This window comes from Talpa europaea (genome assembly GCF_964194135.1).
Source record: "Talpa europaea genome assembly, chromosome: 14".
NCBI classification, from domain to species: Eukaryota; Metazoa; Chordata; class Mammalia; order Eulipotyphla; family Talpidae; genus Talpa; species Talpa europaea.
In genome coordinates this window covers 64,801,208-65,377,923 of record NC_140082.1, presented here as the reverse complement: position 1 = coordinate 65,377,923, position 576,716 = coordinate 64,801,208, and the positions used below count along the sequence as shown (strand labels likewise).

At 39.0% G+C, this 576,716-nt stretch overlaps 4 protein-coding genes and 1 pseudogene across 7 annotated transcripts; 4 read left to right on the top strand and 1 right to left on the bottom strand.

The window, feature by feature from the left end:
• Positions 1 to 235,980: 235,980 nt before the first annotated feature.
• Positions 235,981 to 255,153, top strand: SPMIP3 (sperm microtubule inner protein 3; the record flags this gene model as incomplete). The annotated part of the gene is made up of 4 exons (XM_084254055.1): positions 235,981 to 236,292; positions 242,496 to 242,591; positions 246,327 to 246,499; positions 255,062 to 255,153. Exons 1-4 carry the CDS (start codon positions 236,195 to 236,197, stop codon positions 255,151 to 255,153), a joined length of 459 nt encoding a protein of 152 aa, XP_084110181.1. The 5' UTR covers positions 235,981 to 236,194.
• An 8,369-nt stretch (positions 255,154 to 263,522) lies between these two features.
• ADSS2 (adenylosuccinate synthase 2) lies at positions 263,523 to 308,086 on the bottom strand (the record flags this gene model as incomplete). 2 transcript variants are annotated; one of them, XM_084253428.1, is made up of 13 exons in its annotated part: positions 263,523 to 263,575; positions 265,692 to 265,841; positions 268,689 to 268,786; positions 270,011 to 270,135; positions 272,216 to 272,370; positions 273,807 to 273,933; positions 275,800 to 275,881; positions 276,854 to 276,961; positions 277,216 to 277,282; positions 292,528 to 292,578; positions 294,668 to 294,736; positions 295,615 to 295,717; positions 307,892 to 308,086. In XM_084253428.1, 13 exons carry the CDS (start codon positions 308,072 to 308,074, stop codon positions 263,523 to 263,525), a joined length of 1,371 nt encoding a protein of 456 aa, XP_084109554.1. The 2 variants fall into 2 exon arrangements, with proteins under 2 accessions (XP_084109554.1, XP_084109553.1); XM_084253427.1 differs by having other exon boundaries at positions 265,692 to 265,832; positions 307,892 to 308,074.
• A 2,538-nt stretch (positions 308,087 to 310,624) lies between these two features.
• On the top strand, positions 310,625 to 507,341 carry CATSPERE (catsper channel auxiliary subunit epsilon; the record flags this gene model as incomplete). Its single annotated transcript, XM_084254054.1, has 23 exons — positions 310,625 to 310,689; positions 317,700 to 317,748; positions 328,603 to 328,676; positions 328,975 to 329,044; positions 331,349 to 331,419; positions 353,126 to 353,210; positions 360,048 to 360,125; positions 362,019 to 362,069; positions 376,986 to 377,092; positions 394,355 to 394,847; positions 408,975 to 409,452; positions 415,384 to 415,826; positions 433,076 to 433,134; positions 439,640 to 439,715; positions 450,048 to 450,100; positions 471,135 to 471,185; positions 471,572 to 471,605; positions 471,675 to 471,757; positions 483,560 to 483,659; positions 489,738 to 489,824; positions 494,629 to 494,786; positions 504,988 to 505,041; positions 507,188 to 507,341. The coding sequence occupies 23 exons, from the start codon at positions 310,625 to 310,627 to the stop codon at positions 507,339 to 507,341; spliced, it is 2,973 nt and encodes a 990-aa protein (XP_084110180.1).
• Positions 507,342 to 528,254: 20,913 nt separating this feature from the next.
• Positions 528,255 to 576,432, top strand: DESI2 (desumoylating isopeptidase 2; the record flags this gene model as incomplete). 2 transcript variants are annotated; one of them, XM_084254178.1, is made up of 5 exons in its annotated part: positions 528,255 to 528,296; positions 555,948 to 556,020; positions 558,532 to 558,625; positions 561,662 to 561,803; positions 576,199 to 576,432. In XM_084254178.1, the coding sequence occupies 5 exons, from the start codon at positions 528,255 to 528,257 to the stop codon at positions 576,430 to 576,432; spliced, it is 585 nt and encodes a 194-aa protein (XP_084110304.1). The 2 variants fall into 2 exon arrangements, with proteins under 2 accessions (XP_084110304.1, XP_084110305.1); XM_084254179.1 differs by lacking the exon at positions 558,532 to 558,625 and having other exon boundaries at positions 561,667 to 561,803.
• Positions 574,400 to 575,245, top strand: LOC311184337 (large ribosomal subunit protein uL18-like; annotated as a pseudogene). The gene has a single exon. The product of its transcript is annotated as a large ribosomal subunit protein uL18-like (transcript).
• Positions 576,433 to 576,716: the final 284 nt, after the last annotated feature.

The window sequence follows — 576,716 nt, the reverse complement described above, 5'->3', positions numbered from 1 at the left end:
ATTTTGTGTCTCATGACATGCCACGGTGAAAGTAGAAAGATGGCACTGAAGATTCATCAATTGTTTCTTTTCTATGACATTTTCCCCAACTTAACTTGGAGCTATATAAAAAGGCAAAGATACCAGGGTATAGTTCATACATTATTATCTATAGGAAATGAATCTTGGTGCCATAGTATGGAGATAATAATGACTTTTGCCTCACCTGACCGTGTACAATAGCATCCCTCACACCCCACGCTTGTTAAACAACACCATAATGATATGGTTGATATTAAATACTATTTTTTAATGAAAGCAATTATCAAAGTAGCAGAAAGGTGAACAAAGAAAATAATATTCTCCAAAAGCTTATCCTTGAGTTCTATTATAGACTGAATGTGTTCCTCCAGCATTCATATGTTGCAATCCTAATCCTAAGGTCGGGTCTTTGGAAGGTGATTAGAATTAGATGAGCTCATGTGGGTGGAGCCTTCGTGAACAGGATTAGTGACCTTGTAAGAGTCACAGAGTATGTGCTCCTCCCCTCTGCTGTCTGCCATATGAGGATCCAAGGAGAAGCTAGCAGTCTGCAACTTGAAAGAGGGTTCTCACTGGAACCAACTGTACTGGCACCCAACTCTCAGATTCCCAATCTCCAGGACTATCAGAAATAAATTTATTTTGTTTATAAGCCAAGTAATTCATGGCACTTTGTTATAGCAGCCAGACATAGGCAAATTTCTTAGGAAAACTGTCATATTAATTTGGTTTCTTGTCTTTTCTCTAGTACACTGAGTCCGTTGTGGGCAGGAGCTGTGTCTTTAATCTCTTTGTTCCCAAAATAGTTATTTCTTATAACCATGTAAGGTAGACTAAAAGTAAAAGTTACTAATGATATATGTTCTCTTCTTAAGTATAAATATGTCTTTATAGAATTCCTGCTTAAAAGCCAATATTTGAGGGCCTCCCCGGTGGTGCAGTGGTTGAGCGCTGGGTTGCAAAGCTGCCCACAACCTCTGCAGCGCCAGTTCGATCCCCGTCCATTGACAAGGGTCCCACATGGTGCACAGACCTCTCCTGCCACCCGCTGCTCCCCTCAGCAGTGTACTTCATCTGTCTGCCTGCTCTGCTCCCTGCTCTGGTGAATTCTTTCATCCTCCCGCTCTTCTGACTGTACCCAGTGCTTGTATAAATAAATAAATAAATAAATATTTTAAAAAATTTTAAAAAAGCCAATATTTGAGTGCATGATTATTATGAGTCATTTTCTAGAGGCTGTCACTTGTGAGTGAACTAATATTAAATAAACAATTTCTTGACCTACAAACTAGAAGCTCAAATCTGAGCGTGTGAGAACTACATTATGAGTAGATGTCTGCTAAAGTGCAGAATCAAACAATCAGCTAATCTCTCTCCCTATTCTTCACTTGCCACTCCCAAACACTAAGAAAAAATTATTAGCATTTGCCTATGATTATCAAGTCCACAATGGAAGTGGAGCAAAACTTTGTGATGGAATTGACCTGAGCAATTAACTCAGGTACACTTACTCATTTAGTAGCACTTCTCTGAGCACCAAATGTATCCCAGCCTTAGTGATAGGTCTTAGCAATTAAAGATAAAAAGAAAGACATCTTCTCTTGGGAGTTCTCAGTCTAGGGGATACTCGGATATCAGTTTGGAGAGTCTGTCAGGCATTTGCCTGGTTCATATGCTGCTTGAAACCACAAAACAAAAATTTGACTCAAAGTGGGAGATTATGTATATTTGTATATGTTTAGGCATATATACATGTATATGGCATATTATGGAAGGTCCTAGCCTTTATGAACTTTGTATCATAGCAGTAACTTGATTTACTATACCACACTTACTGAGAGGCACATTTAGAACACGACATATTGGAATGCATACCTGGTTATATGCTTTGTAAAACTGCATTGTTCAATCTTTAGTTTGGAAAAATATGTATATTTATCTCATTCATTCATCACTTATTCAACCACTATTAATTGAGAACCTACTGTGAATTGCTGTAGTGAATTTCTCTCTCTTTTTTTAAAGATTTAATTATTTATGCATCTAAGAACTGGGATATAAGCCAGAGGTGTCGGGGGTGAGAGGATTCACCAGAGACAGAGTAGGGAACAGAACAGGCAGATTGACTGAAATATACACTGCTGAGGGGAGCAGCAGGCGAGTCAGGAGAGGTCTGCTGCGCCATATGGGTAGCTCCCTGGCACAATTGAACTCATGCTGCAGTGACTGCAAACAGCTTCATAGGTTACGGCTTAACACCTTGTGCCACCAGGGAGGCCTTGAATTGCTCTAGGTTCCAAGACCAAGACCACGAATTCATACACTCCCCATCAATCTATAGTTCCCTCCATAAACTAGGCCAGACCCTGGTGTGTTATACCACTGAACTTTTATACTAAGGTTTATATCACCTTTGTGTAATTAAAATAAATTTAATTGAAGTTTAACACATTTATGAAAAAGTGTATACCCAGACCAAAAAGGACAATATGCTATCAGCACCCCAAAAGACTCTTAGAGTCACCAACCTCCAGCCAACAAAGGTAGTTACTATCCTGACTTGTAACAGCATAGATGAGTTTGGGCTGTTTTGAATCTGTATCAATGAAACATTGTTTTTATCTTTGGGTGTGCTACATGGATTGTTCTATTTTATAAACTTTGTGTTGTAATTTATAAATTTTGTATTTTTAAGATCATGAAAATACAAATTTCTTTATGTAATTTTTGGTAGAATAAAACATAATCCAGAATAGTGGTTGGAATAGAAAACATGAAATCAGTCACTTCTTATTCATTTTACCCCAGCATAGACATAAGACCTTACCGTGACTTGTCTGAGAAGGGGACCTAGTTTTTCATTCTAGCAATCATTCTAGGAACATCACTCTGTGAATGTATACGAAATTATTCTGTGTCACTTTATCACTGCCTAATTCAAGCAGTATTTCTGAAAATGTGCATGAGTATAAAAAATAAGTTTTTCCCCATCCTAAGAGCATTAATGAAGAGTTCTCCGGATTGGACTTAACTTACTACTGACCTTCTGGGCTTATCAGATGTACTATCTTAGCCTCATAATTTCCTTCTGTTGATTATTGATTCACAAGAGAAGAGTGTCAAAAGGTCCCATTATAGATGATTTGGCAGGTGGTTTATCTTTCTTTATAAACTATTAAAAGGTCCTTACATCTATGGCCTATTTTCATCTTCCTTTTTGATTTGTTTCTGGGTTTTGTTTAGTTGATTGACAGATTAGAAGCATTAACTCTTGCTAAATTCAGGCTATTCCTTTGTAAAAAACCAAGATGCAACTCTACTGAAAATGTTTTCTATGTAACTTAGTTTCATGCTCAGGAATGACCTCTATTGTGCACTTACGACTATAACAGATGAGTTGTTCTGAGAGTTAAAAAGCTTTTGAAATGAGACTTTGTAATGGAGCCAGTCTGGGAAACACTGACCTTGCAAAAAGGTGCAGTATAGTCACTGTGGATGTCCTTCTCCAAATTTCCACAAAATCTGTAAAGTTATAGCAATGTAAGATGCTTAAAGAACATCAAAGGAATATGAAGACAGTTGAATAATAAGAGAAATCCAACTAGCAGAGGCCTTTATTACAGGAAGCAAGTTCCAGTTTATGGTATATAGAGCTTCCAATCTGTTGAGCTTTGAAAATCTTAGCCAAGGTTTTCTTCTCATTTCTATTATTATTTTTATTATTACCAGTTCAGTGTTAGTGTCTTAAACCCAGGACTGCTACCCCACATTCTGGATCATTAACCCACCTGCTGCTTCCCCATCATAACATCAGCACTTAGTTCTGAAAACTTTTTCTCTTATAGGCAGGACACAGAGATGATCACTCTGAGATTCATAGGGTTATTTCTGACCTTATCTTCTCCTCTTCCTATGCACCAGCACTCTTTCTTATTATTCATAAGGAAATGTGTCATAAATAATGATACCGAGCAAGAGCAATAATAAACCAAACTGTGCCTCTATTGCATTGGTTCATATTTTCTTGCTTTCATTTGGTTCCAACTGTACTTTTCTCATGTTACCAATGAGGCAAATGGAAGGGGGGCAGAGCAGGGGGAACTCAGATTCACAAACACCTTGTCTTCTCATCTGCTTTTGTTGTGAAGGTGATCATCAGTGCCAAAGAGTCACCTCCCATCTTCCTTAGTTGCCATGGCAGTGGTTAACAGGGTTTCCAGTTGAACACAGGGCTTTCTACAGTTTCAACAAAGACAATGGGAAAATATGTTTTCATGACCCTTTGCAGGAAATCCTGCCTAATGCACACAAGAATGGAGCATTTCCTGGACAGCCGGCTGCTCAGGTCTAACACTCAAGGATGGGCTTGAGTGAACCTCGAAAACAGTGCTCACATTAGGTCTAACACTCAAGGATGGGCTTGAGTGAACCTGGAAAACAGTGCTCACATTCTCACTGAGCTCGAAAACCTGAAAGTCACTACCCATGTCCCAAGGTGCTAATGGGTAGCAAAATTCCAGCATAAATTAGTTGGCTATTAAGATATAGAAAATGACTTGTTGTTCCTAAATATAAATGAAGGGAGAGAGAGATGTATTTGACCCTCATGTTGCCTACTTTTTCTGCTTAACTTTTAGCTTCCTACATGTTGCCCACTTTTTCTGCTTAGCTTTTAGCTTCCTACAGAGTTTCTACCCACCAAGAGCAGCAGGGTCTGGTACTTGTTGGAAGGAGAGGAAAGGGAGATCAGTTTCACAAAAACAGAAAGAAATGATTGCCATGGTCTCTACTCCAGAAAAAAATCAAGTTACAATTTCCTTCCCTTGGCTCTAGTGGAAGTTACATGAATAGGTAATGCACAGCTGCCTGGCTCTGCACAGACCCTCTTGGACAGTGACATAACAGAAAAGCTATGGTGTCTCCAAATAAAAATGATGACAGAAACATCTGTCTCCCTGTTACTGTCTTTTTCAAGCAAATGGTACGAAGATTTTCATTGAAGACTATGGCGTCAGTATTACTCATTATTCTTTATTTCACTTTCATTATGGACATTTTATGATATTTTAAAAACAAAGAAGACAGAAACAAAATGCTTGAATAGCTCTGACATTGTAGGATTAAAACAAAAGGGGTGAAGAACCCAGAGCAAATGGAGTGTTCATGGGTACAGATAATATTTTCTTTTTCTAAGAAATTAAGAGGGGTAATATTTTGGAAATGTTCATATCTGAGCTATTACAGAGTATGAAAATCATGGAGTCAATCAGATCATGAATGGAATGGTGTTGAGAGTGGAGATCTCAAATACAAATAATAGAACAAATATCAAGGAGTGGTTTTTATAAGTCATTTAAGCAATATCCCTAAGATTTAAGAATGGCTTGTGAATTGGCATCTCTAAAACATGGAGCTGGAAAAGCTAACCTCGTACCTTTCCAATGGGTTATTTAGAAGATGTGCTTAAGGAAATAACTTTTTATTATTATTTTTTTTTTGCTTTTTTACATTTCCCATAGAAGCAAGATAATTTGGAGCTGAAAGGAATTCAAAACTCAAGCAATTCAACCCCCAAATTTTCCTAATGAAGAAACTGAAACTCAGAGAAATGTCACAGCATGACCAGGGTGGTAAAAGGGCACTCAGCTTTCATTTCTGACATCTCCAGTCCTCTCTTTCCACGATCTCTCTGCTCCCTCACTTTTTTCCTCCACCTCCTCAGGCATTTCAGATTCATTTCCTCCTCCAAGCGGTTCATGACCCCTTCCCAAATCATGCTGCTGCTGTTATTTGGAAAACAACACAAATGCAAACTATTTCTGTGAATATTTTGGTGCTCACAGGCTCACAGCTATGAGTAACAGGAGTCTTGAAGCTTCAGGCAGTATAATGTGGGGCTCAGCATCATGCACAGCTGGGGTTCACCATCAACACTAGCAAGATCCTTTTCCTGTTCTCCATTATAATTTGTAGATGAAAACATTTCTGAAAATATTTGCAACATTTAAAGAATTAGTTAATTACAATGGATTAATTAATCAAAGTGTAATTAAATAGATGACCATTTACTCAGATTAAAGATGACCTACAAGGAAGATAGGAAGAGTAAACTTGTATATAGTAAGAAGTTTATTCTGGTTTTAGTGAGATTTAATAAGTTGATATTCCATCCATCTGTCCATCCAACAAAAGTTTACTCAACCAGCATCTTATTCAAAAACATTTCTGTGTACATCTAAGTGCCAAGTTATTGACAGTAAACCTAAATTATTGGGTGTACACAGTCACATAAGATACAATCTGGTTAGGAAGATAGAAAAGTATAAGTAATGTTTACACTATAGTATGATAGATATAAACTATATCTATATATAGTTGACTGTTGGCAAAGACTTGTGCAAAACTCTACTGGACACTATAAAAGACACAATAAATAAGAGATAATCCCTGCCCATTATGAACTTTAATTAATAGGAAGAATGAGTCACAAAAAACTCTAATGTAAAATACATTTTAGTGTCATTTATTCTGAATTACTCTGTAATTTACAACATTAAACAATTAGGCACAGAAGTCCCTGCAGAGGAAAGGATGTAGAAGCGGTGTTTGTAATTTTAGAATAGGAGAGAAAATGATCTTGAGGGTCAGAATGTCTTGGTTAAAGCTAATGAGTTAAAGATAATAATCAGCAAGGGGTTCCATAATTTACACAAAGTAGCTGATATTAGCATAAATTTCAGCAAACATAAATTATGAAAGAATCATGAGTTTATCTTTTTTGAATGCTGAGTAATATTCCATTGTGTATATATAACACATCTTGATCCAGTCATCTATTTTTGGGCATTTGGGTTATTTCCATAGTTTACCTATTGTAAATAGTGCTGCAATAAACATAGGTGTACAGGTGTCCTTTTGGATTAATGTTTTTGTGTCATTTGGGCAGATATCTAGAATTGCTGGTATCTGCAATTGGAATTGCTGGATCATATGGAAGCTCCATTTTTAGCAGATTGAGGAATCGCTACACAGCTCTCCATAGCGGTTGCACCAGTTTGCATTCCCACCACCAGTGTAGGAGAGTTCCTTTTTCTCCACATTCTCGCCAATATTTGCTGTTGCTAGTTTTTTTAATATGTGCCATTATCACTGGTGTAAGATGGTATTTCATTGTGGTTTTAATTTTCATTGCCCTGATTTCAAGTGATTTTGAACATTTTTCATATGCCTGTTGGCCATTTACATTTCCTCTTTGGAGAAGTTTCTTTTCAGCTCTGGACCATGGTGATGATTCACAGGTGAATGGATGATGGGAATTTCATGGGGACTATAACTGAGATGAAAATGGATACATTGTACAAAAATGAAAAATAATGTAAAAATATATAAAATAAAATAATGATAATAAAATTATGAGAGAATCAGTACTCCCTGGACTAGGATTTGCCTTCATGACTTAAGGGAAAATTGGAAGAAATGAGACATTTAATTTCACAAATAAAAATAGAGAGATTTCTAATAAAGAAAGACTAAGGTAACACGTGCTTTTGGGAGTGAAGAAAAGATAGAGATTTGAAAAAAGAAACGTCAGTTCCTCCCTGACACCAACTCTTGCTATGCTTCTTGTAGCCTTTAAAGGAGGAGCAGATCTTTTCTTTCTTATACTTATTCAAAATCAACAAACAACTACAAACCACAGACACACTATTGGGGGGGGGGTGGCGGGGAAAGGAGAGATTAGGGTCAAAATAAGGGGGGTGCAATTGTATGGGGAATATAAAAATAAAAAAATTTAAAAAAAAATAAAGGAGGAGCAGACCTTTGACTGAGACAGTTGAGTTTGGATGTGTTTCTTACTGAAGATTAGGGGATTAATTTAGGAGACTCTCCATTCTTTCAGTGTTATCAAATGCATTGTTAATTACCTATATTTGTATTTCACTCCATCATGTCAAACAAAGAATGTCATTACCTCCACAATGATCTGAAAAATTCTTTAGGGGTGAAATCTTCAGAACCTGTAGATTTAAAAATAATCTTTCTGTTTAGCTGTTGCAAAACAAAACAAAACAAACCAACAAACAAAAACCAAAAAAAAACCTTTTTTGCTTTTCAAAGTATTCTGCCTATTACACCTATCTAGAAATTGGAAAGGGGGGTTTCTAACTTTTCCCATGCATGTTTCCTTGAGGAGTGTTTTCTATGTCTGCCTCATGCACCCTAATCTCCCTCCCCCCACCCATGCCAGGGGTTTACTAAAACTCCCGTCTTACTTTGATTTCATATATTTATCTGTATGATTTTGTACTTAGACCCTAATGATCACTTCATTTTGGTTGATTTTTAGAGCTTCTCTAGGCAGCCAGATTTTGCTGAGATCAACTTTTCTCATGCTATTATATATATTCTTAAAGACTATTTAACTATTTTGGTCTTCTTGCCAATGAAATCAAACCACTATGTGGTGGTCTTCCTCTTTCCCTATCCACTGTCTTAAAAAGAGTCATTAAGGATGTTGAAATAATCACAGAAGCATCAGTAAGGTGATCAAAGACTCTTTCTTTCCCTCTTGAAATAAATTAAAAATAAAAGCAATAATTAGATTAAGAAAACATAAATTCTTCTAATACTATGGTAAAAACCCTATTTTCCACTTTTCACATTCCAAGCAGCCTCATTTTTATAGTCTAATTGATTGATTTTTAAATGTTTGTTTATTTTTGTTTTTAATTTTGGCCCACAATCAGTTCTTTAAGTGAATACATTTCTCCAAATTGTGTTAAGGAAGCGACTTGACAGGAAGACAAAAATAAAATTTGAAGTCTGAACTTAAAATAATTTTGAATTATTTTAAATAATTTAACACTATTTAAGGCATTAAAGATCACAATGTAAGGAGTCTTAAAATCTTAAAAGAGGTGCACTCTTTTGAATATATACATCGCCACAAGGTAGTAAAGTGTGGACAACAAACAGCACTTAGAAAACTGAGCCCAAATCCCATATGTGGAAAGGTCTCAGCTGAGCAAAACTGTCCTCAAACTGAGCACATTAGTTACTTAGGGACCTGTGAATAGATCATGAATAATATTAATCTGCAGTGGTTTTAAAACATGGCTCCATTTGGTGGTCATTCCTTCCATGGAGAGGGAGAGTCTAATTCTCTTCCCTTTGAATGTGGGTTGGCCTCACAGTCTCACTGCTAGTAAAGAAAAAGTGTCAGAGGGATGCGGAGAGTTGAGAAGGCAATCCTGCTTCCACGCAGCTCTTCTCTGGGCTAGCCTCCCTGGTAGCCCAGCCGCCATGATGCAAAGGAGCCCATTTGCCTTGGAGGTGAAGCCACAGGGAGGTGATCCAGCCAATGATAATCAGAAAATGGAGGAGCCTGATGTTAAGGTGAACCTAGGATTCCTTGGGAAAAAAAATTAGACGAGACTCACAGTTATGAGAATGAGTCATGAAGGAAGAAGTTTTATATTAGCAAATCCCTAGAAATAGGAGGATGGTCCAGCAAGCAAGGCCACTAGGGGAAGTACCAAGGCTCATCAGGAGGGAGAGGGCATGAGGGGAAGACATGGGCAAAAGTTTCTATTGTGGTTTCCACTGGAAAGAATGGGTAAGGTGGGGTAGGCAGGTTTGAGGTTGGCTAGTCTGAGTAATTCTGGTGGATTCTGGGCGTAGGAATTGTCTCTGGTTATCTGGCTCCTGACTCTGGAGTGATTAGGGCAGGTGGGGAGTGGGCCAGAGTATGAAACCCAATAATGGAGGAGATTGGGCTCTGGTTGGCTTCATATGGTTGGCTTCATATGAAAGCTGTTTGCTGTCTCTAGGAATCAGCTATCCTGGATGGGCAGTCCCTTCAGGGTCAGCAAGGCACCTGATGTCAAAGCATCAGAATCAAAATGCAGCTTAACACACCAGCTGCCAGTCAGCATCAAGAAGGGGATTGACGAGGCCTTTGAGATGACTCCAGTCCTGCAAACTGTTGTCTGATTACAGTCACATGAGAGACCACAAATGAGAACAATCTACCTGAGCCTGGTCAGCCTCCCCACTTCCAAACCCCTGAGAGACAGCAACAATGACAACAATAAACGGTGTTTGCCATTGATGTTTATGCCACTCATGGGCAGTTTATCATGCAGCAGTAGATAACCATAACGCCCTCTGTTGAAGGAATTGACATTATTAGATAAATCACTTTTGGATGTTATTACTTTTACTTTAAACGTGAAAATATATGTACAAGGCTCATGTTACATATATTCACATACAAGACATTCTTCTGTATAAGAAACCATTTTAAAAGCATAATTCTGACATTTTTAGGGTGTTTTAAGCACATAGATTGTCCTGTCAATCATAACTTCTGTTCTGAAGCAAATTACTCTCACCGGTTACTATATACATATAAAAATGTGCATTTTAGTGATGTACATGTTACTAAGGACTTGCATATGAGAAACTCTCCTCCTCTTGAAGACACTAAAATTATGGAACAAAAGCTTTGATTGGGCTCAGACCTTTAGAGCATTCATAAACTTATTATTTCAGGTACCGAAGATGCTATTGTAGCACCCTTACGAGAGCAGCTCAAGATTCTACCTGCTGAGATCAGTGACACTAAACCTGCTCAGATATCTACTTATTGCTAGAAATAGCAGTGTCTGTGGCTTTGGGACCCATTTATTAGTCTCTTCCGCCCTTTGTGAACCCACAAGCAGCTCAGAGGCCTGACCCTGGAGACAGAATGGCTCAGTTCTCTACCCAGGAAGGCTCATTCATTGAATGGATGCTCATTTGTATAGTGCAATAGCAGGTCTTCAGAGGGTTTTCACTTCAGGAGTGCTAAAAACCACGAAACACCTCAACAGAATTAGGAAGGGCACTTTCCCTCTTACAAAAAAAAAGGGGGAGGCTCATACTTTCCTTCTTCTCTCCTCTCTAAACATCTCTAGATGAGAGGATCTAATGTAGAGCAGGTGTGCATGGTGGAGATCTCCAGATCATCTCCAGATCTTGTTTCCCCCTTTCCAGATTCGCCCCCCTACTCTTGTCCTATATTACTGTTCTATAGGTTTCTTATTTAAAGGAAAACTCTTGATGTCCCCTCAGCCTCTGAGACCTATAATAGTGATGTTACCATGTTGAAAAGACAAAGGGATTTGCAGACTAGCGACATGAGCCTAGAACCCCTTCAAATCAGACCAGACTGGCTGTCACCAGCTCACGGTGCTATGAGGCTGACCCCTTCTATGCCAATCCCTAAATAAGAAGTCTCCGTTGTACTTCTACCATGTTAAAAGACAATCTTGGAAAATGTAACTCAAAGCATGTCAGGAAGCATAATTAAAAATTTTTTAAATGTCACAAACTGGAGGGTAGAACAATGTTTTCTTTTAATCCCAGGATTCTGACAGTAACATTTTAATAAGTTGTTATTTACACATTTTCAAAACAAAATCCAGAATTACAAGTGAAACCATAACAGAAATCTCTTTAGCAGCAAAGTTAGGAAGAATCCTTCAAGTCCAACTCAACAGCCTTAAATGTCTACCTTGTAAGGTTCTTTATCATCTTGTATCACCAGTTCCTAGCCACACACTGGATGCTCATTGTTGAATGAATGAATGAGTGAGCAAATGGACAGAAAAAGACACAAATATCTTTAAAAAGTAAAGAAGTAATTGATGCACTCAACCCAATGGACCTGGGAGGATTGATACCTCTTTTTAACACCAAATACCAGAATGATGAACTATTTGAGACAGGATCTATACTACTAATTAAATTGACAGCAGTAGCCAATTGTGCCTGAATCTGGCTGCTCTGTGATCAACAATTTCCACCCCCATCACACACACACAACATCCTGCCAAGTGAATAATCTTCCTGTTAATGCAATTAAGTTGCTTAGAAATTGGTGTCTTGTTAGATGCAGGGGTTGTTTCTTTAGAAAGCTTCATAACTCAATTAGAAAATACTCTTTTTTCTGATATAGGTTTTCACTGAAGACAAACAGAGTTGTGATTCTTTACTTTGATCTTGTCTTATCTTTTTATTCTTTATTTCAGCATTTGCTATCTGTATATAAATTTGGAAATTTTCTTTTCATGCTTTTACTGCTATTCACTATAAGTCTATAGCTCACCATAAACTAAAATGCAGTCTTCTGGACAATAATTTGCATCTATATTAAATGTAGATATATCTAAATGTATTCACAAAGAATTCATTTAGTCAATAACATTACTGAAAGACTTGAACTATAAATGCAGGCAAAAATCATTGAATATAAATGCATCCAGTCAGCTAATAAAACATGGATTCAGCATAAGCATCCTGAAAACCAATATTTTCAAAAACAAAAGAGAGGGATGAATAAGAACAAAGATCAGAAATGTACAGTGTCTCCAGGTTCATATATATTAGGATTTGAAATCACTATGTAATAATTTGTATATCAAGATAACTTTTCTTTTTTGTTTATTTTTTTTAAAATGTGGCAGCATGGTATTTATTTATTTTTGCGTAGAAGAACTGGGGTGTAGGCCAGAGGTGCAGGAGGTTAGAAGATTCACCAGAGAAGAACTGGGGAGCAGAACAGGCAGATCTACTGAAATACACTGCTCAGGGGAGCTGCAGGCACAATAGCAGAGGTCTGTTGTGCCATATGTGGGTCAGCTGCCTGGCTGGGGCTCAAACTCAGGCCATAGAGGTGATAGTGCTGATACCCCTAGCCCACCAGGGAGGACCCTGAGATCATCTTTTAAAAAGGGGGTGGGATTTTAGTAAAAGCATAGGTACTATAATGCCTCAAAACATTAACAAAACATTTATCTATGTATTTATTTATCTATTTATTTATTTATTTATTTTTAAAGATTTATTTATCTATGAATACAATAACTGGGGTACAGGCCAGAGGTATCAGGGGTGAGAGGATTCACCAGAGAGAGTGGGGAGCAGAACAGGCAGATCTACTGAAATACACTGCTGAGGGGACCAGTGGGCAAGACAGGAGAGGTCTGCTGTACCATGTGTGCTGTTCCCTGGCCAGCAAAACTCATGCTGCAGTGGCTGCAGACAGTTGGTAGCACTGTCTTTAACCCCTGAGCCACCAGGGAAGCCCAACAAAATATTTATTTAAAAAAGATAAAGTAGGGGCCTCCCTGGTGGCACAGAGGGTTGAGCACAGGGCTGTGAAGCTGTCTGCAGCCTCTGCAACGCGGGTTCGATTCCTAACTGTACAGGAAGATTCCCACATGGTGCAGCAGACCTCTCCTGTCATGCCTGCTGCTCCCCTCAGCAATGCTTTCGGTCTGTATGCCTGTTCTGCTCCCTGTTCTGTCTCTGGTGAATCCTCTCACCCTCCCGGGCCTCTGGACTGTACCCCAGCTATTGTATAAATAAAAAAAAATCTTAAGGAAAAAAAGAAAAAGTAATAGCCAAGAAGAGGGGGAAAGATTAGGTCAAGAAATTCTATCAAGAGAAGTTATAACAATTGAGCACAGAGGTTGGCTCTGAGGTTCCTGGCAGACAAGTCAAACACGATCATTTAATGATGTTAGGCTTTTCAGGTGTCCAAAGGAAGAAAGAGCAATAAAGTATTCTTTGACTAAATATTTATTGAGTACCCCAAACAGTGGTGAGCAAGTAATTCATTGTGCCCTCATTGTCATAGAATTTCAAAGCTTCCCTCAGACATATCAATCAAGTATCACAAAGCTTGTCTCTATAGCAGCTGAAATACACAAATAATTCCTTGTGTGTTTATTGTTTCCTCAGATGGTGACAGTTTCCTACTTTGAAGAGTGGAAAGCTGACAATTTAAGGTCTTGTAGGAAAAATAAGATTATTGGAGCAGAGATCACAGGTTGAATTTATGAAAGTTTTATCCATGTCTTCAGAGTACCTGAAATAAAATTGTATAGCAATGAATGATAAACAGTAATGCCATTTTATATTACTCAAGCTAGTACTAGGAAATGCTATGAGCTTAATTTATAGCTATCATACATTGTCTGCCAGAATTTCCTTTTTCAAAATTTAAATCAGATAGTTATATATTAGTATCTCCTTTAAATAATAGTGATGGTGAGCTTATATCTGATTGTTCATTCAAATATGCAAATATTTTAATTGTATTATTTTAATTTCCAAATTCTGGGTTTTTCAATCCTTATAGAAATCAGGATTATTGTGTTAGAAAAAGCTTTATACCATTCCCCACAACATACCTAGTTGGAGGGCCATAACAACGGCTATGACAACTTCAGTCTCAGAGAACTCAATTAACTCTGTTCCAGTAAAAGAGTCTGGTTTTAAGAACCCAGTTTCCTTTTATGTAGCTGTCTTTATTTTCTAAAATGCATTGCAAAACCTCTACCCTTGCGTCTTTGTTTTACTAAACTTTTAAACTTTATTTTCTAATTATATATCTAGTGAATGGCTCACAATTCTAATGCATTATAATCAAATTATTGCAATTGTTGAAAAGCTATTCAGAGAAAATACAACCTGTGCTAGAATTTTGTTTGAGAAAAGTTTACTTTGGACATGTGGCTCTAGCATTCATGAGTCGTCAAGCTCTTGAATTTTGTAGGGATGGAATGAACATGTGCTGATCGTCTGTCACAAGCAAGTCACTTTTCTAGGTGCTGTCCTATCATCATTACAACCTTTCAAGCTAAATGTTATTACATTCGCTGTACAGAAGAAAAATGGAGGCATGGGAAGTTCTAGTACATTCTCCAAGGTCGTGCACTGATAAATAGAAGAGCTTTAATACAACTACATGTTTTCTTGGTACCACGCTTGCTTATCTTTCTTTGGAATTTTCTTCTTTAATACATATTCTACACCAAAACGGGCACACATACCAACAGGGCCACTATCAAATATTCAAATCTTTTCTCAGCTAGTTACCATAATATGGTAAGCTATATGGAATAGATGGAATGAGCTGCAGTCATTCCAATTTATTTGAAAATTTAGAAAAGTTAAAATATAGAATCAACAATTTTTGATAGACATGAAAAATTCAGTATTAGTCCACATCTATGTTTCACTAGTTATTATTTTAGTGTCCATCATTTTTATCATGAAGGGATAGCACAATAATGAGAAATGTAGCTTCCACTTCTCCTCTTCTGTCGTTTGTGACCTTGGGCAGGTTTCTTTAATCCCTCTGTTACCTTGTTTGTAAAACATGGATAATAATAGTACATATCTCATAGAATTGCTAAGAGGAATAAATGAGTTAATATGTATAAAGTGCTTAGAATGGTGTCTGGCACATACCAAGTTCTGTCTGGGTCTCTGTTAAACTTAAAAATGTTCAGTGATAATCTAATTTTCCCAGTAAATCTGAGACAAAAAAAGAATCATACAGTTAAGACTAAAATCTTTAGAAACATATATATACAGACTGTTGTGATAAGAAAGAGAAAATGTAAGTTATTTTCCTCATAGCTTCGTGAATTTCAAGTAGGCACTATTGACTTCTAGCAAGGTTCTCATTTGACATAATGGACATTGAAATCCATCTACATTAGACTATCAATGTCCTTTTTTATTTCAATGCAATAAATGTTTGTGAAAGTCATCTCCATTATTGTGATGCAATATTTGGCCATCTTTGACCTGTAAAAACAGAAGGTTAAAGTGGTTCAACATAAATATAAATTGATATAAAAAGTTCTTTGTGATTCCATATGAATTTCATCAATAATTGTTCTATTTCTTTGAAGAATGACATTAAAATTTTGATTGGAATAGCATTGAATCTGTATATTGCTTTTGGAAGGATGGCCATTTTAATAATGTTTATTCTTCCAATCCATGAGCAGGGGATGTCTCTCCATTTCTTTGTGTCTTCTTCTATTTCTTTTAACAGTGTTTTATAGTTTTCTTTGTATAGGTCCTTTACCTCTTTTGTTAGATTTATTCCCAAATATTTGATTTTTTTTGTTTCAATAACAAAAGGGATGGTCTTTTTGATTTCTTCTTCTTCAGATTTATTGTTTGTGTATAGGAAGGCTACTGACTTTTGCATGTTGATTTTGTATCCTGCCACTTTACTGAACTGATTGATGAGTTGAATTAGCTTTTCTGTGGAGTTTTTGGGGTTCTCTATGTATAATATCATATCGTCTGCAAATGGTGATAGTTTGACTTCTTCTTTTCCTATTTGGATTCCTTGGATGTCTTTCTCTTGTCTTATTGCCCTGGCTAGGACTTCCAGTATTATATTGAAAAGCAATGGTGAGAGTGGACATCCTTGTCTTGTTCCAGATCTTAATGGAATTGCTTTCAGCTTTTCACCATTGAGAATGATACTGGCTGTTGGCTTGTCATAGATGGCCTTTATGATGTTGAGGTATGTTCCTTGTATCCCAAGAATTTCAAGGGCTTTTATCATGAATGGGTGTTGCACTTTGAAAACCACACTACTGGAAGACCATTGGACTAATGAGGAGATCAAAGAAGAAATTAAAAAATTTTTTGAATTGAACGACAAGGAGGACACCAATATCCTAAATGTATGGGATGCAGCAAAAGCAGTAATAAGAGGAAAATATATAGCAATAGAAGCTCACATCAAGAAACAAGAAAGAACGCAAAGAAACAACCTAATCTCGAAGCTCAAAGATCTAGAAAAAGAACAACAAAAAAACCCCAAAACCAGTAGAAGAAAAGAAATAATAAAAACCAAAGCAGAAATAAATGAAATTGAAACTAAAAAAAACAATCCAAAAGATCAATGAAACCAAGAGCTGGTTCTTTGAAAAAATCAATAAAATAGACAAACCCCTAGCCAGGCTCACAAAGGAAAAAAGGGAGAAAGCACAAATAAACAGGATCATCAATGAAAGAGGAGAAATCACAACGGACACAGCAGAAATCAAAAGAATAATCAGTAACTACTATGAACAGTTATATGGAAACAAGTTTAACAATCTAGAGGAGATGGACAAATTCCTACAACTCTACAATCACCCAAAGCTAGATAAAGAAGAAATAGAACACCTAAACAGACCAATTACAATTAGCGAAATTGAAATGGTAATCAAAAACCTCCCCAAAAACAAAAGCCCAGGATATAAAAAGTTCTTTGGAGGGCCTCCCCTGGAGGCACAGCGGTTGAACGCTGGGCTGCGAAGCTGCCCGCAGCCTCTGCAGTGCTGGTTCGATCCCCGGCCACCAGCGAGGGTCCCACATGGCGCACAGACCTCTCCTGCTGCCCGCTGCTCCCCTCAGCAGTATATTTTGTCAGTCTGCCTGTTCTGTTCCCCGCTCTGGCTCTGGTGAATCCTCTCACCCTCCTGTGCTTCTGACTGTAAATCTTTTTTTAAAAATGCTTAAAAAAAGTTCTTTGGAAACTAAAGCAATTTTTAATTTTCCACTTTGTTGAGAACAAAGGCATCTGGATGACTTAGGGGAAGTTGTGAGAATTTTCTTTTGTGTTAGCCTTTCAATCTCGAATGATGGGAAACTAGACTCCAGCTTTAGCCACAAAATATACTGGAGTTTCAGACAAAATAGATGTTTTCCCTGTTCTTTACTTTATAGGTGCTATAATGTCAAACCACCCAGATTGTACAGAAATAGAATCCATAAATAATCACCACAGACTTAAAAAAAAAAAGACAAGTATTGATTAAGTTCCTCCTAATAGCCAAACCCACAGAATATAAATACAATAAAAATCATAATCATCAGGAGCATTTGAACAAGTAGCATTTTGTGAGAACTATGGCCAGTCACTACTAAGTGCTTCCCAAACACACCTCTTTGAAACCCTTGAGAGGTTGGATCTCTGCTCCTAAGAAGCTGACAACTCAGAGAAGGTATCAGACAAGCAACCATAATATCATGTGATGGGCCATCTCCCTATAAGCCTCTTCTGTAGTTTCTATGATTCTATGCCCAGTTGCTTCTAGAAGCTTCTAGAGTCTGCCCTGGCCACACTCAGTGCATCTTCTCCAGAAGAAATCAGCTCCTAAAGAAGAGGAGCTGAGGCATCGCTGTGAAGGAGGCTAATTGAAATACCAAGAGGTAACAATAAATCCAAATCTCCTTTTTCCAGCTATATCCTAATTCCTAATTTAGGTCATGATGTGTAGACAGAAAAAGATAGATGGCAAATAAGAAATAAAACCCCTCTTCATTTTAGCAGCATCACTGGCAAGCACAGTAATACTCCCAATAGCCATTGCTTATCAAATGCCCACCCTGTAAGCACCCAGGTCTCTGTAAGCACCCAGGGTTTCATCTTCACAGCAATGCTTTGATCAGACACTCTTGTCATTTGCATTTCCTTGATGGAACAAAGGAGGAGTGGAGCAGTTCAGTCATGACTTTGGTGGGGGGGAGGGCAGGTTTGACCCAGGTATGTCTCATTCTAACACCCATGATGGCCCCACGACATAGAGTCCAGTCCTTTTATTCTGAGCACAGCTTCCCTTTTTGCCTATCTGTGTCAGACCTCCCCACTCCCCCCCGCCTCTAGTCTCTCATCTGTGATTTCAGCCTGTCACTGGCATCCAACAGCAAATGTAGGTGGGCATGCCCAGCCAGAGATGCCCAAGTACAGCGGAATAAAATAAGGTTCTATCCAGAAATTTGTGTGGAAGATTTAAGAAAACAGTGGAGGGGTTCATGTCCCGGCACCCTTCCCCATAGTGTAAGGAGAAGGTGACAAAGTTCTGAGGGTCTCCCATCCATCAGTTCAACAGCAACACGTTACTAATATTTACCAGCTGTGTGGCCCACCCTCCTCTTTTACAGATGCAGACACTGAAGCAGAATGAATGGTAAGAGGCTGACCTGGGGTCACATACAGCACAGCAGGGATTAAAACCCACAGACATAGAATTTCAAGCCTCTTGCTTAGTCTGTCAATCCACCGCACATTCTGACATGAATGGACAGCTAGGGCCCTTTGAAGGAGCATGAATATACTTAATATGCTTCTGATTCACCATTCTGAAAGGCAAAATGGAAAAAGTTTGGACTGTGCATTTACCTCCAAGGCACATGGGAAACCTCCTGAAAGGAGACAGATTCCAGAAGCAGAATGTAAGATCAGGAGTCACACCTCCCTTAAAGGCACAGACGGCTGTGTGGGTTTTCTGTGCTTTGCTTGCACGGGGTATCTGCAGAGGCACTAACTTTGTCAGGATTGCTGGAGACCACAGGTAGGGATTCCGGCTGAATATTCTCATCTCATATACAACTCTGCTTCTTGAAATTCTGTGCTGCACAAAACGAAAACCACACCCACTCCCTGGAGGCCAATGTTCTGACATTTCCAAACCCAGATCCTCTTCAGTATGACTAAACAAAGATATGTGCATGGCAATGAATCAAGCACCGTGTCTTTGGAAAGCCCACACTGCTGAGAAACTGGAAGAGAGAGGTCCCCCTTTTCTCTTGACGATGAATGCAGCGAGGGAGGAGATATCTCGGATTCTGAGTTCTGTTTGCTCTTCTGCAAGGCCAATGGGGGTGGCATGACCTATTACTCACATCATGGCCTGAATAAATTTGCCCTCTGTGTAGAGTGCATGAAAACTAGAGCTTTCACATGTGGCCAAGTCCTCTCAACCCCTAGAAACCACTGCTATGTGGACAGCACAGGTGGAATGAGGACAGCACTCTAGAAGCAGCAAACTAAGGGTGCTTCCAGCTACTAAAAGGAGATGCCAAAATACCAGGTATCTTGAAATAAACTGGGTGGCTGCAGGCACACATTGATTTCAGATTCCAATTTACACAATATTTGTAATCAAGTCTGAATATGTTTTATGGAATTAGTCATTTGCTTATACCTAGTTAATTAAAAAACCAGCCCCTCATTATAGCCTTATGTGAAGTAATAGTACCATTTCAATAAATTCTGATGAGATCAGTTGTTTTAGAAGGCCAAAGATCACTGGCAGAGCAGATGTCCCATGGATTTTTTTTTTCTTGTGGGCCATAATATTTTCAGAAGCACACAAAAAAAGCACAATATTAATGTGATCATAAATAAACATTTTAAATGATTATGACAAAAACAGAATGTAGTCTAGTGACTTTCAATTACTATAAACCAGGGCATCATAAAGTCATAAATTTGGCAATAAATTTGAGAGGCAACTTTCAGTCTAAGGTTAGAAGTCAGAAGTCCCTGGTAATATCAAACATGTTTATAATTTTTAAAATGTTACTATAAATCAAAGTACCATAAATCTGTGAACTTGAGAAACAACTTTCCATATTAAAAAAAATTCCCTATAATTTGTAAAATAGTTTTTAAACATAGGAACCCAAAGTAACTATGCTGAAGGTATGTGACAAATGTTAATGAGAACCATTGGGATGAAATTACTCATAGGGCCTACATTACAATGCCACTTTAAATATTTCCAACTTAGTGTTACTTTTTAACACTCATTTTGCTACCATAATTCTCAAAAGAATTATTTCCTTTTGTTTTGAGAGCTGCAACAATATTGCCGAAGACCTCAGGACTAAAGGCTGCCAACCATGATCTCTTTGCTCTTATGTGTAACTTTTATTTATTTATTTATTTATTTTTATTTAATATATTTTATTTTATATAATTCTTACATCATTTTTCATTTTTGCACAATATATGCATTTTCATTTTGGTTATATTCCCCATATAATTCCACCCCCCTTATTTTGACCCTAATCCCTCCTCTCTTCCCCACAGTGTGTCTCTGGTTTATTGTTGCTTGTTGATTTTGATTTTTTCTTTATTATAATTAGTCTTTTTCATGGTCCCTTATTTAAATACAGCTTCCATATGATCCAGCAATTCCACTCCTAGGTATTTACCCAAATGACAAGGAAACAATTCAAAAGGGCACCTGCACCCCTATGTTTATAGCAGCACTATTTACAATAGCTAAGCTATGGAAACAACCCAAATGCCCCAAAATAGATGATTGGATCAAGAAGATGTGGTGCTATGCACAATGGAATATTACTCACCAATCAAAAAAGATAAACTCATGCCATTTGCAGAAATATGGATAGAGCTGGAAGGGATCGTGTTCAGCAAAATAAGCCAGAAAGAAAAAGAAAAATACCAGATGGTCTCACTTATAGTAGGAATTTATGTGTAATTTTTTAACTGACAGGGCCTCCCTGGTGGCGCAGTGGGTTGAGCGAGCGCAATGCTGTGAGCGCAGGGCTGTGGAGCTGTGCCCAGCCTCTGCAGTGCGGATTCGATTCCTGGCCTGCCAGTGAGAAACCCACATAGTGCTGCAGACTTCTCCTGTCTCGCCACTGCTCCTCTCAGCAGTGCTTTTGGTCCTGCCTGTTCTGCTCCACGCTGTCTCTGGTGAATCCTCTCACCCTGTATCCCAGCTATTATGTCAATAAAATAAATTTAAAAAAAAACAAAACTTAGAAACTGACACCCTTGCCTGCATTGTAGAAGGCTCTGTGCCTTTATATATATGGCAAGGTAAGGAAAGGAGAATACTCAATCACTGATCTTGAGGCATTTGCTTTGCTTAAAAGTATTTCCTATATTATCTTCTACTATTTGAAATAAAGCTGAATGTATGCACCCCATACATAATTATTTCCATTTTACAAATGAGAAAACAGGCCTCCCCTGGTGGTGCAGTGGTTGAGCGCTGGATTGCGAAGCTGCCCACAGCCTCTGCAGTGCCGGTTCCATCCCTGGCCTCCGGGCGAGCATCCCACATGGCGCGCAGACCTCTCCTGCCGCCCGCTGCTCCCCTCAGCAGTGTACTTCGGTCCTTCTGCCTATTCTGCTCCCCGCTCTGGCTCTGGTGAATTCTCTCACCCTCCTGCGCTTCTGACTGTACCCAGTGCGTGTATAAATAAATAAATAAATAAATAAACAAAACAAATGAGAAAACCAAAATCTTATGGGTTAAGTGAATCATTTGCGATCAGCCAACTTATATCGCTATATGGTAAGAGACAGTGAGCGCTTGTTTTTTCTGATACTAAAGCGAATACTTTCAAATACTCCTGCACTCCCTTCCTTCTTTCTTTCCTTCCCTCCCTCCTTCCTTTTGGCATTTTTGTTAATCCATTTATCTTACTATAAGTCTTTGACTTGAAGTTATGTCCCAGTACTGCACTGTGGTACTGGGACCACATAAATCACAGTGGGAGCAGGAGAGCTATATTCCCACTTATAGATCGATGATTGTGCCCTCCTTTTCTCAAACTCAACACAGGGCTTAGAAATAAAATTCCAGAGCAGGTGTGCCAAGATCTGAATCCTGGTTTTTGTAAGTGTCATCTCTCTTTGCATCTCTCTCTGTTCCCCAGTGGTCAAGCCTTGCTCAGGAGAGCAGACCTGACTGGGCCTCCCAGAAGCATTCTGCATTTGGGGAGCTGGATGTCCACCCTGGGCACTCTCTGCCACTGGAGAAGCCACAGGCCTAGGGGGGTCTTGTGGTGCAGCCCTGTGCTGGCCTGGGGAGGGGCAACCTAGGGCATATACTGAATTTGGGAAGGAACTAGATTGTCATCTTGATAGCATTTCTCCCTTTAGGGAAATACTCACAATGCATTGTGCTAAAAATGCAGTTCTTGGACCTTGAAGCAATCCTGTAGGAGCAGTGCTTGTCTTGAAGGCTGAGATTATTTTCATCTATTTTTTAAATTCAACCCAGTGTGCTGGAATGGGCAAAAACAAAGTTTGTTTTCCAGCCCTTTTGCATGAAATGCCCCACAAAGTCAGTGACTTACACAAATAGTGTAAGATTATCAATAAATATTGTTGTGCAGAGTGAAAAAGTTGCAAACTACAAGGCAGGACTTTCAATTAAGGTAGGGGTACATTTAAAGACAGGGTCATCAGAGAGGTCATCAGGGAGGTGATTAGAAAAAGGGGGGCTCCCACATAGCCACTGTCCACAGGGAGCAAATTCTGTTATTTTTTGCCACGGGAGTGACAACTTTTCACCAGTTTAAACACTTCCTTGGCCAGTCGGCCCTGTGATTGGAGGTTCATATTTACGAGGTTCCTGCTTAGTTGGGTCTTCTGCAACCACAGCTCAAGTGTGGGCAACTAGCACACCTGGATGTCAGTCCCATGACCTGGGCCCAGGTAATGCTAAACAACGTGTGGGTGGTGGCTGCCAGGGCTGGACCCAAGACACGGTCATTGGAGACAGAAAGGCCCTGCTTAAGCAGCCGCCCAGAACCACAGGGCACTGGGTCCATGCTGGCCTCCACAGGCAGGATGTGTGCAGGGGCCTGGCAGCTGCTTGGTGCCACCACAGGTGGGACAGCTGCAATGAATTGCCCAAAGAGCCACCTCAAAGGCACACTGTGCCCCACTTCAAGCACATGGCCTTGCTGCGGACAGCTGAGAAACAGCAGCAGCAGTGGCAGCAGCAGTAGCAACAAACGGACCGCCTTGGTAGGGAGGGGCAGAATGATTTCCTATTGTGCGAAGCAGGCCAGAAGGCAGCGTCTCAGAAAGTCTGTCAATAGCAGCTGCAACCACCGGCCAAAAGTTATCTTTACATGTGAATCGTTTGGACAGGGGCTTCTGGTCACATAGCATTCCTGCTCAGCCTACTTAGCATAAGCGACATCTTTCTAAATTCCAGCTGAGTGAGGATGCTGTGCTCCTGTCTCCCTGACTCCATTAGGGTACTTTCCAAATCTGCATGGCCGGTCCACTGTTAACAACCACCCACAGGGCGCTAGTGGTGGCAGTTGCCAACCTAAGTCTAGAGAGGGTGGTTGGAGACCCTCTGGGAGTGTTTCCACCGTACAACACCACTTTCTGGTTTCTGCATTCTTGTTCCCTTCCTGATAGCCAACATCTCCAGGAGGAATGGACATCATAAGTCGATTCGTGTTTATTGCCCCTCTTCCTATAAGGGATGGTGGAAGTTTATAGGAACAAAGCACACAGTCCACCACCAACACATAATTTGATTGATTTTTATTAGTTCTTTCTAGATGGGTTATCACCCCACACCCATGTTGTTGCTGTGTGATTTATGTTACCACTCACGCTGCCCCCGATGCCAAGCTGGCTGGCGTTAGCGGGAAGGCTCACTCTCACCAAGCCCCTCACAGTCTATTCTCAGGCCTCCACACATGTGCTTTCCTGGTGTCATCTCCAAGGAGACTAACAATGACTACACTTTGGAGCATATTTCTTAGACTGAAGAATTTTATTTCTAAATAATTCCAATCTTGTTTAATCAAGCTGGTGATTTTGAGAAGTTCTATGCAATGTGTCCCACGTTTAGAGGACTCCACCGTGGCAAACTTTCAGGGGGAATTGGGTTGCCCCTCGTATACATCATAATCATTGCTTGAGTGGTCTGGATAGGCTGATATATTGTGTGTTCAGTGGCATTTCAAAAAAAAAAAGCACTGGATTTTTTTCAAAGGAAAAAAATGTTCAACTTTTCCCCAAGGGATTAAGAAAAAAATGTATGAGCAAGTACTTCTGTTAGACTTCTAACACTGTATACAAGGCTTCTGGCACTGTTCCCTCATTAGTTTACTTATTCATATTTCATCACTATAGTTCTCACTGCTGATCCTTTTCTCTTTTGTAACTTTACCTTTTTACTGTCTTTATTTTAAATTTGCTCATTCCTGAAGGTGGGGGGCAGGGAGCAAATACTGTTTAAAAATGAACAGTGATGTAAAAAATAAAAATTAAAAAATAAAGTTGCTCATCCTCCACCCATTACCCCCAGTCATAATATGCGGCGATCTGAACGCTGGAAACGTCTCTCCTTATCTCCATGTCTATTCCTAGTTTACTCTCTGCGGCTCGTTTTGTGAGATGTTTAATGATCTTTGGCTAGAATACAGATACAAAATAAACTTCTGTCCTTCGAAAGTTTTTTTTTTTTTGAAGAGCAATTCCAAATAGTGAGAGCTAGGTAGTATTTCTGTTCTTCCTACCACCCCCCCCCCAATCCTCCCTCCCTCCTTTTTTCTCTCCCTTTTTTTTTGTGGCAAAATTTGTGATTTTAATCATTTAAGTGTGTTAATGGCATAACATTTATAATATTCTTAAACATCACTAATAGCTATTTCCAGAAACTCTCACTTAAAACATATTCTTTTTTAAAAAAGATTTATTTATTTATGCATACAAGAACTGGGGTGTAGACCAGCGGTGCGGTGTGGTGCACCAGAGACAGTGGGGAGCAGAACAGGTGGATCTACTGAAACACACTGCTGAGGGGAGCAGCGGGCGAGCCAGGAGAGGTCTGCTGTGCCATGTAGGTTGCTCCCTGGCTGGCCGGGATTGAACTCATGCTAAAGTGACTGGCGATAGCTTGATAGCTGTGTCTTTAACTCCTGCTCCACCACGGAGGCCTGAAAACAGAAATTCCGTAACTACTAAATAATAACTACCCTCCCTCCAGACCCTTATAATATCTATTGTTTCTGATGATGTGAATTTGCCTATTCGAGTTATCTCATATAATTGCAATTATATATATTTGTCTTTTTTTTGTGATGTGCTTGTTTTGTTTAGCATGATGCTTTCAAAGATAATGTTTTATCCATGTCATAACATAAGAATTTCATTTCTTCTTATGGCTGCATAATATTCCATTGACTGTAAGTACCACATTTTATTTTTCTGTTTTTCTCTGGATGGACACTAGAGCTCTTTCCCCCTTTTGGCTATGTCTGATTGCTTTTTCAGAACAAACAACCTTAATCTAACTGGTGACATAAATACCTATTTGGGAAATTAAGGATTTTCTGAGAAATTCTTAGTCTAACTCAAAGTATTCAAGTCCTTGAGTATTTACAAGTGCCTAGTAATTCAGTTCTCCATAAACTTAAATTTCAAAAGATTTTTAAAAACTGACAACAACATAGAATTCATATTAAGAATTGCTCACAATCGCAAGATTTTTGGATGCACCCAATGTGAAAACAAGTAATATCCAGACATTACATATAGGACTAACAGGATTGTGGATGAGAGGAAATCAGGGTTTTGGCATAAATATCCAGTTTTTTGCATGGATTATGGTTTGCCTCAATTTTGCATTAGTAATAGTTGTAATACTACATCAGAGATGAAAATACATATTCACCTTTAGAAATAGGAGTCAGGGCCTCCCCAGTGGCGCAGTGGTTGAGCACTGGGCTGAGAAGCAGCCCGCAGCCTCTGCAGCGCCGGTTACATCCCAGGCCGCCGGCGAGGGTCCCACATGACACACAAACCTCTCCTGCCGCACCCACTGCTCCCCTCAGCAGTGTGCTTCATCAGTCTGCCTTTTCTACTCCCCGCTCTGGCTCTGGTGAATTCTCTCATCTTCCCGCGCTTCTGACTGTACCCAGTGCATGTATAAATAAATTAAATAAATAAATCTTAAAAAAAAAAAAGAAATAGGAGTCAAAAATAACAAAATCTGCCAATGAAAATTATCCCACTTTTAGTTAAAGTCATTAGAAAAGTTACTATTTCTCAATTAAGGAATTTTCTTTTCTAAAGCCATGACGAATTCCACCTGTAATAATTCTGTCATGGATAATTCTGCACCACCACTGACTCTTTCTCTACCTACCTCCTGTCTTCCTTTCCACCCTCCATCTTTCCCCTTCCCTCTCGTCCATCCTATTGTCTGACTAAGTAGGAAGTGATGTCTATTTGCCAGGATTCTCTTAGCTCCTCTCCAAGAACTGTGGACACAGAGTGGGAACTATGATTTGGGGAGATTTTTGCTGGACTTCAGTCAAAGAAAAGTTGCCCTTAATAAGAAAATGGAGAGTTTTCTTAGCAGTCTATCACCTCAGACCTACTGGGTATATGGCTGTTGCTGGAATGCAGCAAATTTGTGCTACTGGTAATGTAAAAATTACCTAAAAGTAGCAAAATACGGTAGTGGGTTCTCAGGCATGTATTTTTCCTGTTCGTTTAGGGAGTTGAAGACAAAACATGGTGCAGGTTGTCTTCCTGGAGGTGACAGTGGCCTGACATGGTCCTGAGAATCCTCATGCACTGGAAACTAGCAGAGAGATACGCAGTTTGTATGTGCGGAGTATGGGGCATAGGAGGATGTCAGAAACAAATCAGGCCAGAGATTACAGAAGAGGCATCAGATACCACATCCATGCCTAATTTGGAAGTCATAAGTCTGGTTGAAATTCAGGGTCAGAAACCTGTCTTCCTTATGCTGTGCCAGGACTCGGACCATCACCTACCCATGCCCCTGGTTCTACCCCCATAAGGCACAACTGTACTTAGTGCTAACATTATTGAATGTGATGTTCCAGGTTTAACTATTTCACATCCCTTCATAACAATTCCATGAGAAAGTTATGTTATTTTCGTGTTCGGTCTTACTGATGAGGAAACTGCAGCTGGATGAAGTTGTCTTGTCTGTGGTTACACAGTTCATGAGAGGGAGAGTGAGATTCGAGCCAGCTGTGCCCGGCTGCAGAGCCTGATCTCTGACCAACACGCTTCCTGGTAGCTGAGACACTGTATTCGTGGCTTGTTGTAGTTTAAGGGCCACTAGCTCCAGAAGTCTCTTTGAAACTGGGAAATATGCATCAGCAGCGAGCTTCTGGTTTCACTGTGTAGGTCCCTGATGCCTTCATCTCTCACAGCCATGTCACCTGAGTCCTAATGAAATGATTAAAGATGCTACAGAAACTGCTAATGTTTGTTTTGCACACACACATTTCTGGCCTCAATTCTTGTCAGATGAGTGCCTGTCTGCATGTTTTCTTGGTCCGAAGGACTTTCTCAGCCCAGCAGCTCTCTCAAGATTCCTTCCATATCCAACAAACCCACCAGGTCCTGCAATGGGAATCCACACGAGGTGTCAACCTCATGAGGTTGGCATAAAACGTTTCTTGAGGGAATTAAACTCTCATTCCAGAAGTAACCTAGAAAACCAAAAACCTGATTTGAAGCTGAATGAAGCACTGGGGATGAGAGAAAACACATTTCTTAGAGGGGAAGAAATTGCACAAAATTACTTGACCCCAAAGTCCTTTCCCTTGGCCTTCCCCCAGACTGTTCTGAAACCAGAATCAACCACTTACCTCTCACCACTCAGTCTGCCTTCCTGACCATCTTTTAGGGCTATTAAAAAACCAGTAAGAAGGACTAGAAAGCCACCAAAATCTCACCACACTCTTCATTCGCTGAATATTCTTAACCAACACAAAAACTTTTTCCCTGTGATCACATCCTAGACATAGACTGTGAGTGCATTTTGTGTGAATGGACAAGTACCTGTATATGCCCCCCACACATGCATCAGTGTTTCCACAGCAAGAACAACAAAGCTATTCTTATCTGATATTTGCATTCTTCATACTAGCGTAAGTGATTTTGTCTCTTTTTTAGGATTGGAAAAAAATAACCCACATCAGGGTTAAGGACAGTCCTTTGACCTACACAGCATTTTGGGTGGGCTGAGTAGAGACTGTTACCCAAGGATTTCCAGAAGACAAGAGAATAAACAGGAAGGTAGGGACTTGTGCTGAACTTTAGCCCAAGGCACTCCAAAAGAGGTCTCTGAAAGCATATTTCTTCCTTGGTTAATTAAACATGGACAGGGAATTTATGGGAAAATGTGTGGCAACCAAGCAGCCATTTTCCATTTTTTCTTACCTATGGCCACAGCACAAGAATGTGGTGGGAGCAGGGATGTGCATAAATAGTCTGGCTCCCGTTGAACAGAGACAATTCCTTTCACAATCACAGCTTTAGCATGTGCTAAAAATGACAATGCCATCCAGTGTCAATAGTTCCAGGGAGACCCTTCACTCCTAGTTACAGCAATAAAACCGCTGGTGGGTGGTCCCTGCTACTGGTTGTCTTCATTATCATTTCATTGTGCTTATGTGAGGCCCAGTGCACTTTGGAACTCTCGGGCATTTTAAAAGCCTTTCATGCATTGGAGTGGCTTGACATCCATATTTATATAACTTGCTTGCATGGCAGTAGAATCACTATTCTTGGGACCCTCATCCTTTGTACATTCGAGGTCTCACCCCATTTAAGTGGGAATCGTAATATACCCTGAGAACATCAAGGCCTCATAACTCAACTCTGCAATACAGATTGCTCTTGGGTGCTTAAAGCTTTCTGCTTCTTGATTCAATGTTGATTCAAAGTTAAAATGAAACCTGGAATAAACTTGTTGAATTAAGATATTTGAGTTCATCTTAGAAGCTTTAAAATGTTTACTTTGGAAACTTTTAAAGATTTGGCCCCCTTAAAATTATTCCATCAATATTGTATTTATAAACATTAGTGGGCTTCTCCAGATCAGAGATATGAGCATAATATCTCTGCTCAATTCTATTTATGAGGTGTCAATCCCACACCTTTATCTTTATCCTAACCCTGTAGTCTTGATCCTCTGTAATCTCTGTCCATCCTTTATACTATTTTAGATTGGTTTTCTAAAATATAAGCCAGGTCCCCCACAGCCTTTATGGTAAATGTCAATGTCCTTAGCATAATCTAGAAGGATCTTTGTTGCTTTGTTCCTGCCTGCCTCATCTTCTCCGAGATGCCCACGCATGCCCTTCCCTCCAGTCAGACCTCTGAAAGGGCCTTGCTCACTCAACATCCAAGATCCAGCATCAGTTCTTGCTGGTTCAGGAGAGCATTTTCTCCCCCTTCCCCTTGGCTAACTTGTATTTCTCCTTGAACACTTAGCTTCAGCATTGCTTCTTATGCCTGATGTGTATTCCAGCTCTATACAGCTGTCTCAGCCATCAAAACAGCCATTGTGGATTTGTCGGTCTATGTTTCTCCTTGATCATGAGTGCCTGAGAGCAGGAACTGTATCTTGCCTTTCTCTCCATGCAATGGGATTCTGAAAAGCTGCCCAGGGAGAATGGACAAGTGCTTGTTGAATACCTATTAAAAAATGCAGCTAGGGCCTCCCCAGTGGAGCAGCGGTTGAGCGCTGGGTTGCAAAGCTCCCCGCGACCTCCGCGGCGCTGGTTCAATCCCCGGCTGCTCCCCGGCCACCGGAGGAGGGTCCCACAGGGCGCGCAGACCTCTCCTGCCCCCCGCTGCTCCCCTCAGCAGTGTGCTTCGGTCTTTCTGCCTGCTCTGCTCCCCGCTCTGGCTCTGGTGAATTCTCTCACCCTCCCGCACTTCTGACTGTACCCAGTGCATGTATAAACAAACAAACAAACAAATAAATAAATAAATAAAATACGTGCCTCTTTAAAAAAAAAAATAAAAAAATAAAAAATGCAGCTAAATCACACTTGAAATAATCTTTCAAGGTGATAGCATATACTAAAAGTCTGACTATATCAGAGTAATAAATAGCTTTTTAATCATTCTTTGACAATATATGAGGAATCGCTTCCTTGACAATAGATGAGGAATTGCTGAATTCTTTATTTTTTTTGCTGCTCAATTGATAACCAGTATTTTTAAATTTATTTTTCCTATATATATTTTATATCATTGTTCATTTTTAAATAATGTTTGTCCCCACACACACACTCTCAGCTGTAGTCCCCACAGAATTTCCTTCACGAATGCACCCATGCTATATCACCACAGTCCCCTGTGCTCCTCCCTCCCTCCCTCTGATCCCTCTCCCTCCGAAATTCTTTTTTTTGCTTTTTTTTTTTTTTAGAGATAGAATGGCCAGATCCTATCTCTTCCCCTTGATTTTATTTTAATTTTTTTAAGATTTTTAATTTTTATTTATTTATGATTACAAGAACTGGGGTACAGGTCAGAGGTGTGGGGAGGGGTGTGTGTGTGAGAGGATTCACCAGAGACAGAGCGGGAAACAGAACAGGCAGACTGACTGAAATACACTGCTGAGCGGACGAGACAGGAGAGGTCTGCTGCGCCATGTGGATAAGTCCCTGGCTGGGGATAGAACTCGTGCTGCAGAGGCTGTGGACAGCTTCACAGCACTGTGCTCAACTCCTTGCGCCACCAGGGAGGCCCACCCCCCGAAATTCTTAACCAGAAGAGATGAGAGCTGGAGGACCTTGAGAGGGAGTTGTGGGGAGAGGTGACAGAGCATCGCTGCTTCTTGTCTATGGTTTGCAGGGCTATTTGCCTAGACAATATGGGCTTTCCCAGTTTGCTGTTTGCTGGTAAGGAGATGAGCACTGGCTTTGGGACTCTTCTCTCTGAGGCCATCGATGGTTCACATGATGATTTTATACCACCTGGCAGAAGGAGTCACAAGACCCTCTATGGCTAGGAGGAAATGATAATTTCTGGATTTATCCCTTAGCTAGTACTCCTTCTTGTTCACAGAGTATTTAATAGGTTACTTTGTGAATGGTGGAAAAGTGTTTTTCCTCAGTTTCTGAGAGTGAATTTGAGATGAGGTTGGGTGAAATACTTGGAGAAAAGAGACTGCATTAACAGAGTTTAAGGCCCAGACAAGTGATCTCCCCTGCATGTTCCCCACAGTGACCCAGTGGGCTTCCGGGTAAGTCCTAGGCTGCTCCCAGCAGCCCTGTCTTGTCTTTAGGTCACCTTTGTTTTAGCATTAAATTGATCTTGAGAAGATTAATCGAGTGATTTCCCACAATTTACTTCAAGCATTTGTAGTAGGTGGCTTCAAGAATTTTAAGTATGATGTAAACTACAGATCAATTTCCTAAATGTATCATATCTAGCATTTGTTTTATATTCTAACAAGATGGGATAAGGCATAGTTCTTGAATTTCTGCCAGCTCCCCAGAAAGGCCCCGGGTACACCGGAAATGCTTAGGAGGGGCCCCTCCCAGTGCTGTTCAGAGCGGCTGTCCTTCAGATCATGGCCCCAGACCTGTTCCTCCCCCCACAGATGGATTCTTCTAAAGGCCCTTCCGGTGACACTTTTTCTAGAATTCAACAATGGAACACAAAAAATATCTGAGAAGTTTTTCCAGCCCAAGCATATAAACTACTAAGTCTCTTCTAAAATATGATTGTCTTCTTTCTGCAGTGTTATAAGCAAGCTCTGACTCACTTCCCCTTCTAGATAGGATTTCCTCCTGTATACTCCCAGTGCAAAGGGATTCTTTGAATGCCTTTACCATTACCTCTGCTTCTCTAGTTTGTGTCTCTTAATATTCTTAGGTCTGGCTGAAATGTTGCTAGCCACATGACACCATCCTCATAGCTTGCCACATTACCCATACGCCTCTTCCCAGGGTGGTACCTGAGGATTAGTTACCCAGCACCTTACAGAAGATTCCCTGGGCACAGATAAGGTTGTCTCATACCTAAGGAAGCTCCAACATTAGAACTCATACTCCCCCTAGCCCGTGTTCCCACATCCTAGACAGGCAAGCCAGGGGCAACCCAAATAGTAGTAATTCCTGTGTCTGTGTTTTCAGGAGGTATCAATTACATCTAGTGTCTGAGCAAAAATATACTTTGCAAAGTGAGCAAATCAAACTTACAAGAGTTCAAAGTTCAATGTACAAAGTTCAAAGTTCAAAGTTCAATGTACCTACTATCATCATATACTTTATTCTCACATGGTCAATACTGAGCTACCTTGTAGGCCCTAATAAAGCCTTTCAAAGAGTGGTCACTACCTTCAAAACACCTATCCTGACCAATTAATCATCATAAAATGCAAATGCTATCTATTATACAGACATAGGTGTGTCTATGACCATTCCTATTTCACCTTGAGCATTATAGAGCAGCGCACTGGGTAGTTTTTGATATTTTCATTTATGTAAGAATTGCTGATTGGAATGATCACATTAAAGAGGTACATTCATTTTAGCAAACGTTATAACATTTCCTCTGTGTCAAATGAAAAAAAAAAATCTTTCCTTTTAGTCCATCAGACATTGAAATCTTACATTGTAATGAAGAAGGCAGGAAGAAAATATAAAGAAACAACACTTAGAGAGAAGTGAGAGAAGGAATGATCAGAGAAATTTAGCACAGAGCCTCAGAGGTAGGAGGACAACCAGGCTAATGTGGTGCTCTGGAAGGCCAGGGGAGAAAGTATTTCCAGAAGGAGGGTTTAGCCACTTGTACTAAAAATGCTTCTAAGAAATCTGGTTGGAGAGCAAAGCACTGGCTCCTGACTTTGGCACTGGTAATCTTAGTCAAAGTCATCTCAGTGCAGCAATACTTATGATAAGGGAATGATCACAAAGAGCTGCCAAAACTCAACAAAAACAAAGAGGAAATGCAAATAGCCAACAGGCATATGAAAAAAATGTCCACCATCACTTGTAATCAGGTAAATGCAAATTAAAACCACAGTGAGACATCATCTTACACTAGTGAGAATGGCACATATTAAAAAAAAACTAGCAACAACAAATGTTGGTGAGGATGTGGAGAAAAAGGAACTCTCCTGCACTCCTGGTGGGAATGCAAATTGGTCCAACCACTATGGAAAGATGTATGGAGGTTCCTTAAATTGCTAAAATGGAGCTTCCATATGATCCAGCAATTCCACTTCTAGGTATCTACTCAAAAGACACAAAAATACTAATCAAAAGGACACAACTGCATCCCTATGTTTATAGCAGCAATATTTACAATAGGTAAGCTAGGAAACAACCCAAAGCCCAAAAATAGATGACTGGATCAAGAAGATGTGGTCCATATACACCATGGAATATTACTCAGCAATCTAAAAAGATAAACTCATGCCATTTACAGCAACATGGATGGAGCTGGAAGGGATCATGCTCAGTGAAATAAGCCAGAGAGAAAAAGAAAAACAGCAGATGGTTTCACTTTATAGGAAGAATATAGGGGATCCAAATAAGGGATCAGGGGAAAAAAAGTAATTATAATAAAGTAAAAATCAAAATCAACAGGCAACTATAAAGCAGAGACATTCTACAGAGGGGGAAGGAGTTGGACCAAAGCAGAGGTGGGAAGAGCACAAGGGACTATGGTGATGGTACACAGGAGAATTGGTGGTGGGAATTTCACAGGGACTGATGGAATGATAGAATTTCACAGGGAATGATGTAAACAATACATAAAAAAGAAAAAAGAAAGAAAGGAAAAATAATGTCATCTCAGTGCAATGGAGAGGATAAAAGTTTGAGACAAATTTAAAAAAATGGATTTGAGACAAAATTAAAAAATGAGGAAATGAAAACGATGGGTCATAACAATCATTTCAAAGATTTTCCTGTAAAGGGAGACAGAAAAGGCTGGACTTAGGATGAGAAAAGGTGTTAAAACCTTTTAATGTGGATGCTATTGATTATTATTTGTTTGCTGGTGGTGATTAATAGAAAATAGGGAGAGAAACAGAGGGAAAAAGAGGAAGTAATTGCAGGAGCAAAGTCCTTGAGAAAAGCTGAAGGAATGGGATTCAGCTTATGAATGGAGGCCCGGCCTTAGAAAAAGCTGGGAGGTATGCGTCCGTTGCAGAGAAAGCACAGTGATTTCAGCTCAATCACTTTCAACCCTTGAGTCCTTGAGAAGAATTAGGTGGATAGATAAATTAAGTGTTGGAATTTTAATAATAGAGGATAAATGCAGTAAGAAAGAGGCACAGTTGTTAAGGGCATTTGCAAAGGAGTGTTTATACTGCTGGGCCAAGAATCTAAGCTAAGAAAGAAAGTGAGAATATGTGTGTGTGGGTAGCGGTGGCGGAGATGAATAGTGAAAACGTGGAGGTGGGTTAAAGGATTGTCAGTCGTTCTAATGTCACAGTGCTATTGGAAGGAGATAGCAGAACAGTACCAGGAAGTATAGGTGATGATGGTCAAAGAATGAGATGCCTAAACTTGAGAATTTGGAGTTTGCACAGTTGTTCTTAACAACATGATCTAAGGTATGGACATGAGTGTGCATAACTGCTCTCCAGAGGAAAATATCTTTGGAGCAAAGGAAATCAAGGAACTAAGAGGCCAGGGTGGTAGCTGGCTCTTTAATGTAGAGGATGAAGTCTCCATGAATGATAGCAGGAAAGGCAGGGTGGGGGTAGGGGGGTGTCAGTGAGCAAAATTGCCAAAGTCAGCTCTGAAAGATGGAGAACTGTGAGGTCAGAGGACTCAAGAAAGGAGGGACAATGTGAAGTCTGGTGGTAATTTTTTCAACAGAGGTTTTTTTCAAAACAACAAAGGTAACAGGGATGTCCACCACAACTCTAGGGCTTCTGGTCTGTAGACCAGAACAGTATAGAATAAAAATAGCTTCCACTTGTCAGAGCTTCAGGGAAGGGAACGTCCTAATACCACCACCAGGTGTCAATGAAATCAGGAAGTTGATGGGAATTTTCAGATGGGGAGAGGAGAGGAAGCGAAAACAAATTTCTTAACATTTACTGAGAACATTTTAGTAGGATAACTGGGTCAGTCTCCAGCCATTTACTTCAATATCATCAGGGCTGTTTGCCTGGGAGCTGAAAATCTTCACAACATTTTGTAGCTACTACCTGGCTTAGTAGGGTCCCAGGACTAGGGACCAAAAGCATCAGTCCCCTTGACATAGGATCGAGATGACATATCTGGGAGATCAAATGGCTCTGAAAGATTTATAATTGTGCATTGTGCCACAAGGCTGCCTACAAAATGCCACAGTGTGGGACTCACATCACACAACCTGCTGTCACCCAAGCAAAGGCTGCCCACAGTGAAGGGAGCCACTGAGAATGCTGGAGTCCTGATGCCACCTCTCTGACCAGGACTCTTCATTGGAACTGATCTTAGTCACCTTAACTCAAACATCAAGGTTTGCAAAGAACTCCATATGAAAAAGAAGAAATCCAGAAGCTATTAGCTTTGTGACCAGAGCAGTAAAATATTCTAAAAAAATTCTGAACCCAGTTAGTAAAAAGAACACCTTAGTCTTCCAAACCATCCCCCACCCCTTTTGTTTTGTAGTTTCAATAGCCACCGCTCATGTCTAAATGAAGAATCTCAAGGTCATTATGCCCAGAATGTAAAGTCTGTGATAATAAAGCTGTGCAACTTACTACATTTCAATAATAAGTTATAGTGAAGATTTCATAATATTTTATACTGATATAACATTTTTAACTGACAGAAGACAAGTGGCAGAGTTTTGAGGAAGTATTCAGTTCTAAGTGAATGATACAAAGCTTTAGTGTAAATGCAAATATTTTGTGCAAAGTTATTAGTAAAAAAACAGGCTTCAAATAAATGATTTCAGTACTATAATTGAGCATATGTACATACTTGGTTCTATTTTCTTAATTAAATTAATTTATGTCCTCAGGCAAATGATCCAACAATTTAGTCAAATATTTCATTAAGAAAGAAATTTCTGATTGTTTGATTCAAAGGAGTTGATCACTTAATTATAAGTGAAGACATCATGTTGGTAGAGGCATCTGCTAGCTCAATCGGGATAAAAACTTTAGTTTACATTAATTAGATTAGACTTTAATGTAGACTAATTGAGGGGATTTGAAGATTTTAATATAAGTTTACAAGAACAAAACTCTGCTATTATAGATAAGATACCAGAAGCGCAAATCGATATAAAAGTAATGGACAATTGACATTTGCAATGATTTAAAAAAATAATTAGTGGAGTTAACGAAGGAGTGATGATCTGAGAACAGCATTCTTTTACCCAAAGTTGCCACACCTGTAGAAATCTAGTAGCGAGCTCAAAGGGCACACAAATGCTGCATTACAGAGCTCCCCAGCTAGTCAGGCAGGTTGGTGGTGACCATGCCACATGCTTTTGTGTTTTTTGTCACATGTCCAAAAAGACAACAGTAAATATCCATATTTGCTGTTCCTTTTTCTGGAGATATATATGTTATATACAATAGAATAATTATATAATATAGTAGTTATACATATTATATATCATATAGTAATTATATGATATATAATATAGCAATTATGTATATTACATATAATACAGTAATTATATATGCTATGTATAATATAGTAATTATATATATTTAGTTTTCTCGGTATCTCCAGAGGCCTTCATTTCAAGTAAATTGATAACTTTGGTGACTAAACAATATGTGAAACATGTCACCTGATAAATTCAGGGGAAGAAATTCTTTTCCATGCTACATGGGTAGTCTAGGAAGCATTTAAAGAGCCATTCGAATTTAGGGGTAAGGCAAAGGCTCATATGAAATCATCTAGGAAACCCCAGCTTTTCTCTATTAGAAACAGACTTGCATGTGCGAGCCTTACATTCCATGGTAAACCTTGATTTTCTAAGATCCCTGAGTTCTTTGTGTTTTCTGAGCACAACCTGCCAAGTTTTTCTAAAATCCCAAACAAGCATGTGAAAAAACTTTGTTCATTTTATTGATACATAAGCTTTAGTATCTGAATGTACCCTTTAAAACGCCATGTTTTTCTTATTTGAAAGCTACAGAAATAAATAATGGTTTTCTATTCTGGTTTGGTCCCCGAGCATGAGGAAGCAGATTATCTGACTCCTTTTTGTCATCTGAGCCTTACTTAGATCTAAAGTCTCTTCTTTGAATAATCCTTCACAATTGATTTTAAATAATTCTTCTCTTACCCCACACTCTTCCTCAAATGTCTGCGCTTCATTTTATTCATAGCATTATCACTATTAAAATTACCTTGTTCATTAATTTGTTTTTCATTCCCATTTTCCTCCAGTAGAATGTAAACTCCTCAAGGGCAGGATTTTGTGTTTAGCAAAAATAAGTGCTAAATAAATAACCGCTAGCAAATAAATCAATGAGAGTGAATATACTCAAAAATGTCATGAAATTCTTGTTATAATCCTTTAAATATATATACATTAAATAAAGTGTGACTATGTATATGAGTGGCATAGAATTTTATATTGGAGTGAGTTGGAGTGACAAAAAGAAAAAAAAAATGAATGTTACAGACTTTTGCAATGTTAGGAAAATTAGATAGCCGTTCCCTTGAGGCCAAATTTCAGGGAATAGTATTAGAAATATTCTGGCTTTGATACATGTGCTTAGCTGAGACTAAATTAAGACTTAATGTTCACCTTTCTTTTATTTTTTTAAAGATTTATTTATCTATGCATACAAGAGCTGGGGCACAGGCCAGAGATGCAGAGGGTGAGAGGATTCACCAGAGAGAGAGTGGGGAACAGAACAGGCAGACTGACTGAAATATACTGCTGAGGAGCAGTGGGCGAGCCAAGAGAGGTCTGTTGCACCATGTGGGTAGCTCCCTGGCCGGCAGGGGATTGAACTCGTGCTGCAGAGGCTGCATATTGCTTCCTGGTGCGGTGCTTAACCCCTTGTGCCACCAGAGAGGCCCCCTTTTTTTAAAATTTTATTTTAGATATCTTTTACATCATTTTTCATTTTTGCACAATGTAGGCATTTTCATCTTTGTTATAGTCCCCATACTATTCCCACCCCCCCACCCCCCGCCTTGTTTTGATCCTACTCCCTCCTCCCTTGCCCACCCCGTAGTGTGTCTCTGGTTTATAGTTGCTTGTTGATTTTCAGTCATAGTCTGATCCCCCATCCATATGGGCAGTAACATGGAACAGGAGAGGAGAGAACCTTGTCTTGTGTTTTCATTTCCTCAGGGTCTGACTCACAGGAAAGACAAAAGAAACGAGAGATTTCACTGATTTGAGAAGTCTGAGCTCTCCGGTGTTTCTCTCTTCCCAGGTAGCCACATAGCCTCATCCGGGGAGTGGGAGAAATGGTAACATGTCATTGACCCCTTTCCAAACACCTTAGAATAGAAGTTCGTGGGAAGAGGCATGGACATGTATAGGCCCATCTTCAGAACGCAATCTCTCCTGTCCAAATACACACTGACCTCTGCCTTTTCAAAGGCAAAACTTGATCTATTAATGTTCTCTTGTGTTGGTTTCATAAAGCATTTGGATGGGCCCTTCTTCACAAATGAATAAAAATGAGTAAAGTCCTCAGAATCAAAGGAAAGCCAGGACTGGCTTCCAGAAGCACGAGGCAACCCAGAGAGTCCATCTGCAGCCAAACCATGCAACAGACCCAGACACAGCTTAGAGGCTGGCAACAAGTCTGCCTGCAGGATCTGCCAAGGAGCCAGATGCTGTTGCTTCCAAAGCTTGGCATCAGGGCCCCTGATTGCCATCCAACAAAGAGGAAAAATAGGAATGATATAATGTGGTGGGATAAAACACATCCCACCTCAACCTTTTTTATTACTCACTGAAAAAAATATGGAAGATATTTATGGGAAAGTACCAATGTTTTTGGAAATATTGTACATACATTAGCTACAACACCATTTTTGCCAAATGGGAAATATATTTAAAATATGCAGACTGCGTCTGTCTAAAAATAAATTGTCATCTTTTCTGATCAATGTATATGTCCAGGATATGGAAATGACTCTGCTAATTGAGGATGCTGTCAACCAGTGCACTTGTAAGTTACCAAGAAGTAAAGTTGTGAAGAAGTCTGTCTGTGTATGTGCATAAAATAGCAATTAATGTTGTTGTCATATGAAGCGAGTTTAAGAAAGATTGGGCTTTGAAAAAGAAGAACCATCCAATGAAGGTGGCGTGTTGAATTTTATGGTTATATAAAGTATTAGGAGTTATGTTAGGTTGGATGAGATAAGATGTTTATGAAAATGTAGAATGTGGTGAAGAATGGTGTTCGCCAAGGCTCCGGGGTGGTATTAATAACCCACTAGAAATGACAAAGTTCTGTGCAAAGTAATGTATGTAGTGAAAATTCATTGTCATTCCTATTCATCTGGGTTCAAAATTAGCAAATTAGTGTCATTTTTGATAATCCTTGTGAAATTTCTATTGTTTGAAGAGTGACTTGGAATTCTACATCTAAAATTTAGAAAAATAGGAGTGAAAAGAGGATGCATTTTTGTTATTGGGTGAGATGAGGGGTATAACCAAGGTGCTCCCACTTTTTCCTGGATTAAGGAACCTGAAATTCTGCTCTTGAAGTCACTGCAGGCTTCGACAGCATGAGCAGAGTTGTTTCCAGCTAAAATGCATATTGCTGCAGCACATTACCACAGGCATATTTGTCATCTCAGCTCATTGATGGGATTTGAAAATAGGGGGACGGTGTGGGCGAGGAAGGACACTGTGAGAGCATCAAGGAATGCAAACCTGGAGCAGGTCCTTTACGGGGGGAGGAAGGGCCACCTCTAACCCAGGTGCAACAAGAGGAGAAATTTTACCCTCTTCACAGATTTGCCAGGTTCCAGCATTATTTCATTTTTCTGTCTCAAACTGAGAATCTAGGACAAATACCTAAAAAAAGTTTTTGGTTTAAAATGCAGCTGTTTCATTTCTAAGTTATCCATTTAAGTGTGAGTAATTGCAGCTTAAATATTATTTCTTAACCCAAGATCCTGGGGTTCCTCAAATGAGGGAAAAAGACAATCGGTTTGAATAGAATCGAATTACCATTCCAGTCAGGAAAGATGAGATTTTCAATTTTTTTTTGTATTTCAAACTGCTCCCACACTTCTCAGAAAGGAATGCAATCCAAAGAAATATAACATTTTTATGCAGAACCTGCTAAAGACCTTCTCGAGTCCCCAGACACTGTTTCAGAGAAAAGGGTTGCATTAAAGGGCAGCCTATAAAGGCCTGGGTTCAATTGCCTGCCCCACTCATGGGACAAGTGTCCACACACACAAACACAAACACTTGTCCACAAGAGCCCTCACAGGCTTCCTATAAAGACCCAGGGAGAGATTAGTAGATTCTTCGCAATTTTCAGATTCGGAAAGAACAGACTAGTAAGGCTCACTTGTGCTTCATACGGATGTTGATTGCTGGAACAAGGCAACTCTGCACTGATCTCTTACTCAGTTTATTATTTATGCTATAAGGGTAACAGGTACGAAAATCTGATAATATTTTTTTCACCTCAAATTTGGCCTTCTCATTATTTGCACCACTTCTCATTAGGCCCTTCGTTTGGCTGGTAATACAGGATGACCCACTTTTCCAAAGTGGGTCTTATTATTTGACCAGTCGAACCAAAGAGATTTTCAATAATTTATTTTCAATATACTTCCAAATTGAAGCAGGAAGTCAGGTTTAGCTCAGGTTAAAAATGTTGCAATACAAACACAAATTCATCACTGCTCCAGTCAGCAGATCACATGTACATTCCAGAGTGTCAGGCAAGGACCATGATTTGTGTCACTGCAGAGAATGATAAATCACTGCTGAAGACATAACAACCAGAATCACCGCCACCATGTAATAGATCATGATGCACCCCGATCTTTTCCAAACATTATTTACAGTTATCAGGGGTTGTGGATGGCAAACCACAAATGGATATTAATCTTTGCTCTTATAGGTCTCGCCGACTCAGGATTGCTGTCTCTAAGTCTGCCCGTGATTTCCAGCAATGTGATAAGCTCCAGTTATGTGCAGTCTGTCCAAAAGGGATCAAATATAAATATTTCCAAAAAGAAAGAGTGTTTCAAATCCCATCAATCAAAGCCTTTGAGAACTCTGTCACTGTAACTTTCTGGAAAGGATTGCTCTGTGAGAATTTGTTCCAGAAAGGAGCTACTGAAGTAAATGAATGAGGCCATGTTATGGAAAGAAGAGGGGGGTAGAAATGCAGGTGGGGGGTTGGGCAGAGTGAGCACACAGGAAGCTGGAGCAAAGGAGTTTTCCTAATGCAGAAGCCCTGGTGAGATCTGGAAACCTTTTCTCTAAAGCCCATAATGTAATTGTTATCGTTATATGCCTTGGCTTCCCAGCGGCACATGTGAAGTGGTGATTCTCCCCCTGACAACCAACTTATGACCTCAGTTCAGGGTTAAGTTCATACTGTTTTAGTCCCAAGACTTACTTTTGGAGGTCCTAACTCCACTGCGTCTCACACATAGTAAAATGTAAGCACATGCCACAGTAGAAGGTATTTTTTGTTATAAAAATAAATTTTTAAATTATAATTTTGCTTTTGAAATTAACTATGAGTAATTTAAATCATGACTGGAGGTTTTTTGCAGCTCTTGTGTTTTTATAGGAATCCTTACAAAGTGAGAATATTTTACATTGCCTTCAAGTGCAATGTAATACCTTAATATTTTTACTAATACTACATTTGGCAATAAAGAAGTGGTCATTTTTGTAAGGCCCTGCAAATGAAATGCTTATTAATTTCAATTTAATAGTTTTGTGTCAATAAATGTTTCAGTTCTCAGGTATTTTCTTTGGCCCACAAACATCTTGTATTGTGCATGATGGATAGAATGACCTGTCCCAATTTCTCAAAAGTAGAAGCATCATCTAGGGGAAATCCCATTCATTAAATCCTGCATCTCTCTGACCCAAGTTCCCCCAGCTCTCGGGTTTCTCTGTAATCTCTCATAATAGAGCACACAAGATTCAGTAAGGTGCCGAACAAAGCCATCCTATGGTGGAAAGGGCTATCCAGGCAGGGAACAGTCTAGTCTAGAGATGGGTCACAAGTTGACCATTAAGACAAAAATGAACAGGATAGGCCCTCTAGGTGCTTCCTAGTTTTGATCTCCTTTTCTTTTTTTTTTTTATTTTCTTTTTTAAAAAATATTTTATTTTATATAATTCTTATATCATTTTTCATTTTTGCACAATGTATGCATTTTCATTTTGGTTATATTCCCCATACAATTGCACCCCCCCTTATTTTTACCCTAATACTTCCTCTCCCCGACCCCCCTTAGTGTGTCTCTGGTTTATAGTTGCTTGTTGATTTTGATTTTTACTTTGTATTAATTAGTCTTTTTCCTGGTCCCTTATTTAGGTTTTCTAGATTCCTGCTATGAGTGAGACCATCTGGTATTTTTCTTTTTCTTTCTGACTTATTTCGCTGAGCATGATCCCTTCTAGCTCCATCCATGTTGCTGCAAACTGCCATGTGTTTATCTTTGTTGATTGCTGAGTAATATTCCATGGTGTATATGCACCACATCTTCTTGATCCAGTCATCTATTTTTGGGCATTTGGGTTGTTTCCATAGCTTAGCTATTGTAAATAGTGCTGCTATAAAAGATGCCTAACCCTTGAGATGCTGTTCTTTCTGGCAAGGGCTTCATCCTTTGTCTTTCTAGACCCTGTGTGCTTTTTTTTTTTTTTATTTTAAGATTTATTTATTTATTTATACAAGAACCGGGGTACAGGCCAGATGTGGGAGGGTGAGAGGATTCACCAGAGACAGAGCGGGGAACAGAACAGGCAGACTGATGAAGTACACTGCTGAAGGGAGCAGTGGGAGCGACAGGAGAGGTCTGCTGTGCCATGTGGGACCCTTGCGGGCTGGCCGAGCCCAACCCATGCTGCGGAGGCTGCGGACAGCTTCACAGCACGGTGCTCAACCGCCTGTGCCACCAGGGGAGGCCCGCCTATGTGCTTGTGAATTTACATCCAGTATATTGATTCAGCAATAAGTTTCCTTAAGATTTAGGTCCCAGGCACATTTTCAACATTTCCAAATTTGGCAGAAACTAAGAGACATTTTCAGTTCTGTTTGGGATTATCTCTTTGATACACCTCTTTGACTTATGCTGCTTTTAGAACAGTGCACAGAGATAATCCCCAAGGTAGATATTTTAACTAGCAGCTCAGTTAAGATAAGCAGAACTGGGAGGTCTCCCTTCTATTTTTTCCTTATCTTCAGTGGGCTCCATTCTCCTCTTGAGACTCCATCTTGGGTCAGGTCCATCCTTTTTGCCTTAGCCTGTTAATTTGGCTTGTGACTTAGACCATGCTGATTTACCTCTCAGTCATCCAGAGTTTCACAAAAGAACTTCTGGGCTTTATATCAATCACTCTACCCTCTGGGCAGTACCACACTCAGCCCAGCAGAAGTTTTACCCTCCTCCACCAGCACACAGACTTACACTTCCCTCCAAAACAAGAGCACCTTTCATAAGACGACAGTTCACAATGACCAATCACATTAAACATTTCTAAAGGTACTCCTCAGTGATTTCTACCATGACTTTTAAAAGCTTAAGAGAACATTTTTGTATTTTACCTTCTCTTGGTCTTTTTCCCACTATCCAGGTTTTCCTTAATAAGTCTCCTAGTCTGTCAGACTCTCAAGGAAACCTATCCAGCACCTTCACTTCACCCTCTCAGTATTCCCGCCTCTAACCTTGTTCTGTTTTTTATTTGTTCATTTGCTATTTGTTAAAGCATTTGCCACCTTTCAACTTACAATGTAATTTGCTTACTTATTTTGATGCTTTATTGCACATTTTAAAAATTCCCTCACCGACATGTAAGCTTTAGAAGAAGAGGGGTTTGTTTCTTTTTTGTCTGTTTGCTCTCTGATATAACATAAACATCTAGAACGCTGCATGGCACATGATACTCAACAAATATTTGTAGAAAAAAAATAAATGAACAATACTTCCCCTAAACAGGACTAATATTTCCCCTAAGTGAACAATACAGGCCCTAAAGTGGGGACTTCTATACAAAATTTCTCTTAACTGGTATTACCATAATCTCTTGAGGGTAAGTGCCAACATATATAAACATTGCAGGCATCTAACTCTCCAGGTCTTATGGAACTCCGCAGTCCTTTATTTCCTGGTCAGACTGAAATGCAATCATCTCATTAACTGTGTAAACACTGCAGATGAGAGAGAAGCTATCACTCAGATAGGATTTGGTGGTGTGTAGGAAGAAATTAGGTTACCTTTATCTCAGAAGCCTAATGTTTTGAACAAGCATGTCCAATAGGTTTCCCACTTCATTGGAAAATGTTTTTTGTCTTTTTTTTCCTGTTTAATTGAAAGTTGGCTAATAACAGGAATTACCACAACAAATGTAACAGTGAACTTACTTTTCTCAAAATGCTCATCTGCAGTGTATCTCAAACAACATTCAGATCTGCCCATAAAAAAGAAGTCCAACTAAAGAGCTAAAATATATGGATGATTCTGCTTTTCTTCCAAAGATACAACTAAACCCAATAGGTAGCTATCATAGAAAGGTATTTGAGTATAAAGGAGAGGGTTGTCACAATTAGACTTCAATGAAATGGTTGCTTTGAATATATAGAGGGCTCTGTTCCCTGGGAGAGTTTACACAGGGGTTGAACACCGTGTGTCATGGACAGTGGTGAGAGTGTTTCTCTAACGGATGAAGGCACAGACAGGATGACCTTAGAGTTCTGTCCCTGGCTGAGATCCTGTGAAGCCATGGGGTGTGACAGTCAGTTCCATAACTCATTCTTAGAAAATGAGGACCATTACCTTAGCTGGTTGAAAAGTAAACTGAGACCTGAGAAAACTGAACAGATGACCCACATTTTCAGAGCAAAATTTCATGAAAAGAACACCCATATTTCTGAATTCCATGTTTCCTTCACATCAGATATAATTAGCTTTCAAAGTGAAAAGTATCAATCAAATGTGAAGCACAAGGCAGAAGTGTTCCCATATTCTTTCTACTTGGATAAAAAGGAATCAGTTTCTAGCAATCAAAATTCACTTCACAGAACCCAAAAGTAAGTTGAGATCACTTTGAGAATGATCAACAATTTTCAACTGCCTTTCAGAGTAGTCAAAAGCATTCCATGAAAGGGGAGATAAGAAACCAATAAAATGAGTGTCAAAGGTACTCACATGAACAGTGTAAACCCACAGGCTTGAAGCCAGAGAGCTCACTGTCCCTGGACATGGAAAAAATTGATATAAAAGCTAGTTATAACTAATAGCACTAGCATGACACTTCTCAGACAGGTGCTTCTAATAGTAATCATTAGTCCCTCTCCTCTAAGTTTTTGAATGAGTTGTGCAAAATAATTTGTCTTGAACTTATCTATAAGCTATAATATGTCCCATTAAGTGATGCATCTGAGAGCTCTTATAATCAATTCCAAAATAGCCAATGCCACAGCTGTTGCCCCTACTCACCTCCCTGCTGCTGGACATAGTGACAAGGGCTGGAAGATTCCAGACTCCAAGAACTCTTAGTAGTCTCCATGTATAAAACAGGAAGTGGGAGTTGCTAGAATTGCGTAGACTTTAGTTTCAGAACTTGAAGGGGTCAATAGAATTTATTTCTATTATTCTTTCCATTCTAGACGATAAGCCCTTTCGGAGTATTTCTTTAGGAAATCATGAGTCTTAAATGATTTGAGGGTCCAACAACATGGATGAAGCTGGAAGAAACAATGCTCAGTGAAAGAGTGAGAAGGAGAAAGAGATATACCGGATGGTATCACTTCTATGTGGAATATAGAGAAACAAAACTGAGAAACAGAGGCAGAAAATCTTAAAACTAACTCTTGAAAACTGAACATAAAACTGAAGCACCCAAAGTAGGGTGGGGGAGGCGGAGGGAAGGAGGAAAAGGAACAAAGAAGGAAAGAAGCACAAAGGGCTATGGCAATGGACACTATAGGTGATGGGGAAGTGATGTCTGATTATGAGATTCCGTATGTTATCACAATTAAAAGAAAAAACTAAAATTATTATAAAAAAGGTTTGAAGGTCATTCTTCTGATGAATTACAGGGAATATAATCTACCAGAAAGATATGAATCCTAAAGAAAAAAGATAAATCCTATCAAGGAGCCTGACATTCCCAGTTAAAAAACTTTTATGAATCCATCATTGCAGAGTCTTGAGGAAAGCAGTTCTATTTATCATGCAACTGTGTTGAGGAAAGCATTCTTTCCTTGGATTCACACTGTTTCTCCCTCTATCTCTGACCCCTGAATGCTCTGTTTTCCCCACATTTTTGGATTGAGATGTAACATGGGCAGACACCTTCCAGAGAGTTCTTCTGAATTCATTTGCCCTTGAGAGGGTAAATGGGGAAGCTTCTCAGGGACAATTATGTACCTGTTCTGTTCTTCAACAAACATAATCTGAACTCTTCTAAAGTTAAGTAGAGCTTGTGGAGGTAAAATGGGATATTGACATGTTCTATCGTTGTCTTGTAATTGAGTCTCACCCTTCATTAATGAGCCTATTGAGCTAGAACATACTAAATATCAGGGCTTTCCTCACTCTCTTGTCTCAACTGGCCGTTTTTGGTCTGAGTTCATAAAGTTGGTGTTCTACTTCTTTTTGCTCTTTTAAGTCACAGGTCTTGGCTGCTCTCAATGCCCCAAATTTGCTTTTTTATTTTTTCAAGATTTATTTATTTGTTTATACAAGCACTGGGTACAGTCATAAGCATGGGAGGGTAAGAGAATTCACCAGAGACAGAGCGGAGAGCAGAACAGACAGACTGACGAAATACACTGCTGAGGGGAGCAGCGGGAGAGGCAGGAGAGGTCTGTTGCGCCATGTGGGACACTTGTAGGTGGCTGGGGATCGAACTGGCGCTGCAGAGGCTGCGGGCAACTTCATAGCCCAGCGATCAACCGCTGCGCCACCAGGGGAGGCCCAATGCCCCAAATTTGTAAGACAAAGTCCTCTCCAAACTACCAGTCCTGACTTTAACTTATGACCAATTCCTAACCATGGTAGGTATGTTTGAAGAAGTGAAAATATCTAGAGCAGGGGCCAGCAAAATATAGCTTGTGCAACAAATCCAGACTTCCACCTGCTTTTGTTTTTATAAACAAGGTTTTATTTAACTATATCATGAACTGGGCCTCTCTGGTGGTGCAAAGGGTTAAGCACAGCACTATGAAGCTATCTGCAGTCTCTGCAGCATGAGTTCGATCCTCAGTCTGCCAGGGAGCTACCCACATGGCGCAGCAGACCTCTCCTGACTCGCCCGCTTCTCCCCTCAGCAGCATATTTTAGTCAGTCTGCCTGTTCTGTTCCCCACTCTGTCTCTGTTGAATCCTCTCACCCACTGCACCTCTGACCTGTACCCAGTTCTTGTATGCATAAATTTTTTTTTTTAAAAAAAAAGAATGTGTCATGATCCTTTGTGTATTGCCAGTAGCTGTTTCAGGGCTACAGAGGCAAAGCCAAACAGTTGTCATAGAGCCCCACAAAATCTAAAGTACTTACTAGCTGACCCTTTATAGAAAGAGTTTACTGACTTTTGTGTACGGTGTGATAGAAATAGCACATGACAGGAAGATGAGAAATCAGCTGCCCAGACTCCGCTATATCACTAATTATTCTGTGATTTTGGACAAGTCATTTTACCATCCTGTTTCTTCATCTATAAAACAAGAGAGATGACCTATCTTCACCTATAAAACAAGAGAGATTTCCAACTCTTTCTCAAGGTATAAAACTCTGTGATCTGTGTGCAGGAAATGCCTTGCCATCTTCTTCCCTCCAGAACCAGCTCTGAAAGTTCTAGTGCCATCCTCGTCACCTTATGTTAGGAATAACCCCTCACCTCCATTCCATTCTGTGACTCAGGGCAATCCCGGCCCTCCCGGTCGCCAAGTCCAAGCAAGGGATCCTTCTGTCATGGTTTCCTCTCTGAGGGATGCTCTTCCTCTGTCCACACCATAATTTACACTCCCCTTTTTCAGATATGTGTTCGATTACTGACCAGGTAAATCTATTAAACTAACTCCAGCAGTATCACGCAGACAGCTGCAAGTTATTTCCCCTGACCAGGAATGTAGGGCAGGGGTCTACCTCTCCATGCCCTCTCCTTAAAAAAATGAACCATTGTCCTTTGGAAATTGCCCACCTAATCTCAGAAATGTTCCACGGTTCTAAACCAGTACCATTAATAAAAATGTAATGCAAGCTTTATATATAATTTAAAAAAAAAGAAAAAGAAAGAAATGAACCGAAACCAGAAACCTACCAGAATTAAACTCAAAATCATCAACAATCTCAGCTTTGGGGAAAAGACTATTATTTAGTTTTACATCATTTGCATTCACTCAGGATTCCAAATAACTTGACTTGGGGAGAGGAGAGTTTTGCCTCTGTCAGCTGACTCATTATGCTTTTGGATTCTTTATTTGTCAGAATTGGCAATAATATATGAACAATATATGATTTTCAGAAAATGAACATGGGCAGGTTGAAAGATTAGGTACATTTGGCTACTTTTAAAAACTGCCCTTTAGAATAAAGGGAACAGGGGGTTAGAAATACAAATTCTCATGCAAGTTCAGAGCCACACTTTAACTTGTAGAGTAACAGAATTTTCTGTTGTCCATTGAAATTCCTTAGGAATTCCAGTAGACACTGAATATGGGCAGGTCTTATTGAGACTGTATTGTTTATTGACCTGCGAGGCCCAGAGCATCCTGGAGTACCTACGTGTTAGAAACGCACCTAAGACAACAAGACGTTACTTGTTTTCCACCATTCTCAAGTGAACAGTAAATTTTCTAAGTATATTACTAATATATGGGAAGCAGATGTCCATGAGAATGTAGATGGTTTTATTAAAGAAATTTGTATCAATTTCTATGTATTTATGAATTACAATAAATATGACTTTATGCAACATCACAAAAGAATCTCAGTTTGCTGACTCTCCATAGAAATTCTTTGTTGAAATTTTTACCCAAGCCTGGCTGGTCCTGTTCTATAGTCATCAGTGGAACAGCTAATCAGATCATCCTGTCTGTTTTGGGGGAATCGCTAGGTCTCTAACTTGTCATGAATGCTAGTATGGGTTATTTAACTCATCTGTACCTCAGAGGCTGCCACATGTACAGGGTGGAGAGAATAGTGCCCACCTAGCAGGCTTGTTTCAACAATAGATATAAAATACCCAGAATGTAGCAGACACTCATAAAAATATTCTCTATATAGGGAAAGTGGGCATTCATTCTCACTTATTCTTTTATAATAATGCTTCCTCCTGAGTGGTTGCTTCATACCCCCCAAGAGTTTCCTCCCTGATGGTGAAAGATATGGCTATGATGGTTCCAGCATTGTGCTTCTTCCTGAGGTTCTGCTGGGTCAGGAGCGCCAGAAAGGCCTCAGGTAGAAGTTACTAGGAGATCCAAGGACCTGGATTCCAATCTGCTCCATTTTCAACTCCTGCCACCTATTGAACAGACAGAGGGGTATGAAAATAGTCACATCAGTAAACAACATTAGAAGTATTTTTTCAAGGGACCATGAAGTAACCAGAATCTGCTTTCCTTTCTGACTCTCATACTTACCTTGGTTTACAGATCTTTTCTTCATTATTTTCTTGCTAAAACTAACTTTTCCTTTTGATCTCCCACTGAGCAATCTAGAAACTCCTCCAGGGAGGTATTGTGTCTTATTCATGTTTGTAAAGCAGATATAGTGCCTGGCACGGTACTTGGCACATAGTCAAGGGCTAGTAAATGATGGAATGATTAATCATCTCTGATTAATAGATGAATTAATAAATGAATGAGTTACTGTCTGTATATAGGGGGAGGGATCCTTGAACATTTAACCCCATCCTTTGTGTAGGACAAGGATAGAAACAGAAAGAAATAAAAGGAGACCATGTATAGAGAGGATTCTAAAAATGAAAAATGGCATCCAGCAAAAACCGGAACTAAAATCAGCCCAAAGTGGCCCAACTGTGAACAGTCCAATTGTCCAACTCTAGGGCTTTCGGCGCCAATCCCCAATCTCTGAGCCGCCAGGTCTCCCTGGGCCCAGTGTCAGAACCCATGCTGCTGCCGGGAGCAGTCATGCGTGTTACCTCAGCAGCCCAGGCCACACAGAGCCATGCCAATTTACCTTCTGCTACCAGGGCCAAGTCCCTTCATCCAGCAACTTTCCAGATCCCTGTCCTTCCCTGACAATTGAGAATGGCAGCTCTCGGCCCACGGTGAGCAGTTTCAAAGAAAAATGCAAAAGCTTTTCCTTTTCTTTCAGCTAAGGGGGCCCCCAACTGTGTCAGTCTACTGGTTGACTAGTATGCATCTGAGTTATTAACCATTTCTGTTGTGTTTCTGTATTTTGTAGAGCTGTCTCTTCTCTCTTGAGGATACACTGTAGGTCCATGCCCAGACCCAGAATCTGCCTTCATAGCCTCAGCACGCCTATAATACCAAACCACAGTGCACATTTCTGCGGGTGTTATTCTTTGCCCTGTGAGAAACCCTGAATCTGTTTGGGGCTGAGCTGGGACCACACTTCACCAGTTCATTCTCACTTATTTTGGTTTATCCTCCCCCCCCTTGTGCTAGAGAGTTCAGGGTTTACGCTTACAAAGATTCTCGATGTGTGGGACCAGTTCCTGCATCAGCATGCTCTGTCCTGGTCCGAGAGGTTCTCCTTTGTTTTTTGAAGTGAACTCTGACCACCCTCACAGAAAGAAGACTTTCCTGAAGTCACATGATCACAGTGATCATCTCTTCTTAGCAACATGTGTTGGTGGTTAAGATCTATGTCAGACCATCTGGCGTCAAATCTTGCATATGCAACACACCAGCTGGGTAATCTTGACAAAAAGTTCTTATTTTTTCTGTACCTCAATTTTCTCATCTGAAAAATGGAGATGAGGAGAATGCCTGCTTTGTAGGATTTCTGTCTTAGAGGAGCTAATGTTTAACACATAAGCTCTTAAGTGATGTTGGCTATTGTGATGATCCCTAGGTCACTACACTCTTGGGCTGCTTATGGGAAATAATGAATATTTTGGTCTTGACTCTGTCTCTTACTCACTGTGTGATCACAGAGAGATGTGGCTGCTCAGCAACCCATTTTCCTCATCAGTAAGGTAACAACGGTGCCCCTATCTACAGAGTTATTATAAGAACCCAATCAGGTTGTTTCAATGAAAGTGCATGTGAGCAGCGCAAAGCTACACAATGCTATGTGTGTGTAAACAGCACAAAGTTTACACAGTGCTATGTGGTGTGTAGTGATAGGGTGTCTAAAACTGGTGATAGGTCTGTTCTTTCTTTAAAAGTCTCTGCTGTGAGAGAGACCCCATAATTTGCCTATGGTGCCATCTGATGCAACACTACTCTGATGGTGAATTACTTCCTCTATCTTTTGCTTTCATTTCTCAAATTTGGTTCCATGAAAGCATGAGGAAAAATCAGTTATCATCACTTCATAAAATTGGTGGAGTTTGGTCAGGCAACAGCAGACCTGATTGTGGTTCAGATTTCCGGTTAAATACCCACATCCCTGTGTAAGCTGGTGAGCATTTTCTTGACCTAAATCTCGTCATCAGCAAAGTGAGGCCAATAAGTGCGTGTTTGCTTATTCATTTGTTCAACTCCTGCCTACTGTGGCCTCTTCCACCGCCTGCCCTGTGTGGGGTCCAGGTGTGGTGGGCTTGCCTGGTGAGCCGTTCACATATGAGGGTGAAAGCTCCTTCTCCATCTAATACTCTGCAGGTCCTTGAAATGTTACTCGTTTTTGAAGTTTCAACAGCTTTTTCATACAGCACCGACAAATTAAATTGTTCAAATAGCACATTTATGGACACCACAACCCACAATTACAGACAGATTGAAACAATACCAATGGGTGCCAATGACCTTGATAATGCCATGTGTAGGATATACACGTATCAGTGCCTGCTCACTGGCTAGATCCCAAACTGATCAACTCTGAGAGGGGTGGATTGAGGGATGTTCCTGGTAGACCTAGGATCCTGGAAAGCCAGCACATTGCAAGAAATCTCTGGGTTGGGTGCTCTCTCCAGGACCCTAATCTTCCCCTCATCCCAAGAGAAAAAACACACTGTTACACTTTTTCAATCCTGCTTGTCCAGGTTTGTCTCATTTAATGCAATGTGCCCATGTCTTAGGTGGAGGAGAGCGATGGCCCTTTCAGGGTTATCTGTCCTCTAGGATCTTTTCTAGCAATGAACCATAAGGATACCAAATCTCTCCAGAAATCACATTATTTGTGCTCCCTACTTTTCCATGTCTAAACAACTGAACCAGGGGACCATGGCCTATAGTCAGTGTCTCACTTCCTATCCCCACTAACTGACAACTGTCCCTGGAGGTGAATGTGGAGAACTCTCCCCCAGAGCATATAGCAGAAGTGAGGGCACCCGCTGGCATGGACAGCTGGAGTCTGGAAGTCAAACTTCAAGGTGGCTGTAAGAGATCAGCAAAAGCACCTTTCTAGCCCATCCTACTAAGGGACAGCCATGGGACAAATGCACGGTGCCCTAGATGCCTCACTAAATGTGAAGTTATGAGGAGAGAAAACAGGATGAGGGTGGCTGAGGAAAATGAGTGTCAGGGAAAAAGAGCAACTAGAGAACAAAAGAAGCAAAGAAGAGAAACAAAAAAAAATGGAAGAAAGCAGCCTTCACAAAAATAGAAAATGATTAAAATGATTTAAATCAATGTTAGCTGTGATGAAAAGAAATGCATTAATTTGTACCCTGTTACCAACACTACACATCAAGGTTTGGTGTCTACTTCTTAGCAAACCAAGTGGTAGTAGATAATAAGGGCTACAAACAATTTATATTTGTGACCTAGTAATTGAACCATTCAGAATATAACCCAAAGAAGTAATGCAAAATGAAAAAAGAAAAGGATTAAATATTATGGAAAGAAAATTTTAAAAAATTGTATGCATATAAAGATATTTCATCTTGAGGAAAATTTTAGATATAGAGATATAGATATTCAACCAAAAAAACCTAGAAATAATGGGATGACTAAAACCCTAAGATATCACTACAATGACCCATGACTACATAAAATCATATAAGAATTGGGTTTTTGCTAATATGCAGATATATATATATATATACATATATATATGTAAGTTGTGTTATGTGGTCAAAAGAGAACAAAACGTTGTATGTACTGATATGTGTACAGTGAGGTAAAACTGTGTCTGCAATTTCAAGGCTCAGGGATAAATTTGGAATCATGGAAATAATTGAAACTTTACATTTTTTTGCCCTAGAAATTATGTAAGAGCAAAATAAATATTTCTAAATTAAAAAGAGAGGTGAGGAAGTACTACAGTCAAAAAGAAGTTGGAGGGTCCAAAAGGAAATTAAGAGAAACACAGGTAAGACTATCACAATAGAGTAAGAATAAGATTCCCTGTTCTCACCCAATCTCCTTTCAGCATGCCCCACCTTCCCACCCCAGCCCACTTCGTCACGTCCACCTTGACCTTCTCTTCCTTCTAAAGATTTGCTTTTCCAATGCATGTCTTTTTTTGAGGGGGGTTCCAAAAAAACCTGAACACCAGTGGGGCATTTCTGAGTTCTTCTTAAGTCTCACCAAGTCCTTTCTCCAAAGACCAGTTACCCATGAAGGGAGCTTTAGTTTCCAAGAGGTCAGACCCTGCATTTTGTGGCTTGAGCTCTTTCAGGGCAAGTATGTGAAGGGAAAAAAGTCCAAATTGGTCTCTAACAGCAGGTCTCAGGGCCCCAGATCCAACCATGGACTCCCTTGGTCCAGCCGTGAAACATTTATAACCTTTCCAAGCAGTCCTCTGGCAGACAAAAGCCAACTGTGAGCTCAGGAAGCTAATGACCTTGAAACTATCCATTTATCTTGGCCTTTCCCCTCCGTTTGAGATGCCACAAAAAGTGCCAGTGTCTCTCTTTCTCTCTGAAGAAGAATGAACATAGCCAGGAAGACTTGCATGCGCTGCCTTTGCATTACCTCCGGGCCAGGCCCAGGCTTGGAACACCAATGGGAACCAGAGGAGAAAGGAAATCATTCTTGATCATGCAGACTGCCTTCCTGAATCCTCTGCGTAGGAAAGAGAGCTCACCTGAGTTCTGCTTCGAAGCCTAATGCTTGTTGGCTTCTCCATAAATCTTCATCAATTGACAACGCCGGTTCCTAACAAACCTGCTTGGAGCCAGAGGCTGGTGACAACTCTCCCAACTCGAGCTGTGCTGGCAGCTATTGGTGGACAACACGGCTCCCAGCTACCTCCATCCTCCCACTGAGGGCGGCCACCCTGAGGAATTTGAGCATTTGAAATAAATAGTTCTTCTCAGTTGCCCAGCATCTGCTTTGGTGGCTGCCCTCACCCTGGCACAGGGACATGAGCTTCCCACTGGGTCCAGCTGAAGCCAAGAGCTGGCACAGTGAGACTCCCCTTTGTTAATGGTGTGGGCCACTTGGGTGTGAGATGTTTCCTCTTCTCTTTCCTGCAACACTCAATTGGATTTGGGTTAAACAACAAATTCATGGACTGTGGCTGGGCTGAGAAGGCAACTGTCTCAAGCCCAGAAAACAAACAAATAAACAAACCAACAAGACCAAAATCAACAAAGAGAAATAAAATTACTGGCATTTGAAAAGGCAAAACTGGTTGTCAAGGATCAGAAAGACCCTTTCCCCCAGTAACTGCATCTTTCATTTTGTGAAATCTCCATTTTCTTGATAATTCTTTTTCTTCCACCAAAGCTATATTTTTCTTCTTTAGCTGAATCATGTCAGTGTCATGTATGTTCTTCCCATTTCTGAGCACGCCAAGATTCCCTTATTGGTTGGTCGTTTTTCACATTGTTTCCAATGCCTTCCAGAGAACAATGCAAAGAAAGAACATTTGGGGGAAAACATCTTGAGGAAGAAGGAGCACGCGAATTAGAGGCTGATGTAATAGTCTCGCATTCAAATTGTCAATTTGAGGCATTCTCTCTCTCTCTCTCTCTGTCTCTTATTTTTCCATTTTTCCCAAGTCTGGCTTTGGCTTTAAGGATAAAAATATATAACTTACAGGTAAATCCACAGTTGCATCTAAAATTCCCAGGCTGCCTTGGATGCATGAAAAGGTGGGTTAGTTTGTTTGCTACTGTATTAATGTGTGAAATGGCTAAATTAATCCTTCCATATGAAGTCTGAATAGGTTATTATAAGGTGCTTAGAGATTTGGCAGGCTAAGCCCCATCTTTCTTTCAAGATGTTAAGAAAATAAATGTAAATGCAGGAAACACTGCATGTGGGGCATCTGCTATCCAAATTTGCAATTTGAATGTCAGTGTAATGTTTAGGAAAAGTTATCCATAAGAACAAGGGCACAAGATTCTCACTGGCATTGATACTTCTTCTCAACCTCTACTTGGTCCTAAGAGACCTGAGTCTGGATCACCTTCCCGTTACCCATCCCTGTTGTCTTAGTTTATATTCTTTTGTATTCTATCTGAAAACAAAAAATAAAAGAAAGAACAATTTGAACCAAGAGAGGGAATTTACTCAAACGTTACTGGGGTACCTCCTAGAACCCAAAGGCAGTGGGACTTCCCAAGGGGGACAGAATAGGAAAAACTGGAATCCAGCTCAACTCTTGTTCCATTGTGTGTGTGTGTTTGCTGTTTACTCTGCTCCTCCATTCTCCTCTGAAAGTTGGATTTTTCTGTGGCTGTTTTCACATAAGCAAAGATTGTAAACCTATCCCACACAGAAAAAACTGCCATATCTGACCTACAATTTTACTTTGGCAACCATTTTGGTTATCATACCTGAGCTCCATCTTGTCTCATTTGCACTGCCTCTTTGTTTGCTTTCTTCCTTTCTCAAAGTGTCCTGTTCTTGTTATATGAATGCCATACTTTCCATATCTCACTTAGGATACTAATTAGATACTTGTGTTATCTGATTCTCAATTTTCTTTTATATTCCCTCAATTATCTCCTTTTTTAAATTTTATTTTATAAAATTCTTACATCATTTTTCATCTTTGCACAATGTATGCATTTTAATTTTGGTTATATTCCCCACACAATTGCACCCCCCCTTATTTTGACTCTAGTCCTTCCTCTCACCGGCCCTCCCTCCCCCCACCCCATCCCCCGTAGTGTGTCTCTGGTTTATAGTTGCTTGTTGATTTTGATTTTTATTTTGTATTGATTAGTTTTTTTCCTGGTCTCTTATTTAGGGTTCCTAAATTCCTGCTATGAATGAGACCATGAGTTATTTTTCTTTTTCTTTCTGACTTATTTCGCTAAGCATGATCCCTTCTAGCCCCATCCATGTTACTGCAAACTGCATGTGTTTATCTTTTTTGATTGCTGAGTAATATTCCATTGTGTATGGGAGTGCAAACTGGTCCAACCACTATGGAGAGCTGTGTGGAGATTTCTTGACCTACTAAACATAGAGCTTCCATATAATCCAACAATTCTACTCCTAAGTATTTACTCAAAGGACACAGAAACATTAATTCCAAAGGGCACCTGCACCCCTATGTTTATAGCAGCACTGTTTACAATAGCTAAGCTTTGGAAACAGCCCAAATGCCCAAAAATAGATGACTGGATCAATTATCTCCATTTTCAGGTTCAATGTATAATGTTTCATTTTGTTGTGTCTTGTTTTCTTGCTACGCGTTTTATTCTGCAGCCTGGTTCACTTTGTCTGTTTATAGTTAAAGATGAAAATGTGGCTTGCTTTGTTCTAGGTGGTGGTTGAAATGTGGGTTTTCTCTGCTGTTGCATGTCTATGTCTATTTTCCTGCTCACTCATAAACAGAATGATTGGGAAATTTTCAGGTACAGATGGGGCTCAGCAATTAGCAGGCTTTGTTTCAAAATGAGCAAGAAAGAAGTTGGTAAGCTAGGGTACCAGGGCTTCTCTGGTGGCGCAAGGGGTTAAGACACAATCACTGCAGCATGAGTTGGATCCCTGGCCAGGGAGATACCCACATGGCGCAGCAGACCTCTCCTGACTCACCTGCTGCTCCCTTCAGCAGTGTATTTCAGTACATCTGCCTGTTCTGTCTGTTCACTCTGTCTCTGGTGAATCCTCTCATCCCTCGCACCTCTGGCCTGTACCCCAGTTCCTGTATGCATAAATAAACAAATTTTAAAAAATAAAATGATAGGGCACTAGATAAGAGTCTGGAAGGGTCTCCCATTAGAAGAATAGAGAAATCTTTATCTATGAACATTCCCACCTTAGCAGCCCTATTTCTCTGTAGATCAAAGTCTTCAGTTTTGCCTGTGGAGAAAGAACAGGGCTACTGTTCCAGGGTTGGTGGAGGGGAGAGATGAAGGAAGCAAGAAGAAACAATGGATGCCCTTATAACAGTAAGTGGAGTTTTGCAGCTACCTGATTGAGCTTGGAGCATTTCCAGCTACTGTTGGCCGGGTTGGCCTCTCTGTCATAGCAGCCTCCTGGATTGTCTGGGCTGATGCTTCTCACTTTGTTTTATCTGTCAATAGGCTTCCTGAATCTCTTCCTATTCCAAAAATTTGAAATAGCTTCTCTACTGATGATTCTCTTCGTATTTGTGGATTTACACCTTTACATTCTATTAGGGTTTCCCAGGAATTTTGTTCACTCCTGCCATTTGAAGAGAAAATTACTGAATCCTAACTTCAAGTTCCGAGAGAGAGACAATCTGGTTGGTCCACCTTAGTTGATGTGTTCACTAATGTTTCAATAAATGGGATGGGAAGAGCTCAGGGCTGCTGAAGACAACCAGGCAGTGGGAACAATTCTCAGTGAGAGCTGGAAATACTACCCTCAGGCAGCCTCTACACCATTAATTTCAAGGATTTGGATTTTTGTTGTGTTTGTGAATGGCCTCTTTTTTTCCCTACCTTACTCCAAAAGTACATGATCTGTTTTAACTCCCTCAGTGTATCTTTAAGCAAGACTAGGTCCAGTAGTGAACTGGTAAAAACTTAACAACTGGCTTTCTGGGAGGAAAATCTATGATTTGAAGCATATTCTTATTTCTCAGGTATACATACTCCCATCATAGCTGATTTCACACTATCTTTTTGACATCACTGAACACAAGGTGGGAAGAAGTGCCCAAAATTGACAAGTTAGGCAAACCACCTCCAAAACGCTGGCTAGTCTGAACCTGTTGTGTAGTCCTAGACAAAGCATTGCAAGTTGAACACTTTAAGGTTCTTCAGTGACAAGGAACAGAATGAAACACAGTTAGATGAAACAAAAGAGAGAAATATAATGGAAAGAGTCTGGGATATATCATGGGATCCAAGGAAGAACTGAATGTCTAAGTCTTGGAAAGTACCAGAATTGCTCTGCTGATACAGAAGGAACATTCTCTGGACTTTCTTCCCAGAGATCTGCTATTTTAGTGATTTAACTCTTATTCTCAGTTTCCAACTCTAGTTGAATTTTCTGAGAGGAATCTCATTGCCCTCAAGTTGCATGTCCTCATGTGGAGAAATGTAGCTCTAATCTGAGTTCAGTTACATTTAGCAAAAACTTGTTTTCTAGAGGAAAGGACATGCTACATAATTTGAAGTACAAAATGAAAATGTAAGTCTCCTTGTTTAAAAATTTATTAACAATTTCAAGATAGTAGAGCAGAACACTAAACCAAGATTAGGGCCCTTCTAAACATAGGGCCCTGTGCTACTCTGTGGGTCACATGCTCATGAAGCTGGCCCCAACTGGGGCCTCACCATCAAATGTGATTTCTGCTTTAGGCACATAGTTAATCCATGCTTGAATTTATGATACATAGAAACTATGAGATCATAAGTAAATGTTTGTTGCTTTAAGCCACTGCATTTTTGATGGTACAATGTTACTCTGCAAAACATGACTAATATAGAGTTAGTCACTACTTGTGACCTGCTGAGATATGTTGTAATTTGTGCATGGGCAGTTGAGTGAGTTTATAGATTATATCATCTTGTTCTAACTAAATTCATCCTCTCAAAAAATGGACCAGTACAGATGGTCCCTAATTCACAATGGCTCAACTTAAGGTTTTTTGCCTTTATAGTGATGTGAAAATGATATGCATTCAGTAAAAACTGTACTTAGAATTTTGAATTTTGGTCTTTTCCCAGGATAGCACATGCAGTACAATACTCTTGGGATGCTGGTCAGCAGGCGGGAAACAAAGCTCTAGGCATCCGCTCTATCACCAGGGTGAACAACCCATCCTTTATATACTGTTTCTCACTTTCACTACTGTATTCAATAAATTACATGAACTGGTCAACACTGTGTTACAAAATAGGCTTGTATTAGATGACTCTACCTGCCTATGGTTAATGGAAGTGTTGTGAGCACATTTAAGGTAAGCTGCGATGTTTCTTAGGCTAGGTATATTAAGTGCATTTTGGACTCACAATCTTTTCAATTTATGATGAGTTTATCAGGATAAGTTGACAAAGATCTATAGTTCAAAAATATTCCTGAAATGAAACTGAAATTTGAAGTTAATGCTGATAATGCAAATAAACTGACCCCAAGAAAATTACTCTTCATCAAATATATTTTCAGGAAAAAATATAATGTTGACTAATAAGATCTGTCAAGATGGTGACCAAAAAATCTGAAATGTTAAGAATGGAAGGATATGCATAAAAATTAATAAGTAAATATTCAGATATCTGTGCATGCTCAAAAATATTCCACTGATAGGTGTGTGATCAAAAGAGGTTGGTGACTGTTACGTCCGTGTTTCCACTGGGGACAGTAGAAAGCACACAATCTCCTTTATGAAATCAGCATCATTTCAAGGGAGGGCAGTGATTGGGGCCCAGGTTCAGCCTGGGTCAGCAGTTTGGAGTAAGAGGCCACTTCAAATAATCAGAAGACTTAACGGTATTTTATGAGGATGAGAACTAGACTCCCCAGTCATGATGGAAACTCATTGTTTTTATTTGGGCATTTGGAGGAAGAGTAATTCTAGAAGGCTGCAAATCCCAGGAATGCTCAAATTATAATGCAATTTTAAAAATTGCTGTGATACTGGTGAATTCTCTCACCCTCCCGCACTTCTGACTGTACCCAGTGCATGTATAAACAAAACAAACAAACAAACAAACAAATAAATAAACAAACATGCCTCTATTTAAAAAAAAAAAAAAACACTGTTTGAAAGTAGTTTTGCTTTACATAACCGCATTTATTTTTATTCATATATGGGCATCCTTTGTATGAATATCTCAATGTATTTATCCATTCTTTGTAGAAAAATTGGTTTGTTACCAGTTTTGAGTTATTATAAACACTTCTGATAACAAGTCAAATGCTCTACATCAAATGAATAAGGAATTCTGGTATATGTATCTCGGTTTATGGGGCATGGGTTTCTCTAGGCCCTATGTAGTAATAGAAAAACTGAATTGTAAGCTGTGTAGATCTTCAATTACAGTAAATAACACCAAATTGTTTTCCCTTGCAGTTATACCAATTTACTCTTCCCCCTCACCCTTGCTGCAGTTGATGAGACTTCTCAGTGTTACACATCTTTGCCAATACTGGTATTGTCAAACTTTTAAATTCTTGCCAATCTGGTGGGTGAGTAATTATTCTTTGTGGTTTTAATTTGCATGTTTCCCATAACTAATAAAATGATTTTACACATATTTATTGGCCATTTGGGCCTCTGCTTTGGTAATCTGTTTGTTTTTGCCTATTTTTCTACTGGATTGAGCTTTCCTTAATGTGGAGTTTTAAAAATATATTCTCAATCCATTATCCGTTATAGATTATAAATGCTGTAACATACCATATTCATATTTTCTTCCACTTTCCACTTCCCAGTTTGACCACTATTATTTTTATGTATCCTCTGAAGAACACAAATTCTTAATTTTAATGTAGCTAAACTGATTCATCTTGAATGAATTTTTAATTTATTAATATTTTTATTTTTAATATTGTTTAAGGAGATGGTATATATTTCTTATATGAAGGGAGGGTGAGAGGATTCACCAGAGCCAGAGCGGGGAACAGAACAGGCAGACCGATGAAATACACTGCTGAGGGGAGCAGCGGGCAGCAGGAGAGGTCTGCGCGCCATGTGGGACCCTCGCCAGTGGCCAGGGATCAAACTGGCGCTGCAGAGGCTGAGGGCAACTTCGCAGTCCAGCGCTCAACCGCTGCGCCACCAGGGGAGGCCCAGTCTTAACTTTTTTATTTAAGATGGTTAATGTACCTGAGGTTCATCATTGAGAGGCATTCTATTCTTCACTTGTTTGCTCTGCCCTTCTGTCATGTATGTGTCTTCACCCATGCATATCCTTTTTCTGTTCAATTTTGCACTTTTATTTATTTTTTTTGGGGGGGGGTTGTTATCTCTGTGTTGACACCACACTGTCTTTACTATAACTTAAAACAAGTTTGGTGTCAGGTAGAGCATGTCCTTCTATTTTATTGTTTTTGTTCAAAAACGTCGAATTTTTTTTTTTATTTAAATCTAAACCTTAGCGTCAATTTGTCAAATTCTATAAACACTGCTGGAATTTACAAGGGTTAAGATTATAAAAGACTAGTGACTCAATGTGGAAAAATGAGTATCTTTTCCATATTGATTCTTCCAATCCATGAATATGGTGTATTTCTCAACTTATTTTGGTTTTCTCTCAATACATTAAAAAAAAGTCTATAGAGGTATCGTTTATCTTTAAAAATATTTTAATTAATTCCTTCTTATGTTATATATATTTTGTTGCTGATTATAGGAATGTAACTGAGTTTTATATATTGCTATTATATCCAGTTACCTTATTAAATCCCCTTATTAATTCAAATAATTTTTCTATAGGTTATTTTGGAATTCCTATGAACAAACTTACTTTTCCCCCATTTTATTTGCCTTGATATAGTGTTTAGGGCCTCCAATATAGTATTTGTTATAGTAATTTTTATTATACTCCCAGTCACTGCCCTCTCTTGAGATGATAACCAGATGATTTAACTAGCTGATTTCAGAACAGGGGACTGTGTGTTCTCTACTATCCCCATCCAAACATGGACCTAGCAGTCATCTATGCAGCCCATCAGTGAGATATCTTTGAGCATTTATAAATATCTGAATATATACTCATTAATTTTAATAGATGCACAGCCTGTATCTCATACTTTGCAATTTTGTAAACTCAATGAGAAATGGCTTGCTCCACAAAGAGGTGTTCAACAAGCATTTGTTGAATGAATAATTGAATGAATAAGCTATTTCATCATCCAGATGGTTAATCATACAGAAATCATGGGCACAGGAGACAAGTTAAAAACTAGTCTAAGAATCAAAATCAGAACCAATAGTTCACAATATGCTTCTTTAAATCGATAGAAGCTGCACAATACATAGATTAGCCTAGCAGAAGAACCTAAGCTGGGTACAGAAAGTGGGAGACTAGCTACTTTCCTGATAATTCAGGCATAGTGCTGGGTACTTTTAAATTTGCAATCCTCCTCATCAAACAGATTCCTTTAACAAAAAAAAAGGAGCATGTTTTTATTCTATTGCTCTTACCTTAACACCTAAATCTTATAGGATTTGGCCCTTCTCACCTCTCCAGTCTTGCTCTTAAGAAACTCTTAGCCATTTTACTATGTTCCAATCTCCCTGGCTTCTTCTCAATTTCTAGAAAGCCCAAACTTCCTCACATTAGTGCTCTGAATATCTGTTTTTTCTCCCTGGAATGTTCTTTTCACTATCCCTCCTCCTGGCTGGTCTCTCCTTCTCCTCTGTCAGGTCTCTACATTGATGTCACTTTCTCAGGGAAATCTATCCTTACTTTCACCATATAACTTAGCTCCCTCATGAACATACTGTAAAAGCACCTGTATTTTTCCTTATAGGCTCTTTTCTAAAATAACAATTTAATTCCTCTGTTATTATTTGATTCATTTCTTCCAACTATATTGTAAAATCCAAAAGGAAGGTGATCTAGCTTATTATTGCCGGATTTCCCAACACGTGGCCAGTGTTTGGCATATCCAAGGCAGGTAATAGTTACTTCCTGAATTAAAACCTACAGATCTTTTCTATTTGCTTTCTCTTACATCACCAACTCTGAGTTTTCCCCATTGCTCTTTGGTATCCCCAAAGCCCTAGGTCCTTGCTCACCAAGCCATATGTTTTTTATTCTATTATGCCACTTAACCATGTTGATTCCAGTTTACCTCTACTTCTGACTGTGACCTTACTAAGTTTACCTTTATGTTCTCAAAACCTGCATAGGTGCCAGGTACCAAGTAGACACTAATATATATTAGCTTGAGTCAGTGAATAAATGCAAATGAATAATAAATAAGTGAATTGCACAAAATATGCAAGTATTTGAGAGGGTTTATTTTTTTTTATCTATGGGGCAATCTCTTACCAATTGCAAGTTCTTAATGATAATTCAGTAATTAATCTCCCTTTGAGAGGAGGATCTAAGATAGAAACACCTTAAACTGAATTATAGTTAGTGGTGACTACCATTACAGAGAAGGTCTGGTGTAGTGTATGCATGTGTGGATGTGTATATAATATAATATTTTTTCTAAAAAATCTTACAAAAATAAGGAAAATGTCAAAGCCTTTTAAAGGGCGCGATCACGCTGAGTAATACAACCCTTCCTTGATTTTTACATTATTTCAGTATGAGATGTTTTTATGGCTCTTGCTAAAAATAAAAGACATTTCAGAGCTTCTCAGTAAATGAAGCACTGCAGACTTTTCAGTTTTGTTGTTTCCCCTAAAATTAATATAATTAATTAAAATCCAATGTTAGTCTGATTTACAATCTGTGAGTCAATGAGTTACAGAATCTTATGCTAATAGGGCAATTCAGCTTTCTGAGTTCTTAACAAAAAAACTGTGTCCCAGCAAAGAGCCAAGAAGAACAAGGGTGACAGAGAGACCTAGAGAGAAAGACCTATCTAACATGGCCATAGTATATGTATATTGTGTTTGGAACAGAAGAATTTGAGATTAATTTGGAAAGATAACAGCTTTTATCAAGTGTAAAACATTATTTTAACTGAATTTAAATGTAATTACAGGAGCAGCTGGTGAAGGCTAATTTCTGTTCAGTCTGGTTTCTCAGAAACCCCCATTCTGTTCCTTGGAAAGGAAAGTTTCAAGTTTGAAGCTTGATAGCACTGATAGCACTATGTCAACCCTAACAGCCTGGTGTTGACTGGGGTCAGGTAGGAGACACAGAGATTACCCCTGGCATGGAGTTTAGCTTCACTTGTTCCTTTCTCTTCCTGCCAGTAACATGTTAATATCACTTTGAAAGGTCTGAATTCCTCAAGGAATTCCATTCTAATCAGATCTATGTCTAGCTGTGATCTCCTAATCTAGCACCCATACAGAAATCATGGGCACAGGAGACAAGTTGAAAAACTAGTCTAGGAATCAAAATCAGAACCAACAGTTGACAATATACTTCTATAAACCAATAGAAGCTGTACAGGACATAGATTAGCCTAACAGAAGAGCCTAAGCTGGGTAGCTGTCTCTAAGGTTCATAGCTGTTTCTCCTGGTTCAGAATGGCGGCCCCCATGGATGAGGGAAGTCATCCACTTCAAGAACTGGAAGTCCTGAATGTCATCTACCTGGACCTTTACAGTTTGGCAATGGAGGGAGGTATTCTTTTTGACTGTGAGTCGGGTTTCTTCACTACCCCACATAACAACCATACCTCAAAATGTTGGGCCTGCAAACATCAGTAAGAAATTAATAAAATAATCCCATTTATAGTCACATCTGAAGAGGCCTTATCCTATGCCTTTAAATCATATACAATGTTATAAAGCAATGTTACTTCTATAAAAGAAATAAAAGAAAGTGTTAAGAACCTTATTCCATAGACACACACCTTGTAAATAATGCTGCAGTTAACATATGGGTGCAAGATCTTTCAAATTATGTTCTTTGTATAAATGCCCAGAAGTGGGCTAGCTGGATCACATGGTATTTCTTTTCTTTAATTTTAGAGAAATCTTTGTATTGCCTTCATAGGGGTTATTTACAATAGCCTAGACATGGAAATAAGTGCTCATCAGCAGATGAATGAATAAAGAAGATGTGATATATACACACAATGGAATACTACTCAGATGTAATTCAGGATGAAATGTTGCCATTTGTGACAATATGCATTGACCTAAAGCATATTATGCTAAATGAAATAATTCAGACAGAGAATAATACTATATGATTTCACTAATATGTGGAATGTAAAGAATCAAAGCAAAGGAATAAACATGACAAAACAAACTCAAATACAGAAAACAGATTGGTGGTTAGCAGAGAGGAAGAAAGTTGATGGCTGGGTAAAATGGGTGAAAAGGGATCAATTGTATGGAAACTAAACTTTTGGAGGTGATCATGATGTAGAATGAAAGGGTGTTGAATTATAAAGCTGTGCACCTGAAATGGATATAATGTTGTAAACCAAAGTGTAAAAAAAGCATTAGTTGTGTGCATTCCATCCATACAGGATTAAAAACTCCCCCTTCCCAACCCAGGTCAATATGCATGCCAGTGAGGATAGCCTCAATTGTGCTAAAATGTTTAGACCTTTTTATTTGACACTGCCAGAATTTTCTTTCCATGGTTCAAAAAGAACTTTTTTTTAAAGATTTATTTTTATTTATTTATGGATACAAGAACTGGGGTATATGCCAGAGGTGCGGGGGTGAGAGGATTCACCAGAAACAGAATGGGGAGCAGAACAGGTGGATCTACTGAATAACACTGCTGAGGGAGGCAGTGGGCAAGTCAGGAGAGGTCTGCTGCACCATGGGGGTTAACTCTCTAGTCAGGGATCAAACTCATGCAGCAATGGCTGGAGATATCTTGATAATGCTGAGACTTTAACACCTGCGCCGCCAGGCAGGCCAGATGGTTCACAATTTTGCTCTTATTAGAATATCAATCTTTCTGGAATGTGTAAGACTTCTTCTGTATAGTGGAGTTTATAAAATTATTTATAAAAGAGATTACATAGATAGATGGAAAGAGGCAAGGAAGCTAGAAAGCTAGGGAGGCTTTGAACTCAACAAAGAAAGGAAGATGAACCAAAGCCAAAGATGCCGCAGTCAGCCTCCGAGGGTCCTACTCCAGAACTTCTATCAAATTACCCCCAAAGCAAAATGGTGACTGTGAAGTCGTAACTTCCTAGGGGTCACCAGGGTAGGTTCTGATTTGGTAGGTCTGGTGAGGTCAGGAATTTCCTTTCTCACTGGCAACCATCCTGGACCTTCCATATATCAGAAATGCTGTACTAGTGTAAACCAATGGTAAAGCAATAAAACTTTATTTAGAATAAAGAAATTAAAAAAAAAAAAGAAGGAAGAGAGAGCGGGAAGAAGGGAGGAAGGAAGGCAGGGACAGAGCGATACTGCCTCAGGCCAAGAAAGATCTTACAAGACTAAGAATCACAGAACATCTACCCTAAGCCAACAGTCCCAGTCTTCTTGACAATTTGTTGCATACACCTTGGGAGATCTTATCAGATGAATTTCACAGTTCTTCCTCTGGGAACTCTAATATCCCTTTTCTCTGCCATGATTTGCATATCCTTGGGGCTTTCTCAAGTTATTGGCAGGGGTGAAAAGGGGAACAAAAATATTAATAAATGTGATTCATAATATCTATGGAGGGAGAGCCCATCATAAACACCTAGCACCTGTGCCTCTGTTCTCTGAAAGGAGGCAGCAGGCCTGAGTAACCTTAATATTCTCTCCCAGTTTGACAATTCAGATGCTATTTATAGCATCTGTTAGTCACTGAGAAGTTAGAGGGCCTCTGAGGAGTGGTAAAAGAGGAAGGGAAGGATTTCAGTAAGACCTGCCTACAGCTAAGTGACCCGCCCAGATTAAAGGCCTTTGGACCCGTGGGCCGATCTCACTGAAATCCTTCCCTCCCTGCTTCAAACCAAGGATCCTGATTGCCTGGCTAGGAGTGTTTGTATCTCTGTCTTGCAGCATTCCTCATTCCTACAGCCACACCAGGCCTTCTCTTTTCTAGGTCATTATTTTTATGTAAATGCTTCTGTCTTTGTAGTCATGTTGTTCAAACTCTGCTAATTCTGTTTTCAGTTCACATTCCTTCAACAAGGAGCACACGAGCAAAGAGGGCCTCGTTGGACATGGCATGGGTTGGAGTTGAGGTAGCAGCACAACTGTGAGATGTCTTGTAACAGGGTGGTCTCCAGGAAAGGGGGAGGTTCCAGGTTCCCTGCCCCACCCAAAAGGAGGGTGGAGCTGAGAGAGAGAAGAGGCTGCAGAGGAGACTGAGGAAGGAAGGAAGCAGGATGGAGCCAGAAGGAGCCCTGGAGAAGGCGCGTGGAGCCTAGAGACACGTGAAGAAACTGCACTGGCCTTTTGGTCGTGGACTGGGTGACGCAGATGTGGGTGAGAGACCCGTGGGGAGGTGACAGTGGCAGCTTTTATCTTGATTTTGATTTTGCTCTTTTCCTTCCAGGCTTGTCTGGTTGTTTCTGACCCTTTTCTGTGGGTCCTCACTGAAAGATGCTTCAGACCTGTGGCAGGCTTTGGGGCCTTGCTCTGGGCCAATCCCATTTGGATGGACTTTTACCCAAGAGGGGACGGGTAACTTTGGGTGCTTGATTTGGAAACTAGATTCTTTTCCTTTCCTGTATTGTTTCCTAATTGTAGTAAAGTTCCTTCCCATTAAAGTCTCATGTTTTGTGTTGATGCGGCGGATGGCAGAACCCATTTAGCATAGGCAGGTTTGCGGGGTTTGGGCTGCCCCTCTCCCTGCCCTGTAACAGTCTCAGGTCCAGCCCATAGGTTCAGTTGGTAAAGAACTTCAAGTGCACCCCACAGAGGCCTGCAAGTAGTCAAGCTCCTGCATAGGACTAGACAGGAGGTGGCCTTTCAGATCAGACAAGAGAGTTTTGTTCTCTGAGCATCAGTGCAGCTCAGCCCATGGTGGGGAGGGGGGAATGTTCACGGAGGTGTCTTGACCAGGTGGTAGATGTCTCCTGTCGTCCTGTAACTTGGCTTGAAGGGGAAGATGACCCATGTCACCTGGCGCCCTGAAAACAGAGAGCAAATTCCAGCAAAAAGTGCCCATGCCTGGACTGGCCATTCTCATGCCCAGCAGGCAGCTCCTTGCCATCTGGCTACCTTAGAGAGAGCACAGCCGCTCTGCTCCTCGCCCACCTGGCTTCAGCTGCCTCCTAACCCCAGTGACAGGGACAGTGTGGCCAACACTGGGCACGAACCAGGCTCCAATTTGCCTGCTCTCCTGCTCCAGGGACCTGGGGACCAGGTCCCCTGATGCTTTTGTGCCCTAGTTTTCTACAGAATTGGTGCCCCATCCCTTGGGGTGAGCAATCTTTTAACCTTATTTGCAAATATTGAAAAATTCAACGCTCAACTGTATTTGTGGCATTCAGAGCACTAGCCTTTGCCAGGGGACTTCAGTAAAGATTTCCCACAGCATAAAGTATAGAAAATAAGTACTGGCTAGATCAGAATTTCAGGGGAAAATGCACAAACCACACATATATCTGGATGGTCTCTTACATTAGCACAATGTTCAAGTCCAGCAAAACAGTTAGAGGATCTGACAGCAAATGATCTGTCATAATGTTGTCATGTTTCTTAACCCAGGAAATGACTTGTGATAATCTTACAATCCCACATATCTGAGCATTTTTATTATACATGGGCTTATTTCATGAATTAGTTATGTTATGAGTTCATTTCACGAATTATTGCATAGTTGCATGGATCACAAGTATACACGTGACACGATGTAAAAATACAGAGACTAAAGGAAAATCAGAGATTACACATTTTGAGTAAAAGGAAAATCTGGTACCACGTGGGTTCTGGGACTACTCGGATAATGGAGCTGAGCCACTAGCTGGAGACAGAGGACCTCTGAGTGCTCTCCTTCTTGCTGGTGTGGGTGGAATCACTCATTATTTGTACTAACAAGGTGCTGGCCCACATGGGTTAAGACATCTCCTGCCTTCCAGAAGCTCTGGGGTTTGGGGTGAACAAAAGGAATTTTTCCTTTGGGCCCTTATCCAAATGGGGTTCTCTCACAAATTATTGGGAAGAAAAGGGCTGGGCTTATCAAGGTGACTTTTCTGAGGCCCAAGGAGGTACAAGTAGGACTCCTGGGTTTTGACTGCCCCACGATCTGCGCTGCTTCCCACTGAAATGCCCAGCCCCTGTCAGCCCAATGTGCCCCTGCTCTGGACCTGGCTGCCAGTCCTGCCTACAGACCTGCCAGGTCTCCTCGGAATGGCACCCTGGCTCCCCACCCTTGCCCTCCTCTGTGAAATGTTCAGCATTCAAGCATTTCTGACGGTTGAGGCCACCCCGACTTTAATATTTAATAACAACTTGCTAAGTAGCTACATGAATATTTTCTTTTATCTGCATGAATAAACTGATATTCATACAATGAATTAAGCTGAAAACTGTCCAAAAAGAACAGTTCAGTGTCTGATAAGGGGGGAGGGAGAAGCCTGAAGCAAGGGCAAATCTTCCTACACAAGGCTTTTGGGCTCTCTGGAAGCAGTCTTGGCACTTGGAGCCTCAGTGAAGGAAATACAGATCTTCCTCCATTTACCATGGGGTTCCAGCCCATAAATCCATCGTAAGTTGAAAATATGATATGTCAGAAGTGCTGACTGGGAGCATTGGCTCATTGCTGCTGCCCAGCATCAGGAGACAGCGTCACACGCAGTTTCTATGGAATGTGTATTATTTTCTCATCATCATAGTTGAAAAATTGGAAGTTGAACCATTTTGAGCCAGGGATGGGCTGTGCTGGAAACCAGAATAGAGAGAACTGAAGGAAAAATTTCCCCACCTCATAATGTTTAAAGCGATGTTTGTCCTCACTTAAGCAAAGTCAATATCCCATTTTGAATTCAAGCATTTCATTTGCTTTTTCCAAGTAATAGTCTCTGAATTTGGTTCTGGTCCATCCTAGGAAATTTTAGAAAGAAAGAAAAAAAAAACAAAAAACTACACGCCAGCACGCCAATCTCACCCTAGTTTTGTTTCTTTTTTAATGGATCCCCACTGTCAAGTACCCAGAAGCCTTGTATTATTCATTGGATTTTCAATCTCTTCCTACAATAGACCTAAATGGGGTTCAGTTATTTTCCCCCTTTCTCAATGTCAATCAATCAAATTAGTTAGACCAATCTTTATTTATAAAAGTAACATAGAAATTTTAAGAAAATACATAATTCTAAATCCAAATTTTCTACCAAATATCTGATTATTTTAGACACTTAATATAATATTTGACTTTCTAAAAACTATTAGATTACTTAAAATTTTTCTTTTTGAGTTAAATTTTTTTTTAGTTTTTATTTTTATTTTATTTTTGAGTAGAACAACTGGGGTGCTGGCAGCAAAAGGATACACCAGAGACAGAGTGGGGAGCAGAATAGGCAGATCGACTGAAATACACTGTTAAGAGGAGCAGCCGGTGAGACAGTAGAGTCTGCTGTGTCAAGTGGGTAGCTCCCTGACCGGGGATCGAACTCAGGCCATAGAAGTATGGCACTGAAACTTAACCCTTAGGCCACCAGGGAGGTCCCTTGAGTTAAAATTTTGATGGGGAACAAGTAAGTTCTAGCTCCCACTCTTTTTCAGAATTTATTGCTTCCAGGGTTCTTGATATGAGGCTCTAATTGGGTGTTTTCATCTGTCCTTGAACCTGGTGCCAGCAGAGCCAGGCTCAGTGAGCACAGGGGCTCAGGAACACCACCCTTGTCATCAGAAAGAGCTGAGTTTGATGGATTCCGACATAACCATTCAGTTGCTGCCTTGATTTTCTCATTTTTGAAAAGTTTCATAACACCTATTACACTGGCATTTTATAAGGATGAAATAAAATAATGAATGTGAAAAGCTTAGCAGGGCTCCTGGCACATAGTTAAAATGATCATCACCATCACCAACTCTCACTGTCCTCCTCATCATTTTTACAATCATCACCAATTTTTACAACTCTTTCAAGAACAAGCTATACCTTTCCTTTACATTTCTTTCTCATCAGTGAAAGGCTGGCCTCAAGCAGAGGTGGATGGTATTTGGGTCCATCTTTGCAGTCCATCCCATCATCTTGGACAATTTTTTTGGAGTCTGCCAAGACCCATTACCTCATTCATAAAGTGGAGGTGACAGCTGTTTCTTCATGGACTGCTGGAAGGGTTAATGTGATGGTGTGTACAGTGTATCTAGGTTTACTAAAGATTGGTTTCCCACCCTTATCATTTCTTTCTTTCTCTGTAACAAAATAACAGAAGAACTTGTGTCCAAATGAGATGCCTCACATCTACCTAAAAGTCTCATAATGGCATAGGCAAAATATTTAGTCTCATTTCATCAGACTCTATTCTCTTCAGGCTCCGTTAGTTCATAATAGGTATTAATCATTTAATCATACAAGCTAATTTATACTCATCTGTTAATCAGTAAATGGCTCTTCCATAAGCATTTGCATAAAGTCTTTAGCCAGAAAAAAAATGCAGTTTCCCAAAGGCTCCTAGGCAGTGCCTCTGTGGTGAGTCTGCCCTGCCAGAGACAGGGCAACCCTGATGTGGAACTTCTTCCATAATCCCCAGCAGTGGCCTACTCTGCCTGTACTGGGGCCCGGGCCTGAAATAGCTAATGAAATCCCCATTTGTTTGCACACATCTGCCTAATTGTCTACCTTTGTAGACCAGGTTTCTTTCCACACCCAGATGTTCGGTGCAACATACTCCCTCACTGCAGTGAATGCATAACTGGACTTACGTCCTATTAGTGGGTTGAGGCTGGATGAGGAGACATCAAGGAGAATGAAAATGATAACTAACAAACCTGGACACTTCTGACTGTGGCGAATGCAAACCTGGACAATGTGACCCTGGAGCAACAGGCATGAACCAAGCTAGATGGTCCCTCTAGTAAGGGATCTCTGTTCCTCGCTGAACTCTGAGAATTAAAGTCAAATGACTTGTTGCCCTTGAATATTATAGTCAAAACATTAAAAAATGCCACTTAAGGACTCAGGGTGTCTGTTGTCACACTGGTTTTATAGACATGTCATTATCTACTTGTGGGTGGTAACTCAGCTTTGGTCAATCACTAGGAGAAGGTGTTAACTCTTTCGATGACAGAGGCTGACTTAGTTCATTATCCAATCATCTCCATTTCTAGACAACTGTTTTGGAAACAAGTCTCATCATGTTGTTAAGGAACAGAGTTGGGTGGAATCTAAAAGAAGGTAGGTCAAAGACTGACAGAGAGGTCAGGGAATGATTGACAAGAGATGTGGGCGAACCTCTTAGAGGCTGAGTGATTTTGCTTATATTAAAATATAAACTGCAGATTAGTGTTGGGGCTTGAATATTTAGCTGCAGCAGACATTTGGAAAAGGCATCAGCCAGGGCAGCCACTGCATATAAAGCATATCTGCACTGAATAATATTGATGTGACAACTCAGTAAACCAGTAAATGCTGCACGCCGGGCTTACACTGGGAAAGCCACAGTCTGCCAGCTCAGGCCCTGAAGGGTTAATCCAGAGTTTCAAACAGCCCTTAGATTTGGTGTTGCTGCTTCTGCTGGGGCCACAGGGAAGGTAGCAGAGAGTCTGGTGTGGTCTCCAGTCACTCCGGCATACTGGCTCAGGAAGCAGGTTTGTGCTCCCAGGATGGACGCCTCCATGACTAAACATCTGGTTAATGCCCATCAAGCTAGTGTGGGATACAGACAGGGAATAGACTTAGAGCCAGAATCAATTATCTGGCAAAGAGAAGGAAGTTCACAGCTTCACAAATGAGTGCCTTAGCATTAATTAATTTATTCATTAATTCAATAATAATTTATTAAGGGCATATTATATGACTAGCAATGTGGGAGGCCTGGTTGGAAAATGGAGGAAAGATATTATTACAAGACATTTAAAGATATATCCCCTTCCTCTGCTTATGAAACATTTACTAAGGGAATAAGACAGCCATACAGACATATAATTAGAATACAACCTTATAAATACTGTTTTGGTAGTAGTGCACTGAGTGTTACAAAACTACAGAGGACTATGCAATTATCTGAGGAATTCCATTAAGTCTTCATAGGGAAAAATGGCATTAGTGCAGCATCTTGAAGGACGACGGGATTTCAGAAGGAGTGGGAAAAGGAGAAAGTGACAGACTTTAAAATCAGACAGACCTAGACTCTTTCCCTACATCTAATTGTACAAGCTTGAGTTTATTATTTAGCCCTGGTGGACCTCTGTTTTTCCATCTGCAAAATGCCTACCTTGCAGAATTGTTACAAGAATTAGAGCTCATCTATATTAAATACTTGGTAAGAGAATGGGCTCAAAATGAGTGTGACTTTATTAAATTAACCAGTTGTAGATGTGAAGAAGGATATTTCATGTAGAGGGTATGCTGTTCATGTGCATACATGCTGTATGTATGTAAAAATAGAAACACATGAAAAGAAATAGTATGTTTACAAATTAATTTATGGCATTGAAAAACTATGGCCAGAGAGGAGACTGTAATAGAGAGGCTGGGCAGGTTGACTGAGGCCAGTTTGTAATGAGCCAGTGCTGGCTTAGATGAAGAGGAGGCCAGCACCATCAGACTTGCCCATAATTACTCTGCCCAGGGACTCTCTGCGGGACTTCTTTCACAGGTGGCTTCAGCACACCCATCCTCATTCTTCTTCCTCCTCACCCCTTCTTAGCCCATCATACTCATAATCACCATACCATTTTCAGGGTTCTTATCCTCAGCTTAGCCATATGCCAGCCTCCTAATTCTTTAGCAGTTACATCTATTTAGAGATCCATTGAAAGTCATTTCTATCATTTCTCCTGCAGGTGCTTTCTGTTCTAAGAATACCCAACATCAAAAATCTAAACATGGAAACAAAGAAATGACAGTGAGATCTTGATGAGACCAAGTATTCATTGTTATCTTGACTTCAGTTTCTTCAAGAGTTAATTGGAAGTAACAAAAGCACCAACTTCATAGAAGTCAATGAAATAATTATGTGAAGCATATATTAAGAACTCAAACATGTAAGCAGTTATTATTAGCTTCATAAAATAATTTGCCATTCAATCCATCTGAGTGCTTACTACAAGCAAAGTATCAAAGAATTCCTTCACAAACACATAATTTATCTACAAGTTTTCAAGATACATAATTAACCTACCATGTTTCAGGCAGATATGTTCTGCATAGAAGAAAGCACAGACATATGGGAGCAGTGTAATTTAATCATCACCTAATTAGTCAAACTATTTAAAATAGGCCTCACAATGATGATGAAAACATTCTCACTTCTAAATACTTGAAGATGCATCTTCCTGTAATTCTCTCCCCTAGAAAACTGTGAGCGGACTGACTCTTGGCTCAGAGCTGAAGCTTCCTCTTCATTACATTTAAACTTCAGTGATTCTAGTCATTTCCTTTCTTTGTCATGAGATGAGGCAAGGACTGCTTCTGCCATCTTTCCTCATTGTCCGATGTTTTTCTCAGGGGTGTTTGTTCTTTGTGTGCCTGAGATAGTAATAATAAGAGCTAATGTTTATTAAGACTTCGTACATATCAGAGACTATTTAAGTATTTCATATCCAATCTTCCCAATAACTCTATGGGCTTAATACCACAAGTATTGCCCCACTCACTGGGAGGAACCAAAGTTCTGGGTAGTTAAGTAACCTGCCCCAATAACTCTCAGTTGGTAGATAGTACGGCTAAGATTCACACCTAGGCAGTCTGCTTCCTACTTCCCTGGTTTAAAAAAATTCAAGAGTAGTAGAAATCTTGGAGATGAGAAAATGAAATTGCTGTGAGTTTTCTCTTCTTACATTTTGTCCTTCAATTAACCCAAAACCTCTCACAGAGTTGGGAGGAACTCTTATTTTCAAATTATCCATTGGTAAAATTATGGACACGCAAGCCAGATAAATGAAATTCAAGAAAAGCTTTCTGTAAACAGCTGATTGATAAAAATCTATTATGATTTTTGAAAATCCAGATAAACAGAACTGGGAGTAAAAGAGGCCATAGTCTTTGAATAAGGGTCAAGAAAGAAAAATGCTGGAAATATTGAGAAAATGCAACAACTGACATCAGAGTACAGGAAGATCACCAGGAAAGTTCTCGAGAGGATTAAAACATTCAATAGACAGCCAGGCTATATGATTTGTAAACACTTTCTTAAATCCAGAGATACCCTTATCTAATCAGTAATATAAAATTTTATATATTATCATGCAGTAACTCACAGCAAATCAGTATTACTTTGAACTTCCACCTGCCTCCGAAATATTTCCATATCCAACTCCTGTTCCTCTATCTCTATGCATTCCCATCCCAACATGCTGACTCCACCGGTACCTTTTTTCAGTGCTCCTGGTCTCAATTAATGATATTACTATTGTTAGATGACAGGATGGCCAGATTCCTCACCTCCTCCCACCTCCTTCAATGGGACAGAAGTACTGTCAACACCTAAAATGTTTTCCCTCCTTGCCAACCCCACTGCTATTCTATTGGTAGAAGTAAATCATATATGATATTTATTATGGGCTAAACATAAAGAAGAGAAAGTCATAGTCCTCTTCCTCAAAGTGTTCACAGCCTGGTAAAGGAGGCAGACACAAAAACATAGGACTCAAGATACTGTGACAAGAGGCATAATGGACCAAACGTAAATAATGCAATAGGTCAAGTGTATAAAGCATCTGGTAACCTCTCATCTAGACACATCTCATCCTGGCCCATAGTCTTACCTTTCTTGTATGACTTTAGGACCCAAGCCTTTAGGAGGTGTACCCTTTCCTTTGGGGAGGTCAGTGTTATGAGCAGATTTCTGAGTTGTGGTGTATAAAACTTATAGTTGAAGTGACCTGGTATTTGAGCTTATTCAGAGAAAACATTCAGAGTAAGAAGAGAAACGTGAGAGGGTAACCCTCAGAAAACAATGACATTATATGACTAGCAGAAGAGCTAATAAGAGACTCAAAGATATTCACAGTTGGGGATAAAAATCATGAGGAAAGGAGATAGGCAACTACAGTGATATCGAACAAAAAGTTGAAACCAGTCAATAGCTGCTGGATGCTGCTACAGTTTTAAGCAAGAAGGCTGTTGCTTGTCGATTTGTGCAAGCTAAGCATTTTAGTGAATTGGTAGAATTAGAAGTTGAACTTCATTGATTTGAGGTTTGAATATGAAGTAGAGACAACAGAAAACATAATTTCCCCTTTTAAGAAGTTTGTAGATGAAAGAGATGTATTTAAAGCATTCTGTCTCATATTTGATTTGTTTTAAATGCTGAGACCATTTAATTTATACCCTTACCCCATGCCTCCCATAGTAACCCACAGAGTGTTCCATGTTTTTTATTTTGACTAATGATAATCTTTCTGTAATTCTTCTAAAATATTTGAGGGTGCTTGGAAATAGTTTCTTCTGTCAATTTCAAGCATTATGTGTGTCATCTTTGGCCCTAATCTATATTCTTTATGAAGAAACAGCTAGTTAAGTAGAAAAACTTTCATAGATCTCATTTGAGTTACCACAAATTCTGAACCTATAATGCATCAAACTAAGATTATTTTTTGTAATTTTGGCAATCAGTGAACTTGTAATGTAAACCAATAAGAGGACAGGATTTACATTGCCGCCACCACCACCACCAAATAATCTATAAACATCTTTGATGAAAACCATTACACAAAGCCAGGTTCCATCAGTGTGCATTATCAGATCAGATATGGGAACTAATTTTATGGTTGATCCTATTTCCCAGATAACCAGTGAGTGATACTAAATGCTCTCCCTTTTAAAATTGCCTTAGCATACAGTTACCAGGGTTATGATGCTTCAAAGATCCTAAATCCTAAATGTCCCACAGGCTCTACACACAAAACCATTTCCATTTATAACATTCCCTATGTAAATATCATAGGAAAACCTGCTAGTCATCCAGGGAGTGATTCTTCAGCACTTCTCCTTTTGGTTAGTCCCAAAATATTCTGGAAGTCTAGTTGTAATCCTGGCCCCTGCCTCCTTGTCTATGAAATCTCCACCAAATCCAAGTGGGTGAGTAGCACAGATTATCTGTCGCTGGCTTGAACCTTGCCAAATTCTCCCAATACCACCTAAGCCTTTCCAAAATGGAGGGCTCAGCCGGTCTGCCCGGAGCCAGGGTCCATCAAACCGTATCTGCTCTGTTGAGACTTGGCACCGCACCGCTCCAATGCTGCTGTTCTTGTTCCAGCCTGCAGTGCCAGGCAGCCAGCGCGGCCCTCAACACGCAGGCCCTCGCGCTGGTGCATCTGCATCTTTCTGGGGCGTAGGGGAGGCAGAAGGAACACATTCGATGAAACACTGGATCATTGAGTCCCATTATTCATGGAGTGAAAGGAAGTAAAGAAGATAAAATAAACAGTCTTGATGGGGGACTTGGAACAAGCCGGACTGTCAACTACAGCACTCCCTACTGACTCCGGGCTTCACTGCAGCTCAAAACGTGCGTCGATTAAGTGGTCTGGATACCATGGTTGAGCTTCAGTCTCCACAGAACGTCATCTTGCACGTTTCGTCTATGTTACAAATACTTCCTTGTTAGGCCTCCCTGGTGGTGCAGGAGGTTGAGCGCTGCACTGTGAAGCTGTCCGCAGCTTCTGCATTGTGGGTTCGTTACCTGCCGGCCGGCGAGAATCCCACATGCCACTGCAGACCTCTCCTGTCTCGCCGGCTGCTCCCCTCAGCAGTGTATTTCATCTGCCTGTTCTGTTCCCGGCTCTGTCTCTGGTGAATCATCTCACCCTCCCACGCATCTGGCCTGTACCGCGGTTCTTGCATAAAAATAAATAAATGTTTAAAAAAACAAAACAAAACAAATACTGCCTTGTTGGTCTGACAAATAAATTAATATCTCATCAAAACACCTCAGCACACACATTTGCAAGCATTAAAGGTCCTGGATCAAGAAGATGTGGCATATATACACAATGGAATATTATTCAGCAATCAAAAAAGATAAACTCATGCCATTCTCAGCAAGTGGGTGGAACTAGAAGGAATTATGCTCAGTGAAATAAGCCAGAAGGAAAAAGAAAAATAGTGGATGGTTTCACTTATAGCAGGAATATAGAGGAACCAAATAAGACATCAGTGTAAAATAATAATAACAGTACAAAACACAACAAAGCAAAAACAGACAATTATAAATCAGAGACATACTGCAGGGGAGGAGGAGAGAGAGGGATCAGAGGGAGGGAGGGAGGAGCACAGGGGACTGAGGTGATGGTGCATTGGTGAAGGAAACTCTATGAGGACCACACCTGAGGGGTGGGGGGGAAGCAAATATTGTTTAAAAATGAACACTGATGTAAAAAATAAAAATAAATTTAAAAATTTAAAAAATAAAATAAAATATACCGCCCTCCCCAAAAAAGGGTCTAGTCAAGCCAAACTCCTACCTCAACCAGACAGACTTGAGAGAAGCAGTGTAGAGAGAGATGCCCATGTTTAGCCTCCTTTGGGGGGTGCTGAGTTTTTAATTGACATATGAAAAAAGGTGATTACTTTACTTGAATCCATTGTAAACCTAAAGAGGCTTGAATCTGCTTCCTTTCAGCAAAGAAGCACTTAGTCATTTCTTCTCTTGTCCATCAAAACAGGCACTGCTTCCAAGACATTGCCCAACTCAAATCCTGTAATTCCCTCTAAGTCTATCATATCCTTCCAAAATAAGCTTGTTAGTTTAAAATAGCCTTGTAAATAGCACTCACCAGCTCACCCAGAGCAAATAATGATTTATACCTGAAAAAAAGGAAAACTGTCAACATTTGGCTCATCCTGGAGGAAAGAAAGATGTATTTATGGGCTACTCTTTTAGTAATCTCTACTTTAAAACATACATTTTGATCTTTTCAACGATAAGAATGAACTATGACCATTATGAAAAATTTAGAAAATACGGATGAGCAAAGAAAGAAACGAAGGAAAGTATAATCTCACAATAGAGATGTAACTGGGTAATATTTTGGTTTGCATTCTTCCAGATCACTGTCTTTCTCTAGTTCGTTTTCAAATTGGGATAGTAATGTTCATAATCCTTATTTGTGATGACATTTCAGAAGGTAAAATCTGTGTTAAGACACAACTGTGAGCATATTGGACAGTTTTAGCCACTGAAACCAAACAAGTCTTGTGGAGTGTCAAGTCATGATCACTAGTTCAAACCACACAAGCTTCACTGGGTTCTCAGCAACATTTTAATTCCACGTAACAGCTCTCAGCACTGGGCGGGAGCCGGGAACTGGGGCGCCAAGAGGACTTACTGTAAGTCAACATGTTTGTTGATCCTGGACCAGTAGCTGAGCCAGAGGACAGGAGGGCCTTATAGGCAGACAGACAAAGAGCAAGGACACAGAAAGAACACAAAAGGGCAAGCATTGTGCTTTCTCTCCTCTCTGGGGGACCAGACCCTGGGATGCTTCCACCTACAGAAAGTACAGGGCTCAGTGTGTCTCATGCTCTGCAGGGCATCGGGCATGTCAGAAGAGGGTCCTTTCCCAGCCAGAAAGCTGCTTATTTGGCAATTAACCAAAAGCACTAGGGTTCCTTTCAGAAACATTTGATTAGGGGCTCAGACTTTTAGTGTAGAAAGGAGGTCAATTTAAAGAATGTTTAGATAAAACAACAACAGCAACAATAAAGCAGACTCTTTAAGGGACAATCACATGGGTGTGGTGTTTCTAGGCAAGGCCTGCTGACTCCGCCCCCATTCTAAGGAAGAGACATGAACCCCACTGAAGATAGACAAAGGCTCATCAGTTCACCAAGCCTAGTCATTCACAAGCATCAGACGTCCTCGTGGCTCCACCGGCTGGTCTGGAACCAAGGGCTCCATCAGCTTTGACACAATCAGTCCTATTTGTATGAAGAGGTTTGAGGATCATGGCAAATTCTTCTTGGCAACCAATTTGATTTAAATCACCCGGCAAAGCCTATCTAAGTGGTGTTCACACTGGAGTTGGGAAATAGCAATACTTTAGCAGGGGGCTGGGGATGGAGGGCGGGAGAAGGGCAATGGAACTCACATTTCCTAAGCTCCTACAAGCTACAGAGCATTCCATTTCCTCATTTTAGCCTCACAATAGTCCTCAGAGGTTTGATTTTTATCGTTCCCCATTTTGCAGATGAGAATGCTGAGACTCAAATTGCTTAAAGGACTTGCCGAGGGTCCCACAGAGAGTGACAGAGTTAACGCTGGCAGCCCAGAACAAGGCCCCAGAACTCATGTCCTTTATCTCTACGCTGTTCTGATCCCAACCCACTTCATAGTGTTCTTTCTGATATAACATTGATTCTTCCTTCCATAAAAGAATGGTGAATTTTTATAGCTCACTGTAATGAATACGAAAACTTAGTTTTTCATAGCCTTACACATAGCGCAAGAGAGAACCAAAAGTCGGGACGGGGATGATCTTTTGCTTCCCACTGCTATAGCTTAATTGACAAGGAAGCCCATTGCTTGATGACTATTTAATACATTTAGCATCTCATAACTATCTAACTCTCAAGCCAATACAGACACAAATGGAAAATTGGCAACGAAAATGCGGGAAAGAGAAAGTGAGGTATTGATAAGACATGAAAGGTCGAGGAGAAGATAAGGTTTGTTGTCCTGAGCCTTCCCAGTGCAGTTCCAGTGCCCACAGCCCTGCCAAGTTATGCTGTTTTCCTACAGGTGAAAGAGCAGCGCCCCCCCACCCCCCACCCCTTGCCCGAGAGCTGGCCCCTGAGCACACTGGGGGAGCCCTGTCTGCAGGACACGGATTCCGCTTGCGGTTTTCCAGGGGTGGGACCCGTGGCCCTGGGCCATCTGTGCTCTCTGCCGGACCCCACAAGGTTTGACTGTGACAGCTGAGGGGGGCTAGGATTGCAGCCTTCAGCACTCTGGAAAAAAACAGCTGCTGCGGTTCCTTTGCTCACTGGCCTGTTCTCCATTGGCGAGTGGGACATTACGGTCTTTGTTATTCACGCAGCAGTTGGAATCTCTGTCCATTTAAGGAAGGAAGCTGCAGGGTAATCCAGTCCTGGCTGTGCCATTGATGAGTGACTCACTCATTTCTGCCATGTGAACTGTGGATGACCCCAGGTCTGCGGTGGCGAAGGCCCTTCCTCAGATGAGGCCTACAGCCTGCACTAGATTAAGCTAAATGGATTCCTGAAGAATATGTGCGGACTATATCTTAAGTCAAATTAAGCCCAGTGCACCATAAACCATACTTTCTGTTTATTTTAATAACATTAGAGAGTAGAAAGAAAAAAAGTTCAGGTCTCAGAAAAGAGCAAGAGCTCAGCTGCATTGGTTTACCCCCAAAGGATCCAAGCCAGTGCTTGCTGTGGGGCCAGAAGGGTTTCACCCTATGGGTCAGTTGAAAAGGGAAAAGCTAAGGACCCCACAAAGTGGGGCACAGACCTCGGGAGTAGAAACATGGGATTCCATCCCTGCTTTGCAGCCTATCAGCTTTGTAATCCTGGGCAGCTGACTAGAGACTCCTCCCTCAGCTTCCCCATTGTAGAATGACCCATGCCTGTTCATAGAGTTGGCAGGATAGCAAAATTAGCCAAATATTTAGCACAGTACCAAGGGGCAATACAAACACTCATAAAGGTAGATGAGCACATGCATGCGTGCACACGTGTGTGTAAACAAACACACACAGGTAGGTATAGGTAGAGACACACAAAGATACGTACATACACTGTATAGGTCGGTCTAGATAGATGATATACTCATATATAATGTGTCTGTTCATATCTGTGTGTGTGTGAATGTACGTGTTTATGTGTAAGTATGGACCAAAGTGGAGGGTCAGAGTGCATGTGTACATACTCTCTGGTAGTAGGTCGTAGGGCGTCTGGGGGGCTGGAGAAAAGACACAGTTCAGGGGGTGCTGTGATGGGGATCGGTGGGCGGTGAGAAGAGCTCCTGGTCCTTGCTTGGCTGCACCAGCAGGAAGCCGGTGTTTATCAGGTGGTCCTTATCAGAGAAGTGCTGTCCTTTCATGTTGTTTTTGCTGTTTCTAAACCAGAAATTAGAGGCTGTCAGCACAGCCAGCATTCTCTAAGGGGACACTCCACGGGAAGCCAGCAGCTAGAGCGCCACAGGTACCCCCTGGGCTAGCCTGCGTCCTCAGGCCCGAGAGGAGAAGGTGGAGCCCCACGGCTGACGGGAGCCCGCGAGATGCCTGTTACCCACTCTGGAAGCTGCATTCCCAGGAGGGGAGACACACGTCCTGGCAGTGGGAGCAGGGGGAGTGGGCTACTGTTTTCTAACAAATCACCTTGTGCTAGCTTTGCCACTAGAAATCTCCCCCGGTACATGAGATATTTCTCAGGCCGCCTGCTTGGTGGCTTCTCCATTGCATTTTTACTTTTCTTCTGTTCTCACCTCGGCCTCCCATCTGGAGAGGTGTTCAGAAACACAACGCTTGGTTCAAAGGGGTGAAGGAGAGAGCAGGAGAGGCATCCTATGGCACCTCTGCTCTAACTTCAGAAGGGGCTTTAGAGCCTTAATCCCTTGGAACCTCAATTTCCTCATTTAAATGAGGACAAGTGTGCCAGCTCCATAAGGATCCAATGAGGTCATGTGTAAAGATGGGGGGGGGGGTCGGAAATTAGTGTAGCATTGCACACATGCACCTCTTTCGGGGATTTGCACAGCACAGGCACTCCAGTGACTTGCCTTTTATTTTACCACTAACACAGGGGGAATATTAAAACACCAAAAACTGTGGACTAAATTATGTCTCCACAAAATTTATATGTCGAAGCCCTGTTCCCCAGCCCTACTGTGGTGATGCTTGAAGATGAGACCTTGGGGAGGTGATGAGGCCGTGAGGGGAAGGCCCTCTGACGGGGTTAGTGTCTTTATAAGAAGAAACACCAGAGATCTTGTTCTCTTCCCTATTCCAAACCATGGACATGCCCAAAGGAGTCTGAAAGCCAGGAAAAGGGTTCTTTAATCTTGGACTCCCAGCTTCTGCAACTGTTAGAGACAAATTTCTGCTGTTTAAAGCACCAGACTGCACATTTTGTCATGACAACCTGAATTGATTAGGACACTGCACATCTTGGACCTGCAACCGTCAGTGTAAGTGATGGCAACTTAGTGTAGAAACTTTAGGATGGAAGGTCCCACAAGGATAAATACCAGAAGTGGGGGTAGGGATGATTAATAAATCTTAACTAAACCGGCTATGGAAGGTTCCAGGAATCTGGAGCAGAGAGGATTATTGATCTTAGAAGACTAACCCAGGACCTTCTTGGTAGCCTAGGAGTTAAGTCTCAGCGCTGTCGCTGATACAGCGGCCAAGGAGCTAACCTACACATGGCGCAGCAGACCTCTCCTGTCTCGTCTGCTGCTCCCCTTAGCAGCGTGTTTCAGTAAATCTGCCTGTTCTGTTCCCCACTCTGTCTCCGGTGAATCCTCCCCCTTCCCCCCTACCTCTGGTCTACACCCCAGTTCTTTCATGCAAAAATTAAAAAGAAAGAGGGGCCTCCCTGGTGGCACAGTGGATAGAGTGCTGCACTGTGAAGCTGTCCGCAGCCTCTGCAGCATGAGTTCGATCCCCAGCTGGCCAGGGAGCAACCCACATGTTGTGGCAGACCTCTCCTGCCTCGCCTGCTGCTCCTCTTAGCAGTGTCTTTGGTCCGTCTGCCTGTTCTGCTCCCCGCTCTTTCTGGTGAATTCTCTCTCTCCCACGCCTCTGATCTATACCCCAGTTCTTGCATAAATAAATAAATCATTAAAAAATTAAAAAGAAAAAGAAAAGGGATTTAAAAAAAAAAAAAGACTCACCCAATCTGACCCCAAGGCGATAATTTCCACAATAATTCCATCAAAGGACATTACACAAGAACACCTCTTGCCCTGGCAAAAAGCAGTTCTTGTCCTTTAAGTCTGCCCATCTGTGTCTAGGCGGGCACCTCTCTTTCCTTTCTTTCCTTTTTTCCTTTCCTCAGTAAACTTGCTCTGTGCTGATGAACGGGAACATCTGCTGAATTCTTACTCAGAGGGATCCAAAAACCCCACACACTGAACCCCATCATCTGAACCCCAACATTAGGACACTAGAGTACCACTGCCCTCCAGGAGGAGGAATTACAGCCTCAGGCGATCACACCAGTGGGTCAGGGGTTTGAGTTTTCATGGGGTGAGAGATGAAATTCTCCAAAAGTTTTCAAAACCAATTTTATTTTTCTTTGGTCTTTACATTTGAACTATTCCAAAAAAGATGTGGAGTTTAAATATGGAATGGCTGTTGGTAGAATAAATGTACAGTGATAGATGTTCTTACATAATGTAAAAGTGTTTGCCATCTATCACTTTTAGGAGCATGCAAGCAGGTGCAGGTGGGAGAGAAGTTTGGGGAGTAGCATAAAGCAGGAAATGGTGGCATCCAGGCACACTGGGACTCGATATGCTCGTGCTCACCCTCCCAAAAATCTACTTAATAAATCATTGACTGTGAAGACTTTAGTCAATAGTTCTTAACCAGGGCCTCCCTGGTGGCGCAGGGTTTAAAGACAGTGCTGTCAGGCTATTGGCACCACTGCAGCACGAGTTCGATCCCTGCCAGCCAGGGAGCAGCCCACATGGCGCAGCAGACCTCTGCTGCTTCGCTTGCTGCTCCCCTCAGCAATGGATTTCAGTAGATCCACCTGTTCTTCCCCCCACTCTCTCTGGTGAATCCTCTCACCCCCACACCTCTGGCCTGTACCCCAGTTCATGTATGCATAAATAAAAAAATTAAAAATTAAAAAAATAGTTCTTACCCAAATAACCAAAATAAAGTAAATCACCTATCACATGAAAATAAAGTTTTGTAACTGTGTGGTGACTGTTGTTAACTATACACAAATATCAATTCATTGAATTGTGCACCCGAAACTAATATGATGCTATATGGCATTTATATCTCCGTCAATCAATCAGAACCCATGTTTTACGTCCATGACGTCTAATCACAAAGTCTGGAGGGTTAGAATTCAATGGCCCTTTCTTCCTAGTCCTTTTGGCAATGCTGTGACATCAGAAACCCTCCTCCCCTCCCCACCCAGGAGTGGCATTGACTTTACCCTTGAAGAAGAAACCTTGGCAGGGCCAGGTAGGGAGGCTCCAGTGTGGCTGGAATGAACCAAGAGAGCCATCCCAGGAGACCGTGCAGCTATTGATTTCATCTGTCAATTGTTTGGAGGAGAGTGACCGCCTTCCCTGGGAGAAGCACAAAGTGCCAACTGTAAGCGGCAGCTATCGGGCCACGCTGATCTTTTTTGGAACTACAGTGTGCGCCTTTGTGATCTGAGGTTCAATGTGGCAGAGATGGGGAGGACTTGGGAGACTAAATCTCAGCAAACAGCCTCAGGGACTAGAAGGAAGAATGTGCTGTCTCTCACCCTGTCCCACATCAGGTGATTGGTTGAACTGAGATTCTTTATCAAATAAAAGAGAGGCCAGAGAGAGGCTGTAAGGAGGCAGAACTGCTATAGAAAAATGAAATGCTTCTCACCTGCACCATTGTACTCGTTGGGCAGAAGGAGAAAGTGCCACCAAAGGGAAAAAGGAAAAAAGAGGAAGAAACTCTTGTTCCTTAACTTGCTCATCTTCCATTATGGAAAGCTTCTTATTACCAGGAAAACAGATATTCTGAAGAAACTTTATTTTACTTCATATAGAGAGTAAAATATTCCTGGTAAACCTAGCTTTGGGGAACAAAGTCCGTGGCTCCATCTCAGATCCAGAACCTTTCCCCTGATTTTCCCCCAACACTCATTTTCCTACCAGTGGGCCTGGGTCCAATGCTCTGAACAAGCCTGGAGATGGGGGCAGGGCCTGGGGCACTAAGAAGTAAAGAGTCCTCAGACTTGCAGCTCTGGGCCTCACTATAGGACTCCCCCTAGGAAAGGGCCACACATGGGAGCAGCCTCTGGCCTGTTGCTTCTGCGGAGGCTCTCCTTGGACTCAGCACCTCACCAAGGCCCCTGCTCTCATGCCCAGCACTGGGGCTGATCCTGGCCTGCCTGACCTAGGGGACTGTATGTTTGCCTTATTAAACCCTCTAAATGTCAAGCTTCTTGAGAGCAGTAACTGTATCTTAAGCATTTTGGGGTCCCCTAAAATTCTGAGTCAGTGTCTTGCAAGTGACTGACATTCAAAATATGTGTTCAGTTATAAAAGAATAAGGATATATTACCCGAGCAACCTCTGAGGAGTTCTCCTGCCCATCTTTCACAAGACCACTGTGTGAGGGAGTGAAATAGAGAAATAGCCAACATAGGAGTCTGGAGTCCTCTAACTGGTCCCCCAGGGAATGGCGTTACAGGTTTTCCCTGGATTAGTGCTGGCGCTGCAAGTTGTACAAGCGCGTTTACAAAGGTTGGGGCTGAGGTGGCAGGCCCAGTGCTGGGAAACCAGGCTTGCCCTGAGGATCTGGTGGGAAGGAGGTGGGGGCCATGGCAGGGTGAAGAGGAAGCTCTCTCCCTGGGATGATGGCAGGTGGGGGCAAGGTTGGCCTGGGGAGAAACATCACCTCCAGGTAATGCTCTGGATGGTTCCCAGGTTAGGGGAAAGAGCTGCTGGGTATCTGGGCCCAGGGCTCCCTGTGCTTTATCAGAAGAAGAAAAGAACAAAAAGTCATTCCAGGAAGCTTCATTCCTGTTGGAAAGTTTGGTTTCAACTAAAGGCAGGAATATCGCACAAGCGGCCCCTCTGAGCAGAAGGCGGACTCTTTCTTTCTTCCAGTCGCATCCTGGGGGAGGGGAGGTAGTGGGAAGGGGAGCATTTAAAGGGAGGAGAGAAAAGTACCAAGTGTACATTTTTGAGCTTTGCTGTTGAAAATTAACACTTGGGACTATAATGGCTATTCTGAATAAGCCCCCTCCCCTCTCCACCCACAGTGTCACTTAATTGCAAAGCAAAGTGTCTTTCGTCAGACTCATGAAGGCTTAGTTTTAGACAAGAGCTTCCTAAAGAGTCAGGAAATGTATAAGATCTAATATCTCATTAAAACTTTATGCTGTCAAGATGCAATTCTTTTCATCGATTCTCTTAAAATCTAGAAACTGAGGGTGAGCCTTCCCCAAAGGGGTAGGGACATTTCAGTGGAAAACGTCCTTCCAACTGTTATGGGCTAGATAAATACTGCCTTGCACATCTGCCAATCAGGTAATTTGGAAAAGCTCAGATAATGTAAGAATGACTGGAATACTGAGGCCGGAGTGCTTACATAAGGATAAAGAAAGGGAGATTAACATTCCTGAATCCTGGTTCCCATGAAATATCACACTATCCCCCAAACAGCTTCTTGCTGAATAGGGAGGCAAGAGCCAGTGGTTCTGTTGCCTGCCTTCCCCTTGAAATGAAACTCAGACAAGAGAACACAGCCTGGAGAGGAGCCGTGACAGAGCACTGTTGTTTCAGCCCCTAAGTTGGGCAGGAGGAAGGTGAGCTGTACCCTCAAGCCTTGCAGTCTTCGAGAGTTGCAGAGCCCTCATCCCAATAAATAGGGTGCCAGTGCGGGCAACCTGCACCCACACCACGCGCCCCTGGCTCACAGGGATCTGCTGACTGTGGCTGGTGAAATCAGAGATGATGCGTCATCCTGGCCCCCCAAAAATGAATTTCTCAGATATAAATGGCATCTCTTCTACGACTCAGCTCCACTGCTTGACCCCTTTCACCCGCCCCCAGCGCTGCTGAGTCAGCTGCTACTGGCTCTTGCTGCTGTGACAGCTCAGAGCCTGGAGGAATGTGGCTTGTTACTGTGGACTCAGGGATCACAGCGCTTTTTACAGAGAGAAAAGGGGTAGCATTGGTAAAGATTAAGTGGAAATCTAAGCACCAATGTAAAGACCATAGCTATAACCTGATGAAGAGTTCCCTGGCCCGGCTTCTGAGTTTTCCAGAATAGCGCTGATGGCAAGTACTCTGTCCCCATAAGCCACTTAAATGTTCCGGGTTTTCTGATCGGCAGGGGCACCTAAACAGTATCTCTCAGATTGTCTGTTGCTTCTGGAATCTACATGATCTCCTTTTTCAGTGTCTATTCTAATTTGTAAATGTGGTCCTTGTGTGTCACTAAAAACAATAAGAATGGACTTTTAACTGAGATGGCCCAGAAACTTCCCTAGAGGAGGAAGGAATTGGGATGGGCCTGAGCTGAGGTGTTACAAGTGATGGGCTCTCTCAATGGAAATATGATGTGGCCAAAGGCCGAGACATTCCTGAGTTCCCGTGCGGACAGAGGAGTGGTGGGAGAAGAGGTTGGGGAACTAGGCTGTGAATGGATGAAGGAGAGGCCCAAATGCCCAACCTAAGAGTATGGTCCTGATGCTTCAGGACACCTTTGGCCCTTTGGTGTTGTGGGAACAGTATTCTAGTAGATGCTAATGTAACAGGGTGGTCCCCAGGAAAGGGGGAAGTTCCAGGTTCCCTGCCCCACCCAAGGGAGGGTGGAGCTGAGCAGGAAGAGGAGAAGCTGCAGAAGAGACTGAGGAAGGAAGCAGGATGGAGCCAGGAGACCTGGAGGAGGCGCATGGAGCCTAGAAACATGTGAAGAAACTGCGCTTGTCTTTTGGTCGTGGACTGGGTGACACAGATGTGGGTGAGACCCGTGGGGAGGTGACAATGGCAGCTTTTATCTTGATGTTGATTTTGCTCTTTTCCTTCTGGGCTTGTCCGGTTGTTTCTGGCCCTTTTCTGTGGGTCCCCACTGGAAGATGCTTTAGACTTGTGGCAGGCCTTGGGGCCTTGCTCTGGGCCAATCCCATTTGGATGGACTTTTAGCCACGAGGGGATGGGTAACTTTGGGTGCTTGATTTAGAAACTAGATTCTTTGCCTTTCCTGTATTGTTTCCTAGTTTTATTAAAGTTCCTTTTCATTAAAGTCTCCTATGTTTTGTGTTGATGCGGCGGATGGCAGAACCCATTTAGAATAGGCAGGTTTGCGGGGCTTGGGCTGCTCCTCTCCCTGTCCTATAACACTAACAGATTTCATAGAGGAGGGAAGGTATTCTGGATGTTCACTTTCCCCCTCTGCTCTCTCTCCCTCTGTTCCCTGGAAGGCTGACCACTGTGCACAGCACAATTTAGAGTCCTGTGCCTTGTGGCTTTGGGTTGATTTAGATGATGCAAGGATTGACAGGTGGTAGAACATGGAGGAGAGAGAAGTGAAGGTTCCTCTGCCCCCAGGCTCTTCCCTGCCAAGCTGTGTTTGGCAGGGGCACTTCTCTCCACTTGAGGGTTTCAGCTCCCATCAGGCAGTATGTCTCCCCAAGTCCATACCTGTCCCAGGCTCTCTTCTGTTTCTTATCCCCAATTCTCTCTCTTGTTAGTCCCTGAGTGCTTCATCATCCTCTTGTTGGTTTCCTTAATCTGTTCACACTTTTGCTAATAGTCCCCACAATTACTCCTTTCAATGAGCCATCTGTTTCCTGCCAGGATCCCAGTCAAGTAAATTTGGGGGAAATGCTTGAAAATTTGCAATGCTTATTAGCATCTTAAGGCTCCAAAAGTCTTGCTGTAAAGAAACTCCTTAATTTTGTTTTGTCTACAAAATTCCTTTTTTCATGGAATACTTATTAATCCAAACAGAGTTTAAGAAATGCTGCTATAAACTAATGTGAGGAAGGGAGTGGCATACCCCTGGCAATGCTTTAAGAAATTTAGTTTGACCAGTGGAAAGGTATTTTGGGAAGCACAGAAACAGGGGGAAGTGGAAAGAGCATAGCAGTGGTGTCAGCATGAGGTAGGATTCAGGCCCGGGCATGAGAATGGGAAGCAGGGCAATTGAAAGTTGAGATGTTCTACAATGTCCCGTCCTCCAGTCCCACGCTCACCTCCAGAGTGCCAGTGATCAGTTCCATAGCTCACTGCCCATGTCCTTCTTAAGAATTATGCTAGGAACGCTCAGAAAATACACTCTATTACTCAATAAGCTGACAGAACTGGGAGTAGAATGAAATCTCATTATTAAATACACGCAATTTTCTCATTTGTGGTTGTACAAGTCAAAAATAGTAGCAGTTTCCATCAGAAATCTGCAGATTTTGATGATGATACTATTAAGGAAGACTTGGTTGCTTTGGTGGGCAATTAATAGGTCAGACCTTGGTTTCAAGTTAATGTGGAACTATTCTTTTCTCAAGAATCTCCTTGGACAACGGCTTCAACTGATGAGTCTTAGTGTCAATAAAATATTCACCACTTTATTATTATTCAAGGGAGAAAGGACACCAAAATTATCCAAGGGAGAAAGGACATCCTCTATTTTCCTAATTCTATCAACAGATTTGATGCACCAATATTACCCCAGAATCTCCTCTTTCTCCTATTTCAACATCGCATCACAACATGGAAGACTCATCATCTTCTTCTGCTCTCCTTTATTCACATTTCTGCTGAATACTTTTACCCTAGTTGAACTTTTTTACAAAAGTCCAGAGGTGGTGTGTCCGGAGCCGCCTGGAGCATGCGCCATGTTGCACATGTGCTCAATGAATTAGGTTTCGATTTACTGTTTCGCCTTCGGAGAAACCCCTGCGTTCTGTAAATCACGCGAGACTGAGAGGCACGATGGGAGGAGCGACCAGGGTATAAGAAGGGAACCGCGAGAGAGAAAGGGAGGACTGCGAGGAAACTGTAAGGAGATACAGCAAGGGTTACTGCGAGAGGAGCAGAGAGAAGGCCAGGGAAGTAAGAAAGTCAGGATAAAGGAAAGACATGTAAATATAGTAAAAGGATAAAGGAAAAATAAAGAAGCAAACGCTAGCGTCAAGTCGTCAAGCCCCTCATTTCAATCCTCAGCCCTTCTCTTCCCGTGCCTCTGAACCCCGCGGGTCGGGACAGTGGTGCTGAGAACCCGAGGCCCCCAAACAGACAGACCTGCTGTTAAGGTGGTATAATCAATTCTCAATTATTTGCAGTGAGGAAAGGAAACATTAAAACTGGCACCAGAGAATTGTAGGAAGTTTACTCAAGAGGGCTGGAGTCACAGCAAAGATTCTGGAGCCAGATACATACCCTGCCAGCAGTGTGAGTCCATGGTCAGGAGGAAAACTGAAAGATGTGAACCCAGAAGTTCTGGACCTGGTGAACGACAAACTTGCTAGAAAAGAAAGGTTTTCAAAACCCATAATGAGCATTTCTAATACCTAGAGGCAGCACTGGGAAGGAGGGAGGGAGCTAATTAGCTACAGTACTGAAGAATGGACCTAATACAAATTTCAAAACTGCAGACTTATATTTGTGTAACAGGATTATAATCAGTTCTGATATGTGTACTATATGTATTTCTCTAATATATGATTATTGAATCAATGTTTCGACAATGGCTCTTCTTAACTTACTCAGGCACTAAATAAAATAAAATAAAATAAAATGTAGAACTCTCCAGTGATGTGAAATGCATAATATGGCAAATGTTAGAGCAGAAAATAAGGCATGTAAGCCCACTTTGAGAAAGTCTTCTAGTGCCTGAATGTGTTCAACATGCTTCCTTGAGGGCCTCCCCTGGTGGCGCAATGGTTGAGTGCTGGGCTGCGAAGTTGCCCACAACCTCTGCCCTGCTGGTTGGATCCCCGGCCACCTGTGAGGGTCCCACATGGCGCGCAGACCTCTCCTGTCCCGCCCACTGCTCCCCTCAGCAGTGTATTTTCTCAGTCTGCCTGTTCCGTTCCCCGCTTTGGTGAATTCTCTCACCCTCCCATGCTTCTGACTGTAGCCAGTGCTTGTATAAATAAATAAATAAATCTTAAAAAAAAAACCAAAACCATGCTTCCTTGATAAGGAAACTAGAGAGTGGTCCTGTCTCGGGAAAAGAGTGGATCAGTTTCTAAATCTTCAAATTCAAAGAGGCTGGGTGACACTAAAATCTTGCTCCTCACAGAGTTCTTCTAGGAAGTTGAAAAGTACCTGGAGTGGGAGGTCTTATGAGTCAGTGCAGGGGTATTGTGTTGCTTGGAATAATCAATTGCAACCGCTTTAGCTTGGGCAGATGTATATGTTCCCACACTCCTTTTTTAGAAGAAAAGATCTGTAAACAGACAGACCTTCCTAGCTACTTGCAAACCACAAAGATTGCTTTGGTCAAGTATAGAAGACAAAGGAAAACAGGAGATTTAAGCTCCCTCTCCAGTAAAAAGCAGTTTTCCATGCAAACCTCCAGATCATGAGGGCCAAGATGATCAAAATCTTGCTTAGACTTGGTGTAATTTGAGAGTATGCTGGAGGTGTGGGTTAGATAACCTGCTACCAACACTTCCTGTTTTAAGACTTTAGGAGGCTCCCTTGTCCCACCTCAACCGCAATCTGCCGAGTTGCCATGAGGAAAGATAATCCTTTAGAAACAGTCCCAAGGAAAACTAGAGGCAGCAACAGTATTACTGCCGGGACCAGGCAGTCTTTAATAAGAGCTTGGATTCAGAAGTACAAGGGAAAGTCATTCATCATCAGAGTAAAGACCAATGTATAAATGTGGACATTAAGACTCCTAGGGTAGAAAGACTGCTTAAAGTTGAAGAGTGAACAAGTACCCTAGCCAGGAAGAAGAGACAGGTACCCTGACTAAGGTTAGGATTAAGAGCAAGCAGCCATTCAAATAGGAAACAAAATTGTTCCACAAGTTGTTTTGCATCCTGTGGGCGGGCACAACCAGCCTGTGGTCTAATCTTTTGTTCCTCAGCCAGGTAAAGAAGCATTATACAGGGGCAGCCTCAGTCAAGCTCGCTACAGGATTTTCTAGCAACTGACATCCAACCACTTACCCCTGAGAGGAACAAGAACCTCTATTCCCTTTGAGGGGGCAAATCACAATTCAGCATGAACACTGGCTGCTTGAAAGGCCAGGCTGTATAAATCAGGGATCGCAGACTCTTGGTGGGAAACAGTGGTGCTGCTCTCCCTGAATCTATGCAATACTGGGGGGGAGGGGAGTCCCAGGTGGGGAGAGAGTTCAGGATCCTAGGGGAAGAGAGCCTGGGTACCCTGTGTGCCAAGCCCAGATGCATGCCCCACTGAGTGAGGCCAAGATTGGAAACTATTGCTGCTTTCTGGAGCTCCATGGAAAATATGTCACTGTTTCCTTGTGTGGAACCCAGAGTACCCTGAATACCTCATTAACAGGAAAGGTGAGCTAAGTATGTTGGGCGCCCCTCTGGCTAGCTCGTATATTGGAAAGAGCAAAAATCAATAAAGATCTGATGTCCAGCTTGCTGAAAACAAATCTGGGGGGTTTCAGAATGGACCAGGAAAGAAATCTGCAACCTTGATTGGATGAGGAGGAGGAGGAGGGATGTGAGGAGATCTCCCCCTACCTATGAGACATCAGTTTTCAGGGAAGGAGGAGGAGACTCAGGGAGCCCCGGTGCATCCCCCTGCACCCCCCTTCTCTGCCTCTGTGACATCCCCAAGGGGGCTGGGGGCTATGCCAGAGACATGCTACCTGGATTGAGTCAAGAGCTTCTAGGAGTTGTTCTATTTGCTTTCAAGAAAAAAGCAAAAATGTGATAGAAAACATGGAGAATCTCTCAAAAACAGGATCAGGGGAAGGGCAAAAGGAGAGAGAATGGTGATTAACGGTCTGAGTCTTGCCAATTATTATATACTCTGTTTATATTTTCAACAAGTGATTTTCCATTGCTGGTGGAGCTGCGTGTGGGGGTCACTGAAACTGTCCCCCGGGCACAGGGAAAAGTACAGACCCAAACAGCAGTGGTGCTGCGGCTTCCACCAAAATGGGCTGCTCCTGTTCTGGTGTGTTTCTCCTCCTTTAAGTATTTTAAAACACACTTGTCACTCTCTTCAGAGTGAACACAAAGGCCTGGCTGATGCCTGAGCAGGCCCTGTCTGACTGAGAAGGTACAATCTGGGTGCTCCTGTCCCTGTTTTGGGGGACACCATTCTTACCCAACTTGACACTCATCTAGTTGATAGCAAAAGATGGGACTATTTTCTCTTCCTCAGAGAAGTCTTTCTTGATTTCCCCAGACAAGTTTTTTCCCAGTGCTTTTCCTTTATCACGTAACACAATTATAGTCAACCAATTAATTGAATTATGGGCTTGTCCATGTAGTCTTTGCCTCACCACAGCCTTATAAACCTTTTGGAAGGGAGGATTTGTTGATCCAGTTTACCACTTATCTCCAGGTCGAAATGAACATGATGGATGAATGCAAAGTGAATAATTGGCATTATCCCCCCAGAGGACAAAACTACCTGGGAACAAAGGCCGAGGGCCCATGGGCCATGGCTATTTTTTTGTTGTTGTTTGATTTTGTTGGGTTTTTTTTAAAGATTTTGGTTATTCACACATACAAGAACTGAGGTACAGGCCAGAGGTACGGGGTGAGGGTGGTGAGAGGATTCACCAGAGACAGAGTGGGGAGCGAAACAGGTGGATTGACTGAAATACACTGCTGAGGGGAGCAACGAGTGAGACAGGAGAGGTCTGCTGCACCATGTGGGTAGCTCCCTGGCCGGGGGATTGAACTCGTGCTGCAGTGGCTGCCGATAGCTTCATAGTGTTGAGACTTAACTCCTTGTGCCAGCAGGGAGGCCCTACCCATGGTTATTGGTTCATATATACACATTGGCATGTAATGGTGTTGAGTGATGCTGCATGACATGGAAAGAGCAAAGACTGAGGCAACCTACAGACCAGGAATCAAATCCTAGTTCTGCCATTTACCAACTTTGATGTGTAGAAAGTTTTAACATCTCTGTTCCTCAGTTGTCTTGTCTGTGATATGGGGAGAGTTGCACCTGCTTCATTGATGTACTAATGCTCAGGTGTGTAGCACAGTGTCAGGCACGTAAGTTTCCCATCCTCATAGTCTTCATACTGCTCTCCCTATGTATTGATCAGGAAGGAAAACAAATTGGACATTGATAATAATTGCAAAGGGGTAGATGAGGGGGTATTAGTTAGAGAGAGAAGCCTCTAACAGTGGTGAGAGGAATAGGATTGTAATGACTTCAAAAAAAGAATATGCACAAAATGGATATAGAGGAAGAGTTCATTCAGCAAACATTTTGCATCATTCAAGAAGCAAACACAGAAACCATTAGTCCCACCTGCAAAGCCCAGAGTTAGGCATGGCTTCAGCCCCCTGGGTTCCATTCTTCTTTTCCTCTGGAAACCTCTTTCTGACCTCTGACCTGGGCAGTCCCATCTCCTGGTCTCAGAGAGAAAGGGCCAGGGATGCTGAGGTGTGGACAGAGTGGGTTGTGGGAGGAAAGGCAAATCAAGGGGTGGAATCGGAAGCCCAGTGGCATAGGGGGCAGGAAGTCTGGGGAGAAGTATTAGAGACAATGGAGGGGACTGGGAACTGGGGAGCAATGTGGGATGCTGGACATGGGGCCACAAGTCCATCTTTTCAACATGCACATTTCCCATCCTTAAAATAAGGAGGTGAGAGGCAGTGACAGCAAGAACACCCGCCTACTCACCCACCCACTCATGCTTTCTCTCCTGCAGCAAATGTTTAGCAAACTTCCGAGGTGCAGAGAGCAAGCTGGAGACAGAACGGTGGGCAAGGTGGACAGTGGGCAGCAAGACTCCATGGACTAGCCGCAGCCATGAGAAGGAAGAAGAAGACGTCAATTAGAAGACTGGGGTGGGGGCCCACATCCAAATTCCCCACTTTGCCTTTCCTCATGACTTTAATTTCCTGAATGGGCAGCCCCCACCCTCCCCAGGGAAGGAAAATGATCAATATCTGCACAATGATGTGCCTGGGCCTGACCTTCCACCCTGAGACACAGAGCTGTTTGGCCACACTTGCATGTCAGGGGCCAAGGCAAAGGCCAGGAGCTTGGGGAGCAGCGCCTCCCACCTTCCCAGGTGCACTGCTCCCCGAGTGTTTTACATACTGCTGCGTGGAATCCTTATGAAGGGCAGTGGGTCAGGTGTTAGGGTGCTCAATCTTATAAATTAAAAACTGAGACCCAGGCAGGTTAAGAAATTTGCCCAATGTTTCTTCATTATTCAGAGTGGATTTGGGACCTGAACTCAGGTGTTTCTAAATCTAGATCCTAGGGGCCTACTCTCCCTGGGTCACTGCCGGCCTTCCCGGGACCCTACCCAGATTGCTGCAGGATGCCAGTCACCCCCCTCCTCTCCCATCTGCCCACAGTCTGTGGCCCAGAAAGCACTTAAGCAAAGGCCCAGAGACCCTCAGAGGCAGCACCAGGCAGAGACTCAAGCCGTGCTCACTTTGCCTGGTGGCAGGAATTTCCAGCTCCCTCCTCAATTTTGTCAGCAACAAGTGTAAGTGTTTCCCCCGCCCCTCACTCCATCCAGAGAAGCAAGACGCTGCAGAGCAGCTGGCAAACACAGAACCAAACACCTGTGCACCAGATATTACAGCTGCATGTACGAAACGTGATCTGTCTGCAGCGCCTGTCACATGCCACGTCCAGTTGTACTCCTGGCAGGTTGGAAGAGGAGCCACTGAAAAGAACCTTCCATGGAGGAATTTCAAAGCACAGGCACCCGCCCCCACCCCTAACGCCCACTCCCAGCATTTTATTTGCTCTTTTACTTTGCACTTGGCATTTCCGACTGAGTTTTCCTTTCACCAACTCCCAAGCAGTGACAGTGCTGGGAGCTGATGCCTTTGCACAGCTACACACACTACACAGCAGTAATAAAGCTACTTAGCGTGCTCCAAGAGCTTTTCATCTTCAAAGCAGTTGTTTGACTCCTTGTTCCAAGGGCTGCACATCTGGCTGAAATGTTTGTCAATGCCAGGTGGGTGGGTTACTTTCAAAGCTGGGGGAGGCCTGAGAGACCCCTGGGGCATCCTGCAGCTTGGCTCAACACCCCTGTCTGGTGGGGTCATCTCATTCCAGTGGCTGCCAGCATGTTTTATTCCAAAGACCCAGGCTCTTCTGCTTAACAGAGACCTGCTCATTTGCTGCCAGAATCACTTTTAGGGCTTTAGTTGATGTTAACAATTAGCCTGCATATGGAAAACAGAAAAAATAGGACAGTTTACAGGTGCTAGAGGGTGGGAGGGAAAGAAGGTTAAAAAAAAAAAAAAAAGAAGAAGGAATTGCTTCCACATCATAAATTGAAGAATGTTTTCCCCAGAGGACACCACAGCAGGGGTTACAGGTTTTCCTCCACTACCAAAAAGAAAGCATTAATTCTGAATTCTGAACAGAGAAAAAGGGAAATAAAATCCAAAATGGCACAGTGTATGGAACTGTGTCTGCCGCTCCCAAACCCATGAGCTCTGTGATGCCTCCAACTTCTTGGGTACTCAGCCTTGCTGAAGTGTGGGACATGGTCTTATCAAACCCAATGCTTCACTTGGATCATCTTTATTCATTCATTCAGTCCACTAATACTTATTCTGTCAGTTCTCATTACAACTCCTTGCGGTAGTTCCTATTATTATCCCCAACTTACAGATGAAAATCAAAGTTCAGGAAATTAATTTATGCAAAGGGACATCCAGGTATTTATTAAATGGCAGAACAAGATCTGACCTGATAGTTCGGGGCCTGAAAGTGAATTAATGAACCAGAACTCTGGCTGGTTTTGTTCCCGGTACTGAAACGTCAGGCTTGGAGAAGGTAGGGACTGAATGTGGACTTAACCTCCCACCCCCTTTCAACCCCCGTCCCCCATGATTAAAACAAAACCTCGAGACTCGCAGTTTAAAAATTCTCACTTAGGTCTCTTTCTTCAGTTTTCTTATAAACTCACAACAAAACAAAATACAATTTCAATTGATGACTCATTTCACATGGAACAAAATTATCTATTGCTCTGTCATTCTGAAAGGTAACACAGAGACCACATCTGTGTGCCACTGTCCCTCGTGCACGTCACGCCAACGTCAGTCCTGTTACCACTCACGGTGGCACTTTCTTGGTCCTGTACAGAATGCAATTTTCACTTGCCCCTGGAAAATCAATATGAAAAGACTCTAATTCCTCAGATTTCGATTTTTCAATAAGAAAGTGAAAATGAAACTCTGTGGGATTGCAGCCAGAATGGTGCCCCTGAGCCAACTGCAGTCTGGAGGGAGACTCACCAGGAGTTTCAGAGAAAAACACCAACTTTTGACATCATTCTCCTCAAATGACATGTCAAAGAGGAAAGGAAGCAAACCAAGGCTAAAGCGTCCCTATGAGATTCAGCCATACTCCTTTGTGCGAGGACATCTCCCTCCAGAGATTAGTTGAGAAATTCAGCTGTCCTGGAGCGTTTCAGATGGGCAATGTAGTGGTAGGGGCAGAGTCAGAGGGGATCAAGATAGCAATGAACTAAAATCCCATCCCCATCATGTAATAACTACTTCCCACTCGGCAGCTCTGGCTCTTTCTATTTCCTTCACCCAAAGGTGGAGTAAAGTAGAAGTTGTTGATTGAGTTCCCAGGGCTGGTGTGAGGAGGAACGAAACGGCCCTGTGACGGCACGAGCACAATGCCTGGCTCAGAGCAGCCAGACTTTCAATGGGGAACAGGGTTAGTTTCCTTCCTGTCTGTCCCCGCCTCCTCTTTCCCTCCAACTTCATTGCTTGGACAGAACAGCTGATGCCCTTTGGTACATAGTGTTATCACTGGAGAGCCACCGTGAACTATTCGGTTACCCACCCTGGGCCCTGCTAATCCACCCAGGCCAGGGACAGACCTAAGGAGACGAAGGTGTCTCCATGGATCTCAGAGCCTGTGACCAAAGACATCCGAAGCAAGATCGCCAGGGTTTCTCAACACCTCTTCCCTCTTCCGTGACTGTTTGACATTGAGAAAGGGCACCCCACACCCCCAACACTTTCCGCCCTATATGTGACCTGGTCCTATAACCTGAGCCACCTCCCTGGTGCTCCACGCCAGGGAGCTCTGGCAGCTCCACCTGAGCCCAAGGCAGCACCCTCCATCGGAAGCTTGAGTCCCAGGACTCTGGGCTCTGCCACATGATCCTGGGCGGGTCAGGTAGTTAATAATAGTGAGGCACGCTTTGACCCACGGCAGCAGCTGGGTTTGGCAAAGAGAAGCCACCCTAACAAGTTCAATGATTGGGATGAAATGAAATTGAAAAAACAAAACCAAATATAGCATTGAAGTCTGTTATTTCAGGCCTTTGCTCCTCCCGGCTCCCTGAAACAAAGACAAGACCACTGAGGCCACGCACACCTCCTCCTGGAGGTTCCGTGGTATCTCTGCCCTGTGCGGGGCTCTCAGGCAACCACAGTAACTTCCAAGCATGAGCCTGGAAGCCGTGGGGGAGGGGCGGTGGAGGGAGGGAATGCAAGCAGAGGCTGGTTGTTTCAGGGAACACGCACAGGGTTTTAATGATTGTGCAGCATACACCACCCCCAGATGCATCATGACCAGGTCCTAAAGGTGAGGGGTAATTCTCCATGAATTGCTGTCATCAAAAAAATGAGGAGAGGGGCCTCCCTGGTGGCACAAGGGGTTAAGCACAGCACTCTGAAGCTATCCACAGACTCTGCAGCATGCATTCGATCCCGGGCCTGCCAGGAAGCAACCCACGTGGCACAGCAGACCTCTCCTGACTTGCCCACTGCTCTCCCCTCAGCAGTGTATTTCACTCAGTCGGCCTGTTCTGCTCCCCACTCTCTATGGTGAATCTTCTCATTCCCTGCACCTCTGGCCTCTACCCCACTTCTTGTATGCATAAATAAATAAATAAATCTTTTTTTTAAAAAAAGATGAGATAGATTCTTAAGAGTCTCAAACAACTGGTACCAAGAACAACACAAAGGTTTTTGAATTTTGAATTCATAATCCTAGAAATTCAAAATTTCTGAATTTTTCTAGGAAATCAGAAACTAGTAAGCGAGCCCCCACAGAGTAGATGGACTAAATAGGGTCTCTTTGGTTGATATTGGGAACCAGGTTTGGGGAACCTTTAGGACAGCATTTTCTAGGTGGGACACAGGGTTGGAGACTATTTGCCAATGGTTTTCACAGTTGACAATAGCACAGGGGACTGAAGGCCCTGCTGAAACAGGAGCTGCCTGCAAGGTAGCCATAGAGTAGTCTGTACATGTAGCCTCATCTAATAGCAAAGAGTTGGAAATATCATAGATATCTATCAATAGAGAACTGGCCAATATGCAATGGAATATTATTATTTCATAAAGGCTGTTAAAAGTGATGTTAAAGATTTATGTATCTTTTTTTTTTAAAGATTTATTTATTCATGCATACAAACCAGGGTACAGGCCAGATGTGTGGGAGGGTGAGAGGATTCACCGCAGACAGAGCAGGGAGCAGAACAGGTAGACTGACGGAAATACACTGCTGAGGGGAGCAGCGGGCAAGACAGGAGAGGTCTGCTGCACCATGTGGATATCTCGCCGCTGGCTGGGATTGAACCCACGCTGCAGAGGCTGCAGACAGCTTCACAGTGCTGTGCTCAACCGCCTGCACCACCTGGGAAGCCCTAAAGATTTATATATCTTGACAAAGAAGCATGCTTTCAAAATATAGTACTGAGTGAAAAGATATGTGTGTGTGTCGATGTAAGTGAAAAGAAATCCATGCATCTATTTCACATGTGTGCATCAAGAAGTATTCTAAATGGTGATGGCCCAAACATTATCCGTGGGTTCCTTCAGAGTAGAAGAATCTTGAGCTTAAAAATAGAAAATCGCTTGAGTGATCATTTTTCTTTTTTCCTTGTTCTCTTCTGTGTCATTTGACTTTTTCTTATAAAGAGCACTTACCTTAAAACACACACGCGCACATATACCCCATAAAAAAATCCATCTCTGTAAGATGGAAGCCTTCACGTTTTAGTTTTAGTGAAAATTTATGTCAAGCAGTGAAAAGGGCAGTGAACATTTTCCTGATCTTCCAAGACAAACTTTGATTAATAGAGAATAAAGCCTTCTCTGATTTCCTAATGTCATAGAAAATACTGGGGAGAAGCAGCATTGTGTGAGGTCTCTCTCTTGATTCTAACAATTCCTCTTTCCCAATCCTCTATGTGTTAGAAAACTAACACATATCTCATAGGTCTATTTTTACATACCAGTTTCTTCCCCTTTTTTCTTAGTACTTTTCATTCAAACATGTATTAAGCACGTACAATATGTAAGACCTTCTGTTGGAAAGTCACCCCCTCATCTGCTGCCTGTGCTTTGTTTCATTACTCAAAATAGTTATGGAGATCACAGTGGAAGAAGGTGCCCACCCTCCATGGTCTCATCATCCATGGGGTGAGTTGGCACTGACTACAGGACACCTGACGGCTCTCATAGTGGACTGGATTTGCAAGAGTAGCCCCTTCTCCATGCTTGAGTCATATTTATTTATTGTTCCCTCTGCAACATTCATAAAATATTTTTTGAGTGTTTGCCGTGTATTAAGGTGCCAGTAGGTGCTGGGTCTGCTACAGTGAACAAAATAAAAGTCTCTGCCCTTGGGGAGCTTGCATTCTAGTAGAAGTAGGAAATCAAGTGCACGCAAGCGCACGCGCGCACACACACACACACACACATCTCAGGAGGTATAAGTGCTATGTAGAGTAAAGGAGACAGAGTGAGCACAAGGGTGACTATGGCACTTCTAGATGGCTCATCTGGGACATCCTCTCTGGCAAAATAACCTCTGTATAAAAGCCTAAGAGAAGTGAGAGATCAAGCCATGAGTACACCAGAGAGAAAAAATTTCCAATCATGTGGATAACATGTGCAAAGGTCCTGTGGGAGGGTTTGCTCGTGATATACCAGGAACTAAAAATATGTTAGTGTGACTGGAATGGAGCAACCAAGAATGGGAAAAAAGGAGGAGCAGAGTAGGGAGAGGGTCGGTCTTGCAGGCCTTTGTGGGCTACCATACGAAACCTAGATTACATATGCGTGGCTGGGGAACCCTAGGAGAGTTTAAGCAGAGTGACATGTTCTAACATGGTAGAAGCTGCATTTTTTACTTTCTGAAATAGAATGGAGAAGAGGCAATACTAGATACACAGAAATATAATAATTAAGAAAAGAGAAACGAATATATGTACTGCCCCAAATCACAATGAACATTGCTGTGGGTTTCCTCCTTTGCATACTAGCCATCATAGCTTTGTATGATTTTGATGGTTTCCCCCACCCCACAGGACCCTGAACAGTAGTCAGGCAGTGGCTTTGCCACAAATCAACAATAGGACCTTTGAGCAAAGCGGTAAGTCCCTATGAGTAATGGGGACTTGTTCCTCTTTGCCAGAGTTGAGGGTATTTCTCCCTCCTCGCTCTGCAATCTCAGTTGATAAAAAGGAGCCCTAGCTGCACCCTGGGCATGTGAGAGGACGACAAGCTCCACTTCCTTTTATGCTGCTCAAAACCCAATAGCCCCATCACTTTTATTTTTTAGTACTAAATTAATTTAAACTATATTAATATACAATAACAATATAACAAAAGTATTCATTTTATGAATAATAGCTTAATGTTTTTGGCATCTACCATTTGCTTTATAAATGCTTACAGATATTACTAATTTATTTCTTGAAAGAACTCCTAGATGGTATTATTACTCCCATTTTACTGTTCAGGAAACTGAGATCCAAGAAGGCTTAAAATCCCTCACCCACAGTTGCAGAGGTGGCTGTGGGTAGAGCTGGAATTCAAGCCCCCTCTGTCTGAACTTAAAACCCATGTTCTTAGCCAACAGTGATGCTGCTCCTAATAGGGAGTTCTCCACTGATGAATACACAGTGCTGGATTCAAACAGGGACAAACAAGTAGAAATCTAGTTGCTTGAGAGTTTAAAGGCGAGGAGGTAGCCAAGACCAACACAGAGAACAAAAGGGGAGAATGAAGTATTGCAGAGTGTGGCCCAGACTAAGAATGTGGATGCAGGAGGAAGGCTTTGGAGAAGAGGTGGAGCATGAGCCAAGGCTTCAAGGGTTACATCCAATTAAGTTCCTAGTTTCAAGCAATTTGGGACTTGGTAAGATCTGCCTCTAAATAGATTTTTCTAGTCAACTACCACCCATTGAGCACTAACTGGGGCCAGAGACTGTCAGGTTTGGGGGTGCATCTAATCAATACTACCCTTCTGAGGTGGTTCCCCCATTTTACAGATATGTTAAGTGAGGTGGCCAAGATCTTAGTTTAAGGAGGGGAAAACTCTGGCCTCTCTGGGTTGATTAAAGAACCAATGTCCTGATCATGTTACATATGTCATAATTTCCAGGCACTCAGAGTTTTCCCTAGGATGCACCTTTATGTGTTTTTTTTTTAATTTTATTTATATATTTATTTATTTATACAAGCACTGGGTACAGTCAGAAGTGAGGGAGGGTGAGAGAATTCACCAGAGCCAGAGCGGGGAGCAGAACAGGCAGACTGATGAAGTACACTACTGAGGGGAGCAGCGGGCGTGGCAGGAGAGGTCTGTGCACCATGTGGGACCCTTTCCGGCGGCCGGGGATCGAACTGGCGCTGCAGAGGCTGTGGGCAGCTTCGCAGCCCAGCGCTCAACTGCTGCGCCACCAGGGGAGGCCCTTATGTGTTATTCTTTTGAAGACTGTCCTATTAGCTCAAAGGAAGTTGGCACCTTAAATTCCCACTCATGGACCACAGTGCATGATAAGCTTGTGTGTGTGTGTACGCACGCACACGTGTGTGTGTGTGTGAGAGAGAGAGAGACAGACAGACAGACAGACAGACAGATTTTGAAAAAGGGAGAAGAGAGAGGAGAGAGATTGGGGAGGGGCAGAACACTCTAGCAGGCATTGAAAGTGAGGGCAGAGCCTGCACCCTCAGCCTTCACCCACTAGTGCACAGAACACACAGAAGAGAGGATTGGGTTGCTGTCGCCTTCTGAAATTACTATTTCAAACTACCTTGGAAAGCCATTCTTAGAACAAAGTCTTTGCTCAAAGCAGTGCATGCCCTCCGGCTGGGCAGGTGTGTTGAGGACAGCAGAACCCATGCCAGGGGGCAGCAGCTGCATCCAGGCCCTCTGAGGAGGGCCTCTTCTGCCTCCGTGGCTGACTTCACTTGCTTGGGCTTCCTGCTGCTGGCCACTCTTGGCACACACCCACCCCAGCAGGCTCATGTCACATCGGGAAACATCAGTATGGGCAGAACGGCATGGCTCTCTAAATCCATCCTGAGGAGTCTTGTCCCATGGCTGGAGGTCCACCAGGTCCAGCCACCATGGTGAACCACAAGCAAGATGCTGGAAAGTGACGCTCCCGTGATCCAGGCCTCACACCAAGAAAAATTTGAAAGCCCTCTCACCTGTGCACATTCCTTCTGACCTGAGAGAGGATGGTGCCTTGATTGCAAGCTTTGGAAATAAGCCAAACAATCATTTATTGACCACCTACATGTCCTGCTGTGGGTTTGTTTTATAAAGAAAAAGAAAAGTGATATCTACAACATCTTGAAAAATATGAAAGTCTTTCTCTGCTCACATCGATATAGAGCCTTGTTTGGTTGGTATCTGGGAATGTTTATTTCCCAGCCAAACTGATCTGAAAATTTAGTTTCCTGTTCATGATAACACATAGACAAATAGGGCCATGCCTGGTATAAAAGAGAAAATAGAACCATGCCTGGTATACAACACATCTGTGGTGCCTGTTTGCATCAAGAGGCATCCTGCACGATAGTCACCAACATATCACATTTTGATTGATATCATTCATGTCATCAAAATGATTTTCTTCAGAGAATGAGTTCTTGAGTGATTTTCCTCCCTCTACCTCCCTCTACTTCCCTTATTTTCTTCTCTATAACTTGGGAAAAGACTAGGGAATAAAGTTAAACAACACTAGGCCCAGTCATCAGGGAGATGCTCATTGAAGGTAGCACCAGCACAGAGCTCTGCTCCTTGTGAAGAGCTGCTGTCTAGCTACTGCTTTCAGAGACTTTTGAGCAGAGCACTCCTGCTGGCATAGGCAAGAGGGAAATCTGAGTGCCCAACGTAACCCACCAACAATGCAGATTTCTTTCAAGGTTACTGTTTACACTTAAAATTCATGCAATTCATGCAAATTTTGCATATAAACCATAAAATGCTATTTAAGCATAAAAACACTTGGTTATCATCAAGCAAAATTAAAGTTCCACAACAAAATTCCAGGTTTTTTCTCTGGTTCTCCATGTCCCCATTGAAGACTGTCAGGCTCTCTAGGACCTGCTTCCTCTTAGAGCAGCAAGTGAGGAAGGAAAGGGAAGTTGAGGTCAGAGCTCTGTAGATGCTCAGATTCTCTGCTGATCTCCTCTTCCTGGGGAAGGTTCTCCAGCAAAGGATGCAGGGCTCTTTAAATCTGCAAGTGCTTCAGGGAAGTTTAAAATGGCTCACTTAAAAGGTATCAGAATTCTGCAGCAGGAATTGCTTGTGAAACAACCTCCAGGCTCAAAAAGTTCTGCTGTGTTAATAATTCCACCCAATCCTTGATGAGAGTCTATAAATGCCTTGGACATGCCGTTGACTCCTTGGACTAAGTAGTTACACTTCTTATATTTTGTTCTATTTTCTGGCTTGTTTTGGACATACAAAACCTGTTTTCCCAGTTGTAGGGTAAGGAAAAATGTCAGGCTTTTCTGCCCTCCCTCCATCAGGATAGATGATGGATCCTTGTGGTCCTGAATGCATGCCTGATGGTGGGCACCTGGAGCAGGGTGTGGGCATAGGTGGATGGGATTCACCTGGGCTGAGACTATGCTTTTAAGGGCGGCGTCACGGGGACGCCAGCAGCAGCAGGAACCTAGAACAAAAGAGAAGCCGAGAGAAGGCTGGGGAGCCCAGAGTGAAGACCTGCTGGGGGCTGGGAGGCCTGCCAGCCTCCCAGCCCCCCAGCACCCCTGCCTGCCATATGCCTGGTGAACCCCAATAAAAGACCTGCAAAACCACTGAGGACTCTGACTCCTCCTTTACCTGGTCTGCTGGATCGGAAAACCTGCACTGTGTCCATTCCTGCCCTTACAATTGGCGTAAGTCAGCAAGACGATCCATGCAGACGGGTATGGAGCCCTCCGAAGACCTGGAGGGACTAAGGAGTAACAGACTGTGTTTTCCTGTGATAATGCTGGAGGCGTCATGGTGGCCCAAGAGATGGACAAGGTCTGGGAGCTGCAGGACGAGACCTTACATGAAGGAGATGCCCGAGGGACCAGCCAATGACCCCTGAGGCAGCAGAATCATCGTCGCGGAAAAGAGGACCATGATTTGGGGCTCGCCAGTGCTGATGGCAGGGAGAAGCCTAATGGACTTGGACTAATGGACTTGGACTGACAATCCTGCCAGAAGGTGGAGGACCTTGGCAGGTTATGTTTTTTTTGAGAATCTGGAGGTGGCCAGTGGGCCTCAGTGGCCCAAAGCAGCCTGTGTATGCCCAGCAGCTAAGCAGAGGAAAAAAGCCAACTAAGAAGGCAAAAGCTGGTGCTGATGCTAAGTTTGGGAAGCCCTGAGTAGCTGTTAAGCACTAAGTAAGCTGAGGAAGGACAGTGAGTCTCGTAAAATCAACTGTGGGTGATGCCCTGCTCGTTCTCCAGAGAGGGTGAGGAGCTGAGGAATCCGTCCTTGGGGGATGGCTGGGGAACGTGGCTTGGGGTGGAGCCCAAGCCGAATGCAGAGTTTGGATCCCCAACCCATGTGCTTGTGCAGTGGGTTGGCCTGAGTGCAGGGGCCTGCGAGTCTCATGGGTGGCTATGAAGGCCGAGTGTTGGAGCGACTGCAGACAGAAACCCTGAGGGTTGGCGATTACCCCCAACAGTATAGAATCACCAATCCCAGAGTGAGTGCATCCTGGGGGTGGATGCGGTGTGTGGCTTGTAGCCGAGACTACAGCCAGAGAAGGTCAGGAAGCCTGACGGCTCCTGGTGTGTTACAGTAGATGCCGTGAGTGGTTCCCCTCCCTCGTATGAGCAGTGCCTTCGGCAGCAGATTTGGTGGTTCATCTGCTGGTACCAATAAATTGTCTTTTGCCACTAGGTTGGGGCCCTGTCTGGACTTATTTGTGTTCTGTTGTATTTTGTTATATTGTGATGTATTTGCTTTTGTGGGCCATGGCTGCAGTGTTTGTTTGCTAAATGAACACTATATGGCAGAAAACCCTGAGGGGATGGACTGTAGGGTAAAGAAAAATGTCAGGCTTTTCTGCCCTCCCTCCATCAGGATAGATGTTGGATCCTTGTGGTCCTGAATGCATGCCTGATGGCGGGCACCTGGAATAGGGTGTGGGCATAGGTAGATGGGATTCACCTGGGCTGAGACTGGGCTTTTAAGGGCAGCGTCACGGGGATGGGACACCAGCAGCAGCAGAAGCCGAGAATGAAAGAGAAGCCGAGAGAGAAGCAAGAGAAGCAGAAGCTGAGAGAAGGCTGGGGAGCCCAGAGTGAAGACCTGCTAGAGGCTGGGAGAACTGCCAGCCCCCCAGCACCCCTGCCTGCCATATGCCTGGTGAACCCCAATAAAAGACCTGCAAAACCACTGAGGACTCTGACTCCTCCTTTACCTGGTCTGCATGGGATCAGAAAACCTGCTCAGTGGTCATTCCTGACCCTACACCAGTCCTTTGACTACAGTCCTTAAACCTGTAGGGCTCAGATGGGGCACCCTGAATCTGAAGAGCTAACATCACTGACTGAGAGCCCAGACTCAACACAGGTACTGTGACCTTTGTCTTCATCAAACTTATGGTCAAGGTATAGCACCTGACTGTGTGCTTCAAGAAGAACCCTGGGAATAGCCAACTATACTCAATTTTCAGGGCATACTTATCCCATTGTGTGGTTGTTCTGAAATAAATAAAGATGAAAATAGTTTTGAGTGTCCATAAAAATATTGTAGTCTGCTTTCTCATTCTCATCTTGCATCTGAAAACAGTGTTTAATTGTTTAAGTTGAAAAGATTGACTTTGGCCTATTGACATGGGGAATGAATCAGGTAAATTATCATGGACTTTGGCACAAATAATCATTCCATCAGAGTGTAGCTGAAGATGCTGCTGAGATTCTCAGAACAAGCAAACTTCCTCTGTGCATGGGAAAGCATTGGTGGAGACTAAAAATGTACGTAGAGACATCTGGTGCTGTTTATGTTGTTTCTCTACCTGACATGTGGCTAAGTTCACGCCCTTTAAGTCATAGTAAAATGATATTTTTCTGAGTACCCAATACAGAAGGGCATTAACAGCGATGGAGAGAGAGAGCAAAGAAATTAAGCAGAAATATTGCTATCAACTTGCTTTTTCCCCATTAAGATGGCAATAATAAAAGGATATCTTGATGCTGTCAAAAGCTCAGAACTGTCGTTCTGCACACACTTGAAATATTGATATTAAAATCACTTGGTCTGAGAAGATATTGTAAACGTTTCCTTCATAAGATTTTTAGGCTGAAAATATGCTGTTTTCTAGAAGTAGCAACTAACAAATTGTTAAGTGACTTTGGCTCAGGTTTTCTGGAAGAACCTTTCTTTGCTTGCGTATCTGTGACAAATGTGCTGGACTGCAATAACAGCAGATATAGCTATAGAGGCTTAAGGAAATAGGGCTTTACTTCTCTCATATGTCAAGGTGTAGAGGTTGCAGTCTAGAACAGGTGAAGTAACTCAGTAATGCTCATGGGGACACAGGTCCTTTCCGCCTTTCTATTTCTGGCTCCATTATTTTATTTTATTTTATGTATTTTTACATCATTTTTCATTTTTGCACAATGTATGCATTTTCATCTTGGTTATATTCCCTGTACGATTCCACCCCCCCTTATTTTGATCCTAATCCCTCCTTCCCCCATCCCCCATAGAACGTCTCTGGTTTATAGTTGCTTGTTGATTTTGATTTTTACTTCATTATAATTAGTCTTTTTCCTGGTCCCTTCTTAACATAGTCAAGTTTTCATACTTGTTTTCTGACTGTCACCTGTGACTTTAACATCTACATTCCAGGGAGAGAAGAAAAAGGGGTAAAAAAGAGGTTTTCTCTTGGTAATGCTAACCTTTATGTTAAAAAGTACACACTTCTCAAGGACAGCTTAAATCTCTTTGTCAGGCTGTACAAAGTGGATTCCAGAATCTGTGATGAGGGCTAAGGAAAGGAGTGTTTGTCAGTCATATATCTACCCCATAAAAAGTTGAGTCTCCTTAAGGAAGCCCAAGGAAGGCATAGATGAGTGAACAGTTAGCAGCATGATCATGTAGATGAGACCCAGTAGATGAGACCCAGCAAAGAATTTTGGAATCTGTCTGTAAATCAGGATTATCCTACCAAGCATGATTTCAGTGGTTATTGACTAGGTTCACGACCAATCCATGGCTCAGCGACTTTGCACTAGGACAACTGAGTCTCAAGGTCTCTGATGCCTGTGGCCTTAAATAAGGGAGAGAATGAGGAAACAGCTGTATACTCTAATTCTATTCTAATGATGCTTGATTAAATCACTACCATGCATTACCAATCAGAAGGCACATTCATATGTTCATGTTTGAATACATATCTGTCATTTATGGTTAAGTAGAGATAGAAGATTCCTGTTGTAGATCATTTACTTTTCTCGCTTTGCTGTTACATAAGATACCAAGTTTCACTTTTCCATTGACTTAAACAACTGACTACACCTTTCAGTACCCACATCCTTTGAAGGCATCTTTGGCATCTACAAATGCTGTTTTGCAAATTATTCAAAGCTCATGACTTACTAGTAGCTTGTGAAATTATTTTAAATTTGAGAAAGATGAGGAGAATTATTTTTTGAGTTAGTGGTGAGATTTATAAGTGCTGGGTTATTTTTTAAACAATAAATTTATACAATCAAACTGCATTTGGCGGGTATCCCCGGTGGCTCAGCGGTTGAGCGCTGGGTTGCAAGGCTGCCCGCAGCCTCTGCAGTGCTGGTTCAATCCCCGGCTGCCAGCCGAGGGTCCCACATGGTGTGCAGATCTCTCCTGCTGCCCACTGCTCCCCTCAGCAGTGTACTTTGTCAGTCTGCCTGCTCTGCTCTCCCCTCTGGCTCTGGTGAATTCTGTCACCGCCCTGCACTCCTGACTGTGCCCAGTGCTTGTATAAATAAATAAAATAAATCTTAAAAAAAATAAAACAAAAAAACTACATATGGCTTATGCTTGGTTGTGACATCCAAACCATGTGAAAATGCTCCTCTACATAAGCAGTCCTTTCACTTCTTTAACCTGATGGGGTTTTTCTATATATAACAAGATGTGCAGATCAGAGGAAACATGTTTATTAAATGAAAAGGGAGATGAAAATTGAGTGACAAAGTAAACCGTGTCTTTGTTGTATGCGGCCTTTATTATGTTGAGGTCTATTCCTTCTGTCCCCTTTCTATTGGGAGTTTTATCATAAATGTATGTTGGATCTTGCCAAATGCATCTCTGCATCTATTGACAAGATAAATTTTACCTTTCCTTTTGTTGATGTGGTAAATTATATTAATTTGTTGATATTGAACCATCTTTGCATCCCTATAATAAATACCACCTCGTCATGCTGTTTGATCCTTTAATGTGTTGTTGAATAAGTTTTGGTAAGATTTTGTTGGGGATTTTTATATCTATGTTCATCAGAGACATTGGTCTGTAGTTTTCTTTTTTTGTGATATTATTATTTGCTTTTGATATCAGGATAATGTTGCCTCATAAAATGCATTTGGAAGCATTCCCTCTTCCTAAATTTGTTGAAATAATTTAGGAAGGATTGGTATTAGCTCCTCTTTGAAGGTTTTATAAAACTCACTGGTAAAAACATCAAGTCCTACTTTTGTTCTTTGAGAAAATTTGATTTTGTTGCAATTTCCTTATTTATGTTTAATCTGTTCAAATTTTCCATTTCTTCCTGATTTAGTCTTGGGAGGCAGTGTGAGTCCAAGAATGTGTCCATTTCTTCTTGATTATCTAGTTTATTAGCATAAAGATGTTCATAGTATGATCCTTTGCATTTCTGTAATGTCTGGTGTAAGTTCTCTTTCATTTCTGATTGTATTTATCTTATTTTTTTTCTCAGTGAGCCCATGTAGAGGTTGCTCTATTTTCTTCATCTTTTGAAAGAATGACTTGGATGGTAAGTTCTGAAACCATAAAAAACATAGAAGAAATCATAAGCCAAAACACTCTATGACATTGGCTTCAGGGAGGTCTTTGGGGGTTTAACTCTATTGGCAAGGAAAACAAAAGCAAAAATAAACAAATGGGACTATGTAAAACTCAAAAGCTTCCATACAACAAAAGAATTTATCATTAAAACCAAAAGATACCTCACTGAATGGAAGAAAATATTTGCACCTCATATACTTGACAAGAGGCTAATATCTAAAATTGACATAGAACTCATAAAACTTAATAATAAGAAAACAAACATCCCAATCAAAAACAACTATGAACCCGAGACACTCTATGGGGGGTAGGGGGTGGGGAAAGGAGGGATTGGGGTTAAAATAAGGGGGTTGCAATTGTATGGGGAATATAAAAATAAAATTAAAATTAAAAAAAAAAAGTGGGCAGAAGAACTAAAGAGACACTTCTCCCAAGAAGATCTAAAGCTGACCAGTAGCACATGAAAAAAAAAAAAGTTCATCATCACTTATCAGCAGGGAAATGCAGAACAAGACTACATGGGATGCCACCTCACACCCCTGAGAATGGCCCCTATCAAAATGGCCAGAGAGGGCCTCCCTGGTGGTGCAAGGGGTTAAGATGCAGCATTATGAAGCTATTCCTAGCCACTGCAGCACGAGTTTGATCCCTAGCCAGGGAGGTGACCCACATGGCGCAGCAGACAGACCTCTCCTGACTTGCCCGCTGCTCCCCTCAGCAGTGTATGTCAGTCTGCTGAGTGTATGTCAGTGTATGTCAGTCTGCTGCTCCCCTCAGCAGTGTATGCCTGTACTGCTCCCCACTCTCTCTGGTGGGTTATCTTACCTCCTGTACCTCTGACCTGTACCCCAGTTCTTATATGCATAAATAAATAAATCTTTTTTAAAAAAATGGCCAGAGACAGTGAGTGTTGGTGAGGATATGGAGAAAAAGGAAACACCATACATTGTTGGCAGGTATGTGGACTGTTCCAGGCCCTGTGGAAAACAATAAGGAAGTTTCTCAAAACATTAAGAATAGATTTGCCATATGAACCAGCAATCACTTTCCTGGGTATCTACTGGAATACAAGAAGACTCATTTGGAGAAATACGTCACTCCTAAGTTCGTTGAAGCACTATCTAGAATGGATAAGTTATGGAAACAATCTACTGCCCACTGACAAATGAGTACATAGAGAAGATGTGGCATATATACATGATAGAATACTACACAGCTATGAAAAAAGATGAAATCTTGCCATTTGTGACAACATGGATGGAACTGCAGGACATTATGAAAAGTAAAATAAATCAGGAGAGAAGCAAATACAGGTTAGCTTCACCTATATGTGAAATATAAAGAAACAAAGAATAGAAACAGACAAAACAAATACTTGATATCTGATTGTAGAAGAAAGGTTACCAGAATGGGGAGGAGGGAGTGTTAACAAAGGGAGAGGAGCCCCAATGGACTATGGTGGAGGATACTGGGGGTTTGGTGGTGGGTATGGCGTGATAACATACATTCATAAATGTGCAGAGGTGTAAATATATACCCCTTAATCAGTGTTGTAAGCCAATGTCACCTTATTAAAAATAGCTAATAAAAATTAAAAAAGAAAAAAGTACACCTAAGAAGAATGGTCTTCTTCTATTGACATTGATCTCAATTTGTGGTTGTTATATTTCTTCCTTGGAAGGTGATTCACTTATTCTTGAGAAAGAAAAATCTTTTCTAGAACAAATGAAAATGTCTTCTGAAAGATGTCGATGTAAGGGAATGGCACATTTGACTACTCCTGCCCTTAAAAGGGGGGAAACCAGTTGTAAGTGGTGAAAGTAATTTTTGAGCCCAAGTGGTCTTGATCCAGAGTCCACACCCTTAACTACTATTTTATACCTTTGGGTTTCCACCCTGCTATACCACAGGACAGCACTAAGACAAAGGGGACCCTGAACACCTCACAGAATGATAGGGAGGGGTCCTCCCACCTATTCTTGGCAATAGGGGAAAGGGTTGCTGGAACTGACTACCCAAACTGGGAGGGTAGAGAGTAAATACCACCTGACAGCACTGGAACTGAAGAAGAACTAGAGGAATGGCAGTAGCATAAAAGATAAGTGTAAAAAGAATGATCAATGAAATTGCTTTCTTATGTGTGAGCAACAGAGCTATAAAAAGACCTTTAGGCAGATTTTCAGTCAAACTTTTGCAGTATCTCCACTCAAGAAATAGTATCAAAATGAGGCTCTCAACTTCTTATTTAGGACCAATTTCCATTTGGATGTGTCCTCATTTTACTCCCTCATGTCAGAATGAACCTGCCCCCAGCCTCTAGCCCCCAGGCAGGTTCAGCAGAACAACCTAACATACTCTCAGAACTCAAGAATTTTTTTTTTTAAAAAAAAAAGAAGTTCCATCACCAGCCTGTGTTTCAGAAGTAGCAATCACATACCCAGCCAAAGTGAAATTAAGAAATTTGCATGTCATTTATTAATATCCTCCTTGTCTGTCAAGCAGCCTTCAAAAACATGTTTTCCTCCTTCAGAAAGAAGCAAATTGTAATGAGCACATTCACACAAAGGATCTCAGACCAGGCTATGTTTTTCCATGAGTGTATAAAAGGTCCATAAGAGGAACTTTGGCCATCCAGTGCATTCCCCTCTATCTAAACACCTGGAACATTCTTTTCTACATGTAGCAACTTGTATTTTGCCTTCAAAATGGGCTCCTCCAGAGCATAATAAAATCTTGAAATCAAAAGAGTCATTCAAAATACTCTAAGATGCCTGGTGTTAAGATTAGGGAAATGTTGATTTGTTAGGTTGGTTAATAATATTGTGGTTCTGGAAGAAAATCTCCATGTTTTGGAGATGCACAGTGAATCATTTAGGGATGAAATATAATGATATCTCTAATTCACTTAAAATATTTTAGTGAAAAAAATTTTCAAGTAGGTAAAATAAATACGGTGAAATGTGAACTATTGTTATATACAGGAAATGGGCTGAAAAATGTCCATTACATTTTTTCTCTCTACTGCTTGCATGTTCAAAGATTTTCATAAGAAAAGAACAAAAACTCCAAGATGGACCTTGCTTGAAAACTCCTGAATCTCCTATATCACTGCATCTTTATTTTCTGTTGTCCTATAGCCTCTCTTCCCGCTGTCCAGCTCCATTCGGGCTAAGGACCTGGACACTGGCAGGCAGAGGGAGGTTAGTGGAGTTTTCTCTATTTGTGGGACATAATTCTGCATACTTTGCTTGAGGATCATTCAATCTTCACAGCAGCCCTTTCTGATAGCTACAGTGGCTACTATTATCCCATTTACTGACTTGGAAACAGAGACCCAGAGGTGTTTACATGGCCAAGGCCACTCAGCTAATAAATGGTACAGCCAGAATTTCAACCCAGGCAGGTAATTAGGGGAAAGTGACTGACTACGTGAGATCATAATTTTTCTCTTCTCAAAATATTTCAAGGTGTGCACTATTAAAAAACAAAATTCATCCACAATAACTTAGAGATCTAATTGACTTGATTAAACAATTCATGAATCAGGCAGAGTCCCACTTAGAAAGGCTCTGTGAGGAATTGTACAAAATGGAAGGGTTTTATAGTCAGAAAGATGGTGGGACAAGAAAAAAAGAGATTTTGGGTAAAGTCACCTTTTCTGGTGGGGTGGAGGAAGAAGGGAGGGTCTTATGGAGATTACCTCACTAAGGAAAGTCCAGGTTGATTGGTTTAAGCTAATACCTTTGGGAGTCCCTAAAACTGCAGTTAGGCTAGATAGTAAGTCTTGGTGAAGGCTGACATGCCTCCACTTGGAGCCTGTTGTTGACTTTGTTTAATATTACTACTTTACATGGAATTAATTAAATGCGAGTGGTTCTCTTCCTATATGAATAAAGGTAAGTGTCAGTTGTTTCTTCTCCTTTGTATTTCTCTCAGAGGCCAAGTACCAAGTACCTGGTACCTGATACTGGATTATAGATTTGCTTGCGATTTGGTAATCACCTAGGAAAAGGAATCAGGGACAGCTCTAGATGATCACGATCCTGGAAGCCCTAGCCTTTGACTCCTTGGTCCCATTCTTCAAGTATGGGCAAGAATAGCCATCAGCAGCTGATAAGTGTTCTGATCTGAATCTAGTTCTGATCAAACTTTCACCTTTTCCTACCTGACTTAGTCACTACTAGAAATGGCAATGAAGAATTTGGTGCAGGCTTAAAGTTCTACATGTGGAACCTGAATGAAACCCAACACACATCTATCTGTGTATATATCTATTTATCTGTGTAATTTATTTTCTCTATCTCTAGCTCTATCTATCTACCAGAATTGAGTAAATTTGATTGTTAAAAGTCAAAATTAACATTTTTTAATAGCAAACTGGTTTATCAAGGCAAAAGTTTGAATGCATCTCTGCTCCCTTGTGTTAGAAAAGTACACTTCAGTGGTCCTGTTGGTTAGCAAAGCTATAGCAAAAATTCAGTTCCAGAACAGACTAGTCAATATGCTGTGCATAGTCAGTATGTTGACGAGGGGCACATTCTGTTTTTACTTTTCCAAAAATAGATTTAGATTACATGGTCTCTGAAAATTACTGTTCTTCCTTGATTGATATATTTTTAAATTTTATTTTCCAAATGTTGAGCATAGGAAACTGGGAGCAGAAACTTGGAGGATGTAGGGAGATGGTTATCTCTTTAGGCAGGCAAGACTCCCCCAAATGACCAGGATGGTGTTGCTGAAGCCCATTTTGAGTTTCTAAAAAAGTTCCATAGGTAGAGTTACCCAAGATGGAATAGCCTGATTTTTGTGTTCTGAAGGTTGTTTCATGGAAGGCCCAAAACTGAGGCCAAACACCTCAAATAGCAGATGGGGGTCCCCTCAGTGCAGCAAGGTATTTCCTCTTACTGCCATCCATCTTGGGAAGAAGACTGTCCTGACACAGGAGTGAGCATGTAGGAGGTAGGCCTTAAAGTGAGGGAAAAGGTAGCTCATTCTCTACATCTTAAAGAATTAAGTTCTGACTGGGCAGGAGAGATATACTCAAGGGTTCCCCAAAGGTATTGACCTAAGACGGTGAAGGAAATTCTATGGGGACTACACCTGAGGGCAGGGTGGGTGGTGGGTGGGAAGCAAACATTGTTTAAAAATGAACAGTGATGTAAAAAGTATATACAAATAAATAAATAAATAAAGGATAGCTCAGAGACTTGGCCATAGGTTGAGGTTAGAAAGACAGATTTCTAAGGAGAAGACTCTGGAGCCCTATGGCTACTCTCAAGGGCCAAATCCACACAGCCTGCACTCCTGAACTTGCCCAGAAGCTGCCCTGAGGGAACAAGTTCTTCTCTGGTCACACAGTTGTTCTTCTGCAGTCTGTGTTACCTCAGACTTGGAAAGTCCTGGGAATTTACATTCACCTGCTTGCCAGCCATTCTAAATCCTGTGCCTGGTGTTTCACTGAAGCCCTTAGCAACCTTCAAGTGATTTAAAACACATATTTCTGTTGCTTGTTCACTGGTGCTTCAAATCTTCGGTAATCAGGGAAATGCAAATTAAAACAACAATGGAACAGCCTTTCTCTTCTATTAGGTTTGCAAAAGTTTAAAAGAATACCAGCCAGTGTTTACAGAGGTTGAATTACTCTTTTGTCCTACACAAGCCCTAACAATATCCAGGTGGGGAGAAGTAGGAAAAATGGCCCTTAGTTACAGTTGTCTTTTACGTAACAATCATGTCATCAACAGCAAGGAAGGAGAACATCAACAGGTCTGGGAGCACTTTGAAATAGAAAGCCATCCAATCTATGTATCTACTAATTTACTCATTCAGGAAATATGTATAGAACATTTAAGAAGCACAAGGAGTAAGTACGAAGTAAAGAAAAACATATCAAGTGCTGAGTGTGTGTGGGGCATTGAGCCAGGTTGTTAGAGGAACTGTTTTCTGAGGTTGGGTAAGAGGATCCCTGTGGTGTAAGTGAATTGGTCAGGCTTTTACACCACTGGCCTCTGTGGCTATCACCTGCGGCATGGAATGCAGGAGGCACTTGGGAGTGTGGGCACAGGGCACACATGCCTGATGGTGGACACCTGCAGTATGGTGTTGGCATGCGTGAGTAGGCACACCTGAGCTGGGAGGCTGAGGCTATAAGGGTGGCGTCACACAGGAATAATGGTTGCAGCAGAGAATGGCAGTGAGAGGAAGACATTGTCAGAGAGCCCAAAGAGAAAAGGTTCGCTTGGGGCTGGGAGGCCTGCCAGTCTCCTGGCCCAAGCCCCATCCCTGAGGGCTTGCCCCATGACAATTGGCATAGAAAGAGTATTAATGCCTGAAAAAGCCATGGAGGGTTCCCGGACCCTCCTTTTTTTTTTTTTTTCCCCCAAAGATTTATAGATTTATTTATTTATTTATTTATTTATACAAGCACTGGGTACAGTCAGAAGAGTGGGGTGGGGGTCCCTCCCCTGGTGGCGCAGCGGTTCGTTCTGCAGCACCGGTTCGTTCCCCGGCCGCCGGCGAGGGTCCCACAAAAAAAAAAAAAAAAAAGAAGAAGAAGAAGAAGAAGAGCGGGAGGGTGAGAGAATTTACCAGAGCCAGAGCGGGGAACAGAACAGGCAGATTGACAGAAATACACTGCTGAGGGGAGCAGCGGGCGCGGTAGGAGAGGTCTGCGCGCCATGTGGGACCCTCGCTGGCAGCCGGGGATGGAACCAGTGCTGCAAAGGCTGCGGGCAGCTTCGCAGCCCAGCGCTCAACCACTGAGCCACCAGGGGAGGCCCTCTGGGACTCTCCTTTATCTGTCTTCCTGAATTGATAAAGAACCTGCCCTATGCTTGCTGGCACAACTACCCCCTTTTCACAGATGAAGAGAGGATAAGTAACTCACCTACTGTCGTCAGGCTAATGAAACCTTTTTCTAGAAGCTCTGTAAGACAGAAAGACAAAGAAAGCCGCTGTCCTCTTAGGGTTTCCCATCCATAGAGGAAACACTGATTTGAAAATGAACACTCATTTCCACACCTGGAGTCATTTGGGCCACGCATAGTCCAGGGGGTTCAAGGAGGAGAGATTATTCTGGCATGGGCAGGGTTGTGCTAAAAAGAATTGAAACATTTGAACTACATGTTTTAGGGTTGGTCATGTTTACAGATGAGGTCAGGGAAGTAAGAGTAGCAGAACGTTCTAGGGGGAGAGACTTGTTTGGGCAAGTCAGTAAAGAAGAAAGGACAAAGGCATGCTCAGGAAAAATTGCCAATAAAGAAACAAATAGACAAATCCAAGCCTACATCTTTACAGCCCTTCAAAAGTCCTGGTGGACAGAAACCAGCCAGAAGTCCCAAGGAAGAAATATAGAGGCCCCTGAGAGTGAGGCTCAGTCCACAGTCGGCAGGTTTGCCCATCAGGCTTGAAAATGTGAGTCCTATGTTTGGAGAAGAATTCAGGAGACTGATAACAGTTGTGGAGTCACTGGCTTCCAGGGGGCCGAGATGAGAGAGACTGAAGAAAAAAGGGAAGATGGATGGAATCCTGCCTCCTTCCCAAGGGTGACCAAGGGAGGGAGTGAGGCAAAGGCATAGAGGAGAAAGTAATGTGTAAAGCCGGCATTTTTAGCTCTGTCCAGTGCCCAGCACCCCATATTTCACAAATGATGTATGGGATTAATAAGGGACAAATTAACCCAAGTCAAGAACCCAAATACTTGCATGTGAGTACAGGCCCAGAACTTAAAATAACAAAGAAATAAAGAGATCTTTCTTGAGGAATCTATCAGTCCCCTGAGGCATGTTTGGTTTGCACAGGAAGAGGTCATGTAACAAGAGACGCCACAGGATCTAAGGAACGATTTGGGGCAGGGGAGGAGCAGTGCCATCTTACCTGCATGAAGACCCGTGACTACATATTATGAATTTAACCTTTTTTCAGGACTCCACGTTTCTCTAAAACCTCAGGGTGTCTCTAGTTATCTCAAAAAAGTTATGTCATAATGAATGGTCCCAATGTGACCGTTAGGAAAGTCATTCCTCACTAAGCACTACACAGGATCTGACACGGAACCCCACCCTGGCCTCAGATCCCTGTAAGGATTATTTGAATGGTTCCCCTTATCTTTCCTTGCTCCCTTTTTCTCACTCTCTCTTCCCCATCCTTCTCTCACTCTCTCTTCCAGTGCTACTGATTTACTTCTCTGTTACCTGTGGGGCTTCAGACAGGCTGTAGACATTTCACAAACTCTCCCTCTGTCCTTTATTTGGCTGCAAAATTAATGGGCACCTGTCAATCCAGTAAAAATGACTAGCGTGAGGCATCCATTCTGAAAGTCTTAGATGAAAGATTTCTCAGCTGGCAGGGCTTCCAGATCCCCTACTCATTGAGTGGGAACACTGGGATTTTCCTGTCACTGATTCCTCACTTTTCTCTATCATCCGTGGACTCCAAGGGTGCTCAGAATGACTGAGCTGGGACCCTTGGAACCCAGATATCCAGGAGGTCCAATGATGTATATGAGGCTTTCTGCGAGGCTGGCGTCAAAAAGATTCTCAAAAAAGACTAAGCTAATATTTATTTATACTCATTATTTGTTAATGTAATGCATGTGCTTACCATGTAGCATCTAGAGGGGAAGGCTCAGTTGCTGCCTCCCCGCCTGTTGGTCTGTTTGTGTATCCATTCCCCTGAGTCAGCAATAAAGGCATGCCAGAATCACCTAAGGCTCCAAGATGCTTTTCCTGTTTGCCCAAATCAACCATGAACCTGCCCAGCCTGGGATGGTTACACAATACTCCATCTGTGCCAAATGCTCAGAAAAAGAGAAAAGTGACCACTGCCTCTCTTCACACACATTTTAGCATCTAATTTTCATAAGTCCTATCACTAACATGATTTTATAGCCAAGGAGACCAGTTATACAATTTGCCTCAAATCATGCATCATATAAGTGGCAAAGAAATGATTTGAGCCCAGTGGGTCTTATCCAAAACCTGTATCCTAGTTCTTGATAGCCTGTTGGAAGCAAAAGCACCTCCCACACTCACAGTTGTGGGGAAATCCTGAGAAGACAGTCACATCTGACAAGCACCATGTGTGAGTCCTGTTCCGAAAGGACAGAGCTGCCTCGAGACCAGGGAGAATCCTTCCCCAGCCCCATCACTTTGGATTACAACCTATGTCGTATTCGAGTGTTGTCTTTACAGGGTATCATAGCCTGGAGACAAGCAGCAGAAAGTAAATCCAGTCTTTGGTCCAGATCCTGAGTCCTTAAAACATTTCTATCTAATTACAATTCCATTGGCTCTCATCTCTGCAGCCTTTCTTACTGGACTGCTTTATTTAAAATAAATAAAAGAGAGGGGAACTGATTGAGTCAACGGAGAATTTATTTACTTTCCACATTTAACTTCTATGACAAATTCCCTTGGGAAAGGGGAGGTTCTGTCTAGGTATGATTGTGTTTTACAAAGCTTTTATGCAAGAAGTAGCTCTACTGCAACAAGAGAATCCAAATTTCAGAATCATTTTAACAGTTGATAGAAGCAAAAGTTCATTTTTAAAAAAAGGAGAGAGATCATGTTACCCCCTGCCTGCATTATAATAGGAATGGGAACTGACTCTCCTGGTCTTGAATTTTTCTTCTCTGACCTGTGGAAGCCATTGATGGCATCTCCCATAAGATTGGCCCTTCTGGCTTCAGGATCCTGCATGCTGTACTCAGGCTCAAGGAGTGCCTTGTTCAGAAATACAGCTTAAGGAGTGCCTTGTTCAGAAACAGAGCAAAAACAGCCTCACCACCTTTACTTAGCTCTGACCGTAGGTCCCAGTCTGATCTCTGAGTTCCTGCTCAGGACATCATGTGGTGCCCAGACCTGTTGCATTCCTAATGGTGTGATGAGCAGCAGCTGATTCTGCTCCAGTCGTGCAGCTATGCACAGAACCTGCTCAAACTCCTCTTTGGAAAGTTCCTTTAGAGCCATTACCCTAGCCTTTTTTTCTTTAGCCCAGCTGTTCACAAACTTCAATATACATGAGTCTCACCTGAGAATCTTACTGAACTGTAGACTCTGATTTAGTAGGGCTGGGATGGTTCTGGAGAGTCTACATTTCAAACAAGCTGTTAGTGTGGGTCTTGGAAATAGTTAAAAGTTAATCAATGTCAAGGAACATGATCAAAGCAGAGGAGGTAATCATTGGCCGCTATTCTTTTTGTCTTCCCTGAACATGTTCCTTGTACTATTTTTGTTTCTAGTAATAAATCTCTCCCTCCCAGTCACAGCAATGGGCATATGACTCAATATGACAATTAGCAACCTCTGGGGAATGCTATCTGTTCAGTGCTGGGTGGGGAGTGGAGTGCTTTAGAGTAGGCCATCTTTTCCCTGAGGTTACTAAACTGGCATGCCATAGGCTAGGGTTGCTGGTAACCATCTTCCTTGGAACATGCAGCAAGTCCATCTATAGTGAAAGAGAATGACTTGAACCTACAGAGAGAAACAAGACAGGAAGAAACCTGATGATAACATTTAAACTCCTAGTTCCAGTCACCTGATGCTAAATCACTTCAGCCTTTAGAGTTATGTGAGCCAATGAACTTTTTCACTTAAATTGAGTTAATGCCTATCGCTTGCAAATAAAAAAAAAATCTGACATAAGCGAGTAAGACTATTTGGGGTCAAAAAAGGAGGTATATAGTGATGGTTTATGAAATGACTCTAAAAGGTGTACCTCAAGGCCAGTTCTGGAATGTTTGAACAACGGATGATTTGTTGGAATTTTAGCTTAGCTTCCCCTGGTCCCACTAAAAGAATAGCATTTATTTGGAAAGTGTTTAAATGATGTTATGACATCACTGTAACATATCTGGGAAACCTAAAATTTTCTGGAATAAGGTGAAATTAAGCCATATATTTAAACATTCCTATGCCCTGGATAGCAGAGACCAAGGAAGAAGAGAATATTGCCTTTGAAGCCAAGAAAACTTGATCAAATGTTGAACCCTAAGGGCCTAACCTCTTAGGATAGATAATGCCATAAAAAATTAGCTCAAGACTCTTTACCAAACAATGCTTGGATCATTCCTTTCATGATTAAAACATTTTGCAGAAGCTCCACAAGTACAGCTGTTTCTTTCAGACATAGGTGAGCTTAGGTAACACAGGATGTTGACTCAAAATCAGATTCATAAATGGACTCATTTCCATTCAGAGTCCTCACTGTCATCTCTCAGAGTCATCATCCCATCTTTTAGGGACCTACTGATGTCCAGGTTGTGAACACAAATGAAGACCTGTGGGAAGCAAAGAAACTACGTGCAAAATAGATTGAGACTGTACGTACATCATTGTTGGAAGATGAGTTGTCTTTGATGAGTCAAGAGGGAAGAGGAGGTTCCTGCTTTTCCCTGTGACTTTTCTATTTCCAGTAAGTGCAGCCCCATTTTTTTAAGTACCCAGGTTCAAAACCTCAGAGTCTCTTGACTCTTTCTCCTCCTTTTCATTTTCTTCCTCAGCCTTCACATGATTGAGGCTATCCAAAAGTAACTCTTCCCTCCTTCCTGTTCTTTCCATTTTCTGTCATCAGTTTTTAACAATGACCTTGTAGCTATTCTTCTCAAATCTACTTTTCACAATTCTGCCAGATCCCATCAAAAAGTTCAAGGACTTATTGACTCACCTCTGTGACAAATTGTATTTTCCAAAAGATACTATAGAGGGCCTCCCCTGGTGGCTCAGCGGTTGAGCGCTGGACTGCGAGGCTGCCTGCAGCCTCTGCAGCGCTGGTTCATTCCCTGCCGCCGGGGAGGGTCCCACAAAAAAAAAAAAAAAAAATGCTACAGAAGGACCAGTTCTATCTGTCCTTTCTTACAATGTGACATTCCTTCCATAGGAAAGTGGAGTCTATTTCCTCCTCTTGAACCTGCAGGCTCAATCTGGCTCTGGGCTGGTCACCACATGCTCTCAGAATTAAGAGAACCTGAGATTTTTAACCCCTTGCAGTTACATACACATGCACACAAAATTAAGTGTGCCTGAATATTATGTTAACCAGCTGTTGAGACAGCACAAGTGGTGTTATGTGATTTCCAAAATTAGGACCTAAATAAGTATTTCATTTTTTTTCTTGGTTTTCTTGGGAAACTTGCCTTCAGACTCTCAGCTGTCCAATAAGAAGTAAAGGTTGCTGTACTATGAGCAAGGCCCAGTGATATGTAGGTGTTCCTAATGTGGGTGGAAAACTTCTAGAGAATTTCTTCTACAGCTGGTGAGTCAGTCTTTGAATTCTGCCAGTTGAGGCCATAGTCACTGGAGAGCTGTGTTCTTTTTAAATTCCTGACCTACAGAATCAGAATCTATGAGCATAATAAAAGGGTTGCTTTAAGCTGCTCAATTTTGGATTAATCTGTTATTCTGTCAATAGAGAACTGACATTTTATTTTACAACTCCTTAATTTTTACACAAAACCTGTATTAATGATCTGTCCCCTGCCTGCAAGAAGTTTCTTACAAAAGAGGTGAGGTTTCAGGGACTGTCTGAAACTCAAGAAAGGAATTGATCCAGGCTGAGGATTCTGGCATCCCTATGCACTTTTTTCAATGCCTACTGCATCCAAGTGCATGACAACCCTTATTATATCTAAATCTTCACCATGAGGGCCATGAACAAGGCACTAATTATAATTTTGAAGAGATGCTAATATTGAAGCTCACAACAGAAACACAAATTTTCCAAGTCCTCCCTGGATACAAACGTGGCAAAATAGGAATCCCAACCCAGAACTTGACAGCACCCAAGCCCTTATAATCCTTACATCCTCCTGAAGAGCTGAACCTAAGAAAGAGAATGCAGATGAGCGTTTGGCACAACTTGGCTGTTCTTACCTTTCCCTGGACATTGCTGGGAAAACCTCTTTTTGGATTAAAGAAAAACAAAGCAGTCTGGTTTGGCCAGAAAGCACCCCCTTCCCCTCCCCAACAACGTCAAACAAGCCAGGAGTGGTTTGGTTCTATTCTTCTCCATGTGACTGCTGGAGGTTATCCTGGTTTTTATTAGCCCAAACTTCCCCCTTTCAAAAGATAATTCTTTGAAATCTTCTGGGAAATTAACATGGCTCAATCTGGCTCTGGGCTGGTCACCACATGCTCTCAGAATTAAGAGAACCTGAGATTTTTAACCCCTTGCCGTTACATACACATGCACACAAAATTAAGTGTGCCTCAATATTATGTTAACCAGCTGTAAAGACAACAGTTCACATTGAGCCAGCTGTTATGTTCAGCTTTATCCTGGAAAAATATTGATCTAGATTTGTTCCAATTCTAGAGTTCTATATACTGTAGATTTAGTTATAATTCAAACACAATAAAATCTTTTCTTTAAGAAATAACAGGAATGAATTGATATGCAAAGTTAGATATGATATGCTTTTCACTTTTTAAGGAAAGCTCATTTAGAACAGGTAATATTAAAAAAATAGCAGAAAATTCAAATGCCATTTCCACTACATATCCTAGTCATTTACCTGGAAATATTCATTTTTCTTCATTTTTTTTTCTATTAAATTGGGATTTTTAATGGTTGTTTACAGTGTGATAAACAATATTAAAAAGTAACATCATTTAGGCAATTAATTACTTGTTCTTTCAATATTTCCATATCCAGTTAAAAATTTGTTTTTTTCTGGAAGGTCTAGAGGAGTCAAGCAGGGTAGAAAATAAGTGCCATGTACCACCTTTACATGAGGCTTATGGTCTTTGCAGATGATATCTCCTTTTCTCCTTTCCTAGGCAAAGGTCCTTGAGATACAATGCAAGACAACCTTTGTGAGCTATAAGCAGATGCTGTCCCTTAACTTCACTGGAGCTGAACATCTAGTCTTTATTCAGAACTACCTGGCCAAAAGGGTTCACATTCACTGGAGAAAGAAGGATGAGGAAGTCTTCAAGAATAAGATAAAATCCAAGTCATACCAACTCCGTGAGTTCATGAGTTCATATTACCTCTTTGCTAGAAGGACATACAATGATAGGGAGAAAAAAAAATAATCACATCTGTAGTAGAAAAAATAGTAATCAGCACAAGCCTGCAGGTAATGATGACCCAGAAACCACAGCCTGCAGGTAGTGGTGGCCTAGAATTTGACTCCTTCAGAGCAAGAGGGATACTAGCGCACTAAGTGAGAGCAGAGTTAGAGTCATTTTCATTGATAAAGGTGGGAGCTGTGATGGGTCTTTTCAGTGACAGAAAATCTGAAAACATTAGCGGCTGACAAATAATGTCTGGTGCTTTGACTTTAGAGTTTAGGAAGACAGGACAAGGAAAATACTTTGCAACAAAGAACCTTAATCAAATTTAACAATTATGAATATGATCTTTCCAATATTACAATGGGAGGAAAGTTCTGAAATAGAAATTTCTCAGGATTAGAGGACTCGATGACAACAGCTTTGAACAACTGTAAGCCATTGATAGAATGAGGAAAATATGGGAGAGGGTGAAGTCTATACAATGAATGCAAATTTAAAAAAAATCATCCCACTAGCAAAAAGTGTACAAATCAAAATCCCAGATAGGAAAAAATCCAATGAGAATGAAATCAAGTATCTGAATGTGAGTTCACTTCTAATTAAGTCAATTTTATGGAACAGCCTGATTTTTTTTATTAAAAAGTATGTTTACAATACACAAAAAAACTAAAATGAGACAGTAACTTTCATTTTAAGAGACCAACAAAATGTGAAAGGAAAAAAAAGAACAGATATATATGAAAAAGAATCAACAAGAAAACTTGGGATACAAAGATACATTCTTTTTTAAAAATTCAGTGTATAGATCAGTTCTATAATGGACACTGTAAAATAAAGAACATGCCAATTAGAAAAGAATACTGGAGAATACACCCAGAACACAGCACAGAGAAAAAAAAAAAAAAAATATATATATATATATGCTAGAGTAAGACACTTTGACATTCACTGAATAGGTTTTCCAAGTGAATATTGAGAATGGCAGAAAAATAATATTGATCATACTAATAATTGACAATTTTCCATAATTAAAGAAAGATATGACACTTTATAGAAAAGCATTCTCCAATTCCTTAGTATAAATACACATCTAGACTCACTATAGTGAAACCATATACATATGCAGAAAAAGCCCCAAAACCTCTTGTAACTCTTAACAGTTAGAAGAAAAAAAAATGACATATTATTTGCAATTAGCAATTAGACACTCAAAACATATTTATTAACCCTAGTGGGATCAAAAGATAATCAAATAATCTCTTCAAAGTGCTAAGTAAAATGAACCAGTAACTTAGGAATTTTATATTGAGCTCAATGACCACTTACTGATTTCACAATGAGAGTGAAGTAAAGATATTTTCAGATATACAAAGATCAATGCTGCTTGGGTGGGTAAAGGTATGAATGATGTGGTGAGTAGTGGAAACTAGGTTTTTGCTGATAATCATGATGTAGTGTATACAGATGTCAAGTTATAATGTATACCTGAAACTTATACAATGTTATAAACCAATGGTATCTCAAGAAAAATTCAGTTAAAGAATATCGCTTACTCCACTATGCTTCCATGCTCTCACTGTAAGATTCCTTAAGAAAAAAGAAAACAAAACTAAATCCCCCAAAATGGTAAGTATGGGAACTGATAGGAAATCAATTGTAAACAATGGTAAACAAAACTCACATATAAAATCTCAATTTTCACTGAATTGCTTTCAATTGCAGCATGAAAGTAAAGGAACAAAGTTGGGGGTGAGGGTGAAGGGACAATCAATCTCCCAAGAGGAATCAGGAAGAAAAAAGAAGCCATAAAAATATTTAAATAATAAAACACTATTAACAATAGCTAAGATGTGGGAAACAACCTAAAAGCTCCAGAACAGATAACTGGATCAAAAAGATATGATTTATATTCACCTTGGAATAGTACTCAGTAATCAAAAAAGGTAAACCCATGCCATTTGTAGCAACATGGGTGGAACTGAAAGGGATTATTTTGAGTGAAGTGTGGCAGAAGGAGAAAGAGAAATACTGGATGGTTTCACTTATATGTGGAATCTAGAGAAAATAAACAAAGGATAGGACAAAGGCAAAATGAGACATTCTGGAGGAGTGGAGGAGGGAAAAGGAGAGAGAGAGAGAAAGAAGGGAAAACAGGGTAAGGAGAGCACAAAGGACTATGGTGGGAGACAATGGATGTTTTGGTGGTGGGAAAACAATGGTTATCACAACTGGGGAGAAATCCTATATTGTGAAAAAATAAAGATTTTTAAAAATTAAAAATAAATAAAAATAAAAAGACTGGAAAATGTAAGTCACAATATATCACAAAAATGAAACCTGATTAAACTCAATAGAACCCATCAAATTGGATTTTTTAATTAATTAATTTTTGTTCAGGTATTTTTGGCTTACAATACTGTGTATGATTTAGGGAAATAGAGTCACACCTCCTCAGATTTGTGTTACCACGCCATATCTACCACCAAAGTACACACAATTCTCTACCGTAGGCCACTGGACCCTAACTCTCTTGATCAGGTTGGAATATTTTTAGCCATGTGTAAAAGTTCAGCTCATGAAGAAGATGCAACAATACTAAATTTGTATGTAGACTATAACATAGACCAAAAATATATAAAGCAAAATCGGTATAATTAAAGTAGAAACTGTCAAATCCATAATCATGGATATAGTAACACACCTTGCTCTCATTAGCTAATAGATTAAGAAGAAAAAAGTTAATAAGAATATAAAATAATTTTGGGCCTCCCTGGTGGCGCAAGGGGTTAAGCACCACACTATAAAGCAATCCTCAGCCTTGGCAGCATAAGTTCGATCCCCGGCGGGCCAGAGAGAAACTCATGTGGCGAAGCAGACCTCTCCTGTCTCGCCCACTGCTACCCCTCAGCAGTGTATTTCAGTCACTCTGCCTGTTCTTTTCCCCACTCTGTCTCTGGTGAATCCTCTCACCACCCCCCGCCCCATCTCTGGCCTGTACTTCAGCTCTTGTATGCATAAATAAATAAATCTTTAAAAAAATGAATATAAAATAATTGACTAATAAGTTCAATAAATTTGTACTAGTTAATGTATTTAGAATATTGTACCTAAGAACTAAAGAATGCACATTCTTTTCAAGTATACTGGCACCCTTTACCAGTATAGACCATTAAAAGAATTCTCAAATATTTTAGAAAGGCAGAAATCATATAAACTATATTTTCAAGCTATGGTGAAATTAAATTAGAAATCAATTACACAAAAACTAGAAAAATTCCCACATGTATTTAAAATTTAAATAACAAACTGCTATATTTTTTCAAGAAAGAAGAAATCATAATAGAAATTATTTTGAAATTATGATGAACCCCAAATTTTAACATCTTCCTACTCCTTCAGAGGTAAATTCTTTACAATATTTAACCAAGAAACAGTATCATTATGTACAACTTTTGCAGGAACTGGGAAAATAAAGAGGATACTTATCAACTCCTGTTTTAAAACTGAGCAAGGTCATTACAAAAGAAAAATATGTAAGCAAGCTCTCTCAAACATGTCGGTTAAAAAAAAATCAAATGACATAATAAGGATAAAATATCATGTCATCATAGGGTTTATTCTAAGAATTCAGTATTCACACATATGAATAGTAATGGATCATTTTTAATTTCCGGACTTGAATAAGAGAATGATTTTTCTTATTAAAATACACACTGAAATAAGGGGTGAGACAGCATAATATCTCTAGTCTAAAATGGATCAAGAAAAAATGTAACATATACACATGTGTGTATAGAGAAAAATGATAAAACAAATGAGGCATCTATAAACAACTGGTAAGTATGGGGAGACAATCTCCTTGGCTTATAAGAGTTCTTTCTACAAATCTTCAACTTTTATCTACGTTTTAGATTACATCAAAATTAGAATTATAAGAAAACACAGGACTATCAAGAAAATGGTAAGGAAGGTCATCCTTCCATAGCTCCAGAACCCCCAGGGCATTTGGGGGACCTTAAGAAGAAAGGAATTTACTCAAATACATGGGTATCCCACGGAGTCGGATGGTGAGGCTTTGACCTGGCCCTGAGCTCTGAGAGGCTATTAAGCGCTCAGTCTAATATTCTTTATGAAAAGTTTCAGCAAAGCAAAAAAAATATTTTTTTTCTAATCTATATGATTAGGTTTTGTTCTTGCTGTGCTTATGCAAAAAAGGTCAAATTTAAGAAAATAGACTTAATTTGCAAACAAATTAACTTTGTTATAATCATGTGGTAGAATCAGAGTGAGGCTGGAAAGAAAATATGATTCAGTAGCATATATTTTTTTAGACATCGTATTCTTTTGATTAGCGAAAACGTCAAAAACAAGTTTAATAATAACATGTATATCTGGCCAAGACCCCTCTTAATGATTTTTGAGGCCTTAACTTTTTACCTGAGAACTTGACTGGATTCTGATTTTTCTAATATCTGGCTATGAGTATTCCAAACTAACATTTCCAGTTTTTCTCCCAGTCTCCTTGGCTTGAATTGGAAACTAAAACTGTCTTTTTCTAAAACCAGGCAAGCAGGAAATGGAGAACTTGATATCAACTTCAGAGAGATACCACAATAGCTGTGGACTCTCCTCATGACTGTTTCTGTTTTCTTAAAAGCCCAAATGACATCAAACTGCAAATGAGGAAACCACTGCCTGCCCTCACCCCATCTGAAAACACTTAATGCCCACATCTAGAGAGCTTCTTAACTGACTTCTCTTTGGACTCCTGACTAGACTTGTAATTTGCTTCCATCTTTAACCTGTATTTTTATTTTGTTTCCATAAAAATATCTCTATTATTGCCTGCATGATATAGGTTTAACTTGGGGACCCACCTACAGAAATTGAGCACAGATTGGAAACTTATAGTAGTTGAACTGAGATACTGGTTCTATGAAATGATTGAAAAACTCAACTGCTGAATAGTGGAACTTCTTGAGAAGGTCCAAAAATGGGACTAGAGGGGAGCGAACTTGTCTGCCACCTCAAAATATGTCATTTTGCAAAAGCTTGATTTTAGGGAGCTTGATATCTGAAGGTTAAAAGGAGATTACTTTGATATTTACATTTATTATCTGTATGGGTCTCTCTCAAGAAGACCTAATTTCTTATCTTGTTTCAATGTAAAAAGAAGAACATGAATCTTCATACTTTTTCTATCGTGCTTTCTTAGTGACCCCCTAATAGACCTTTTCTTTCTACCCCCACTGCATGTTCTAGTGTTAACTAAACTATTTAAAACGATATCTAAAGTCATGTGGGTGAGTTACTCAGTCATGTTGGGTCTCTTCCAGGTATACATGTTATTTTAAACTTCTTTTTAGCTTTTTCTCTAATCAAAAGGAAAAAATGAATATCATTCACCTTGTAAACAGAATAAAAAAGAAAAATCATACAATTGTTTTAATAAATGCCTAAAATAACTTGATAAAACTGAACATCCAATCATGATAAGCTCTTGGCAACGTAGAAATAGGACACTACTCTATTTAATAGTATCATTTTTTTTTAAATTAAAATAACCTAACACTGGATGTGATTTAGGGGTATAGGTTCACACCTTTTCAGATGTGTGTTGCCATGCCACACCCACCACCACACCCACCACCAAATCACCCATAATCCTCTACGATAGTCCAGAGGCCCCTTCACCCCTTCCCTTCAAACCTCTCACCCTTCATTTCTGAACGTCTCAATTCTGTAGTAAGATTTCTAGGGTTAGGTTTGGTTAATTTTATCTCTTCCCTCCCATATGTGAATGGAATATAAAGCTATTCAGCTTTCTCCTTCTGACTTATTTTACTTAGCATAATTCCCTTCAGTTCCAATGTAATTAGTGTTTTGGTATTCTTAGGATAGACACCTAGGAAAAGGTTTGTGTATCATATGATAGATCCACTTTTTTTTTTATCATTTTAAGAAACATCTACACTGTTTTCCAAAAGGAATGAAGTAATATGTATCCCCACAACAGTGTAAGAGGGTTCCTTTTTTCTCCCACCCTCACCAATTCTTGTTGTCTCTGGTCTTTTTGATGTGGGTTATTCTCACAGGTGAGCAGTGGTATGTCATTATTGTTTTGATTGGCACTTCCCTGATGATAAGTGGCAATGATAATTTTTTTAGTATACCTTATCATTGTGTCTTGGAGAAATATGTATTTAGTTCTTCTGCTTAATTTTTTATTAGATTACTTGTTTTCTGGTTGTTAAATTGTACGAGTTCTTTGTCGGTCCTGGTCTGATGTGCAAGATTAATTTTCCTACTCAGTAGGGTGGCTTTTAATTTTAATGATAATTTCTTTCATTTACAGAAGCTTTTTAGTTTCATGTAGCCTGACTTTTTTTTTTTTTTTGCTTTATTTTCCCTTGTTGTTGTAGTCTAGTCCTCAAAGACATCCCTTAAATCAATGTCCTAAAGTATTTTCCTATATTTTCTTCTATGCATTTTAATATTTATGGTCTTGCTTTCAAGTGTTTAATCCATTTTCAAGTTAATTTTCTGTAGGATATGAGAGTGTTCTAGTTTCATTATCTTGCCTGTGACTGTTCAATTTTCCCAATACCTCTGTTGAACAGATTTTCCTTCCTCCATGTCTTAGCTCCCATATCATAGATTTACTGTCCTTACGAGTGTCAGTTAATTTCTGGATTTTCAATCCTATACCATGGTGTATGTGTCTATTTTTATTCTAATGCCATACTGTTTTGATTGCTATAGCTTTGTAGTATAGGTTGCAGTCTGGAAATGTGATACCTCTGTTCTTTTTTCTTGCGATAATTGTTTTGTCCAGTCACAGTATTTTATTTAAATTTCAGCAAATTTTATGCAATTTTGCTGAAGAAAGGCATTGGAACTTTGATAGAAATTGCACTGAATCTGCATTTTGCATTACTTCTCAACCATTTGGCTAAAATCAAGTATAGAATCTGCATTTTGCATTGAATATGATGGCCATTTTTATAATGTGAATTCTTCTAGCCTATGAATAGGTAATATCTTTCCATTTCTGTGTGTCTTCTTCTAGTTCCTTCCATAATGTCTTACATTTTTCATTTTATGTCTTTCATCTCCTTATTAGGTTCATTTCTAGGTATCTAGTTCTCTTTGATACAGATGTAAATGAGATTGATTTTCTTTATTTCTTTCTCGTCTCATTCCTTCTTGGCATATAGGAATGCAACAGATTTTTGTATATTGATTTCATAACCTTTCACTTCACTGTATTGACTTATTGTTTCCCATAGTTTTCTAGTGGAGGTCTTAGGGCTTTCTATGTATGTTCTCTTGTCATCTGCAAAGAGGCATATTTTTTTATTCTTTTCCAATTTGGAGTCCATTCATAGCTTTCTCTTGCCTAATTGTCCTAAGTGGGACTTCTCATACTATGTTGAATAGGAAAGGTGAAGTGGATAGCTTTGTCTTATACCTGATCTTAGAGGATAAGTTATCAGTTTTTCACCACTAGTATGATGTTATCTGTGGCTTTGACATATATGACCTTTATTATGTTGAGGTATGTTCATCTTATTCCCATTTTATTGATAGTTTTTATCATAAATGAATGTCAAATCTTGTTAAATGCTTTCTCCGCCTCTTGATAGAATCATGTGGCTTTTCTGGGCCTCCCCTGGTGGCGCAGCAGTTGAACACTGGGCTGCAAAGCTGCCCGCAGCCTCTGCAGCGCCAGTTCGACCCCTGGCTGCTGGTGAGGGTCCCACATGGCGCGCAGACCTCTCCTGCCGCCCGCTGCTCCCCTCAGCAGTGTACTTCGTTCCTTCTGCCTGTTCTGTTCCCCGCTCTGGCTCTGGTGAATTCTCTCACCCTCCCACGCTTCTGACTGTACCCAGTGCTTGTATAAATAAATAAGTGAATGAATGAATGAATGAATGAATGAATAAATAAATAAATCTTTAAAAGAAAGAGAGAAAGAGAGAAAGAGAGAAAAAGAGAGGGAGGGAAGGAGAAAGGGAGGGAGGGAGGGGAAGAGAGTGGAGGGGGGAAGGGGAGGGGAGGGAAGGGGAGGGGAGGGGAGGGAAGGGAAGGGAAGGAAAGGGAGAAAGAAAATAAAATACAGCGAAGTGCTGACCCAGTAGCAGAGAAACTGGCACATGCGTGTTCTGTGGGTGAGCCCCAGTTCTTGGTAACTCCCACCTTTGCGTCCTCCACTTCTGCATGTTGTGCTAGTATCTCTTTGTTGTTTTGTACCTGTCACTGATGATCAGTGATGTTTGGAGGTTCTTTATGTGTCTAGTAGTCATTTGTCTCTCTTCTTTCATAAAGTGTCATTAGTCCATTTTATTATTGGGATCATCTTTCTCTGTTTGATTTGTAGCTTTGTTCGTTTTTTAAATAAATGCTGGGTGAGTCCTTATCCTCTCCCACTCTGTGTAGTGCCTGTTTTTCTCCTGCGTCTGTCTTTTTTTTTTTTTTAAGAATAAAGCTTAAGCTCACAATCTTGTGTGTTGCCTTCTTTCTCCTGTGTGTGTATCTTTTAAGCTCACAAGCTTGTACTTGTATGGATCACTGCTGGAAGGACACACAAGAAACAGGAGGAAGTGTCCTTAGTAGAGGGTATATGGGAGACATACTTTTGTCTGTATTTTCTTGCATTACTTTTTGAAACTTATTATCGTTGCATGTCAAGACCAAGGGAAATGTCAAGACCAAGGGAAAGCACCAAACAACCTACTGTAACTAAGCAAGGGCTAGCTTTTCCTCTCATCATGTTACCAAGGGAAAAGTTAGCATGACCGTCCTAGTCCAATAATGCATGGTAGAAGCCAGGCTCCTTTCCCTGTAGGTCAGGAGCAGTGCACACCACTTCCTGGGAGGCAGCACAGCAAACAGCGAAGTGGTAACATGAGCAACTTTGATCACCAGACAATCCAGTTTTCACCCAGCTCCTCCTCTGCCACTAGCACAACCTTAGCAGTGTTATTTATCCTCTCTAGGGCTCAGCAACTCCGACTGTGGTGGACAGCCTCTCATACAGCCCCCAAACTCTCCATCTCCAGTAGCAGAGTCTATGGGCTCTCCCTTCCAAAGGTAGGTGCAAAGGATGGTGGCTTCCATCTCAGCACACTTTCTCTTGCTCACTCACCATGAAGGAATTTTGCTTCATATTCTCTCAATTGACCTACGGAGAAACCCTCAGAGCAAGGAACTAATTTTTCTAGTCCTTTTCTTCCGATAAGGACCTGGATCCTACCTACCAATCCTGCTAATTGCCAGAGAGTGAGCTGAGAGGCAGGTCCTTCCCAAGCAAGACTTGAGATTGACTCCAGGCCAGGCCCACACTTGTTTGGGAGACCCCAGGGCCAGAAAGACCCAGCTAAGTCAGGCCCTCAGAAATAGTGATAGAGCAAATATTTGTTGTTTCTAAGTCTTGAAAATAAAACCCAAACCCAGAAACAAACAGAAAGATTAAGCAACATCTCTCCTGAAAAATATAATTACCTTTCTGAGGCAAGAGGCCAAGTAACACTGACTATACTGAATCCGTCCTGGTGCTATATGCTATATGAAAAACATATAGTAAAGCCTTGATTTTATTTATTTTTTTTATTTTTTAATTTTAATTTTTATTATTTTTATTAAAGTAACATTACAACATAATGTAAGTTTCAGTTATGCATCATTAAAAATTAACATGTATATATACAACATTAAGTTCACCATTGGAAATATCTAAGCTTTATAAAGTTTTATTTCTGTAAAGCCTTGATTTTAAACAAAATGCTCAAGTAAAGTGGTGATTTGCTGGATTTGATTTCCTAGTTAACTAGGAGAACTTTGTTTTTTTTTTTTTTTTTTTTTAAGATTATTTATACTACACAAGAACCAGGATATAGGCCAGATGTGCGGGAGGGTGAGAGGATTCACCAGAGACAGTGCGGGGAACAGAACAGGCAGACTGATGAAGCACACTGCTGAGGGGAGCAGTGGGCGAGTCAGGAGAGGTCTGCTGTGCCATGTGGGTCAGCATCCTGGCTGGGGACTGAACTCTTGCTGCAGAGGTTGCGGACAGCTTCACAGCATGGCACTCAACTGCCTGGACCACCAGGGGAGGCCCACTTTCTTTTTTTTTAAAATGGAATCTTGGAGATTAAATGTACCTGATAGATTATTAGACAGATGAGTTAGCTACAGTTGAGAATTTCTGATATTAACTCCTGAAAGTTCTGAAACTATGTAGAAAAGCCAGCTCCAATGCATGTTACACTGAAACTCAATAAATAATCACTGAAAGAAGGAAGAAAGAACAGGAAGGCAGGAAGAGTTTCTCCTTTATTGCTTCCACTTACTGAAATTCTTTGAAGCCCTGGCCATGGTTCAGGGAAAGGCTGGACTTAGAAGTGAGGAGACCTTGAATTCAAGCCCCAGTCCACACCTATTTGTGTGAGGCCCCTTGACCTTATAGCTCACCAGTCAGGTCCAAAATAGAAAAATTAATTTTAAAAAAAGCGAAATATCTCCCACCCCAACAACTGGGAAAGGGTTCTGACTAAGAAAATTGGCTATGTGAGAGGGAGAAATACATTTGGATTCTTATCTAATACCATTCATTAGCATAAATTTTAGATGAATTTAAAAGGTAAGTGTAACTTAAAGAACCTACATAATATGCAATATCATACAATTAAAAAGAATAAGGTAAAACTATGCGCACGGGCATGGAAAGATCGCCAAGGGGTAATGTTATGTGAAGAAAACCAAGCTGTAGAATGGTAAGTATACATATGTATGCATATGCATTTTACTTATGTAAAAATAAATGCCACAGACACACATGCACACACATATGCCACAAATTGAGGGGAAATCTGAAGGATTCACACATCAATTGTTAACAGTAGTTGCTTCTGGGGAAGGTAATGGGATTGGGTGTGAATGTGGCATTTTAATTGTTCATGAAAATCATACATATCCACACACACATGCTAGCTAAATTTTTAAATGGATATGTATTATTTTCAAATTTTTTAACAAAAAGTCATATTTAAAATTTTAAGTGTAAAGAATAGAAGCATTCTAAATAATACATGAATGCTTGGCCTCTCTATGAGAAAGAGAAACTTTGAAAGCATAACAGCAATGCAAAAAATCATAAAAGAAATTATTTCTAGAATTAACTGCTTTCAATGATCTATATTTCAAAGACAAACAAAATTAAAAGGTAAACAAACATTGGAGAATAATTTAGCCAAAAATATGACAAAGGATTAATCCTTTCATTATAAAATTGCCACTCCAATAAAGCAAGTCCTGACCCTCAGACATTCAGTTCCAGGGTCTCTGGTATGGACGATACATTGAAAATAATCATCCCATGTCTTTATTTTACAGATATAAATCTGACAAAAAGATGGTGTGTCACGACACACAGTAAAGAAGTTGTTGTGGAGGAGTCAGAGTGTTGTCTGCTGCCCGGAACTCCCTGCCACACGAGGGCCTCCTAAAGGGGAAGGTGAGGTCGGCTCCCCCTGGAACTTCAGCAGCTCACCAACCCCATCACTTCCCCTGACGCAATTCTAAAAATGTGACGCTTCCCTGGTTCTTGTCAGAACCCAATCTCCTCCTTTTGCTATTTCAGATTCTTCTTTGAGGACAAATTGAGGTCTGTTCCAAAAAAAGGAGAAGTCCAGGTACAAAGACGTCTTTGGAGTTTGCTGCACGCTGGCCTTGGGATCAGGAAAGCCCAGCACTCACTGTGGACTTAGTCATAGTTTTATCTGAAAATGATTTCATTACCCCCTGGGCCTTCCATGCACGACATGCAGAGGGTCACTGACTGCTCTCTCTTCCTCTAACTGGATGGGGCATAGGGGATTGCCTAGTCTGGCTCCCTGAGGAAACTGAAACTGAGAGAGATGAATACATTTCTCTAAAGTCACATGGCCTGGGCAGCTGCTCCCAGCCCAGCCAAACAGAGAACTCTCTACACTGCCAACTCCCCCTGCCCCAACATACACACACCAGTATGTTTATCAGAGAATAGCTACATTTGCTACAAGTTTCCAGTAAGAATGTCCACTCAGGGTAGAAGGCGGGAACTTTATGAGGAACTAGGAGTCCGGTCTCCACATATCTCCCCACAGCCAGGGCTCTGACTGCAGCCTTGGGCCCTTGCTGGGTGTGGGCAGGGCTCCCTACTACCACCAGAGTCTCTCCTGTTGTCACTCAGAATGAAGGGGAAATCCTGCAGCTAATAACCCAAACCTGGAGGACAAACCAATGTGGGACGAAAGAGAACAGATATTTCTAAAAAGAACATGAAGTAAAAATTTATAATTAAAAAATCTTGTCAATCCATCAAATACTCATTTAATAACAAACATTTATTGACCACTAACAAATGTGTAGGAGTTAAGCATGCCCAGATTCTAATATACCATCCTTGCCCTGTACAGTTGATTATTCCTAATTATGTCTTCAGTGTGTACAGGGGAAGGAACCCTGAGTTAAGTGTCAGACTGACCTGGAGTTCTAGACACAGCTCTCTGCTCACTAGAATAAGACTTGAGTGTATTATCCATCTGCGTACTCATCTATAAAACTGGCATAATCAAGAGTTGCTGGGATCTTGTGAGGATTCCATGAGACGATGTAAGACAGCTCTTGGCATACAATCTCAGGACACATAAGTGTTGCAAAAAGGTCTCAGACTCAATCTTCACTTTCTCCCTCCCTTTCAGTTTCCTCACCTTAAAAGTTTATGATCCTGCTGGATTTACCAAACTATCTGCGAGGTTCATATTGTGTCATACACAATACAAGAGTCCACACAAATAAATCACCTTGTTAAGGCTGTCAAGTCCCTGATTGAAAACTTAAGGGTCTACTTACTAAGATGGGTGGAGATAACTGAATGCCAAGAAACTCTAAAGAGATGAATAATATCCTCCTCGTAGATCTGGAATGTGCTGAAGAAGAATTAAGTCATGGAGCACGTGTTTGTCCATTGCCGAGGTCTGCAAGCTTTGGCCCAAGGCCCAAAACTGCTCCCCTCCTGCTTGTTTTTCAAAGTGAAGATTTATTGGACCACCACCATGCTCATTCACCTGTGCATTCTCACGGCTGCTTTCATGCTGGGATAGCAAAATTTGAGTCCTTAAATATTTACTATCTGGTCAAACTCTGCTCTATAGAATACCTTCCGTTCCTCCACCACAAATATCCAAAAATATGAGGTTGAGTGCTGGCAATTAAACATTTAACTCTGAAGTTAGTTTATAAGGTCCAGTGGTTGGAATTGAGGATGAGATGAATATCAAGGTTGGAAACAAGAGGCCTTTCTTTGGTTTGCCTCTGATTGATTATCCTGTATTCCTGAGGAAACTGTAGATTAAAATAAGGTTTACAAATAAGAGTGAAGGTTTAAAAATGTACATAACAAGATGAACCAATCATTTCTAACAAGCCTTTCCAGTTTTAAAGTTCAACTTCACTCATAAAATTAATGCCACTCATAGACAAAAGAACAAAAATAAATGAACAAAGCAAAACAAAAATAAGCATTTGCAGGTGGATAAATCTGCTTAAAAAGGGGACAACCATACAGCGATGGCTCAAACCTAGAATTCTGGGGGTGAACGTGATGGAGAATCTACAGTGATTTGTAATGCTGCACACCTTAATATATATATATATATATATATATATATATATATAGTGTTATAAACCAGAGTTAATTCAGTAAAAACATATGAAATGTTGAGATACCATGGTCTTGGAGAAAGGTGATGGGAAGAGTAGTGAGTTAACATTCACGAAGTGCTTTCAATTCTACCAAGTTTGATTGATGCTCACCATAATAATACATTACACTTTTTTTTCTGTCCTAATAGATCTAAGTGAGTCCGGTCCATCAAGTGAGATTCTCCCATCTGCAGAGGGAGAAGGAAGCCACAGGACAGCTTTGCACCAGCCCTTCGATTTGGGTTATGTAACAATAGCAGGGGATATGCAGATTGGCCTTCAAAATAATGTCTTCTTAGACTGGTATTAGCAGCGTTTACCTACCCCAAACTCTTACCAGCAGACACAGCAGAGACCTTTTCCCTAGAGTAATCCATGCAGAAAGGATCCTAAAGGTTCTGCCAACAATCTTGGGATAACTGGGACCTGACAGCAAATAAATCCTGCAGAACCAATATTGTTTTCACACTCCCAGAGCCCCAAAGTGAGGACCACCTTCCAAATACTCAGAATACAGAGTCCGTTTATCTCCGTGGTGAGAGTCCATCATCCTGGTCCGTGTGCCCTGCACTCCTCCCTGGTAACACCCATTCAGGGCAGTGACCCCAGCTGGCAACGCAGAGCCGTGTGGACTGCAGTCAAACGACACCCAGATGAGAGCTGCAGCTCATGGTCGATTGGTCAGTCTTTCGGGTCAGTGGCTGCTGTGCATAGCTCTCTCCCTGCCTCCTGAAGTTCAGATGCCAGCCTGATTTCTATCTGGAAGTGCCCCAGCCCAAACATGGAACAAAAGTTCTCTCTGACAAGCTCGTTTTGGGTTCCAAAGTATGTTTTTATGTTTGTTGGCAAATAGAACTTTCACCAGCAACAATAACAACACTGTTTCCCCTTAACTGAAACTACTTCATTTCTTCACATTTGTTCCAGGGCTGGAGCCGGACGGATGAATAATGTAGGCTAGGCGGCTGGCCCAAGTCCTGACCTCGTGCCTCCAAAAGCAAACACAGAGGTGAAAATGGAGACGTTTGTTTCTCTCACTGCCTAATTTTAAAAAGAAAAAAAAGAAAAAGAAAAAGAAAAACAAGCCTCCCACCATCCTATTTCATCAATGTAGACACTGAAGTTTATTGTTTTATTTTGTTTTTCTTTTTTGTTTTCATTTCTTGCTTTTTGAAACAAGGAACTACAGCCCTCTACTGGCGCAAGAAAAGAAGTCAATTTCCTAATCATCAAGGCTACCCTGCCACCGTGTGGTCCTATCAGGGATGTGCAAATTTTTATCAAATCTCCTAAGCATCATAAAACACAGGTTGTTTGAAGGATTCCTCAAAATATTTAGACAGGCTTTCATTTAAGACATCTCCGAGAGATAGATTGGATTATTTTGGGGGAAAACATGTATTGGATTTGGAATTTGAATGTTGATACAATAGTCAAGAACTAGTCAACTATCCATGGCATCACACTTGAGTGAAGCACTTCATTTCTATAAACCTGTTTTCTTATCTGTGAAAATGGAGGTCATAATAAATGCTTGATTCTTAGACTTTTGTGAAGTTTAAATAAGATGATGAATGTAAAAGTTGACTTGTTAACTTTATGCACAAATACTTATTGATGTAGGTCTCTAAAGGGTAGCTTCTCTCTTCATACTTAGTAAACATTCTTCAGAAACTCAGAACCTCTTTTGTGGCCTAACCCTCTTACAGCATACAGCCTGGCCTTAGGATAAGGATAGAGAAGGACTTTGCACTGTCATATGCCTTTCTAATGCACAGACTGTCAGATTCTCTTAGTTTTCACTTTTCTGATTTAAAGAAAACCAGTTTCTCAGCCTGTCTTTTTATAGAGGCCAACAAATGAATAATGAGGAAAGTAGAAGAAACTTTGAAGGTTAAAGTTTGCTTACCTGCAATAAAAATGCCCATTATTGTTGGGACTTGACTATTTGGCTACCTCATCTTCTGGAAAAAGCTTGAATCAGACATAGCAGCTAAAGAAGCACCATAGGGTGACTGTACACCAATGCTGACGCAAGATGACTCATCAAACACAAGATAGATTTGGCCACTGCTCCTATGCAGTTGTTTGAAGGAAGCCAGGAACTTCTGGTCCTAAGTTCTGGACTTGGTAAATAAACCCAAATGTTGCAGTGCACACCTTGCTAAATTTTGCTTCTGCCTCAGTTGACAGGCCTGGTCTACCGATAATATGTCCAAAGCACCAGTCTGAGCTCAGAAATTTCCCATGCTCAGGCTGGTCCCTTCTGTGCCCCTGGTTAGTGGTCAGGATTCAAAGCTCAAATTTCCAGACTGCCCTCCTCCAGGCTGGCTCTGATGCTGCCACACTCAGCTGTCTCCAGGTTAAGATCATTTAGATCCATCGTCAGGAAGTCATCTTTGGGATCCTGAATGTCACCAGTGAATATGTGTGTTTTATCATGTGAGAGATATAAAAAGGGAAGCAGGCTGTGTCACCAGCTGGGCCTTGTGACAGGTCAGGAGGATGGAAGGGAAAGGTCCTGCCCCTGCCCCACAGAATGTTTCTCCCACTCAACCCCCTCAAGGCAACATGGCAATACTCTAGAACCAGAGAACTGCTCATCCCCACACCTAAATATTATTGGGATGTCCCAGAACCTTCCAGAGAGACTAACCTGTGGATGGAAACTGGGTCATTCTCCTCCTGGAGCCGTCTACCCCTTTTGTCACTGGGACAGGGCTAGCTGCCAGAGTCTCCATCAGGAAGATACAGGAGGATGAGGTTATTCTTATTAGCTTTCCCATACTTTGCCAACTAATTCTGTTGACTAAATGAGAATAGGAATTAAAGGTTTGTTGGACAAATTTTCCAAACTGAAACACAAAGTGAAGGTGACTGTGAATCCAAACAGACTGTTGACAAAATTATCAGCTTTCTGTAATGGGTGGAAAGAGCTAAGCCTTGGAAAATCAAAATCTGGGTTTAAGGTCCAGTCACATGACCAAGAGATTTACAAAAGTTCAGAGGGTAGCGGATGTTTCGGAATGTACTTCAAAACTGGATGCTTTCACATCCATACTTTCAACCATGAATACTAAATGGACACAACAGAGGAGGGGGCACTGTGAGCTTTCAATATAAATCAATGAATTAATTTATTTGGATAAATACACTAATTTTAGGATAATTTTTAGATTTATTTAAGATATTATTATAACCCAGTCATTAAAATACCTATCCTACATATCAGATCTCATAAAAGTGAGGATTCAAGGAAAAAATTTCAAAGCTTGGCAAAAATTTAAAAATTTAAAAAATAGTATATGTAATAAAGAATTTAAGGTCTTTATCCCTTCCTGATGGGAGGGGGCCTCTAAACTCTTGGGATTTAGGGAGTGACATGTGTTTCCCTGTGGGCCCTTCATACCTGAGTTTATACTAATTAGGTGACTCATAGGGGGTCCAGAAAGTGCTTCAGGATGTGGCCTGGCTTGCTTCAGACATGGTGATTTAAGAGTTGGGGCTGTGGGTCATGTGGTGTCAGTCCATCCTCTTTGAAGGAGAAATTGGGTTCAATCACCATGGTCAATGATCCAGTCAATCATGACAACATAGCAAAACCCCAATGCCACCCAGACACAGAACTTGGGTGAGCTGCCCTGGGTGGAAATCACATGTCAATGTGCCAGGATGGTAACATGTCCTGAGGACTCCAGAGTGCCACATTCAGGACCCTCTCAGATCTTATCCTGCATTCCTTTCATTTGGCTGGTCCTGACACAGATCCTTTATAACAAAACTATGTGATCTCTATAGCACTAACCTGAGTACTGTGAATCATTCTAGCAAATTATGAATCCTGAGGGGATAGTGGAAACCCTCAAATTTTCAGCCAGTTTGTCATAAGTACAGATGCTTTGGGAAATCTGGAGCTTGTGGCTGGAGTCTGAAGTGAGGGGAGTTTTATAGAGGAGCTTAATCTGAAATTTGACCTAACTCTGGGCAGTTAGTGTCAGATTTGCATGACACTAAGAAACTAATTGTATAATCATCACTGGGGAAATTCTCAGAAGAGCGCATTCAGATGGGCCCTATATTTGGTCACATGTCTGCCTTCCATGCTGTTCAAGAGGCAACCAATGATGTATGTTGGTTGAACGAAGGAGTGCATTACATAACTGCAGACTTGCTGTCTCAGCAGGGCCTGTAGATCATGCCTCACCTCACCCCCCAGATCAGCCAATACCCAGTTATGTGTAGTTATGTGGAGCTTACAAGTGCTCTGGACGGATGCCTTCACTCTGTCTGTCTGTCTGCCTTCATGTCTGTCTCTCTTCATCTTTACACTCAGGTCCCTCCTGCCTTGACTCTCACTGGCTTCTTGACACCTACACTTAATGGACTCTTTATATCAGAGTCTAAAACCAATAGCAACAGAAAACTGGAGAAGTGGTTTTCTTTCCTAGAAAGGAGAGATAGGCGTGTTGGAAGAGGCTCTCATGTGAACTCACAGCTTAGCCTATACAGCAGGGAGGCTGGCTTAGAACTGTCAGAGCACGTGCCTTACCTCTTATATCCCCTCCCACTGACAAAGCCCTAAACATTATAGAAGAGATATTTTATTAAAACCGGTGATGTCACAGGAGACCAGAAAGGGTCTTGGTCTTTTAGATCTTAATGATCTAAAAATTATATCAAATCCTTGTAATCCAGAGACAACTGCTGCAAAAAGTTGGAGCCGCTTACTGCTACACAGGCCAAGGGCCAGATATGGGATCTGGATGTGGAGAGGGAGACTGGTGGCCACTACTGTGATGCTTTCGGGAAGCCTCAATGGACTCAGTGAATTGGGACACTTAGGCTTGAGAATCCACTCCCTGAGAAAAGAGAATTGTTCAATCGGACACTTCCCACCTCACAGTCTTTCCTCTCTCGCAGCAGTCTGTTCCATGTGGCTGAGGTATCTGGACCCAGCTTCCACAGACAGGCCCAGAGGACTCTCAAGTGCAAATAAGAATCCACCACTAGGAAATACCATCAACGGCAGGAAACACCAACCCCATGGAAAACAGACACCTAACTCAACCAACGGAAACTATACCCATATACTCCAAGTCCATATACTCCAAGTCCAAGTACGAACACAAGACGCGTTCAGAGGGGTCTAATGAGATGGGTGACTGAACAAGACAGATGTTGGAGACCCAGAAAGATGCCCAGATGTCTGGTCTGCCTGTATTTTGCATTAACAATTCCTGTCTCCACAGAAATTTTCCTGCACTCCCAGTTATGTTCTCTTTCTATCTGTCCCTCTCTCCCCTTGCCCTCAGAAAGATCTCATCCTCAGCAACAGCGATCTTCCTGGACCATGCTGTCCTGTCTCATTTCCCCATGCAATTTGGGTTGTACTCGGTCCCAGTTGTCCAGTGTTTTCTCCCTTAAAAACTTTCACAGGCCTCACAGGGCTGTTTGTGTCTGGGAATGACCTGGAAGCTTAATAAATACTTTCTGGATTGACTGGCCTAAGGGAAGGCACTCCACCTCTACTCATGACAGGAGGTTCAGTTTTCCAGTTTCCCTGTTGTGGAGCTGAGTAACTGAATATGTGCTTTTCTAGAGCTCAAGCTTAGTTGTTAAGCTTTCTCAGATGAAATATATTTGTGTTCGGTACTTAATATCCATTTCCAAACATGTATCAGTCATAGAGTTAACAGGTTTCTAAAAACCTAAATCTGGATTAAAAAGGAGTTGACATTCCTGGGCAGGGCAGGATGGGAGATTACAGAGAAGGGAATGTGGTTTAGGCAGAGATTTGAATCTCTTTGGGTTTTCTAGATCATACATAACCCCTTTCTAATGAGTGATTCTCAGGCCATTAATAGGCAAATGTAACTCCAGCCCTAGAACCTAGCACTACGTCAGCTGTTCATATTAAAATGATTCTGGAGTCTGGCCATGTTAACAATTAAATAATTGTATTATTGTTTATATTCTTATTCCAATTCTAATTCTTAGCTTTAAATACCTTTCAACGTCTCATGTTCATATTGTTTAGCCCATAATTTCTTTGCTATGCTACAATCTGGTCTAAGTGTGAGAATTAACTATGCGTTAGAGGGAGAAAGCAAATACTGTACAAAAATGAACAACAATGTAAGAAAATTGAAACATTTAATTAAAAAAAAGAATTAACTACATACTAGCATTCCTCTTAGGACATGAACAGTCTTTGCTGAGAAAGAAAAAAATGCCTTGAGGGCCTCCCCTGGTGGCACAGCAGTTGAGCGCTGGGCTGCGAAGCTGCCCACAGCCTCTGCAGTGCTGGTTCGATCCCTGGCCACTGGCGAGGGTCCCACATGGCGCGCAGACCTCTCCTGCCGCCCACTGCTCCCCTCAGCAGTGTACTTCGTCAGTCTGCCTGCTCTGCTCTCCCCTCTGGCTCTGGTGAATTCTCTCACCCTCCCACGCTTCTGACTATACCCAGTGCTTGTATAAATAAATAAATAAATCTTAAAAAAAAAAAAAAAAAGAAAAGAAAAAAATGCCTTGATTGAATTTACAGAAGAGTCCCCACTTGTAAGCATCTGAGTGTCAGATGGTGTCATGTTTGTCAAGGACAAAGTCACAGCTTTATGTTCCTGAAGGGAAGGATTAGACAGGAACAGAAATGGGAGGATGGGAGGGATTGCAAGGACCACCAACTGCACCACCCAGACCCCTAAAATCTTCAGCAATGTCTTCTTAACACATTATTGCTCTATGTGGGTGATTTCCTACTGTGAAAGCTAAGTAAGGAGTTATGTTCCCCATCAGGGCAAACATGGGCCAGGACTGAGGCACACCAGGGTGAGGAGGCATGACCTAAGATGTCTTTGGTTTCCATGGGTCTAAAATTTTAAGTTAAATCATTCCAGAGTTTGTGGGATTATAAGTGACTTGTCTTTTCTTTGTTTTCTACATGATTTTCAATTTCCTCCATAATGAGCATAGTATGCTAAAATCAGGGGGAAAAATCAGTGCCATTTTTGAGGCATCAAAGTGATTTGTTAGTTGGTTTACCTGGCAGGAACAAAGGAGAGATGAGCAAAAGTCATGTGGTCCCTCAGTGAAGTTTGATTTATTAATACTGGTTTAGGTAGAGCTATTTGTTAAGCAGAGATGAGGAAAGAACTAGACATTTTTTAGGGATCTCCAGTCTTGTCAGAAACAAAAAAAAAAAAAGGAAGGAAGAAAAAAAACTGAGGGGAGAGAAAGAAAATTGAGAATAAATATATATGTGTACATGTATACATACACACACACATATATATATTCTATTTGCTTAGCCTCTTTTCAGAAATGAGCTTTGCACTCATAGGTGATGTCTATTTCACTTTTGTGTGCTCATATTTCCCTTTTAGACATCAAAGAGGTAACATTTGGATTATAGATGAGTTGGTGATCATGCACATGTATGTGTGGGTAATTCCCTATTACAATGGCACTATTTTCAAATCTCTTTGCAGTCACCTCAGAATTGCATGAGGGCAGGCTTAGTATAACATGATCTCAAAAATATTTAAGGAAGAAATTACCTTTTTCCTTGATATTGACTATGCAGGAATAAACTTACACTCCTAAAACATCCCACAACTAATTTTGAAGGCCATGATGGAAAAGTACGTATCAGGCCACCTGTGCCTGCACAGCCCTTAGCCAACCCACCTCACGTCTCAGCACCTCACGTGTATCACCTGTATCACACAAATCCAGGCCGGTGTGATTCCAAGGTGCCCTCAAGCACTGACAGTCACTGTGATTCTTTAACTGTGAGATTTATGTACAAGAGAGTGAATGAGTGTAATGGTTTTTGCCCAAATGGGAAATAACTAAGGGCAGGGGTGACAATTTCAATATTTAACCACAAAGAGAAAATAGAAGTATCATTTGTTAAGCAACTCCTGAGATTCTGAGATGATTCAGGTGTTTTGATCATATTATCTCAAATTCGTATAACTCTAATTACTCTATCATGATTTTATACACTTTGTAGCTGGGGGAACTGAATCTCAGATGTGACATGTGACGTGACTTGCTCAAGATCACCCAACCATTAAGAGCCACAGGTGGGAGACAGCACCCAGACTGCCTATCTCCAAGTCTGTGGATTGACAATTCACTGTGGTCTGAGGACATCCTCCTTCGTGAGGATCCTTCAGCTGGGCTCCTGCCAGACTTTGTTGCTCAGCTCATTCTGGGCTCCAATGCAGTGCTGCACAGCTTCTCCACCTCTTCCCCTACACTGTATAGCTCCTGAAAAGCCCTGCAGTGCTGCAGTGACTGCTAATATGACCTTGAGGCTGGAGATAAGAGATGGTAGCCAGGGGCTCTCTCAAGAGTGACTCTGTTTGCAAATGAAATGCTGTCCTAGAGACTGGGCTGCAAGCCACACCTCAGGCCCACATTACTCCCAGCCCTCACCATGCCTGACTGTGTTCTGGGCCCACAAACACCATCCAGTTCAAGGTCAACTCTGTGTTTCCTCCGGGGAAGTGACCCATCTATATCCCACTTCCAAGGGATTAAGAAAGACTTTGTAACTAAACTACTCTTGTAATTATTGCACTAAATAACATTTCTAGGACTGTCTTTCTAGGATATAGGAGCAGAATATAGGCATGGACCCAAACATCAGCATTCCATTCCCTTGTTCTAGCCACCATACCGCATTGCCTCCTTAAGTTACTTTGACTTGGGAGAAAGTAAACTCAAATGTTTGCTTGATGCTGTGCCATTTAGGGAGGTTAAGTATACTGGAAGGAATAAACAACTAGGAAATCACTAGTTGCTCTACTCAGCTGTGAGATTTTGAGCAAGTCACCAACACTCGGAATCTGAGTTCCCACTTCTGACAAGGAAAGGAATCAGGGACGGCGACCTCTCACACCTCTTCAACTTGAAAGTCCACCATGTGCCCCAGACCAGCAGCTTTACCAGGCGCATCCTAATTCTAGAGGCTGTATGTTTTAGTGGCTCTGCATTCACCTTTCATGACTTTTCTGAGTTTACTTCCTCCTGGCATTATCAGGCACTAGCCTCCTTCTGTCGATATGTGTGGTTCAGTGACTGCAGCAGACACGGAGAGCAGAGCCGGATGCCAGCCACCACCTTCCAAAAGGCACCATCTTGCCTGACTCGGGGCTGCCTGCTGACCTCTCCCACAGCTACCGCCATTTTGCAGTCCTCCCTGGCAACCCTCACCAACGACTCACAGGTGTTGCCTGCTACCAGCTGCCCCCCACTGGTCTCCCAGACACCACCTGAAGCATCAGCTGGCCCTGGTACCTTTGCCACTGGGAATACTGGCACCAAGTCTTGAGAGTGCATTGAGCCGCTGTACCCTGGGACCTTCAAAGGTGCCTCACACAGAGGAGTTCCCACAGAGTTCATAATCTCACCCCATTTCACAGAGGGGGAATTGTGGCCACAAGACCTCCTTGCTTTCCAAGAGGGAACAAAGGCTTTGGTATCAGCCAGGGCAGAAATGAAAGCTTCGGCGCGCGCCCAGAGCAATGTGAGCTTTCATAATCGGTCATGCGTCTTTTTACCTTTTGAAACTTTGTCGGATTTATATATAGCCTCCATCTTGTCCCTCTGAACTCGGCAGGGCTTGTAATCAGTCACTGGGCTGAACACCTGGAACTCTGTGGGGACTATCATTAGAAGGATGCAGGGCCAGGTGTGGTTTTGGACCAGAGACCTATTGGAATAGGGAGGATTTCTCACTTTCCAAGTTTACTCTGCTCAAGTTAAAACAATTAACCTCCTTTCCCCTTCAAACAACTGTTCTCCACAGTTTTCTACTACCAATATCTAACACCCAAAGACACGATGTCAAAGTGGTCTCTACCTCTCAAAACCTTCAGACGAAGAGGAAGGTTAGACCTGACCCAGGACGTCTTTCTGCTGTTGCTGCCCTATTTCCCCACCTCCCTCTGGACACTGAGATCTCCTGGGAGTGGGGTTTTCACTAACATTGGGGTGAAAAGATTGACGCTAAAAGGGGGGTTGGCCACAGTTAGATCACCATATTAGGTGCCCCCAACCCCCACTCACCTCTTAAGAGTTTGCCAGGCTAGCTAGCAGGGAGGGAAGGACAGATGGCAAGGTTATTCCCAAACACTTGGGGTCTTAGCTCTCTTAACTGATGTAGCTGTCAGCATATTTCCCTTCTCAGGCTGCAATATCGCCCAGCTCTCTCTCTTGCTCTCCCCCCCCCCGTCTCTCTTGCTCTCTCTCTCACACACACACACACACACACTTGATGATACTAAATCACATATCTCCTTATATGATACTATAGTTATCATGAAATGAATGCTTATTCCATTCTGGGCACTGTGCTAGGTGATTTGCATGCACTAATGACCTCATTTAATCCTCACAACAATCCTATTTGGATGTATGTGGAATGAAACTAAGGTTAAGGATTGAAGTAAATAACCAAGTAACCCAGCCAGTATGTGGCAAACGCAGGCTTGAAACCCAGTCTAATCTGACAGGAGAGTTTGCCAGCCGCTGCCTGATACCCACTTTGATCTGGGGGGTGGGGGGGTGGTCAACAGGAACTGTCAAAGCATTGCTAGCCTGTTAGGCCATCCCCTAGCCCTCTGTTGGCACCATTATGCCCAAGATGCTCGTCCATCTCAAACAAGCTGGCCTTTTCCAAAGGTTATAGGAAGAGACCGTGATGGCCAACCAGCTTCTAAAAACTCTATCATTGCAATTTTCAGATGGTGGGAAATGATTCTCCATAGACAATTAACATATCATCTTGCAGAAATTATTTAATGCAGTGGTTTTCAAACTTGGCTGCACTCCTTAAAAGAGACTTTTTAAAATTTGAAGATCAGACTGCATTTCATACTAATTAAATTAACATTTAATTGGGAACCAAGCATCAGAATTTTTAATAACATTTTTATTTTAAATCAATAACAAATTTAGAAAAGTTTCACTTGCTATGGACTGAATGTTTGTGTTTCCCAAAATTCATGGGGAAACCCTAACCCCAGTGGGATTGGTATTGGAATGTGGGGCCTGTGGAAAGTGAGGTAATGAGGTCGTGGGAGCAGAGCCCTCATGAATGGGGAAAGTGCCCTCACAAGAAAAGACAAAGCAGAAAGAGTCTTCACCAAGAACTCAACCATGCTAGCACCTGATGATGGAGTTTTAATTTCCAGAACTGCGAGAAAGAGAGTTCTGTTGTTTAAGCCACCCAATCTGTGATATCCTGTTATAGCAACCCAAACTTAGATGCAAGTGTAAACTGAAAACTTTTTTCTTAAGGAAATTGAGAGTAATTTGTCAATTTAGTGCACCATCTTCCCCAAACACATTTAGAATCTATTTCCTGCAAAGAAGGACATTCTCCTACATAACTCAACTAAAAAACTCAAATCAGGGAGTTAACATAGTTACATCTCCTAACTAATCCTCAGACTCTATTCAAGTTTCCCCAAAATTGTTTAACAACAATAAATAATATTTTATTGTTCTAATATTTTTTTTACAAGAAAAGTGTCCAGTTCAGAATCATGAGATGCATTGATCAAGTGTCTTTACTGTGCTTTTGTCTGGAAAGTTTCTCAGCCTTACCTTGACTTTCACAACATTGATACTTTTAAAGATTATTTTTTGGATTTTCCCTGAATTTGGGGGCCTCCTTGGTGGTCTTGGGGTTAAGTTTCAGTGCTTTCATGCTATCACCGCTAAAGCCAGTGTTCAATCCCTGGCCAGGGAGCTGACCCACATATGGCACAGCAGACCTCTCCTGTCTCACCCACTGCTCCCCCAAGCAGTGTATTTCAGTAAATCTGCCTGTTCTGCTGCCCGCTGTGTCTCTGGTGAATCCTCTCACTCCCCACACCTCTGGTCTACACCACAGTTCTTAAATGTAAAAAAAAAAAAAAAAAAAAAATCCCTGGATTTCAATTTTCCCAACATTTCCTTATGAGTAGATTCAGTTTATTGATATTTGGCAACAATATCACAGAAATGATACTATGTTCTCATTGCCTGCTCTTGGCTGCTTCACAATTTTTATTTGTCTCATAACTAATGACATTGACTTTAAATGTCTATGATTCACTTTGAGTCACTTCATTAAGTTGGTGTCTGCCAGGCTTCCCCAGTATAAAGTTGCTCCTTTCTCTTTGTAAATTTAATTAGTATTTTGTGGTGAGAAGAGCTGAATTGTATACGAGGAGACTGACTGACCATCAATTATGTTTCCATCTCCCCAGGTGGTTAAACCTTGTGACATGAGTTAGTAATGATGAGAACTGACATATATAAACTGATATTTATTGTGCCATTCATTGTGCTATTTACTTATATGCCTCATCATTACAGCAGTTTCAGTTATTATTCACTCACTCAACCATTCTTATTAAAAACCAATTGTGTCAACTATGTTCTAGGTTCTAGGGACACAGCTATGCACAAGAGAGATGCAAAATCCCTTTTCTCATGAAATTTATAATCTAGTGGAGGGAAGGTTGTTAAACAAACACAAGAAAGAGTTATAAATGGTTACTGAATAGAAGATATTCCCAAATCACATATTCAATAAAAAATTGACATGCAAAATATATAATTAACAATCAGAAATGGGTCTGAACAGATATTTTCCTAAAGAAAACATACAGATACTAGCATACACACAAAAAAGATGCTTAGCTTCACTAGTCATCAGGAAATGCAAATTAAAACTATAGTGGATACCATTTCACACCTGTCAGAGTGGGTATCATCAAAAAAAAAAAAAGAAGAAGAAAGAAAGAAAGAAACAGCAAGTATTGGCGAGAATGTGGAGAAAACGGATTACCTTGCACTGTTCATGGAGATGGCAGTTGGTATATCCTCTATAGAAAACAATATGGAAGTTCATTAAAACATTCAAAATAAAACTATCCTATGACCCAACTCTCCCACCTCTGGGTATTTAGCTGAAGAAAATGAAAACACCAATTCAAAAAGATACATGTGCTATCATGTTCATTGCAGCATTATTTATAAAAGCCAGGGATAAGGAAACAACCAAAGTTTCCAAAAACACATATAATGACATACTTCATCGCCAAGGAAAAGAATTGAAATCTTGTCATTTGTGACAACATGGACAGACTTTGAGGGTATAAGTCAGCTAAGTGAATTAAGTCAGATGAAAAAGACAAATACCAAACATTGTATGATTTCACTTAAATGTGGTATGTAATTAACAGAACAAATAAAACACATATATAAGGAGCCTCCCTGGTGGTGTCGGGGGTAAGTCTCAGCACTATGACCCTCTGAGGCCTGAGTTCCATCCTTGGCCAAGGAACTGACCCACATGGCGCAGCAGACCTCTCCTGTCTTGCCTGCTGCTCCCCTCAGCAGTGTATTTCAGTAAATCTGCCTGTTCTGCTTCCCACTCTGTCTTTAGTGAATCCTCTCATCCCTCCTCCCCCCACACCGCTGGCCTACACCCCAGTTTTTCTGTGCATAAATAAATAATATTTTTTAAAAAATAAGTAAATAGGGCTTCCCCGGTGGCGCAGCGGTTGAGTGCTGTGTTGCGAAGCTGTCCGCAGCCTCTGCAGCGCCGGTTTGATCCCCCGCCGCCTGGCGCAGACCTCTCCTGCCCCCCCGCTGCTCCCTTCAGCAGTGTATTTCATCAGTCTGCCTGTTCTGCTCTCCGCTCTGACTCTGGTGAATTCTCTCGCCCTCCCATGCTTCTGACTGTACCCAGTGCTTGTATAAATAAATAAATAAATATTTTTTAAAAAGTAAATAAAACATATGCAAAGAACAGATCGAGGTTATCAGAGCGGGAGGGTGGACAAAATGGGTGAAGAGATCAAGAGGTACAAATTTCTCGGCATAAAATAGTCATAGTGTGCAGGTTGGGGCATGGAATGCATAGTCAACAAGATAGCGTCGCAAATTCAAAAACTTGCTTAGATGGAAAATAGACTTAGTGTGATGATCATTTTGCATTGTAGTATTATCATGATGTTGTACACATGAAACTAATACAACGTATATTAATTATACTTCAACTTTAAAGAGAATGAGAAACCGCCTTGAGCTGTATGAAACAAAGGATACCAAGAGAAAAAGTAAGAAAGGGTTCAATTTCGACAGTTTGGGGAGAGGAAAGAGAAAGTATCTCTGAGGAAAAGAGTGATACTGAAAGAAAAGGTTGTGTGTGCTTTGGGTGGGGAAAGAGAGAAAAGCCAGCGCCAGGCCGGCATCTGCAGGGTTTTCCACCCTGGTGAGGCATTTTGGATTTCATCCTGAGTGTCGGAAGCCGTTGAAGGTGCTACACTACGAAGAGGGAGAAATGCAATCTGGTTTGTATTTGACAAAATTCACTGGTTTGTGTTTGACAAAATTGAATGGAAAAGAGGTTGACAGAGCAGCAGTGAAACCAGGGGCCCTTTGGTAGCCCCAGAACAACAGGAGACGTCTTCCTGGCTGCATTTTGAGTTTTGTGCCTTATTATGTCTTCACCTTGTTTTATGCTAGTGTTGAAATCACTCAGTTGTTTTTCCCAAATTAAAAAGAAAAGGGTGGGGGGATAGTAGTATTAACCCACTTCCCACTAATTGTCTGAACATCTGCTGAAACACCTCCAAACAGTATGGGAACAGGTGTGGATTTTCTTACTGAGAGAATGTTGACCAGTGTGTTGGCACTGACCATCTAGCTGGCAAGACCCCAGGAAGGGTCTTCTGCTGAATGAACAATGGGCCAAATAAAGGCACTTAGATGAGCTCAGCACAGCTGCAAATGTGCTCAATTAGTCAAATTAACTCTGATACCTTCATAATGGAATCTGCATTTTATACATTAGAGAAATGTAAGGGGTGAAGATGACGCTTCTGAAAATAATCCATGGAATGATTTTCACCGCAAAACAAAGGGGTACAAGTTGAAGATACAATTTCCTTTCTTATGCTATGTCAGGATAATCAGGATATTGTTGGAAAATGGCTTTGCCAAATAGAGGCTGGCACGTGTGCCACACATGTGCACCGCAGAGCCTGGCATCAGCATTCATGATCATTTAGTGGTTCTTAATCATGGCTGCACATTAGAACTTTGAAATTATCCATGAAAAGATATTCAGGGGTGAGAGTGTCAAGGACTATGGAAACAGTAAAAAGATCATGGTTGATATTAGTTTGCCAGGAGGGATGGATGAATAAGGGAGCATAGAGGATTTTCAGGATGAAGCTACTCTGCTGGTAGACACTGTGTAGACACATTCTAATGTGTTCTAGTAGACACCGTACTCTAATGGCAGACATTTATTTTACATTTGTCTGGACTCATAGAATGTACATAATAAGTGAATCATAGTTTAAACTGTTGGCTCTGGATGATGGTGATGTGTCAATGAAGGCTGACTTTATCTGACCCTTACTTCACTTACATGTATATATATACCACATCCTGATCCACTCATCTGAGTGTAGCAAATATACCATTTTGTTTAATGCTAATGATGTATGATGATGTGTGTGGGTACGGAGTATGTACCTTCCGCTCAATTTTGCTGAGAACCTAAAAGAATTTTTAAAATATAGTCTATTTTTAAAAAGAAATTTTTTTGTTTTGATTTTGTAAATGGTTTATTAATGTAATTTTTTTGTTATTTACTTTTTTTTTTCAGTTGAGGTAACATTGCTGCAACATTGTATGTGACTCAGAGATATAGAATCACCCCTTTCAGGTGTTCTCACCATACCACATCCACCACCGAGACACCCATAGTCCTCCATCATAGGCCCTTGTGCTCCTCCCATTTTGTGTCTCTCCTCCCAGCCCCACTTTGGTAGCCTCAGCTCTATACTCAGATTTCAATGGTTTGTTTTGGTTTGACTTTCTCTAACCCTTCTTTTGTTTTCTAAAATTTCATATATAAGTGGCTCCATCCAGCATTTGTCTCTCTCCTTCTGACTGATTTCATTTAGCATAATCCCCTCCAGTTCCATGTTGTGGCAAATGGCAAGATTTTATCCTTTTTTTTTAAAGCTGATTTTAGTCCATGTGTATATATACCACATCCTAATCCACTCCTCTCTCTTAGGTTGTTCCTGTAGCTTGCCTATTCTAAATAACGCTGCAATGAACATAAGTGTATATATATATATATATCTCCATCCCTTTGAATTAAAATTTTGGCATTCTTTGCATAGATACCTAGGAATGGAATTGCTGGATCATATGGTAGATCCATTTTTAATATTTTTAGAAATTTCCATAGTTATTCCCATAGGGACTAGACCAGTCTACATTCCCAACATTGTACAAGGGTTCATTTATCTCCACATCTTCCCTAAACTTGTCTATGGTCTTTTTGATATGGGCCATTCTCACAGGTATGGGGTGGTATCTAATTGTGGCTTTGACTTGCATTTCTCTGAAGATAACTGATGACAAGCATTTTTTTCATGTGCTTGTTAGTCATCTGTATGTCTTCTTTGGAATATTGTCTATTTAGCTTTTCTACCCATCTTTTGATTGGGTTAATTTTGTTTTTCTTTTTCTTAAGTTGTATGAGTTCTTTGTAATGCTTAGATATCAGCTCCTTGTTGCATTATGGAGTGCAAATATTTTCTTTTGTTCTACAAAAATTTTTAGTTTGATGTAGTCTCATTGTTTACATTCCAATTGTTTATACTTTTGTTTTTCTTGCTGTTGGTGACAAGACTGCAAAAATATCACGGAGGCCTATGTCCTGGAGGATTTTGTCTATTTTTTCTATGTATTTTATGGTTTCAAATCTTACATCCAATTCTTTTATCCATTTTGAGATAGTTTTTGTTATGGTGTGAAACAGTGGTTTAATTTCATTCTTTTGCAAAGACCAGTCCATTTTTCTCAACATCATTTATTGAAGAAGATTTCCTTTCTCCAATATATACTCTTGGCTCCTTTATCATAGATCAACTATCCATATAGATGTGGGTTTGTTTCTGGGCAATCAATAATTTTCCACTGGTCTATATGTTTGTTTTTGTTTCAGTATCATATTCTTTTTATTGTTATAATTTTGCAGTATGGTTTGAAGTCTGCAAATGTGATACCACCATTGTTCCTCTTTTATTTGTCAGAATAGCTTTGGTTATTCAGTCTTTTGTGATTCCATATGAATTTTGGTAGCATGTGTCCTATTTCTATAAAGAGCATCACTAAAACTTTGATAGGGATTGAATTGAATTGTATATAGCTTTGAACATTTTGAACATTTGAACACTGAAATAATGCTAATTCTTCCAATCAGTGAGCAGGGAAAATCTTTCCATTTCTTATTGTCTTCTTTTATTTCTTTCAATAATTTATTTATTTATAATTATTTTATATATTTTTACATCATTTTTCATTTTTGTACAGTATATGCATTTTCATCTTGGTTATAGTCCCTGTAAAATTCCCACCACCCATTCACCCATGAACTATCACCATGGGTGATAGTTCCCACCTTTGTTTTGATCCTACTCCCTTCTCCCCCACTGTAGTATGTCTCTAGTTTATAGTTGCCTGTTGATTTTTATTTTTACTGTATTATAATTAGGTTTTTTTTTCTGCTCCCTTATTTGGATCCTCTACATTCCTGCTATAAGTGAGACCATCCGGTGTTTTTCTTTTTCTTTCTGGCTTATTTCACTGAGCACGATCCCTTCCAGCTCCATCCATGTTGCTGCAAATGCAGGAGTTTATCTTTTTTGATTTACAGTCAACTAATCTTTGTCAAAGGAGAAAAGAATATGCAATGGAGCAAAGAAACTTTGTTCAATAAATGGTGCTGGGAAAACTGGATCGCTACATGCAAAAGAATGAAGCTTGACTACTACCTCACACCATGCACAAAAACCAAGTCAAAATGGATTGAAGAACTAGACATAAGAACTGAAACAATAAAATATATAGAAGAAAATATAGGTGAAACACTACATGACATATACCTTAGCAATAATTTCTTACAGTTTTCATTGTATAGGCCCCTCACCTCCTTTGTTAAATTCACTCCCAGGAAAATGGGATTTTTTTTTTTTATTTCTTCCTCTTCCAGTTCATTGACTGCATATAGGATGGTAACTGATTTTTTATGTTGATTTTGTAACCTGTCACTTTGCTGAACTAACTTATTGTTTCATTTAGTTTTTTAGTGGAGTCTTTAGGGTTTTCTATGTATATTATTATGTATTCTACATAACAATTATAGTTTTACTTCTTTCCAAATTTGGATTCCATTTATTTCCTTCTCTTGCCCAGTTGCTCTAGATAGGACTTCCCATACTAAAATAGTAGTGGTGAATGTGGACATCCTTGCCTTGTACCACAAATTATTGTAAAAATGTTCAGTTTTTCAACCATTGAGAATGATGTTAGCTATGGTTTTGTCATGTCATATATGGCCTTTATTATGTTTGGGTGTGTTCCATCTAGCCCCAGCTTTTGAGGGTTTGTTTTTTTTTTCCAGTTTTTTTGTTTTTTAATCATAAATGGATGTTGACTCTTATCAAGAGCTGTGTTTATATTTGGAGCTCAGGTGCATTTCTAGAGACAGCAGAAAGTTTCATTCTGTTTTCTGACCCACTCTATGCCCTTTGATTGGTGAATTTAGTCCATTTATATTTTGGGTGATTATTGATATGTGCTGCCACTTCATCCTTAGTGGTTTTGTTGTTGTTGTTCTATTTCCTGTTCTGTTTGTGGATAATCTTCTTTTTGACTTAGATATGAAAGTTCCTTTCAACATTTTTTGGGCAGGGGGAGGAGGTCTATTGTCTGAAGACTCCTTTAGCACCCGTCTATCTGAGAGGGCATTCATTTTTCCCTCATATCTGAAGGACAGTCTTGCAGGATAGAGTATTCTTGGCTGGAAATTTTTATCTTTAAGTATTTTGATTATGTCATTCCATTCTCTCCTTACCTGTAGTTTTTCTTCAGAGTAGTCAGAGATAAGCCTGATATGGTGCTTTTTTTTTAAATTAGAAGTACTTGAGTATTTATTTATTTTTTATTTTAACATTTATCATTTTTTACATTTTTTAGGCAATATTTGCTTCCCCCCACCCTCTCAGAAATGGTGCTTTTATAGTTTATCTGCTTCTTTCCCCTAGCCAACTTCAGTACTCTTTCTTTGTTGTGATTTCTTGGAAGTTTCATGACTCTGTGTCTTGGTGTAGGTCTTATTACAGCTAGGTAACCGTGTATTCTTTTAGCTTCATGGACTTGTATATTTCCTTTTCCAGCTTCAGGAATTTTCCCTCTATTATTCACTTGAATAGGTTCTCTGTTCCCTTTTCTTTTTCCTTTCTGGAATACCCACTATTTTTATATTGCCTTGCCTCATGGAGTTGGATAATTCTAGAAGTGTTTTTTTTTTTCTTTTTTTTTCTCTACATTTCTTTTTCTTCTTCCACCTGGATTAATTGTGCATTAAGTCACTGATCAGTCCTTCCATGTGGTCTATTCTATGTCCATAGCTTTCTCCAGAATTTTTTATTTCCTCTATTGATCTTTACATCCTGTACATCTATTATTTTCTTATTTAAAGCTTCAATTTCAATCTTCTATTCATTAATTTTATTTCTTGGGACATGCATTTGTCTTTCTGAGTTGTCTCGTATTTCTTTGATTAGCTTTTCTGTGTTTTCCTCCATTCCTTTTGAATTTCTTTATCATGAATTTTTGGTTTGTTTTGTGTTTGGTTTCTGGATATTTGTTCTCACTCTGGTGAAATATTCCTTGAGGACTCAAGGAGTCTTATGATGTATTTTTCTGCCTCCCCAGTTCAAGTGTCCAAAGGAGTCAGAAAATCCACTTTTCCAATTGATGTCACAGAGAAATAATCTGTAGCTGCCTCATCTGGGGTTAGGGGAGGGCTTGGAGGAGACCAGTCACTGGTGAAAGTGATGTGCAAGGGCCATTCTACCTGTGATACAACTGATAGCTTTCTTCTCTGGTTTCCAGACCCATGTTCCTGCTATCTGCTAACAGGACTTTTAGCACTGCTTAATAATATCACCGTGAGTCCTGAAGAAATGGAGGAATGACTACTCTGTTCTGTGCATTGTCTACTCCACAGAGACCCTACACATTTGGATCTCTGCAGCAATTTTGCATAGATCTCCCCATAGTTATGTCCACACAAAGCAACTTTGCCATCGCTAGGACCACATTGGCTTGAACCACAGTTTTAGCCCTGGCCATTATAGCTGGTCACCTCTCACCATTCATCTTTGGTTGTATAAAGTTGTCTTTCCTCAGTATTTCTACTGTTGCAGTCAGCATCAGTCTCCAATGTCTAGGAGGACATTATCACCCAAAGTCACAGGAGCCTCTGAAACCTATGCCCCTTTAGGGCACTGTAGATTGTCCTCCCAAGAGCAAATCTGGAAACCTCCACAAATGCCATCTTCCTCTCCTTCCTTCTGAAAAATTAATTTAAAAAACTATCTGTGCTTAATATATGGTATACCCATGCAATGAAATATTATTTAGCCATTTAAAGAAATGAAGTGCTGAAATTGCTACACATGCAACATGAATGAAACGTGAAACTTCTGTGGGAGAGAAGCTAGTCAAAAAAGACTACATATTAAGTAATTCCATTCATGAAATGTCCAAATTAGTCAAATTTATAGAGCAGAAGTAAATTACTGCTTGCCTTGCACTAAGTGGAACAGGGAGTAACGGTTAATAGGTACATGAGTTTCTTTTGAGAATTATGTGACTGTTTTAAGCTTATATGGTTGCACAACTCTAAAATGATTGAATTTCATACTTTCAATGGGTGGATTGTTTGACATATGAATTATATCCCCATAAAATCATTAAAATATATACATATCTGTGCCCCACCACAACCCCATTAAATCAGAATGGGGGTGGGGATGATGAATAAAAGGCATAAGTAGATTTTAAAACTTTCTAGGATATTTTGTAATATGCAATGAAAACTGAGACACATTGATCTGTCTAACCCTCTATTAGGAAACTGAGGACACTATGTCAGAAGGCTATAGTGGCTCTCAGTGGCATTAACAGCATTAGGACCAGAATACTGGTTCTGAGTTCTCTCCAGCCCTTCTCTGTGCAGTCTCCTCATTGAACACAAAACTCCTCCGGTGGCATCTGCTTGATACTCCAGAAGAGAGGACCCCTGGCCTCCCTGACACCCACAAAGGCTTTTGAGTCAGTCTCTTTCCAAAATATCCAAACTGCCTCACTTACCAACATTTATTTTCTAAACCCACCACTACATCCTTAGTTCTTTGATGTCAAGTCCTTACATAAGCTGCTGTTTGCACTTCCCGTCTCCAACTTACACCGACTTAACTGTTCTCAGTTGTCTTGTGCTTTTCTAGTGAATTTCCCACCCATTATGAATTTGCAAGCACATTTAACCTACAAAGTAGTTTGTGTTTAGTTAAAAGGATCTATCCATTTGGTCTTTACAATCAGAGAAGAGAAGCTATTCAACAGAGGAGACCTAGACCCTTTGGGGGAATTCAGTGTAATTTTCTCTTCATAATTCCCATTTTGAGTTAGATAGCTGTTTAAACTTCAAAAGCAATTAATTAAGGACCTTCACTATAAGTTAATATGCTGGGCGAAGATATAAGAAGTTTGTATCTGATGATGACCACTGTTAGGAAATTAGAAATATGCTGCAAGCAGGGCTTTATTAAATAGATTACAAGGAAAAATAAAAGGGAAAATTAAAAAATTTCAAACAGAATTTAAAAAAAAATAATATACATTTTTGTACATCACTTGATAACTTGGTCAGTGAAATGCATAGAATTTTGTTTTTCCTAAGCATTAAGCCACTTATAATACTTTCCACATGCAGAAAGTAATGGGAAGGGTGTATATTTATTTACACTTGTATTCTCTTTCCCTTTTTAGACACTAAACTTTCAAAGTTCTATTATCTTTGTTCAAGTCCCTCTTCACTTCCTCCACAGGAATTCAGCAGAGAACAGGTTCCGAACTCTCCCAGAGCAGTACATCCCAAAGACAGGGAAGTAGGAGATGGACTTGGAAATAACATCATCACATATTTCTGCGTGTCATGTCAAATTACATTCACTCAACAAATCATTACGTTTCAGGCACTGTCCTAGGAATATGAATAATCACTGAACAAAACTGACAAAGCTCCCCAGATTCTTCCATTCTATGAAGGTAAACCTCCCATGTGGGCTGGTGGGGATATGAAGAATCCAAACAAAGCTTGAAGAAAGTCAGAGAACTGAAAATACAGAACTTGCACCATTTGCCCCTCCCCCACTCCCCGCCATGTTACTGTCATGGCTTGATTTTTCTCTGGAAATAGATAAGAGTGGGAAAGAATGGCAAGGAAAAAATCCTAGTATCTGAACGGCCACATGAAATTCATCTCATATTTCCATGTATTTTATGTCATTTAATCCCACAACCCTGTGAAATAGATGGCATTTTTCCCCTTCAACAGGTAACGAAGGTCAGACTCAGAGAGGATATGTGATTTGCCCAAATCACACAACGGATAAGAGACAGAGGAAAGATTAATTTCCTGCTCTTGTATCTTCAAGTACTAGCACAGTTTCCCAAGAAAGCAAAGCAGCTCAGGGCACTTGGAGGGAGTTCATTTTAGCCCAAATACTATAACATCACTCTCAAGAGTGAGCGCGATGGCAAGTAAGGCAGGCTAGGGCCTGGCCATACAGACCTTGAAGGATGGCTCTGCCCCCACTTGGAAGGAAAATGTTCTATTTATGCCAGTTGTCCCAGAATGATTGTTACTAGAGCCCCATTCAGTGTGTCACAGAAGTGTCACACTTTGCTCTCATCACTCCTCCTTCTCAACTCTAGAGAACCCAGGAGGACCAGAATAAGCAGAAGTGTTGGAGCGAAGAGAAAGACTGGGATGTGCTTTTCAACACTGAACAGACTGAAAGACTCAGGCTCTGGTTTTAAATTCAAAAGTGAAATTCTTCCAATGCCTGAAAGTTTGGGACTTTCATTACTGGAGATGTTATACATCCTGCCCAAGAGGTTGACCAGAGACTAGAAAAAGGATACCTGGTCATATACAATAATTGAAGGCAATGGTAGGAAAATAACTAGTTTATTTTCAGTCATAAAATAGCAAGCATATAGAAAAAACTGGTTTACAACAAAGACTTTGTTTAGTTACTTCAGTAACAAAACCTTTATGGATGATAAATTATATGGCTGTTGCTATGGTTTGAATGTTTCTGCCTCTCAGAAAGTAGGTTCCAACAACCTCCTAATCCTATTTCATGGGCTCTTATCTGACACCCTCAATAGAGGGTACCTGACTCTGCAAAGTCCTCTCGAGAACTTGGGGTCCTCAAGGTTTATTTTATATATTCACAGAGATTTCTCATATTCTTCAGCCTCCCTTACTGCTTGTTGCCCATGGAGTCATTTGACAGTTGTTACATGACTCTGTGGCAACTGTTGTGCCACACAGGAGTCCTGCTGTGCTTTGTGTAAAGGAAAAAGCCCCTCTCCCTTCCTCCCTTTGTGTTGTATTTTATTGCCTGCTTGGTGAACACCACAGCCTGAGTCCTGAGTTCAGTGTGAAATCAGGACCTAGTTTCTACCTGCAGGGCTTCTCTGAAAAGACACAAAGATGGACTTCAAGAAATCCTTCTCATGCTTGTTGTTTTGTTGCTTCAATTCTTTTTCCCTCACTCCAACTTTTCCTTTTCCATTAAAGGGCTTATATTCATTCAACTTTCCCCTGACTCCTCTTCCATCAACACTATCCAAATGCCCCATGTTTCTTTCATCATCCTCTTGCTCGGACAAGACAAAATCCCAGGCACTGGTAGCTTGACTATCCAGAAGATGACGGGAAGCATCTGGTGGGCTCTGAGCAGAGAAGAAGGCTCACTAGAAAGATTCATCTTGGCAATAGGTCCTCAAAGGAATTGGATGGGAAACTCACGTTGCTTCCATTCCAGTGCAGATTGTTTGTGACAATGGCGTACTGGTGCCATCTAGAGGCAGTCAGCCTCAATTACAGAAGCTTTTACAGAGCGCAAGATTCACTTCAGAACCCAAATTTGCAAATCAGAAAGACAGTGGGTTTTTTTGGTTTTTGGGTTTTTTTTTTTTTTTTAGTGCCACAGGGAAATTGTCCTGTTTATTTGGATTTGCCAAAAAGAACAGAGCTTCAAGGAGGTGGCTCCTCTAGAATCACCAGGAGCGACCTGTACCTCTGTGCCCACTTCAGGGGAGCCTGAAGAAGTTTCTTTAGTTACTTCAGCAATAAAAACCTACCAGACTGGACTGGAGAGACACTCCTAACAGAAACCTATCCTACAACAGATTTACAAATTAACATCTTGGCCAAAATAAGGTGTAGTTGTTATAGGACAGAGAAAGGGACACCCCAGAACACGCAAACCTGCCCGCTCTGAATAGGTTCTGCCATCCACCACATCAAGACAAAACATATAAGCCCTTTAATGGAAAGGAACTTTAATACAAATTGGTGTGCAATACAGAAAAGACCATGAATATAGTTTCCAAATTAAGCACCCGAAGTTACCCATTCCCTTGTTGCCCAGCCAAACAAGTTGGCCCAAAACAGGGGCAAGAAGGCCCAAAAGCCTGCCCCAAGTCTAAGGCACCTTCTGGTGGGGACCATAAGAAATAGACAGAAGGAGCCCAGCAGGTCTGCTTGTGAAAAGGAGCAAAATCAAAATAAAAGCTGCCAGTGTTAACCTTCCCACGGGTCTCTCACCCATACGTGTTTCAACCAGCCCAAGACCAAAAAGCAAATGCAGTTTCTTCACATGTCTCTCTGCTCATATGCCTCCTCCAGGTCTCCTGACTCCCCTTCTTGGTTCCTGCCTTCTCCAGTCTCCTCTCCAGCTTCTATTCTTCCCTGTTCAGCTTCACCTTTACTTGGGTGGGGCGGGGAAACCTGGAAACTCCCTTTTTCCTGGGGGTCACCCTGTTTTATACACCCAGTTACATTGGTCAGAGAAAGGACGAGGAGTTGGTCTAACTTCAAGTGACAGATTCCTGTCTCCCTCTAGAGGTCTTCACTCCATGGGAAGGTAGTATCTGTTGGACAGAAAGAGAGGTTGTCATGGGGGCCTACAGGGTCAGCGCCTGCCCTGTGCACAGTAACTTCTTTGCCCTAATGGTCCTGTGTTTCCACACAACCCAGGAAGTGAGGAACAATTAGGGAAGACTAGAAATTGAAGTGAAGCAGTTTTGAGAATAACGCTGAATTCCAGATTCTTAGAATTCCAGATTCTTTCTGTCAGAATCCATTTAATGATATACTTCAGAATATGATTCTTGCAATATTATGTATATTGTTTCTCCCTTCTTTCAAAACAAGAGTTAAGTATTCCTTATCAGTTTTCTCCAGGTCACTGAAGTTTATTGCAGCTAAATTTTCACTTGCCACTAACCCTATTGTTACAGGTCAAACCCCGATATAAAATGGGTTTGCCTGACTGTTATTAATGCTAAACTGCAGACATACACAAAGGTTGATAAAAGGGAAATGAATAACTCAGGGAGAAAAAGAGGGAGATAAGTTCGTAAATGCTTCCCAACCGTTCCGCTGACCTAGAATCCCAATGACCCGCAGAGCTGGCAAAAAAAACCCTAGCATGCCTCGTGGCCAAACCCGCGACCCCCCAGCCACATGGCCACTTAAATACCCAAACCAAGAGCCTGGCTGCTTAACTCTGCCCTTAGGTCCTTGCAACCTTCCCTTTGGTGATCACGGGATTTGTAGTTCCCAGTGCCGTGGGGGTGGAGTCCACAAAGCCTGTATGGAGTTTGCTCAGGACATACTTTCCTCCTAACACTATCTTTCTTAATCCTTAAGGTTTTCTTAAGAAAGTTTTTCAGTGTAGACAAACAAGTTCATTTCTCTTAAGTCTTTGTCAAGACTCCATTGGAGTTTTGTTTCTGGAGGAAGGGGAGCTTACAAAGAGCACCAGATCAGCCTTTCTGATTTGCATAAGAAAGGAATAGCTTGGGCCTCCCCGGTGGCACAGTGGGTTGGGTGCAGCACTGTGAAGCTGTCCGCAGCCTGTGCAGCAAGTGTTCGATTCCCGCTGACTGGGGAGATTCCCACATGGCATTGCAGACCTCTCCTGTCTTGCCCTCTGCTCCCCTCAGCAGTGCTTTAGGTCTGTCTGCCTGTTCTGTTCCCCACTCTGTATCTGGTGAGTCCTCTCACCCTCTTGTGTCTCTGGCCTGTACCCCAGCTCTTGTATAAATAAAAATAAATCTTAAAATAAATAAAATATCATCTTTAAAAAAAAAAAAAAAGGAGTAGCTTGTTGACTCACTTAGCACTCAAAAGGTCCTGTGAGGTTTATATTATAAATGATAGAGGTGATGAAATAAATGCTTAGAGACGCCTTTGCCCCAAAACACCCATCTAGGGTGTGGAAAAGGTAGAATTTAAAATCCTAAAGTTGCCTGACTCCAGATCCACCTTCTTTTCTATAGTTAATGAATTTAGGGAAAGTAAACCCTGAGAGTTAAAGAGAGGAGGGGAGCCCTGTGGATGGAAGAGACAAGGGCTGGGTTTCAAAGTTTCTCTCTAGGGGAGGGACTCTGTTGGGGCTATTTTAGTGGGTGAGGCATTTGGGAGCAAAGATGATGGAGAAGTGGGCTGGGGTGCTTAGAGGAAAGAAGTGGTCTCAACATCAAAAGTGAGGGGGAGCACTGAGTATTTTTGCCTCCAGGACGGCCTGAAAAAACAGTGGCCTGTTTTCAGGACACTGAAAAAACAGGATGCTGAAAAAACAGTGTTTCTCTGCCGCTGCAGGTCTTGATTTTATAACATCACCTCTTCTTTTTCCCTCTCTTTCTCTCACACTAGTTCATTTTCTTTTTCTACTTGATTTTATTTAATTGTGGTTGTCACAAATCTGAAAATTAAGAAGGCCATTAAAAAAGCAAAAGTCATTTATTTGGGGATCAAATAATTGCAATTTAGAAAGCACAGGTTCAAGTTAGAAATTCAAAATGTGCCCAAGACAGGGATCCTTATAAATAGAAAAAGGGAAATGATGTTATGGAAGATGAGGTAATAACCAGGTGAGGAATCATAAGGCAAAATGGCCAGATGGAGGGATCACAAAATATAAATAGGTAAAATTCACTTTATCAATGCTTTCAAGCAGGATGCTTTCTTCCTTGCTAGTTTAGAAAGCAGGATGCTTTCTTCCTTGCTAGTTTCTTGAAATGCTGGTAGTTTGGCCCAGTCCAGGGGATTGGCCCAGTCTAAAGAGGAGAGTAAATGGCTTTTTCTGTAGTGACTTGCGCTGACCCATTTCAAAGGTTCCAATGATGTCAACTTTTCACAATGTCATAGCAGAACCTAGGGAAATTTTGGCCTCTTCTGTCTGAATATCAGACAGCCTTTTACTTTCTCTGTCCCTTAAAGGCAAAATATGTACTATAAATCAAAGTTCACATCCTGCACTTGACTTCCAAATTGAATGCAACATTCTGCACTGAGCCAACTTGATACTATCTTTTTCACAGTTTTCTTTTAAACTGTTTGTGAGTTTTCTCTCCCCAGTCCTTGCAGGGAAGCTATAATGAGCTTGGACACTAGTTACATGGAGCAAATAAATAACTTGAACAAGTAAGTAAATGTAGAAGATAATGAAAACCACGTGGGAGAAATAACAGGAAGTAAAAGGGGAAAGTTAAAAAGAACGTTGAGGTATTGAATTATAATTGGCAGTGTAGTGTGAACTCGTAGTTTTAAGATACACAAATGAAAGTACAAATACACACAAAAATACAGTTATATATGTGAGTTAAGGTATATAGGTATATATATACATATATATAGATTAGACACACAAACAAAATCTAGCTCTAACAGCTAAGAAAACCCAGAAACAATATGATGTCCCAGTACCAATGAACTGCAAGATTGTTTTATAAATACCATTCTCCATGAAAAGAAAACAGGAAATAGATGATTCCATGGATAGAACAGAAATAAAGTGAGCCTAGAATAATCTTCTTGCACTAAAGAGTAAGGAGAGACTGGAAAATCGATGAGGACATGTGAAAAGGACACAGATGTCACCCATAGGAGACCCTACTGGCTAAATCTGGGACAATGTAAATATCAAAATAAATATGATAGTATCAGAGTTGGCTTATTAAGTAAAATAGGACCTCATAATGTTAAATAAATGAATAAATAAGTAAATGGTGTATGTGTACGTGCGCTTATATCTTAAAACTTTTTCTTACAGTAGAATGTCATATAATAAACATAGGAGTAATGGAAATAAAAAACCACCATGTGACACCATCATGGTGATGATTACTCAGATGGGGATCATCAATTAATACAAAGGCTCATGAATTAAGTTTGATAAGGACCAGGATATTTATATCATCTCAGAAAATCTCCCTCACAAGCTGTTTATCACTGCAAGAGAGAAAGTACTGACTTGATGAGGGATAAATCTGGAAGATACCAACGTGGCCATGCAATCAAGATGAATGTCACCATGGATGGAGCAGGGTAAGGACAGCATCATGTGCTGTGCTGTGCTATCTCATCCTCTAATGGTGCTGTGATCAAGAATGCATGGAGAGGTCTCACTAAAAGGCAGGATCAGAAGGCATCAAGCCCAGGGTCCTCCTATAGAATAAAAGCTCCTCCTTTTTAAAACATAACAACATAAAAGACAGAAATTCTAATAAATCCAGCTGGTATGGTTTGGTCCGTCTGCACGCTGAGGAAGAACTCTCTCTCCTAGCTCCTAGTGGTGTTTGGCACCCCTTGTCATTCCTTTGGCTTGTGGAAGCATAACTCCAATGGCTGCTCCACTTTCCCTTGACCTTCTTTTTATATTTCTGAATCCTTCTTTTTCCTCTTCTCTAACTATAAGGACATTAGTCCCTACTGGTTTTAGGGACACCTTAAACTCAGAGTGAGCTCATCTTGAGGTACTGAATCAGGTAATATTTTGCTGTTCCAAGTGGCATGAATTTGGGAGCAGACATTCATTAAAAGGGGTTACATCAAAAATACACAACGGAGTATTTAGGGGGTATCTGGACATTATGACTGCAGCCCGCTCTCAAATGCTTCAGTAGAAAGTTGATAAGGGGGCGTCCCCTGGTGGGGCACGCCGTTAAGCACAGTGCCGTGAAGCTGTCCTCAGCTTCTGCAGTGCCTGTTCAATCCCGGCCAGCCAGCAAGGGTCCCACATGGCACGGCAGACCTTTCCTGTCTCGCCCGCTTCTCCCCTCATCAGTGTATTTCATAAATTCGCCTGTCCTGTTCCCGCTGTGTTTCTGGTGAATCCTCTCACCCTCTCGCGCATCTGACCTGTACCCAAGTTCTTGTATAAATAAATTAATTTTTTAAAAAAGTTAATAAGGGATTCAAGAATTTTCTGTACTGTTCTTGTAACTTTAATTTTTGTTTTTATTAAAGATTTATTTATGCATACAAGAACTGGGGTACAGAGGACTCATCAGAGACAGGATGGGGAACAAAAAGGCAGATGTACCAAAGCACACTGCTGAGGGGAGCAGCGGGTGAGTCGGGAGGGGTCTGCTGCTCTGTTCTTACAAGTTTTTAAGCTTGAAATTACTTCAAATGATTTAACTTTGTTTTAAAAACTGTTTTTGATATTATTGGAAGGTTTCCATGGGGAAGACATTTTAGAGATGATAAGACAAGATTTCATGTTTTCACTTCCATAGGTTCTGCCACTCATTCCCCTCCTGTCTGCGGGTCACTGAAGACTAGGGACAAGCTTTCCTGACTGAGTAGGAAGGACCCTGAGCACTCCTGCTCCTCTTCTCTTAATGCCTGGCTCTGTCTCCTTTTCAGCATTCTTCAAAGGCCTTAAATGTTCTTCTTGGACAAATGACATCCATTTCCAGAGGGAACTGATTTAGAATTTTGTCATGATCATGAGAGACTTTTGTTCAAGCCAAACACGGGAGACACAGTACCTGGGCTTGTCTGGCTCCAGAACTTCAGCCCGGGGCTGTGCTCTCTGGCTGGGCACGCTGGCCTCGTTCTAAGGAATTCAACATATGTGCCGCATGCCTTCAATTTTTATTTTTAAATTTTAATTTAGATTTAGCTTTCCACTACCACATTGTTTTCTGGTTTTCTTTTTATTTCTATCAAAGAAATAGAAATCCAATTCTTTTTTTTGCCCATTATATGTATTTCTACTCTCAATCTACAATCTTTCTCCATATCAGCTAACTTTAGACTTCTACTTTCACTGATAAAAGGCTTTACCTTTCATTCTTCTAATTTAAATCTCAGATACCACTTATTGCTTTTCATTACCTTTCAAATGTAGTGGGATACTTGTTTTACTTTATAAATTTATAAAATTATATATTTGCATAAGATTTAGTGGGATATTTGTTTTACATTGTAAACATAAAATTACTTTATAAATTTCACTCCATTTTTATTTTGTTTTTCTTGTGTTCAATTTTAGCCTTTTACCTCTCAAACCCCTACAGTCTCTTTATTAGTCTGTGAAAATTTTGTTTCTCTTCCTTTTCTTCCTTCCTTCCTATAATGGTTGGTTTTGACAATGACTAAGAAGGGTAATCCCAGGGATGTGAGGGGCTCAGAGCAGTTGACACAGGAAGTTATCTTCTCCGGCATCTCCCACTATAACCCTCCAAACGTTGAAAAATGTCCTTCTAGGATCCTTGCCCTCTGTTCTAAAACCTCATGCATTCCAGAGTTCTATTTCTCTTGGAAATCTTATTGTGTGTATCTCACATAATACAACCCTTTGAATTTTAAAATCAATGGTCTTCCATTCTAGCCAGACTTGCTAAGGTGACACATCATATGTCACAAGTCAGGGGGATGAGGGTGTGGAAGTCATAGTGGCCTGAGTATGTTTACCCCGAGCCTAGGGTAGGTGTGTTGTGGGGCACAGTCAGCGGGTTCATGGCAAGGCCTGATTTCCTGTCTGCTTCCCACATGCTTCATCCAAGTTGTGCAACCTCCTTTCCAGGTCACCTATAAAAAGTTGCTAGGTGTGTGGTCTCCTAGACTCCCTTTCTTCCTTAAGACAGTCCTGAAAAAATTGGCCAACATGGAGGTTATTCTAAATGGATTATAAAAAATAATTAAAACAACTAGTCAGGATTCATTTTATACATCCCAGAATCCACTTGAAAGGTCACAATTAGACAAGACTAGGAGGCCCATTTTCTTTCCAGATCACAAAACTCCTTTCATTCCCTACCCTTAAATCTTTCTTTCTATCCCCTGACCTGCTCTCTGCCACCACCCAGATTACTCCCAAAACTATCAATATTTCCCCCAGAAGACAATATTAATTAGCTTTACTATCTTAGCTAATGGAGAGAAGGAAGGGAGAATTCCACAGGCTTTTTCTCTTCCTTTACCTACAAAATCTATTACCCCAAAAGCCAAGTAACCAATATGGGAGCAAAGTCAATGCAAATATGTCCATTGTAATTATATATTCGGGTTCTGGCAAAAGTCACTACCAGATGGGTCACTGGGGCCATTTCACTGTGAGCCAGATTTGGGCCACCACTCCTTTGACTACCTGGCACTCATATGCCCCATTCTAACAGGTGTACAAGAAGAAGTTCATGACATTGGGCAAGATCAATGTCATTATACAGGAAAATAACTGCAAGGATCATTGGAGGTAGATTGAGATGTATAATACTATTATAATTGTGGTGTTACAAGGTTTTTCCTTGTAAAACCAAGCCTCTTCTTCTATCAAGGAATTCTGGGTCTGAAGACTATCTTAGATCCAGCAAACAGACAAGGGATCATGACTTTTAATTATGTAAGCTGCCTTCATTGATCCTCTATTTTTTGGTTGTATACTTAAAGTAGTTCCTTTGATTAGTGTCCATATATAATTCTGTTAACCATCTCCTTAATTCTATATGGGATTGTGCTTTAGCTGACCAACTGACCTAGCCACTTATAATCATTATGCCATCTAACTAATAGTTAAGCATAGAGAGCCTCCCTGGCGGCGCAAGGGGTTAAGAACCACACTATGAAGCAATTTGCAGCCTCTGCAGCACGAGTTCAATCCCCAGCCGGCCAGGGAGCAACCCACTTGGCACAGCAGACCTCTCCTGTCTCGCCTGCTGCCCCCCTCAGCAGTGTATTTCAGTCAGTCTGCTTGTTCTGTTCCCCACTCTGTCTCTGGTTAATCCTCTCACCACCCACCCTCTCCCATATCTCTGGCCCATACCCCAGCTCTTGTATGCATACATAAATAAATCTTTAAAAAAAATAGTTAAGTGTAGCCACTGGATTCCTTCTTCTATCCCCTGATCTGCTTATCACTCTTGTTGATGTCAAGGATAATTGTTCTATAATGACATCAGCACTGGCCTGTAAGTATAGCCACCAGTGAATTTTCAACAATGTTGGTGTCCCTACTTCATTCATTGTCACTTTAGTAAATGGAGTGTCCTTCAGTCACCTGCCACCCACCAATTATAGAATACCATTGTTTGGGTGGGTTTTCCTACTTTGCAAGGTTTTCACCTCTCTGTCCTTTTGATCTTTTTTCCATTTCCTACCACAATAGTGCCACATCTACTTGATTTCACATGGGTCATTGCTTTGCCCAGTCTTCTAGGGGCTATGCCAACAGTATATTTGCTCTGTCTCAGGGACCCTTGCCAGAGTGCTGAATCTTGTATTCTGGCAGAATGCTCCCATATCTAAAAATTTCCCTTGCCCAATTCATGGTCCACTCCATTGTTGAAAATGAATACAGGATTTTGTTTAATTGGATATGTACGAGAGAGGATATAAAAATGATTTTCATAGAGAAAGAAGTTTATTACTCACAGATACTTAAAAAGGAGGCCTGGTACACACAGAAGGACCAGGGACAATTAACAGTCAGAAGACAGAGAAAGAGCTCCTGGCCCAGAGACTTCACTGAGTCTTTTGTGGAAAGGAATGCATGAGGCAAGATAGGTATGCTGAGTAAATTTAGGATTGGATGGTTTGAATAATTTTGGCAGGCTCTGAGGGTGGCCCATAGTTTTCTGTTACCTGGTTCTGGAGTGGTTTAGGACAGGCAGAATACTAACTTAGGGAATATTTGATAAAGGAGTGCATTCATTAGAAGATAGAGATTTAAGGTTGGTTGGTTTGCACATGAAAGGTGCACTTAAAGGCCTCCCTGGTGGTGCAGGCGGTTGAGCACAGCACTGTGAAGCTCTCCACAGCCTCTGCAGCGCAGATTTGATTGCTGCCAGCCGGGGAGATACCCACATGGCGCGGCAGACCTCTCCTGTCTCTCCCGCTACTCCCCTCAGCAGTGTATTTCAGTCAGTCTGCCTGTTCTGTTGCCCACTCTGTGTCTGGTGAATCCTCTTGTGCACTTAAAGGCAGCTCTCTACATGTTGCTTAGCCGTGGGAAGACAGTCCCTCCAGGATCATGAAAAATATAGAAAATTCAGTCAATGCAATCAATGCAATCCCAACCTCCAGTCCTATCCCCATTCTCTGATTCAGAGCTCTCAACCCAGTCCTAAACATGTTCTGCTGGCTCCCTCCAGTAGATGTTGACTAGGGTCTACAGCTCTTTCAGGGTTTAGTTCTTTTCTCCCCTCTAGATCTAGCATTTCCCCTATTAGGTCATAGTATAAACTAATGCTAGTTACTGGCCTAATGGCTAAGTAGGCAGGTGAGGGCAGATGAGTGTATGTGCTGTCTTGCAGGAAAATAACTTCTGCAGCACCTTCAAGCAAACCCTTATAATGAAGGAGGTGAGAGTCAATTCTGCTCAGAGGGATCCCCGGGATCTGAATTCTCAAAAACATCAGCCAATTTGTTCCCATCTCATATCTCCTAATCCCATTCTTTATTAATCAGAGCCCTGGCCTGAGCAGAGCAGACTAACATAGTTTGAGAATTCAATCCTCTCAAGAAATCTACTATGCCTAGAGTTAAATTCTGGATCGATCATCAGCTTTCTCTGCCCTCTGCCCTCTGGCTACAGATGCTGCCAAAAACGCCTGACTTTCATGCCCACTTGTAATTTGCACAATCATGGTCCACCTTTCATTTTTCAAAGTATAAATTGATTCCTGTAACAATTGTTCAATTCTATTGTCCTTCTAATCCCTATTTTTCTTATCTATCTCCAATGCCTAATGCATTTTACTTACTAGTATGTTTTCTTCACTGTACACCATTCACATACCATGCCACATTACTGGCAAAATAACAACTGTAATGGTACCTTTTACCAAGGCTAAGCTGTTCCCCAACTACCCTCAGTTTTGAGTTGACATTGCCAGGCTGACAGGAGATGATTCAGCTGCAGAATCCCATCTCAGTGTCTTCTTTCTGGTGGCAACAATTCTAGGCTGATTCCCTGGAAAATGACTCTGAAATGGAGATTATCATGCAAAAAATAGTGCTCTTGGATTAACATCCCTGGAGAAAGAGGGAAGGAAATGATGGGAAGGAAATGGTTGTACTGTCCTGTGTTCTCAGCCAAAGTCCCAGTTGATGCCATGGGGAGCTCTGACACTGGGATAGTCCTTCAGAATTGTCATGATTTGGAGCAAAGGGTCTGAGTCTTTATCCCCCTGCCATGAACAATTACTGGATACAGTCTATCCCGGGAGTAGGACATGACTTTGGGCAAGATGGGTCTTTGCAGCTGAGGGCAATTTCTGGAGAGGACCACCAGGGAAAGCTGTCAGAGCAGCACTCCAGAGTCCTTCAAATCTGCCTGGGGATATAATGATCTATACCTTGCAATCTTGATATGATTGATTTTAACATGCTCATTTCCCCATCAAGAGGCATGCTGTCTGCATGGACTCTGGTCTCTCTTTTCTGATTACATAGTTTGCTTTCATGTTAATTCCTCCAGGACAGTTATTTAACTTTAAGACCTTAAAAATCAGGATTTGTGAAGGGTCAAAAGGCAAGGCATAGAATTGGAGCATAATTTTCCCACGGGCTATTTTCTAGTGACAGATATACTTACTTACATGAAATATTTCCCATATTTATTTGAGAACAAGTATTAGAAGTTCAGAATACAGAAATTTGGCAATTTTGCTTTGAAGGACTTGAGAGAGATTGGACAATCTTATCCTCCAGGATTCTATTAATAGCTGAAAGAACAATGTGACACTAATTATTAATATGTTGATATGCTAATCATTTGATAAATTGGTTGCTATTTGAAATTCTGAAAGCAGGTTAAAAAGTGAATTAAAACACCTTCAATCATTTTGGGTCTTTTCTTAATAGAGTATTGTGGGGAAGGGCACTTCCTTCTCAGACACAGAGGATATCTATTAGAAAACATTGCTCAATACAAGAGGATCATTGATCAGGTTCTGAAGATTATTTTTACAAGAACTCTTTGCCACAGAGGAATTTGACCTGTTTCCATGGCCGCTGATCTTTGAACTCTAAGCTCTCCACTGAAACTTGGTGTCAAGGTTGCTTGGTTTCTATGGAACTAGGCCATCTCAAGGGAACAGTCTCAAGTTCAGCCTAAATTCATTGACTGTGAGCCAGTAGGGGTCATTTTGACTCTGAGACTGAAATGACATATGTATGGAAGCCACATATGTTCACAGTCCACAGGAAAGCTAGTGCGTGCACTTAGGTTGATGTTCCAGGTATGTGCGTACATGGCATCAACCTGTGGGAGGAGACCAAACAGAAGGGCTGATATATGATTTTTTCCCCATTTTGTTCTTAAATCAGAAGAAAAATAAATCAAATTTTCAACTAAAATGTATTATAAATACCAACAGTATAATAATAATAATAATAATAATAATAATAATAATAATAAAATAGGTCCATGCTTATCTTGTTTTCCCCATATTTTACAACAATTTTTTTATTAATTTCTTTTTTTATTTTCTTATATCATTGTTCATTTTTGGACAATATTTGAATTTTCCCCTCAGGTGTATTCCCCATTATTTTCTTACCACCACAGCACCATGAACCATCACCACAGTCCCTTGTGCTATTCCTTCCTATTTTGACCCCTCTCCCTCCTCATCCCCTGCTGGATGCCTCAGATCTGGTTTACTTGCAAGTTTTCCTGATCCTTTGTTCGGTATCCTATATTGCCTCTACGAGTGAAACCATCCGATATTTGTCTTTTTCCTTCTGGCTTATTTCATTGAGCATAATCCCTTCCCACTCCGTGTGCTGCAAATGGCATGAGTTTATCTTTTTTGATCACTTAATAGCATTCATTTGTGTATATATACCAGATCTTCTTGATCCATTTATCTGTTCTAGGGCATTTAAGTGGTTTCCATATCTTAGCTATTGTAAATAGTGCTGCTATAAACATAGGAGTGTAAGTTTCCCTTTGAATTAGCCTACACTGATTTTCTTAACAATGAAAATACATTGATTTTTAAAGATAGAGAAGTGAAAGGAAGCCTAGGTTATGAGTTAAACATGCACAGTATTAAACAAGTGAGGCACAGAGGCAGTTGTATTTTAGGGTAGAAAGATTTGGCAAATAAAACATATTCCCAGTTAAATTTGAATTTTGAATAAAAAACAAATGGTTGTAAGTATATCCTAAATGTTTCATGGCATCCTGATTTTTTTCTGGCAACCTAATTACATTTTTAAATGAAAGCTGTCAGTTATGCTAAGGGATTTGCAAGGTAAGGGGGACCACCAGTATAGCTTCCTGAAAAGGAGGACCAAGGACTCAGAAAGTCAAAGAGACAAAGAAGAAGCTAAAAGTAAGCTAAACAATCAAACAAAATCGAACTGCTCAGTTAATCAAAATAAATTTTAAATGGAACTTACAAGACAAAAATAGGTCAACAAATTTGGCTTGGCAGACAATTGAAATGAAACCAATGGCTGCTACAATGAGCATATTCTTGTTTGCTGTCCCTGAGGAGGAGGGTGGAGGCTGATGCCAGCTTCCAAGTTTATTTCCAGTGAGAAATGGATAATGGTGATGTTGACCTGTGGTTTTGGTATATTGGAAGGTATGACAGAACTTCATTGTGATTAGCTTATTCTCCATGGGGAGGTGTGGCAGAAAGGCCCATTAGCCAGGGTCAAACCAGAAGAACTTGGGGCCTCCCCGGTGGCGCAGCGGTTAAGCGCTGGGTTGCGAAGCTGCCCGCAGCCTCTGCAGCGCCGGTTCGATCCCCGGCTGCTCCCTGGCCACTGGAGGAGGGTCCCACATGGCACGCAGACCTCTCCTGCCACCCGCTGCTCCCCTCAGCAGTGTACTTCGGTCCTTCTGCCTGCTCTGCTCCCCGCTTTGGCTCTGGTGAATTCTCTCACCCTCCCGCGCTTCTGACTACCCAGTGCATGTATAAACAAAACAAACGAACAAATAAATAAATAAATAAAACATGCCTCTATTAAAAAAAAAAAAAAAAAAACAGAAGAACTTGGCCCTTCGTGGGTCCTTATGCACCGTGGATCAGCACCAAGGGGTAAGTGCCCACAGATCTCTCAGGGCAACTAATTCTCTCTCTGTTCACCCGTTCACATAATGAGGGGGTCTTGTCCTATGCAGTGACAATAGTTAAAACAGTGTACAACAGTTGCAAGATGCACAGATTAAATAAATTGTATTAAAAGTCCCTTTGGGGGCCTCCCTGGTGGTACAAGGGGTTAAGTCTCAGCACTATGAAGCTATCATCAGCCACTGCAGCACAAGTTCTATCCCCAGACAGGGAGCTGACATGGTGCAGGAAACCTTTCCTGTCTTGCCCGTTGTTCCCCTCAGCAGTATATTTCAGTAAATCTGCCTGTTCTGTTCCCCACTCTGTCTCTGGTGAATCCTCTCACCACCCGCACATAAAAGTGGTCAATTGATGATAGTGGGACAATTGGCTCACCATTTGGGAAAAAATAATTGAAATCAATAGAACTTTCCCTTAAGGAATATTAATATAACTGCCTTTCCTTGATCACCTAAACTGTCAGAGCAGCTATCCTCTAGAAAAGGAAGCTGCAAACTGACATTGGGGTCTGGAAGTGACTTCTAAGGGGCCCACACTCCCCAAGCTTTCTAGCAAGCTGGATACAGGACCACCTCAAGGCTTGATATTTTGTGAGCAGGACAATAACTCAGGTGAGGAGGAGAAAATAAAAGAAGCATGTAGAAATGACAGCCCTGAAGAAAGCAGTTACGAAATTCATCCTTTAAATCTTTAGAAAATTTAAAGTTGCCTTACTAGGCAGTATATAAGCCAATGTTTATTCAAATATAACAAGGGTTTCCCTGATTACTAAGTCCCTGAAAAGGCTCAGTGGTATCCCCAACTCTAGATGTGAGCTGACAAAGTTAAAATTGGAAAATGATACATATTCTAAAAACAAAATCTCTTACACCTCTGCTTTTATTGTTTGCAAATATTTACCTCACTATCACATTTAATCACAGACATTCGATGCATAAAAGAGTTTGGGATTTGATTCAGAAGCTCAGACTCAGATACCTTGGCAGATGACAGCTGTTCCCTTGATTTCTAACATGCACCGGGAACACCAGCAGCTCCTGGAGGCTGCTTCTCATGATTCTATGATCACTGAGATGCAGTGTCTTATGGCCCAGACTGCACTCAGGAGAGGAAGTGCAATCTCATTATTTAAAACAGTATCTTTAAAGATGTTACTGAGATGTATGTCATGTAGTGTTTTACTTATATTTTCTTCTATATATTTTATAGTTTCAGGTCTTATGTTCAATTCTTTTATCCATTTTGAGTTGATTTTTATGCATGGTGTGAAGTAATGGTCTAGTTTCATTCTTTTGCATGTGGTGGTCCAATTTTTCCGGTACCGTTTATTAAACAAACTGTTCTTTTTCTATTGTATATTCTTTGCTCTTTGTCAAAGATTAGTTCTCCATGTATGTGTGGCTTTATTTCTGGGCTTTCTATTCAATTCCATTGGTCTATGTGGAATATAGGGGAACCAAATAAGGTATCAGAGGTAAAAATAACAACAAAAATAATTGGCAGGCAACTATAAATCAGAGACATTCTGTGGGGGAGAAGGAGGGAGAGGATCAGAACAGGGGAGGGAAGAGCACAAGGGACTATGGTGATGGTGCAGGGGGTGAATTGGTGGTGGGAGTCTTATGGGGACTACACCTGAGAGGAGAAAGCAAACATGTACAAAAATGAACTATTATGTAAATATATATAAATAAATAAATTATATTAATTTTTTAAAAGTATCATTATCATTAACAAATTTAGATAACATTCCCAGGTCTGGGAAAACAGGCAAAAAACAAAAAACCTTAGGGCCTCCCTGGTGGCGCAGGCGGTTGAGCACAGCACTGTGAAGCTGTCCGCAGCCTCTGCAGGACCAGCTCAATCCCTGCAGGCCTCGGAGCAACCCACAAGGCACGGCAGACCTCTCCTGTCTCACCCGCTGCTCCCCTCAGCAGTGTATTTCAGTCAGTCTGCCTGTTCTGTTCCCCACTCTGTCTCTGGTGAATCCTCTCACCCTCCCGCACATCTGGACTATACCCCTGCTCTTGTATAAATAAAATAAAATAAATCTTAAAAAAAAAAACCTTAATAGTGGTGACTTTGAACGTTCTTTTATTTTCTGGATTTTCTGCCTCCAGACTTGGTTGGATTTTTTGCCTTTTAGGAGTAATGTAGAAAGAACAGAGGCAGTATTTGTACAAAGCCACAGCTCCTCTATCAACAATCAGGAAAGAATAGCCTCCCGCCCCATCTTTCCTTTTTCCTCTTGCCCTGAGGCTTGTTGAACTGGTTTGCCCAGTTTTAGAATTATTAGTAAAATTTCTATTGACTTTTTTGAGAAGATATTCCGAGTGGTGTGAGGACAGACAGGGAAAGACAGTACAAGAACATCTTTAAGTGCAAAGTATCTGAACTGTTCTAAACAGAGTAACTGTTTGTAAACCAACCATTCAAAAAAAAACATGACTCAGAGATGAGTAACTACCGAAGTATACTTACTTTATTCAAACATTTCCTTGGTGGCTTAAAAAACAAAGTCTGTTTTCAGGTTGGAGAACATACCACAGCTATGACTCAATCCTGACTCAGAGCTCCCTGACCAGGACTTTCAGGAGAGAAGAAACAATTCAGGCCGGTTAATAAGGAGTCACACCGAAGCCTCTTCCAGAAACTTGATTAAAGCAACTTCCTTACACCATGGAAAATGTGAGTTTTCTTCATTATTTCTTTTTAAAAATAAATCCAATTGGGAGGGATTTGGGGAAAGTTTCAAATTTGAACAGAGCAGGCTTTCAAAGTGTCAATGTCCACATCTATAAAAATGGTAAGGACTAAATATTCTAATGCAAGTGAAGTACTGAGAATAGTGTTTGGAATTAAACAACTAGTCAGCTAATGTTTGTCCCTATTATTTATGGTTGTTGTTTTTTGTTATTATTACGAGTATTATTTAATTGAAAATCGTGCCCTAGTTTCTCTTTTTGATCCCACTTCTCATTTCCCTGTGTCCTCTATTGGACAAGTCTAATAGTGTCCCACTATGTGACACGCAACCCTGGGTAAGGGTTAATTGTGCCCTCACTCCATCTCCCTCAATCTCAGATTGTATGTTAAAATCCCCATGCTTAGTACTTCAGACTGTGAGTTTATTTGGGAATGGGATCATTATAAGTATAATTAGTTAACTTAAATGAAGTCAGTAGGGTGCACCCCCAATCCACATGACTGTTGTTCTTACCAAAAGGGGGAAAGTGGACATAGAGAAACAGGAGTAAAGAGGAGACAATATGAAGAACACAGAGAGAACGCCATGTCAAGATGAAAGCAGAGATAGAGGTGGTGCTTCTTACAAGCTCAGGAACCCTAATGACCTCAGAAGCCAGCAGAAGATAGAAAAGAGGCAAAGAACAGATTTTCTCTCACAATCCTCGAGAGAACACACACTGCCACCCCTTGATCTTGGATTTCTAGCCTCCCAAACTGTGAAATACAATGGAATATTATTCAGCAATTAAAAAAGATAAATTCATGCCATTTGCAGCAACGTGGATGCAACTAGAAGGTATTATGCTCTGTGAAATAAGCAAGAAGGAAAAAGAAAAATATCGGATGGTTTCGCTTATAGCAGGAATATAGGGAAAACAAATAAGACATCAGTGTGACAAAAACAATACAAAGAAAACACAACAAAGCAAAAACGGATGATTATAAATCAGAGGAGCAGGGAGAGGGATCAGAGGGAGGGAGGGAGGAGCACAGGGGACTGAGGTGATGGTGCACGGGTGCATTGGGGAAGGAAATTCTGTGGGGACCACAGCTGAGGGGGTGGGGGGAAGCAAATATTGCTTAAAAATGAACAATGATGTAAAAAATAAAAAAATTAAAAATAATAAAATAATAATAATAAAATGTATTACCCCATGAGATCCATCCTAACAAGGCCTAAAAAAATTGCCTTCATTTAGGCTTAAATAAATCAAGTTCCAATAAAAAAAATAAATAAATATGGGCCACCCCTGGTGGTGCAGGCGGTTGAGCGCCTCACTGTGAAGCTGTCCGCAGCCTCTGCAGCGCGGTTCGATCCCGGCCAGCCAGAGAGGGTCCCACATGTTGCTGCAGACCTCTCCTGTCCCGCCTGCTACTCCCCTCAGCGGTCAGTCTGCCTGTTTTGTTCTCTGCTCTGTCTCTGGTGAATCCTCCCACCCTCCTGCACATCTGGTCTATACCCCCGTTCTTGTATAAAATAAATAAATAAATCTTTTAATAAATAAATAAATAAATAATCCTTTTGCTTAAGTCTCTGGGTTTATGGTACTTTGATACAATAGCCCTAGCAAACTAATACATGATGCCTAGCTTTGCCTTTCCTGCCTCCATGTCTCTACCAAAGCTGTAAACTTTAACTGGAAACCAACCCCTCCCTCACATAACTGCCAGTGGAAAATGCATCACTACATCAAACATCACCTTTGTCTGCTCAGATATCTGCAGTCATCATTACAACACTTTTTATTATTCTATGTGCCACTCAGAGCTCTTATTACAATCTATGGTTATTATTAGCTAGTTGGGACTATGTTCCTCAATCTCACTGTAGTGTATTTCTTGCCCTAAAATGTAATATGGATTATATAAGACAAAACACAATTCTCATGCACATATCTTTGTAGACCTAACCTTCTGAATTATTTACATGATAATCAGTACATGTAGGAAATGTAAATATTTCAGTAACCTTAGCCACCAAACAAGCAACACAATCCAATAAATTCAATATAATATATAGATTATATAATCTTGGAAATTGTATACTTCTTTAACATACATGAGTCAATTCCTCCCAAATCAGTCCTGTACATTTCAAAGTCAAAAGCTTGCTGAGATGCTCTGGGCTGTTACACTTGACCAGAGGAGCGGGCATCTTCATGCTTCCTTTCTTCATGTCGTCCTAAGTTTTTGACCTATATTATTTTCCCTCTCTATAAAAAATCTTTTTCCTTTTCTTGCAAGGTAGGCTTACTGGCAAGAAATTCTCATAGATTTTGTTTGTCTGAGAAATTTATATTTCTCCTTCACGTTTGAAGGATAATTTCCCAGGGTACATAATTCAAAGTAAGTGGTCTTTTTTCCCAGTGCTTTAAATACTTCACTCCACTTTTTTCATGCTTACATATGTTTTTAAAGATTGGGTGTAATTCTTATCTTGTTCCTGTATAAGTAAGGTGATGTCTTTCCCTCTGACTTCATTTAGGATATTTTCTTTATAACTGATTGTTTGACATTTGACTACATTATGCCTAGCTAAACTTTTGCAGGGGGCTGGGGGGGTGGGGGGCATTTTCTTGCATGATATTCAAACTTCCTGGATCTGTGGTTTGGTGCCTAAAATTAATTTGGGGAATGTCTAAGTCAGTATATTTCAAATATTTCTTTTGTTCCTTTCTTTTCCTTCTGTAATTTTAATTAAGTATACATTACACATTTTGTCCCTGTCCCACACACAGTACTTGAATATTCTGTTCTGCTTTTTTCTGTTTATCAGTCTTGGGAGTTTCTATTGCTATATTCTCAAACTCAGAAGAGTCTTTCCTCAGTCATATCTAGTCTTATTACAAGTCCATCAAAGGCATCTTCATTTTTGTTATGCTTTTGATCCCAACATTTCTTTTCATTTTTTTCATCTAATTCTCATCTTGCTACTTACTTTGCCCATGTATTCTTTTATGCCCTCTACTTTAACTATTTCATTTTTTTAATTTATTTATGCATGCAAGGACTGGGATCTAGGCCAGAGGTATGGTGTTAGAGGATTCACCAGAGACAGACTGGGAAGCAGAACAGGCAGATCTACAGAAATACACTGCGAAGGGAGTAGCGGTTAAGACAGGAGAGGTCTGCTGTGCCACGTGGATTACCTCCTTGGCCAGGGATGGAACTCATGACACAGTAGCTGGTGATAGCTTGATAAAGCTGAAATTTTAACCCTTGCACCACAAGGGAAGCCCTAACTATTTGATTTTAATACCTACTAGAGCTTAACTTCTCAACCACATAGGTTTACACTTCCTAGCCTAACTTCCCTGCTGTGTGTTTCTGATCCTCGTTCAGTCTTTTCAAACTTTTTTGCCTTTTAATATTTTCCCTTTAATATGCTTTATATTTTTTTTCTTGATTCTTGATATGATGTACCATAACAAAACTGCTGTCAGTAACCTTAAGTATAATGGTGGTGATGTGTGAGAGAGGGGCAGTGTTCTGCAGTCCAATGATTAGATCTGTCTTCGAGTGAGCCATGCCTGTGAGCTTTACTAGTGCTTCTCAGCTCTCTCCCTTTTTAGGACAAGATGATTAGAGGAAATAGAGTTGGGCATTTCCTTTCCTTCAGGTTAGTTAAGCTATGATAAAAACCTCAACAGATTAGAAACTAGCAAAATGGTTTATCCTGAGGATAGGCCTTGTTAAGAAGTATGTTCTAATAGGTTTCCAAAAGTTCTTTTTCCCCTCTTCCTGTCAGAAGAATAAAGGGATTTTTCTAATATTCACTCTGAATCTATAGTAATTGAGCTCCAGGAGGAAAAACTCACACAGCTATGGGGAACTCGCTATGGCTGGTTTCCTTTGAGTTTTTATATCACACTGAGTCTCCAGCCCCTTTGTCATTTACACTTCAGGTTTTTCTATCCTGGCACAGGTTCCCAGTGCAGTGTTTGCACATGAGTTTCTGTTCAGTAAGTTACAATTCTCTTTATTTGTTATTCAGTCTCTCTAATTTTGGAAGCATCAGTTTGCCTTGTGACTTCACTTATCTTGTGGATCTCAGGAGAGCTGTCACTTTTACCATTCATTTAATTTTTCATTTGTTATGATGTAATGAGTAATGATTTCCAAGTTCCTTATATGTGGAGCCAGAAACCTGAAGTCCTTGACCAAAAGTCGTACTGATACAGGGCAGCAAGGGGCACTAAACTGGCCAAGGACATTGCCCAAATAGTTTACTGGTCACTGTTTAAGTTCTTCACTCATGTGTGCAATTGCAAGACTATTCGGGTTCAGAGAACAACAATAATGGGATTTTTTTAGCAAGCCTGGGAAAAACAAAGAGTCACTGAGGCCACAAATGGCCATTTACCACACCCAAATCAGTGTCCAGTGTTTTTAAGTCCTAAACACAAACACTCCCAAGACGGCGTCTTCCTGCCACTAAGACATGGAGCTCATGGCAACCAGACTGTAGGCCAGGTTTCAACTCACGAAGACAGACAACAGAATAGGAAATTCTCACTGGAGCTGCCGAGATGCCCTAGCACAGCACCAGACAAGTGACACTCAAAACAGCAGCTGCATTAGCCTAACTACCCTACAAAAGGCCACACTCATACAGCGCAGTAAAGCACCAGTCTCCAGGTCTTTGCCTTCCCTGTCAAGCTGTACAGCAATAAAACCAGAAACAGTTCCAGTCGTTTGGCTACATGCAAAGCCTCTGAACTTTTCTTCTCTGAGAATGGCTGCTGAAAGCCTCTCCATGTTCTTCAGAGACCCACAACAGCCTTCTGGCATGGTAGGGGCAGAAATTGCTGACACCAGAATCACCCTATAACACTCTTTGGCTTTAGCCACCAGTTATAGTACTTTGGTCATTCTCTGATTTAGGTATTTTCTTGGGAAAATTTTCTTGACTTTCATGAATCAGGTGTGTTTGGCATGAATTTTACCTCCTAGCACCCTGCCCTTGTTCTGGTCTGACAGTTCACTCATTTGTTTATTTAATAAGCATGTATTGAACCACCATACTCCTAAGCACTGAGGAAACTATTGTAAATAAGAAAGCCTCCTCTCTCTAAAAGCTTACAGTGTAGAAAATCAGATAACTGTCATGATAATTATAGTATATAATTATAGTATATGCCCCCAAACTTTACTGGTCCTTAAAAGATTCCAGAGGACAGGAATTTAAGGGCCCTGAGGAAAATGAGAATTTTTTATTTTTATATCTTTCTCTGCTTTTAGATTTTAAACTCTTGGAGCACAAAGTGAACATTTTATTTATATTTATGTTCCCAATAGTCTTTATTTTTTAAGTCAGTAAATGAATGCAATTTAATAACTGGAAAGTAAAGGAAATGCTATGTTAGTTTATATACCTAATACTGAACATTAATAAAAGCACTGAAATAACTTTACATGTGTTCAGATTAACTATAAATAGTCTGGTGTGTTTGAAGTGTAGAGTCCATGTCTTAGGGGAGGTACCATGTTACCCACCCCCACCTACAAACATTCACCTTGGACTCACTACTGGGAAATCTGGAAGGAGCTGAGCAGATGGGTGAAGCTATATAACATGGAAGGCAGGTGGATTAAAAGGGTTCTTGCTTCTCTGGCTTTGACCTGCACCCAGGAAGAAGAAGCATGGAGGAGAGTCATGTAGAGACACTTGAAAGAGACACAAGGATATGAGACATGTGGGGAGGCTGAAAATGACAACCATTATTTTAATGTGATATCTCCTTTTGTCTCAAGTCTCAGGTCCCTGCCAGAGGGTGCCTTATAAATGGGGCAAGTTTTTGTGTCTCAGTGACCCTATTTCAGGCCAACTCTTTTTGACTGGGCATTTGTCCACAAGGGGATGGGTAATTTGAGGGGATAATTTTATTTTATTTTTTTTTTATAGTTGACTATGTCATTTAGTTTTATTTGAGTGTTCAAATTTTTTTAATTAATAAATTTTATTTTTATATTCCCCATACAATTGCAATCCCCCCATTCTGACCCCAATCCCTCCCCTCCTGCCCCCCACCCCCTAAAAAGTGTCTCTGGTTCATAGTTTTTGTTGATTTTGATTTTCACTTTCTTATAGTTATTCATTTTCCTGGTCCCTTATTTAAGTTTTCTAGATCCTGCTATGAGTGAGACCATCCGGTATTTTTCTTTTTCTTTTTGGCTTTTTTCACTGAGCATGATCCCTTCCAGCGTCATCCATGTTGCTGCAAATTGCATGTGTTTATCTTTTTTGAATGCTGAGTAATATTCCATGGTATATATGTACCACATCTTCTTGTTCCAGTCATCTATTTTTGGGCATTTGGGCTGTTTCCAAAGCTTAGCTATTGTAAACAGTGCTGCTATAAACATAGGGGTGCAGGTGTTCTTTGGAATTGACGTTTCTGTGTTCTTTGGGTAAATACCTAGGAGTGGAATTGCTGGATCATATGGAAGCTCTATGTTTAGTAGGTCCAGAAATCTCCACACAGCTCTCCATAGTGGTTGGACCAGTTTGCACTCCCACCAACAGTGCAGAAGAGTTCCTTTTTCTCCACAACCTTGCCAACATTTGTTGTTGCTATTTTTTTTAATATGTGCCATTCTCACTGGTGTAAGATGGTATCTCATGGTAGTTTTGATTTGCATTTCCCTGATTACAAGTGATGTTGAACATTTTTTCATATGCCTGTTGGCCATTCTCATTTCCTCTTCAGAGAAGTTTCTTTTTAGTTCCTCTGTCCATTTTTTTTTTATTATTTTTTTATTTTTTTTTATAAATTTTATTGTTATATTCCCCATACAATTGCAGCCCCCCATTCTGACCCCAATCCCTCCCCTCCCGCCCCCGCCCCCCTAAAAGTGTCTCTGGTTCATAGTTTTTTGTTGATTTTGATTTTCACTTTCTTATAGTTATTCATTTTCCTGGTCCCTTATTTAAGTTTTCTAGATTCCTGCTATGAGTGAGACCATCCGGTATTTTTCTTTTTCTTTTTGGCTTATTTCGCTGAGCATGATCCCTTCCAGCGCCATCCATGTTGCAGCAAATTGCATGTGTTTATCTTTTTTGAATGCTGAGTAATATTCCATGGTATATATGTACCACATCTTCTTGATCCAGTCATCTATTTTTGGGCATTTGGGTTGTTTCCAAAGCTTAGCTATTGTAAACAGTGCTGCTATAAACATAGGGGTGCAGGTGTTCTTTGGAATTGATGTTTCTGTGTCCTTTGGGTAAATACCTAGGAGTGGAATTGCTGGGTCATATGGAAGCTCTATGTTTAGTAGGTCCAGAAATCTCCACACAGCTTTCCACAGTGGTTGGACCAGTTTGCACTCCCACCAACAGTGCAGAAGAGTTCCTTTTTCTCCACACCCTCGCCAACATTTGTTGTTGCTAGTTTTTTTAATATGTGCCATTCTCACTGGTGTAAGATGGTATCTCATGGTAGTTTTGATTTGCATTTCCCTGATGACAAGTGATGTTGAACATTTTTTCATATGCCTGTTGGCCATTTGCATTTCCTCTTCAGAGAAGTTTCTTTTAAGCTCTTCTGCCCATTTTTTGACTGGATTATTTTCTTTGTTGTTGTTGAGTCTCATCAGCTCTTTGCAGATTTTTGTGATCAGTCCTTTATCATTAGTGTTGGGTGCAAAAATGTTCTCCCAGTTGGTGGGGTTTCTCTTTGTTTTTGTTATTGTCTCTTTTGCTGTGCAAAAGCTCTTTAATTTGATATAGTCCCAGCTGTTTATCTTTGCCTTCACTATCACTGCTTTGGGTGATGTGTCTGTAAAGATGTCTTTGATGTGCAAATCACGTAGTGTTTCGCCTATATTTCCTTCTATATATTTTATGGTTTCAGGTCTTATGTCTAGTTCTTTAATCCATTTTGAGTTGATTTTTGTGTATGGTGTGAGGTGGTGGTCAAGCTTCATTCTTTTGCATGTAGCGACCCAGTTTTCCCAGCACCATTTATTGAACAAACTTTCTTTGCTCCAATGCATAGTCTTTGCTCCTTTGTCAAAGATTAGTTGACCATAAATCTGTGGGTTTGTTTCTGGATTTTCTATTCGATTCCATTGGTCTGTATGTCTGTTCTTGTTCCAATACCATGCAGTTTTGATGATTATGGCTTTGTAGTATAGTTTGAAGTCTGGGAGTCTGATGCCTCCATTCCCTTCTTTTTTTTTCAGGAGAGCTTTGGCTATTCGGGGTTTTTTGTGATTCCATATGAATTTCATCAATAATTGTTCTATTTCTTTGAAGAATGACATTGAAATTTTGATTGGAATAGCATTGAATCTGTATATTGCTTTTGGAAGGATGGCCATTTTAATAATGTTTATTCTTCCAATCCATGAGCAGGGGATGTCTCTCCATTTCTTTGTGTCTTCTTCTATTTCTTCTAACAGTGTTTTATAGTTTTCTTTGTATAGGTCCTTTACCTCTTTTGTTAGATTTATTCCCAAATATTTGATTTTTTTTGTTTCAATAACAAAAGGGATGGTCTTTTTGATTTCTTCTTCTTCAGATTTATTGTTTGTGTATAGGAAGGCTACTGACTTTTGCGTGTTGATTTTGTATCCTGCCACTTTACTGAACTGATTGATGAGTTGAATTAGCTTTTCTGTGGAGTTTTTGGGGTTCTCTATGTATAATATCATATCGTCTGCAAATAGTGATAGTTTGACTTCTTCTTTTCCTATTTGGATTCCTTGGATGTCTTTCTCTTGTCTTATTGCCCTGGCTAGGACTTCCAGTATTATATTGAAAAGCAATGGTGAGAGTGGACATCCTTGTCTTGTTCCAGATCTTAATGGAATTGCTTTCAGCTTTTCACCATTGAGAATGATACTGGCTGTTGGCTTGTCATAGATGGCCTTTATGATGTTGAGGTATGTTCCTTGTATCCCAAGAATTTCAAGGGCTTTTATCATGAATGGGTGTTGCACTTTGTCGAAAGCTTTCTCAGCATCTATTGATATTATCATATGGTTTTTATATTTCTTTTTGTTGATGTGTTGGATAACGTTGATTGATTTTCGGATGTTAAACCATCCTTGTGCCCCTGGAATGAATCCAACTTGGTCATGGTGAATTATCTTATGGATACATTGTTGGATTCTGATAGCTAAAATTTTATTGAGGATTTTTGCATCAGTGTTCATTAGGGAGATTGGCCTGTAGTTTTCCTTTTTTGTGTTGTCCTTGTTCGGTTTTGGTATTAGTGTAATGTTGGCTTCATAGAACGTGTTTGGTATTGTCCCTTCCTTCTCAATTTTTTGGAAGAGTTTGTGAAGGATAGGCACTAATTCGTCTCTGAATCTTTGGTAGAATTCATTTGTAAATCCATCAGGTCCTGGGCTTTTGTTTTTGGGGAGGTTTTTGATTACCATTTCAATTTTGCTGCTTGTAATTGGTCTGTTTAGGTGTTCTATTTCTTCTTTATCTAGCTTTGGGTGATTGTAGAGTTGTAGGAATTTGTCCATCTCCTCTAGATTGTTAAACTTGTTTCCATATAACTGTTCATAGTAGTTACTGATTATTCTTTTGATTTCTGCTGTGTCCGTTGTGATTTCTCCTGTTTCATTGATGATCCTGTTTATTTGTGCTTTCTCCCTTTTTTCCTTTGTGAGCCTGGCTAGGGGTTTGTCTATTTTATTGATTTTTTCAAAGAACCAGCTCTTGGTTTCATTGATCTTTTGGATTGTTTTTTTAGTTTCAATTTCATTTATTTCTGCTTTGGTTTTTATTATTTCTTTTCTTCTACTGGTTTTGGGGTTTTTTTGTTGTTCTTTTTCTAGATCTTTGAGCTTCGAGATTAGGTTGTTTCTTTGCGTTCTTTCTTGTTTCTTGATGTGAGCTTCTATTGCTATATATTTTCCTCTTATTACTGCTTTTGCTGCATCCCATACATTTAGGATATTGGTGTCCTCCTTGTCGTTCAATTCAAAAAATTTTTTAATTTCTTCTTTGATCTCCTCATTAGTCCCATGGTCTTCCAGTAGTGTGGTTTTTAATCTCCATGAGGTAGGAAAGTTCCTTGCCTTCTTTTTATGGTTTATTTCTAGTTTGATGCCTTCATGGTCAGAAAAGATGGTTGATATGATTTCAATCTTGGTGTATCTGTTGATGTTTGTCTTGTGCCCCAGTATGTGATCGATCCTGGAGAATGATCCGTGTGCGCTTGAGAAAAATGTGTACTCCGTTTTTTTGGGGTTTAGTGTTCTATAGATGTCTGTTAAGCCCAATTGCTCTAGGTCTTTATTTAGAGCTTTGGTTTCTTTACTTATTTTTTGTCTTGTTGATCTATCCATTGTTGATAGTGGTGTGTTGAAGTCTCCCACTACGTATGTGTTTTCTCTGATGTCTGTTTTCAGAGAGGACAACAGTTGTCTGATATATTTTGGTGCTCCTTCGTTTGGTGAGTATATGTTAATGAGTGTTATTTCTTCTTGAAGTATTGTCCCCTTGATCATAATGTAGTGACCATTGGGGTCTCTTTTTATCTTTTTGAGTTTGAAATCTGTTTTATCTGATATAAGTATAGCTGTTCCTGCTTTCTTTTTTGGTCCATTTGCTTGTAGGATTGTTTTCCATCCTTTAACTTTGAGCCTATTTTTATCTTTTGTAGCTAAATGTGTTTCCTGGAGACAGCAAAAGGTTGGGTTTTGTTTCTTAATCCAGGCTGCAACTCTGTGTCTTTTTATTGAAGAGTTTAGTCCATTTACATTTAGAGTTAATATTGATATGTTAACATCTGTATTTGCCATTGTGTTTGTCTTTCCTTTGATTTTATTTATTTATTCTTTTAATAACTTTTTTTTTTTTTTGGCCTTCTTTCATTGTTATTCGTCGCTCTGAGGTTCTGGCTTTAGGACTCCTTGTAGTATTTTTTGGAGTGGGGGTTTAGTTGCAATGAAATTCCGGAGTTTCTGTTTGTCTGGGAAGGTCCATATTCTTTCTTCAAAGAGGAAGGAGAGCTTTGCGGGATAGAGTATTCTTGGTTGGCATCTGTTTTCTTGGAGTCTGTTGACTATGTCCCTCCACTCTCTCCTTGCCCGTAGTGTTTCTTCGGAGAAGTCTGATGTCAGCCTGATTGGTTTTCCTTTGAATTTTATCTGTTTCTTCCCTCTTGCCAGCTTCATTATTTTTTCCTTGTCCTGGATTCTTGGGAGCTTTACTATTATGTGTCTTGCTGTATTTTTCCTATCGTTGTGGAAGTTTGGTGTTCTTCTTGCTTCTTGTATATCAATTTTCAGCTCCTTCTTCACATTTGGGAAGTTCTCTTCAATTATCTCTTTGAATATTTTCTCTGTTCCTACATCTCTCTCCTCTCCTTCTGGTATTCCTATAACTCTTATATTTCCTTTCCTCATGGAGTCAGATAGTTCCCGAAATCTTTCTTCGGTCTTTTTCCTTCGTACTTCTCTTTCCTTTTCTGTTTTGGTTCTTTTTATTTCTGTGTCTTCAAGATTACTTATTCGTTCTTCCATTTCATCTATTCTGCTTTCATTGCTTTTCCCAGAATTCTTTAGTTCTTCCATTAATTCTTTGATCTCCTGCATTTCTTTTACTTCCCTCTTTAGGGACTCAATTTCTTTCTTCTGACCATTGTTTTCCCTCTCTAGGGACTCAATTGCATTCTTCTGATCGTTGATTATTTTTCCCTTATCATTGTTTTCCTTTATGACTTCTGTCAGTTTTTTAATCACGGCAATTTTAAATTCTCTTTCTGGAAGGCTCAGAAATTCTTCCAAGTTATTGTCGTTGCAATCTGGGGGCTGGCTTTCTTTTTGTGGTGTGCTTTTTCTCTGGAGAGTTGCTAGGTTGCGTGTGGTTCTTCTCCTCCCTACTGTCTGTTTTCTAATTTGCCGTATGCGTTGGAACACTGTGTTGTTGGGACTTGCCGGCATCTTGGGTGGGCTTCTCTGTTCCCCTCTGGTTCTTCCAGGAGTCATCTGTCAGTTTCAAGCAGCCTTTACTGGAGAAAGGTCCCTGTTCTAAAATGCCGATGTGGGGACACACTCCCCTGTGCGCCTGGTCTGCCCCAGCGGTGGGTTCCTGCTCCCCTCTGGGCTTGGACTGCAGGCCAGAGGGGGTCTGGCGTGGGCGAACTTCCCCCGCTCACCTCTGGCTCCTGAGGAAGCCTTCTGCAGGTAGTCTTTACTGAAGAAATGTTCCTGTTCTAAAATGGTGATGTGGGACACACTCCCTGCGCTTCTGGTCTCAGGCACACTATTCTGCGCGCCTGGTCTGCCCCGGCTGTGGGTGCTCGCTCGGGCTCAGACTACTTGTTCAGAAGGGGCCCGGTGTGGGCTAACTCCCCAGCTGGCCACTAGCTCCTTCAGTAGCCTGTGCTGGGGTCAAGTCGCTAGGTGGCACCAGAGATCTCTCCTAGAGCCCTTGGGGAGCTGATTTTCCACCCCGTGGGACAGGGAGCAGAGCGGGGATGGTAGGGTACACCTCAACGGCTTTGGGGTGCTGTGTCTGCCTTGTGCCCCACCGTCGTGGGGAAACCACGCCCCTAATTTCGTGCCCCGGGTCTCAGTTCCAAAGCCCTCAGTTCCAGGACGCGGGCTGTAGCCCAGATCAGTGGCGCGGGAATGGGCCTTTTGAATCCCGCTCCCCTGCCTGGGCGCCTTGTTCCTGCTCACTCAGGGAGGGCCTCCGCCCCGGTCTCAGTTCCAAAGCCCTCAGTTCCAGGACACGGGCTGTAGCCCAGATCAGTGGCGCGGGAATGGCGCCTTTTGAATCCCGCTCCCCTGCCTGGGCACCTTGTTCCTGCTCACTCAGGGAGGGCCTCCGCCGTCTCCCCGCAAGCCTAGGTCGCAGGCGCAGGGCCCTGGGCAGCTGCAATCCGAGCGCCGCTTTAGCGCAAGCTTACCGGGCGGCAGGGGCTGTGTGCTGGTGCTGGTCTCCTCCTGGTGGGCGGGGCTCTCTTTAATGGCGCCTGGAGCTCACCTCCGCGGCGGATCCTGCAGGGTTCGCCTCAGCTCACGTTCACGGGGTGTGGTGGCTGAAATAGTTCCTTTCCACTCACAGTCCCACTTGCTGCATCCGTTTTTCTTGTTGGGCGTTTTGGTTTGTTGTTTCCCTCGTCTCTGCCGGTCGGAGAGTCTCCTCTGTCCATTTTTTGACTGGATTATTTTCTTTGTTGTTGTTGAGTCTCATCAGCTCTTTGCAGATTTTTGTGATCAGTCCTTTATCATTAGTGTTGTGTGCAAAAATTTTCTCCCAGTTGGTGGGGTTTCTCTTTGTTTTTGTTATTGTCTCTTTTGCTGTGCAGAAGCTCTTTAATTTGATGTAGTCCCAGCTGTTGATCTTTGCCTTCACTATCACTGCTTTGGGTGATGTGTCTGTAAAGATGTCTTTGATATGCAAATCACGTAGTGTTTCGCCTATATTTCCTTCTATGTATTTTATGGTTTCAGGTCTTATGTCTAGTTCTTTAATCCATTTTGAGTTGATTTTTGTATATGGTGTGAGGTAGTGGTCAAGCTTCATTCTTTTGCATGTAGCGACCCAGTTTTCCCAGCACCATTTATTGAACAAACTTTCTTTGCTCCAATGCATAGTCTTTGCTCCTTTGTCAAAGATTAGTTGACCATAAATCTGTGGGTTTGTTTCTGGATTTTCTATTCGATTCCATTGGTCTGTATGTCTGTTCTTGTTCCAATACCATGCAGTTTTGATGATTATGGCTTTGTAGTAGAGTTTGAAGTCTGGGAGTGTGATGCCTCCATTCCCTTCTTTTTTTTTCAGGAGAGCTTTGGCTATTCGGGGTTTTTTGTGATTCCATATGAATTTCATCAATAATTGTTCTATTTCTTTGAAGAATGACATTGAAATTTTGATTGGAATAGCATTGAATCTGTATATTGCTTTTGGTAGGATGGCCATTTTAATAATGTTTATTCTCCCAATCCATGAGCAGGGGATGTCTTTACATTTCTTTGTGTCTTCTTCTATTACTTTTAACAGTGTTTTATAGTTTTCTTTGTATAGGTCCTTTACCTCTTTTGTTAGATTTATTCCCAAATATTTGATTTTTTTTTGTTTCAATAATAAAAGGGATGGTTTTTTTGGATTTCTTCTTCTTCAGATTTATTGTTTGTATATAGGAAGGCTACTGACTTTTGCGTGTTGATTTTGTATCCTGCCACTTTACTGAACTGATTGATGAGTTGAATTAGTTTTTCTGTGGAGTTTTTGGGGTTCTCTATGTATATTATCATATCATCTGCAAAGAGTGATAGTTTGACTTCTTCTTTTCCTATTTGGATTCCTTGGATGTCTTTCTCTTGTCTTATTGCTCTGGCTAGGACTTCCAGTATTATATTGAAAAGCAGTGGTGAAAGTGGACATCCTTGTCTTGTTCCAGATCTTAATGGAATTGCTTTCAGCTTTTCACCATTGAGAATGATACTGGCTGTTGGCTTGTCATAGATGGCCTTTATGATGTTGAGGTACGTTCCTTGTATCCCAAGAATTTCAAGGGCTTTTATCATGAATGGGTGTTGCACTTTGTCGAAAGCTTTCTCAGCATCTATTGATATTATCATATGGTTTTTATATTTCTTTTTGTTGATGTGTTGGATAATGTTGATTGATTTTCGGATGTTAAACCATCCTTGTGTCCCTGGAATGAATCCTACTTGGTCGTGGTGAATTACCTTATGGATACACTGTTGGATTCTGATAGCTAAAATTTTATTGAGGATTTTTGCATCAGTGTTCATTAGGGAGATTGGCCTGTAGTTTTCTTTTTTTGTGTTGTCCTTGTTTGGTTTTGGTATTAGTGTAATGTTGGCTTCATAGAACGTGTTAGGTATTATACCTTCCTTCTCAATTTTTTGGAAGAGTTTGTGAAGGATAGGTACCAATTCATCTCTGAATGTTTGGTAGAATTCATTTGTAAATCCATCAGGTCCTGGGCTTTTGTTTTTGGGGAGGTTTTTGATTACCATTTCAATTTTGCTGCTTGTAATTGGTCTGTTTAGGTGTTCTATTTCTTCTTTATCTAGCTTTGGGTGATTGTAGAGTTGTAGGAATTTGTCCATCTCCTCTAGATTGTTAAACTTGTTTCCATATAACTGTTCATAGTAGTTATTAATAATTCTTTTGATTTCTGCTGTGTCCGTTGTGATTTCTCCTCTTTCATTTATTATCCTATTTATTTGTGCTTTCTCCCTTTTTGCCCTTGTGAGCCTGGCAAGGGGTTTATCTATTTTATTTATTTTTTCGAAGAACCAGCTCTTGGTTTCATTGATCTTTTGGATTGTTTTTTTAGTTTTGATTTCATTTATTTCTGCTTTGGTTTTTATTATTTCGCTCTTCTACTGCTTTTGGGGCTTTTTTGTTGTTCTTTTTCTAGATCTTTGAGTTTCGAGATTAGGTTGTTTCTTTGAGTTCTTTCTTGTTTCTTGATGTGAGCATCTATTGCTATATATTTTCCTCTTATTACTGCTTTTGCTGCATCCCATACATTTAGGAAATTGGTGTCCTCCTTGTCATTCAATTCAAAGAATTTTTTAATTTCTTCTTTTATCTCCTCGTTAGTCCAGTGGACTTCCAGTAGTCTGGGTTTCAATCTCCACGAGGTAGGAGAATACCTTGCCTTCTCTTTATGGTTTATTTCTAGTTTGATGCCTTCATGGTCAGAAAAGATGGTTGGTATGATTTCAGTCTTGGTGTATCTGTTGATGTTTGTCTTGTGCCCCAGTATATGATCGATCCTAGAGAATGATCCGTGTACGCTTGAGAAAAATGTATACTCAGATTTTTTTGGGTTTAGTGTTCTATATATGTCTGTTAAGCCTAAGCACTCTAGATCCTTATTTAGAGCTTTAGTGTCTTTACTTATTTTTTGTCTTGTTGATCTATCCATTGTTGATAGTGGTGTGTTGAAGTCTCCCACTACGTATGTGTTTTCTCTGATGTCTGTTTTCAGAGATGCCAATAGTTGTCTGATATATTTTGGTGCTCCTTCGTTTGGTGAATATATGTTAATGAGTGTTATTTCTTCTTGAAGTATTATCCCCTTGATCATAATGTAATGACCACTGGGGTCTCTTTTTATCATTTTAAGTTTGAAATCTGTTTTATCTGATATGAGTATAGCTGTTCCTGCCTTCTTTTTTGGTCCATTTGCTTGTAGAATTGTTTTCCATCCTTTAACTTTGAGTCTATTTTTATCTTTTGCAGCTAAATGTGTTTCCTGGAGACAGCAAAAGGTTGGGTTTTGTTTCTTAATCCAGCCTGCAACTCTGTGTCTTTTTATTGGAGAGTTTAGTCCATTTACATTTAGAGTTAGTATTGATATGTTAGCATCTGTATTTGCCATTGTGTTTGTCTTTCCTTTGATTTTATTTATTTATTCTTTTAATAACTTTCTTTGGCCTTCTTTCGTTGTTATTTGTTCCTCTGAGGTTCTGGCTTTAGGACTCCTTGCAGTATTTTTTGGAGTGGGGGCTTAGTCGTAATGAAATTCCAGAGTTTCTGTTTGTCTGGGAAGGTCCTTATTCTTTCTTCAAAGAGGAAGGAGAGCTTTGCGGGATAGAGTATTCTTGGTTGGCATCTGTTTTCTTGGAGTCTGTTGACTATGTCCCTCCACTCTCTCCTTGCCCGTAGTGTTTCTTCAGAGAAGTCTGATGTCAGTCTGATTGGTTTCCCTTTGAATGTTATCTGTTTCTTCCCTCTTGTTAGTTTCATTATTTTTTCTTTGTCTTGGATTCTTGGGAGCTTTACTATTATGTGTCTTGCTGTATTTTTCCTTTCGTCATGGAAGTTTGGTGTTCTTCTTGCTTCTTGTATATCAATTTTCAGATCCTTCTTAGCGTTTGGGAAGTTCTCTTCAATTATATCCATGAATATTTTCTCTGTTCCTACATCTCTCTCCTCTCCTTCTGGGATTCCTATAACTCTTATATTTCCTTTCCTCATGGAGTCAGATAGTTCCCGAAATCTTTCTTCGGTCTTTTTCCTTCGTACTTCTCCTTCCTTTTCTGTTTTAGTTCTTTTTATTTCTGTGTCTTCAAGAGTACTTACTCGTTCTTCCATTTCATCTATTCTGCTTTCACTGCTTTTCCCAGAGTTCTTTAGCGTCTCCATTAATTCTTTGATCTCCTGCATTTCTTTTACTTCCCTCTTTAGGGACTCAATTTCATTCTTCTGGTCATTAATTATTTTCCCCTTATCATTGTTTTCCTTTATGACTTCTGTCAGTTTTTTAATCACAGCAATTTTAAATTCTCTATCTGGAAGGCTCAGAAGTTCTTCCAAGTTACTGTCATTGCAATCTGGTAGATGGTTTTCTTTTTGTGGTGTGCTATTTTGCTGAGGAGTTGCTGGGTTGCATGTTGTTTTTCTACTCCCTACTGCCTGTTTTCTAATTTGCCGTATTCCTTGTGACACTGTGTTGCTGGTTCTGGCCGGCATCTTGGGCGACCTTCCCAGCTCACCACTGGCTCCTCTGGGGAACTTCTGCTGGGTTCACAAGTCTCCAGCAAAGACAGGTCCTTTCTCTGTCTCCTCGGTGAGCCTTCTGCTGGGTTCACACAGTCTCCAGCAAGAAGGGTCCCTGCTGCAAAATGCCAGTGCCGGGGACGCGCTCCCCTGCACGCCTGGTCTGCCCCAGCGGTGGGTACTGCTCCCCTCTGGGCTGGAACTGCAGGCTAGAAGGCGCCCAGCATGGGCAAGCCTCCCAGCTTACCTCTGTCTCCTCGGTGAGCCTTCTGCTGGGTTCACACAGTCTCCAGCAAGAAGGGTCCCTGCTGCAAAATGGCGATGCGGGAACGAGCTCCCCTGCATGCCCGGTCTGCCCCAGCGGTGGGTGCTGCTCCCCTCTGGGCTGGAACTGCAGGCTAGAAGATGCCCGGTGTGGGCAAACCTCCCAGCTTAACCTCTGTCTCCTCGGTGAGCCTTCTGCTGGGTTCACACAGTCTCCAGCAAGAAGGGTCCCTGCTGCAAAATGCCGGTGCCGGCGATGCTCCCCTGCACGCCCGGTCTGCCCCAGCGGTGGGTGCTGCTCCTGAGGGGATAATTTTATTGGGAAACTATTATTAGGCATATATTTTCTTCACTTTTCTCTATACACTCCAGTTCTATTGTTCTGACTGCTTCCATATTCATGGTCATATTCAAGGTCTTATGGCCAGTTCCAGTGGCAACCTTATCGATTCCCATTATCTTTTAGAGTCTGCTTCCTTTGTCTTTATGCAACAGGACCCTGTTTTAGAGCATGCACTCTTTAAGTCTAGGGCCCCTGGGTGCCCTTCAGTCATATGGTAACATGTGGAAATCTGGAAAAAAAGAAGAGACTCACTTGATGGAGGGCTGCAAAATTGATTAGGAATTTGGTCCTTCATCAGCAGACAATGAAGGACCCAAAATAGATGTCAAAATCCTAGTGAGCCAGTAACAGAAGCAGCTATGTCTAAGTCATTTGGTAAGTACATTCTGAGTCTCCGAGTACCATTATTACATGATATCTACATTAGCTTTCCTAAATTCCATGTCTGTAGCTGGAAATTATTTTTAAGATAATACTCTTTGCTTCACAACTAAAGAAAGAATTAACTATGTGCAAATATTGAATATCTTTGATGTCCTTGACAAGCCCCACTCTTGTGTTTGATTGTTGAATGCCACACCTTTTTCCTTCAGATTACCTCTCCTGGGGCAAATAATCTTCTACCACACCCTAGAGCTGGAAACCCTATAATTAGTTGGGAGTGCCAGCCTTCAGATGCTGAGACAGGACTCTGAATAGTCAGTTTCCTTATCTATGAAAAGGGTAAGATTTCCCTGGGTCATTGTATGCTACTCATATTCACACAAGTCTCATCCAGGTGGACGTTCCTTGGCAATTGAGTTCCATATCTTCAGTTCCCAATGGCCTCCCTAATGCACCCCCTGGAATGAACTCTGTTTATGGATATTTAACATTAACTTAAAATTTTCAATTGTATCACTGTGAATAATTAACTTGGGGACCTTACTTAAAGCAGAGAATGGAACCCCACAAAAAAGGCAAAGTGGGATAAAGAAGAGGAGAGGTGAGGACCTCCCCGGTGGCACAGCAGTTGAGCCCTGGGTTGTGAGCTGCCTGCAGCCGCTGCAGCACCATTTCGATCCCCGGCCACCTGGTGAGGGTCCCACATGGCACGCAGACCTCTCCTGCCGCCCACTGCTCCCCTCAGCAGTGTATTTCTTCAGTCTGTCTATTCTGCTCTCTGCTCTGGCTCTGGTGAATTCTCTCACCCTCCCGCAGTTCTGACTGCACACAGTGCTTGTATAAATAAATAAATAAATAAATAAATAAATAAATAAATAAATGAGTCGTGGAAATAAATAAATAAATAAATTCTTTTAAAAAAAGAAAAGAAAAAGAGGAGAGGTGACAGCCTATTTTTCTTTAATGCACCTAAGTAGCTTTTTAATTTTGAAATTAATAGGGGTTAAAACAGATGGCTGGTAGGATAAATTCAACTATATATTTTCTTCAGCTTGTTCAGAGTACTGTTGTATTGCAACCCCGATACAAAACGGGGTGCCTGACTGTGGGTCCTCACCCGCGCGCTTAAAAGGACTTATCAATGCTCTACTGCAGGCACACGTGAAATGTTAATAAAAGGTTTATTTACAAGGGAAGGGGAAATGAGGAAATGTACAGCTCTGGGAGAAAAGTGGGAGACAAAGTTTTAAATGAGTCCTACCCGATCCACAGATCAGGAATCCCAAAATGGCGCTCTCAGAGTTGGCCGCCAGCCAGGAGTGGTGAAGCCAGGAGGCGAGCGATTGTGAGCCAGAGAGCCCCCAAGGCCCACGTGTTTGGTTTTTATATCCAACCTGGCTGCCCAACTCCACCCTCAGGTCCCAGCCACCCTCCCTTTGGTGGTGATGGGATTTGTCTTTCCCAGTGTCCTGATGGCTTTAGTCTGGAGTGGGGGTGGGGTCCACAAAGCCTGTATGGGATTAACTCAGGACAGCCTTTCCCCCTAACAGTACTACAAGTCAGGAAAATTCCCATTAAATCATTTTCTCTTGGGCCACCCCTGGTGGCGCAGGTGGTTGAGCGCAGCGCTGTGAAGCTGTCCACAGCCTCTGCAGTGCAGGTTTGATCCCGGCCGGCCTGCCGGCGAGAATCCCACATGGCACAGCAGACCTCTCCTATCTTGGCCGCTGCTCCCCTCAGCAGTGTATTTCGGTCAGTCTGCCTGTTCTGTTCCCTGCTCTGTCTCTGGTGAATCCTCTCACCCTCCCGCACATCTGGCCTGTATCCTGGTTTTTGTATGCATGAAAAAATAAATCTTAAAAAAAATAAATAAAAAATAAAAAATAAATTAATCTATTTTCTCTTAAAATGTTAGAAGATCTGGCAATACAGGACAAATTTTCCCATAACAGTAAAATTTGTTTACAGTTGAGCAGCAGCTGTCACTTTACATGGGCCAGACACCATCCATAGTCTGCAGAATCCCCCCATTGCAGTCCACTTACCTGTGTATATATGTTTTAAAAATTCCTTAACGTTCCTGGTCTTTTTCCAATCTCTCTACTCTTAATAGGCAACTTTCCTATTCTGAAAATCTCATTAAATTATTTTTACAAATACCCTTAATAAACCCTGACAGGGGTCACTGACTTTCCCATTAGAGATGAAAAATAAAAGATGAAGGGTAAAAAGAAGTGAGGTTTTGCTCTAGTTCTACAGGAAGCCTATCTAAAAATCAGTGTATATGCATAGTGCAATTACCACCATGCCCAGCACACACTAGGGGCTGTTGTGGAGAAATCGGGGTGGAGGTTGGAGGTGAGGGAGTGAAAGAATTCACCAGAGACAGAGTGGAGAACAGGAAAAGCATATGAAGAAAAGGACTTGAGGCTCTTTTATAACCTGTTATTTCCTGGAATGTCATGGGTGTTCACCTTTGACACAGAATGTGTTCTAACCCTGCTTCCATATTTATGGTCAAGGTGATTGGTCTTATGTCCAATTCCCATGGTAACCATAAGAGTCCCTTTATTTATTCAGGAGTAACCTTGGTAATGATACCAACATTTCCCCCTCTCCCAAGAGGACAATGACAAATCTTTGGAAATAGGGCAAAAGTCTGGATTCTGTAGCTGTTGTGAGCTGAATTTTGGGGCATAGAGAAGTCCTTGTCTAGCTTTTTGTTTCAAGAAAGTAGAGAATGGGATGTGAAAGGGAATGAGATGGTCATACTTTAGGCTTTCAGACTGGAGTTGATTTTTGCTGCTGTGTGTTGTTCTGTGAGACTACGTCCAAAATGGACTGGCCAAGCATTCAGGCTCAGGTATTCTGCAGCCATTTTTGCCTGTATGTCTTATTACTCCATGACCTATACCCTGTGATTGGAAGCTGTAGTTTGATGGCCTGCATTGGCAGCTTAGAGGTTTAATACTGGCAGTGGAGATTCTGCCAGCAGAAGACTGCCTTGGAGTTTGGTCATAATGTCCCGAAGAATGAGCCCAGCACTGGAACAAAGGTCCAGGCAGCTGCTTGCCAAATTTTTGTTGGGGCCAGGCAGTATTGCAAGAAAATACTAGACCTTATTTCTTTAGATTCTGGGAATCAAAGGTGTTCCAGTTTCTAAGAATGCAGCCCAAGGGTGAGTTTCACAGTGCTGAGGTAGATTGTCCCATGATCCCACATCTCAGAAAGATATTCAAAAACTCATCCTTAGAAGCAAAGAAAATGAAGGAAAAGGTAAATAGCTGGGGCTATATCAAACTAAAAAGTTTCTGTGCAACAAAAGATACAAACAAAAGGAAGAGACAATCCACAAATTGGGAGAAAATATTTGCACTCCATATAATCAGTAAAGGACTAATATTTAAGATGTATAAAGAGCTCAATAAAAACAAAGTAAACAATCCAGACCAAAAAAACATGCAGAAGAGCTAAATAGACACTTTTCCAAAGAGGAAATGCAAATGGCCAACAGGTATATGAAAAAATGTACAACATCACTTAAAATCAAGAAAATGCAAGTCAAAATCATAATGAGATGCCACCTCACACCAGTGAGAATAGCCCATATTACAAAAAACTGACAACAAAAAATGCTGGCGAGGATGTGGAGAAAAAGGAACTCTCTTACACTGCGGTGGGAATGCAAAGTGGTCCAACCACAATGGAAAACCAAGTGGAGGTTCAAATTACTAAAAATGGATCTACTATATGACATAGTGAATCCACTCCTAGGAATCTACCCAAGGGACACAAAAACATAAATTTGAAAGGAAACCTTCCCTCCTATGTTTATTGCAATACTATTCACAATAGCCAAGACAAGGAAACAAGTGCTCAAAAACAGATGACTGGATCATAAAGATGTGGTGTGGAGACACAAGGAATACTATTCAGCTATCAAAAAAGATAAACTCATGCCATTTGCAGCAACATAGGTGGAACTGAAAGGGATTATGGTCAGCAAAATAAGTCAGAAGGAAAAAGAAAAATGTCATGTGGTTTCACTCATAGGAGGAATATAGGGAAACCGAACAAAGGGTTAAAAAAAAGACAAAACTTGCAAGCAAACTGTAGATCTAAAACATACAGCAGGGGAGAGAGGGGGTTCAAAATAGGGAAGGGAAGAGCAGGTGACTATGGTGACGGTTCACGGGTGATGAGGTGGGGGGATATTTATGGGAATTTATTAATTTATTGCACAGAAATTAATAATAATGTAAGAAAAATAAATAATTTTTAAAAACTTAAAAAATAAAATTTTTATCTTCACGCACACACACACACATACACACAGAAAAGATTGTCCCATGATCCCTGACAACCAAAGCATACTTGCAATGCTTAGAGGATGAATATAGTCCAGGGTTTTTTTTTCCTTCTAGGAACTAGTGATCCAAGGGTTAGACAGCTCGATAGTCTGGGGACTTCCCTCCCAAGAAGTAGGTGTCTTGCTTGTCACCACAACCTTCTCCACCAGATGTAGAATGTTGTTGGGTTGGGATACTCACCAAATGTCAAGTGGAGGTTCAGGGCCAGAGTAAAAGGCAAAGAGGAGGAAAGTGAAGCTGCCCACAGTCCCAATTATGGCTGAATTCCAGCTTAGGGGACCTTCTAGGGACACCTGGAGGTGCCCAGGCCAAATAACTTCAGTTGTTGTCCACAAGCCAAATAGCCCACTGAGGGTTTTGAAGTAAGAAAAAGTTGTTCTCCACCCCACTGGCCAACAGCAGTCTTTGAGGGCACCTGGAACCTTTCAGCCATGTTGGGATGTACCCCCAACCCGATGCCTTTAGTTGCTCGGAGGTCTCCTCACAGTGCATTGGGGAATAAGACACTGAGAAAAATACTAAGAGGTCCCCATACCCTGATCTGGGCCACCAAATGTGGGGAAATCAAGATACAGTCTGGAGGTATGAAGGGTTAAAGATTCACCAGAGACAGAGTGGAGAACAGGAAAGGTAGTTATTAAAATACCCTGCAAAGGTGCAGGGGACAAGATGGGACGTATAATCTGTTATTTGCTGGGCGTTGACCTTTGACACAAAATGTATTCTGACTCTGCTTCCATATTCGTGGTCAAGGTGATCAGTCTTATGGCCAGTTCCCATGGCAACCTTATCGCTTCCTTAATCTATTCAAGCCTCCCAAACTTTCCTGCTAAGCAAGCAATGAAGGTTTAGCTTTTAACTTAGTAATGATAACCCAACAGGCACTTCAGCAATATGTTCTGAATGAATAAATAAACCTTGCTAGATCTTAAACAATATCCTCACTGAACCAAATGGTCTTCAAGGTGCATCAAGCTCTGCTCTCTGTAATTCTGTAAGGGCAAGGGAGATTTTCCAGTGGCTTCCTATGGCTGAATGACAGAAAAATGGGCAAGATGACAGAGTTGGGCAAAAATGTTAATATATGCCCGATGTTAATTCCAGGGCTGGAGCCTGCAAACATTTGTTGCTTCTGTGCTCTATCTGGATATGTGGAGATTAACTAGATGCAACATTTGCCTTCCCAGCTTTGGAAATCTCCAGCAATTAATTAATAAGAAAGTCACTCTTAAGATAATGGGGATCATCATGATAATACCCCGGGCCTGTTACAGGGCAGGGAGAAGGGCACCCCAGAACCCCCTAACCTGCCCGCTCTAAATAGTTTCTGCCATCCACCACGTCAAGACAAAACATATAAGATCTTTAATGGAAAGGAACTTTAATTAGTGGAAAATACAGAAAATAAAAAGAATATAGTTTCTAAATCAAGCACCTAAAGTTACCCATCCCCTCAGTAAAAGTCCACCCAAATGGGATTGGACCAGAGCAAGGCCCGAAAGCCTGCTGCAAGTCTAAAGCACCTGCCAGTGGGCACCCATAGAAAGGATTAGAAAAAGGCAGATAAGTCTGGGGAAAAAAGAACAAAATCAAATCAAGATAAAGTTACATTGTTAACCTCCCCACATCCGTTTCAACCAGTCCACCACCAAAAGGCAAGTACAGTTTCTTCACATGTTTCTCTGCTCCATGTGCCTCCTTCAGGCCTCCTTCTGGCTCTCCATCCTGCTTCCTTCTTTCTCCAGTCTCCCCTCCAGCTTCTTCTCCTCCTTGCTCAGCTCCACCCTCCTTTGGGTGGGGCAGGGAACCTGGAACCTCCCCTTTTTCCTGGGCACCACCCTGTTACAGACCCACACATCTGTCCCACATTCTCTGTGACATACCACCTTTGGCTTTTTCATCTTCTGAACTTCCCCTTCTGGGAAACTATAACAATTCTTTGACAACATCACAATCTCCTGACTGAGCACTTCTACTTGTGGTTAGGTGAGTGGTGCCTCTATGAGTTGGTTACAAATGGAAAAGCTAAAATGCTCATTCACCTGAGAGAGACAACCTGATCTAGGGTTACATTAGGATCCAAATGATAACATCAGCTTCCTTTCTAAGTGCACATCCATTGGAAGGGTGAAAAGAAGTCAAAGGCAGGCAATACAGAGCAAAGGTCTGAAGCTGGCCAGGCAGGAAGACTCCCAAGTATATTATAGAGGTTACCAGGTAACTACTCTCAGTTTATATTCAACTCTCTTGATAACATAGTTATAGACACCTTTATTTTTGTGTTATTTTACCTTCATATCATTAGATGGTGTAATTTTATCTTCAAACCATTATATTGTATTGAAAACTCTAATGTCTTCAGAAAAGAGATCAAAGTCCAAGGGAAGAGATTACACCAAATGAACCAACCTAAAAAGGGTGTCTTCAGACAGAGAGCCACACCTCTCACTGAGTCCTCACTCATCAACAGCAGTTGTATTATCACAGGTTGTCAGAATACAATTCCAAGGCCTGAGAAGTAGAGGGACTTCTCTCTTTTTCAAGAAAAAGCCCAGACCCAAGACCATACTGTTGACCTGTTGACATTCCGATATTGGAGCCTGGCCAGCCCCACAACTCAGAGTCACTCCCTTCCCCAAGCTAAGCCATTCAGGGTCACAAGTCCTAGGATTCATTCTGATTGGAAGCAAGAGGGTTTTAATAGTCTTGAACTCAACTCTTTGGGATTAAACATGAAGTCTGTGGTATTTGTTGCCCAGCATTAGTGTAGTTCCTGGCGATGCTACTGGGCATTGCTTTGTTCCTAAGACTGAATCCTCATCTCCCCTATACTTGATCCAGCTTTTACTATAGGTCCTGGATTTTTTCTTTTTCCAGTAACTTCCAAAAACCAAACCCTGTCCCCAATACCTCATACCTCCTGGATCTGAGATTTCCCCCAGTTCCTCTTCTGGGAAAGAGGAAGGATTAGCTAATATTTTGCTGAATAGGGTCTCCCTACTGGTGCAAGGGGTTAATACACAACCTATGAAGCTATCCACAGCCACTGTAGCAGGAGTTCGATCCCTGCCCAGGGAGCTACCCACATGCTCAGCAGACCTCTCCTGACTCCCCCACTACTCCCCTCAACAGTGTACTTCAGTCAATCTGCCAGTTCTATTCCCCACTCTGTCCCTGGTGAATCCTCTCACCCCCCACACCTCTGGCCTGTACCCCAGTCCTTGTATGAATAAATAAATAAATTAAAAAAACAAACGTTTTACTGAATAGCTTCAATGTGCCAGTCACAAAGACATGTGTTATCACTTTATATCCCAAAGTAGTTGTGAAAAACATTAATGCTATCAAAGCCCAGAGACAATAAGGACATTTCTTGACATTACCTGGCTAGAAAGTGGAGTAGTAGAAGTTTCAATTCAGTCTGACTTGAATTCCTTATGCTCTTACTTCTCTTCCATAGGGCCCTCCCATGACTGAAGTGTGACTCTAGATGCAGCTGACTCCGGCCCTCTACCTGCCTGTCACCTTACCTGAAGCTCAGGGACTTCTAATGCTGTTCACCCTGGATTTGGCATGGCTCTGTCTTCTCCCCACTTTAGGGTCCCTGACAGTGGTACCAGGACTCCATGTTGCCAGCCACCTTTGGCAAAAAAAAAACAAAACTCTGTAGTTATATCTAGACTTCAAATTGACTTGGCCACTTCCTTGCTTGCTCTGTGACCCTGAGCACATTTCTTCACTTCTCTGAGCCAGAATTTCCTTGTATGTAACTTGTGATGCTAAAACCTACCTGATATGGTGGTTGTACAGATACAAATCTGCTACCCTTTAAAATCCTAAATGTAAAAGCTCTTTCTCTGCCTATGAGTCTGTACACTTTGTTTTGGTTTTTTGTTGTTGTTGTTGTTTGGTTGTTTTTTTTGTTTGTTTGTTAGTTTGTTTGTTTTAAATATTTATTTATTTATTTATACAAGCACTGGGTATGGTCAGAAGCATGGGAGGGTGAGAGAATTCACCAGAGCCAAAGCGGAGAGCAGAACAGGCAGACTGACAAGTACACTGCTGAGGGGAGCAGCGGGCTGCAGGAGAGGTCTACGCGCCACGTGGGACCCTCACAGCACCAGGGGATCAAACTGGCTCTGCAGAGGCTGCGGGCAGCTTCGCAGCCCATCACTCAACCACTGTGCCACAGGGGAGGCCCTAAACACTTTGTTTTAAGGCTGAGTTTTAAAATATATATAAAGCATGGTTTCACAGATGATATTGTTATTAAAATCAGCAAATTGCATTGTAGACAAGTTAATAATGTCACTCTGGTATTTATTAAGAATGTGACCATTAGGCAACAAAGGCAAAAGAAAATCATGGCATCTAAAAGCTTATCTCATAACAATACCTCTTTTCAGGAGGGGCTGTCGCCAGCACTGCTGACAATTTTCTTCAAGCTCCATCAATGTTTTTTCCATTGTTTAAAGACACACATTAATTTAAAGTCTCCTCTCCTTCTCTACATAAATTACAGCATTCAGATGAAGTGGCAGCTGCTATAATTAAGACACAGTTAATTGACGATCTCCTTAATTGCAATGATAGGATTTTGACAGTTTGGTAAATAAGAATTTTTGCTTTTCTCTGGCAACTTTAGCCTGAGCCCTCACAAGTGCTGAGTAACCCAATTCCAGACAAAGGGCTGCCGTCTGATGGGATGGAAAGTAACCATGATTTACCTGCAGTCGTCTCTCTTTCTGCAGGAACCTCCACAATCGCACTTACTCCCTTGCCCAATAAACTCCTCCCAGGAGTTTTCTCCACATTACTCAGTCATCACATGAGACTACAAGATGGGAAACCACAGAAGCAGGTGGCCTGAGTCGTGGAACAATTATTTCCTGCTGCCGACAGGCACAGGAGGGCTTGATGCTGTCACAGGAGGGAATAGAAGCCCAGAGAGTTTAAACACACACCAATCAGCAAGCTCCACCAACCCAGGACTTCTCCCTTAGTTTCCTCACTATTCTTGAAGGATGCTTCAGAGAGACAGAGTAAAGCCATTTCCAAAGACAGAAGTTTGGGGTCACACAGACCTAATTAAGAGCCTTCCTTTACATTTTCTGTTTCTGTAACTATAGACAAAGCACTGAATGTTTCCAGCACTCATTTGTTTCCATGCCAAATGGATTTTGCAGTAATTATGGCATTACATTGGGAGAATCAAAAAAAATAGTCTTACAAAGTAACTTAGCAACATGTCAGATCTTGTGGTTAGTGCTCAGCAAATGGTAGTTAATAGCAAGTGTGACTTGTTCCAAAACTTAATAAATTTCTTTGCATTTCCTTCAGCTTAAATTTCACTATGCTCCACACTCAAATTTCCATTTCAGGCATTTCTTGCTAGGGTTTTGCCACTTTCCAGGGGCTCTGGAGCAAACAGTCAGAGACCACATGATTAACAACAGAAAACTAAAAACTCATTTCAAACCCTTCTAGGTGCAATATTTGCTCTTGCTTGCCAGGTTATATGGCAGGACTTGGGGGAGGGTAGGAAGAGGCAAAGACAGGGAAGAGAAACAACAAATTTCCATAATAAGGTGGTGCAAATGCTCATGCACTACCATGGCCATTATTAGCACTTAATACTTGACCGTAGGGCCTCCCTGGTGGCGCAGGCAGTTGATCGCCACACTGTGAAGCTGTCCGCAGCCTCTGCAGCATGGATTCGATCCCTGCTGGCCAGCGAGAATCCCACATGGCGCAGCAGGCCTCTCCTGTCTCGCCCGCTGCTCCCCTCAGCAGTGTACTTCGGTCCTTCTGCCTGTTCTTTTCCCCACTCTGTCTCTGGTGAATTCTCTCACCCTCCCACATATCTGGCCTGCACCCCAGCTCTTGTATAAATAAAAAAAAAATTCTTGACTGTAAATTCTGTGTCTATTAGTCAATTCTTGCTTCCTAGGGCCTTTTTAGGCTTGGTAACTAAGGAAGAATGACTAGTCACAATATCATCTGACTGTTTCTCAATGTCACTGATTCAGTACTCAAATTCCCATTCTTTCCTAAGTAAGTGGAGGTATTATTGGTAATTTATACCTAACAGTTTTTCAGTGAATAATGAAGGAAAAGGTATGAATGGGTGGAAAATTCCTATTTAAAAACAAGATTCCCTCTAAATGAGATGTATATTCATCTATTTAGCACATATATGAATTTGGTTCTGCAGACGTGGATTAAATAAGATGGAACTTTACTGCACTTTCATATAAAAAAAATCCTGAGGAGAACCATCAAAGATAGGTGGCTCCACAATAATAATGAGGGAGTCAGCCTTGGTCAAACTTATCATTCTATCATCCTAAACACATGGCTTCCATCACATATCCCAGGACGGCTCATATCCCACCACTTTATCTTCGTTTTTACCCAAGAGAAAGAGGAGGCAATGCTTCTTCCTGTACATATATTTCCCAGAACAGCACAAAACACTTCCAGCTGCATTTACTTGGCCAAAATTAGACATGCAGCTACACTCATAGATGTGATAAATGTCAGGTCACCCAGCCTAGTGGCACTAGCACTGGTACAGACCACACTGGGTACTATACCACTCAAGCAGAGGACATTGTAGAACTGTTCTGTTTGGTAATTCTACAGAACTTTTCCATTCTGTCTGGTAATTAAAAAAAAAAAAAACTCCAGTAAGATGGGAAGTGTACCCTCCTCACTGGGTAGCTGTGCCATGGCATACATTTTGACAAACTGGTCTAATTATGCTTATAATCCTATGGAAAATGAAAGAATGATACAGTATTGCAATACTCTCTGGCCTACATATGAATTGGAGTCTGGGGAAAAGTGGCCACTGCATGGGACTCTAAATTATTACACTGTTTGCAGCTGAATTTGTTTTGTAAAAGGACAGGGAAGGGGGAGAAATTCCTTATATTCAGGCTTTTGTGATGTTGTATAATCTGGGTTCAGTTCTGGAAGGAGACAACTAATAGTGCAAATCAAAGCACAGGAAGACCTCGATTTGCTCTGGAGAGTCAGAGCCAGAGAGAGAGAGAGAGAGAGAGAGAGAGCAGAAGGAAGCAGATGCCACCAGACTGGCAGAGCTACAGCCGTTGGCCCCAGCAGCACAGGGTGAGAAACCTATGCCCCTGTGCTGAGGGCCAGCATATCATTCCAGAGAAAATGAGGGTGAGGATAGCTCCGCAATGGCATCCCCCTCTCAAACTTGAAAGGGCACTCAATTTGGTGGGAGTGTCACCCAAACCCAGGCAGGGTAACACCCATCGAGAAGATTCACCCTTGGAGTAGGGGCCAACGGCCAGCTTTACTATATTATTGGGCTCATACCCCTTATTCCACCTTGGACCTTCTAAATTGGAAATACTCCAGCCCATCTTGTTAAGATGACCGCCTAAGCATAGCTGATTTAGTCGCTATTGTCTTCACTACCCACTAGCCTAATTGGGCAGATGTACAGGCTTTGATTAATAGTCTCCTAAAAGGAGATGAAAGGAGATTTTCACAGCTTTCCTAGCTGTGAAAGTACATCAGAAAAGTCCAAGCAGAACTCTTGCTCCCCAAGCTGCTGACCTGTGTATCAAGCCTATATGTGGGGCCTGTATGTTGAGCCTATATGTGGGACCCCAATGGAGACTGGCTGGCACATCTGGAGAGGTATCAAAAATATGTTCTAGAGGGAGGGGCTCCAAAAGGGGGTATCAAGGCAGCAAAACTTAAACATGGTCAGGCAGTCCAACAAAAAGTGAGAGAGGGGCCTCCTAGGTGGCGCAGCGGTTGAGCGCTGGGTTGCAAAGCTGCCCGCAGCCTCTGCAATGCCGGTTCGATCCCTGGCTGCTCCCTGGCCACCGGAGGAGGGTCCCACACGGCGCGCAGACCTCTCCTGCCGCCCGCTGCTCCCCTCAGCAGTGTACTTCGGTCCTTCTGCCTGCTCTGCTCCCCGCTCTGGCTCTGGTGAATTCTCTCACCCTCCCGCACTTCTGACTGTACCCAGTGCTTGTATAAATAAATAAATAAATCTTTAAAAAAAAAAAAAAGTGAGTGAGGATCCTTCTGAGTTTCTAGAACGGATCTACGAAGCATATTGGAAATGTACTGATATTGATACTTGGGGTCCCTGACATACAAAAGAAATTGCAGAAGGTGGAAGGAAACCTTGGCATAAATTCCCCACAATTGATGGACTTAGCATTCAAAATACTCAACAACTGCGAATATCACACATCACAGATGGCCACCATCTTTCTAGAACAATGGCTCAAAGGTCAGAAGCAGGAAAAAGTAATAAGGTCCTGAAAATTAACTGGTGTACTTATTGCAAGGATACTGGGCACTGGAAATCTGAATGACCAAAGAGAAATCAGGACTGAAAGGGAAAGCAAGAGGAGGCACCAAGTGTCCTGATGGTTCAAGAAGCAGGGGCTGAGGAAGACTAAAGGGGCCCAGGAGTGCCACAGCAAAATCAGCTGATCAAAATTACCCCTTCCCCCAGGAGCCCCAAGTGAAACTAACAATGGGGGGGTGGTTCAAACATTTGATGTTTTAGTGAATACAGGTGCTACCCATTCAGTGCTAAATAAACAATATCTAGAGAAGCTGCAAGTATTTTCTGGAAACCCGAAAAGCAAACATTTCCTAAAACCTCTAGAGTACATTATATAGGACATGGCCCTCACTCATAAATTTCTTTCATCCCTGACTGCCCAATAAACCTTCTGCTAACTAAATTACAATCACAGATTATCTTTCTTCCAGAAATATCAACAACTCCACCTACAGAATCCACCAGAACATGCTTGGAAGTTTCTTCTGAAGTCTTGGGAAACACAGGTAAGCCATGCTTCCTGGCCTTAAGAAATCCAAGCTAAGGTAGACCCAGTCATGTTGATAACTGGGGAAACTGAGAGTGCTGAGACAGCTTCCCTGGTAAAATTCAATTGAAGGACAATCTGGCCAGCAAAGCTCCAAGGAGGCCACTGGATCAGACAGCACAATGCTGCTTACATCAGAACCAGACAAGTAGCAGACTTGTCTGCAACTGACCCACAGTGTACCGCCAGCAGTTTAGAGAAAGCTGCCAAGTGAGGATCTACCGAGACTACACAGATATATAACTGGAAAAGAACCCAAGCGGGCCTCCCTGGTGGTGCAAGGGGTTAAGCACAGCACTGTGAAGCCACAGCCTCCGCAGCACAAGATCGACCCCTGGCCAGGGAGCTACCCACATGGTGCATCAGACCTCTCCTGTCTCACCCCCTGCTCCCCTCAGCAGTGTATTTCAGTAGAGGCTATGATCTCGAAATTATGTAAGCCTGAGTCACGTCACAGTTCATGGGTCCTCACCCATGAACTCACAGTCGCAAGACACAACTCAAACATTAGGTTTGAGTTTACAAGGGGGAAATTGAGGGTTTATTTACAAGGGGGAAATTGAGAGAGGCCAAAAAAACAAAGGGAAGGGCATAAATTGCCATCTGTCCTACCCCAGATAGTGTCCACAATGTCCAGTAGTCCAAGGCAAAATTTGCTCATGTAAGATGGCACTGTCCCTCCAACAAGATCCTGGAGCTGGTCATACACCAATAAGCAGTGGTAGTGATGGAGGACAAGAATAGAACAAAAACTGAAAAGGAGGTGCGCCGCAAGACCAGAAACCGGGCTCACACAAGGAGGTGGGGGTAGAAGAGATTAGCATAGCCATTGACACAGCTATGGAAACCAAGATCCTTAGGCACAGACGACACAGTTGTGGAAACTAGTATACTTAGGCGCAGACTAGTATCCTTAGGCGTGGATGCCTGGATTACAAAGCATAACATCCAAGCAGGTATCTGAGGGCACATCCAAAGGTAAAGCTATGGAGATTCAGCCCATTGTGGAATCTCTGGTCCCTTTCAGATTCTGCATGGTTATCGAGAATTAGCAACCAACTGACAGCTCACAAGGAGTGAGCCCTCCCAAACAGAAGACTACATTAGTGCAGTGTCTGCACAGGCCGGGGCAGCAATCCTACTGCCCACCTGTGCCTATGCAGGTGCCTCTTTTCACCAACTCTCTCCTACAGGGAAGCAGCATTCCTGCCTGCCCGTGACACGTACCTGCTGGGACTTCTCTTCACTGACCTCCCTCAGTGGAGGCAGCTCTCCTCAAGGCTGCCCGCCTGCAACCATGCAGGCCTCTCTCAGAAAACCTGTCCCTTTAGGGGCAGCTCTTCCTGCCTGCTTATGTCTATGCAAGTTTCCTTTTTTCCTCCATCCCTTTCCATAATAAACCTGCTCTTTAAATACAACTAATGTCTCTGTCTTGTGGAGAAACTCACCTGGGAGACTCGCCGTGTGTTGCTGAAACGGGAGCTTCGGTGAAACCTTTATCAAAGTGAACCCAAGGACCTGCACTCCAAATCCACAGAGTCCAAAAACCACAATAGTAGGATCCAATTCACAGAGGCAACTGGAGGTAATCTTAAGTGGCACTGCTGAGGCAGCACCACAGCAACCAACAAAAATAGTCCAGAGAACGGGATGGGCAGTGTTAGACACAACGGCAAAAGGAGACCACTCTAGAGGTAATGCAGGCACAGGCCCGCAGTGCTGGTCAGAGGCAATGTTGAGAATCAAGCAGCAGCAGACAGCTCTTAGAGGTGCTGGGCAGAAACCAATGGCAGTAACTCCTAGAGGCACATGGCACAGGCCAGCACTGCCAGTCATAGGCAATGTTGGTCATGCCAGAGGCAGCAGTGGTGTTCAGGTGGTGGTGTTGGAGGATGAGAAGCGAAGGCCTTCCCAAACAAGAGTCAGACAAAAATCAGAAATTTGAAGCAGAGGTTTCCCAGGCAAGAGTCCGAATCCATTTGCTGGCCTGTCTTTTATGGCTTTCAGGATACGCTGGTTTCAAACCTGATCAGCAAATTTTCACAACCCTGTTGCCACTAGTGCAGCTTCAAACCTGATGGGCCCATTTTTTTTAAAGATTTATTTCTTTTTATACAAGAGCTGGGGTACAGGCCAGAGGCACTGGAGGGTGAGAGGATTCACCAGAGACAGAGCAGGGAACAGAACAGGCAGACGACAGAAATGCACTGCTGAGGGGAGCAGCAGGTAAGACAGGAGAGGTCTGCCGTGCCATGTGGGACTCTCGCTGGCCAGCTGGGATCGAACCTGCACTGCAGAGGCTGTGGACAGACCCACAGCATAGCGCTCAACCTGCTGCGCCACCAGGGAGCCCCTGATGGGCCCATTTTTTAAAACTGGTAGAGGTTTCAAAACCCACTCCCCACCAGCTAAAATTCTAACCTGTGGGCCTCCCTGGTGGTGCAGGAGGTTGCTCGCCTCACTATGAAGCTGTCCGCAGCCTCTGCAGTGCAGGTTCGATCCCAGCCAGCTGGCGAGAATCCCACATGGCGCGGCAGACCTCTCCTGTCTCGCCTGCTGCTCCCCTCAGCAGTGTATTTCATCAGCCTGCCTGTTTTGTTCCCCGCTCTGTCTCTGGTGAATCCTCTCACCCTCCCTTGCATCTGGACTGTACCCCAGTTCTTGTATAAATAAATCTTTAATAAATAAATAAATAAATAAATAAATAAATAAATAAATAAATAAATAAAATTCTAACCTGTGCCAAGGCTTGTGCAGTCTCTTGTAGCAGAGTCAGGCACACTCTGCCGTACCATGAACCAGTGGCAGCAGAGTTCTTACAATTTCAAGGCAGGTACCAACACAGACAGCACAGCTTCCAACCAGATCAATGCTTCCCTTACTAATAAACCTAGGCATTGCCAGCTAATCAGCAATTTCAGATACTCACTTTCTAATATGAGACAGAAGTAGTACTTGGTCTCTTGACTTTAAAAAACCTAAGCATCACTCCCAACTCCCACCCCAAACCAATCCCTCCATACAACTTTTCGTGCAGTTCTCCATCTATAGTTCTTAGTTTATACATGTTTTTCTTAAACAAAATGAAAGGGAGGCTGAAAAATATGGTATTTGGTTGTGCCAATCCTGATGTCAGCTAAATATTCAGAATTGAATTACTGAGGTAGGACACATGGATATCGGGGACAAAAAGTAAATTCTATCATACCCTTAAATTGAAGAAACCGGAGTTTAAAGTAAAAAACGACACAAAAACATAACTCCCCAGGCTGCAGTTGAAACCTTAAGAGGGCTTCGGACTTTCTAATGTCATGATATGGGCTCAAAATCTAGAAAACCTAAATAAGGGACCAGGAAAAAGAATAACTATAGGGCTTCCCCTGGTGGCGCAGGCGGTTGTGCACAGCGCTGTGAAGCTGTCTGCAGCCTCTACAGCGCTGGTTTGATTCTGGCCAGCCTGCGAGGGTCCCACATGGCATGGCAGACCTCTCCTGTCTCACCCACTGCTCCCCTCGGCAGTGTATTTCAGTCAGTCTGCCTGTTCTGTTCCCCACTCTGTCTCTGGTGAATCCTCTCACCCTCCCGCTAATCTGGCCTGTACCCTGGTTCTTGTGTAAATAAATAAATAAAATCTTTAAAGAAAAAAAAAAGAATAACTATAATAAAGAAAAAATGAAAATCAACAAGCAACTATAAACCAGAGACACACTATGGGGGGGTGGGCGGGGAGAGGGGGGATTGGGACCATAATAAGGGGGGTGCAATTGTATGGGGAATATAAAAAAAATCTAAAAAATAAAAAATAAGCCTATCTAAATCTGAAGTGACCAGACGGCTAAGTGACAATTAATTCTAAGTAAATGGTGTCAATGCACAGCCGGCAACAACAGCGTGCGTGAGCGTGAAACAGCAGGGAGGTATTTGCTTCATTGACTCCCCCACCTGTAGTCCAGTAAAAAGAGCACTGGACTGGAATCAGGAGTTCTGAGTTGAATTAGGAACCAGAGCACAGATTTTCAGTGAGTGTGTGATTTTATGTAAGTGCTGGAACAGAAGTAATGAAGATTATCAATCGATGCCTAAAGAGATATTACCAGGTACCAGTCTGTGTTTAATATGAGTTGATTCTTCATTCCTCATCCCAATCCTGTAAGAAAGGTAATGATGATATTACTACTGATGCTTTCCAAACAAAAGAACCATTAGTGTCTAGAGATATAGGACCAATGGAATTAATACAGTGGTATGAAAATTAGATCCAAGTCTTTGAAATTTCTTGCTCTTAATTGACTTTATACCATTTCTCATAAAAAGAAGGTACATGCTGAACTTTAAAATATTGGGTGTAAAAGGACTGAAACACAGGTAAACAGTACATAGTGACCAGGTATGTACAAGATCAGGTGGCAAGGTGAGACTCCCTAGGTGACTAATGCACAGAAATCAATCAAGCAGACAAATGGAGAAAAGTGTCCAAGATCAAGAAAACAACATACTGAATTGCAAAGTGACTGCTGGATTCCAGGCACATGTTCTCAGCCAGGAAGTAGGGAGGGGTGGGTGGGGAAAGAAGTCCTCTTTATCACTGAAGAAAATATTCCTCAGACACCCTCAAGCATGCTTTTTATTAAATCTCATTGGCCACACCAAGTCACAAGGCTGCTGAGAGTTTCAAGGAAGGGCAGATAAGCTATGACTGGCTGAGATAAACCAGAAACCATCCACCAGGGATAGCCCATGGCAATCCCAACAAAACTGGGTTCATGTTAGCAAAAAGGTGATATAATGGGAATGGGAAGCAGCCAGTGGGCTCATCTGCCCAGTCTCGCCCTCTGAATAAAAGGATGAGGCAAGAACAACGTGATGAGACCAACAGGAGGAAGAACTGACATTTCTCAGTGAGATCCTGGAGATGAGGACTGAGAGAGGATTCTTAGGTCATTCTCAAATTTATGATGTGGGTGACTGGAGTGTCCGTGGTATAACTAACCAGGTGTAGACTATTAGAGCTGTCATTGACATGAAAAAGTATCTTAGATTGGGGGCCCCACCAGAAATTTATCAAGGTATTGACTGATTCAGTTCCTGGTGAGAGCTGTCATTCTGATTTTCAGAGACCGACATTCCCTCTGTGTGCTCATGTGGATTTTCTTCCATGTGTGCATGTGGACAGGGGAGAGAAGGAAAAAGAGATCAAGAGATCTTTCTCCTCTTCTTATAAGAACATTACAGCCATCATTGGGGCCTTCCCCTCATCATCTTGATACCGAAATTGCAGATCTTCAGGCCTAGTCCCCAGGAAGGGATCCCAGGCTGCAGGGGCAGCACTGAGTCCCAGCCACTAGACCACCACAGGCTGGTGTCTCACGAAGCCGCAGCAGGAACTTCACAGACGCTCAAGCAAGCAAGCGAGAAGAGGCAGATTTGTTTAGAGAAAGAAAATGTTTATTGAGGAGAAAAGGAACAGAAATAAAGTGGGACTCCCAGGCCATGGAACCAGGCCAGGGAGGGGCAAGGAAGCTCCTGCACTGTCCTTGAGGCTGCCTAATTGTCCCTAACTTGTCCTAGGATTCAATCTCATCTAATCGTAATTACTTCACAAAGGCCCCATCCTTATATACCATTACATTGGGGGTGAGGACTGCGACTTACGTATTTTGGGGTGATATAAAGTTTAGTACATAACATCCGCAAAATGGTTTTATGATTTAGGAAACATTCTATTCCTCAGAGACTTTCCTGTTTCTTGGTCTGTTGGGAGGATCAAACAAGTAAAGCAAGTTAAAATATTCCTATACTAGCCTCACATAACAGCCAATTGTCATCACCACTTAAATAGAAAGCAGTTGGAGCAGCTTTCTGATCCTATTTCCCCAGTGCCTGTGTCCATGCCATGTGATCCTAACCCCTGACAGATGGGCAATGTCATCAGCATATCAATTTCATTGCCCAGGAGACCAGGAATCCCTCTTTCCGGGGTCCTAGGACCTGTCCTGATGCTGCTTTGTGTTCTCATCCTCCACTCAAATTTATAGTTCACTTTAATAACTGTAGTGGCAGGAATGGCCACTGAGCAGGTTTTCTGATCCCATGCAGACCGGGTAAAGGAGGAGTCAGAGTTCTCAGTGGTTTTTTGCAGGTCTTTATTGGGGTTACCAGGTACACAGCAGGCAAGGGTGCTGGGGGGCCGGGAGGCTGGCAGGCCTCCCAGCCCCAGCAAGTCTTCACTCTATCTTGGCTCTCTGGCGGTCTCTGTTTCTCTCTCGGCTTCTGTTCATTCTTGGCTTCTACTGGCGTCCCCGTGACACAGCCCTTAAAAGCCCAGTCTCAGCCCAGGTGAATCCCATCTACCTATGCCCACACCCTACTCCAGGTGCCCGCCATCAGGCATGCATTCAGGACCACAGGGTTCCATCATCTATCCTGAAGGCGGGAGGTCAGAAAAGCCTGACATTTTTCCTTACCCTACAATAACCTTCTAAGAAATTACTGTTTTCATCAAATTAATAGTAATCATTTTTTAAAATTTAATAAAAGAGCTACTTCATCCACCCTCTTGAAATATGATGGCTTGTACATCTTACTCAGATCTTCCAAAGTAAATAATATGCCACAATATCCCATAGATGATACTTTTTAGCCCAATATGTTTACTTAGAATCTGATCATGAGGAAATGAGGAAAAAAAGAGATTGTGAGACATTTTATAAGACAACTATGTGGACTCTTAAGACAAATTTTTATCATGAAGTCAATAAAATAAGGGGAAATTGTTACAGATTAGGAGCAATTAAAACCATAACAAGGAAATATAATGTGTGAATTTTGGATTGGATCTTGGATAATTAACAAAAAACACTTTCAAGTCAATTTGAACTCTAGTGGAGATGGTGCTGCAGGATTAGCATCATTTTCCTTAGGTGACACTACACGCTGAACTTAATAGACACTATTCTTATTCTCTATGTATGCTGAAATATTAATCATGTGTCTTAATATCTATTTTCAAATGATTCAGAAGAAAATACTTAATCAACATGGCAAAATATTTAAAACTGGCAAAAGTAGGCGAAAGGGACATGTTTATTGCATTATTCTTTCAACTTGCCTGTAAGTTGCCAAATTTTCCAAATATACTCTTTGGGGAAGGTGTCCATTAGGTAGTAGTGCTACAAGACAAAAGCATGTCGATGAGTCAGAGTGAGACGCCCTAGTCTGCATAGTTTTTGAGGGCTGTAACTAAACTTTGTAAACTAATAAGGAGCTGCAATAACCATTATCTCTTCTAATCCTAATGTGAGTGGTCCTTATGGGGTCGATTTTATTACCAGACTTTGTAGTCAAAGTGCAATGTTGACAGAGTTCTAATCCTGGCTATGTTTGACTTTAAGCCTCACTGCCTGTGGGCCTGGCCAGTTCTGCTTAAACATTTATATGATAATTGTCTAAATAAAGAGAACATTTTATTGGTTATTGAGAAATATCATGCTAGACATTTCTGAAATTTGAGGATTTTTTAATAAGGTTTTAAGGCACCAGAAACTTGAAAATAGTTTTTTTAATCACTGGAAGGAATTTATTTTTTCACTATCCCTGCACCTTCTTTCAAGTGTTCTTTTAATGGAATACTCAGTTTTTAGTCACCACTCCCTCATTCCCTCCCTAGCATTTGAATGGAGGCAGACAGAGAACGAAGAGGTAATGCGTCTTTTAAAAGGAGGAAGTCTTAGCTTTGGCTTAGTCCCTTAGACAGAGTTTCCTGGGAACAGAAATGTGCATGGGGTGGCTAATGGTCACGCTCCTATAGTAACACTCGTAAGGGAGTGGAGTAAACAGGATCTGGCAAAGGGATCAACTGAACTGTGAGTCACGGGTATCAGGGGCCTGGGCCAAGGCCATGAAGCACTTTGAAACTAGAATAGAACTTCAGAGATGTCCCAAACTGGGACAAGGAGGTTGGACTTCCATGCCCCATATTAATGTGGGTGTGGACTGCCTCAGGAAGGTCATGTAGCCTTAGCAGAGGCAACTCTTTTTAGTCACGGAAAATTCTTGGGGAGAGACTGAGTGATGCTCTGTCAGGAGACAATATTTTCAGCTGGGAAACTAGACCTCAGTTTTAAAGGGGAATCCAGAAGGGGCAGCCCGTAACTGCCACAGTCTTGTTGCAATCTGGACAGAATCCAGTTCAAGGGCACATAGTACTTTTATTTTTTATTTCTTTCTTTCCTTTTTATTACTTTTCTCATTTACATGTCTTTATATCTTGGGGGTTACATTCTTACTCCTCTAAATATGCATATGCTTCACTCATCAACACTCAAAACTCTCATTGCCAATTCCCTACCCCTTCCTTTCCCTATTCTTTCTTCCCTTCTCCCTGTTACCTCTGATAACCAGTAAATTTTTCAGAGTCTAACATTTGTTTTTGCCATGTTTTACCAGTATATGGTTTTTTGTTATTCCTGTTCCTTTCACTTTCTGAACTTATTTTATTTAACATAATCACCTTGAGGTCTATCCATTTTAACCCCCAAAGACACTATTTCACCACTTTTAGTAGCTGTGTAGTATTCCATAGAATATATACTACGATTTCTTCATCTAGTTCTCTGTTTAGTTTGGTGTCATGACTTGGCAATTGCAGACAGAAGAGTACAGAAGTCTTTTTGTAGTAGAGTTTTCATATTCTTTGTGTGAATACCTGGCACACATATTGCTGTATCATATGGAATTTCCATTTTTATGTTCTCATACCATTTTCCATAGAGGTTGCACCAACTTGCATTCCCACCAACAGCAGATGAGAGTTCCTTTTCCCCCACATCCTCACCAATACTGTTTCCATTCTTTTTTTATATGGACCATTCTACAAGGGTGAGGTGGTTTTGTGGTTTTGATTAACATTTCCCTTAAAATAAGTCAAGCTGAATCATTGTCGATGTATTTATAGGCCATCTGAATGTCTTCTTTAGCATAATGTCTATTTAGATCTTTTACCCTTTTTTCAATTGGGTTGTCTGATTTTTTGGTCTTGGTTTGTATGTTACATTGTATTTATAGGAAATTAGCCTCTTGTTAGATGTATGATGGGCAAATATATTCTCCTATTGTGTAAGTTGTCTTTTTTGCTACTGTGATGGTTTTATCTGAGATATAAACTTTTTTAGTTTGTTACAGTTGACTTAATTATTTTTGCTTTTGTTTCCTTACCATTGGAGTTGTGTTCCCAAACACATATTTGTAGATTAGACTTATACACACTTTATACAAAAATTTACTCAAAACGGATTAAAGTTTTGGGGTAACACTTGAAACCAAAACCATAAAATTCATAGAAGATGTAGGCAAAACACTCTGTGATACTGGCTTTGGTGATGTTTTTGTGGATTCTTCTCCATATTCATCAAGAGACATAAAGGAGAATAAAAATAATTGGAACAACATCAAACTAAAAAGCTTCTGCACAACAAAGAAATTATCACTAAACTAAAAATACAACTTATTAAAAGGAAGAAAATATTTGTACACCATATATCCAAAAAGAAATTGATATCCAAAATCTACAGAGAACTCATACAATCAATCAAAAAAATAGGCAATCAAAAATAGGCAGAGAAAAGGGCACAAAAACATTAATTCAAAAGGACACCTGCACTCCTATGTTTATTGCAGCACTATTTACAATAGGTAAACTATGGAAATGACCCAAATGCCCAAAAACAGATGACTGGATCAAAAAGATGTGGTACATATACATGATGGAACATTACTCAGCAATCAAAAAAGATAAACTCTTGCCATTTGCAGCAACATGGATGGAGTTGGAAGGGATCATGCTAGATGAAATAAGCCAGAAAGAAAAAGAAAAATACAAGATGGTGTCACTCATAGCAGGAATTTAGAAGGCTTAAATAATGGATCAGGAAAAAGACTAATTATAATAAAGTAAAAATCAAAATCAACAAGCAGCTATAAACCAGAGACACACTACAAGGGAGGAGAAGGGAGTAGAATTAAAACAAGGGTGGTGGGAATTTTACAAAGAGTATAACCAAGATTAAATGCATACATTATACAAAAATGATGTAAAAATATATAAAATTAAAAAAGATAGACACCTCTCCATAGAAGACATACAGATGGATGGCCAACATGCAAATGAAAAAATATTCATCATCACTTAACATCAAGGAAATTCAAATCAAACCCACAGAGACCATCTCACACCTCTAAAATTGCCCATATCAAAGCCACAAAGGTATGGAGAAAAAAGGAACTCTTGTACCTTGTCAGTGGGAATAGACTGATAGAGCCTTTATGGAAAACAGTGTGGCAGTTACTCAAAACATTAAAAATATATCTACCAGACCTCCCTGGTGGTGCAGCGGGTTGAGTGCAGTGCTGTGAAGCTGTAAGCAGCCTCTGCAGTGCGGATTCAATCCCGGCCGGCCAGCAAGAATCCCACATGGCGCAGCAGACCTCTCCTGTTGTGCCCACTGCTCCCCTAAGCAGTGTATTTCAGTCCGTCTGCCTGTTCTGCTCCCCGCTCTGTCTCTGGTGAATCCTCTCACCCTCCCATGCCTCTGGCCTGTACCCCAGCTCTTGTGTAAAAATAAATAAATCTAAAAAAAAAAAAATTGATGAACTCATGCCATTTGTGACAGCATGGATTCAACTGGAGGGATAATGCTAAGTGAAATACATTAGAAAGAGGAAGAAAAATATTTCATGGTTTTACTTAGATGTGGAATATAGAGGAAAAAAACAAAGTTCCAGTCAAAACCAAACCAATAACAAACTCTAGAAATCTGTCTGTAGAATTAAAGTTACCAGAAGGGGAGGAGAAGGGTAGAAAGCAAAGTGTGGAGGACTGTGACTATGGTTAAACTTTATTGATGTCTTGGTGGTGGGTATAGTGTGGTGACATATTCCTAAAGATGTACAATCCTACACCTCTGGATCAGATGCAGTGCTGTAAACCAATGCTATCTCAGTAACATTTTCTTTATAAAAAAAAAAGGAAATAGAGGATGTAACGTGACAGAAAGACCTCCCTGCTCATAGATTGGAAGAATTAACATTGTTAAAATGCCATTTACTCAAAGCAATATACAGATTTAATGGAAGCCCTATCAAAATTGCAGTAGTGTTATACAAAGAAATAGAGCAAGCACTACTAAAATTTGTACAGAACCTCACATAGCCAAAGCAATCCTTCCAAAAAACAGAGGAGTGGAGGTATGACGATCCCAGATTTCAAACAATAATATTAATAACAAAGCTATATAAGGTTATGTGTAGTAAACTATACATAAGCTTAACTATAACAAGGCTATAGTATAGTTACTGTATGCTATTGGAGTACAAATAGGCTCACAGATCAATGGAGAATTGAGAACTCAGAAATAAATAAATAAACCCAAACTTATACAGTCTTAGTTTGCAACAAAGAACCAAGAGTATACAATAGAGAAAATCTTTTCAACAAGTGGTGTTGGCAAAACTGGACAGTCACATACAAAATAATGAAACTAGACCACACTCTCTCACCATAAACAAAAATTAACTCAAAGTGGTTTAAAATCTTGGATACAAGATGGAAAACCATAAAACACAAGGAAAAAACAGACAAAATACTACATTACATTGACTTCAGGGATGTCTTTGGAGACTTGACTCCAACAGCAAGAAGAGTAAAAGCAAAAATAAGCAAATGGGACTCCATCACCCTACTGAAGGGGAGAAAATATTTGCATTCATACATCTGACAAGGGGGTAATTATTAAAGATCTATAAAGAATTCATACAACTCAAGAAAAAGAAAATAAACAAACCAATCATAAAATGAGCAGAAAAGATGAAAAGACACTTCTCCCAAGAGGACATACATGTGCCCAACAAATACATGAAAAAATGTCTGTCACATATCACGAGGAACATGCACACGAAGCCCACAATGAGATACTACTTCACACTTATGAGAATGGACTACATTAAAAAGGCCAGAAAAAAACAAGTTTCTTGGCAAGTTGTCAAGAAAAAGTGGTGGGACTGTAGACTGGTCAAAATATTAAAAATAGATCTACCAGGGGCCTCCCTGGTGGCCCAAGGGGATAAGATGCAATACATAGCCACTGCAGCATGAGTTTGATCCCCAGCCAGGGAGCTGACCCACATGGTGCAGCAGACCTCTTCTGTCTTGCCTGCTGCTCCCGTCAGCAGTGTATTTCAGTAGATCTGCCTCTTCTGCTCCCCACCCTGTCTCTGGTGAATCCTCTTGCCACCTGCGTCTCTGGCCTCTCATATGCTCTTTCATGCATAAATAAATAAATCCTGACAAATAAAAATAAAAATAGATCTATCATGTGCTCCAGCAATTGCACTTCTAGGTATATACCCAAAGAATAAAAAACCACTAACTCAAAGCTCAAAGGGTGATATGCACTACTATGTTCATTGCAGCACCATTTACAATAGTCTAGTCATGAAAACACTGTAGGTGCCCAAGGAAAGATGAGTGGATAAAGAAGATATGATGTATCCACAATGGAATAATAATCAGCTATAAAATAGAAATTGTGTCATTTGGAACAAGGATGGAAATGGAGGGGATAATGCTAAACAAAGTAAGTCAGCAAGAGAAAGACAAATGCTACCTTGTTTACTCATATGTAGAAAATAAAGAAGTAAAACAAAGGAACATATAAAACTAACCAAAAAGAAAACAAATGCTAGAATTCTGACTGTAGAATTGAGGCTACCAGAGGGGGTGAGGAAACCAGCAGCAGCAGGGGTGTCCTAATGGTGGAAAATTATGGGTGTTTTTTGGTGGGCAATGTGCTAACTTCTTCTCAAGAGATGTGAACATAACAGTGTTGCAAGCCAATGTTACTTCAATAAAAATGTAATATAATTTAAATAAGTAACCATCCACAATAAACAGGGTTTTGGAAGAAGTTGATTCCAATGCTCATGAATAACTTTGAAGCACTCAAAAACTCAGAGACGGAAGTCACTGCAGAGGTGGAGAAGCAAGAAAAGCAAATTGAGAGGCAGAGCCTCAAGATGTGACTGAATTGCTGAAATCCTATGATAAAACTTCAACAGATAAGCAGTTGTTTCTATGGATGAGCAAATAAGGTATTTTCTTAAAATGCAAACTACCTCAGATAAAGAGGCTGTGAACATTGAAATGACAACAAAGGATCTAGATGTCACATAAACTTAGCTGATAAAGAAGTATAAGGATTGGAGAGGATGGAGTCCAATTTTGAAGTATTGATAGCATCCCACACTACAAAGAAATTCTTTTGTGAGAAGAATAGTAATTCCATGTGGGAAAGCTTCTACCGGGAGTATGTGGCCTTAGCATTGTCTCCAAGCAATCAAGCAAGCAAGAGAGGAATAATAACCCTTAATAGAGAAGGCTGAGCCACTTCCGTTGACCGAGAGCATTCAGATGAGTCTGAGTTTTCAAGATTCTTAAATGCATTTTCTTTTAGCAATAAGCGCGCCTCAGATAAACCTCATTGGCTACGATACTGCCACTGCGCTAAGCTGAACCCTTTTTTCTTATTGCAAATTCCAGGTTACCAGTCCTTTCCAACCATGGCCCTGACATTATTAAGGCAAGTTTGTTGGAATTATTCCCTGGGGCTCCATTCTCCTGATATTTAAGTTCTGGGCCTGTCTTGTTTCTGCTCTCAAGCTGCAGCAAGTGAGAGTGTCTCCAGATGCTGTAAAGTTGGAAGGTGTCCTCTGCTTTCATGTTTCACCTTAAAAATAAAAAGGGACAGGGCCTCCCTGGTGGCACAGTGGTTAAAATATCAGCGACATCAAGCTACCACCAGCCACTGTGGCATGAGTTCGATCCCCGGCCAGGGAATTAACCCACATGGCACAGCAGACCTTTACTGTCTCAGCCCCTGCTCCCCTCAGCAGTGTGTTTCGGTGGATCTGCCTGTTCTGCTCTCCACTTTGTCTCTGGTGAATCCTCTCACTGCCCCCCCCCAACTGTTAGGGGGAAGTGATGTCCTGAGTTAATCCTATACAGGCTTTGTGGACTCCACCCCCACTCCAGAGTAAAGCCATCAAGACTCTGGGGAAGACAAATCCCATCACCACCAAGGGGAGGGTGGCTGGGACCTGAGGGTGGAGTTGGGCAGCCAGGTTGGATATAAAAACCAAACACGTGGGCCTTGCGCGCTCTCTGGCTCGCGATCGCTTGCCTCCTGGCTTCACCGCTCCTGGCTGGCGGCCAGCTCTCAGAGCGCCATTTTGGGATTCCTAATCAGCGGATCGGGTAGGACTCATTTAAAACTTTGTCTCCCACTTTTCTCCCAGAGCTGTACATTTCCTCATTTCCCCTTCCCTTGTAAATAAACCTTTTATTAACCTTTCACGTGTGCCTGCAGTAGAGCATTGATAAGTCCTTTTAAGCGCGCGGGTGAGGACCCACAGTCAGGCACCCCGTTTTGTATCGGGGTTGCTCTACAACACAACCTCTGGCCTACATCCCATTTCTTGTATGCATAAATAAATCTTAAAAAAAAAAAAGGACACATTGCCCTTAGATGTTTACAATCTAAGATGTAGGTGGTACTCATGAAGAGCCAACAATTTCATTGCTCTCATAATTACTTCTTCCTCTTAACTCTCAAGTACCTGAGAAATAGCACCTAGTTGTGCACACACTGTTTAATTCCTATCCTATCGTTTTGTACCGTAAGTGAAAGTCTTAAGAACTGGTCTACTACAGAATGCCAGTGACTGTGTTTGCTCCACCCACCCCCAGTGGTATGGCCCTCACCAACAGTCTCCAGTGCAATGGAATTCCAAAATCCAGCTAGAGTTGTCTTCAAACCACTTCCAGAACCAGCTCTTTTAAATCAGTTTCACTGGGAAACAGATTCTGAGACAGAGAATTGAGAATTGCATGGGAGAAGTTTATTTAGGGAATAGTCTGGGGAACTATCTCTATAGTGGTACAACGGGAGCAGGGTGGGGTAAAGGGGGGAATAGAACTGCTGTAAAAGATAGCGGTTTAACATCAGCCAGTTGGATTTCAGAGATATCTGGAGCTGGACTGGCCCTTCACGGTTGTCCAAACTAAGTCCGGGGGGGCTGGGTGTTGGTATCTTCATATTGATAAGTCCCTGGAAGTGGGCTGCCTGCAGTGGGAGCATAAAACCTAGAAGATAGTTTCCTTTGGCCAGAGCAATTCCCCAAGACAGATTAAGTTGTGAGTCATCGAGAGGCAACATATACTCAAGCAGATGTTGAAACTATAGTTCTAAAGGGAGAATCTGGGCAGGACACTCTCCACTGACAGGATCCTGACACTCTTTAAGGCTAGAAGACTCATCTGTTAGAAAGCATTTTTAGACCAGAGAGATAAGGAAGCCAGCAAAAGGGCCAAAGAAGCGGCCGAGAAACCTGCTGTGTGAGATTGACTCCATATTCGAAGGTGGGAAGGAAAGGAGTTATTTCAGGAAAGCTAGTGAGGAATATTCAGCACAGTTGCTCTGTCCTATCATAACCGATATATTTATTGAACTAAAATATTAATAGCATTGTCACTGGATTAAGGATTTAAGATGGTTTTAATGTTCCCAATTATAGTTTTTCTGTTTTTTGACATTCATAGCTATGATTTTCTGTATTATCTGAAATATGAAGACATGTATTATTTTTAAAAGAATATGAAGATATTCTTTGCAGATGAGGAATATTTCAGAGCTCTCTGTCACCAAGGAAGTAATGTGAATTTAAGTGGAAAGGTGACACCCACCCATATAGTGCTCAATGGATACGTTAACGTTGGATCCTGGGAAAGAGTTATTTAATGAATTTGTTTCTAGCCTTGAAGATAAGATTCAGGTATTACAAGATTCAGGTATTGTAAGGTGATAGCTGCTTCTCTGGATGATGGTCAGAATGACCTGGTATATTTTGCTTTTTGAGTAACAATATGACATGAGGGCAAGATAGTTTGATAACTTTCTGGCCAGTTTTTTAGGAGGTTCCCACTAACACTCCTCTAAAAGGAACACTAGGAATGTCTGAAGGACTTCCTAAAACCCAAGAGTTAGAGAACTCTGTATTAGATGTCAATAAGTTTGTTGAAATGAACATCTTTATGCAAAAATGGTCTCCAGTGATTAAAGAATTCATGATGGCCAATCCAGGCAAACTCTTATTCTCTGTCGGTCACTCATCAAATTTGTTATTTTACTCCTGAGTTATATGTTTTTAACTTTATTTAAATTACTTTCTTAAATTTTATACATATGGGGGCCTCCCCGGTGGCACAGCGGTTGAGCGCTGGGTTGCGAAGCTGCCCGCAGCCTCTGCAGCACAGGTTCGATCCCCGACAACCGGGTGAGGGTCCCACATGACGCGCAATCCTCTCCTGCCGCTTGCTGCTCCCCTCAGCAGTGTACTTTGGTCCTTCTGCCTGTTCTGCTCCCTGCTCTGGCTCTGGTGAATTCTCTCACCCTCCCGTGCTTCTGACTGTACCTAGTGCTTGTATAAATAAATAAATAAATAAATCTTTTAAAAAAATTTATACATATGGCATCTACGGTATTATCTGTTTCCTACAATTTGTTTATAAAGCTGTCTAATTTTTAATGGCAGTCTTAGGATGTTTACATATTTAAAACAATGTCTACACTGAAATTCACCAATTGTGGACCATGATCATTTCTGGTATTTTTTAAGTCTTCCTTGCATTTTCTTTTTTTGATTGCGAGGTATTTGCTCTTGAAAAACAAGGGGAATTTTGTTTGTTCTTCCATAAAGAACATGGGTTATAATTCTTACAATTAACAATTAACATATTTTTTTAAAAGATTTTATTTGTATGTAGAACAACTGGGGTACAGGCCAGGGGTGTGGGAGGTGAGAGGAGTCACCAGAGACAGAGTGGGGAGTAGAACAGGTGGATTGACTGAAATACACTGCTGAGGGGAGCAGCGGGCGAGACAGGAAAGGTCTGCTGTGCCATGTGGGTCACCTCCCTGGCTGGGGATCGAACTTGTGCTGCAGTGGCTGCAGATGGCTTCATGGTGCTGCATCTTAACCCCTTGTGCCAGCAGGGAGGCCCCAACAATTAACATTTTAATTAAAGTGTAATTCACCTGTAGTTCAGTGTCAGATAGAGTTGGATTCAAATCCTGGATTGATTATACCTTCAGGCAAACTCCTTAGCTTTCCCTCAGATGAAGATGTTGGTCTTTCATAGTCATATTTGGAAACTTGAGACAGTATGTGCCAAGTAGCTAATACAATGGTTAGCACACAGAACATGCTTTCTCAACAAATGAGAACCACTTATCATTTCTATTAGTGTGAGCCTAGTGTGTTGCTTCTATTCTTATAAATTTTTCCTATTAATTATTTTCAGAAAAATTCTGTTACTAAGACTTTTTTAGCAAACTGAGTTTACTATTTTATGTCTGTTCCATGTAGGTTAGGCTCCTGGTGGGATCCCCAATATAACCTCTGACTTCAGCTTAGAGCCATATGGAACTTTCTGGAAATACTTCCTAGTTACAAACATAACTAAGAATTCCTGCATCCTGGCCAGCCTACTGTGGGTAACAGCAGTACTTTGTTTTGGTTTTGGTAAAGGTTGGTCTGAATGTACGTTCTTGCCATTCTGTTCTTCTTTGAGTTATGACTTGCTGGTCTATATAATAGTGCTACTGAGATGTTCCGTGACTTCATGTGAGCTATATTTGTAAACAACCAAACGCCGCCCCCTTTGATGGCTTCATTAGCAGCAAGATAGAGCCTAATTTAGTCTTGGATCAAGAAGAGTTAGGTTCATTTTTCTCTCCTGCCAACCCCACTGTCTTAATCCAGCTTGCAAAGGGCAATGCTTACCATTACAGTAAAATCCAAATCTTTGACCTCATCTTGTTCTTATAATTTTTATAGAAAATGAAGTTTTACTGATCACGTCTCATTTATTTGCCCATATGTTTTTTCTTTCCACGCTAATTTTCATGTGCTGCTAGAGTCTCATAGAAAGCAAAGAATCTCTACTGTTTAATAAGCCCAAGACCTGAAAGGCATTGCCTAGCAAAGCTTTTTAACCCACAGTGCATCACAATACTCTTTGAATGATGTAAAGGGATCAAGTCCTACAACTCTGTGGTGTGCCTTTGCATTACATCCAAAGTCAGGAGGCAGCTGAAATAACTCCTCAGAGGGCCACTTTTAGGAACAAGGTTTGTACTCACTGCAGCCCAAGTAGGCAACACCAGTATAGTTGTTACTTCCTGCACCTCTCTCTCCTGGCAGGTGTACCTTATGAAGTAGCTGATTGCATTTTGAATGTTCAAAATCTAAAGAAATTTTGTGGCAAAATTTTTTGGAAAACCAAGAATTATTTTCAAAAGTGAATACTCATTCTCGTTACTTTGAATTATTTGAATAATTTTAATTAGTTTTTTTTTTTCTTAGAGATGGCATGTACCTATATTCCTTAAGATATCTGGGTCTCTATCACAGATGAGCAAAGATTTAATAACCCCTAACTACATCATCAGTTTTCTGAATTGGCTGGTTCTTTCACTTACTCATGTATTCCTAAGTACACATTGTACCTTTCCTTGAATGGAAGTGCAAGACTGTGAGGGGGGATTAAGGTAAGTGAAGATAGTGGCCACTAAAATAATATGATTTCCAACATGTAGGAGCATACATTTAGCTAGAAACATAAGACTGTATGAAACTCATGTCTTATTCTTTGAAGACTATCTAGCACCTTGTTTAAGACCTGGCACAAAGTTGTGACTCATTAAATATTTTCTTAAATGATAGAATAAATAAGTAAATTAAGAAGCCAATCCACAAGATCAACAAACAAACATCTCTAAGAAATGGCATTATAACCAAAATTCATAATAAAATTAATCAAAGTCTCTGGAAATTCAGAGTTGGGCAATGAACCGTTTGCAACTCCAAACAGAGGGCTTATCGGAGATGATATAAGACTTAAATAAGGCCCTGATGAATGGATGGATTTAGACTTGAGAAGGATGGAGGAGAAAGCATTAAGACAATAGAATTCATAGCAGGAAGTGTGAGTATGGGTGTGCATGTGTGTTTGTGTGTAAACAACCTTCCTGAATGGTGAAGACTAGCTTCCTTTGGGAAACAGGATTACAGGTCTGTCAAAAAAAAAAAAACTCAGTTAGTGAAAATGATTTCTAAATGAACTCTTGTAACATGTTCAAAAGCAGCTGGAAGCAGTGGCCCCAGTTAAAAAGCGATCCTGAAGTCATCCTCCCAGCCAGGGCAGGTCTTCCCAGTTCTGAGAAAGCCCCTTCTCTACCTTCTTTACACTGTCAGATCATTAGACAGGATTTTTCTTAAGGTTTAACTTCCCCATTGCCACAAGTGCAGATGCCACATCTCTGAGGAAAAGGGGAACCAAAGACTCTGGAATAATCAAATGCATTCAGAAAATTAATGAGTGTTGTTTATACACCAGTTCAAATGCTATGTCCTCACAATTCCTTGGATTTCTCAAAAATTACTAGATAAATAACACCAGAGTCTTAGGATCCTGATTCATAGCCTACCTCTCTGCCCCTACCTTGGGCAGATTAATTAAATAATAGCTTGGTAGTTATTTAGTGGAGACCGACAGGCTCTTTAAACTTACCAGGTTTACTACTAGTTCCACTTGATTCGGACTTTAATGTAACATATAATTTTTAACTCTTTCCTACCATAAAAAACACGCCAAATTTTAAATTTGTTTTTAAACCTTGGAAAAGCCCATACCCTATGAGAAAAATTCCTCACATGTTTCAGATCAGGGAAAATGTCCAGATTTTCTAGGGTAAAAAAGTGCCTTTTATCTTCTTAATGCCTTAGAACAATTATCTTAGAATTCTAAAAGACAGGAAGGGAACACAGACACTAAAATACCCAAAAGGCAGCTTGCCAAAGAACTCTGTTTTAAGTTACTGTGCTTTCATTTTATATCGACTTCTGTACCTATATTGAATGTCTGATTTTACCTTCTCTACCATTAAGTAACATGGGATCAGAAGCATGTATCTTTTGCAAAATGTTTTTCCCCTAGTGCCCGATACCTTGCCAGTCAACACTAATACTCTGATAAATATTTGTTGAATGAATCAATGCCACAGCAGCAGGAGAATGGACTTTGAAATTAAACAGACAGGGCTTTTTTTGTTTACTGGCCTGTGACCTTAAATATGCAATTCGACATCATTTACAAATTCAGTTTTTTAATGAACTATTGTGAGGATTGAATGAAAACAACATATGTAAAATATCTGGTAGTAGTATGTGTTAGCTGAGAACTAGTTCTCCCATTATCTCCCTACCAGAGGATGGCTACTCTTTTTCAAAATTGTTTTCAGTTATCCTACTTTGATTACATTTTCATATAAATCTTATAAGTTCTTTATCTACCAAAAAAAAATACCTCTGAGAAGTCTGATCAGATAAATCAGATTAACTCGAGAAGAATTATCCTTTTTGTAGTATTGATTCTTCCAATCGATAAACATAGATGTTTCTCAGGTCTTCTTTGATTTCTTTCATTAATGTTTTGTAGTTTTCAACATTCAGAACTTATCATGTCTTGTTATATTTATACTAATATTTCTGTCTCCTTTTTCTGAGTGTTAATAGTTATATTTTGAATTTTGGTTCCAAAGAATAGGAAAATAATCATTTTCTATGTGTTAACCCCATGTCTTATAATCTTAATAAGTATAGTTATTAGTTTTAGAGGTTATTTGTAGATTCCTTAAAATTTTCTACATAGATAAGTATGTCATTTGCAAACATGAACAATTTTTTCCCTTTCCTATCTGTATGCCTTTTATTTCTTTTTCTTGTCTTATTGCACTAGTTAAGAGTTCCAATACTATGTTGAACAGGAGTAGTGAGGTAACATCCTTACTTTGTCCTGAATTTTAGGAAGAAATCACTCAGTCTTCCACCATTAAGTACATATTTTATAGAAATCTGACTTGATCTATAATATATTCTATAATGTCAAAAATGCTGAGAAAGTTAGGCATATTTTATTCCTGAAGTCACCATGTTGAATATAAATTATGAGGAAATAGGGCCTTCCTGGTGGTGCAAAGAGTTAAGTCTCAGCACTATGAAATTATCGAAAGCCACTGTGGTGCGAGTTCAATCCCCAGCCAGGGAGCTGACCCATGTAGCGCAGCAGACCTCTCCTGTCTCACCCACTGCTCCCCTCAGCAGTGTGTTTCAATTAATCTGCCTATTCTGCTCCCCACTCTGTCTCTGGTGAATGTGCTCAACCCCTGTCCCACACCGCTAGCCTATACCCCAGCTCTTGTATGCATAAATAAGTAAAATAAATCTTAAATAAATTATGAGGAAATATAGGCAATGTACCTGTAATTATTTGCTTTAGTTTATTTTCTGAACATAAACATAATATAAAAGTCTATTTTTACATTTTATTTTCTGTGCTCTGGGTATCAAACAACAGTGGTTTATGAGTCTGTATTAATTTATTTAAATTCCTTCTAAATAAGACTCAAAAAGATGCCCAAAACTTAGTCATTCTGACAAAAAAATCTTAAAAATTAAATTCAATAAAATCAGAATATATTCATGTAGATGCTCAGCATTACCAGAATTTCCAACATTAGAAGATTGGGTTTCAGAAGTTAGGATTTATTTAGTGATTCAATAAGTATTTATTACATCTCTGTCACGGACCAGTTATTATCATTGGCCCTAGAGCTACAGCAGTGAACACAACAGCCAAACATCCCTGCCCAACTAGAGGTCATGTTTTAATGGGGAAAGAAAGACATAAATCAGATACATAAGTAAACATATAGTATGAAAGATGGTGATAAGTGTTTTGGAGAAAAATAAAACAGAGACTGGGAAGGGAATACAAGGGTGGGGTGGAGTGGGCATACTGTTTTAAGTAAGATGTTGGGTGTACCTCACCAAACAACACAAAGGAATATTAAGTATTAGAAATAGAATACTCTGTAGCAATGTGAAAAGTTTTTCACAATATGCTTGTAAATAAAAACCAGAGAATGTATTGATAAATAAAATACCTGCTGTGGTTTCAAGTATTTAAGTATGTATAGATAGATAGATAGATAGATAGATAGATAGATAGATAGATAGATAGATATAAAATTAAACATAAAAATAGGTGTTTACCAATGATTTTGCTGTTATTTGAAAGCATTATTTCCTATGTTTTCAGTTTAAAGGGGGTTAATATGACATTGAGTAAAATGTCAGATGAGGGTACAGAGAGAATTTGTTTGCTCTGGAAGAAGTTTACATTGAGGGAGGCTCTTCTGTTAAAACAACAACAAAAAAATCGCACTTTAAAGGAGATGAAAATTATGTTGTTTGTGGTGCCGAGAATAGCAGTTGTACAGTGAAGAAGGAAATTGAGGTAAATCTAACATGTGACATGTGACATGTGACACCATAATTTACTGTCACATTCAGATTCAATACAGAACTATGTTTTACGATCGACTAAAGCAAAATGCACTGACATATCTTACTGCAATCTACATTTTCCTATGTCTTCAAGAAATAAGTAAGCATACGAAATGTGATTTGCTGTCCTTCACATACATGGTAGAGGAATCCTCTAAAGACCAGATTTACAGCACTGTGACCACTTCCAGATAAGATCTGATCATCCTGGGAATTTAGGCTTAGACTCCAAGTCAGTTATTAATGTTTCTCAGAAAACATTTTCATGCCAAAGCCTGGCATCCCAGGATGGCTTATTCCCTGTGGTGCTGATTCAGAATTCCTAGGTGCAGAGCAATCGCTTTATCATCTGATACACACATGGTGCTGTTGTTAGGAGCACAAATGTCCTGAATATCTTACATTTTTCTCTCCAGGATGACACTTCCAGTGAATTAAAATCCCAGCAGCCACAGAGTTTTCCAAGTTGAAGCAAAAACTCAATTGTGCTTATTCAGATTTTTCTTTTGTTCTTCCTTCTTTTTTCTATAATCACACCAGTGCTGAAAGTAAAAACACATTTTATAATGAACAGGCTCAGTAGGCTAGCCAAACTATTTGGTTAAAACGTAATTTTTGAAATGTTTCAAGTTGCTTGAAAAACATGCTCAGAGGTGAAATAAAGCAGCTAGCTGGCCCCTGGACAATGAGTTAACAAGTCCTGACTATAAAAGGGAAGGGAGGGAGGCCCCACACACTGCTCCCCAATCCTCCTCCCTCCTGGTTCCTGCTTCTTTTGGGCCATCCCTTCTTTTTATTTTGGCTGATGGTCTGGGTGCTCTGTGCTTGTTTTCAATATAACAGAGTAGTTATAATCCTGGTTTCTAGGTGACATTTGCTTCTTAATACCTCTGGGTTTTTTGTGGGTTTTTTTGGTCAGTAAAAAGGTGATCATATTTGATAGGGTTTCTGGGAAGCTGATATAAATTAATACATGCTATTTGACACATAATACATTCCAATGCATAGAAACGCATAAACATAATACAAAGAAACATCTCTTTTCTCAAAGGTGATTTTTAGGTGACAGAATACTCACAAGTGATTGCCTCACGTAACCCTTCACAGAAGCACTGTGACCATGAGTCTATAGAACAGGCACCCTAGCCCATTCAGCTGCTATAAAAATTATCATAAACAATAGAAATTTATTTCTCGCAGTTATGGAAGCTGAATGTCCTAGATCAGGGATCACCATGGTCAGGCTCTGGTTAGAGCCACCTTCAGGGTGGCGGCCCCCAGCTTCTTGCTGTATCCAGAATATGGCAGAATGAGGGCGAGTGAGCTCACAGAGGTCTTTTTCATAAGAGCGCAGCTTCCTTTCATGAGGGCTCCACTTTCATGACCTAATCACTTCCCAAACACCGCCTCCAAATACCATCACATAGGGATTAGGGTTTCAGCATATGAATTTGATGGGGTATGAAAACATTCAACCCATTGCAGTGTCATAGGTCAAATGGGTCTCAGTCCAGACTTCTGCTACTGTTTGCCATGTTTATGCAAACTCGAGGCATGGCTGTCTTTGTATACACATAATGCATACACATTGTATAGGGTCAGTCTAGGAAACCGAAATGATGAGCTGCCCTGGGATCACTGGAAGGGCTGAAGGACAGGTTCTAGAGAAGGCTTACATGAAGCTTGTAGAAAGGAAGCACTTTCACAAACTGACCTATCATGGAGCAGCTAATTATGCCCTAATCAGGGGACTGCTTCCAGAACAGTTGAGTTCAGCCAAACTGCCAGCACTGCTACTGCAACTCCTATCACAAGTCACAAGCTGATGTTTAAATGCTGGAACACCAGGTTCAGTCACTGCTCACAAAGCAATTACTTCCTGACATTCCCAAAGCTGAAAATTAGAAACTGGGGTTCTGCTGTGGAAAAATACCATACCATATCATCACAACCTCGCTTGCTGGTGGAAAGAGTCAAAGCAGCAAGACATGTCCTCTGTCTAGTTTCCACCTTCCAAATCTCACTGGAGTACATTTTATTGGAGAAATATAGTTCCTATTCAGAACTCTAGCTAGGACAGGTCCCAGAAATGTAGCATTTAGCCTTCAGGTTTGTGCAGCAGGAAAGCATACTGACAACGGCAATAAAGGCAACTAAGTGCCCATCTGGCACAACATCTTTTATTTATGCTTTCCATTTCTTTTTCTCCTCTATTAGTTTATTTCTTTCCCTAAGTAGCCTAGCAGAAGCTAGGGAGAAGTTTACTTCCAAGATAAGGCTTTGTAGTACCAGGTAACTCATAGCCAGAAATATGTATAAACTTGCAACATGATCCTCCATTCTAATCTTTTTTTCAGACTCCCATCCATCATGACTGCTATCCGTCTAAGAGAGTTTCTTGACCACCGCCCAGTGATCCCATCAAGGTAGTATTTATCCAGATACAGACCCGGCCAGAGCTGCAGCAGAGCAGACAGACCCCTGGGCAATCAGAATTGCTTGCCCTGGTGCTCCACGATTGACAGACAACTGTCAGCAGAGAGTTCTAGTGAAGTTTCTTTGGGTTTAGGGAAAGTTGTTAAAAAAAAAAACAACATCCATCTCTCGTGGCCAAATCCAAGCAAGTGTGCAACTCCAAATTCTGAAAGGAAGAAAAGATATTTGTTTTCACTTAGGCAGGGCTTCAGCCAGCAGAAGCTGTACAGACCCACGTACACATTTTACTTAGCTTGGGATAAAACGAACCACACCCATGCTTCTGCAGTGTGGGGGTGGCTATACAGACAGAAACTAAGTAGGAGTCTCACTCTTCCTCAAATTTATCTATGGCCCAAGAATAACAAGCCCTAGACACATTTTATTGTGCTAAATTTACCTGCTGAGAGATATCAGATACCAGTCTAAAAACCCTAGCCCTGCCCTCCTATCACCACTGGGTACGAGGCTGCTAAGGTTCAGCAGCTATAAAGTTGGGGCAGGAAATCTCGCCCAGGAAGTGATTTGGGGGTCAGCCAAGCACAGCCCTGTTGGCCTCATGTATTTTAACAAGCCTCATGTTTCTTTTAATATTTTGTTATTTTGAACAATAATTGGCCAGAAATATTTACTTATTTTGAAGAAATATTTAGTTATTTTGAACAATATTTGTTCCTGGGATTACTGAAGGAAATTCACAAAAGGATGTTTTGTTCCTAGATACTTTTAGAGCTTTCTTTTCAGAGAAATTACAGAGCCTCCCCTTCACCCCCTGCCCCCACCAACTCCCCTTTCCTGAATCCCACATAAGGAGGAAGCAAGGTGGAGAGAGACAGGGATAGGTTCCAGTACTTCTTGATTTCTGCCTCCCGACAAGCCCTGCGTTTGTCTTTGTGTGTGTGAGCTGTGTTTTTTCCACTGTCAGCCCTATTTAACTGTGGTCCCATCTCCTGGGAAACTGAAAACAAACTTGTCTTGTCTGCTGCTGCCTGGAGCTCAATGGAACCAAGTCAGAGCCTCTGGCCTGGACTGAGTCAGCTGTGGGTTTGGGTGGAACAGTGCAGCAAGCGCTGGGACTGCAGAAGTCCAAGGTGGGCAGGTTCAGTTCTCTGCAGTTCCCTGACAGCCCCACGAGGCCAGGCATGCTGCCCCTAAACTAGATTTGGTGGCACTGCCCTCCACACACACTTGTCTACCTTGTGCTTTTCCTGTCTTGGCAACAATGGTGGGACCAATCCATCAGCAGATTCCTCAGTTCTACTTCCAGCATGCATCTCCCATCATTAAGCTTTTCTTCACTGCACTTTTTCTCCACTCTGCCCCCCAGTCGAGAAACCACTGCGTCTCCCCTGCTTGTCCACAACAAGCCCCATTCCTGTCCTCCTGCCGCCTGGTCTCCAGTGCGAGCTTCATAAAATGTGAATTGGATCATGGCCCTCCATTGCATAAACTCTGCAATTGAATTTTGTGTATAAAGTTCAAACTTGTTGCTAGGCCCTACTTGAACTGACCCTGACAAACTCTTTCCTACCTTGGGGCTTTTGGGCATGTTCCCTCTCCCTGGATCAGCTCCCCACCCCTTTCTGCCCCTTCTCCCCCAGCCTGGCTCACTCTGTGGTGAGCATCTGAGAGAGCTATTCCTTGACCACACTGGCTAGAGGAGGTTTCCTTTTGTCCACCTGCCCCGTCATTCTCGGTCTTCTTGGTTTCTGTTATAGCCATTACATAACTTCCAATTATTTTGTTTATTTCCTGTCTGTCTTAACCCCTGGAATGGCAGTTACCACTTCCACATCCTTTACTGCTCTGAGTGCATGGTAACTCATTTGCTCTTCATAATAACTATAAGGTATAAAGGAGGAAACTGAGACACAGAGTGGCTAAGTGACTGTTCCCAGCTCCCACAGCTATGAGGAACTGGCAGAGGTAGGATTTGAGCCACTGGTCTGATTCCAACATCTGGGTTCTTGATTCTGCCATTAGAATATCTCCAGGTGAGCTCCCTGAGGTTGACCTTGTCTGTGTCTCTCTACAACCCATCATAATCTCTGCCTAACAGAGTACCACAGGACTTAGGCCCTCTTTGCACATTTGTTGTAAAAATGAAAATGAAAGAAGCAATGAGAAAAATTCTGTCATTCACTTGTGGTTTTCCTCCTGGTGATTGACAATACCTGTGAAGGGTTCCTTTCTGCTGAACCTTTCCCACAGGTATTTACTCAAGTCGTCCCTTCTAACCCTTGGGGCATACCACTCATAAAATTAAATAGTAAAGGATCAAAAATAGTAGTGACCATACAGAATTCCCATAATAAGAATTATATTAGGTGCAGATGTTAACTGGACCCATTCCCAAACTTACAGACCTGTCCCTCAGGGGCAGGGCTAGGTGTTGTGTTGGTTGTGGGGCCCAGCATGCTTCTAAAAAGATCAGTTTAGGTGGATAAGTATAGTGAGCTAAAAGATATGGAAGTGGTGTTAGATTTAAGTGGATTTTAAAGTGAAGAGTCTCTGAGATATCAAGAGGCAACCATGGGGGTCAATCAACACCTAATGTTGACGGGATATTTGAATGGCCCAAGTTGTCCACAAGTGTCCCATTTCCTCTCATGTAAGCAGTCGCGGAGATAGTACTGTACTGATGGGTAAACTGAGGCTTAAACTCCTTAAGGAGATATTGCGGAGTAAGGGGTCTGAGATGAGAGGGGGGTGGTCTCCCATCTGCTGCTCTTATTAGCTCTTCTCCCTGGTAAATTCTTATTCCTGCTGAGCCTCGGGCCTGACTGGTACAGCAGCCACCCATGTTGTATGATTAGTCATATGTTTTTCTTTATGAGATTTTAAACTCCAGGGCAGAAAGACAGTATTTACCATCTCCTCAGCCCTAGCCCCCAGGTCAATGCAGACACATGAAAGAATGCGATGTTATTTGTTCCCTTGAATTCAAAGTAATTTCCACCTAACGTTAGGGTGTCTCTATCCTTTTCCTATTTCTCTGGTACATATTTACTCCCTGTCTGCCCAAAAGTGGGAGAATGAGAGATTTCATTCAAAAGTAGTATTGAACTCTACGGAAAAAAAGGCAGCGTGCACCCAGATGACTCTGATGCTGCATGGAATTTAGAGAACTGGGTTTGATTCATGGCTCTGACTTTTACTCGTGAGGCGGTATTTAGAAAGTCTACTTAACCTCTCTAAACCGCAGTCTCCTCTCCTATAATGTGGTGTTAATAATATTTACTTGGCAAGGTGACCGAGAATCAGATGAGATCACCTCTGTAAGGATGCTTTGTAAAGCACGAGACACAGACATAACAGGGACTTGTATAGCCAGAGTAACTCGGGCTACCTCAGGCAGTGGGTTCAGGCTCTTGAGGGACAAACACTCCTGACCTCCCCTGAGCATATTGAATTTTGTCTGCGGCTGAGCTCCAGTTACACTCACCTTCCCAGGGGACAGTTTTGCTCTTGTATGAACTGAGCCCTCAGAGAAGCTGCAGGGACTGGAAAATATGCACCAGGCCTGAGCAGAGTCTGGCAGCCTCCTTGGCCAGGTCCGATATTTTAACCCTCAATCGGGAGGCATATGGGGAAGGAAGGGAAACTTAGAAAGCCTACCCAAAAACTTGGAGGCAAAGTGTCCCAGTCTTCTTGGACCAAATCTCTCCATTTCTCCACTGAGACCTCCCACCCCAACGCACTTATGCACTTATACCTTTCCCCCTCTCTCTCCACGCTTGGGTCAAAACCAGCCAAGAAAGACTCTCCAGGGCCTGCAGGCAGGGCATGATCCCTGGTGCTGGTGAAGGGTATCTCCATTCTCAGAACTGCTTCTGTATTCAGCAAGTGTTTGTTGTAGGAACTTGATAAAGCATCCATGGTCACCACACAGTCTCCTGCAAGCAGCATAGCAACCCGTGTTGTTTCAGAGCTACAAACGGTTCTTGATAAACCGTAACATGGACCCACCGTACTCTTTCTAAGGTAGTGCTTCAGAAACTTGGATGGGTGCCTAAGAGGGTTACATCTCCCACGCATTCAGAAAGGCCCTTCATTCCCTATTACGACACCCTATTATCCTCTTTCTTTTTATGACTTAATCCCCTGTTATTTACTACTCAGGGCTCAGTCATATTATCTCAACCAGGGCAGGCCCAAACAGCCTGTGGTTTTTCTGGAAAATCAGAGTTCCCTGAGGTCCTGTTTGCATAGACCGACCCTCCCTGCTCACAGCACTTGTCTTTCATACAAATTAGACAGCAAGGTCCCTGCTGGATCCCCCCCAGTCCACTCTGATCTCAACTCTGTCCAAGTCTTGGCTTCTTTAATTCCTTCTTACCAAGAATCTCTTCCCCATGGGCCTCCCTGGTGGTGCAAGGGGTTAAACACCACATTATGAAGCATCCACAGCCTCTGCAGTATGAGTTCAATCACCAGCTGGCCAGGGAGCAATCCACATGGCGAGGCAGACCTCTCCTTTCTCTCCCGCTGCTCCCCTCAGCAGTGTGTTTCAGTCAGTCTGCCTGTTCTGTTCCCCACTCTGTTTCTGGTAAACGCTCTCACCCCCTGCATCTCTGGCCTGTACCCCAGCTCTTGTATGTATCAATAAAAAAAAATCTTAAAAAAAGAAAATCTTTTTTTAAATCTTTAAAAAAGAAAAAAGAATCTCTTCCCCATCCTATTTGCAGCTCAAATCCTAGACACTCCTCTCTCTTCTGTGCCCCATTATCCTTTATTCAGATCACTATTTCAGCATGTAAAGGCCAAGGACTCTTTCTTAGCCATGTAGAACCTAGCAACATGCAAGGTATGTTATGTGCATTCAATAATTGCTGGTTGGGCTGGAGGCATAGTTTAAGTTTCTACTCATCATCCAATAGCTTGCCAATAGTTTGAAAAACTACATGCTACTGTCTACTGACTCTTCCCCTTAAATTATTAAAGCACCTACCTCATGCTCAGAATCTGTGAATGATCCCAAAAGACTCCTCATATCTATAAAGTCCTCTTGCCAACAAATGTGCCCCCTCTCCTGAGGAACAGCAGAGCTCTTCCCAATGCCTGAAGCCTTGGCCTTTTCTTGAACACCTTGTTCTCTTTTTACTCTCAATCCTCTCTCCTAAAACATTCTTCACTTTTCTACCATGTGGTTCAGAGCTTCATCATGTCCCTTGTAAATGAACACAATAGCCATCTAAATAGTCTTTCTGGGCCCCCTTGGTAGCCTAGGTGTTAAGTCTTGGCATTATCACCACAACGGCCTGAGTTCAATCCCCAGCCAAGTTGCTCACCCACATGGCACAGCAGACCTCTCCTGTCTCACCCACTGCTACCCTTAGCAATGTATTTTAATAGATCCTCCTGTTCTGTTCCCCACTCTGTCTCTGGTGAATCCTCTCACCCCCATCACATCTGGCCTATACCCCAGTTCTTCTAAACAAAAATTTAAAAAATAAACAGTCTTTCTACTATGGTCAAATTATCTTTAAATTTGTTTACCACATTGCCACCAGGTGAAAAATCTTTCTCAAATAAAGACTGCATTATATCACTAGTCTTGTCTAAAATCCTATAAAGATTTTCTAATGACCCGCACCAGTGGTTCAGATGCAGTACCCTTTTTTATTGTGGGGGGGAAATAAAGGAAATTAAATAAATAAATAAATCACAAAGCCTCACAACCCAGGCCTCTCAGCCAGGGTAAGAGTCCCTCCTTCATGCTTACATTCTGCTAAACCATCACAGGGCTTTTTTATTTTCAGTCCCCATATTTTAATTATCAGACACACACAAAAATACTTACTGTGAAAATTTGCAGACATATCATAAGTAGAAACAAATAGTATAAGGAACTTCCATTTCCTCATTCCCACATTTCAGTAGCTATCAACATTTGGGTTTTATAAATCCTCTTAATTTTTTTCCTGATATTTTGAACCTCATACCTGACATATGAAACATTTCCTTATAAATCCTGAAAAATGGGCAAGAAAAGACATTTCCATAAGAAATTCCAAGACTTGTAGAAGCTCTGTGTCAAGAACTAGGGACAAAAGCCAAATATATTTTCATTATTCACAGCTTGCATTTGTCTATAAAAAACTAATTATAATCATTGCTTTTTTTTTCTTACTGCCTTATTTTTTTCTACTAGTATATTCATTGCTCATCAAGGAAGAGATGTCAAAGGCTATCTCCCTAAACAGCTGGCACGTGTTCATTTTGATTACAGTGCGAAGAGATCTCCCAGGTAAGGCACCTTCCTAAATCTCAATTTTCAAAAATTACACTAAATATCAATGGTATATAAAAAATACACAGTTTTTAATAACAACAACAACAGTAGTAAATTGATAGATAGATAGCATTTGGAAGGACAACACCAAACTACTAACAATTGCTTTTTTATAAGTAGTAAAATTATTGGTAGTGTGCATATTTTTTAGTCTTTTTCTCTATTTTTCAGATAGTCTCCATTGAGCATAGATTGCTTAGAAATGAATATAGAATTTTATGAAATCATCAAAGAAATTTAGGAAAACATGAATTTAGAGTTTCAACTTGTTCAAATAGCTCAACCTTCCTGAGACTCAGTTCCCTTCTCAGTAATATTATGAATTTGATCTAAATTTATTTCTGCCTTTCTGCATACGGTTTTAACAAAAGGAAAAAGCAGGTACTTTGACAGTATTTTCTAGTGTGGAGACTGGAATCCACAGTATTTAAAAGCAACAACTTGAGTGTTTATAAAATGTTTGAATTGGACAATATCCATTCCTTCTCAGCATCAGCTGCCTTATCTGTTAAATAAAATTATCAATGTTAAGTTCCAAGAACTCCACATATTGATTGCTCTTATTTTGAGTAATATTTTATGAATTTTATAAAATCCTCCTCTTCTCTTAATAGCCTTTAATAAAGTCTTGAGTATCCTCCATGAAAAGAAAAGGGAGCCAAGGCATCTATAAAATAGCACATAGTCTAAACTTAATACATGATCAAACTGGAAGGAACTTTAGAAGTCACGGTGATCCAGTTAGATGACTAAATGGTAGCCCAGAGAAATGACAAGTCTTGCCTGAGATACAGTTGGTTGGTAAACCTGAGACTGGAATCTATCCACATTTTCTGATTCCAAGGTCAAGATTTTTTGGGTTAATCCAATTACATGCTTTGGTTAAACTCTGATAGGGCTATGCCCACAGCCAGAGGACAAACAAGAAAGGAAATGACAGAAACTCACTGCAGAGCTGCTTGTGGCAGCTCCCCAGGGCATATTCAGTGAGTTGTGTGGACCCTGATTAGTTCCCCAACTCCAATGCCTTGCACCCAGAGGTCAGGAGGAGCACCAGCAGATGGCTCAGACAAAAGGAAGTTGGACTCTCCTTGTGCTTGCCAAAGATTAGCCTTAAGGATAAAACATGGTGCAAATGTCAAGCAATGAATATTAGGTGCCTTGTTAAGAATAAGGAAAGGGAAAAAGACAAATCACAAACAACAGTAACCACCACCACCTAGAAAATCATTCAGTTCTTTGGACCTGCCCTAACTATGTATTGTAGTCATGATATAACTTGATAGTTGTCTAATAAAATACCTTCCCAGAAATTGTCTTCCCCTCACCAACTTAATGACCAACTTAATGTTTTCTGTGTCAGAGTGAAAATCTTGTCTTCAGAAGGACACTAAAGTAACATGTGAAAAGGGACAATAATCTTGCTCCATAGAAATACCCAAGCCAAAGGCAGAGCAGGCTGTTAGTCAAGGATGGGTTTATCTAGGGAGAGGACGTAGTTCAGGAGCCAGGGCTGTCAGCATTCCCAAGTGACCAGACTGACAGTGTTGGTCACACGGAACCTAAACTCACAAGAGACTCACATCTTCAGCAGATAGTTAATATTTTGATTGACTATAGGGGACATACTTTCACAAGGACAGTAATCCTCCCACTTAACATTGAAGGCATTCATTTTATAGGACCAACTACCCATCAAGCATGAAGTAAGAGGAAATAAAGAATCAAACTGGTGGGAATTCTTGGTCTTTCTCTATGCCTATCAACAAGAAAACACCCTTCCACCCATCTAATATCTCCCCCCATACAGTATTGCACATACATGGCCAGATTCTTATTCTTGCTCTTTCTAAACTTCAGGCATGGTCACTATACTTTTGCTAACATACCTTTCAAAACAAACAAAAAGGCAAATTACAATCAATTTTGTTTACCCAAATATGTAAGTATAATGGATTATGATTAAGCAGAGTTAGTCTAGTCACTTCTGAATTGTTAGTTGCTATTACCTCTGACTACCTGACTGCTGGCTAGAGATTCCAGTACTATGTTGAATAGGAATGGTAAGAGTGGCCATCCATGTCTTGTTCCTGTAATTATAGGAAAAGCTTTCAATTTTTACCCTTGAGTTGATAGAAGCTGCAGCCTTGTCATAGATGGCCTTTACTATGTTGAGATGCAGTCCCTCTACATTCACTTTGTTGAGAGTTTTTATGACAAATGGATATTGAATTTTGTCAAATGCATTTTCTGCATCTATTGAGATAAGCATGGTTTTTATTCTTCATTTTGATAATAGGGTGTGTCACATTGATTGATTTGTAAATGTTGAATTGTTCTTGCATCCAGAATAAATCCTATTTGATCATGGTGTATGATACTTGCAATGTATAGATGAATTTTTTGGTTAATTTTTTTTATTGAAGGCTTTTTCTGTATAACAGCTTTATTGAGACAATTAACATACCACACAATTCATCAATTTAAAGTTAACATACCATACAATTCATCAATTTAAAGCACAATTCATTTGAACTGTTCATTTAAATTTCATAATATATGGTGTACTTTTCCATCTAAAATTTATAATTCCACAGTTTACCATTTCTGCATTCCATATTGTCTAAATAATTTTTCCACATAAAGCTTGTGATTCTACTATCATAAAAATATTTTTATGAAAATTTTTTGCATCAGCAACACTGCACTGATTAAAAAAAAAAAAAGAAACAGGAGTCATGGGGCAGGCTGTAGGATGCAGGATGCTGCCCAAGAGCAAGATCCTGGCCTTTTTATTGACAGAGAAAAGGGTGGGTCAAACTGAATACTGGATTTTGGGCTTCAGGGAGAGTGAGTCTACTGATGTACTCTGAGCCCCAGCCATGGCTCCAATCTTATTAACAAGGTGCTTCAATGGTCAGTCCCTGGGGCAAAAAGCACATCAGTGACCAGCCCCCCAGGCATTCCCTGTCATTCCTAGTGATGTGTACCAATTGCTCCAGGGTAATCAAGCTTCCTGCTATGGTCTAACTTGAAAGGAGCCTTGTATGCTACACCCAGAAAAATTCTTAGGCTGTTTTTGTTGATATTCCTAGTTCCTGAGGTTGCTGAGACAAACATTTAAAATGTATTAGTCCCTATCACCAGAGTTCTTAAATAAATTACTCAAGTGAATGTATATTTTCACAAGCATATGAAGATATTTCATCACTTCAATTTAATATTCTTTATCTTATCCATACTCATCTAAATAGGGGTAAGGAAAGTTATAACTGATTTCATTTTTATCAAACACTGATACATACCATAGTGATTGGTTTGGTCAAGAGAAAATATTGGTTTCTTGAGGGAACCAAACAATGTAGGAAAAATTGCAATGGGAAAGGGTATTGGGAAAATCTAGAGTGTGGGAAGTATCTATGCATGAGCAGATTTATTAGAAATTTTGATGCAGGTCAAAATTGTAAGTAATTGCAATTGGGGAGGAAGAAGGATGTTAAAGGAAGAGCAGGGGAATGGAATCCCTAGGCCATCTACAGACAACTTTTCAAAAGGCTGGCTGTAAAGTTATGGAGTCTTGTCAAAATTATTCTGGAAGCCTCATGGCTACGTCTAGGGAGTGGATTCCAGCTGACGAGAAAATGGAATGTTTCTGCTAGTATTCAGCAAGTTGTTTGTGTTTTCATTTAGACCTCTCATAGACTTGACAGTTCCATCCAAGAGAAAAATCCAGTATCAGCCTCAACTAGACCAACGAACTCTCATTCAATATATTTTTTTCCGAAGATATTCAAAGCCTTCAGAATCGTGGTACAAAGAAACCTCTTATCAGAGACACTATTCTCTGCCATTTTACAAGACTGGTAAGTCAGAGTACTCTACCCTCAATCTCTGGCATCAGCCTCGCCCAGGCCATACATGAGCCTCTCGCATAGACTGTGTCTGAGGGACAGTATCTTGTATCATTCGTAGGGCTGAATGGGCACACGTGCCCACTTACTGTGGTGTGTGGGTTTCAGGGTGCAGGAAGATTTAGAGCACAACCCTGAGTGCTGCTTCTTCCTTTCTTCCTTCCCAAGCTCCCTGTGTAGGAGACATTAAGGATGAAACTACATAAATGTCTTGGAAGCAGAATCAAATCTGACCTTGCCTCTGAGCCTCTTGTCACTTCACAAATTCATTGTGTTTAAACTGATTGTTGAGGGAAATTTTTTCTCATTCCCCTATTTTATTTTATTTTTATGACAATAATTTGATATTTGTAGACATGTTGGGAAAATGATAAATTTCCTAAGTATAACGCTATACTGCAGCATGGACAGAAAGTGTTATAGGGCAGCCCGGATATTGAACCGGTTGCCTGGCTGTGGGTCCTCACCAGCGTGCTTACAAGGGACTTATTAATACTCCACTACAGGCACACACAAAAGGTTAATAAAAGGTTTATTTACAAGGGAAAAGGAAATAAGGAAAATGTACAACTCAGGGAGAAAATAGGGAAATAAAGTCTTTAATGCGTCCTACCCGATCTGCCAACCTGGAAACCCAAAAGCACTCTCCGAGCTGGCTGGACGCTGCGAGCTGGCAGAGAGCCAAAATGGGGGACCCTCCAAAGCCCACGTGTCTGGCTTTATACCAACCTGGCTGCTTAACCCCACCCTCAGGTCCCAGCCACCTTCCCTTTGGTGGTGATGGGATTTGGAGTTCCCAGTGTCTTTGGCTTTGGCCTGGGGTGGGGGTGGAGTCCACAAAGCCTGTATGGAATTAGCTTTAGGACATCCTTTTCCCCCTAACAAAAGTACTGAGGGGGCCGAGGCTCCTGACCAATGTGTTGCAGGGTACGCACAGGGATGCCAACTTGACCATCACCTGCATTCCTGTAGTCGTTGGTGCATTGAATCATAGTGAGTAGAAGGAATTGCTTTATCAATAGGCTTTCAAAATGAGTAACCCTAACATTTCTGGGACTCTCACAGTGTGATTTTGCCCTCTTAAAATCTCTGAGGTGGGGGCCTCCCTGGTGGCACAGTGGGTTGAGCGCAGCACTGTGAAGCTATCTGCAGCCTCTGCAGCATGAGTTTGATCCCTGGCCTGCCAGGGAGCAACCCACATGGCAAGCAGACCTCTCCTGTCTCGCCCCCTGCTCCCCTCAGCAGTGTATTTCGGCCAGCGCGTCTGTTTTGTTTCCCGCTCTGTCTCTGGTGAATCCCCTCACCCTCCCACACATCTGACCGTACCCCGGTTCTTGTGTAAAATAAATAAATCTTAAAAAAAAAAAAAAAAAAAACCTCTGAGGTAAGTGCTATTATTTTTCCCATCTTACAGTAAAAGAGACAGTCAACTTACATCAAATCACACTGTGATAGGTAAGAGTAGAATTCAGACTCAGGCCATTACCAAGATTTGTGTTTGATCCTTAAGTTATACTGTCACTTGTACTATTTATTTAATAGCCTTATTTTTATTTAAAAGGTAGCATCTGCGATTCCTTCTTTACTCCCCCAAAGAAAGACCTGTGCCTTGGACTCCGGTCCCAAGAGAGGAGACAGCAACAGCAATCAGGAAAAATAGTCACTGCACAGGAGACATAGATCTGGGGAGAGCTGAGCCAGGTTTGGGGGTGGTCACAGATGAAGTTGGGATGGGGGTTGGGATGACAGGAGGAATTTAGGTGAGAGGTTAAAAAGCAGGGCAATCCTGGGTTCTGGAAAATAAGAGAAGGTTAGAGCAGCTCAGAATCTGAGAAGAGAGGGAACCGGCATAGGGGAAGAAGCTGGGAGCTGAATTTAAGGTCAATTAAGGAAAGAGGTGCTGGCAGAGCGTGCAGGTGGGAGGTGTGGGATCCCAGAGGGGGTTTGGGGAGGGACACAGTAAAGGAAACAAGGGCATAGATTAGGACTGAAGAAGTATGAAATCTGGCAGTAGAAGCTGCCAGGGACTGAGGAGTGACTGGAAAGAAAAGGTGGTTGGGAAGTATCAATGGGACTCCTACCCCACAGAAAAGGCTGAGGTATTTGTCCCTTTAAGACAGTCTGAAGTCTGTTTCACATGCTTGAGGGAATTGAGCTGGGCCTGGCTTCCAAAGTGGTAGTGAATAGCACCTTCTTTACAAGTCCCCTGCCAGGAGGAAATCTTGCTAAACAGACACAAAAGATTTTCTCCTTGTTTATTTTGAAAGACAATTACTATTTTTTTCCAAGCCTGTAGCACCAGGTGGTTGCTCAACAAAGCCATTAAGCATTTGCCATCTACTGTGTCCTCAGCTTTGTGCTGGGTCATTGGAAGGAAGAGAAAGAAGCCCAGGCTAGACCTCAGCTACGGAAGCTCAAGGTCTCACTGGGAAGATGAGGCAACAGTTGCTATTAGAGGATAATGAGGCACCAGGTAGGGGAGCAAAAGTTGAAAGATGAGGTCACCAGTATCTAGAACATCCAGGGAAGACACCGATGGGGGTCCTGCAACAAGTGGCAGAACAAGGATGGTGAGGTTGGTGAGGGCTAAGAGAGTAGAGCAGACTCCAGCAATGAGGATGTTGGCCTTACTGAGAAAGGGAGAAGGGGAAAACAGGGAAATAAAATGCAGATTGGTAGAGGAGGAGCAAATACTGAAACTGAGGAGTTGAATATTAACGTGAATATTAATGTCTGTCACTCCTGTTTTTTTTTTTTTTTAAGATTTATTTATTTATACAAGAACCGGGGTATAGGCCAGATGCACGGGAGGGTGAGAGGATTCACCAGAGACGGAGCAGGGAGCAGAACAGGCAGACTTACAAAATACACTGCTGAGGGGAGCAGCGGGCATGACAGGAGAGGTCTGCTTTGCCATGAGGGACGCTCGCCGGCCGGCCGGATCAAAACGGTGCTACAGAGGCTGCAGACAGCTTCCCAGCGCAGCACTCAAGCACCTGCGCCACCAGGGGAGGTCCTGTCAGTCCTGTTTAATTTTAATTTTGAATTATGGGTTGGAGAAGGTGCAGATTGCAGGAAGAAGAGTGCTAGGGAGCTGTGGATAGGGCAGTGTGAAGCCATGGACAGGATTCAGGCCTTAGCTTACTGCAAGCCTGCCACGTTCTACTAAGAGGTATTGGGCAAGATACTTGGATTCTTAGAGCCTATTTGCTTTTCTGTAAAATGGAGATTCAAAATCTACATTTTAGGATAGTTGTTAGAATTTAAACTATCTATCTATGCCCCAAACTGTGCTAAGTGACATACTTATACACCTGTGCACACACAGTTGCGTTGAGTTGTAAGAGCCCCCACAAAGTAGGTATTCTTAAAATCTCCATTCATTTAAGCAGAAGAGAAAAAAGACTTAGAAATTCTGAGAAACCTACACAAGCAAGCAATTAGCAAGTCTGCAGTGCAGGTGAAATCCAGATATGCCACACTCCCTAGCCCTTGTTCTTAAGCTACTAGGGAAGTTTTACAGGAAATGGGAAGAAAATTCATGGAGCATAATGTTCAGTTAGAAAGGACAGTGTTAATAGAGAACACAAAAGAAAGAAATTAAAACAAACTCAGTAGTCTCCCACTTCTCCTGTAAGTAGTCTCCCACATCTCTTACAGGAGAAGAGATGTCAAGTGGGGATCTGTAGATAAAATACAGTACTGGAATATGTGGGCTAGGCAAATAAAGACAGCAACAGGGCCAGATAGTCCCTTACTTAGTGAAGTTTGAAGTCTAAGTCAAGAGACAATTTATGTTGAAATGATAATTGCTCCACTCATTGAATCATTGGTTGAGTGATATTAGTTATCTACAGTGTAGTAACAAATTATTTCAAAATCTAGTGGCCTAGAACATCAGTGATGGTGATTTTTATCTCATGGTTCTGTGGGTTAGGAATTTGAGACCTGCTTAGTTCTGGCTCAGGCCATCTCTGGGGGTTTCAGCTAGATGTCCATCAGTCGTCAGTGCTGAATCACTTGAAGGTTTGACTGGGGCTGGAGGAGCCACCTCTAAAGTTCTCACAGCTGTCAGTCATGACAGCTGTTATAGTTGTCACCCACATGATGGCTGGAAACTGGGGCCTCAATGCCTTTCCAGGTGGGCCTCTCAATGGGGTTACTGCATGTCCTGATGACATAACAGAATCCCCCAGATTGAACAGTCCTAGATGAAATTGGGATTTTCAATGCTTTTTATGGCCCAGCTCAAAATCACATACTATCGCTTCTGATTTATCCTATTAATCACACACAGCCAGCCCTGAGGCAGTGTGGACACCACAAGGCACAAATCATTGGGCCCATCTTGAAAGTTGGCAACCATGGGACAATTTAGTCATTGACTGTACACCCCCAATGAGCTGTGCTGTCTGCAGAGAGTACAGTGATCAGGGGAGACATGACACCTGCTTGCAAGTAGATAACATTCTGATGGAGAGATACAGAGCATAACACAGAATTTTTTAAATTATAGATTGTCATAGTGCTATAAGAGAAATAAGCAGGATTTTGATTTAGCTAAGGGAGACTACTTTTAATAGTGTAGTCAGAGAAAATCTGGATATAATTTTAGCTGAACCTTAGAAAAGAAGAATGAGTCATGTAAAGAGCATTTCAGGCAAAAGGAACAATAAGTGCAAAAGCTTGAAAGCTGAAAAGAGCTTGGCATATTTGAGGAACAGAAAGGAAGTTAGTATAGTGGGAAGTTAGTTTGGTGGGTAGTTAGTGAGGGCGAGGGTGGTGAGATGATTGGATTTTATTCTAGGTGCAAAAGGAAGACTTGGAGAAAGATTTTGAACAGAGGTGTGACATAAGTTGTACTTTAGAAAGATCCACCCTGGCTGATGTTAAGACACTTCAGAGGGGAACAAGAGAGAAGGTGTGCAGACCAGTAAGGAGGCTACTTAGCAATTTAGACTGGAGATGATGGTGGCTAGGACTGGCAGGGAAGATGAAAAGAAATAAATGGAATTCTATATTTTGCAGGAGACATCAACTGGATTAGGAGATATTTGATGCTGGGTCCATTTTCATTCATTCATACTTAATGCATCACTAGTGAGAGTCCACTTATATGTCAGTCAGTTTGCTGGTGTTTGGAAACAGCATGTGAAGCAAAACAAGACAGAAGATTTCTATACTTATGATGAAGGGGAAGTAGAGGGGAAATAACATAGAAAAAACCATAAAATTTTTATCTGCCATAAATGCTATGAAATGAAGTTTATGTAGTACTATAGAAGCATATGACAGGTCAGAAGAGGAGTTGAAACTAGACAAATATGAAGAGGGCCTCTCTGGTGGCACAGGCGGTTGAGAGCCGCACTGTGAAGTGGCCCATAGCCTCTGCAGCGCAGGTTCGGTCCCGGCCGGCCAGCGAGAATCCCACATGGCTAAGCAGACCTCTCCTGTCTCGCCCGCTGCTCCCCTCAGCAGTGTATTTCGTCAGTCTGCCTGTTCTGTTCCCCACTCTGTCTCTGGTGAATCCTCTCACCCTCCCACACATCTGGCCTGTACCCCAGTTCTTGGATAAATAAATCCTAAAAAAAAAAAAAAAGGTGGCCACATGGTGGGTGGCGCCTTGGAAATATTAAAAAAAAAAAAAGAGTATGAAGAGCTTCACAGAGAGTGCAGCATGTACAAAGGCCTATGGTAGAAGTGTATGTGTTTGAGGAACTAAACAAGTGTGTTAGAGCACAGAAATCAACAAGGATCATAGAATAGGATGTGACTGGAGGTATAGCATTACAAGAACAAGGAGAGTTTTAAAGACCATTTTCAGGTGTTTTTATCTCTAGACTGATATTTATGGGAAACCATTGAAAAGTTTTAAGGAGCATGCAAGTGACCTGATTAAAATTGCATATTGAAACTGCTGTTACTCTATGCAGAAGAAAAGGAGGGACTGGAGAGCAAGGTGGGACAAAGAATGAACATGCAAAGTCAGAAGTCCATTGCAGTGATTAAGCTAGATTCTTTCTTAAGCTTGGCTACATCACTTAAAGAACTTTTAAAAATCTAGATGCCCATGCTATACCTAATGCCAACTAAATCAGAATTTCATGGTTTGGGGGTAGGAATTTGGATCATCAATGATTTTTAAACTCCCAAATAACTCAATTGTATAACCCAGTTGGGAAATCTTTGGTTTCGACAAATGATGAGAGGTGGTAGCAGTAAAAGAAGTAGATGTGTAGTCAGAGTAATCGTTAAAAATCAGATGATTTGAGAGATACTCAGGTGGCAATTATTCTATAAATAATCACACTGAAGGTTGGCTTGCAAGTAATATAACAGAAATATGTTACAAATCTAAGCATTGATAGAGAAAAAGTATTTGTTCAAATCAAGAAACTGGCTCTTTGAAGTCTTTGGGGAAAGGTTATTCGCAAAACAAGATTAAGCAATATTAAGTTGTTTATCAATGTGTAAGGTAGTTTATCATTCTTCATGATCAGAATTTAAGAACACAGCAATGTTTAGATTAGCAATAATTTGAATTTCATGTTCAATTCTTATTTCTTATTGGGGAATTGTTGATGAATATATTAAATATAGGCCTTGATAGAGCATGGTTATTAAGAAATTCCTCAGTTAAAAAAAAATCCTCATTAAAATTCTTTCTTAGCAGTAAATGAGTATTCATTTATTTATTTAGGAAACATTTAATAAGCATTGACTATATGCAAGACATAGTAGATGATATGGAGAAGATTCACTCTGTCCTCAGAGAATTTCTAAACTGGGAGAATGAGTAAGCCCTCAGATGAAATTTGCTCTTGTGTTACTCAACCTGGTGCCAAATAATTCAAAGAACTCACTCTTTCAAAATAAAATATATACTTTTAATAGCAATGTAACTATTTACTCTCTGATCCTCAGGTTTCTCAACAAAAAGAATAAAAATAGTATCTACATAATAGAATTGAGATATCTATATAAAGAATTTGGCATCGTGTCTGTACATAACATGAATAAGTCTTCAAAAATGTTAGCTATTATTATCACCACCATCATCAATCAAGAGCATGTACTAAAATAAATATTTGTAAAAAAAAAAACCTATACAATATAATTCCATCTTACACAAGAATAAAGTTCTAAAATTACGGTAATAATCATGTATAATGAAAGTTATCCTTGAAGACCTCTTAACTGTTCAAAGACGCGATGATATTAAATGCTATTAAATCATTCAAGTATTTGGAATACATGGAATTTCTTCAGCAAACTGATTAAATTTTTTCTGTTTCACAGTTGTTCCTTTTTTTCCCCAATGATGACTTTCAAAGAAGTCATCATCACAAATCCACATGAACAATAATTTCACTTTGTCAAATGGCCCCCAATTTGCATGGCATATTTCCCTTTCCCTATCCCTGCTCCCAATCTGTATAGCATATTTCAGGCTTGATAAGAGTCCCTTTTTATTGGCATATATAATCATTAAGTGGAAGGAATCACCACCCCAGAAGTTTTTTGTATTTTCTCTGAACATTATTACATTCACCTGGGTAAAAATGTGCTTAATTCAGTTCCACTGTAAGTCTTAAAACAGGGAACACTAAGAGCTGTTGAGTAGGGTTCCTTATATTGATGCTTTTAAACTACTTCATATACTTCCCTGGAATACAATGTAATCTTCAAGAAGGTCAAAGCTGTCAAATGGTAACTGATTACAGACAAGATCATGCTTAGATTTTTTAAATCCTCTAAAGAAGAGATAGCTCTTCTAGTCTTACCTCCTGGTTTAATGAATATGAATTATTCATATTATCCTGGGTTAATGTTATGAATTCTTAGTAACAATGGCATTTCTTTCAATGCCATTGAAGTGCTGTGGAAGGCATAAACAGAACAGTGAAAAGAATAGTGACTTTGAGGTCTGATAATCCTGGGCCAAACGTGAGCTGCACCTTTTACAAATTCCGTATATTTACAAATTAGTTAATCTCTTTGAGATGGTGATAATATCAGTGGACATCTGAGGGTTACTGTGAATATTAGTAATGTACCTAATATAGTGCCTGGCACTGGACACATTAAGTTTGGTTACCATGCTATCATGGTAACACTCTAGTCTTCCTTTCATGAAGTATAGATGCAATGATTGCTGTATAAAACCCAAGTCTTCCCTGAACCCTCTCTTTAAATAAGCAGAAGTGTTGGTGACTGTAGGCAAGAAGTCACAGGATGTTGGAGGGAACTCAAGTGGATCTGAATTTTGGGATGGTAACAACAATCTGAAAGTCACCCATTTATAATGACTTAATGGGCTTAGGGGTCTAGAATTAAGATGTCAAAATGCAAATTTTATTTTATTTTATTTACAGTTTGGCACATTTCAATGTTTTAATTTATTCCTTTGTCTTAAATCCCATAAACTATTTTATATTTTATGTAATTGTTGAAATGACAATGTGTTATAAGGAGTAGTCTTAAAATAAAACATTAATTTCTTTTAAATTACAGATTGGAGCCAGAAATTAGCCACAGTTTCATCAAATCCTCGACCACTTAATTCACTACCAGAGTTCTACTGTTGTGAAGAAAGGTGGCCTTAAAAGAAAAACTTAAAAATTAAAATAACCATAGCATCTGAACAAAATATTTGGCATTCTTATATATCAGAACAACTTCTAATTTAAGTATGTGTCCAGGTATCTATAATTCTATAGTATTTATAAATTTGCAAATCCTTTTCAGATTAAGTTGGTCAGCCTAGGCCATTGCCTGCCATGTTGGTCACTGAAGTCTCTGTTCCTTGAGCCTGTGTTCCACTACTGTTCTTATAGATTTCCTGGAATCCAGGAGCTAAACCACCACCGTGTTCCTCCTTCACCCCTAAGCTCCCTGTGCAGATTAACTGTTGGAGCATTCCTTTAACACTTAGGCCATTTACACTCTGCCTTAGTGTTCACCTCCTGCTTGTACTGAATGTAGAGATTACTCATAGATTGTCACAGATCTTTTCTGAGCATTTCTTCTTTCCTGGGCATGCTATGACTTTCTATATTTCCCAGTATACATAGCACTTTTGAATGACCTAAAGAAGCTCTCCCTTATTCTTCCTTCCTGGAAGTATTTTGTGTGCCAGCTGTAATCATTTGTCCCAAGTAGCTGTAGGTCTTCATTTGCCTTATAATATTTTCAAGCGATGCTCATTTACTTTCTAGTTGATTTTCAAGTTAGGCAAAAAAGGAAAGAGTTTCTTGTTAGTCCTTCCAGTAGTCCCACAAAGGTTGAGAGAGAAACACATAATAATTTGCAGATAAGGTCTGCTCTGCTCTTTCCACTACCCAAACACCAGGGTCCCACATTGGGAACATAATCTGTATAGCATATTTCAGACTTAATAGCATCCCTGTTTGTGGGCATATATACTTCAAGACCGCCATTGAGCTGGGGAGGGAATGGAGCAAGGGCAAATTAAAACACTATAAAATTTTCCCACTGATTTTAATTTACCTATTTCCTGTTTCAGTGTTTTTTGCTGTAAATTTATTTTCCAGAATTGTCAAAAAGTTGATTCTGGCAGCTTCTACTTTTTTTTTTAATGTTTCTGTTGGAGGGATGGGTGTTCTGCCAAAATGGCTATATATTCTGACATTTTGTTGACATCACTTCTGATCCTAACATTTATATGGAATGCAAAAGACCCAGAACAGACAAAATAATACTTCTAAAGAAAAAGTTAGAGGACTTACACTAGACTATACTACAAAGCTACAGTATCATAATAGTGTGGTACTCATGTAAGGGCAGAGGTGTTAAAACAGTTCAATGAGGAAAGGATAATCTTTTCAACAAATGGCACTGGACATGAATATCCATATGCAGGAAAGTACACTTAAACCCATTCCTCGCAACTTAACCAAATAATAACTCAAAATGAGTCATACACCTAAATGCAAGAGTTAAAAAACCTGAAATTTTAGAATAAAACAGGAGAAAATTTTCATGAACTTGGTGTAGGGTAAGTGATTTTCAAGCTTTTCTGCCCTCCCGCCATTAGGATAGATGATGGATCCTTGTGGTCCTGAATGCATGTCTGATGACAGACACCTGGAGTAGGGTGTGGGCATGCGTAAGTGGGTACACCTGGGCTAAGTCTGGGCTTATATGGGTGGCGTCAAAGGGATGCCAGGAGAGCAGAGAAGCAGTGAGAACGCGAGAGAAGGCCTGCCAGCCTCCCGGCCCCCTGGCATCTCTGCCTGCCATGTACCAGGTAAATCCCAATAAAAGCCTGCAAAAGCCACTGAGGGCTTCAGGACCCTTTCCTCCTTTACTCTTTCTGCTTGGATCATAGAGATCCTGCCCTGTGGCCATTCTGCCACCATACTTGGGTTATGCATAGATTTCTTAAATGTCCCCAAAACCACAAATTATTTGTAAAAGTGAAAACTGATAAATTGAATTTTTTTTTTAAATGAAGACGAAATAGTCTTTTTTCTTTTTTTAAGATTTATTTATTTATACAAGCACTGGGTATAGTCAGAAGCGCAGGAGGGTAAGAGAATTCACCAGAGCCAGAGGGGAGAGCAGAGCAGGCAGACTGAAGAAGTACACTGCTGAGGGGAGCAGCAGGTAGCAGGAGAGGTCTGCGCGCTATGTGGGACCCTCGCCCCGCAGCCGGGGATCGAAATGGCGCTGCAGAGGCTGTGGGCAGCTTCGCAACCCAGCGCTCAACTGCTGCGCCACCAGGGAGGCCCTGATAAACTGAATTTTATCCAAATTTTAAACCTACATTAAGACCACCACTAAGAAAATGTAATGACAAGTCACAAATGGGGAGAAGATATTTGCAAACCACATATCTGATAAAGAACCTGTATCCAGAATGTATAATGAACTCATAATTATAAAAACAAGTGACCTAATTCAAAAATGGGCAAAATACTTGAATTGAAATTTCAAAGACATACAAAGGAACATGAAAAAAGTGTTGTAACATCACTAGTCACATTAAGAAAATGAAATTTAAAACAAGAATATAGCACTTCATACCTACAACCAAAGACCAATAACAAGTATTGATAAGGATATGGAGAAACAGGAACTCTTACACATGGCTTTATTAAAGTGATAGTCACTCTGGATGTTTTAAAAAATTAAATATAAATGTGCACTATAATCCAGATATCCTACCTTGAGGTATTTATCCAAGAGACTTGAAAAGATATATCCATGTAAAGACTTACATACAAATGCTCATAACACCATTTTTCATAAACTCCAGGAACTGAAAATTATCCAGGTGTTCAAGAACAGATGAATGTGGTACAAATATATAATGGAAAACCACTTAGCAATAAAGAGATGAAGTACACAGAGTGACATCAAAATATTACATTAAGTGAAAGCCAGATGTGAAGGACCACATCTGAAATATCACAAGATTTTTCTTATGTGAAATATTCAGAAAAAGCAATCCTATTGAGACAAAGCAAATTAATGAGATTGGGGGTGGGAGTAGGGAGTGATTACAAATGGACACTAATGATGTAGAAATTCTAACAGGATTATGGTGATGGCTGCACAATTCTTTAAATTTGCTAAATCATAAAATTATATTACTTTTATTGAGGTATAATTAACATAGCATATTGACTTCAGATGTACAGTATAATTTGACATAAGTCTAGTTAGTATCTGTCACTATATGTGCTTATAAAATTTTTTTTCTTGGGATGACTTTTACAATCTACTCTTACCAACTTTTAAATATGCAATATAGCATTATTAATTATAGTTGCTATACTGTAATTTGTATCTCCATGAGTTATCTTCATCACTGGAAGTGTATTCCTTTTAACCACTCCCACCTCTGGCAACCATCTTTCTGTTCACTGTACCTATAAGTTCTTCTTGTTGCCAGTTTTTTTTTTTTTTAAGATTACATACATAAGTAAGATCATACAGTATTTGTCTTTGTCTGATTAATTTCCCTTAGAATATTGCCCTCAAGGGCCACTTGTTGTTAACAGTTTACACACACACACACAAATTTCTTAATCCATTCATCTATCAGTGAACACTGATTCCTATTATAAATAGGAATTTTAAATAACACCACAATAAACATGGTAGTATATACCATGTTGAGCCAGTGTTTTCATTTTTTTTTTAATAAATACTCAGAAGTGAAATTGCTGGGTCATATACTTATTCAAATGAAAATCACTTAAAAATAAAAATAAAACAAAAATAAAAACAAAAACAATAAAAAATAAAATCAGATCAGAAGTCTGTAAGGTAAGGAAGACAGATGGTTGGATGCTGTGTATAAATGTGTCCCAAATCTTATTTTCCTTCTTACGTGGATTCTATAAATGTGAACACACATTTAGGTTAATAGTATAGGTTGATGTTTCCAAATAAAAATTTCCTTTAACCTTATAAAGAAAATAAGTGGAAAACAAGTTACAGAGCAAATAATTTTCTCTTCCCTAAAATTTTGGAAGCATTTTCCAAACAGGCAATCTCTTAGTTTATATGCTGAGTCTAGTGAAACCATATAGAGATTCATGATCTCTGTGTCACTGTGGATGTTAATTCACTGTCTCTAATGGTTGAGTCTATAAAATGATGCCAAATGCCAACATCCCAGTGATATTTTTCCAAAAGTATACTAGCCATGATATATAATGAGAACTTCTGAATTAATAATCACTAAATATATTCAGGCAAACTGGAAATAGCAATTTAGTCTACAAGTTATATCTTAAAATATTCAAGATTAAAAATATTCAGTGCTTTAAAAAAGCCTAAATAATACAACAATGTATACGAGGTTTCCCTTGTAAAGGGAAATCTCACATTCCCCTCCTAGTGATCAATATTAACTGTTATATACCCTTACATATTTTATCCTCACAGGGTTGTGAGTTTTCTTCCTCTCTCCACTCCTTACACATGGTGCTATACTATGGAAAACATGTTCATATGCTAACATGTCCAGTCATCCTTATAATTGTTTTCAAAGGTTTCATAAAACATGGATATTCATGTGCTTCCAAACCTGCAATTACATGCAAAATAAGAAAAACATCTTTAAAATGCTTTTCATAGTGAGACTGCTGATAGGTCAAATATAGACTCTAAGAGAAATTGCTTCCCCCAAATCATACTGTAGTAATTTCATTCCCACTGGCAGTACTTGGAAGTACCTATTTCTCCAATACTCTTGGTAGCATTACTTTTACCTTTTATAACTACCAATCTGCAAGGTGAAAGGTGGTATTTCATTGTATTACATTTTCTTGTCTATAGGGGAAGGTCAACACTTTTTCACGTCTTAGGCCACCGACATCAAATTTTCAGTGGCACATTGACTGTATATATTATCTTGCCCACCTTTCTATTAGTTGTCATGCTCTTAATTGTGTGTGCTTTTTAAATACATTAGGGATATCTTGAAATGTTTTTTCTCCAGTTTTTGTACTCAGGTTTTTAAAAAACTTGATTCAAATACTGGATGGTGTCACTAATATGTGGCATGTAGAGAAACCAAACTAAGGATCAGGTAAACACAAGCTTACAATCTAGTCTTTGAAAGTTGACTCCAGGACTGAAGCATCCAGAGGAGGAAGAGGAAGCAGGGAGGGAGGATTAAGAACAGAGGAAGGGGGCCTCCCCGGTGGCGCAGCGGTTGAGCGCTGGGTTGTGAAGCTGCCCACGGCCTCTGTGGCGCAGGTTCGATCCCTGGCTGTTCCCCGGCCACTGGAGGAGGGTCCCACATGGCGCGCAGACCTCTCCTGCTGCCCGCTGCTCCCCTCAGCAGTGTACTTCGGTCCTTCTGCCTGCTCTGCTCCCCGCTCTGGCTCTGGTGAATTCTCTCACCCTCCCGCCCTTCTTTCTGACTGTACCCAGTGCTTGTATAAATAAATAAATAAATCTTAAAAAAAAAAAAAAAAAAAAAGAACAGAGGAAGGAAGCACAATGGACTTGGGGGACTTTCTCACAAAGAGATTTGGTGGTGGGTGCATTAAGGTGGTGATACCCAATGTGGAGGGAGAGGGACTCTATAGCTACCTCAGTTGAACAAATATATAAATTTATAAAAATTGCTTTGTTCATTGTTACATAAAACTTTTCATTTGGCCAAAACTATTAATTTCTCTTTGGGGTTTCCAAGTTACCTATTTTTCTTTAGATTGCTCCCAAATATTTTCATTACCTAAAACTTTGATAATTTAGGGTTTTATTGCATCTGAAAATAGGTTATGTGAGATTGTTTTTCTATTTAATGCAATCTGTTCCCAATGGGGGAAAAAATGCCATTTTTAGCCTGTATTAAGTTCCCACATATGCTGCATCCATTTCTGGAATATCTAAACTATTTCCTTTATGAATCTGTTCTTTCCCATGACAATACCACATACTTTGATTATAGTAGTTTTATATTAGAAAACCTCTTCTCAACATGTTTTTTTTTCCAAATTTGTATTAGGAGCTCTGGCACATTCATTTTTCCACCTTAAAATAGTATTGTCCAGTTAGAGAACCCTACATAAGTAACTGGAATAGAATCAAATATGTTCACTTGTGAAGGACTGGCATTCCCACTCAACTATGTAATTCATTCACACACACACACACACACACACACACACACACACACACACACACACGTTCACATGGACACATATACACATATTTAATAGGCCTCCAGCCCATTGAAATATCTTTTTTTCTTTCTTTTTAATGTTTAATATGGCTCCATTAATCTTTTTTTTAAAAGATTCATTTTATTTATTTTTGTGTAGAAGAACTGGGGTGTAGACCAGAGATATGGGGAGTGAGAGGATTACCCAGAGACAGAGTGGGGAACAGAAGAGGCAGATTGACTGAAATACACTGCTGAGGGGAACAATGGGATAGACAGGAGAGGTCTGCTGCTCCATGTGTGTTAGCATCCTGATTGGGGACTGACCTCATGCCACAGTGGCTGGCGATAGTTTGATAGTGATGAGACAACCCTGTGTCACCAGGGAGGCCCTGAAGTACCTTTCTTGCCATCAATTTCTGGTTTTAAAATTTTGAATATGTACTTTTTGTTTCAGTAATTTTTCTGTGCTCTCATTATGCTTCCTTAAGAACAAATATACTCATTCAGGAAAGATTTGTAAAATACAGACAGACCTGTATCTGAAAAGAACCTCTCTTAGTCAATTTAATTAGCAAAAAGCTCACTTTTAAAGAGAAGCAGTAGAGAATCACTCAAAATCAAAAGCAAGTAAATTCTACCAACAACAGAAAAGGTTAGACTTTTTCGGTAAAAAAATAAGAGCACTCCTGACTTGGAGTATGGGGTCTATGTAATTAAGTTGAACATAAAACTATGTTCAATAATGTAATGTTTTTAGCCGACATAAGAACGTGGACTTTAAAATGCTTATTCTAATAGTACTTTTGGCTCTGAGTAGTCATTTTGGCTCTGAGTAGTCTATCTAATTTTGAACTCTAAGTAGCAAGAGGAAAGATTAAGGAGAAATAAAGGTTCATTCAATTTCCATTAGTATAAATCAAAATTATTTATTATGTATTAAATATAAATTATTTTTACATAATGGTCATTATTGATCAGTGATGTGCTTGTCAGATCACCTGTACTATCCTTTTACTTATGGAGTCCAATGGGCTGATTTTTTAAGAATTTTTCTTGAATGAAGTATTAACAAAAAATATATCTAATGAAGATAAATGATATTTAGATGTTTTCAAAGATTCTGTTTTGATCTCTCCCCACTTTATTACCATATACTACAGGGATAAAGCTCCTTCCTATATATACCAGCATTACTATTACTTTTCTCATCAGAACAGAAACACAATACACAAAGCATACTAGAAATATTTGGTTATTTTTAATCAGCTATTGATGGTATCATAAATTTAAGTGGCATCTAATTTAAACATTTAAAATAGTTCATTGAAGGGTAATCTACAACACAGTATGTTAAGCCTAACTGTCAAAATGAACACCTCTCTTTTTAAAGAAAGGAGAAATAAAGGCATGATCAAAATTATGACCAACAATTTGGGTTCATTTGTACACATTATTTTGTAGGCATATTGGCAGGCACAATGTTCAGAATCAATCCACTAGATTTAGAAAATTAGGTTATGATAAAAAAAAAAGGAAGAATATACATTTCAGAGTTAATATCTAAAATTAAAGAAAAAATACCCACCAAATTATCACAACAGATCTTTAATAGCTAATATTTTTAAACTTTAAGATTGTTTTAGGAAATACCTTTTCTCTTTGAACATGTAGTTAAATGCTCAATGTGTCAAATAATTTACAGAGAGAAATAAGTTTTGTGTTCTGTACAAATTAAAGAACCCATGAATATAACTCCTCTCCACCCAACCTCTACCAAAACTCAATTTTGCAATGGTCTCAGCAGAAAATAAACAGCTCACAATTTAAATGGAATTTATAGCATTACAAAAATTTACAGAACTCCTTTCCATTTTTTTTTGTAACAGTAAGATTTCAATGACAGACTTTTATGATCAGAATGTAAAAATATCTGTGCAAAACTGCATTATTGTTACCATTTAATAGAGGTAAAACCAAAGGACACACAATGACAATAATGAATAAAACTACATTGAAAGTAATTCCATTTTAGATTTCAAACATGGATTATACTATTACTATACATGAAAAGAAAATGTGGCACCATGAGCAGCAGGAGCAACAAATGATTCGGCAATTATGCCAGCTAAGGAAGCTGACACTGGAATATGCCAAAGTTTAACTCTATACCAACCAGCCATCTTAAAAGACTGGAAACAACTGTAGGGCTTAAAACTCACTTCAATGTCTTTATTCTTGAAAGTTGAAGATCATAAATGAAACATTTAAGAAAGTCCTTTTCCCATCTAAAGGAGTGTTTCTTGCTTGCGCCAATGGAAATCCTTAGAAGAGCTGAATCATAGACTCTCTGGATTTACCTACACCAATCCATTTAACTGGTAGGGGAAAAAAAAGAATAAGAATAGTGTTAGTTCATTTGCAACATTCAGTCATTGGGATTACAAAATAGGAAGTCTCCCTAGTTTTCTTAGTGTCAGCATTATTCCCTCGGTGCCTTTGGTCATCTTTCTGTTCTGGTAGCAGATTATGCCAATGTCTAAATAGAACATGCAATCGAGACAGTGTAGCACAGGGTAGCTGGCCTTATTGTTTACTGTTTTGAGTGCAAGACAGTTAAAATTCCTCAGTTCCTAGTAATTAGGATAGTAAAACATTGGTTCAAGTCAATAGAAACCTAAAGACTGTTGATCAAGTTTCTGATTAGAAAAGATAAATGAAAGCTAATGAAGATACTGATGTATCACTTTAAGTTTTATCTCTCAAAAAAGTAGAAATATCTGGAAGAGAATACTGTTTTATTTATCACAGTCTTAGGAAATGCCTGCTGTACTGTCTGTGGGAGTCTCGAATCATCTGCAAGACAGGGGTAATGTGTGACACTGACATTGTTAAATTTACTTTTGTTTATACATCAAAAAATGTTGGCTGAGGGCCTCCTCTGGTGGCGTAGGCAGTTGAGTACCATGCTGTGAAGCAGTCCACAGCCTCTGCAGCCACGGTTTGATCCCGGCCGGCCAGCGAGGGTACCACATGGCACGGCGGACCTCTCCTGTCGCGCCCACTGCTCCCCTCATCAGTGTATTTCATCAGTCTGCCTGTTCTGTTCCCCACTGTCTCTGGTGAATCCTCTCACCCTCCCGCAAATCTGGCCTGTACCCCAGTTCTTGTATAAATAAATTAAAAAATCTTAAAAAAAAAAAAAAAGTTGGCTGAGAGCAGTGAGCAAACATGCTTATTAAATTTGACATCAATCTGGAAGGGCAGCTAGCAATATTGAAAGCAACATTCATGGAGGATATTTCCCACTCAATTCACTTTTTGTCTCTCAAACCTCCAACACGTGGAAATAAAAGAAAAAAAGCAATATGTTAAAACAAACTTCAGGGGCCTCCCTAGTGGTGCAGCAGGTTGAGCGCTGTGCTGTGAAGCTGTCCGCAGCCTCTGTAGTGCAGGTTCGATTCCCAGCCAGCCAGAGAGAAACCCTCATGGTGTGGCAGACCTCTCCTGCCTCGCCTGTTGTCCTCTCAAGAGCAGTAACTTCGGTCTGCCTGCCTGTTCTGCTCCCCGCTCTCTCTGGTGAATTCTCTCGCCCTCCCACGCCTCTGACCTGTAACCCAGTTCTTGTATAAATAAATAAATCTTTAAAAAAAAAAAAAAAAAACTTCATATAACTAATTCAACTGTAACTTGCTTTGGCCGAACTCCCTGGTCAACTTACATTTGTTTTTGAATAAAGTTTTATTCTTTATTCTTCTATTCTTTTCAATTGAATTTCCTATTGTCTGTTCCCATTATTTTCTAATCAAGAAACTGCCCACCTCTCAAAGATGGTATAACCTAATTGAAAAAGCAAACTACAGACCATTTTTAGTGGTAGTAAAAATACAAAAGAATGTATTATTAAGATGGTGAAAAAGGGCCTCCCCTGTGGCGCAGCGGTTGAGCGCTGGGTTGCGAAGCTGCCCGCAGCCTCTGCAGTGCCGGTTCGATCCCCGGCTGCTCCCCGGCCACCGGAGGAGGGTCCCACATGGCACGCTAGACCTCTCCTGCTGCCCGCTGCTCCCCTCAGCAGTGTACTTCGGTCCTTCTGCCTGTTCTGCATCCTGCTCTGACTCTGGTGAATTCTCTCACCCTCCCGCGCTTCTGACTGTACCCAGTGGTTGTATGAATAAACAAACAAACAAACAAACAAATAAATAAATAAATCTTTAAAAAAAAAAAAAAAAGAACAACCTTTTAAGATGGTGAAAAAAAGAATGAATGCTGTTTGGTAAAAAAAATGAACAGAATTAAGACAGTCAAAAAGGGTGAGAGGTAATTTATTGTCTTCAGGTGCATATATATTTAAGGAATAAAATCATATCTTCACTGGCATTTAAATAAATCATGAGCACTTTACAAATAAAGATCTTTCTTTGATCTTATTTTACAGTCAGACAGTTAATTTGAAATTAGAATAAGTAAAGGTAGTTATAAAATGTTTATGCTCACCTGGAATTTTTAGCTCATCTTCAATAAACCGAACATAATTTTGAGCATTAACAGGTAGTTCTTGAAATGTCCTGGCATTTGATATATCTGTATTCCATCCTGGGAGAGTCTTATACTGAACTTCAACTTTATTTAAAACTTCTTGGTTTGCTAAAAGTTAAAGAATATATATGTTCATGGTGTATACTGGCTATTGTCAAACAACTCTGTGATATATAGCTTAGGTTCACAATTTCTTATCGACATCCTTGAAGCCAAATAGTAGAATTAAAAATTTTTAGAATTTAGAATGATAAAAACAGTGCAAAAGATCCGGGATAGTATTTTTTGATAAAACATATTTCTGGGGCCTCCCCTGGTGGCGCAGCGGTTGAGCGCTGGGCTGCAAAGCTGCCCACAGCCTCTGCAGTGCCGGTTCGATCCCCGGCCGCTGGCGAGGGTCCCACATGCACGCAGACCAATCCTGCAGCGCCCGCTGCTCCCCTCAGCAGTGTATTTCATCAGCCTGCCTGTTCTGTTCCCCGCTCTGGTGAATTCTCTCACCCTCCTGCGCTTCTGACTGTACCCAGTGCTTGTATAAATAAATAAATTTTAAAACAAAAACAAAAACATATTTCTGAAGGAATAGAGGAGGATTCACTCTAAGCAGTTTAAGTATTTGTCCTAACTACAGAAATATCTATAATAACAACATATACTATTAGTGCCAACATCAATGTAAGTCAAGTTTTTCAGCCAAATGATTTTTGGTGCCAAACTGAAAACTTTCTAGAATGTTTTAGATTTCTGTACAATAGCATTAAGTATTGTGGATCTGCAGATCTACAGCAATCTCACAAAAAGACTTGCACCTTGCTTCATCTGAGAAATCTTCTACTGTTTTTGCGACTCTGTACAAAAACCAAGTTGGAAATTTTCTTTATTGTCATAATCATTTTCTCCAGATGTCCCCTAACAGAAAATGATAATATACTAAAAATATGTAAGAGCGGTTTCTTTGACTAGAGCTAATATAGTAAAAGCAATAGTACACAGTCCAGATTTTTCTGTCCAGATTTTTCTCTTCAGAATTGAGACACTCATTTCCAAAGTTGTGGGAGTATTGCCTGCTGACAACTCATAGTTCAGAGTCTCTGCAGAATCTTCCTTCAACACAATGAAGGAAGCTTCCTTTCCAGAACAGCCCAATGATTTGCTAATGTGGAGTTATAAAGAACCTGGCTACTCACACCTTAATTTGGGACAACTACAACGGCCATTCTAGTCCCAGACCGCCCCATGTAATTCATTGGAGGATTTTTATGTAATTACATTTCACTTCAAATCTCCCCCTCACATATGTTGCTCAGAGCACTTATCAACAAACTATTGATATTTGTATGTCATTCTCTATATCAAAGTTTGTTCCCCAGGGAATTCAATATAAGGTAGTGGTACCAGGAGTTGTATGAGGAAGGAGGTTATAAAATTAAGAACTTGGAGCTGGAAACTGGCCAGCAGGCTGGCAGTGAGGACCATCTCTGATGACAGGTAGAAGATGAACTATCTCTGGCACATTGCAGTTGTTAAAACTTTTATGGAAGGTGAATTGGGATGCTGCACTGGTAGAAAGGAAAGCACTGAAAATAACTGTAGTACTGAGAAACGAGCACAATGGAACAATGGAACTGGATGGCTCTAGATGAATGCCATTCATGAACTGGAAAAAGACAATGATAGATTGATGAAAGACTGTGATCAGTTTAAGGCAAAGTGTGAAAGTCAAAGGGCTTCCGTGGCAACAGCTCAAGTCCTATGGCAGAAGACAGAAAGGTGATGACAATGCTCAGGAATTAATCACATAGACAGCAGAGCTCTGGAGAAAGCTGAATTCTCCAATCCAGCAAATCTAATCTGCTATGACAAGGCCAGAGTCCTGTTTGTGGAAAATGTGGTATCCTGAGATTTTGTATGGTACATCTCATCTTGATTTGCACACTAGAAAATACTGAATTCTCAGATTCACTGAACTCTTTAGGTCTGCATAATGTCCTATTACTTCCTGCTAAAGTTTAAGGCTTCCCCTTGTTTGAAAATAAAGCAGAGGTCTTTAACTTGCAAGGCAGCATGTGCCCCATTCCGGATCTACCTTTTTATCCATGCCCTCCTAACCAGCAAACAACATATAGGTCAAGTTACATCATAACTTAGCCACAGAACACTGGGACTGCTCAGGGAGAAGAGGGACTGTATTATGATGGATCTGTCCAACTGGGTTAATATTTACCTGGAGGAACCAAGGAGTATGTATGGAAATGGATCCTGGGGGTACCGGTTCAAGGTGAGCAGTAGATAGTGGACTATAAAGTGGAATAAGCAAGTGTACTGATATGGGAGTACTCCCCCATGACCCATAACATAAACATGTTGAACGCATACCACTAAATTTGTTCTAGGCAGCTTAACCACACTAAATAGAAATGTCATCTGCTTGTGCTAAACGACAGAAGGAATCAAGAGACTCACACAAATGAGCGGGATAAGATTCCAGAGATCAAGCAGTGTTAGTAGAAGGTAAGAGGCAGGGTACATTGTGAGTCCAGCATTGCTGGATTGAAGAGATCACTTTACACCTGTTAACTCTCCTGGGTAACCAGCTGAGGCACCAGAAAGACTATTTCCTAAAAAAACACTTTTCTCAAGGGAGGGAGGAATGCCTACATAGAAGTTACTTTCAAAACAGGGAAGATGAGATTCAGAAGCAAGGTGGCTGGGCTCAGAGGTACCATTTGTCTTCTCTCCTATCTTCATTTTCAGCATGTACTGGCTAACACTCAGCACCAAATGCATAGCAGCTATTAAACAAATGCTAATAATAAGTGAATCTGCTTGCACTAGTCACAAAGGGAATCAAGCCTGTGGCTATACAGCATTAATTATATAGAACAGCTTTATAAAAGTGCTCTAATATGTTCAGTTTATAATAGTCTTTATACATAGTCTACAAAAAAAGAGTACCTGGGAAATGAGGTATGATTTTGTCATCTAACTTGTAAGCAACTCCAACTTTGATTTCTGTAAACATGTCCAAAATATCCAATTTGGTAAGTGCCAACCTAATTTTGGAGGAAAAGGCAATATTAAGACAGTAAACTCTCAAAGACCTTAGCATCTCACTTGATGGAGAGTAAAAGGAAAATCACGCAAACTGAAAAGTTCCAAAGCAATTCTGAAAACTGGTTCAAGGAATGTATTTTAAATTATGGCACACATAACACATTAGAAGAAAATAAAAAGATGTATTTTCCTCATAATATAAAAATGAAAACTGATCTACCAGTGAATTACTTTTCTAATAATAACAACAGGTTTTTCACTGATGTGCCCACATACTCTTCCTCAGTTTTCGTATGATGAATCAACAACACATATTTGTGGGAGAGCTGCTAGAGTAAAAGATGAATTCATTTTGAGGCTCTGGAACACAACAGAACTCAAAATTCCACAGTGATGACCACATTTACATATATGCCAGCAACCCTCATTTTTTCACCCTGGTTACCATCACCTCCACCTTTCTGGTCAGAAATTGTCAAAGGAGAGTGAAGAAATGATACAGTAAAATTTGAAAATATTGACTGAAAAACCTGTGTAAATTAGATAAAATATTATGTTTTGGAATTCTCATCCATGTTATTTTTTTAACTTTTGTTATTTTCTAGAAGCTAAGCCTACTCAATACATAATGTTTACATAATGACATATATGTATTAGTAGCAATTAACTTTTACTGATCATTTTCAGTGAACTAGGCATTATACTATATGCTCTTACTACATTTCTCACCTAATTTTCAAAACACCCCCTTTGAAGTAGAAAGTAACATTATCTAAGTTTTAAAGATGATGAAAACAGTCACAAAAAAGTCAACTTCCTGAAGTCACACAGAATGATGCATGATATCTGAGATTTGAATACAGAAGTCAGACATCAAACCCAGGCACTGAACCACTGTTGCATTGATTTCCCTCTGTATATACACTCATGCTTATTCTTTTTCTCTCTATCTACCTTACTTCCCTGTATACTTATATGCCTGTACCTGTAAGAATATTACAATTTTTTTCTCCCTATGTCGGATGTCTAGGAAGATAAACTGGGACACGTCTCTTGTGTATTTTTCTCCTTAGCTCCATTTATACTTTGAATTACGATTCCAACTTGGAGTCTAAACAGTGAAATTTTTCCATCATAAATACTACCTCAAAACTGATTTGCATGAAATCAATGTGGTCATGAAATGTCCCAATATGTCTTGAAATGTTCTGCGGTATACTCACGCAGTAAATCCATTAATCATATGAGCGTATTTGAGCAAAACAAGATCGAGCCAGCCACACCTCCTTTTCCTTCCAGTAGTTACACCAAACTCTCCACCTCTTGTTTGTAACAATTCTCCAATTTCCTAGAGTACAGAAAATAAAATTCCATGACTAGAAAGAATACCAATGCTATAAATCTAGTGGAATGATATTTAAGTCCATATTATAAGTCAAAACCTCTTTGAGATCAACATCTTTCAGTGTTGATGAAAGACTTCCTTAGAGATGAAGGATTTTATGTGAGAGAGGCATATCATTTGGAATAGATACAGTCTTGCTTTCATTTTTTACCATGTTTTTAAAAGTCATTATTTATTATATAGATGACTTTGTAAATTTAGATTAATATACTAAACAAACCTAAATACTGTATGTTAAACATAAAGTTGTTAATTTGATATATCAAAATTGTCAGTATTAAAATAAACAAGATAAGCACCCATTTATAATAAAAACTCTTAATGGGAACTGAAAACCTACATCAATATAATAAAGTCCATATATCACAAACCTACAGTCAATACTTAGTGGTGAAAATCTGAAAGCTTTCCTTTTAATAATCAGTAACAAGACAAAGATGCCCTCTTCTGTTTAATTCAGTATTAGAAATTTTAATGACAGCAATTAGATAACAACAAACAATAGCGATAGAGCTTGGAAAAGAAATTAAACTAAGATTATTTGGAGATATGATACTACATACAGAAAATCTGTTTTCTCTAACATCTGTTGTAACTTGTCATTTCTGGTTCTACTTATTAGTCTTCTATCTTTCTTAATGAACCTAACAAAAGGTTTGTCTATTTTATTTATCTTCTCAAAGAAACAGTTTTTGGTTTCATAGATCTTTTGAACCACCTTTTTGATTTTGATATCATTTATTTCTGCTCTTTCTTTCCTTCTACTGCCACTTATTTGTTTACTTTTGTTCTTTTTCTAGTTACTTAAGATGTAAGTTTATTTATTAGAGGTCTCTCCTGTATCTTGATGCAGACAGACCCATATTGCTATTAACTTTCTTCTTAGTATTGCTTTTGCTGGCCTCAAGGGTTTTAGTAGCTCATGTCTTTATTTTTGTCAGTATCGGCTATTTTAAAATTTCTCCTTCGATATCCTATTAACCCAATATTCACTACACTACATGTTGTTTAGTCTCTACGTATTTGAGGTTTTCCGACCTCTTTTGTGGTTGATTTCCTGTAGCAGATATTTTCTGTAGCAGTTCTTGTCTAAGGACTCTCTGCCTATGTCTATGCAGACATTTCTTTTAATAAAACTTTCCCCTTCAAAAGCAGCAACAGCTCTCTGCTCACCTGTCTATGCAATTGTCTTTTCCCCCTTCTTACTTTTCTCATAAACCTGCCCTTTTAACATGAAAAAAAACAAAACCCAGTATTTTATGATTTCAATCTTCCTGAATTTAGCCACTCGACTTGCTGACCCAGTATATATATGGTCTATCCTTGAGAAGGTTCCTTTGTACATGTGTATTTGTGAAGAATTTATACTTAGCTTTTGGGAGGAGGAGTTCCCTATAAATGTCTGTTTAGGGCTCATAACTCTTGTTGCCTTGCTGATTTCCTGTCTGGTTGGTCTATCCATTGATTTAAATGCAGTGTTGGAGTCTACTGCTGCTATTGTGCTGCTATCTTTGTCTGTTTTTAGGGTTATAATAGTTGTTTTTATTATTTTGATACTACTTCTTTTGGTGCTTACATATTCATGAGTTGTGTTTTGCGTGCTTAATCATTATATAACATCCATCCCTTCTCTTGCTAAATGTCTTAGCTGGAAGTCTATTTTATCTGATATAAGTATAGCCATCCCTGCCTTTTTTAGTGTGCTTTTTTAGTGTAGGATGTATTTTAACCGTTTACTTTCAGCCTATGTTTATTTTTGGACCCCAGATGAGTCTCCTGAAGATAAAATAAAGTGGAGTTTTGGTTTCTGACCTAACTGGCCACTCAGTGTCTTTTAATTGGTGAGTTTAGATCACAAAGTGCTGCAACTAACAATAAAGGTGTGTGTACATTTAAAAAGATATATTGCTTGATATGTCTTGCAAATTAATAAAAGCACAGAAGCCAAGTATTTGTTAAGGAAATAAAGGATAAATATTGATTTTAAAACTTTTTGAATTAATTTACTAGGGAATAGGCTTACATTATCCTGCTCTGTAGGAAAGGCACCAATACCAACTCTCGTCGTATAAGCTTTCACAACTCCATATACTTCTCCAACATTTTGAGGAGGCATACCCAGTCCAGTGCAAACACCTCCAACAGTACAGTTTGAGGAGGTTACAAAAGGATATGTTCCTAAAGACAGAAACAAACATAAAAATATACAAATAGTCATACATTATTTAAAAATAGAATTATAACAGGACGGAAAATAACTACTTTATTTAAAAGTAAAATAAAACAGAATTACTATAAAAGTTCTGCTCAGGGGCCTCCCCTGATGGCGCCACGGTTGAGCACTGGGCTGTGAAGTTGCCCGCAGCCTCTGCAGCGCTGGTTCGATCCCCGGCCACCGGCAAGGGTCCCACATGGCGCGCCGACCTCTCCTGTCTCACCCACTGCTCCCCTCAGCAGTGTGTTTTGTCGGTCTGCCTGTTCTGTTCCCCGCTCTGGCTCTGGTGAATTCTCTCACCCTCCCGCGCTTCTGAATGTATCCAGTGCTTGTATAAATAAATAAATAAATAAATCTTAAAAAAAAAAAAATTCTGCTCAAAATATATTCTAGGTGTTGGACAGATTTGAACAGAATTTGAACATAACCATAACCACCTCTCAGAGTCTCAAAATGTTTTATTCTTGATTCTTTTGTCTACAATCAGATATTAACAGGTGGTTAAAGCTATAACTGCAGAACTTGCTTATACTGCAGTTTCTTAAGTGCTCGCAGAGTTTACCAACTCAGTTCTGTATGGCAGGTACTAACCTAACAGATTGCTAAATAATTAATGCCAAAACCTTAGTATTAGTCCACTATGTAGCTTTGTAATCTATATATTTTAATAATCTTCCCTTAGTTTAAAACAAATTCATTATACTCCTTTGATGTGAATATTTAAAGTACAGCAGCAACCTGTAACATTTTCTTACCTTTTGACCTCTATTATGGGAATAATCCCAGAAACGAAAGAGAAAATTAAGTGGTATATCTGTCCCCCAGAACTCCTCTTCATATTTAACTACTGTGCTAATTAACCAACCTGCTTTCTTTTCATGTTTACACTATGTTGTTTCTCTTTATTTCATGTTTAGATGGACAGTTCAACAAACTAATCCAACAGCTGTGTGAAGATGTTAAGCTTTAACTTTTGGAAAAAGGAGGGAATGCTCTAAATACATCCAGAATCTCATGTCCAGGAGTTAAACAGACTTCTACGGATCATAGATTATGCATATATTACATGCATATAAAATCTTTTGATATTATAAAAAATAGCTGAATTTAAAGATAAAAGGTCCTTCCATAGGATTCATCTAATCATCTTATAATTCCAAGGAAATGAGATCAAGAATTGAACCCTGAGTCAAATAATGAAAATCATAATTTACAGAATACCAAAGCCACTGAATTCAAATAGTGATTTCATTTTTCTAACAAACTATACAACTTAACACATGTATTGTATTCTCTACAATATAAAAGCTTTGTTTTAAAACCCTTAATGCTAATATTAATTATTTATATCTTAAGTACCTTAGGGTTCAGTGAAGCTCCTAAGTCATATTTCACTTACCAAAATCAATATCTAGTAGTGCTGCATTTGCACCTTCTACCAAGATTTTCTTTGGTGGTCCATGTAGGGCTTCATATAGGAAATAAACTCCATCTTTCACCATTGGTTTTATCCTTTCCATGTAACCCTATATACAAAGGCAAAACCCAATTTCAATGCATACTAATAAATTTACAATATAACCAGTATGAGTAAAAATTACCTGCTTTATGACAATGAGAAGTGACAAATGCAATGTAGAAAGTGATTGGTGGGACTCCCTGGAGGGGTTAAGTCTCAGTGCTACCACCTTGACGGCCCACCACCATGGCCTGAGTTCCATCCCCAGCCTGAGTTCAATCCCTGGCTGGGGAGTTGACCCACATGGTGCAGCAGACCTCTCCTGTTTTGTCTGCTATTTTCCTTAGCAGTGTATTTCAGTACATCTGACTGTTCTGCTCCCAAATCTGTCTATGGACCTGTCTATCCACCTCTGGCCTACACCCCAGTTCTTCTATGCAAAAATGAATTTTAAAATGTTAAAAAAAAAAAAAGGGAATTTTCTCTACCAACTTGCATCAGGGTCACTCTCAAAATGTGCTCAGGCCCACAAATTACATTGTCAAGAAAGCATAATAAATTATTCAATAATTTTATTAATATCCTTTTGCTATTGTATTCTACTATAGTAAAATATCTCAGAAGTATTACAATTAGACAATATCAAATACTATTTTTAATATGTGCATTACAACTTTCTCAAAACATATTTCAAGTTTTAATACCACTAGATACTTTTAGAATTCAATTTAAAATGTAATATATATAAATAAGAGCTTCCCCATGCCTATCATATCACTGCAAAAAAAGCCTCTAGTTTCAACTATATATAAATACTTAGCTGCAATAATATGGAAATTCTGAGATTTATTCATGAACATACTTGAGAATGTTACACACATTGATGAAAATATGGTCCTTCCTTGGTCTAGTCTCCAATCTTGCACTTACTCCTGTTTTAGCCTTTTTTAAAAAAATCAATAAAATGACAATACTCTTTCATCATGTCCCTTATCCTTAAACATCTGGTTTAACATGTATTACCTATTAAGAACCTTCTTACCCAGCTGTGTTTATTATATTCATCTATTTTACATTTACGAGTAACATTCATAAACTAGAACTTAAAAGCCATGCACACAACTTTAACACATAAATATTTCCAAGTTGCTAGCAATAATTGAAAATATTTGTTGCATGAAAGAATGAAAAGAAAATGGCAAAAATTAAAAGAAAATTTATTCTAAGCAACAATCAATATACTGAAATCCATTTGGAATGTTCCTTGGCATTTTGTTTAGGAATTTAGTGAATGGATAGACCTAAGATGTGCAGCCCTTCTTAAATGGCATAAAAAGGTGGAAAATTCCTATTCAGACATGGACTTGATGTTCATACTCTGTTGCAGTAATAATCAGATATGTAAGAAGCAGTGTGAAAGACTGTGGAGGAATGGGAGGCTGGAGAAAATCAGATAATTCACTGCTGACTAACACAGACACCGAATAGTTGCCAACTGTGGGCCTAAATTTGGTGAATTACCTTGTCTCTCAAGAGTACAGAGCTAAAGAGAGTGATCCTATGAAGTATCATTCCTAAATGGGCTGGTGAACTTTAAAAGTCATCATTCCTCACTCACCCCATTGTTAAGCTATCTTCCTCATTGAGTGATTTTTATATAATGCAATCTAGTCTTTTTTTCTCCTCAGAATTATTCAATAGCTTTTCATTATCTCCAGGATACAAACTAAACTCCCTATCATTGTCCATAAGACCAACATAAGACATATATTCTGGTCTCTACTTAGCTAACTTTTTCTTTAGGTGCTTTACTCCTGCTCTCCACTAAATTTGTTAAAGTTACTTGATCTGAATGAACTCCAATATACCTTGTACCTTTAGTCCACTATGCTTTTAGACTTAAAAAGGACAAACAATCCACCTGAAATCCTACCTTGAGTTTTTGTAATTCACCTTCAATGTCTATTTCCAAAGTGGGGTATATTGATTTATACTGATTAGCCAGAACTTTGAACCTGAGAAACACAGATAAATGAAGACATTAGATCTGTTTAAGAATATTCTAATATCACACAATTCAAATGGTTTTCTAGATAAGTTGTTCTAATAACAAATTAATCTCCAAACTGAAATTACATTCTGAGGAATAAAATCTACTGTAGGATATCAGCCATAAATAAATGATATACTGAAAATATTTTTATTCAAGTTTAGGTATATCAACAATATAATTAAGGTGATACGGGGTAAGGAAACAGCTGAAATCTGTAGCCATAAGACTTACATCTGAATTAATTGTATTACATTTAGTGGAAAACAAAAGGGGACAGTCTACACGATGCTTTTAAATAGACAGAAGAAGACATTAACAATTTATGCCCAATAATTTCAATGGTGGTTCCTTGCCATTACAGTAGATTAACTGCTGAGAGAAAATGGATGCAGCCTGTAATACTTTTCATGCTACCTGTTACTGAATTAACCAACTCCATTAATGAATCACCAAACAACTTTTTATTTGTATTGAAGATTTTGCTACAGAGTCAATGTGGCGTATCTATCATTTAAGGTGAGCTAGGTATAAAATTGTTTACCAGTACCCAAGAGGCTAATTATTTCTAGGTGGGAAAACATAATGGAGTCTCTGGGCCTAATAATCTAAGGTTCAAGGTTTTAGGATGTGGTGACTCCAAACTACTGCCACATTACCCTGGAAACACACTGTTTCTCAGCAAACCATGCCAAACTCTGTTCCTTAAATATAATTTTGGCTTTGTATTCTTAAGGTACTATTATGTTATTTTTCATTAAATTAATCTGAAACCAAGTATCAACTAGAACGTGATAAAAAGAACATTAATATTAAAAAAAACAAAAAAACAAAATGCCAACCATTGCAATTCAACTAGAATACCAACTTCACCAATTTGCATTCTGAGTTTTAAAAATTCATTCACTATTTTCATTTTGAAACACAAATTAGTTACCTCTCAGAGAAGCCATCAAAATCAGACACAAGATCACACATCCGGAGTCCACTTCGAGCAGCTTTAGAAGAATAAACTGGGCCAATGCCCTTTTTTGTGGTACCCAAACTTAAAATAAACGAGAACAAGTTTTGAGTTAGACAAAAAAATACAATTCTTATGGTCAGATCAAAGAGCATTAAGTTAATATGATCATTTTCTGTTTGTGCTATTTCCTATGAGTTTACTTTCACAACCCAACCTATTGATTTTTCTCTGAAATCTAAACAGAATATTCTAATATTTATTTTTCTTAATCTTTTGACCCTTAAATTATAAGGGTCTGCATATGCTTCAACTGCAAACACACACACATATCATACTTTTTTCCTGCTTGTTCTTGTCTCTGTTGCTCCTGGATGCCATCAGCTGCTTGATGAAAATCAAATACTGTGGGGGGTGGGGGGGGGAGATAAAACAAAATCACAGGTGTTGTCGAAATAAAGATAATACAATAAAACATACTGCATTTAAGTTACTGAAGTTATGAATCATGTCAACCTACTATCATTGATATATTAAATGGATACATTTTAAGTGACAATGATGGGAGTTTACAATGCTATTATACTAATATGAAAATATTTCTGGTCTTTTGCTATTTACTAAATATACTATTTTAAAAGTGAGTCGATGGAGGTAGTTTTGGAATACCCTACCTGACAACCAAGTCAGTTTAACTAAGATATTTTTTCCCTCAAGTTCTGGATTCCAGAAGTGTAGGAATCATTTGGACATCTTCTTTATCATTACTTCCAAACTTCCATTATTGTCACCCAAACCATAGCCTCCTAATGATTTGCTCTTTTCCTCATAGACACCTCTTATTTCCTGTTTTTAAATGCATTCAATGTAATTTTTCTAAGACACACATATGTCACCACTCCCTTGCCCTTAAAACTCAGTGGAACTTTCTATCACTCAAAAAAAGATAAAACTCTTGCCTACATGGCCTCCTTATATAGGCTGCCCTTTCACCCCATTTGCCCTCAGGTTACATGGCATTCTTTAAAGCCCATGGCTACAGGTATTATCTTTTCCTATCTTGATATGTCTCCCTTTATACCTGTTTGCACACTTGTATGCATTCTTTCCTCCTCTCTATCAATACTTTATTATGTATTGAGATCAGGTCAACTTGGCTTACTAGTTGATTTCCTGTGCCTATTGTAAGTTCTCAAATATTTACTGATTGAATAGTTTATGGAAAAGGCAGGATTAAAATTTTGATCTCTGAACTTTTAATCACGGGTTGGGTTTTTCCTTTGTTCTTCAACAGTTTTCTGGGAATATAATTTATATACCGTAAAATTAGTCCATTTAAAGTATACAATCTAATCATATTAGTATATTTAACCATAAGTTCTTTTCCCCATTGTTTCCAAATAAGTTGAAAAATGTTAATGTTAAACAGATTGACTGATAAGGTTCTTGGAACTAGTGGTGGCATCTGTAAAAGAACTATTTAGAAGGATTGGGTTAATACTGAAATTATAGATGGTGAAGCTAGAAAAATTTGAGGATACCTAACTAACCTGAAACCACCCTCTAACTCTATTCCCTACGTCTTCTAAATATTCTCCTAAATCCCCCCTTTTGAGACACTACAAAAATGTCAAAGCAGTCCTCTGTCTACTCTGTTTGGAAAGTCAGTAACTACAGTTTTATATCATCAACAGGTTTCCTTAGTTGTCTACTAAGAGTTTTGACATTTCTTACCCTCACCAACTACATTAGAGATGCTAAATTTTTAATCAAATGATTTAAAATTATTCTGTAAATACTACTTGTTGCAGTGACAAAGAACTAGGTAGAAATAATATCTTTAAACCATACTGGCTTATTAATGTGCACCAAAAGACATCTGTAAGAATGTTCAGGGAAGCACTATTTATAATAACTCAATTTTGGAGAAGTCAAAATTTGTTCCTGCAGTAGAACAGATAAATTGTGGTATAATCATATAACAGGATACTATACAGCAATCAAAAAACAAAATATTGTTTCATGTAACAATGAAGTTTAATCTCAGACATATTTTTTGAGTGGAAGCAGACACAACAGATTAAAGGCATAAAATTAGTGTATACTTTTGTGTACTTTGTTGTATCATTTTATACTTTAAAAGATTTATGTATTTCTAACACATAGATTCTAATCCCTGATCAATAAATAGCTCTGACATGTTGTAAGGATTTGTTTATTATCATGTTCCTCTTTTGTTGCCCAGCCAATACCCTTTCTTATACACCTCTTAAAGAACAAGATTAGTTTTTAATAGCTATTTCATTAACTCAGCATTTGCAAATCAGTTTTGACAAGATCGAGATCTTAGCATAGATCATTTCTTCTGAATAAAAAAGCACTTGCATTTCAATATTCATTTTGCCTACTATGTACAAAAATGTTACAAAAAATATTGGCAAAACACAAATGAAAGGATGATGGAAAGCAAGTGATAAATATTTTTCAGAAATTTAGTACCTTGTCAATAGAGCTAATGATAGGCCCCAGGAAGTGGTTAGTGTAATCTGAGTAATTATTTTCATAAAACTGTGGTTTGGAGCCTTAAATATCCTCACTATTACTGTTTTTGAAATAAGTCATTACCTGAAGTTGCTTTGAGTATCTTCTATTTCCTAAGATCTAGGCATTAAAAAAAAAAAAAAAAATCCCACCACTGAATATTGGTCTCATTTTTCACATTAAAGATAACTTTGTACCTTTGGCTGTTATGTTTTATTAATACAATGTCACTTATTTTCACTATTATAGTTTTTATTAACACCACCAATGTTATAATGTATTTATGTATTCAGAATGACTTTCAACACATGTGCTGTCCATTTTGCTTGCTTTCTTATACTTCTGCAAATTTTGTTTGTTTGCTTGTTTATTGTGAAAAGTCTCTTTCTGGGGTATGTGGTAACGTAACATGAGATTGATGCCCTTAACAGATTTATTTTAAGTGTTCAAGACAGTATATTTACCCATAGCTTCTATGTTTCATAGCAAATCCAGAACTTACTCATCTTGCATCTCTATATTTAGGTTTTTACTCAAATGTTGTCTCTGCAGTGAAATCTCCCCCTTCACTTGATTTAAAATGATAGCTCCTCAGTCAAAACCCCTTCCAAACTGCCTTACAGTACTTGGTTCCTTTCTCTTTTTCTCCTCAGAAATTACCACTACGTCCCAAAGTATATTTATTATTCGTATCTTTTTATTATCATTCTTCCCTACTGTATTATAAATTCCACTGAAGGAATTTCATATTTTCTATTCCTGAACCCTCGGTACCCTGCACCACACCTGGCATAGGTGATTGAACAACAGGTAGTTGTCAAATCAAAGGATGGACACTCTAGCAAATCTCGATTTCAATGTTAAGGGAAAGACCCAACAAGATCTTTTATGTCACAAATTTTGTTATTATATTCAATGGGACAGGGACATAATGATAATATATTTCGTTGCATGCTTAAGCATGCTAAATGTAAATCAGCCAACAACTTACTCATTTTTAAATTTCAAATTTTAAATGTATTTAAAAGAAAATTGACCGTTTAAAGCAAAATATTTACAATGTAGAGTTTATAAGAATAAAGAAGTGAAATGTATGACAAAAACAACACAGAGGACTAGACAAGGGAAATGAATATATTTTTTATGAGGAAAGTAGGTTAAGTGTAATCTTAGTTAAAATTGCATATTATAAATCCAATAGCACTTACAAAATCCATAAAATAAAAGGTATAACAAGTTAATAGAGGAGATTACATTTAAAATATTAAATCTTAAAAAAAGGCAAAAAGAAAAGAAAAAAAAACAGATGGAATAGAAAACAAAGTAGCTATAAATTCAACCATACTGATATGTAACTACACTAAGATTAAATGGTCTAAAACCAATAAGGGTTATTATCACTATGAGTAAAAATCAAGGTCCAACTATATTTTGTTTATAAAAAATGAGCCATAAAGCTAGAGATTGGGTAAAGATTATCAACAGATGGAAAAAGATACTAGAGTTTTCTTAAGATAGTATTAATATCAAAATAAACATTTACACAGGTAAAGAGGACATTTCATAATAATGAATGCTAATTGATCAAAACATAATTAAAAAAATATGGATCTAACAAAGCATCAAAGCACACAAAGTAAAACTGACAAGAGTTTAAAAGAAAAGTAGGCAAATCTATAATTGTTGTTGGAGGTTTTAACATTTCCTCTTTTCCAGTATTACACAGAGCAAAGAAACAAAAAACAGGTAGGATATATATGACCTGATCAACACTATCATACAATTTGAATGAATTGACACTTGAAAAACACTCAGCTCATAAAGAACAGAACATATGTGTAAGTGCATGTAAAACATTAACCCAAAATACCATATACTAGACCATAAACAATTCTCACTAAATTTAAAAAGACTGAGATCAGAGTATATTCTCTGTCTACCAAAAAAAACCCAAAAAACAAAAAACAGAAAGAGAGCAAGAAATCAGAAAATCTTCCAGTATTTGGATAAATAAACATCGTATTTCTCAATAACTTAAGGGTCAAATAGAAATCACAAAAAATTGCAAAGTATTTTCAATTGAATGGAAATGCATATACAAATCAGCATTTTGTGAAATGCAGCTAAAGTACTGTTAGCAGCATTTAAGTATAGCTTAAATGCTTATTTGAAAAAGGAAAGGTCTAAAGTCAATGATCTAATGAGTTTCAAGAAAGAGTAGGAAAAGAGTGTGAATTAAACCCAAAGAAAGTAGAAAGACTGGAATAAAAAAGAGTTGATACCCATGAAATGTAAAACAAATAGAAAAATCAACAAAACCAAATGCATATTCATAAAACAACCCCCCCCCCAAATGGATAAAGCTCTAAACAGAAGAAGAAATACAAATTACTAATACCAGGAATGGAATAAAGAATGAACTCTACAGAAATTAAAAGGATAACATACAATTTTATTAAAAATGTTACATGCAATTAATTTGGCAAGTTGAATGAAATGAATACATCTTTTAAAAAATATAAATTAAAAATGTAGGGCCTCCCCGGTGGCGCAGCAGTTGAGCACTGGGCTGCGAAGCTGCTCGCAGCCTCTGCAGCGCCGGTTTGATCCCTGGTCACTGGGCGAGGGTGACCTCTCCTGCAGCGCCCGCTGCTCCCCTCAGCAGTGTATTTCATCAGTCTGCCTGTTCTGTTGCCTGCTCTGGCTCTGGTGGATTCTCTCACCCTCCTGAGCTTCTAATTGTACCCAGTGCTTGCATAAATAAATAAATCAATCTTAAAAAAAAAAAATCTTAAAAAAAATTAAAAATTTAAAAAATGATAAATGCTAAAATAAAAAAAAATCAAAAAATAAATAAATAAAAATGATCAAAAGAAAAAAATACATATAAATTATCTTCTTGATCCAGTCATCTATTTTTGGGCTTTTGGGTTGTTTCCATAGGTTAGCTATTGTAAATAGTGCTGCTATAAACATAGGGGTGCAGGTGCCCTTTGGAATTAATGATTCTGTGTCCTTTGGGTAAATACTTAGGAGTGGAATAGCTGGATCATATGGAAGTTCCATCTTTAGCAGGTTGAGGAATCTCCACACAGCTTTCCATAGTGGTTGGACCAGTTTGCACTCCACCAACAGTGCAGGAGAGTTCCTTTTTCTTCACATCCTCGCCAACATATGTTGTTGCTAGTTTTTTTAATATGTGCCATTCTCACTGGTGTGAGATGGTATCTCATTGTAGTTTTGATTTGCATTTCCCTGATTACAAGTGATGTTGAGCATTTTTTCATATGCCTGTTGGCCATTTACATTTTCTTTGGAGAAGTTTCTTTTTAGTTCTGCCCATATTTTGACTGAATTAGTTACTTTGTTTTTGTTGAGTCTCATTAGATCTTTGCAGATTTTTGTGATCAGTCCTTTATCATTAGAGTTGTGTGCAAAAATTTTCTCCCAATCGGTGGGGTGTCTTTGTTTTGGTTACATTTTCTTTTGCTGTACAGAAGCTCTTCAATTTGATGTAGTCCCAGCTGTTTATCTTTGCCTTCACTATCACTGCTTTGGGTGATGTGTCTTTAAAGATGTTACTGAAGTGTATGTCACATAGTGTTTCACCTATATTTCCTTCTATATATTTTATGGTTTCAGGCCTTTTGTCTAGTTCTTTAATCCATATTGAGTTGGTTTTTGTGCACGGTGTGAGGTAGTAGTCAAGTTTCATTCTTTTGCATGTAGCAACCCAGTTTGCCCAGCACCATTTAATGAACAAACTTTCTTTGTGGTACATACACACAATGGACTATTACTCAGCAATCAAAAATGATAAACTCATGCAATTTGCAGCAACATGGATGGAGCTAGAAGGGATCATGCTCAGCGAAATAAGCCAGAGAAAAAAAAAGAAAAACACCGATGGTCTCACTCATAGCAGAAATTTAGAAAACCTAAATAAGGGACCAGGAAAAAACCTAATTCTAATAAAGTAAAAATCAAAATCAACAAGCAACTATAAACCAGAGATACATTGGGGGGGGGGGCGGGCGGGGCAGGGAGTGGAATAGGATCAAAACAAGGGGGAAGGTAATTGTATGGGGACTATAACCAAAATGAAAATACTTACATTGTACAAAAATGAAAAATGATGTAAAAAAAAAATGTATAAAATAAAAAAAAATTAAAAAGATTAAAAAATAAAGAAAAAAGAAAATGTTCTATGTGTACTTGGAAAAACATGTTTAAGTAGCCTTTCTTGGGTGAGGTGTTCTGTAGATGTCTAATAGACCTATTTGGTTTAGTTACTCAAATAAGGCTATTGTTCATATGTTCTTTGACTTTTGATCTGTCCATTATTGTAAGTGGGATATTAAAGTTTCCTAGTATTAGTGAAAAATAAAATACATATAAATTATCAAAACTGACACAAGAAATAGAATACCTGAATATCTCTGCATCTGCTAAAGAAATGAAATTCATAACTAAAGACATTGAGATTCTATCAGCATTAAAGATCAAATATGCTCCTAGATATACTTATAAGAATAAGGCACTAAAATTAAAGAACCCTACAGAGCAACACCCCTCAGGAAAATAGTACAAGTGATGGAGGGTACATGAGATAGATGTTGTGTATATATATGAATGAAATGTGTAATTTTCTTCCTCAGAACAAAACCTTGCATGATGTAGATCCCTATTTTACCATAGGGAAACTAATACCTGGAAGAGAAATAATCTGCTGGAGTTATCAACATTAGATCCAGACCCTTTAAATTCTAAAGCCTATAATTCTATTATACTCTATATCACCTACCACATTTGATGCTAATGTAATCTTATGATTTCATGAGAAATGTTTAGAATCCTTGGAAAGATATAAATTAATATTTTTAAGTATCTATGTGCCTACTGTTCTACATCCTGTACTTACTCTGAAATGAGGGTTCTAATGCCAATATTACAATGTAGCTTCCAGAACTATCCTTCCAGTACACCATGGCAAGGGAGATCCTGAAGCAGAAATTCTGAAGTGGTTTCACAGCAATGACTCAACAATTTTCCAATTATTTGACTGTTTCACAGCACTAGTCCTTTTCACCATTATAGAATTTATTGTATTAAAAATATATCTCTTGGTCTCTACCATTACCCATACATAACATGGTAGAATACAGAGGTAGGGATCACCCTTTTCTCTAAAAACTATACGCACACACACAAACACACAAATATCTGCAAATAGGAATATCCAGAGACTCCTTCCCATCTACAGTCCCAGGACCTTCCCACAGGTTGGTGGTCACTTAGGGGAAGAACCAGGAGGAAGCAAAGGAGAGCATGACTGTGACAGTAATTATCCCAGCCAGCACAATAGGCTGGGGGCTAACTGCCCAAACCATGGCAGGGGAAACCAGAGCATTTTGAAATTCTCTGGAAGAACTATGATGACATGAACTGGGACAGTGAAAGTTCCGTGGATGTAGATCTCTGCAGCTAGCAGGCGTACCCAAAGATCCCTCCCCACCCTACTCCCAGAAAAGATCAAAGAAACACTAGGCTGAGCCTGGTCAGACTCCAAAAAAAGCCCAAAAGCAGAGACAAGGACTTGGATAATATAATCCATGAATATCTCAGGAAGTAAACAAATGGCGCTCAAATACTGCAAAACTGAAGAAGAGGCAGAAGTGGGGGCAGGGCAGTGACAGTCATTGACAGGCTGCTGTCACAGTGTGGAGAAGCACTGCCTCCAGCCAATCACAGCTTAGTTGGGGAGTATGAGTCTGGTGGTCCACAACTAGTTACTCTACTGGGCAACTCAAGGACTGGCAGCGAGTTGGGGTGAGAAGGCAAAACAACCCGAGCACGGAATAAAACATACTGTGTGGAAAGAAGAGGAGAAAGAGATGACCAACTTCACTCCTCAGACTGAGATAAAGTATTAAAATCCCAATCTTCCCCCTTGCCCTCACCTCACGCAAAGGTAAACTAAGAAGAGAAACAAACAAAACTTAATCCCAAATGCTGCCAAGTCCCCTTTCCCCACCCAAGTAAGGCAACACACAAGCCTAAGGAAACAAGGAACATATGAACAATAGATGGAAAAGCAAAATGGGAAGAACAGAAGTCCTGGAACAAATATAAAGGATATAGAAGTAAAGGACTTATCAAACAAAGTCTTCTAAAAACAACAATATTAAAAATGCCAAATGAGCTACTGAACAGTCATCAGTCAAAGGCAGTAGGTGCAAGATCTTAGAAAGGAGATCCAGGAACAAAGAGAGTTCTTCACCAAAGAGACTGAATATATTAAAAAGAAAAATCACAGAGACTCTGAATGAAATGCAGACAAATTTAGAAAGTGCTTTAAATAGAATTAAACTGGCAAAACAATTTCAAAAGTAGAAGACTAAAATGAACAGATCACCCATTAGAAAAAGAATCAAGAAGCAAGAAGGGAGTGTTCACAATTTTATTTTTATTTATTTATTTATTTATTTAAACACTGGGTACAGTCAGAAGCGCGGGAGGGTGAGAGAATTCACCAGAGCCAGAGCAGGTAGCAGAGCAGGCAGAAGGACCGAAGTACACTGCTGAGGGGAGCAGCGGGCGGCAGGAGAGGTCTGCGTGCCATTTGGGACCCTCCTCCAGTGGCCGGGGAGCAGCCGGGGATCGAACCAGCACTACAGAGGCTGCAGGCAGCTTCGCAATCCAGGGCTCAACCGCTGTGCCACCGGGGAGGCCCTTCACAATTTTAAAAGACATGAACTGCCTGCCAAGAATAATCTATCTGCAAAGTTACCATTCAAGTATGAAGGTGAAATAAAGATTTTCCTAGACAAACAGAAGCCAATGAAGTTTTTATCACCATGGGACCGCCCTTCAAGAAATGCTAACGGGAGTTCTTCTACAAGAAAAGAAAAATGAAACACAAATTCTGAGCAAAATGGCAATAGGGATACAGAACTATAAGCATGAGTAAGAATTTATGAATCAACAACTAAACACTAAGGGGGAGGAAGATATGGATGGAACCAGTAAAATTAAATGTTGGAGAGCTCATGAGGGACTTAAACAGGAATTCAAGTAAAACCACCAAGGTAACCACTAGCCAAAAATCTAGACAAGGAAACAGAAATTCATAAAATACTAAGGAAAGCCACCCAGAAAGAGCAGAGAGAAACAAATGAAAAGAAAAAAAAAAAGAAAAAAACAGAAAAATAAAAACTATCAAAAACAAAATGACAGATGATAAACAGTTTGTATCAATAATCACCCTAAATGTGAATGGTCAAATTTACCAATTAAAAAACATAGACTAATAATGTGGGTGAAAAATTTCAGTCATCAATACTTGACTTACTAGAGACAAAAACTAAAAATACAAAGTTGGTGCAAAGTCATACATGCTAATAATTCAAAGTAAAGGAGGAACTGCTATTCTCCTATAAAATAAACTAGACTTTCAACTAAAATAGATGATCAAGGACAAAATTGAAAATGATGTAATGATCTAGGCAACAATCCACCAAGAAGATAAAAATGTTATTAATATTTATGCACCTAATACAGGAGCACCTAGTTACATAAATACCAAATACAACATATTGACAAAACTACAGGCACTATTGGAGACCTCAACACACCACTGACAGAAGGGACAGATCATCCAGATAGAAAATTAGCAAAGTAATAAAGGCCTTAAATTGTTAGAAAAGATGGATTTATTAGACATTTATAGAGCTTTCCATTCCAAAAGAAATGAGTACTTTCTTTACAAGTGCATATGGAACATTCTCAAGAATAGATCCTATACTAGGACATAAAACATGTCTCAGAAAATGTATGAAAACAGAAATTTTATATCAAGCATCTTTACAGATCACAATGCTATAAAGCTAAAATTAACCACAATAAGAATGCTGAAAAAAAACCAAAACATGAAGAGACTAAATAAAACGCTTTTGAACAATTGCTGGGTCAAAGAGAAAAATCAAAGATCAATATGAGAATGGAGAGACAGGCTACCAGACCCTAAGGGACACTCTAAAAGGAGTACTTCATGGGAAGCTCATAGCAATATAGACCTTCATTAAAAAAAAAAAAAAAAAAGAAAAATCTCAAATTAAGACTCTAACTCTGCAGCTGAAGGAACTAGAAAAAGAACAAAAGCATCCAAACAATAGTGGAAGGATGAAATCTGAACAGAAATAGAAATAAATCAAATAGGAAACAAAACCAGTCCCAACAATCAGTAAAACTATTACTCGGTTCTTTGAAAAAATAAACAAAATTGACAAGCCCTTAGTTAGACATATGAAGAGGAGGAAAAACCCAAATTAATAGAATCAGGAGTGAAAGAGGCAAAATTACAACAAATGCTGCAGAAATAAATCAAATCATAACACCCCATGACACAATCTCTTTGCAAACTGGACAACCTAGAAGAAATGGACAGATTTTTAGACTCATACAACCTCCCAAGATTAAATCAAGATGAAATGGACAGCTTAAACAGTCCAATCACAAGTGCTAACATTTAAAGAGTAATAAAAAAATCTCCCTTAGAACAAAAGCCTATGGCCTATGGCTTTTCCAGTCAATTCTACCAAACCTTCAAAGATAGTTGAAGGCTACCTGAAGACAGTTATCCTACTTAAACTCTCCAAAAAAATCAAAGGGGGAGGAAAACTCCCAATACATTCTGAGACCAAAATTACCCTGATCCAAAGGACAGTACAAAAAAAGAAAATTATAGATCAATTACTTCTGATGAACACAGATGCAAAAATCCTCAACAAAATCATAGCAAACCAAATACAGCAACATATCAAGAGAATCCTCCACCATGATCAAGTAGGCTTCATCCCAGAAATGCAAGACTAGTTCAACATAAACAAATCAATCAATGTCATTTACCAGATCAACAAAATGAAAGTCTAAAAACCACACAATCATCTCATTATATACTAGGAAAGGGTCCGACAATATTCAACATCCATTTATGACAAAAACCCTCCAAAAAAACGGGAATAAATGGAACCTGCTTAAACATTTTTTAAAAGCCAAAGATGACAAACCCACAGCCAGTATCATACTCAATGGTGAAAAGCTGAAAGCATTCCCACTAAAATCAGGAACCAAACAAGGTTTTCCACTATCACCTCTATTGTTCAACATAGTGCTGGAAGTCCTAGTCAAGGCAGTTAGATAAGAGAAAGACATAAAATGAATCCAAATTGGAAAAGAAGTGAAACTGTCATTATTCATAGATGACACGCTAAACTTAGAGAAAAAAACTCTACCAAAAAAACTAATAGAAATAATAAATGAATACAGCAATGCGACAGGATATAAAATCAATATACAAAAATCAGCTGCTTTTCTATATGCAAACAATAAATCAAAAGAAAGGGAAAAAAAGGAATATAACCCTACCAAAGAGAGTGAAATACCTAAGATAAACTTAATAAAGGAAATGAACGACCTATATATTGAAAATTATAAAACTGTCAAAGGAAATAAAAGACACAGAGAAATGGAAAGATATCACATTCACATGGACTGGAAAAATTATGATTAAAATAGCCATAGTACCTAAAGCAATTTACAGATTCAATATAATACCTATCAAATTCTCAACGACATGTTTTCAAGGAAATAGAACATTATAAAATTTATATGGAACTACAAAAGGCCCTCAATGCAATCCTGAGACTAAAAAAGAAAAACAGATGTATCACACTTCCTTACTTCAAACTAAAATACACAGTAACAGTAATCAAAACTATGTTACTGAAATAGAAACTCAGACCAATGGAATACAAAAGAAAGCACAGAGAGAACCCAAATAAACGTGGACAGTAAATCTTTGACCAAGGAAGTAGGCCATACAATGGCCAAAAGAAAGCCTCTTCAATAAATGGTGTTGGGAAACATGGAGAGCCATCGAGAAAAAAAAAAAAAAGGAAAAAGATCCATACTTAAAACTTAATACATAAAATTTAATTCAAAATGAATTAAAGATATGAATATAGGAATCAAAACCATAAGGTAACTGAAAGAAAGTATAAGGGACACACTATAGGATGTCTACCACAAAGATATATTTAGGAAATTAATAATCTCAACAGCAAGGGAAAGAAAAACAAAGAAGTTAGACTACATCAAAACTAAAAAGCTTTTGTTATCTCAAAAGAAACTGTTACAAAACAAAAAGGAAAACTACAGAATGTGAAAAAATACTTGCACATCACACAACTAAAAAGTGGCTAACCACCAAAATTTACAAAGTTCTTACATAATCCAACCAAAAAAAACCCCTAAAAACAAAAAACCCAATACAGTCAAAAAATGGGCAAAGGACCTAAATACACCTTTTTAAAGAAGACATTCAGTCTACAGACATATGAGAAACTGTTTTAATTTCACTTATTATAAGCTAAGTGCAAATCAAAATCAACTGAGAAACCACCTCACCCCTGTGAGAATGGCCCATATCAAAAAGAATGGAATCCACAAATGCTGACAAGGTTGTGTTGAAAAAGGAACTCCCATCCACTGTTGGTAGGTATACAAGTTGGTGCAACCCTTGTGGAAAAAGTATGGAGATTTCTTAAGAAATAAAAATTGAAATTTCATATGACTAGACAATACCGCTATTATGTATCTATCCAAATAGTACATGTACAAAAAGATTTATCTGTGCCAGTGTAGACAGCAGCACTGTCCACAATGGTCACGTCATGGATCCAAGCTAAGTACCCTTCAACAAACGAACGAATAAAGAAATTGTGTCATATATATTACAAGGCTGTGGGAAAAAAGATGTAATAGTGGCATTTGGTACAAAATGGATGGTCCTAAAGGTGAATTTTAGTAAATCAAGTCAAAAAGTAAAAGCCAAGGCTTCACTAATCTGTGGAATATAAATAACAAAAAACACAAGCAAAATACAGTGGGAATAATCTTGACCTTCGTGGAAGAGTACAATGGCTACCAGAGGGAACAGAAGGGCAGAAGGAGGGGACAGAGGAGGCAGATGGGTACTGGCACGAGTGGTTTGGTGGAGAGAATGTAGAACGTGTGCACACATGAAAGACGGAAAATGTAACCCCAAATTAAACAAAAAAATTGAAAGCACTACAAATTTGCAACAACAAAAATACATTTCTTATAAACTTTTTAGTAACTTACATTTTAAAGCATACATAAATTATTATTTATCTAACTACTAATATCTAAGCTTATATCTGAGCTATCTAGCCTCTCTGGGCTCAGTCTTCCTCTACCAGAAATATTGTCCACTAAGGACATTAATTTATGGACAAGGAAAAATGATAACTGAGGAAATATCTACTTTAAAGTTATAAGGGCACACACTACAAATTGTGCTATTTCACAATCCTAAACTTTGGCACTCAGATTAAGATACTGAATTTCACACAGCAGATGACAAGAGATCATTAGGAAGTTCTGAAGTAGTGCTTTTCTCATCTAAGCAGGTGCCTACCTTTATCTACAAGAATGAGTTAATGAATGCCAAAGGCTATACATAAAAACCATGAAAAGAAAAGATGTTAAAAATGACTCACAAGAAACAGAATAATGTATGTGCAAGGTTAGTGATTACTGAGAGCAAATAGATAAAAATATTACAAAGGTGCTACACAGAAATATATTTTTCATTACACACTTGGGAAACTGTCAGTATATTGCTTTCTATATTATAGCACTACAATGATGATATACAGAAGTTTTAAGTGCTAAAATAAGCTAAGAACTAAAAAAAATTTTAATTGTATCAAGTGAAAAGATGAGAGTATGATTTTTTAAAAATCAGGTTAAAATGGGCAACAAAATGACCAATTTTTAGCCTCCTTTTCCAGAAAAGCAAAAAAAAAATACCTGTTTTCTTTAACCAAATTATACATTATTATTTGGGACTGCTAAAACAGACAAAAACTATGAACTCTTCAAAGAAAATGTTCAGCTTAAATACAAATATTCCTGGTAATTAATATTCTTAAATAATTTAAACTCAATCAGGTGAAACAAATGGCTCAGAAGGCTACTACTCTGTTTTATGAAAAATAGAAAAGTATTCCACGTGTTTTATCTGATCACCTTAACTACTGTCAAAGTCTTGACAGTATCCTTGAGAGCAAGGATAACCAGTCCACTCACAGACAACATAAAGGATACGTGAATTTGTGTAAGCTCTGCAGTGATAACAAAAAAAATTTTCAGACCATATATTAAGAAGCCCATGAAGCAAAAAAGTAATGAGAAGGGGGTAAGGCACATAAAAACTGTATGTCAATATAGTGCAGTTTACTTCAAAAAAATTATTTTATTGGATTATAAGATTATGAAAAGATTCAAGTCTGTGTTATTTGGAAGCACCACTACTTGGCTAATAAAATACTACAATAACTTTGTTTTAGACTGCCTTTGAAATGGAGGTCAATGCTAAAAATAGAACACCTGCCTCCAGAAACAAATACATTTAAACACAATGATAGAAATTTCTTAAATGATTTATAATTCTTTCCATTTCCTGGTTATTGTCTCTTTTAACCATCTCACTACTAATTAGACAATTCTATCTTTTCAGAGATAGGGTAGTAACAGGGAAATAAACCTCACATTTATTGATGGTGGTTGAATTTTAGTATCTAGTTTGCTGTAGCTAACGAGAAGTCTAGTCTGGATTAAGTTTGAAACTTTTAGGAAGCAATTTAATATTTTCCATTTGAGGCACAAAGAGACACTAAAGCTTTGCTAGATGGTAAGTGTACTTTTACGTGAGTATTACTATATGCAAATAAAAGCAATTTGTATTTTGATATACCTTATTTTTCAATAGAACTAGAGAAGTCTCATGAAATACTGTTTATAGTATTCAACTGTTTAGTTAATTCTTTAGATATAAATTGGCATGGCCCTTTAAAGAGAAAAAAAAAAAACGGGTAGGATTTCATGTATTTAAACACAATTATTACAGTCTAGTCTATTCAGTTTTCACTAAAATTAAAAGACAAAACTGGTTACTAAGTACAGTCATGTGAAAAATTTCATGTGAAAAAAAGGTCTAAATAAATGTATTATGTTCCCCTTACCAATATGCGCTCTGTCAGATATGATAAGCCTTTTTTCCCAGCCTTCTAGACCTAGAGGAAAAGAATGGCAAAAGATACATTTAATTGAACATTTTGTCTACTAAGTTTTAACATAAATTTCCTGAAAAATATGGTGAATTTAAGTGTTTTTACTGAAGCAATCACTTTTGCTTCTTTTTTTCTATATAAGAAACATGTTTGGGCCTCCCCAGTGGTGCAGCCGTTGAGCGCTGGCTGCGAAGCTGCCCGCAGCCTCTGCAGTGCCAGTTCGATCGATCCCTGGCCGCAGACAAGGGTCCCACATGGCGTGCAGACCTCTCCTGTCTTCCCCGCTGCTCCCTTCAGCACTGTATTTCATCAGTCTGCCTGTTCTGTTCTCCGCTCTGGCTCTGGTGAATTCTCTTACCCTCCCACGCTTCTGACTGTACCCAGTGCTTATATAAATAAATAAATCTTAAAAAAAAAAAAAAAAAAGAAAAGAAACCTAAAAAAAAAAAAAACAAACATGTTTAACAATGATTTTCTAACCTATATTCATTATATATACAAACTCACTCATAATTTCTATCTTTCTAATTGCTTTGCTCTTAAAAACTCTAATAACCAGCCATATCCACATAAAATACTTCTAGGGATCCAAAATGCAAATAAAATAGGAAAATATCATTTCTTTTGGGGAGAGGGAAAGTTAGGTGTAGTGCAGAAAAATTCTGAGAAAAGAAACTTAATTCTAGGAATAGCGCCCTTTCCCAAAATAATGTTTTAAAGTATGATTAAACAAAATCATAAAATGTTCTTGCTAATTCCTCCAAAATGCGGTCAATTACTGCACTTATAACACTGAATTGTAGCATGATACATACATATATGTATTTCTCTCCATTGGACTATGAGTGCCCTGAAAGCAGTCATTTTTCTTAGCATACGACCTGGCATCAATAAATGTTCACAAGTGATTGTTGAATGACTAAATAAATGAATCCAAATATTTATCTTTATTTTTTTATCATCTTTTTCTTTTTTTTTTAAGATTTATTTATTTATTTATATAAGCACTGGGTATAGTCAGAAGTGCGGGAGGGTGAGAGAATTCACCAGAGCCAGAGCGGAGAACAGAACAGGCAGACTGACGAAGTACACTGCTGAGGGGAGCAGCGGGCAGCAGGAGAGGTCTGCGCACCATGTGGGACCCTTGCCCAGGGGCCGGGGATCGAACCGGCACTATAGCAAATATTTATCTTTAAAGACAGGACCTTCATAGGTTAAATGCATTCTAAGGATAAGCCACCAAGCGCCAACATTTCAAAACTAATCTTTTAGTTGCTAATTTTGATAATCAATGATATGTTTTAAAAATTATTCCTTATAGATTTAAAAAAAAGGTCAATCTCAGTAGTCTGCTAAAAGTTAAAATGATATATTAAGCCTCCCCCACTAGCTGTTTTTGACTTGTAAATATGTATTCTAAAGTTACTTTAGAGACTATTATAAAAATAACAGTAGGAAGAAACTCAGTAAAGTGGACTCAGCTGGGCTAGATAAGGAAAACAGAACAGAAAAAAATAATTAAAGGGTTCAATGAAGGAGAGTGGAGATCAAAATGAGAATTTCAAGTTGACCAATGTAAAAAGCAGACATAACACATAGGTAACAGAGATGTTAGCAAGAGAGGATTTCTTTGAAGTCAGACTTAGTCGAAATACCAAAGGATATACGCTACCTTTAAACCTGAACAATAAACTTTAACAATGTAGTAGAATTGAGTGTTTAAAGAACTAAGAGGTATGAATCCAAATCACACAGTGTTGTAAACCAGTTACCGCAATAAAAAAATTAAATTTAAAAATATTTGTAGTATGGGTATAACAAACAAATAAAATATGATCTATTCTATTTGATAGCTACCTTAAAGGTAAAATTTGCAGATGATTAATCTGCAAAATGGGTCATTTATACAATGACCTTCTTATTTTGTCTTCTGTCTACAATACTGATTATAGAGAAAAAAATTAAAAATTTGCTCTATAATAACTTGTGATATTAAAGTATAAGATAAAAATGTGAAGTCTGATTAGTGTGAAAACCCAATAAAACTTCACACACACCAAAAAAGTGGCTGCCAGGCAAAGCATACTCATACCTTTTCCCTTTTGAACATTTTTGTCTGCTTCCTCAAACAATCCAGGTAAATGAATTACCACACCATTTCCTATAAGAAAACAAATAATTTCAACTTTATATATATATATCTTTTTATATATATATCAACTTTATATATATACCTTAAATATCATACAAATGATATTAAAATATAGACATCTAAAATAACTTTATCTACAATAGTAGTGGTTTTGATTTATAGAGCTTTTTGATTTATCAGGAAACTACCATAGAAATGACCCCAAGTTAAACAGAAGTATAACAGAAATATGTAATACAGTATAATATCAATTAATATAACATAAGTTAATGTAATATAATATGATACACAAAATTAAACTCACAGTTTGAAATTTCTTTAAAACCAAGTGTTATTTAAAAAAAAAAAAAAGCTATGTAATTTTAGGTAAGTTGACCATGTCACAGGAGACTCTAGACTGTCTTTTGGATGGGATAATCACAACCTATTAGTGGTCAAAAAATCAGTTTAGTGGGTCGTGATCAGCACATTAAGAATAAAAAAATAGAATAGAAACGATCAGACTGCATCATACAAGGCTTCAGAATCAATCCATTAAACATAGGTGTCTTGTATTTCTTCCCGCATGTCACAGTATTTGGAAACTTGATCTGATGATCTAACACTATATATAGAATTCAGATTAACAGTAACACATATATGTACAGTAATTATTCCAAAAAGTATTACTGCTAAACATCTAAAAGATTTGTACAAAACCAAAATTAGGTATATTACAGAAGGTCTCAAGGTCAAAATTAATAAGAAATAAAATACGATCATTTCAATAGTGAGAGATGAAATCAATTTAGGTAATAAAAAATAAACGTTACCATCAATTGGGGGAGGGGGAATCACCAAGCAGTCCAGTTATTTAAGATGTTTACTACAATCTCAGTTATACTTACCAATGAATGCAGTAACATTTGGATTAATTATTCCACTGGGTAAAAGATGAAAATCATATTCTACAGAATCTACAACAACTGTATGGCCAGCATTATTTCCTCCCTGAAAAATAAGATAGGGGAAAATTAAATCTGACAATAAATTTGATAAGCAATATCTCCTTTTAAAGTTAACTAATGATTTCCTGCTAAAATGTCAATATAAATTATGGAAACTCAAGTATTTTGCCATTGACACGTATTCTGTCAGCTTTATAATAGCTTGGCTCCTTTCCCAAGATAGTATACTTGAGTGATTGTTCCTAACAGGATCTAAAAAATGGAGAACTCAGGTTTCCAGAAGATAGGAAGATCTAGCCCTTCCTAAAAGAGAATGAAAGTTCAAGCAGTGAGTAGCTTGTTATTCTGTTTTCAGTACTATATAGGACATAGAATAATCTAATTAATTATCACATAGAATAACAAAGTCCTATAATAGAAGAGTAATTTTTTCAGTCACCTTAATTTGATATAAATATCCATATTATTCCCATTGTCCCAGGAATGTGTCAAGGGACTCTGTGACCTGAAATTTGTATTCTTACTTGGACTTACCAACAAGGAAATCTCAAAAGTAACTCTCAAATACTGGTTAACTAATTTTTAAATTTATAAAAATTTATAAATTTGTGTGTGTGTGTGTGCAATCTATGAGTTTGGTTAGTGACAGATTTCTTGTATCTATTCATCTCTGCATAAAGTAATACACTGAAACTAAGAATCTCTAAGGCTGAAAATCATACTCTAAACCCAAGGCAAAACTTCTACTCTGTGAAGTCCTACATAGTCAATAAAAAGTGAAATGTGAGAAGTCAAATGATAAAAATTGGCTACAAAGTACTAATAAATGACCAGATAATTTTTCTAATTTTTGCATTTAAAAAGTTTGAGGAAAAACTACAAATAAAAATTGACTACATGAAAGGAGATGCAATGTACAGCACAGGGTCCATAATCAATAATATGGTATCACAAATTTGAAAAGTGCGAAGATGGAAAATAGACTTATTGTGATGGTCATTCCAAGATGTTTACCAATGTCAAATCATTATGCTACACACCTGAAACTAAAACAGCATCATGGTATTGTACACTGATATTAACTCAATAATTTTTTTAATTAATAAATTTTAAAAAGATTTATATGCTATGGTTCTAGCAAGTTTATAAAATATGGGTGCCATGTGCACTGCTTGGTAGTATAATTTGTAAAAGCAGCATGTATCTTCTTGAAAAAGCAGACTTGGTAAACTCACATATTTTAGCTTATGTTCATGGAGAAGAAAAATTACCTAAGTAATTGATTATATATCTAAATTTCTATGCAACATTAACAAGAATTTTAAAGTAAAACACAAACTAGGAATATGTTTGCAACATACACTTATGGGACATTAGAAAGTACCATCAAAACTGTATCTCCTGGGGCCTCCCTGGTGGCACAAGGGTTAAGATGAAACCCACAGAATGAGTTCAATTCCCTGCCAGCCAGGGAGCTACCCACATGACTCAGCAGACCTCTCCTGACTTGCCCTGCTGCTCTCCTCAGCAGTGTGCTTCAGTCAATCTGCCTGATGTGTTCCCCGCTGTCTCTGGTGAATCCTCTCACGACAACGCCCCCCCCCCCACACACACACACCTCTGGCCTATACCCCAGGCTCTTGTATGCATAAATAAATAAATCTTTATTAAAAAAAAAAAAACTATCTTCAAAGAATTACTAGTTTAATTTGACAACCAGGTTGTTTGACAAAAAGAATATTATTTGCTTTTTACCAAATTGTCACCAATCATGAATTCACAAAAAATGTTAGAAAAAGAGGGTGCTAAAAAAAAAAAAATCTTCAAAAAAGCAAAAGGCCTATCTGCACTGTATTTTGCTCTATACACAGAATTTCCTTGCTTGAAAACTAGCATATGCTGTGTATGTTAAGTGGGAAAAAAGATCTGACAATGTGGGCTATACTCCTTCACTTGATACCACCAAAGGAACAGATGAGTATTTTATACTATTTTTTAAATAGGAAACATCTAGATAGAATACAAATGGCACAGAAGAATTCACAGTAAAAAAGTGAAGTCTTTCTCATACTCTTATCTCCCATTTCCTGCTGCCAGGAAAGCAATTACCAACAGTGTTTTTACATCCTTCCTGAGGGACACATATTTATATATTTTTAAATTTACATATTTTTATTTCACTTACATAAATGGTAGTGAACTATATACACCTGAGTAACTTGCTTTTTTTTTTTTTAACTTAAACCCTATAGCTCATTCCATAATCTTATAAACAGAACCATCTCATTCTTTAAACAGATGACCTGTGCTGTTTTCAAATGAATACATAATAATTTATTAAAATGGTCTGGTAGGAGAGGCATCTGGATTGCTTCCTATCTTTTATCATTACAAACAATGTTGCACTACACTTTCTGGCACATTTCATTACTTCACACTTGTGCAAGCTCATCCGTCACTTCTGACAGAATCCTAAAACATATATTATATATATGTTTTATATATACAGTGGTGTTAGCCTTGTTTAAATAGTTCACTAGGTAATTCCTGTGTGTGTGAGTGTGTGTGTTTCATTTTCTTCATCTCCTATTCCAATATTAACCTTTTCATTTTAACTTCATGGTTTAGGAAACTTCTCCCCAACTTTAGGAAAAATCTTTTCACCATATAAAGCTCATTAAAATTTCTTTAGAGTCTAGAAAACTGCTAACTTATAATTATTTAATTCTAAATTCTTATAAATTATTAAATTGTTTAAAGTACTGGTATCTGAGATAACCAGTAAAACATTATTATTTAAGCAAAACCAATTCTTTTTGTAATTTATCATTAGTATAATAGTTTTTTTTAACCTCCTAATGTTTGTAGCTGACCCTTAAGGTAATTCTCCTAATTTAACAAAATTATTTTTATAGTATACTAATATAATCTTATTTGCTGAAATAATTATTAACTTGGTGCTACAAAACAATGTTCTTGCTGTGTTAAAAAAAAGGCTATTCTCTTAGTTAATAATTGACCAAGACAGGCAGTAATGATGGCAATGACTATACCTGAGTTTTTCTGAGGCAGGTGGTTGTGACAGATGACTTTATGGGGATAAAATGGTTTAATTCCTTAAATTCTTTCAACTGTATAGGAAGTGGCTCAGGTGGGAAAGGTTCAGCTGCAGAAGCCTTGAAACCACATTTCAGTGAACAGTTTGCTCATTTAACAGTAACCAGACATTTTAAATCACCAATGGTTTATTATGGATTACTATGTGGTTTAAACCTCATTTAAATTGTTTGAATATGAAAATATGGTTAATATTTGAAGCAACCCTAGATAATCTATATATCCATTAGCATATTTGGTCACCAGTAGCCTATAAAGGAGTTGGGGTATGATATCTCTTAATCTTGAAACACAAGTGTAAGTTAAGTGAGCTGAGAAGCTATTCATAAGTAGTTTCTTTTTCTTTTTTTTTTAAAGAGGCATGTATTTTTATTTATTTTTTTTGTTGTTTGTACATGCACTGGGTACAGTCAGAAGCGTGGGAGGGTGAGAGAATTCACCAGAGCCAGAGCGACGAGCAGAGCAGGCAGAAGGACCGAAGTACACTGCTGAGGGGAGCAGCGGGCGGCAGGAGAGGTCTGCGCACCATGTGGGACCCTCCTCCGGTGGCGGGGAGCAGCCGGGGATCCAACCGCAGAGGCTGTGGGCAGCTTCGCAACCCAGCGCTCAACCGCTGCGCCACCGGGGAGGCCCTCATAAGGAGTTTCTTGAAAAGTTTCTACGAAATGAGTTTTATTGTCATATTTCACAAACTGTTAACAGATGAAGCTTCAAATCTGAAGTGCCCATTGGGATGCTAACATAAAATATTTATAGATTGTATGGAATATACAAAACTCACCTTGGTAATTGTTCACATATATTAGTAGATAACAAAAAGAAGTTTCACTCTGAGTACCTCTGCCAACCACCACACAACACAAATTACATGGGCAGGTACTACGAAATTCAAGTTTCTGTATTTGTGAGAGAACTGCTTCCCACACGAGGAACTTTATACAGTGTGTACCAAGATGAGTAACCAAGGACATACTGCTTAATCACATTTAATGACTTTCCCAAGTAGCACTGGGGAGGTCAGACAGTACTATAAAATGATGATGTACTTTTAACAAAGATATACTATTCCTTTGTCCAAAATTTTTCCAAATCAAACTCATCCTTCCAAAATAATATTAACCATATACCCACTTCCTTGCTGCTTTGCTACATTCCCATAACACTTATACCAGTCACTTATGTAGCAGTTACCAATACTTTTAATTAGCATAGCTTTCATATTATGTATGCTACATTAATACTTACACAAGTAACTATGTAACAGAAAATAATGTTTCCCAGGTAAATTATATTAATAAATATTTCTTAATAATTCTCAGGTATCTTTTTGAACATTTTAAATTTTGAAATATGCCCTCCAAATCTCCAAGAAACATACAAACAAAACAAAAACATAGTGTGATTCCCAAGTGGCTGCATGTTATTTCACAAGTTCTCTAAGGAAAAACATTAGTTTACAATGCCTTATTTGATTTTTTCTCATATTAAATGCAAATCAGTTGTATTAAGGTGAATATATAAAAGAAAATCCAATCAGCTCTCACCGATCACAAAACATACATTTCTTTGTATTTATTTTCCAATTTTTTACTATTATTCTTACATTTTGATTAAGTGTATATGAAACATTAAATAGCCTTCTTAATATCAAGAAAAAATATCTATGTCATGAAATACACTACAACATCATGGAGAGGAAGCATTATGAAAATGGTATATTCTCAAAGCTGAAAAGCACAATTTCTAAAGATTCAGTTTTTTAAAACCAATATAGTTAATTTTCATTATTTCAATTTTAGTTAAGATAATAAGAAACTAAGTCAAACATTCTTTCCTCTAGAAAAAGCACTAGATATCTAAAGCATATTAGACTAGTATAAAGCAATTTACAAATAGGAACAACCTAGAATTGCTAACCTATTCATTATTTTCCAATATGAAATTAAGTCAGCTAGCTATACCTTTTCTATGTTCAGTTCCTCCTCTGTCCAACCTCCCCTTTGGAAAACTTGATCCACCTGGAGTCAATTAAGCTCCTCCCTCTTGGGAATTGATTTTGAGTTGCAAGGAAGGCAGTTAAGAGTTAGAGATGTCAGTCATCTAAAGGAACATCCTACAAAAGAAAGACTGCAGTTCTGGCTGCTGAGATCTCCGGAGCTTCCTTTGCCTCAGGCCACTACAGGGCTTGGTGTGTTGCTCTTCATTCAAATAAATTCCCATTTTGTTTAAAATAATCTCCATTGCTTAAAAACAAAGAATTCCAATGATTCATTGTAGGGTAAGGTAAAAGGTATCAGGCTTTTCTGCCCTCCTGCCATCAGGATAGATGAGAGAACCCTGTGATCCTGAATGCATGCCTGATGGCGGGCACCTGGAGTGGGTACACCTGCGCTAAGACTGTGCTTTTAAGGGCGGCGTCACAGGGATGCCAAAAAAGCCGAGAAAGCAGCAGCAGAAGCCGAAGAGAAGCCGAGATCACCAGAGAGCCCAGATAGAGTGAGAATTTGCTGGGGGCTGGGAGACCTGTCAGCCTCCCGGCCCCCCAGCACCCCTGCCTGCCATATGCCTGGTGAACCCCAATAAAAGACCTGCAAAAAACCACTGAGGACTCTGACTGCTCCTTTACCCGGTCTGCATGGGATCAGAAAACCTGCACTGTGTCTTGTTCCTGACCTTACATTCATAAAACAATATACCTGGCTTCTGAAGTTCACATCTTGCACCAGTAGGAAATTAATAGCAAAATTGTTAACCTCTACATTTTAATATTTATGCTGCCAAGGACAAAACTCTAAAAGCAGTGCTGTAGGATATATGATGACATAACAGTAATTAGTCATCTCATAACTGTTCTGTTTTTCCATAAGTACTTTTTCTTTCCAATTTGATATTAACCTGAAGGAAGTCAAAAGACAAATGCTCTGAATTTCCTTTCTATGAAACCAAACCAGAGGCTACGAAGAGTTGTTTGTATCAGGAGATACTGTTAAGTTTCTAATTAATATACTCCCACAGGCTGAGGAGAAATTAAAAAAAGTTTGGAAGAGAATGAAATATTAGTCTTCAAAAGTGACTGATTATTAATTTAACTTACTATTATAAATCTCCTCTTCCCAAAATCACTCCCCCCACCACCAAGAGAGGCATTCCTGTCGTCATAAAGCATAAAGAAGGTGCAGTTGGTGAAAAGCCTCTTGACAGGGCTATAAAACCTAAAACAATTGTCCCCTGGGCCTCTCTGGTGGTGCAGCGGTTGAGCGGTGGGCTGCGAAGCTGCCCATAGCCTCTGCAGTGCCTGTTCGATCCCCAGCTGCCAGCGAGGGTCCCACATGGCGCGCAGACCTCTCCTGCCGCCTGCTGCTCCCCTCAGCAGTGTACTTTGTCAGTCTGCCTGTTCTGCTCCCCGCTCTGGCTCTGGTGAATTCTCTCACCCTCCCGTGCTTCTGACTGTACCCTGTGCTTGTATAAATAAATAAATCTTAAAAAAAAATTGCATCTCTTTTCCAACAATGGAGGTCCCAGTCCAGCCCAAAGGCATTTCTCAGTCCACTAGGGCTCTAGTCTACATGACCTCTATTTGTCCTTTTTTGCTTTGAATCATGAATATGGTACTGTAATTATAGAGCTAAATGTGAACATCAAGAAGTCAAAGTTACCACTATGGATTACAGCAGAGAGCAGCAATGCCCCAGACCCCAGGCTGTTGAACTATTCTAATAACCAAAAGAGTTCCCATTTCTTGCCTAAGATTCTTAGGAACTTAATCTTTTGAGTCAATGCTTATTAACTGTGCTGCTTTCTTGGTAAAGACTAAAACCTACAACTCTCTTGCCAGATGAAACATTTCATTATTTGCCAAAACTAAAACACTTGTCAATTCATATCAATAAAGTAATTCTAAACAAGAATAACTGTTCTTTTAGTAAAACAAATAAAATGGCAGTTACTTTATGATTTCAAAGTAGAGCAGGTGGTTACTGCCACTAAGCTGATCAAATTGAAACTATTCAATAGTAACCAGACACACTAGACAGGAAAAGGAAACATACACAGGGTACCTACCGAAATTTCTTTTTAGCAGATAGCCAAGTGCATTGCTCAATTATCTTTTACAGGCTTAAAGATATCCAGTTTAGCTCCCATTATTATAGTTACCTTTCAGTTTCATATATAGAGAAATGTCACACAAATGAAGAAAATCTCAGGTACCCTGTATTTTGTAACTTAAATTACCATTATGAAACAACTTCTCACACTCAAAGTGAAAATGGGGTTTCTAATGAAGAAACTTTAAATTCTAACAAACTCCAATGAACACATTCACTAAGCAAGGGTCACAGAAAGGTGAATCAGACTTGCAAGCAAAAAAAAAAAAAAATAAAATAAAATAAAGAAAAAAACCAATGATGTTTTGTTGCTCTCTGTAATGCTTGATAAATTGCATAAATTATTACATTTATGAAGATATTTCCTTAAAAACAATTGAAATTGAATTGCAGATTTCAAGTAAAAAAATGTTTTGCCACGAATAATATTTTTTTCCTTTAAAAGGTCTTTAAAAGTTTGATGGACAAAAATCCCATTTAAAAAAATTTCATGGGACCTTCAGTTTTTTAAAAAATTCTATTATACTGAATTAAATATAATTAAAGATTGGGTCAATATAAAGAACCATCCCATCCTGGAGCCAGAGTTCTCATGGGAACTGCCCTCTATTTACTCTTCTTTTCAATTGCTCTTGTCAGGCAATGTCCCCTTTTCCGTAGATAAAAGTATTCTAATAGTCACCAATCTTCACTTATTGGTGAGAATTTAATGAAACTACGCAACTAATGTACCCATTTCCACCAAAATTAAAGAACCAGAATAATACTGATCAGAAACCACTGCAATAAACTCATATAATTAAAAACAATCATACCTAAAAGTAGAAATAATGGTCTATCATATACACTAGTATAACAGGCTTAAACAGTAAACTTGGAAGATCCTTACTGGCCAAAGTTTAAGATCTATTGCCCTAAAACATGGTGAGGAAATACACAAAACAAACCAACAACAACAAAAAAAATTCAAAAACCAAATATCAGTTATTTTTGTTTTACAGATACAAGAGATAAGATTTTGCACTATTAAAGCCTTTGACCATAATGGCATAAAGCAAAAAACACTCATTAAAATACTAAGTAACAAATATTAATCCCAGTAATGCTGGGGGATCCACTTTAACTCATGCCAACAGTCAATTAAATTGGCCAAGGAGATGTTAAAATAATTTAGAGGACTGATTTCAAAGAAATTTCTAAGGGTCATCCAGCCCAGCCACACAATAAATATTTTGAGTATTTATTTCCTCTCTGCCTCAACATAATACTAGGTGCTATGGAAAAAAATAGAAAGGAACAAGTTCTCTTTTTGAGAAAATTTATATTCTAGTATATATACTTAGTACAAAACAAGATTCAACCAAGTATACCACACACTAGTATACAGTTAAGTACTTGGGAAATGGTATAAACAATGTAAAAAGCAGCTCTGATAGTAAGGAAATAGCCAGTTATAACCCAGAAGACTATTTTATCTTAAATACTAATTCTCATACCATCTTCAAAATTATGGGAAATAGTTTGGGAGATAATTTTAGCTGTATACGGCAAAGCAGCAAACATCATTGAAGTTGTAACCTTTTAAATTATCTTTCAACCTTTCTATTTTAAGCAGAAAAGTCAGTTTGCTGGTATGTCTTTTATACTTCTTTATTACTTACTAATAGGTGGTTTCAGAGCCTTCAGCAGATACCAGCAATATCTAGCTACAAATTAAAATTTTATCATAATGTTTACTTTATATCAAGTAAAAGGATATAGGTTTTCCTTCATAATTATCTGTAGTTAATATTTTCTCTTTAAACTAACTTTAAAATCCTGGAGGAAAAAAATCAACGAAGAAAGGGGATACTATTCTGGAGCTTTCCTAATACAGACACCTAATATATAACTTTTCCTTATATATAACTTTTATTATATACCAAGTAATATGATAGTTTTCCTTAATAATTAACTATAGTTAAAATTTTCTCTTGACATTAACTTTAAAATCTTGGAGGAAAAGAACAACAAAAATACTGTACTAGCTTTCCTGATCACAGGCAATTTTATACCTATCATTGCAAGCAAAAGTACCAAGCTTTCTTTCTCCAGTAACAATAAGTAAGCCCTTGCTTAAGGCCTGGTATAAACTGCAAGAATTACAATCTCTACTTTCTAATCAACAAAATAAAGGATGCATCTGAAACTCATATAACTTCAATGAAACTGCAATAAACCAACAACAAAACAAAACAAAGGAAATTAATTGTTTACTTTGAGGTAATTTGGGAAGGAAGGCAGTAACAGGTTCCCTAACAGAGCTACAACTGTGCTGGCAGAAAGGTGCCTTCCTATTCCTATACATTTACCCTTTTAAAATCCTATACTTGTCCTTCTCCATGCCCTCCCTGGCAATACTTATTTACACTGCAGTTGTCCACAAGACTGTAAACTCCTGGCAGTCACCATCCTGCTTTTTTAAATGTAATGCTGGGAATCTGGAAATATTCATGCTTTCTGAATGAAGTGTACCTGGAATAGGTTCTATATTTAATTCTTCCTTTCCTTATAAGACATACTGGTTAAAAATTAAGGCGTTGGTAGTGGTCCTCCTTTGATGCAAGTTCTTTACAACTTCATTTATGATCAGAGTAGCTACCAAATTATAAACAACTTTTCATAAATCCTGAATATGAAAGATATAGTTCTCCTTAACTGCTACGATGAAAATGCCATTAGCTTTGCATTTTTCTTTGCAAAAAGAGCATTTATGAAAGCATAGTTAAAAGTAATGTTTTAAAACTGAATTTTACATTGGAAGAAGTTCCTAAAATTATGATTCTTCTGGAAAAGCAATAGGATAAAATTTGAGTTCATGACATTAATGACAAAAAAAAATTCACCTATTTAACTCTAACAAAGTATGTATTTTAATACTCCAACATCAAACAGGCAATTTAAGTCTTTTTCCCAGTTCTCTATAAAGTCATTAAGAATTTCAACACGCTGCAGTCTTCATTAAGAACTTCATTAAGGAGATGTCAGCTTACTAAGACTGACCAAAATAAGAAGTCACCAAAATGAAACACAAGTGACCTATTTATTACTCAATCTACTTTTCACTAACATAACTAACAATCCTCCTAATGAACAGCTCTTAAGAGGCACTAGAATATAAAAAACTTATACAGGAAAGGTAATTATACAGAATTATACAGGAAAGGTAAAAAGTTTACAGGTGAGGAAAGTGCCTAAGAAGTCTGTTCTTGTTTCTCCTCTATCTTCAGCCAACATTTTAAAGTTAAACTTGGCTCCTTCTCAGTCACCTCTCTCTTAACTTTCCAAGGGCATCACTTCAAACGGGCCTATAACCACCTTCAAGACTACTTTCAGTTATGTAGTAACACCTTTTCCACACTACTAACTTAATCTACTAGTTTTCACAGAGGTATTAAAATTGAGGGTATTTTGGAATAAACACTTTAAAGGTTACACTCCCAAAGCCCTTACAAACCATAATGTAATTCAACCTGAGTATTACTATTTCCAGGTAAAGGAGATGTCAAGAATGACAGAGTGAAGGAGAGAAAAAGACCACAGTCTCTCTCCCTCTCTATGCAGCTAGAGTAAGGTATTCTCATACTTCTTCCCTTACAGTATGGTGAGATCTAAGAGGAAAAGGAAGGTGAAAGTTGGGCTTCTGGGCCAGCTCCAAAGGTAGTATAGGGCAGCAACTCAATGGCAACATCTCTAGGAGTGCCATTGAGAAAGAGAGGGGTGGAGGAATAGAAGGTTGGAAGGAAGATGTGGAGGTGGTGCTAGTGGTAGTACAACTGGCAATTGGTGTGACAGTTACATTAGTTAAGAAATGCACAGTGTGAATTTTTGCATGCAAAAACACTAGTCTGGGAATACTTGCATTTAGTTTTTTTATGTTCCTGAGTTGACCTTGGATCTGCATGCTCAAATGACATTCAATTTTATGTAGAAAGCTTCCAATCAAGTGGGCCTACTAACTTGTTAGAACATATAGAGCATGGAATCATCATACTGAACCACACACATTCATGAAGAGGCAGTCTTGCGACCTAAACAGAGAGGAATTCAAATATTACATCCCATTTTGTTTTGAAAGCGGTTATTGCTCAACTATTTCGTATTTTGAAATGGGTAATAGTTATCTTAAGAGCCTTTACAAAGACCTAGCCTCCAGGCTGCTTCAAAGCAAATTACAAATAGGAAGAAAGCTTACACTGATAACCACGTGTCTCCCCGGTAGGAAGTACGTTACCACTCCATTTCCCGAGAAAGTTCACTTTCAATGTGAGAGTAACAGTAACAATGTAAATATCTCTAAATACCAGGTTTGACATCCATCAGTTTACTGACCTCACTCGTAAAGGAGCTGGGATTCCTTCCTCCGGGAACCCACGTAAAAATCATCTCTCCTTAATACTGATACGCGGGATACTGAATAAAACACCCGGGTCATCCAACAGTCCAAATTTCATGTCAACAAAGTGGACCCGTGGAGGCAAAGCTCTACAAGCTCAGGGCCTGCAGGCAGGTGAGTGTGGATTTCAAGGCGTTTCGGAACAATCCACTCCCACCGGGAAACCTCGGTGGGTAGGTGATGGGAAGGGTCTGCGGCCGCGCTCGGTGCCGCAAGCAGGCCTTGGGCGGCAGCTCCTCAAACTCCGATCACAACCCACCCCACCCCACCCTGGCCCAAGTACTGGAGCTGAGCGCCGTCCCCGGGGCGAAAAATTCAACTCCCCCGGCATCGCGCATCCCAAAGGCTCTCCCTCACCCGAATTTTCCTTCAGAGCCACCCCAGACCCTCGACTCGAGACCCCGGGTCGGGGGGCTCTGACCTCCCGCCATTCCTCCGTGTCGCCGCAGTTCGCGGCAACGGACGAGAACCTCAAGGTGACACCTTATTTTGGAAAGTGGATCCGGGTTCTGGGCCCGAGCGCCCCGGCCCGGCTTCAGTCGGAGCCCGGTCGCCTCACCTGGCAGCGGCACACTATGTCGGCGTCCTGCGCCAGCAGATCCACCACCTTCCCTTTGCCTTCGTCGCCCCACTGCGCGCCGAGCACCACCGTCACCCTGTTCCCCCCGGGACGCGCCCTGGGGCGGCCGCAGTCGCCGTTGGGGAGGGAGGATGCCGTTGGGTTGGTCTCGGCGAACGCCATGGCCCCGGTGACGCGAGGAGAGCCCAGAGGAGACGCGGGCGGCGACCAGTGCGCGAACCGAGCTGCTCTGCGGCCGCCAGCCACATGCGGAGGAAGAAGAAGCCAGAGGCCGGCCCCGCCCCCGCCCCCGCCCGGCCGCCACCCTCCAGCCAGGCCCCGCCCCTCTCTCCGCCAGGGCCCACTCAGGAGGGGACCATGACTGCCCCGCGCAGGCCGGCAGCCGCAGCTCCGCCGGGAGGAGGCGGGCCTGGCGGCTACAACCGCCGCCAGCCGGACCCAGGCCACGCCCCTTCCGCGGCCCGTCGCGCCGCGCCAGGGCCAGCCCCCGGAGCGGAAGGGGTAGGGGCGGGGCTTAGAGCGCGCGTTAACCTTAACGCCCCGCCTACCCGCCCTTCCTCTCGCTTTTCAAACTGGAGAGGCGCGGAGATGCGTGCTCAAGCGGGAAACTACAACTCCCGGCAGGCAATGCTCCGGGATCAAGGGACGTATTGCGGTGCTATGGAGTCCGCCATCTGCAGGTTTCGGTCTCTGGAAGCGTTACGCTTCAACATTTTTTGAAGATTTGATTTTTATTAAGGAGTGAGAGTGTGGACAAAGTGTGAACTTGAAATTTCAAGATACAAAAAGAATGGAGTTGGAAATAGAAGTTTAGAATTGAAAAGTAAAGGTCAGAGATGGAGAGAGCAATCAAAAAGGGCAAACTCCAAAGTAAAGCGACTAAGTAGAGGACATTAGACTTGAGAATCTAGAGATCAAATGGAGGCCTAACCTTTTCCATTTTATACATCAGAACCAGGCTCACAGAGTAGGAATGAATTACCTCTGTCATATAGTCCATGCCAGATAATGTAATGCCTTTAGTGTTTCAGTTCTCACGACTTTATGAGAATGTTGAAGCCCAGAAGGTCCACACAGCTACCCAAATGAGTTCCTGGAAGCTTGAACTTCGAAGAATGAAGCAAGCTGCCACAGCCATCAGTAAGGAAGGACAGAAATTCAGTGATGTAAAGAAGTTAGGAATTTATTAAAGAGAAAGAGAGTAGAGTACAATTCCCGCAGGGGAGGGAATCTCAGTGAGATATCCATGAGGTCGTTTTTGGGGGGCTACTTTTTGTATTCTTAATAGTTGGGCTTTTGACTTCATGCTGAATCAGTTGCTTCAGTTTCAGGGTCCCCTCCCCCTTTCTCTTTATTGTCTTCTCCTTGATCAGCAAGTGTTTTCCTCTGTTATGGGATTTGGTTGGGGATTTCTACCAGTGGAAACCTACCGAGTGCTTATCTTACTCTGTCTCAACATTATCCTTATTTTACAGGATTTAAAAGTTAAGTAATTTGCTCTGGTGAGTACTGAGTTGTGCCTGGACAGTCTGAGTCCAGAGTCCAGGCTCTTTTGTATATTCCACTTCTTTTAAAGTGTTACCGGCAGAGTCCAGAGTATACCTACTGCTGATCTAATGCTTTATTAGATTCAATGCAAATTAACTATGACATCGAATTCTGATGTAAAATTGCTACTGGGAAAAGTGGACATAGGGTCTCATTAAATGTACTGTCTTCCAAATCATATTCTCAGTCATGTTATCTAATAGGGCTTAGACCACATTTTAATATTTTACTTTTTTTCTCCCATTGATTCATTAAGTCAATAAACATTGAGAACCTACTACAAAGGAAGATTGCGCTGGACATTGATCCTCTAAGGAGTAATAAAAATACAATTGCAGCTCTGAAGGATTCAGATGATTTAGTCTACAGACAAGTAAACTGATAAATTATAATATTATGTGACAACTGCTTTATCTTGTCTTTACCACAAGATTACAAACCCCTCTGTCAAACCAGAATACTTGTCATATTTCTTTGTACTCCCATGTATGAAGTAGTGTTAGGCACACATAGGTGCTCAAGTACAAATTGCTTTATTTTTTTAAGATTTATTTATTGATGCATACAAGAGCTGGGCCAGAGATGCAGGGGGTGAGAGGACCCACAAGAGACAGAGTGGGGAACAGAACAGGCAGATTGACTGAAATACACTGCTGAGGGGAGAAGTGGGTGAGTCAGGAGAGGTCTGCTGCGCCATGTGGGTTGCTCCCTGACCGGCTGGGGATCGAACTCGTGCTTTGGACTGCCTCACAGTGCGGTGCTTACCCCCTTGCGACACCAGGGAGGCCCACAAATTGCTTTTCATTTCTGTTCAACTTATAAATTATTTATGGAATGCCTGGAAAGCACTGCCAGATATACACTTGCTGTCGTCGTGGTGATGTAGTCCTCACAACATTGGGGCTAAGGTACACTAACTTAAACACTTCACCTTACAGTCAACTTGGATTTTCCTAAGTGGTTTTGCTCTTTCACTCAAAAAAGAAGTCTTGTTTACACTTTCCCTAGTGCCCAACCTTCAAGCGCCCAGGGGGGCCAGGGAGCCACCGCTTGGCGCGCACGCGCACACGCCTCGCCCGGGCTGCGGAACCGGCGCGGCTCCCGGAGCCGGAGCCGTTGAGCCAGGGCCGGCGCGGGCAGGGCTGCTGGGCGGAGGCAGACGCCATGTCAGCCTGGGGAGTGGTGCTGCTGCTGTCCTGGCTGAGCTGCTGCGGCTTGGCCCTGTGGAGGTAGAGAGATGGGGACACCGGGCAGGAGTCCTCCCTGGGGCTGGCCGGGCGTCGACCCAGCCCTTCGTCCACTCTTCGGGGTCCCGGCCAGGGCCACCACTGTCCTTGCCACCTCCATCCCGCCCCCAGCTCCCCTAACACCGTCGCCCCGCTGCTCCCTTCTGAGAGTTTTCAGATAATGACGGAGGAAAATGAGGGTCTTGGAAAATCCCTAAAGTTTCCGCAGTAGGGTCGTGGCCCTTCACGTGATTCCTCTGAACCATTGGCCCCTATAAATCCTTGAAGCGGTTTTCTCCAGTTGCACCCTTATTTTGCCAGAGGAGAAAATGAAAACCCAAAAGTCATCTCCAGAGATTGGGGATAGGGTATGGGGTCACTTTATTAGGATAATGTGCTAATGGGTTATATTAAGTACTTGTAGCGAAATGATTTGTGAGAAAGTACTTTATAAAATGTAAACAATATAAACACTATAAGGGTATGGAAATTTAATTCCTGTGTCAGAGTGAGTTGATTTGGGGAATGAAAATTTTGAGAAATCCTCAATTCAAGTTTTTGTTCAGTAATCAGAAACTGATTGGAATGCATATCAAAATATCTTAGATTTTCAACAGATAAAACACAGATAATGGGAAAAAACATTAGAGAAATGTTGCAATCTTGATTATTCTTTAAATTTAATTTTTTTATTAATGACATTATTTTACATCCTTCCCCTCCCCACCCCCATAATACAGGATTTCTTCCCTCAGGTGTGTCCACCATAATTTTCCCACCCATTGTCCAAAGCACCCAGTGTCCTCCACTGTAATCCATTCCGATGTCCTCTCCCAACCTCTTTTCTCTTCTCCCTTCTTCTCCCTTCTCCCCGCTTTGATGCCGCAGATCTAAGGTCTGCTCTCAAGAATCATTTTAAAGTTTTCATCTGTCTCATCTGCTGTTTGGTTTTTCTATATCCACGTATAAGTGAAGCCATCCAGTATTTATCTTTCTCCTTCTGCCTCACTTAGGATGATCTTTTCTAGTTTTTATCCATGTTGGGGCATGAATTAATCTTTTTTAATGACTGAGTAGTATCCCATTGTGAATGTGTGTGTGTGTGAGTGTGTTGGAGAAGCAGGTTTAAGTTGTTTCCATATCTTGGCTATTGTAAATAGTGATACTGTAATCATAGGAAGTCAGGTTTCCTTTCTAATTAGCATATTTATGTTCGTTGGGTAGAATCCTGGGAGTGAGTTGTTGGGTCATAGGAAAGATCCCTTTACAATCTTTTGAGGAATCTCCGGGCTTCTTTCCACGGGAGCTAACCTGTCTACATTCCCAGCAACAGTGTAAGAGGGTTCCTTTTTCTCTACACTGTCCCCAGCATTTGTTGTTTCTGGGTTATTTTGATATGGTCCATTCTCACAGATGTGAAGTGGTATCTTATTGTGGTTTTGATTTGCATTTACCTGCTGATAGGTGATGATGAACCTTTTTTGATATGCCTTTTGACCATCTTTAGAGAAGTGTGTATTTAGTTCTACCCACTTTTTGTTTAGGTTTCCTACTGTTGAGTTGTATGATCTCTCTGTACATATTCTATATCATTCTTTCTCTTATTCTGGGTATGGTGTGCAAATATTTTCTGCCACTCAGTATGGCATCTCTCTGTTACTGTCTCTTTTACTGTTACAGAGCTTTTTAACTTGACCTGGTCCCAGTTGTTTATTTTGTCCTTTGATCTTCTTGCTGCTGGAAATGAGTCCCCAAAGATGTTTCTGAAGTTTATGTCATGGAGTGTTTTGTCTATGTTTTCTCCTATGTATTTTATGGTTTCAGCTCTTACATTCAAGTCTTTTATCCATTTTGAATTGATTTTCATATGTGGTGTGAGATAGCACTTTAATTTCATTCTTTTGCATTTGGCAATCTAATTTTCACAACACCATTTATTGAAGGGTTTTCCTTGTTCCAGTGTATATATACTTTGCTCCTTTGTCATAGATTAGTTGTTAATAAATGTGTGATTTTATTTCTGGGCTCTCAATTCTATTCCATTGATCTGTGTGTTTTTGTTCCAGTACCATGCTATTTTAACTATTATGACTTTATAATATAATTTAAAGTCCAAAAATATGATACCTCCATTTTTCCCCTTTTTAATCAGGAGAGGTTTGGCTCTTCAGGGTTTTTGTGGTTCCACATGAATTTCAGTAGTCTTTATTCTATTTCTTTAAAGAATGCCATTGAGATTTTTTTATTGTGATTGCTTTGAATCTATACATTGCTTTGAGTAGCATGGCCATTTTGTTAATGTTGATTCTTCCTACCCATGAGCAGGAAATGTCTTTCCATTTCTTTCTGTCTTCTATTTCTTTTAGCAATGTTTTATAGTTTTCCTTGTATGGGTCCTTCATCTCCTTTGTTAGGTTTTTAATTTTTTGGTGAGATTTTAATGTAATGATGTCTCTCTTAATTTCTTCTTCTCGTTCATTATTTGTATATAGGAAGACAACTGACGTTTGCATGTTAATTTTGTTTCCTTTACTTCTCTGAACTGGTTTATTGTTTTAATTAGTTTTTAGTGGAGTTTTGGGGGCTCTTTGTGTATATTATCATATCATCTGCAAATAATGATAGCTTTACTTTTTCTTTTTGAATTTGGATTCCTTTATAGCTTTCTCTTACCTAATTGCTCTAACTCAAACTTCTAATACTGCGGTGGTTAATAATGGTGAGAGTGGAAATCCTTGTCTTGTGCCAGAGCTTAGTAGAACAACTTTTGACTTTTCACCTTTGAGTGCTATGGATTTGCTATGGATTTAACTTATGGCTCTTTTTAATGTTAAGATATGTTCAATTCATCCCCAGTTTTTCAAGGGTTTTCATCATAAATGGATGTTGAATCGTATCAAGTGCTTTCTCTGCATCTATTGATATGATCATGTTTTTTTTTTTCTTCTTGTTGATGCTAAATTACCCTTTCAGATGCTAAATTACCCTTGTGTTGCTAATATAAAATTCCACTTGGTCTTGGTGCTGTATAATATTTTTAATGCATTGTTAGATTTGGTTTGCTAATATTTTATTAGGATTTTTGCATCTGTGTTCATTAGGGATATTGATCTGTAGAGTTCTTTCTTTGTGTTGTCTTTAGTTTTGGTGTTAGTGTAATGCCATCCTCATAAAATATCTTTGGAAGAATTCTTTCTTCCTTGATTTGGTGAAAAAATCTGAGCAGAATGGGCATTAATTCATCTTTGAATGTTTGAAAGTTTAGATGGTTTCATGCTTGTGAAGCCATATAATCTTGGAGTTTTCTTTTTTTGGAGAGTTTTGATTACTGTTTCAATTTGCTTGCTTGTCATTTTATTCAGGTTTTCTATTTCTTTCCTATTCAGTCTTGGATGGTTTGTATCATTCTAAGAATCTGCCTGTCTCATCTAAGTTGTTGAATTTGTTTGCATATAAATATACATAGTAATTTCTTACTATGCTTAAAATTTCCATAGAGTCTGTTGTAATGTTTCCTTTTTCCTTTTTGATCCTATTAGTTGAGATTTCTCCCTCTTAGTAAGCCTAGATAAAACTTTATCTATTTTATTTATGTTTTCAATGAATCACTTTTCACTTTCATTGGTCTTTTGTACTATCAATTTTATTTCTTTTTCATTTTTTCTGATCTAATTTTTATTATTTCCTGCCTTTTACTGGATTTTGAACTTTTTTGTTCTCCCTTGAGTTTATTTTTTTAAGATTTATTTTAAACATTGAGTAGCGAATGCTGGGTATGAGTTTGTCATGTATGACCTTAATTATGTTGAGGTATGTTCCTTCTATAGCCAGTTCTTTGAGGGTTTTTTATCATACGTGGATGCTGAATTTTATCAAATGCTTTCTTGCCATATTTTGATATCTTGGTATATCTTTATATGATCCTATGATTTTTATCTTTCCTTATGTTTATGTGGTGAATTATGTTGATTGATTTTCAGATGTTGAACCATTCTTGTGTCTCTAGAATAAATTCCACTTGGTCTTGGTATATAATCCTTTAATGCATTATTGAATTCAGTTTGCTAAGATTTCGTTAAGGAATTTTGCATAAATGATCACAAAAATGGGTCTGTAGTTTTCGCCTTTGGTGGTATTTATCTAGTTTTGGAATCAAGGTAATGTTGGCCTTTTAGATGTGTTTGGTAGTATTCCCTCTTTTTCAATTTATTAGAAATTTGAGAAGGATAGGTATTAGTTCATCGTTGAATGTTTGGTAGAACTCACTGTGAAACCAGCTGGTCACGAACTTTAAGTTTTGGGGAGACATTGTGTAATAGTGTGCTGTCCATGGAAAGGTTGTTCCAGGTTCCCTGTGCCCACCCCCCCCCCCCATGAAGGGTGAAGATGAGCAGGGAGGAGAAGCTAGAGAAGATGGGGAGAAGGAAAGAAGGAGATCAAGAGGAGACCTGGAGACAGAGACATGTAAAGAAGAAGCTGTGTTTGCTTCTTGGCTTTGGGCTTGTAACAGGGACTTGGGCAACATGGAGACACTTGATAGAGACAGAGATGTGTGTGAGAGACCCGTGAGGAGGCTGACAATGTTAACCTTTATTTTGATTTTGATTTTGTTCTTTTCCTTCCAGACTTGCCAGGCCCCTTCTGCCCTTTTCCTATCGGTCCCCACCAGAAGGTGTCTGAGACTTGTGGCAGGCTTTTGGGCCTCAGTGGCCCTGCTTTGGGCCAACCCTATTTAGCTGGGCATTTACCCATGAGGGAATGGGTAACATTGGGTGCTTAATTGGAAACTATCTTGAACTATGTTCTTTCTCTTCTATCTATATCACACACTAATTAAAGTTATTTTCTATTGAAGGTCTTATGCACGAGAGTATGTTTTGTCTTTATGCAGCAGATGATAGAACCTTCTTAGAGCAGGCAGGTTCCGGGAATGGTCTTCATTCTGTTCTGTAACTATTTGATGACTGTTTCATTTTCCTTGCTTGCAATTGGTCTATTCAGGTTTCTTATTTCTTCCTGATCCACCCTGGATATTTATACATTTCTAAGCAGTTGTCCTTCTTTTCTAGGTTGTTTACTTACTAACATACAAATATTCACAATATTTCTTACAATCCTCTGAATTCCTGAGATGTTAATTGTAACTTCTCCTTTGTTCTGATACTATTTGATTTTTTTTGTCTTGTTTTCCTTTGAGAACCTAGCTAAAAGATAGTCTATATATATATATATATATATATATAATCTTTTCAAAGTACTAGCTTTTGGTTTCATTAATCTTTTCATTTCTATCTGCTCTATTTTTTATTTCTTTCCTTCCTTCTACTGGCTTTAGTTTTGTTTGTTCATCTTTTCTAGCTCCTTAAGTTGAGAGGTAAGATTATTTGTGTTCTTTGTTTCTTGATGTGAGCCTCTATTTCTATATATGTCCATCTTAGTATTGTTTTGCCATGTCCCATGTTCTAGTTGGTTATCTCCTCATTTTCATTCATCTTGAGGTATTTTTTAATTATTTCTTTGAGTTCCTCCTTAACCAATAGTCATTCAGTCTCCACATATTAGAAGTTTTTCCTGCTTTCTTTTTGTAATTGATTTCTAGTTTGATACCATTGTAATCAGAGTAGATGCTTGATATGATATTAATCATACCAAGCATCAAATTGTGATCTCCCATCCCTACTCTCCCCTATACTAACCTCAAAAGTTCAGTCATATTTCTAAGATATGTATCTCTAGATCTTCTGTCAAATTGGATTCTGTTTCCTCCTTTTCAAGCCTATGCTTTTAATTTATGTTTCTTTATACATTAACTAAGACCTCCAATACTATGTTAGTATGAATGGTGATGGTGGCATCCTTCTCTCATTCCAGACTTTTAAAGGAATGACATTAATGTTTCCCCATTTAAGGGATCTAACATTCATTAGAAATAAGAAATAAGAGATAGTTCATACTTACTTGGAAAAGAAAATCTTTGATGAATATATTTTTATTTGTAGGAATATATAAGATACATAAATGTTTTCATATTTGTTCTGTATTATATAAAACTTGTTTTATAATACTGATGACTAACATCTGTTAAAAATAAGAATTTTGAACAATATTGAAGCTTGTATTATTATGTAAAAGATTTACATTATGATATTCCAGCCATTCCATAATTACACACACACACACACACTAACACACACACACAGAGAAAGAGGGAGAGAGAGAGAGAGAGAGAGAGCAATTACAATGACAATTAGGTGTCTAATGCAGACATGGAGTAAAGAAATTTTAAGCTTTTGTGATATCTACTGACCTCATATGACTTGAACACTTGAAGTGTAACTAGTCCAACTTGAGAATTTATATGTATAATTACCCTGGATTTCAAAGACTTAGTGCAAAAACATATAAAATAGCTCTTTAATAATAATTTTATCTAAGTTACATATCATATTTGATAATATTAATATTTATTAATACAGTATTAAATCAATTTCACTTGCTTTTTTCTCAATGTAACTGCTAGGAAATTTCTTATTACATAAGCATCCCACATATTTATCTTGTACTGTACTGCCTTAGATCATATAGAGAGAAATTAAAGTACCCTGGATAATAGAGTGATGATAATGAATAATACTGACAGAAATTTGCTTTTCAGTGTCGCAAATAAATAGGGTTTTTTTTTAAATATTCAATCTATTCATTTTAACTCAGTTTAGAAGTGAAGAAGTTACAGCCAATATTCTTCAACCATTTTTCATTCTAAAAACAAAAATAATGAAAAAGTATTTACTTCTTATTATAGTGTCTTCAGAAACTGAACAAACCTAGACACAAGAGTGGCGTGCAGAGGTCACTAATATCCCCTGTTTTTTCCTGATTAAACTCGCCTAGAAGCTTCTTGAGCAGAAATATAAAATTCTTGATGGCCCAGGCATGCTTTGACTATCTAAAGACTCCTATTTATATGGAGGAGAAATCATTTTAATATTCATATTTTAACTTTTCTTCCACAGGTACTCCATTAACAGCAAAAATTTCCTCATTTTTAATACCAGGAGTACTGTAAGTGTTTAATTTTTGAACTATAGTTAAGTTTAATTTTTCTCTTTTTAGCTTACAGTAGAGAACAGAGTTAACTATACTCAGTTATATGGCACAGTGTCATTCTTTTATTTTTTTATTTTACTTACTTCCCACTTATATTTCTAATACATATTTAATCTCAAACTGCCATAAAGGTCTTTAAATATGTATGTTGCAAAAATAAGCAGTTATTTCAAGTAATTTCTGGTTTAATATTCATATAGTATGAGAACTGTTTAGACAAACCAGGATGTGTGATTATCCAAACTATAGACTTCATTCTCTGTTTCCAGAATGCCAATCACAATTTATGCTCTCATCCAGTGTATGTTGTCACCAAAATTTGGTATTATTGAACTTTCTTTTTTTTCACCAATCTTATTATTATATAATAACTTATTGCTTTGTTATTTTCACTTCTCAAATGACTACTAATTTTGAGCATCTCCTTCCATACTTGTGCAGTCTTCTCTTTTGTGAATTGCCTGTTCTTCCCTTTGCCCATTTTCCATTTAATTTTCTGCCCTCTTCAGCTGCCTTGTAGGGCCAATCACCAGGTGGAGTGCCTTTGCCTTGTTCTGTGGCCCAAGCACCCACGTCATTCCCTGGACATACCTTGTCTAGTAGAAAACAGTTTAAAACAGATTTGATGTTACAAAAATAAAGAAGTCAACAAATGGGGTATAGGTGGGCAAAGGAATAGAAAGTGAAGCACTTTCTGGTTTTATAATTAAAAATAGAATAATAAAGTTTAAAATTTAGTAAAATATAGGTAAGACAATTTTTCTTGTTTATCTATAGAATAAGATGTATTCTTCTATATGATTACCAAATGTTGGTTTTAAATGCTTGTTTTTATTTGCTAGTTTTGCATCTAACCTCATGAATACCTTATTTTTTAAAAAAGTTTATTTTTGATGTGCCACACCCCCACCTTATAATTTATATATTTTTGAGTCTTCCTTAAGAAAAATCTTTGCCTTTGACTTGAAAAGATTTTTATCCTACATTTTCCTTTACATGCTCTATATTGCTACCTTTCAAATATAGGCCATAAATCCATCTGGAGTTCACACTGAATGTAGACATTTCCTATTGGTTGATTTGACTGTTCTTGCCTACATCCTGCTATTTCTTGTGGTTGGAGTCCACTCCCAAAGCTCTGTAGTCTTCCAATGAATATATGTGTCCTTCTATAGATAAGCAATGAAGTTGTTTTCATTGTAGTTTGCTAGAGCTGTTATGAACTTTCTTATGCCTACCTTCTACTTAACATTTGCCTTCATTTCTGTTGGGTATATACCTAACACTGTAATTGATAAGTCATTGGATATATGCATATGTTCAGCTTTAGGAAGTATACCAAAAGATTTTACAAAGTGGGGCCTCCCCGGTGGTGCAGCGGTAGAGCACTACATTGCAAAGCTGCCCGCAGCGACTGCAACGCTGGTTCGATCCCCGGCCACCACCAGGCGAGGGTCCCACATGGCGCGCAGACCTCTCCTGCCGCCCGCTGCTCCCCTCAACAGTGTACTTTGTCAGTCTGCCTGCTCTGTTTTCCCCTCTGGCTCTGGTGAATTCTCTCACCCTCCCGTGCTTCTGCCTGTACCCAGTGCTTGTATAAATAAATCTTTAAAAAAAAAAGATTTTACAAAGTAATTATATTCATCTACACTGATATATTTACATAATTGCATACATGTTATTCCAAACCAGGTCAAAGAAATCTATGTAAATTATATTTTCTTTTCATGTGTGTATTTGTTTTCAAGTTAATGGGTATTCATTTTGTTATAATCTTTGCTTACCATTTTTATTTCTATTTGTATATATTTTATTTCTCTGATATCATTTATTCATGGACTCCCTCTTCTTCTCTTGACAAGTTTATTCATCTTTTTTTAAAAAAATTAAAAAGCACCTTTAAAACTCTCAATTTTCCCTTATTATCTTAATGTAGCTTAGAAACATTTAATATTTGATAGCTGTTCACCATAACAATGAAGTTATGTCTAGTCTAATTCCTCACATAAGGCTATTGTTTCCTTGTTGATTTTTTTTTGTGTAGTTGTCTGTCCATTGATATAAGTGGGGTGCCATAAACCCCCCCAAAAAAACCCTCTACCTGGAATCACTAAGAAAAATAAAACTCTAATAACAGAAATGAAAGAGAAGTTACTGCAGACACCTCAGAAATCCATTGCCAACAAACTAGAAAATCTGGAAGAATTGGACAAATCCCTAGAAGCCTCAACCTTCCCAGACTAAATAAGGAATAAATGGAAAACCTGAACAGACCAATCACAAGGAAGGAAATTGAAATAGTAATCAAAAGTCTCCCATAAACCAAAGCCTAGGACTAGATTGCTTTATTAGTAAGTTCTACCAAATCTTCAAAGAGGAACTAATACATGTTTCTCAAAATCTTCCAAAAAAATTGAGAAAAAGGGAATGCTACCAAACACATTTTGTGAAGCCAACATTATTCTTATATCAAAAGTAGACAAAGACATCACAAAAAAGAAAACTACAGACCGATATCTCTGAAGAACACAGATGTGAAAATCCTGAACAATAATAAAAGGGATGTTTTTTTTTTATTTCTTCTTCTTCAGATTTATTTTTTGTGTATAGGAAGGGTACTGACTTTTGCATGTTGATTTTGTATCCTGCCACTTTACTGAACTGATTGATTAGTTGAATTAGTTTTTCTGCGGAGTTTTTGGGGTTTTCTATGTATATTATCATATCATCTGCAAATAGTGATAGTTTGACTTCTTCTTTTCCTATTTGGATTCCTTGTATGTCTTTCTCTTGTCTTATTGCTAGGTATTTACCCAAAGGACACAGAAACATCAATTCCAAAGAGCACCTGCACCCCTATGTTTATAGCAGCACTATTTACAATAGCTAAGCTTTGGAAACAATCCAAATGCCCAAAAATAGATGAATGGATCAAGAAGATGTGGTACATATACACCATGGAATATTACTCAGCATTCAAAAAAGATAAACACATGCAATTTGCAGCAACATGGATGGAGCTGGAGGGGATCATGCTCAGCGAAATAAGCCAGAAAGAAAAAGAAAAGTACTGGATGGTCTCACTCAAAGCAGGAATCTAGAGAACTTAAATAAGGGACCAGGAAAAAGAATATACGAAAGAAAACATAAAAATCAACAAACAACTGTGAACCAGAGACACTATGTGGGTGGGGGGCGGGGAAAGGAGGGATTGGGGTCAAAATAAGGGGGTTGTAATTGTATGGGGAATATAAAAATAAAATTAAAAATTTAAAAAAAATCCTGAACAAAATCTTAACAAACTGAATTCAACAATACATTGAAAGAATCAAATAGCATGACTAAGTGGGATTTATTCCAGGCATGCAAGTATATATAGTTTAACATATGCAAATTAGTAAATGTAATTGACCATAACAAAAGACAAAAATAGTACAATCATATCAATATATGCAGAGAAGGCATTTAGCAAGATTCACCATCCATTTATGGACTTTATCATATAATCAGCATACAAAATCTGTTGCATTCCTATACACAAATAATGAACTGGAAGAGCACGAAATCTAGAAAACAATCCCATTTACAGTGGCATCAAAAAGTAGGGCCTCCCTGGTCGCTCAGGGGTTAAAGACAGTGCTATCAAGCTACTGCCAGCCACTACAACATGAGTTCAATTCCCAGCCGGCCAGGGAGCTGGCTAGGAAGCAACAACAGACCTCTGCTGTCTCGCCCGCTGCTCCCACAGCAGTGTATTTCAGTAGATCTGCTCCCCATCTGTGTGTTCTCCTCCCCATCTCTGTCTCTGGTTAATCCTCTCACCCTCGCATCTCTGGCCTACACCCCAGTTCTTGTATGCATAAATAAATAAATCTTAAAAAAAAGTATTAAATACATAGGACTGAGTCTAAAAAGGAGGTGAAAGAACTATTCAGTGAAAATTCTGAGACATTGTTAAAAGAAATAGAGGAGGACAATGGAAACACAAGGAAATGGAAAGATATTTCATGCTCATGGATTAGAAAAATTAACATTATTAAAATGTCCACCTTACCCAAAGCAATATATAGATTTAATGCAATTTCTATCAGAGTTTCAGTGGAATTCTTCAAAGAAATAGACCAAGCATTATTGAAATTTATATAGAACCACAAAGGTTCTGAATAGCCAAAGCAATCAACCAAAACAGAAGAGGAGTGGAAATATTGCATTCCAAAACATCAAGCTTTACTATACAAGTAATCAAAATAGAATGGTAGTAGGATAAAAATAAACACAAAGACCAATGGAATAGAATCAAGAGCCCAAAATTAAACCCACATTTATATGGACAGTTAATATGACAAAAGAGCCAAGAGTAAACTGTCCCAACCCGCGGGATTCGGAGGCACGGAAAGAGAAGGGCTGAGGATTGAAATGAGGGGCTTGAGACGACTTGCCGCTAGCGGTTGCTTCTTTATTTTTCCTTTTTCCTTTTCCTACTTTTACATGTTTTTTCCTTTCCCTGTCCTGCTACCTTCCCTGGCCTTCTCTATGCTCCGCTCTCAGTACGTTTCTCAGTATCCTCTCTCAAAGTCTCTACACAGTATCCTTTCCACAGTCTCCTTCTCGAAGTCTCCTCGCCTCATCCTCTATGCAGTCCCCGCAGTCTCTCTCCTTATCCTCTACGCAGTCTCTCCAGTCTCTCTCCGCTCTCTCCCGTGGTTCCCTTCTTATACCCTCGTAGCTCCTCCCATCGTACCTCCCAGTCCCACGTGATTTACCGGAAACACAGAGGTTTCTCAGAAGGCGAAACAGGAATCGAAACCTAACTTGCGAGCATGCGCAACACGGCGCATGCCCCAGGCGGCTCCGGACATCTCCCCCTTTTTTCTTTTAAATGAGACACCTGGCCTGTCTTAGGTTGGCATATCCCGTAACCAGCCTTACCTGTCATCACTAATCCGGCGCACTTGGTCCGGACCGCTTTCTTAGGTTGGTCTGGACGGGCTACGCTCTTACCCGTCTTTGGCTCACAGGTTCTCTAGGGCTAAGTTGACCCATCCGGATGCCACTGGGGAGTCCTGGTCAAGTACCATGGCACCAAGTACTTGCCTGACCGCAATAGCACGTTCTTTGTTTCGCTTCCATAGCTGACGGAGAAACCATACACTGAAGGCACAAACAGCCAAGAGCTAAGGCTGTCACCCTGCCCCAAGCTTGCAACTCTGAGAGGAGTCCTCTAAACAAGGCAATGACACCCTCACCCGTAACAGGGGTAACACAAATAAAACTGTACAGAGGGTTACAAGGTATGTGAGCAGTTAACAAAAGTGTGTCTATTTCTTCTTACATGAGCTGACTGCTGACTAAGCATAAAAAGTCCATTTCATAAATGTCCATTCATATCTTGCAGTGTTGGTAAAGCAGAAGCAACATTGGCAGTTGATGCACAATCGCCCATCGTACTGACATCTGGGATGCTTGTGTCATCAAGGTTAGCAGGGTCAGGTGTATTGACAAACCGAACCAATCGAGCAGGAACCCATCGGGGTGCTTCCACGTCCTGTGGGAAAAGACAAATGCTGCCAGGCAGCTGTATTAATACTGGCGCGGGTGGTTGCCACTCATTATTGACCTGGTCCTTCCATCTTGTCATATAAGCGCTGTGGGAGTAAGGTTACTACAAAATACCAAGACATCAAAAGGATGAGAGACAGACAACCTATTTAAGGTCACCTGGGCTAGAGGCTTTTCGACTCTAGTGATCGCTTCACGAGCCTCCTGTGTAATGGCTCTAGGAGATGCGGGGTCTGCATCTCCTTTCAACATGTCAAAAAGAGGCTTTAGCTCTCCCGATGTAATAGAGAGCGAAGAGCGTGTCCATGTTAGATCACTGCATAGGTGTTGGAAATCATGCAAGGTGAGAAGGTGAGCTACTGCCAATTTTGGTACTGCTGGAGCATAACTGCCTTTACTCAAATGGTATCCTAAATACTGAAAAGGCTCAGCCATTTGTAACTTCTCAGGAGCAATCTTTAGACCTGACATCAGTAAATGATTCTCCAGGTCCTGGGAACAGGCATACAGCAGGTCAGATGTGTGAGCTGCCAGTAACAAATCATCCATATAATGATACACATGCACTTGTGAATGTTTGACTCTAACAGGAGCAATGGCTCTGGAGACATACATTTGGCAAATAGTGGGACCATACCCTGAGGAAGGCACACCCATTGATATCTATCATGCGGAGCAGCAGCATTAATGGCCGGAATAGAAAAAGCAAAGCGTTTGGAATCTTGATTATGTAATGGAATAGTGAAAAAACAATCCTTAAGATCTAGGATCAAGATATAATGATATTGTGGAATGGCACTTGGAGAGGGAATGCCAGGTTGCACTGGTCCCATAATCTCCATAGTCGCATTCACTGCCCTAAGGTCCTGTAATAGTCTCCATTTTCCGGACTTCTTTTTGATAACAAAGATGGGAGTATTCCAGGGGGAGGTAGATGGGACTAAGTGTCTAGCCTGTAGCTGTTCTTCTACTAACATTCTTGTGGCCTCTAACTTCTCTTTCAGCAAGGGCCACTGTGGTACCCACACAGGTGTGTCAGATTTCCAGGTGATAGGAATGGGCGTGGGTGGAGGCCTAATCACAGCGGCCCCTAGAAAAAAGGGTAACCGAGCCCTCGTTTATCCCCCGCTTCCCTCGTCACTTCCTGTAGATTAAAAGAGGGAGACCCTTGCTGTTGTTTACCCAAACCTTGTCCAGGCACGTAGCCCTGATTAATCATCATTTGGCCAGCTGGACGATCCGTGACTAATGAAGCCCCCATCTCCACCAGAATATCTCGTCCCCAGAGGTTCATGGGGATTCCGGGGAGGACATAAGGTTGAAATTGCCCACTATGGCCCTCACTGTCCCTCCAGCAGAGCACAGTGGTACTCCTGGAAGGATTTTGGGATATTCCCAGACCCTGCAAGGAGGTGTAAGCGGTAGCCACGGGCCACTGTGAAGGCCCGTGGATATAATGCTCCTTGGATATAATGGAAGTGTCTGCCCCAGTATCCAAAGGACCCTTAAATGTTCTGCCATTAATTATCAATTCAATTAGAGGCCTCTTATCTAATGTCAGAGCCAAATTCACAAGAGGGTTGCCTGAAGAGCCAAAACCTTCAGCACCGTGAATTACACGGTGGACTTTTCCATCACTGGCTAATCTTGGTAATGGTATAATTTGAGCTATTCTGTCACCAGGGGATATAGAGATAACTCCAAGAGCAACAGATGCAAGAATCTTAATTTCTCCAGTGTAATCAGTATCAATGAGGCCTGGGATGACCTGAAGGCCTTTAAGGGCACTGGAGCTGCGGCCAATTATTGGCCCCAAAATTCCATCAGGGAGAGGACCTACTGGCCCGTAGGTAAACATTGCACTCCCATGCTAGCAGTAAGAACAGTGTATGTGGAGACACTCAAATCGAATCCACCACTTCCTGGGGAGGTGTGGAAGAGGTCAGAGAAAAACTTTACCTTTTTTGGGGATTGCTCTGAACTGCCCCTATAATTGGCTGAGAGGGTTGCCGGGGCTGCGCCCTCCCCCACGAGTTTCCTGGCTGCCCTCCCATACGGGGGTCAGCAGATTTCCCTGATAATCTGTCTTAGACGGACACAGGTTTGCCCAATGACTACCCTTTCAGCACCATGGACAAACTCCTGGTTTCTTTTGAGGGTTAGCAGTTCGTGGTGCTGTAGCACCCCCGCTCTGCCCCAAAGACGGGCAGGAGGCCTTTATATGCCCTTGCTGACCACAAGTGAAACAGGCACGGTTTCGTGGTCCAGTTACTGGACCACGCAAGGCCTGAGCGATCACCGCACCGGTAACTTGAGCTTCACAAATATCCTTACAAAGTCTCACATAATCATCCAAACTAGCCTGAGCTTTCCAGGGTCTAATAGCTTCCTGACACCACTTATTAGCATTTTGAAATGCAAGCTGTTTAACTATCAGTAGGGAGGCATCAGTGTTACCTAGAATTCTGCCAGGCGCAGTCATCAATCTTGCTAGGAACTCTGCATATGGCTCTGTCGACCCTTGAATGACCTTTGTTAATTGAATGTTGGCTCCTCCTCTATCTCCTATTGCCTTCCAGGCTGACCGTCCAGCTGCTGCAACTTGGGCAAATACAGCCGGATCATAATCCTTTTTTCGGTCATTACTATCATATTGCCTTTCTCCTGCTAACATATCCTTGTTTCTAACAGGAAATCCAGCATCAGCATTGAGTTTAGCTGTATGAGTGCAGTTCTCTAAAAATATACCTTTCCATACCAAATAATCCTCTGGGGAAGTCAACACTCTGACTAGCGCCTTCCAATCATTAGGAGTCGGATTCATGCCGATCCAGCTATCCAATAAGGTATGCGTAAAAGCGCTCTGGAGGCCATAGTGAGTAACTGCCTCCTTTAAAGTCTTCAAATCTTTAACAGATGTGGAGACATGTACTGTAGTACGCACCCCTTGAGGATCTGTCCCTTCCACGACTGGATAAGCATAATTAGGGGCCTGGGAAGCCAGGACTCTTTCCATCATAGAGCACAGTCTTTCCATAAATGGAAGATCAACCCTGTTGAGTGTTCCAGGAAGTGGCTCAGGAGGTGGCTCCCCAGGTGTTTTCCATCTCCTTTTACACTTCCCTGGCTTATATCAACCGAGGCCTTCCTCATCCTGTTCCTCCCCTCCTCCCGACTCATCGGTAGAATAATCTAGGGGAGGGGCTGTTGGTATTTTTTGAGTAGAGGAAGGGGGACTTACCGATGTAGAACTCATAATGGAACTTCTATCTTCTTCCTCCGTTTGTCTCGCTGTCCTCACGGCCTCAGTGGCTAACTGAGCGGCAGCAGTGCCACCGGCATTAAGAGCATCTCCCACCACTCCCCAGACTGTCAAAGTAGTGCCAGGAAGAGACTCAAGGCCATATAATTGCTGATGCAAGACAATATCTCCTTTCACCTTATTCCAATTGTCACTATCGACCTGATCCTGCTCCAGAAACCATTTACTAGTGATACTAAGGGTCTCTACAAATCCTTTAAGAATTTTTCTACTAAGAGGAACCCCTAACTTTTTTAGGAGAGCTTCCAGGGAAATAACTGCCCCTTGGACATTGAATTGCCCACGATCCCAGCTACCTTACCTTACTTTACTTTACTTGCCGGCTCACCACAGCTGGTCCTTCAGCGATTCCTTCGTTCTTTTTCATGCCCCACGTTGGGCGCCACCTGTCCCAACCCGCGGGATTCGGAGGCACGGAAAGAGAAGGGCTGAGGATTGAAATGAGGGGCTTGAGACAACTTGCCGCTAGCAGTTGCTTCTTTATTTTTCCTTTACCTTCTCTTACTTTTACATGTTTTTCTTTTCCCTGTCTTTCTACCTTCCCTGGCCTTCTCCCTGCTCCTCTTGCAGTAACCTCTCTCAGTATCCTCTCTCGAAGTCTCTCTCTCAAAGTCTCTATGCAGTGTCCTTTCCGCAGTCTCCTTCTCGAAGTCTCTTCTCCTTATCCTCTACGCAGTCTCCTACTCTCTCCCGTGGTTCCCTTCTTATACCCATGTAGCTCCTCCCATCGTACCTCCCAGTCCCACGTGATTTACAGGAAAACACAGTGGTTTCTCAGAAGGTGAAATGGTAAATCGAAACCGAACTTATCGCGCGCATGTGCAACATGGCGCATGCTCCAGGCGGCTCCAGACAATATCCTAGTTCAGTCAACTCACTTTTCTCTCTTTCTCTTTGTGGACTCATTTTGTGGCCTCTTAACTATTTCTGTTCCTAGTTTGTGAATTTATAACTTAAGATTGTTCTTTTTCTAACCACCAAGTATTTGAGGATATTTAATTCAGTTTGACATATTGTGTTGCAGTTTTCTTCTTTGTTGTTGTATTTTTAAAAGTCTTTTTTTTTTCAATCAAAATGTTCTGGGTTTTGTTTTCTATTCTCCTATAGTAGTTTTGTATAAGTAAATACTACTTATATCTATGAATTTTATGGATAGGTAGGTAGATTGTGTAAGCTTAAAGATTTCAGTTGAAGTTACTTCTCTCAGTGTAACAAAATAAAGCTTCCTTAGGGGCCACCCCCGGTGGTGCAGTGGGTTGAGAGCAGCGCTGTGAAGATGTCTGCAGCCTCTGCAGTATGGGTTCGATTCCGGCCAGTCGGTCAGCGAGAATCCCACATGGCACAGCAGACCTCTCCTGTCTCACCCACTGCTCCCCTCAGCAGTGTATTTCGTCGGTCTGCCTGTTCTGTTCCCCACTCTGTCTCTGGTGAATCCTCTCACCCTCCCGTACATCCAGCCTGTACCCCAGTTCTTGTATAAAAAATAAATAAATCTTAAAAAAAAAAGTTTCCTTAATCAAGAGCTTCTTGTTGAAGTGTTTTATTCTGTTTTTTATCTTTTTTAATATTTTAAATTTCTCTCTCTCGATTCTCTTCCCCTTCAACATTTTCTCTCCAAAAGGTTTCTCTCCTTTCACCTTCTCTCCAAAGATAATGTCTGAGACTAGCCTATCAAGCCCAAATACTTTTAATTACCTTCTTTAGTCAATGCTTCAATGTTATGTTTTGATACATTGTCAAAGTATAGTGTCCTGGAAATGTTACTTTTCCTTCGTTGTACTACTCTGTACAATTTCAAAAGAACCATATTTTAGTTATTCTTTATTTAAGTAATGAGGACCCAGAAAAATTATACTATATACCTGAATAATGAAATGAAAATATGGGAGAAAATTTTTAGTTTGAACTACTTTATCTTCTCTTTTTAGATTAAGTTAGAATATGAAGGAACATCATTTTCTGAGTGGAGTGTGCCACAGACTTGCTCTATAAAAGACAAAAGGTAAGATTTTTGCAATGAATGTCAACATATATATATATTTACATCTGAAAAAAGCATTCATATAGTGTAGAATTTTAGATTCAAGGTTATAATTCAAGGTAAATTTCTTCTCATTAAATAGATGTGAAAAGAAATAAAAATAGCTTTGAAAATAAAACAGAAGTAAAATAATGTTATTTTAAAATTTTTATTATTAGCTGACAGCAGTTTTGAAAGTTAAAAAGTAATAGGGGGATTTCTACTACTGTTGTATGCATCTGTACTTATTCCTCCTTTCCCATTGTTTTTTAAATGCTAGCTCACCTCGGACAGAGTTGCGTTGTTCTTCTGCTGGTGTTCAGACTATAAAACCAATTGTTACAGGCCCAGTAAGTTGATTTTAATAATTTATTAAATCTTGAATAATCATCTCTGTTACACTTTGTCTTTTTAAACTTTCAAACTAATTTGAACTGTTTTAACTAGTATAAATTGTAACCACAGATAAGGTTACTTTAAAAATTATTGTCAGTGTCATTACTTTTTAGGTATGTATTGTAGCAAATTATGTTATCAAAAGATAGATGATTTTTCCTTACTCTTTTTATTTAAGTATATTAAAGTCCAACCTCACTACTTAAATGATAAGTTTTCCCAGCAGAGTGGTTGTCATATCACATACTTTATGGCAATTATGCAGGTTAAGAGCATTTCTAGTACTTTTTTACCTCCATTATATTTTCTTCAAGAAATAATATGTTAATTCAAACAAATGTGAGTAATGTTGACATCTCTCTAGTTTACAAAAAAAGAGGAGTAAAGCACATTAAAACATTGATAGTTTATTAGCTAGTAACAAAGTACTGGTCACCTAGCCAATGTCCCCACACAAGTGTGTTGTAAGTCACTGTTAGACTCCATGTGACAAATATGCCCTCACCTTGGGCTTTGTGCCTTTTTGTAATATTTTTTATTTTCAGAGACAGAGTAAGGTGGCAGAGTCCAGATGAGATGAATATTATTTCATTTTTCAATTCCTATGGAGTGAAAAATATTTGAATTTGTCTTTTTGAGTTTATGAGTATTTACCAGTTTTAGTAAACCATGTGAATGTGAAAGGATGTAAAAAAATATATAGATACATGTATATTTGTGAATATCTTTGTTACCTATAGAAAAAATCTTCAACTCTTACAACTTGTAAAGGGATACATGTGACTTTGAAATGCACTCTAAAGCACAACTAAAAAATCTCTCTAGGCATTACCAAATATCCCTGACAAGTAAAATCATCCCTGCCCAAGAAATGAATTCAGTAAGGAAGATTATCTAGGAAAACTCAGTTTTCCTTTATACACTCACAAAAAACACTGTTGTGAGCAGACATTGAGTTGGGGGGGGTGTTGAGGGGGAGCAGTGCAGTCTTCTACACTGATCAGTTCTCCAACATCAGTTAGGTGTCCTACAATTCAAAGTTCTGACACTACCTGCAGTTAGTGTCACATCTCACAAGTTAAGGGTTCAGCCCCATGAGACTGTCCCAACTTCAGATGCAATTCAAAGCCCCAGACTGTCATCTGTTCTTCTGAATGACTGACTATAAAACCAGGTTCTCACAGACTTTTCAGATTTGATGATTTTCTCGAATAGCTCACAGAACCCAGGGATACACATTTACTAAGTAAAATAAAAGATATGACAAAAGATACCAATAAAGGGCCTCCCCGGTGGCACAGCGGTTGAGCACTGGGCTGCGAAGCTGCCCGCAGCCTCTGCAGCACCGGTTAGATCCCCGGCCTCCAGTGAGGGTCCCACATGGTGGGCAGATCTCTACTGCCGCACCTGCTATTCCACTCAGCAGACTTCCTCAGTCTGCCTGTTCTGCTCCCCGCTCTGGCTCTGGTGAATTCTCTCACCCTCCCGTGCTTCTGACTGTACCCAGTGCTTGTATAAAAAATGAATAAATAAATAAATCTTAAAAAAAAAACAAACTGTGATAAACTTAAGAATAAATAGCCTGACTTGGGGCATTTATTAAAAAAAAAAAAAGATACCAATGACTAGCCAGATGTAGCAGGACATAGAGTGAGATACACAAGGTTTCCAGATTTAGGAGCTACTGTTCTTGTAGGGTAGGGAAGTGTCACCCTTCCGTTGATGTGTCTGCCAACCTAGAAGCTCTTAGAATTCTATACATTCATTTTTTATGGAGATGTCATCATATAGACATGATTAATTAAAACTCATTTTCTCCCTATTCTGGAGAGTAGAGCAGTGATATTGAAAGTCCCAAACTTGTAGTGTGGCTTGGTCTTTGTAGCAACCAACCTCCATCCAGGGCCTGACCAAAAATTTCCTTATTAGGACAAAAGACACTCCTTTCACCCAAGAAATTCTAAGGTATTTGCAAGTTCTAGATCAGGAACTTGATTCAAGGCCCACATATTGGAAGGAAATAGGTATGTAAGTAAGGTTACCAAGTCATCTAAATTTGCCATTCTGATAGTACATTCTTAATCATAGAGAGTCGCTAAACTGGTATTAAATGCATATTTATTAATTTCATTTTGAAATTTATACTTCTTCTATTGTTAGATAAATATCTTAGTGCTTCTGTGACTTCTATGCCTGTATTCAAATTTGTATTTACATGAAAGCTCATATATCTCTTATTTTTTTGCATTTTCTTTTAGGATGTAGAAGAAGAACGCTACTTATCTATAGCCAACTCTTATATTTGCTTTCTGTGGTATTATCATGTTACGTAAGTAATACAATATTGAATATAAAGGTAACTAGTATTTTTAAAGACTATTTAGCATTAGCTTTTAATTAACCACAAATAGATGATAACATTGTTTCCATATAAGTTTTCATTTACCAATGAAGATATCCTCAGATATACTCCCAAACTAATATTGAAGAACAAACAATATAAATAATAGCAACTACTATTTGAAAAGTTACTTCATCACATGTTTACACTTTATGTTTATTATTGCTCTATTTTCATAGTAACAGCATAAATATTTTGTAAATAAGGAAATGTAAGTCTGGATAGGTGAAAATAATTTGTACAAAAACAAAAAGCTATTTAAAGATACCTTTGGGATTCAACTCTGGTTTTTCAGGTTATTGGATTCTTTTATTTCCATTATATTCTAGAAGAGCTGTTATTATACTCTTCAACCCATTTTGAGTGTGAATGAATAATACTAAGAAAAGAAAACCATCATAAGAAAAATAATTAGCTGCATTATAAAGTCATTTAATTATGAAATTGGAAAGTGTTTAAAGTGTCAATGAAGCAGAATATTTTTTAGAATCATTGTCCTGAGTTCTGTTTAAGATACAAAGAATTGTTTTATATGGTCCTTGATCTCCAGCTGATTGTAATATGTATTTCTTTCTATTTACCTAACATCTCTTCTTTTGGGAGGACCCATGCCTCCACTATTCTTTGATGAAATTGTTAATTTCATGTGATTTATATGGTACTAACACTACAACCCCTCCCTTCATGGGATACAGTGACTTACTGAGGACCAGCATATGATGCAGGTCGAACTTAATTGGAATACGCATGTCTTTAGTAAAGGGTAGCTGTTACTGATACTTTTATGTTCCATTTCACATGATGGTCCCTTTATATCACATGGCTCTGCATTTTATCTTCAATTTCAGGATTGAAAGTGCTGATAACTAAATTTCAGCAATTCCCCCAGGCTACTCATTTAGCTATTCCTCTCCAAATTACTGTTACCTCCCCAGAGTCTGATCAAGAATCAAGCATTGGGTCTCTGCTATTTATGAAACTGGCAGACTTGTATCCTTATTGGAAGTTTCAGAGATGCTAATCACCAGCCTCCCCTCTGAAGTTCTGAACTAGTTGAGACATAGATAAGGGAAAATTTGGGGATAAAAGTTGCTGGTATTTCTTTATTGGAGAATAGAACTTGCTTCTGTGGTCAACTGCGCTAATGTCTACTTCCCTGAGAGACTGTGAGAATCATTAGAGACAATCTGCCAAGAAAGTATTTGTAGCCAGTTTCATGAATTTCTGATTTCACTCATACATGCTGAGTCTCAAGAACTGGTAAAAGAGAGGCCTTCAGACTACCCCAATCCAGATATGATCCCTCCAGTGTGGTGGGAAAGAATTGGGGTGTAGGCTACAAGGGTGGGAATGAAAGAATTCACCAGAGACAGTGGGAACAGGGAAAGAAAGATTTATTGATACACTGCTAAGAGAAGCAGTGGGCAAGATAGAAGTTTGTGCATGAAGAGGGATTTGGGGCTCCCTATTATAACCTGTTTTACGTTGTTTTTTCATGATTGGGGAGTGCGTTTGGTCCATTTAGTCCTGGAATGTCAGGTCATGGGTGTTCACCTTTGAACAGACTGTGTCCTTGCCCAGCTTCTGCATTCCAGACAAAGTGATCTGTCATATGGCCTGGTTCCCATAGCAACCTTATCAATTCCCTTTATCCCAAACCATCCTGCTAGGCAAGGGGTGGGGGCTTAGATTTCAACCTCATTAAATGATACTCCAACAACCAGGAAAGCAAAAACAGGAGCAACACATACCCAGAATGGCTGTTAGCCCAAAGGCGAAAACTCAATGGAAGTTAAGTGTTTCTCTGTTACAAATATTAAAATATTCATATCTATCACATACAAAAATTTTAAAGAATAAAATGAGGCCAATACCTGTGTATCTATTTGTATAAGTCAGGACATAGAGCATTACCAGTACCTTAGAATCTGCTTCATGCCTCTATCCATCACATCGTATTCCTCTCCCAAGAGGAAAAGTATGAATCACTATCCTGAATATTGTATAATAAATTTGCTTTGTTTTGTTTAGTGTTTTGCCAACAGTAACTGACTGAAGTAAGCTGTTTAGTTCTGTCGTGTTTAGAATGTTATTTAAATTGCATCATATGGTATGATTTGCTTGTTTCACTAAATATTTTTGAGACTTACCCATGTTTAAACAAGAATCTTTAGTTCTTGCATTGTTACTACTTTGAGTTATTTTATTTTATGACTGTATTTTATTTTTTATGACTGTAAATGTGGTATTTGCTTGCAAAATATAGTACCTTGTGACTGAGACTCTGAGTAGCCCTGGTATTAACTGGGAACTTTTTAGAAGTTCAGAATCTCAGACCTCCTTCCAGACCTGCTAGATCAAAAGTATACATTTTAACAAAATTGTGTCGACGTTTGGCATTGTTTTGGAAGTACCAATCTAATGCACATAAATAAAAATATAAGTTTCTCTAACATATCAAAGTAGAATTGCCTAGAAATAGGATATGCACTTGTTCAACTTCACTAGGAAATACGTCAATGATTTTTGAAATGATTGTCCAAATTTACATCTACATCGGCAGATGATAAAAAATTTCATTGTGTTACAGCCTCACTAACATGTAATATTATCTGAAATTTATTTCCAATTTACTACGTATGAACTTACGTTATTATGCTTTTCATTTCCATTTACCTGAACACTATTAAGCACATTTCTATATATTCATGAGGAATTGTTCTTCCTTCTCTGTTAAATATTTTTTACCCATTTTGAGTTATTCTTTTTTTTTTAAATAATAAATTTTATTTTTATATTCCCCCATACAATTGCAAATGCCCCATTCTGACCCCAATCCTTCCCCTCCCGCCCCCCACCCCCCAAAAAGTGTCTCTGGTTCATAGTTTTCTGTTGATTTTGATTTTCACTTTCTTATATTCATTTTCCTGGTCCCTTATTTAAGTTCTCTAGATTCCTGCTATGAGTGAGACCATCCGGTATTTTTCTTTTTCTTTTTGGCTTATTTCGCTGAGCATGATCCCTTCCAGCGCCATCCATGTTGCTGCAAATTGCATGTGTTTATCTTTTTTGAATGCTGAGTAATATTCCATGGTATATATGTACCACATCTTCTTGATCCAGTCATCTATTTTTGGGCATTTAGGTTGTTTCCAAAGCTTAGCTATTGTAAACAGTGCTGCTATAAACATAGGGGTGCAGATGCTCTTTGGAATTGATGTTTCTGTGTCCTTTGGGTAAAATACCTAGGAGTGGAATTGCTGGATCATATGGAAGCTCTATGTTTAGTAGGTCCAGAAATCTCCACACAGCTCTCCATAGTGGTTGGACCAGTTTGCACTCCCACCAACAGTGCAGAAGAGTTCCTTTTTCTCCACACCCTCGCCAACATTTGTTGTTGCTAGTTTTTTTAATATGTGCCATTCTCACTGGTGTGAGATGGTATCTCATGGTAGTTTTGATTTGCATTTCCCTGATTACAAGTGATGTTGAACATTTTTTCGTATGTCTGTTGGCCATTTGCATTTCCTCTTCAGAGAAGTTTCTTTTTAGCTCTTCTGCCCATTTTTTGACTGGATTATTTTCTTTGTTGTTTCTGAGTCTCATCAGCTCTTTGCAGATTTTTGTGATCAGTCCTTTATCATTAGTGTTGGGTACAAAAATGTTCTCCCAGTTGGTGGGGTTTCTCTTTGTTTTTGTTATTGTCTCTTTTGCTGTGCAGAAGCTCTTTAATTTGATGTAGTCCCAGCTGTTTATCTTTGTCTTCACTATCACTGCTTTGGGTGATATGTCTGTAAAGATGTCTTTGATGTGCAAATCCCGTAGTGTTTTGCCTATATTTCCTTCTATGTATTTTATGGTTTCAGGTCTTATGTCTAGTTCTTTAATCCATTTTGAGTTGATTTTTGTGTATGGTGTGAGGGAGTGGTCAAGCTTCATTCTTTTGCATGTAGCGACCCGGTTTTCCCAGCACCATTTATTGAACAAACTTTCTTTGCTCCAATGCATAGTCTTTGCTCCTTTGTCAAAGATTAGTTGACCATAAATCTGTGGGTTTATTTCTGGATTTTCTATTCGATTCCATTGGTCTGTATGTCTGTTCTTGTTCCAATACCATGCAGTTTTGATGATTATGGCTTTGTAGTATAGTTTGAAGTCTGGGAGTGCGATGCCTCCATTTCCTTCTTTTTTTTTTCAGGAGAGCTTTGGCTATTCGGGGTTTTTGGTGATTCCATATGAATTTCATCAATAATTGTTCTATTTCTGTGAAGAATGCCATTGAGATTTTGATTGGAATAGCATTGAATCTGTATATTGCTTTTGGTAGGATGGCCATTTTAATAATGTTTATTCTTCAAATCCATGAGCAGGGGATGTCTTTCCATTTCTTTGTGTCTTCTTCTATTTCTTTTAACAGTGTTTTATAGTTTTCTTTGTATAGTTCCTTTACCTCTTTTGTTAGATTTATTCCCAAATATTTGATTTTTTTTGTTTCGATAATAAAAGGGATGGTTTTTTTGATTTCTTCTTCTTCAGATTTATTGTTTGTGTATAGGAAGGCTACTGACTTTTGTGTGTTGATTTTGTATCCTGCCACTTTACTGAACTGATTGATGAGTTGAATTAGTTTTTCTGTGGAGATTTTGGGGTTCTCTATGTATATTATCATATCATCTGCAAATAGTGATAGTTTGACTTCTTCTTTTCCTATTTGGATTCCTTGGATGTCTTTCTCTTGTCTTATTGCTCTGGCTAGGACTTCCAGTATTATATTGAAAAGCAGTGGTGAGAGTGGACATCCTTGTCTTGTTCCAGATCTTAATGGAATTGCTTTCAGCTTTTCACCATTGAGAATGATACTGGCTGTTGGCTTGTCATAGATGGCCTTTATGATGTTGAGGTATGTTCCTTGTATCCCAAGAATTTCAAGGGCTTTTATCATGAATGGGTGTTGCACTTTGTCAAAAGCTTTCTCAGCATCTATTGATATTATCATATGTTTTTTATATTTCTTTTTGTTGATGTGTTGGATAACGTTGATTGATTTTCGGATGTTAAACCATCCTTGTGCCCCTGGAATGAATCCTACTTGGTCGTGGTGAATTATCTTATGGATACATTGTTGGATTCTGATAGCTAAAATTTTATTGAGGATTTTTGCATCAGTGTTCATTAGGGAGATTGGCCTATAATTTTCCTTTTTTGTGTTGTCCTTATTTGGTTTTGGTATTAGTGTAATATTGGCTTCATAGAACGTGTTTGGTATTGTCCCTTCCTTCTCAATTTTTTGGAAGAGTTTGTGAAGGATAGGCACTAATTCGTCTCTGAATGTTTGGTAGAATTCATTTGTAAATCCATCAGGTCCTGGGCTTTTGTTTTTGGGGAGGTTTTTGATTACCATTTCAATTTCGCTGCTTGTAATTGGTCTGTTTAGGTTTTCTATTTCTTCTTTATCTAGCTTTGGGTGATTGTAGAGTTGTAGGAATTTGTCCATCTCCTCTAGATTGTTGAACTTGTTTCCATATAACTGTTCATAGTAGTTACTGATTATTCTTTTGATTTCTGCTGTGTCCGTTGTGATTTCTCCTCTTTCATTTATGATCCTGTGTATTTGTGCTTTCTCCCTTTTTTCCTTTGTGAGCCTGGCTAGGGGTTTGTCTATTTTATTTATTTTTTCAAAGAACCAGCTCTTGGTTTCATTGATCTTTTGGATTGTTTTTTTAGTTTCAATTTCATTTATTTCTGCTTTGGTTTTTATTATTTCTTTTCTTCTACTGGTTTTGGGTTTTTTTTTTTTTTTGTTCTTTTTCTAGATCTTTGAGCTTCGAGATTAGGTTGTTTCTTTGAGTTCTTTCTTGTTTTTTGATGTGAGCTTCTATTGCTATATATTTTCCTCTTATTACTGCTTTTGCTGCATCCCATACATTTAGGATATTGGTGTCCTCCTTGTCATTCAATTCAAAGAATTTTTTAATTTCTTCTTTTATCTCCTCGTTAGTCCAGTGGTCTTCCAGTAGTGTGGCTTTTAGTCTCCATGAGGTAGGATAGTTCCTTGCCTTCTTTTTATGATTTATTTCTAGTTTGATGCCTTCGTGGTCAGAAAAGATGGTTGGTATGATTTCAATCTTGGTGTATCTGTTGATGTTTGTCTTGTGCCCCAGTATGTGATCGATCCTGGAGAATGATCCGTGTGCGCTTGAGAAAAATGTGTACTCCGTTTTTTTTTGGGTTTAGTGTTCTATAGATGTCTGTTAAGCCCAAATGCTCTAGGTCCTTATTTAGAGCTTTAGTTTCTTTACTTATTTTTTGTCTTGTTGATCTATCTATTGTTGATAGTGGTGTGTTGAAGTCTCCCACTACGTATGTGTTTTCTCTGATGTCTGTTTTCAGAGAGGACAACAGTTGTCTGATATATTTTGGTGCTCTTTCGTTTGGTGAGTATATGTTAATGAGTGTTATTTCTTCTTGAAGTATTGTCCCCTTAATCATAATGTAGTGACCATTGGGATCTCTTTTTATTTTTTTGAGTTTGAAGTCTGTTTTATCTGATATAAGTATAGCTGTTCCTGCTTTCTTTTTTGGCCCATTTGCTTGTAGGATTGTTTTCCATCCTTTGACTTTGAGCCTATTTTTATCTTTTGTAGCTAAATGTGTTTCCTGGAGACAGCAAAAGGTTGGGTTTTGTTTCTTAATCCAGGCTGCAACTCTGTGTCTTTTTATTGAAGAGTTTAGTCCATTTACATTTAGAGTTAATATTGATATGTTAGCATCTGTATTTGCCATTATGTTTGACTTTCCTTTGATTTTATTTATTTATTCTTTTAATAACTTTTTTTTTTTTTTTGGTCTTCTTTCATTGTTATTCGTCCCTCTGAGGTTCTGGCTTTAGGATTCCTTGTAGTATTTTTTGGAGTGGGGGTTTAGTCTTAATGAAATTCCGGAGTTTCTCTTTGTCTGGGAAGGTCCATATTCTTTCTTCATGGAGGAAAGAGAGCTTTGCGGGATAGAGTATTCTTGGTTGGCATCTGTTTTCTTGGAGTCTGTTGACTATGTCCCTCCACTCTCTCCTTGCCCGTAGTGTTTCTTCAGAGAAGTCTGATGTCATCCTGATTGTTTTTCCTTTGAATGTTATCTGTTTCTTCCCTCTTGTCAGCTTCATTATTTTTTCCTTGTCCTGGATTCTTGGGAGCTTTACTATTATGTGTCTTGCTGTGTTTTTACTTTCGTCGTGGAAGTTTGGTGTTCTTCTTGCTTCTTGTATATCAATTTTCAGCTCCTTCTTCGCATTTGGGAAGTTCTCTTCAATTATATCCATGAATATTTTCTCTGTTCCTACATCTCTCTCCTCTCCTTCTGGAATTCCTATAACTCTTATATTTCCTTTCCTCATGGAGTCAGATAGTTCCCGAAGTCTTTCTTCATTCCTTTTCCTTCGTACTTCTCTTTCCTTTTCTGTTTTGGTTCTTTTTATTTCTGTGTCTTCAAGAGTACTTATTCGTTCTTCCATTTCATCTATTCTGCTTTCATTGCTTTTCCCAGAGTTCTTTAGTTCCTCCATTAATTCTTTGATCTCCTGCATTTCTTTTACTTCCCTCTTTAGGGACTCAATTTCCTTCTTCTGATCTATCACTTTTTTAATCATGGCAATTTTAAATTCTCTTTCTGGAAGGCTCAGAAGTTCTTCCAAGTTGCTGTCCGGGGAGTGGTTTTCTTTTTGTGGTGTGCTTCTTTCCTGAGGAGTTGTTAGGTTGCGTGTGGTTCTTCTACTCCCTACTGTCTGTTTTCTAATTTGTCATATGCGTTGGGACACTGTGTTGCTCGGACTGACTGGCATCTTGGGTGAACTTCTCCGCTCCCCTCTGGCTCTTCCAGGAGCCATCTCTGTCTCCTGGGGGAGCTTTCTGCTGGTTTTAGGCAGTTTTTACTGAAGAGATGTCCCTGTTCTAAAATGGCGAATCGGGATGCAGTCCCTGCGCCTCCGGTTTCAGGCACACTCTTCTGCGCACCCGGTCTGTCCCGGACGTGGGTGCCTGCTCCCTCTGTGGGCTCAGGCTGCTGGTCGGAAGGGGCCTGGCGTGGGCTAACTTCCCGGCTGGCCACTGGGTCCTCCAGAAGCCTTCTGCCCTTTTCAAGCAGTCTTAAGAAATTTCCTGTTCTATGGGGTGTTAGTGACTTTTTTTTTCCTGGACACGAGGTGGCGCCAGAGATCTCTCCTATTGTCCTTGGGGGGCTGTTTTTCGCCTCCCCCCACCCCGTGGGACAGGGAACAGAGCGGGAATGGTAGGGTACACCTCAACAGCTTTGGGGTGCTGTGTCTGCCTTGTGCCCCACTGTCGTGGAGAACCCACGCCCCGAATTTTCGTGCCCCGGGTCTCAGTTCAAAGCCCTCAGTTCCAGGACGCGGGCTGTAGCCCAGTTCAGTGGCGCGGGAATGGCGCCTTTTGCACCCCGCTCCCGTGCCTGGGCGCCTGGTTCCTGCTCACTCAGTGAGGGACCTTCACCTCAGTGAGGACCTCCACGCGTCTCGCCACAAGCCTAGGTCGCAGGCGCGGGGACCTGGGCAGCCGCGATCCAGGTCTGCACTTGCTTTTCAAGCGCGCCCAGCGCGCCGCTTTTCCGCGCCAGCTTACCAGCAGCCCGGGCTGTGTGCGCGTCTCCCGGGGTCTTTGTTCTTCTCTAATGGCGCCCGGAGCCGTTCGCTCACCGCCGCGGCGAATCCTGCAGGGTTCGCCTCAGCTCCCGTTCACGGGGTGTGGTGGCTGCAATAGTTCCTTTGCACTCACAGTCCCGCTTGCTGCGTCGTTTGTTCTTGTTGGCCGTTTTGGTTTGTTGTTTCCCTCCTCTCTGTGGGCGGGGGAGGGGAGCAGGGTTCTATGCTTCCCTCCCTTCTAGTCCTCTTTTATGGCCACTTTCTTCTTCGGGTAGTTTGCTGGAGTCATCCGTTTATCTTACGTGTCCCAGTTCTCACTGGGACCTGCCGCTTTTCCTCCCTATTAACTTTTTTTAATGGGAGATCTTACTCGCAGCGTCTCCTCGCGCCATGTTGCTCCGCCCCCCCATTTTGAGTTATTCTTATGTTTCATAATAACTTATAAGATTCCATTACATTTGGCTTTCTAGGATATTGTCATATATTTTGAAATTATTTTATCCTAGTTTTGGTTCTTATGATTTTGGTTCTTATGATACTGATTGATAACAGAGGTCCTTACTATTATAAGTGAATTTATTGACTCTTTTCCTTATGGGTTTATGCCTTTTTAAATCTATTTAAGAAATCTTTATCTCCATAGTCACCAAAAAACTCATATATTTTCAAATATATATTAATATATGCTATATGCTATATATTTTATATCATGTGTTTTATATAATTTTATATAATTTTATAAATTATATAAATTTTATAAAATTATACAAAACATATATGATATAAAATATCCATATATTTATAAAGTTATAATACACTTTATAAAATAAATTTATAAATATATAATAAATATATATTTATAAGTTCTATATAGTTTTACTTCTACAATTAAGTCTTTAATCTACCTGGAATTAGCTTTTGTACATACTTGAAGATAGGATTCCAATTGAATGTTTTGCATGAATGATTCATTTTCTCAGATCCATTTATTGAATAATCTATTTTCTATAATGTCTGCTCTGTTGTAAGTCAATTTTTCATGTATGTATGAGTCTCTTTCTAGACTGGGTATTCTATTTCATTTATCTGTTTATACATGAACTAATACTACATTACTTTTATTACTATAACTTTATTTTTAAAATCTAAGAAGTGGTAGTACAACTACCAAGTATCTCCTGTCATATTTCAGAAGTTTCTTAACTATCTCACTCTTTTTTTTTTTCCCTGTAAATTTTTGGAATTGGCTGGTCAAATTATACAAAATCCCTACTTGAGATTTTTTGAATTTGTCTAAATATTTTAATCAATTTAAGAAATCATTCAACTCAAGAACAATATATAATCCTTCATTTATTTTGATCTTTTTACATATCTGCCAATAAAATTTCATAATTTTTCCATGCAGGGGCCAGGACATAGTTGTTAAAGTTATACCTAGCTACTTATATTGTTACTATTGCAAATAGTCAAATTTTAAAAACTATTATTATCTAACCCGTTCTCTTTTTGTATAGAATACAGTTTACTTATAGATGTTGATTTTTGTGTTCAGTAATCTTTGCTAACTTCCTGTATTCTGATTACTTATTTATATATTCTCTTAGAATTTTTAAAAATCATATCACCTGAAAAATAATGATGGTTTCATTTATTCCTTCCCAATATGTATCTTTTTTTTTTTAAGATTTATTTATTTATTTATTTATACAAGCACTGGGTACAGTCAGGAGTGCAGGAGGGTGAGAGAATTCACCAGAGCCAGAGCAGGGAACAAAACAGGCAGACTGATGAAATACACTGCTGAGGGGAGCAGCGGGAGCAGCAGGAGAGGTCTGTGCTCCATGTGGGACCCTTGCTGGTGGCCGGGGATGGAACCGGCGCTGCAGAGGCTTCGGGCAGCTTTGCAGCACGGCGCTCAACTGCTGTGCCACTAGGGGAGGCCCCCAATATGTATGTCTTTTGTGGCTTTTATTCTTACTACATGACTCCAACATCAAATACATTATTTCCTGAAAGGGTGATATCAAACCTCCTTGTTTACTCCTTATCTCAAAAGAGAGGCTGTAACCATTTCGCTATTGCTTAATATTTGTTAACAGGTCACTGTTAACTATTAAGGAAGTTCCCTTTTCACTCCAAATTCACTGGAAATTTTTCTTATGTTGAAATTCATTCAATGTTGAAATTCATTCAATGTTTTTTTCTGCTTTCATTCAGAAGTTCACATTATTTTTCTCCTTTTCTATGTTAATCTGTTTAATAATAGTTAATATTTCCACATCAATCTAATCTTGTATGTCCAAAATAAACATACTTGGTCTTGATGAATTATCTTTCATTTACATTGATGGTTTGGTTTGCTCTGTCTGTGCGTGTGTGTGTGTGTGTGTGTGTGTGTGTGTGTGTTCATGAGTAAGAATGGCCTGAAGCTTACTCCCCTTATACTACTTTTTTCTACTTTTGATATCAAGACTGGGTTAGACACAGCACTTAAGTTAGGAGTATTATTTTTTTTTTTATTTTCAGAGAGATTTATGTAAGTTTGGAAAGATATGTCCCATGACTGTTTGATGAAAACCTGTATAGAAATCTAGTTCTATCTGGATTTGTTTGGAGGAAGAAGGGAAAAGATTCCCTAACTATTGATTGGACTTTTTTAATGGTTATAGTACTATTTTAGAGTTCTAATTATTATGAAATCCATTTTTGGAAGTAGATTTTTTCCCAAAGAATTTACCTATGTCTTTAATATCAATTTTAATGTCATAAAATTCTCTTTCATTTGCTTAATCTCTAAGATAATTATACTTAGGCCTCTCTTTTAACATTTCTGGTTTTTTGTGTGTGTGTGTGTGTGTGTGTGTGTGTGTCTTCTGTTTCCTTGCTCTTCTTCCTAGAGCAATTTCTATTTTACTAGTCTTTTAAGAGAACTACTTTTTGACTTTGTTGGGTGGGGTTTCCTATGTTTTTCTATTTTACCTCAACTCATATACTCCAGTATTTCCTCTTTTGAGTTTTTTTAATAAAACTTATTAAACTTATTTAGCCCATTAACTTGAGGCATTCGTTTTTCTAATAGATGTGATAAGGAAGGCAATACATTTTTTTTTAAATTTATTTTATTTATACAAGAGCTGGGGTACAGGCCAGATGTGCAGGAGGGTGAGAGGATTCACCAGAGACAGAGCAGGAAACAGAACAGGTAGACTGATGAAATACACTGCTGAGGGGAGCAGTGGGGGAGACAGGAGAGGTCTGCTCGCCATGTGGGTTGCTCCGAGGCTGGCAGGGATCCAACCCGCAATGCAGAGGCTGCGGACTGCTTCACAGCACTGCACTCAACCGCCTGTGCCACCAGGAAGTCCCCAAGGCATACATTTCTTCTAAGTACCTTTCTCTACTGCTGCATTCAACAAGTATTAGAAATATCTCATAATTGTAATTTTTTGCTATTTCTCAGAAATAATTTTCTAATAATATGCTATAATTTGTTTGATCAATGAGTTATTTAAAAATGCATTTTCCAATTTAAAAACATATTAGTCTTTCAAATTATTCTTTTGTTATTGAATTCTAGTCTAATTATTTGTAATCAGAAAAGTATTGGAGTCGAATTTTTGGCTTGGCATGTAATCAAATTTTATAAATATCCCCTGTGTAGCTAAAGAAATATATTTCCTATTGTTGGTGAAGTGTTCTATTCTTGTCCAGTAGAACTTGTCTAGTAAATTGTTAACTGAACTGTTCAAATCTTCTGCGTACTTATTGGTTTCATCAGCCTGATTTATTGACTAAGGAGATTTGTGCGAAAAGTTCCCACTATGATGGTAGATATGTCATTTTTCCTTGTTAGGTACCTAGATTTTTGTTTTATATTTTCAGATATTGTTTTAGGTGCATATAACTCAGAATTATTAAACTTTTTTGAAAATGAACCATTATATGTAGTAATTTTATTTCTCACTTGCAATGCTTTTTTTGATCCTTTGTGGGGTTTTTTCTTATATCAATATATTTATTTATTTATTTATTTATTTATTTTTAAAGATTTATTTATTTATTTATACAAGCACTGGATACAGTCAGAAGCACGGGAGGGTGAGAGAATTCACCAGAGCCAGAGCAGGGAGCAGAGCAGGCAGAAGGACCGAAGTACACTGCTGAGGGGAGCGGTGGGCTGCAGGAGAGGTCTGCGTGCCATGTGGGACCCTCCTCCAGTGGCCGGGAGCAGCCGGGGATCGAACTGGTGCTGCAGAGGCTGCGGGCAGCTTCTCAACACAGCACTCAACCGCTGCACCACCAAGGAGGCCCATATTCATTTATTTTTATCTATCCTTTGATATTCAATTTTTATGTATTTATAGGTGTTTCATATGTAAATAGTATAAAATTGGATTTGCTTTGTATTCTTTTTTTAGATATAATTGATGTATATATTTCAAAATGACCACTACAATAACTTTAGTTAATATTCATCACTATAGATAGTTACAGATGAAAACTTTTAAGATTTACTCATTTTGGCATTATTAATTATGGCCCCCATGTTGTATATTATATCCCCATGACTTACTTTATAGTTGGGAGTTTGTACATTTAAACCCCTCTACCATACCTGTTCAACATTCCCTCCCACACACCTGCATGCTTTTCCTATCTCTGATAATCATTTGTCTGTTCTCAGTATCCATGAGCTTTGTATTTGTTTTTTTTTTTCCCCTTGAAGATTCCATAGATACATGAGATCTTACAGACTGTGTCTTTGTCTTTTTCACTTATTTCACCTAGCCTAATCCCCTCAAGTTCCATTGATGTTGCAAATTGAAAGATTTTTTTCTTATGGTTCAATGATACTCCATTGTGTTATGTATATATGTATGTGTGTGTATATACATGTACACATATATGTGTGTGTATATACCACGTATATCACAACTTCTTTACCCATTCATCCATTTTGAATGTTTAGTTTTCTGCCATATCTTGGCTATTGTAAATAATGCTTAATGCTTCATTGAACGTAGAGGTACTTATATGTTATCTAGATGCTTATTTTGTTTCTTTGAATAAATACCCAGAAGTGGAATTTTTGGATCATATCATAGTTCTATTTTTAATTTTTTTAGAATACTCCATAGTGTTCTTGCAGTGACTACACCAATTTACACTCCCACCAATAGTAGGGTTCATTTTCTCCACATCCACTCCAACACTTGCTGTTACTTGTGTTTTAGATTATAATCATTCTCCTAGATGTTAGGTGATATCCCATTGTAGTCTTGATTTATTTTTACCCGGTAGTGAGTGACATTAAACAACTTTTTATGTACCAGTATCTTTGTGTCTGCTTTGGAAAAATGTCTGTTCAGATCTTCTGCCAGTGTTTTTATTGAATTGTGTGTTTTTTTGGCTATTGAATTGTATGTTTTTCATATATTTTTAGATATTAATCCTTTAGCAGATATGACTAACAAATATTTTTCCCAATCATTATATTGCCTTTTCATATTGTTGATTTTTCTTCTACTATGCAGAAACTTTTTAGTTTGATGTTGTCCCATTTATTTTTTTTTTGCATTTATTGGCTTTACTTTTGATATCAAAATAAGAAATCACCACCAGGACCAATGTCAAGGAGCTTACCTACTAGGAGTTTTATGGTTTGAGGTCTCACATTTTTCCTTTTGATCCATTTAGAATTAATTTTTTTGTGTGGTGTAGGATAGTGGTTCAATTTCATTCTTTTGCATGTGGCTATACAATTTTCCAAACATCATTTATTAAAGAGCCTGTCCTTTCCCTTTTGTGTATTCTTGGCTCCTTTGTCATAATCAAGTGGCCATACATGTGTAGGTTTATTTCTGGTCTCTCTATTCTGCCCCACTGATCTATGTACTCTTTTGTATTTGGCTTCTTATCCACAATATAAAATTCTTGAAACAAATCTATATTGTTCTGTATTTTGATAGTTTCTTCCTTTTTATTAAGTAATTATATAATTATATAATCATTCTATAATTATACCTCAATTTGTTCATCTATTCTCTTTTTTGTACATTTGGGATTTGGGGCATTTATGAATAAAGCTACTATGTACCTTTTTATTATACAAAAGTGTTTTTGCAGACATTTTAATTTCCTTTTCTCATGAGGTTAAATTGTTCCCTTTTTTAAGTAAGCTAAGCTTGGAGTGTAACAACTATTCATTGTTGAGAATCAACATGTATATTTACTATATTAACTTCACCATTAAAAGTCCAAATCTCTTCTTTGCCATACCATCGTTCCCTTTTTACTGATTTACCCACCCTCTTCTAGTAAAACTTTATCTGTTATATATACTATGTATACCATCTAAGAGTGGAATCATATGATGTTTCTCTTTGTATGGCATATTTCACTAAGCATAATTCCTTTAGGTGCCTCCATGTTGCAAATGGCAGGGTTTTATTAATTTTTATAGTGGAACAGTATTCCATTTGGTATGTATACCTTTTTTCTTTATCCATTCTTCAATCAGTGGGTACTTAGATTGCCTCCAGTTTTTGGCTATTGTAAATAATGCTACAATAAACATGGGAAGGGATGAATATATCTCTTTGAATTAGTGTTTTTGTATTGGGGGGTAAATATCTAGAAGTGGGATAACTGAATCATATGTTTTTTCTATTATTTTTTTTTGAGGAAACTCCATACTGTTTTCCATAATGCCTGTACCAATTTAGCTTCCCACCAATACTATACAAGGGTTCCTTCCCTTCTATCCCTTCTACCCACATCCTCTCCAACACTTGTTTCTTATCTTTTGGATAACAGCATTCTCACAGGTCTAAGGTGATAGCTAATAGTTTTGATTTGCATTTATCTAATAAGAAGATATGATGAACATCTTTTCAAGTGCCTACCACCCAGCTACATGTCTTCTTTGGAGAAGTGTTTATTCACCTCCTCTCTGCATTTTTAAATGAGATTGTTTTATTATGAGTTCTTTGTGTAATTTGGTTATTAAACCATGTTGAATATATGCTGTGCAAATCTCTTCTCCCCTTCAGTAGGATATTTGTTCATTTGGATGCAGGTTTCTTTCAGTCACAGAAGATCTTTAGTTTGATGTAGTCCCATTTGTTTTTTTATTTTTGTTTCCCTTGCCATTGGAGTCAATCCACAAATGTATTTTTAAGGCTGAGGTCACCGACTATATCACCAATGTTTTCTTATATATTTTGCAGTTTTAAATTTTATATTCAAGTCTTTAACCCATTGGAAGTAATTTTTATGTATGGTGTTATATAGTGGTCTATATTAATTAATATTAATGGTCTAAAGATTAATTCCTTTTTTTTTTAAAGATTTATTTTTATTTATACAAGTACTGGGTACAGTCAGAAGCACGGGAGGGTGACAGAATTCACCAGAGCCAAAGCAGGAAACAAAACAGGCAGACTGACAAAGTACACTGCTGTGGGGAGCAGCGGGCAGCAGGAGAGATCTGTGCGCCATGTGGGACTCTTGCCTGGGGGCCAGGGATCGAATAGGTGCTATAGAGGCAGCAGGCAGCTTAGCAACCCAGCGCTCAAGCGCTGCTCCACCAGGGAAGCCCCATTCATTCTTTTGCATGTGTCTGTCCAGTTTTTCTAGTAGCATTTATTGAAGAAATTTTCCTTTGTTCCAGGATAAGCTCTTGGGTCCTTTTTCATAAATTGTCCATATGTGTGTGGTTTTACTTCTGGGTTCTCAATTTTTTCCATTGATCTGTGTGTCAGTTTTAATTACAATCATTTAATAGTATAGTTAGAAGTTGGGGAGCATGATACCGCCATTTTTGCTCCTTTTTTCTCAAGAGTGTTTTTGCTATTTGAATCTTTTGCTGTTCCAAATAAATTTCATCATTTCTTTGTTTTATTTCTGTGAAGAATCACATTGCAGTTTTGGTAGGGCTTGCATTGAATCTGTGCGTTTATTTATGTAATATAGCCATTTTAACAATTCTTTAGTTCTCACGATCTGTGACCGTGAGATGGATACCTTTCCCTATCTTTGTGTTTTCTATTTCTTTCAACAACATCATCCTATTTTCAGTATAGAGGTCTTTCACTTCTGTCATTAAATTTATTCTTAATGATTTAAATCTTTTTGATATGGTTGTAAACTGGATTGTTTTCCTGATTTCACTTTCAGCTAGTTCATTATTTGCATATAGCAATGCAACAGATTTTTGCATATTAATTTTGTATCGTGCCAACCTGTTTTTGTTATTTCTAATACATTTTTATTTTTATTTTTTTTAACTTTTTTAAATTTATTTATACAAGCACTGGGTACAGTCAGAAGCGTGGGAGGGTGAGAGAATTCACCAGAGACAGAGCGGGGAACAGAACAGGCAGACTGACGAAGAAACACACTGCTGAGGGGAGCAGCGAGCGGCAGGAGAGGTCTGCGTGCCATTCGGGACCCTCGCCAGGCGGCCAGGGATTGAACCGGCAATGCAGAGGCTGCGGGCAACTTCGCAACCCAGCGCTCAAGCGCTGCGCCACTGGGGAGGCCCCTCTAATGCATTTTTACTGGAGTATTTGGGATTTTCTATGTGTGTTATTATGTCATCTGTAAATAGCAATAGTTTTACTATAAATTATATACCGTATAATGTTTTATGTTGAATGATCATGTCAGAATTTTAAGGAGGATTGATCATGCAACAGTGGGTCTGTGAACTTTCGGTATTGTTAAAGTATGTATCACCAAGCCCCTAAGACTTTTGTGGTGACACACAGAATCAATAAGTGTATGTAGATGTAGACATTTGGATGTTTTCTTATATTCAGCTTTTACTTGCTTATGTATTTATAATAGATTACTTTTACAGGATAATGAAAGAATAAGAAGCATATATATTGACAACAATATTCAAACTAATATTTAGCATGCTGTATATTAAATATTGTTACTTGTTTTTCCCAACAGATACTTCCCTGACAATAAAACTCAGGTAAACATTTTTAAAAGCAACTATAAACCAGGGACATACTACAGTGGGGAGAAAAGGGGTTAGGATCAAAACGAGGGTGGTGGGAGTTGTATGGGGATTATAACCAAGATGAAAATGCATATATTGTGCAAAAATGAAAAATGATGTAAGAAATATATAAAAATTAAAAAAAGTTCTATGTATCCTGTTCTATGTTGCTACTATATCATACCCCTCTTGTCATCCATAATTACCAGAAGAGGAATTTTCCCAAACTAATTTTTCAACAAAATTTGCTTATAGTAGAAGTACCCAAGGTGTGATCCACAAGACCTTTTTCAGGAGGTCCATGAGATCTATCCTTTTCCAAGCTCATATCTGTGTGAGGTTGACATTTTCCCATATGTTTTCACTAAAACAATGTATAACAATAACTTGAATATAGAAGCAGAGATGCAATCCAGCTTTCTTCTATTAAACAAGATATTAAAGAGATTTCTTAACAATAATGTACAAGTCATTCTTCTAATTTTTTTTGTTTTAGAAAATAGTCATTTTTCCATAAAATAATGTTAAATATGTCAATATGCATGTATTTATCACAGTTTTTAAAAATAATAAATATATCTAAATGCTTTGTTTTAATTTGCTGCATAGTAAATATTGATAGATCTAACATACATGAAACAAAAGCTCCATGGGATTCTAAACAATTTTTAAGGCTGCAAGGGGCCTTGATCATCAAAGGTTTTAAAACTATACATGAGAAAACAGTTAATAGTATGATAGAGAGCTATATTTGAAATTTTAAAAATTAAAATGTGATTGTTTAAAAATTAAATCTATGGATATGTTAGTTTTTTTAAACAGTGATTTATTGAAAAGATAACAGTAAAAAAATAATAAAACTTTAAGTTGGATTAAGTAGTTTAATGAGCTAATATATACTACTCCTACCTCACATCAAATTGATATAGAATTATTTTTAAAGACTGTAAACATACAATAAAGTAAAAATGATTCCTTATCAGGCAGTAAGGAATTTTAATATAAAACAAAGGAAAAGTTCTAACAATAGAATATATATTACCCAAAAAATGCAAAATAACATCCATCCAATTCAAAACACATCAGATGCCTTAAGAAAATATGTGGTATGATTCTAGGACAGACCTTTATGTTAACATAGGTGCAAGGGTATGTATAGAATTTAAAAGGAAATAAAAGAATTTTCTCACTCTCAGAAATGATTAAGGAAATCAAAGTTAGTGTTGTAAGATTCAATTCTCAACTAAGGTTTTAGAACAGAATATAAGTCTTAGTAGATAACAAGGAGTGTTGTTTTAATGTATATGTGGGGATAGATACCAAAGCCTCCAAATTGTGTGGGGAGTGAGGAGCTGAAATGGAACTCCCTATGTAAAGCTAGTAATTATAAGGGAGTGTAAAATAGAGACTAGTAAAGCTACACTCACTGGCTAAGAGTAATTCGCAAAAAACCAAAAGATACATCTTTTAGGAGCCATAGATATTTACCTCTATGAAGTTTCAGATGTTTTCCTAGTTTATAGCTCACGAGATCAGAGAAATAGAGGCAAGTAATAAACAGAAATGCAAACAGTAAAACTCATGGAGCCTAGACAGAGGCAATTAGAAAACCTGTCTTAATAATTAAGAGTGGGCCTCCCCTGGTGGCACAGCAGTTGCGAAGCTGCCCACAGCCTCTGCAGTGCCGGTTCTATCCCCCACCGCCGGCGAGGGTCCCACATGGCACACAGACCTCTCCTGCCACACCCACTGCTCCTCTCAGCAGTGTATTTCCATGGTCTGTCTGTTTTGCTCCCCACTCTGGCTCTGGTGAATTCTCTCACCCTTCCGCGCATCTGACTGTACCCAGTGCGTATAAATAAATAAATAAATCTTTAAAAAAAATTAAGAGTGTACATTATTCTCAGAGAGAACAAATCATCTGATATAACCTCAAAATAAAAAGTATAAAACACAAAGAATCAAATTGCCTGGAATAGACGCACATATGAAAATGGAGAAAGTTCATGCTATTCAAAACTAGAGAATAATCTCAAAGATTATTAAATCCGTATTTGTAATAGAGATAAAAGAAGCAATAGAAACAAAAAGGTGGGGATTATTTTTAATGTTAGGGCATTCAGAATATTAAAAAGTATCCTATTAAAATATCTTGAAATGAAAGAGTAGTCACCTAAAAATGCAAATTCAGTAACAAGTTAAACAGAAAAGTAGATGCAGTTGAGAAAATTGTGTAACTAGTGATTTGAAATGGTAGTTATGCAGAGCACAAGTTGGGCAGCACATAAGAAATGAAAACTGAGACACCTTCCAACCTTCATTGCAAGAAACCAGCTAGCACTGCCCAGAACAGCAGAGGTCTCAGAAACTTCCAAGAGACCCAGCCTGCTCCAGTGATCCATATCTGGGAGGGAGCCAGAGTCCTCAGAGACCTCATCTAGAAGAGAACCTGCCAGTCACCACCCAGAGGTCTAGCAGAGGAGATCCTTCTAGCCCCAAGCCAGACAGATAACAACTATCCAGACTGGCAGAAGTCCTGTGACCTACTAGAGGTCACCACCAATGCCTGCTTCCTATCATTAGTTACAGATGATATGAAAGTATACATAGCGAACTCCAAAGCTTCCACTGAAAAACTAAAAACTAGTAAAGTAGAAGGTTACAAAATCAATACACAAAAATCAGTAACCTTCATATATGCAAACAATCAGTCTGAAGAGGAAGAAAATAAGACAACCATCCCTTTTACAATTGTACCAGTAAAATTAAATACCTAGGATTAATACAAACAAGGAGATAAAATACTTATACAAGGAAAATTACAAAACACTGTTAAAAGAAATAATCTGTTTTATAAACATTTTTTTTAATGTTAAAATACCCAAAGAAATGGAAAGACATTCTCTGCTCATGAATTAGAAGAATTATCAAAATTAGCCATTCTAGCCAAAACAATTTACAGTTTTAATGCAATTCCAATAAAAATCTCAATGGCATTCATCAAAGAAATGGGAGCAATATTGTTGAAATTCCTGTGGCCTCTATCTCTCTCACTCTCTCTCTCTCTCTCTCTCTCTCTCTCTCACACACACACACACACACACAAAACTTGAATAACCAAAATTCTGATGACTAAAAAGAGAACGTAAAGATTATGCTCCCAGACTTCAAGCTATACTACAAAGCCATAATAATAAAAACAGCATGGTATTGGAATAAAAACACATACAAACCAATGGAATTTAATTGAAAGCCCAGAATAAAACCACACTATATGATCAACTAATCTATGACAAAGGATCAAAGAATATACACTGGAGCAACGAAAGTCACTTCAATAAATGGTTTTGGGAAAACTGGACTGCAACCCTACAAAAGAATGAAACTAGATTACTATCTCAGAATACACACAAAAATCAAGGGAGGAAGAAAGAGAAGGATAAAAGGAAGATGGAAAAAAGTAACTATAGATCAATATATTTATATATGTAAGCATAGAATTTCTACATAAAATATTAGCAAAATGGAATCCAGTAATGTTTATTACTTGCCTCTAGTTCTCTGATCTCCTGAGCTATTAAACTAGGAAAACACCAGAAACTTTTAGAGGTCTGAAACTTCAGAGGCCTGAAACTTCAGTGCTATCTATGGCTCCTAAAAGATGTATCTTGTTTTTTTTGCGAATTACTCTTAGCCAGTGAGTGTAGCTTTACTAGTCTTTATTTTACATCCTTTTTATAATTACAGTCATTCCTAATAAAAATACTGAGAAGTACAGAAGTTTCTCCCATTTTACAAATTGGTGGATGAAAAAGCTGAGAAGCTTCCTTCTAAGAAGAAACCTGAGGCCAAGAACACTGATACTTGTGACAAAGTGTCAAAACTAAAGAAAGAAAAGACCCACAATAGCTTAAACCCTGTCCTAGGAAGAGAACTCGAAGATATTCCCAATCTGTTATGTATTTCAGAAAGCCCAGGTACAAGAGGAAGTATTCGACAACGAAATTCAGGGTTGAAGAGAAAAAGGAGGGTCTTTCTATTGTCGTGAAACCAGTTGGTGATAACAAGGATGGTGGCACCTGAGTGTTTTAACTTCATAAAATGTGCCTTGAAAACTATTATGCCGTAGCAAAACAAACAAACAAACAAAAAAAGAGAAAACCTTCAGTCACTGTGTGATAAAAGTGAATTAGCATCACTCCTGAAACCATTCTAATCAACCTTATTTGGGCCACAGATGCAAGAGACTGATTTTTCTGAGGCTTCTAAGAAGTGGCTTACTACTTGTGACTAGACCTCTGTCCCTCAATCAAGTTCCTCTGCATATAACACACCAGAAACTTATCAGCACCACCTCCACCAAACTTGGTATCAGCAATATGAAAATCTCCCACCAAAAAATCTCACTGATACATTCTTCAAGATGAAACTGGGTAAGTCCGGGCACCAAGAAGGTAAGATCTTCTCCAAAAAAGAGTAATACAAGATTACAGAGAATCACAAGGTTGATCAGAGAGCTGTGGTCCCTCAAATTCTGCCAAGTTTCAAAGCTATTTTTCAGTACCAAGGTTACCTCTGCAATGTATTTGCTCTTAAACAGAACATCATCACAAATTGGTATCCTAAATTTCTTGCAAAGATCTAATTAATTGATCCATTAAAAAACAAATAAAAAAGTGAAAGAAGGAAACCACTTAATTCTAATGAAAAAATATTTACTTCACAAATAACAAACAATGATTATTATAAATTATTAAATGCTTTCAATTTAATTAAATTGGGAACTGGCCAATATGTTCACTGTCAGCATTAAGCATTCTTATTACACACTAAGCATTCTTATTTATCCATGTATTGAACATAATAGGGTAAGTAATAATAAATGTATGGTATTATAAACCTATAAGAGTAGTAAAGACTGTAAAATATTTAAGAATAAATTTAATAAGACACAGAAACTATGTGAAAAAACACTTAAAACATATCAAATGACTTAAAAAAAAATCTAATTTGTGAAGACCTAGCCTCATATAAATTCTAAATTGCTGTTAAAAACTCAAGCATTTCTGGTTGGACTCCAAACACAGTCTGATTTTTAATTGAAAGACAAATCCCATATGATTTCACTCATATGCTGTACATAGAGAAATGAAACAAAAAGAATGAACTGAATAAAACAAAAAAACAAAAATAAACTTTTATATGAAAGATGAAATTAGTGGTTGTCAGAATGGAATGGAGGAAGGAGTTGGGTAAATCATATGCAGGTCATATGGTGAGGAATTGGATTTTAGTGGTGAAATGAATGTGTGTGTATATATAAACATATATAAACTTGTATTGATGCACACCTGAAACTTATATAATGTTATAATACATGCTACTTCATTAAAAATAATTAAAATGTCTTAATATTTATGTGGAATAATACAACTTAATGTTACCCCCCTGCAGGAAAATGAAATTGAAATTATCTTACACCATATTAAAGATAAATCCAACTGCCATATAAGATGTGAATATAAAAACAAAAATTGGGGGTAGGGGAAGGAGAATCTTGAATCTGTGCCATATAGAATTAAGGGATCTTATTCTAGATCAGAAACAGAATTAATAACTAGTGTGAAAATGAAAAACTTTTTTTTAAAGTTCTTTTTGTTTTTATTTTTTTTTGTATATTACATTCTTTTTTTTTAAAAAGATTTATTTATTTATTCATACAAGCACTGTGTACAGACAGAAGCGCGCGAGGGTGAGAGAATTCACCAGAGCCAGAGCGGGGAGCAGAGCAGGCAGAAGGACCGAAGTACACTGCTGAGGGGAGCAGCGGGCGGCAGGAGAGGTCTGCGCGCCATGTGGGATCCTCCTTTGGTGGCCGGGGAGCAGCCGGGGATCGAACCGGCGCTGCAGAGGCCGCGGGCAGCTTCGCAACCCAGCGCTCTACCGCTGCGCCAGCGGGGAGGCCCGAAAAACTTTTATAGTACAAAATTACCATAAATCAGTTTAGACAACAGTCATGAAAAGTTTTACAGCATAGATGGCACCAATAAGCTGATTTCAAAGAGATGGTTGTGTATAAATTGGGGCAACTATTTTTTTAAAGATTTATTTATGCATACAAGAGCTGGGGTACAGGCCAGAGATGCAGGGGGGTGAGAGGATTCACCAGAGACAGAGTGGGGAACAGAACAGGCAGATTGACTGAAGTACACTGCTGAGGGGAGCAGCGGGTGAGTCAGGAGGGGTCTGCTGCACCATGTGGGTTTCTCTCTTTGGCTGGCCAGGGATCGAACTCATGCTGCAGAGGCTGCGATTGCTTCATAGTGTGGTGCTTAACCCTTTGTGCCATCAGGGAGACCCCTGGGGCAACTATTTTAAGAAGAGATTCTGCATTATCTTACACATATATACAAACCAGTATTTCTATTCCTGGGTAAATTACTCAAAACTCTTTGCATTCATGCATCAAGGGACCTTTTTTTTTTTTTTTTATGTTCATAGCAGAACTTCTTATACAATCCAACTCTCCCAAACAAAGAGCACTCACCTGTCAATTAGCAGGACAATTGTGGTATATTTTCAGGATGGAATTTTATTTTATTTAATTTTTTAAGATTTATTTATGCATCCAAGAACTGGGGTGTAAGCCAGAGGTGCAGGGTGGGAGTAGTGGGAGGTTTCACCAGAAAGAGTGGGGAGCAGAACAGGCAGATCTACTGAAACATACTGCTGAAGGGAGCAGGGGCAAGACAGGAAAGGTCAGCTGCACCATGTAAAAATGAATGAACTTGGTTATGGGTAATGACATGAATGAATTCTAGTTACATAATGTTGAAAGAAACAAAGCATGTGCTAGGGAACTCTGTGGGATGATCAAGTTAAAAAATAGTTCCAAACTAAACACTATATTAATAAACAATTAAAACAAAATTAAGGAAGTATGTAAATGTGAGCAGAAACAAAAGAACCAGAAATAAAGGAATACAAAGATAAATGGAAGATATTTCTAATGTCCTACCTCTTGAGTGGTGGTTTCCTGGTTTTCATTTCATTAATTTTAAAATTTAAGTAATTCCATAAAAGAGAGTCATGACAATAGTGTGTCTTGAATCAAGGTTTGGGAATATTCTGACTCTGTGTCTCTGTACCAGAAGTCCAAACAAAACAAAGATCTCTTACAAATGGTAAGAAAATGATAAGTACCAATAGAAGGATATAAAGAGCAATATATACTTGAACAAATCTAACAAACATGAAAAGACGTTGAAATTTACTTAATCTCAAGAAAATTCATATTTTACTATAAAATATCACATTGACCTACTGGTAAAATTTACATCAGAGAAAATAACTATAAAGAGGGCAAAAGGAGACAACTCAAACTTTATTGGTGAAAAATGTGAAGTTAGAATATTATCACATTTTTGTAGAATAATTTGGAAACACCTATTAAGATATATATATATATATATCAATATATATCTTGTATATACATAATACATACATTTATATTTGGATATATGGGTCAACAATACTACTCATGGGAATCTACCCTACAGAAATAAAACTTGTGGTATATAAGGATAAATATTTTGCAACAGCCTAATAGTGATAAAAATCAGAGCCTAACTAAAGCCACGGTAAACCTCTATCCTTTGAGAAATTGACCTGTTAATTATAGTGAAACTATACCACAGAATATTAGAATATATATTTAAGGTTGTATGACTTGATTTTATTTTATAATTGGTGGTTAAATATATGTACACATTATACATAAATATATGTAACATTTTCTTTATCCATTCATTAGTTGGGTTAATTATATCTTAAGTATTGTGACTAATGTTTCATGAATATGAGTGCAAATGTCTCAAAAGAATCAAATTGCCACCTGGGATAAAAAACTCCAAGCTAGGAAAGACAAGAATCAAGATGGTGTCAGAGGAAGTTCCTTGTTTCACTCCCAAAAGTTTCTTCTCAATTAACTATTTAGGCACTATACCCAGTGAGTTTTGAGGCTTGGGAGGAAACTGAAACACCTCATAGACATCAAAGACCAAAACAGACAATGCCAAAATAGACACAGGAGGAGATTTATGCTTCATTACGCAAGAGGGAGATGGAGAACAATGCCAGAGGCTGGGGAATGGATGCTGCCATACAAACTGCAGCTGCTAACAACTCTGGGGAGTGCAAAGCTGAAATATGGGGCAAGCACACACCCTTGACCCAGGGGAAACATGTGCAGAGGACCAAGGGAACTCCCAGGAAGCTAGGTCCCCAGTGAAAGGAACAAGGACAGAGTGTTGGGCTGTGCTCCCAGTCACCCACCCCTCAGGAATAGTACTGAATTGGGAAGTGCACTGACCATGAGCACATGGTGAAGACTCAGGTCTGGAATCTCAGAAAGGAGGGATATTGAGGGCACCACAAACAGGAAACAAATCCCCCCCCCCCCCAAGAGCATTCACACAAGCATCTGGATTCCTCCAACCCACCCTCTAACTCAGCAAGATCAGGTCTCAACCTAGAGAAGGTGAGAAAGATCAAAAAGATAAAGTTCATAGCACCACATGCTAGCAAAGTAGTAGTCCAAATCTCTTAAATTATTGCCACAGGTAGTTTTAAAAATAATAGGCAAGGCCTCCCTGGTGGTGCAAAGTAGTTAAGCACAGCACTGTGACGCTACGGGCAGCCTCTGCAGCACAAGTTAGATCCCTGGCCAGCCAGAGAGCTACCCACATGGCACAGCAGACCTCTCCTGTCTCGCCCACTGCTCCCCTCAGCAGTGTATTTCAGTCAGTCTGCCTGTACTGTCTCTGGTGAAACCTCTCACAACCCACCCCCGCAACCCTGGCCTGTACTCCAGTTCTTTTATGCATAAATAAATAAATCTTTAAAAAATAATCATAGGCAACTCTAAAGCAGAAAACTGGGAAGACAAAATAACTCACAGCAACTTGAGATCTCAAGCATCACAAAGAGAGAAAAACTCGCCCGAATCCAATCACAAAGGAAGATTTTTATCTTCCTATCAGAGAGTTTAAAGGATTATGATAGGAAGAAATGCAGAAAAACTGATCAAAGAGAGATAAGAAGAGTCAGAAAAATGAATGAATGACCTGAAAAATAAAACTAATGAACAAAAATTAGAAATTAAAGCTTGTAAACAAGAAAATAACATGTAAAAAACTCACTAGGTGAGACAAAGTTTTTAGAGAGTTATGGAAGCAGAATAGACCAACTAGAGGATTGAGACAGGGACCTCAAAGATAATGCACAAAGGACCCAGATGAAAGAAGAGAGTAAAATGAAAGGGGGGGGGAATGAAGAAACACTTTGAGATCTGGCTGACTCCCTTACAGAAGGCAACATAAGAAAAATAGGTATCCCAAAGGGGAAGAGAAGGGATGTATCATACAGCTTATTCAAACAAATAAGGCCAGATGTCACAAACCCACAGCTAACATCATACTCAAAGGTGATATACTGAAAGCTTTTCCTTTTAAGATCAGGTACAAGACGAGAATATTCACTTTCACCGCTACTTTTCATTATAGCATTGGAAGCCCTTGCTGGAGAAACTAAGCAAAAGAAAGCTATAAAACTTACCCAAATTAGGGCTTCCCTGGTGGCACAGGTGGTTGAGCACCAGACTGTGACACTGTCCGCAGCCTCTGCAGCACAGGTTCTATCCCCGCCAGCCCGGCCAGCAAGAATCCCACAGAGTGCAGCAGACCTCTCCTGTCTCACCCGCTGCTCCCCTCAGCAGTGTATTTCGTCAATCTGCCTGTTCTGTGCCCCACTCTGTCTCTGGTGAATCCTCTCACCCTCCTGCACACCTGGCCTGTACCCTGGTTCTTGTATAAATAAATAAATCTTTAAAAAAAAGACAGCATTTATTTTTTTAAAAAACCCAAATTAGGAAGAAGCAAAACATTATCTATTTGCAAATGAGTTAACATACATAGAAAACTCTAAAGAATAGATGAAAATCTGTAGAAACAAATCAGTACAGTAGACCATAAAGTCAATATGCAAAAATTGATTGCATACCTATATACAAACAATGAAGTAGAAGAGAAGGAAATAAAGCTATTCTAGTTTACTATTGCATCAAAAAAAATTAAATATCTAGCAGTAAGCTAAACAAAGGAGGTAGTACCAGAACAATGAAAACTTTAAGACATTATTAAAATAGAGGAACACACACTTGGAAAGAGGTTCCACGATCATGGATTGAAAGAATCAACATTTTTATGATGGTCATCTAGCCATCCATAGCAATGCCAATTTTAGAAAACTTCAAAATAAAATGATATATGTACAAAATTGTTCATTATAGTATTGGTTATAGTGACAAGGGACTGGAAACACAGTAGGATTAGCAGTAGGTTACTGGCTAAATCATGTTTCCTCCATCATTTAGAATATGCAACCAAAAAATTAAAGAGTATGTAAAGACTTCTGAGACACACAGTTCAAAAACTGTGTTTAGCACGCTAGCATTTATATAAAAGGAAATGATCTTTATTGGTTATATACAAAAATATAAATAAGAACTTACAAATAGGCATTACTTGTGGAGATGCAGGAAATTAATGAGAACTAGACGATGTACTAGTGATGATGTGTGAAGGGAAGGGGAGTTGCCGTGTCTATTTATGAGTATATAGAAAGATATATAAACATGCATATAAAGTTTTAACTAGTTACTTTAGGAGTATAGCTCTTCTTTCATAGTCTTTAAATTACTTGTTAAAAACAACACATATTGCTTCATTTTTAAAAATGAGACAATAAAATAAAACATTTTTATTGATATATTTTGCCACAAATTTAAGGGAAATTTGCCAAAATGTAAAGTATAAACATTTTGTTTTGTAGATGATCACTATATGGATATATGATCCAGAAAATGCAGCCCCAGATGAATTGCAGTGGATTGCAGATAAACCTTCAGTGGTGGGTGAAAACATCATTATTATAACAGATAAAATATGGTCCTTGTCTTTTTTTCCAGTTGTGCATTTTTCACCAAATCACCCCCATTGGATTAGTAAAATTTATTTTAGCCATAATAGTGATTTTTGAATTTGGCTTGGTGTCAATGACTTAAAATCTTTCCCTCGAATTCTTACTGAGATTCTCTGTATTTTCCATGAACTTCATTATTCATGAATGGGCTGACCATTAATATATTCGAAAGATGCTCCCTAAACTAGATACTTGAAGATACCTCCCAAAATATGTCCAGTGCCTTATTGAAATTTTTACCACTTAGAGGCTAATGAATTTCCTAACAGTTCAACACAATGAAAAAATAAATCCTGTCTTTTAATTCTTGAACATTTACCTCTTTCAAAACTTAAATTCTGTTTTCTATTACATTTAAAATGTATTGAAAAAAATATAAAATAGGCAGTTAGCTGACTATTAGTTTATCATGAGACTGTCTACATCTAATGTATCAATTAGTAAGTTTTTTTTGTTTTGTGTTATCATGACTCTTGGTAATCAAATTCACAGAGATGAACTAATAAATCAGAATGATAACCAATCAATTAATCATTTTATTTGGCAATCAACTTTAGAGGGAATAAAGTAAATTAATGGTAGTTAAACACAGTAAGGATTACTGTTACTTGTTTTAAATCAATTTAGGTGAACATATGCACATTCTAACATCATTTAGTCCATTATGTTTTCTTTTCAATCTCCAGGTTTATATATAGCTATATCATTTCCTTGAAATTTTGCTATGGCTCTCAATTACAAACAGCATAACTTACTCTTTCACATTTTTATAGAGACATAATTGGCATATAACTTCATATTAGTTTCAGGCATACAACATAATAATTTATGTATATATTGTGCAATGATCACCACAATAATTCTAGTTAACATCCAGCACCACATATAGTGACATTTTTTTCTCATTATGAGAACTTTTAAAAAATACTTTCTCAGCAGCTTTAAAATACACAATATAGTATTTTTGACTATGGTCATTTTGTTATACAATAAATCCAATTATACAATAAATCCCACTTACCTTGTAACTGGGGATTCCACATATAAGAGAAGAGAATTATTTAGTAATGCACTTTCTCTGCCTGGTGTACTTCACTTAACATAACATCCTCACCTCCATCAGTGCTGCTGAAAATGGCAGGGATTCCTTCTTTGTTTATGGCCTAATAATATTACACTGTATAATACTTGCTACATTTTTAATCCATTCACCCACTGATGGACACCTACTGGTTATTATAGATAATGCTACAAAGATTATAGAAGTTTTCTAGTTATTGATTATGTTTATTTCAAATTAAAGCCAGACGTGGAATTGCTGGACACTATATGGTAGTTCTACTTTAAATTTTTTGAGGAACCCTCACACTGTTTTGCACAGAGGTTGCATCAATTTACATTTCCACAGTGTACTTGGATTTCCCTTTATTTACATCTTTGCCAACCCTAAATTCTTGGCTCTTTAGTTAATATTCATTCTCACAGTTGTGAGGGGATATCCCATTGTGGTTTTGATTTGCATGTCCCTGATGATTAATGATGTTGAGCAGTTTTTAGGTACCTATTGTCTATCTGTGTGTCTTCTTTGGAAAAAAGTTCTATTTGGATACTCTTTTTCAATCAAATTGTTCATGGTTTTGTTATTGTGTTATATGAGATATTTTTATTTTTTGGATATTATTCTCTAATCATATATACAATTTCAAATATTTTCTTCCATTCACTAGGTTGCTTTTTCATTTTGTGATGGTTTCCTTGCTGCGTGGAAACCTTTCAGTATGATGTAGTTTCACTTGTTCATTTTTTCTTTTGTTGCTTTAGCTTTTAATGTCAAAAGTTAATGGTGAAGAAAAAATTTTAATGGTGACTAAGGTATGGGGAAAGTAAGCAACATGCAAAGATATCCCAAATGCCATCATCAGACTTCTCAGCAAAAAGTCTATAAGCTAGAAGAGAGTAGAATGACTTATTATTCAGAATTATCAAAATAGAAAATAAAAACTCAGGCAAGAATATTCTACACAGAGAGATCTAGGATCAGCATGGCTGCTAAGAAATGCTACATGTACATTTTCCCAAAAAAACAATTAATAGGGAGAAAAAGTGGCAGGTCCTTAAAAGAACTGGGATACATAAGATAAACTAGCGACACTGGCTAATGGCCCGAAGAGGAAAGTTGCAATAACAGAAGACAAGAAGATAGGAAGGCATCAGAATCCTGATACCATACACCCCAACCACGAAGCCGGCACACTCTGACCAACAGAAAAGAGAGAAAAACAAGAACTAGCTAGAGCTCAATCAGGATAGTGAGCAGAAAGGAACTACTGCAGGCACAAAGCCCTACAACCAGTAATGTGGGGAACTGTGGGGGAACAGTCAAGGAGGTGAGCTAGCAGCACTGGCACTGGGTAATCACAAACGTGGTGCTATTAGAGGAAGATAGGGACTGCGGAGAGACCCGCAAATGGCCAAAGGCCAGCCAGTAACCTTGTGTGGAAAAGCACGCGCATGCGCCCATGACCTAGGATTATAGGGAGACACATAGGAGCATCTCTGAGGTGAATGACCCTCGCTGGATAATCAAAAACCAGGCACTCAGGCATTGGTTTGAGGTGCAAAAGGCACCATATCTGCAGGCACTGAACTGAGCTACCGCCCACACTCCGAATATGAGGGCTTTGGAACTGAGAACTGGGGCACGAAATTTGGGACATGGGATCCCCATAATGGTGGGCCATAGGGCAGACACAGTACCCTACACCATTGAGGGACTCCACTCACCCCACACCCCCACCCCACCCCCCACTCCCCAGAGACCTACGGGGAAAAAAGCACAATTTTGGAAGGATACGAGGAAAGATATCTCACCAAAAGACAGATCAATGAGACAAAAAATGAATAAAGACACTAGAGCCCTAAATAAAGACATACAACTGATGGGCTTAACAGACATCTATAGGACACTGCACACACACAAAAAAACCCAGTACACCTTTTTCTCAAGCATGCATGGATCATTCTCCAGAATCGATGACATACTTAGCTACAAGACAAACATCAACATATAAATTAAGATCAAAATCATTCTAAATATCTTCTCTGATCATAAAGGCATCAAACTAGATATAAATCATGAAAAGAAAACAAGAAACCCTCCCACTACTGGAAGACCACTGGACTAATGAAGAGATCAAACAAGAAATTAAAAAATACTTTGAGTCGAACGACAAGGAGAACACCAATTTCCAGAATGTATGGGATGCAGCAAAAGCAGTAATAAGAGAAAAATATATAGCATTACAGGCTCACATCAAGAAACAAGAAAAAACTCAAAGAAACACCCTAATCTCTCATCTCAAAGAACTAGAAAAAGAACAACCAAAAAAAAAAAAATTAAAACCAGTAGAAGAAAGGGACTAATAAAAATCAGAGCAGAAATAAATGAAATAGAAATTTAGAAAACAATCCAAAAGATCAATGAAACCAGAAGTTGATTCTTCAAAAAAATAAACAAACTTCTAGCTAGGCTCACAGAGAAAAAAAATGGGAGAAAACACATAAAAATAGGATTATAAATGAAAGAGGAGAAATCACAACAGACTCCATTGAAATCAAAAGAATAATCGGAGATTATTATGAACACTTATATGCAAAAAATTTCAACAATCTATAAGAGATGGACAAATTCCTAGAATGACATAATCATCCAAAGATAAAGAAGAAATAGGAGACCTAAACAGACCAATTACAGGAAGCAAAATTAAAGCAGGAATCAAAACACTCCCAAAAACAAAAGCCCAGGCCAAGACAGCTTTACAAATGTATTCTGTGAAATGTTCAGAAATGAATTAGTGTCCATCCTACACAAACGCTTTCAAAAAATTGAAAAAGAAGGAATACTACCAAATATGTTCTACAAAGCCAACATTACACTAATACCAAAACAAAACAAAGACAACACAAAAAAGAAAATTACAGGCCAATCTCCCTAATGAACACTGATGCAAAAATCCTCAACAAAATCCTTGCCAACAGAATCCAACAATGCATCAAAGGGATAATATACCACAATCAAGTGGGATTTATTCCAGGGGCACAAGGATGATTCAACATACAAAAATTGATCAGTATAATCCAACACTTTGACAAAAAGAAAAATAAAAGCAATATGATCATATCAATAGATGCTGAGAAATATTCAACAAAGTCCAACATCCATTTATGATGAAGGCCCTTGAAATTCTTGGGATAAAAGGAATATACATTAACATGATAAAAGCAATATATGACAAACCCCAAGCCAATATTATTCTCAATGGCAAAAAGCTGAAGGCCTTTCCTTTAAGATCAGGAACAAGACAAAGATGTCCTAGAGAGGACCACTGCTCTTCAATATTATATTGGAGGTCCTAGCCAGAGCAATAAGACAAGAGAAAGACATACAAGAATCCAAATAGGGAAAGAAGAAGTAAAACTACTCCCTATTTGCAGATGATATGATAATATATAAAGAGTACCCTAAAAACTCCGCAGAAAAACTAATCAACTAATCAACCAGTTTAGAAGTAGCAGGATACAAAATCAACACACAAAAATCAGTAGCCTTCCTATACACAATCAGTCAATCTGAAGAAGAAATCAAGAAACCCATCCCCTTTATAATGGAAACCCCCCCCAAAAAATCAAATACTTGGGTATAAACTTAACAAAAGAGGTGAAGGACCTATACAAAGAAAATTATAAAACACTGTTAAAAGAAATAGAAGAGACAAAGAAATGGAAAGACATCCCCTGCTCATGGATTGAAAGAATTAATATTGTTAAAATGGCCATCCTCCCAAAAGCAATTTACAGATTTAATATTATTCCAATAAAAATCTCAACATTCTTCAAAGAAATAAAACAAATACTGATGAAATTCAAATGGAACCACAAAAAACTATGACTAGTCAAAACCCTACTGATGGAAACCAAGGAGAATGGAGATATCACACTTGCAAACTTCACACTATACTTCAAAGCCTTAATAGTTAAAACAGTATGGTATTGAAACAAAAACAGACACACAGGCCAATGGAACCAAATAGAAAGCCCAGAAATAGAGCCACACATAAATGGGGAACTAATCTTTGATAAAGGAGCAAAGAATATGCAATGGAACAAGGACAGTTTGTTTAATAAATGGTGTTGGGAAAACTGGACTGCTACTTGCAAAAGAGTGAAACTAGACTGCTACCCCACGCCTTGCACAAAATCCAACTTAAAATGGATAAAAGACTCGAATGTAGCACCTAAAACCAAAAATTATATAGAAGAAAATACAGTCAAAACACTACATGATAAACATCTCAGTAACATCTTTAAAGATACATTCCCCAAAGCAAAGAAAGTGAGAAAAAGATAAACAACTGTGATTACATCAAACTAAATCACTTCTCTATAGCAAGAGAGACACTAACCAAAACAAAGAGACGCCCTATTAATTGGTAGAAAAATCTTTGCACTCTATACAACTGATAAAGGACTGATCACAAAGATGTACAAAGAACTCACAGGACTTAACAAAAGCAAAGTAAACAATCCAGTCAAGAAATGGGCAGAAGAATTTAAAAGACACTTGTCCAAATGGAAATGCAAATGGCCAACAGGCATATGAAAACATGTTCAACATCACTTTTAATCAGGGAAATGCAAATCAAAACCACAACGAGATACCACCTTACACCAGTAAGAATGGCACATATCAAAAAAACTAGCAACAACAAATGTTGACAAGGATGCCAGATAAAAATTTGAACTCAGCTAAAAGATGATAATGATTGCCAAAGAGAATAGGGGAAAAGGTGAAGGTGTTGGAGGAGGAAGGCAGATGGGGTATAGGACTGGGTGGTTTGGTACAGGGAAAAATAATTCACAATTTTATACCATTAACAACTTTCATCGATAAAACACCTCAGAAATTCAAGGGAAAAAATGAAACTCCTTATTACTCAGTTATCCCACTTCTAGGTATTTACCCGAAAAGTGCAAAAAGCTAATTCCAAGAAACATACACTCCCATATTCATTAAAGTGTTACTGTATTACAATAACCAAGAACTGTGAACAATTTAAGTGATTTAATTGGTGAATGGATAAAGAGGATGTGGTCTAAATACACAGTGGAATATTATTCAGCTGTATAAAATGAGATAAAATCCTGCCATTTACAACAGCATAGATGGACCTAGAAGATATTATGCCTAGTGAAATAAGCCATACAAAGAAAGACAATGTATGATTTCACTTACATATGTCATTTTTTCTTTTGGAGTTTTTTTAATATATTGCTCCAATTTCTTCTCACCTGTAGTGTTTCTTCAGAGAAGTCTGATGTCAGTCTAATTTTTTTTCCTTTATAGGTTATCTGTTTCTTCCCCTTCATCAGCTTCATTATTTTTTTCTTCGTCTTGGATTCTGGAAGCTCTATTGTTATGTCTACCTGTAGTTTTCCTTTCATTATGATATTTTACCATCTTTCAAGCTTCCTGTATGTCTATTTTCATTTTCTTCTTTAAAGTTGGGGAGTTCTCTTCAATGATTCCTTGACTAGTTTTTCAGTTCCCTTATTTTTCTTTTCCTCCTAGGATTTTTGTTATTCTTGTATTTCCTGGTTTTGACACTGTGCTAGAATTATTAAACTCCTGTTCTTGGGGAAAACTGACTCATTTCATATGAGTCAAACTGTTTTAAAACAAAATAGTAAAAAAATTAATAAAAGTTTCTTCAAAATATTCTCACAGTACTATGAATAATATCCAATCTATTTTCCAAGACCTGTTCTGCTTCATATGCTATGACTCCTGCCAATCTTTTCTCTAACCTTTCCCAGCACTGGTCTTCTTCTACTACACTGTAGTCATTATCTTGTTTTTCAGATCTGTAATCTTAACAACTCCCTTCTCATATCAGGTCTTCTGTAACTTGCTAATTTTGCTTGGGATTCTCTTCTCACTGCTGTCTTGTGAACAAACTACATTCTCTTGGTGAAAATTTTTGTTATTAATTCAACGAACATTTATAAATTCAATTTGAGAGGCAAAACCTCAACACATTAATATGTTTTAGACATATTAGATTGAAGTGCTTGTAAGACAACCAAAGTATAGGTTAAGAATCTAATTAGATACAAGAATCTCAAACTATATACAAAATTTTGTATCTGGGAACTAAATTTTCAATAGGGTAGTGTAAGGAAAATGAGTTAAAATCAGGCTACGTTTTGCCTTCCACACAACAGCCAGCCCATACCTTGAAATTCTGTTTTCCACCATTGGGACATCTAGTATTTGCAACAATGTATCAGTTGTGTGACTATGGACACTTAACAATGCAAAGGGGGCTGGGCAGTTGAGTTGCTGTTCTGGCTCTCTTGGTGGTGGAGTCTTTCTCTTGCTTTGTATGCTTGCCTGTGTATATTGTCCCATTTCAGCAAGAAAGACCTGCAAAATACATTGAAGGCTCCAAATTCTCTTTTCCTATGCAAGAACTAACAATAAACCTACCAGGACTGGCATGGTTGCACATCAGGTAGTATTAACTAAAATGATAATTTCCTCAATGGAAAATCATGCTATCATTAAATATGATGTTTATATGGACTTCATGTTATATATCATGAATTCAGAAGAATAATCTACATTTGGAAAATACACTAACTCTGCTTATATATTTTTTATGAGCTTTTTATTTATATATTTTACATCATGTATTCCCCCTAAAATTCCCACCACCAGTTCACCCGTAAACCATCACCATAGTCCCTTGTGCTATCCCCACCCTTGTTTTGATCCTTTTCTTCCCCCTCCCTCGCAGAATGTCTCTTATTTGTGGTTGCTTGCTAGTTTTATTGTTTATTATTATTATTGTTTTTTTTCCTAATCCCTTATTTGGTTCCCCTATATTCCTACTAGAAGTGAAATAATTTGATATTTTTCTTTTTCCTTCTGGCTTATTTCACTGAGCATGATCCCTTCAAGTTTTGTCCATGTTGCTGTGAATGGCATGAGTTTATCTTTTTTGATTGCTGAATAGTATTTATTCCATTGTATATATATATACCACAACTTCTTGTCCAGTCATCTATTTTGGGGCATTTGGGTTGTTTCCATATCTTACCTATTATTAATAGTGCTGCAATAAACATAGGGGTGCAGGTATCTTTTTGAATTAATGTTTTTGTGTCCTTTGGACAGATTTCTAGGAGTGGAATTACTGGATCATATGGTAGCTCTATTTTTAGTAGTCTGAGGAACCTCCACAGAGTCTATAGTGGTTGGACCAGTTTGCACTCCCACCAGAAGTAGAGGAGAGTTCCCTTTTTACCATATCCTCTCCAGCATTTGTTGTTGCCTGCTTTTTTAATGTGTGCCATTCTCAGTGGTATAAGGTGGTATCTCATTGTGGTTTTGATTTGCATTACCCTGATTAAAAGTGATGTTGAACATTTTTTCATATACCTGTTGACCATTTGCATTTCCTCTTTGAGCATGTGTCTTTTTAGTGACTGCCAATTTTTTGACTGAATTGTTTACTTTGTTTTTGTTGAGTTGTGTGAGCTCTTTGTAGATTTTTGTGATCAGTCCCTTATCAGTTGTATGGACTGCAAAGATTTTTCTCCCAGCTAATAGGGTGTCTCTTTGTTTTGGTTAGTGTCTCTTGTTATAGAGAAGCTATTTATTTTCATGTAATCCAGTTTATCTTTTTCTTCACTTTCTTTGCTTTCAGGGATGTGTCTTTAAAGATGTTACTGAGATGTATATAATGTAGTGTTTAGCCTATATTTCCTTCTATATATTTTATGGTTTTAGGTGTTACATTCAGGTGTTTTTTTTTTTTAATCGACTTTGATTTGGATTCTGTGCATGGTGTGAGATAGCAGTCTAGCTTCATTCTTTTGCAAGTAGCAGTCCAGTTCTCCCAACAACATTTATTGAACAAACTGTCCTAGTTCCATTGCTTTCTTTGCTCCTTTGTCAAAGATTAGTTGCCCATAAATATGTGGCTTTATTTCTGGGCTTTGTATTCGGTTCCATTGGTCCGTGTGTCTGTTTTTGTTCCAGTAGCACACACTGTCTTAATTTTTATGGCTTCATAGTACAATTTGAGTCCTGGGAGTGTAATACTATCATTTTTTTTTTCATCAGGGCTAGTTTGGCTATTTGGGGGTCTTTTGTAATTTCATTAATGTTTGTTTTATTTATTTGAAGAATGCCATTGGAATCTTGATTGAGATTGAATCTCTCTATTGCTTTGAGTAAGATGGTCATTTTAACAATGTTAATTTTTCCAATCCATGAACAGGGTATAACTTTACTTTTTTTTTGTCTCTTCTATTTTTTTTAACACATCTTATAGTTTTCATTGTATAGGTCCTTTGCCTCCTTTGTTAAGTTTACTCCTAGGCATTTTAGTCTTTTTGATGAAATTGTAAATGTCTTCTTGCTCTTTCTCATCTAGCTCATTGTGTTCATACAGAAACACAACTAATTTCTGTGAATTGATATATTAAAGTGTTACTTTATTTATTTATCATTTCAGTTTGTTTTTAGTGGATTATTTGGTATATCCTATGTATTAATATATCATTAATTCACCTACAAATAGTGTCAGTTTTACTTCTTCTTACCCAATTTGGAATGCTTTTATATCTTTCTCTTTCCCAATTACTCTACTACAAGTTTCAATACTGTGTTGAATAGTAGTGGTGAATGTGTACATCCTTGTTTTGAACCACATCTTAGAGGAAAAGTTTTCAGTTTTTCACCAGTAAGCATGATTTTAGTTGTATGATGTTGGTTTTCATTATGTTCAGGTATGTTTTATCCATTACTAACTTTTCTATCCAAACAGCCACTGTCTGCTTTTGATTGGTGAGTTCACTCCATTGACATTTAGGGTGATATTATTACTACTGCCATCTTGTCTTTATTTTCTTGGTCTTAGCTATTTTCTTGTGCAGTTTTATGGATTTTCTTTGTTTTAATTTAGATAGGAATTCTCCTTCCAAAATTTCTTGTAGGGGAGGTCTAGTGTGGGCAAAGTCCTTTAGTTCTGTTTGTCTCTGAAGGCCTTTATTTCTCCCCCATGTAGAAGTAGAGTCTTGCAGGATTTGGATGGCAATTTTTAATCATTAAGAATTTTGAATACAACATTCCATTCTTTCCTCATCTGTAGGGTTTCCTCAGAGAAGTCTGATGTCAACCTGATGGGAGTTCCTTTATAGTTTATATCTTCACCCTAAACACTTTCAGTATTCTTTGCTAGTCTTGAACACTTGGTAGATTCACAACTATGTGTTTCTGTTTAGGTCTCATTACATTTAGATAGACAGATTTTCTTTTAGCTTCATGGATTTGTATGTTTATCCCCTTCCCCATGTTTGGAAATTTATCCTTTGTATTATTTAAAGTAAGCTCTTTGTTCCCTTTATTTCTTTTCCCTTTTTGGGACACACATTATCTTTATGTTGCCTTTCCTAATGGAGTTGGATAGATCTAGAAGTGTGTCTCAATTTTACTTCTTTATATTTTTCTTTCTTCTTCCACTTGGGTCCTTTGTGCAATATGATCTTCAAGGTCACAGATTTAACTCTCCATTTTGTCTAGTCTGATTCCATAGCTTACTGCAGAATTTTTATCTCTCTATTGGTCATTTTTGCATCCTTTTTTTTAAATAATAAATTTTATATTTATATTCCCCATACATTTGCACCCCCCATTCTGACCCCAATCCCTCCCCTCCCGCCCCCCACTCCCCAAAAACTGTCTCTGGTTCATAGTTTTTTATTGATTTTGATTTTCACTTTCTTATAGTTATTCATTTTCCTGGTCCCTTATTTAAGTTTTCTAGATTCCTGCTATGAGTGAGACCATCCGGTATTTTTCTTTTTCTTTTTGGCTTATTTCGCTGAGCATGATCCCTTCCAGCACCATCCATGTGGCTCAAATTGCATGTGTTTATCTTTTTTGAATGCTGAGTAATATTCCATGATATATATGTACCACATCTTCTTGATCCAGTCATCTATTTTTGGGCATTTGGGTTGTTTCCAAAGCTTAATTATTGTAAATAGTGCTGCTATAAACATAGGGGTGCAGGTGCTCTTTGGAATTGATGTTTCTGTGTCCTTTGGGTAAATACCTAGGAGTGGAATTGCTGGATCCTATGGAAGCTCTATGTTTAGTAGGTCCAGAAATCTCCACATAGCTCTCCATAGTGGTTGGGCTAGTTTGCACTCTCACCAACAGTGCAGGAGAGTTCCTTTTTCTCCACAACCTCACCAACATTTGTTGTTACTAGATTTTTTAATATGTGCAATTCTCACTGGTGTAAGATGGCATCTCATGGTAGTTTTGATTTGCATTTCCCTGATTACAAGTGACGTTGAGCATTTTTTCATATGCCTGTTGGCCATTTGCATTTCCTCTTCAGAGAAGTTTCTTTTTAGCTCTTCTGCCCATTTTTTGACTGGATTATTTTCTTTGTTGTTGTTGAGTCTCATCAGCTCTTTGCAGATTTTTGTGATCAGTCCTTTATCATTAGTGTTGTGTGCAAAAATGTTCTCCCAGTCAGTGGGGTTTCTCTTTGTTTTTGTTATTGTCTCTTTTGCTGTGCCCAAGCTCTTTAATTTGATGTAGTCTGAGCTGTTTATCTTTGCCTTCCCTATCACTGCTTTGGGTGATGTGTCTGTAAAGATGTCATTCATGTGAATATCATGTAGTGTTTTGCCTATATTTCCTTCTATGTATTTTATGGTTTCAGGTCTTATGTCTAGTTCTTTAATCCATTTTGAGTTGATTTTTGTGTATGGTGTGAATTAGTGATCAAGCTTCATTCTTTTGCATGTAGCGACCCGGTTTTCCCAGCACCATTTATTGAACAAACTTTCTTTGCTCCAATGCATAGTCTTTGCTCCTTTGTCAAAGATTAGTTGACCATAAATCTGTGGGTTTATTTCTGGATTTTCTATTTGATTCCATTGGTCTGTGTGTCTGTTCTTGTTCCAATACCATGCAGGTTTGATGATTATGGCTTTGTAGTATAGTTTGAAGTCTGGAAGTGTGATGCCTCCATTCCCTTCTTTTTTTTTTTCAGGAGAGCTTTGGCTATTCGGGGTTTTTGGTGATTCCATATGAATTTCATCAATAATTCTTCTATTTCTTTGAAGAATGACATTGAAATTTTGATTGGAATAGCATTGAATCTGTATATTGCTTTTGGTAGGATGGCCATTTTAATAATGTTTATTCTTCAAATCCATGAGCAGGGGATGTCTTTCCATTTCTTTGTGTCTTCTTCTATTTCTTTTAACAGTGTTTTATAGTTTTCTTTGTATAGGTCCTTTACCTCTTTTGTTAGATTTATTCCCATATATTTGATTTTTTTTTGTTTTGATAATAAAAGGGATAGTTTTTTTTATTTCTTCTTCTTCAGATTTATTGTTTGTGTATAGGAAGGCTACTGACTTTTGTGTGTTGATTTTGTATCCTGCCACTTTACTGAACTGATTGATGAGTTGAATTAGTTTTTCTGTGGAGTTTTTGGGGTTCTCTATGTATATTATCATATCATCTGCAAATAGTGATAGTTTGACTTCTTCTTTTCCTATTTGGATTCCTTGGATGTCTTTCTCTTGTCTTATTGCTCTGGCTAGGACTTCCAGTATTATATTGAAAAGCAGTGGTGAGAGTGGACATCCTTGTCTTGTTCCAGATCTTTATGGGAAATGCTTTCAGCTTTTCACCATTGAGAATGATACTGGCTGTTGGCTTGTCATAGATGGCCTTTATGATGTTGAGGTATGTTCCTTGTATCCCAAGAATTTCAAGGGCTTTTATCATGAACGGGTGTTGCACTTTGTCGAAAGCTTTCTCAGCATCTATTGATATTATCATATGGTTTTTATATTTCTTTTTGTTGATGTGTTGGATAACGTTGATTGATTTTCGGATGTTGAACCATCCTTGTGTCCCTGGAATGAATCCTACTTGGTCGTGGTGAATTATCTTACGGATACATTGTTGGATTCTGATAGCTAAAATTTTATTGAGGATTTTTGCATCAGTGTTCATTAGGGAGATTGGCCTGTAGTTTTCCTTTTGCGTGTTGTCCTTGTTCGGTTTTGGTATTAGTGTAATGTTGGCTTCATAGAACTTGTTTGGTATTGTCCCTTCCTTCTCAATTTTTTGGAAGAGTTTGTGAAGGATAGGCACTAATTCGTCTCTGAATCTTTGGTAGAATTCATTTGTAAATCGTCAGCTCCTGGGCTTTTGTTTTTGGGGAGGTTTTTGATTACCATTTCAATATTGCTGCTTGTAATTGGTGTGTTTAGGTGTTCTATTTCTTCTTTATCTAGCTTTGGGTGATTGTAGAGTTGTAGGAATTTGTCCATCTCCTTCAGATTATTGAACTTGTTTCCATATAACTGTTCATAGTAGTTACTGATTATTCTTTTGATTTCTGCTGTGTCTGTTGTGATTTCTCCCCTTTCATTTATGATCCTATTTATTTGTGCTTTCTCCCTTTTTTCCTTTGTGAGCCTGGCTAGGGGTTTGTCTATTTTATTGATTTTTTCGAAGAACCAGCTCTTGGTTTCATTGATCTTTTGGATTGTTTTTTTAGTTTCGATTTCATTTATTTCTGCTTTGGTTTTTATTATTTCTTTTCTTCTACTGGTTTTGGTTTTTTTTTTGTTGTTCTTTTTCTAGATCTTTGAGCTTCAAGATTAGGTTGTTTCTTTGAGTTCTTTCTTGTCCTGATGTGAGCATCGATTGCTATATATTTTCCTCTTATTACTGCTTTTGCTGCATCCCATACATTTAGGAAATTGGTGTCCTCCTTGTCATTCAATTCAAAGAATTTTTTAATTTCTTCTTTTATCTCCTCGTTAGTCCAGTGGACTTTCAGTAGTGTGGGTTTCAATCTCCACGAGGTAGGAGAGTAACTTGCCTTCTTTTTATGGTTTATTTCTAGTTTGATGCCTTCATGGTCAGAAAAGATGGTTGGTATGATTTCAATCTTGATGTATCTGTTGATGTTTGTTTTGTGCCCCAGTATATGATCGATCCTAGAGAATGATCCATGTGCGCTTGAGAAAAATGTGTACTCCGTTTTTTTGGGGTTTAATGTTCTATATATGTCTGTTAAGCCCAAGCACTCTAGATCCTTATTTAGAGCTTTAGTGTCTTTACTTATTTTTTGTCTTGTTGATCTATCCATTGTTGATAGTGGTGTGTTGAAGTCTCCCACTACGTATGTGTTTTCTCTGATGTCTGTTTTCAGAGATGCCAATAGTTGTCTGATATATTTTGGTGCTCCTTCGTTTGGTGAATATATGTTAATGAGTGTTATTTCTTCTTGCAGTATTGTCCCCTTGATCATAATGTAATGACCACTGGGGTCTCCTTTTATCTTTTTAAGTTTGAAATCTGTTTTATCTGATATGAGTATAGCTGTCCCTGCCTTCTTCTTTGGTCCATTTGCTTGTAGGATTGTTTTCCATCCTTTAACTTTGAGTCTATTTTTATCTTTTGCAGCTAAATGTGTTTCCTGGAGACAGCAAAAGGTTAGGTTTTGTTTCTTAATCCAGCCTGCAACTCTGTGTCTTTTTATTGAAGAGTTTAGTCCATTTACATTTAGAGTTAGTATTGATATGTTAGCATCTGTATTTGCCATTGTGTTTGTCTTTCCTTTGATTTTATTTATTTATTCTTTTAATAACTTTCTTTGGCCTTCTTTTGTTGTTATTCGTCCCTCTGAGGTTCTGGCTTTAGGACTCCTTGTAGTATTTTTTGGAGTGGGGGTTTAGTCGTAATGAAATTCCAGAGTTTCTGTTTGTCTGGGAAGGTCCTTATTCTTTCTTCAAAGAGGAAGGAGAGCTTTGTGGGATAGAGTATTCTTGGTTGGCATCTGTTTTCTTGGAGTCTGTTGACTATGTCCCTCCACTCTCTCCTTGCCCGTAGTGTTTCTTCAGAGAAATCTGATGTCAGTCTGATTGGTTTCCCTTTGAATGTTATCTGTTTCTTCCCTCTTGTTAGTTTCATTATTTTTTCCTTGTCTTGGATTCTTGGGAGTTTTACTATTATGTGTCTTGCTGTATTTTTCCTTTCGTCATGGAAGTTTGGTGTTCTTCTTGCTTCTTGTATATCAATTTTCAACTCCTTCTTCGCGTTTGGGAAGTTCTCTTCAATTATATCCATGAATATTTTCTCTGTTCCTACATCTCTCTCCTCTCCTTCTGGGATTCCTATAACTCTTATATTTCCTTTCCTCATGGAGTCAGATAGTTCCCAAAGTCTTTCTTCGGTCTTTTTTCTTCGTACTTCTCCTTCCTTTTCTGTTTTAGTTCTTTTTATTTCTGTGTCTTCAAGAGTACTTACTCGTTCTTCCATTTCATCTATTCTGCTTTCATGGCTTTTCCCAGAGTTCTTTAGTGTCTCCATTAATTCTTTGATCTCCTGCATTTCTTTTACTTCCCTCTTTAGGGACTCAATTTCATTCTTCTGGTCATTAATTATTTTCCCCTTATCATTGTTTTCCTTTATGACTTCTGTCAGTTTTTTAATCACAGCAATTTTAAATTTTCTATCTGGAAGGCTCAGAAGTTCTTCCAAGTTACTGTCGTTGCAATCTGGTAGATGGTTTTCTTTTTGTGGTGTGCTTTTTTGCTGAGGAATTGCTGGGTTGCATGTGGTTTTTCTACTCCCTACTGCCTGTTTTCTAATTTGCCGTATTCCTTGTGACACTGTGTTGCTGGTACTGGCCGGCATCTTGGGTGACCTTCCCAGCCCACCACTGGCTCCTCTGGGGAACTTCTGCTGGGTTCACAAGTCTCCAGCAAAGAAAGGCCCCTGCTGCAAAATGGCGATGCGCGAACGTGCTCCCCTGCACACCCCGTCTGCCCCAGTGGTGGGTGCTGCTACCCTCTGGGCTGGAACTGCAGGTTAGAAGGCGCCCGGCATGGGCAAGCCTCCCAGCTTACCTCTGTCTCCTCGGTGAGCCTTCTGCTGGGTTCACACAGTCTCCAGCAAAGAAAGGTCCCTGGTGCAAAATGATATTCAGCAATTGTAAAGACTTCTTTACAGTTGGTGATATATTTCTAGGAAATTTAACAGGAGCTCTATGGAGATAGGGCATAAATAATCTAGGGATTTATAAACTGAATTAGAATTTTTATATAGGAAAACCCCATAATGAAATACTTGCCTTTATTCTGAAATATCTGATTAGGGCTAATTCCAGTCAATTAACCTTCTTAAATCTCATGAGAAAAAGAGGAAGCACATAATATCTATCTATAGAGTATAAGAAAATATTTTCTTAAATGCTCCAGGTACCTTTTAAAATCTACCTTGAAAAAGCTTATTGTTTTGAAAGCAGGGTCATATTTTAAAAAAGTCATGGGGTAATTTTTAAAACTCCACTTCATAGTCATTAACATCAAAGCTAAGGTATATATTTAAATAAACAGTCTTGGTTCATTCAATAGTCCCAGTTCATTCAGGATTCGACTACACATAGTATTTTGATATTTTAGAAATTCTGTTGTGACTTATTTATATAATCCTTTCATTTTAATGGAGTGGGGAGAGGTTCTGGTGGAAAAAAATCTGAATCTTGAAATTGCAGTAAATTTATAAATGTAGATAGTATGTTAATTAAAATAATAAGTTAAATATATCACAGTGTAATTTCCAGAATAATTTTGGCTACAGAAAGAGTAAAAGGAGGATTTTTTTTTTTACAGTATTCCGTTCTATTGAGCAAGCTGTTGGCCTCTTTGGGACAAAAGCCTGTCATTCATACAATTCTGAGAAGAAAAGTTTATTTCCCAAATGAGAAAATGGATAATGGGTAATGAATTTTTAATTTCAAACATGGAGTTCCTCTTTAAAATTTAATGAAATATATATCAGAAACTTAAAGTAAAAGATTTTAGAACCCTGATGGAATTTTATAAAATACCTTTATGTTATTTCCAAATAACTACTTTTATGATTCACAAAAAAAGGTGTGATTATCAGTTATTTACTAACTTAAAAAATGCCACTCAGACTCCTGAGTTACAATTTCAAAATTTATTATGAATATTGTTATATAGTCCCTACTATATATGGCAACAATATTAATATAGTCCCCATCACGAATGACAAGACCTATCAATATGTCAAAATATATTCTCCTGACTGTAACAATGAGAGGCAGTAGTGTGATGTAATAATTACTGGCAGAACATACACATATACCACAAATTCCACCTGAGAAATGACTTATCTGTTAGTGGGTTATGTTGGTTTGCACAGTCTTTCTTAATATGTTGAGCACCTATGCATATGGCCGGTACTTATAACTAAATGATAAAATTTCTGTACTCAATGACCTTATAGCTAATGGGGAGATAAGTAAACAAATAAATGTTACAAGGGAGGTAAACCCAGGTGCAGTTAATTACATAGAGTACACCTAGTAAAACTTGCAGGAAAGGTAATTAGGGAGGAGTTTCCTATGAAGCAACAGTGGTATTATTAAAGAGAAATAAAAAATACTTAATTAGGTGGAGCATACCAAACAGAGGAGCAATATAAACAAGGATCTTCAACAACTTCTTAACTTGACAAAGCAAATAAAATTTAGGTGCTGCAGAGAAGTTCAATTTAAGGGCAAAGAGCATCATTTATTGCCATTGTTTGTAAATCAGAATCTGGAGCTCAGATTCTTGCTGATGTTATTAAACTTTAGGAAATATGGTAGTAAAAGAAATAGTATGTAAAAACCAAACTGAAAGCTTGTCTGATAGAGCAGACAGATAGGAAAGTTATAAGTCCCATTTGTTTCTTTTCTATTTTTAATATTTTACTGAGTTATAAATAATATACCATGCAATTTACCCCTTTGAAGTATACAATTCAATAGCTTTTAGTATATTAACAGAGTTGTATAACTATCAACACTAATTTTAGAGCATTTTTATAAATCCAAAAAGAAGCCTTATTCACTCTTCCCTCTATTCTTGACACTACTAATTTTCTGTCTTGATGGATTTGCCTGTTGTGGATACTTCACATCAAGAGAATCATACAATAAGGGATCTTTTGTGACTGCCATGTTTCCGTTAGCGTAGTACTTTCAAGCTTCATCCATGTGGTCATACGTGTCAGATTTAATTCTTTTTTATTGCAAAATATCTACTCAAACTCTTCCAAAAAATTGAAAGGAGGGAGTGCTTCCTAACTACATTTTATGAGGCCAACATAACACTCATACCAAAACCAGTAAAAATAGCACAAAAAAACGAACTGCAAGCCGATTTCTCTGATGAAAATAGATGCAAAAGTCCTGAACAAGACATTAGCAAAGCAAATTTAACAATGCATTAACAAAATCAAACACCATTGTGAGCCTCCTAGTGGACTCGGAGACCTGGGACACTGATCGCGAAGGACACACCTGATGGGGGACTGCTATGAGCAAGAAGCAGTGATTTTCTATTTTTCTCAGCATGGTTATATAGGAATTATGAACAAAAGACATCTGTGTTTTTTCACAAGTCAGAGAAAGCCAAAACAATCTTGCCTTGCAGGCCATGTACGTGAGCTCATACACATCTCGTATGTGAGCCCTTCGGCTGTGAGGCCTTGAGCTTATCAGACATGTCTGCCCTAGTGGGCCTCTGTTGCTTGGTAATGACTGAGGTGACTTCCAAGGACAAAGCAAGTTCAGGGCGTCCCTCCTGGGTGGTTTTTCGCTCTGATGTGCATGAGTTTTCTCAAGCTTTTCGGTCAGCCCTTTCCCTTGCCGTACTCAGGTCACCTCTCGATTATCCTTTTGCAACACACCATGACCAAGTGGGCTTTACTCCAGGGATTCAAGGGTGGTTCCATCACAAATCCATTAATGTGATTAATCAAATCAACAAAATGAGAGATAAAAATCATATGATCATCTCAGCTGATGCAGAAAAAATTTTTGATAAAATTCAGCATGACTTGTATGATAAAAACTTAATAAAGTGGATAAAGAAGAAAAATACCTAAAGATAATAGAGGCCATAAATGACAAACCTACAGCCAACATCAGACTAAATGGGGAAAACCTAAGACTTTTCCTCTAGGATCAGGAAAAAGACAAGGATGCACAATCTCACCACTATTAATTAACATAATATTGGAAATTCTGGACAGAGAAATTCGTCCAAAAAAAAAAAAAGTAGTAAGCAGACTAGAAAGGAAGAAATAAGAATTTTAGACTGAATTGTGTTATTTTTATATAGGAATTCCCATAAAAAAACTGTTCCTATAAGACAATAACCAAAACAAAGAGAAACCCCACCGACTAGGAGAAAATTTTTGCACACAACACTAATGATAAAGAACTGATCACAAAAATCTACAAAGAGCCGATGAGACTCAACAAAAACAAAGAAAATAATCCAGTCAAAAAATGGGCAGAAGAGCTAAAAAGAAACTTCTTCTCTTTGGAGAAGATTATTTTCTTTGTTTTTGTTGAGTCTCATCGGCTCTTTGTAGATTTTTGTGATCAGTTCTTTATCATTAGTGTTGTGTGCAAAAATTTTCTCCTAGTCGGTGGGGTTTCTCTTTGTTTTGGTTATTGTCTTATAGGAACAGTTTTTTTATGGGAATTCCTATATAAAAATAACACAATTCAGTCTAAAATTCTTATTTCTTCCTTTCTAGTCTGCTTACTACTTTTTTTTTTTTTGGACGAATTTCTCTGTCCAGAATTTCCAATATTATGTTAATTAATAGTGGTGAGATTGTGCATCCTTGTCTTTTTCCTGATCCTAGAGGAAAAGTCTTAGGTTTTCCCCATTTAGTCTGATGTTGGCTGTAGGTTTGTCACAACAAAGAAAATAATCCAGTCAAAAAATGGGCAGAAGAGCTTAAAAGAAACTTCTCTGAAGAGGAAATGCAAATGGCCAACAGGCATATGAAAAAATGTTCAACATCACTTGTCATCAGGGAAATGCAAATCAAAACTACCATGAGATACCATCTTACACCAGTGAGAATGGCACATATTAAAAAAACTAGCAACAACAAATGTTGGCGAGGGTGTGGAGAAAAAGGAACTCTTCTGCACTGTTGGTGGGAGTGCAAACTGGTCCAACCACTGTGGAAAGCTGTGTGGAGATTTCTGGACCTACTAAACATAGAGCTTCCATATGACCCAGCAATTCCACTCCTAGGTATTTACCCAAAGGACACAGAAACATCAATTCCAAAGAACACCTGCACCCCTATGTTTATAGCAGCACTGTTTACAATAGCTAAGCTTTGGAAACAACCCAAATGCCCAAAAATAGATGACTGGATCAAGAAGATGTGGTACATATATACCATGGAATATTACTCAGCATTCAAAAAAGATAAACACATGCAATTTGCTGCAACATGGATGGCACTGGAAGGGATCATGCTCAGCGAAATAAGCCAAAAAGAAAAAGAAAAATACCGGATGGTCTCACTCATAGCAGGAATCTAGAAAACTTAAATAAGGGACCAGGAAAATGAATAACTATAAGAAAGTGAAAATCAAAATCAACAAAAAACTATGAACCAGAGACACTTTTAGGGGGGCGGGGGCGGGAGGGGAGGGATTGGGGTCAGAATGGGGGGCTGCAATTGTATGGGGAATATAACAATAAAATTTATAAAAAAAAAAAAAAAAAAAAAAAAAGAAACTTCTCCAAAGAGGAAATGCAAATGGCCAACAGGCATATGAAAAAATGTTCAACATCACTTGTAATCAGGGAAATGCAAATCAACAGTACCATGAGATACCATCTTACACCAGTGAGAATGGCACATATTAAAAAAACTAGCAACAACAAATGTTGGCAAGGATGTGAAGAAAAAGGAACTCTCCTGCACTATTGGTGAGAGTGCAAACTGGTCCAACCACTATGGAGAGCTCTGTGGAGATTTCTTGACCTACTAAACATAGAGCTTCCATATGATCCAGCAATTCCACACCTAGGTATTTACCCAAAGGACACAGAAACATTAATTCCAAAGGGCACCTGCATGCCTATGTTTATAGCAGCACTATTTACAATAGCTAAGCTATAGAAACAACCCAAAAGCCCAAAAATAGATGAACTGGATCAAGAAGATGTGGTACATATATACAATGGAATATTACTCAGCAATCAAAAAAGATAAACATGCAGTTTGCAGCAACATGGATGGAGCTAGAAGGGGTAATGCTCAGTGAAATAAGTCAGAAAGAAAAAGAAAAATACCGGATGGTCTCACTCATAGAAGGAATTTAGAAAACCTAAATAAGAGACCAGGAAAAAGACTAATCAATACAGGACCTCCCTGATGGCGTAGTGGTTGAGCGCTGGGTTGTGAAGCTGCCCACAGCCTCTGCAGCACCAATTCGATCCCCGGCCGCCGGGCGAGGGTCCCACATGGTGCACAGACCTCTCCTGCTGCCCCCTGCTCCCCTCAGCAGTGTACTTCCATAGTCTGCCTATTCTGCTCTCTGCTCTGGCTCTGGTGAATTCTCTCATCCTCCCACGCTTCTAACTGTACCCAGTGCTTGTATAAATAAATAAATAAATCTTTAAAAAAAAAAAAAAGACTAATCAATACAAAGTAATCATCAAAATCAACAAGTAACTATAAACCAAAGACACATTATGGGGGGGGGATGGAGGGGTGGGAAGAGGAAGAACTAGAGTCAAAATAAGGGGGGTGCAATTGTATGGGGAATATAACCAAAATGAAAGTGCATACATTGTGCAAAGATGAAAAATGATGTAAGAATTATATAAAATAAAATATTAAAAAAAACAACTGTCCCTATATACAGATGACATAATATTATATGTATAAAACCATAAAGAAACCACCAAAATAATATTAGAAATAAATAAATAAGGTGAAGTGGCTGGGTTTAAAATCAATATGCAAAAATCTGTTGACTTTCTATATGCAAACAATGACCTAAGACAAATAGAGATAGGAGGAAGACAATACCATTCACAATCACAGCAAACACAATAAAATCCCTTGGAATAAATCTAAACAAGGAAGTAAAGGAACTGTATACTAAAAACTATTACACACTGATGAAAAAAGACACCACAAAGAATTGGAAAGACAATTTGTGTTCATGGATTGTAATAATATTGTCAAAATCCCTATTTTACCTAAAGCAATACACAGATTTAACTCAATCCCTATTAAGATTGAAATGACACTCTTCACAGAAAAAGAACAAAAAAAGTCACAAAGTTTGTATGGAATTGTAAAGGACCTCAAATAGCAAAACAATCCTGAGAAAAGAACAACATGAGGTATCATCATCATGACTTACAGCTATCTTAAAAAGTGGCAGTAATCAGGGACGGGAAGAGCACGGGTGAATTGGTGGTGGGAATTTCACAAGGACTAAACCTGACAGGAGAAAGCATACATTGTACAAAATGAAAAATGATGTAAAATATATATAAATAAAAAATTTATTAATTTTAAAAATGCAAAAAAAGTAACAGTAATCAAAGCAGTATGATATTGGACTATAAACAGGCGCACTAATCAATGGAATGGAATGGAAAGAGAAGAAATAACATCACATATATATTGATACCAAATTTATGACAAAAGAGACTAGATTATAAAATGGAGAAGGAAGTCTCTTTAATAAATCATGCAGAGAAACCTGGAAAGCCACATATAAAAGAATGAAACAAGAACAATATCTTACAAAATATACTAATAGCAATTCAAAATGGATAAAAAATTTGAATATAAGACCTGAAATCTAAAATACATGAAAGAAAAAAACATAGGTAGACTCTACCCACAACATGGTAGAATAGGCTGGGATCAAGCTATCTCCCAAAAACAACTCAAAAAAGGGCTGAAATGAGCTCCTAACAAAACCCAGATGCTCTGAACCAATTATAGGACAACACTTCTCCAAGATGACCAAGAGCCGAAAACCAGGCAAAGAAGAATGAGTCCATTCTTTGTAGGCATTTGGCTGCACCAAGAAGCCCATCCCACCAACCTGGCCACTGTCTTCCAGCCCAGACTGGGTCCCAGCCTGGACACACCAGTATCCCACCCTATGTCAGGAATCTGCAGAATTTTAGACTGAATTACATGATTCAGTCTTACTTCAAAAGACCAAGCACTAGCCACACCATTCAACCTGCCCATGACTCCAAATGGACTAGGCCATGACTGGAGCCTTAATTGCTGTGCCTTGCATTTGGGGACGCTCAGCTGTCCCCAGCTACACTAGGAAGTGCATCCCACTCAGCCTGCTGCACATGCCAGTGGACAGGGCCACAGCACGAGCCTTGTGGTGCGGGGCTCCATATCAGGGATCTTTGGATACTCCAAGCATTGTGGTGGGCAGAAGCCACAGGAACCCCTGGCCCCACCCAGCTCCCACAGCCATGAGTACAGTATTAAGATCCATTCTGTAGTGGCAGGAAGGGCACAGAGCAGGTTTCCTATGATTAGAGCAGACAGGTAAAGAAGAGTCTTGGAGCCCTCGGTGGCTTTCTCAGGCTTTTATTGAGCTTTTACATGTAGTGCAGCAACCAGGTACATGGCAGGCAAGGGATGCAGGGGAGCCAGGAGGCCAGCAGGGCTCCAAGCCCCCGGCAAGTCATCACCCTAGGCTTCTCTCTCTCTTCTGGCATTCTTTTTCCCCTTCTCTCTCCTGTTCTTTCTCCTGCCTCTGCTTCTTTTGGTGACTGTCTTAATACTACAGCTATGGCCCACAGAAGTAAACAACACAACTTCTAAAAATGTAACAAATGCAGGTGCCCACCATCAGGCATGCAATCCTAAGGGTGGGAGGGCAGAAAAGCCTGAAAATCACTTACCCTACACATTCACACTAATTAAGAGCACCTAGAAATCCCACCAGCCAGCAGAAGCTGTCTGGTTGGCGGGACCTGAGGGGGGAGAAGCAGGAGCACCCACTTCCATCTCCACCCACCACCCTTTGTGGCCCAAGCTTCAGGCAGATCAATACACACCTGGTAAGAGTGGACAGAAGTCATGCCCTCAGGGACCAGTGGCACCATGACCCTGTGCCTAGAACAAACATGAAAGCAGACAATGGGGAGAAAAAAATACAAATGATCAAGCAAGCCCTCCTGGGAACACTGTAACACCAAAGGAAAAACCCAGTGACACTGATATGGAAGAAATTCTCTGACAGATAAAGAATTCAGGATCATCTTAATTAAAAAACTAAAGCATAAAAGGATCAGAATGCCATGAGAAAATCAATGAACAGAAGGATGAGATAGAATCTTTAAATGAGAAAATAAAGAAACTGCAGATATTAAAAGATCAATGGAAGAATTTTTAAATTCTGGGAAAAGTCATGAAAATAAACTTTTGAAATGGAAGAATGAATCAGTACTCTTGAAGATACAGATACAGAAAGAGCCAACATAGAAAACGAAAGAGAGGAACAAAGTAAAAGAATGAAGAAACACTTCATGAATTATCTTACACCATGAGGAAAGGAAATATAAGAGCTATAGGAATCCCAGAAGGAGAAGAGAGAGACTAGGGAACTGACAAGCTATTCAAGGATATCAGTTGAAGAGAACTTCCCAAACTTGAAGAAGAAACTGAAAATAGACATACTGGGAGATAAAAGGCCACCAAACTACCATAAGGAAAAGAAAACTACAGCAAGACACATAATAGCAAAGCTTCCAGGAGTCCAAGACAAAGAAAAAAGAATGAAGCTGATAAAGGTAAAGAAAAAGATAACCTATAAAGGAAAACCAATCAGACTAATAGCAGACTTCTCTGACGAAACACTATGAGTGAGAGAATGGAGCAACATATTCAAAACACTCCAAGACAAAAAAATGCCAGCCAAGAACACTTTATCCTGCAAAGCTCTCCTTCCTTTATGAAGGAAAATAAGGACCTTCTCAGACAATATCTTCAGAAATGTATTACTACTAAACCCCACTCCAAGAAATATTATAAGGAGCCTTAAAATCTAAACCATTAGAGGATTGAACAATTATAACTGAACAAGGTGGTGAATAGAACCACAAAATGATCACCAAAATGGCATAACAGACTTCCATGTATCAATAATCGGCCTCAATATTAATGGACTAAACTTACCAATCAAAAAAACAAGCAACAACAAATGTTGGCGAGGATGCAGTGAAAAAGGAACTCTCCTACATTGCTGGTGGGAGTGCAAACTGGTCCAATCACTGTGGAAAGCTGTCTGGAGGTTCCTCAGTCTACTAAAAATGGAGCTACCATATGATCCAGCAATTCCACCACTAAGGATCTACCCAAAGGACACAAAAACATTGATTCAAAAGAGCACCTGTACACCCATGTTTATTGCAGCACTATTTACAATAGGTAAAACCTGGAAACAACCCAAATGCCCAAAAAAAGATGACTGGATCAAGAAGATGTGGTATATATACACGATGGAATATTATTCATCAATCAAAAAAGATAAACTCATGCCATTCGCAGCAACATGGATGGAGCTAGAAGGAATTATGCTCAGTGAAATAAGCTAGAAGGAAAAAGAAAAATATCAGATGGTTTCACTTATAACAGGAATATGGGGGAACCAAATAAGACATCAATGTAAAAAAATAATAATAACAGTACAAACCACAACAAAGCAAAAACAGATAATTCTAAACCAGAGACATCCTGCAGGGGAGGAGGAGGGAGAGGGGTGAGAGGGAGAGAGCGAGGAGCACAGGAGACTGTGGTGATGGTGCACGGGTGCCTTAGGGAAGGAAATTCTAGGGGGACTCAATCTGAGGGAGTGGGGGAAGCAAATATTGTCTAAAAAATGTAAAAAAAAAATGATAAATGTTTAAAAAAATACCAAAAAAATGTATAGAATAGCATGCTGGATTGGAAAACAGAATCCAACCTTTGCTGCCTTCAGGAAACACATTTAAACTTTAAAGATAAGCATGGTTTGAAAGTAAAGGGTTGGAAAACAATTCTACAAGCAAATGACTCCCAAAAGAAAGCAGGTGCAGCTATACTTATAGGAGATAAAACAGACGTCAAACTAGAAAATGTGACAAGAGACACTATAAAAGCTGTCCAAAGAACACTATATAATGATCAAGAGGACAATACACCAGAAAGACATAACACTCATCAATATATACTCACCAAGTGAGGAAGCTCCAAAATACTTTAGACAGTTACTATCATCTTTGAAAACAGACATTGGAGAAAATACATATATGGTGGGAGACTTCAACACCCTACTCTCACCAAGGGACAGATCAACAAGACAGAAATAAGGACAAAATAGTCCTAAACAAAGATGTAGACCACGTAGGCTTAACAGACATCTATAGGACACTGCACCTCCAAAAACCTGAATACATATTGTTCTTAAGTGCACATAGATCATTCTCCAGGATCAACTATATACTGGGTCACAAGACAAATATCAAAAAATACATAAAGATTGAATCATACCAAGTATCATCTTCGACCATAAATATTTCCAACTAGAAATTATCTATGAAAAGAAATCAAGGAGCACCCCCATTAAATGGAAACTAAAAGACTACTGGGTTAATGAAGAAATCAAAGAGAAATTTAAAAATACATTGAGACAAATGACAAAGATGACTCAACTTTCCAAAACATATGGGACTCAACAAAAGCAGTATTAAGAGGAAAGTATATAGCAAACATATCAAGAAGCAAGAAATGACCCAAAGATAAAACCTAATCTCCCATCTTGAGGAACTAGAAAAAGAATAAAAAAAAAAAAAAACACCCAAAAGCCAGTAAAAGAAAGGAAATAATAAAAATTCAAGCAGAAATAAATGAAATAGAAAAAAAAAAAACAGTCCAAAAGATCAGTGAAACCAAAGCTTGTTCTTGATAAAATAAAATAGACAAACCTCTATAGGTTCACAAAGAAAAAAAGGGAAAAAAAACCAAATGAGTAAGATTATAAATGAAAGAGCAGAAATTAAAACAGACACAGTAGATATCCAGAAGATAATTAGAGATTACTGACAACAATTATATGCAATCAAGATCAGCCTTCTAGGTGAGATGGAAAAATTCTTAGAACTACACAATCACCCAAAGTAGAACAAAAAGGAAATAGATAACTTAAATCAATTGCAAGCAGTGAAATTGAAATAGTAACCAAAACCCTCCCAAAAAACAAAAGCCAAGGACCAGATGGTTTCAAACAAGTTCTACCAAATGTTCGAAGATGAGCTAATACCTATTCTGCAAAAACTCTTTCACAAAATTGAGAAAGAAGGAAAACTACCAAATATATTTTACAGGCCAACATTACGCTAGTATCAAAACTAAGCAAAGACAGTACAAAAAAAGAAAACTACAGTCGAATCTCCCTAATGAACTACAGATGCACAAATCCTCAATAAAATCTTAGCAAACCAAATCCAACAGTGCATCCTACTATGACCAGGTGGGGTTTATTCCAGAGACACAGGATGGTTCAACATCCATAAATCAATTAACCTAATTACCACATCAATACAAAGAAAAATAAAAACAGTATGATTATATAAATATATATGCTGAGAAGGCATTTGATAAAGTCCACCATCTATTTATGATGAAGGCCCTCAAAAAGCTCAGGATAAAATGGTCATATCATACCATAATAAAAGCCTTCTATGACATAGCCACAGTTAATATCATTCTTAATGGTGAAAAACTGAAATTCTTCCAATTAAGATCTGGAACAAAACAAAGATGTCTACTCTCACCTCTGCTTTTCAATATAATACTGGAGGTCTGATCTAGGGAAATTAGCAAAGAGAAAGATATAATAGGGATCCAAATAGGGAAAGAAGTAAAACTATCATTTTTTGCAGATGCTATGATAATATATGTAGATAACCCTAAAAAACCCACAGGAAGACTAATTAAAACAGTAAACCAATTTAGTAAATTAGCACATTACAAAATCAATACAGAAAAGAAAAATCAGTAATCTTTCCATATGCAATCAGTCCCAAAAGAATGAAACTAGACTACTATTTCACACCATATACAAAAAGCAATTTAAAAGCAACTTGAGTATATATAAAACCTGAAACCATAATATATGTAGAAGAAAACATAGGTAAAACATTCCATGACTGACATAAACCTCAGGAACATCTTTGGGGATTCTTCTCCAGAAGCAAGGAAAACAAAGAAGATAAAACAATTGAGACTACATCCAACTAAAATTGCAGAATATTTTGCTAAATATTTGTCATTTAGCAAGAGATAGAAATCAAAGCAAAGAGACATCCTACTCAATGGAAGAAATATTTGCACACCATATATCTGATAAGGGACTGATATCAACGATCTCCAAAGAACTCACACAACTCAACAGAAACAAAGCAAACAACCCAGTCAAAAAATGGGCAGAAAAACTAAGAAGTCACTTATCCAAAGGAGAAATGAAAATGGCCAACAGGAACATGAAAAATGTTCAATACCACTAATTATCAGGGAAATACAATTCAAAAACACAACTGGATACCACCTCACTCCAGTGAGAATGGCCCACATTAAAAAAAGAAAAAAAAAGAAAACAACAAATGGTGGAGAAGATGTAGAGAAAAAGGAACCCACTTATAATGCTGGGTGGAATATCAACTGGTCCAGCCACTGTGGAAAGCTGTGTGGAGTTAAAGCACTAAAAATGGAGCTACCATATGATCCAGTGATTCTGCTCCTTGGAATACCCAAGGAATGCAAAAACACTAGTTCAAAAGGAAACCTGCCCTCCTATGTTTATTGCAGAACCATTTATAATAGCCAACATATGGAAACAACCCAAATACCCCAAAATAGACGAATGGGTCCAAAAGCTGTGGTATATTTACACAATGGAATATTACTCAGAGATCAAAAAAGATAAATTCATGCCATTAGTGGCAACATATATGGAGCTGGAAAGGATTATGCTAGTGAAATAAGCCAGAAGGAAAAAGATAAATATTGGATGGTATCACTTATATGTGGAATATAGAGAAACCAAACAAAAGTTCAAGAAAAAGCAAAACTAGCACACTGACCATAGAACTAAGGCAATACAGCAAAGGAGGGGGAGGGAGAGGGAGTCAAAACAGGGGCGGGAAGAACCCAAGGGAATATGGTGATGGTTCACGGGGGATATGGTGGCAGAAGAACTATTGGGACTACAATGATGTAAGGAAAAAAATTAAAAATAGGTAAAGAGCTCTTGATATTTGTCTTAGGGTTGTTTTGTGGATTTGTTTCTACCAACATGAAAAATAGAATATAAACAAATGGAACTACATCAAACAAAAGCTTCTGCAAAGTGAAAGATCATCAATAAAATGAAAAGGCAAGGAAAAAAAAAGAAAAGGCAGCCTATTGAGTGGGTTGCACTTGTCTGCCTGCTGTTAGGGCAGCACTGTTGGTAGGATTTGACAATCCTCCCGGGAAGTGGCACTTTGGTTGAGTTTGGCCTTGTCCCTGGACTAAGCTGTACTCAAGAGCTAGTTCTGGGATTCCAACATTGGCATGTGGCTGACTGAAGTCAGAGGGATGTGTTGATGTTTCTAGGGCCTCACCTGCATTGGTGCTCACTGAACCTGCAGTAATAATGCACAGTGTTGGCAGCAGCAGCAGTGTCACAAGGAAGGTTGGCTCCTGCTGAAATGCCCCGCACCCCTGCCAATCACACTGCCCACATGCAGCTTCTGGGACTGGACACCAGAGCCCCAAGAGGAAAGAGGTGCTCCAGAGCTCACACCTGGCTAGCACCTGCAGGCCCTCAAACCGGCCCTTTGAGGGTCTCCATGTAGGCCCCTCCAGCTTTCTGCTGCAGGGTGGTTTGGCTGCCCAGAGGTGGCACCTGGACAACCAGTGGTAAACTCTTCTTTGCCACAGGAGTCTTAGGGTCTCCACTCTCAAACCCAGCTGGCTTCTGGGAAATGAGAGGTCCCCAGCAGGGAGCAAATCTTGTGGCAGTGTAGTGCCAGGATGGGCCACTGAGCAGGTTTTCTATGATCCGAGCAGACCTGGTACAGGAAGAGTCCTGGAGCCCTTGGTGGCTTTCTCAGGCTTTTATTGAGCTTTTACATGTAGTGTAGCAACCAGGTACACGGCAGGCAGGGGTGCTGGGGGCCCAGGAGACTGGCAGGCCTCCGAGCCCCTGGCAAGTCTTCACTCTGGGCTTCTCTGGCCTTCCTTCTTCCCTTCTCTCTCCTGCCTCTTCTCCTGCCTCAGCTTTCCTTGGCCAATATCTCAATACTGCAGTCATGGCCCACAGAAGTAAACAATACAACTTCTAACAATGTAACAAATGCAGGTGCCCCACCAGGCAGGACAATCCTAATGTGGGGAGGGCAGAAAAGCCCAAAAATCATGTACCCTACAGGCAGGAAACCACCACCGCTACCCCAAGTGCTCATGCTACTCAGGCTGTGGCAGAAAGAGCAGGTCTTGCCGTGGGACTTGTGCCAGGCTCTGGTTTCAGTTGTATACGTATTCTCAGAATCATTCATATTTATACTAACTTAATTCTAGTGAGATTTAAGAATGTATTCCTCAATGTGTAGCTCTATTCCCCCTTCCCCTTATTTTGCTGTTGTGGTTATGTATGTTACATCTATGTATACTCGGAACCTAATGATGAATTGTTTACTTTAACTAGTTTTAGGTCATTTAAAGAAACTGAGAAAAGGAAGGAGAGTCCAATGTACATGTGTATCATGTGTTAACTTTCTTATTTACCATATCGGTTGCACTTCCTTTGATACTGCAGACTTGAATTTCCAACTGCTGCCACCTGCTGTGCTCCCATCCCTTTTATTGCGTGCTATCAGCAATTTAATTATATTTCTATGTTTAAGTGCAAGTTCCAATTAAATACATATTGTTTGATAAAATTGCCTTTTAATCAGTTAAGAGGAAAAAAGAATGTCATTATTGGTCAATAGTGTGTGTGTGTGTGTGTTGTTTTGGTTTGGTTTTGGTATTATAGTGACGTTGGCCTCATAGAATATATTTGAAAGTATTCCATCTTTCTTGATTTTTTGAAAGAGATTGTATGGGATAGGTATTAGCTCATCTTTTAATGTTTGATAGAACTCACTGGTGAACCCATTTGATTTTTGTTTTTGGGAAGAATTTTGATTACTATTTCAATTTCCTTGCTTTGATTGGCCTATTCATGTTTTCTGTTTCTTCCTTATTCAGTCTTGGATGATTGTCTAGTTCTAAGAATGTTACTTAATGCTACTTATTAGCATATAGATGTTCAAAGTAATCTCTATTGTCTGAATTTCGTGGCATGTCTGTTGTAACATCTTGTCATTCATTTCTAATCCTGTGTGTACTTCCCCCCCTTTTTCTTCGTGAGTCTAGCTAGAGATTCGTCTATTTTGTTTATTTTTTCTCTAAGAACCAGCTTTCGGTTTCATTAATCTTTTGGACTGTCTTTTTAATTTCTGTTTCACTTACTTTTGCTTTTTTATGATTTCCTTTCTTCTTTTGGGTTTGGTTTGTTTTCCTTTTTCTAATTCTTTGAGATGAGAGAAGTTTATTTACTTGAGTTCTTTCTCTTGATGTAGACTCATACTGCTACGTATTTTCTTCTTCTTACTGCTTTTGCTGCCTCCTATAAATTCTGGACAGTTGTGGCCTTATTGTCATTGATTTCAAGGTATTTTCTTTATTTCTTCTCTGATTTCCTCCTAACCCAGTAGTCTTTCAGTAGTGTGTTGTTTAATTACCATGTATTGGGGTTTACACTGTTTTCTTTTTTGTTTGGTTTTTAGTTTAATACCTTTATGGTCAGAGAAGATTCTTTGTATTATTTTGATATTTTTTAATTTGCTAAGTCTTGAGTTGTTAAGTAATATATAGACAATTTTGGAGGCTGTCCCATGTGTATGAAGAAAATAGATATTAAGGTTTTTGTTGGGTGCAGTGCTTTATATTTATCTTTTAGGTCCCTGTGGTCTATTTCTTTATTTAAGGATATTGCATCCCTATTTATTTTCTGTCAGTTGATCTGCCCAGAGGTGAGAATGGGTGTTAAAATTCCCTACTAGAACTGTTCTTCCCAATGTCTCTTTCAGAATTGATAGTAGTTGCCTAATATATTTTGGTGTTCTTTCAATTAGCGAGTGTATATATATATATATATATATATATATATATATATATATATATAATGAATGATATATCTTCCTCATGTAGTGTTCCCCAGATCATTACAGTGTCCACCCCTAACTCTTGATAACTTTCTTAACTAGAAAGCTATTTTGTCTGATATAAGTATGGCTATTTATTACTTCCTTTGAGCTCTTTGTGCTTGTCGGATTGTTTTCCAACCCTTTAACCTGAGTTGATGTTTCTCTTTGAAGCTCAGGTGCATTCTGGGAGATAGCAGGAAATGATCCAGTCAGATATTCTGTGCCTTTTAATTGGCGAGTTCAGTCCATGCACATTTTGAGTGATTACTGATGTTGCTATCATTTTGTCCTTAACTTTTGTGGTTCTGTTTCCCTGTTTAGTTCTTTGTGTATGTTCCTTTCTTTGATTTGGGTATAAGAACTCCTTTCAAAATTTCTTGAATGAGGGACATAGTGTTTGCAAACTCCTTCAGTTTTTGTTTGTCAGCAAAGGCCTTATATCTCCCTAATAGCTGTAGGAGACTCTTGCTAGATAGAGTAAAAAAAGGATTTTTGCCCTTACCTATTTGTTCCATTCTCTCCTTGCTCGTAGAGTTTCTTTAGAGAAGTCCTATATTAGCCAGATGAGTATACCTTTATAGGTTATCTGCTTCTTCCCACTTGCCAGCTTCACTGTTCTTTCTTTGCCTTGAACTCTTGAAATATTTACTAGTAAAAACCTTGGTCTCCTTTTGCTTAGGTGTCTTGTGGATCTTTGAGCTTCCTGGATTTGTACATTTATTCCCTTCTTTATGTTTAAGAAATTGTCCTCCATTATTTCTTTGAATACATATTCTGTTCCCTTCTCTGTCTCTATATTCTTATATTTCATTTCCTCATGGAGTCAGATAATTATTGCAGTAATTCCTCATGGTTTTTTTTACCTTGCTTCTCTCTTTTTCTACCCAAATTCATTGTTCTTTCATGTCTTCAAATGCATTGATTTATTCTTCCATTTTGTCTATTCTACTTCTATAGCTTTCTCTTATATTTTTAATCATCTCTACTATTCTTTTATATCCTTACTCTCCATATTTTTCTTAGTTAAAAACTCAATTTCAGTGTTCTCTTCAATGATCTTATTTCTCATGACGTTCATTTGCTTTTCAGAGTTTTCTTTGTAATCTTCCAATTCTTTAATTTTCTTCATAATGGCAATTTTGAATTCTACATCTGATAGGAAGATTATCTCTTCATTTTTTTGTGATTGGGTTCTACGGGTTTGTTCTCTCTCTCTCTGTGGTGTTTTGTTACCCTGAAGAACTGTGTGCCCATTTGCTGTATTTTCCCCTTTTCCCATTGCTGAATTTTGTGTTGCCTAGCTATGTGTGTGGTGTCTAATCCTATTCCCAAGCTGGCCTGCGCTCTCATCAGGGCCTGTTCCCCTAAGTCTTGGTTGGGTGCTCAGTGACTGGTAGCAGGGATGCTCAAACTTTCTCTTTCTCCAAGACAGTGAGACATGGGCTCAAAAAATTATGTGCCCTTTCACAGAGAATTACCAAAGAATGTGCTTTAGTAAACAAGAAAAGATCAAAGCTTATATCCAGTAAACAGTACTTTCAACCCAGAGAGTAATGAAGGAAATCCCATAAAACAAGCACCAAATTACCTCTGCATTTTACCACATGGTTAATATTGCAGTATATTTGAGAATCTAGAAACATATTGCAGAATTGTCTAAAGAGTCAAGAATGTTTTCCTTTGACAAAAGAATGAAGAGAAATAGGAAGTGGTAGCAATTCGGTTATAATTTGATTTGTTTCACCCAGATTTGTTTAAAAATAAAAATTTTGAATTTTTTTTTAAAAAAACATTATATGTCAGCACTGTGAAAGATGGATGAGAGGAATAGAAAAGACCATTTTATTCTTGTACTTTCTATTTTCTTGTCTCAGGACCTGGCATATCACCATACCAATGACAGACAATGATATACTAATGGAGATTAAGGGAAAACCAGTGGCTTTACAAGATTGCTTTACTGCAGACTCTCGGCTTCAGCTTACCTATCCTTTGTGGACAATGGCAGAGGTTTCTGGTTATTTACCAATCTCTTCACCGCGTGGTAGTCAGTTAATTGCAGACTGGGATGCTTGTTTTCCTTCTGTAGCTGTTGTGGTAGCTGATATGGAGACCTTTCAAACAAATGATTCATTCCAATCTTGGACCAGACTCAGAGTGCCTCCAAATATGCTGTCTGATGAGGACAGACACAAAGTGTCTGATGTGAGCTTCTCACGGGATGGAATATTTCTTCTAATAATTGATAAGCTTTTTATAAGACGTTATTATATATTTTTAAGACTAGGAAAACTTTTTGATCTTCCCAATGATGGAATTATTGGCATCACATCAAGAAAATGGTGTTGGACCAATTATTTACTCAAGGTTAGTAAAAGATATTCATATTACATATTTGCTATACCATTTTTTGGTGATGTATCAGAGACTGTAGGATACAGATTATTTTAGATTTATTTTTTATGATTGTAAATAGTTCTATTTTCCTAAATTAACTTCACAGCAATCTCTGTTAAGTGATGAACCTCCAACTGAGAATAAAATGGATCTTGTATATTATAATGCAGGTCATTAAGTCTTATTAAGAGAATTTGGGCTTACCTTGATGTTAACAAAAAGAAAAAAACCTCCTAAATTGTTTTTCTTTTTTTTTTCACTATAATTCATTTGTTGTTATTGTTGTTGTTTTAAAGATTTGTTTATTTATACATACAAGAACTGGAGTACAGGCCAGAGTTGTGGGGGAGGGGGTGAGAGGATTCACCAGAGACAGAATGGGGAACAGAACAGGCAGATCAACTGAAATGCACTGCTGAGAGGAGCAGCAGGTGAGTCAGGAGAGGTCTGCTGAGCCATGTGGGTTGCTCGCTGGCTGGGGATCGAACTCATGCTGCAGTGGCTGTGGCGAGCCTCATAGGTTGCGTCTTAACTCCTTATGCCAGCAGGGAGGCCCCCAAATTGCTTTTATTAAACAAACACTCTGTGCTCTCAAAAATGAATTAACTCTTCCATTTTTAACAATAGAGTTAGTTAATAAGATATTCTGAAACTATCTCATTGAAAAACACCTTGTAATGCCAGGAGGGACACAGAGCTGGTTCTCTCTGATCCAAGCAGATGGACAAAGGAGAGTCCTGGAGCCCTCTGTGGTTTTCTTAGGCTTTTATTTTGCTTTTACATATAATGCAGCAACCAGGTATATGGCAGGCACATGGGGGGCCAGGAGGCTGGCAGGCCCCCTAGCCCCTGGTGAACCTTTTCTCTTTACTGGGCTCTCTCTCCTTCTTTCTTTTTTCTCTCCTGTTCTCTCTCCTGCCTCTGCTTCTCCTGGCAAATATATCAATACTACAGCCATGGCCCACAAGAGTAAACAACACAACTGAAAATACCAGTGTAACAAGATGCAGGTGCCCCTATCAGGCATGCAATCCTAATGGCGGAAGGGCAGAAAAGTCTGAAAATCACTTACTGTACACACCTAGAAAGCTGCACGGAAATTTACACATTTTAAACACATAGCTAAACTTACATGTCAATAAGGGAAATCATAAAAGGAAACAGGAGTTCTGGAACACTAGTCCAGAGTCATAAATTCTGAAATCTCAGTTGCCCTGAGGTCATGTGCTGATCCCACATATTTAGACCTCTAGTACTTGGAATAATTTTTTACAAACAATAAGAGCCTTCAATATTTTTCCAACAAAATTAAGTCCATCTCAGTTTTAACTTTTAGAAGGAGAGAAAAAATGTCTTTAGAATTCATGACAATGAGTCAACCCACAAGCACTTTGGGACTCAAATTCATAGTACCTGACTGGTTCAAAAAAGATATTAAGTTTAACCTATATAACAAGCACAGATCCTTTCTGGAGAAAATTACCTTACACTCATGCTTTGAAAATTCTGTGCAAATAACTTTCTGAGTAAATAAAATCACATTCCAAAATGGCAAAACATATGAAAATATAAGATACCAAGGAAGTCAACAGAAAACAAAGAGCAGAATCATTCCTCCAAGATCATTGAATGGCAAAGCAATTAGTAAGACTTAAAAGCAAGGAAGTCATTTTCATAAAATCTCAAATAGTGCTTATCCTAGAAAGATGTAGTGACTGAGAATGAGCATATGTAGCACGTGGAAGTATTTTGTCATAAATCTTTCATATATGTAATTATATTTTGTGCATGTGTGGACTATGTTTAAAAATTTTTAGTATGTTAAATATTAAATTTCATTAAAAATCTTAAATGAAGCTAATACTTGAAATGTAAAATTCAACAGATGGTTTAAATAAATTGGATACAACAAAAGTAATGCACTAAAAATACATTAGAAGAAATGAAACAAGATGAAAATTTAAGAGAAAAAGAGATGAAAAAACATAACAAGAATAGAGAGTAAGAAGGGTTAAAGGGAAGAATGGAAAAGAGATGATCCAATATATATCTGACCAGAATTCCAAACGGGAAAGAGATGGAAAGTTTTCAGACATAAAGATATCAGTTCTTAATCCAGAAATACTTCCCAATTGATAGAGAAAAACAGAATGTGTTTAAACACAAAATAATGAAATTTTCATAGATCTTCAACTAACAAGAGAGATTAAAATTATCTAGACAGAAAATACAAATTACAAAAAGTAATGACAATAAAACAAGTAGGCAGCATCAATGTTAGCCAACAGATGGTATAATTCTCAAATAACGGAGACAAAGTTATTGTCAATCTAAAATTACACTTATTTGATGAAACTATTCTCAAAAACAAGAATTTTTAAAACTATTTTAAGGATCAAACCCAGAGATTTCAGAATATAATTAAAATAACTGCAATAAAAATTTATTAGATGTGCTCAACAGCAGAATGGAGATGACATGACAGAGGAAAGAGCCAATAAGACTAAAGCTTGCATCAATAAAACTTTTTTCTCTAAACAAGAGAAAATACTTGTCAAAATTGAACCAAGTCTCAGAAATTAATGGGGATGATGTAAAGGGTCTAATGTTTATGTCATTGGAGCTCAAGAGGGAAAGAAGAAAGAGTAGAAATGATATATCTGAATAGACAATGGCTAATAACTTTCCAATTAAGCAAAAAAAAAGTATGGAGTTTAGCAAATTACAAATAAGATCATTACAAGCAAATTCATAAACTACTGAAAACCAAAGGGAAAAATTTGAAAGCAAACTGAGAAAAACGATACATAATGTGCCAGAAAACAATGAATCAGTTGATGGCACATCTCAAGTGCTAGAGATTACAAAAGTGCTGAAAGAAAAGAAACATATATCTTCTGTTGCGGGGTTTTAATGTATTTTCATATAGTAAATATGACAACTATTACCAATGATGAGCACAAAGGAGCCTATGGGGTAGTGAGGGTTTTTCATTCCACTTGAAATGCTAAAATATTAATTCTATGAAAAATGTTGTAACCCCTAGAGCAGGCACACAAAAAAATAAGTACATATATATACATGGTAAAGAAAATAAATTTAAATGGAAGACCTTTTTTTTTTCAAATCCAAAAAAAAAAAAAGGCAGAAAAAGAGAAACACTGGGGAAAAGCCTGAGAATACAAACTGAATACAATGAAATGATTTTGCTAAATATAAACATATCAACTGTAAAACCACTAAACTAAAAGACAGAGATTGTCAGGTTTTGAAAAACTGTATGCTTTCTATTAGAAGCCCAAGTTACATATAATGATGTAGCTGGATTAAAAGTAAGACACTGGAAAAAGATATACCATCAAACACCAATTAAAAGAAAGCTTAAGTGACTTTATTACTATCCAACAAGCTAGGAAAACAATCAGGGTAAATAGGAATATATACAAAATGATTAAAGAGTCAACTCATCAAGAAGACATAACAATCCTAAATGTCTATGCACCTAATAACTGAGTTTCAAAACACATAAACCAAAATTAATTGGCTGGATGAAAGAAATGCATAAATCTACAAATTTATTGGAAGATTTTCACACTCATTTTTCAGTAGTAGATAAAACAAATGAACAGAAAATCAACCAGGATATACAAGGATGAACAATACTAGGGGTGAGAAAACTATGACCCAGCACCCAAAATGTACCCTGTAAATACTTGTATTGAAATATATCCATCCTTGTTTTATATACATACTATCTTAGCAGCTTTTGTACTGCAACAATAGAGATGAAAATTTGCAACAGAAACCATGCAGCCTACAAAATATTTACAAATATTTTGTTGCAGAAATATAGCCCGAAAAATGTTCACTATACAGTCCTTTCCAGAAAAAGTTTGCTGGCCTTAATTAACACTATCAACCAACTTGACCTAATAAGAAATTGTAGAATATTGTCCAGCCATCAAAAGAAGAAAATACATTCCTTTCAAGCGGACATGGAATATTAAGCAAGATAGACAAATAGTATTTTAAAACAAAAAATAAACGTTAACAAATTTAAAAACATAGAAATCAAAGTATGTTCTCTGATTTTAACAGTGTAAACCAGAAATTGATTTTTTTGAAAACTACATGAGGAAACATACCTTAACAGGAATTGGGGATCATTTAAAACTGAATGAACATAAAAATAAAACATATTAAAACTATATCAAAACTGGTAGAATTGAAATAAGAGATAGATAAATCCATGATTACAGATAAAGAGAGACTAAGAAAATAGGCAAGAATATGGAAGAACTCAACAACCAACTGGACTGAACTGATATTTATAGAGCATTCTACCCCCAAACTGTGGAATACACATTCTTGGCAAGTGTTGGTGGATCATTTACCAAGATAGACCATATGGGCAAATGATAAGACAAGTCTTAGCAGTTTTAAAAGAAAGTAAACCATACAAAATATGGTCTCTGAGCAAAATGGAATTAAACTAGGAGTCATTTAAAAATACTCCAGTTCTTGGAAATTAAACCACACATTTCTAAATAACTCGTGTAAAATAAGACTTCTTAAGGGACATTAGAAAATCAACTGAATAAAAATTAAAATATAAAATATCCAATTTTACAGAATGCTGTTAAAGCAGTACTTACAGAAAAATGTATAGCATTAAATTCTTACATTAGAAACTTCTAATTCAGATCAAGAGATATTGAAAAATAGAAATTATCATATTTGTTTTTCTACATGAAACAATGACAAAGAATTTCAATGAAATGTATGAAATAACCTAATAAAATACTAAGTGAAATTCAGAAAGTAGCTATAGTATTATTAAATTATATTTAGAACAAAAACTATTACTAGGAATAAATAGCATCATTTTATAGCAACAATTGAGTTAATTCATCAAGAGCACATAAAAATCATAGTGTTTATGAATCTAAATACAGAACTTCAAAATGCACAAAGTAAAATGTGAAACACAGGGTAAATAGAGAAAACTATACTTTTAAATGCTTCAATACTTTTTCTTAATAATTAATAGGACAAATAGAAAATTAGTAAGGGTGTTGACTTGAACAACACTATCAACCTTCTGAATCAATTGGGGTTTATAGAATATGTGACCCAAGAGCAAAATCCATATTTTCTTCAAATGTACATAGGGGGCCTCCCCAGTGGCACAGCGGGTTGAATGCCGTGCTATGAAGCTGTCCACAGCCTCTGCAGCACGGGTTCGATTCTGGTTGGCCAGCGAGAATCCCACATGGTACCACAGACCTCTCCTGCTGCACCCGCTGCTCCCCTCAGCAGTGTTTTTTCTATCATCTGCCTGTTCTGCTCCCTGCTCTGTCTCAGGTGAATCCTCTCACCCCCCACACCTCTGGTCTGTACCCCAGCTCTTGTATAAAAAAATAAATAAATCTTTAAAAAGAATGCGCATAGAATTTTTACCAAAATAAAACATTTTCTGGGCCATAAAATGAGTCTTGATGTGTTTAAAAGTTGTCACATAAAATAGAGTGTGTTATCTGACTACATAATTAAATTAGGGGCCTCCTTGGTGGTGCAGGGGCTTAAGCACAGCACTATGAAGCAATCTGCAGCCTCTGCAGCATGAGTTTGATCCCCACCCGGCCAGGGAGTTACCCACACGGCACAGCTGACTTCTCCTGTCTCACCCACTGCTCCCCTCAGCAGTGTATTTCAGTCAGTCTGCCTGTTCTGTTCCCCACTCTGTCTCTGGTGAATCCTCTCACCCACCGCACCTCTGGCCTGTACCCCAGTTCTTGTATGCATAAATAAATAAATCTTTTATAAAAAATAATTAAATTAGATACATAACAAAAAGATATCTGCCACATACCAAAATATTAGGAAACTAACACATTTCTAAATAATTTATGAGTCAAAGACAAATTTAAACGAATCAAAAGTTAGTTGAACTAAAGAAAATGAAAACTGAACACATCAGAATTCGTGGGATGATGCTAAAGCAGAATTAGAAGGGAAATTTACTGTATTAGTCCCTCATATTAGAAAAAAATAATGTCTGAAATCACCAATCTCTATTGCACTATAAGAAACTAGGAAAAAAAGAAGTAAAACAAAAAAAAGGAAATAATTTAAAAGTCATTGGGCAAACAATCCAATGATTAAAAACACAAACAAATATCAAAAAAATAAATAAAAATCTTTGGATAAATTAATGGCATAGAAAACAGAAAAACTGCAGAGAAAAATCAGTGAACAAAAAGCCCTGCTCCCTGAGAAGATTAATAAAATTGATTATTTTTTTCATGTTACCAGTATACTTATTAGAGGAAATCAAAGGAAGGAAATATGCATCCAGGCTTAGGTAAATTGTCCGGAAATAAAATTGGTAAATTGCCAATTAAATTGCAAATTAAAAGGTAAATTTTGTGGAAATATGCATCCAGGCTTAGGTAAAATCCAGGCTTAGGGATTGTTTATTCTCAATAATATTGACTCTTGCCACAGTATGACACTTAAATCATGAAGCTAGAACCTGGTGAAGGCATTCAGTAATATGGGTAGAATATGAACAGACCACATTTTTATTTTTAGTCTGGGTAGAAGCATGTTTTTCAGCCATTGCTTACTAGGCATGTTTTGGCATTCCAACAGAAGCTGAAGACCAGAAAGATTCCAGGTAAACCGTGTTTGCTTCTAACAGGGCATAAAAAAAGCAACAAGAATTTCATTTCTGTGCAAAAACACAGAGCAGCTGCTCTTTGCAGACAATTATATGCTCTGAAGACAATTATATGCAGTGTGTGCAAGGCTGAAGTTGTAGAATCTTAGCGTGTGTGTGTGTGTGTCCAATTAACCTCCTTGCTGAAAAAATCATCATGGTGGTGTCATGTGGGAAAGTTTGAAAGATGAATCAGATGAACCTGCTCCTTTATTTTTTTTTTTTAGGATTTTTTTATTTTATTTTTTTATATTTTTATATTCCCCATACAATACAATTGCAACCCTGATTTTGACCCCAATCCCTCCTTCCCCCCCTCCAAAGAGTGTCTCTGGTCCATAGTTGTTTGTTGATTTTGATTTTTTCCTTTCTTATAGTTATTCTTTTTCCTGGTCCATATTTAGGTTTTCTAGATTCCTGTTATGAGTGAGACCATCTGGTATTTTTTCTTTTTCTTTCTGGCTTATTTTGCTGAGCATGATCCCTTCCAGCTCCATCCATGTTGCTAACAAATTGCATGTGTTTATCTTTTTTGAATGCTGAGTAATATTCCATGGTATATATGGACCACATCTTCTTGATCCAGTCATCTATTTTGGGGCATTTGGGTTGTTTCCATAGCTTAGCTATTGTAAACAGTGCTGCTATAAACATAGGGATGCAGGTGCTCTTTGGAATTGATGTTTCTGTGTCCTTTGGGTAAATACCTAGGAGTGGAATTGCTGGATCATATGGAAGCTCTATCTTTAGTAGGTCGAGGAATCTCCACACAGCTCTCCATAGTGGTTGGACCAATTTGCACTCCCACCAGCAGTGCAGGAGAGTTCCTTTCTCTCCACATCCTCGCCAACATTTGTTGTTGCTAGATTTTTTAATATGTGCCATTCTCCCTGGTGTAAGATGGTATCTCATTGTAGTTTTGATTTGCATTTCCCTGATTACAAGTGACGTTGAACATTTTTTCATATGTCTGTTGGCCATTTGTATTTCCTCTTCAGAGAAGTTTCTTTTTAGCTCTTCTGTCCATTTTTTGACTGGATTATTTTCTTTGTTGTTGTTGAGTCTCATCAGCTCTTTGTAGATATTTGTGATCAGTCCTTTATCATTAGTGTTGTGTGCAAAAATGTTCTCCCAGTCAGTGGGGTTTCTCTTTGTTTTTGTTATTGTCTCTTTTGCTGTGCAGAAGCTCCTTAATTTGATGTAGTCCCAGCTGTTTATCTTTGCCTTCTCTATCACTGCTTTGGGTGATGCATCTGTAAAGATGTCCTTGAGGTACATGTCATGGAGTGTTTCGCCTATATTTCCTTCTATGTATTTTATGGTTTCAGGTCTTATGTCTAGTTCTTTAATGCATTTTGAGTTGGTTTTTGTGCATGGTGTGAGGTAGTGGTCAAGCTTCATTCTTTTACATGTAGCAACCCAGTTTTTTCAGCACCATTTATTGAACAAACTTTCTTTGCTCCAGTGAGTATTCTTTGCTCCTTTGTCGAAGATTAGTTGACCATAGATCAGTGGGTTTATTTCTGGGTTTTCTATTTGTGAACCTGCTCCTTTAGAGGAAGTATTTCCATGCACAAATATGCCAGCAATCATGTTCCTTCTTTATTACAGCTTTTCTTTCTGGGAATAAATTCTTGCCAGTTTGCAACAGCATGTACCACTAAAGTTAAGGCAGAGTTGTAAAGAGAACTTGGATAATCTATGTTTGTTTGTTTTTAAATATTTTATTCTTTTAATTGTGAAACAGGATTCTCCCCACCAGGGTACTCGCCACCAAATCACCCATAGTCTACCACCATAGTCCTCTGTGCTTCCTTCTCTCTTTATTCTTATTCCTCTCCCTCTCTCCCCTTTGGATACTTCAGTTCTAATGTCAGCTTTCAAGAGCTAGCTTTTAAGGTTTTCTTTCTCTATACATAGTTTCATTTCTATATTCCGCATATTAGTGACACCATCTGGTATTTATCTCTCTTCACTTATTTCACTTAGCATTATGTCTTTCAACTCCATCCGTTTTGCTCTCAGTGGAACCTCCTTATTATGGGTTTTCTAGCTGTCAGGTTCCCACAGCTGGATCTGGAAGTTGGGGGGAAAGGGGGCAGGATTCTCTTTCTAGCTCAAGCAAATGATTTCTGGATGCAGGTAGCTTATAGTTTGGCTTTCCCTGTTGGAAACTGTAACTTAGTACTCATTACCCAAACTGGTGGATAGAGTCTGATTTCTACAGCTTGAAACTGGAGCCTGGGGGTGGCGTAGCTCTTGTTGCTGGTTGAAGGAAACTAGGAGTTGCCCCGTTCTTTCCCACAATTGGGAGATGAGTGCAGGATTCCCACAACACCAGTGGCTACTAGAAGGGGAAAGGCATATGGCATCTGCAGTGGAGTATTGTGGCTCTGACAGCCAGAGGCAGAGCTGGGCCCCCTGCCTACACCATGGATCCCAGGCTAATGCACTGTCCTGGAAGCCTGTCAGAATCAGATGCACTTGGGCAAAAGCCTCTGTGAGGGAGAGGGTTTGATGTGGCTCCATACAGGAAGCAACAGGCTTGGGCGGGATGCTGCTAGGAGGGAAGATTGCTAGCCTGCTGGGTCACATGTGCTTGGCTGAAGAAGCTGTCAGGGTGTGGCCGCACTTGGTCACACTTCTGCTGAAAAGCAGTAGGTCTCTGGAGACAGGGCTGTGACTCCTAAGACCAAAGACTTCGAGCCAGACTGAGCTCCCCGGCTCTGATAATGGGCCCTGAAAGCAGGGCATTGCTGCTGTTTTGCCCAACGGTTAGAGTGAGTTCCTGACTCCCTCAGGGATCTCTGAGGATGGGGTGCTTCTTCTCTGATATCAGGAGATAGTCTGATGTCAAGGGGAAGCTGGATTCCTATCTAAAATGGGAGTGGGATCTAGAGACTGAGGACCACATGCCTCTCAAGTGTGGAACTGAAGGTTTGGTTTCCCCAACTAGGTGTACCTGGGTGTGACCTTAACCCTGTTCCCTCAGTCCTTAGCTGGCCTGTAGTGAGCCTCTGGTTGCAGCTGCAGGGGCTTCCATCTATGTATGTTGTTTCAGGTGCCCTCCATAGCCCTCTATCTTACCGTGGGGTATTTTCAGCTTCTTTCTGCAGTAATGGGGCCAAGAATACACAGAGTGTGAGGTTCTCCATCCTTTGTTGCCATCTTGCTAAAAGTCTCAAAATTGATTATTTTTCAGTCACTTAAAAAAGAGAGAAGATATAAATTACCAATATCAGGATTGAGAGAAGTAGAATCACTATAAAGCCTGTTGCTATTAAGAGCATGTTACATGCAATTATACACACTAAGTTGAAACAAATTCAAAACTATAAATAAAATGGATAAATGACTTGAAAGCCAAGCTACTACAGCTCCCTTAAGAAATACCAAGCCTTCCACTCAATCATTGGGACCCCAGACCCACGGCAGAAGGTTGGTGTCAGAAGACTCAGAACCTGCAAAGACCCCACAAGCTGCCCACCCAGACTAGTGAGACCCTTGACCAGTGCAGGGGAGGAACCCCAAGCAGCGGAAGCCTCACCTACAGCAGCTGGGCCCCAAAGCAAATAATGGGTAGAGGGTAACATCACAACAAACAGCCTTGTGAGTTTTCCAGGGAATGACATTATATACACTGAGGCAACAAACCCCCAGAACCCAACATCAAAGAAGTGGAAGATGTTCTTATTATCAGAGGTAGCATATAAAATTGCCATGATAAAGAAATGGAAGAACACCAAGAAAGCTCGGAAAAATAATGAATGTTTTTAGAAAAAGAATCAATAAATTGAAGGTAGAAAACGAAGAGCTCAATAAGATAACAATAGAGTTTCAGGATATAAAGAGAGATATACAGCAGATGAAAATTTCAGGAGAAAGTCAGTGAAGTAGACTAGTTCCAATGGAAAAATGATTCAGTGTACTTGAAAGTGTGAATTAACAAAGAACAGGAAGAACAAAGAACAGGTAGAACAGGAAAAAGAAAAATGAAGAAAAAAATGAAGAAGTTCTCTGAGATTTCTTCTACTTCATGAGGAAAGGCAACATAAGAATAATGGGAATACCAGAGGGGCAAAGAGTGAGAAAGGAACAGAAAAGTCTATTTAAAGAAGTAATGAAGGAAAACTTCTGAAACCTAGGGAAGAGACTACATGTACAAACCAGAAAGCTGAAAGTGCCACAGGGCACCTAAACAAAATGAAACCTATACTGAGACATATAAAAATTAAAATAGATGATCCCTTGCCAGTTGTGACAACATGGATGGAACTGGAGGGGCTAATGCTAAGTGAAATAATTCAGGAGAAAGACAAATACCAGACCTTTTCAATTGTATGTGTAAAAAGAGAAATAAAACAAGACTTAGTGCCAAACCTGTATGAAGCCCTAGATATTTGATTGTAGAATTGAGACCACCAGGGGAAGGGAAGGTTGGAGAGCAGGGTGTAGACAGGGCCCAGTGGACAATGGTGGACTATGGGTGTCTCAGTGTGCTGGGTATGGTGTTACCAACCTGCATCTGAAAAGGGGTCATCCTACACACCTGAATCATAGACAGAGTTTTAAACCAACATAACCTCAATAAAAATGAAATAAAATATTTATTATTTTTTTGTGTGTAGAAGAGCTAGGGTGTAGGTTAGAGATGTAGGGAATGAGAAGATTCGCCAGAGACAGAGTAGGGAGCAGAATAGGCGGATTTACTGAAATACACTTCCAAGGGGAGCAGTGGGCAAGACAGGAGAGGTCTGCTGCACCATATATGGGTTATCTCCCTGGCTGGGGATTGAACTCAGGCCAGAGTAGTGATAGCCCTGAGACCTAACCCCTAGGCCACCAGGGAGGCCACAATTAAAAAAAAAAAAAAATTAGTAGGGTTTACTCCACTTAATTAAATGCAACTGTTGCTATAGTGGGATTTAAGTCTTCAATCTTATTAATTATTTCTTATTAATCTTTTGTTCTTTATTTCTTTGTTTCTACTTTCTTATCTTACTCTGGATAAATCCAGTATTTTTATTATATCTATGTTGTTTCCTCACTGATTTTTTTATTCAAAACTATTTTTTAGTGGTTGTACATGGCTTTACAATAATCATCTTTAATTCATCATTGTATTTTCAAATAATATCTAATTCATATTGTAAAAACCTTATAATTATACAATTCCACACCCTTTGTATTCTTTTCTGTTTTAAGAAAAGGATATATTAAAGTTCCAAGTACACTAAATATTCAAATAAACTAAAAATCCCAAAGTAGATTGTTAATATATTTTGCTTTAAAAAGTTGTAGATATGGGTGTAAAATAATAACAATAAGTGTTATATCTATAACTTCCTTGGTTTGCTTTATTTTTTGTCTGCACATAACGACTTCATCTTGATTTCTTCTCCTTTTAGCTTGAAAAACTTCTCTGAAATTTATTGTACTGCAAGTTCTCACAGCAGTTGTCTATATAAAAATGTCTATAGTTTTTGCCTGTATTTTTGAAGGCCATTTTTCACTGAATACAGAATTATGTAATTATAGGTGGTTTTGTTGTTCCATAAAGATATTTTATTATATTTTATTTTATAGCCTTCATCATTTTTGGTAAAAAATTAGTGATTTTTGCATCATTATTCTCATATACATAAGGTGAATTTTAATGTAAAATTACTTTTGGTAATTGCTATTTAGCTTTAGCTTTCAGCATTTGTAACTCCTAGGTGTGTTTTCCTTTGCATTTATCCTGGTTATGGTTCAACTGGACTTCTCATATTTCTAGGATTAAGTTTTTCATTATTTGGGGGGATGCTCTTGGACATTATCTCTTCAAATACTTCTTTTGTACCATTATCTTGTTCCTCTCCTCCTAGGATTTCAAAAAACCATATATGAGACCATTTAATATTGCCCCCACAGACCTAAGACAACCTCTTAGCATTTTTTCAATCTATTTTTTCTTTGTATTTCAGTTTGAATATATGCTTTTAATATATCTTCAAGTTCACTGCTCTTTTCCTTCATTTTTCCCTGTTCAGCCTTCTGTTCACCCAATAATTTCTTCATTCCTGGTATCATGTTTGTTACTTCTAGCTTTTTCATTTTGTTCATTTTTTACTACTTACATATCTCAGTTGAAATTTCCCATCTATTCCCTCAGATTGCCCATCTTTTCCACAATATTCTTCAACAATTTTGTCATATTAGATGGACCCTAGAAGAGCTTTTTCTGCTGCTCAGTCTAGCTGCCAGCTTTTTGATGATAGAGGAAATCTCTTATCTCTTTTCACCTGTGCTGCCCCTGGATTTTCATGCCTTGAGGGACTTCCTTCCCCTTTCTTAGTCTCTCCCAATCAAGGCAGGGAGACTGCTTCATACTTTCGGTAAAGACCAAGCATGCCTCAGAGGAAAAATTTCTCTCAGTATTATGTCCCCCTTCCGGTCTATGGTAAATGAGAAAACAGAATGAAGATGGAGTACTCTCAAACTTTTGCCTTGCTCCTGCCCCCTCACATATTCAGAGAGTTAATACTTCATATTGGTAGAGGCCTTGGATACCTTAGGGGGAATCTCTCAGTTCCCCTGCCTTGCCACAAGATCTTTGGTTGACTGCACTCAAATACTTAATGAAGATCTATGAAAGAAAAGACTGCGGGTAGGTAAAAACTCACCCCATGACTGGGGCTCCTTGGAATTCCCATTAATCATGTTTGTGATATATTCCTCTTTCCATTACCTCTGCCAAGAAAAGAATAACTGTGGGTATTTTCTATGAAAGACTCATCATTTTCATTCTAATTGTTTCCACTTTTAGGATTGTTTTACCCTCATTTTTAGCAACATAAGCATTAGATTTTAAATTGTATCTTCATTTGGTAAAATGACTTTTTACCTCAGATAGTTTCTTTCTTTGATTACCAGTAAACTCTAAAAATTACAAACACCTGGAGAGGGGAGATGAGGGAGAAGGGCCAAATTTCAAACATAATATCTCTGAGTGGCAATCTAAGGGACTCTGTGCAAAAAATGACACTTTTGGTGTGTCAGAATTTATCGCGTGTCCTTATTGAATTAATAATTTCATGTTTTAATATTCTTCTATATTGATGTTATTTTAAAAGTGGATAAAAATTAGATGACAAAATTGTTAGCACTGTTCTTAAAATCAAAGACTATTTTTTAATGTGTAAATTTATTTATTCCTCAGAAAAACTCTATGAAGGAGGCATTATTATTTATCTAGTTTTTTCAATGTCTATGTAATACTCATTTTTTATTTTTAAATTAATGACTTATCATTATTATATGTCCTTTTTTGTTTTTTTCACAGTATAGGATTTCCTCCCTTAGATGTGGTCTAATTATTTTTAATTTTGTCTCAGGAGAAAGAAAAAAGAAGCAACGTGGCCATCTGGACAAAACATGAAGTTTATCTTGAATATAGTTTTCTTACATTTGCCAAAGTGATGACTACTGATAAACTAAAAGGCCATCTACATTTACCACCATCGTCTACTGTGGTTATTCACAATGTTGAGTATACAGGACACCCTTTGGAACTTGCTTTGTTATTAGAGTACTGTACTACATGTACAAACCTCAAACAAATGTTTCTAGTGATATATAATGAAGATACAACACACGTGATATGCAAAGACTTTACATTAGATATCAGTGTTAATAGTTTTTTAATTCCATATTTTATCTATTCAGCAATTCCAGAATTGGTACTATGGGACAAGCATAAGATCTACTATAGTTATAACAATCTCACAGATACTGGAGTTGTACAAACACCTACAGAATTTGGAAACCTATCAAAATTATCACATGACAGCACTATTCATGATGTTGTTATAGGTGAGGCATCCTTATTCTACAAAAATTATTCCAGATTTGTAATAGGATTGTTATGCTGTGTAACAATTTTAACATAGGTTTTTAAAAAGGAATACTTTTTGCCACATAAAAATAGATAGCTTTTAGTTTCTATTAATGTTGACTATACTCTCATATAGCAAAATGGGAAACTCAGACTTTTTGTCAGAAGTTCAATTTGGTCAATCAGCAGATACAAAGTAACTTCATGCATTTTTCAGTGTGGGAAGTGATGTCTTGTATCAATTTTCTAAGTCTCTCTTAACAAATTACCACAAATTGGGTGGCTTAAAACAACAGAAATTTACTGTCTCACAGTTCTAGATACCAGAGGTTCACATTCCAGGTATCGACAATTCCAAACTCCCTTCGAAAACTGAAGTGGAATCTTCTCTTGCTTTCCCCTCACTCCTGGAGTCTTCCTGACAAACTCTGCATTTCCTGCCTTACAACATCATTCTAGTCTTTGCCATTATGGTGCGTTTCCCTGAATCTTCACAACCGTTTTATTATAAGGACACCAGGGCACACTCTACTTCAGTATGACATCATCTTAACTAATTACACCTATTTCCAAATAAGTTCATATTCTAGAATAATACTAGCAGGTAAAACATCAGCATATCGTTTTTTTTTTAAAGATTTATTTTATTTATGCAAGAACCGGGGTACAGGCCAGATGCACGGGAGGGCGAGAGGATTAACCAGGGACAGGGCGGAGAACAGAACAGGTAGACTGACTGAAATACACTGCTGAGGGGAGCAGCAGGCGAGACGGGAGAGGTCTGCTGCGCCATGTGGGACCCTCACTGGCTGGCCAGGATCGAACCAGTGCTGCAGGGGTGCGGACAGCTTCACAGCGTGGCGTTCAACCGCTTGCGCCACCAGGGAGGCCCCAGCATATCTTTTTTGAGGGGACACAATTTGACCTATAACAGATGTTGTGTAGTTTAAAAAGTCTGTATTCAAACTCATAAGCAAGTCATTTAACTTTTCCAAGCCTCAGTTTTCTATTCTAGAATACATGTCTGCCATGTTGGTTAGATAAGGGATTATGTATAAAATGCTTAAAACAATATTTGGCGGTCGTAAACGTTCAATTATTAGTAGCTATTCATAAACTTTTTACTCCTAAGGTAGTCTCCTAAACTTTATAGAAAATGCAAAAATTTAAAAGTTTGATCCTCAAAGAAACTAGTTAAAGGACAAATTTACCATGGACTTTAAGGAAGTGTCACCATAGTTTATAACCACTCTTTCTTAACCTCGTATCACCCTTCAACTCCCAACCAATTTTTCTTCTCCTTACAACAAAACCCCAAGAAAGTACTGCCTCTCATTCTTATAAATCAATTTTTTTAAGACTGAAATACACTGCTGAGGGGAGGAGCCAGTGAGACAGGAGAGGTCTGCTGCGCCCTATGGGGGTAGCTCCCTGCTAGGGAATTGAACTCAGGCCATAGTGGTGATAGCTTGTGTAGAAATGGTTTTCAGGCTTTTCTGCCCTCCCACCATTAGGATTGCCCTGCCTGCTGGGGTACCTGCAGTTGTTACATTTTTGTAAGCTGTCTTGTTTACTTCTGTGGGCCATGGGAGCAGTATAGAGATATTAGCCAAGAGGAGAGAGGCGGGAGAGAGAAGGGGAGAAAGTCCGAGAAGCGCAGAGTGAAGACTTGCCAGGGGCTTGGAGGCCTGCCGACCTCCTGGCCCCCCAGCACCCCTGCCTGCCGTGTACCTGGTGGCTGCACTACATATAAAAGCTCAATAAAAGCCTGAGAAAGCCACCAGGGGCTCCAGGACGCTCCCTTTACCCCATCTGCATAGCATCATAGATACTCTGCTCTGTCCCTTCCTGCCACTGCAGCATGGTGGTGCCAAGACTTAACCTGTAGGCCACAGATCCAAATCAAATTTTCCGCAGAAACTGCTCTCAATGACCTGAACTTTACAGACCTCCAAGTGATTGCTCAAGATCTGGCAGCAGGTTTTGAGATAGATCATCATGGCCTTTTTCTTGAAACTTTTTTTTTTCCCCTTAACTTTTGGTGTATTGCCTTTTTGGTCTTCCTCCTACTTCTCTGGCTACTCCTCATCATCCCCTTTTCCATCCTCATCTTTCTGATTCCTACATGGAGAAGCACATAAGATTTGGTTTTCAGACATCTTCTGAATCCTGTTTATATTCACTCTTTGCCCTCTAGCTCTGGCTCCTAATTTAAACCCCAAACTCCCTATTTACCTTACTTATTTTCATGTTTATTGTCTGCCTTCCCTGCAGGAATATAAACTACACAAAAGAAGGATCTTTCCTTGTATTTTACTCCCTCCCAAGCATCTAGAACAGTGTGTAGTCATAGTAGCTGTTCAATAAGTACTTACTGAATGGAGGATTGCATATTTGCAATATTGGGTATTCCCAAACATGATTGTTATATTTCTTTAATATTTTTACTTTCTTTTATTGATGTTTAAATCTTCTTGAGTCAATTTCAGAAATTTGTATTTTCCTAGGAAATTATTCATTACATTTATATTGTCTGACTCTTTGGCAAAGTTTTCCTACTTCAATTTTTAAATTTCTTTTGATATCTGTAATTCTCTTTGTCATTTATAATGTTGTTTGTGTCCCCACCATCTCATTAGTCTGGGCTTGCAAGTGTTTGTTTCTAATTTTAGGGGGGGGGGTTGGTGTTGTCATCTTTTCCTTCAAAAAGAGGAAAAGGATAAACCAAAGGATAAAAGGATAAACTAAAGAGGAAAAGGATAAAAAACAAGGATAAAAGGATAAGCCATTTATGAATCCATTTTATTTTTTTAATTTAATTCCTTAATTTCTGCTTTTGTTATTGCTGATTCTTCACTCTGCTTTCTTTTTGTAACTTAGGTGTTCTTTAGTCAGCTTCATAAGTTAAATGATTAGTTCATTTACTTCAGCCTTTTTATTTTCTCCTAAACATTTAAAGCATGAATAAGCAAAAAGCTTGAATTTTTTTCTGTATTGCTTTTGCTATATCCCATAGATTTTACATATAGTGTTCTTATCCTTATTATTGTTAAAATCACTTCCAACTTAACTTCATATTCCTTCCAAAGTTCACTTAGTCATAATTTTAATGAGCAGTTTAATAAACAAAAGAGAGAATGCTGGAAACATACAGGAGGGGCATCTAATCCTGATTTATGAGATCAAATAATTGGCCTGAAGAAAAGTAAATGTAAACTGAAATCAGAGGAAGAATATTATATATTAGAAAAAAATATATCACTGGTCAGGATAAGGGTTGAGGTAGCATTTGAGGCTGAGAAAATGAGATAAGCAGAGACCAGGAGGCAAGAGGGAACAGTTTGTGGAACTGAAATTCATTGAGTATATCTAGAGGTATAGGGTGAGGCAAAAGGTGGTAACAGAAAACAAGTCAGGCTAAAGAAAAGAAGAACCATCATCACAAAGTAAACATTTTATAAAATCCAAAAACAATACGCATTTTTTGTCTTATAAGGTTTTAAATTTTATTTATCATCATTTATATGTATCCTGTGCAGCAAACATGAAGATATATTTTATGATGTCATCCACCTCATCTTTCTCCTCTTCCACCTTGGGAAGTTTCTAAGAACACAAAGCATAATAGACCATGTACATAGAAATCTAAGTTGTATGACAAATGTTACCTATTTACTGGGTTGCTAAGTCGTACTTTGGCTGTACTATTTTACCTCACATAGGGAGGCATAACGTGAAAGGTTACTAACATAAACACTGGTGCTTGGATTCCTTTGCATGTTGGCTCAACATTAAGAGCATTTCTATTTACAGTTTCACTAAAATACTCTGAAAAATATTCCAACCTTTACATAACCTTACTTGTTAGGTTCATAACCTTACTTGTTAGAGCGCTTCGCAGCCCAGTGCTCAACCGCTGCGCCACCAGGGAGTCCTGACAATGATATTTATTTATTTTTTTTTTTTTAAGATTTTTTTTTTTTAAATAGAGGCATGTTTTATTTATTTATTTGTTTGTTTATACATGCACTGGGTACAGTCAGAAGCGCGGGAGGGTGAGAGAATTCACCAGAGCCAGAGCGGGGAGCAGAGCAGGCAGAAGGACCGAAGTACACTGCTGAGGGGAGCAGCGGGCGGCAGGAGAGGTCTGCGCGCCATGTGGGACCCTCCTCTGGTGGCCGGGGAGCAGCCGGGGATCGAACCTGCGTCGCAGAGGCCGCGGGCAGCTTCGCAACCCAGCGCTCAACCGCTGCGCCACCGGGGAGGCCCCTGACAATGATATTTAATAAAGTATTCTGATCCCCCGAAATCAAGATTTTTGACTTAGGAGTTTGATCAGGATATAATTTATGAAAATGTCACTTATTTATTAAGATTCCAAATGTAACATACATAAAAGCACAGTACACTCAGAACCTCCCTGATTCTCTGAATACACCTTCCTTCTTTGTGTGTATTTTGGAAATGAAGGAAAGCATATCCCTAGAAGCTGTACACAGAAAATGCCTTGTCTATAAAGAAAGGTATGAAATCAACTAATCTGACTGTTCATTTTACAAGTATGGCAACAGAGCCAAAGAGGTTGAGACTTCCCTTGGAAACGCCATAGTTTAGGCATAACAATCTAGTAAGGGCAGAAAGTTGGTAATTATTACATGAGTGAATCTGAAGAGGTGCCCTTCTCCTCCCCTTTTCCTTCATCCCAACTGTGTTACTCTGCTAATAAAACCTGCAGACCAGATAGCTTAAATAATAAAAATTCATTTGCTTACAGTTCTGGGGGGCTAGAAGTCCAAGATCAAGGTGTCAAAGACTCTCTTCTTGGCTTGGGGATGGAGGTCACCTTCTCACTGTGTCCGTACATGGCATTTCCTCTGGGCTCAGAGGGTGGGGAGGTGGGCAGAGAGAGAGAATGCTACCAGCCTATTGATTTAGGGCCTCACTTTGTAGGAGGTAATCTTAATTACTTCCTTAAAGACACTATCTCCCAATACAGACACAGTAGGAGTTAAGGTTTCCATTTGTACATATAAAGCAATGTTTATTGCTATGTGTATAAAGCAATGTTATTCCTGTCATGATCATCCTTATTTATTATTTAATACACTAATTCCAGCTCTTTTGTCTATATGTAAATATATATTATGAACCATAAATATATATAACTGTATGTTTAGTTTATATAAACTAAACTATATGTTTTAAACATAAACTGCATGTTTATAATTTAATATATATAACATTAAATAGTTAAATATCATATATATACTTTATCCAATATATTTTTACTATTCAGCAATCAAAAAAGATAAACACATGCCATTTGGTGCAACTTGGATCAAGCTGGAAGGGATTATGCTCAGTGAAATAAATCAAAGGAAAAAGAAAAATAACAGAGGGTTTCACTTACAGGAGGAATACAGGGGGACCAAATAAGAGATCAGGAGAAATAAATAAATACCAAAATTAACAGGCAACCGTAAATCAGAGACATTCTGCAGGGTAGGAGGAGGAAGAGGGATCAAACAGGAGAGGGTTGAGCACAAGGGACAATGGTGACAATGAGGAGAAAGCAAATATTGTGCAAAAATGAACAATGATGTAAAATATAAATAAATTTTAAAAAATAAAAAGCCAATGTTAAAAAAGAAAAAAAGGGTGATATAGTAAATGCAGAGAAAGGGATCAGGGAAATATATTCTACTATGAAGTAGGAGAGAAAGTCTCCAACATTGTGTAAATTTGTGGGGTTTTGCCAGCACACTTGAAAGTTTTCTCAATAAAAGTTTAGAAAAATGGTCTTTGTCAGTAATTATTAATTTACTTAAAAGTCCACTTAAGTAAAGGAGCATGGATTTATGCTCACTTAGAATAACACAAGATTTTCTTTTTTTTTTTTTTTTTTACAGATTATGATGGAAATGTTGTGGTAAAAATGGAAAATAATATAATGTTTTATTTCAAGGTTAAAATGAGAGATGCAGTAAAGCTACATCTATGGACAAATAGCATGACAAAATCAATAGTTTCCTTGGATACGTCTGGTCAATTATATCTCATATATGTATTTCAAAATGGAACAATACAGCCACAGAAATATCCCTTAAAGATGGAAGTTCAAAGTGTAGCTTTCAAAACGAAAGAAAAATGTCCCTTTGTGGCATTTGAAAGTAGTATTTCTCATCCTTTCCACTTTTTTGACAAGGGAGACAAACTGTCAGTTTGGGCTGAAATAGTATATCCAGAAAATATTGGTCTTTCTATTATCGTGGAGTCATATGGCCCAAAAATATTAGATATGACAGATCATATTTCTTATGACATTGGTTTTGGACACTGCACTAAAACTTTGGTAAGTTAATATTTTAAATTTTCTTCATTTAATTTTAGTAAATATAAAAACATAGTAACATTTTTATTTTTTTATGTGTCTTTTTTATTGGGGTAAATTGATACATATTATTGGTATTTTGGAAGTGATTCCCTTCTAGGTTTAGCTTGGAAAATGTTGACAAGTATACAAATTTTTAAATAAATAATAATGTGAATTCTGACCCACAATTTTCATTTCCAATATCCAAGACTTCTTGGGGGGGTTTGTTTGTTTGTTTTTCTTTTTTTTTCTCTTTCTTACATCATTGTTCACTTTGTACAATATTTGATTTCTCCCCTCAGGTGTAGTTGCCATAAGTCTCCCATCACCATAGCACTGCTAAATCATCACCATAATCCCTTGTGCTCTTCTCTCTCCTTATTTTACTTCTCTCCTCCTCCCCTGCTGTACACCTCAAATCTATGGTTTGCCTGCAAGCTTTGCTTTTTCCTGACCCTTTGTTCGGTACCCTATTTTCCACCTATAAGTGAAACCATCTGATATTTTTCTTTTTTCCTTCTGACTTATTTTGCTTAGCATAATCTCTTCCAGCTCCATCCATGTTTCTGTAAACGGCATTAGCTTATCCTTTTTGATCACTGACTAGTATTCCATTGTGTATATATACAACATCTTCTTGATCAGTTCATTTGTTTTGGAGCACTTAGCTATTTTTTTAATTTTTATTTATATTTTAAAGTTTCTTACATCATTGTAGTTCCCATAGTTCTTCCACCACCATATCACCCATGAACCACCATCATATTCCCTTATGTTCATCCCTTCCTGTTTTGCCCACCTATCAACCCCTTCTTTGCGATATGCTTCAAATCTATGGTCAGCTTGCTAGTTTTGTCTTTTTCTTGAGCTTTTGTTTGGTTTCTCTAGATTATATATGAGACCATCCACATATCTTAGTTATTGTACATAATGCTGCAATAAACATAGGAGTACAGGTTCCCTTTCTAATTAGTGTTTTTGTGTCCTTTGGGTAAATTCCTAAGAGTGCAATCACTGGGTCATACAGAAGACCCATTTTTAGGATTTTTGAGGGTTCTTTCCGCAGCTTTCCATAGTGACAGGGCAAGTTTGCAGTCCCACCAGCAGTGTAAGAGTTCCTTTTCTCCACATCCTCGCCAGGATTGGTTGTTGCCAGTTTTTTCTTGCGGGGGTGGGGGAGGCATTCTCACAAGTGTGAGGTATTATCTCATTGTGGTTTTAATTTGCATTCCCCTGATATAAGTGATGGTTAACATTTTTTCATATGCTTGTTGGCCACTTGCATTTCTTCTTTGGAGAAGAGTCTTTTTAGATCTTCTGCCCATTTTTTGACTGCATTGTTTGCCTTTTTTGTTGAGTTGTGTAAATTCTTTGTAGATATTCGTTATCAGTCTTTTATCAGATATATGGAGTGCAAGTATTTTCTCCCAAGGTATGGATTGTCTCTTCATTTTACTTATCGTCTCCTTTGCTGTACAGAAGCTTTTCTGTTTGATGTAGTCCCAGCTATTTATCTTCTCCTTCACTTCCTTTGCTTCTGGAGATGAATCCACAAAGATGTTTCTGTATGTCATGGAATGTTTTGTCCTATCTTTTCTTCTGTATATTTTATGTTTCAGGTCTTACATTCAAGTATTTTTTCCAATTTGAGTTTGTTTTATGTATATGGTGTGAGGTTGTAATCTAGTTTCATTCTTTTGCGTGTGCAGTCCATTTTTCCAGCACCATTTATTGAAGAGACTGTCCTTTCTCCAGTGTATATTATTTGCTCCTTTGTCATACATTAATTGACTGTGTGTGAGTGTGTGTGCGTGAGTGTGTGTGTGTGTGTGTGTGTGTGTGTGACTTTATTTCTGGGTTTTCAGTTTGATTCCATTGGTCTGTATATCTGGTTTTTTCCCCAGTACCATGATGTTTTATTACTATAGCTTTGTAGTATACTTTGACTTCTGGAAGTATAGTACCTCCTTGTAATTTTAGCCAAGTGAGTTTTGGCTATTTGGGGTTTTTGTGATTCCACGTGAATTTCAGCAATTTGTTCTATTTCTTTGAAGAATGCCACTGAGTTTTTTTCATTACATTACTTTATTTAATTCCTTATTTTTATTTTATGTATATTTTTACAACATTCTTCCTTTTTGTACAATGCATACTTTCTCCTCTCAGTTTGTAGTCCCTGTAAAAATTTCCCACCACCAATTCACCTGTGTGCCATCACCATTGTCCTTTGTGCTTTTCCTGCCCCTGGTTTGATCCCTCTCCCTCCCCTAGTCCTACAGAGTGTCTCTGATTGAAGTTGCCTGTTAATGTTGTTCTTTAATATATTATACAGTGAGATTTTTATTGGAATTGTATTGAATCTGCAAATTCCTTTTGGTAGGATGGCCATTTTGGTGATGCTAAATCTTTTGATCTGTGAACAGGCAATGTCTTGCCATTCTTTGTCTTCTTCTATTTCTTTTAACAATGTTTTATCATTTTCTTTGTATAGGTCTTTCACCATGTTTGTTAGGTTTATTCCAGGCATTAATTGGGACTGGGGTACAATTGTGAATAGGATGACTGTCTTTATTTTCTCCTCTTCAGACTGATTGTTTGCATATAGGAAGGCAACTGATTTTTGTTTGTTGATTTTGTACCTTCTACTTTACTAAATTGGTTTATTATTTTAATTAATATTTCCATGGAGATTTTAGGCTCTGTCTATATATTATTATATCATCTGCAAATAATTATTTATACTTTTCCCTGTTGAATTCTGTGTATGTCTTTCTCTTTCCTAATTGCTCTAGCTAGGACTTTCAGTATTACATAGAAAAGCAGTGGTGAGAGTGGACATCCTTGTCTTGTTATAGACCTTAAAGGAAAGGCTTTTATTTTTTCACCAACAAGAATTATGTTATCTGTGGGTTTGTCATATATAGCTTTATTATATTATGGTATGTTCCTTTTATCCCAAGTATTTTTTTAAAGATTTATTTATTTATGCATACCTCTGGTACAGGCCAGAGGTGTAGGGGATGAGAAGATTCATCAGAGACAGAGTGGGGAACGGAACAGGCAGAATGAATGAAATACACTACTGAGGAGAGCAGTGGGTGAGTCAGGAGAGGTCTGCTGCACATTGTAGGTAGCTCCCTTGCCAGGGATCGAACTCAGTAGCTGCGGATAGCTTCATAGGTTGTGTCTTAACCCTTTGCACCACCAGGGAGACCCTATCCAAGTATTTTGAGAGCCTTCATCATAAATGAATGTTGAGCTTTATCAAATGCTTTCTCAGAATCTATTGACATAATCATATGGTTTTTATTTTTGTTGATGTTTGAATTACATTGATTAATTTTTGGATATGAAACCATCCTTATGACCCTGAAATAAATCCATCTTGGTAATGGTGTTTTACCCTTTTGATACTGTGTTGAATTAGGTTTGCTAAGATTTTATTGAGTAATTTTTGCATCTGTATTTATTAGGGAGGTTGGTCTGGGGTGTGCGTGCGTGTGTGTGTGTGTGTGTGTGTTGTCTTTGGTTTTGGTATTAGTGTAATGTTAGTTTCATATAACTTTGTAAGATATGCATCAGTCCATCTTTGAATGTTTGGTAGAACTCATTTGTTAAACCATCTGGTCCTGGGCTTTTATTTTGGGGGAAGGTTTTGATAACTGTTTCAGTTTTGCGGCTTTTCATTTGTTTGTTTAGATTTTCTATTTCTTCTTTATTCAGTTTGGAAGTTCTAAGAATTTGTCTATCTAATCTAGATTATTGAACTTGTTTGCATGTGAATGTTCATAGTAATCTCTGTCCTCTGGATTTCTGCTTTATCTGCCTGTGCCTTCTTTTGGGTGCTGTTTTGCTTGTAGAATTATTTCCCAGCCCTTTTCTTTCAACCTCTGTTTATCTTTAGCACTTCAGTGTTTTTCCTGGAGGATTTTGTTTTCTAACCCAACATGTTACTCTGTGTCTTTTTATTGATGGGTTTGGTTCATTAATGTCCAGGATGATTATCAAAGTTTGTTATTTTCATTTTGTTCATTGTTTTTGTGGTTCTATTCAGTACCTTGATCATTTCTTCCTTTGATCATTCCTTTATTGGTTTAGATTTTAGGGCTTCTTGTAATATTTCTTGGAGTAGAGGTTTAGTAGAAGTGAATTTCTCAAGATTTTGTCTGTCTGAGAAGGTTCTTATTTTTCCCTTCAGAGGATGAAGAACTTTGCAGGATAAAGTATTCTTGGCTGGCATTTTTGTCTTGGGTTTTTTGAATATATTACTTCATTCTCTTCTTGTCCATAGTGTTTCTTTAGAGAAATCTGATGTCAACCTAATTTGGTTTTCTCTATAGGTCATCTATTTCTCCTACATTGTCAGCTTCATTCTTTTTCCTTTGTCTTGGGCTCTTGGAGGCTTTACCATTATGTGTCTTGCTGTAGTTGTCCTTTCATTCTAATAGTTTAGTGTCCTAGCTCCCTCCGCCTATTTTCATTTCCTTCTTCAAGTTTGAGAAGTTCCCTTCAATTGTTTTCTTGAACAGTTGTTCAGTTACCTTGTCTCTTTCTTATCCTTCTCAGATTCCTATGATTCTTATATTTCCTTTCCTCGTGGTGTCAAAATTTCTCCAAGTATTTCTTCATTCTTTTTCCTTTGAATTCTCTTTCCTTTTATTTCTTGGTTCTTTTGATATCTGTATCTTTGAGTGGACCACTTCATTCTTCCATTTCATTTATTTTTTTTTCCATGGCATTTTCCAGAATTTTTTAGCACTTCCATTGACCTTTTAACATCCTGCAGTTCCTTATTTTCTTATTTAAAGACTCAATTTTGTGGGCCTCCCCTGGTTGCGCAGGTGGTTGAGCGCCATGCTGTGAAGCTGCCCGCAGCCTCCAGCACCCGTTCGATCCCAGGCGGCTGAGGAAGGTCCCACCTGGTGCAGCATAACTCTCCTGTCACATCCGCTGCTCCCCTCAGCAGTGTATTTTGTCAATCTGTTTGTTCTGTTCCCTGCTCTGTCTCTGGTGAATCCTCTCACTCTCCCGCACATCTGGCCTGTACCCCGGTGCTTGTATAAATAAATAAATAAATATTTTTTAAAAAAGACTCAATTTTGTTCTTCTGTTCATTGATTATATTTCTCATATCCTTCTTTTCCTTTTCTGCATCTTCTATCTTGAAGTTTTTTTTTAATTATTACAATTCTTGGGCCTCCCTGGTGGAGCAAGGGGTTAAGATGCAACTTATGAAGCTAACCACAGCCACCACAGCATGAGTGCAATCCCCAGCCAGGGAGCTACCCACATGGCACAGCAGACCTCTCCTGACTTGCCCACTGCTCCCCTCAGCAGTGTAGTTCAATCAGTCTGCCTGTTCTGTTCCCCACTCTGTCTGTGTTGGATCCTCTCACTGCCTGCACCTCTGGCCTGTACCCCATTCTTGTATGCATAAATAAATAAATCTTACCAAAAAATCCTTTCTTTTAAAAAAATTATTACAATTCTTAATTCTTTATCCATCAGGCAGAGAAATTTTTCCATGTCAGTGTTGTTGGGTTCTGGAGGCTGACTTTCTTTCTGTGGTGTATTGTTCCCAGGAAGGTTTGCTTGACTATTTGTATCTTTCTTTCTCCCCATTGTTTGCTTTCAGGTTTGTTCTAGGCATAGTACCATTGGACCAAGGGTGTTGGTGATTTCTTGGGTATGATATCTTGTGCTCTTACTGGTGCATGGATCTACCTGGTACCTGGGCTGTAGTGGCTGGTGGGCAGAGGCTGGGGTTGGCTGGGGTCCCACCTCAGCTCTCCCCTTCGCTCCTCTAACCAGACTGCTGCTGATGGCAGATGGGACTTCTGGGTGCTCGTGCAGGGCATCAGGGGCCTCTGGGGCTGGAGGTTAGGGTTTCCCACAGCTCCCACCTGGCTGTTCATCTGCTGGATCGCTAGTGCCAGCAGGCAGGGCTTCTGGGGCTTCCTACTGGGGTGTCAGGCCTGTAGGGGAAGGGTTCCCTTAGCTCCCACCTGGGTATGTGTATTTTTTAATTGAAAAATATATTATCTTTTGGGAATCACATGCCTTGAAATAGCCAACTAAGCAAGCATAAAGATGTAGTTATTATACACACTCAAAAGAATTATTATGAGTCCTGTATTTTTAATATTCATTTATTTTTTAATTGCAGTAACATTGGTTTACGTTGTTACTTGTATTTTGGAAATATAAGATACACCATTTCATTTCCAGTGCTGTTTTCATAAATTCCCAAACCAAAGCACTCTAATCCACAACCGTATTCCAACATGCTCCCTTCATACTTGTGATGATCTCTCCTCCTTACCCGTCCTCTCTGCCAGGAATGTCTCAGTTTTGTAGTCTGATTTCAAGGGATAGTTTTTGAGTTTGACTTTACTGAACTCTTTACCTGGTTTCTCTATATTCCACATATAAGTGATACCTTCCAGTATTTGTCATTCTTCTTCTGATTTATTTTGCTTGGCATAATCCCTTTCAGCCTCATCTATGTTGCCAAAAGATGGCATGAGTTTATATTTTTGGCTGCTAATAGTATTCCATTGTGTTATATACCACATCTTCTTGATCCATTTTTCTGTTTTTGGACACTTAGGTTCAGAAGGTTGGACTCTGTTTCCCAATCCAACTGGCTACTCTGTCTTTCAATTGGTAAACTCAGTCCACTCACTCTTAAAGTGATTATTGATGTGTGATAGTTTGTTGCTGCTATTTTATTCTTAATTTTTGTAGGTCAGTCTATTCCCTTACTTGGTCTATGTATGTTCCTCTTTTTGGTTTCAATGTATAAACTCCTTTCATTTCTCGGAGGGGTGGTTTAGAGTTTACAAATGCCTTGATTTTCTTTAAATCTGAAAGGCCTATATTCCCCTCTCATATCTGAAGGAGAATCTTGCAGGATAGAGTATTATTTGCTGACAGTTTTTCTTCTTAAGTATTTGCAACACATCATTCCAGTCTCTTCTTCCATGTACTGTTTCTTCAGAGAAGTTTGGTGTAAACTTGATGGGGTATCTTTATAGGTTATCTGCTTCTTCCCCCTTGCCAACTTTAGTATTCTTTCTTTGTCCTGAATTTTTGGAAATTTCACTACTATATGTCTTAGTGTCATTTTCATTTTATCTGGGTAGTCTAGGGTTCTTTAATCTTCTTGGATTTGTACATTTATTCCCTACTCTAGGTTCAAGAAATTTTCCTCCATTATTTTGTTAAATATTTTCATTTCTTTGTATCTCTCTTCTCCCTTTGGTATTCCCATTATTCTTGTGTGGTCTTTTTATTAGAGTTGTATAATTCTCAGTATGTTTCTTTATTTTTTTAAATTTTGTTTTTTTCTCCCATTCTCTACCCAGATTCTTTTATATATCTTCATCTTCAATAACATTGAGTCATTGTTCCACTTGATCTAATCTACTTCTGCCACTTCCTCCAGAGTTTTTCATCTCCTGTAGTTCTCTCTTGAATTTCTGAAACTCCATTTTTATCTTGTATAGAGCTTCATTTTCTGTTTTCAGTTCACTGATTTCATGTCTAAAGACATTTATTTGTTTTTTTGACTTTTCTTCCATTTCTTTGAATTTCTTTACCATTGTAATTTTAAACTTTGTATCTGATAGGGAGAACATAGCTTCCATGTCTATGAATTGGAGTTCTGGTGATCTGTTCTCTCTGTGTATTGTACTGTTCATTTGGAGACTCATGCTGTCAGTTTTTGGGGTTTTCATTTTGCTTGTAATTAGCTTTGGAACTCAGCTGGTATATGTGGGGTTTCCTGTGTGCATGGTTCCTCCCCCCTTCACTGGTCAGGGTTCTTACTTATCTTATTTATCTGGTAAAGCTGCTGTCCGGGTCTCCTGGGAGATCAACAAGGCCTCTGGCCACTCTGATACACTCCCTGACAGGGATCCAAGGTCTCACCAGTCTGCACAGGTGCTAGAAAGGAACTTGTGGGAAGTCACATTGCTCTGTAGGCCCAGGTGGGCAGTGGCATTCACATAGAAAGTCAAGAGCCTTCTACCAGCCTGAGCAGGCACTGGCTGGGTCTTGGGGGAAGTAGTGGGATCTTTGCTGGACTAGGTAGAGGCTGGTGTGGTTTTGTAAAACCTCTGACTGCTCTGAAATCCACCTGATGTAAGTCTGAGATCTTACCAGTCTGGGTATGCACTAGAGGGCTTTCACAGCAATTTATGAGGCCTCTGTAGGTCTGAGTGGGGACTGGTAGGGCATCACAGAGGGTTGCAAGGTCTCTCGCTTCACTAGCACTCTCCCTAACATGGGTTCAGGGCAGGGGCTCAGATTTCTTTTCTAATATGTATTTTATCACCAGAACTATTCCTCTAGGAACTGCTTTAGCCATGTACCACAAATTTTGATGTTTTGTATTCCTGTTTTCATTTCATTTAATATACTTTTCTAAATTTATTTATTTTTTAAATAAATTTTATTTTTATATTCCCCATACAATTACATCCCCTTATTTAGACCCCAATCCCTCCCCTCCTCGCCCCCCACGCCCCACAGAGTGTCTCTGCTTCATAGTTTTTTGTTGATCTTGATTTTCACTTTCTTATAGTTATTCATTTTCCTGGTCCCTTATTTAAGTTTGCTAGATTCCTACTATGAGCGAGACCATCCGGTATTTTTCTTTTTCTTTCTGGCTTATTTCGCTGAGCATGATCCCTTCCAGCACCATCCATGTTGCTGCAAATTGCATGTGTTTATCTTTTTTGAATGCTGAGTAATATTCCATGGTATATATGGACCACATCTTCTTGACCCAGTCATCTATTTTTGGGCATTTGGGTTGTTTCCAAAGCTTAGCTATTGTAAACAGTGCTGCTACAAACACAGGGGTGCAGGGGCTCTTTGGAATTGATGTTTCTGTGTCCTTTGGGTAAATACCTAGGAGTGGAATTGCTGGATCATATGGAAGCTCTATGTTTAGTAGGTCCAGAAATCTCCACACAGCTCTCCATAGTGGTTGGACCAGTTTTCACTCCCACCAATAGTGCAGGAGAGTTCGTTTTTCTCCACACTCTCGCCAACATTTGTTGTTGCTAGTTTTTATAATATGCGCCATTCTCACTGGGGTAAGATGGTATCTCATGGTACTGTTGATTTGCATTTCCCTGATTACAAGTGATGTTGAACATTTTTTCATATGCCTGTTGGCCATTTGCATTTCCTTTTCAGAGAAATTTCTTTTTAGCTCTTCTGCCCGTTTTTTGACTGGATTATTTTCTTTGTTGTTGTTGAGTCTCATCAGCTCTTTGTAGATATTTGTGATCAGTCCTTTATCATTAGTGTTGTGTGCAAAAAATATTCTCCCAGTTGGTGGGTTTCTCTTTGCTTTTGTTATTATCTCTTTTGCTGTGCAGAAGCTCTTTAATTTGATGTAGTCCCAGCTGTTTATCTTTGCCTTCACTATCACTGCTTTGGGTGATGTGTCTGTAAAGATGTCTTTGATGTGGATATCATGGAGTGTTTCGCCTACATTTCCTTCTACGTTTTTTATGGTTTCAGGTCTTATGTCTAGTTCTTTAATCCATTTTGAGTTGATTTTTGAGGGAGTGGTCAAGCTTCATTCTTTTGCATGTAGCAACCCAGTTTTCCCAGCACCATTCATTGAACAAACTTTCTTTGCTCCAATGCATATTCTTTGCTCCTTTGTCAAAGATTAGTTGACCATAGATGAGTGGGTTTATTTCTGGATTTTCTATTCTATTCCATTGGTCTGTGTGTATGTTCTTGTTCCATTACCATGCAGTTTTGATGATTATGGCTTTGTAGTATAGATTGAAGTCTGGAAGTGTGATGCCTCCATTCCCTTCTTTTTTTTTTCAGGAGAGCTTTGGCTATTCGGGGTTTTTGGTGATTCCATATGAACTTCATCAATAATTGTTCCATTTCTTTGAAGAATGACATTGAAATTTTTATTGGAATAGCATTGAATCTGTGTATTGCTTTTGGTAGGATGGCCATTTTAATAATGTTATTCTTCCCATCCATGAGCAGGGGATGTCTTTCCATTTCTTTGTGTCTTCTTCAATTTTTTTAACAGTGTTTTATAGTTTTCTTTGTATAGGTCCTTTACCTCTTTTGTTAGATTTATTCCCAAGTATTTGATTTTTTTTGGTTTGATAATAAAAGAGATGGTTATTTTTATTTCTTCGTCTTCAGATTTATTGTTTGTGTATAGGAAGTCTACTGACTTTTGCGTGTTGATTTTGTATCCTGCCACTTCACAGAACTGATTGATGAGTTGAATTAGCTTTTCTGTGGAGTTTTTGGGGTTCTCTATGTATATTATCATATCTTCTGCAAACAGTGATAGTTTGACTTCTTCTTTTCCTATTTGGATTCCTTGGATGTCTTTCTCTGTCTTATTGCTCTGGCTAGGACTTCCAGTATTATATTGAAAAGCAGTGGTGAGAGTGGACATCCTTGTCTTGTTCCAGATCTTTATGGAAATTGCTTTCAGCATTTCACCATTGAGAATGATACTGGCTGTTGGCTTGTCATAGATGGCGTTTATGATGTTGAGGTATGTTCCTCGTATCCCTAGAATTTCAAGGGCTTTTATCATAAATGGGTGTTGCACTTTGTCGAAAGCTTTCTCAGCATCTATTGATATTATCATATGGTTCTTATATTTCTTTTTGTTGATGTGTTGGATAACGTTGATTGATTTTGAGATGTTGAACCATCCTTGTGTCCCTGGAATGAATCCTACTTGGTCGTGGTGAATTATCTTATGGATACATTGTTGGCTTCTGATAGCTAAAATTTTATTGAGGATTTTTGCATCAGTGTTCATTAGGGAGATTGGCCTGTAGTTTTCTTTTTTTGTGTTGTCCTTGTTTGGTTTTGGTATTAGTGTAATGTTGGCTTCATAGAACGTGTTTGGTATTATCCCTTCCTTCTCAATTTTTGGGAAGAGTTTGTGAAGGATAGGCACTAATTCATTTCTGAATGTTTGGTAGAATTCATTTGTGAATCCATCAGGTCCTGGGCTTTTGTTTTTGGGGAGGTTTTTGATTACCATTTTAATTTCGCTGCTTGTAATTGGTCTGTTTAGGTTTTCTATTTCTTCTTTATCTAGCTTTGGGTGATTGTAGAGTTGTAGGAATTTGTCCATCTCCTCTAGATTGTTGAGCTTGTTTCCATATAATTGTTCATAGCAGTTTCTGATTAGTCTTTTGATTTCTGCTGTGTCCGTTGTGATTTCTCCCCTTTCATTTATGATTTTGTTTATTTGTGCTTTCTCCCTTTTTTCCTTTGTGAGCCTGGCTAGGGGTTTGTCTATTTTATTTATTTATTTCGAAGAACCAGCTCTTGGTTTCATTGATCTTTTGGATTGTTTTTTTTAGTTTCAATTTCATTTATTTCTGCTTTGGTTTTTATTATTTCTTTTCTTCTACTGGTTTTGGGGTTTTCTTTTTTTTGGTTGTTCTTTTTCTAGATCTTTGAGCTTTGAGATTAGGTTGTTTCTTTGAGTTCTTTCTTGTTTCTTGATGTGAACCTCTATTGCTATATATTTTCCTCTTATTACTGCTTTTGCTGCATCCCATACATTTAGGAAATTGGTGTCCTCCTTGTCATTCAATTCAAAGAACTTTTTAATTTCTTCTTTGATCTCCTCATTAGTCCAGTGGTCTTTCAGTAGTGTGGTTTTCAATCTCCATGAGGTAGGAGAATTCCTTCCCTTCTTTTTATGGTTTATTTTTAGTTTGATGCCTTCATGGTCAGAAAAGATGGTTGGTATGATTTCAATCTTGGTGTGTCTGTTGATGTTTGTCTTGGGTCCCAGTATGTGATCGATCCTGGAGAATGATCTGTGTGAGCTTGAGAAAAATGTGTACTCCGTTTTTTTGGGGTTTAGTGTTCTATAGATGTCTGTTAAGAACAAGCACTCTAGGTCCTTATTTAGAGATTTAGTGTCTTTACTTGTTTTTTGACTTGTTGATCTGTCCATTGTTGATAGTGCTGTGTTGAAGTCTCCCACTACGTACGTGTTTTCTCTGATGTCTCTTTTCAGAGATGATAATTGTTGTCTGATATATTTTGGTGCTCCTTTGTTTGGTGAATATATGTTAATGAGGGTTTTTTCTTCTTGAAGTATTGTCCCCTTGATGATAATGTAATGACCACTGGGGTCTCTTTTTATCTTTTTAAGTTTGAAATCTGTTTTATCTGATATAAGTATAACTGTTCTTGCTTTCTTTTTTGGTCCATTTGCTTGTAGGATTGTTTTCCATCTTTTAACTTTGAGTCTATTTTTATCTTTTGCAGCTAAATGTGTTTCCCGGAGACAGCAAAAGGTTGGCTTTCGTTTCTTAATCCAGCCCTCGACTCTGTGTCTTTTTATTGAAGAGTTTAGTCCATTTACATTTAGAGTTAATATTGATATGTTAGCATCTGTATTTGCCATTGTGTTTGTCTTTCCTTTGATTTTATTTATTTATTCTTTTAATACCTTTTTTTTTTTTTTTGGCCTTCTTTCGTTGTTATTTGTCCCTCTGAGGTTCTGGCTTTAGGACTCCTTGTAGTATTTTTTGGAGTGGGGGTTTAGTCGTAATGAAATTCCAGAGTTTCTGTTTGTCTGGGAAGGTCCTTATTCTTTCTTCATAGAGGAAGGAGAGCTTTGCGGGATAGAGTATTCTTGGTTGGCATCTGTTTTCTTGGAGTCTGTTGACTATGTCCCTCCACTCTCTCCTTGCCCGTAGTGTTTCTTCAGAGAAGTCTGATGTCAGTCTGATTGGTTTTCCTTTGAATGTTATCTGTTTCTTCCCTCTTGTCAGCTTCATTATTTTTTCCTTGTCCAGGATTCTTGGGAGCTTTACTCTTATGTGTCTTGCTGTTTTTTTCCTTTTGTCATGGAAGTTTGGTGTTCTTCTTGCTCTTGTATATCAATTTTCAGCTCCTTCTTCACGTTTGGGAAGTTCTCTTCAATTATTTCCTTGAATATTTTCTCTGTTCTTACATCTCTCTCCTCTCCTTCTGGGATTCCTATAACTCTTATATTTCCTTTCCTCGTGGAGTCGATTGTTCCTGAAGTCTTTCTTTGGTCTTTTTCCTTCTTATTTCTGTTTCCTTTTCTGTTTTGGTTCTTTTTATTTCTGTGTCTTCAAGAGTGTTTATTCATTCTTTCATTTCATCTATTCTGCTTTCATTGCTTTTCCCAGAGTTCTTTAGCGCCTGCATTAATTCTTTGATCTCCTGCATTTCTTTTACTTCCCTCTTTAGGGACTCAATTTCATTCTTCTGAGAATTGATTATTTTTCCCTTATCATTTTTTCCTTTATTACTTCTGTCATTTTTTTAATCATGGCAATTTTAAATTCTCTTTCTGGAAGGCTCAGAAGTTCTTCCAAGTTACTGTCGTTGCAATCTGGGGGGTGGTTTTCTTTTTGTGCTGTGCTTTTTTCCTGAGGAGTTGTTAGGTTGTGTGTGGTTCTTCTACTCCCTACTGTCTGTTTTCTCATTTGCCGTATGTATTGGGACACTGTGTTGCTGGGACTGGCCAGCATCTTGGGTGAACTTCTCCTCTCCCCTCTGGCTCCTCCGGGAGCCATCTGTCGGTTTCAAGCAGTCTTTACTGAAGAAAGATCCCTGTTCTAAAATGCTGATGTGGGGACACACTCCCCTGTGTGCCTGGTCTTCCCCAGTGGTGTGTTCCCACTCCCCCTCTGGGCTCGGACTGCAGGCCAGAAGGGGCCTGGTGTGGGCGAAATTCCCAGCTCACCTCTGGCTCCTCCGGGAGCCTTCTGCTGGTTTCAGGCAGTCTTTACTGAAGAAATGTCCCTGTTCTAAAATGGCGATGTGGAATGCACTCCCTGCGTGCCTGTTCTCGGGCACACTCTTGTGCGGGCCCAGTCTGCCCCGGCTGTGGGTGCCCGCTCCCCCTTTGGGCTTGGACTGCTGGTCAGAAGGGGCCTGGTGTGGGCGAACTTCCCAGCTCACCGCTGGCTCCTCAGGGAGCCTTCTGCTGGTTTCAAGCAGTTTTTTCTGAAGAAAGATCCCTGTCCCATATGGTGTTGGTGAATTTTTTTTTCTGGTCTCTAGGTGGTGCCAGAGATCTCTCCTAGTGTCTTTGGAGAGATGTTTTTTTCACCCCATGGGACGGGGAACAGAGTGGGATTGGTGGGGAAAGCCTCAACGGCTTTCGGGTGCTGTGTCTGCCTTGTGCCCCACCGTCGTGGGGAACCCACGCCCCAAATTTCGTGCCCCAGGTCTCAGTTCCAAAGCCCTCAGGTCCAGGACACAGGCTGTAACCCAGTTCAGTGTCCGCAGAAATGGCACCTTTTGCACCCCACTCCTGTGTCCGGGCACCTGGTTTCTGATTACTCAGTGAGGGACATTCACCATAGTGAAGGCCCCCGCGTGTCTCCCCAAAAGCCTAGGTTGCAGGTGCGGGGACCTGGGCAGCCGCGATCTGCATTTGCTTTTCAAGCACACTGCTTTTCCGCACAAGCTTACTGGCTGGCCTGGGGCTGTTTGTAGGTCTCCAGAAGTCTTTGTTGTTCTCTAATGGCACCTGGAGCAGTTCACTCACCTCCACAGCGAATCTTGCAGGTTCTCCACAGCTCCAGTTCACAGAGTGTGGTGGCTGAAATAGTTCCTTTCCACTCACAGTCCTGCTTGATGAGTAGTTTGTTCTTGTTGGTTGTTTTAGTTTTTTTTTTTGTTTGTTTTTTTCCTCCTTTCTGTTGGTCGGAGAGTGCCGACTTTGTGGGTGGGGGAGGGTAGCAGGGTTCTGAGCTTTCCTCCCTTCTAGTCCTCTTTTATGGCAACTTTCTTCTTTGGGTAGTTTGCTGGAGTCGTCCGTTTATCTTCCGTGTCCCAGTTCTCACTGGGACCTGCCGCTTTTCCTCCCTATTAACTTTTTTTAAATGGGAGTTCTTACTCACAGCGTTTTCTCACCGCCATGTTGATCCGCCCCCTATTTATTTTCATTTAATACACTTTTTAATTTCCTTTGTGATTTCCTATTTTACCTCTGGCTTATGTAAAAGGATGTTATTTAGTTTTTTGGTGCTTGGTAATATCCAGATAGCTATCTATTATTGATTTCTAATTAAATTCCATTATAGTAAGAAAAAGTAATGTTTTAGTTAAATCTGTTTAAATTGATAGAGAACTATTCTATAGCTCTGAATATGGTTTATTTGGAAAATGTTTCATGTACACTTGAAACATTGTGCATTCTTTGGTGTCTGCTGGAGTGTTTTGTAAGTCAGTTATGTTTATTGTTCAGGTCTTCTGTTTGTTCTTTCAACTGCTGAGAAAATAAGTTTAAAATCACCAACAAAACTAACATTGTGTATTTATCTCTTTCTTCTTTCAATTTTCTTAAAGTTTTTGCTTCATGTGTCTTGAAGACCTATATTAGATGTACAAATCATGTAGAAATGCTACCCCCTCTTGATGAATTAACTCTTTTATTGCTATTAGATGATCTTTTTTTTACTTTAGTGACAATCTTTGCTCTGAAATCTACTTTGTATGATGTTGGTACAGACACCCTGCTGTCTTGAGATTGTTAACACAGCATAATTTGCCATCCTTTTAATAGTAGCTATTTGTGCTTTTAAATTAATTTTTTAAGCTGGATCTTATTTGTTTATCCAATGTGAATGCTCTTGCCTAATAACTGGATGCATCTAATGTAATTTGAAAAATATGAGTTTAAATCTACAATATGACTGTTAATGTTCTATTTGTCCTTAAGGGTTTTTATTAATTTCCTACTTTTATCATCTCTTTTGATTATTCTTTTTTTTTTTAGATTTATTTATTTTTATTATTTTTTAAAGATTTATTTATTTATTCATACAAGCACTGGATACAGTCAGAAGCACGGGAGGGTGAGAGAATTCACCAGAGCTGGAGCGGGGAACAGAACAGGCAGACCAACGAAATACACTGCTGAGGGGAGCAGCGGGCGGCAGGAGGGGTCTGCACGCCATGTGGGACCCTCGCCGGTGGCCAGGGATCGAACCAGTGCTGCAGAGACTGCGGGCAGCTTCACAGGCCAGCGCTCAACAGCTGTGCCACCAGGGGAGGCCCTCTTTTGATTATTCTTTACAACTCCATTGTATTTTCTTTGTTGGACGTTTAGTTATTCTCATTTATTTTACTTAACACTTTAGGATTATATTGTACATCTTCAGTTTATCTGTTTATATCTATGTTTAGATATTCAGATAGATACATGATATAGATAACAAAAACTATCAATAATTTGGGAATATAGAAATTATACTTAGCATACTTTTAAAATGTGGGACTTAAAATTTTTACCACTATTATTACATATGTTCTGTAAATTATTATACCCTGAAGTAACAATCTTATGAAATGCTGAAAATTGAGGTGAAACATGACCCAGAAGGAAGAAAAAACATTTGTAAATATCAACTGCTTATTTTTAAAAATTACTCAAAAATTTTTAAAAGAATTTTTAAGTTATTAAAGTAATTTTTAAAAGAAAAAGCAAATTTTCAAAGAAAAAGTTTACTATTTTCAGGGCATAAATGAAAATAAAATTAAGAATATTGCAATAAAAGTCAAAAGAAAAACTAAAATAAAAAATAAAGTGTTATAATCAAGACTCAATATGTGCTGGATCTATATGTCTTTATGAGGAAAGTAATTTATTTGATGTTATTAATTTCTTAAAATCAAATGAGAGGGACCTCCCTGGTGACACAGGGGTTAAGCACCGCATTATGAAGCAATCAGTAGCCTCTGAAGCATCAGTTTGATCCCTGCCTAGGAAGCAGCCCACATGGTGCAGCAGACCTCTCCTGACTCACCTGCTTCTCCTGTTAGCAGTGTATTTCAGTCAGTCTGCCTGTTCTGTTCCCCACTCTGCCTCTGGTGAATCCTCTCACCCTCTGCACATCTGGCCTGTACCCCAGTTCTTATATGCATGAATAAATGAATCTTCAAAATAAAATAAAATGAGAGAAACAAGATAAATAAAAAGGATTATGTTAATTTAGAACTAAATGGTAAAATGAGAAAAATTTAACAAAAATAAATTTAATATTCACATAACTGGAGAATCTGAGATATACAAGGAGATAAATTGGGAAAATGTTAAATGTATCATTTGTACCTAAAAAAGATTTAAATCTCTATTGAAAGTAAATGTTGTTCCAATTCCTAATTTTCCTGGTCTATATAAGCTTTTTTATTTTCTTTTTCAGACAGCAACATTTTCTCACAATTTAAATTATGAGGCAGTAGGAAATTACTTCAAATTACAGTGAGTATCATTTTTGAAAGAATCTACCCAGTATTATATATGCAATTCAGTTTACTGATTTTTCTTTTTATACTTTAAGTGGTCTCAGATACTTTTAAATTTCCAGGTTTACAATAGAAGAAAAGAAATAATAAAAACCAAAGCAGAAATAAATGAAATTGAAACTAAAAAAACAATCCAAAAGATCAATGAAACCAAGAGCTGGTTCTTTGAAAAAATCAATAAAATAGACAAACCCGTAGCCAGGCTCACAAAGGAAAAAAGGGAGAAAGCACAAATAAACAGGATCATAAATGAAAGAGGAGAAATCACAACGGACACAGCAGAAATCAAAAGAATAATCAGTAACTACTATGAACAGTTATATGGAAACAAGTTCAACAATCTAGAGGAGATGGACAAATTCCTACAACTCTACAATCACCCAAAGCTAGATAAAGAAGAAATAGAACACCTAAACACACCAATTACAAGCAGCAAAATTGAAACGGTAATCAAAAACCTCCCCAAAAACAAAAGCCCAGGACCTGACGATTTACAAATGAATTCTACCAAAGATTCAGAGACGAATTAGTGCCTATCCTTCACAAACTCTTCCAAAAAATTGAGAAGGAAGGGACAATACCAAACACGTTCTATGAAGCCAACATTACACTAATACCAAAACCAAACAAGGACAACACAAAAAAAGAAAACTACAGGCCAATCTCCCTAATGAACACTGATGCAAAAATCCTCAATAAAATTTTAGCTATCAGAATCCAACAATGTGTCCATAAGATAATTCACCACGACCAAGTAGGATTCATTCCAGGGACACAAGGATGGTTCAACATCTCAAAATCAATTAACATTATCCAACACATCAACAAAAAGAAATATAAGAACCATATGATAATATCAATAGATGCTGAGAAGCATTCGACAAAGTGCAACACCCATTCATGATAAAAGCCGTGGAAATTCTTGGGATACGAGGAACATACCTCAACATCATAAATGCCATCTATGACAAGCCAACAGCCAGTATCATTCTCAATGGTGAAAAGCTGAAAGCAATTCCATTAAGATCTGGAACAAGACAAGGATGTCCACTCTCACCACTGCTTTTCAATATAATACTGGAAGTCCTAGCCAGAGCAATAAGACAGAGCAAGACATCCAAGGAATCCAAATAGGAGAAGAAGAAGTCAAACTATCACTATTTGCAGATGATATGATAATATACATAGAGAACCCCAAAATCTCCACAGAAAAACTAATTCAACTCATCAATCAATTCAGTAAAGTGGCAGGATACAAAATCAACATGCAAAAGTCAGTAGCCTTCCTATACACAAAAAATAAATCTGAAGAAGAAGAAATCAAAAAAAAATCCCTTTTTTTATCGAAACAAAAAAAATCAAATATTTGGGAATAAATCTAACAAAAGAGGTAAAGGACCTATACAAAGAAAACTATAAAACACTGTTAAAAGAAATAGAAGAAGACACAAAGAAATGGAAAGACATCCCCTGCTCATGGATTGGAAGAATAAACATTATTAAAATGGCCATCCTACCAAAAGCAATATACAGATTCAATGCTATTCCAATCAAAATTTCAATGTCATTCTTCAAAGAAATAGAACAATTATTGATGAAATTCATATGGAATCACAAAAAACCCCGAATAGCCAAAGCTCTCCTGAAAAAAAAAAGAAGGGAATGGAGGCATTACACTCCCAGACTTCAAACTATACTACAAAGCCATAATCATCAAAACTGCATGGTATTGGAACAAGAACAGACATACAGACCAATGGAATCGAATAGAAAATCCAGAAATAAACCCACAGATTTATGGTCAACTAATCTTTGACAAAGGAGCAAAGACTATGCAATGGAGCAAAGAAAGTTTGTTCAATAAATGGTGCTGGGAAAATTGGGTTGCAACATGCAAAAGAATGAAGCTTGACCACTCCCTCACACCATACACAAAAATCAACTCAAAGTGGATTAAAGAACTAGACATAAGACCTGAAACCATAAAATACATAGAAGGAAATATAGGCGAAACACTACATGATTTGCATATCAAAGACATCTTTACAGACACATCACCCAAAGCAGTGATAGTGAAGACAAAGATAAACAGCTGGGACTACATCAAATTAAAGAGCTTCTGCACAGCAAAAGAGACAATAACAAAAACAAAGAGAAACCCCACCAACTGGGAGAACATTTTTGCACACAGCACTAATGATAAAGGACTGATCACAAAAATCTGCAAAGAGCTGATGAGACTCAGCAACAACAAAGAAAATAATCCAGTCAAAAAATGGGCAGAAGAGCTAAAAAGAAACTTCTCTGAAGAGGAAATGCAAATGGCCAACAGACATATGAAAAAATGTTCAACATCACTTGTAATCAGGGAAATGCAAATCAACAGTACCATGAGATACCATCTTACACCAGTGAGAATGGCGCATATTAAAAAAACTAGCAACAACAAATGTTGGCGAGGGTGTGGAGAAAAAGGAACTCTCCTGCACTGTTGGTGGGAGTGCAAACTGGTCCAACCACTATGGAGAGCTGTGTGGAGATTTCTGGACCTACTAAACATAGAGCTTCCATATGATCCAGCAATTCCACTCCTAGGTATTTACCCAAAAGACACAGAAACATCAATTCCAAAGAACACCTGCACCCCTATGTTTATAGCAGCACTATTTACAATAGCTAAGCTTTGGAAACAGCCCAAATACCCCAAAATAGATGACTGGATCAAGAAGTTGTGGTCCATATATACCATGGAATATTACTCAGCATTCAAAAAAGATAAACACATGCAATTTGCAGCAACATGGATGGCGCTGGAAGGGATCATGCTCAGCGAAATAAACCAAAAAGAAAAAGAAAAATACCGGATGGTCTTACTCATAGCAGGAATCTAGAAAACTTAAATAAGGCACCAGGAAAATGAATAACTATAAGAAAGTGAAAATCAAAATCAACAAAAAACTATGAATCAGAGACACTTTTTTGGGGGTGGGGGGTTGGAGGGGAGGGATTGGGGTCGGAATGGGGGGTTTACAATTTTATGGGGGAATATAAAAATAAAATTTATTATTTAAAAAAATAAAATAAAATAAAATAAAAATTTCCAGGTTTAAAATTATTTTAGTGTTTGGATATATGTGAAATTAGTAGTCTTCTATAAAATGAAGAATACTCCTTGTAATTAAATGTAAACAAAACCTATGTAAAGGGCCTTATCCATCCAAATGTAGGTGCAAATAATGAGCTATTGCTTAATTCAGTATTGGGGGTGGGCATTTTTAAGGGAAGTCCATGGGTCTTGATATTTTTTATTGAATTTACTTATTTATTTTCTTACATCATTGTTCATTTTTTTTAAGGATTTATTTATTTATAGAAGAAATGGTAAGGCCAGAGGTGCAGGAGGGTGAGAGGATTCACCAGAGACAGAGCAAGGAACAGAACAGGCAGATGACCAAAATACACTGTTGAGGGGAGCAGCGGGTGAGACAGGAGACATCTGCCACAACATGTGGGAATCTCCCTGGCTGACCAGGAATGGAACCCACGCTGCAGAGGCTGCGGACAGCTTCACAGCATGGTGCTCAACCCAGTATGCCACTGGGGAGGCCACATCATTGTTCATTTTTGTACAGTATTTGTTTTCTCCCCTCAGGTGTAGTCCCTGTAGTTTTCCCACCACCACAGCATTAGTGATCCATCTCCATAGTCCCTTGTGCTCTTCCCTCTCCTCTTTGACCCCTCATCCTTACTCTCCCCTGCTGGATGCCTCAGATCTATGGTCAGGCAGCAAGATTTGTCTTTTCCTGATTCATTGTTCAGTTTCTCTATATTCCACATGTAAGTGAAACCATCCAGTTCAATAATTTTTGAGGATGTTTTATCATTAATTCCTAAACAATCTCTCCATATATCCTTAAGCAAAATGCTAGAACTTCAATGTCACTGAAAGGTTTTTTTTTTTTTTTTTTATGATTTATTTATTTATTTATGCATACAAGATCTGGGTACAGGCCAGAGATGCAGGGGGTGAGAGGACTCACCAGAGAGAGAGTGGGGAACAGAACAGGCAGATTGACTGAAATGCACTGCTGAGGGGAGCAGCGGGTGAGTCAGGAGAGGTCTGCTGCACCATGTGGGCTTCTCCCTGGCTGGGGATTGAACTCATGCTGCAGAGGCTGCGGATTGCTTTGTAGTGCGGTGCTTAACCCCTTGCACCACCAGGGAGGCCCCAGAAAGGTTTTAATATGAGTAGAATCAGTAGAAACCCCATCTTTGACTCTTGGAGCAAGATAGCAGTTAAGCACTTAATTTCTGGAGGAAGACTACCAAGCTGGAATTATGTCTAAGGCATTTGTATAGTTATTAAGTCCTCCTTCAATATTTTCTGGAAAAATAGCATTGCTTTTCTAGGGAAATGTCTATTTTTCTTTAGTCTGCTGCCATTCCAAGTGACTTTGGGTGCTCACGTTATGCCAAGTACTGTCTAATGTTCAAAATATAAGATGAGCAGTAGAGATAAAGTACTGCTTTCATGGAGTACATGAAGCATGAAGTACATGCTTCTAAAATGGGAGACGACAACAAGTAAATAAATAAATAAACAAGATAATTCCAAATAGTTATGACTATTATTTAACAGAATAAAACAGAATATAGTAGTACAGAGTGACCCAAAAGGATAAGGAGAAAATGCTGCTTTAGACAAAATACCTGAGAGAGGCTCAATTCACCTCTTTCCCACACAAAATTTTCTCATTTTTCCTTTTTTTTTAATAAAGATTTATTTATTTATGCATACAAGAACTGGGGTGTAAGCCAGAACTGTGGGGAGTGAGAGGATTCACCAGAGAGAGTAGGGAGCAAAACAGGCAGATCTACTGAAATACACTGCTGAGGGAAGCAGCAGGTGAGAAAGGAGAGTTCTGCTGTGCCATGTGGGTGGCTCCCTGTCTGAACAAGTGCTGCAGAGACTGTGGATAGCTTCACAGTGCTGTGTTTAACTCCTCGTACCACCAGGGAAGCCCTCTCTTGATTTTTCTAATGTGTGTCCCTATAGATATTTTTGGTATTGTGGACATTTGCCCAGTTACTATAGAAAACATACCAAATTGTCCAGGATACACAGGTCAGTCTGAGACTTGAGAAAAATAGCAAAAACACTGAATTGGTCACAATAAAGAGGAAAAAAATCTGATAAGAAAATTTATTTAGAAAATTGAAGATGAAATATTAACTTTAGTGTTATCTTTTACATATTTATACCATATTTCTGAAATTACCAAATCAAAGATTCCATCATATAAGAGAGAGAAAGTCCATTATTGGTAGTTATAATTATAAAATGCTTCTTGGCTTCAAAGTTATTAAATGAAAAAAATAGTATCTTAGAGTTAATGGAAAATAGTACAATGAGTTAAAAATATTAAAATGTGGGGCCTCCCAGATGGCACAAGAGGTTAAGTCTCAGCAGTATGAAACTATCAGCACCCACTGCAGCAAGTTTGATCCCCGGCCAGGGAGCTAACCCACATGGCACAGCAGACCTCTCCTGGCTCAGCCACTGCACCCCTCAGCAATGTATTTCAGTCAATCTGCCTGTTCTGCTCCCCACTCTGTCTCTGGTGAATCCTCTCATCCTCCGTACCTCTGGCCTACACCCCAATTCTTGTGTGCATAAATAAATAAATCTTTAAAAATATTAAAATGTGCTCATTCCATTCACATTTATAATATTTATATCTAATATATGTCTATATTAAAATGAAATTAATATTTGAAGTAAAGTGAGAACACTTGTTTGTTGTTAGTATTTCTGCATTTGTTTTCCAAATAATAATAAACTTAGCAGGGGAGAGGTGTGAGTAAAACTTTCAAAATTTCTTTTCTGATTTTGAGCCTTCGCATTTTACCTGAGCAGAAAATGATTATTGTGTACTTCAAAAACTAGAAATTATATCTGTCTCCCTTTTGATTCCACTCAGATCATATTAGACAGCATAATTTGTTTCAGAAAAATAATTCCATAACTTATTCTTCTATTTTCCAAAGGTGTTATCAATAGAAGGGAAAATTGTGTAGAAGCTAGAGAAGGAATGGCTGTTGTGGCTACGACCTGGTAATACCATCAAGGAGGAAGACAAGTTATCCACAGCAGAACCCCCTCCTGAAGGTGTTAAGGAAATGGGGAGGTTGAAATACTGACGGATGTTCATTTCCAATTCCCACAGTTAACCCTAGACTGGCCAAAATATGGACCAGCATGCAGGGGGACTGACCTCAAGGTCTGACCACAATATGCAGCTGCTCTGGCAGAAACAGCAAGCAGCCATGCACATCACCACTTTGTAGGAGCTTAGCATTCTTCATGGAGGATTCAGTCAGATCACGTGCTCTAGAGGAAGGTAGAGTTAGGCCTTTCCCCTTGTGAGTCTGTAATCAGCTGTATGTGTTGTTTCTCCTAGAGATGAGAACACGGGACTTATGCTTGTTCATATGAGACCTAGTGAAAATGGAAAAACATGCCCAATAGCCCAAAAGGTAAGTGACATGGGTCAAAATTTTTACTTCAGTAATACACAGATAGTAACCTAAATGGTATATATTATGTTCATACAATACCACTCCTCTAATAATTAGTAATGTTTTGTAAATGTTTCACTACAAAGAAAAATATTACTTTTAATTTGGAAACTGAAGATCAGATTTTTACCTTCCATGAGTTTGCCATCTAAAGTAAGATGTATAGGGCCTCCCCTGGTGGCGCAGCAGTTGAGCTCTGGGCTGCGAAACTGCCTGCAGTTTCTGCAGTGCCGGTTTGATCCCCGGGCAATGGGAGAGGGTCCCACATGGTGCAACAGACCTCTCCTGCCGCTCCCACTGCTCTCCTCAGCAGTGTATTTCGTCAGTCTGCCTGTTCTGTTCCCTGCTCTGGCTCTGGTGAATTCTCTCACCCTTCTGTGCTTCTGACTGTACCCAGTGCTTATATAAATAAATAAATAAATCTTAAAAAATAAATAAAGTAAGATATATATATACATACAAAAATGTAAAATTAGAGGTTGAACGGAGGATCAACATGGCGGCGAGGAAACGCTGCGAGTAAGTTAATAGGGAGGAAGTTAATAGGGAGGAAGAGCGGTAGGTTCCAGTGAGAACTGGGACATGGAAGATAAACGGGTGACTCCAGCAAACTACCTGAACAAGAAAGTTGCCATAAAAGAGGACTAGAAGGGAGGAAAGCTCAGAACCCTGCTACCCTCCCCCACCCACAAAGTCGGCACTCTCCGACCAACAGAAAGGAGGAAAAAACAAAAAAAATAAAACACCAACAAGAACAAACTATGCATCAAGCAGGACTGTGAGTGGAAAGGAACTATTTCAGCCACCACACCCCATGAACTGGAGCTATGGAGAACCCTGCAGGATTCGCTACGGAGGTGAGCAAATGGCTCCAGGCGCCATTAGAGAACAACAAAGACTCCTGGAGACCCTACAAACAGCCCAAAAAGGATATGCAGATCGCGGCTGCCCAGGTCCCCGCGCCTGCGACCTAGGCTTGGGGGAGACGCGTGGGGGCCCTCACTGAGGTGAATGTCCCTCACTGAGTAATCAGAAACCAGGTGCCCGGACACGGGAGCGGGGTGCAAAAGGCACCATTTCTGCGGACACTGAACTGGGCTACAGCCTGCGTCCTGGACCTGAGGGCTTTGGAACTGAGACTTGGGGCACGAAATTCGGGGCATGGGTTCCCCACGACGGTAGGGCACAAAGCAGACACAGCACCCCAAAGCCGTTGAGGCTTTCCCCACCACTCCCACTATGTTCCCCTGTCCCACGGGGTAAACAAAACAGCTCCCCAAGGACACTAGGAGAGATCTCTGGAACCACCTAGCAACCAAAAAAAAAAAAAAAAAATCACCAACACCCCATAAAATAGGGACCTTTCTTCAGTAAAGACTGCTTGAAACTGGCAGAAGGCTCCCAGAGGAGTCAGAAGTGAGCTGGGAAATTCACCCAAGCCAGGCCCCTTCTGACCAGCAGTCCGAGCCCAGAGGGGGAGCGGGCACCCATGGCTGGGGCAGATCCAGCGTGCAGGAGAGTGTGCCTGTCTCCAAATCTCCATTTTAGAATAGGGACCTTTCTTCAATAAAGACTGCTTGAAACTGGCAGAAGGCTCCTGGAGGAGCCAGAGGTGAGCTGGGAAGTTTGCCCATGCCAGGCCCCTTCAGGCCAGCAGTCCGAACCCAGAGTGGGAGCGGGCACCCACGGCTGGGGCAGGCCGGGCACGTGGAAGAGTGTGCCTGTCTCCAAAGCGCCATTTTAGAACAGGGATCTTTCTTCAATAAAGACTGCTTGAATCTGGCAGAAGACTCCCCATGGAGCCAAAAGGAGAAGGTTCCCTGCGCAGTCAGAGGTGAACTGAAGGCCCCCTCAAGGCTGGCCCCACCTGGCACAAAGTCGGATCCCAGAGGAGGATCCAGAGATTTGGAACCCAGAGTGCAATCTAGCTGCCCCACCTCCAGAGAAGTCTGTGGGACTTCAAGACGCACATTTGTAATTAAACACAGAAGGAGGAGAGATTCTGTGACAGTGACCATTAACATACTCAAAGTACCACTGCCTCACTAGACTTCTGGCATAACATTTTTGACTCGTTTGGATTGCCAGTTTCTGAAACTCCCAAAAGAACACACCAAAAAGATGCCAGCCAGAACCAGCGGCACAGTGTCCCAACACATAGGGCAAATTAGAAGACAGGCAGTAGGGAAACGAAAAACTACAAGCAAAGTAGCAATGCCTCAGAAAAAAGACACACCACAAAAAAACAAACAACAACAACAAAAAAAAAACACTGACCAGTTTGCAACTACGGTGACCTGGAAGAACTTCTGAGACTTCCAGAAAAAGAAGTTAAAATTGCCGTGATGAAAAAACTGATGGAAGACATTAAGGAAAACAACACTCAGAAGAATGAAATTGAGTCCCTAAAGAAATGCAGGAGATCAAAAATTAATGGAGGCGCTAAAGAACTCTGGGAAAAGCAATGAAAGCAGAATAGATAAAATGGAAGAACAAATAAGTACTCTTGAAGACACAGAAATAAAAAGAACCAAAACAGAAAAGGAAAGAGAAGTACGAAGGAAAAAGAATGAAGAAAGACTTCGGGAACAATCTGACTCCATGAGGAAAGGAAATATAAGCGTTATAGGAATCCCAGAAGGAGAGGAGAGAGATGTAGGAACAGAGAAAATATTCAAGGAAATAATTGAAGAGAACTTTCCAAACGTGAAGAAGGAGTTGAAAATTGATATACAAGAAGCAAGAAGAACACCAAACTTCCATGACAAAAGGAAAAAAACAGCAAGACAAATAAGAGTAAAGCTCCCAAGAATCCTGGACAAGGAAAAAATAATGAAGCTGACAAGAGGGAAGAAACAGATAACATTCAAAGGAAAACCAATCAGACTGACATCAGACTTCTCCGAAGAAACACTACGGGCAAGGAGAGAGTGGAGGGACATAGTCAACAGACTCCAAGAAAACAGATGCCAACCAAGAATACTCTATCCCGCAAAGCTCTCCTTCCTCTATGAAGAAAGAATAAGGACCTTCCCAGACAAACAGAAACTCTGGAATTTCATTACGACTAAACCCCCACTCCAAAAAATACTACAAGGAGTCCTAAAGCCAGAACCTCAGAGGGACGAATAACAATGAAAGAGGGCCAAAAAAAAAAAAGTATTAAAAGAATAAATAAATAAAATCAAAGGAAAGACAAACACAATGGCAAACACAGATGCTAACATATCAATATTAACTCTAAATGTAAATGGACTAAACTCTTCAATAAAAAGACATAGAGATGCAGGCTGGATTAAGAAACAAAACACAACCTTTTGCTGTCTCCAGGAAACACATTTAGCTACAAAAGATAAAAATAGACTCAAAGTTAAAGGATGGAAAACAATCCTATAAGCAAATGGACCAAATAAGAAAGCAGGAACAGCTATACTTATATCAGATAAAACAGATTTCAAACTCAATAAGATAAAAAGAGACCCCAATGGTCACTACATTATCATCAAGGGGACAATAATTCAAGAAGAAATAATGCTCATTAACATATATTCACCAAACGAAGGAGCACCAAAATATATCAGACAACTATTATCATCTTGAAAACAGATATCAGAGAAAACACATCGTAGTGGGAGACTTCAACACACCACTATCAACAATGGATAGATCAACGAGACAAAAAACAAGTAAAGGCACTAAATCTCTAAATAAGGATCTAGAGTGCTTAGGCTTAAGAGACATCTGTAGAACACTAAACCCCAAAAAATTTGAGTACACATTTTTCTCAAGCACACATGGATCATTCTCCAGGATCAATCACATACTGGGACCCAAGACAAACATCAACAGATACACCAAGATTGAAATCATATCAACTATCTTTTTTGACCATGAAGGCATCAAACTAGAAATAAACCATAAAAAGAAGGGAAGGAAATCTCCTACCTCATGGAGATTGAAAACCACACTACTGAAAGACCACTGGACTAATGAGGAGATCAAAGAAAAATTAAAAAATTCTTTGAATTGAATGACAAGGAGGACACCAATTTCCTAAATGTATGGGATGCAGCAAAAGCAGTAATAAGAGGAAAATATATAGCAATAGAGGTTCACATCAAGAAACAAGAAAGAACTCAAAGAAACAACCTAATCTCAAAGCTCAAAGATCTAGAAAAAGAACAACCAAAAAAAAAAAAAACCCAAAACCAGTAGAAGAAAAGAAATAATAAAAACCAAAGCAGAAATAAATGAAATTGAAACTAAAAAAAAAAAATCCAAAAGATCAATGAAACCAAGAGCTGGTTCTTTGAAAAAATCAATAAAATAGACAAACCCGTAGCCAGGCTCACAAAGGAAAAAAGGGAGAAAGCACAAATAAACAGGATCATAAATGAAAGAGGAGAAATCACAACGGACACAGCAGAAATCAAAAGAATAATCAGAAACTACTATGAACAGTTATATGGAAACAAGCTCAACAATCTAGAGGAGATGGACAAATTCCTACAACTCTACAATCACCCAAAGCTAGATAAAGAAGAAATAGAACACCTAAACAGACCAATTACAAGCAGCAAAATTGAAATGGTAATCAAAAACCTCCCTAAAAACAAAAGCCCAGGACGTGATGGATTCACAAATGAATTCCACCAAACGTTCAGAAATGAATTAGTGCCTATCCTTAACAAACTCTTCCCAAAAATTGAGAAGGAAGGGATAATACCAAACACGTTCTATGAAGCCAACATTACACTAATACCAAAACCAAACAAGGACAACACAAAAAAAGAAAACTACAGGCCAATCTCCCTAATGAACACTGATGCAAAAATCCTCAATAAAATTTTAGCTATCAGAAGCCAACAATGTATCCATAAGATAATTCACCACGACCAAGTAGGATTCATTCCAGGGACACAAGGATGGTTCAACATCTCAAAATCAATCAACTTTATCCAACACATCAACAAAAAGAAATATAAAAAACATATGATAATATCAATAGATGCTGAGAAAGCATTCGACAAAGTGCAACACCCATTCATGATAAAAGCCCTTCAAACTCTTGGGATACGAGGAACATACCTCAACATCATAAAGGCCATCTATGACAAGCCAACAGCCAGTATCATTCTCAATGGTGAAAAGCTGAAAGCAATTCCATTAAGATCTGGAACAAGACAAGGATGTTTACTCTCACCACTGCTTTTCAATAAAATACTGGAAGTCCTAGCTAGAGCAATAAGACAAGAGAAAGACATACAAGGAATTCAAATAGGAAAAGAAGTCAAACTATCACTGTTTGCAGATGATATGATAATAGACCCAAAACCCCAAAAACTCCACAGAAAAGCTAATTCAACTAATCAGTTCAGTAAAGTGGCAGGATACAAAATCAACACACAAATATCAGTAGCCTTCCTATACACAAACAATAAATCTGAAGAAGAAGAAATCAAAAAAAACCATCCCTTTTATAATTGAAACAAAATAAATCAAATTCTTGGAAATAAATCTAATGAAAGAGGTAAAGGACCTATACAAAGAAAACTATAAAACACTGTTAAAAGACATAGAAGAAGACACAAAGAAATGGAAAGACATCCTCTGCTCATGGATTGGAAGAATTAACATCATCAAAATGGCCATCCTACCAAAAGCAATATACAGATTCAATGGTATTCCAATAAAAATCTCAATGACATTCTTCAAAGAAATAGAAGAATTATTGATGAAATTCATATGCAATCACCAAAAACCCCAAATAGCCAAAGCTCTCCTGAAAAAAAAAAAGAAGGGAATGGAGGAATCACACTCCCAGACTTCAAACTTTACTACAAAGCCATAATCATCAAAACTGCCTGGTATTGGAATAAGAACAGACACACAGACCAATGGAATCGAATAGAAAATCCAGAAATAAACCCACAGATTTATGCTCAACAAATCTTTGACAAAGGAGCAAAGAATATGCATTGGAGCAAAGAAAGTTTGTTCAATAAATGGTGCTGGGAAAACTGGGTCACTACATGCAAAAGAATGAAGCTTGACTACTACCTCACACCATGCACAAAAAACAACTCAAAATGGATTAAAGAACTAGACATAAGACCTGAAATCATAAAATACATAGAAGGAAATATAGGCAAAACACTCCATGATATGCACATCAAAGACATCTTTACAGACACATCACCCAAAGCAGTGATAGTGAAGGCAAAGATAAACAGCTGGGACTGCATCAAATTAAAGAGCTTCTGCACAGACAGTAACCAAAACAAAGATAAACCCCCTGACTGGGAGAACATTTTTGCACCCAACACTAATGATAAAGGACTGATCACAAAAATCTACAAAGTGCTGATGAGACTCAACAAAAACAAAGAAAATAATCCAGTCAAAAAATGGGCAGAAGAGCTAAAAAGAAACTTCTCTGAAAAGGAAATGCAAATGGCCAACAGGCATATGAAAAAATGTTCAACATCACTTGTAATCAGGGAAATGCAAATCAAAACTATAATGAGATACCATCTCACACCAGTGAGAATGGCACATATTAAAAAAACTAGCAATAACAATTGTTGGCGAGGTTGTGGAGAAAAAGGAACTCTCCTGCACTGTTGGTGAGAGTGCAAACTGGTCCAACCACTATGGAGAGCTGTGTGGAGATTTCTGGACCTACTAAACATAGAGCTTCCATATGATCCAGCAATTCCACTCCTAGGTATTTACCCAAAGGACACAGAAAGAGCACCTGCACCCCTGTGTTTATAGCAGCACCTGCACCCCTGTGTTTATAGCAGCACTATTTACAATAGCTAAGCTTTGGAAACAGCCCAAATGCCCAAAAATAGATGACTGGATCAAGAAGATGTGGTACATATACACCATGGAAAATTACTCAGCATTCAAAAAGATAAACACATGCAATTTGCAGCAACATGGATGGCGCTGGAAGGGATCATGTTCAGGGAAATAAGCCAGAAAGAAAAAGAAAAATACCGGATGGTCTCACTCATAGCAGGAATCTAGAAAACTTAAATAAGGGACCAGGAAGAAGAATAACTATATGAAAGAAAATATCAAAATCAAGAAACAACTATGAACCAGAGACATTCTATGGGGGTTGGGGGGCGGGGAAAGGAAGGCTTGGGGTCAAAATAAGAGGGTTGCAATTTTATGGGGAATATAAAAATAAAATTTAAAAAAAAGTAAAATTATTACTATTTGAAGATAAAACTGCATAAAAGAAAACTGAAAGTAATGAGAACTGACATTAGATATGGTTTGTCAAAGAAGACTGCCAGTCAAGTCTATATTTGTCTTCTTTTATATAAAAAAAAATCATGACTTTCTCATTCAAAACCAAAAATTTGCATGATTATATTTTAGTCTCTTTGCTAAGTAATGAGAGTTACAGAGATGATAAGAGAGAGTCCCTTCCCTAAAGGTAAACATAAGCTACTTTAAGAGAACGTAAGATACACAGTTATCAAAGAATCCCCAAGGAAAGAGTGAACAATCTTGACTGGGAGAGAAAGGTGAAAAGATAATTCATACAATGGCTGTTTAAGGATACAAGTTGAGGGCCCCCCTGGGGGTGCAGGCGGTTGAGCGCAGTGCTGCGGAGCTGTCCACAGCCTCTGCAGCACAGGTTTGATTCCCAGTCGGCCAGCGAGGGTCCCACATGGCGCCGCAGACCTCTCCTGTCTCACCTGCTTCTCCTCTTGGCAGTGTATTTCGTCAGTCTGCCTGTTCTGCTCCCCGCTCTGTCTCTGGTGAATCCTCTCACCCTCCTGCACCTCTGGCCTCTACTCCTGTTCTTGTGTGCATGAATAAATAAATCTTAAAAAAAAAAAAAAAGAATACAAGTTGAACAGGCAGATGCAAATGAAAATTGAGGAAAAGTCAGATACAAAATCACAGCAACATGAAATCGCAGCGGGGTAAGCACAAGTGTTAGGAAATTTAACGCAAATTCTTAAGCATCACCATCTGCTTTGAATCTTTGCTCCACCCTGTGAGACACCTCCTCTCTTCATTCCTTCTCAGCCTAACTATATTCTATGAGCATATATTGAATGCCTATGCCCAGCCCCAGGCATAACACAATGAATAGCCACATGAAGAATTCAGCATTAAACAAGACATGTGCCCTACACTTCAGGACCTCGGCACAAGGAACCTGTTCCATCAGGGCAAGTTTCATGAATTCAGAGGGAGCCCTGAACTGATGCAGAAGTGACCCACCCCTGAGCACTGTTGAACACATACTGCTTCCCCAGGAAACTGCCTGCAAGTGCAAACCCATCACTGCCCTGCCTGCCTACCATGCCAGCTACACAGCTTAATCTGTAGAGAAAGCAAGAAATAGAACCTAACAAGTTCCTCCCCAACCTAGGTCTGTATTTCCTATCTTCAGTTGCTATGCCGCTCAACCTTATTCATATAGGATGCCTTCCTGAACATCACAGTTATCCTCCATTCCTTTCTCTGACTAGTCAATACATTAATTAGGGATCCCTATTAACCCTTCCCTTCCCAGTCCAGCCATTGTAAAGTAGGTTAATCTAACCTGAGTTCAGATTCAAATGGCTTAGTCCACGGCCCACTTGGGCCAACAGCTTTAGCTAGAGCCTAACTGGACATGTCTGTGGAACATGATTCTGTATATGTGTACCAAGCCCCAGGCCCTGTGTCTCTACAATATTTATCTGATAGGTTTACTGGTGGGTATGGGAACAAAAAGTTCTACCATTTACTGAGTTGAGCAAGTTATTAAACACTTTTAAGTCTCAGCTGCCTCATTCACACAAGTGAATTATAACCTCTATCTCACTGTATTTATCTATTCCATTGAAAGTATAAATTGATAAATTTTATATAATGTGCCCAAAACAGAGCCTGTCATAGAGTAATCATTGTTACTATTGTTTTCTTCCTTCTATTTCTTCCTGGAACACCCAAAGACAGACAGTTAAAGTCCAGACACCTACTGTGCCCATTGCAGGTATTTTGTATTGACCCACCCACTGAAATGTAATAAAGACATATGCAATAGCTTTTTTAGGTAACAGGAAAATGTGGCTTTGTTGAGATAGTGCCTCTAGCTGTTCCACAAAACCAAACCTGTATATAACTAAAAAATAGGCTCTCAGCTACTGGGACCCTTCTTTGTTCATCTACACCTACCATTAGGCAAGTCCTGGGGGAAAAGGGTTCAGGTCTACAGCAGCAGGTACCCTAGAAAACAGCTTATTCCTGCTTCTCACACACTGTACCCACATCTCCTGTCAACATCTATCTGCAGGTCAATTCATATTTTTAGTTCCAGACATAGTTGTTGATTCTGAGTCTAAGGGTAATCTTAAACTGGAAGACAAGGGATATTACAAATAAGATTGACAAAAGTTCCTGAATGAGACATTTGAGAAGCTCAGTTAGCCTTGTATGGATAATTTAGTAAAGATAAAGGGCAGGTCCGTCTTTCTGAGTACTTTTGTTGGGAAAACAGAGATGTAATGATAGTGGACTGCAAGGAAAGCCCCAGTGGGTAGGGCTGTTGAGAGAACAAGTCAGTCTTATGGGCGAGAGCAGGAAATAAAGTTCATGAAGTCTTGCTGTGGAGGATGCCTTCCAAATGGAACCCGGAATGTCTTGGTTTAACAGGGACAACAGTTTAAATACATTAAGCTTGGCTGAGAATTATCTATCCTTTTGATCTCCAAGCCCCTCTTTAGGTAAGGAGTATTCTGTTTTCCCAGATTTACTTTATAGAATATGTAACACACATGACGTGTTTCGGACAGAATGAAAATATTCAAATTCCACAGAGAAATCCAGAATGGGGAGGCGTAGACAAAGTCAGCAAGGTGTCGTGACCTCAGGTAGAAAGAGTAGTCACGTCAGTATAGGAAGATCCAGGACTTTGGCTAAAAAGAAGTTAATAGCTGGAGCTGTTACAGACACTTGACAGCTGAGTCAGGTGTGTACAGAGTTGATAGGCTTCATTGTAGAGGTGCTGGGAAGAAAGTGAGATTGGATCTGCTCTCAGAGGTACTCATGTAAGAAAGCAAAAAAAAAAAACCCAATCTGTGGGTCTCATGAGCAGTAAGAATGAAAGGAAGCAGAGAGACGGAGGAAGGTGATCAAACAGAGGAAAAGAGCACAAAGCACAAAATTCTACATTAAAAAAAAAAGATTTCAAATGTAAATTGCTATTAGCCTTAGTAATTAGTTTATAGACTCAGAACCACCGAACTTACAACCTAAATTACTTCATTTTAGGTATTCCAAATCGCTGTTGGCTGTGACACTTCTAAATACATTGCTATTAAAGGGCAAGTATATTTCCATTTGACCTGTCTCTTATTTTAAATGGTAATAACAAGTAACATTTATTGAACATTTTCTATTGCCGAGCCCTGCTTTTAATATAGTAAGTTAAATTAACCCCTGCGGTGAAGCTTTGAAGTAGGTGCTATTAGGACACTAGTTCACAATGACAAAGGCCCGTGTAATGTCACCTGCCTGAGATCACAAAGCTAGCAAGCAGCCAGAGGGAGGACTGAGCCCCAGCCATAGGCTCTTGAGTCTGTGTTGTGCTTTTGTTATCTATTGCCATCCTCAAAACTTAATGCTCCAAACCAACAATTTATTATTGTTTCTCAAGGTGTGTGAGGTAACTGGGCTCTCAAGTAGCTGTGATCAGATTGTGACAGTCCAATTGTGACAGAATCAACTGGACATATAAAATAGCTTCCCCCACCCCCTGATTTTGGCACCTCAGTAGGGATGGCTAGAGTATCCCTACTGCCTGTCCTCTAGGGGCTGCCTGCCCTCTCTTCTCTGTCTCCACACAAACTCTCAGTGTGGGTAGCTCAGCGTCCTCACAGCGTCACAGGCTCAGGATCATGAGCTTGTGAAATCACTGGATTTCAGCTTACGTAGCAGCTGCCTTCCCTCTGTGTAAACCAAAGACTCAAGGAGCTGTAAAGTTTCAGGTCTCCCTCATGCCACAGGGGCTAAGTCTCATGCTATCAAACTATCGCCAGCCACTCTGCATGAGTTTGATCCCCAGCCAAGGAGCTAACCCACATAGTACAGCAGACCCACCTGTTCTCCCCGCTCTGTCTCTGGTGAATCCTCTCACTCCCCTCCTCACACCTCTGGGTTCTTGTATGCACTCCCAGTTCTTGTATGCATAAATGAATAAAAATGATTTTTTTTAAGATTTATTTATTTATTTACACAAGCACTGGGTACAGTCAGAAGCGCAGGAGGGTGAGAGAATTCACCAGAGCCAGAGCAGGGAGCAGAACAGACAGACTGACGAAATACACTGCTGAGGGGAGCAGCAGGCGTGGCAGGAGAGGTCTGCGCGCCATGCGGGACCCTCGCCAGTGGCCGGGGATCGAGCCAGAGCTGCAGAGGCTGCCTGTGGGCAGCTTTGCACCCCAGCACTCAACTGCTGCGCCACCAGGGAGGCCCTAAAAATGATTCTTTTTTTTTTTTTTTTTTTTTTTTTTTTTTCCCAGAAGTAATGTTCCCACCTGCATGCAGGAGTAGTCCACAGCCTGACTCTCCCAGCTTTGTGGAGGGGATTTGTTTTTGCACTGCTCGATGCCCAGTTGGTCAAGGAGAAGCCCAATGGGTCACTTGCCAGTGCTGTAGGCAGCAGAGTTAAGGCTGGCACCTTATGCTCTGTGCAAAAGAATCAACTTAGAAGAGGGGGTGGATAGGAGACTGGAATCCATTACTTCATTCATTTATTTTTTTTTTTTTTTTATAAATTTTATTGTTATATTCCCCATACAATTGCAGCCCCCCATTCTGACCCCAATCCCTCCCCTCCCGCCCCCGCCCCCCTAAAAGTGTCTCTGGTTCATAGTTTTTTGTTGATTTTGATTTTCACTTTCTTATAGTTATTCATTTTCCTGGTCCCTTATTTAAGTTTTCTAGATTCCTGCTATGAGTGAGACCATCCGGTATTTTTCTTTTTCTTTTTGGCTTATCTAAAAATGATTCTTAAAAGAAAAAAGCTGTGAAGTTTCTATTCACCTGGCCTTGAAGGCTATGCAGCATCACTTTTCTACATCCTGTTGGAATTGGACCTGTCTTTTTAAGTTTTAAAACAAATAGTGAACTGTATGCTAATTACTAGTGATACTGTTAGTGTAATGACTGACATGCCCATAATAAATCCAAAATTGAATTTACATTGGTGTCCAAATACAAATTTTCAAAAATTGTCCAAGCCAAATTTGTTTGACCTTCGTGCCAAGTCAAATATTACATTTAAATCATAATATAAAAGGAAAGAATTAACCTCTTTCTCCATTACCATGATTTTTCTCCACCTTCCTTTTTATTTTTTTTTTTTATTTTCATGTATACATTTAATTTTTCATAGTTTGACACTATTTTTTACATCATTGTTTCAGTGTCCTTGTCTTATTTGAATGTGTTTTTTTTTTTTTTTTTTTTTTTTTATAAATTTTATTGTTATATTCCCCATACAATTGCAGCCCCCCATTCTGACCCCAATCCCTCCCCTCCCGCCCCCGCCCCCCTAAAAGTGTCTCTGGTTCATAGTTTTTTGTTGATTTTGATTTTCACTTTCTTATAGTTATTCATTTTCCTGGTCCCTTATTTAAGTTTTCTAGATTCCTGCTATGAGTGAGACCATCCGGTATTTTTCTTTTTCTTTTTGGCTTATTTCGCTGAGCATGATCCCTTCCAGCGCCATCCATGTTGCAGCAAATTGCATGTGTTTATCTTTTTTGAATGCTGAGTAATATTCCATGGTATATATGTACCACATCTTCTTGATCCAGTCATCTATTTTTGGGCATTTGGGTTGTTTCCAAAGCTTAGCTATTGTAAACAGTGCTGCTATAAACATAGGGGTGCAGGTGTTCTTTGGAATTGATGTTTCTGTGTCCTTTGGGTAAATACCTAGGAGTGGAATTGCTGGGTCATATGGAAGCTCTATGTTTAGTAGGTCCAGAAATCTCCACACAGCTTTCCACAGTGGTTGGACCAGTTTGAACTCCCACCAACAGTGCAGAAGAGTTCCTTTTTCTCCACACCCTCGCCAACATTTGTTGTTGCTAGTTTTTTTAATATGTGCCATTCTCACTGGTGTAAGATGGTATCTCATGGTAGTTTTGATTTGCATTTCCCTGATGACAAGTGATGTTGAACATTTTTTCATATGCCTGTTGGCCATTTGCATTTCCTCTTCAGAGAAGTTTCTTTTAAGCTCTTCTGCCCATTTTTTGACTGGATTATTTTCTTTGTTGTTGTTGAGTCTCATCAGCTCTTTGCAGATTTTTGTGATCAGTCCTTTATCATTAGTGTTGGGTGCAAAAATGTTCTCCCAGTTGGTGGGGTTTCTCTTTGTTTTTGTTATTGTCTCTTTTGCTGTGCAAAAGCTCTTTAATTTGATATAGTCCCAGCTGTTTATCTTTGCCTTCACTATCACTGCTTTGGGTGATGTGTCTGTAAAGATGTCTTTGATGTGCAAATCACGTAGTGTTTCACCTATATTTCCTTCTATATATTTTATGGTTTCAGGTCTTATGTCTAGTTCTTTAATCCATTTTGAGTTGATTTTTGTGTATGGTGTGAGGTGGTGGTCAAGCTTCATTCTTTTGCATGTAGCGACCCAGTTTTCCCAGCACCATTTATTGAACAAACTTTCTTTGCTCCGATGCATAGTCTTTGCTCCTTTGTCAAAGATTAGTTGACCATAAACCTGTGGGTTTATTTCTGGATTTTCTATTCGATTCCATTGGTCTGTATGTCTGTTCTTGTTCCAATACCATGCGGTTTTGATGATTATGGCTTTGTAGTATAGTTTGAAGTCTGGGAGTCTGATGCCTCCATTCCCTTCTTTTTTTTTCAGGAGAGCTTTGGCTATTCGGGGTTTTTTGTGATTCCATATGAATTTCATCAATAATTGTTCTATTTCTTTGAAGAATGACATTGAAATTTTGATTGGAATAGCATTGAATCTGTATATTGCTTTTGGAAGGATGGCCATTTTAATAATGTTTATTCTTCCAATCCATGAGCAGGGGATGTCTCTCCATTTCTTTGTGTCTTCTTCTATTTCTTTTAACAGTGTTTTATAGTTTTCTTTGTATAGGTCCTTTACCTCTTTGGTTAGATTTATTCCCAAATATTTGATTTTTTTTGTTTCAATAACAAAAGGGATGGTCTTTTTGATTTCTTCTTCTTCAGATTTATTGTTTGTGTATAGGAAGGCTACTGACTTTTGCGTGTTGATTTTGTATCCTGCCACTTTACTGAACTGATTGATGAGTTGAATTAGCTTTTCTGTGGAGTTTTTGGGGTTCTCTATGTATAATATCATATCGTCTGCAAATAGTGATAGTTTGACTTCTTCTTTTCCTATTTGGATTCCTTGGATGTCTTTCTCTTGTCTTATTGCCCTGGCTAGGACTTCCAGTATTATATTGAAAAGCAATGGTGAGAGTGGACATCCTTGTCTTGTTCCAGATCTTAATGGAATTGCTTTCAGCTTTTCACCATTGAGAATGATACTGGCTGTTGGCTTGTCATAGATGGCCTTTATGATGTTGAGGTATGTTCCTTGTATCCCAAGAATTTCAAGGGCTTTTATCATGAATGGGTGTTGCACTTTGTCGAAAGCTTTCTCAGCATCTATTGATATTATCATATGGTTTTTATATTTCTTTTTGTTGATGTGTTGGATAACGTTGATTGATTTTCGGATGTTAAACCATCCTTGTGCCCCTGGAATGAATCCAACTTGGTCGTGGTGAATTATCTTATGGATACATTGTTGGATTCTGATAGCTAAAATTTTATTGAGGATTTTTGCATCAGTGTTCATTAGGGAGATTGGCCTGTAGTTTTCCTTTTTTGTGTTGTCCTTGTTCGGTTTTGGTATTAGTGTAATGTTGGCTTCATAGAACGTGTTTGGTATTGTCCCTTCCTTCTCAATTTTTGGGAAGAGTTTGTGAAGGATAGGCACTAATTCGTCTCTGAATGTTTGGTAGAATTCATTTGTAAATCCATCAGGTCCTGGGCTTTTGTTTTTGGGGAGGTTTTTGATTACCATTTCAATTTCGCTAATTGTAATTGGTCTGTTTAGGTGTTCTATTTCTTCTTTATCTAGCTTTGGGTGATTGTAGAGTTGTAGGAATTTGTCCATCTCCTCTAGATTGTTGAACTTGTTTCCATATAACTGTTCATAGTAGTTACTGATTATTCTTTTGATTTCTGCTGTGTCCGTTGTGATTTCTCCTCTTTCATTGATGATCCTGTTTATTTGTGCTTTCTCCCTTTTTTCCTTTGTGAGCCTGGCTAGGGGTTTGTCTATTTTATTGATTTTTTCAAAGAACCAGCTCTTGGTTTCATTGATCTTTTGGATTGTTTTTTTAGTTTCAATTTCATTTATTTCTGCTTTGGTTTTTATTATTTCTTTTCTTCTACTGGTTTTGGGGTTTTTTTGTTGTTCTTTTTCTAGATCTTTGAGTTTCGAGATTAGGTTGTTTCTTTGCGTTCTTTCTTGTTTCTTGATGTGAGCTTCTATTGCTATATATTTTCCTCTTATTACTGCTTTTGCTGCATCCCATACATTTAGGATATTGGTGTCCTCCTTGTCGTTCAATTCAAAAAATTTTTTAATTTCTTCTTTGATCTCCTCATTAGTCCAATGGTCTTCCAGTAGTGTGGTTTTTAATCTCCATGAGGTAGGAAAGTTCCTTGCCTTCTTTTTATGGTTTATTTCTAGTTTGATGCCTTCATGGTCAGAAAAGATGGTTGATATGATTTCAATCTTGGTGTATCTGTTGATGTTTGTCTTGTGCCCCAGTATGTGATCGATCCTGGAGAATGATCCGTGTGCGCTTGAGAAAAATGTGTACTCCGTTTTTTTGGGGTTTAGTGTTCTATAGATGTCTGTTAAGCCCAATTGCTCTAGGTCTTTATTTAGAGCTTTGGTTTCTTTACTTATTTTTTGTCTTGTTGATCTATCCATTGTTGATAGTGGTGTGTTGAAGTCTCCCACTACGTATGTGTTTTCTCTGATGTCTGTTTTCAGAGAGGACAACAGTTGTCTGATATATTTTGGTGCTCCTTCGTTTGGTGAGTATATGTTAATGAGTGTTATTTCTTCTTGAAGTATTGTCCCCTTGATCATAATGTAGTGACCATTGGGGTCTCTTTTTATCTTTTTGAGTTTGAAATCTGTTTTATCTGATATAAGTATAGCTGTTCCTGCTTTCTTTTTTGGTCCATTTGCTTGTAGGATTGTTTTCCATCCTTTAACTTTGAGCCTATTTTTATCTTTTGTAGCTAAATGTGTTTCCTGGAGACAGCAAAAGGTTGGGTTTTGTTTCTTAATCCAGGCTGCAACTCTGTGTCTTTTTATTGAAGAGTTTAGTCCATTTACATTTAGAGTTAATATTGATATGTTAACATCTGTATTTGCCATTGTGTTTGTCTTTCCTTTGATTTTATTTATTTATTCTTTTAATAACTTTTTTTTTTTTTGGCCTTCTTTCATTGTTATTCGTCGCTCTGAGGTTCTGGCTTTAGGACTCCTTGTAGTATTTTTTGGAGTGGGGGTTTAGTTGCAATGAAATTCCGGAGTTTCTGTTTGTCTGGGAAGGTCCATATTCTTTCTTCAAAGAGGAAGGAGAGCTTTGCGGGATAGAGTATTCTTGGTTGGCATCTGTTTTCTTGGAGTCTGTTGACTATGTCCCTCCACTCTCTCCTTGCCCGTAGTGTTTCTTCGGAGAAGTCTGATGTCAGCCTGATTGGTTTTCCTTTGAATGTTATCTGTTTCTTCCCTCTTGCCAGCTTCATTATTTTTTCCTTGTCCTGGATTCTTGGGAGCTTTACTATTATGTGTCTTGCTGTATTTTTCCTTTCGTCGTGGAAGTTTGGTGTTCTTCTTGCTTCTTGTATATCAATTTTCAGCTCCTTCTTCACATTTGGGAAGTTCTCTTCAATTATCTCTTTGAATATTTTCTCTGTTCCTACATCTCTCTCCTCTCCTTCTGGTATTCCTATATCTCTTATATTTCCTTTCCTCATGGAGTCAGATAGTTCCCGAAGTCTTTTTTCGTTCTTTTTCCTTCGTACTTCTCTTTCCTTCTCTGTTTTGGTTCTTTTTATTTCTGTGTCTTCAAGATTACTTATTCGTTCTTCCATTTCATCTATTCTGCTTTCATTGCTTTTCCCAGAATTCTTTAGTTCTTCCATTAATTCTTTGATCTCCTGCATTTCTTTTACTTCCCTCTTTAGGGACTCAATTTCTTTCTTCTGACCATTGTTTTCCCTCTCTAGGGACTCAATTGCATTCTTCTGATCGTTGATTATTTTTCCCTTATCATTGTTTTCCTTTATGACTTCTGTCAGTTTTTTAATCACGGCAATTTTAAATTCTCTTTCTGGAAGGCTCAGAAATTCTTCCAAGTTATTGTCGTTGCAATCTGGGGGCTGGCTTTCTTTTTGTGGTGTGCTTTTTCTCTGGAGAGTTGCTAGGTTGCGTGTGGTTCTTCTCCTCCCTACTGTCTGTTTTCTAATTTGCCGTATGCGTTGGGACACTGTGTTGTTGGGACTTGCCGGCATCTTGGGTGGGCTTCTCTGTTCCCCTCTGGTTCTTCCAGGAGTCATCTGTCAGTTTCAAGCAGCCTTTACTGGAGAAAGGTCCCTGTTCTAAAATGCCGATGTGGGGTCACACTCCCCTGTGCGCCTGGTCTGCCCCGGCGGTGGGTTCCTGCTCCCCTCTGGGCTTGGACTGCAGGCCAGAGGGGGTCTGGCGTGGGCGAACTTCCCCCGCTCACCTCTGGCTCCTGAGGAAGCCTTCTGCAGGTAGTCTTTACTGAAGAAATGTCCCTGTTCTAAAATGGTGATGTGGGACACACTCCCTGCGCTTCTGGTCTCAGGCACACTCTTCTGCGCGCCTGGTCTGCCCCGGCTGTGGGTGCTCGCTCTCCCTGTGGGCTCAGACTACTTGTTCAGAAGGGGCCCGGTGTGGGCTAACTCCCCAGCTGGCCACTAGCTCCTTCAGTAGCCTGTGCTGGGGTCAAGTCGCTAGGTGGCACCAGAGATCTCTCCTAGAGCCCTTGGGGAGCTGATTTTCCACCCCGTGGGACAGGGAGCAGAGCGTCCACCTTCCTTTTTAATAAACCAACTTGCATCTTTCACCATTACCTCTGTCAGTTCAGTCTAAGTTCATTCCCAGCAAAATGAGAGCAGAAACACCTTTGTTTTCCATTCTACTCAAACCAGTTATGATTTCATTTCCATCAGATAATTGTTTACAATGCACATCAAAGAAGCATTAGTTTACGCCACCATTTTCTTTGGAAGGTTTTTTGGGGGCAGCCCTAAAAAACTATCAGTGTTTCCTCCAGAGAACCCCAAGGTGTCACTCACTTGCTACAGCTCTCATTCTTCTGCTTGGGAGAGAATCCAGGTCAGCATATACCAATCTTTCGTAATTGAGGTTAAAAGTACACGGACATACCCATGAATCGTGACTCCTATCCTGTGCTTAGGAGCGGGGGTGAGAATGGTAAATATTGACCCTACTTGAGTCGAGTTCTGAAATGACTTGCTCTCATCCAAAACAATATCCATTCCCTGTCAATCTAATAATCTTTTGAGTACTTTAATTGTGATCATTGTTGATTTGATAATTAAACATTCTCATCTTATTCATCCTTTTCCAGGAAAGACAAAGACTAACTGATTCATACAGACTATGGCATCCTATTTCAGGAATGGTTTCTCCCCAGACCATTTATTTATTCTTTTTTTTCCAAATGAACCTGTAATATTCTTTTTATATATATTTTATTTTTTATTTTATTTTTAAATTTTTTTTAATTTTAACATTTATCATTTTTTACATTTTTTAGACAATATTTGCTTCCCCCCACCCCCTCAGATTGAATCCCCATAGAATTTCCTTCCCCAAGGCACCCGTGCACCATCACCACAGTCCCCTGTGTTCCTCCCTCCCCCCCTTTCACCCCTCTCCCTCCTCTTCCCCTGCAGTATGTCTCTGGTTATAATTGTCTGTTTTTGCTTTGTTGCGGTTTGTACTATTATTTTTTACACTGATGTCTTATTTGGTTCCCCTATATTCCTGTTATAAGTGAAACCATCTGATATTTTTCTTTTTCCTTCTGTCTTATTTCACTGAGCATAATTCCTTCTAGTTCCATCCATGTTGCTGCGAATGGCATGAGTTTATCTTTTTTGATTGCTGAATAATATTCCATTGTGTATATATACCACATCTTCTTGATCCAGTCATCTGTTTTTGGACATTTGGGTTGTTTCCAGGTTTTGCCTATTGTAAATAGTGCTGCAATAAACATGGGTGTACAGGTGCTCTTTTGAATCAATGTTTTTGTGTCCTTTGGGTAGATCCCCAGTGGTGGAATTGCTGGATCATATGGTAGCTCCATTTTTAGTAGACTGAGGAACCTCCAGACAGCTTTCCACAGTGGTTGGACCAGTTTGCACTCCCACCAGCAATGTAGGAGAGAATTCCTTTTTCACCACATCCTCACCAACATTTGTTGTTGCTTGTTTTTTTGATATGAGCCATTCTTACTGGTGTAAGGTGGTATCTCAGTGTGGTTTTGATTTGCATTTCCCTGGTGATAAGGGATGTTGAACATTTTTTTCATATGACTGTTGGCCATTTGCATTTTCCCTTTGGAGAAATGTCTTTTGAGTTCTTCTTCCCATTTCTTGACTGGATTGTTTATTTTGTTTTTGTTGAGCCCGTGTGAGTTCTTTGTATATCTTTGTGATCAATCCCTTATCAATTGAATGGAGTGCAAATTTTTTCCCAGTCAGTGGGGGTGTCTCTCTGTTTTGGTTAATGTCTCTTTGGCTGTACAGAAGCTCTTTAATTTGATGTAGTCCCAGCTGTTTATCTTTGCCTTCACTATCACTGCTTTGGGTGATGAGTCTTTAAAGATGTTTCTGAGATGTATGTCTTTTAGTGTTTTACCTATATTTTCTTCTATGTATTTTATGGTTTCAGGTCTTATGTCCAGTTCTTTTATCCATTTTGAATTGATTTTTGTGCATGGTGAGAGGTAGTGGTCTAGTTCTGTTTTCTTGCATGTGGAGGTCCAGCTTTCCCAGCACCATTTATTAAACAAACTGTCCGTGTTCCATTGCATATTCTTTGCTCTTTCTCAAAGATTAGTTGTTCATATAAGTGTGGCTTTATTTCTGGGCTCTCTATTCAGTTTCATTCGTCTGTGTGTCTGTTTTTGTTCCAATACCAAACTGTTTTAATTATTATGGCTTTGCAGTATAACTTGAAGGTTGGAAGTGTGATGCCTCTTTTCTTCTTTGTTTTCTTCAGTAGGGCTTTGGCTATTCATGGTTTTTTGTGGTTCCATATTAATTTCATCAGTATTTGTTCTATTTCTTTGAAGAATGTCATTGGGATTTTTATTGGAATAGCATTGAATCTGTATATTGCTTTTGGGAGGATGGCCATTTTAATAATGTTGATTCTTCCAATCCATGAGCAGGGGATGTTTTTCCATTTCTTTGTGTCTTCTTCAATTTCTTTTAACAGTGTTTTATAATTTTCTTGTATAGGTATTTCACCTCTTTTGCTTGGTTTATTGCCAAGTATTTCATGTTTTTTGGTTTCAGTTATAAAAGGGATGATTTTCTTCATTTCTTCTTCTTCTGATTTATTGTTTGTGTATAGGAAGGCTACTGATTTTTGTGTGTTGATTTTGTATCCTGCTACTTTACTGAACTGGTTGATTATTTTGAGTAGTTTTTCTGTGGAGTTGTTAGGGTTCTCTATGTATATTATCATATCATCTGCAAATAGTGATAGTTTTACTTCTTCTTTCCCTTTTCCTTGTATGTCTTTATCTTGTCTTATTGCCCTGGCTAGGACCTCCAGTATTATATTGAAGAGCAGAGGTGAGAGAGGACATCTTTGTCTTGTTCCTGATCTTAAAGGAAAGGCCTTAACTTTTTGCCATTTAGAATAATGTTGGTAGTGGGTTTGTAGTATATGGCTTTTATCATGTTAAGGTATGTTCCTTCTACCCCACGAATTTCAAGGAACGTCATCATAAATGGATGTTGGACTTTGTTGAATGCTTTCTCAGCATCTATTGATATGATATTGTGGCTTTTATTTTTCTTTTTGTGGATGTGTTGGATTACCCTTATCAATTTTTGTATGTTGAACCATACTTGTGCCCCTGGAATGAATCCCACTTGATCATGGTGTACTATCCCTTTGATGCATTGTTGGATTCTGTTGGCAAGGATTTTGTTGAGGATTTTTGCATCAGTGTTCATTAGGGAGATTGGCCTGTAATTTTCTTTTTTTGTGCTGTCTTTATTTGGTTTTGGTATTAGTATAATGTTGGCTTTGTAGAATATATTTGGTAGTACTCCTTCTTTTTCAATATTTTGAAAGAGTTTGTGAAAGATAGGCACTAATTCACTGCTGAACGTTTGATAGAATTCATTTGTGAAGCCGTCTGGGCCTGGGCTTTTGTTTTTGGGGAGTGCTTTGATTACTGCCTCAATTTAGCTGCTTGTAATTGGTCTGTTTAGTTGTTCTATTTCTTCTTTGTCCAGCTTTGGATGATTATATCATTCTAGGAATTTGTCCATCTCTTCTAGGTCATTGAATTTGTTTGCATATAAGTGTTCGTAGTAATCTCTGATTATTCTTTTGATTTCTACTGAGTCTGTTGTGATTTCTCCTTTTTCATTTGTAATTCTATTTATATGTGTTTTCTCCTGATTTTTCTTTGTGAGCCTCACTAGAGGTTTGTCTATTTTGTTTATTTTTTCAAAGAACCAACTTTTGATTTCTTTGATCTTTTGGATTACTTTTTAAATTTCCAATTCATTTATTTCTGCTTTGATTTTTATTGTTTCCTTTCTTCTACTGGCTTTAGGGGTTTTTTTTTTTGTTGTTGTTGTTCTTTTTCTAGCTCTTTGAGATGTGAGATTAGATTGTTTCTTTGAGTTCTTTCTTGTTTGTTGATGTGAGCCTGTATTACTATATATTTTCCTCTTATTACTGTTTTTGCTGCATCCCATACATTCTGGAAAGTGGTGTTCTTGTCCTTCAACCCAAACTATTTTTTAATTTCTTCTTTGATCCCCTCATTGGTCCAATGGTCTTCCAGTAGTGTGGATTTCAATCTCCATGAAGTGGGAGGGTTCCTTGTTTTCTTTTCATGATCTATTTCTAGCTTGATGCCTTATGATCGGAGAAGATAGTTGGAATGATTTTGATCTTCATGTGTCTGTTGATGTTTGTCTTGTGGCCCAGTATGTGATCAATTCTAGAGAATGATCCATGTGCACTTGAGAAAAGTGTGTACTAGGATTTTTTTGGGTGCAGTATCCTATAGATGTCTGTTAAGTCCATGAGTTCTATGTCTTTATTTAGGGCTCCAGTCTTTGTTTTTTTTTTGTCTCATTGATCTGTCCATTGGTGAGAGTGGGGTGTTGAAGTCTCCCACTATATATGTATTTTCTTTAATGTCTGTTTTCAGAGCTGATAATAATTGTCTAATATATTTTGGTGCCCCTTCCTTTGGTAAGTATATGTTGATTTGTGTTATATCTTCCTGATGTATTGTCCCCTTGATCATAATGTAGTATCCGTCTGTGTCTCTTTTTACCTTTTTTAATTTGAAGTCTAGTTCATCTGATATAAGTATGGCTGTTCCTGCCTTCTTTTTTGGTCCATTTGCTTCTAGGACTGTTTTCCAACCCTTTACTTTCAATCTGTGTTTATCTTTTTTGGTTAATTGTGTTTCCTAGAGACAACAGAAGGTTGGATTTTGTGTTTTAATCCAGCCTGCTTCTCTATGTCTTTTTATTGATGAGTTTAATCCATTTACATTTAGAGTTAATATTGATATGTTGGCATCTGTGTTTGCCTTTTTGTTTGTCTTTTTTGTGATTTTATTCCTTGCTTTATTCTGTTCTTCTTGTTCATTCCTCTGTTGGTTTTGGCTTTAGGACTTCTTGTAGAATTTTTTGGAGTGGGGGTTTAGTTGTAATGAATTTCTGGAGTTTCTGTTTGTCTGAGAAGGTCCATATTTTTCCTTTGTAAAGGAAGGAGAGCTTTGCAGGATAAAGTACTCTTGGTTTGCATTTTCTGTCTTGAAGTTTGCTGAATATGTTACTCCGTTCTCTTCTTGCCCATAATGTTTCTTCAGAGAAGTCTGAAGTTTACCTAATTGGTTTTCCCTTATAAGTTATGTTTCTTCCCCCTTGCCAGTTTCATTATTTTTTCCTTGTCTTGGACCCTTGCAAGCTTTACTATTATGTGTCTTGCTGGAGTTTTCTTTTCATTGTGGTATTGGGAGTTCTTCTCGCTTCTTGTATGTCTATATTCATGTACTTTTTCTTGCTTGGGAAGTTTTCTTCAATTATCTACTTGAATAATTTCTCAGTTAATTTGTCTTTCTCCTCACCTTCTGGAATGCCTATAACTCTTACATTTCCTCTCTTGATAGAGTCTGATAATTGTCTAAGAGTCTCCTCATACTGCTTCATTTGCACTTCTCCTTTTCTCTTTTGGCTCTTTTTATTTCTGTAACTTCGATAGTACTGATCCATTCTTCCATTACATCAATTCTGTTTTCATTGGTTTTCCCAGAGTTCTTTATCTCTTCTAGTGATCTTTTAATTTCTTCTAGTGATCTAATTAATTTCTTCTTTTCTTTCCTTTCTTAAGGTCTCAATTTCATTCTTCAGTTCAGTGATTATTTGTCTCAAATCATTTTTTTCCTTTTCGTTTTCTTTCTGCTTTTTAATCATGATGATCATTAATTCTCTACCTGATAAACAGAGAAGTTCTTCCATGTCATTATTGAGCTCTGGTGACCGTATGTCTTTTTGTGGTGTGTTCTCCTGCAGGCTTGCTTGGTTATTTTTTTTTTCTTTTCCCTGTTGTTTGCTGTCTAATTAGTTCTATACGTTGGGATGTTGTGCCACTGGTGTTGGCAGGCATCTCTCTGGAGTGCTCCTCTAGGGGTGGCAGAAACTGTTTACCAGACTGAGACCAGCACTGGTAGGCCAAAACTCCACCAGGGTGTGGATGCTGTGTTGCTTGGCACTGTCCCTTATAGTTTCCTCTCTCTGTATTTACTCAGTTCCAACAGGGAATCAGCTAGTTGGTGATTTTGTTCTGGTCACATGGTGGCGCCAGAGATCCGAACTTGCTGACCTGTGCTTTTTCCCAGTGGTTCTCTGAGAAATGGAGGGGGGATGGAAGGGAGCACCTCAACACAGGGGCTCTTTTCCAGCTGGGTGTTGTGTCTGCCCCGTGTTCACCTGGTTCTGTGCCTGCAGCTGCATGGACCCAGCGTCCTGAATTCTGCACTCTAGGTCTCAGTTCCAGGGTCACCAAATCCAAAACGCTGGCCGTCACCCTGGGCAGTGCCCGCTGCTATGGCGCATCCTGTGGTTCCGGGGGGAACAGAGTGGGAGTGGCGTGTAGCTCCTCAGTGACATGGGGGTGCTGTGTCTGCCCTGTGGCCCACCGTCATGGGGATTGCGCACCCTGAATTTCATGCCCCAGTTCTCAATTCCAAAGCCCTTAGATCCAGGATGCGGGCTGTAGCCCCTTTCAGTGTCCACAGAAATGCACCCTGCTCCCATGTCCCGGTGCCTAGTTTCTGATTACTCAGTGAGGGACATTCACCTCAATGAGGGCTCCTACACATCTCCCCACAAGCTTAGGTCGCAGGTGCAGGGGCCTGGACAGCCTGGATCTGCAATCCCTGTATGCTTTTCCAGCGCACCATTTATCTGCACAAGCTTTCCGGCTGGCTTTGGGCTATTTGTGGGTCTCCATGGAGTCCTTATCTTCCTCTAATGGCGCCCCAAGCTTTTTGCTCACCTCCACAGTGATTCCTGCCTGGTTCTCCACAGCTCCAGTTCACGGGGTGCAGCGTCTTGAAATAGTTCCTTTCCACTCCCAGTCCCACTTGATGCGTAGTTTGTTCTTGTTGGTTGTTTTAGTTGTTTTTTGTTTTTTCCTCCTTCTTGTTGGTGGGAGAGTGCCTACTTTGTGGGTGGGGGAGGGGAGCAGGGTTCTGCGCTTTCCTCCCTTCTAGTCCTCTTTTATGGCAACTTTCTTCTTCAGGCAGTTTGCCAGAGTCGCACATTTATCTTCCTAGTTCTCGCAGGGACTTGCCGCTTTTCCTCCCTATTAACTTTTTTTTTATGGGAGGACTTACTCACAGCGTTTCCCCACTGCCATGTTGGAATCCCAAAACCCAGATCATTTATTTTTGTTCCCTTGAGTACATTCTATGGACCAGTGCCTCGGACCAGCACAGCAGTAGACAATGAGGCCACCTCAGGGTTGAGAGAAGGGTGCAGGGTGGTCAGGGCGTTGGCGAAAGAAATGACAAACAGACACACTTCAAGAGTGTTCTCCCCCCACCCCCCCACCCCCCTTCCCCCCCACCCCCCCACCCCCCATCCCCCCATCCCCCCCCACACACACACACACACCCCCTCCCCCCGGCGCGCTGGTTGCCCAGCTGGATCTAGGGACCATGGCGAAAGCCATTCCTAAAGATCACTGCGGGGGGGGGGGGGGGGGTGCAGCAGGTATGTAGGGTTTTGCTGTTCTCCCCCTGCTCGCTGGTTGCCCAGCCAGACCTAGGGACGGTTAGCCCTAAAGGTCACTGCAGGGGGAGGTGCAGCAGACCAGCACTGGCATCACCTGGAAACATATTAGAAATGCAGAATCTCATATATCATCCCACACCTGCTGAGTCAAAATCTCCGTTTTAACAAAATTTCCAGCATTTAGTAAAGATATTAAAATTTGTACATATGCATGTCATATACATGGAATTTTCTTAGGCAAACCTATGTTTATTAAATGCATTTCTTTTGGATACACACTTGGATTTGTGTCTATCAGATATAAACCTAGGAGTAGAAATGATGGGTCATCAGGAATGCATAGGATTAATTTTAGTAGCTACTGCCTCACAGTTTTATTTACCAATTTATAATCCTAATACAGTGCTGGAAACTTCTTCTTTTGCATATGTCCATCATTTGACATCATGTGTCTTTTTCATTTTAACCCTTTTAATATGTGTAAAGTGCTATCTTATTATGATGTAATTTGTATTTTCCTGATGAAGAATGAAGTTGAATTATTTTTTCGTTTGACTTTCTTGCATGATATTGTGAATGTGTTTTTTAAAGTAAGTTTTTGTTGAGGTAACAGCAGTTTATAACATAGAAGTATCAGGTGTACATCATTATATTTCAACATCTGTGTATTCTATTCCATGATCATCACCAAAAGTCTCCTTTCTTTCCATTGCCAAACAGCTGATTCCCTTTACTCATTTCACCCTTTCACCTGCCCCCTATGCCTCTGGTAACCACCAGTATGTTCTCTCTACCTAAGAGTTTGTTTTGTTTGTGTTTGCTTTTTTTTTTATATATATTCTACATAAAGAGGATAACATATGGTATTTATATTGTTCTGTCTGACTTATTTCACTTAGCATAATATCTGCTATATCTGTTCATGTCACAAATAGTAAGATTTTATCTTTTTATAGTCAAATAGTATTGCTCTGTGTGTGTATGTGTGTGTGCGTGTGTGCGTGTGTGTGTGTGTGTGTGTGTAATCTCACATCTTTAGCCATCATCAGTTGATGGACATTAAGGTTGTTTCTATATTTTAGCTATTGTAATAACACTGTAATGAATGTAAGATGTGTCTTATTGAGTAAATGTTCTCAGTCTTTGGATAAATACACAGAAGTGGATTAGCTGGCATATAATATTTCTATTCTTAATTTCTTTAGGAATTAGAATATTACTTTCTACAGTGGCTGCTCCAACTTACATCACCACCAACATTGTAGGAATATTCTGCCTTGTTTTTAATTAATTAATTAATTTTCTTATATCTTAATTTTTGAACAGTATTTGACTTCTCCCCTCAGGTATAGTCCTGGTAGTTCTCCCATGCCATGGCACCCATGATCCATTACCATAGTCCTTTGTGTTCTTCCCTCCCCTATTTGGACCCTCTCCCTCCCATTCCCCTGATGTATGCCTCAGATTGATGATCAGCTTGCAAGTTTTATCTTTTTCCTGACCCTTGTTTGGTTTTTGTATATTCCACATAGACGTGAAACCATCCAATGTTTTTCTTTTTCCTTATGACTTACTTTTCTTAGCATAAACCCTTCCAGCCTCACCAGTGTTTCTGCAAATAGCATGAGTTTATGTTTGTGATTGCTTAGTAGTATACAATTGTGTATATATGCCACATCTTCTTGATCCTTTCAACCATTTTGGGACACTTATGTTGTTTCCGTATCTTAGTTATTGTACATAGTGCTGCAATAAAATAAGAGTGCAGGCTCCCTTTCAATTTAGTGTTTTTGTGTTCTTTGGGTAGATTCCTAGGAGTAGAATCACTGGATCATATGGTAGACCTACTTTTAGTGTTTTAAGAATCCTCCACACAGCTTTCCTTAGTGGTCAGACCAGTTTACATTCCCACCAGTAGTGTAAGAGCATTCCTTTTTCACCATAAGGAGGATTCTGCTTTTTTCTCATTTTCATCTATATTTGTTTCTTGTCTTTTCAATAATAGCTGTTCTAGTGGGTATAAATAAGGTTATGTCTCATGGTTTTGATTTTAATTTACCTGATAGGTGATGATGAACATCTTTTCATGTGCCTGTTGACCATTTGTATGTCTTCTTTGGTGAAATGTTTATTCAGACCCTCCACTTATTTTTTTAATCAGGTTGTTGGTTTCATTGTTGAGTTCTATGAGTTTTTATATGTTGTGGATGTTTTATTATTTATTTTCTGGTTGTTTTGTACACTTCATATTCTTTTGTTCTCTTGTTCCTTTGCACTGTGATAGCTTTTTTAGTGTTATGTCTAGACTTCATTAGTATTTTCCTTATTTCTAATACAGATTTTTGTTTTCAGGTTACCATGAGGTTCATATATAACAACCTATATATACAGCATTTCATTTTAAATTGATGGCAAGTTAACTTGGAGCTCATTCTAATGGTCTATATTTTTATTCTTCCCTCCAAACCATGTTTTATGCTTAAATGTCATTTTCCCTTTTTATTTGATGTAACCCTTATATGATTAGTGTGTTTTTGTGTGTGTGTGTTTCATTTTTTTATTAAATATATTTTAGTTTGTATAATTCTTACATCATTTTTCATTTTGCACAATGCATGCATTTTCATTTTGGTTACATTCCCCATGCAATTCCACCCACCTTATTTTGACCCTAATCCCTCTTCTCTTCCTCCCCCCACCCCCCATAGTGTGTCTCTGGTTTATAGTTGCTTGTTGATTTTGATTCTTTCTTTATTATAATTAGTCTTTTTCCTGGTTCCTTATTTAGGTTTTCTAAATTCTTGCTAGATTAGTGTGTTTTTTTAATTTATATTTATATTTTTATCTTTTAACCTTCATGCTACCTTTTTAAGTGATTGAGTCACTACATTTATTATATGTTTACTTTTTTATTAGTGAGACTTTTTGTTTCCTATATTTTCTTTCTTTTTTTTTTTTAAAATTTTCTAGAGGCATGTCTTATTTATTTATTTATTTATTATTTGTTTGTTTGGTTTATACATGCACTGGGTACAGTCAGAAGCGCGGGAGGGTGAGAGAATTCACCAGAGCCAGAGCGGGGAGCAGAGCAGGCAGAAGGACCGAAGTACACTGCTGAGGGGAGCAGCGGGCGGCAGGAGAGGTCTGCGCACCATGTGGGACCCTCCTCTGGTGGCCGGGGAGCAGCCGGGGATCGAACCGGCGCCGCAGAGGCCGCGGGCAGCTTCGCAACCCAGCGCTCAACCGCTGCGCCACCGGGGAGGCCCCTGTTTCCTATATTTTCTTGTTACTTCTTGGCATCATTTCATTTTATAGAAGCCCTTTTAATATTTATAGTAAGACATGGTTAAGGGTGATAGATTCCTATAGTTTCTGTTTGCCTGAAGAGTGTTTATGTCTCCCTTAATTCTGAATAATAACTTTACATATAGAATATTCTTAATTGGAAGGTTTTTTTTTCCTTTCTACGTTTTGACTATATCTATATCATGCCATCATTACTTTCTGGCCTAGAAAAATTCTGTTGAGAAAACTGCTGATAGTTTTATGGAGATTCTATTGTATGTAACAAGTTGTTTTTCTCTTGCTGCTTTTAAGAGTCTCTCTTTGGATCTCTTAGGGTGTATCTTATTTTAATTCTTTAAACTTCCTGGGTCCAGATGTCAGTTTACTTTTCTAGGTTAAAAAGGTTTTCAACCATTATTTCTTAAATGAGTTTTCTGCCTCTTTCGCTCTTCCTCTGGGATTATACATATATTATCCACTTGATGTTATCCCACAGATCCCTTAAACATCTACATTTTTTGTAATCCTTTATTCTTTTTACTGCTGTTTGGTGATTTTTACTACTCTGTTTTCCAGATTGCTGATTATATATGTTGTTTCATCTGTTTGCTATGAGTTTCTCTACTCTAATTCTTAATTTAGTTTCTGTGTTCTTTAGAACTATAACTTCTATTTGGAACTTTCTCATATTTTCTCTCTCTTCATTGAAGTTATGGCTCTTTGTTCAAGTTGTCTTCTAGTGTGGAAAATAAAACCTTCACTTACCAGGGAAAAGCTCCATGTTTCGAATACCCTGGCCATCTCAATGGCAACCCCACACTCTTCATTGTGAAGGTACTGCTTTGTTATTTTTCAGTTCTTTTTTTTTTAAAGATTTATTTATTTATGCATACAAGAACTGAGGTATAGGCCAGAGGTGCAGGGGGTGAGAGGATTCACCAGAGACAGAGTGGGGAGCAGAACAGGCAGATTGACTCAAATACATGCACTGCTGAGGGGAGCAACGGGCAAGACAGGGGAGATCTGCTGCACCATGTAGGTTGCTCCCTGGCCAGCCGGGGATCGAACTCATGCTGCAGAGGCTGCGGAGAGCTTCATAGTGCTGTGCTTAACCCCTTGTGCCACCAGGGAGGCCCTGTTATCTTTCAATTCTGTCTCAGAGAAAAGTTTTCCATATGTAACTATAGATTTGTTGTTTCATGATAGGAGTTGAATTCAAGATCTTCCTATCCTGCTATCTCAAACCACTTCCCAGATTTCCTTCTTTAGTGAGACACAAAGCAGCTGGAATGTATGTTTCTGAAGGATATAGATCAGGATTGTCAAATTAGGTTGCCCATAAGATTTACCTGGAGAGATTATTTTAAAACGTATGTCAAGATCTTATTCCACTGCTCTGAAACCCTTAAAATGATTAATATCTTGAAGAGTTCAGGATGTGGTAGACTGAATTTGTTACAGGCACTAAAGGAGACCTATAGTGTGTCAGGTAATTCTAACATCAGAGTTGCCCATGAAGGAGGACTTTTGCTGGGATCTAATTTGTGTTTTGGATGGGAGGTGGCCTAGACTTCTAATAATCAATCTAAACACAGTGGTAATTAAGGTTACTTCTGAGTTGCAGCAGAAGCAACAAGTAAAAATGGTAACATTAAGCATATAACTTCAAAAAAAAAAACCTCTCTATAATCACGTAGACAATGATTGCCTTAATTATGCATAAACTTTAATTAGTAGCTATGTAATTGTTAAAGATATCTTCTTACCTGCACAACTATGGCAATTAGAAATCATTGCTTTAAGGACCTCCCCGGTGGCGCAGCGGTTGAGCGCTGGGTTGCAAAGCTGCCCGCAGCCTCTGCAGCGCCAGTTCGAACCCCGGCTGCTCCCCGGCCACCGGAGGAGGGTCCCGCATGGCGTGCAGACCTTTCCTGCCGCCCGCTGCTCCCCTCAGCAGTGTACTTCATCAGCCTGCCTGCTCTGCTCCCCGCTCTGGCTCTGGTGAATTCTCTCACCCTTCCATGCTTCTGACTGTACCCAGTGCTTGTATACATAAATAAATAAATGAATCTTTTAAAAAAAAAAAAAGAAATCATTGCTTTAAAATATATATGGGGAATGAAACAACCCAAAGAAATTTATATTCATTTTGATAGATTTTCTTATACTTCTCAAATCTATCAAAAAGTATAGGTAAATCAGTAGACTTCTTTTCAGAAACATTTGAGAAACTGATTTTTAAAAACATAACTGTTTTGGTAATGTACCAACCCCAGAGATTCTAATTCAGTATGTCATTATTCTGTGATACTCTCAGGTTTGAGAATCACTGGATTAAATGATTAAATGTTTGTGAAACTATATAAGGATTGATATTATAACTTCATTTTATCTTGCTTTTCATAGATTTAAAAATGAAGGATGTCTTCAACATGATCTGTTTTATATTATTGAAAAGTAAGAAATAGTTTTAAACATAAGTATTGAGTTTTATATTGCCAGTAATTCAGAATTAATATTTACTCTTTTCATATTAATCTTTTATAAAATATGAATTCATTGCTATAAATTTACCTCTAAGCACTGGTTTTTACCTCTTGCAAGTTTTGATGAGTTTTATTTTTATTTCCATTTAATTAAAATTACTTTTAAAAATTAAGATTCCTTCTTTGACCCATTTGTTATTTTCAAGTACATTGTTTAATCTCCACATATATTTGGGGCATTTTGTAATTATGGTATCTACTTGACTTTTGTGATACCTCCATACCTAAGCAAAGTAATGCTTTCAATATTCGATTTAAAAATAAGAAGATGAATAATGAAAAATTTCTTTTTTTTAGGTCATATCTGAGGCATCAACCACAAAAAAACTTGGTAAGAGAACTATAATTTTGTCAATGGGCCAAATACAAAAAATAACCAAAGCAGTTTTTCCTTTTCTAGAGAGTGAAATATGACTGGAATAAATATGGCTGCCCATTGAAACTTGATTTCAGAAAAAAATCATTTCATCCTTTGCTTCAATTGTAAGTACATTCTCACTGAATTTTTTTATTTTTAAATGTTTTACCATGTTTTACATCCTTCTTAGTGTTTTGACAGCATAGAGTTCCCCTTCCCCTTCAGGTATAAACACTAAGCATTCTCCCCACCAAAGCACCATAGTCTTCCACCAGAGTCCACAGTACTCCCCTCCCCACCATCACCATTCTCACATCTCTCCCTCTCCTCCCCTGCTGGGTATCACAGATCTATGGTGAGCTTTCAAGGGTTGGTTTATTTTTTGTTATTTGTTTTTCCCCCAGGTTCAGTAAAAACTTTTATTTTATAATATATTTATTGTTATTGAAATACCATTGTTTTACATACTGTCTAGTGTTTCAAAAGTATAGATTTCCCCCTCAAATATTGTGACCATAGCACTCCTAACCCCCAAAGTGCTCATAATACTCCACCATAGTCCATGGTCTTTCTCCCCATACCCATCCCTGCCCCTACCCCTCTGAAGGCCACAGATCTATAGTCAGCATCCAAGGGGTGGTTTTAAAGCTTGTTTTTGTCTGATGCTTTGTTTGGTTTCTCCATATTCCTCATATATGTAACACCATCTGATATTTAGCTTTCTCCTTTTGACTTATTATACTTAGCAGAATTCCTTCCAGGTCCATCCATGTTTCTGCAAAGGGCACGTGTCTATCTTTTTGATACTGAGCAGCATTCCATTGTATATATTTACACCACTTCTTTATCTACTCACCTGTTTTGGAGGCACTTAGATTGTTTCCATATCTTGGCTATTGTATACAGTGCTGGGGTGCAGGTTTCTTCTTGAGTTAGTGCTTTTGCAGTTTTGGGGTAGATAGCTAAGAGTGGAATTGCTGGTTTGTAAGGCAGAGCCACTGTTAGTCTTTAGAGAAAACTCCACATTGTTTTCCATAGGGGCTGGGCCAATCTACATTCCTATCAACAGTGTAGGAGAGTTCCTTTTTCTCCACAGCCTTACTGCACTTATCATTTAAGTCTCACTGCACTCATATGGGTTATTCTTACTGATGTACAATCATATTTGATTGTGATTTTGATTTGCATTTTTCTAATGATAAGTGATTGTGAACTTTTTTTTTCATGTGCCTTTTGGGCATCTGGTTGTCTTCTTTGGAGAGGTGGCTATTTAGCTCTTCCACCATTCTCTTGATTGGATTATTTCATTTATTTTTGTGGAGTCATATGAGTTCCTGGTGGATTTTGATATTAGACCTTGTCAGATGTTTTGTGTGCAAATATTTTCTCCCATTCAATAGGGTGACTGTTTTAGTTATTTTCCCTTTTGTTGTGCTGAAGCTTTTTAGTTTGATGTAGTCCCAATTGTTTAAGTGCTCTTGTTTTCCTTGCTGCTCAGGATAAATCTGCAAAGCTATCTCTGAAATTTATATCACCGAATGTTTTGCCTGTGGTTTTTTCCCTATGTGTGGTATTGTTTCAGGTCTTATCCATTTTGAGTTGACTTTTGTATATGGCGTGAGAAAGTGGTCTAGTTTCATGCCTTTGCATGTGGCAGTCCATCTTTCCCAACACCATTTATTGAAGAGGCCTCCCTTGTTTCAGTGTATATTTGCCACTGGTCACATATTAGCTGTCCCTATATTTGTGGGTTTATTTCTGGGCTCTCAATTCTATTGCATTGGTTTGTGTGTCTGTTTTTTGTTCCAATATCATGCTGTTTTAATTGCCATGGCTTTACAGTGTAGTTTGAAGTCTGGAAGTGTAATACCACAATTCCCCCCCTTTTTTTGGTCAGGAAAGCTTTGACTATTCAGGGTCTTTTGTGGTTCCATATGAATTTCATTAATGTTCCATTTTTTTTTTTTTGAAGAATACACTTGAGATTTTTATTGGTATTTAACATGTAAATTGCTTTGGGTAGGATGGCCATTCTGACAAAGTTGTTTCTTCTTATCCATAAACATGGAATATCCATCCATTTCTTTTTGTCTTCTGTTTATTTTAACAATATTTTTAAATTTTCTTTATATAGGTCCTTCACCTCCTTTGTTAGGTTTATTCCTAGATAGTTTTGTATTTTTGCATGTGTGTGTGATTATAAATGGGAATTTTTTAAAATGTCTTCTAGCTCACTGTTTGCATATAGAGAGGTGACTGATTTTTGTGCATTGATTTGGTAGCCTGTCACTTTGCTGAATGGGTTTATTGTTTTAATTAGTTTTTCAATGGACTCTCAGGTTCTCTATTTAAGTTATTGTGTTCATCTGTAAATAATAATAGCTTAAGTTCTTTTTTCCCAATTTGGATTCCTTTTATAGCTTTCTCTTGCCTGATTGCTCTAGCTAAGACTTCTAATTCTATGTTGAATAATAGTGGTGAGAGTGGATATCCTTGTCTTGAACTGGAACTTAGTGGAAAGTTTCAGCTTTCATCATTGAGAATAATGTTAGCTATGAGTCTGCCATATATGGCTTTTGTTATGTTAAGATATGTTCCATTATCCCCATTTTTTGAGGATTTTCTTCATAAATGGATGTTGAATCTTATTAGATATTTTATTGGCATCTATTTATGTTGATATGATGATATGTTGATATGATGATATGTTTATGTTGATATGATGATATCTTTTTTTTGTTGATATAGTGAATTATTTTTATTGGTTTTCAGATGTGGAATCATCCTTGTATCTCTGGAATAAATCTCACTTGTTCATGATGTAGAATCCTTTTAATGTATTTTTGGATTCCGTTTGCTAATATTTATTCAGGACTACAGAACTTGCCCATCTTGTCTAGGTTGCTAAACTTGTCTATGTTTCTATACTATGCATATAAATATGCATAGTAATCTCTCACTATCCTCTGAATTTCTGCAGTGTCTGTTGTAATTTCTCCTCTTTCATTATTAATTCTATTTATTTGTTTTCTTTCTTCTTTTTATAGTGGTCCTAGCTAGAGGTTTGTCTATTTTGTTTATTTTTTTCAAAAAAACAGGTTTGGGTTTCATTGATCTTTTGTGTTGTCTTTTTACTACTATTTCACTTATTGCTGGTCTAATTTTAACTGTTTCTTCCTTCTACCGATTTTGTGGGGTTTTTTAACATTTATTTTTTCTTTCTTGAGGTTTACAACACTGCATATGATTTATAGAGTATGAGAAGGTTTCTCTTTTTGTTTCTTAGTTGATTTCTAGTTTTATACTTTTATGCTCCAAGGAGACACTTGGTATATGATTTCAGACTTCATGATTTGTTGATATTTTCTTGTGATCCTATATATTGTCAATTTTTGAGAATGTCCCATGTACACGTGAGAAAGAATGTATATCTGGTTAGGTGGGTTACACAGTGCAAAACATCAAAATTTTAGTCAGCTTGTGGGGCTCTCTTAGCCTGACAATAACTTCTGAAATATCACAGGTTAGGTAAATGTATGGTAATTAATTAGGTGAGAAAGGCTGGATAAGGACCAGTGAAATGATTACTGAATATACCTAATTCATCACTGAGGTAAAATATTATGAATTAGTTCAAAACCCACAGTCACGAATTAGTGCCTATCCTTCACAAACTCTTCCAAAAAATTGAGAAGGAAGGGACAATACCAAACACGTTCTATGAAGCCAACATTACACTAATACCAAAACCAAACAAGGACAACACAAAAAAAGAAAACTACAGGCCAATCTCCCTAATGGACACTGATGAAAAAATCCTTAATAAAATTTTAGCTGTCAGAATCCAACAATGTATCCATAAGACAATCCACCATGACCAAGTAGGATTCATTCCAGGAACACAAGGATGGTTCAACATCCGAAAATCAATCAATGTTATCCAACACATCAACAAAAAGAAATATAAAAAACATATGATAATATCAATAGATGCTGAGAAAGCTTTCGACAAAGTGCAACAATCATTCATGATAAAAGCCCTTGAAATTTTTGGGATACAAGGATCATACCTCAACATCATAAAGGCCATATATGACAAGCCAACAGCCAGTATCATTCTCAATGGCAAAAAGCTGAAAGCAATTCCATTAAGATCTGGAACAAGACAAGGATGACCACTCTCACCACTGCTTTTCAATATAATACTGGAAGTCCTAGCCAGAGCAATAAGACAAGAGAAAGACATACAAGGAATCCAAATAGGAGAAGAAGAAGTCAAACTATCACTATTTGCAGATGATATGATAATATACATACAGAACCCCAAAAACTCCACAGAAAAACTAATTCAACTAATCAATCAGTTCAGTAGAGTGGCAGGATACAAAATCAATACGCAAATATCAGTAGCCTTCCTATACACCAACAATAAATCTGAAGAAGAAGAAATAAAAAACCCATCCCTTTTACTATTAAAACAAAAAAAAATCAAATACTTGGGAATAAATCTAACAAAAGAGGTAAAGGACCTATACAAAGAAAACTATAAAACACTGTTAAAAGACACAGAAGAAGACACAAAGAAATGGAAAGACATCCCCTGCTCATGGATTGGAAGAATAAACATTAAAATGGCCATCCTACCAAAAGCAATATATAGAATCAATGCTATTCCAATAAAAATTTCAATGGCATTCTTCAAAGAAATAGAACAATTATTGATGAAATTCATATGGAACCACAAAAAACCCCGAATAGCCAAAGCTCTCCTGAAAAAAAAAGAAGGGAATGGAAGCATCACACTCCCAGACTTCAAACTTTACTACAAAGCCATAATCATCAAAACTGCATGGTATTGGAACAAGAACAGACACACAGACCAATGGTATCGAATAGAAAATCCAGAAATAAACCCACAATTTATGGTCAACTAATCGTTGACAAGGGAACAAAGAATATGCATTGGAGCAAAGAAAGTTTGTTCAATAAATGGTGCTGGGAAACCTGGGTTGCTATCACACTCCCAGACTTCAAACTATACTACAAAGCCATAATCATCAAAACTGCATGGTATTGGAACAAGAACAGACATACAGACCAATGGAATCGAATAGAAAATCCAGAAATAAACCCACAGATTTATGGTCAACTAATCTTTGACAAAGGAGCAAAGACTATGCATTGGAGCAAAGAAAGTTTGTTCAATAAATGGTGCTGGGAAAACTGGGTCGCTACATGCAAAAGAATGAAGCTTGACCACTACCTCACACCATACACAAAAATCAACTCAAAATGGATTAAAGAACTAGACATAAGACCTGAAACCATAAAATATATAGAAGGAAATATAAGCGAAACACTACATGATTTGCACATCAAAGACATCTTTACAGACACATCACCCAAAGCAGTGATAGTGAAGGCAAAGATCAACAGCTGGGACTACATCAAATTAAAGAGCTTCTGCACAGCAAAAGAGACAATAACAAAAACAAAGAGAAACCCCACCAACTGGTAGAACATTTTTGCACCCAACACTAATGATAAAGGACTGATCACAAAAATCTGCAAAGAGCTAATGAGACTCAACAACAACAACAAAGAAAATAATCCAGTCAAAAAATGGGCAGAAGAGCTAAAAAGAAACTTCTCTGAAGAGGAAATGCAAATGGCCAACAGGCATATGAAAAAATGTTCAACATCACTTGTAATCAGGGAAATGCAAATCAAAACTACAATGAGATACCATCTCACACCAGTGAGAATGGCACATATTAAAAAAACTAGCAACAACAAATATTGGCGAGGGTGTGGAGAAAAAGGAACTCTTCTGCACTGTTGGTGGGAGTGCAAACTGGTCCAACCACTGTGGAGAGCTGTGTGGAGATTTCTGGACCTACTAAACATAGAGCTTCCATATGATCCAGCAATTCCACTCCTAGGTATTTACCCAAAGGACACAGAAACATCAATTCCAAAGAGCCCCTGCGCCCCTGTGTTTGTAGCAGCACTATTTACAATAGCTAAGCTTTGGAAACAACCCAAATGCCCAAAAATAGATGACTGGATCAAGAAGATGTGGTACATATATACCATGGAATATTACTCAGCATTCAAAAAAGAGAAACACATGCAATTTGCAGCAACATGGATGGTGCTGGAAGGGATCATGCTCAGCGAAATAAGCCAGAAAGAAAAAGAAATATATCGGATGGTCTCACTCATAGCAGGAATCTAGAAAACTTAAATAACAGATCAGGAAAAAGAATAACTGTATGAAAGAAAATATCAAAATCAACAAACAACTGTGAACAAGAGACACTCTATGGGGGTGGGGGGTGGGGAAAGGAGAGATTGGGGTAAAAATAAGGGGGTTGTAATTGTATGGGGAATATAAAAATAAAATTTAAATTAAAAAAAAATTTAAATAACAATGCAGCAAAGTCTTTTTATAATAATAAAGATGAAAAAGATGATAAATAAATAAATAAATAGATAAATAAATAAATAAAACTTGAAAACAATATGACCATTTCTAGGGCTCTTCCACCTGTATCTCACTAACAGTTTTGCTCTAGGATACATCTCAATAATGTATGTTATGTTCTAGAAAAATTAAAATATTTGACAACCTTAAAAAAGAAAAACCCATAGTCATTGTATTTCTGAAATAATGTGTGCGTGAATTAAGAATACATATTGTAATATCCAATGATTGGGTTAAATGTTAGATGCAAAGGAAAGAACAATTGCACTATTTTGGACTGTTGTGACAACACATTTTTCTGGAGGAAACTTATTTATATCTCCAGTACCAGGAATCACTTGATTTTTCTATAATATTAGAGGCAAAAACTACCAAGTAAGTCATTACTAGGAAGGCTTAGTGTCCAGGTTAATTTAATTATATAGATACATTGTTGATAACTGGGCATTCAATTAGGTATTTAACAGAGGCAAATTTTGGTGCTAGTTAATTGCACTTTGAGAATAAATCAGATGGGGTAGTAACTAGGGAATTAGTCAAGAGTCTAGATTATAATAAATGTCTTACCTTTATAAGTGGCTCAGGAACAAGTTTGGGCAGAATTTTACAGAATAAAAGGATGATAGATTCACAATCAAGTGTGAGTAAACATGAAGCAAGTCCTGGGAGTATGATCTAGTTGGGAATATAAATCCTCCCATCTGCCTCTTTAGTTTCTCAACTCCTTTGACAACAAATCCTCAACAAAAATTTGGTGCCACAGAAGCAACCCCAGAGGAGACAATGGGATATAATTGCTCTACTCAAAGTTTGTTTTAATCAGGTATGATAAGACACACATGGAGATGACTGTCATCATGGAAAAAAAAATTTATACATACTGATACTGGTCTCTGGAAACAAGAAGTATAGCACACCCCATAGAATTCATACAGGAGTGTAGGGTAAGGAAAAATGTCAGGCTTTTCTGCCCTCCCGCAGAAGATGATGAAGGATAGATGAAGGATCCTTGCGGCCCTGAATGCATGCCTGATGGCGGGCACCTGGAGTAGGGTGTGGGCATAGGTAGATGGGATTCACCTGGGCTAAGACTGGGCTTTTAAGGGTGCGTCACGGGGACGCCAGCAGAAGCCAAGAACGAACAGAAGCTGAAAGAGACACCAACAGAGAAGCAAAGAAGCAAGAAGCCGAGACAGAAGCAGAGAAGGGGAAGCAGAGATCACCAGAGAGCCCAGATAGAGTGAGGATTTGCTGGGGGCTGGAAGGACTGCCAGCCTCCCGGCCCCCCAGTACTCCTGCCTGCTGTGTACCAGGTAAATCCCAATAAAAGACCTGCAAAAGCCACTGAGGACTCTGACTCCTCCTTTACCCAGTCTACTGGATCAGAAAACCTGCACTGTGTCCATTCCTGAGTATCAAGGTTAGTTAGGAGGGAGAGGGAATAGGTAAAATGTGGGCAAGAACCTTTATTGTGATTTTTGCAAGAAGGAATTAATAAGACAGGTAAAGCAGGCTTAGAATTGGCTAATTTGAATAATTTCAGTGGACACTGGGGCATAGGTGCTCTTCCTAACAGTTTTGTGGCTGGCCCTGGGGCTATTAAGGCAGTTAGATAGTGGCCTGAGTGTTAATAAAGTAGGTAGTTAGGGTATGGGCTCTGGACTGGTTGGTTTGTATATGAAAGGCACTCCTGGGAGAGTTGTTTACTATCTCTAGGAGTTAGAGATAATTAACCTAGGAGGAGCGGTCTCTTCAGGGTCAGCAAGGCCCCAGATAGTAAAACATCACAATGTAGAAAATAAAAGACATGGTTAATAAAATAGGCCATCAAGAGTGGTTACACAGGATTGAAAACATACATGTCTTATGGATCAACAGAAAGGTCTCTCCTTCCCAATTCGAAAAGTAGAACTGCCATAGTGGAGAAGTTACAAATTATAGGAAAATTTATTACCTGCTAGTGACTTTTCTGAATTTCTCAGGGTTGATAGTATTATATGTTATATTAATGAAAATAGTTCATGCTTAAACAAGCAAGCGTTTTTGTAACATATTCTCAATTGAATAAGTAAAACTATGAAAGATCTTTGTAAGCCCAGAAAGTACAGATCATATAGATAAGAAATTTATCCTTATGCCACTAGATGACACTGTAGCTTATTGCTTTTGTGACTGCAAAAGCTGCTAGTTTATAGAGTTCAATTAAGATCTTTTTATGTAAATAAAACACATGCCTTTGCAATTATTTCTTAATTAAAGAATCTAATCACTTTCAGAAGATACAATCAAACATATTGCACCTTCTGAAGAGCCATAAATTAGAGTATTATTAAAGCCTGACCATAATTCCTAAAACTTACATACAAAATGTTGTGTACTCATACACATGTGGGCATTTTCCCATGATAAGGGGCCAGAGTTTGAGGGTTCTCTATGACCCTCCACCTGCTCTAATAAAGAAGTCAAGCATCACTACTCCAATGCCTGGCTAGTCATCCCTACAGAAGAGTTGACCTTCTGAGTTCGTCTCTTTATGATTTCTAAAAAAAGGATTACGATGGAAATAAAATAGCTTCTCAGATACCACTCCCTGACACTTAAAATTTCTGCCCAGCCTATGGAAACAGGATAATAACTGCTTTTATAATCAGGGTTGGTGGTAATAAGCTGAAGCAGACCTGGAAAGGCAGATAAAATGACTGAAAAACCAAGCAGATATCTGGGCAGTGAATAAAAAGACATTGTCAGGGATTAGTGTTTTTAATATAGAGACATGAATATAAACAGGAAGATATTTCAAATAGTGAGTTTGCCTGAGTCCAAGGTCTTGACTAAAATGTCTGTCCAGGGGTGTGGAGCATAATTCCATTAAAATGCAGGCAAACTGATGAAGAAGGAAGACATGTAAACCTTTTTATACTCACAATCTGTGGTACGCAGAGGTATGACTTTATCAGTGACTGTACTTTAACTTTAGTCTCAAACCCCTGTTTTCATATGATAGCAGAAGGAAAAATTTATCTAAAAATTTGGAGAAAAAACTGTTTTAAACTCACTGAGCTTGATTATGCTAAGCAAAATAAGTCAGAAGGAGAAAGACAAATACCAAGTGGTGACACTAATATGTGGAATATAAAGAAACCAAAAAAAAAAAGGGACAAATATGCCAAACTTAAAAACCAACTCTTGATACCAAAGAAAATGTGATGTATAGATAGATAGATATAGATATAGATATAGATACACACACAAAAAAAAAGATTGACTCATGCCATTCACAGCAACGTGGTTGATGCTGGAAGGGATTACACTCAGTAAACAAGGCAGAAGGAAAAAGAAAAAAAAAATCAGATGGTTTTGCTTATAGGAGGAATGTAAGGGAACCAAAAAAGGGATCAGGAAAAAACATAATTAAAATAAAAAAAAATTAACAGAGACACTCTGCAGGGGAGGGGGAGGGAGAGGTATTAAAACGGGGGAGGGAAGAACACAGGGACTATGATGGCGCATGGGTAAATTAGTGGTGGGAATTTTATGGGGACTACTCCTGAGAGGAGAAAGCATGCATTGTACAAAAAGGACGAATGATGTAAAATATATCAATAAAAATAAGATAAATGTTAAAAAATTATAAAAAACAACTCTTGAAAGCAGACTATAGAACTGAAGGATTGTGTGGGAGAGGGAAAGGCTGAGAACAAAATGGAAAAGGGAGTACAATGGACTATGGCGGTGGACTATGGTGACACCTGAAGAGTGGGGTCCTATACCCTTAAATCACAATAATATAAACTAACATTACTTGTATTAAAAACAAAATTCAGTCCTCCCTGGTGGCGCAAGGAGTTAAGTCTCAGCACTATGAAGCTACCTGCAGCCACTACAGCATGAGTTCGATCCCCAGCCAGGAAGCTACCCACATGGCACAGCAGACCTCTCCTGACTCCCCTGCAGCTCCCCTCAGCAGTGTATCTCAGTAGATCCACCTGTTCTGCTCTCCAGTCTGTCTCTGGTGAATCCTCACACCCCCTGCAACTCTGGCCTGCACCCTGGCTCTTGTATGCATAAATAAATCAATCGTAAAAAAAAATTCATTGAGTTTGAGGTAAACTCTCTAAACTCAATGTGGCTTATGTCTCTAGCCGCAGGATCAGGGAGAGGGCACCCTGTCCAGATTAGACTACTGATGTCTGCTCTTGGTAGAAGTCATCATGTGTTCTCTGAGATTGGGCTGTGCATGCCTATCATTCCAGGGAGCTTATAACTACTTCAGCTTCTTGACCCTACCTCAATTCTTGTGATGTTACTCATCATTTGACACTCAGCCATATCTTCCAGATGGTTCTTTCTAGGATATCTACTGCATCTTGGTTATCATCATAGTAATTCTGTGTTTTAATTCTCAGATACATAATTGGCATCTCATGAATGTTAATTAAATGACAGCCAAGGATCCTGACTTAGCCGTTCTTTCTGCCTTTCTCTCTTCTACCAGTCATTGATAACCTCCCTTTACCCTCCGCTTACCCATATGATTCATATCAATGTGAAGAGAACTTACAGCTACAACTATTAAAGAAGTGAAATTTTCTATTTCATTACTGTAAGGCTTATTTTCAGAGCTGAAGAAAAATTATACAATAGGTACTATTTACTTTTCCAGACAAGAAAATTAAGGGTTCAAAGGTTTCAGTAACTTCCCCTAAGTCACAAAACTGCTAAGTGATAAAGACACAATTTTTTTTTGAAGATTTATTTATTTATACAAGAACCGGGGTACAGGCCAGATGTGTGGGAGGGTGAGAGGATTCACCAAAGACAGAGTGGGGAACAGAACAGGCAGACTGACTGAAATACACTGCTGAGGAGAGCAGCGGGCGAGACAGGAGAGGTCTGCTTGCCATGTGGGTATCTCCACAGCAGCAGGGATCAAACCGGCACTGCAGAGGGTGCGAACAGCTTCACAGCACTGCATTCAACTGCCTGCACCACCAGGGAGGCCCCAAAGACACAATTTAAGGGCCTCCCCGGTGGCGCAGCGGTTGAGCGCTGGGTTGCGAGGCTGCCAGGCTGCTGGCAGCCTCTTCAGCGCCGGTTCGACCGGCTGTTCCCTGGCCACCGGAGGAGGGTCCCACATGGCGTGCAGACCTCTCCTGCTGCCCGCTGCTCCTCTCCTGCTGCCCGCTGCTCCCCTCAGCTGTGTACCTCGGTCCTTCTGCCTGCTCTGCTCCCTGCTCTGGCTCTGGTGAATTCTCTCACCCTCCCGCGCTTCTGACTGTACCCAGTGCATGTATAAATAAATAAATAAATAAATCTTAAAAAAAAAAAAAGACACAATTTAAACCTAAGCTCATCTGACTTAAAAGTTGTAGCTCTGAATCCCTACATTCAACATCTAATATAATCCCTATATTATTTTTATGTCTGCTGGTTCTTTCAGATACAATGACAGTGGCTATGTCGAAGATATTACTGTAAATTTCATTGTGTGGGAAATACATGGCAGGAATGACTATAGCTTTAGCAATACTATGAAGAAGGTATGATATCTTTTATTTTAAATATAATTTAGTATGCAATTTGACTTACCTTTCTATTTTAAATCAGTATGTAATTTATCTAAGGAAAATAGACCTAATCAACTGTGTGAGGGAAAAAAAAAAACCTCTGTATTAAATGATATTATACTGAAATTCATTTATGAAAAAGTCATTGTTATATAAAACAAAGAAGTCAGAGAAATAATGTTTCTAGTAGGGTGATACAGTTATCGGTGAGTATTTTACTACCTCTCCATGCTGTATTCATTGTTTGATTATTTATGGGTCTTCCTTTGACTTTTGAACATTCATTACATTTGTACTAAATCAAGCAAACATGCTCTAGACTTTGTCTCACTTCACTTCTTTGTATAATTTGACCTGTTGACCTTGACTTCACTGTCCCCATAAGCTCATCGTTTTCCTCCATCCTCAAGGACTGATCAATCTCAACCTCCTTATGAATTATCTTTATTCTGCCCTTTAACTTTTAGACCACAGAAGAAAAGACTTACCACTGCCAATCACCACATTTCACCTCCCTTCATATAGGATATTCTACCCTTGAGATCTTCCCATCTTGATGGAGCCTTTCTAGAAGTTACCAGTATTGGTTCTGTGTATTGAACATGACTTCTTCCAAAGTGACTTTATCATCTATTAGAGGCCTTAAGTCTCCAAAAAGTCTCACCCACCCAGAGGGCAGCCAAGAGACATGGGTTACACTGCTATCCCCCTCTATAGTACTACAAGAACTAATTAACTTTCAATTATATGGCTGAACACATCCATCCCATCACACATTTTTTCTATTCTTTTTCTATTCTTGTTAAGTCCTTCTGGTCTAATTCTTCCCATAGCCCCATTCCCTAAAGGATTCTATGTTCCTTTTACCTTTGTCCAGATTTCCAATATTTTCCATCTTCTCAAATCTTTCTAATGTACCTTAGGATTAAATGTCCCTAGGTCCTTCTTTGCTATATATTCTTAAGAGAATGTCATTTCTCTATTTTTATATCAAAGCAAAGATGTTCTTTCACCCATTTCCTTAAGAATAAACTGTGGAATTTATCATTTCCCTAATCCACAGTATCATTTCTAGATCAGTCTCTTCCCCTTAAGGTGAGGCTCTTGTCACCTAGTTGTCATCTACCCCTTTCTACTTGTTGCTATCATATATTCAGAATGTAGTGATTTCTCCTCATCTCCTGAAAAATGTTCCAATTGACTTTTTAATTCTGCCAGCCATCAAGTAGAGCTATTGCTGAGAAGAAGGTGTCTAATCAGAAACTATAATCCCCAGCTCCATTTACAACTAGGTAGGATCATGTGGCTTGTCACTACTGAAGGATGAGCAGAAGCTATATGTTTCATCTCCAGGATGAAGTGCTTAAGAAGGGATCACATGCATCTACATTGCTTCCCACTTTCCTTCACATGACAGTATATTACAGCAACAATGAGGAGGGTTCTGTGAGGAGATTTCAACCACCAAACAGAAATATCCTGTGTTCCTAATTCACTACCTTGAGGAGAATCATCCATAAGAACCAGTTAACCAGACACGTATGCATTGGAATATGTTTGGTCAATAATTAATCTTTTAATGTGTAAAGCATCTGAAAGTTGAGGTTTATTACTATTGTCCAGCAGACTACCTTGATGAATAGAGCTCCCTTTATTAAAATTATATTAAAACTCAAAGTTCTCAGCTTCCAACCTCACCACTCAATTCTTTAACGCTCTCATTTTCTCCCATTACTCTTCTGCCTCTTAGTTTATCTGACACAATCTAGGCATCCACTGTGTTAAACCATCTTCTCTCTCCCTCTTTACCATTCCCATTTTTCTTCCCTTCGCTGGGTTGCGAAGCTGCCCGCAGCCTCTGCAGTGCCGGTTTGATCCCGGCCACCGAGTGAGGGCCCCACATGGCGCACAGACCTCTCCTGCTGCCCGCTGCTCCCCTCAGCAGTGTACTTCCTCAGTCTGCCTGTTCTGCTCTCCACTCTGACTCTGGTGAATTCTCTCACCCTCCCATGCTTCTGACTGTACCCAGTGCTTGTATAAATAAATAAATAAATCTTTAAAAAAAAGGAATAAATACAGTACAAATAATTTAACAAAATACCTCCCACCCTCCAAAACAAATTTGAAATATCATATTGAAAGCATACAATTTACTGGAGAATATCAAATCAGAACAACCAACCCAAGTGGGTATCAAAGCAAAACACTAAGCAATTTATAAGGGAAATAAAATTATCACCAGACATTTTTATTGCCATGCTTCATGCTGGCATTAAGATATTAAATGAAGTAAAATGTTTAAAAAATAAAGGAAAGTAAGCACGAGCCAAGGATTTTATATCCACCAAAACTGTTTATGCTTAGTGGTGGATATAAGGGTGCAAACTCTATCAACATGTTAAAAAAAAAAAACTCAGAATATTGTTCTTATGAGCCTTTCCTGAGTTACTTACTAAGTAATGATCTTCAGACAGCCCTAAACACTAAAAAGATATCACTAAAACACTAAAAAGATATCAACATAAGAACTATTCAGTGTAGGGCCTCCCCTGGTGGCACAGGCATTTGAGTACTGGGCTGCAAAGCTGCCCACAGCCTCTGCAGTGCCAGTTGGATCCCCAGCCGCTACCAAGGGTCCCACATGGTAGGCAGACCTCTCCTGCCACACCTGCTGCTCCCCTCAGCAGTGTACTTCGTCAGTCTGCCTGTTCTGTTCCCCGCTCTGGCTCTGGTGAATTCTCTCACCCTCCCTCGCTTCTGACTGCACCCAGTGCTTGTATAAATAAATCTTTAAAAAAGAAAAGAAGAACTATTCAGTGCAGAATGACTTAAAACACAATAAGGGCTAAAGGGAATAGAATATAGTATATAATAGATGCATTTTCTGAAAATGTAGATGTAATAAAATTATTAAATATGGTAGAGAATGTGATGAGTACAGCAAGGTGAAAAATAAAATTATTTCCAGTAATCATGATAGTTGTATTAATATTTGTATTGTTAAAGCCATGAAGAATCAATATATAACATAAGAAAAAAGCAAATGTGTAATTAGAGGATACTCTAAGATTATCATTCCTTATCAAATGTTTTGGTACAAATACAAAAGTCAGACAAGAATTCTGAATATAAGGGCCTCCCTGTTAGCACAGGGGTTAAATCTCAGTGCCATGAAGCTTTTGCCAGCCACTGTGACATGAGTTGATCCCTGGCCAGGGGGTTAACCCATATGGTGCAGCAGACCTCTCTTGTCTCATCCACTGCTCCCCTCAGCAGTGCATTTCAGTAGATCTGCCTGTTCTGCTCCCTACTGTCTCCGGTGAATCCTCTCACCAGCCCCCTACCTCTGGCCTACTCCCCAGTTCTTGTATGCATAAATAAATAAAAATAAATCTTTAAAAAAATGAATTCTGAGTTTGGACAGCACTCAATAAACTCATCAGATATTGGATATTTATCCAATATAAGCATATAGATATATTGTTAATATGAAGAGATATAGCATATATATATAAAGTTTTCCCACCCATAAAATTCCCTAGAGACATAACTAATCAATAGCAATGAATATCCTAAGTACCCAGACTCTTATCTTGAAATAACATTTCCCACTATAAGTAACTAGGGATTCTTAGGTAAAAGGCTGATTCCAAGTCTAGAGTAGGAAACTACAAAATGAACCTGGAAAAGTTTGACATATGAAATAGCAAAAAAGTATCACAGGCTGCTAGAGTCATGTCAAAACTAATCAGAAGTCAGTATGAAGAATTTCTTACTGGTGAAAGATGAGACCATCTGAATTTTGTTTTGTGATGGGTAAAAACCCATTGGCTATTTTATATCAATGAGCTTATATATATTTTTTTTCAAAGATCATCTTTGGAGAATGATAGGGAATGGGTTCCTTACTTGAAAACTGGCAAATAAAAGAGAAATATTTATCCTACTTTCCTCAAAGAAACTATACCAGCGGGTACCCAAATAAAATATTCTAGCTGACAAATTAAAATAAGCTAGAACTGCAATATCATTTTATAGAGATTATTATAAGTGAATTTATGTCAACAAATTTGACAATGAACAACAGGGCAAATGTCTTGTAAAACAACTTACTAAAATTTCTTGTGTTCCAATATAAAATATAGAAAGCTGTAATTCCAAATGGCTTTCCTAATGAAGTCTGCCGACATTTAAGAAAAATTTTACTTCAGCCTTACAAAACCTCTTCCAGAATATTGGGGAGAGGAGAGCACTTGCTACTTCATTTTGTGAATCTGTGAAGACTTGATAAGACCTTAAAAGAGCATTATGAGTTTATCTCACTCATGTCATTAGATATAAAACATCTAAACAATATTAGTAAATCAAACTCAGCAATATATTAGAAATAATATACCCAAACCAAGTTTTGTTTATTAAAAAAAGAATATGGGGTATCATTTCAAAACATAATTTGAAACTCTGTATCATTTAGAAATCACTGAATATTTTATTCTTTTTATTGTGGTAACGTTAATTTACAACACTCTATAGGTTTCAGGTATACAGTTTCTCACCTCAGCAGCTATATTTAATAACTCACATCCACTCCCAAATGTCCAGTCACCATTCAGTACCAAACAGTTGGCCCCCTCTACCTATCCTCTTGCACTCTCTTTCCTCTCTGGTAACCACCATTCTGTTGTCAAAGTCTAAGGGGATTCGGGCCTCCCCAGCTGGCACAGCCTTTGAGTGCTGGGCCGCGAAGCTGCGGCGCAGGCTCAGCAACGCTGATTCGATCCCCGGCCACCAGGCAAGGGTCCCACATGGCGCATGGCTCACAGACCTCTCCTGCCACACCCGCTGCTCCCCTCAGCAGTGTATTTCGTCAGTCTGCCTGTTCTGTTCCCCGCTCTGGCTCTGGTGAATTCTCTCACCCTCCCGCGCTTCTGACTGTACCCAATGCTTGTATGAATAAATAAATAAATCTTTAAAAAAAAAAAAGATTAACATGTAAGAAAATAAAAGTTTAAAAAAAAAAAACCAAAGTCTAAGGGGATTTTTGTTTTGTTTGTTGAGTGCTTTTTTCCTTTTGTAGTCCACAAGTGAGTAAAATCAAAAGTATTTGTCTTTATCCTTTTGACTTATTTCACTTAACACGATTCCCTCAAAATACATCCAAGCAAGATTTCGTCTTTTTTATTGCTTTATAATGTTCCATTGGTAATACATTATGTTAACAGGAGAAAAAACAGCATAAGATTTTGTAATAGTTGATGAAGTCACTTGATTTAAAAATTATCACCTATATATAATGTTATTTTTAAAATAAGTCTTAGAAAATTATAAATTTTGTATGTATAATAAAATAGCTAGAGGCTTCCCGGTGGCACAGTGGGTTGAGCGCCATGCTGTGAAGCTGTCCTCAGCCTCCGCGGGTTCGATTCCCAGCCGGCCAGGGAGATTCCCACATGGCACACAGATCTCTCCTGCCTCCCCACTGCTCCCCTCAGCAGTGTCTTCGGTACGTCTGCCTGTTCTGCTCCCTGCTCTGTCTCTGGTGAATTCTCTCACCCTCCCACGCCTCAGACTGTACCCCAGTTCTTGTATAAATAAAAAAATCTTTAAAAATAAAAAATAACATAAAATGGCTATACAAAAACCATGGAAAACATCATATTTCATGGTTTAAATTTGAAAGTCTTCCCTCTAAAATCAGGAATAAAACAAGGATGCCTGGCATTACCACTTTTATGTAATATTCCCAGAGCTCTCTGAACAAGGTAAACAATAAATAATTAAAGTGAGTAACAGGTAAAAGGCTTGGTAATTAGTAAGTTGCTATATTTGTCAATGACATGTCTGTGTAAATGACATGACATGTAAGTGACATGATTGTGAAACAATTAAAATTAGTGAGATTAAGAAGTTCTCTACAAGTTTAATACATAAAAGTCAATTGTTTGTAGACCAGCAAATATTTAAATAATGAGTTTTTAATATGTAATTTTCAATAGCATCAAAATATATCAAATACAAAGGAAAATATTAGTGTACAAAATATTTTGACAGAGTGGTTGTTTACATGAAGCCCAGACATGGAAATCAATGACTGAACTTAACAAGGATCTCCCATTAGAAGATGCCTGGGGACCTCAGGTAAGAAAAGCATTACCTTGCAAGTTATTTCTTACAATAACTAACTTGGATTTCAGTATTAACAAAAGCTTGATGAAAACACTTTGCACTTAAATTTGGGGTTTTTTGATAAATCAGATCAAATTATAATTTCAAAATACTGTATATTATTTGTTTGAACTCCTGTTGTTCCTATGTTATAACAATTTTGCTTTCCTCTTCTCTTGTTTTTCAACATTATTAAATATCTGACGAACATGTTAATGTGTTGCAAGTGAGTTTTCTTAAAGAATTATTGTTTAACTGAAAGATCACTTCCTAATGCCAATTATTAATCCTCTAATGTTCTTGTGATTTTTTTCAGTAGAATTTTCTTGAATTGAAATTAATTTACATTATTTAGAGAATCAGATTATATATTATGAATAAAAAGTGATATAGAAAATACTTTCTGTAATAAGAATCTTATTTTGCTTCCATGTCAGAATCATTCATGTCAAGCAGAGACAGATATGTATAATGTGTGTTATCCTTTGTATCCCCAATTCCAAATATCCTGCTTTCTATCCATCACTCCCTATCTTTCCCTCAACTTGCTCCTAGGAGCTGGACATGAATAATCCTCTGAATGATACTTCAACTCCAACAAAACAGTCAATCCACTCATGCAACACCCTTAGCCCACCTCCAAGTTCTCTTTTCCTTCTTTATTCAGATTAAATTCCATGGTCAATAATATATCACTTTGTTAATATGTACCCTCCATTTTTTTGGCCCCACTTATTATTTCATATTTTGGCCTCACTTACTTCTTCATATTTATGTCTAAAGCACAACCTTGGTGAAATACAACTAGCCACCTTAGCAGTTGACTGTGATCAGGGAAAAACATACCAAACTGAATTGTTCCACTTTAATTGCAAGGTTAAAATGGCTCTAGAATACTGCCCAATGAGCATTGCTGTATTTTTCTAGTCCATTCTCTTTCATAAATATCTGTTAAAAACTTTCTGTTCTTTTATCTAATGATCTTGCTTCCTATGTCACAAAAAAAAATATGGTAGTTATTAAGCCTGGTGTTATATCATGTTAATCATTGTCATTAACAGAAGCAAATATATTAAAATTAGCAACAAATATTGCTAATATTTTGACAACTCTAATTATTTTTAAGTAGCTTCTCTTAAATGCAACCTATTTTATAAACACTATTCTGAGAAAATATTTAAGGTTTCATCAGATTACTAAAGGGGGTGGAGGGGCATATAAAAATAAGGTAAAACTTTGTGTGTGTGCATGTGCATGTGCACGTGTGTGTATCTGTGTATATAAGTACATAAGTGTGTGCATGTATGAGGTTAGGAACCCATTATATAAATATGAAAAGAGAACTAAAACATGGTCTATCCCAACCTTTAGCGATTACGGAAATGAGGAGGGACAAAGGAATAGTCTACAAAGCAGAAGGAAAACCAAGGAAATATGCTTCCTGGAAGTCATGTCAAACAAGTTTAACAAGAAGTAGGGGAGGATCAACTATGTTAAATCCATATTCACTTAAAATTAAAACAAAACCAATGTAATTTGCTGGTCCCTCATGACTAGCTCTCTCCTATCTTCAGAATTTTTCTTCAAACATTATCAAGTATTAAATGAAGACTTCCCTGGCTTCTATACAAGAATTAAGCATTATCCAATGACAGTTATTATCACCCATCCTTATTTTCTTTAATGTCATTAACATTTATACTTGTGTGGAACATTATACAGTCTAGTTACTATCTTCTTTATTGTCTGGCTCCCTAGCTAGAGTGCAAGCTTCATGAGCAAAGGGAATTTGATTTGTTTTGTTCATTGCTGTATCCCTAGCAACTAATCCATTACAGATGATCAATATGTATTTGTGGGACTAATTAATAATATGTCATCCATTTATTATAAAGAGCATTATTCCTTTACTAAAAAATCAGTGAATTAGGATTTGGACCAAGATGGCACTAGAGAAGATTCCTTGGTTCACTCCCAAGCAGATCATTTAAAAGTTAACTAGGTGGACAGTACACACAGAGCCCTGTGGCTTGAGACCCAGCACAGACTGTACCAGAAGGGACAGGAAGGAGAAATTCATGCTTCACTGAATAAGAGGTGGGTATCCTGAGTGGGAAGCTACATTACAAATTGTAGTCGGCAGCTCAGTCAGTAAGCCTCAGGAAGGAAAAGATGGATGGCATGGAGGAGGCACATACTGAGGGGAAACATAAGTGGAGGAGCTAGGGCACTTCTCGTAGGCTGGGTCCCCACTGCAAAGAACAAGGACAATGCATAGGACAATGAGGTCAGGACTAGCACTGACTTCATTAAGTGTATTGACAGTGCACAGACTGCAGAGTCTTAGATCTGGAACCCAGGAGAGGAGGGATATTGGCAATGCCACAAACATGAGCCAGCCCTTCCATAGCACATTCATTCCAGTGACTGGATGCCCCCAGGAATCTTCCCCACAACCTAACTCAGCAGCTACGAGATCAGATCTCTAATCTACAGAAACCAGCAAAGGCCACAAAAGTAAAATCACATTAAACAAAGTCTCTACCCACTAGAAAAGTAGAAGCAACCCAATCTCCAAGTTATTCCTTCAGATACTTGTTTTAAAAATAGGGACTCTAAAACAGAAAAATGAGCAGAATAGACCAATGGAGGATTGGATCAGTGACCTTGAAGATAATAATACACAAAGAACACATCTGGAAGAAGAAAGAAGAAAACTGAACAGACACATCAAGAGCTAGTTGACTCCATTAGGAAAGGCAACATAATGATAATGAGTACTCCAGAAAGGGAAGGGGGTAGGGGGTTGAAAGCATATTCAAATAAATAAAAGAGGGGAATGTACCAACCCTGGAAAAAGAACTGAATATACAATCTATGAAGCTAAAAATCCAACTGACTATCCAAATGCAACAAGACCTACACCAAGACCCATTGTGGTAAAACTACCAACAGTGCAAGATATTGAAGGTGATTAGGGGGAAAAGCAAATAGTTTATAGAGCTACTCCCATCAGATCCTGCAGGGAAGGTGGGAATAGAATGATGTATTCAAAATACCCAAAGAGAAAAATGTTAGCTAAAAAATATTATATATTGCAAAACTCTCAGATATGAAGGAGAAATAAAGGTTTTCACAGAAAAACAGAAACTGAAGGAGTTTGCAAACTACACCTCTCTGCATGAAATGGTGAAAGTAGCTCACCTATCTAAACAAAAGGGAGAAAAATCAACCCAAAAAATGAACAAAAAATGGAACCAGAAAACTAAATACAAAATGGCAGTAGCAAATATTCATATATCAGTATTCACCGAAAATGTAAACGGCCAGAGCCACCAATCAAAAGGCACAGAACAACTGGTTGGATTAGAAAACAAAACGTTCTGCTTTCTTGAGGACATTTATCTATGCTCCAAAGATAAACATAGGATGAAAGTAAATGGTTGGAAAACAAGCCTACATGTGAATGGAACCCTCCCCCCTCAAAAAAAGCAGGGACAGCCATAATAATACATCAGAAAGATATAATAACTCATATGTGCACCAAACCAAGGAGCATGGAAATATATGAGGCAACTGTTAACATCTCAAAGCAGACATTGGCAGCAACACAATAGTAGTAGGGTTTCAATTGTAGTTTTTAAAACTTGTTACATTTTACATATTTTTTGGAGCGTTCTGCCAGGTCAACACTGACCTATGCATTTTTTTAAACATAGTTTTAGAAAACTTATTTATATTTGCATTGAGGTGACATTGGTTTATAGTGTTGTATATGATTTAAAGACATAGGATTACACTCTTCAGGGGTATATTACCCCCCACCTATGCACCCATAGTCGTCCTCCATAGTCCATTGTTGTCCCCTACCCCACTTTGCTCTCCCCTCTTCTCCTCCTCCTCTGGCAGCCTCAATTCTACAGTCAGATTTCTAAGAATTATTGTTTTGGTTTTGTCTTCTCCTTTTTTAAATCTCTCTATATGCTACATATAAGTGAAATTTTGTGGTATTTGTCTTCCTCCTTCTGACTTATTTGGCTTAGCATTCTCCCCTCCAGTACCATCTATATTGCCAAAAAAAAAAAAAAGCAAGAATTTATCTACAGAAAAAGTGAAGAGTGGGTGAAGCAGAACATGAAAGCATACCAGACCTGCAAGAACTCAGAAGCAATGCCATGTAGTATTTTAGGATCAGAAATCTACAAATTGTAACAACCTTTTTATTTTCTTCTCTTAGCTTTAGTAAAATGACTTCTTAAAATAAAGGCTCATTTCAACTGTGAATTAAGATATAGAGGATGAACAAGTACCCTTCCTAGTTGGTATCTTGAGACCCACTCAGAGTCACTGCAGTGGTAATGGAATAAATAAAAGTACTAGGGGAAGATTAAAACCCAAATATATACCACCTTGACTATTGTATCAGACCTTCTGATCAAAATAGTATCTGACCCAAGCTAAGCATTTTTGGATGTGTGTTTTTTTCATATTGTGATTTTTGTGCTTTTTTGATTTAGAGAAGTAACATGCTTATATACTCTCAACATACTAACTTATTGTTGCAAATAAATATAGCTTTTACTTTCACAAAGTTTCATTTTTAAGCAAAATTTAACCCAAGATAGCCTCTAAAATACTGTGCAGCACTAAAAAATGTTAGATGAGAATAACAACTACATCTCTAAATAATTTTCCAAGATAAATATATCACAATATGATTTTTTTTTATTAAAGTGTGAAAATGACCTTAACGTTTTTGTCTTTGTTTCCTGTTCAGAACTATAAGCACTGTTTTTCTTATGCTATTGGAAAACCAGGAGACTTAAATCAACCATATGAGATTATCAACAAGTCTAACCATAACCATTTAGTGTGGCCTATGGATCATGCTGGAATGTATGTGTTCCGTGTGAAGATCCTGGATCCAAACTACAGGTGAAGATAAATATTTTATTACACTACTGTCAGTATTGGTGTTTCAAAATTAAATTGGCATTTCTTTGATTTCATTTGCTGTCACCCAAATATGCAATTACTGTTATTTTTATTTACTATTATTACTATATATTTTATTTTATGCAAAAGCACATATTTTCCTTTTAATTTTATAGCATTCAAAAACATTCTTTAGGGATAGGAAATAAGGTTCATGTTAAACATGCATCAATCACAATTAGAATCTGGGGCCTCCCTGGTGGCACAAGGGGTTAAGCACTGCACCATGAAGCAATCCGCAGCCTCTGCAGCACGAGTTCGATCCCCAGCCAGCCAGAGAGAGAAACTCACATGGCGAAGCAGACCTCCCCTGTCTTACCTGCTGTTCCCCTCGGCAGTGTATTTCAGTCAGTCTGCCTGTTCTGTTCCCCACTCTGTCTCTGGTGAATCCTTTCACCCCCCTGAATCTCTGGCCTGTACCCCAGCTCTTGTATGCATAGATAAATAAATCTTTAAAAAAAAAAACAATTAGAGTCTGAATGACTTATTATGTTTTATTGCTGAGATGAGGCAAATATCACAAGCACAATCTGCCTTCAAAGTACCTATAAGTAAACTGGTTGGAGAAGAAAGAGTGAGGATACAAATGCAATCCAAAGGAGGTTAAATCAGAGAGGCTACATTAGATAGATTTCAAAAGGAATCATTTGTAATTTTAATGGGCGCACTAAGTCAAAACTGGGCAGGAACAATACCATTTTGAGCATCTGACAAAAACTTCCTGAAGACTATGGTACATTAGTAGAATTTATATTACCAGAGTTCTAGGATAGACCCTTCAGATGAAAGATAACATACAAATAATAGAATAGAGCTGAACACTACTAGCACATTATGTACAACTCATGGAATCATGAAGAAGAATGGAAGACACCCTGAGTGAGAAAGGTGGAAAACAAGGAGGCAGATGAATTCAAGGCAATTTAGAGTGTTAAAGTCAAGTTCACACCATGTCCTGGAGAGTTTCTTTAGTATGTTTACTAGGGAGGTATAGGGTAAAAGTACTGTTCTGGGAAAATCAGCCTAAGAATAAAGAATGTTATACAATGACAATATAAATAAACTACACATAAATGTAAAGAGCAAAGTTAAGGCAACAGGACAGCAGAAGGCCTAGTAGTAGAAAGAATAAATAGAAAGGGGAAAGTCTTGATAAATTGGTGTCAGGAAATAATAGATTATCATGAACTAATGTGGCAAATGAAGGTTAAAAGGGATCACTATGACCAAGTTTTCTAGGCTCAGTGATTACAAATTATGGTATTTTTCTTTAACCAAAATAGATAATGTCAGAGTTTTTCACTGGAAGTACTGAGATAAGAATCTTGACTTTGCTTTTTAGGGGACAATGAACCTCTGAATGAAGCTCTCCTATAAATAACTAAAAACTATAATTTGGGCCTTGAGTTGAAGGGAAATAGCTAGCTGAGGATAAAGAGTTGAAAATATAAATATGGGTATACTATAATGATTCTATGAGCACACATAATTAAAATATAAAAAGAGAAGAAAAAAGATGTAAGAGATATCAACAGTTAAGGAATTGAAGGTCATGGGAAAAAAGAATTGAGTAAAATAAAGTTCTTCATTTTTTTTTACATTATACAACAAGCACTGTTTATTCAAGAAGAGTGAAAAAAAGATTAATATATATTGAAACTAAATAAGGAGAGAAAGAGAGAGTAAAGGAGGAGAAGGAGGAGCAGGAGAGGGAGGGAAGGAAGGATGAGAAAGAATGTTTTTTTTTTTTTAATTTTACATCCTTGATTATTTTTTCACAATATAGGATGTTTCCCCTCAGGTGTGGTCACCATAGTTTTCCCACCACCAAAGCACCCACAGTCCCCCACCATAGTCCACTGTGCTCTGCTATCCCCTATTTTCTGCCTTCCATCTCTCCCTCACCCTCCCCTCCCTTTTGAATGCCTCAGGTCTATGGTCCTCTTTCAAAGGTTGGTCTTAAAATTTGTCTTTGTCTGATCCTGTTGGGTTTCTCTATATTGCACATATGAGTGAAACCATCAGTATTTATCTTTCTCCTTCTGTCTCACTTAGAGTAATTCCTTCCAATTCCATCCATGTTGCCACAAATGGCATGAATCTATCTTTTGGCATCACTGGTTAGTATTTCTTTGTAGATACAATATGTGCTACATCTTCTTGATCCACTCATCTGTGCTGGGGGAAGTTTTTCAAACAAAATTTTAAGAGGAAAGTAGAAAGGCAATAGGAAAATTCAGTAAAAAAGTTTGTTTTTCTGGATGTATGTGATTCTTCTCATCTTGCAGTTTAACCAGAAGCCCCAAAATTAGTGTCTGCCATACTTTAAAACTGAGCATCAATATAGGACTTGGTTCCTTTCTATTAGCTGTTTCAAAGAAGGCAGAAAGTTTATAATGTTTTAATATTGTTATATTGTTAAATTTTTTAAAGAATAATATGGTGAGCAGAAATGGCCTTATGCCAATCTTGGGGAATAATGTGAGCTTTCAGATGGGTCCATATATGGATGTCATGAAAAGAAACTGCATTTAGTGAATCAAAAAAGGGACCATTCCTGCCCCTATCAAGAGTAAAGTGATCTTCCCCCCCCAAAAAAAAGAGAGAGAGAGAGAGAGAGATTGTATGGAGAAAAACATAGGAAGTTGAGAGCTGAGGAGTAATTAGTAAATGCCAGACAGAGAAAGCATCACCTGAGTCCTAGGACATCAAGTGAAATTTCCAAATTACAAAAAAGAGTATGAAAAGCCTATTCTATGTGCCAGATGTTGGAATGCTAGCTTTCTCCCCTTAAGAGAAAAAGTCTGACTTCTAATTCGCAAAGGCTTTCAGTCACATACAATTTTTATCTACCCCTTTTATATGTGTTCAGTTCTGGAAGGTTCTGAAATAGCACCTAAAAATTGGAAGAGGAAATTTAGTGGTTAAAAGATGACAAATGACCTACCTAGTCTTCAGTGCTACCACTTAAGCATGATTCAGGCCCAAGCTTGGGGAAGGAGAAAGTATGTAGTGTTTGAAAGTCACAAAGCTTTATAAGTAGACTGGATTAGGTATTTTATTACCTGGAAATTTCTTGCCCAGTATCTTATCCAAGGGTACGGAGGAACATTTCCACAGAGAATTTGTTTAAAGAGATAATGGTAAGATAGTATAAAATTTCAATTTTACTCTAAAAAGTCCAAAAAATAAGTTATGTTAAAATGTGGCAGCATCACATAATTCAAGAAGGAAGAATATTATTAATTGAAAGAATGAAGTGTCATAGAACTTGGGGTCTCCATTAAGAGACGAGTGTCAGTTATGTATTAAGAGCTAGCATAAGTTTGTAGAACAATGATGTAAAAAAGAAAAGATAATAAAAATTTTAAAAAAGTAAAAAAGAAAAAAGAAAGTTAAGAAGGGGTTACCCAAAGGAGTTATGAGAAGATGGTGAAATGATCCCATGTTTTACTTTCCCTTCCCTTCTTAATCCCCTAAGTGAAGATACTTAATTAAAGTAAAAGAAAAAGTATTTCTCATATTACATCATCTGGAAAATTTGGAAAGTTCTTAAAGTTTTGTGATAGGAAATTTTTACAGATGAGAACCAAAGATCTTCTGACCAGTCATTATCAATTTGCTTACTAGGAGAAGGTGCACTAGTGTACCTTCAGGTTATGCTCTGACCTTGCAGGAGTCACCTTCACTAGCTTATCTGTTTTCTACACCCTAAACCACTCACCTACACTTATGACTATGTCTCCTGGGATCATCCCAATCTCCATCACAGCAGATAACCTCTCTCTCTGAGGGAAACTGCTAAGTGCACAAAGATAAATTCCAGCTGAAAACACAATTTGCACTTTTAGAAGACCTGTTGGGAATGAACTAAACCTATATTGAAAGTCAGTACAGGGGACTTCACTCTGCTGCAACCTCCAGAATAACCCGAGTGGTAGGGACCTGCTGGCTTACCTGGTATAGCTACTGCTTCAGCCACCGTAAGTCACTAGTCCTGCCAAAATTACTATTGCCATGGTCCTGTGGACATTATCTACACACTGATGGCAGTGGGAAACTATATCAGACATAACTGCCAAGAAACAGATTACACGAGCTAATTCTTTCAGTTTGCTTGAACAACACTTCAACTCTGCTTGTATGAGGAATCCTCAACTGATTATCACCAACCTGCATCAGAAAAACATGGGTGGCCAATTAACTTTTCCTGGTAAAAGCAGCTTGCCAAATATTACACAAACCTCCTACAACTGGTTCTCATAGAAAGACGATAACCATCATTCCAGCAGTGGTTTTTCACTAGCAAATAGCTACCTGCCTCAGCTGGAATGGCCTACTTTGTCATTTATTTTTGTCCTTCGTTGCAATTTTGAGTGGTATTTTGAAGGAAAAGGTCAACCTACCTTTCTTCAGAGTCAGAATCCAGGGGTGAAACTCTTAATTCAGACCCACACTAAGAAATTCATTAGCTAAAAATACAAATCTATCTAACTCAATTAGGAAACAATGAAAAATATTTGTTTCAATAAATGAATCAGCAACTGAAGTGTTACCATATTGAGACATCAAGGAAAATGTGTCTGATTAGCAAGGAGTGAAATAAACATAAAATGATATAAAATTCATATCCTTAGTGAGATATTATTTAATAATAAAATAAGGACATGTTATTTTTAAAAGGAGTAATATTAAAATATGAAGTACTTTAACATTTTAAACTCCATTTAGTCAGTGAACAGCACAATATACCCATGTTAAAGCAAGATTTTTTAATTTATAAAATCAAGTAATGGAATTCTCCCAGGAAAGAGGGTAAAAAGACAAAGGTATAATTCTTAAGAGCAAAATATATTTGGAGTTTAGCACCAATGCTATAGAATGTGTTTGTATCCTGCAGCCAAATTCATATGTTGAAATCCTAATCTCTAATGTGATAGCATTTTGGGATAGGACCTTTGGGAGATGAAGGTAGAATTTTCATGAATAGGATTAGCGCCCTCATAAAAAACACCCTGGAGCGCTCCCTTGTCCCTTCCACCATGTAAGAACAAAGCCATCTATGAACTAGCAAGGGACTTGGCAGACATATTAGGATGTAAATGAAAGTAAATAGACAATACAAGTGATAATAACAACACAAAAACTAGAATTCAAGGTGTAGATACTCCAAACTGAACTAAACAGATCTTTCATAAAGAAACAAGATAGAACCCACAAGGAACATATAATATTCATGGATTTTATGTACCCAACAAAAAGTCAGAAAACATAAGACAAAAACTATTAGAACCATGGTAAAAATATGACAAAAGTATGATTTTATGGGGACACTTTACTGTATGTAGCTCAGGTTTTAACAGATCAAGTAGTCATAATATAAATAAGCATTTAGAAACTGGTAATATTTTTAATTAACTTGACCAAATTCAAGAAATACATAAAGGGGGATTTCAACTTACCTAAGATGTAAGCCTTTCACAACTACAAGATGGTGTCATGCTAGAAACTAAAGTAGCGTTTGTCACTAAGTCCAATAGAGTCAGTATTTCCACTGGCACTGGAACAGATAGCTCTTATGTGACCCCAAATCAAAACTTAATTTGCATTTTTTTAGATTTATTTATTTATTTATACAAGCACTGGGTACAGTGCTTGTCAGAAGCACGGGAGGGTGAGAGAATTCACCAGAGCCAGAGCAGGGAACAGAACAGGCAGACTGATGAAATACACTGCTGAGGGGAGCAGTGGGTGGCAGGAGAGGTCTGCAAGCCATGTGGAACCGGTGCTGCAGAGGCTGCAGGCAGCTTTGCTTCCCAGGGGTCAACCGCTGCACCACCAGGGGAGGCCCTTAATTTGCATTTTAAACATATGCATATGTTAGTATATAGATGGGGGAGGGTGTGTTGAGGAAACGTTCCTGAGACTATTTTCAATGGCTACCAAAGCAGGAAGTTAGGGGGAGATTATAACATTGTCTTTTATTTGCAGCCAAATAAAAGTACAGATTTTTAAACAATTTTTATTATGAAAATTTTCAAACCTATACAAAAAGAGACTTGTATTGCTAGCAGGTCTGTATCATGAGAAATGTTAAAGAAAATTCCTCACATAGGGGAATATAATATCAAAACAAAAACTTGATCTATACATAGATAGGAAGAGCTCTAGAAATGATTTTTAAAAGAAATATTTTTATTTTCTTATTTGTAATTACTCTAAAATATAATTGACTATGTAAAGCAAAATAGTAATAAATTACTATGAAGTTTGCAACATATTTAAAAATAAAATAATGCAAAGAATAGGAGAGAGTAATTAATAGTGTCATAAGTCTTATATATAAAGGGATATAATATTTGCCATTAAAATATTATAAACTAATGATGTATGTTACATGCACATCAGATCAGAAAAAGAATCATAACCATAAAAAACTAATAGAGGAGATAAAATGAAATCATTAAAAAGGCTTTAATAATACAAAAAGTACAGAAAGAGGGAGAAATGAATGACAAAAAGAAAGCAAATAGCAAGATTGCCGATATAACTTCAAATATACCAGCAATTACATTAAATACCTATGTACTGAATACCCCCCAATCAAAAAAACAGAGATTGTCAGATTGGATGAAAAAAATCAAGAATGAAGTATTATACATACCATAATCCATATTAAATATAAAGACACAGACAGGTTAAAAGTAAAAGTTAGAAAAAAGATATACCATGCTAACATGAAGTTAAAAGAGTGACTGTACTAATATCAGATAAAGTAGAATTCAGAACAAGGAAGGGATAAAGATGACAAAATAATCTTAAATGTGTATGCCCCTTAACAAAGCATCAAAATACATAAAAACTGATAGAACTAAAAGGAAAACTAGACATACCTGTAATTACAAACAGAGACGTCAACATTTCTCAGAGAAGACAGATAAGGATATAAAACACTTAAAATTGTACTATCAACTAACTCAATACAATTGACAAGAGAAGAACACCAGACTTAAAAGCCTCCAAATACATTTTAAAAATAATATTTTATTCTTTTCATTGTGATAACAGTAGGATTCTCTCCAATGTAGGGTACCTGCCACCAAATCACCCACAGTGCACCATCAATCTCCCACTTTGGGTGCTTCAGTTTCATAGTCTGTTTTCAAGGGTTAGCTTTCCCGTTTGTCATTCTCTGGTTGTTAGTTTGGTTTCTTTATATTCCATTTATTAGTGACACCACCCAGTATTTATCTTTCTCCTCTGACTTTTTCCCCTTAGCATCACCTCCTCCAACTCCATCCATGTTGCTGCAAATGGCACGAATTTATCTTTTCTGATTGCTGCAAAGTCCATTATATATAAGTACCAAATCTTCGTAATCCATTCATCTCTTTTGGGGCTTTAGACTGTTTCCATATCTTGCCTATTGTTAACAGTGCTTCAGTGAACATAGGAGTACAAACTACTGTTATAGTAAATTGAAAAGCAATAATGACTCCCTGATGCAAAGAGGATAAAATCTAAATTCTTAAGCCTTCCATTAAGCCCCCATGCAACAGACACAAACACAACCTCCTACTGCTTTCCTCTGTGTGTACCAAGACACGTCATTACCTTTGCTCATACATTCTTTTTTTTCCCATTCGAAGGAATGTTTATTTATTTTTTTTATTTTATACATTTTACATCATTTTTCATTTTTTAAATTTAATTTTTTTTTGCACATGCATGCATTTTCATCTTGGTTATAGTCCCCATACAATTCCCAGCCCCCTTGTTTTGATCCTACTCCCTTCTCCCCACTTGTAGTGTGCCTCTGGTTTATAGTTGCCTGTTGATTTCGATTTTTACTTTATTATAATTAGGTTTTTTCCTGGTCCCCAAATGCCCAAAAATAGATGACTGGATTAAGAAGATGCTCATACATTCTTATGCCTGAAGTAACCAGGCCTGGTAAACTCTAACCCTTCTTCTCTGTTTATTTAAACTCCAGGAATAGGGGCCTCCCCGGTGGTGCAGCGGTTGAGCGCTGGGTTGCGAAGCTGCCCGCGGCCTCTGCAGCGCCGGTTCGATCCCCGGCTGCTCCCCGGCCACCGGAGGAGGGTCCCACATGGCGCGCAGACCTCTCCTGCCGCCTGCTGCTCCCCTCAGCAATGCACTTCGGTCCTTCTGCCTGCTCTGCTCCTCACTCTGGCTGGGTGAATTCTCTCACCCTCCCACGCTTCTGACTGTACCCAGTGCTTATATAAATAAGTAAATAAATCTTCAAAAAAATAAATAAAAATAAACTCCAGGAATATTAGGGCCTACCATGTGAGTTTTCGATTAGCCTTGGTCATTGATACAAGTTTCCCCTGCTATCTGAAAACAGACTATGCTTAATAAAAATTTTAAATGGAAATGGCATAAAGGAAAGACATGGTTACCAAAAAATATCCTACCAAAACATACCAAATAGTACATAATAAAGTCTAAAATATCACTAACACAGTAAAAATCAAGAATAACATGATAAATATGCACCAATATAAAGGTAGGTTCAGGGAAAGAGCTGGGTGGTCTCTGCTCTCACGGTTCTGGGAATGTGCTGCCTCCGAAGGGTTGCTGCAGAACAGATGCTGATCTCTACTTTTACTTTCACTTTTTGTTGTAAAAGCAAAAATTCTCATTGGATTTCTTTCATTTAGTGAAAAGAGGGATTAATACAGGTCTTTCATAAAACCAAAAGAGGAGAAATGCAAACTTTCCAAAGTTAGTAGATCCCTGTAACTGCTTTGCTGTGAAAATTCCTGTGTCTCCACCATTCAGAATTTACAACAGTGCCTTGTGTTGTCACTTGTGGCTTGTGTTTACATGTAAATTCCACAAATTGGTATGATGGTAGGGAATCTACTTTGGTTGGAATCCTACTTTTTTTTTTTTTTTAAAGAGGCATGTATTTTTATTTATTTGTTCGTTTGTTTGTTTATACATGCACTGGGTACAGTCAGAAGCGCGGGAGGGTGAGAGAATTCACCAGAGCCAGAGCGGGGAGGAGAACAGGCAGAAGGACCGAAGTACACTGCTGAGGGGAGCAGCGGGCTGCAGGAGAGGTCTGCACGCCATGTGGGACCCTCCTCTGGTGGCCGGGGAGCAGCCGGGGATTGAACCGACGTCACAGAGGCCGCGGGCAGCTTCGCAACCCAGCACTCAACCGCTGCACCACCGGGGAAGCCCTGGAATCCTACTTTTGCCACTAGTAGCTACACAATCTTGAGCAAATCATTTGGTCTCTTTGAGTCTTATTTGTGAAGTGGGTCAATAATACCTATGTTATAGCATTCTGATGGTTAAATGAAGTAATTTTGGATAAAAAAATCTCTAACTTTGCTGGGCACATAACTGTCAATAAAAGTAGGTTCCTTTCATCTTTATTCTCCCACATGACAAGTGGGTAGAATCATGCCACTGATATTGAGTTATATCCTCTATCATTCCAAGCAATATTCTAAATTATGAGGATACCAGCAACTTTAGAAATGATAATATAGTTCCATATATCAAGTCGCTAACTCTCAGCTTGCTGTAGGAGTCAGCTGACATCACAGACTCTGGGGTCAGAAAAATCTGAATTCAAATTGCAGCTCTCTACTCACAACTTTTGCTCAAGTAGCTTAACCTATCTGAGCCTCAGATTCCTCATCTAAAAAGAAGGGTTGCTCTGAGGATTAACCAAGATAATGCATGTTACACACTTGGTACACAGTAAATTCTCAATATTTTCACAAAGTATTAATGCTCAATAAGTATTAACCATTTATTATTTTTGTCCACATTATTGTTGATTAATAGTAACATCTTTATTTCCTGTGCCTGGGAACCACTGTTAAATGACAATATCTATACCTCTAAGTTAGATACTGTGTTGTAAACCAGTGTTACCTCAATAATATGAGCTGTTAGGAAGACAGTGAGGTTCCACTGACAAGTTATAAGGAATCTTGAGGTAGCCTAAATTACATACAGGGAAATATTATCACCATTATGTAAATGTGCCTATTCTAGCAGCTGTCAAGATAATAACATTTTAACTAAGATTATATAGAAGTTTTAAATAGATGGTACTTAATTTCATCTATAATCTTATTTTTCTAATTTGCAGTTTCTGTAACCTAACGGCTACATTTGCGATAGAGACCCCGGGCGTGATTCCCAGGTAATGACCAACGCCTCATCAGGCTCTAATGGAGGAAGTTTTCAAAGACAAGGATGGTAGCTAAAAAGGAAAAACAGCTCTCCCTTTGTCTCCCAAAAGTAGAGTCTGTGCAGCCAATCTTCAGAGTCCCCAGAATATATCTTATTATGCAAATTATTATTGTATGGAGTATAACAGAAATGAATTCTAAAAAGAAAAAAAATCTTGGATGAAATGTGCATTTCCAAGTCAGAGGCATTTATAAATCTTTTATTTAGATAAAGGGGTAGCTATGAAATCTCTTTTCCTACATGATAGAAACTTGCTATTTTCCTGGAACCTTGATACGCTGCCCTATATGTGATGTTCTAAAAATTGCATGTGTCTGTTCTATCAGGGATATGGCAGGAAGAAATTCCAGAGCACTGTTACTGCAAATCAGGTCCCTTTTATTCATTCCCCTTATTGCCTCTGTCTTCCCATCAAATGTGTCTTTCAATTCCACCCAAGGGACAGAGGTAGACACCCTTAGTATGGGAACAGGGGGAGAGTTGGTGGCTGGGACCCAATCTCCAGGTCAGCCCCCTACCACCAGCCATTGCTTTAATGCATCCAGGAAAACAAGTCTCTCTCTCGACTTGGTGACTGTTCTTTGGAGAGCAGAGTAAAAAAACCTTAGTACAAAAGTTGGGGCCACGGTGACTTTGCTTCTTTGTCCTGGGTCTGATATTTCTTGTTTTTTGTATAGTGTAAAACAAACATGGAAGACAAATAATTAAGTTACTTTACACCCTAGACCCTATTTTTGGTGCCAATGGAAGATTAATGGATGCAAATAACCTATAAATGAGACAAATCTTACATTGTTTCTAAGTAACTGGGAAATACAGATAAACCTTCTGTGACAATCTCTTCCTCAAAGGAAATTTCCTATCTGTGACTAATGACACCATCTTCACATTCCTGAATTCTGAAACATGGGAGATGTCCTTGATTCCTTCACATTTCTCAAATCTCACATCTTAACAATCACAAAATCAATCTAATCTAACTTCTGAATATATCTTAGATCTACCAAACATTTCTGTATTTCTTTAGCTACTAACTTAAGACCCTCATCATACTCATTTTTTTTTTTTTTTTTTTTTATAGAGGCATGCTTTATTTGTTTGCTGGTTTGTTTTGTTTTTGTTTTGTTTATACATGCACTGGGTACAGTCAGAAGCGCGGGAGGGTGAGAGAATTCACCAGAGCCAGAGCGGGGAGCAGAGCAGACAGAAGGACCGAAGTACACTGCTGAGGGGAGCAGCGGGCGGCAGGAGAGGTCTGCGCGCCATGTGGGACCCTCCTCCAGTGGCCTGGGAGCAGCCGGGGATCGAACCGGCGCCGCAGAGGCCGCGGGCAGCTTCGCAACCCAGCGCTCAACCGCTGCACCACCGGGGAGGCCCCATCATACTCATTTTTTAAAAAACTTCATAACTGTTTTTTTCTGCCTCCATTCTCTGCTTTCCATTCATTCATTCTCCACACTACAATCATAACATCCTTCTAAAATGATAATTCTATACTATATTTCTGAAACTCCCTCTACATTCTAGTCTATACTCTGTACTCTGTTGCTTGATAAAAGCTGTCTTTTTCATCTCTACCCACCTAAAATTCCTCATCACAAACCACTCCACCTCCTTCCTGGCCTCTGGTCAGACTGAACAGAATGTTTGGGAGTGAACTTAAGGTGTCCTCATATCTCCATGCTCTTGCCCATGCATCTCTCTTAGCCTAAAACCTTGTCCTCACCTTAGTCTCTTTCTCTACTCTCAGGCTTTTTTTTTTTTTCTTTTGGTCAAGCTAACTGATACACTCCTAACCCTACACACATCTAGCTAATTCCACCTATACTCAGCTCAGAATTCACCTCCACTGAAAAGCCTTTATAATGCCTTGTTCCCCTAGAACTGTATACTTCTTTCCCTTACTATATTGACCCACAGTGTTTATTTTCCTACCCGATCAGCCTCAAAAACTAAGAGGTAAGAATCTTGAGGGTAGATAAAATGTCTTAATGATCTCTGTTCTCCTGTCAGTGGCATGACTTAGCGACTCAAATATTGTTTGACAAAGTAATAACCAAAGTGAACAATGAGGTGTTTTTCCTTTCTTATTTTAGACCAAGTGGCTACGTGGTTGGTGCTATACTCTTTCTTCTGATGCTCATAGTATTCAGTATTCTAGTTTTGAGCTACTTTCATTATATGAAGATTTATAAAAAATACGTTTATGAACCAACTGACACACATCAAGGAAAACGAAAAGATAATTAAGAAAATTTATTATGGATATATGTATGCAGAAGATGTGTGATGATATATTTATTTTGAGATGTTTTATGACCAAGAAATACTAAATAGAATACTAAATATTATCATATTATTCAATATCTAAAAAAGTCCCCTCAAAAAATTGTTCCTATGTTTTCTCCAAGTAGAAATATTTTTATTTTCACTTATATTGTATGTTATAAAATTAATCCTTAATGTATTTACATTTGTCTTGAGCTACTCTTTATACTCTTATATGAATTTTTAAATAAAATTCTTACCAAAAATATGGCTGATAAAATCTTTCCTAAAAATGAAAATAAATTTTTGGAAAATGTATAATTATAATGTGTCAAGTATTATTTTGCACAAAATTTTCATATGAAAGTTTTTTAAATAAATGTATACAAACAATGTGTCAATTTTAAATAATGTCTTGAACATATATCAGAAGTTTTTCTAATGGTTGAGTCATATGTGAAATTCTTATTTTAATGAAAAAATGCGGATGCTTCATGTTTTAAAATTTGATTTGGATTCCCAAAATAAGCTTCTTGATTTATCTAATGTCATCACAGCCTTCTAAATAACTAATATTTCTAACAGAATTCAACCAGAGAAGTAGAACCTGTGTTTGTGTGTGTGAGAGAAAGAGAGAGAGAGACAGAGAGAAACAGAGAGAGACAGAGACAGAGAGAAAGACATTTTTTGAAGGAATTGGCTTTTTAACAGTAGAGGATGCTAAACAAGAATAATATCCATAGCATAATCATGAGGAATGATCATAGAGATGATCACAGCAACACAAAAAGAATTTCTTGATCAGGAACAAGACCGAGAAGTTCTGACATTACAAAACAGTCATCATAAATACTGAAAGAAAGGAGGTAAAATCATCTTTCAATAATAAAATGATATGCCTAAAAACCAAGATCACTATCAAGAACGACTAGAATAAGATAATTTGATGGCTCCATGAGACAGATATTTAAAAATAAGTATTGTTTCACCACAATAATTACATAACAGCAATAGAAACAATAAAAATAATCTTTTCATTGTGACAAATTTAATAGAATTTATTTTAATGTGATGTGTATGGCATACATGAAATACACTTTAAAATCTTTTTTCTTACTTTTATTTTTTTCTTAAAGATTTTTATGCTTGTTAACTTTTCTTAAATATTTATATGTAATGTTGGTTTACAACATTCTGTATGATTTAGTAGAATAATTTCACAGCACTTCAGATGTATGTTACCACACCACACCCATTATCAAAGCACTCATAATCCTCCACTATAGTCCATTGGACCCCCTCACCTTTGTTCCAAAACGTCCCCCTCCCTCTACATAGCCTCAGTTCTGTAGTCAAATTTCCAGGGTTTTAGTTTTGGTTTAGCTTTGTCTGTTACTTTGTTTTGTTTCTTTAAATTCTATATGAAAGAAATCATGATTTCAAGAGAGGTCTGCGCGCCATGTGGGACCCTAACCTATGGCTGGGTATCTAACCGGTGCTGCAGAGGCTGCAGGCAGCTTCGCAGCCCAGCACTCAACCACTGCACCACTGGGGAGGCCCAATTGAAGATTTAAACAGGAAAATGGGGAGTTGCACAATGTAACAAGAACAACAGAGGAAATTATTTAAAATTCTGCAGAACATTGTGGAAGTAGGATGGGCCAGTGGAGAATTGTATCAATGATCTTGAAGATAATGATGCACAAAGGACCACATGGAAGGAGAAATACAAAGGGAAAAAATGAAGAAACACTTCGATGATTATCTGACTCCATTAGGAAAGACAATAGAGGGTAATGGGTATGCAAGAATGGAAAGAAAGAGAGAAAGGAACAGGGTGTATTCAAAGAAATAAAAGGAAAACTTCCCAAACCTGGGAATGAGCTAAATATGTAAGTCCTTGAAACTGAAAGAATACCTGGTTACTTAAATGCAACAAGAACTATACCAAGATCCATAGTAGTGAAACTACCAAGAGTTCAAAACAAAGAATATTCAGTGGCTAGGGAAAAGAAGCAAGTAATCTATTAAGGGACTCCATACTTACATCAGACTTTTCTGAGGAAACCCAATAGACACGGAGAGAATGGAATGATGTTTTCAAAATACTTAATGTTCTATCCGGAAAGACTCTCTTTCAGATATGTGCAATAAAGGCTTTCCTGACAAGCAGAAGTTGGCAGTTTGCCAACACAAGAGCGCTCATTCCAAAAAAGTTGAAAAGAGCTCTCCTATCTAATTCAAAGAGAAGAAAATCCACAAAAATCTGAACAAGGAAATATAACCAGAAAATTAAAGACAAAATGGCAGTAGCAAATCCTCATATATCAATAGTCACCCTATATGTAAGTGGACTAAAATCACCAGTCAAAAAGCACAGAGTAACTGGTTTGATCAGGAAACAAAACCCAATTTTTTTCTCTTTCCAAGAAATCTATCTGTGCTCCAAATAAACTGGATCAAAGTAAATGGTTGGAAAACAATCCTACAAGTAAACAGAACCCCTGCCCCCATAAAAAACAGTGGCAACCATACTTAGATAAAATAGATTTCCAGCTAAAAAGGTTACAAGAGACAAAGATTGATAAAATGGTTAAGGGATCAATACATCAGGAAGACATCAACTTGTATATATATACACACACACACACACACATACATATATATGATAAGCACAATGATCATCACAATATACAAGACAACTTTTATCAAATATGAAAACAGACATTGACAACAACACAATAGTATTAGGAAAAATCAACACCTTCACTTTCCTCAATGGACAGATCAACCAGATGGAAAATAAACAAGAAAACAATAATCATAAATGAGAAATTAGATCACATAGGCTTAATATTTATAGGGTACTACACCAAAAAGCTGAATGAACATTCTTCTTAACTGCACATGGAGCTATTCCACAGTAGACCACATGTTTGGTCACAAAACAAGTGGCAATAAATTCATGAAGACTAAAATCATATCAGGTATCTTCTCTGATCATGAAAGTATCAAACCAGAAAGCAATCACAAAGGGAAATCCCTTTAGTATGGGGAGACAAAACAACACACTACTGACCACTGGATTAATAAGAACATCAAGGAGGAAATTAAAAAATATCTCAAAACAAACAAATGAAAACACATGCTACCAGAACCTAGGGGACATGCAGAAACTGTACTAAGCAGAACATATATAGCAATGGAGCCCACATCAAGAAACAAGAAAGAACTATCACACCTCTCATTTTATAGTTGCTTGTTGATTTTGATTTTTCCTTGGTATTAATTAGTCTTTTTTCTGGTCCCTTATTTAGGTTTTCTAAATTCCTGATATGAGTGAGACCATCTGGTATTTTTTCTTTTTCTTTCTGACTTATTTCAAGACATACTACAGGGAGGGGGAGAGGGGGTAGAGGAAGCACTAGGGTCAAAATAATGGGGGGTGCAATTGTATGGGGAATATAACCAAAATGAAAATGCATACATTGTGCAAAAATGAAAAATGATATAAGAATCATATAAAATAAAATATTTAAAAAAAATAATCACACCTCTCACTTAAGGAACTAGAAAAAGAAGAATAAACAAACCACGCAGACCTCTCCTGCCGCCCGCTGCTCCTCTCAGCAGTGTCCTTCGGTCCTTCTGCCTGCTCTGCTCCCCGCTCTGGCTCTGGTGAATTCTCTCACCCTCCCGCACTTCTGACTGTACCCAGTGCTTGTATAAATAAATAAATTAAATAAATCCTAAAAAAAAAAAACAAACAGAAAATGTTATAAGGAAAGCAATAATTAAAAACTAGAGCAGAATAAATGAAACAGAAATAAAAAGGACAGTCCAAATGATCATTAAAATCAAAAGCTGGTTCTTTGAAAAAAATAACAAATTAGATAAACCACTAGCTAGGCTCACAAAGATAAAAATGGAGAAAACTCTCATAAATAGAATCATAAATGAAAAAAAAAGTTCCTACAGATATCTCAGAAATACAGAGGATCATAAGAGAGTACTATGAAAATCTGTATAACATTCAGTTGAATAACCTAGAAGAAATGCACAAATTCATAGAAACATACAAGCTTCTGAGACTTAATCAGGAAGAAATCCTGAACAGACCAGTTACAAGCAAGGAAATTGACACAGTAATCAAAAGTCTAAAAAAAAAAATGTCAAGATGAGATGATATCACTGGTGAGTTTTACCAAACTTTCAAAGATGAACTACTACTTATCATCAAACTTTCCCAAATTTTTAAGTTTAAAAGGCAAGCTCCCAAACACAACTTAGAAGGCTAACATTACTGCTACCAAAAGCAGACAAAGACATCACAAAAAAGAAAACTAGAGACAAATATCCCTGATTAACATAGACGCAAAAATCCTCAACAAAATGTCAGCAAGCCAAATTCAATAATGCATTAAAAGGACCATGAACAAGTGGTATTTATTTCAGTAATTCAAGGATGGTAAACAACCAAAAATTGATTTGATGCAATTCACTATATCAACAAAAATAAAAATAAAAATCATATGATCATATTAATAGATGCATAGAAATTCTTTCATAATATTCAACATCTATTTATGACTAAAAACTCAAAGCATGGAAATGGGAGGAACTTAATATAATAAAAATCATATATGACAAACCCACAGTTAATATCATACTTGATGAAAGACTGAAAACTTTCCCTGTAAGGTCTGATACAAGACAATAATATCAACTTTCACACTACTATCCAACATAGTACTAGAAGTACTAGCTAGAGGAATTAGGCAAGAGAGATACAAAAGGAATACAAATTGGGAAAGAAGAAGTAAAACTATCACTATTTCATAAGACATAATAATATATACTAAAAACCCTAAAGGCTCCACTAAAAAACTAATTGAAATAAAAATCTAGTACAGTAAAGCATGAGATAACAAAGTCAATTTACAAATTTCCATTGCATTCCTATATGCAGACAATCCAGGAGAGAAAGGAATCAAGAAAACAATCACATTTAGAATCACATTATGAGTAAAATACCTAGAAGAGAATTTAAAAGGATTTGAAGAACTTATACAAGAAAAACGATAAGACGATAAGACATTGTTAAGAGAGGTAGAAGATATACAACAATGGAAAAATATTCCCTAATCATAGATAAGAAAAATTAACATTAAAATGGCTCCTTTATCCAAAGCAATACACATATTCAATCCAATCCTAAAATTTCAATGACATTCTTCAAAAAAAATAATTATGCACTGCTAAAATTCACATGGAACAACAAAAGACCCTAAATAGCCATAGCAATTCTGACTCCCCCCCAAAAAAAGGATGATGGCATTACACATTCACACTTCAGACTATTCTACAAAGCTATAGTAATCAAAACAGTGTGGCATTTAAATTAAAAATAGACACACAGAAAAACAAAATAGAATTGAGACCCCAGAAATAAATTCACACTTATATGGAAAGATTATCTATGACAAAGGAGACATAGCATATGTTGGAGAAAGGGAAATCTCCAACAAAATTTATTTGGAAAACTGAGTAGCCATATGCAGGAGAATGAAGCTAGATCACTATCTCATACCATATACAAAAATTACCTCAAAATGAATTAAAGGCTTGAATGTAAACCTGAAACCATAAAATTCATAAAAGAAAACAGGCAAAACATTCCATGACATTGGCTTCAACGATGTCTTTATGGAACACTCTCCAATAGCAAGTAGAAAAAAAGATAATATAAACATCAAATAAAAGGTTTCTGCAGAGGGAAAGCAGCTATCATTATAATGAAAGGCACCCTACTTAAGGAGAGAAAATATTTGCACATAATACATTTGACAAGGCGCTGATATTCAAGATCTATAAGGAACTCAAACAGCTCGACAAAAAGAAAACAAATAACCCAATCAAAAAAGGGCAGAACTAAATAGACATTCTCTAAAGAAGATATTCAGATGGCCAACAGCCTCATCAAAAATTCTCATTGTCAATTTATCATCAGGGAAATGGAAATAAAAACTACAATGTGATATTACCTCATACCTGTGGAAATGGTACATTAAATTAACAAGAATATGGAGAAAAAGAATGCATTGTACACTGTGGATGGGAATAAAGACTGACCCAGTCCTCATGGAAAATAGTATGGAGTTTTAAATTAAATATTAAAATAATTAATAGTTATACTAAATTATATTTATATTTAATATAAATTAATATTAAATCATAATATTAAATTATATTTATATTTAATAAATATACATTAATTATAGTTAATAAATATAAATTAATATTTATATTAAATATATCAAAATATTAAAGATAGATCTGCCATATGATACAGCAATTCCTTTCCTATGCATTTAGCCAAAGAATGAAGAAACACTAATTTGAAAGGATGTATACACCATTGACAATAGCCAAGTTATGTAACCAACCTAACTATTCAAGTACAGATGTGTCAGTTAGGAAGATGTGATATATATGCACAATAAAACTCAGTCACTTTTAAAAAGATGAACTTCTGCCATTAATGACAACATGGATAAGTGGAAGTGGAGTGGATGATGCTAAACAAAATAGGTCAAAAGGAGAAAGACAAGTACTGGATGGTACCACTTACATGTGGAATAGAGAAATGATGGGTGAGAAAGAACCAAACCCATAAGAAACGCTAGAAGTTTGGCTGTAGAAATGAGGCTACTAGGGAAAGAGAAGGTGGAAAACAGGTGTGGAGGGGGCCCAAAGGTCTGTGGGTGATTGGTGGTGGGTGGGAAGAGGTGTGATCCTGTATCTCTGAATCATATACATCGTTGTAAATCAATTTTACCTGAATAAAAAAATTAAACAGAGTGGGAAAGTCATAAAACCCTCAAACCTGGGAAAGAAGGAAATATCAGAAAAGCAGGTTGCAAAATTTTCTCCTAATGTAAAACAAAGTGCACAAAGAAAGAAAATATGATAATAACCAAATTTAAAATGATGCAATTCCTGTTCATATTTATTTTATTGTTATTGTTTCCCACCATATTGAATTGATACTATTTAATAAATCATAAAAAATAAAACTTTTTTCATTGTGAACAAAAGAATGAGAAACAGAGTGCATACTGCAAGTACAGAGAACTCTTCTAAGGAGTCCCTTTTTTCTCAGTAATGGGAAGCAAACAAATGGCAGGCAACAGGAGGCAGAAGTGAAGTGAGCAAGAAATTATGAATACTGATAGGAACAATCCAGTAGTTAGAGGAAATTGATGACCCAAAAGAGATGGAAGCTGGTCACTGGATCAATATCCTTATGCAGGACAGACAGGATGAGATTCTGAAACTATGAATTGAATGTTTCACCCACTGTTACAAAGGGTTAGGCAGTTTGGGTGGTAGGAAGAGTAGTGGCTTGTGGCAGCCATAGAATGCTTCTTGCAGGCCTCCTAGTGAAAGAGTGTAGATGTCTCACTGTATCAGTTTCTACCCTCTGCAATCTACTGCCACATTTGCTCCAAAGCCAAGTGCCCCCCTCACCTTCTAATGGCAGAATGTGGATGGAGTACCTAAGGAGAGTGAATTCTGGGTAGACATAGAATTCCCCAGGCTCACAAAGGCTTTACCAAACCTTAGATGCATGACAGCTAAGGACACCTCCACCCAACATCACATATCACATGTCTACATGGCCTAATGACCATCTCAATCTTCCACAACCTCCTACTTCCTTTCATGTAAGCACTTGCCCTAGTAAAATAAACCCTTGCACATTTAATTCCATGTTGGTGGCTATTTCTTGGAGAACCTGGGCTAGCACTAGTGGTAATATGAGTGGTCTGAGAAGACAGAGGTGATTCAAAACTTGCTCACCCAGTACTCAGCAGGCAGAAAGGGCAGCATTCTGACATGTATTTGGGGCACAAAGAGTTCCTGGATCAAGGTGGTGTTTCAGTTACTAAAGTTTTCATCGGTAGTGACCTGGGGAAATCCTGGTGGAGAGAAGTGCCATGGCAGGTGCAATTGTGCAAGAATTATAAAACACAGCAAAGTTGATGGGTTATTGCTAATTAAGGTAGAGATAGATGATAGATAAAAATATTAATATATATTGTATAAGTATAAAGTATACAATGTTATATAAGTATAAAGTATACAACATGTTTATTTGACATGTTTATATATCATAATATAATTGCCATCGGGGCATTAACACCTAGCAAATAGCATATTTATCTCTTTGGTGGTAGGGAAAATTAAAATCTCGTCTCTTAACACCTTTGATATTTATGATACAGTATTGTTGACTAAAATCGATATGCTGTGTATTAGCTCTGCAGGACTTATTTGTCTACTTGTTCCAAGTTTTTACCCTTAAGTAACATCCCAATTCCCCCACCTCCAGCCTCTGTATCCACCATTCTAGTTTCTATTTTATAAGTTTATCTTTTTTAGATTTCACATTTAAGTGAGATTTTATGGTATTTGTTTCTCTTTCTGGTTTATTTCACTTAGCATGGTGTCCTCAAATTGGATCTATGCTGTTGCAAATAGCTTGATCTTCTTCTTCTTCTCAGCTGAATACTCATCCATTTTACCCATATACTACATTTGTTGACAGAACTTAGATTGTTTCCATATGTTGGCCGCCGTGAACAATGCTGCAACAAACATGGGAGTGCAGATAGCTCCTCGAAATTTCATTTCTTTTGGAGATATACCCAGAGGTGAAAATGGTATACGCAGAGGTGAAAATGGTATGTAGTAGTTCTATTTTTTTTAATTATTTGAGGAAACTTGATAGGATTTTCCATAGAGGCTACAGCAATTTACAACCCCACCAACAGCTTGTAAGTGTTTTCTTAGCTCAGAATCTCCCCAACACATCTCTCTTGACAACCTGTAGAAGATTAGTGAGAAAACCACAGCAATTAAAAGTTAAGTGTGAGAACTAGGGTGCCTCAGTGGTAGTTCATAAAGAGCTTATCATCACAAGTAACAAAGGGTGAAAGAAGATCCTTTCATTCTATGGGCTGAATGAGACCAGGAGTCGCAGGGCTGAGGATAGGTTTCAACACTCAATCAAAGCAGGTCTGTTATGCTTTGTCAGATATCATAAAGACTGGGCTAGAGCCCTCTGGATGGATGTTTCTGAATATATTGACTCTGCACACCTGCTCCACACCACACCCAGGTTCTAAGCATGCAAAACTGGCCCATTGCTCTCTGGTAATACTGTACGAGAAACATCTTCTTCCAGGCTGCAGCAGTGCATACCCAGCTCCACCAGAGAGCCCCCTTCAGCAACTGGATGCAGCAGAAAGTGCCTTGCTCCGCTGCACCCTCTGAGCCCACCACCACACCCAGCACAAACCAGATTTGATGGCCAACTTGGCTCAGGGCAGGTATTGGCATGCCAGTGGGAATCGGCTTTTTTGAATCCTGCATTTTTGAAAAAACATCAGGCTTGAACCCAGGCTAGTGCCAACCAAGTTTTGAAAACAGCACCCGTTCTGAAAACACACCAATTAGGTTTGAAGCCTACACACCCTGAAATCTATATAAGACAGGGTAGCAGACATATTCACACATACTTGTCAAGACTCTTTCCTGGGAACACTTTTGCCTCAGATCTCTGACTTAATGAAGACTCTTACTTGGGAAGACCTTTGCTTCTGAGATCCACTTGGAACCACCGGGCCACCTCCCTTGCTGACTAGTACCACCAACTTGTGCCTTGTACCATCTCTAGTGCTGTTTCCTGTTATTGTTGTGTCCAGAACTGCCCAGCCAGCCTCTGGACTGCTGTTGCTGACTGCTGTGGCACCACCTCAGCAGCATCACCTGTGATTACCTCCAGCTACCACTATGAGTGGGTCCTGGCCCAACACTTATTGGTGTTCCCGCAGCTTTAGGCTCTCATAGAAGGGACAACTCCATCATTCATGAGCAACTTTTGGTTTGGACTATTAGACACTGCACACACTATCTGGAAGAGGACAGACAGCTATTTGTGGCCTTCGAAACTCTTTCCTTTTTTAAATCTCTCTCCCAATTTCCCCCTTGTAAATAAACCTTGTTGCTGTACTCTGAGCTGTGTCTTGCAATTTTAAGTGCATGGATGAAGACCCACAAACTGTGATGTTCCCCAGGTTTGCACAGTTTCAATTTGGTGACCCAGGTGGGACTGGACACCTTGGTTGACGAGCCCAAGAGTCTTTTCATTGCATCGGTCACCATAGTGCACTGCACTTGCAAGACAGATGACAGAATTTGATTTACAGTAATATTGAACAGACAAGTATTCACTTTCAATTTGGATGGCACTGCTTCCTCTCCTTCTTCCCTTCCTTCTTCTTCTCCCCTGCCCCTGCTCCTTCTACTTCTTACAGCCTAGGTTTTGGTTTGGCAAATCTAATAAGGTTGATTTTTGTTTTCTTGGAGATGCTGCAGGTGTACATTTGGGGCTTATTTACAACCTCTAATTTAGGATGTTTGCTTCTCAGGGCTTCTTGGGTATATGTGTGTATATTTTCTATAGTTCCTTTCAGTTGAGATTCAACAAGAACTGTTTGAACTCTGTAAATTAGTTTTGGAAAAGCCAGAGGCCCACTTGATGGTACAAAGAAAAGGAGAACTTGGGCCTCCCCAGTGGCGCAGCAGTTGAGCGCTGGGTTGAGAAGCTGCCCGCGGCCTCTGCGGTGCCGGTTCGATCCCTGGCTGTTCCCTGGCCACCGGAGGAGGGTCCCACATGGCGCGCAGACCTCTCCTGCCGCCCGCTGCTCCCCTCGGCAGTGTACTTCGGTCCTTCTGCCTGCTCTGCTCCCTGCTCTGGCTCTGGTGAATTCTCTCACCCTCCCGCGCTTCTGACTGTACCCAGTGCTTGTATAGACAAAAAACGAACAAACAAATAAATAAATAAACAAATAAAACATGCCTCTATAAAAAAAAAAAAAAAAAGGAGAACCACCTTCCCCTCACACTTATTGGCACCCTTGGACACACCATGTAGAAAGGGCCACTTTGGGGGCAGCTATGGTGTGTCTACAGACCTCATTGATGCCTCTAGAACAGTTTCTTCTTCTCATACTAGTCAGGGCACCCAATATGGAAAAAAAAGAGCTTCCCTGTGGCAGGACAGTTCCCTCTTCACCAAATGAGAGTTCTGAGTGAATTGAACGGAGTTAGCCTGTTGGATATTATTGGTCATACAACCCTTTCCACTGGGTACCTCCTGAACTGGGAAAACCCTGTCCTTCTATACCAGCAAGCTCATAAAAAGATAACCAATTTGTTTACATCTATTTTTGTCTCCCATTCAGCTACTTGGGCAGACATAGAATTCATATTAAATACATTATTAACATCCAGTGAACAGAGAGTGACTTTAGGCAAGGCTGGTGAAGAGGCTTATCTCCACCAGTAGGATCTATCAATAGAAACCCTAGAAGCTGTCCCAATGGTAGACCCTAACTGGGACCTCAATGATGAGGATATGAAAAGGTTAGAGCACTGTCAGAAGTACTTGTTAGCAGGAGTGAGTCAGGGAATTCCCAAGCGAAACAGTTTTAGAAAGACACCATAGCATCAATAAAAGGTCAATGAGAATGTGAGTTCCTTGAAAGAGTTATGTTAAGTAATAATGTTAGGGGGAAAGGATGTTCTGAGCTAATCCCATACAAGCTTTGTGGACTCCACCCCCACTCCAGACCAAAGCCATCAGGACTTTGGGAAAGACAAATCCTGTCACCATCGAAGGGAAGGTGGCAGGGACCTGAGGGTGGAGTTAAGCAGCCAGGATTGGTATAAAAAACCAAACACGTGGGCCTTGGGGGACTCACTCTCTTGCTTGCCTCCTGGCTTCACGGCTCCTGGCTCATGGCCAGCTCTCAGAGCACCATTTGGGATTCCAAATCAGTGGATCGGGTAGGACACATTTAAAACTTTGTCTCCCACTTTTCTCCCTTAGTTGTACATTTCCTCATTTGCCCTATAACACACCAACAGGATAGACAATCCCCAGAGCCAGAGGTTGTTGTCCCAGAGATAGATCCTGGATGGCACCCTAACAATGGAGGAATGGCAATGTTGGATCTGTATAAAAAATGTTTATTGGTAGGACTGCAGCAGGGAATCCCCAAACAAAAACTTTAACAAAATATTACAACTTTAACAAGGACTAATGAGGATCCATCAGAGTTCCTTGAGAGAATTATTCAACATACACTAACCACATGGATATAAACCCAGATGCCCCAGAAAATGCTCGTCTGATCACTATGAAGTTCATTACCCATAGTGCCCCAGACATAAAGAAAAAGTTAGCTAAGGTGGACGGCGTCACAGAGATGAGTCTAACCCAGGTAGTGGACTTAGCATTTAGGGTTTATAATAATAGAGAGGACAGGAGACCGAAACCTACGACTGTTTTCCTACAAAGAGAGCACAGAACAGGAGTTCAGGGAAATAGTAATGGATAGAGACATGAACCCCTAGGAAGAAATCAGTGTGCTTTCTGTAGGGAAGAGGGACATTGGAAGTACAGTTGTCCCAGATTACAGGGAAGCAGCAGATTCAATAATTACAGAAGGCAGGATAGAAGGCTGAGAACACCACAATATGATGATTCACGCAGGGGTTACAGGAGGGAAGATAGAAGGAGTACACAGAACCAGGAACCAAGGAGAGAGGAAAGAAGACAAATGTTAGCACAGAGTAGAGGCTCAGATGATGACAGGGAATACAGACAGAAGGAATTGAGAGCCCAGTACAGAGGAAAGGAGACAAATGACAGCACAGGGTAGAGCCTCCGGTGAAGATAGGAGGGAATATAGACAGAGTAGAAGGAATCTAGAGCCAAGTGCAGAGGAAAGGAGACAAATGATAGTTCATGGAGAAAGTTCAGGTGCAGAATAGGGGTGCCCAGGGGCTCCACTAGATCTAAAGAAGCCCATTACAATAACCCCTCAGAGCCCTGGGTAACACTCACTGTGGGGATGATTGATTTCTTGGTGGACACTCAGTTTTGAATTCAAAATTAACTAAAATGAGCAAAGAGACTGTAGCAGTCACTGGGATTACGGGAAGGCCACAACAGAAAGCCTTCTTACAACCTTTGGAGTGCCAGCTGGGCACCACACAGCTCCAGCATAGCTTCCTATACATGGAAGAGTGTCCAATCCCTCTACTTGGTCTTGACCTTTTAAGTAAGCTCAACACATGAATTATATTCTCACCAAAACATCAGAGGCTTCACCTACAGTTGCCTCCAGAGCATGCTCTGCGGTGCCAGATGTTACTTACTCAAGATGTTCCACCGAAAGGTGAAATTTTACCTCCAGAAATTGTTGAAAGAGTAAGTAAATGGGTATAGACTGATGGAACCCCAGGACATGCGAAAAATGCAGAGCCTGTAAAGATAGAAGTGATAGAGGGGAGCAGAACCCCGAGGAGGAAACAATACCCCTTAAAGGAGGAGGCCTTGAGGGAAATTGAGCCAGTATTGAAAAGGTTCCTTCAATCTGGACTCATTTGGCCCTGTCGCTCACCGTACAACACTCCGATTCTGCCAGTGAAGAAACCCCATACAGGCGAGTACCATTTTGTCCAAGATTTAAGGGCCATTAATGACATTGCTCAGGATTTACATCCCACCGTGCCTAATCCCTACACCTTATTAACTGCTATACCTGGTGACTTCGGGTGGTTTTCAGTATTAGACCTGAAGGATGCCTTTTTCTGTATCCCAATAGATGTCCAGGATCAACTGCTTTTTGCCTTTGAGTGGCAAGACCCTAAGTCCAAGAGCACTCTCCAGTATTGCTGGACTGTGCTTCCACAGGGGTTTAAGAACTCCCCAACTGTTTTTGGGGAAATACTGACCAGGGATCTCAGGAAGGTTCAATTAAACCAGGGCATCTTGTTGCAATATGTAGATGATTTATTGATTGCAAGTCCAGACTACAAATCTTGTCTGGAAAATACCATAGTGGTACTGAACCACCTGAGAATGTGGCTATAAGGTGACGTATAGATCTGTAAACAAATGGTGACGTATTTGGAGTTTGAAATTAAGAAAGGCAGACGGAGCCTGATGACAGAAAGGAAACAGGTAATTTCAGCCCTTAAAGTCCCCAGCAACCGGCTACAGTTGAGCGGATTTTTGGGTATGGCTGGGTTTTGCAGGATTTGGATTCCTAACTTTGGATTAATAGCAAAACCCTTATATGATGCTCTCAAAGGCCTGGGCTCTGAACCTTTGTCTTGGACCCCAGAATGTCAAAACGCCTTTGATGATATACAAGTAAAGTTGATCTCAGCACCAGCATTAGGGCTTCCAGATCTTAGGAAGCCATTCAGACTTTATGTACATGAGAGACAGGGGGTTGGCCTAAGAGTGCTAATCCAATTGTTGGGGCCAGAAATGCAGCCCATTGCTTATCTGTCCAAACAATTGGACCACACCACTAAGGGATGGCCTCCATGTTTGTGTGCTGTAGCTGCCACTTGTGACCTCTTACACGAGGCAGAGTTTACACTGGGTCAGCCCATCACTGTGTGTGTGCCACATCAGGTCTTGACATTGCTAGAGCAGAAGGGTGGACTTTGATTGACTGCTGGGAGAATGGGAAAATATCAAGTAACTCTGTTGGACAATCCTAATGTGAAGCTGCAGGTTTCTAACTCCCTGAACCCCGCCACACTGCTTCCAAGCAATGCAGATGGACCTGAGGATGACACTTTAATCCATAACTGTTTAGAAACCATAGACACAGTGTATGCCAGCCTACCAGATCTGACTGACCAGCCTCTGCCAGATCCAGAGTAGGAGCTATTTACAGATGGCAGCAGCTTCATGGACCAAGGTTGTCGATGTGCGGGATATGCAGTGGTGACGCTCCAGAACACTGTGGAGGCCAAGGCTCTTCCGGCAAGTACATATGCGCAAAAAGCCAAATTAATAGGCCTGACCCATGCATTGGAACTCTCAAAAGGTAAAAGAGTCAATATATTTACTGACTCCAAGTACTCTTTTATGATTCTCCACATACATGGGGCCATTTGGAAGGAGCGGGGACTCCTAACTGCCAGTAACAAGGACATCAAACACCCATTAGAAATCCTGGCCCTGTTAAAGTCAGTAGCTTTACCATCAGCTGTTGCCATGATGCATTGTCCTGGCCACCAAAAGGGTGGGTCTTACATGGCAAAGGGCAACAGGGCAGCTGATCGGGTGGCTAAGGCCGCTGCCGGTTCTGCTCTCCAGGGTGCACTCATCCCTCTTGTGGACCTGACTCAGTATGCTCCTGAATACACCGTGCAGGATGAGGAGAGAGCTCGTGCATGGGGAGCTCTCCAGCTCCACTTGGAGAGTAAACTCCCATGGGATGATACTCCTCCCGGAGGCCCTGGTATACCCGGTGCTAAAACATCTTCATGAAGGATCTCACTATGGGAGAGATGCCTTATTAGAAACAGTGCGCCCATATTTGAAGGGCCCGTATTTACACAAAATAGCACAACAGATCACCCGAGATTGTGAATTATGTGCCAGGAATAACCCCAAGATTGACTCCCACCCTAAAGCCATTGGGGTTCAATATCGGGGCAAGTGCCCTTTTGAGGACTGGCAGGTGGACTTTACACAAATGCCTAGAACAAAAGGCAATTTCAAATACCTCTTGGTTTTTGTGGACACGTTCTCGGGATGGGTGCAAGCATTTCCCACAAAGATGGAAACAGTTTCCGAGGTTGCAAAACAGCAAGAGATAATTATCTCTGAAAGAGATAATCCCTCGCTTTGGGTTGTCCAACTCCATACAGAGTGATAATGGGCCGGCATTCGTCTCTGACGTTACTCATGCAGTAAGCAGTGCGTTACAGATAAACTGGAAATTGCATGCTGCATGGAGACTGCAGTCTCCTGGGCAAACAGAAAAGATGAACCACACCTTGAAGAAAACCTTGGCAAAACTGTGCCAAGAAACACAACTTCATTGGGACAAGGTAATATCCCTTGCCCTCCTCCACATAAGAGTGGCACCTAGAAGTGAGCTACAATTAGCCCCTTTGAGATTGTGTTTGGAAGACCTTTCCAGGCCTCGGTTCTGAAACCCAGTCCGGAAATAGCACAAGATTGCTGGATCACACAACATCTGAAACACATCCTGGAGGTTCTGGCAGTAATTCATAACTTTGCAACCTCAAGGATCTCTATGCCTCCTGATCAACCATTGCATCCCTTCAGACCTGGAGATCAGGTCTTACTGAAGACTTGGCAGAGTGGGGATGCCCAAAACCAGCTGTCGGAAAAATGGACTGGTCCCTATGATGTTTTGTTGAGCACACATACTTCTCTGAAACTTGCAGGCATAAAACCCTGGGTACATCATTCCAGAGTTAAGAAAGCCCCAGGAAGAACTGACCCAGAGACGAAGTCCCATTGGTCTTGTGAACCCATTGAGGACTTGAGATGTTTAAGAAACAGACAAAAATTTGAATGTTACTGACTTCTTTTCCAGTTATTGTTGCAGGATACCCAAGGACTCACTTTTTCTGAAGAAACCGTGAGAAAACTAACATGCTGCTGCACCTCCACTGCTGTGCTGGTCCACGGCAACATGCTCTAACCAATCTTCTTCCTTTCAAAGTTTAGGAGACGTGAAATAACATCTAGGATCATGCATATGTTGCCAGTATTTTTTTTTTTTTTTACACAGAAAGGCATTCAATCTTGATTTTGGTATTTCCTTTTAACTTTTTGTTTTTAACTTTGAGATTTTTTTTTTCTTTTCTCTGCTTGTTTTTGTTACTTTGGCCTATGAGTGAAACTGCAGTTGTATGAGATATCCCACACGTGATAAATGGTAACTAAAGAGCTCTTTGTGTCTATATGTTGTCTGTATGTCCGTTCCTTGTGTCCTTGTCTTGGCCTCCAGTGACTGACAAATTGGTATACATGGTGCCCATAGACAGTGAAGAAAAAAAAAAAAAGAGAGTCTCCAGTTATGAGGAAACACAAAGGTTATGGTTTCCTGTCAACATTGTACTACTGAAGTAAGCCAGTGCCTTCATAGAGATTGAATATTGTTTCTGTTATTTTTTCTGATATTTATGGCAAAGCTTCCCAGAAATCTAAATTCAAGTACAAATTTGGTAGCCTGTCATTTGGCTGATGCAAGGAAATTTTGTGGAACCTCAGTAGAACTCCTGAGACACTCCACAAAGTTTCTCCCTTTCCTCCTGGGAAAGGCATTAGATGAATTTGTTCTATTTGGCTCACCTAGTGGGGTAAAACTAGAAGGGAAGCATTGTCACTTAGCAAAATAGGTAACACCTTGACCTGATATGAATGTAAATTGTCAATGGTGATCGTCACCTGGAAATATTGTATACTTCAATTGTTTAATATCTGCAGAAATTGTTTCTGGAAATATAGGGAGAAAAGGTCTCAACAAATTCCTATTGATGGAAGGGTTGACAGTAAAACTTTCTTATTAAGGACTGAATAGACCTGGAAATACACCTGATATTTACTAAGTTTTCTTTGACATAATACTGGTAATTTTTTTGCATTTTGTTCTGAATCCACAAAGTTTTCTTGTTTTGGTGACCAGGATCTGCCGCAAGGTTGCAATTTTTTTTTCCAGCAAAGCTAACTTGTGTTTGCATTTTCTCTCCCCTTGATACCAACACAGCATAAAAATAGTGGTAGTAATCTTTTACTACTTATCTCAGAATCTGTTTTTGCATAACTTCCGTAGGGATTTTGTTTGCTTAAACTGAAAAAATTGGACATAAGTTTCATTGTGTGGCTTTGAGTGGAGTTCTTCCAAAAAGTTGAAACAGAGCTGAACCAAGAAGAGGAGAACCTGTTTGCTTTGTTCATAGGGTTCCAGAGACTTCCAAAGAAGGTGCGGAAGCTTGCCTCCATTGGCAGGACTGGACAACCCAGCCAACGAAAAGTCCCTGGTACCCTCGAGAAGAAGAAAGCCCAGGTGGAGTCTGATGAAACCAACTTTGTTCCAGAAGCCTACATGGACCAGATGTCCACAGTTCCCTCTGATCCTATACGGAGTATTCCAACAAAGCCAGCTAAAATTGCTGCTTAGTTATTCTGCCCTGTGATTTTATGCAAAAATAGGCAATATGGTTTAAAAGTACCATTAGTTTGCAAACTTTTGCTATCCTGTTCAAAAATTTGGGATCAGGGATGAGAGAACTTGTTTTTACATAAGTCGAACCATTTTAAGATTTCTTTTTCCTGCGATTTTGACACATTGGCTGTCTTGTTCTGGCTAATGCCTCCAGATTTTTTTTTTTTTTTTTTTTTGGCTTGGACTGATGAACTGTTTTTTCAAGAATGGAGGACTTTTGCTTTCCACAATGGACAATATCTGGAGGGACTGGTTTTCTTTCACGCTGGAACCCTGGAAAATTTTCATCTGAGACTATATCCCAGCATCCATATATTTGATCTTCAGCACCATGGAAATGGTGGCAAAAGTGAAAGGGGGGAAAGGATGTCCTGAGCTAATTCCATGCAGGCTTTGTGGACCCCACCCCCACTCCAGACCAAAGCTACCAAGACATTGGGAAAGACAAATCCTGTCACCACCAAAGGGAAGGTGGCAGTGAACTGAGGGTGGAGTTAAGCACCCAGGATTGGTATAAAAAACCAAACACATGGGCCTTGGCGGGGGGCTCGCTCTCTCGCTCGCCTCCTGGCTTGCGGCCAGCTCTCAGAGAGCCATTTGGGATTCCAAATCGGCGGATCGGGTAGGACGCATTTAAAACTTTGTCTCCCACTTTTCTCCCTGAGTTGTACATTTCCTCATTTGCCCTTTCCTTGTAAATAAACCTTTTATTAACCTTTCATGTGTGCCTGCAGCAGAGTATTGATAAGTCTTCTAAGCGCGTGGGTGAGGACCCACAGTCAAGCAACCCGTTTTGTATCGGGGCTGTCCTATAACAATAATACCTACACAGACAGGTCTCCTGCAGTCAACCTGAGATTACTATCAATCACTTCATCCCATTTTAATTCTTTGTAAAACACAAATGACTGTGGAACCAAGCTTAGCCGAAATTTCGCCATTTTGTATATCCTCCATCTTGATATGTTAGTCCTTGTACAGCCGCATTCTGGAGATAGTTTCAACAGTCACAACCCTCACTCCTCTTGGTGACGAAAAAGCAGACCACCCCGGCCACCAATGAGGGCAGTCTTATCCATAAATGGACAGCATCTTTAACCGTCCAATCAGTTTGACACTATAACCGTGCGCGCCAAAATGCCTTTGTAGTAGCCAATGAGTAATTGCCAGCTTGTTTCAGAATTCACACCTGCTTGTGACCCTATAAAAGACCCCTGCTTCCTCTGCTCTGCGCTCTAGCCCTCTGCCATTGCATCGGTCTGTGCGTGTAGTGAGCCTGTAATCAACTCCTTTGTGTTCTTGCATCAGCTGTCTGTGTGTCCTTGGGGGCTACACTGGTCGACGTTGGGCACAACAATGATAGTCTGTTTGTCCTCTCTTGTTTGTTACTGTATTCTCCAAGACCTAACAGTGCCTGGAATATGGTAGGCAAGTAACAAACATTTGTTGAATGAAAACGAAAACCTACTGCATCCCAGCTGAAAGGTCCATGCAGGAGGCCACAATGCAGAAGCCAACCAGGAAGCCCACCTGGGGGGCAGGAATGAGGATACCTGCCTGGAGAACTCAGACAATGAGCCTCCCCCCTCCCCCCACGAGTCTCTTCTCAAACAAAGAACCTCTACCTGCCCTACAAACTTTTCCCGCCATAGGAGCCCAACTACCCACCCGACCTCTCCTCACCCTATAAAACCCTGCTTCCCGCTAACAACTGGCGCGACTCCAGTGACCCCCGCCTTGGGTCAATAAACTTTCCCTCCCTTTGAGAAATTTAGCCTGGCTCTCCTTTCTTTACCGCGCCAAACCTTTCACCAGCGTTGTGCTAATCTATGAAAACTGTACTCTCTTCTCATCTCAGCAGGACAGTCTCATAAAATGTAAATTTCTATATTGAGGATTAACCAGATACATGTTACAGCTGCGCCCCCCCCCATTTCTCCATCCATCCCTTTGCCCCCTGCAACCCCCCCAAAAAAAAAACAGGGAGGAAAGGGAGGAAGGTTTGGGAAAACAGGGTCACTCTGATCTTTCGCCACATTTCTTTGGCTTCAGCGGGCTCGCTGCGACATAAACTAACAGTAGCAGCAACAGCGAAGCGGGGTCGAAGGCACAAGACTTCACAGCAGCCCAAGGGCGACCCGCATAGTATCAGGGGTAGATCTAATGCACTGCATGCTGGGGAGCTTAGTCTCCTGGGGACGCTTAGTCTTGCAGGGATCGGGACCTCCGAGCATGCTGGGAGCTGTAGTCCGCCGCTGAAAACACGCCCGGTGGTTGAGACTCAGCCCGTGCACTTTAAACTGGGAGTAGCGGCACCATCGCTGCAGTGCATGCTGGGAACTGTAGTCTTTCTGGGACCCGGCTCCTTTAGCGTGGAGAGGCGCGTAGGCTGCGCCATTTTAGGTCCCGAGGTGCGGCAGGAGAAAGTCAGAGCGCAGGCTCTGCCCGGGCCGGGCTGGCCCCGCCTTCGGGGTGTCAGGGCCCACCCCCCGCTCAGGCCCCGCCTTCCCCCACGTGTCTGCTGCCTAGGGGTGGCGCCTGAGCCGGAGCGGGCTCGCCACCGGTCCGGCCGCGTTCGCGCTTAGTGTCCTGTCGGCGGCGCCCCCGAGCTCCCGCCCTGGCCACCGCGGCCGGGCTGAGCGCTTCGAACCTGGCTCTGGCCCCCTAAGGCGCCCCCGGGGGTAGAAGCGGCCTCGGCCCCGCGGAGACGGAGCGGCTGGAGGACGAGGCGGTGGCCGCGGGGAGGAGGATGGGGGCTAATCAGTTAGTGGTGCTCAACGTGTACGACATGGTGAGTGCGGCCCCTGGCGGCCCGAGCCCCGGCCCAGGCCCCGCGGGTCGGGCTCGGACCCCGGCCCCACGCGCTTCCTGCCGCGCGTCTCCGCCTCCAGCTTAGTTCTCTGGGAGTGGGGGGAGGGGATATTATTTTTCAGTCCTCTCACACGTCCACGCGCGGGGTAGTGCTGCCCAGTCAGCCCGGGGGCTTCAGCCTCGGCTCAGGTCGGCTGAATCTCACCCGCGTCCCCCAGCTTGGCTCGGACCCCGGCGCTGGGCCCGACCCCTTGACCGACTGGCAGTGTCCTTCCCGCAGAGCTTCCGTCGCGCATCCGACCCCTGCGCCCACCACCTGCACTCAGGTGCTGCCCACTTCCCGGGCGCCCTCCCTGCTGCTCTGCTGCTGCCCAGCCATACATCTCTTCATGCCCAAGTCTTCGGAACTCCCAAGCTCTCTTAAGTCCAGAAAGTCGCAGCTGCCCTGCCTGTGTTAGAATCTCTCAAAGGTGAACGGAGCCGGCAATAGTCTTTGCCTCCAAGGCGGCCTCGTTAAAATGAATGAGGTTAAAATTTATCAAGAAAATTAGTCCAACAGGAATTATTTAGAGATCACGGTAGTGCTTTCCTACGTTCTGGAGACCACTTTGCAGGTGATGCAACAGGTATCTGACGTGACCACAGGAGAGGGAATGGAAGGGTTTGTTTATTATGTCATTAACTTTGGAGTACTGCAAGCACACTTAATCGAGGCCAAGGATTGGTCTTGCCTTGTAATTGCAATTGAAATATCCAGAGAGAATTATCGTTGCAGTTAGATGTAGGGTTAATTTTTTTTTTGTTTCGGAAAAATTTGTGTTTTTTTGTTTAAAATGTTTAAAATTTTTAAGTGAATTGACCAATGGAGAAGTTCCTGACGTTTTCTGGATTAGCGATTTAGAAGAGTAGAAATACTAAAGGTGAGAAGTCTTGATTCTCATTCACAGATCTAAACTTTATGTTTCCTTGCATTGTTTAAAAGTTTATAAATTTACAGCGTAAATCTTGCATAGAAAGGAATGCCCCCATCCCATAATATGGGAGTTATGTCAGGAGGGTGTAGAGTTGCCTGGGATATGAGTTGCTTTGAGTTGATTTCTGATGTGAATTTGGAGGGAAAGGAGATAGATTGATGTGTGAGAAGAGTGAAACAGTATACAAAAAGTTACAAAGAAGAATAATCAGAACTAGAGATCCTAAGAAAAGACAGTACTTTGTAAAAAGTCTTTCGCCTGTGTCACTGGTGAAGAAATAATTCTCTAGATTTAAGGTTTTTGTATTCAGTTAGATACCTTTATTTCTCATGACTGTTTATTGCCCTTTTACTATTTCTGTCTTTTCCCCCACCTCCCCCATCTAAATTTGGTTTCTTATTCATTACAAACCATCCATCAGGATTCTCTGGGGAACACTGGATGCCCTGCTAGATTATTAAAAACCCTTTATAAATTAGGATTACACAATGGCTAGAGGGCCATAATTTATTTTTAAGATTTATTTATAGAAGAACCAGGGTACAGGTCAGATGTGGAGGAGGGGGGATCAGAACAGGCAGACTGATGAAATACACTGAGGGGAAGAGCGGGCGAGACAGGAGAGGTCTGCTCCACCATGAGGTCATCTCCACTGCCGGCAGGGATTGAACCTGCACTGCAGAGGCTGCGGACAGCTTCCCAGCGCTGCACTCAACGGCCCACGCTACCAGGGAGGCCCGAGAGGGCCATGGTTTTATAGCCTAAAGGTTATCTGTGAAAAGTAGAGGAAGAGAGAAGTTTTGCTTTTTTAATAAAACTGAAAATACACTCGTTGGCATATAATGGACTTCTTAACATTTTAGATATTCTGTGACTCAAAAATCTTTGCTGATTGTGGTAAATGTAGGAAATGCTAGAGATGATATTCAAACCAGTGCTTTAAAGAAAGTGTTCTCAAAGAGGTTAAAAATATTAACAGTCTGATTCCTTATATGGTATTATGTTAAGTAGTTAAAGAGGAAACAGATAGGAAAAGAGATAATTTAAACCTGGTAGCTAAGAGCTAAACTAGGTAACTAAAATTAAGATCTGGATTTCTAGACCATAGTCTGATTTATTCTTTACTGAGTAATATTCACATATGTTTCTCATGTATTGCTTTTTTCCTATCAAGAGGAGTCTATGAACATTTATCAGAATTGTAAATAGTTGAATTATTAGATTTGTAATTATCCTTTCATGTTCGTTTGAGGACTTTCAGTTGGACTTCTGTCTAATTCAGCAATCTACAGTTCTTTAATTTTGACTCTTCAGAAGCCATATAAATGAATTGTCTGTTCAGTAATTTAGAATATCATAGATGAGGTACAATAGTAAGAATTCAAAACAGAATAGCGTGATTTTGATAAGAGAAGAAAAAGATGTAAAAGAGGAGACTGCTATGGTTGTAGGATCACGGAATGCTCAAAGACAAAAGGAACTTGAAGGATTGGTAGGAACTGCGCAGGCAAGAACAATCACCATGAGCAGAATGGCAGGAGTAGGGAAGCATCATTGGATTTTGGAATTATCAGCTGGTCCAGTAGAACTAGAGTGTAGGGCACATAAACAAAACTGAAAGTTTCGTTAGCTCTTTTGTTAGTTCGGGGCTTGAATGAAGGACTGAATGGGTCTGTGGACCAGAGAGACCCATTTAAATGTGGTTGGGAGCAGTAGTTCCGGTGGGTAAGGTACAAATTTGTATCTGTTACACTTATTTTTCTCAGTCTTGGTTCTTAAAACATTTTTGCTTTATGTCAAGGGCAAGTTCCTTTTTTTATCTTTCGTAACACCTCATAGATAACCTTTTATGAAGATTGCTGTTGTTTGTACAGGTCACGTACGTCAGTTGTCTAGTCCAAATTATGTGTACATGGAACTCAAACTTTGATTTGCACTTATAATCACTGTTTATAGGGTCTTCATGCCTTGTATTCTGGGTCCCTGTCAGACTCTGCTCCAGCTCTTATTGTATTTTTCTTGTTTACTAAATTGGGAGGCTGCTGATCATTTCTTTTCTACCCTAAATCCCATATTTTTGAAAATAATTGTATCAGGGTCACTTGTATTAACTTCCTTTTCATGGAAGAGTAGTATTATCCTCAAATGGTTATTTAATTTTACGTAGCGCAGCTAAATTATTGTTTCCTGCCTTCTCATTGATTATGTTTTTCTGTGTACTTTGGGGCAGTCTGCCATCAGTAAAACATATACTGGAATTATTTCCAGAATTTGGGATGAGGTTATTCACATGTTTCTAATTTACTAGCAGGTGATTCAAACTAGTTTCAATTGCTAGCACAATCTCTAGTGTAGTCAATTTAACACAAGGTCTTCATTTGTCAGATCCAGATTTTGTGTTTTTCAGATTATCTTGGCTACTGTTTTTTTAAATAAAGATATGCATTTTTCTGATGATGTTTAAAAATCATTCTATAAACAATTTCCTATTTTTAAATAGTCTGTTTACATCTTCAGTGTCTTAAAAGAACAGAAAAAGAAACCCTTTTTAGGACTCCTCAAATAGGGAAGTTTTTGTCTGGATTACATTTTTTCGACCTTCCTAGCTCTGTTAGACTACTCCAGGAGAGTGTGAAGTCACACAGGTGTGACAGGACCTGATCTCCCATACATCTGTAGATCTAATTCAAACTTTTTGACCAAGTCCCAGAAAGTCTAAATATACTCTTCACCTAAATGATTATATATATCAAATCAGATTATTCAGAAACAAACTTTTCTCCTTCCATCCTCAGATTCCCTCAGATCCTTCCCCCTTAATTCACCTGAAACTGGCCCCATCCCTCATACCTCCTGGATTTTTGTTTTATCTTGATAACCAGCACTTTCTTCTACTCAGCTTCCCAAGCGAGGATCCTGGGAGGAAAACGCAACTCCTCTTTGTTACAAACCTCTCACTGTCAAGACACCAGGTCCTGTCACTTTGCTTTAGTTTGGTTGATTCTGTCTGAAAGTAACAGACATTGACATCCAGTGACTTAACTGGAAGGAAGGATACTTAAGTCCAGAGATAAATAGTTCCTGGGTTATTTCAGCAGCTCAGCCAGAACACCAAGGACCAAGGCTTTCCACCTCTCTACTCTGCTGTCCTCAAAGTGTTGGCTTTTGTTCTTGGCTTGTCTCCTCACAGTTGTAAAATGATTGTCATAGCAACAAACATAGTATGTTCATTCAGCAAAGTATGAAGGAAGATAGAGGTAAGGCTTTTCTCTATAGGCACCGCTCTTCTTTCAATAGAAAGTAAAGGCTTTGCCAGAGTCATCCTCTTATCCCAAGAGATTGTCCAGAATTGGCTCACATGTGACCATCGAAGCTGGGTAGGGGATATCTGGCTTTTTCATTGTTTATGGTGAGTTGTGGATAAGGCTGCCAAGAAGTTGGAAATGACAGCTGAGAACCTATAAAACATATTTTACTGTCTGAATATTCTGTAAATTGATTACCTCATCCCCATTTCCACTCTTGCTTCTCAAGTTCAGTCCATCATTCTCTTTGTATAATATAATAGCTTTTTTCTATTTTCAGACTCCTGTATTAATTCATTTCATTTTCCCTTCTGTTTCCAAACTTATCTTTAAGAAACATAAATAAATGTGTCAGTTCTCTGCTTGAAATTCACCTACCGGATAAAGTAAAATACCCTTTATGATATGACCCTTATATAACTGTTAAAGGCCTGTCTTTACCATTTTCCCTCTGCTTCCCACCCCTTCACAACATACATACTTTTACTTTATGCTCACACAATGAAATTTTTTAGTTAGCTGAGCCGGCTACTTCTAGTTCTTATTCCAATATCTTTATACATGCTCTTCTGTCTGGAATGTCCTAATCCAGCACTGATTAGCTATAACCCCCCTGCTCCTTCAGACTGTAGCTTAACCTTTATTCATCACAGTTAGGTGAATTTCTGTGTTCTGGTTATGCACTTCAGCCTTGAACAGTGTGGGGCTTACAGTCACCAAGCCTTACTCCTGCCTAAATAAACCTTAGTATAACTTTAGACTACACCAGAACTTAATAGCTTGGATGTCTCCAGCTGCACATATTATAATTGTGTGCATCCCACTGGACTATGTTCCTTGATAACATCGTAGTATCACCTGTGTCTTGAATAAGACCTGTCACTAAAGGGACCAATTCTGTAAATAAATACTTATCTAGTGAATGGTATTTTTACTAGGCAGTAGTATTAGGTGTAATTTTGTATTTAATTGCATGAAATGTCATCTAATCCCCCTTTTCTTTATGTCAAATATGTTTCTGTTCTTTTTCCCTTGAACTTTACATTTCTGGATTTTATCCTTGATTGTTGTAATAGGATAGAAGTGGAATAGGAAAAATATCAAATATTCTCTTTTTACTCTTTTTTTAAACCCTGGGACTAGATTGGGGAAATATTTTTAATGTTTTTTTGTGTGTGAAGTTGGATCTTAGTCACTACTTGGAAGATAATCTTTTTGAAAACATTGCCACTTTCTGAATTCTTACAGAGTAAGTAGTTAGTATTATCTAGTCTCAATTTTCAGTACCAAATGTGCTTCCTAGGCAGTCCTGCTTCTACCACTTGGCCAAAAAAAAGTACCCATGAGGCTAGCTGATAAAAAGGACAATCATAAATTTGCCCTCTTATATGCAGTATCTTGTTTTGTTGTTTGTTTGATATATATGAGAAAAGAATTCAATTTCTGTATTTGTTTTCTATTGCTGCAGTAATAAATTTCCCCAAAGTTAGCAGTTTCAAACACTGTATAGTTATTATCTCACACTTCTGTTCATCAGCAGTCCAGGTGGACTAGGCTGCTTTCTCTGTTGCAGATCTCACAAGGCTGAAATCAAGATGTTAGCCACTCTAGGCTCTGGGGGCAAATCTGTTTCCAAACTTATTAGATTGCTAGCAAAATTTAGTTGCTTGTGGTCATAGGGCTGAAGTCCCATCCTTTGCTGTCAGCTAGAGGCCTCATTGGTACTTAAAACATCTTCATCTGCATCCTTCATCTTCAAATCATCAGTAGTGCATTGAACCCATCTCATACTTCAGATATCTCTGACTACCTCTTCTGCTGCATCTGTTCTACCTGCATCCAGAGAAGATTCTTTGCTTTTAATTGCTTATGTAATTAGATGGGACCCATAAGGAGTACCAAAATAATCTTTCTATTTTAAGGTCTTTAACTGAAATTAAAGCTGCAAAAGTCCCTATATTAACATATTCACAGGTTCCAGAGATTAGTGTGTGGATACCTCAGGGATTTATTCTGCCTACCATATGATCTGTAGAAAGTATTTTGTAAACCCAAAAATGTTTAGTGTTTTCTTTTAGCAATCCCTTGACTGGACATGGGATAGTAGTCTAATTATACTTAAAATGGAAAATTTGAAATATTCAAAAACTGAAGAAAACTTTCTATGATTGGCAAATACTCAGGAGTTTAGGTCCAGGCATCTTAGTGACTACCAGTCCTTTGTTTTACAGTAATTCCTCACTTCAAGTCATCAATAGGTACTTGGGAAACTAATATTAAATGAAACAATGTAAAATGAAGCTAGTTTTACCATAGTCTAATTGATAAAAAAGAGATAAGTTCCTTCCTCATGTTTCTGCTCACGAAAACTTACCAAACTTCTAAATAAAGACCCAAACCACTTATAACATTAAAGCGTTATTTGTATTCATTCATTTTCCAAACCCCTTGTTCCAGTTCAGTGTCAAGGATGTCCAGAGCCTATCAGCATTTCAGGGCTGAAGGTGGGAACCAACCCTGAACAGAATGTCATTCTCTTCCTAGGTGCATGCACACCGTACCCACACTCACGCAGACCGAAACAGTTAAAACACACCAGTGTACCTATTGTGCACACCTTTGGGGTGTGGGAGGAAACCAGAGTGCCAGGAAAAGTTCTGTGATTGTGGTAGAACGTGCAAACTCCGCACAGGTAGTAGCCCTGGGAGACAATTGTCTCTCATCCACATTATGGTGAAATGACATTGAACAAAACCATGTTATTCTTGGAACTACTATAATGTGTATCAGTTTCAAGGTCACACTTATGATGATGCATGAAGTTAACTAAATCGAATTTAATGAAACTTATAAATTAAATACTTTCTAAAACCATAGAGATCCTACTTTTTAGTGAATTTTTTTGTTCAGTGGATTTTTCTTAACATGGTCTACTTCCCATTTGTTGACTGTCAAATTTTCTGCAAGATTATTTCAATTCCAAAGTAATGTTATTATTCAAGTGTCACCCACTTGGAATGTAAAGGGAAGGCTGCCAAAATCATCTTAAATTATAGGAAGAAAAGTAACAAAAGAAATACATGAAAATAAGTTTAAGTTTCAGTTTAATTGGGAGGTATTTTTATATGTGACTATGATGGCCCCAAATAATAGCAATTAATCGACTTCATAGTATTTGAAGATTTTACTTTACTGAATTGTAGTGTAATATTTTTCATAATAGTCTTTTGCTGATACAGAATTGTTGATTCTAGTTTCCCTTTTTAAAATATTGAAGCAGGTTTATTTGAAAAACTTGCTCAGAATCACGCCATAAGTGGCAGATAGAACATAGCCTTATACCAAAAGCTCTGACACTAAACTCTATACTCTTAACTACTGTATTATATTTGCCCTCCCATTCCTAGAAAGTGCCACATTTCTCTATTTGTCCTAATCTCACATCCTTCCTAAACCAGCTTCCACTTTACTCTCTGGAACTCATGAATGGACAGTGACAGGAAAGAAAAAAGTACCCCTACATCCTGAACCTTTACTGTAGTTATTTCTGTGATGGTTAGTTTTTGTTTTTGTTTTTGTTTGTCTCAGTATGGCTAGGCTGTGGTAGCTAATTTTCAAACACCAGTCTAGATGTTGCCATGAAGGTACTTTTGAGGTATGGATTGACTCTTAAAACAGTAGACATTGAGTGAAGCCACCTGTTCTCCATAGTGTGCATGGATGTCATCCAGTCAAATTGGAGGCCTTAAGAAAATGATACTGAGGTTCCTTAAGGAAAAAGGAATTCAGCCTCCAGACAAACTACAACATCACCTCTAGCCTGGGTCTTCAACCTATCAGCCTGGCCTACAAATTTCACAGCTGCCACCCTGCTTAATTCCTTAAAATAATCCCTTACTCACCCCCTCATCTAAATTAGGTTCTGTTTTCTACCATTATAATCATTACCTCTGTGTTCCTTATCTGGCAAACCTAGTTGAACTAAACTCTCCATCGAGCCTATACCTCAGCAGCTGCATATAGCTAGAGAAAAACAAACAGCCATACTGACTAATCTCACTTGAAAACTGTCACCTCAAACCCCAAGAGGACCCTAACTGCCATCTGGCAATGCCTCCTTATATCTAACCAACTGACTTTCCCACTCTTCATCACACCACAGTATTTCATATTCTCTTTCCGTGCCTTACTCTTATTTTGCTTTATAAGCAAAAGGAACAATTGAAGAGAAGTTTCACTACCTTTCACTACCACGTCCAGTTCCTTCCTGTTACGTGCAATGGGAATTTCGCTACCACTTCCAGTTCCTTACTGGTACATGCATATGGGAATGAATTGCCTGTGGTCTATCTGAAGTCAAACTTTAGATTGTGTATTAGGTTCCATACTCTTCTATGCAAGGACTTCTTTCTCAGAATTCTCACCACTCCTCTGCTCATCAATTTCCCCCCTCTGCTGTCAGTCAAATCAGCCTATAAATACTCTGTAAGATTTTACAGTCTTTGTTCATTTGAATTAAAGAGAATTAGTGGGTTAATTCAGTTTATCAACTATTTTGTGTCATATTCTCAAGCTGGAGATTTAAAACATATCAACTTCATTAATGTGTTACTTTTAAAAGGTTAACAAAAAAAGAAGCAAGAACTGTGACAGTTCAATCGGTATTCACTCTGGCCTGTTGCTGTTTTATCTGTAGACATCAAACAATAATGGTGCAGTGTAGATTTTGAAGTTCCTCACTCTGCAGTGAGCTTGTGGCAGACAGTCTTACTCTTTTTATTCCCAGAGCTTGGTACATACTAATTACTTTTACATGATATGTTGAACTCACCTGAAGTTCCCTCACTAGGACCTGTCACCCTTTCTCTGCTTTACCATTTTGTTCATAGCTGCTTCTTGCTGGAGAATATAGAAGTATACTGCTGGACACCAGCAATGGTTTCTGTGTTTCAGTCACCTAGCTGGTTACCTCTGGGTGCCTGCTACTCTGCTGTGCTAATAAGCCTTCCTAGCCAGTCCTTCCTAGATGGCAAATAGGAGTTCAGACTATTCACACTGATTCCAAACAAGAGTATAAGTGTGAGAAAGAATCAGGGTTGAGGCAGGAATAGCAGGAAGCTGTACTCTGCCGCCTTCTTAGTCAAGCTGTCTGCATTCTGGTATAATAAGAAATTGTGTGACGTGGTTCTTTGTCTTTGTGGGATAACCTGGAATTAGAGTGCGTGGATTTGCATCTTACCCTTTAGTTTGACCTTGGGAAAGTTACTTAACTTTTCTTTGCTTCTGGTCTTTTCTAAAATGAGAATAATACCATAGCTAACTAATAAGGTTGTTACAAGGATCATGAAAGTCAGTTTAACTAAAATGCATAGAATGGTACCCAACACATGATTAGTAGCTAAATGAGCTCCATTTGTATGCTTTTATCAGTTGCAACACTTAATTTTTGTAATTTCCTCGCTTTATCTAAAGGAGTGTAATACTGCAGAGAACAAAGGAATGCCAAATTAAAGCATTAAAAGCACACTGTTGTATATATCCATCATAATATATGTATAAAATTGGGTGTTAATTGTATAGCCTTTTTTACTCTTTTGTGTGCTAGAGTTGACAGTTTGTCTTCAGCCTTTCAGCCAGAAAAACTTATGGAGCAAATTTACTAGTTTTTCAACTATTTGTGGAAACTATAAAAATAAATATCTTAACCTGAACTAAGCACTGTAAACTATATACAGTATATATAAGGGATAGCAGTGTATGCTATAATGTAACTGTAATTTGTAGTTTATTTTCAGCAATAAGTTGATCACCAGATAAATAATTTAACATTGTGTTCAGCAGATCTCAGTATAATCTATGGTGTATATTCTAACTCATTGAATATTATATAGAAAGAGTTGTCTGGTTGAAGTACAGTTGAAAAACTAGATTTTCCTGCTTCAGATCTGAGTTATTGTTCCCAGTACCATAAACCTTGGAGAGGTGGTGGGTGGGGTTCCAGATCACTGCAATACTGGGAATATCATGATAAAGCAAATCACAAGCATTTTTTGGTTTTCCACTGTATATGAAAGTAATGTTCATACTATAACCTATTGAGTGTGCAAAAGCATCATTTTTTTTAAAAACAAGTAAACATAATTAAAAAGTAATTTTGTTGCTTAAAAATGTTAAGCATCATCTGAACCTTCAGCAATTTATGGTCTATCTGCTTCAAAGCTTCAAGCAAAAATACAGTATCTTCTAAGCACAAAAAAGCGAGATATGCTTAAAATGAGGGGTGTATATTACAAGGATTTTAAGCAAATAGTAAACGATGGCTGTTTTCACTTGTTAAGTTATATGAGGGATCATGGTAATTTCACACTTTTCAGGAAAAATGATTAATTAACAGTAATGACCCCTATCTTAATCTGAAGTTGTTCACAATAAGAAATTTAAAAGAGATTTAAACTGAGATGCTGTTTAAGAAAATGTAAATAAAATCACACTAGGATAACTATACAAAGAAAAAGAAGTAGGTTAAGGCTGAGGAACCTGGACTCTATACCTAAGCCACTCATTAACTGACCTTGGGAAAAGCACTAGATATACACATTTTGTATTGACTAGTATCATTATGAGAAACAGTAAGAGTTACATCCAAAATGAAACAGTAAGAGTTATATCCAAAAATGAATTGTTAATTTTTAATTAATTAAATGTGAACATCTTTCTGTTTTAACACATCAAATTGTGATTGATTGCTTACGTTCTTCATGAGTACCTTATGGACAGGACTGTGACTTCATCATCCATGTATCCCCAGTGTATAGCAGAATCCCCTACACATGGAGGCGTGTATGTATTTCATTCAATCTGAGTTGTCTAACATGCTCTACTTATAGCTCTTGCTGGTAAGTAAACATTTAAAATGAGATTTAAACTGAGATGCAACTTCCACAGTGTGCAGTCCTGGACTAACTAAAAAATGTATTTTACATCATATCCATTATACACACATAACTGAAACGGAATATTCAGGAAATACTTTTCTATGTAACATCCTCTGATAAGTTCTATTCCGTTATGTTTCATTCATTTAAAATAATGCTGTTGCAACTCACTGAAATGATTTCAGTATTCTCTTGTGGGTTGCAGGCTGCAGTTTAAAAGAATACCTCAAGAAAACAGGCTCTGTCAGAACAGGGGTTTTACTAGGATTTGTCCCCTTCTCTGTTGCTAGTACTTGGCACATAGTTCAATACATAGCTGTTGAATGACTGAAAGAATGGACATGCTCTTTTCCATAAGACACATTTAAGAACAAGACAAAGGGAAAATATTATAACCTCCTTGCTATATTTCACCTCAAATATTTGAGTAGTTTACCGGGTATAATACATTCCACTAAATATTCAGGATACAGAATAAATTAAGGCTTACTCTCAATCTTCATGCTGTTTAGAGCCAAATCCAAGGGAATAGTCATGTACAGTAGAAATTAAAAGATGGTTCAACATTTTGCCAAAATATTTGCTACTAGCCATAAAACCAACTAATAGAGGTATCCGATGGGAGAGTCTTGTCGAGAATGTGGTTTCCTGATAAAGATAGGGTGTCAGAACCAAAAAATTGACAGTACCTTGCTCTATCTATTTCTCATCCCTAGTAGAGGCAAAGTATGGGCTACGTATAATAGGTTTAGTTTTTAAAAATTTAAGGGGCATTTGATTCACTATTATTTGACTTAAAAGTGTATTCTCTTTTAAATAACACTTTACGGTGATACTGTGTCTAGCTTGTTGTGGCTCCTAAAAATTAGAAATTTTGGCAAACTATAGTTTGTTTTCAAATTAGTTTGGTTAGTAGATAGAGGAGGAAACTTTGGCTTTATATGAAATACATAGTGCCACATGCCCCTTGGCTTAGGCTGTCCTTTTGGCATAGTTATACACACTAACACGAGTTCAGGACAGGGCTTAGGAGCTTTTAAGATTCCAAGTATAATCCTTGAGGAGGCTAGCCTTAAACTAATCTTGAAATTTATCATCAAAACGGGGATTTGAGAAAAAAAAGAGGGTACATGTAAATTGGGCCTATCCCAGCAAACTAGAAGTATGGCTACCCCAATTTTAGTGTTCGTATTTTTGTTTGGATATATACTGTTTCAAAAAGAAAAAGAGACTTCATAGAACATTTACAAAACCTGAAACTGTGAATTAAAACATTAGTGACAAAACTTACATAATCAAAAGAGATTGCTCTCAAAGATTGAGGCTTTTTTTAATGCCTAACATTATAAATAATGTGTAAATAACATTGTCATGCAAACTTTTTTAAATTTTTATATAATTTATATATATTTTACATCATTGTTCATATTTTTGTACAATGTTTGCCTTCTCCTCTCAGGTGTAGTCCCCATAGAATTCCCACCACCAATTCACCTGTGCACCATTGCCATAGTCCTTTGTGCTCTTCCCTCCTGTTTTGGTTCCTCTCCCTCCTCTGAAGAATGTCTCTGATTTATAGTGGGGTGTTAATTTTGTGTTTTTTATTTATTCTTAATATTTTTTCCCTGATGCCTTATTTGATTCCCTCATATTCCTCCTATAAGTGAAACCATCCTATATTTTTCTTTTTCTTTCTGACTTATTTCACTGAGCAAAATCCTTTCTGACTCCTTCCATGTTGCTGTGAATGGCATTCGTTGATTTTTTTTTTTGATTGCTGAAAAGGATTCCATTGTGTATATATACCACATCCTCTTGATCCAGTCATCTATTTTTGGGTATATGGGTTGTTTCCCTATCTTACCAATTATAAATAGTGCTGCAATAAACATAGGGGTGCAGGCATCCTTTTGAAGTAATGTTTTTGTGTCCTTTGGGTAGTTTCCTAGAAGTGGAATTGCTGGGTCATATGGAAGCCCCATTTTTAGTAGTTTGAGGAACCTCCACACAGCTTTCCATAGTGGTTGGACTAGTTTACGTTCCCACCAGCAGTATAGGAGAGTTCCTTTTTCTCCACACCCTCGCCAACATTTCTTCTTGCTAGTTTTTTTTAATATGTGCCATTCTCACTGGTGTAAGGTGATATCTCATTGTGATTTTGATTTGCATTTCCCTGATTATGAGGGAAATGTTGAACATTTTTACATATGTCTGTTGGTCATTTGCATTTCCTCTTTGGAGAAGTGTATTTTAAGTTCTTCTGCCCATTTTTTGACTGGATTGTTTACTTTGTTTTAATTGAGTCATGTGAGTTCTTTATATATCTTTGCGATCAATCCCTTATCAGTTGTATGGAGTACAAAAATTTTCTCCCAAGCAGTAGGGTGTCTCTTTGTTTTGATTAATGTCTCTTTTGCTGCACAGAGCTTTTTAGTTTTGATGTAATCCCGGCTGTTTAGAAAAGTTTGGACATTTTCTTAGAAATAGCAATAATGGAATATAATCTATATGCAGTTGTCATTAAAGTAGGTTAATAGACTTAACCCTGAAAGTTGATGATTTCATATAAAATAGATAGTAGAATATCTCAGTAAATTTATTCAGTGAGTTACTATTGACTCTCTGTGACAACCCTGTTGGTAAAGCAGCATAGACAGACTTTAACATGATTTGCTGTTAAATAGTAATTGCTGTAAGGTTATGTTGGACTCAGTCGAAACTACCAATTAAATGGCAGTTTAGCCTTGTGAATATTGGGGACCCTTTTATATGAAATGGCACAATATCCCAAAACCCCCTATTCACAGTTTCTTTTGGCTTTTTAATCGAAGTAATTGAAATGCCTTCTCTATTCCCTAAGTACCCTTTTATGGGAAATAAGTAAAATATTTGCATTAATTCACATGAACACTGGTTCTACTTTTGGGGGTAAATAATCATAATCCATTCATATTCAGATCACTTAATAATATCTCTTTAGGAAGTCAAGCCCAGCCCCTAAATGGTTATATCTAGTGTTTTCAGTTCCAGACTGGGGAAATAACATTTATCCTCTTGATACTTTCAAACAGGAGGCATAAAAGTTTATTAACTTGATAAGGAAAACCGCTAACTAAAATGAAATTTAATGAAAATTCTCTATTGGAAGAATAACTTAACATTTTAACTTATTGGTTATTTAATGTATTATATAATAGCATAGTCACTTATGTAAACAGTGCTTTAAAATAATAAATGTAAATATTTAGGCCAATTTTTTGACATTGAAACAAGATAGGGCTCAAAAATAATTTTGCCTGTTTATTGCCTGACCACATGTTTTAAGATGACAGTTTTTCTGTGAATTGTTTCCTTTTATCTGTTACTCTATTCATACTTTAGGCTGCTCTAAAACAATTGCTTTATACAACTTTATTGACACTGGTTGGTATCAGAGGAGATAGAGGTTGTGGTTAATTGTCATTCCTTATCCCTCTTCTCTATACTTACCATAGCCATGAACTTACTAGGAAGCATCAAAATCAGAGGTAGTTCTCCAGCTCTCTGCTCATGTCCTTCATCCAGTACATAGGCATCCTAGATATGTCTACTTCTAGAGACCTTGTCCTCAAATCTGTACTTCTCAAGAATGTAAATCTGTATTTCTCAGAAATAAATTAATTCTGCTGTTGTTTACTACTCGGTTTAGTGAGGCATTGCTCTTGGTAATTTGACATTAACCACCAAAGGTTCTTGAAAATTCTGAGAATTAAGAGAATTGATCTGATTATTTACACATGACACAAGCTTTCCCAGTAATTATGTACAACATAAATATTAGGGAAGGATTATATCATCAGTAAATATGTGTTTGGTAATAATGATAATATTTACTGTGAGTCAAGAACTTTCCATTTATTCTCATACTATTCCTCTGTGGTGGATACTATTATCCCTATTTAATAAATAATGACAGAGATGAGAAATATTTTTCCCCAGGTCACACAATTAATGAAGAGGCCAGAATCTGATCCATGTCATTCCAGCTGCGGACCTTTGAGAGAGATTGGGTACCAAACTGGGTTCTCAAATATATTAGAAGAAACTAAGGCAAAGGGCCCCAAGTTTCTGACGCTTTGCCCAGTGTCTTCATCGAAAAATTCAAAGGCTTCACCATTGTTACTGTTCTTTTATCTAACAATAGTCTTTTAAATTAATTCAGATATAATGGAAGAAATGCCTGTGTGATCTAAACTGAAATAGTGGAACATTATGGACTTTCTCATTAGACCCTATGGGAAATAGATTAAGCTGACCAAATGATGTCCTCATTATAGATAATTTACATACTTGGTTGACATGGAGATGTGTTAACTCTGTTATTTCATAGTTTGTGAGAGACTATTTTATGATAGCACCTGATTGGTTTACTGTTTTCCTTGGATATGTTAGGATGGGTTTGAGAAGAATCAAACTGTAAAGTAACTTTCAAAACCTGATTTCTCATGTAGTTCCTGAGGAATTATGTAGTTATCAGCACTGACTAGACAGCCTTTATGCATCAGCCCCTGATGTTCTGGGTCATTCCTCCCTCAAATAGCATAACCTTTGTGTGATAACTTCTCTGCAAGGCTGATCCCAGAGTCATTACATATAACTTCATTCCTGTTTCTATAGTTGTTCCAGATCTGTAGTTCTTTGATCAGTCTCCTGAATACTAACTGTACTCTTAACACTTGGACTATGCTTTTGAATAAAATTATCCTGGATTATCTTTCTTGCCTAAGAATGTAATTTTAAACTTTTGGCATGTGCTACTGTTTAGACAACAAAATAAGTGAAGACATAGCCAACAAAAATTAACAAATCTTGCTGACATTCAGTCATATCTAATTCAGCAGCTTGTTTGTTTCTTTTTCATGGATACATAATCTTGGCTATGTTTTCATTTTGCATATTTATGTTGGGGAAAAAACAGTATCTTATGGTGTTCTACAAAAACATAAATTTCCACGTATTAAGAATGGAGACCAACTTAGAGAAACACTGAGAAACACTACTCTTAATTTCAAAAATGTTAATTTACGAGATAGTAGCAATTACAGCATGAATAACTAACAACTGCAAATCATTTAGAGGAATTTCACAACTGAAATCATTCAATTAAAGACTTGGTCCTCATACTTTTTGTTTTGCTTGCTTTCACTTATCTCATTAAATATATACTTAAAATAGGCATCATTCATATTGCCTGCATAGCCTGGGCAAGACCTTGAGGCAGAAAGACTCAAGGCTTGCTGACCTTGAGTTAAACTCTTGTCTTCCTTAGGCAGCTGGCCCAGTTTTTAAAGCTTGGGCCCTCCAGACGTATTCTCTAATAACAGAGTTAGGAAGCCCTTACAAAAGTAGAAACATTTGGAGGCATTCTCTCTCTCTCTGACCAACTCTCCATGGAAGATTTACCCTCTTCTAAATCTATTTTAAAAAATTACACCAAAGAAAAACATTATAATGTAAATTCTAAGCATTTCTTCAACAATGTGCTGCTGATATTATGTAAGAGGTGGCTAACCAGAATACATCTATTTAGAGTTGGTTTTTTTCTGTCCTGATGTGTTACTTGTTTGTTTTCCACATGTTTTTGAAGACCGCTGTCTGGAATTAGGACTGCAGTGTATAATTTGAGAATTAACCCACTTAAAGGTTTCTGACTGAGGGGCCTCCCCACTGGTGCAGCGGTTGAGCACTGGGCTGCGAAGCTGCCCGCAGCCTCCGCAGCGCTGGTTCGATCCCCGGCCACTGGGGAGGGTCCCACATGGCGCGCAGACCTCTCCTGCCGCCCGCTGCTCCCCTCAGCAGTGCATTTCGGGCCTTCTGCCTGCTCTGCTCCCCGCTCTGGCTCTGGTGAATTCTCTCACCCTCCCGCACTTCTGACTGTGCCCAGTGCTTGTATAAATAAATAAATAAATCTTTAAAAAAAAAAAAAAAAAGGTTTCTGACTGAGGATAAGAGTCCAAGCACTAATTAGAACATCTTTTGTGTTGTAAAATACTTTAGGATACCTGATTTTTTTTTTTTTGCCAAGAGTCCCACATTACTAATATATATATATATTTTATTTTACTCATAGTAAATTTTATGTTGTACCATTTCTTGGAATAAGAACAGAGAAATGGAAACTTTTCATGAATTTCTTGGTTCTTGTTTTGCTTACAGAGAGAAAACTTTGATGTAATGCTAAATGTTAAAAATGTATTGTATTTTAAGAAAATTTTATCCATGGAGGACTGATGGTATTCATAGAATAATTTTTGCTTAGGTTTGTCAACTGTAAAGTGATCCTTTTCTGTCACTGATACAAGTTAGAGCATTCTTTACATCAACATTTTAAGAACAGTTTTACTCTTCAATGGATTTTAGTATATTCACAGACTTATACAACCCTCATCACAATCAGTATTAGTTTTTAATCAACCCCAAAATAAACTCCATGCCCATTAGTAATCATTCCCTGCAAACTTCCCAGTCATAGGTTATCACTAATCTGCTTTGTAACAGTGTAGAGTTACCTTTTCTATGTAATTCATATAAAATCACTTATTTGTGATCTTTTATTTTTGTGATCTTTTATCTTTTATGGATCTTTTATGTATACTTATTTATGATCTTTTATTATTGTGTTTTTTTTCACCTAGCATAATTATTTTAAGGTTGATTCATGTTGCAGCTTATGTGAGTACGTAATTGTTTTTACTGAGAAATTACATTGTACAGATACACTACACTATCGCTTTATCCACTCCATGGCTGATAGATTTCGGTTGTTATAATTTTGTGGCTATTGTAAGTAATGCTACTATGAACATGGATTACACCATTGTCTGTGGCTATATACCTAGTAGTGAAGTTGTTGGGTCATATTAATTCCGGGCTTCATATTTTGAAGAACAGCCAGACTTTTCTAACCCTGCCACCACTTTTTTTTTTCATTGTTTCATTATTTAAATTCCCATTAGCAGAATATGAGAATTCAAACTTTTCACATCCTTGTGAACACTTATTATGTCTTTCTGAGTATATCTGAATAGGTATGAAGTGGTATCTAATGGTGGTTTTGATTTGTATATCTTCTTGAGAAATCCTGTTTAGATCCTTTGACCTTTTTTTTAAGTAGGTAATAGCCTTGTTCTTGATTTTGGTTTTTGTTTTTTTTCCCCTAAAGATTTATTTATTTATTTTATGCAAAAACTGGGGTACAGGTCAGAAGTGCGAGAGGGTGAGAGAATTCACCAGAGCCTGAGCGGGGAGCAGAACAGGCAGACGGAGCAAAGACACTGCAGAGGGGGGCAGTGGGTGAGGCAGGAGAGGTCTGCTGCGCCATGTGGGGTTCTCCCTGGCCAGCAGGGAATTAAACCGGTGCTGCAGAGCCTGCAGACAGCTTCGCAGCATGGCGCTCAACTGCTGCTCCACCAGGGAGGCCCCTGTTCTTTTTTTGAAGAGTTTGTTATGTATTCTATATATAAGTGCTTTATCAAATGTATGGTTTGCCAGTATTTTCTCCCAGCTTATAGGTTGCTTTTTCATTTTCTTAATGTGTCCTTTCAAAGATAAATGGTTTTCATGCTTGTTAAGTCCACTTCTGTCTGCTTTTATTGTTGCTGTTGCTTCTATGTTTTCTTCTAAGAGATTTATAGTTTTAGTGCTTGCATGAGTCTGTGATTCATTTTGAGGTAATTTTATATATGATATGAGGTAGCAGTCCACTTTCATTCTTTAGCATGTAGATGTCCAGTTGTCCCAGTTCTATTTCTTGTAAAGACTGTATATGTTTCTTCCATTGAATTGTCTTGGTACCCTTGTTGAAGATCAATTGACAACAAATGTAAGGATGTACTGGATTCTTTTCCACTGATTTCTACATTTATCTTCTCGCCAGGGACACTTTGTCTTGATTACTGTAGCTCTATATTAAGTTTGAAATCAAGAGTCTTCCATCTTTTTCACTATTGTTTTCAGTATAGTTTGGGAATTATGGGCCTCTTGAATTTCTGTCATTACCTTTTCGTTTTCTGCAAGAGAGGTATCTGGGATTTTGATAAGGATTGCAGTGAATCTAGTCACTTTGGAAGTATTACAGTATTAACAGTAAGTCTAATCTGTGAACATGGAATGTCTCTCCCTTTATTAGACTTTCTCTAATTTCTTTCAATAATGTTTTATAGTTTTCAGATACATGCTATGTAGTACTGTTTTTAAATGTATCCCTAAATATTTTTTATATAACTATAAATGAAATAATTTTCTTAATTTTATTTTTGTCGTGTTCATTGTTTACAGAAATAAAATTGATTTTTGTTTATTAATCTAGTATCCTATAGTTATGCTGGACTTAGAAGTTTTAGTAGTGTTTTAATAGATTTGTATGGTTTTCTATATAAAAGATACCAACTTCTAGCAGAGACAACTTCTCTTCCTCTTTTTCCATCTGGGTGCCTTTTTCTTCTCTGGCTGCCCTGCCTAGAATCTCCAGTACAGTTTTTCATAGATGTGGCAAGAGTAGACATCCTTGTCTTAATCTTGGTCTTAGAAGGAAAGTATTAAGCCTTTCACTCGTAAGTATGATGTTAGGGTTTTTCATAGATGCCAATTAATTTCTTCTATTCCCAGCTTGTTCAGTGTTTTTATCATGAAAGGTTGTTGAATTTTGTCAGATGCTTTCCTATACATAATGAGATGGCTGTGGGTTTTGTTCTTTATTCTGTGAAATTATATTATATTACATTAGTTGATTTTTTCAGATATTAAACTTATCTTCCGTTCCTAGAGTAAATCCCATTTGGTACTGGTGTATAATTCTTTTTATATTTTGCTGGATTCAATTTGCCAATATTTTTGTTGAGAATTTTTGAGTCTATATTTATAAAATATAATAAGTTATAGTTTTCTTCTGATGTCTTGTTTTGGAATCAAGTTAATGTTGACTTTATAGAATGAGTTGGGAAGTATTTACTTCTGTCTTTTGGAGCAGTTTGTGATGAATTGGTATTCTTATTCAAATATTTGGTAAAATTCACCAAAATCATCTGGTTTTAGGCTTTTCTTTGTGGGTAGTTTTTAAAGTGCTAATGCATTTTCTTGTTGTTTATACTCATTCATTACAGATCTATTCAGATTTTCTGTTTCTTCTTAAATCAGTTTTGGTAGTTTGTGTCTTCTCAGCAGTTTGTATATTCCAGGAATCTCTCCAATTGATCTCAGTTCTATAATTTGTTAGTATGTGGTTAGTTGTTTGTAGAATTCTTTATAAACCTTTGTATTTCTCAAGGTCAGAAATCTTCATAGATATCTAACCAGGAAATAGGTACTTAATCTTACAAAGACATTTACTCTTAAATTTGGGAAACTTTCTAGGGATAGTAAATATGAAGAGACATTAAAAACAAAAAATTACTGAGTCCTCATTGTTAATTGCTAATAGCAAATACACATCAACATTAATTCCTCTCTGGCACAGACAGGGAAAAAGATAAATATGTTAGTAGTGAGGGAAGGCTTTTGCTATTCAATACTGTTCAAAGGGTATCTCCAGGTTAAGAAATTGCTTCCTTAGCAACTTGTGGTGATCTGATTGTCCAACTTTCCATCTGAAAGTGAGGGTAGCACGACCACCTGCAGAGCTACTGGATATTTACTTTTCATTGTATTGTCTCAGCGATTCTTTAGAAACTTTATTTGGCCAGATCTCATTACAGTTAACTCCAAAGGAATGACCAAATTTTTTTTTTTTTTTTTTTTTTTTTGATGGGACCCTCGCCGGTGGCCAGGGAACAAACCAGCATTGCAGAGGCTGCAGGCAGCCTCACAGCCCAACACTCAATCGCTGCGCCACCAGGGGAGGCCCAGAATGACCAAATTTTTGATGATACATTTCTCTCTCATTTTATGGATCTATAAAATGTGTCAAAAACATACATTTTTGGTTTTTAGAATGTAAAGTCTTGAGGGCTCCTGGTAGTGCAGGCGGTTGAGCGCAGCACTGGGAAGTGTCTGCAGCCTCCACAGTGCCGGTTCAATCCAGGCCAACCGGCGAGGGTCCCACATGGTGCATTGGACCTCTCCTGTATTGCCCGCTGCTTCGCTCAGCACTGTATTTCATCAGTCTGCCTGTTCTGCTCCCCGCTCTGTCTCTGGTGAATCCTCTCACTCTCCCGCACATCTGGCTTGTACCCCAGTTCTTGTATAAATAAATAAATACTTAAAAAAAAAAAAGTAAAGTCTTGAATGCAAGGGAATTTTAGGCCAAAGTAGTATAATATGTACTCAGGCAACATAGAAAAATTCTAAGCATGTTTAAGAGATTGTTTCATTTGTAAAAGCACAGAGAATGTGATTTCTGAGTTTAGGTTCCCTACCTTGACAAGTTCATTCCCATCCTAACTCTATCTTAACTGTTTGACCAAAAGTTCACTCTTTGGTTATATATTTTTTCTTTTTCATGAAAACCTTTCTTATCTCTCATAATAAAGCATTTGGATTCTATTACAAATTCCATTATAAAATTACTTTCATGAGGCTGTTTATTACTCAAAGGTAAATTAAGTGATATTAGACATTAAATGGAAGTAAATATTCAATTTACTAAGAGTTTAAAACCCATTTGGTTATTGCAGACAACCCGTTATGTACATATCTCTCTCTGGAAAATATTCTGTATTTAAAAGAGAAACTCACACTGTAATAAGAAAAAAAGGTCACTTTAAAAAAGTTATTCGCAGCCAGAACAAAAGCCAGATCATTTGGTTGCAAACAGTACAAGCAGTAGACTTCCTCAATTGGAAAAAGCAATTTAAGTTCTGGAAGTTGGCTGCCAAGGAAACTACTGACTGCAAAAAGACTAGCAGAGTTTTGTGCAGACTAAGCATGATTGCCTTGTGGCATTTTCTACTCTCTATGAAAAGGATGAAAAAGTAAGTAACTTGGAAATACATCACTTCTGTTGCATGGAGACAGGGAGTGGATCATTCTCTTTTTTTTTTTTTTAAATGTATTTATTGGGCCTCCCCTGGTGGCGCAGTGGTTGAGCGCTGGGCTGCGAAGCTGCCCGCAGCCTCTGCAGTGCCGGTTCGATCCCCGGCCGCCAGCGAGGATCCCACATGGCGTGCAGACCTCTCCTGTCTCGCCCACTGCTCCCCTCAGCAGTGTATTACGTCAGTCTGCCTGTTCTGTTCCCCGCTCTGTCTCTGGTGAATCCTCTCACCCTCCTACGCTTCTGACTCTACCCAGTGCTTGTATAAATAAATAAATACATCTTTTAAAAAAAATGTATTTATTTTATATAAGAACCGGGGTACAGGCCAGATGCTCGGGAGGGTGAGAGGAACCCTCTCACCATGTGGAACCATGTGGAACCCTCACCGGTCAGCCTGGATGGAACCGGCACTGCAGGCTGCGGACAGCTTCATAGTGCTGCACTCAACCGCCTGCGCCACCAGGGGGAGGTCCGGATCATTCTCTTTAGTTTTCCCTACCTTTTTATTTTGAAAATGGTTTAAGCCTTTTTTGAAGGGGAAAAAAAAAAAAAGCTGAAAGTATAATCTGCCTACTTTCACCTAAATTCACCAGTTTTTGAGCATTTTTGCTTTCTCTTATCCTCCTACACATGCACTCAAATGCACATAAAAAGTAAATCACAATTACAACTCTTCTTTAAGTACTTTAACATATATTTCCTAAGAAGACATTCTCTACCTAACCATGTAACCTGAAATTTTTCAACTGATACAGTATCTCATGAATAATCCATTTATTAATATTACCCCTAAGTGTCTGCTTTTCCTTTTTTAAAATCTAGAACCCAAAACTCCATCATTACATTTAGTTGTCATGTCTTTTGAATCTTTAAAGAAGATTTAAGACTTTCGTGTCCATTATTTTTTAAAAGACAAGGCCTCTTTCCTTCTAGACTGTCCCAAAATCCAGATTTACCAAGTGTTCCCTTGTAGTTGCAAGTCTGTTTAGCGTATTTGATAAGAAAACTAACAAAGGAAAGGAATGTGTGGTTTTTCTATTTCATCATACCAGGGGGCACATAACAATCTATATATTTTAATTATTATTAATAAGACTTAGTTTAATCTTGGATAAGACTCTTGGATAAGACAATATTCACCATATTTGTCCATTGTAAAGATATCTTTTCACCTTACAATTTAGAAAAATGAGAGATTGATACTTTGAGGACATGTGAACATAGTTCCCTGTAACCTTCTTTCAGTGGTTTTAGCATCCATGCTCCTTGTCCAGTGGGGGGGGTTATTGATGACCTTGCCTCTATTTTTATTGACTCGCCTTTTTCTGTAAAGAAGAGCTTTCCCTTCTTTAATTTAATTTTTAAATTACTGTGAACTTGGGATTTTTTTAGTTATATGTTAACATGTGTTATATGTTACATGTTCAGTTAACATGTTATATGTTATAACATATTGTGGTTATTCTTTTTGATATTTGCATTTTCCCAAAGTTGCTTTTCAGCCAACTTCTAAATCACATTTTTATCTCTCCATCATTCTTTGCACACTTCTTACCTTGTACTTTTTCTGCCCCAACATGGAATCAACCTTTTCTCCAAGAAGTCTGTTCCTTTTAGTGGAGAAACCAAGATTGAGTAGCCTGGCTTATTGCTTAGGTAAAATACACTTTTTAAAATCATAAATTCATACATATTACCGCCGTGAAAATCCTTAGCTTTCGTCCTTTCATATTTATATCTCCCTTCACCCACATTTAACAGCTCTGGTTTTCCACCCCACACCACCCAACCTCACCCCCAGTATGTTTACTCATTTATTCTATCTATAGTACATACAAAATAATTTTAGAATTACTATACTTGTACCACTATGAACAATAAATCTTCTAAGTTTAGAATTTCTTTGCACTTCTTTTTGTCCTTGGAAGATATCCTATAAGGGCATATAGTCAAAGTACTATATTCAGAAGTTAACTTAAATTTTTTATTGTGGGTATGTTCTTAATTTGGTAAACAACTGCATTCATTCATTTTGTTTGAATTCAGTTTTAAGTTGTATTTTTTTCATCTTATAAATTTAACTTTGAATATATAAAACATTTACATGGCTCAAATATCAAAACTGTAGATACAGGGCCTCCCCTGGTGGCGCAGCGGTTGAGCACTGGGTTGCGGGGCTGCCCGCGGCCTGTGCAGCGCCGGTTCGATACCCAGCCACTGGCAAGGGTCCCACCAAAAAAAAAACAAAAAACAAAAAAAACTGTGCATACAAGATAATTTCAGGAAGTATCCCTTCTTTTCCATTTCACCCATCTTCGATAGGTAACCATTTGCTTTGTGAGTTGCTGTTTTATTTTCCATCTATTTCTTTTTTGCAAAAATATACACACTGACATTTCCATAAGACACAAACTTTTTCTGAAAAAGTCCAGATACAACAACACTGTCATTATAACATGGAAGCAGCCACAGATTATTTGTAAGTTAATAGGTATTACTATGTTCTTTTTTTTTTTTTTAATTTATTTATACATACAAGTACTGGGGTATAGGCCAGATGTGCGGGAGGGTGAGAGGATTCACCAGAGACAGCAGGGAACAGAACAGGCAGACAGACTGAAATACAGTGCTGTGGGGAGCAGTGGGTGAGACAGGAGAGGTCTGCCGCACCATGTGGATATCTCCGTGGCCGGCTGGGATCAAACCTGCACTGCAGAGGCTGCAGACTGCTTCACAACACTGCGCTTAACCGCCTGCACCACCAAGGAGGCCCATTGCTATGTTCTAATAAAACTTTATTTGCAAAGAGAGAAGATGGCCAGATTGGCCTGCAGACATAGTTTTTGGCTCCAGTTTAAGGGGTAGATTTAGATAAATACACTGCCATACAAAAATATATCATAATGTCCTAGGTAGATATTATTTGGTACCTTGCTTTTGTTTCCCTAACAAATGTATACTCAAATCAGTCCCTGTCCGTTGCTCAAGAGTATCCCCTTTCTGAGTACATAGCCTTCCAAATATTAACCTGTAAGTAAACTGGTTCTTACTAGTATTTTGTTAACACAAATTAATGATGTTGTACTTAAGGATGTTTTGTATATATGCAGTCTATTCTTTTATGGTAATGTAGAGATTCAAATAACTAAAACTTGCTCAGTGAAAAGAATATAGTATTTTATTTTAAAATGAGATTTTTCTAATTATAAAAGTAGTGATACACATCATTAAAGTATTTCTTTATATTCTTTTACTCCCATCCCAGCCATGTCTATTCCCTTCTCTCAAACTCTTAACAGTTTGATCTATGTGATTTAAGTCTTCCTTCTTTTGTTGTATTTAATGGTGGGTTTGTTTTTATTTTTTCATATTATCATGTAAGCATACAGGACAAATTTATTTATTTTTACAAATATCTATTATGCTACAGATAATGTATCATGGCTTGGTCTTTTTACTTTAAGTGTCTTAGCTATCTTTTAATGTCCATGTGTATTGTTTACTCATTATTTTTAGTAGCTCATAATATGGATTTACCTTTATTTATTTAACTATTCCCCTACTGATATTTCGGTTGTTTTTATTTTATAGACTTCAATTAATATCCTGGAACTTGTCTTTATAAATGGTTAAATATTTCTATAGAATAGATTGCAAGAAGTGGGATAGTTAATTGTCACTGACTTATGCTTCAACCTTGTCTTCCCAACACCTTATCAACACCAAGTACTGGCTTTTTTTTTTTTTTATTTATTTACCAATCTGATGAATAAGAAAAGGAAAAGTAGCTTATTATTTTAATTAATATTTTTTCTGTTCATTAGTGAGATTGTTAGTTCATGTTTGTTAGCTACTAATTCTGATTGCTCACTTGTCTATAGAATTTTTTTTTAATGGAGCTTTTTGTACAGTATCCTTCATTGTCTGAACCTTCCCTTTCCAAATTCTGAAATTAAATAGATTTGGAAAAGGTTTTGAGGAATCCCTTGCTATATGTGCCATCAGTTCTCTCCTTCCAAAATCAGATTGACTCAGTGCTTCCCCAGTGGTGCAGCAGTTGAGCGCTGGGCTTCGAAGCTGCCCACAGCCTCTGCAGCGCCAGTTCGATCCCCGGCCGGCTGGTGAGGATCCCACATGGCGCGCAGACCTCTCCTGTCTTGCCCGCTGCTCCCCTCAGCAGTGTATTTCGTCAGTCAGACTGTTGTGCTCCCCGCTCTGGCTCTGGTGAATTCTCTCACTCTCCCATGCTTCTGACTGTACCCAGTGCTTGTATAGATAGATAAATAAATCTTTAAAAAAAAAAAAAAACTTTAAAAAAGAAATCAAATTGACTCAGATAGAAAAGATGCCTCTCAATTTCCTTACTTGCCATTCAAAGCTTGGCTGTCCAAAATCAGAGACTAGATAGATTCAGATAGAGAGGTGACTTGTATCCTTATACAGTAAAAAAGTGTTACACATTTTTATTCCCTGTATGTCATTTATCTTTTGATCTTGATGTCGTTTTACACAAGGAAAAGTTACAAATGTTTATGTTGAACATCTCTTATTTTCCTCTGAGTTCTAGGTTTTGCTTTTTCTTAGGTTGATTTTCCCATCGTAGAATCTTTTGATATCTGTCCTTTTTTTGTAGTACATGATTCTTGTATGTAGTACTAGATTCATGAAATGTATTTTTATACATAATTTTGTCAACAATTTTTAATAATTTACCCTTTATCATTAATTTTATGACAATGATACCATCATCATATGTGATATCTTATTTTAAATCACCAACAGGAGAACTTTTATGTCAGTTATTTCTCTGCTCTGACCAAGTTTATATTTTAAGGGCTTTGCTCTGAAGTTTTGATAATGTGCTAGTTGACAAATGGAGACATTTGTTTTGACCCAGGAATGCATTACACTTGAGACATGGCATACTCAAGGACCCAAAGATCAGACCAAATGAATATTGGTTTTTGTTTTTTTTTTTTTTAAGATTTATTTATTTATTTATACAAGAACCGGGGTACAGGTCAGATGCACAGGAGGATGAGAGGATCCACCAGAGACACAGTGGGGAACAGAACAGACAGACTGATGAAATATACTGCTGAGGGGAGCAGCGGGTGAGACCGGAGAGGTCTGCAGTGCCATGTGGGACCCTCGCCGGCCAGACGGGATCGAACTCGTGCTGCAAAGGCTGCGAACGAACAGCTTCAAACCACTGCGCTCAACCACTTGCGCCACCAGGGGAGGCCCCCAAATTAGTATTGTTAATGGAAGCTATGAGGAAAAGTACTAAGTAATGTGTTGGAAAGACCTAAATATCCAGTAAAGGATTTGGGGAGTAACTTCCTATACTATTATTGAGTCTTAAATGAACAGATATTCTGAAATTTTCTTTTTTTTTTTTTTTCTTAGTACTGGATGAATGAATACACCTCATCCATTGGAATTGGAGTTTTCCATTCAGGAATTGAAGTATATGGCAGAGGTATGTGTACACACAGTTTAAGTATACTTTCTGTAGATTTTTGCCTTGCAAAGGAGTTGCAAAATCAAAGCTATAATTCTTCCCTTTTTCACAACTTCTGTACTTTTATTGCAGAAAATAGAAGAATAGAAGGGAAAATAGACAAGTGAATGTTCATTTAGTTATCTTTTATTCTAATACTATGTCTTAAAAAATATTTTCCTTTTGAGGTTGTTGTACTATCACAGTTTTACTCTAATATTGTTGACATTCCTAAGAAACTTCTTACCTTGCAGAGTAGTTTGATAAAACAACCAATTTGGTTGGGAAAGCGTTGGAGTGTTGACTAGAATCCTGTAGGCTTCTAAAGGAATTTTGGTACTAAATTCGTTTGTGTAGACTGCAAGTGTAGTTATAAAGTCAAAAAATATCTCTGACCAAATCCTGCCTTTGATTACATCTAGAATTTTGCTCAAGAATGATTACCTTTGTCATCAACTTGGACCTCTTTGTTTTTTACTACCCTTTATTATGATTAACATTACATGGCAGTCAAATCAGTCAGCTGTTTTTCAATAGCTTTTTCCTTCCTTCTAATTCCCACTCCTGATGCAAGATAGTCTACTCATGATCAAGCTGTAATCTGTAATAGTCTTTGTAGAACAGATCATGTTGCCAGTTTTTTACCAGGGTTGTGATAAGTGATTCTGAATCATAAACTCAATCTAGCAGAAATGTCTTTATTTGCTTTACCTTGGCAGTCTTTGTGACCTCTTAGAACATGTTACTGCAGTTTACCTGGTTACCCCTAAAGACTGCATCCCAGCTTTAGCCCATACAAAGAAAAGGCTTGTTTACTTAAATGTGTATGATGGTTTATAATCTCCCTTTTTTATATTCCATAGTAGCTGCTTGTAGATGCAGTGTAGGATATTAAATGTTAGCTATAAAGATTTGTTTAGCTGCATTTCACTTGAAAGAATGCATATACCAAATAATCCCCACCCCCAAAATAGGAGGCTCCTGCTGAAAATTTCAGTGGTTGGAATATTGCTCTGGGTGGAATCATAGTCTGTGGGTTGGTTCCCTTATTTGATATGGTGTTTGTCATAGTTGTGTGTGTAGTGCCACGCAAAATCAGTTTTTAAAGTGCCATCACGTTTTGAACCACTTGTCTGTGCCCTCATGAGGTCGATAAGGGCATGTGGCATTTTCTCCATTTTTAAGATGCAGAACTGAAGTTCAAACCTGCTGAAAGTCATACAGCTCTAAATGAACAGAACTGGGATTTGAACCCAAGTATTCTTGTGTACCTAGTCCCTTGCTCTTTTATCTGCCTAGCCATTGCTTCCCTTCATAAAATGATTTAGGGATAATTAGAAACATAGATCAAAACATATCCAAGTTCAGTAAAATTGAGGCCAAATATATTCCTGAAAAGTGAACATTTCTTGACTAGCAGAATAAATGGGTCTATAACTTTCCTTACTCTAATGGAGACAGCTAAATTCCACATGTAATCTTTCCCTGTCCAACCTGATTATCTACAATGTTTTACAAGATTCTATCATTTAAAAAAATTTAAATGCATATCTCAAAATAGAGTGCTAAACACTTATCCACATCATTGCTTTTTCCCTGAAGCTCTGTATCAAAAGTAAAATAAACATAGTTTGTTCTGAGACCTTTTAAGTTTATATTTATTAGCTGTTATGTGATGAGATTAATTTAAACATTTGTTTGGAATTCTTTATACTAAGATTTGTCACTTAAATATCTAAGTATCTCATGTCAGAATTATAAGCAGAAATTTCTGTTCCTTACTGATTTGAACCTTTCTTCATTTTTGTTCTGAATGAGCATTTGTATCTGATGAGCCTGAATATGTGTTCACTGTAGTACAAGTGGTTCCCTCCTAGCGAGAAGGTTTGTTGTGGAGAGAGAGAGAGACACAGAGAAAGAAAGAGAGAGTGTGTGTGTGTGTGTGTCTGTCTGTCTGTCTGCCTGTGAGTGGGTTGTATGTGTTAATTTGGTATCTTTTTCTTGAATGAGGGGAATTGAATTCAGTTTTTCACATTTGCTAATGTTTTCCTTTTACTTAAGATAAATCAAGAGTCCTCATTCTAGGAGCCCTGTAAACTTACTGTTAGGCAATTTTTTCCATAAAATTCAAGTTGGAAATTTGATCAATTTAATTTAGAAAGTAGCAAAGCTGTGAACTGACCCTGCTTATTCTGACGTAATAGATAGGCAGAGGAACTTTATTCACCTTTGAGTCGTTAGTGATTCTCTTCTTGCCAATATAAGCAAGGTAAATATATAAGTCAGGGTTGCCTTCGAAGGTCCTTCATTATAAGAGTTAGGTCTTTTGTGTTAACCATTCTATACAATAGCTAAATGAGATGTTTGTGAAAGTACTAATAAATTGCAAAATCTTTGGATTAAATCATTATTATCCTCATTTGTTAAAACTAAGCATTCTAGTTAAATTTTATGTGATAAATACTAAAATTCATTAGTTTTCTCTTTCAGAATTTGCTTATGGTGGCCATCCTTATCCCTTTTCTGGAATATTTGAAATTTCTCCAGGAAATGCTTCTGAACTAGGAGAAACATTTAAATTTAAGTAAGTACAGAGAAAATTTTTATTTCACTATCTTAAGTGCCAAAACTTATTTTTAGATTCATTCTGTAGATTAAAGCTTAGAATGTTAAAATATTTCTTTAACATTATTTTAGTTGCTGACTTTTTATTTTAAAATGAAATAGAAAGATAGAGATATTCCAGATAAGGTACCTGAAATAACCTAGTCTATTACTTTTATTTGGGATCCATCTAAGTTATTCTTTCTTCTTTAAAAATGTTTTTACTGGGCCTACCTAATGGCGCAAGGGGTTAAGACACAGCCTATGAAGCTATCCGTAGCTACTGCAGCATGAGTTCAATCCCTAGCCAGGAAGCTACCCATATGGCACAGCAGACCTTTCCTGACTTGCCCACTGCTCCCCTCAGCAATGTATTTCAGTCGCTCTGTCTGTTCTGCTCACCACTCCGTCTCTGGTGAATCCTCTCACTACCCCACAAACACACACACATACCTCTAGCCTGTACCCCAGTTCTTGTATGCATAAATAAATAAATCTTTAAAAAAATAAAAATGTTTTTATTTATATAACTGAAAGACTGCTTTAGAAAATATTAATATCTACTGATATTGCTTCCCTATTTGGGGGAGGTGAACTTTTATGTGACCTACTTAAATTTTAAAATCTCTTCATTTTCCGTTGAAATAGACATTATTTATAAATATGAAATAACTAAATAGTTATTAGCCAGGAAGCAGTTGTTAAGGTACATATATTTGGGCCTCCCCGGTGGCGCAGCGGTTGAACGCTGGGTTGCGAAGCTGCCCGCTGCCTCTGCGGCGCCAGTTCGATCCCCGGCTGCTCCCCGGCCACCTGAGGGAGGGTCCCACATGGCGCGCAGACCTCTCCTGCCGCCCGCTGCTCCCCTCAGCAGTGTACTTCGGTCCTTCTGCCTGCTCTGCTCCCCGCTCTGGCTCTGGTGAATTCTCTCACCCTCCCGTGCTTCTGACTGTACCCAGTGCTTGTATAAATAAATAAAATAAATCTTTAAAAAAAAAAAAAAAGGTACATATATTTATGTATTAATAAACTTAAAATGTATGAATATGAGTGTATCTGGAGCCTTATGAGTAATAAACAGCACTGAAAATCTGAATACTAATACTCAAATCTATTCCTTAATTAATGTTTGTGTTTTAAGTGATATATACAATCTTGGTTTCAAGAACATTAATCAAAACCATATTGAGATACCACCTTACACCAGTAAGAATGGCACATATCAAAAAACAAGCAACAACAAATGTTGGTGAGGATGTGGTGAAAAAGGAACTCTCCTACATTGTTGGTGGGAGTGCAAACTGGTCCAACCACTATGGAAAGCTGTCTGGAGGTTCCTCAGTCTACTAAAAATGGAGCTACCGTATGACCCAGCAATTCCACTCCATGGGATCTACCCAAAGGACACAAATACATTGATTCAAAAGACAACCTGTACCCCTGTGTTTATTGCAGCACTATTTACAATAGGCAAAATCTGGAAATAACCCAGATGCCCAAAAATAGATGACTGGATCAAGAAGATGTGGTATATATACACAGTGGAATATTATTCAGCAATCAAAAAAAAGATAAACTCATGCCATTCGCAGCAATGTGGATGGAACTAGAAGGAATTATGCTCAGTGAAATAAGCCAGAAGGAAAAAGAAAAATAATGGATGGTTTCACTTATAGCAGGAATATAGAGGAACCAAATAAGACATCAGTGTAAAAAAATAATAACAGTACAAAACACAACAAAGCAAAAACAGACAATTATAAATCAGAGACATCCTGCAGGGGAGGAGGAGAGAGAGGGATCAGAGGGAGGGAGGGAGGAGCACAGGGGACTGAGGTGATGGTGCATGGGTGCATTGGTGAAGGAAACTCTATGGGAACTACACCTGAGGGTGCTGGGGGAAGCAAATACTGTTTAAAAATAAACAATGATGTAAAAAATTTTTAAAAAATTAAAAAAATTTTAAGAATACTCATAAAAAATAAAGAAATGTATGCACCTATAATAATTAACTTACAAACTGAAAACTAGTGAAATGAGGTTATAACATTGAAATTCAGTATATGGCTACACATTTTTATCACTACTGAGTTCATGATTCTTTTAGCCTATCAATGATATGAAACATTTATACACTAGAGTATTGAATCTAGTTCTTAGGTCTATTACTAGATAAGAGTTATTCAAGTATTTTCCACTTTCTTGGATACCTCATTATGTGTCTGACAAAAATTACATTTCTATTGAGTAATGTCGGTTGCCTGTCCAGAATGGGAGTTATTTTTTTTGGTTGTTGTTTTGTTTTTTACTGGATTGGGGTCATTTTTGTTTGTTTCATTAACTGGGTTTTTGTTTGTTTTATATATTTTTTTTTTAACTTAGTCATTCGAAGTTCACCTCACTGTAGCACAGTAGCAGATAACTTAAAAGATTATTCCTAAGAAATTGGCCAGCCATTTGAAGTAACTGCTAATACAATAGTTGTAAAAAAAAAAAACTGATGCTACATTTTAATATAGTTTTTTAAAAAGATTTATTTATTTATGCATACAAGAGCTGAGGTATAGGCCAGAGGTGTAGGGAGTGAGTGGATTCACCAGAGACAGAGTGGGGAACAATACAGGCAGATTGACCGAAGTACACTGCTGAGGGGAGCAGTGGGCAAGTCAGGAGAGGTCTGCTGCGCCATATGGGTTGCTCCCTGGCCGCCTGGGGATCGAACTCATGCTGCAGATGCCGCAGACAACTTCATAGGTTGCATCTTAACCCCTTGCGCCACCAGAGAGGCCCTTAATATAATTTTTAACATATTATTTTATTAAGAAAATAACTTGGTTGTATTATTTTATAAATAGTGTACAGAAAAGTTGAAAGTATCTCATTTACCTTTTAGTTTTATTTCACTAGATTTGCTTATAATATCACTGGAAATAAGTCTTTAAGCATGCTTTCTTAAATACCTTCAACTCACACAGCTTTGTTCTTTTTTACCTCTTTTTTCCTTTTGTTCTTTAAGAGAAGCTGTTGTTTTAGGGAGCACTGACTTCCTGGAAGATGACGTAGAAAAAATTGTGGAAGAATTGGGAAAAGAATACAAAGGCAATGCCTATCATTTGATGCATAAAAACTGCAATCACTTTTCTTCAGCTTTATCAGAGGTAAGTTACATTTTTATCCTAATAATTCTTGAAATAAATGACATTTACCAGTATAATTGCTGTCCAATTATATTTAATTGATTCGTTTTTCTTCTGATTTTTCATGTTTACAATACTGTTATTATATTTCTATATCTTGTATGAATGAACTTTCTAAAGTGGGTAACTGTAAACTTAGCATATTTTAAAATTATAATTCTATTCATGACTGCAGTAGGTGGAGTGAGTACAAATAATTGTCTTTTTTTATTCTAAATCATTTATAAAAGCCTGAAACTTGTACTTAAAAAAAAAAAATATGTAATGCCTCAGTGACTTCTGCTTCTTGCCCCTAACATTTCTCTTTTCCTAAAATTCAGTTGCCAATTTGAATTTTATCCTGACTCTTAATTATTAATAAGTAATTTATTTCTTCTATCTTGAAATTTTATTCTGCCAGTTTATAACATAGGCACTAATGACTAATTTGCATTCCCAGTTCTTTTTTTTTTTTTTTTTTTTTGTGGGACCCTCGCCAGTGGCCGTGGAACGAACCGGCACTGCAGAGGCTGCAGGTAGCCTCACAGCCCCGCGCTCAACCGCTGCACCACCAAGGGAGGCCTACATTCCCAGTTCTTGAATCCCAAGCAGAAGACAATGCCAGATAGAAATTGTTAAGGACTTTTAAAAAGGTAATGGAGAGAGGGCCTCCCTGGTGGCACAGGTGGTTGAGCACAGTGCTGGGAAGCTCTCCGCAGCCTCTGTAGTGCGGGTTCGATCCCAGCCAGCCCAGGAGATACCCACATGGCATAGCAGACCTCTCCTGTCTTGCCTGCTGCTCCCCTCAGCAGTGTATTTCAGTCAGCCTGCCTGTTCTGTTCCCCGCTCTGTCTCTGGTAAATCTTCTCACCCTCCCCCACATCTGGCCTGTACCCTGGTTCTTGTATGTATAAATAAATAAATCTTTAAAAAAAAAAAAAAAGGAAATGGAGAGAAGAAATCAAAAGATTTTGTAAAATGAGATCTAGAGAATTAAATAGCACTTTAAACAGCTTCCCAACTTTCTGACTCTTAGCAGATGGTTGTACCAGTAGCCTCAAGTACCACAGAAAGTGTGAAAGATGCAAAGGAAAACATGAGACACTATTTCAGGACTTCTTCTGCAGTGATGCTAGCTATCTGGACCTTTTAATTTGCCTCATGGCTCCCACAAAATAGCTTTAAAACAAGACTGTAGTGGACTACTGCTGAACTTCTCAAAGCATGTTTTGAGGACCAGCCGCATCAGTATTACATAAGAATTTGTGAGATATTCATCGTATTCCCCCCACTACAGATGCACGGAATCAGAATATGTAATTTAACATGATCCCCAGATAATTCAGGTGAACATCAAAATTGATGAAACACCCCCAGTGTGGTAGGTGCATTGATGCCATAGAGATGATCTCATCAATTTTCAAGAAAGAGGGTAGGTGGTTCTGAGCTTTCTTGACCCTGGATATTACATATGTAGGGAATGCATTCATCAGTCACACCACCTCAGCCTGGTCTAATCCTGAAACCATGTTACATTTGGGGGCCTGAAGTACAATTGTAGATGTCTCTGGAGCCATCTTTTAGGTCACAGTTTTCCTGGTATAAGTGCTATTGTTAAAGAAAGTCAGATTCACAAGATAAGTGCCTTGGTACTTAACTTGGTAGCCAAGGCAACCTAGATTGTTAGTGACAGGACTAACACTAGAATTCTGGGTAGCTGTAGTGCCAACAATAGAGCAGGTTCTCTATCCATTGGGACAGACAGGTAAAAGAGAGTCCTGGATTCCTCAGTAGTTTTTTCAGGCTTTAATGATCTTTCTACACCAGTTGTAGTGGAGCAAGCCCATAGGCTGGCAAGGCAGGGGGGCTAAGGGGAAGGGTGGGTCAGGGCAGGAAGCTGGTAGGCCTCCCAGTCCCTGGCAAATCTTTACTTTCTTTGGGCTCTCACTGGTCTCTTCCTCTCATAGTCATTCTGCTACAGCCATCTCTGTGTGACGCCACCCTTATAGCCTCAGCCTCTAGGCTCAGGTGTGCACACTCATGCATGCCCACAACATACTCTGTATCCACCATCAGGCATGTGTACTCCAAGGCCATGCTCCCATGCTCTCCTGCATTCAAGGCCACAAGTGGTAGCCACAGAGGCCAGCAGCTCAAAAGCCTGAGCATAACTTAACACTACGGTAGCAAAGGCTATAAAGAGCTATTGTAGTAAACCCCAGGTAATCAAAGCAGATAAATTTAATGTTGGGCACTCAAAATGATGTAAAAATATTTCAAATAAAATTTTAAAAAAAGCTCATTAAACTTTTGACAACATGGGCCTCCCCGGTGGCGCAGCGGTTGAGCGCTGGGTTGCGAAGCTGCCCGCGGCCTCTATGGCGCCGGTTCGATCCCCGGCTGCTCCCCGGCCACAGGAGGAGGGTCCCACATGGCGCACAGACCTCTCCTGCCGCCCGCTCCTCCCCTCAGCAGTGTACATCGGTCCTTCTGCCTGCTCTGCTCCCCGCTCTGGCTCTGGTGAATTCTCTCACCCTCCCGCGCTTCTGACTGTACCCAGTGCATGTATAAACAAACAAACAAACAAATAAATAAATAAACATGCCTCTATATAAAAAAAAAAAAACTTTTGACAACAAAACTTAGAAATGTGTGTTATACAACCAGTTGCAGATAGACAATATCATAGCAGATTATAGTTGATTATATATGTACTCTGTTCAACATTGAACTCTTCAATATATGTTCAACATTGTTCCAAAAATTCTAAAAACTATCATTACTGAACATCATAGTGTTTTCAGTTCAATTCTTCCTTTACAAAAAGGTTAACAGACCACTGCGACCTATGTGCCAACACCAGCCTTCCACCTGTTATTGTACAGCCTGCAAGCTGAAGATGCTTCTTTTAAGTAGTTGGGAAAAAGTCAAAAGGGGACTATACAGTGACATGTGTAAATTTTGTTAAATTTAGATTGCAATATTCATAAAGTTTGATTGGAACACAGCCATACTTATTTGTACCCCTAACATCTTGACTGCTTTTAGGCTACAGAGGTAGAGTAGACAGAAACTATATACCCTGCAAAACTTAAAATATTTTACTGTTTCACACCTACAGATGAAGTTTGCCAACTTCATACTTTCTCCTCTATGCACTAGATACAGTCAACTGTGATTCAGATTGACTTAAACAATAAGGAAACATCATATCTCACGGAAGAAGAAGTGAGAATAAGGCAGGCACATTTGGGTCAGTGTCTCAACAGTGTGTGTCATCAGCTGCCCCTGGCCTTCTCATCTCTCTGAACTGACAACCTTAGGTTAACTCTACCCTCAGACTAGCTCCCTTTATAATTTTTAGATGACTGCAACCATTTTAGGCACCATATCTAGATACAGCAATATCCAGAGGAAGAAGAAAACTGTCCTTTAGGTTTACTCAGGAATAATGAGACTTATTCTAGAACTTTCCACCTTCCCCAAAAACAGGTCATGTTTTATGACCAGAATTAAGTCAAATGCCCATTTCTAAACTAGTCACTAGCAAGAGGAATGGTATTACCACTAGTAAATGCCAGTGGTCTTAATATCTTTTATAAAGTAATCTTTTCAGTTAATCCCATTTCAATTAATATTTTAAAATTAAAAACATACATGAAAATAGAAGAAATAATGAGTCACTATCATTTAGCTTCAAAAATTCTCAGTTCATGGCTAATCTTGTTTACTATGAAATTACTCCAAAATACCACTCCTAGATTATCTTCAAACAAATCTCAAATATCATTTCATTTCAACCTGTAACTGTTTTACTCTGTAACTCTTAAGATCAGAATTTTTTTACATAAATACTGTATGTTATCTCACCTGAAAAAAATACCATTCGTTTCCTTATATTATCCAAATATACAGTGTTGAAATTTCTCTGGTTGCCGTAATTTTGTAACTGTTTGAATTAGAATCTCAATAAAGACCATAAGCTTAGTTTACCGTGAGGTACATTCCTCATAGGAGTGAAATGATAGATGCTTGATTCTTTTCTTTTACTTAACAATCTTCAAAGAAAAAGAATTGGTTCCACTGCTATGCAGAAAAAAGTTAACATATCAGGCCTCAGAAAGCTGTCCTTTTAAAGGCCTGTGTAGAAGGTTGGTCCTTGGCTGACATCTGGGAACCTGGGTTTCAGGAGTGTTCCCAGTATTCCTAGATTTGATAGAGTGGCTCACTGTGCCTGACCTTTGTTAAAGTAATTCTGTTTGTGCTAAACATCTGTTTTCCTTCTGAGAATCTGAATTTTGGTGCACCCTAGGCACAGGGTGCCTGCATGACCAACCCCCAACAAAACCCTTGGGCACTGAGTCTATAGTGAGCTTCCCTGCTTGACAGCATTTCACACAAGCATTGTCACACTCATTACTGGGGAGAGTCAAGCAAGTGCTCTGAATCCACTAGAAGAGGACCCTTGAAAGTTTGTTTCTGGTTTCCTCTGGTCTTTGCCTATGTGTCTTTTCCCTTTGCAGATTTTGTTACCTTTTGCTATAAGTCATAATCACAGCTGTACCTGTGAGTCCTAGCAAATCATCAAACCTGGGTTTCATGGACCTCTGATATACTTGTGAGAAGTGGGATTGGCTAGAAATGGGATTTGTTGACTAAAATATGACAATCAACTGTTTTCACAAAAAAAAGAATGAAGGGGTGGGCAAACCTTTGGTGCCTCAGGTGACTGTGGAGTCATCTATGATATGAGGAGAGTTTATTTGTTATCTTTTGTGAGAGGTTAAAGTTCCCTATGGAATTAGAAAATGTTCAGTTGAATTCCAGGGGACTGACTTAATGGTTCCCCTTGTTATTTTGGTGAAGGAGAAAAAGTGCAGCTAAAGTGATACCTTTGGTTTTTGCTCTCCTTGAGGTGGGAAGAGGAAGGGCCCAAAAATTCCCAGAGCTGAGCTTGGGATAAAATAAAGCATTTCTAATACTCTCTCCTCTAAGTAGGAGGAAAAATGATTAAGTCAGTTCCTAGAGCTGGAGCAAAGAAATAAGAGGGGCATCTTGTAGGAAATCACATAAGCCTTCCTTTAGCCTAGTTCTTGCTATTTAGAGGACACTACCACCACCACCACCACCACCACCACCACCACCCCTCCACCCCACCCCCATTCCAGCTATGATCTTCCAAGAGCTGTAATGTGAAACCTGTAAATCATAGATTTACTGCTTGGAGCTTGAGAAAATCTGCAATGAGGAAAGAAATAGGTCGATTTTTAATAGTTTTGTATTTTGTGGTTGTTATTCCTAGGATATATGCTAGAAATCAATATAAAATGTTTTATGCTTGTAACCTCACAAGTGATACAGGGATCATCTTAATCAGAGAACATTGCAAAGAAAAATGCTAGTGTGACTCAGCTTCCTTGTTCTTTGCTGCCATAGGGGTGGATAAAAATTAAATTACCAAAAGTCAGTCTCCATAATTGGTGATTTTTGAGGTTTTTGAAAACAGTGTTTAGTTGCTGATGAGTTTTCATAAAATTGGATATCTGACCTATAGAGACTGATGATTTTCCAGACTTATGTAAATATTTTTAAGTAGATCTTTCTAGAGCTTTAGGAAAGCCTCACTTGACACTTGAACTCAGAAGGATTACCCCCCAACCCCCCAACCCCCGCCCCAGCCTTTCGGCATCTCACCTTTACTGCTTCAAAAGAAAAACCCCTGACTGTTTTTTAACTCCTGAATTCAAGAGCCAGTTAACAGTTTCCTCAACTTGACTTTCAGACTAAAACCTGACATTGTCTGTTGCACACTGGGCTAAATGAAAAGCAGGTATAGGCTCAGGGAACTGGACGCCTACATGGGGACCACTGCAGATGTAGAACACCTATCAGTGAGGCCCTGACTGTAAAGACATCATGGCTGTTGACTAAAGCATCTGGTTTGCTTGCAAGTGTCCCCAGGCACGGGCCTCTTGCCTGATGGAACCATCTGACATTGAACATCAGCTCTGTGTTCCTTATACAGAAACTGTTTCATTCCTAACCAAGATGGAGAGAAACACATCACCAAGACAGTGACCACTTCCCTCTACTCCGGACAAATATGATACTCTTCACTTCTCAGTGATGTTTCCTTGATGTTGCACTTAATTTTGGACTAGTCACAGTTTACAGCAATGGATTGACAACCTAATTCTACTTCTCCCACTTTTCTCCTGATGTACCTACCCTCATAAGGCAGTTTGATTATTAAGTGCAATTGTCTCAGAAATGGTACATTCTTTTCAAGACTTTTCAGTAGATAAATGATCAGGATTTGAAAGGGATAGATGAAATTATCTGAAAATTCAAGATTTAATCTTGACCAATTTGTGACATGAAGGGTCTGATTAAGTTACATCAAATATTTTTCTGTGAAAATGCTTATCCGTCTTGTGTTTATCCCTTCAAGACAAAAGATCTGGATGAGAGCAGGGAATTTTTTTAGTGTAAAGGTGTGATTACTAAATGGGACACACTGATTTTATGATCACAAGAAAACCCTGGTACCTCAGGAGCAGAGAAAGGAAAAAAGACATTAATTCTGTTTTACATTATTGCCTTTTTTCCTCTTCCTGAAGAAAACTTCACATTCTGCCTTTGCAAGCTGCTGCAAGTACAAGCAGGCTGCTGAGCCTATATCACAGTGACAGAGCCATACAGAGTAGAGGATGGCCCCAGTTAACTGCTCTTTCTATAGGATCTGTCGATATCTTCCACATCTTGAGAGTCTGATATCCTGGTCCTATGGACAGCACTGTTGGAACTGACTGCCTTCAGGCAGTGCCTCTGAAACTAAAATTCAACTAATTTTTTAGACTAATTTAGAAATGCTAAGGCAGAAATCCTGTCTTAGTCTATTTGGACTATTGTAACAAAATACCATAGACCACTAGCTGATGACAGGCTGGCTTATAAACAACAACAATTTATTTCTCATAGTTCTGGAGTCTGGGAAGTCCAGGATCAAGACACGCTTTTCAGTGTGTGGTGAGGTTTTGTGGACCATCTTCTTGCTGTGTTCTCTCATGGTGGAAGGGATGAGGTTATCCCTTACAAGATCCCCTTATAAGGTTACTAATCCCACACATGACCTAATCACCTCCCAAAGGCCACACACCACCACATACCATAACACTGGGGTTAGGATTTCAGCATAAGAATTTTGTAAGGACACAAATATTCAGTCTTAGCAGGCCCCACAGTGGTCACGCTAAGGAAAGCATAGCCATCCAAGCCTGAAATCAGTATTTTAGTTTGGTCTCACTACTACATGGAGTTCTTTGATAATTTTTAAATTTTTTTTTTATTTTAACATTTATCAATTTTTTTACAGTTTTTTAGACAATATTTGCTTCCCCCCACCCCCTCAGATTAAGTCCCCATAGAATTTCCTTCCCCAAGGCATCTGTACACCATCACCACAGTCCCCTGTGCTCCTCCCTCCCTCCCTCTCACCCCTCTCCCTCCTCCTCCCTGCAGGATGTCTCTGGTTTACAATTGTCTGTTTTTGCTTTGTTGTGGTTTGTACTGTAATTATTATTTTTTTACATTGATGTCCTATTTGGTTCCCCTATATTCCTGTTATAAGTGAAACCATCCAATATTTTTCTTTTTCCTCTGGCTTATTGAAACAGGAGCGGAGAAGGCCACAAAAGAGGCCATGCGGGCAAGAGGCCGGCTGGATGGAACGGCCACCCACCTGCCCAGGCTCTGAGACCAGAGAGCTACCAAAAAGCCCCAGAAGGCCAAAAACCAAAACCAAAAGCTATAGGCTAACAAATGACAGTGCCTCATAACAGGACAGGTCACTGTGTATGGGTTCTCACCTGCACACGCACAATTGCAACAGACGTTAGACTCCAGGAACAACAACCGTGGGGTTTATTTACAAACAGGGGAAACAAAGAGCTTACTGTATGCACAAGGGGCTGGCTGTCTCACCCAGGTAGCATCAGTGATGGTCGCCACTGGTCACCAGAAGGGCTGGACAACACTAGGAGTAGTGGTGGCCACTACTGGTCCTGCAGAGACACCCAGGGTTAACAGCTCTTTGAGAGTTCTCTTGGGTTACACCAACAACAAACAGCTCTTTGAGACACCAGGCCTAGGGCCTTTGGTGCTCCTCTCAGGCCACGTCAGAGGCAGGACCGAGGCCCAGTCTGTGAGAGAGGCCTTCGGCTTCTCTTCCCTCCTCGGAGGGTGGCTGCTGGATGCTTCTTTTCTTATTTCTTTGGAGGCTAGAACCGTCTTCTTTTCTTCCAGGGCTGGCGGCGTCTCTCCTTTGGGGGCTACCTTGTCCTCTTTTCTCAGGGCTGGGGTCATCGTCTCCTTTCCTTTAGGGGGCTCTCTCAGCTCCCTCTAACCCTGACTTATATCCTCTTTCACCCACAAGTCTGATTGGATCACTGTCCTGCTGGCTCCCACCACTGAGACGGCTGGCTTCCCTGGGTTCTGGTAACATAATGACAACTTGGCGAAGGAGATGGTCAAGATTTAACAAAACATTTTTCCATGTCTATAAGATAGTTTTCTATGCCCAGTCTAATCTGAAAAAACAGTGTATTCATAGACACCCACATTAGTTGCTGATAATTTGTCGTAGGCCTGAGGCAGCTATCCTTAAAAAGTCCTGTGTACAGAAGATGGCATCTGAGAACTTGATTTTGGGAAAGGTTCTCTCATCATTCCAGAACTGATAGGGTTGGTTCACTGTGGCTAAACTGTTTGTACAATGTGATACTTATGTTAGTTCGGGGAATCTAAAATTTTGGTAGATAACTAGGAAGTTGCCTGCATGACAAGGCCCATATGAAAGCCTCAAATGCTGGGTTTCTAGGGAGTTCCCTAGTAGATGTTTCACAGGTATTGTCACAATTCCATTCTGAGGCAACTAAATGTATCCTATATGATGCCACTGGGGGAAAACCTTTGAAAACTTGGCTTACTCTGGACTTTAACAGTACGTGCCTGCTAATTTTGTTTTGTATCTTTTTACTGTAACAAATTATAACTGAATGGAACTATGTGCTAAGTCCTGTGAGTCTTGTTAGCAAATCAAATGGAGGTAGTAGTCTTAGGGTCCTTAGCAGAGGTCCCTGGCATTTTCCCTTTTATTTTTTTTTTAATGTGTGTGTTATGAATTCACCCTCCTTTCCAAAATTAAAAAATACATGGTATATTTCAGTTCTGTGCAGTTACTATCTTTGTCCCATCTTTGATCAACGGGAGCCTCTCCAAGTTAGCTCCTGAGTCTTTTGATTTGCCCCTAATAATTTGCCTTTTTGTTTTCTGGTTAGGCAAAATATTCTAGACTCAGGTATATATTTCCAATCCCAGAACTGTTTTCTTCAATAAGAAATATTTGTTCATTGCTGCTGAATTGATAGCAAAGTTGTGATATTTTCTGTATTTTCCCCCCAGTGGATAGAGATACAAATCTTTTATAAGCTTGCCATTACATTTCTACTTTAAATTCAAGCTATAAGGTTTTTACTGAACCAAAATTCCAAGTAGAAAATCCAGCCTGAACAATAATAAGATTACTAATTTGCTTTATCCCTCTATACCTAAAACAGTCTTGGGATAATAGTGTCTCCACTACTGTCAACAACGTGATACTGAAATATTGAAGGTTTTTTGTAGTTTGTCTCTGGAAAATGACTCAATAGAGGTAGCCATCAATGTTTTAAGTTAGTTAGAATAATTTCTTTCTGTGTGGGTTATGCTGCTACACTAGGTCATACGCAATTAGGGTCCTTTGTTTTATTTATCATTTTTGGTGGCACAGGGAGAAGAAGGGGGAGGTTGCTGGTTAATTTAATTTAATTTTGTGTTATATAAAATTTCCCCATGTCAGTCTAATCTAAGAAAACAAAATTACTCATGTACAGAATGCTTCTGTCCCACTCTCCTTTAACCTTCTTCCTTGGCCTCTTAAGACTTTAAGATAAAAAATTCAAATTGTTTAAAATCATTTCGCTTCTGATCATTTGCTAAAGTAGCCATAGGAAACCAGTATAAATGTTGGTCTGGAAATGGGACCAACATTGTTGTTTCCTCTCCAAGCTAACTTGGAGAGGATCCCGTTGATCAAACATGGGACAAAGATAGTAACTGCACAGAACTGAAATATACCTTGTATTTTTTAATTTTGGAAAGGAGGGTGAATTCATAACACACACATTGAAATAAATGTTTGTTGTAACAAATACTTCAAAATGTTGAAATGACTTTGGAATTAGGTGATAAATCAAAGCTAGAGCAGTTTTGGCAGTTTGATAGAACAAACAGTTTGAACAAACTGTAGAAACATGGGTACTAAAGCCCTGCTCACGAGGGCTCAGAAGGAAATGAGGAGCATGTTATTGGAAACTGGAGGAGAGGGAGTCTTTGTGGCAGAAAGCATAGTTAACGTAATCCTATAGTTATGTGGAAAGCAGAGCTGTCAGCAGTAAATGTGGATATTTGGTTGAGAAGATTTCCAAGCAAAGTGTTGAAGATATAGCCTGGTTTCTTCCTACATATAGTGAAAAGTGAGAAGAAAGATAAATCGAGGGAAGAATTGTTAAGCAAAAAAGGAATTTTTTAATAAACTTGATAATCTTGGAATCTCTCAGCCTATTCAGATCACAGAAGATGCTCAAATTAGGAACTTTACTATTAGGTAAGCATACTGTGGAGAGAAGGCCAACTGGATAACCTTTTGCCACTGCTGCTGAAGAGATAAAACATGTGAGTCATGGATCCTCTCAACCAGAAACCAGCACGGGATGATTGTACCCAGAGATTTGTGAAGCAATCTCTTGTCTAAGAGAAGAGTGAATCTTGTGACTTATAGTGAGACTCTTCATGTTTGGAGGATATTATATTAGCAGAAACACTGTTAGCATGGAGAACAAATCAAAGAAAGTTCTTGGCTTCTCAGAATTCCACCAGCTGATGACAGGCTGGAGAAAAAAGATGACTTAAGGACACCAAGGGCAGCGCTGAGGACACAGATTATCCCCAGGCCTTGAAACAAAATTGCTTGGAACTAGTGTTTCTTCCTTTACGTTCTCCCTTTTAGAATAGGAATGTCTATAACTCACTCTTTGCCTTTCCACCATTACTTGGGGAGCAGCCTACATACTTTTCTTCTCTTTGCCTTTTTCATTTAACATATCCTGGAGTTCTTTCTGTAGCAGTTTATAGAGAGTTTCCTCATTTCTTTTCACAGCTGAATAGTCTTCCTCATGTGGATATACTAAAATTTTGATCCATTTTCCTATTAGTGACATTTTGGGTTGTTTTTAAAACATTTTTTTGCTGTTAAAATATCATGAATAGTCCAGTGCATACCTCTGTCCATACTTTTTCCACATTGTTTCTGGGATAGATTTCTAAAAAAGGGATTGCTGGATTGAAATTTAAATGCAAAGTAACTTTGCCATGTAACTTTGACCACTACCTAGAGTAAAAAAGATATTTTGCATCATGACACCTATATATACACATATATACATAACTAAAACAAGTGTCCCAGCTACCCTACTACTAAATCATGTCACAGAATGTTAAATGACCTATTAATGGATCTTGACCCAAAGTTTAAAAGACATTGGCTTATCTGAAGGGTGTATGCTTTTTGTGAAGGGGACATATAATACATGTTTCAGTGTCGTAAACTATTAATGAACTTTACTCTGACTCTACCACTGTAGTCCAAGAACCATGAGTAATAAATAAACAGATGGTTATGGCTGTGTTCCAATGAAATTTTATCTACAAAAGTAGGTGACTGTAGTTTATAGAAATTTGTTTTTGGCTAATCAGGCCATACTCCCAGGGGCTGCGATGAAGTCAACTTCTATGGAGCATGTGAATATATGGAAGATGGTAGATTACTCAATAAAATCAGGACACAGGGAGGAGAATGAAGGAAACCGCTGTTGAATAGTAGTAGTGGCTGTTACATAACCTAAATAGTGCTAGTTATCATTTCTGTGGTTAACCCTAAAATATGCAAACATCCTTAAATGTCTTGAGTGGAAAATAAAATACTTGTTTACGTATCCTTTTTCTAGTAGACTGGTGGGAATGGCATATGAAGTCTTGCTCAGCTTTCTCCCAGATCTGGTTCATGTACACATTCTTCAGATATTTTAAAGTATTGTCCGCCTCTCTGTGCTCCTAGACTGGCTAATCAAAAATGGCCAAAACATGCCACTTTCTCTGAAGTGAGACCATCTCACTTGCCCTGTAGTTTAGACAGAAGCATAGTATTTGAAGTAAATGTGACCGTAAAGGCACAGAGCTGAACCTTTAGAGCGAAAAGTTGGTATTGCTTAGTTACAGGTACCAGCTTATTTTTAGACATAATATACTTTGAAATCTTTCTCCAAGCAAGCAACCAAGAGAAAGTAGATGGTATTTCCAGATCACATGTTCATAATCTTTGACATGATTGGAGGCACAAACATCAAAAAGACAGTAGAGCCGAAGTGCTGCTGAGCCTGCAGGTCAATTGCAAGCTGTGGTCACCGTTATCTTTCCACAGGATGGGGTTTGTGAACATGGTCAAGAATAAGGCCTACTTCAAGAGCTAGCAAGTGAAATTTAGAAGAAGGTGAGATGTGAAACTAATTACTATGCTTGGGAATCTTTGCTAATTGGGGATAAAAATGAGCACAACACACCCAAATACAGAATGGTAGTTCATGTAACCAACAGAGATACCATTTGTCAGATTGCTTATACCTGTATAGAAGGAGATGTGATAGTTTGTGCAGCTTATGCTCATCAACTCCCAGTTTGGTGTGAAGGTTGGCCTGTCAGTTTATATTGCAGCATGTTGTCGTGGCCTGTTGCCAGCCCTCAGGTTTCCCAATAGGCTTGGCGTGGATACAATGTGGAAAGCATCAATGGTGAACCAGATGCCTTTACTTGGTATTTCAATGCTGGACTTGCAGAACTTCTACTGGAAATAAAGTTCCCTGAAAAGAGCTGTGAACAGAGACTTGTCTGTTCCTCACAGTACCAAATGAGTCCCTAGTTAGGATTCAGAAAGTAAGGAATTCAATGGAGAAATGTGTTGGGAGCTCATTATGGGCCAGAATGCTGCAGATTACATGTGTTACTTAATGGAAGAAGATGAAGATGCTTAAAGAAACACATTCTCTCAATATGTAAAGAACGGTGTTAAACTCCAGACATGATGGAGGAGATGTCTAAGAAAGCTCAGACTGCTATAGGAGAGAATCCAGTCTGTGAAAAGAAGCCTGAGAAAAAAGTTAACAAGAAGAGGTGGACCCGTTCAAAAATATCTCTTGCCCAGAAAAAAAGATCAGGTAGCTTAGAAGAAGGCACACTTCCTCAGAGGTCAGGAGCAGGCTGCTGAGAGCTAATAAACCAAACTATTTGTTACGGAGATTTTCAGTAAAGACAATACAGTAAATTATTAACTAAAAAGTAGAGGGAGAAAAGACATTGGAGCATGGACTCATTTAAGCACAGTGCTGTCTGCAGAAGAGAAAGAGGATAATAACTAGTAAAATTAGTATTAATTTGAAATAAGCAAAAAAAAAGGGGGGAGGGTGTGTGTGGCTCAGGAGTCCTAAAAACAAGATAAAGAAGGGAAGTAGGTGAATAGCTTTTACAGATTCCTCCTGGAACTCATATTTACCTCTGCTACACCAGTAGTGTCTTCAGACTGAAGGTCAGACATGCTTTCACACTTTGGTATGAACACAGGCCCACTTCTGCAACAGAATCAGAGGCCAGGTTTTCATCTATGAGGAGACTTCTTTTTGGGCCAATATGAGCACTTAGGAAAAAGTACTTAAAAAGCAAAAAAAAAAAAAAAGGAGTAAATTGTGAGCCAGGAAAAATGGCCTGATAAGCACTGGAGGGAAGAAATGAATCTGAAAAAGGAGAATCCAGTTAGGAAAATATCCAAGATTAACTGTTTTGTTACACCAGTAATATATTGTATTAACAATAGTGTTTCCTTCCGTGTTGTTCAAAGAAGTACTATATGTGTCTTAAAGCAGTTGCAAGAGTCAAAGAAAGAAAGGAGCTAGATAGAATTAGCTTGATTTTACGAAAAGTAAAATGCAAAAAGTAAGCAGGTTGACATTGTTCTTCAGAAAAAAGGAAGGGAGCTGACTGTAGGGACCCCAGACTCCTGAATTAGGGAGCAGCTTGTTATAAAAAGCCTGAAGAAACAGCACTGAAGGCTAGTGTGCAGTGGCTTTTATTGAGCATCCCCTGTGTTCCCCCCAACCTTCACTTCTCTTTGGCAATGGACCAGATAGCCTTAACCTCTCTTACCTAATACAAAACTCTTTCTCTTCTGTAGATTCTTTGTGGGAAAGAGATTCCTCGCTGGATCAATCGACTTGCCTACTTCAGCTCCTGTATACCCTTTCTACAGAGTTGCCTCCCGAAAGAGTGGCTCACTCCCGCAGCCCTGCAGACTAGTGTCAGTCAGGAGCTCCAGGATGAACTGGAGGAAGCGGAGGATGCTGCGGCTTCCGCTTCCATGGCAAGCTCCACAGCAGGCTCCAGACCTGGGCGCCACACTAAGCTATAAATGTCTCCAAAGTCACACATTCAGAACTGTCTCTGGCAGTTGAATATCACTAGAGAAAAGTAAAAGAGTAAAACGTCCTTTGGATATTTTGTATGCAAAGATGGCTCTCCCCCAAAATCCCAGTTTTTCAGCTCAGGATTATATTTGTAATCAAAAAAAAAAAAAAATCACTTGGCGCAGGAGGGAGAACTTTGTATGAAGCTGCCCTCTGTTTTTTTTACCCACTTGTAAATTTGGATTTACTTCTGTTTTATACAAGCTCTGTTAAGTTATGTTTACAGTAT